The 576,716-nt window shown below is 44.9% G+C and overlaps 3 protein-coding genes and 1 long non-coding RNA gene across 8 annotated transcripts in view; 2 read left to right on the top strand and 2 right to left on the bottom strand.

Moving 5' to 3' along the window:
- DCK (deoxycytidine kinase) overlaps positions 1-16,902 on the top strand; it is a 21,616-nt gene extending 4,714 nt beyond the window's left edge. The window contains exons 3-7 of the mRNA XM_090031971.1: positions 5,025-5,218; positions 5,738-5,885; positions 10,326-10,441; positions 11,996-12,095; positions 15,567-16,902. Coding sequence (XP_089888097.1) covers positions 5,025-5,218; positions 5,738-5,885; positions 10,326-10,441; positions 11,996-12,095; positions 15,567-15,593 — 585 coding nt within the window. The 3' untranslated portion in view covers positions 15,594-16,902. The remainder of the gene's footprint in view (positions 1-5,024; positions 5,219-5,737; positions 5,886-10,325; positions 10,442-11,995; positions 12,096-15,566) is intronic.
- An 85,635-nt stretch (positions 16,903-102,537) lies between these two features.
- SLC4A4 (solute carrier family 4 member 4) lies at positions 102,538-414,573 on the top strand. 3 transcript variants are annotated; one of them, XM_090031969.1, is made up of 26 exons: positions 102,538-102,680; positions 134,111-134,184; positions 159,622-159,801; positions 237,612-237,747; positions 248,371-248,531; positions 255,861-256,013; positions 275,057-275,133; positions 298,445-298,602; positions 312,550-312,637; positions 314,533-314,687; positions 315,363-315,476; positions 318,538-318,712; positions 337,830-337,963; positions 346,549-346,820; positions 358,934-359,004; positions 368,990-369,178; positions 374,499-374,612; positions 377,287-377,448; positions 387,435-387,613; positions 389,737-389,809; positions 396,498-396,566; positions 398,383-398,556; positions 401,556-401,717; positions 406,092-406,188; positions 409,041-409,120; positions 409,639-414,573. In XM_090031969.1, the coding sequence occupies exons 2-25, from the start codon at positions 134,112-134,114 to the stop codon at positions 409,082-409,084; spliced, it is 3,210 nt and encodes a 1,069-aa protein (XP_089888095.1). In that variant the 5' UTR covers positions 102,538-102,680; position 134,111; the 3' UTR covers positions 409,085-409,120; positions 409,639-414,573. The 3 variants fall into 3 exon arrangements, with proteins under 3 accessions (XP_089888095.1, XP_089888094.1, XP_089888096.1); XM_090031968.1 differs by having other exon boundaries at positions 255,861-256,040; XM_090031970.1 differs by lacking the exon at positions 406,092-406,188 and having other exon boundaries at positions 255,861-256,040.
- On the bottom strand, positions 188,323-214,900 carry LOC149870995 (uncharacterized). The gene is made up of 4 exons (XR_016440167.1): positions 214,682-214,900; positions 207,712-207,766; positions 205,533-205,631; positions 188,323-188,687 (listed from the first exon to the last, which is right to left on the bottom strand). It is a non-coding gene; the product is annotated as an uncharacterized LOC149870995 (long non-coding RNA).
- Positions 414,574-523,838: 109,265 nt separating the features above from the next.
- On the bottom strand, positions 523,839-569,203 carry GC (GC vitamin D binding protein). Of its 3 annotated transcripts, none has more exons than XM_090031965.1 (13): positions 569,048-569,203; positions 555,191-555,260; positions 552,943-553,075; positions 550,744-550,955; positions 547,556-547,688; positions 546,134-546,228; positions 543,480-543,609; positions 541,832-542,034; positions 540,912-541,044; positions 537,674-537,771; positions 536,882-537,014; positions 534,873-534,935; positions 523,839-525,036 (listed from the first exon to the last, which is right to left on the bottom strand). In XM_090031965.1, the coding sequence occupies exons 1-13, from the start codon at positions 569,103-569,105 to the stop codon at positions 525,007-525,009; spliced, it is 1,491 nt and encodes a 496-aa protein (XP_089888091.1). In that variant the 5' UTR covers positions 569,106-569,203; the 3' UTR covers positions 523,839-525,006. The 3 variants fall into 3 exon arrangements, with proteins under 3 accessions (XP_089888091.1, XP_089888093.1, XP_089888092.1); XM_090031967.1 differs by lacking the exon at positions 523,839-525,036 and adding an exon at positions 530,007-530,268; XM_090031966.1 differs by lacking the exon at positions 523,839-525,036 and adding an exon at positions 530,249-530,385.
- Positions 569,204-576,716: the final 7,513 nt, after the last annotated feature.

Here is a 576,716-nt window from a genome sequence, read left to right as displayed (position 1 = left end):
GAGTCCCATGGCTCTTGGCCTCTCATCATAAGGTCTGTTTTTTCCTGACCTCTGATCATGTGCATGGCTCTTCTCTGTACTCTCTTAAGCTTTTCCACATCCTTTTTGAATTGTGGAGCCCAAAACTGGATGCAGTACTCCAGCTGTGGCCCCACCAAGGCTGAGTACAATGGGAGGATGACGTCCCGGGATTTGCTTGAGAAGCATCTATGGATGCAAGCCAGCGTTTTGCTTGCTTTACTAGCTGCAGCATCGTGTTGAAGGCTCATGTTCATCTTGTGGTCAGTCATGACCCCCAAGTCCCTTTCATCTGTAGGGCTAACCAGCATAGCACTACTGAGCCTATAAGCATGCTGCAGGTTTTTCCTCCCAAGATGGAGAACCTTGCATTTTTCGGTGTTAAACACCATCAGGTTCTCAACCGCCCATTTCATGAGCCTGTTAAGATCTTCTTGGATCGCCCTCCTGTCCTCAGAGTTTGGTGTCATCAGCGAACTTGGCCAGCCCACTTCTGACACCAATGTCTACATCATTGATGAAGATGTTAAAAAGTACAGGCCCTAGGACAGAGCCTTGAGGGACCCCACTGGTCACCATGCACCACAATGATTGACTTGTGTCAACCACCACCCTCTGGGTCCTGCCATGGAGCCAATTCCCCAGCCAGCGGATGGTGGCGAGGTCGAGGCTGTAGTTAGCCAGTTTTGCCAAGAGGTAATCAAGGGGTACCAGATCGAAGACTTCTTTGAAGTCAAGATATATGACATCAATCTCTTCCCCCTTGTCCAGGTGATAGGTCACCTGGTCTTAAAAGGAAATGAGATTGGTCAAGCAAGACCTACCTGCAACAAACCCGTGCTGGGTATGCCTCAGGATATTGCCGTCAACTAGTCTGTTAAGAATGGCCTCTTTGATAATCTTTTCCAAGACCTTCCCTAGGATAGAGGTCAGGCTGATGGGCTTGTAGTTTGCCGGATCCACTTTCCTCCCTTTCTTGAAGATAGGCATGACGTTGGCCTTCTTCCAGTCTTCGGGCACTTCACCAGAGCGCCAGGAATTCTCGAAGATCTGTGCCAGGGGCTGAGCTATGATGCTTGCCGGCTCCTTGAGTACCCTTTGGTGTAAACAGGGCCGGCTGAGTTGAAGAAACACCTTGACAGGCTGGATACCTTCACGGAGGGTAAGGAATCTCCTTCACCCAGGCATCCCTGACCCACAGTGGGCGGGGGTGTCCCTTAGGACCGGTGAAAAACTCGCAAAGTACCCATTTAGCAAGTTTGCTTTTTCATGGGCATTGGTTGTCAGTTGCCCCATCTGGTTTAGCAGGGGTCCAATGTTGCCCTTGCTTTTCCTCCGGCTCCCCACCTATCTAAAAAAGTCTTTTTATTATCCTTGATATTTGTAGCTAGCTGAAGTTCCATCACAGCCATGGCTTTCCCAGTTTGCTCTCTGCAGGTGTGGACCAGATCAGGGTATTCCTCCTTGGTGGCGGTTCCAGTCCTCCATCCTTACCCATGGCACCATCCTGTTTGGGATCGCTAAGCTGTGATAGCGTTGCGATCTGCTCCCTGCACACCCCAGCCGGCACCCATTGCAGGGGCAAGCAGGGAACCCCACTTGGTAATTCTTCCCAACTAGACATTGAGCTATTAATTGTACTTGCTGAGTACAATGATCCAACCAGTAATCTGTCCACCTTACAGTACTTCGGTCTAATCTTATTTCCTTAGCTTGTTAATCAGAATGTTGTGAGAAACTGTGTCAAAAGTCCTGCTTAAATCAAGGTATATCACATCCACTCTCATTACTTATGATATCTTTGCACCACAGGCAGCCACACAGTTTGAGATACTGTTTTTGGCTTGATCAGTGATGGAAGCATGCTCCTGTCTCAGGAGGTGCATTGAATTAGGACCCTAACTTTTTATACATTTGTAATAACAGGTTGGAGTTGATTGGGTGTGGGACTTACTATAAGATAGTTTGTTTGTTATATGCATCTCAAAAAACCCTTAATAAATACAAGGAAAAATGGTATTACTACAAGCTTAAAGTTGTTCATAAAATTGGTTAACTGCAAAGCTGAAGGTCCCCAGAGCAAAAACAGATATACAGTACACAGATTATCAGGGATAAAGGTTGTTGCCATGTTGGTCTAAAAGTACAAGCAGTCAGTGTGCTAGAGGTGATACCTATTTATTAGATCAACTAGACAGTTACGGAAAAAAAATTTTTGCAAGGTTTCGGGCACACACGCTCTTCCTCAGGCATAGGAGAATGTAAGGATTGTAAAATTTCTCCCATGTAGAAATGAAAACTTATATTGTACGGGAGACCTGGAGGATGGTATAAGTTCTGGTTGGGAAAGTTCATTTTATGCAAATTAGGCTTTGATAAAATTTGTAGCAGTCTATTTACCTCAACCGTGTCTGATAGCAAGCAGGATGTTAAATTATGCTTCTTTTTTGTTGCAATGTTTCATATTTCACAGGAGAATTGGTGATGAAAAGGTTCTCCTGGTCAAGGAATTCATTGTGTTGAGGTTGTTCTGCAAATATGCAAATTTAGCTCGACACAAAAAGCTGGAGCAGGGGTGCTAGCTTCTCTCCAGTTCTCTTGTACAATATGAGTTTTCATTTCTACCTAGGACAATTCAAAAACTGTAAAATTTCTTCTATGGCCGAGGAAGGGTTCATGTGCCCAAAAGCTTGCAAATGAAGAAACATTTTTTTCCCCAACTATCTAGTTGGTCTAATAAAATATATCACCTGTGGCACACGAGCTGCTTGCACACAGGTTGTGTGTGTTAAAAGATAAAAGTACTAATGATAAACTGCACATTCTAAACAAAAACAAGAAAATACTCTATGCATTGCTTGGGCCAACTTAATGTTGCTGTGCGTTGATAAAGATACAGCTATTGCAAAATATGTTTAATTTTCTATGCTTTATAAGGTTTTTTATAAAGAGAAAATGAGCTATTTGGCTGATGGACTGTCATTTGCTTAACCCAACAAATGCACTCCATAAGCATGTGTGCACAGTGAATCTAGATTTAAATGACAGCTGGTGAGAGAAGTGTGTTCTGGCAGAGAACAAGCCTGGTAGTCCCACCCTGAGTCTTAGCAGCTTTGCTGCTGACCTGTCATGTGACTTTTGTATTAGTCTCTGGTTCTTAATTTTTGTTTACAAAAATCTTCATTATAGGAAAAATCCTTATGTCATTAGAGTAGTACAAAGTTTTACTTGTTGATGATAATTTTTGTGCTGCTCACACCTTAGTTAATTTTCAGAAGCACTTGTTAGGTCAAATCACGTTTATTTTTCCTTAAGTAAAATGGACATGCTTTGTCTTCCTCCCACCCAAAGACAGATTACAGTCATATCAGACTTCAGGTTTTTTTCTTCATATAGACCTGTATAGAAAGCTGTTTTCTGTGTAGCACATATATATTGTTTTGTTGAATTTGCATGCATGTTCAGTGGCATTCCAACATTCGATTTTTATTGTTGCTAAATGAATCCTCTAAATGTGTAACCCCTTCAGCTAGGAGAGGAAGATATTTAATTCTGTGCTGGGATATATGTTCTTGCCCCATAGGGCATGTTTAGAGTATATGTAGCTGTCTGCTTAGATGTTGTGTCAGCAACTGTTACCAAGCAAACTATGACTAACAGTTGGCATGTGCTAAGCCAGCAACATTTTAAAATTAACTCATGGAAGTCGGAGGAAAAAAAGGAGCACTTTGCAAGAGTGACATCATTTTGGTATTGCCAGCAGGTTACCTTTCTGTTTGTAAAACAGTGAATAAAGACTCCTGCTGCTTCTAAACTTTTAAAAAACTTCAAGTTAAAAACATTCAGTTTAGGCCAAATCTAGAGCCTTTCTTCCTGATGTTGATGTCAGTATCAATGTGGATAGTGCCAGTATTTCACTGGTATCAATCTGCCCTCATCAGAGATGGTCACAGTAAGTGTGTTACCTTTATAGTCATCATATAAAGTTATTGGCAATATATTTATAAGGCTAGAAATCTGTTACTGCCATGGGTTGAAGTTCTTAAAGAAAAAGCAGTATGCCTCAGGAGAAGTTTATTTAAAGGAAGCGTCTTGCTGTGCTTTAAAAATGTTGATATCTAGCTTTAAACAGTAAGATATTTCTAAAATGGCGAAGTAACAGAACTGTGGATAACAACTGTTTTTGCAATTTGTGTAAGTTTAATGCAAGTGACATGTTGGATGCATTTGATCTTTGTTAGTCTTGTGCCTTGCAGTATCTCTGTGATTTAAGGTTTAATTCTCATGCAGTCTTTCTTCTAGGTCAGGGGTTCTCAATCTGGCAAATCCAGCCGTGGGGCCATGGCCTCTGGGGATCCTCCTCAGATTGGGAAATTTGATAGCGGGAGAATGGTAGAACTGTGTAGCCAAATCCAGCCCTGCTCAGGGCCACTGCTGCAGGATCAGATTAGGGCTGGTCCTATTCCCTGTGCAGCCATATTGGGCTGGCCTGCTCCCTGCCCCCTCCCCTCATATTCAGATTGGACTGGGCCACTCCTCTCATGTCCAGATGGGACCTGTGCAGCTCCCAGATGTACCCATCCTGTGTGCCAGATTGAGCCTGCTGGCCAGATCCAGCCCATGATCAGACCTGGCATCACTCATCTGGCCCAGTGGGTGAAAAGGTTGGGCACCACTGTTTTAGGTAAATAAAAGTCAAGAGCACCACAGATCATACCTGTGTTTTTCTTTCTCTAAGTGAAACTAGTGATTGTATGTTCACTCACATTATGGCTCAGTATTGCAGGGGTCTCAGGAAAAGGTAGAACATGCGTGGTGTGTTTCAGCACAGTCCCCGGATGGGGAGGTGTTGAGTAGACATCACTCATGCTTTACTTGTGTATAAGAGGAGCCAAGAAGTCAGTGGAGACATTGAAGGAGGGAGAGGTTGTGTGATGTTGTTACACTGGATGATTTAGAAGTAACTTGGCTAAAGCCATAACTAATGGGTGACTGACTTTATACAGGAGCTGACAACATCCCAGAAAAGTGGTGGGAATGTGCTTCAGATGATGTATGAAAAACCAGACCGGTGGTCTTTCACCTTCCAGATGTATGCATGCCTGAGCAGGATCCGGGCTCAGCTTAAGTCTCTTGATGGGAAGCTCAAAGAGGCAGAGAACCCAGTGGTCTTCTTCGAACGATCTGTGTATAGTGACAGGTATGTTCAGTTTTCAGCCTTCTGGCTGAACAGCCATATCCTTTCAAGTACATCATGGGAATGTATATAAGGCTCTGATTGTGATTATACATGAGGTTTTCACAAGCTTGTTGGTGGATATGTTGTTCAAGTCCTTTGCAAGTATGAAATGAGTTTGTTTTACCAGCAGGACATACAGCAATTTTGTTTTATTCATTGGTATGTATTATCTGTATGTAATTTTAGTCTTCGTTTTTTTTTGTTTTACCTAACTTTCCTTATGAGCTATGTGCCTACAGTCTTGCAGTTAACTTGTGCCCCAGGATAATCTCCATTAGCTATTGTGGTGATTCAGTAGAGGAACTTCAACTTAAATGTTCCTCTATAAGACTGGGTTCTGGCAGGACATGGTAAAGTTGGCAGGGGGTTTATTGAGCATATATCTGAATCTTGAAAATAAGAGCTGTTTATCTTTTTGGATCCAATGAAAAATATGACTTGAGTTCCCTCTTTGTTTGACTAAATCTTTTCCTTTTTTAGGTATATTTTTGCAGCTAACTTGTATGAGTCCGATTGTATGAACGAGACTGAATGGACCATTTACCAAGACTGGCATGAATGGATGAATAAGCAGTTTGGTCAAAGTCTTGAGCTGGATGGAATCATTTATCTCAGAGCTACTCCTGAGGTGAGGAGCAAGATTTTGTGACCCGAGACGGGGATCAGGGAAGAGTAGCACAACTGTCTGGGAAATAAAAGTTGGGTGTAAACCAGGGGCAGGCAAAATGTGGCCTGTGGGCCAGATCCCACCCACCAGGTGATTGGAGGGGCCCTCTGGGCTGGATAAAGAAGACAATTATCACTGGCCTGTGGCTGCCCCTTCGAAAGCAGGAGCAGCTCGGGCTGTGGTTGCTAGGCAAGCAACCTCCAACCCAGCCTTCTGCCCCAGCTCCAAGGCAGAGGGCACTGGAAATGTGCGGTTCCTGGGACTCTGGCTGGTAGCTGCAAGGAGTCCCATGCAATTGGGCCAGGCCAGCCTGACTCCATGCTGCCACATGTGGCTCCTGGGACTCCAGCTGGGAGCTGCAGGCAATGGGTTAGGGTTGACAACCCTGGCCGTGCTCTGCTGCCATCTGTGGCTCCCAAGACTTGGGTGGGGCTGTAGCTGGAACTGCTTGGCTACCCTGCCTTCACCAGCTCATCCTGTCCCTGCTGCAGTGCTCTGGGTAGCAGGTAGGGAGGGAGGGGAAGTGGCAGCAGTGGGCAAAAGGGGAAGCAGTAGCTGGGGGCTTCTGCCCCAGCACGTGGGGCTCCAGCTTCAGCTCCTGGCCACCTTCCACTCAATCTGCCTGCTCGGCGTGATCAGTAGCCACCTGCAGATGGCTAAGTGGGTGGAAGGTGGTCCTGCCAAGAAAATTTGCACTGGCTGGGGCAGGGGCAGGGGCAGGGGCAGGTGTAGGTGGGAGCGCAGGGTGAGCTGCCCAGGTGGGAGCAGATGAGTCTTGGCCCCATGCAGAGCACCAAAGAGCAGCCACGGGCTGCAGTGGAGTGGTGGAGCTGACTGCACCTGCCTTACGTGGGTGCTGTGCTGCAAGCATGCCCTGCTCTTCCTTCCCCCCACCCACTTCTGGTCAGCTCCCAGGACCTATTGCTTGGTTAGCTGCCCACATGCACATACCCACCCACACCCCAATTGTATACTACACATGCACCCCTCTGCCACCTCCCACACAATATACAAGAATAAGACTTTATTTTGAGCTATTATGGCTATTGGCTCTATATACACTACTTGAACACACACAATATTTTTTTTTAATAAAATTAAAACATGATACAGTAGATGTTTGACTTTTTTTTTAAGTATATGATTTTTTTTTTCTATACTTCCATTAAAATTTCTTTTGGAAGATTTTGTCTGCAGACCTCATTTCAGTTGGTTTAGTGCTGTTCTGTTCTTGGGGAGGTGCAGTGCACCTGAAACCTCCACCGATTGCTTGAGGGCGATAGGGCAAATTATTAGAGGGGTTGCAACCCCTCGTTATCTGATGGGTCATGCCTGTGCCTTGTGGCCTAAAGGGCAGAACTTCTGCAGTCCCAGGGACAGGCCATGCACCATGAGGGCAGGCCCTGTGGAAGGGTAGTGTTTCCCAGTCTAGGAGTGGATCTGATATCAGGGACCATGTGATGAGGGCAGGGGATTCTGGGACCAATATGGCAGCAAGCAGGGCAAGGTTTGGTGTCAGGTGGGTGGGCCTCCTTATGCCATGGAATATGTGACGAAACTGTGGAGGAACTTCTGGTGCCAAGACAGTGCTCCCCCATCTCTGAGGAGTACTTCTGGGGAAGGGGTGGGACTTCTGGTGGCAAAGGTCAGGGGCTAGGGCAGTGGGACTTCCAGTCCTGAGATGGTGACCAGGGGGTGGGCTGTTTGATAAAGGGTGTATCCTTGTGGCACTTAACAGCTCAGCAAAACTCATTAAGCGGCTCTCCAGCTGAAATAATTGTCCATACCTGACATAGTGTTTCCATTCAGGAAACAGCCTAGGAATATTTTGCCCACCTGTAGCCCCAAGGCTGCTTAAGTAATGCTTAAAAAATGAAGCTAAGATTATGATGACAAAATAGTTTGATGCATGAAAAACTAGGGTAACTTAGATCTGTATCCCAAAGAATAAAGATTCAGTGGCTGTGTAGTACAGTTATATCAAACATCTTTAAATCTATGTGTTGCATAGAGATCAGCAAGAAAAGGCAGTAGAAATCCCATAGCTGTTGGGTCATTGGTAGGTGGTAGAAATTCCTCTCTCCAGATTGGTGGCATACCTGAAGCCAATGACAATGCTAGTCTGGCTGTTTCAGTTGCCTTGTCATGAGCTCAGTAGTGTTCTGTGTCATTCATATGTCATGCTTGTGTCCTCTCTGATGTTCATGAGATGTCTAGCAGAAGCTAGTACTAATTTGATCTATGTTTAGAACTGGTTGAAAAATAGGAAAACAGAAGAAAATAGGATATCAGTTCTATTCCTCCTCCTCTCCCCACTTTTTTTCCCCAACAATTTTCTGTCAATATAGCTTTAATGGATATTTTATTAACCAGCTGTTATTGGTCACAAAAATTAATACCAACAACTTTATACCAATTTAAGGAGGAGAATTTGCTTTGCAGAGTGGCTGGATCCTGACTACTTTCCTTTTGCTTAGATGTATGCTGGTTAGGGCTGGGCAAAGCTTTGGTAGTTGATTCGATTCGGAGGAGATTGGGCCTGATTCGGTGACCAAATCCGAATCAGGAGACCCATTAAAAGGTCTGAATCTAATTGGAAGCCTCTGAATCTATTTGGAGATTCGGCCATAGACTTTACAGGCAGTCCCTGATGACACTCTGGACACAGCTGCCTCCAGCTGGTAAGTCTATTGTGGAGGGGGGGAAGGGAAGTGGTGTGGGGGCAGATCAATACCCCCACAGCAAGGGAGGGGCTGGGACAAGCTGACCAGTGGGGTCGGGGCATGGGACTCAGGGAGGGGGGCTCCCACCACTGTGCACTGCTGGTCTGGGAGCTGTTCTTCTGGTGGCTCCTCTGGTGGCTTTTGCTGCTGGTTTGGGAGGGCATGGGAGTGGGTGTGTGCCCCTGGATCTGTGCAGGGTGGGCTGGGCTGCACTCTGGGAGGCTAGCTCCAGTCACCTGCTGCCAGGCTGCACTCCACAGGGCAGGCAGAGCCAGGGCTGTGCTCTGGGTGGCAAGTCTCTGCTGCCGGGTGGACGGAGCCAGGGCTGCGCTCTGGGTGGCTAGCCCCAGCTGCCCACCACTGGGCTGCGCCCTGTGGGGCCAGTGGAGCCAGGGCTGCACTCCAGGTGGCTAGTCCCAGCCGCAGCCCTGGCTCCTCCCACCCTGTGGAGTGCAGCCCAGCAGCAGGTGGCTGGAGCTAGCCTCCTGGAGCACAGCCTGGCTCAGCCTGCCCTGCGCGGATCTGGGTGCACACACCTGCTCCCATGCCTTCCCAGACTGGCAGTGAGAGCCACCAGAGGAGCCACTAGAAGAGCAGCTCCTGGACTGGCGGCATGCAGTGATGGGAACACCCCCCCCCCCCCCCCCCCCCCCCCCCCGAGTCCTGTGCCCCACCACAATGGCTGGGCAGCTTATTCCAGCCCCAATCCCTCCTTTGCTGTGGGGGCATTGATCTGCCCCCTGCCTCTCTTCCCATGCCATAAAAGTTCTTGCAGAAATGGAGCGGTTCTCTCATGTTAGAATGTTTGGATAGAGATCTGGGATGCAATGCAGATCTGGCTCAATCACTTTCTATGAACCTAAGGGAGTACTCTTACCTGTCTGACTAATTGGGAACCTGTTCATGTAGGATTCAACCTGTGTGGTCAGTTTGTGTGCCTTGGAAAGTAGCTGATTTTAAAACTTTAGAGGTATCCTTTCTGTCTTTGCACCTATGATTTTGATAATTGCTCTGGGTGGCTGTGACTTGCCATGGAACAGTTCAGTTGCCCTGTCCTTTAGATTCTGTAGCAAAGCAAACTTGTTAAAATGCCCTTCCAAAATTGGGCTATACTAGTTTTGATGATTAGACTGCCATTGTTGGACAGATTAGTAGATTTTCTAGGGTCTTAGTCTGTTAAATGCTTGGTACTGCCTGGCTCTCCAGTAGGTTCTTGTTAGCTGATATATTTTAACTTTCAAATCTTTTTGAGTTTATGGAGCCAGCAGTGTTTTTCAAGAGCGTTAGTTCAGATTTAATCAGTAAAATAATGTCTGATTAGAAACATGGTTTCACAATGAAGACTTTCAAGTTTATGTTAGTGACATGTATATACAACATCAAAAATGAAGAAATAATGCAGGTTTTTTATCTTAGCTTGTCCCCTGCCTCCGTCCCCTCTACTCCTCTCACTTTCCTTACTGGTTGATTTTTGGATGGTCAATTAAACATGCCAATCTGTTTTCTTAATCCCAAAACCCAGTTACCAGTTAGCAAGTAAGAAGAATATTTTGGCTTTAAACAAGAAAACATTTTTCATAGGGAGTTGAAAATGACCAGACCTCATCTTTTTAATTCTGTTATTGCAAGCTCAACAGGTCTTTTTTTTCCCCCTTCTTCCCCCCACCTCAATTTTCAGAAATGCTTGAATAGGATTTACTTGCGTGGAAGAGATGAAGAACAAGACATTCCTATAGAGTATTTGGAGAAGCTTCACTACAAACATGAAAGCTGGCTTCAGCATAGAACATTGCGGTAGGATTTTATTGATGATTAACATCTGACTGGTAATTATTATAAGTGATAATGTTTTTCCAGTGTCTTTCCAATAAATTTAAGAAGAAGTTTCAAAGGGCAGGTGAAACTTTTAAAACAATTAAAAAATTATTACTCCTCAATATTTTCTGTTACTATGTTTTGGGGCTTGACTCTATAGGAAAGTTGAACATTTCTTAGGTATGCAAGATGACTTCAACTTCCATCAACTCCACCTGAAGTGAATGGTACTCATGAGTTTTCAGAAGAGCTCAGTGATACATAGACTGAATTTGACTGAAGTCATTAGGAGATGCTGGGCATTCAGCATAGTTGCAATTTGGGCCCCTCTCAGGTGTGCAGGTACAGGCACGATGGGATCTGATGCATGAGCCACACAGTCAAACTGTGACTGTAGGATCATGTGTCAGATCCCATCACACCTTACTGCTGTTGTAGGCAGAGCCTTGGATCACGATCCTAGTCTTCCTCTGCACTGGCAAGAAGGCAAGCTTCCATGGCTGATGGGGCTTCCAGCCACACAGGCACACCTGGCCATATGTTCAGTTAGGGTTGTGATGGGAACCAGTCAGTGTTGCACTTCTTTTTGGAATAATTCTGTGGTTTATTCCTCATTTTATCATGCCGCTAATGGATTGAATGTGTGACCAGGTTACAACTTAAGATGTGATTAACTGGTTAATCATATCTTAAATATAATGTGGGCAGAATCCTTAAACTACTTATTTAGGACCTAAACTTTAGGCCCTTTTTTTGAAAATTGTGTTCAAAATGTAAGATTGAAACTTATTCCAGTTTGGGGAAGTTTCATTATTAAAATTTTCATGAGAAATTCTTAGTTTATATATACATCTGCCAGAGGGCCGATGGTGATTTGGGTGCAGGAGCCCAGGCTGTGTGGGCCCAAGTTTGAGCCACTGCTGGGGAAGTTTGTGGCGGTGGCAAACATGCCCTAGCCACCCAACCAGTGGGGCTTCCCCATGCATCCCTGCTTGAGGGTGATGGGGGTGGGGGGTCATGGTGGCAGTGCTCCCCCGCCACCTGTCTCCAACGCCCTCCAGAACAGGTGGCAGGGAAGGTGGGAGGGAGGGGAGAGGGCTGGGGGGGGAGGCAGAGGGTGGTCATGGTGGTGGCTATTGTCGGGGCTGGGTGGCAGTGAGGGAGGGAGGGGAGCGGGAAGGGAGCCCCAACAACAGCTGGAAAGGTGGGCGGGAGTGGTGGGGGAAGGCAGCCCCTGCACTGGAGGAAGGCGGCAGTGGTGGCGGAGGGAGCCTTTATATGGCTGGCCCTGAAAGGTGAGCTGGGGGGGGTGGCAGCATGTAAACATTCCCTGAAATCAGTCATTCTTGATGGACAATTAGCTAATTTATATTATAAATTTGAATTGTGTGTATTTATAAATTAATGAAGAATTAATTCATGACAAATTCTTGATACTACATTATTATATTATATTATATTATAATTTAAAGGTGTTTCTTTGCAATTATTTAATTTCTTTCCTTTTCTCTCTACTTCTCTGTTTTTATACAGGATTGATTTTGAATACTTGCAGGAAGTACCCATCCTAACACTAGATGTTAATGAAGACTTCAAAGGCAACAAAGACAAGCATGAAAATATGATTGAAAAGGTAAAATGGCAAAACATACCATCTTTTTGTTACCTAAGTGCTAGCAGATTTGATTAGGGTTGTTGGTTGTAGCCATGTTGGTCTACTCTAAGGACATAGGCAGACAAGGTTTTTTGGGTAAATGTGATATCTTTTATTAGACCAACTAAATAGTTGGAAAATGTTTTCTGCAAGTTTTGGGTACAAACACCCTTCTTCAGGCATTGGGAGAATTTGCTGCTGATGTGTTCTCCCTGGTGGAAGAGAAGCAAGTTTGCAAAGTGCAGGTCTATGAAAATGCAAATGCATGGCAGTGAAGGTCAGAGGGACTGGGAGATAATAGGTGTGAGACAGGTAGGTGGAGGGGAGAGGAAGAGGGAAAGGTTGAACTGATGATAGAACATGGCTGGTAAAATACAGACAGGTTACCTGGGATTCTCAGATGGCAGGCAGGTTATAATGTGCCATAAATCCAATGTCTGTACTTAGTCCAGGATTTGGTGGCAGGTGCGCAGGGGTTTTGTGGATCATAATTTTGGATTTGGGTGCCTAACTTCCACCCATGTCCACTTTTGGATCTGACCCCTACTCCCTGAGCTGGAGAGAGAATATTAATTCTCTAGAAGGGCTCCTTGTGTTGCTCTGTCAATGTATGAACGCCAAAGTTGTCATAGACTAGGGTTGGCAACCCGCTAGATCAGGGGTTTTTAACCTTTTTTGTGCTGTGGACCCCTTTGGCAGTCTGGTGAAGCCTATGGACCCCTTCTCAGAATAATGCTTTTAAATGCATAAAATAAAATACATAGGATTACAAAGGAAACCAATTATATTGAAATGCAGTTATCAAAATACATTCATTTTGCCTACATTCATAATTGAAGGAAATGCTAAATTTCAGTTAGAGGTTAGTGAAAATAAAGATGTAATTTTTTTCCCATCCAAGTTCACAGACCCCCTGAAATCTATCCACAGACCCCTTGGGGGTCTGTAGACTCCAGGTTAAGAACCCCTGTACTAGATCCAGCCTGTAGTTGCGGGACTTCAGGTGCTCTCCCTGTGTTGCTGCGAGAACAAACACCAGCTGCAGCCAGATCCTAGTGGTCGCCTACCTCTAACCCAGAGCAGGTCACCCTGGCCTGCAGCTGGAAAAGTTGCCTATCCCAACCATAGACAATAAAGGTTGTTTTAAGAGTCTTCACTCTCTTAACAGATGAACTTAAAGGCAAGTTGTTTACCTGAAGAGGTAAAATTACTCCTGAGAAAAACAGCACAGATTTTGTTGTAATGGGTTACAAATATTAACAGGATGTTTAAGATCACCACAGATTTTAGAACTATGAACACTTACTGATATGACTAAGGGTAAATTGATCAAGGCTAAAATACTGAAACACTGCAAGAGAAGGAATTATATTTGTTAGCCTACAGTAGAAAAGTGTCCCCTTCAGTATTGGCTAAATAGCACAAATGAAATGCCCAAAAGGCCTCAGCTTGGTTTCCCCTTTAAAATTTTTTAAAAGAAATGTATCGGATATGAAAAATGGTATCTAGGAACAGAGTATTATTATGTTATATAATCCCATAGTATTCCCAAAATAAAAAAAATTGAGAACTGGTCATTTTGTTTTCAGAGGAACTGCTTTTTTAGGGGAATTTTTCACCTGCATCTTTCACAAATATTTAGTACATGTGTAAGACGGGAGAAAAATGAAGTAGCTGTACATGTATCAAATAGGCACAAAAATTATATTCACATGACAGCAGGTTGGAAACTCATTTACAGAATGAAATTTTATTGTTTAAATGTTAAGAAATATGTTTCAATTGATTTTATTTTTAATGCAAAGGTCTCTTCTGATCAGACTGTAGCCCTGTGCCTGTTGTGAATGCACAAATCTTGGGGGGCATGTGGCCCCTATGGCCCCTCAACATGTCATCTATTTCCTACCCCAGCCCCACAGAGTTACCTGTGGGGAGCTGCAGGAGCTGCTCTTCACACTGCCTGGCTGCCACATGCACGCACACATGGACATGGTGCCCCCTGCCTGATTGCCATCCTCTTGCTCCCCCCAGACCCAAGCAGCCACTTGGGCTGGAAGCCTGCAAGGGGACAGCCTTAAGGGGGAACCCACAGTTCCCCACATTTTTCTCCTTTAAAGGAAAAAATATGCATTTTTCCACAGCAAACAGAAAACCCAGATTTCTGTTTATTAGAATGCACAGGATTAACATATAGTGGAGCACAAGCAGCATCTATTTTATTTCCAAAATGTATGAAAAATATGATCCATTTTTAAGGTCTGTTCAAGACCCTTTCATATATTCTTGTGATCACTGGGTTGAGAAATGCTTGTATAAGGGAGGCCTGGGCACCATCACCTGCTCCTCTTCTAGTGTTTGTCTATTAAAGAAAGCAGTGGCCTTTGCTCTGATACTGATAGAAGACAGTGGTTTCCTACCTTCACCTAGATTGCTAGCAGACTTGATGGGTACTTGCTACTGTGAATAAGACTTTCCTGTCCTTCATGGCTGCATACAGAGCATGCTGGCTGTAGCTGGCTCCCTGCTTAGCACAGTTAGATCCCCTTTTGGAGGCATCTGATTCTCCTTGTACACTCTCTATAAGGCAGGGGTCAGCAACCTTTTTTGGCAGAGTGCCTAAACCACCCGCAACCTTGACTTGTAAGATGTTGATGTGCTGAGGGTGGATAGCAGGGAGCTGCAAGGGGCCCAATCCTTGTTGTGGCAGTGCCTTAGCCCCTTACCTGCCGTCTGCCCTGAAGCACACATGCCAAGCAAAATGCCTTTGTGTGCCACACTGTGGCATCCATGCTGGGGATTGCCTACCCCTGCTACAGAGTCTCAGTCAGAGCTCTGGATGTCATTGCAGGGGTCAGGCTGTAGCACTTACTTTAGGTGCCTACATCCTTTAAAAAAAAAAATTAGTCTTAAGAAGTTAGGAATTGAAATCCAATGCTAATTGAATGGTGCTGGTCCTGCAATACAGAATAAAGCTATGGGACATGGTTTTTTATAAGTACTGAGATTCTGTTGGGTGGGGGGGGAAGTGTTTGCATCTTTTTAATGCTGAAGAACAATTTTTTGTCCAAATGCATTGAGTAATTCAGCAGTGTTCATATACCTGTAATAATACTTTTCTGAACTTGTGTGTTTTGACACAGTGCTTATCTTCTCTACCAGCTTTAGGTTGGACAGGGCCTTAAAGAAACCTGGTTATTTTCCACTAGAAGCATTGTCTAATTTCATGATATTACAATATATGGCTGCCTGCACCTGGTGCATTACAGGAGTTTAATCTTCTTTGTAACGTGTTGCCATGGAATTGCATAGTTAGCCATAATATTTTATTTCACCTAGTAATTGTGCCTAATAGTAGCACAGGGTAGTAGAGGGGAACATGGGTTTTTTTTTTTTAATATATTTGCATCTGTAAATACTTCATTTGATGAAAAACTCTTGCTTCTTTTACAGGTCAAAGAATTTCTGAGCACTTTGTAATCCTCTTTGAAGAATAAGCAAAACCAAACTGTTCCAACCATCTGTGTGCTCAAGGTTTGAAGTGGAGATTTTGCTCTTATTAAAGTCTTTGGAGAGGACAAGATTCTGCACTGTTGCTTTAACAAATTGTGAAGAACAAATGATCTATCTTGCGTCTTACAAAATTTTGTGCAAACATATTTTTATAACTTGGTGAGTGTATTCAGCATTAGACAGTAGGGTTTATGAGTCACAAAAGGCTCTGGGAGCCCATAATTTCTGTTTTGAACTGGAGGAATAAGTTTCCACTTTTTCAGTTTTGTCCCCAGCACACACACGATTTCCAGGAAATCAGGGTTTTGGGGAATTTAGGGGTAGAATCTGAGGGTCTGCTACATTCTGCAGAAGACTTTTCTCTCTCCAAATGGAAAATGATTAAGGGCAAGGGGTTTATGATGTTGATAGAATTAATATATCACAAAGGTACCATATACTGAAGTATGAAAATGCCATGTTGTCATAAATTCACTGGATTGGTGGGGCTCTGTTCATAATGACTTAAATACAAACCCACACATGGTTAGAATTCAGTGTTCTTTAGTAAGCTTTTATCTGTTACATTTGTCCCATTTTGTATAGTAAGATACCTGAATTTTGCTATTGTAAGCACTTAGTATTTTGATTTTGTAACTATTCCAACTTTTCCATATTTGATTATTTTGGTCTGAAATTAGGAAAACTGTGGTAGCTAGATCCTTTTCTTTTCTTGCAGAATACAGTGTTCCTTAGATTAAGAACTGTAAAGGGAAGGTAAAACTTTAAATTGTTCTCAGGTTTTAAATGGTGTATTTGTAGATATATTAATATGACTTCTTAGATGTGGTGGAAGATGCCTGGTTTTTCAATAATATCTCCCCTTGTTAACTCTGCAGATACTTTGGGTATATCTCCTATGTACCAAAGTGCAGTTTAGACAGTATTTTTTGTCATCTTGTAGTGTGAGAAGGGGGAAAATTTGGAACAACCAACTTTTAGTGCACTGATGTTTGTAATTGATGCTTGTTTTTTCCCCAAGTTCAGAAAAAACCATATAGTGCAGATACATTTTTAAATATGTATTGTATTTGGTATTAGTTTTTCCAACTCTGTGTTCAAAAGTCAGCTGTATAATTACAAATTTTACTAGAAGATGATTTTTTTAAATAGTGCTTGTTTTGGCTGTATTTAATTTGAGAGAGAATCTTGTATTGTATGAAAAATAACGTTGGATTTTTCCGACTTTTGACTGAAAAATAAACATGAATTGAATTTAAGATTATTAGTATTTTCCAGTATGATGTCACAGCTCTATATAGGTCACCAATATATTAGTACTATACTGAGTTGAACTTAAGGACAACAGTCCTCATTTACACATAGGATACGCATTCTCTAATATTTTTGAAGTGTTACATTACTGGTTTCTTATTTTCCACATATGGGAAATATGTTCAGTTTCATAGGTCAGAGACAGTTGTCATAAAGCAGTGCTAATGACCACTTTTTTTTTTCAAAGAGTTTCAAATTCTTTGTTTCTTCCAGGCTTGTCCAGAGCTTCAGTGAAAAAAGGAAGAAATGTTCTAGGATGGGGTGCTCAGTCTCCAGCCTGTGGAGCCATGGCATCTGTCCCATGAGGCTTTCCATCAGGAAATTTGGCAGTAGGAGCACAGTGGCAGTAAATAGTGCCGCTCTCCCCTACTGCCAAGTTCCCAAGTCCTCTGCAGCCACTTGGAGCTGAGGCATGCCCCCTCCGCCTGGACAGCCAAATTGGGCCCAGGCCATGCCCTCTTTTCTCTGCAGGGCAGGACTACACCCCACTTCCCTTGCTGGATCTGGCCAGGCTGCCCCCTGCCCTTCGCACACAGCCAGATGAGGCCATGCCTGCCCTAGGGATTGGGATCACCAGTTGGATTGGGCCTATGGATAGATTTACACTGCCAATCCAGCCTGCCAGGCCAAAAGGTTTAGCACCACTGCTTTAAGATCTTTCTTCAAGAAACTGAGTTAATTTAAAGCTAGATTGAGAAAAATTCAGTTCATATTAACAAAATACACAACAGAAGACTTCAAACTATCAATCTATTTTTTTAAATCAAGTCACATTGCAATTATCTCTATGGTATGAGTGCCAAAATTTCAGACTTTAGGTTGATCGTGGACTTAATTATCATAAAATTAAATAACAGTAGTCTAATTTTAAGGTATTACAGTGGATATGTTCTTATGAATGCTTTTCCAAATGAATTGTATCAGAGGCTGGGGCAGACTGTATTCAGCTGGTTCCAGAGTATTTCATAAAATCACTAAAACCAAGTTGAATTCAAATGCACAAAGTCTCAGCCAATCATTATAGCAGTTTTAAATCCTGTAAGGAGAAATGTTTCACAGTTTTGGACTGGACTTCTGGACTGACAGCACAAAAGGCTGAAATTATTGGATGTAAAGTAGATAGTGCATACAGAAGGAGAGGAGATATTCCTGCCTAGCCTGCAGCTCAGCTCTGACTTAGTGTCCCCAACAATGGATCAGTTTCTGTCTCTGTTCAATTCTTTGTACCACCTGAGAGCAGCAAGTTATTGCCCCGCTGGTTTGTTTGTTTTTTATTTTAGGGTTATATTCATGTGATTGAACCCTATTTTTGTCTCTTGTCATTTTACTGTGAGGTCTTCAAGGCATAAGCCAGGTATCTTAATGTATAGGCCCTGAATGAAACTTTTGGCTTCATTGTTAACACCATTCTTTAATAGCATGAATTATATCCCCTCACACTAGAGAAAGTAATCTGGTGGGTTACCATTTACATTCTTACACTTGCATGTTAAACCTCATATGCTACAGGACTTGGGTTGGTGGGAAACAAGCCTTTCTCTTTTTGAGGGCATTACCAAAAGTGCGTTGAGTGTTGCATTTCAGAGATGTGTGGTTCTGTTCTTTTCCTTAATGTTTTCTAAGACTTGCATTATTCTGTTTTTAGAGACTTGGACCTAGATTTTCTAAATGTATGTACACACCTCAGTAACCTGATTACTGAACACACAGGGTGTCTTACACCGATACTGACTTCTTTAGGAACTGTGCAGTGCTTGGCACGTGTGAATCAGGAAACCCATAGAAGCCTAATTTTTGTTTCACCTGATCCAAGTCAGGGTTAAGTGAGAATTCTGAGTCTTCCTATGTGCACAGCCATGATGCACTACAAACTTCACAGTTGCACCAGATCGTGTTAGACTTTCAGAGGAAGACGGAGCTAGCCAGAAGAATTACGTGGTTACAGCTAAACCACTTTTTATCAATACAGTTACTCATCACTGTGGCGGAATGCTGGGCTAGCGGTTCCGGCACCGCTTAGGGGAGCTGCGGCCTTTGCGGAGCTGTGCGAGCACGCGGCTTGTGGGGCGGGATTGGAGGTAGCTTTATAGCCGCCCTCGAGGTTCGCCAAGTTGGCACAAGTAGATGACTTGGAGTAAGTTGTTAGTGTTTCTTAATTTATAGGATGTCCTTTGGTTCACGAGGTTCCAGAGCCAGCCCTTGCGTTCCAACAGTGGAGCTAGTCCAAAGCTAGGTGCGGCTGCCGACTCCTTAAGTCCCAGAACTGGTCAACGGCTCATTGATGTGGGTTGTTAGTAGTAGAAGTTATTACAGAGTAGATATGGAGTAAAACAAAAAGATTTTATTCACTCACCTGGCCTCACCCTCTTACGAATAAGAGGGGAGGCTGGTTGGAACGAAGCTGCAGTATATACAAGTATAGTGAGCGTAGATATGCTGTCTAAGCTACAATGAGAGGCAGTCAAGGAGTGGAGTCTCCGATGTTTCTTCAGTTACAGCATGCTGGATACAAAGGGGGTCTGTTGGTTCACGGGGTTCCAGAGCCAGCCCTTACGTTCCAACAGTGGAGCTAGTCCAAAGCTAGGTGCAGCTGCCGGCTCCGTAGTCCCAGAACTGGTCAACAGCTCGTGAATGGGATATACAGTACAAAACTGTAACACGGTGAATCGTTGTCAGTTGTCGGATTTTCGAGGCCTTTGTCTTCGCTGGGGTACACCCAGACGGAGAGGCTGAGAACCGGTCTATAGGGTGATCGGGCCTATAGAGTTTTCCGGTCGTCGTCTCTGCTGTTTTCTGTTTCTTTGCCTCTTTATAGATGTTGGTTGGACTGCCTCTGTGACACTAACTATGATATAAGCTGAGCATACAGGGATAGGATAGTTTCTTTTACATAGTAATTGCTAGGCAGACTTTCTACATAAATTTTTCATTTCTGCAAAAATAACACTTCTAGATAAGAAATGAAATCTACAAAATGTGCATGTGTAGCTTAATGCCAACAGAGAAAAATGCAAAGCGCTCATTTAGCTTACTAGTTAAGACTTCAAGGTTACATAAATGTGAGAGTGCCGCGCGGCAGTTATACAGAAGAGAAAAAAAAATAAAACAGTTACAATCACTTAATGTCGTTCCGGTTAATGTTGTTTCATTATTATGTTGCTGATCTATTAGAGAACATACTTATTTAAAGTTGTGCAATGTTCGGTTATAATGTTTGGCCCCTGCCTGCTAGTAGGTAACTACTGTGATGTAATTGGATTCACTTAGCATTGTTTAGCTTAAAGTTGCATTTTTCAAGAATGTAACTACAATGTTAAGCAAGGAGTAGCTGTACTTACATGCACATATCTTCAGTTATCTTTCTTATTTCAAAGTTCATTGGGCTTTTGCATTATTGAACCTATTCCTAGCATAGTCACAACTTGGAGTTTTTAAGGGCTGTCATGTCATCATCTTTATCACTGTTAGGAAATTTTGGATTATTTTAACTGAAAAATTAAGTGTGCACCTTTCAGTTCAGTTCTGAAGTGCTGCATCTCTGCCCGCTTCTGTCACGATGCTGCCAAAGAGAATGGCCCAGCAGAGAAATGGCTGCTACACAGAACCGAGAAGAATTTTTTCCCCTCACTTGCTAGAGGTGTCGGGGAGGGTCTTTTTGGGGGTGGGTTTTGGCACCTTCCTGAAAAGCATCAGGTGTTGGCTGCTACTGAACTGGGGATTTTGACTGAGACATGCTAATGCTCCTGCTTAGATGTGGAAACCTGGAGGTTCCTGTCTAGGGGTCTTGCTCCTCTGCTCGACATTAGACTGATTGCCACGTTTGGGACCAGGAAGGAATCTTACCCCACAGTCTGATTGGTACTAGCTATGGGAACTTGTACCTTTGTCTATTACAAGGGGCATGATCCTCATGGATCTCAAGTATTTTAATAAACGACTGTCTTTGCAGTAGCAGAACATCAACAGTGCTTCATCCCCCTGCTTTATCTGTGGCCACTTAGGGTGTTCTTGGTGTTTTTGGGCATTGTGCCTGGCAGTTATGTGAGAGGATTGTTTGTTTTAAGAGATCAGACAGACTTGTACAGGATAGTTTGGACAAGGATGATCCTGCCTTTAGCAGGGGTTGGACTATATGACCTGAGGTCCCTTACAGCCCTATTCTTCTATGATTCTATGTTGATTTGTCATGGAGCCCAAAAACAAAATTGGGAGGTGGGATTTAGAGTGGCATTTCAGTTGTGTTTGATTCAAACATTAACAAGCAGTATTTTAATCACTGCAAATCATTGGATATTCTCTTTAGTAATATGCTCGTAATTATCTTGTATTACTTCCAGCCTCCTGTAGCTACATCTTTATACAGATTCTAACTTAATATAGTGCTGTTTCCTGTTTACAGCTCCTTTGGTTTTAGGGAAAGAGCATAATTCTTCTTAATTGCATACACAATAATTGTTTTTCTGCTATACACTTATTTAAGAAGGCTTCATTATGATTCAGTTGCATTTGAAATGTGATTAGTATTGACTTGATTCTGTTCCTCTCCTACATACAGAATTGTCTTTTTTGAAAACAAATCTGTTTATTAAATACAAATGAGAAAGGAAAATGGTCTCTATGTCTACTATTCGTCATCTGAATTTCATTATGCCATACAATTTTCCTGTCTCATGAAAAGGGAACCCTTGGAAGAGAACTGTCTAGTGGGTAAAGCATAACTGAGAGTTAAGTTTGCTGAGTTCTGTCCTCAGCCCCCTTCCTGACTTAGTGACCTTGAGAAAACTGCTCTCCATTTCAATTTTTCCATCTCTAAAATATTGATATTTCCTGTACCTCCCAGGAGGGTTGTAAGGATTAGGTAATTAATATTTATGCAGTGCCTGGTAGATTGAAAATGTTGCTCTAAATATTTTAAGGGATAAAAAAGGCACTAATAGTTTCTTCAGTGCAATATTCTTTTGCCTGCATAGAAAGGGCAATTGGCCCAAAGACACTGCCAGATTGCCAGCAGAGATTTTTTTAATCGGATTAAAATCCATTAGTGAAACAAACCTCTTTACATCCAGGTTTCTACACTAAAGAGTGGTCCCCTTGAAACCATCCCTTTCCCATGAAGCCCCCTTTCAGAAAATAATGCCTACTATAGATTTCAATCTTGAGATTAAAACCCCTATTTGCAAGAATTGTCCTGCAGAGCCTCTAACTAGTGATAATAGTGAGACCAAATGTGCAGTTATGTGCAGAATTTGCCACATGAGGTCATTGTACCCTCAGTTCTTACTTGCTGAGCTGGCTGCAAGCAGAGCATTAGCGTTCCAGCAGTGAATGGCTTTGAAAAAAGTAGAGATGGAAGAGGTCACTTTCTCACTGTGCCAGAGGAAAGGCATTAACTGATTAATAAATACTCTAGTGAATGAGAGACATTTTGTTACATGATCAACCAAAAAAAAAGAGCAAGCCCCTATTGGATTAAATAAGAGGCTATCAAAAGGCTGAGCTAATGGGAGCTGTTTTGACACCAGAATGTCTTCTATGCAGCTCCCAGCTGTTTCTGGTCTGTGACTGGATATTAATGCATGGATCATACTAATCCTGGTGTGTCTGAGTGATAAAGATCTTCTAGTGCTGAACCATCAGGGCCTGAATGTAGACAGCGAACAGTGGCAACACTGGCAGCATACTGGGAAAAATGAAGCAATTAGGAATTCTATTAACTGATGTTAGACAAAATATTAGTGGCCTAAATACAAGTGGGGCCAACTCCTCTGAAAGTCTGGCCCCTGTTGGGTGTTAGTAGTAAAACGGGTATAACTTATACCAGGCTGACATCCGGGGAGTTTGTAAAGTGAGTATCACTTCCACACTGAGAATGAATTCTTGGCATTGTTTTTAGTAATGGGGCTAGGATTTCACTCTGTGGGCATAAGGATGATGAAAGAAACTAACAGGACAGTGCAAGTTAAAACAGGTCACCACCATGATCACCCCATTTCATGCACTCTTGTTAGTTGTTTTCCCTGGTGTTCTGTCCCGAGTGTAAGTTACCTTCATTGTAGCACGAATGGCATGTCTAACAAGTAGGAATCTACCCAAGTTGTAGTGAGCAAAAGGGATTTTCACGGAGTGCTCACAGTGCATGGAGCCAATTTCCTGGCCTTTTTGCAGTGAGCCTGCCCCTTGCCACTGACTGGCTGAGAGAACTGTCTGTTTTGTGGCCCTGCCCCTCTGCTGATTGGTGGAGGGGTGGAACCATATGGCAGGTAGCCTTCAGCCAATCAGTTGTGGGGGATGGGGCAGCCGCCATCTTGGCTGCTCCCCTTTGTGCCCATGGAGCTTCCCCCCAGCAGGCTACAAGGCTGGGCTGCAGCCGACATGAGGACCACTGGCTCCCACTGTGGAGTCACCGCTTCAGTAAGTTTTTGATTTTACTCATAATGCCCAATTTCGTGGCTTGTGTGAAACTGTGGATTAAGTAGGACCCTACTCACAAGTACAAAGTATACCATTTAAGTGTGTGTAAGACCCTGGGCCTGGAAAAATGAATTTGGCTCTTCATTAAGAGAAAAATTAGAAGAGATACTACAATTCTAGTTAGCTACCATCCTAATTGTATGCAGTCAGAAAGGATTTATAGTGCCACCTCCAAACTCCTCTTCCGGTCTGTGCTCCTCTTTGTAAATTCTGCGTAGGAAGGCATGGTCAGCTGAAAAGAATCCAACAGTACCTGCAAAAGGGAGCCTTACCCAGTGTGCTGGGGCACTGCAACATACCTTTCTAGGGACTAGATAGTAACCCAGCACAAGAACTGATGGATTGGAAAACCAAGCCTCTGTTTACTAGAAAGGGTAAGTCTGCAGCCTAAGAGAGGGACAATGGACAGGACACAGAAACAGTTAAGGCCAAACTGGGGTGGCAGCCAACAGCTTGTTGGGTACAGGGAGCAGGTCAGGGTCCAATCATACTAAGCAATGATAAGGAGTACCAGCCCAAGCTGTAGTAGAATGGAGGTCAGATTGGATGGCTACACGCACACCAGAGATAAAGTTGAAAACAGTTGTAGAGTTTCAAGTTCTGTATAGATGGTTACATCTTTCCTTTTAGTAATTTTTTTTGCAAGTTTGGTCTAGCTAATGTATCATCAACATCCTTAGGGACATGACCTTTTCTGTCATCTCATTATCATGTTGTTAGTCCTTCAAGTGTTTTGATCTTGGAACTATCTTGTTGGGTTGTTGTTCATGGAAGACTTTCTTCCACCCTTCTGCCTTAATTCTGTTGAGTAGTGTCCTGCTGGTCGTCTTTATTGCTTGCATAGATGAATCAATGAAAGTAAGATGTTCTTATACTTGGGGCGACAGGAAGGATGAGAGGTGAGTGAGACCCTCCAAGAATACTGCCTGATCCATTGGAGTAGCTGGTAAGTGTTGGGAGAACCCTCTACCCCTGTGTTGATTGAGGCTATTAGGAAAAGACAGTGTCTCACCTAAGTCCAAGAAGAGTAGATCCTTAAGTCTGAGAGGTGAGAACTTTGACATCCCTATGTTTGTTTTCAGAGTTGTTAAGAGTTTTCCTAATGAAATACAGGATCCTCTGCAGGATAGATGATCCCAGCTTATAGGAGACAGTGTTGAAACAGATCTACAGAAATTCATCTTGTATTTATATTAATCTGTATCTATTCCTTTCCCTGGCCTGAGGAAGGGCCTTTTGTGCCTGAAAGCTGATCTAATATCTCTCCCAACTATGCAGCTGGCCCAGTAAAAGATGGTACTAAAGCCTTGTGTCTCTGAACCATCATGGCTACAACACTGCAATAACACTATTCCAACTAGCAATAACAGGTTGCACTATCTAGGGAAAGTTTCAATGCAATAACTAGTGCAGAATGAGTACATAGGCTCAAGCTAAAGAAACTCAGGAAGTAGGGCAGAGACAGACTGAACAAGAATGCAGGCTTCATGGTCTGCTGTATGTGCTGTGGAGAGCAACATGAAAGTCAAAGAAAAAATGTCTAGGCATTGGGCAACGGTACGGGGGGGAGTGGAACATATTTATATTCCAGGACTGCAGGTACCTTAGGAAGAAAAAAATCAGATATACAGGCAGCAATTGAGGATGTGGGAACTTTCAATACTCAATCAAAAGCAGTGGGACTTTAGTTGATCCAGTGACTCTAAAAAATACAAGCACTACAGAAAGCTGCCAGTCCATGTAACTGTTATATTTGCAATGATGCTGTTAGATCAACACCCAATTTTTTCCCAGCTGGATAATCCCAGCAGCAATAATGAGCATCTCTATTAGAGCAGAACAATATGACTGAGTGCTGGTGATGTAGCATTCTGAGGCTTTTGACTACATGTGTATTATTGGTAAAGCCACAAACCAAGGGAAGTTATTTCTTGGAATGCATTGTGGTTAATAAATGGGAGAACCACCCATTACTGGATTTGATTGCAGGCCAGCGCTAGAATACTCTTAGCGAGAGAGGAGGGGGGATGATTGCTGTGCAGTGTGCCCAGCGTTCTTACAGCTGTATTTCATAGACTCCTAGAAAGCTGCCTGAACCTCATTCGCAACCTGAAAGATGAGTAAAATCCAGTGTCATTAGCTCTGGTGGAGCTGCTGAAGATAATACTGGCAAACCTAATTGTGCATCCACTTGAAACTGTCACAAAGGGGAATGGCAGATTAATATCGGCCAGCAAACCTTCAGGGAAACCCAGGATCCTAAGTGACTCTACAGAGCAGAGAAGTCATCATCCTCTTCCAGCAACTGAAGATGTTTGACATGATTTACCCATGGCAAAAGCCTTTGGTTTGTGATGCCAAAAGTGGGTTCTGTCATACTGAGCCAGATGGGGTATTCAGACACATCACCGCTCTTGCTACACCTATTGATGGGTACTATGGGGTACCTAGCCGAGCCTCAAATTAGTTGTAGGGTGGAGACTAAACCTGGTCCTAGAGTTCCTTAAATGTGCAGCAAGAAGGAGCTGAAAGAGATGTTGAGGGAAGCAAATTCTGCTACCTAAAGGTCACCACAGCAAAGGAGCAAATATCTATTTACCTAAGTTGCTATGCCAATATCCCTAAAAGTGGGTGGAAACTGCAGGAGTCTGGCATAAAAGGCAGATGAGCAATGGAGCTGCTTCACAGTCAGAGAACAACTGAAGAAGATGCTGACTGAAAGTGAAAAAGAGCTTGCTTATTCAGTTCTCCAGAGCGTTGCTGCGGTCAAGCAGAATGCCTGCACTTTCCCTGGCCTGACTGGGAGGACAGCACACAAAAGCAAGGACCCACTGGACCAAGTGTTTCCTCAGGCACACATTGAGAAATTGTATTCAGAACAAAGATGTGAAATACACCTGTCACTTCAGGCCCCTTGTCTGGGCCTCATTCAATCTGTCATGAAACCTCTACCAGTCTCTTGCTCTAACTGGAGGAGCAGAAAAGTCTGGGCCTTCCAAAGAGCTACAATGATCCATTCAAAACTCATGGCGATAAAGGACACAATAGATTGGGTAACTGCCTGATTTTGCTATTTGAATTGTCATCTGATTTTTAAGCCAGACACTCCATTGACTTCAATGGTGTGATTCCCAATTTATGCTGATATAAGTGGCAGGGAATCAGAGCCAGTGTAATCAGTGCTTAGAAAGGCCTAACAATAATTCTGAAAAATGACTGGACAAGAAGTAAGCAATCTTTAAACATAATTTCTTATTTAGACAAGATATGACGTTCCCTAGAGGTAGATCACAGCCTCCAAGGGCAGTATTTCATTGCCCTTCATGGATGTTCATCACTTCCCTTTTTTAATTTGTACTGCCTCCTATAAGCTATCTTCTGTGGCAGTGATGGTATAATGAATGGAGTCCCTTGAGTTCTAAGAAGCCCTGTAGAGAATGTGGGAATACATTTCTGAATAATAGAATTTCATTTGGCTACATTGGTGTTTTGACTATTGGATTGAGATTTTTAGTTTTAAATTCAAGGCCAAGAGTTGGGGGATTACAAGTAGTTGTCCTGGTTCATATGACCTCTCTCTCTCGGGCGCACCTACATGAGACACTTTACTGCACATTAGACTACACTAATGTGCAGTATAGTGTCACCATTACATGTGTGTGGGACTTACTGTGCAGTAAATTAGGCGAATGCACTGTTTGCTAGTACCAAGAAATACAGGTACAGGTTTCCTTTGCTTTATGTGGGTTCTGTATGTGCGAATTTGCTCTTGTGATGACCCTTTTTATACCAAAAAAACTGTTATATGCAAGGTAAATTCACTCTTATGTGATCAGTGTGGTGGAAGCCTGAAGTCAGCTGCTTCCTGCAGTGCATTGTGGGAGTGATGCGCACCAAAATAGTCTATGTGGAATTGTGCTCCTTCCTTGTTGTCTGTGATATGTGTTTCTGTAGTTGCCATCTCCATTACAATAGTGCCCTGTGCTTGTGTGTACTCTCTGCTGTTGGCAAAAACCAACCTTGTCTTGTAAAAGTGGTAGAAATGGGTCTGGGGGTCAGTACAGTCGAGGTCTTGGAATGTATCCCTATTTGTTACATTGTAAAGTGGGTTCCCTTTATATAAATTCGAGTTATGCACTGTTTTCCAGGAATGCATGTACAGCATAAAGTGAAGGAAACCTGTACTAGATTAACGGCTCAGTAGTTCATGTGTAAATGCTAACCAGAAGCAATTTCCTTCTGGTCAGCCTGGCCAGCAGGGGGCCTTCTGCTGCCTGGTTAAGCCCTGTTATGCTGGGAGGGGAGCTGTGCTGGCTGCAGGGGCAGCTGTCTCCCTGCCACATGAGGATTGGAGCCCATCCTGATCTCCATGTGGCTGGAACTGCTGCGTCTCCGTGGCTGGAACTGCTGCATCCTGGCCGTATGGAGAGCAGGTTGGGACCTGATCCCCACCTGGCCAGGAGAGCCATCCCTGCTTGGTGGAGAGACTGCCTGCTGGCCACATGGGGATTGGGAGGGTCCCAATCTCCATGTGCCTGGCAGGCAGCATCCTGCTTGGGGTCAGCTCTCTGACCATGTTGGGATCAAGAATCTCCTGATCTCCACGTGGCTGGCAGGCAGCATGCCCACCAAGTGGGGACAGCCAAGGATACATCAGAGAAAAGAAATGGCAACATTCTGCTACCTGAATTGCAGAAACAGATTTGAATCTGAGCAAGAGCCAGAACCAGATATTGTAGAGATTCTTTACAGACATAATTCAGTCTTCAGTACAGCCCTGAAAGATTCTCCTTGATGCTATAGCAAACACTGGTAACCCATCCTTTCTAAAATTATACCCCGATTAAATTTAGGGTCTCAGATCCTCAAAATGAGATTTTTTTGGAATAAGCTTAATAAGTAACTATAACCTGAACAGACCTATTCTCTGCCAAACACAGACCTTCCTTTTTGCTTTCCTGATGTTTTATAGCCAAAAAATATAACAAAAGTAAAAGCTAGCCTTTCAGTTTCCAAAACGTATAATAAAAATTAGCACCATCCGATCAACTATTGATTACCAAGAAAACCTAAAGTACAATGTTGCCTGTGGCAAAGGGGAAATGCTATCTCAGAGGTACCACATATTATTTTAATTTGATTTTAATTTAATTTAAATATAAGATTTACTAACTTTTCTGACTCTTTTTAAGGAAAAAAACAAAACATCAAATAATTGAATATCAACTATGCACCTGTATGGTGCATAGAAGAGATTTTTACTGTTTTTTATCCTTGAAGACTGTTTAGAAGAAATATTTGGTGTTAAGAATTGCATCTTGTATTTGAAGAATGTAAATGTTGACTGTTTTCAGAAATTCCCAACAATGGGCATTCATATATACCATGAGGCAGTAGCATTTGTTGCATAGCTATTTTGCAAAATGACTGATCCGTATTACTTTGTTTGACTGTTGTTACAAGTATGTCTTCCCCTTATAAATATTGAGCAGACTTCATCTTGTGCGTAACTCCGTTACAATGAGCCGGGTGCTTTGACCTGATGGTAACATAATTTATATCTACTATAATTGGATAATTCAATGATAGCAACCAATCTATTTCAAGAATCAGAAATTAACTATCCCCTATATGGTGGAATACATGCATTTATTTCCATGTATTGGACAAGCCCTAATTATTGGCTGCATTCAGACTCCTGTACAGGATATGCATTGGGGCAGGATGTTAAGTGTTAGGTTGTCCGGATTATGAGGTGGAGCTAAGAAGAGTGTTGTTGGTTAGCTGTCATAATGAGGGGTTGGATAACAGCACCTAGTTTCTGTAAACTCATCCCAGGGATAACCAGTGAATATGAGATGTTCTGGATGACACATGGCTGATTTTTAAACCAGTCTGAGCAACAGAAAGAGGAGAGTGTGCAGCTGTCCAAGCTGAAGGACAAGTGCCCCTTTGAGGCATAGCACAGGAGGATCAGAATAACAGAGGTCAGTGGCTGGCAACATGAAAAGAGAGGGGAGTGAGAGAAGGAGACTGTGTAATAAAGAGACGAAAGAAGCAGTGGTATCAAATAGGTCTGTAGTATTGGGTATCACTAGGGAGAATTCGGAGAATGGTATTGTACAGCACAGACATTGTGTCACTAATTAAATTAATCAGAAGAGACGCGCAGGTTTAAGATGCTTCAGCTGGGAGTCTGATCCCACCCTCACTGGTACCTGTGCAAGTCTGGAGTAGTTCCACTGCAGTCATTGGAGGTGCACTAGTGTTACATCAGCATAAAAACACTCCAAGTTAGACATCTATTTACTGATCTATAGCAGTCTGACTGGCCTTCTGGAGACAAAGGGGTTACACCTGTGACAGAGGAGGCTGATAAATTAGTCAAGGGAATTGGAGATGAGCTGGCTGAATGCATGTTGGAAGTAACACAATGACTAGAGTGGCAAACACATACTGAAAAAAAGAGTCGGCTACCATAGGCCTGATAATGATTTTGCTTTTGCTGGTTCTGTGTGAGAGAGAACAGAATCTGGTATCGGGGGCTGGATCCCCAAGCAGCACGAATCCATATACCTCCACTGGCTCTCACAGAGCCATGCTCATTTACACCCATTGAGAATTTGGCCCTATGTTTCTAGAAATGGAAGGGGAAAAATAGATGCAACGCTTCCTCCTCCTCACAGCGTGTCCAGACTGCAGTCAAGCCTCATGTGTCTGTACCTTGTGTAGTTGGATCCAAGCCAGTTTTGAATGAACTAAGTCAGGGACCAGTATAACTCCACAGCACAGAGTTCAGTGCAAGCTGCAGGTTCATCGGTAACGCTGGATAAATACTTGGTTCAAGAATCTGTGAAGAGATGCAATCACAGCTACACGGATAACAGTGCCCCAGCTTGCTAGTTTAAAGCTAGCTGGCATACATCCAGATAAGCTGCTCAGACTACATCTTAGACGTATTCTCACTCATACTGGCTTAACTTCATTGATGTGCTTCTGGTTTACACTGGGGTTAAATGGCAAATGAATCAGTTCTTGGCAGATGTATGGCTTGTTTTGCTCAGGGAGACTGGAATAAGCTATTTCAGGAGAAATGAAGTTTGGTCAGTTTAAGTTGACACAGGCGTGTCCAGCTCATTTTGCCTTATAGGCTGAATCTGGACCACATGGCTGCTTGTGGGCTGGATCCAGACCACAGGGTTTCTCACTGGCTGGGTGACCAACCTTCAGTGATCAGATGGCTGCTTGTTGGTGCAGCTGCTGGAGCCACTGCATTGGTGCAGCTCCAGAATGTAAACGGTGAATGCTGCCACTGCTCACCCCTCCTTTTCCTCTGCAACTGATTTTAATTGCCAATGGCAATTAAAGGCTCTGATTTCAGAAAGGGGCAGGGTGTGTGTGTATGTGTGTGTGAGCACTGGCATATTCACCCCCAGGGTCCAGAGGCCTGCCAGTGCAACATGTCTAGCAGCCTTCCCAACAAGCTCTGCAGGCCACAGGATTGCCCAAGGGTTCCCAGTTGGACAGCCCTTTTATAAGTATATCTGTGCTGGCACACAGAACCCAGTTAGACCTGGCTGATGGGTGAAAGCCTGGATGAATCTCTTATTTGAATTCAATTACACTTAAAGCACTTGTTAGAGGACACACTGTCTGTTACTGTTGGTGAACTGACTGACTATCTTCAGGTCCCTTACTATCTAACAATTCAGGGGAAAGGAGAGCAGATGCCCTGAAGAGGCCCTGAGAAGCTTTATTTTCACTCATAATAAGACCATAACATCAAGTTTCTGTTTCAGAAACTGAACTCTAGTTAATTTTCCTTGCAGAATAAAATGAAACCTCTAGATTCACTAATCATAACCACACAAATCTGGTTCTACATAAAGATTTGCTTGTGGCCATGTTGCGTAGTTAAACTCTGTAAATGTTTAATGAAGGTGGATACAGCACTGTTTTCGTCTGATGTGCATTTGGTTTAAAGTACTTTTATTGCTGTTTTGCTATGAGTTGGCATTTTTTCTGTGTTCTTGAATTCTGCTGACTTTGAGAACGTAGCTGAGATTGTGGGAGCAAGAGCAAATGACTTTGCTTTTATATAATACAGTGAGTCAGGGGCCAGTAGAAAAACCAGAATCTCTAATATTTTGAACCTTGAAGACAACCATGCATCTCAATGCCATTTTCCTCTAATATTTCTCAAGTAGAATATTCAGAGACATTCACTGTTGGTCTAGCTGCTTCACTGAAGTCACTTCCATGAGAAGGCAGTCAGGTCAACGCTTAACTTGTTTGAAAATCGCAGCCCCAGAAGGTAAGAAAAGTGCTTTGAGATTCGCAGCTGAAGAGTGCAATGTTAGGGCACAGGATTACAGACATGAACTGACTTCATTTCTAAAGCATGCACCACTGTATATTATGGCATTTGTCTCATTCTAAACCTGCATTTGCTTCTCTTCTGCCATTAGTGAATTCAGTCCAGTTGTGTTCTGAATAAAGAAGGGGGATCTATCATTTCTCAGTAATTCAATTACTTTATATAGAAGTGGAGCCTTTATACAAGCTGGGAGCAGTGATTCTCTTCTTTCAGTATTTGATCTCTCCTCTAGACATAAGCACTGTTGTAACTCCTGTGCCACAGCAGGATGCTATGTGCTATATGTGCATGTCTCAGATGAGGGCATGCCTGCAATATTCTAATAACATGATAACTAATATCTGTCTGTCTAATGATGAGTGCTCTGTGAGCTGGGAGAACATCATCCAAAAGGCTAGAAGGGTAATGTCAGAGGCACCAGAGATCCACAAGACAGTAACCTGAAAGCCTACAAGCAATCCTGTTGAGAAGTGTGGTAACCTACAGGCTATCAAAACAATCAGTTGAGGTGAAGGAAGGCACTGATGAAATAACTGTGATATCCTGCTAGAGCTAGACTAGGTGCAGGCTTTTGCCTTTGGAAGTATTATCATTTTGGTTTGGCTTGGCTTCAAAGACTCCAGGGCTTCTGACTTCCACAGTTGAGCAGGGCTCCCTCACTCTCACAAGTCATTTTACCTTTCACCAAGCTTAAGATTTCCTCGGCTGATTGTGTTTTTTGTGTCACCAGTCCAGGACCTTTGTCATCTTTCTTTGAAACTCCCTCCTACCAGCTCTTTCAGCATTGTGTTGCCTTTCTATAAATTCCCTCCTGTTGGTTGACATCTTCCTGGCATTGAGTCTCATGGAAACTGGAACTGAAGTGGTCATGCCAGAACTCTTGATGGCTTCTTGTGGTGCTGTATGTTGTGAAAACTTTCTAAGGCCTGCCTAGCAAAACTATGCTTCTTCTTGCTTCCTTATGGTCAACCCTGCAATCCTTACTCAGACCACTTCCCATTGATTTGCCCAGATGATTGCCTGTGTAGAGACTGCATATGACCCATAGCTTGCTTTGCTTCAAGGGTCTCATCAAATTACATGAGTCTTTTGTGGTTAGGGTTAAGTTTGTGGATTTCATATTTTTGTATGCATTTTTTTAATCAGTTGAAAAAGTTGGTTATTTTGTCCTCCCAATCCAGGAACAATTACTCATCACTTCTCATCCTACAGCAGCCAATCTGGATGAGGCACAAGTTTCACAACTTTTAGAGGCATCTTTTATTTCTCTCCTGAGAGAGCCCTCCAGCACCATCCTTTATCTGTTGTAAAAGAAAATTGTGGCCTGTATTAACATGCTGTTTTGCTTCTCTTTAGTCTCTTGACTCTGCCTAATACAAAACAGACTTCTGGACAAGAACCTGTTTTTCTTGTCTCTCCAGCAATGTTGTATTTGGATTTAATCCCATGTCTCTTCATACAGAGGGAGATGTATTCTGCCTCCATAGGACCCCACCTACACAAATATGTTAGACTAGCCAGTTGCTCATCATGAATGATGGAGTGTTTGAAGGAGTGTTTACATGACCCCTGCCCGCCCCACGCTTACCCTTCGGGGCCGGCCACGTAAGCAGTCCCTCCGCTGCCATCACCTCCTCCTCCAGCCTTTGATGCAGTGGCTCCCTCCCCCTACCGGCCTCCACCTCCACCTCCTCCCATGGAGCAGCGGGCTGCTGCCTCAGGATGGGAGCTCCCACATCCAATCTCCACTGGCCCTCGGTAGCACATGTGCAGTTGCCCCCCGAAGCGTTACGGACAGACAGACAGACATACTAAGCCTTTATTATATTAGAATTTTCATGTGATTAGCACCTGCGAGTGGAACTGGATTTTCTAAAAGTTCAGCTCTCAGTTCGGTGTCTCAGTGGAAGTGCCTGGATTTTCAAGTGATCAGCAATTAGCAGTGTCTGTTGAACTGCTTCAAAATTTGGGCCATTTAATTCAGGTGCCAAAACGGGAGCAGCGTGGGAACATGGCAAGTGCCCATGGCAAAGCAGAAGCAATGACTTCTGGTTGTCCTGTGATCACGAATGCAAATACGCTGCAGGCAGCAGTCACTTTTTTTTTTTTGCCCCTCCCCATGCCAGTGCCTGAGGCAGTTGCCCCTATCACCAACACTCCCTCCTTGTTACCCCACTAGTTGTTGGATTCAAAGCGTTTTGAGGATTGGGCTCTACAACTTCTAACCAAGACTGTCAATGAGTGGCTTGGATTGTGTCTACTTACTATGACAGCTAGTTATGGTTGTGGCCTAGGCCATTTAATGGTTGCTTTCCTGTAACCTGCTAGATGCAATGTTTTGGATGGTTTTTTTTTTTGCTGCATAGACAGAAACGCAATGACTCAGGCTGTGAACCAGTCTGGCCAGACTTCCTCCCACTCAGCTCCTCCTAAAGTGTGACAATCTATAACACATTGTCCTATACTCTTCTGTGTGTGTGTCTTTAGGGTACTCTCTCCTGTGCTGAGGTAGCAGCGATGCCCAGATTTTCCCAGAAAGCATTGGTATGCAGGTGGTTAGGCTACATGACAGAACATGGACACCTTAATGTTGGCAGAGGGTTGTGAAAAAAGCTGCTCTCTGGGTTTAGCTATCTTTGTTAAACAGGGTCAAATGAGGGGCTGCAACCTGGTGGCCAAACATAGCAGTACATGCCTTATGCAGATGTTGATGTGTTCCCCACTGACCTGAGTGAGAGCCACACCACCATAACTCAGAGCAGGGTTATTCGAGTCACTGATTATATCAATAGAATCTTTAAAAAAAAAAAAAAAGATAGAAAAGGTGATTGTAAAGGGATCAACTTAAATAGGACATACATACTTCTGGTACTAAACCAAGAGACATACATACTTCTGGTACTAAACCAAGAGATATTAGCTTGGAGAGACAACTGACTACTGTGCAGCAGACCCAAATGTACTAGCAAAAACACCTTTTGACAGCTATCCAAAGTATGAAGAACAAGTGGAATCGCCTCTTACAACAGGAACCACCTCACAGGCAGCACATCAGCAACACAGGAGAGAATCAAGACAGCAGCACCGAGAACAGCAACACCATTAACTTATCACAGCATTCCTTATTCCACTCTGAAATATTTATGTGCTCCAAAGGCCTGAACTTCTGCCCAGAGAAAACCAGGAACTTAATATTGTTTTTGTGGCACATTATAACCTACCTGATTCCTGACTTCTGCCCACACACAAAAGATAATAATGACACCTCCATTTGGGAGGTCACCCAGTAAACAGCTTTTTTTCTTCTGCTAATTGTTTGCTTCTCCTGGGAATTTCTCTCCCTCATCAAATTTCAGGGTTCTCCATAATATTTTTGTTATTATCACATACTGTCTTTTCTTGTAAGACCTGATGAAAGATGTCTTGCATTCAGAAGTCTCTCTGACTCTATCCTAAGTATATAGTTGGTCCAATACAGCATATAACCCAAAGAAATCCCTGCCTTGTATACAATAAAAAAATAAAAAAATAAAACAATGTTGAAAAACAATCCCAAGACATGGAGTTGAATTTCCCCAAACAAGGGGGAGGATGGATCCATTCAAGTCTGCTTCTGCTGAAGGAATTTTCTCTTGACTTCTGAAAAGGCAGTCTGTTTTCTGTTAGTTTTTCTCAGCAGTGTGGTCACACTCCTCGTTTCTGATGGGTATGCTATCCATTTGGGTGTTGCTCTGGATGTTAGGGTTGGGACAATATGAATGGATTAAAACCCCAAATCACAGCCATTTCCCACGCTTCTTGAAAGGCTTCAGGAACCAAACAAGGCTTAGGAAGGCAGCACACCTGGCACTCACCAGGTAGTTGAGTGCAGATGCTGCACATTAAGAAAGGGAGAGGATAGCTAGTAGCCCAGGTGACTGGATGGCTCCAATTTGACCATTGGAGGAACATGCAGTGCATCAGAAACACAAATGACCTCTTGTTTAGGCCTGAGGAGAGTCATTCATTACATATGCATGGAAAACCAACCCTACACCTGTCTGTCTACCAAAAATGTTAGAAGTGTGTGTTGCACCTCCTTGCAAGATGACAAGACCAGGGTGTAGAGGTGAGTGGGGAAAGACTGTTGCAGGGCATGTTAGGTGGAGGGAGGCTGGATAGGGATATGGGGTCATGCTCTCAGCTAGGGCAACCTGTGAGCCTTCCCTTTCGTATCATTTTGTAGAGTGCCTTGTGAGTGGATCTCCCTGGTGAAGCTCATTTGCAGCAGGCTTTTACATGTAATTTGGCTATGCTGATGCTTGATGTTGGATTTTTGTTTTAGTCCTCCTTGCTGCATCAATGTATAGTGCAGAAACCCTGTGGCTAATAGTGATGGGAAACAAGCCGGCTACTCATCTACACTACTAACTACCACTATAGTAGCTTCAGTCTTCCTCCCCTGGTTTAAAGTCATACCCTCCTTACACTCAGTTTGTTCCTCACTGGGGACCTGTTGCAGCCTGTGAGAGAAGAAAGCAGTGCCAGGGACCACAGGGGAGCTAAGAGAGAAGCCCAGAGTTAGTGACACAGCAGAGCATCTTGCAGCAACTGTCTTCATTTCCCAGAGCCTCCGGCTGCCTATAACAACTACTAGAAAGAAACCATCTTGTGCCTGGGTAGCAGGATGATAGCCAGCCAGCTCTCCCAGTGCTCTGGCAGTAGTTGAGCTCAGTCAGAATAGCTCCAAACCAGTAGAAGACTTGTCTCATCCACAGCTCTGCTTGTTCCATCTGGCAGAAGTAGTCTCACACCTCCTGAGAGCTCCTTATTGCTGTTGTTTGGCCCTAGGTCTTGCCTGGGTCTTTTGGGAACAAGATTGGTCTGTTTTATCTTGATGTCTTAGAAACTTAGAGGGTTCCTGTTACTTGAAGACCTTATTTTCTTCCAAGTAGCAATCTTCACAACACCCTTGAGAGGCAGGGAAGTGCTATTGTCCCCCTTTGCAAATTGGGAATTGAGAGATGGAGATTTAATGACTTGGCCAAGGGCACACAGGAAGTCTATAGCAGAGGGGGATACCAGGTCTGCCACTTTATAGACACTTGCCCTACCGCTTTACAACCTAATCTGTCCTCATGTATCTTCTTGAGGCAGGGCAAGATTGCATATAGCCTGGCTGATTTTGCCCCCCCCCCCTTTATCCAGGACATATATGCACTTAATAAGTTATAACTGACCATGTAACTAGCCATTTTCTTCTTCACTCTCGCCTTCACAAGTCAAAATTGCCCAAACCAGCCATTTGGTGTGGTGTCAAGCAGATGTGCTTCAGCCTGCTGGGAGAAAGCGGTGTGGGAAGAACCTATACTATCCTTGGGTGCTTGTACACGTGACAACATTTGCCCTTTTTTGCTATTTAAGTGCATTACAGTTTGCGCATATGGGTTTTTCTGGTGATTTAAATATCTTTTTGGTGATTTAAAGTAAAACACATCCCGATGTATTTTAGTTTGGATCACCAGGAATTAAATCAATGCATCCATGGATCTATCACATGAAAACAGAAATGCACTCACAGACATGTAATGAGTTCCCTTATGCGCCAGATGCTGCTGCAACTCTTGTGTAGTTCACCTCTTTGTCCACCAGATGTCGCTTCAAATTGCAGCTAGGAGGGGAAAAGAATACCTGCACTTTTTAGGTAACTGGGTGTAATGTGTTTGTTCAGACAACAGGTGTTGCACATCAGATGTTGTGGTCCACTCAGCCCGACATGAATCAATCTTTGTTCTCCTGTATGGACACTCGCACTTCTCAACTCCCCTGGCCATGCCACGGCCAGGGTGACAACAGCACCATCATCTCATAATCTTCCTCTGATTCCATCCAGGAATGAAGAACTGTTTCAGTGCCTAAAGAGGGTGCCATGGACTGCTTTCATTTGCCTTCAGTAAGATGGAGCAAATGGCCCCCACCTTTTCGCAGCATTGAATGCAGTCCATAGCCATCATTGCACTTCATAATTTTTTTTTCTTGTGCTGGCTGTCACACTATTCATGATTGCACAAGGTCACCTCACAGTCAGACCCATGGCAGCAAGCAGCCTTTAATGAGAATGGAACCATCACTGCCTATGTTCTATGAAGGGTTCATGAAACTGTCCCTTGGCTCAGCTGGGAGGGCTGGGGGTTTGGTATGAGCCTGCAGGAATCTGCAGCATGGCAAGGTGGCTGCCTGCTAAAACTCCAACAGAAGCACTGGTGACTATGAGACTGAAGGAGAGGAAGGACAATTATAAAGACTAGAATGGAGATAGATAGAAGAATAAATTAGAATAGAGATAGTTAGAATAGTATATAGCTATAGAGCAGGGGTGAGCAAAATGTGGCCTGTGGGCTGGATCCTGCCTGCGAGGCCATTCTATCCAGCCCACAGGACCCCTAAAAAATTTAGAAAATATCTGTTCCTGGCTGCCTGTCAAAGGTGACAGGAGCCAGGGGCAGTAGGACCCAGGGGGAGCCATCAGCAGGTGGCAGGAGCCCATCCCCACCCACCCCCAGCAATTTTCCTGCCTTCCTGCCCCTGCACTGCTCTGGCACCATGTGGCTCCTGGCTCCATCACTGGACCGGGAGCCTGGGGCTGCGCCGGTACCCCAGTGTGTGTGTGTTTGTGTGTAGGTATAGGGAGGGACTGGGAGTGTGTGCGTGTGTTCATAGGGTGAGTCCCACATGCACACCCCACCATACACATACACCCACACCCCCATCACATTTCCATACATGCAGACACTCACACCCACACCCCCTCACATACCCCAGCCACCCTACCCCCATACCCACCCACACCCCACATATCCACACACACACCCAAATGCTTCCTCACTCCACACCCACACCTATCCACCCTCACAGACACACCCACACCCTCCCTCACACCTGACATAACCACACACCTACAGCCCTCCACAAACCTATATCCACCCACAATGTATAAGAGTAAGACTGCATTTTAAGCTATCATATACAATCACCTCTATGTACACCACACAAACGCATGTAAATCAGGACAAAATACTTTTTGAAATCAAATTAATGAATGTTGTAGATGTTCATTTTTTAGAATATAATTTAGTATTTTTCTAGTTCTGTAATGGCAAACCCCCTTGCTGAAAGGGGCCAAGGTCAGGGGTTAGGGAGCAAGACTTCCAGTCCCAAGATGGCAACCAGCAGGCGGGGCACCTGTCAAGGGGCAGGGCTACCCATGCAGCCCTCAATAGCTTGCCAAAACTTGGTAAGCGGCGCTCTGCCTGAAAGAATTGCCCGCCCTGTTATAGATAGAATATTACAGTAAAATCCCTGTTAGCTGGCGTGAGCGTGGAATGAGGGGTTCCAGATACCTAAAAATGCTGGTTAGCTGAGGAGCACGGGTTTCCGGATGGATGTGGAGTGGGGAGGGTGGAGGAGGGGAGTGGCAGCAGCTGAATGTAGAGCAGGGTGTGGTGTGGGGGTTAGCGGCGGCCGCACACGGAGCAACAACCTCACAGGGTGGTAGGTGGCTGTGGTGGCCACCATGTGCGAGCTTCCCCTGCCCCCCCAGACATGTGACTAGGTTGGGTTTATACTGCTGCTATCAATAGGCTTCACCTTCAGGGACCTGTCAGCACTTAATTACAGGAGGATCTTAATTAGCCTTTTTATTATATACAAAGAGGGAGTACTATTTTGAATACCATTTGTATTGCAGTATTATTCACAGGGCCTGCTCAGGACCACTTTGGGGGAGTTGATAGGATCCAGGACTTCAAAAATCATCAAGATACCTGATTCTTTTTGATGCTAATGGGTACTGGGTTTCTAAATACCACCTTGGATCTGTGGCTGAGCACTCTTTTTCTGTAATAAGGATATAGAACCCTAACTCCTGGTTTTCATGAAGCTGCACTTATGTTTTTAAATTGCCCCTTAATTTTAAGTGTTTGAACTAATAACAACCCTTTCATTCCTTTAGTGTTGTGACCGTTGCCTTATAATTGTAAGGAAACAAAGGTGCAGGGGTGGATGTAGTGTAACAGTGATTTACCTTCACCAACCTGATGTTAACTCACATATGGAAAAATCAGGGAAATAATCCAGTGCTCTAGATAACTTATTCAAAGCGTAAATAAATTTAAATTACCTTCTCACAAAAATTCTCTGTATTTATATAAGGGATCACTGGGGAGAGGGCCAGCTGAATACACAGCAAGCTTTCCCTTTGAAGAAAGAATGAGACTACCTTCTCCTGACCAAGGGTATAACCTGGAGCCATCTGTCCCAAATATGCAAGCTGTTTCCTCTTGAGCAGAGGTGACTTGCTTAAGGTTGCATGATGAATCAAATGACAGAGATCACTCTGGAAGTCATGCTGCAGTATGATATGTTCTTGTTTACACAACTTCAAGTAATGGCCAGGATTTACTGCAGGGGTGGGCAAAATGTGGCCTGGGGGCCGAACGTGGCCCACCAGGCCATTCTATCTGGCCCGTGGGGCCCCTAAAAAATTCAGAAAATTAGTATTTATATGCCCCCGGCTGCCTATCATGTGGCCTTTGATGGCTTGCCAAAAATCAGCAAGCGGCCCGCTGCCCAAAATAATTGCCTGCCCCTGATCCACTGTAATTTTACAGTGGTTTGACCAACCAGATCAGTAGCCAATGCTGAGCAGGACACCCATCATTCTAGATATAGCTTGTGAGAAGCTGAGGCAATGCTTAAGCATCCAGCAAAAAATGCAGTTGATAACATTTCATTTATGTCATTCCAGAATTTTTATTTTGCTTCATGAAGGTCAACAGACAATACCACACCAACTTGCAGTAGGGTTGGGAGGGAGGCTGGGAGCTTAGACTCCTGAAGAATTAGATATTTTGCTTTCTTTTGCTCTTGTAGAGCACTGAAAACATTGGGCAGGGGGTTTGACTTCTAGATCCTAATCTCACAGCCTGTGATGGTTATTACCTATCACTCAAAACTTTTGTCACAGTTTTCCTCAAGACACAGACATGTTAGCAGAATGCATCAACTTTTAACAGTGTTGACATTTTAAAATGCTACTGGTTTTAGAGTATCTCTCATGATAGATGGGGTAGGATGCTCTTCTCAGAGTTGTTGTTTCAGTTTCATACTGCATCCAGAAATGTAATTCTTTTTAATGAGTACTTGCTTTCTGTGGTGGTACAGGTTGGATTCTTTAGTCAGTCCCAAAGGAAAGGTAGGGAGCTATCTTTACGTGGATGTTTGGTGAAACCATACCTAATGGCCTGTGATGCCACTGTAGGACTGCTGGTGTTATAGTAATCTTTCCTCCCAGACACAGGTCAGTATTTAATAAACCCTCCTAATACATGTGTACTCCCATTTTGGGCCACAAGATGGCCCATAAGTGTTTAAGGGCATCTCATGCACTGTTTCCTGATTCCTGGGTCATCTCCAGCCTCTTTCACAGTATAAATAGGAAACAAGTAGGTCAAGCTAAGTGATGTGTAGGGCTGTATCTCCAAGGCTATTGAGAGGAGGCAGATGACTCTGTACTCAGTAGGAATGCTTGCACTGTGTTAGATGTGAATGATCTCAGACAGAAGGAATTAAATATGAGTGCAGTTGCTACATTTGACAAACGTATTCAACATGTCTTCCCACCGGGAAAAGCCACACAGCATTTCCTGGGGTCCAGGAGTATAACAAGGGCAGTATTCTGGGCATATGCTGACAAAAGAGACTGGTTTAAGCTTTGTAAAGTGGTTAATAGTTCTGGGTGTGTATATTTTGGGTCCTTAAATGGATGATGTGTGGCGCTGAGCATCTACAGTTTAGTTGCAAATCAATGGGACTGCATGAAAGGTAGAAGAGCTTAGTACTTCTGCAGACTTGGCCCATGTAGGCAGCAGTGTAATGAATGGTGGGTGACTGGGGCACCAGCTCCAGGCACCCAATTAGAGGGGCACAAGAATGGTAGGGGCACCGCTGCTGGCCCAGCCACCATAGCTGCTGCAGCCAACCCAGCCCCTGCTACCACTTCTACTGCCACTCCTACCCAAGGCACAGACCCTGGTTGTTACTCTTTTGTACGAAGCTACCAAGACCTCAAAGAACCCAGAATAAGCAGTCATTCTTGAAAATTTGGGCCTACAAAGGGGCCACTGGGTGGCACTATGGTCTAGTGGTTAGCCCTAGTAGAAGCACTGCAGTATTCTAGAGTCATGGTCTAAGAAACTGTCTCACAACAGTGACACAGTGGGATTGCAATAGAAATCTGGAGTTTTTCTTAGATAGATAGATTTGGGAGTCAGTCATGGAAACCAAGATGGAGCTGATATATAATAGTGTTGTCAGTACTGCAATGTAGCCACGTTATAGCCTTGTCAGAAAGGGGAAGCTATGACATATTGGTTTATTGAAATTTCTTGTATAACTATGTAGATGTAACTTAATGGGCCAATGTGGGATGGGCAAAAAGAAATCCACAATAGATATAGATTGGTACATTCCAGCATATACTTGAAAAACAAGGGGTCCAGCTCTTGGCTTCAAGAATCCAGTTTTTTGGTCTTTAACAGTCTCACAAACCCTACAGTTAGCACCCTGGAGATGAAAACACCATCAACAAATTAAAAAGCCTTTCTCAGGGGATGTTAAATAGGTCATTTGTCAGGAGTAGTTTAGGGAGATAGGATGAAAGAGAGAGAGAGATTCTGGAAAAGTGTTGAAGAGACCTGGGCCTTCCCAGAGCCAGAGTAGGAAGATTTAGGGAAAAGCTAGATGTGTATACAGTCGACTTTTCAAGGCATGTTTTTCCCACTACGTGGACATGTCTACATGAGATGTTTACTGTGGAGCTGCCTAACTAGCTCTGCAGTAAATATCTCAGCATCTATACCTGTACCCCTCTTAGGGCACACAAAACTAATAAACTCTGGAGCAGTCAGAGTCTTTTCATGCTCAGGAGCACACATATTGATGCTGCCTGGCTGGCTGGTGCACAAAGTTACTTTAGTGTGGGGACTGTCTGCTGGCTAGCCCCACACTGAATCACCCTTGTGCCCCAGCCAGCCCCTCCACAGCACGCTGCTGCCAGCCAGGGCTGCTCTGACCAGGCTCAGTGTGTTGCACACAAACTCTGATGCAAAGCACTCTGGAGATTTTTGCTTCTGGGTGCACATTCAGATGGTGCACACTGGAGCAATAAGCCCAACATTTATTATTCATGCGCATTAATTGCATACGTAGACATGCCCTACAAGCAGTACTTTGCCTTCAGGAGGATATTTGGCTACAGATGACTATTGTTGGTTGCCCTGGATCAGAACTGCACCAGTTAGCACCAGGAATATGGTAACGATAAACTGTTACCCTGGATCAGAACTGCAAGATATGAGCCAAAATCAAACTTACTGAGGTACTTATGGTTATTCCCAGAGGACTGCCACCCAGGGCCCAGTCATCAGAAGTTCAGTTTTCCTCGTAGCTGTGATAAAAAGAGATCTTGGTTAAGATTTTTTAAGTGCATCTGAGAGGTTTGGGGAACCTCAGCTGAGGTGCCCCACCTGAGAAGTTTTAAAGCAGCCAGAGGGTGAATGGTCAGCAGTTCCTTATTGGAGATCTCAGTTTGGAAATACCCAATGTCTAGTCACTGCTGAAGATCTGTCTCTTAGCTCTTCCCTGGGTTCTTTTGACCTTTGGCACATCTTTAAGACTTCTCTGTACATGTGTTTTACTTCTGTTAAAAATGGGGTCAGTAGGATGTTTTAAGGAACAGTTAAATACTGTTTGTAAAGCACTATCTAAATTCAAAGTACTGTGAGGGTGGAGATGGGAATATAACTCCCTCCCACCCCTATGTTTAATCAAATAGGACATGAGCATTTAAGGGCAATAGTGGCTCTCACCTCTTACAGCTTTTTAACCATTTCCAAGTGTGGATTTTCATACAGGAGAGGATTATTTTCCTTATTTCACTGCCAATAGCATTTGATTGTGCAAAATTATGTTAAAAAAATCAGAATGTCAAACCAAATTGCCAAATGAATAGGTAAAAAAATTACCTTTTTGTTGAACACCTTTTCTTCCCAATATCAGTTTGGATTTATTACTTTTATCAGCTTTTAGACTGAATACTTGCAAAAAGATGAATGGTATGAGGAATGGCACGATTCATCATTACCATATTCCTGGTGCTAACTGGGAAAAATGTCATTGCATTACCTGCACTGCCATGTTTACTGCATAATGTGCAGCTCTACACCACATATGCGATGCTTCACATGCCCTGGAAGAGCTGCTGATGATATTGTCGTACCTGTTTTTTCCTTTGGCATTTGAGGAAATTCTAAATTGGCCCTTTCATCTTATGAGAGTCTTGGAATCTCTCCTTTAATTAAGAATTCCTGACTGAATAGTTTAAACATCCCATTCATGTCTCTGCAAAGCCTTAGAAAAGTCAGCATGTGTGACTGATAGCCAAAAGGTTAAAAGTACACGTAACTTTGAATTAATACATCGTGGTAGGTTTTGTTGCTGTTGTCCTTTGCGTGGCACCATCAGCACTTTACCAGACATGTCTCTTGCTCAGAGCACTATTAGAAAGGGTCCTGCTTGTTCTACTTTCTGGAACTGGACTTTGGTGAAATAAAGCCTCTTCAGGTGAGAGTAAGCAGTTTGTAATTTTTACATCTGTATCATCTAATTTTATATTTCTTTCTCTCCACACCTTTCTGAAATGAATAGTTTGCCTAGAAACTCTCATATGCCTCCCATAATGCTGTCGTGTAGATGAAGTGGTCATGTGTAATCCGCAGTGTGAATACTTTTACATTGTGTTCCCATAGCAGTTTTAAATATAGCATGTTAAAAGGAACAATAAAGTGATAGGTGAAGGTTCCCCTCAGAGAAGCTAATAACTGGGACAAGAATTGAGACCACAGAACTTTTTCATTGCAGCCTCAACATCCGGGCTCCTGTAGACCAGCTCCTCCATTCTGGGGCTAACTGAAGGTGACTTCTATTCATGGAGGATATCCAAGTTGTAGCCATATTGGTCTAGAGGAAAAAGCAATCAGGGCTCATTAGTAGAGGTGATATCTTTTATTAGACCAACAAGACTTTTGCAAAAAACAAATTCTTTAATTGCAAGCTTTTGGGCACAAACACCTTTCATCAGGCATCAGAGAAAAGATTGTAAAAGTTCTCCAGGGTAGAAATGGAAGTTCATATTTCATAGGATTTCACGGAGGAGTCAATAAATGGAAAACTCCTCTGGGCAGGCAGTTCTTAGTTGGTAAGGAGTCTCTCAGCTCTTGTGAGGCTCTGTGATGATGCAGATTACCTTGAAACAAAAGCAGAAGCACTATCTCAGGTTTCAGGTGGTCAGACTTGCTTCCTCCTTGGGAAATGATAAAGATTTAATTTAAAAAATTGGCTAAACTTTGATATCTTCCATGTGTCAGGTATCCAGGTATTATTCATGGAGTATGGCATTCAGAATACCATCTGTCTTCTCTTCCACTCTTTAGTACCACAGCTGTAGTTCTTCAAGTTATATTTCTTATATATTCTCTGGACCATCATGGCAACTACAACACTACAACATGAATGGAGAGAGGGCAGTTGGTGGAGGTGGAAGGCATTTAAATATGATGTGGATTTGTGTTCTTTTTATTCCGTTATGTACACACTATGGAATAATGCTCTTCAAATAACAGGGAGTGCATTTGATTTAGTAATAACCTTATATTTTGGTGCGTGAGTTCAATAGCATGAATGACGTGTGCCCCTGGAGGCTGGGGAGGCATGGTGACCGCCTGCAGGCAGCAGCAGCAGTGGTGGCAGTGGGGGCGTGGTGATGGTGAGCGGGAAGCTCCCACAAGCAGCTGCAGTGGTGTTGGCAGTGGGGGTGTGGGTGGTGAGTGCTGACTAGTTGTTGGTTACCACCCACAGATGCTGCTGGCATCATCGGCCAGTGGTGTTGGCGGCGAGTGTGTGGGAGGTGGCAAGCGGTGACCGCCCGCAGGTGCTGCCAATGCTTCTCTCAGGGGGTGCACTGCTAATCTCATGGGGTGCATGTGTACCCCCTATGCATCACAAATGTTCAATAGCATACCAAATGTGTCCATCTGGGAAAAATGGGTGGCAGCATGAATTCATTTGCAAATCAGTCTGTTATAGATAGGAACAGCCATTGCCCACTGACTCAAAGAGTGGTTTTTGGAAGTACTGATGCACAGGATAAATGACACACTTGTCCTGTGCCAAGAACTGTGGCCCAGTTCCAGCAGTGTATGAGAATGGTAGTTGCCAAGTCTGGTCTGTGGAGCACTTGCTAGTGGTCATACTGGGCTCGCTGTTTTCTTCATTTACAGCAATGAATTCACTCTCCACATGTGAGCTAAGTGTGGACAGAAATCACGCAAATTCCAGAACACAATGGGCACTTTTTCACATGCTCCAGAGGTGCAGGGAGCAGCCCTTTAATTAGAGCATCTCTGAGAGCCAGTCTAATTAAAGCACCACTGTATCTTGTGTATCAGTGTCCTTTTACTTCAAAATGGTGGTGAGGGCACTTGAACTAAAGCTTGTTCAATGAGCTTTAGATAAAGCTTCCCTGGTGCCATTTTTAAGCATGGGGACATTCATACACAAGATGCAGGAGGCTGCTGGAGTGTTGCAATTGCTAGATAGACCAGGGTGAGGGTGAATATATGCCCACCATTGACATAGATATTGTGAGGGAGCATCTTGAGAGGCTGGACCCCCACAAATCAGTTGGTCCAGATAGATTGCACCCAAGAGTGCCAAAGGAACAGGCAGACATCATAGTGCAGCCACTGGCAAGGATATTTGAGAACTCATGGTGCTTGGGCGAAGTACCTGAGGATTGGAAGAGGGGTGCCTATCTTCAAGAAAGGGAGGAAAGAAGACCTGGGAAACTACAGGCCAGTCTGACTTCTGACCTTCTGACATGTCACCTGGACAAAAGGAAAGAGGTTGATATCATATATTTGGACTTTAAAAAAGCCTTTGACCTTGTGCCCATGATGTCCTCATGGAAAATTGGGAAACTGTGGCCTTGACTACTCCACAGTCTGATGGCTGAGGAATTGGCTCCGAGGTTGGACCCATAGAGTGGTAGGTGATGGAACCAAATCAACATGGCATGCGGTGACCAGTTGTGTCCCCCAGTGCTCTGTTCTCAGACCTGTACTTAACGTCGTTATAAATGACCTGGACTCTGGTGTCAGAAGCGGACTGGCTAAGTTCACTGACAACACCAGACTTTGGGGAAGAGTGTCTTGCAATGTGGGTGGATAAAAGATGGCATTTAATACAGAGAAATGCAAAGTGCTTCACCTCAGGAAAAACCCCCACATCATACGTATAGGCTCAGCAGTGCTACACTTGCTAGGACTGCAACTGAAAGAGACTTGGGAGTCATGATTGACCACAAGATGAATATGAGCCACCAATGCAATACTGCAGCTGGCAAAGCGAACAAAATTCTGGCTTGTATCTACTGATGCATCTCAAGGAAGACCCAGGATGTCATCCTCCCACTGTACTCAGCTTTGGCGAGTCCTCAGCTGGAGTACTGAATCTAATTCTGGGCACCACAATTTAGGAAGGACATGGAGAAGCTTGACAGAGTCCAGAGGAGAGCCACGTGCATGATCAGAGGCCAAGAGAGGCTGTGATGTATGGGACTTCTCAGCCTGAAGAATCGCAGGCTCAGGGGTGACTTGGTGGCAGCCTATAAGATTTCATAGATTTCATAGACATTAGGGCTGGAAGGGACCTCAGAAGATCATCGAGTCCAGGCCCCCGCCCGAAGGGCAGGAAGTCAGCTGGGGTCATAGGATCCCAGCAAGATAAGCATCCAATTTACTCTTGAAGGTGTTCAATGTAGGTGCTTGAACCACCTCCGATGGCAGGCTATTTCAGACCTTAGGGGCCTGGACAGTAAAGAAATTCTTCCTTATGTCCAGCCTGAAACGGTCTTGCAGGAGTTTATAACATTTTGATCTCGTCATCCGTTGGGACACTCTGGTGAACAAACGTTCCCCCAGATCCTGGTGGTCACCCCCATAAACTTATAGGTGGCCATCAGGTCACCCCTGAGCCTGCACTTTTCCAAGCTAAAGAGCCCCATGGCTATCAGCCTGTTGTCATAAGGTCTGTTTTCCTGACCTCTGATCATGCACATGGCTCTTATCTGGACTCTCTCAAGCTTTTCCACATCCTTTTTGAATTGCAGGGCTCAAAACTGGATTCAGTACTCCAGCTGCAGCCTCACAAAGGCCGAGTACAAGGGGAGAATGACATCCCGGGATTTGCTTGAGAAGCATCTATAGATGCAAGCCAGCGTTTTGGTCACTTTACTAGCTGCAGCATTGCATTGCAGGCTCATGTTCATCTTGTGGTCAATGATGACCCCCAAGTCTCTTTCTCCCGTAGTGCTAGCCAGTGTAGCGCTGCCGAGCCTACAAAGATGCTGCAGTTTTTTCCTCCCAACGTGGAGAACCTTGCATTTTTCAGTGTTAAACACCATCAGGTTCTCATCCGCCCATTTGCTGAGCCTGTCCAGGTCAGCCTGGGTCATCCACCTGTCTTCTGGTGTGGATGGTTTGGCCCAAAGTTTGGTGTCATCAGTGAACTTGGCCAGTCCACTTCTGACTCCAATGTCCACATCATTAATGAAGATGTTTAACAATATGGATCCCAGGACAGAGCCTTGGGGGACCCCACTGGTCACTGGGCACCATGACAATTGACTTCCATCTATTACTACCCTCTGGGTCTGACCACAGAGTCAATTTCCCAGCCAGCTGATCGTGGTGGACCCAAGGCCACAATTGGCCAGTTTTGCCAAGAAATGATCATGGGATACCAGATCGAAGGCTGTTTTGAAGTCAAGATGTATGACATCAATCTCTTCTCCGTTGTCCAGGTGATAGGTCACCTGGTCATAAAAGGAAATGAGATTGGTCAAGGAAGACTTACCCACAACAAACCCATGCTGGCTATCCATCAGGATGTTGGCATCAGCCAGTCCATTAAGGACGGCCTCTTTAATAAACTTTTCTAAGATCTTCCCTGGGTTAGAAGTCAGGCCAATGGGCCTGTAGTTAGCTGGATCCTCTTTCCTCCCTTTCTTGAAGATAGGCACCACATTGGCCTTCTTCCAGTCTTTGGGCACTATACCACAGTGCCAGGAATTCTCAAAGATCCATGGCAAGGGCTGGGCTATGACGCTCGCCAGCTCCCTGAGTACCCTGGGGTGTAGATTGTCAGGGCCGGCTGACTTGAAGGTACCCAACCTCTCAAGGTGTTCCTTCACGAGGTCAGCATTGATGGAGGGCAGGGGATCTCCCTCACCCGGACCTCTCTGTCCTGTAGCAGACTTATCCCCTGATGATAAGTACATCGGGGTGTGCATCAGGATCTGGGGGAATGCCTGTTCACCAGAGCACCCCAAGGGATTGCAAGGTCAAATGGTCACAGACTCCTGCAAGACTGTTTTAGGCTGGACATAAGAAAAAACTTCTTTACTGCCCAAGCCCCCAAGGCCTAGAACAGACTCCCCCCAGAGGTGGTGCAAGCCCCAACTCTGGACACTTTTAAGAAACATTTGGACACTTATGTTGCTGGGATCCTTTGACCATAGCTGACTTCCTGCCCCTTGGGCAGGGGGCTGGACCCGATGATCTTACAAGGACCCTTCCAGCCCTAATGTCTATGAAATCTATGAAAAACTTACATTTTTCATATTTTGGTATTTTAAGATAAATTTAACTAACTAATTTCACCACTAATATTAACAAAAAGATTCAATTCAATTTCCATTCACAAAGCTTCAAGCCAAAAACTTTTCAATGGTCAGCTGAAAAAAACCTTAACTCTGACCCTGGTTTAGTGTAGTTAGCAGCCAAATCCTGCTTCTACTGAGGTCAGTGGTAGCCCTTCCTTTGGCTTGGATAGGGACTTTTGTGCATAGGACTCTACTCAGGAAATGAGGAGAAGTATATATTCAATGCATTGTAATTTAAAGCACAGTTGGTGTTGGATTTTTTATTTTTTCATACCCAAGACTTTGTTCTTTGTCTTATGCTCTGGCCATGGTGCTGAATGGAAGGAGAAAATGTTTGGGGCAGCCCAAAGCAATCTTTTTGGGTGACTGGATGCTAATCTGTCATTAGAAATTGTTGGCAGATGAGATCACTCAAGGCACATGGGTATCCATGTTTCTCTGCCTGGTGATTTGCTGTCTTTCTTATGGTTTCTTTGAGACATCCATTCCAAGCTGCATTGTCTTTCTAATGAGCATCTGGACTCCAGGCCAGTGAATCACAGCGATGGCACTGTTTAAATTTACCTTGTAGGTGTCTAGTTCTCTCTGCTCTGCCAGAGTGGCCAGTATTGATAAGAAGCTCTAACTAACTCTATCAGAAAAGAGATGCCATTGGCAAACAGCTGCTGACTCCAACAGGAAAAAAAAATCTTGGGACTGGGTGAGGGTTTTCTGAGAAAATGAACGTGACATTTGGGTTTGCCTCAGTCCTTAGTTTGGTGTGCTAGAATTTCAGAGCTCTAACTGAAGCTAGAGGGACAGATTTTTGGCTAATGTATACTAACGGAGCATGCAAGAATAGAACTGTGCCATGATATAGTAGCTGAATATTCTCCTTGGAGCATGGAGGAGCTACTTGGTTGGATGTTTGCAATTAGGGGAAAGCAACGAGAGAAAATGCATTGATTCTTTCTGGGATATGGATGCTGTGTGGCATGGTGGTGTTTCAGCAGTACAGTCATAACATGTAGCACAGCCACCTAGGTCTCTAAAGCAACTATCTGAAAGCCCTACCCTGTATACATGACCTTTCATTTACCCTTCTCTGGCCTCATTTCCAACATTTATTTATTTATGTACCCACACACGTTTTTTACAAATGGCATCATTCTGGCAATGTAGAATAGTGTGTACCCAAAACTTTCCCTGTGCTCATCTAATTGATTTTTTGCAAATGTGTCCCTTAAAGCATTATTGTTAGATATTCAGAGTCAACAATCTGTTGAAATGAAGGTGGAAACAGTCTGTACCTTGTCTAGCACTGCAGTTCCAGATCCTCTGCCTAGAGACCATGGAGAAGAAATCTCATGCATTTCCCATGCACAAGTTTGTTTTCTCTGTGAGGTCTAGAAATTACATGTTTTAGGGGCAAAAACTTAAATTATCCAGAAGATCCAGACACGTGGATAGCTTAAAATCAAGAGATACTGGGCTAAGCATGACAAGACTGAAATACAACAGACAGACCAGGCAAAGTGTGTGTCTTGGGTTACCTAGCAAGGCCCAATATGGTATTTAATCTTTTGTATTCTTCCAGTGAGTTAGGCTGCACTTTTGTAAATGATCTTCCATGTGGTTACCCCTTAGAGGGGCTGTTCCACATCACAAACTACTGAAAGAAACAGACATCCCTGTTCTTAATGAAAAGCTAAAGTAGAGATAAACATTCAAGGAACATATTCAATGCCCTAAATAATAACAGAGTTCTTGAAAGCTCAGTAATCCTGATGTTGCTGACTTGGAAGCAAACTGGTAACAAGACATGGTCCAGATCAGTCTGAGGAACTGGAAATGAGGAGGAGGCAGCATACAACATAGCTTTGGAATAAACTGGAGAGCCTTATTGGGTTCCCCACTCTGCTTTAAATGGTTATGATGTGCAATTTAACAGGTATTGTCTCAGTTCCTCCATATGAAACATGGGTTAATGATGTCTGACCACCCCTGAGGTGATGGCATAAGAAGTCCTGAGTCCTTGAGTTAGAAAAATGAGTTCATTGATTTCAGTGAGGCTACACACATGCTTGAAAGCAGCATATGTTTAAGTACCTTGCTGCATTTGAATCAAAGGTTTGTGAAGAGAAAAATGTTAAGGACAAATGGTAGAAAAATGTGGGAACAGACCTTGGAATTCAGATTAGGTTCATCCAGGTCGTCACCATTGTTCTGAAACAACGTTTTTTATTGTCCAGTAACCAAACCTGAGCTTCAGGTTGTCCTTAGATAAATTGGCCTAACAGAGCAGCTGGATGTTAATTGGCTCTCAATTACTTGTGTACCCAGGGCACTCTATACACAAAGACTTCTTTTCTTTCAGAGTGTGAACCTTGCAAGCTTGACATGGGCTCTGGCTGTCAGTAAGAGATACATTCTTTCTATGCAGCATTGTAGTGTAGAGGGATTTTTTAATCGAGTCAGAGTTAATTCATTGATTAAAGTCAGAAATAAACTTTAATCTTTTCCCTGGCCTGAAGCTGCAGACAGAAATACGTGACATAGTTGTGGTTGGATAGAAATGGCCACTTCTGATTCAGTGCATCAGTGTAGTGCAGTGGTCTCCAACCTTTTTAAGTAGGAGATCACCTTTGGCATTTAAAAGCAACCCAAGATCTACCATGCGTCATCGCCACTCCCCTGCCCCCCCCCTCCCCCCCGCCCAGCAGGTAAGTCTGTGAGGAGGTAAGGTGGGGGGACAGATTGAGGCAGAGGGAGAAAAATTTATTTGGGGGTGTGCCTCCCCAGCTGGTAAACCCCATCTGGCCAGGGCCCAGTCCAACTTACCCCTGCTCCTGTCCCTGCAGCATTGTCCCTCACCATGGGAGCCTCAATCTAGCCCTCGCCCCTCCCCATGGACTGACCTGCTGGGCCCCCCCTGCCTCAGATCGACTCCAAAAGGCTCTGAGATCTACCTCAAGAGGCTCCAAGATCTACCGGTGGATCGAGATCCACTGGTTGGTGACCACTGGTGTAGAGTGTAGTGTGTTTGTGAGACTTGTATTTTTAGCTTGATCTGCTTTCCTGATAGAGGCTAGGTTTTGCTGCTGATTCTTTGAAGCATCTCCAGAAACAATAATCAGAACAAGAAAAATGACAGCTGCCTTACAGATAGCAACTAACCAAGCAGCAATGTCTGTCCTGTAAACTCTGTGTATTACTGATGGGGGTGTAAGAGGCAGAAAAAGAATAATTATTTAGATCCCAGGCTGAGCAAGACATGGATCCCATTTCAGACTTCAGTGCTTCCTTCCCGTGGTCATCAAAAAGCACAAGTGGTAGAGCAACGACCAATCCAGTCTTTCTCACCCCTGTCTCTGCTGATTGGAGAAAAAGGCGTGGCCCACTGTGACTCCAGGGCTGTCTTCCATGCTTATTTCCATTGCAACAAGTGCTTCTTGTTTTGCTACAATCTCATGGCATGGAGAAGGGGAAAGAGTCTGTGTCACACTGAAAAGATACTGCAGGTAAGAAGGTGTGCACACCCATGCCTTCATTTCTCTATATGGTTTTAATGCTATGGTCCATTGTGAGAGAATGCTGTAGATGTCCGTGATATTCTTATCTGGCACTGTGATATAATGACATTCTTATTTAGTACTGAGAAAGAGGATCTGCACCCATCTGGACAGAGAAGGGGGTAGAGAAGAGAGCTGTCCCTCCCCTGCAGAAGCTGCCTGAGCCTTCAATCAATAGCCCTGATGAGGCTTGTTAAGGAGCAGCAATAAAAGAAGCGGGGAGCACTGATGATGAATCTGAAAGAAAGGATGGGTCCTAAGGTCTGCAGGAGAGAGATGGTAACTACTTTCTGAAAGCAGAGACTCTCCTAAGGGAAAAGGAGAGTGCAGGTTTTCCACTATGTGCCAGGGACTATGCTGCTTAGTTTAATACATGATGGTACTAAAGTGAACTTTCCCAGGCAGCTCTTACGGGAGAGTAGGCTGGTTTCATCACTCAAACCCACAAATCTGAAGGCAAAGGTGCTACACTGTCTAAAACCATGAGATTGGAGGGTAATGTTTTAATTCTTTCTGTAGGGTCTTAATTCTGTAGAGTTCTGAAACCAACTCCAAGCTGACCACTAGTATTCCCTGTCTAGCTTGGGAGGGATGGAGATACCTGAAACAACCACTCTCACTTCTAGCACTTCTCATCCAGGAAGCTCAAAGCAACCTACAAACAAGGTTTAAACTCTGAATGGAAGCAGTCAGTCAGACGAGAAATGTGTGTACTGCTCTGCCCGCTGATAATATGCAGCTATTTCTGGGGCAGAATGCTAAAACTGTTTAATAGCAGCTAAGAAAACTGTCAGAGGAGGAATAGGATATGGATTTACTTGAAGGTGTTTAGATAGTTGGAAGGCAGCTGCCTGAGTTAGAACAGGGCCAAGGGGCCTGGGTCTACTACCATTACTATAGTGGAGTCTCTAATTCCACCCTTGCTTACAAATGGTTTGGACCTGATTTTTGCTACTTCTTCCCTAAGACAAGACAATGCAAGAAGAGGACAAAATCCTCCCCAGATAGCCCTGGCTTAGTCAATGTTGTTACAAAACTGAATTGGTTTATGACACTATGCTTGCTCAGCCTCACTCAAAGGGAAAAGTGCCACCTCTTGAAGCAAAAATATCCCTTCCTGTTGTCGCTGTATGTTCCTCAGAGAGCTTTTGCTCCAGAACTGACTGAGAGGAAACCTGTTTTTATTGAAAGATCTTATGAGCTTGTGGAGTGAGGAGAAATGGCTTCAGAGGAGGGGAATGAAGTATTTAAAGATGATCAGAAAGATGGACAGCAGTTTCAGCACAGAAGTTAAAGTCTTTCTCTTTTCAAAGGTAAGATAATGTCGCTCACTTTTGGGTGCTTTGTAAAAGGGACTTGGGAGGAATACAGTACTTAGCATGGCATACTGTTGGGAGGCTGTCGGTCAGCCATTCCGATTTTTCATGGTTTGATACAGACTTGATATACTATTCATGGGTGAACTTGTTTTAAGAAGGAAGAATTCCTAATCCCCTCCCCACAATGAATTGTATTTCCCTTCTAGAAACTAAACTTTTCTGGAAGTTCTGAAAATTATAATTCCCACTTTTAATTTTTCCATACCTCTATTGGTTGTGTTGGCTTATACTAATAACTCTTAGTTCCGAGCATGGCACACAAGGCCATTTTGCTCGGCATGCCACCACCAGCCCAGGCTCTCGGCAGCTGCTGCCAGCTATGGAGCCTGGGCGGCTCACAGCAGGCAGCTGGGAGGCTGAAAGCCCTGCTGTCAGTATCCCTGGCTCTGTGGCTGGCAGCAGCTGGACTCAGAGCCTGGGCCAGCTGCAAACAGCTGCTCTGGGCTCTGGAGCGCCGGCATCAGCTCCATATTGCTGGCAAGCGTATGCACACCTTGGAGTCAGACAGTGGGGATAGGGCAGCGCAGCCGTCCCCCACTCTCCACTCTGAGGTGTGCGTGCAGCCACTGCCAGCATGGAGCTGATGCTGGGGCTCTGGAGCCCAGTGCAGCTGTTTGCAGCCTGCCAGCTGCAGTTGCCCAGAGCCCAGGCTGGCTACGAACAGCTGTGTCAGGCTCTGGAGCCCTGCCATCAGCTATTTCCTGGCAGTGACTGCATGCGCGCCGTGAGTGGACAGCAGGGGAGAGGCCAGGGTTGAGCTACCTCATGCCCCTCTCTCACCATCTGCTCTGAGGCACGTGTGCACCCTCTGGTATGGAGCTGATGCCAGGGCTCCAGAGCAAGGGTGGGGCCAGATGCCTCTCAGTGGTGGGGCTGGGCTAGGAGGCTCTACTCCTTCCAGCTCTGCCCCCACCAGGATGAGGCTGGCACTGCCCCTGCCAGGAGTGCTGCACCTTTATGGGCTCAGATGTGCAGGGTGGGTGGGTGGTGGCAGTGCTGAAAGGGTGGCTATGGGGGACTAAGGTGAATTTTGGATGGCTATAGCCTCCCCAAAGCCCTGCCTAGTGCTGCTCCTGCAGCTGGCTGATGGGTGGGATCCAGGCTGGGGCCTCGGCGGGCTGTGCTGCAGCCTGTGGGCTGGCTCCCTGGGGAAGCACAAGGGCTGTGGTGGGCCCAGGGCATTGTTGGGCCAGATTTTGTCTGGTGGCCCAGCAGTCTGGCTCCGTGCACATTCGGTTCTGTGTGTTTGTCTGCCTCTTTCTGGTTCTTTGTGTTTGTGTGTGTGCACTCGTGTGCCTGCTTCTGGGTGTGTGTGAGCAGGTGTCTGTTCTGTGAGCATGTGTCTGGTTCTCTGTGCTTGTACACATGTGGTTCTGTGTGTGCATGTGTGTGAGTCTGGTTCTCTCTCTTCTCTCCTTCTTTTCTCTCTCTCCTCTTTTATCTTTTCTTTTTCCCTCTTTTTCTCTTTCTTTCTCTCTCTCATTGCAACATGCTTAACAAAAAAGGAATACACAACAACAAAGGTATTTATTGTCACCAGGTTTAGAATTTTTAGAAAACCTGGTATTTACTGTAAAAAAAAATATAAAGGTTAACTTTTATGATTATGAATTATATTAATATGCAGCACATCCTGCCATGTACCCCTTGCCCCAGTTTGGTTTTTCTGGCATGCTGGTGCGCTGGCACCTTAGAAAGTAGACATTGTGGCTTGTTTGGCACTCGGGCCATAAAACGTTGCCTACCCCATTCTAGAACATATTTTTTTCTAAAGCACTTTAGATAAAAAAATCCTTATCCTCTTTTTACAGAGGGCAGGGAACCTGTGGAGCAGATAAGGGACTGGCTTGCCAGGGTCAGCAACAGCAGTGACAGAACCAATCCACTTTCCAGTCCAGTTCTCCCATTATGAGAGATGGTCTTGTGGTATTTCCCTATCTGTCAGGGACAGGAAGAACTGGATGTCTGAATTATCTGTGCTCATGGAATGTTTTTGGACATAGACTAGCTATGGAAGCAGAGAGGCCTTCCTGAATTAATCCCTTAAAGCTTCTGGGTCCTCCTTTTGCAAATGTACCTCAGCAAAAGAATGTGATGCATTTATTTTTCCTCACTTTTTCTTTCCAATGATTGTCCCTTGATTTACATTGGGGTACCTCTTTTATTTTGACTGTTCCAATCTGCAAACATCAGAGCACAAATGTCACAGATCAGCTTATTTTGAGGGAGGGGGTTACAGAAATTGTAAAATCCTCTTAGTTGTTTTCTGGCAGTGGATAAACAAGCAACCTAAAATGAGCAGAACTTAATTGCTCTTGTAATCTAACGTAAAAGGTAGATAACATATTGACTGGGCTTATCTCTTCACAAGGCATAACATTACTCAAGAAACCAGTGTGATTGACACACTTGCTCTGTTGAAGAAGGTTCACATGATATCTATCATAAACTATGGCCTGTTACTATGCCACAAAGATCAAATGGCAAACAAACATTGCTTAATTTGGCAAAGAGATCAAGGAAAGAGTATAGCTATGGGGTGGAATTAATAGTGGGATAGGGGGAGGGGCTAGAAAAACAGCATTGGAGTAAATGTCAAAGACCAGAAACAAGGCAAAGGCAGACAATGTACCCACGCGTTCCAACATAGGAGGGGGGGATATGATCTCACAAGCCATTTAGCAAGGAGTGGGCAGACAGTCCAGTTATGGCAATGCTGGCAAAAGGCAAAATAATCATTGCTCCACTGGCGTTATTTATTATCATCATGATGTGCTATCAGTATCTTCCCCTACCTCTCTCTCTCCCCACACAGGCTTTTCAGGAAAAACTCCCCACTGAAATACTAGAGACAGTCAGGTTGTTTCAATACAGTGATTTGTTTTTCTTTTTCTTTTTTTCCCACTCCCAATTCCACATCTTAAAAGTTTGACTGCAACATTTAATACTTCTTATCCTGCTCTTTAATAATGCAGAATTTCCTTGTTATGGAGCCAGAATTACAATACTTCCTTCTTTAATTGTTTTCCTCCCAATTGTTCGTCATGCCTTATTGATATAGACCAGGGATTGGTAAGGTTTTTGGGCAGAGTGCCAAAAACACCTGGACCCTTGACTTGAAAGATGTTGGCCTACCAGGGGTAGATGGCAGGTGAGCCATGAGGGACCCAATCCTTGTTGTGACAGCACAGCCCTGTCCCCTTTCCTGACATCCGCCCAGAGACACATGTGCCAAGCAAAATGCCTTTGCATGCCATGTTCTGCCACCCATGCTGGGGGTTGCCAACCCCTGATAATAGACTACTATTGCCTATTGTGATGGCCTCTGAGTATACTTACTAGGGTGGTGTGAAGCTTTGGTCCCTGATTTGATTCAGCAGAGATTCGGCCCTATTTGGTGGCCAAATCTCCAAATCTGAATTGAATCAGGAGACCCTTTAATCTCTCTGAATCGAATCAGAAACCTCCAAATTGATTCAGAGACATGCAGAAAGATTTGGAGATTCAGACACAGACATACATACCTCTAGGTAGCAGGGGCTCATGAATACTGCAATGCTGGGGCAGATGGAGCATCCCATGAGAGCTCTGGGGGGTCCCAGTGTGCTCGGCAGGAGACCCAGAAGTGGACCAGAAGCATGTCTGGTCCACTTCCAGGTCCATCAGAGAGCACTCAGGGAGGCCCCACCGCACCACCCCGGCTTGCCAACTGGTGCCTCCTGGGCCTGGGAGGGCACCTGGGGTCCCCCCATGGCCAATTGCCTGGCTGGGGAGGTGCAGGGGCCCCCCAGTGTGCTCCACGGTGGACCCAGAAGTGGCTTGGAAGTATTTCCAGTCCACTTCCAGGTTTGCCGTTGAGCACGTGCCCCCTCCCCTCCCATTCCTGTGGGATGCTCCATCTGCCCCAACATCACAGCATTCACAAGCTGTGCTGGTGCCTTGAAGTATGTAGAAAAAACGTTTCAAGCTGTGTCTATGTCTGAATCATTTATTCTCTGAATCAGCATTGCATCTTCAGATTTGGATTCCGCTGAATTGAATCGGGGACAGTGATCTGAATCAATGAATTGAATCACTGTCCCAGATTTGGACCGAATCCAAATCGAATAGGGCCCACTTCCCACACCCCTAATACTTACCTCAAACATAAAGTCAACTGCTAATGCCTGTAAGTGCTTGTTAGTTGTCCTGCTTCCCATGTCCACCATAATCCATGCCCCTCTTAAGAAAAAGTTTGGATAAATGCATCAAATTTGTGCTGACTTGAATGCCAACAAGTGGGGGCGCTGGCAAACTGACAAGAAAGGCAGGCATTTCCAGTCATCCAAAAACTCCCCACTGAGAGTGCTTCCCCACTAGTTTTTTCAAATTCAGGTCTAGAACCTATTGGACTTTTCTGCTGGATTGGTGCATAAGAAGCATAGTGGTTTCTTCAAAACATGTAACCAATGCAGTGATAACTGCCTGAGTTTGCAAGGAGCCTAAAACAATAGGCTTGGCAGAGGTGAACTTCCCCATTCATTTCAGTGGCTGCTAACTGGGGTCTAAAGATAATGCTTTTCACATAAATTTAGATATTTCACTTCTCATCAACAGGCATAAGAAAGGATCAGATGATGAAGATACAACTCAATCTACCCTGAGTAACTGCTCATTTTGGGTGGCTATTAATAATACAGGGAAGGACTGAATGTGTAAGTGACTGGTTTCCTGAAGCAGATTTCTCAGGATAGCTGTTGAGAGTTTTCAGATACTCATGGTACTTGTATTACATGACCAAGATGCTGCCAGAAGTCATACTTCTCACTTAATTGGAATGAGAAGCCCTTGTCTACATTTCTCTATGGCTTTTGTTTTAATCCTACTTCTATTTTTAACAGCATTATAGTGACAGTTCTACAAATGGAGCAATTGTGAATCAGCTAAGTAAGAGAACAGCATCCAAGACAACTACTAATTTGCTTGTTTGTTTTGTTTTTTGAACTCTCTGGGTGCACCTACATGTGCATTTAATGCGATTGAATAAACTCTGGTGCAATTTGAGCCAGAGTAAACTAATCCCAATGTCACCATCCACACATGCATTTAAGCACTGTAATTTACTCTCCTGTCAGATAGTACCTGTTTATGATGGGACTATCCGATGGCTCTGTAAATTAGTCTACACTGACCCAATTGCCATGCATGGGTAGACAGTGATATTTTAGTGTGCAGTAAATTAGTCTACTGTGCAATAAAGTGCAGGTGTAGATATGACTATGCTGCAAATGTTTTACACATGATACAGTGTCAGTATTATAGGCCTTCAGGAAACCTGTTAATTCTCTTATTACCAGCTGGCTCATAATCTCTGGCTTTTGATTTTGTAAAGTATAGCTGTCATGAAAAATGTGGGCAAGCCACTGACCACTATGTAAGGTCCATCTGATGCAGGGGAACTGCTGTCTACCTCTGAATGAACTGATCCTTATGATGTCACAGAAATTGAAGTGGTTGATGTCTACAAGCCCCTTAATCAGACAAGGTCCTGTCTAAACAGGGTTAAACCTTGCAGTTTGTGCCTCTCTCAGTGAACTACATGTTCTTTATAACTGGAAGTAACCTGTAGCATTTCAGTTTGCTTGCTGTCATTTGGGCTTCTCCCCTGTCCTCAGCTGGGTTGCTTTCAGACCCAGCCTTAGAGAATATGGTGCCCTGGGTGAACTTGTATTTTGGTGTCTCCCCTAAGCAGAGGCAGAAGCAGAAGCAGGTTAGCAGGGCTGTGGGGCACAGTGTGGTGGGGATGCAGAACAGCACGGTGAGTGAGGCAGGTGGGCATTGCTGCTGCTGTTCAGGAGTAAGGCAGGCAGACTGGAGTAGGAGCCACACCCTGCACATGCCTGTCCCTGTTTCTTTTGAGCAGAGGTGGGGGCAGGCTAGGCTGCACACTGCTCCTCCTGCCTGGGGTGGGAATCAGCCAGGGTGGGGGAGAGCACTGCTGTGAGCATGGGCTGCTCACATGTGTGTGCGCATGTGTATGTGTTTGGCACCCCCCTAACCACAGTGGCCTGGGCAGTTACCCACCCCTAAGGCCAGCTTTGGTTGCTGTAGCAAGATACCAATGTCTACCTGCCATCTTCATTGTTCTTGGGAAGTCATCTTGCTTTTCCTTCCCTCACCACTATTTCTGCATTTTCATCCAAATGGGGGTTACCCTATCTGTAGTCACTGCTAGCCCATGGCTATGTTGGAATTTCAGAAAGACAGGCAGGGCAGTTGTTCTAAGCTTATTGGCCAATAATCTATCCCATAAAACATCTCAATAGAGCAAATTACTCAAGTTTCCCAAATCAGTCTTTAAGGCTGACTCTTAGTTTATTCCATGGGGCTGCCAAGAAAACTTGTATGCTATGTCTAGATGAAAAAAGTTCATACTCTTTAAGAAGCTTTGCACAATCTAGTGATCTAGGAATACCCAGATGCTTCCTAGGGAACCTAAATGCAGCCAAAGGAGCAACCTTAGAAGTGGATATGTCAGGATGTAGCAGGAAAGTTCGGTGCAGTATAAAACCCACCAGAGAGGTGATAACACAAAGTCTGTCTGAAATGATTGGAGATCACTTCAGGCTAGACATAAGGAAAATCTTCTTTATAAGTCAAGTACTGAGGGTTTGGAACAGGCTATCCTCAGAGGTGGTACAGTCATCCATCCTGGTGATCTTCAAAAAGCATCTTGATGCCCATCTTGCTGGGGTCATCTTGTCCCAGCAGGCTTTCCTGCCCAAGTGCAGGGGGGCTGGACCCAATGATCTGGAAGGTCCGTTACAGCCACTAACAACTATGAAATACCATCTTCACAAATATGACGAATGTTGCTGATGCTGATAGATCAATTCTGTTGCTGACGCTGACAGATCAATCAAGAGCAGCATCACTGCAAACAGTCTTCATAGCTCAGCCAGGATAAGAAATGTCCAACTATTCTCTAGGAAAGAGACAGAAAAGGCATTAGAATAATTGGAAATAGGTAAAACCTGATGCTTTAATGTGTTAGCAGAACTGCATAATCATGAGAGGGAAAAGTCAGTGCTGGCTGTCCATCATCATGTCCCATATCAAACAGGAAAACATGATTTTCAAAGATAACATGGGACTCTAATTTGACAGGTATTCCAAGACTAAGCAAAAGCTATTCTTAAGTGTTTAGTAATTACATAGTATCACTATTGCTCCAAACTCTTAAGCAGATGATTCTCCAGAGAATTATATCCACAATAGACCCAGTTTTGAGCGATCAGGCAGATTTCTAAAGCAGCTATGAATACTAAGACTTGATAGATATATTAAGTGTCTCTCTGCATGGAGCAATGTGGTGCTGTATAGAAAGACCTTTTCTGGTTCCAGCTGAAGTATGGTCTTATCAGATTGATTGGCAAGCTATTCTAATACAGTTAAATTGGGTCTGATCACAAGCTAGTCACTGCACAGTACTGGGCTCTACTGCATAGGCAAACCAGCTTGTTTGGAGTTGGCATAGGTATTTCTACATGGCAGTGCATTACACTGTGCAAGTTACCCTGAAAATGGATTTCAAGAGAAGAAGAAAACTGGAGCTATCCCTGTTGGATGGTACAGCAGCATATGATGCTATCTGGCATGTTATTTTACAATATGAGAGGTCAAGAGATTGTCCTAGATGGGTTCTAATGATAACCGAGCTGATGCTCTGATGAAGATGTTTTTATGTGGCTCTTGGGCAACCTGAAATCAACCTGTGGTGATTCCAGAAAAATTCAGCAATGTAAGTCTCTCTTCTGGCATCAGAAGGAGCGATACATATGCTGGTAACATCTGCTTAGCCTGAAGAGAGCGTTCCCAATGACTGGAGCAGCAACAAGCTTGCCATAGGTGACCAATGCAATAAATAGTGACTGCAACTAAGTACAGCAAAGAATGTGTCACCACACTTACACTGACACCATGCTCAGAGCCAGCAGGAGTTTACCACCTTTTTTGGTGGTTGGCATATAATCCACAGCCAGTGTCCCTTGAAGATACAAGATATTCCAGATTCCCCAATTGTATACAAATACCACCCCCATCATGTAGCTCATCAACTCAAGAAGAGAAAAATCATGCGTGTAATACTTCTATGGTGCTCCTGAAAACACTGCTGTCCAAACAAACTGTCCAAACTGTCTCTTGAACAAATGGGTCCACCTGGGCAGCCAATGCATAAATACTTCCTAGTTGGGGGTTCATTCTCTCATTTGGCAAATATGGTGCCCCAGTTCATCTGAATGCTGCCCAGGCCCAGCCAGAAGCCACAGCTTAATCATACCTCAAGAATTCTCACAGGTATACTGAAGCCAGTGACATATGTATGGTGATGAGTCCTAGCCAGCATCCTTCCACTTAACTTTTGCTATTTGATGTGGCCAGCAAACTTACCAGGAAATCACAAATACCATGCCTGCTGCTGTTTAAAGAACATCTGCGATTCACCCTGTTCATGACTGTGAAGCAGAAGTCCTGTTTGGACTATGCTGCACGCTCACCAGCCAGAATAGAGCATCATTAGCTCCTTGTGGCAGAGATAATGGGAGAAAGGCTCTGCCAGGAACTCCCTGTCATTGCCAGCTGGGTGAACAGATGCATGGTTTGGGACTGTCATGCTGCCTATGGAGCCAAACTAACGTGTTCAGGGTACCAGCCTCTAGGCCACCTGGGGCAGCCCTTTCTGCATCTGCAGAAGATGCTGCTTTTAGGTTGGATTACTGCTCAGCTGAACTCTGCTGAGCCAGTGGTCACTGACTGACTCATGATGCTTTTAGCTGGCTTTTCTGTATGGTTTTAAATCTTGCCTTGCTTGGTTTTTGCCCCTATGTGATTGATAACCCTGTGCAAAATCCCTAAAAATCCCTTGTCCCTCATAAGCTATTTGCTTCCTCCACAACACAATTGATAGTACCTGGGAACCACCACCAGCACAAAGTTTCTCCCTCCCCACATACTTCAATTTCTCTTCCATATGCTAATTGTTCCCCTGTCCCCCAAACTATTCTCCTTCCTGCTCCCTTCCACTCAGTTTAATTGTTCCTTCATTTCTTTTTCCCATTGCATGCCCCACAGCTTCAACTCTCCTTTTGCAGCTGCCTCCCTGTCCTGGGGCTTTCTATAAGTTTGCATGTATCAGGAGGAGAAGTTGGGCCTGGGCCTGTGCCTGCTGCAGCAGCAGGGGAGCTGACCAGAGCTCAGACTTCTCAGAGTTCAAACACGTTTGTGGCTGGCACAGAGAAGGCTGACGGCACTCAAGAAAAGAGGAGCTAGAGGTGGAAAGGCCACACTGAGCATAAACTGGATCCAATTTCATGTTTCCCACATGTACATGCAAAAACATACTGAAGCTCAGAGACTGATGGTTTTTGTTTTTTTTTTAATAATGGGACGTGGGTGTTTAAATCACTTAGACATCCTGAGCAATCTCAGCTTGAGTCTAGGTGATTTTGCTCCAGTGAAGCAAGGGGGAGACAATTTCCATAAATTTCATGCTCAGTAGCATTCTGCTTTGCAGCTGAAATGTGAAATGGTCTCAGCTCTTGCCCCAGAAAGAACTCGGGTGTTGCAGCATGGTTACTCAAATGCTGATGCCCTCAAACACAACTCGGCTCAAGGAAGTGTTGAAATATGTGAACATGCCGGTATAGCAGCTGAAATCTGGGAAGTTGGCAGGTCAAATAAATGAGGCTATAAAGCAGGAATTTTCTTGGTATCCAGCTGAGTTTGATTACTCAATAGCAAGAACTATCCCTCACCTTTTAACAGGTATGCTTGCATGCATAATATGAAACCAATTCTTGAAGAGCAGTTTCTTTTGCTCAGCCTTTTCATATAATGTATATACTCAAATCTAAGACAAGGTTCCCCCCCCCGCTTAGCATGTGGGGTGTGGGGGAGGGGAACCTTCACCTTATATTTGAACATCAAGTCGGGCAAGAAGCTGCTGCAGAAGCTCTGGATGGAGCCAGGGTAGCTAATGTAGCAGGGTAAGGGGACACATGGAGTGGTGGGGAGTGCAGAAGGGGGCACGCTGTGGGGAGGAAGCATGGGGATGGGCAGGAAGGAAGTAGGGTGTAAGGGAAGGAATGTGTGTAATGGGGATTCAAGGAAGGGGTGTATGGTGCAGGGGGAGCAAGGGGAAAGGGACGCACAGAGCAGGGGGGTGTATGGGGAAGGGAGTGAAGGGAAGGGGTGTGCAATGCAGGGGGAGCACAGGAGAAGTGGTGTACAGAGTGGAGGAAGGAGCACAGAGCAGAGAAAGAGGCATGTGGAGTCCTGGGAGCAGGGGTAGGGGCATGTGGAGCAGTAGGGGGAACTGCATGTGGAATAGTGGGGCTGGAAGCTGGAGCTAGAGCTGCTGCTACTGCCTGATGCACCTGGCAGAGACAGAGCCAGAGCAGCTACAAAGATAAGAAGCACAGGGAGAAGAGGGAGTCAGGCATTAGAGTGGGAAAGCAGCAGGGGGGAAAGGCACTGGGGGCACAGGTGGCAAGGATGCAGGTACAGGGGGGAAGTGGCGGGGGGGAGGGTGGACAAAGGGCATGGAGTAGACTGTCTATCCCCCAGCTGCTGATTTCCCTGTGACAGGGTTGGGGGAATGAGGACTGTCCCATAAATAGATTGTAAATCTGGAAAATGAAAAGCAAATGTTTTAATGTTTAGAGGAGACTAGACAGTCACCTTGCTCGGGTCACCTGACCCCCAGTTATCTTTCCTGCTTGGTGCAGGGAGTTGGACCTGATGATCTTCCAACATCCCTTCTGGACTTACAATCTATGAATATATGAATCTATAATTATTGGGGGAAGTCATTTTAAATTTGAAGTCATCTTGGATTTGGGTAAATATGGTAATTATTAACTAGCTCTTGTAGTACTTTGTCAGTAGAGCTCAAAATACTTTAAAAACATGATCAGGATCTTTATCCCCATTTTAGAGGAGAAGCTGAGACATAGGGAAGTAGAGACTTGCCCAAGGTCATATAATGGGCTAGTGGCAGAGTTGGGAGTAGAACCAAGATGCCTTAATAGGGCAGTGAATTCTCCAGTGGGTTCCACTGCTACTGCCATCAGACCACAATTCCTTTCCATAACTGCTGTGTGATATAATACATTGATCATTGCTTTCTCTTTCAATGTCCCCCATACTTAGTCACTCATGGTATCTGCAAGAAAACTTTTTGCCTGTTCTCATTTCTAGTCCAGTAGATTTATATGCCAGGAAGGCCACATTCCTTTAGGGCTAGGGACAGACATTCAAAAAGCCTGATCCTGAATTGATTCAATCTTTGCAGGTTAGTCTAACCTGAAAAGCTTGAACCAATTTAGAGGTGGATAGACATTCCCTTTTCATTCCAGAAATACAGGCACATGCCTGCAGCAGCTCAAACTAGAAGCCAGGGGGTGTTAGAGCAGCCCTCCTTTCCCTTTCACAGTGCTGAGCTGGGCGGGGGGGTGTTGCCAGGCCCTGGCAGGATGCTCTGATTAGGGAGGGGTCTGTCCCCCCCACCAGCAGCCCAGCAGGGAGTTGATAACACCATATTTATCACCCTTAACTCAGTGTTTATCATCCCATTAAGAAAACAACAGCCTCTCTCCGTTAGTTCAAACTCTTCTTAAACAGCTTTTCCAAGGAAGGAATGGAGGGACATTACCAGCTACCTGTTGTTTAGCTCCAAAAAGCCCTAAACTGACACTGTCCTCTCTGCCTTTGTCCTGTCTCCCAAAGCACGGACATAGCCAGCATGTGGTATGCTAGCTAATGCTGAGAGGTGTCTGTGTAAAGCATAGAGGAGGGGGGATCCCTGCTTGAGCAGGGAGTGGGTGGGGGGTGAGAGCAGGAGGATGCCAGGCAGGCCCTGCTGTGTATGTAATCTCTGCTGAACCTCCACTAGGGAGGGGAGGAGCCAGCCCTCCTGGGCTGGAGCAGAGAGCAGAGCCCCGCTCAGCAAAGCATCTGGGATGCTAGTGGACTTTGGTTTAACTTAAACCAGGAAGGGGTCTGGGACAGACATTGCATAAACCAGTTTGACCCAATCAGTTAAGTCTGATACTACATTCAACCAGGTTTATCTCAAACCAGTTTCAGCCATTTTCAAATTGGTTTATGTGCACTAAACATCTGTTCTGTTACAGGTTTAAACCAGTTTCTGATCACTTAAACTGGTTTATGTGTAATGTCTGCCCCTAGCCCAGGAGGGCTTTTGCATTAAGAGCTGGTACAGAAGTTTGAATCACCAATCTAACCTAAATCAATTAGATTTGAATGCACATCTAACCAAGTCTATCTTAGACCATATTCCACCATTTTTAGACTGGTCTTTGTGCACTGAACTTCTGTACAGTTACAAGTTTAGATGGATTTCTGATCACTTAGACTGGTTTATGTGTAATGTCTGTATCTGGCCCAAAAGACAGCGTAAATAACCCTCCTTGGTGTTGTGGGAGAGATGACATCTGAAGTCAGGTAGGTGGTTCTGAGATGTTTATATATGCAAGTCCCCTCTCCATGCACCTGGCCCAATCCCATTTCTTCTAATGATGAGCTGTGATGAGCTGGCTTGAAAAGCATGGGTGAGACTCAAGTTCTAAAATTTGAGGGCCTGCTAGAAGGAGGGGGAAGAATTGCAAAGAATTGCACTGGGGAGCCTGGGTAGATGCTAAGGCCCTAAGCAGTATCTCTCTCCCTTCCTCCTATGGTTGATTGGCTCCTGACCAGGGGCAAGTGTGCTTATGTGCTTTCGGCCACTCTCACACAACAGGGGCTTAAGGGTCCTGTGCTTCTTCCTTGCTGCTTCTTGCTGGGGGTGAGACACTGGTAAGGGGAAGCCTGTAGCTGTATGAAGAAGTAGCAGCTTTGCATACTTTTAGGATTACTCAGAAGGCAGCTCCACCTTGGCTTTCTAAAAGCAGCTGCTTATTCTTGGACTCTCTTTCCTGACTCTGCCTTGCACATCTCCTTTGGCATCTGATAGATTCTCAGCCCCTTCCTGCTCTGGCTCCCTGGAGGGGAAGGTGGCCTCACTTACTTTCTAGTTTTGCTCTGTGGCTCACCTTTACAGATAGGTTTCAGTATTTCATATCTCATATGCCTTTTCTCAAGCCAGTCCTTTACATTCATTGACAATTCAGTTCCAGTTGTACCAGCCAGAACAGGTTGTGTTTCATTAGTGTTAGACTATTTTAAAGCATTCTCCCATATCTGATGATAATCTCCATAGAGATTGGAATGGCTGCCTGCAGCTGGGTTGCTAGAAGTCATGTCAGCTTCAGCAACAGCTACAGGCTGGACTTATGATCTTCCAGTTTCTGAACAGTCCTTAATGTTTCTAACATTGGGGAAAGAAATAGAAAGGTATGGTCTTTTCTTTCCAACCCACCTGCATCCTTGTCAGGTATTTATGATTTGAAGGACATGCTAACTAATAAACCCTGACTCCTGTCTTGCAGACTAAAAATAGATCCCTTCATAGCTAGTAGGGTCATAGTTTCATAGTTAGTAGGGTTGGAAGGGACCCAAGCAGATCATCAAGTCCTACCCCCTGCCATGGCAGGAAAGAGTAGTGGGGTCAAATGACCCCAGCAAGGTGAAGGTCAATAATCTCCCTCCAAAAACCTTGGACTTTATTGTCTTGACTTTCCATCTAAATGAAATCAAACCATGTTAATCTGGCACTGTATTCTCTCTTGGCCCTTCCAAAGGCTTATGAAAAGACTCAACGGGGTAAGAAAGAACAAGTTAGTTGTGTGCCAGAATGATGAGCCTGTGGGGTTAGTCAGAACATCAAAAGGAATCAAATATATCACTATGGGTTGGGGTAAACCTGGTTAAAGGTTTATTCTTCAGCCAGGGTAAACCATGTGTGGTGCTTCATTCTTGATGACCATAAAGAGCTTATTAAGTTAATTGTCAAAGTAGGTAGCTGAGACTTTAGGAGCAACACACAGGCATGTGGCAAGACTTGAGCTGAAGTAAAATGATATTGCCCAAGTGGTTTATCTGGAGACTGATTAATAAATAGAGGATGGAGCGCACTGATTGGATTGGACTTGTGTTTATTTGTGTGTCTGAGGGAGAAGGAACAGAAGAGTTGTTACAGAACATGGCAATGAAGAATAAGACAGGCAGGGTGCATCTACATGTTCATTGATGTACCTTTGTTGCTGGGATATATGTTGTAGCCATGTTGGTCTAAGAAATAGAGACAAACAAAACTCTTGGGCCAGAGGCGATATCTTTTATTAGACCAACTAAATAGTAGCAAAAATGTTTCTTTCTTTGCAGGCTTTAGGGTCCAAACACCCTTCTTCAGGCTGAGGAGAATTCAAAGATTGTAAAAGTTCTCCCAGGTAGAAAAGAAACTTAATTTTGCACAGGGGAAGTAAAAGGTGGGTTTTTCCCCCTGGGTTCCTCAGAGTCATTTTGTGAGAGTTGTTCTGTGATATGCAGATTAGGCAGGCTTCTTCCCTGGAGGAGTCACATGTCAGGCAAGGAGGTGAACATTTCTTCTTTCTTGGTTAGCAATGAAGTTTACATTTCCAAACAAAAAAGAGGTACCACTGCACCTTTATCTAGTACCCCATATTAGAGGTACTAAACTTAATGAGCAGTAGCAAAGGCAAAGTTTTTTGTGATGCACTGTAGACTAATTCTATTGTGTATTAGAGCATTAGCACAGGTTTTGCTGTGACGCACTATTGCACAGTAGAACAATCCATGGCATATTAAGGTGTTTCATGTAGATGTGCCCACACAGAAGTATTAGTAGTGTGGATCTGAGACAAAGGTGAAAGGGCTTTTGGGTCAGATGCTAGGTGAAAGGTTTGGAGCCATAAGTGAAGAAACTGCCTCCAGTTTGTTTCATCCCACATTCAGAGAAACAGGACTCTGCAAATAAACTGTGTTACACCAATGATACCTAATTCCACCATTCATTTTGAATGATGACCTTCAGGGCCCCAGACATCGATCAACCACTTGGATCCAAAAGGAGTAATGGTATCATGGCTCATTAATGGAAAAAAATACACCACCTGAGGGAGGAACCTGCTTCACTTAAGAAAAGGCAAACTAATTCTTAGCCCCCTTATTTAGATCTCCTTAAGGATTTTCCTTTCAACCTAACTCTAAGTTTAGATCTTTTTCCCTATATCAGGTCTTGGTGCAACAATAATGCACGTTGCATGTCCTTGGTGCAGCAATAAGACAAGTACTAAATAATAAACTCAACATAGCAGAGACAATTAGTTAAGTATGTAAGTGAAAGAGTGTTTTAGGAGGAACATAGAACTGGAAGTGGCTTCCTGTGCCATAGAGTCCAGTCCCCCTGCATTTTTCAGGCAACAGTTTTACCCAAGGATTCCCCAAGGCACAGGACTGGGACTCAGAAAAGCTAATTTAGCTTCTAGCTCTACCATAGGATGCCTGAAAATAGGTTACTAAATCCTCTGCCTCTCTTCTCCGCTGATAAAATGGGGATAATAATCCTCCCTTAGTCTTTCTGATTTATCAGCTTATAAACTCTTTGAAATAGGGGCTTTTTCTTTGCTCTTTGTTTATACAGCACAGGCATGGGCGGCGGGGATCAACTTGCATGTTATGATAAATAATAATTGAACACTATAATCAAAGCCATTGTTACCACAGCTCTATTTGCTATAGTTCATGTTAATTTTTATAACATGCTATATAGTCATACCTTTTGGGGCAATTCATGCTCAAAATGTGTCATTTGCCAGAGGGATGCTGAGTGGGGGCAGAGGGAGTGAAGAAGGAATTTTGCCTCAGGAACAGTGTTTTTTTGCTTTTAAATATGCGTCTTGAAAAGGTAAACCAGTTTGCTCTAAGGACTGGTCTACCTGGGGGAAGTCACTGCAAAGTAAGAAAGTGTGTGAATTATCAGTTAATTTGAAAAGAATAAGTTATCTCACACTTACAGAAAGTCCATCTGGGAAGCCAGCATGCTGGGAAATCCTTACCCTGTGATCACATCTCTGTGCACACCAGCAGCAACAAAAATCCTTTGAGAGGAAGGAGTACATCCTGGGTGGTTGGAATAGTTTCTGACAGAGGGAAGAAAGGAGCAGCTGTCCCTTCTCCTTCACTGCCAGCAATGTGGAGAAGAGCACAGTAAAATTAGCTATCAGCAAACAACAGAGGGTTGAGAAACCTAAAGTATCCAGGGCTTGTTGAAACGATCAAAATGGATGAGGTACTAGCTTTATTTGCTATCACTGAGACTGCCATCCTCTGCCCATATCACAGGCTAAAAGCCTGAGAGAGCTGTTTGGGAGTGGCTTCTGTGCAGATCAGCTTTCAGGTCCCCTGGATGAATAATGGGACTAAAGGTGGTGGAGGAAGAGGAGAGAAGGTCAAAGTAGCTGAAGTTAACCATGACATGGGGAATTTGGCTTCCAGATGTATTGCTGACTCATGTACAATGTCACTGGATGAAAGAATCTTCTTTCACATGGAGAACACAGGGCAAATGGTACTAATGGGATATTCTTGTTAGTTTTGGGCACCAGGCCCTCTTTTTGGATGCACAAATACTTCACTTTAAAAAGTTTGTCCAATATTTCTTCTCAGATACTTCCTGGCTTCCCTTCTCCCTGCCCCTGTCCAAAACTGTTTTTTAATGACTAGGCGGCCATGTGCTCTTTTTAAAAAGGCGATGGTTGATTATCCAAAGAAAGCAAATGAACTAAGAGGAGAATATTTTGATCCCTGACTCCACTGTGAGAGGAGGCAGGAGGATGCCAAAACTCTTGTTGTAACAGACCTGAATTTTAAAGAAGCGTTTCTAGCTCTGGATCATGCATACTTATGCTCTCCTTTTCTCTGTGAGCTTGAGTGTTTTGTGAGCATCTGTAGACCATTTCTTCATGGCCTGCAATAGGAACTGGAAGAAACAATTTGTCTCCCTTACCCTTGGAATTAGATAAATTCTTGGAGGAAAAGGTCATGAGTAGCTATTGAACATGGGAGTTAGGGATACAGCCTCTGAATCAGAACTTCTTAGACCTTAAATGTGGGAGGCTGCAAGTGAGAGAGGAACAGTGGAACAAAAATCCGGGTCATACTCAGTTCACTCTCCCTTTCAGTATCTACTCTCTGCTACTGTGTGGCACGGGATACTGGGTGAGATGAATTTATGGTCTGACCCTGTAAATAGTAATACTTATTAGGGCTGTGGAAAATTTTGCTGGCTGTTTTGTTTCAACACTGTTTTGACTCATTTTGAGGTTGAAACAGCAAAATCAAAATGAAACAAAGGGCTTTGAAACAGCCTTGAAACAAAATGAGGCTAGTTGAAATGTTTCGACCATAGCGCTGGGGATGGGAAGTCAGTTCAGCTGGGCTGACTTCCCATCCCCTGTGCAAGATCTGGCAGGGGACAGGGAATCATCCCAGCTGGGATGACTTCGCATCCCTGGCCCTAGATCCACATAATACTTATGTTCTTATGAGAAAGGTGGGTTTAAGGCTGAATCATACATAAGTTATTTTGCTTTGGTAGGGTTTGGAAGCTGAACTGGAAGTTTTCCCTTGGAAGAGATGTAGCCATTGTGGCCACATCCACATAAGTGTGGATGTTTGTTTGCCCAGGGACAAGAAGCAGTGGCACACTTTACCGCTCCACTACTTGTCTCCAGAGAATGCCTGTGTCATGTGCAGGGTACCCCAGGTGAGGCAGGGGAGGCTGGATCCAGCACTGGGCTTGCCCCTGCAGCCTTACCTGGGGTTGTGGGGGCCTCCTGGGGCTGCAGCAATGGTGATCCTGCTCCAGCTGGGCAGGCTCCAGTTTTGGATGGCACACGCTACCCCCATGTGGGCTGCTCTTCTTTTTTTTGTGCAGGTTTTTTTTGACCCCACGATCTCCTGGTATCAAAAAAACACCCCACACTTCTACCTCACAGTGTGGAGAACAGCCGAATGTGTGGTGTGTGGTGCCACAGATGTGTCTACCGGCCATGCGCATCTGGACGCAGCTGGTGAGTCAAAACAGCAATCCTTAAGCTCTCCTCTGAACAGCCCCTTCAAACTTTAGCATTCCAAAAGGCTTTGTTACTCTTCACTTCCTTTGCTTCAGCTTATGATTTTTTTTGGTTAATTTGTGAAAGGCTTGTTGCCCCTTTACACAGCTTAAAGATCAGGTCACTGGAGAGATATGGATCTTCTGCAGCTTGTCTGACAACCCATATGCCTTACAACACACCTGAAAATGCAGGTGTCCGGTGGAAACATGAGTATCTTGTTTTGTTGTTGACTTAATAAGTACTATATTAATCATTAGACAGTGATTTAATAAGGATTATTTTATATCCTGTATGTTACCTGCTTAGCCAGTGCTAAAATATTATGGCATCTCCTTGGACAGCCTCAATTGTATTTTGTTGTCAGTGGAACAGTGCCATCATTGAGCCAACATTTGATCTCTTTTTGCCTAATGGTAAGATGACTGGCTTGCTGTTTCCCACTTCAGTGAACTTTGTAATAGTTAGAGAAGCTGAGAAAAGACTTGGGTATCTATTTCCAGCCAATGTTTCTCAGAATACTCTAATTGTGGCTCTATTACTCAGAAACTGTTTAATTATTTAGTCTTCAATCTGTAGCCATAACTGCGTGATTCTAACCTGCAATTATCAAATGGAAGCTTTGTCAGCAGGAGATGTAAAGTTGGAACTGAGAGTCTGAGAATGACATGAAACAAAACTGATGGTTGAACAATATAGGGGGGGGATAAGTGTGTGTGTGGGGAGGAGGAGGGGAGGGATTTTGTGATAACACAGTCCAGCGACCATGAAAAATGGAAGGAAATAATTCAAATAGAAAGGATCTTGCTAGGGAAAATACGGGGAAAATATATACTTTGGATTCTTTTTATGCTCTGGATAAAAAGGTGACTAAACATGTAGCCACAAATATGGTTTAAATGTGGTTAAAATGGATTTGTTGTATTATAATTGTGACATTAATAAAGGACATGTCTAAACACACAAGGAAACCATTTTCCTTCTGCAGGAATTGTAGTTAATGAAGAAAATATTTATTAGGGGCGTGCGAAGCAAGCTGTATTCAATTTGGATTCAGATTTGGCTTGATTCAGGGGACAGTGACTCAATTCGTTGATTTGGATCACTATCCCAATTTGATTTGGCCAGTTCTGAAGATTTGATTCTGATTCCCAGAATCAATGACTCAGCCATAGCTGCAGCTTTAAATGTTTTTCCTACATACCTCAAGGTACCAGGCGCAGCTTGTGAGCGTGCAATGATGAGGCAGATAGAGCGTCCTCCACAGGACTATGAGGAGCCCCACCTATGTGCTTGGCGGCAGACCCAGAAGTGGACCAGAAGTACTTCCGGTCCACTTCCAGGTCCACTGCTGAGCGTGCAAGGGACCTGCCTCACACTCCCTCCAGCTCAGTGATTGGCTGTGGGGGGACCCTGGGTGCCCCCCCAGACCCAGGAGGCACCAGTCACTGAGCCGGGGGTGAGGGGGGGGTCCCCTGCATGCTCTGGTTCCAGTGCTTCTGGTCCACTTCTGGGTCTGCCACTGAGCACACTGGGGGACCCCCTGCGCTCCCGTGGGATGGTCCATCCACCCCAGCATCTCTGTGTTCATGAGCCACCTAGTACCTTGAGGTATGTAGAAAAAACATAAAGCTATGTCTATGTCCAAATCATTGAATCTCTCCAAATCGATTTGGAGGGTTCTGACTGATTTGATTCAGATTTGGAGATTTGGCTGCTGAATTGGGCCAAATCTCTGCCAAACTGAATCAGTGACCAAAGCTTTGCACAGCCCTAATATTTATTTATGTAAGAAGAATTTAGATTTATCAGGCAAAGACATGAATGATTCCACAAAGAAGGGATCCTCTAGTAAGGCTAATGACATGCAACAAATTAAAAACCTAATTAATGAGAGACTGGGGCCAAGTGTTTCAAAGCTGAGGACCCTTTGTTTATACCTATGAAACAGAGATATAATATGTTACTACTGATGTAAGAGAGTGAAGAATTACCATCTGGAATTTTTTATACCACCTTTGTAAATACTCTGAATGGGTGAAAATGAGTTTCTGAAGTGCCAGGTACTGGTCCTCAGAGTTGTTTATAACTGATGGCATGTACACACATTCATTCTTCCAGGAGAAACTTTCCCAGGAGTGATTTAACCCCGTTTGTTCCCAGGTTTTCTCTTGGAGCAGCCATTTTTCGTCTGGGAGGAAAAGGTCTGAACAGCTGTATACTTGTGGTTTCTCTTGGGAGAGCACTGACTCTCCTAGAAGAAACTGAATGCCTGTATGAGGTCTTAGACATTGAAAATGGAAGTTTGAAATTAAAAAAGCCCTTTCTTCCATTAGCCAGTGACCAAGCACTAAATTTTTCTTCAGCAATATCAGCAGTAACAGGCTGGTTGGCCTGCTACATTTTTTATGTTAATGAAAACCTTGCTTAAGGCATCTTTTATTTGATCTGCAATACATGATTCTACAAGGCTCAGAGTTCAGGCTGACCTTAGATAAGCACACAAAGTTCAGCTGCTTATCCAAACTGCCTAGATCTGCAACACTTGGCTGAAGATCTTCTGGCAGGCTTTCTTGTGATTACTTCTTGCCCCTCCTGCTTCCAGCTGGGAAGCAGAACAGAAACACAGATATGTGTGGAAATTAAATGGAGGGAGACACACACCCACACCCACACCCACCCACACACACACACACACACACACACACACACACACACACACAGACGGGGCAGGAGCATGAGCATGAGCATGAGCAGGGGGTTGTTTGGAACACTTCAGAAAAGTTATTGGTTCATGTTCTTTTCTAGGCATAGGCAGAAATTTGAGGATCAGACTCTTACACATTTAATCCAGTTTGCCTACATCTGTTATTAATATTATATGAACGGGGGAAGTATCCTTTGAAGCTATTTCAAAACAAAAATCAATTTTCTTTGAAATCATCCCATGCATTCAGCAAGAATGATTGGGTAGATCACAGGATCATAGGAAGGTAGAGCTGGATGGGACCTCATGAGGTCATTTAGTGCAGCCTCCTGCTCAAGACAGGAGCATCCCTTACTAAACCATCCCAGCCAAGTATCTGTCTAACCCAGGGGCAGGCAAAGTACAGCCTGTGGGCTGGATGTGGCCTGCCAGGCCATTCTATCTGGCTCATGGGACCCCTAAAATTTTTTAAAAAATATTTATCTGCTCCTAGCTGTCTGTCAAAGAGGACAGGAGCCAGGGGCAGTAGGACCCAGGGGGAGCTGGCAGCAGGAGGAAGAAGCCCAGCCCCACCCACCCCCAGGCATTTCCCTCCTTCCTGCCCCCACCCTGCTCCAGCACCATATGGCTGGCAAAGGGAGCATGAGGCCCTGCCAGTATGGGGGCGTGTATACACATGCAGGCAGGGACAGAGTGTGTATGTGTAGGCAGGGGCAATGTGTGTGTGTGTTTGTAGGGTGAGTCCCATACACCCCCCCACCATACACATGCACCCACACCCCCCCTCACCCTGCCATACACGCAGACCCCTACACCCCCTCACACATCCCAGCCACCCTCCCCCACCACACAATCCCCAACAAACCCCATACCCACCCACACCCCACATATCCACACCCACAGCCCCCCACAAACCTATACCCACCCCCCACAATATACATGTGTAAGACTTAATTTTAAGTTATTCTGCAATCACCTCTATGTACACTACACAAACACATGTAAGCCAGGGCAAAAATATTTTTTGAAATCAAATTAATCAATGTTTTAGATGTTTGCTTTTTAGAATAGAATTTGGTACTTTTCTGGTTTGGGATAGCAGAACTCATTGCTGAAAGGAGTACTTCTGAGGCCAAGGTGGGGGCTTCTGGTGGCAAAAGTAAGGGGTTAGGGGGTGGGGCTTCCAGTCACAAGATGGTGACTGGGGGTGGGGCACTTGTCAAGAGGTGGGCTACCCATGCAGCCCTTGACAGCTTGCCAAAACTCGGTAAGCAGCCCCCTGCCTGTAATAATTGCCTACCCCTTGTCTAACCTGTTCTTGAAAATTTCCAAGGATGCAGATTCCATAACTTCTCTAGGTAACCTGTTCCAATGCTTTACCACTCTCATGGCTAGAAATTTCTTTTTCCTCTCCAGCATATATTTTCTCTGTGGCAGCTGGAGGCCATTATTGCTAGTTGCAATGCTGGTTGCATTGTCCCCTGTGGCCTCAGGTGGGGAAGCAGGATTTTAAACAACAGGGAAAAACAAGGTAAGCTGGAAAGCAAAGCAAGATTCTTGATTCCATTCAGGGTATAGTAATAAAAATATATTAGTAATAGTATAGTAATAAAAATACTCCCAGGTGAGGGAGAAACCCCTTGTTTCTGCTAGCTGTCTGCCTTCTTGCTTTCACGTGCAATCCTTCATGGTGGTCTTTGATGGGCTATGCTGGCAATCTCCATCCCTTTGGCTGAGCAGTGTTCTTTGGTCATACTTAAAACACTGGTTCATGGAAAACAAAACAATTCTGTGCTGTCTGGGAGAATGATTTGATAAGAAATGTTCAAACTACTTTATTTTGGGAACCCCTCCTAACATTTTTCAAACTCCATGCTCCTCCTTGCACTGCATCAAGACCCTCTGATTTTAAAATAGGTAAGTTCCTTACTCCTACTTTGATGTGTACTTGTACTGATATGTAGCAGGGCCCCCCTACCCATGCTACTGGAGGAAAAAGAGAACAGTGTGACAGAAGACAGGCTATGGGGAGGCAAGTTGCAAAAAGTGGAGCTGCAGCATGAATGATGTGTGCTTCTGATGGCTGGGGGTGAACAGCAGCAGCGGGAGCGTGGCAGTAGCTGTGGGAGCGCAGTGGTGGTAAGTGGGGAGCTCCCACAGATGCTGCTGGAGCTGTTGGTGGTGGGTGAGGGTAGTGAGCGCTGACTGGGGTCAGCGACCACCCGCAGATGCCGCCGGCAGTATCGGTGGCATCCAGCAGGGATCGTGGACTGCTGCAGACACTGCCGGTGTTGTCAGTGGTGGGGTGGTGAGCGACAACTGCCCGCAGGCACTGCCGACAGTGTCCACTGTGCCTTTTTGTAGGGGGTGCACTGCCACTCTCAGGGGGTGCACGTGCACCCATGTGCACCCCCTACACATCGTCCCTGAGTTTCAGGGCCCTGAGTAGCTGAAAAGGTGATTGAGAACCCTTGTTGCTGATTTGGGAAAATGGGTAGCAGGTGGGTCCTGTTTCCAAAAAGCTAGGTCAAGTGACCAGAAGGGGGAAGTCAAGGGCCAAATAAAGTCAGGCGCAGAGCTAGGAGTCTATCTGGCCCAGATCCTTACAACTGAAGGAGCCCTTGCTGTTTGGCATTTGTGTTAAACCATGAGGTTTGGGGGGGTGGCTTAAAGGAGAGGAAGAGGCCATTAAAGGGTGCCTGAGAGAGAGCACTGTCACAGAATGTACTACTGAAGCACTTGACATTCCTGAGCTGTGGTCCAAGGGCCCAAGTGCAGAGAGAGTAAGAGAGTTGTGAAGGCCAGAGATTCACATGGGCATCTTAAGCTCTGTACCCAGGGTCTGACATGTTCAGCCCAGGCCATGGCCTGGAGCATTGAATCGGGGACTAGTACCTGAAACCTGTCTGGGACAGTTAAGAGGAGGTGGCCTGGAGGGGTAGGTACCCTAAAAGGCAGCTTATTAATGACAGATGAGAGGAAGAGGCCTAGAAGGGGAGGTGCTTTGAAAGGTGGCACAGGTGGGGCTGCAGTTGAAGGGCTGATGCCCAGGCACAGGCAGGGCTGCAGCTGAGGTTGGAGTGCCTTGGAGAAACTCAGTATTATATAGGGCTAAAGCCCAGCAGATCTCTGCCAGGGCCCAGGGTCCGTGGCCAGTGATGGGCTGAAATATTAGCATAGTGTCAAACCCTGGAAGGGTGGGGGCCCAGACAAGTGTGAGATGAGGGCCAAACCTTGAAAGGGCCTGGGGGCCCCAGATAAGAACAAAAGAACAGAACCAAGCCCTGCTCAGGCTAGGGAGTATGGGCTGGGCAGATTGGGAGTCTGATAATGAACAGGGTGGAGCCAGGTACCAAAGGCTAAACTCTCATCCTCTGAAGGCAACCTCTTAAAAGAGACGTTTACATAAAAATCAAAGTGTGGCTGATGAGAGGGTAGGGCCAAATTGGGGAGCTCGTGTAGGAAGGTGGGTATAGTGTGAGAGGGTATGGGGGGGTGGGTATGGTGCAGGTGGAGGGGGGATGTGATGTGTATTGTGGATGTGTGGGGGGTGGAGAACTGCTGGATGTATGTGTGGGCATGGTGGGAGTAGGGTGTGTGAGGGAGGTGCCACAGCCGCCCTGGAGGTGCACATACTGGAACAATACAACAGCTTAAGATTTGGTTGGGCTTTCTGTGACTTGGCCTAGGTCATATATCTTCTTGTATTGGGCAGAAGTATCCATCCTCAGAGACATACAGACTCCTTCTGTGATTGTATGGTACCTAGTGCAACAGAACCAGTTCCTGATGGCTTTCTGGGTGTTACCACGCACATATTATATCAAGGGTGGGCGAATTACAGCCTGTGGGCCGCATCTGGCCTGCCAGCTGATTGGATCTGGCCCACAGGCAGGCACCTACCAATTAGTTGTATCTGCCCTGCCTGCAGCTGCCCTTGATGTGCTCTGCTTGGGGCCAAGTCCCACCAACTCCTGCCTGGGGCATACCTGCTGTGCTCCCAGCTTCCCCATGGAGGGTACCAGCTCCAGCCAGCAGCTACAGCTTCTGGGCAGAGCTGCTGCTGCCACTGCCAGGAGAACTGCTGAGCTCCACAAGGCTCCAGCATCTCTTCCTCCTGTCCCTGCTGCAGTTCTCCAGGCAGTAGGTAGGGAGGGGAAGCTGCAGTGTTGAGTGGAGTGGGGTGGGCTCTGCTGCAGCTTGGTTTAGTCCTGCTTATGCATGGCCAGGTGGGGGAGTGTGTGGATGGAGGGAGGGGCGTGAAGGAGCTTGGAAGCTCACAAAGCCTTGCTGGGTAGGCATGGAGATAGGCAGGTGGGGTGGGAGCAGCAGCAGGAACCAGTGTGCATGTGGTGCAGTCCTGCTGGGCAGGCATGTGCGATGGAAGCAGCAGCAGCAGCAGGAGCCAGCTTGCACTGGGCTGCAGCCCCGCTGGGCAGGTGTGGGACAGAAACCAAGAGAGTCACTGATGCTAGGCTTGGCTCCCTGCCTGCCCTGCTCCTAGGGGCTTCTCTCGCTGCCCACTGGGGCAGCTACTTTCCCTCCCTGTGTAGCATGCTGCAAGCCAGGCAGGCAGTGCTGATCCCCCTCCTCCCCCTCACCTGCAGAGGGAGCCATGTCACAAAGAATGGGGGGGGGAAGCTAGATGTGGGGAGGAAGCCCCCCATATGTGCACACCTAACTCACCCACACCCCAAGCACCCCCACCATACCCACACACACATACAACACTGTCCCACATACCTCACCATACCCACATACCCCTCCTACACCCATATACATATCTGACACACATCCACCCACCTCCCATACCCACACCCACACCTCCCCACACATGCACCCACACCCCATCACACACCCACACCCCCTCACACACTCTACTCCCACCATGCCCACACATATATCCAGCAGTTCTACACCCCCCACACATCCACAAATACACATCACATCCCCCCTCCACCTGCACCATACCCACCCCCTCACACACATGCCATACCCACACACACAACACTCCCACACACCCTACACTTCCCCACCTCCCCACACCCCCCACATTCTATCTACACCATACCCACCCCCCACCTACCCCCAACTATATATTTCTCCAACCCCCAACTCCACACATTATACAAGCAAATTCTCCACTCCCCCAGGAATATTTCCTGGGCAAGGGGAGAGATGTTTAGTGGCTAGGGTCAAGGGTAGGACTTCCAGTCACTAGATGGCAACCAAGGGGGTGGGGCATCTATGAAGGGGCGGGGCTACTCTTGCAGCCTTAGAAGCCTCACCAAAACTCATGAAGTGGGCCTCCAACCAAAATAATTGCCCACCCCTGCATTATACGTTGATGATATGTGACACGGAGGGAAGAGGTAAGGTAAAACCCTCTTGAGGAGACCTAGAGTGTTTGTCATAGGTAATCCAGGATGCTGAAGGTGCTGAAATTTGCTTTTCTGCTTTGCTTATAGGGTAAATAGCAGACTCCACTCTTGCAATCTACCTTATATCTTACTAAACCTTTAACTGGAAAGAAAGCGGGAGTCATGCTGCTTCTACAGAAGTGGTAACCGTGCATTCTGACCCCTGAGGAAGAGGGACTCTGATGTGTTTCTGTAGAAAACCCCTCAGTGAATGAAGAGCCAGCTTGGTCTTTCAAAGGAAATTCTACCCCATGACCTGTAGGGGTGAGAACTATAGTATGTGCTTGTGAGAAAACCCTGGGAAATTCAGAGCAGTGACAGATGTGGATGATCAGCATGTGTTTATCTTAAAATTGCGTGTAAGAGTCTCCAAAGGAAATATTTGATTCTGGAGCTTTGTAAGCATAAAATAAAAGCATGCCCTTTGACAGCAGCTCCATTTTCTTTAATACACTATGCCAGAACACTCTGTCCCTTCATATATGTCAATTCTCAGTAGTACCCTATTCAAGTTTGCATAAAGCAAGCAGAACAGAATGTTGTCTCAGGACAATGGTCTCCTACTGCTACCCAAATGCTGAGGTGAAGTGTTAGCTTTATTATTTTTAAGGTGGATTCCTGTGAATTTCATTTCATTCAGTGCTTTTCTTTGTGCTAGGCCATGAGAGTGGTGTGGCTTTAATTGTTTTGCTTTCTAGAATTATTTTTGGTGCAACTGAGGCCAGTCACTCCCTTGGTCTCTTGAATATGAAGCCCTACTGCAGTACGAGGGATTGCTGCAGACAACCACAAAGAACTTTACTATGGGTGTTCAGACAATAGGCTGGCTGGGCCATATTCACCTCTCAGTAGTATCTATGCAATACTTCTGAGTTCAGCCTGGCTTCTGTATGTGTGACTGAACCTGATGTGGTAGATGGGCTGTGGCTGGTGCAGAGCTGGGGAGGATTGAATGTTTGCCAGTGAAGGATCAAAGATTGCTTTAGTATTGAATGGTATCTTCCTGCAAACATTTGGTGAGGAGGCTTTTATTGGAGAAACTTTCAGAGACACTTTTCCTCATACCACTTGTTGGATGTTTCTCCAACCTCATCACTCAAGGGTTCAGCTCTTTTCTGCTTCTCTCCCCAGCTCAGCTTGCACTAGGCTGGACCTCCAGCATGGTACTTCCTGCTGCTGCCAGCTCCCTAGTGTGAGATCTCTTGTCTCCTGTTGGAGCCACCTTTCTTTACCTCCCTACACATGGAAATAGGTCTTGCTCTGCTGCTGTGAGATGGGTTTCTTGTTTCCCTTCACTTGGACTGAATTTCTGAGCTTCGTGCTTCTCCCATGCTCGTGGAAGCTGCTCTGCCCTGACTCTGCCAGGCTGGAAGCCATGTGCTGCGAAGGGCAGCCAGCTCTCAGTGGCTATGCTGTGAGCAGCAGCATCTGTGCTTTTATGTTTGCACCCATCGCTTCTGGCCAGCATTCTTGGGGGAGGAGGGGGTCATGCTGATGATGGTTTCCCTCAGAAATTGAGGTGGCGGGGAGAATGAGGGAAGAGACAGCCATTAGTAGAAGCAGTGCTCTGGTACAGCATCTCTATACTGCAGATGCATAGGGTCTGGAGGCTGTATCGTTGTCTCATCCCTCCTGTTCAAAGCATTCCAAAGAGAAGCCACAAGGTTATCTGTACTGTTTCCTGGGGGCCTGTTCCCCCACCTTGCTGCTGGAGGACACAATGTGTCCCTTCGTTAAAAAGGAGAACAAAAAGAGAGAGAGAGAACAGAGAGAGAGGGAGAAAATGAAAAAAGAAAACACATACACCCTACTCTGGCCTCAATTTTGCTTTTGGCCCAAAATTGACAGTGTTTCACAAGGCAGCTGCAGCACCCACAGTGGCAGGACAGCGGGGCACTACTACACTGAGCCATTTGCCTCACTGTGCCCAACCAAAATCCCTCTTCAGGTGTCTCTTCTGGGGTGCCTACATCCAGCTGACCCCCTTCCTGGAGAACACCTGCAAGCCTGGGGTAATTGATGCCACCACCCAGGCTCTGGTCTCTGCTAGAACTCTGTGCAGCCTGGGGTACAAAGACCATACAGATCTTGGGGGTGTTTAGCCCTGTCATGATATCTTGGGGTGCTTCTGTTAGCCTGAATCATTCAAAAGTAGCCTCCTCTACTGGAGGACAGTAAAAAGCCATGCCCACCTTAGTTAGCCAAACAAAGGGAGCTATAAAGGCTGTCTGACCCCTATCCCTTCTGGAATCCACAACCAGCATGCTGCATGCAGGTAGCTTTTGCTTTTATTTATCAGAGAGAGAGGGGGAATGGGGAAGGAATAGAAGATTGAAGAGTATTAGGGAAAAAAAACCCACAAAAAAAAAGCAAACGCCTTGAACAAAATAGAATGGGATTGTTGACCCTTTTTACATGCGGCTAAAGATACATTACCATACTTTACTGGCTAAATTTCAGGTAGGCTACTTACAGATACATCCAGAAAATTCTGGAAGCCCAAACTTCTGTGTGTATTTCCAAAAAGTGCCTCCTGGAGGAAGCTGTCCCAGACCAGGTGACCTGACCCTTAAATAACTTTTATGACCTCATTACCTGGCACCAGCCAGAACCAGGCATTGTTTGAGCCCAGCTGAGGCAGACCAATTCTTTTAAAGAGTGGTCAGCAGCCCTCAGTGGAGTGACCAGAGTCACCAAACTGGTTCCACAGGTTACTTTGTGGGAAACTTAAAACAAAGGGTCTGGACACAGTAAGGGGGGGAAATGGGAGGAAGCAAAATACACAGCAACCCAGAGGTAGTCACAAGGGGATTTCTTCACACCCCCTAAAGGGCACCTATTTTCCTACACCCATTCCCATACTAGAGTTCCCTCTATCTGGCCTTCTCATTTCTTGCTTGCTACACCTTGATGTTAAGAGATATTAAGTTTGGGGAGGCTGCTTTCAGATGCCTGGAGTTTGACTGCTTCTATCTTTGGTCAGGCACTGGCCCTTCAGCCCTGCTTGTGCCTGAACATGAACCCTTAGCTCCAGGCACAAGCTACCCTTAGACTTCCTCCTACTGTCAGTCCCTGACCAGCTGTCCTTTGGGGTACCCTCCAAACCTCATTGTGCTCATGCCTGGGCCTTGGCCCCCTGACCAGCTGTCCTTCGGGGTACCTACCTCTCCAAACCTCATTGTGCTCATGCCTGGGCCTTGGCCCAGCTTACTCTACCTGTCCCTTTGCTCAAAGCCCAGAATGCCCCAGATAAATCATTAGGTGGCCTCTTCCTCCTCCTCCCTTACAGCCATAGGCTAGTCCTCTGATTTAACACAAACCCCAAATAGCAACAAAGGCAAATTTATTCAGTGGTGACGTGTATGTGTAGGGGGCGTTGTGAGTGCTTGCCAGGGAGTGCTGGGTGTAGCGCCGTGGCTACTTCTTCCCCTGGCTGGCAAGATTGGCTGCAAGGTCACTGGGGGGGGGGCATGTGTCCCGCCCTGACTAAGGTGGCACCAGTCGCCCATGCATTTATCTTCTCATATATGGCATAGCTGTAGATCTTCCATAGTGAGGGTCTGAGCCTTGAGCTCCAGGCTCAGGCTTATATGGCCCTTGCTCTTTTCCCTTCCAGTCACTAGACTTGGCTTGTTTTCAGGGCCCAGGTGCCACTCATCCTCTATTCAACAGCCAAGTGTTCTGTTGCCTGCAATGTGCAGGCTGAGCCCTGCAGCCCATTTGGTAGCAGATGCAGGTAGCACAGCTCTTCCTTGCAAGCTGTACTTGCTCCAAGTAACAGGGGAAGGGGTCCCCTGTTACAGTGCCATATTATCTTTTCTTTTTTTTTTTCTCAGCTTGGACCCTGCAAATAGATTAGTCAGTTTCACTTTTGATTGCATCCATTTTCTAGACAGCTTCACTTTGGTCAATCTCCAGACCAGGCCCACAAGGTTGCAGTTCCTTTGGCATTGCAGGCACTGTGAGGGAATACTGCTTGCTCTAAAAAATATACTGTTTCCCTTGAAATTAGCAAACAAACAATAATTTTCATCTTCAGATCTTCAAAAGCTTAGTTATACAAAACTCACAGTTTTTTGTACCAATTTGACTTGACAGCATTTTCCATTTAACCATTTAATTTAGAATATGTTTGTATATATACATAAAAACTGTGTAACATGGGTGAGGGGTGAAAGACAGATTAATGGTAAGGTTGCTGCTTTACTTTTTGAACAGGAGATACAAACCTCAGGAATATAAATCAGTTTTGGTGATAAAAATATCATGGGTAGGATCCTCTTTGGCCTATTAGACAAGTAAATGGCATGTAAGTGGTTTCCAGGCATCTGTGACAGGGTGCTTGGTGTGCCTGCCATTTTAAGAGGACAGGCCGCCTGAGAAGCAGCCTGCAGGTGGTGAGGAGGGCCAATTACAGAGTCATCTGCCCAGAAGTGGGGTGGGACGTGAACCATATAAGCCTAAGGCCTGAGCTGGTTTAATAGATTTCATAGGCATTAGGGTCTGGAAGAGACGTCACGAGATCACTGAGTCCAGCATCCCTGCCATGAGCAGGAAGTCAGATGGGGTCAAATGATCCCAGCAAGATAAGCATTCAAATGCCTTTTGAATGAGTCCAGAGTAGGTGCTTGCACCACCTCTGAGGGAGTCTTTTCCAGGTCCTGGACACTTGGACAGTAAAGAAGTTTTTCCTTATGTCCAGTCTAAATCGGCCTTCCAGGAGTTTGTGGCTGTTAGACCTTGTTATCCTTCGTGGGGCCCTGGTGAACAACTATTCTCCCAGATCCTGATGCACCCCACGTATATACTTATAAGCTGCCACCAAGTCACCCCTGAGTCTTCTCTTCTCCAGACTGAACAGTCTCATGTCCCCAAGCCTCTCCTCATAAGGCCTGTTCTCTTGGCCTTTGATCATATGGGTGGCTGTCCTTTTGACTCTCTCAAGCTTATCCACATAGCTCCTGAAGTGGAGGGCCCAAAACTGGATGCAGTATTCCAGCTACGGCCTCACTAAGGCTGAGTAAAGCAGGAGGATGATGTCACTGGTTTTGTTTGAGATGCATTGGTGGATGCATGCCAGAGTTTGATTTGCATTGCTGGCCATGGCATCACATTGGTGGCTCATGTTCATCTTGTGGTCAATCAAGATCCCCAAATCTGTTCTGGTCGTGGTGTTAGTGAGCATAGCACTGCCTACCCTATAAGTATGATGCTGGATTTTCCTCCCAAGGTGGAGCACCCTGCAGTTCTCTACGTTGAATGCCATCAGGCTTTGGTTCGCCCACCTTGTGAGCTTATCCAGATCAGCCTGTATCCCCAGCGTGTCTTCCAGTGTGGCTGTCTTTTCCCATAGTTTAGTGTCATCTGTGAACTTTGCCAGTCCACATCTGATGCCTGAATCCAGATGATTAATGAAGATGTTGAAGAGTACTGGCCTGAGTACTGAGCTGTGAGGGACTCCACTGGTCACCTTGTGCCATGTTGACTTGCTCCTATCAACTAGTACTCTTTGGGTCCGACCCCAGAGCCAGTTCTCCAGTCATTGGACCATGAGGTGGTCAAGGCTGCAGTTCCCCAGCTTAACCACAAGGACATCATGGGAAACCTAATCAAAGGCTTTCTTGATATGACATCAACCTCGTCTCCCTTGGTCTGACAGTCCAGTCTGGAGATCCACAGAGAGTGGAGCTCTTGGCAGTAGAGTTCCTGGGATAGCACTGGAGCTGAGGTAAGCAACACTGCAGATCTGGGAACAAGGGAGTTTTACCTGATGTAAAGAGAGGCAGGCAGGCAGGCAGGCAGCCCTTATTTAGGTTTGGACCCAGAGAGGGTTTAGTTGTGCCTGCCAAAGGGTTTTCTACTGGGGTTACAGTTATGTGGAGGTTGACTAAGGGGTGGAGGAGGTTCCAGCAGGCCTGGGAGAGGGTCAGAGGCCTAGGAGCAAGGCTGGAACTTGGGAATAGGGCAGAACCCACAGAGGGGCAGAGCAAGACCAGGGCCAGAAAGTGTGAGTGTCAGCAGGGCCATGGAGCCCAAAAGTCTTTTTGACTTAGGAGTAGGGCCAGGGCCCAGAGTTGGGCCAAAGCCTGAAGAGGGCCATAGCCAGAGACTGGAAGGGCCAAAAGAACCCAGGAGTCTTGACTGGACTTGCAATGGGGCCAGGGCCCAGAGAAGGGCCAAAGACCAGCTGTCTCAGCTGGAAGCTGAGGGAACCAAGGAGCCAGTAGCCCAAGGTAGGGTGAGGACTGGGGTTGGAATCCCATAGTCCAGGAGGGGTATGCAGCAACAGGAAGGAGTATCATCTGTGGGGCATGGGCATGGTGGAAGGCGTGCTTGGAGCCACATAATTCTCCCTTATGGCAGAGAATGGAGACACCAGAGCTCAGGAGTGTGTAATAAAGCTTAAGAAGCCCTGGGGCAGCCTTCCCTTATCTAAAAGATAAATACATTAAGGTGTGGCAGGAAAGTGAAGGGGTGACTGCCCAAAGAGCAAAGTAGGTGAGGGCTCCAGGGGCATTGCAGCCACTTCTGGAGATGAACCCTGTTACACATCTAAATGCAAACCTATTCCAGCTTGCATGAATCCCTAAAAAATGCCCCCCCAACCCCTGCCAAACAAACAAACCAAAACCAAATAACCCGCTAATTTGTCCACTTCTGTAATGTGCCTTCACTTTTGCTTCAAGGCACAAAAACAACACTGGGGAGAAGTACTGACTGAATTTTAATGCCAATGGTGTCCCCAGGACTTGCTCATGATAGAATAGGATTGCATGTAGACACTTAAGGACCACTTCAGTTCTTAATAGGATCTGGTCCTGTGAGTTTAGAAAGTGGACAAATTATGGCAGTATGGTTGGAGTTAACAGAATGTGAAATTTATAGAAAATATCAGGTGCTTATTTATTTTTTCCCACAATGCCAAAGGAAGAGCCCAGTGATACCAGAGGTAGAAAGAGTCATAGCCTGATGTCACATTTATGCAGCTACAAAACCATTTTATGGTGGCACAAATGGCAAACAAGTAGATGTCCCTACCCTCTGTTGTGTCATATCAGTGGCTATGAGAAGAGGTAGTGTAAAATAAACATCCCCCACAATAAAGTGGAATGATTTGCTTTGTGGTGGGAGAGTGGGGGAAGCCTGGAGCTGCCTACATTCGCCAGCATCCCCAGGCAGGCACTTCAGGGGCTTGAGGAGCCTTATCTTGTGCACCCTGGGAATTCATGTGTAGGATTGGGCCCCTCAAGCCCTGAGAGCACCTGCCTGGCTTTTCCCACTTAGAAAGGCACATTGGCGAATCTCAGGGAGCATCTCTATAAGCTGGGAAAGTTAGGGTTCCTCTCTTATGAAGACCCCCCCCATGGGATCTCCAGGGGCACCTCTTTAAATGTGGAAAACCTGCAAAAGTCCCAATGTGGGGGAATCCATGGCACCCCATTCCTCCATGGCAGGACCTTCATGGCCCTGTGCCTCCATGCTGGGACCCATGCTAAGTCCTGCACCAACCTATACTTCTTGCAGAGTCACAGATTGGAATGGGTCCTAGCAAGGAGGTACAGGGCAGTGCAAATTCTGGTCAGGAGGCAGAACTTTCATTACTTGTTTGTTCTAACACCCTATAGCTCAATATCACCTGCCTCCCAGTACTGAATGGAAAATCTCCCTGAGCAGAAGAGAGATGAGTCTTAATTCCTGAATCAGGTGTGTTTATGGTAACCCACGGTAAGCTTTTTGGTATGAGAGAACTGTCATATTGGTGCACGTGCCCTTTACACCAAACAGCTCAAGTGCAGGATGAGTCACACTTGCTCATGTCTCTGTTGTTGGTGTTTTAGTCAGGGCAGAGCCTTGTAAGTTATTGGGAGAGGTACAAACTTCCCTGTGTTGATGTGCTGTGGTAGCTGTTTTGTGATAATGGCTATTTCTCATAATTCAGGAATGTCCAGAGGAGCCAGTCAGGTTCAGCTGCCTGGTGTTAGGTGCTACATAAAAGCCTAGGAAGGCATGGTGCCTCCCCCAAGAAGTTTCCATTTAGTTGAGGATGCTAGTAAGGATTCCAGCTTGGCAACTGGTAGAGAGGAAAGGGAGGTTGTTCTCAGTAGTCCCTCATCCACTTTAGAACTCCCTGCCCTTTCAGGCCTGTCAGAACCTGAGCCTGGACATCTACAAACAATGTAAGACCTCTTTATTTAGACAGGGTTAAGTTTTGGGGATGTTGTCTGGAGGGTTTTTGTTTTATTTACTATTTTATTTTAATACTTTATCTAATGTTATAATTGATTTTGTTTGTTACTGCAAGCTGCCCTGAGCCTTTTTGGGGAAGGGTGGCATACAAATTGAGCCAATAAATTCAAAAAATGTTAATTAAAAAGTGTGTGTGTGCATATACATGTATGTATATATTCCCCCAACTTCCCTAATCCACTGGTAGCCTGGGCCATACCTGGCTCATGGACTGTATGTTTAATGCAACCTCCTTTAGAGTAATCCTTTCCATTGACATGAATGAAAAGACCATATTGCAACAGTTGGATACACCCACACCCACCTCAAAATGTAGAGACTGTAGCATCATGCACTATCATTATATATTAGTAATGTTGGTCTGAGGACTGAAAGTTGAGATTAAACTCCTGTATCTTTTCCTGGTTCTGAGAGTAACAAAGGGCCAAGACTAGGGGTGCACTGATAGAGATTTTGGGGGCCAATACCAATAGCTGATTTTTAAAGAGGCATATTGGCCAATACTGATGTGATTTCTGATACAGCTGTGTCCAGCTGGTAAGTCTGTCGTGGTGGGAGGGAAGGGGTGTGGGGGGGGGCTGATCAATGCCCCCTGTGGTGAGGGAGGGAGTGGGACAAGGGTGGATGCTGCTCAGCTGGGTGGAGCGGGGTATGGGATGGAGCTGCAGCTCATCTTGGGGGAGCAGCAGGGGGGGTGGCTCCTGCCACTGTGTGCCCCCAAGAGTACATGGAGAGGCATTTGCCCCGCAGATCTGTGCAAGGCAGGGTGGGCTGCAGCTGCAGGCTGGAGCCAGGGCTGTTCTGGGTTCTTCTTGGTGGGTGCTGGGCTTGGGGCAGGTGGCAGGGGCACTGGGAGGGGGGCTCTCAGGAAGGCTACAGCCACCCCAAATTTTGCCATAGTCCCCCCATAGCCTCCCTCCCAGCGCTGCCACTGCCTGCCCAGCATAGTCCTGACTCTTCCTGGTGTGTGGGTGGAGGGTGAGCTGGGGCTGCACGGGGTAGGTGGTGATGGCACTGGGAGGGAGGTTGGGGGAGGCTACAGTGAAATTTGGCATGGCTGCAGCCCCCCTCCATAGCCCCCTCCCAGTACTGACAGCCTGAGCCCAGTCCCTGCTGAGAAGAGCCTGGCACAGCCCTGGCTCCAGGCTGCAGCTGCAGCCTGCCCACCCTTCCCCGTGCAGATCCGGGGGGGGCACATGTGCCCCCTGGATGAACCCTGGATGAGCTGTGGCTCCTTCTTGTGCCCTGCCCTGCCCCAACTGGGCAGCACCTGCCCCAACCCCTGCCCCACTCCCTCCCTCGCTGCATGGCCCTTCCCTCCCTCCTCCCCTTCCACCACAATGGACTTACCAGCTGGATGCAGCTCTTCAAGCTGCCAAGCTCTGCTCCTCACTGCCTGTGTGCTGCACTGCGGCTGTGCACATGCATGGGCACTTATCAGCCACATGGGTCCGATTTCTGATACAGCCTATTTTCTTTATATTGGTGCCAATCCGATATCAGACCGATATTCTGGTGCACCTCTAGCCAAGACCTCCCGCTTCCTGTCCTTGAGGCTAGGGAAGAGGGGCAGCTTGCTTAGAACCCAGAAAATCTGTCATGTAGCTGGGCTGCTTCATTCCTTCCGGGTCTCTCCTATTTTATTTAGGGTGTGCCTATTTATTGTTACCTGGAGGTGAAGTATGTGTGTGTTTCAGCATCCTATGCTCTGGTAGGTTTTGTTGGTGTATAAATAAACACACTTTATTTTAACAAAGCCCTTGTGCTTTTGGTTCAATGGCTGAAGCTTGGTTTGGCTGCTGTCCCTCTGGCACGGCAGTAGAACAAAATTGACAGTACACAAAATTGGTTTCTTTAGACATTACTCTAAGTGGCTATGGCACTTGAACTGCCAAAGGGAAAGCCAAGTTCCTTATTCAGTGGCATTCACTTTTGCAAAGAGGACACCTGGGACTCATTCTTCTCTGACTGTAAAATTGGAGGTGGGTGAACTTTTTGTTCTAATTCCACTTCCATGTGTTGCTTGTAGCTGAAAACTTACAGAAGAGCACTGGCAAAGGATGGTATGTAAGCAAAAGGCCATTAGTACCCCAGCCTGGCTAATGCACTGCAAGTTCCAGCAGGAGGCTCCAGCACAGCATGAATGTGACATGAGGAGAATAGCCTGCCTTTCACTGCAAGTCTGCTGGCCACAGCAGAGGAGTAAGAGGTGCTTTTAAAATGCAAGTAGCAAATGAGATAAGCTGTATAATGCCTTGCCCAAGCCTCACGTCAAGAGCTGTCTCTGACTATACCTTAAAGAGCTGATCAATTCTGTCCTTGCTGGCTTTATGCCAATCTCATTCACTCCTTCTAAGTTAGTAATGTATTATTAGTACACTCACGTTTGGATTAATGCAATTTCAAAATAATCTGCTATGTAGTAATGCACAAAGAGGCAGCATTTAGGTTGTGTATGCAACTTTCGTGTGTGGAGCACTGGGTTATTGCTGGGTGAAGATCTGGGATATTGTTTCAAAGACCAATTGTCATCTTCATGTAGAATGGAGCCATTCTGGCCTGCAGAGCTGCAGAAGATGGCTTACAGCACAACCTGGGTATAGAAGAAACTATTACATATAAGCTTTCCCTGCTTAAATGCAAAGAACAACCAACCAACCCCCCCAATAAATAAATAAATCAAGTCAAATCAAACCAAACAAACCCATCCTACTTTACTTTGGAATTTCCTGACTTCCAGGTACTTTAATTTTGTACTTTAACTTTCAGCTTTAATAGTCAGGTAACATGGCTTTTCTGAAACTTTAAAACAGGCCTGCAGTATAGGTTGACACAAACTATGGAATTTCTAGAGCAAAGGTTGGCACCATATGGCCTGCAGGTTAGATCTAACCTGTGGAGCCACTTGATCAGGCTTGTGGAACAGTAGGGTTTTACCTGTGCCTGTGCCGATTGTCAATTCTCTTACCCCTTTCCCTCTCCCTGGATGTGGGGCTTTTTGTGGTGCTTTTAGCTAATAGCTGATTGAATTAGCTATTAGCCAAAAGTGCCAAAAAAGCCCTGCTGAAACACCCAATCTTTACAGAAGCTGCAGAACAGGGTTGAAATAACATGCTGCTTCTTATGGTAACATGTTTGTTTTTTTTCTTTCTTTAACATCTGCATGTGTAGCACCATGGGTGCTGAGCACCTGCTAATTTTTTTCAGTGGGTGCTTGAGACCCAGAGTACTCACAGAGTCGGTGCTTATGGGGGCGGGGGCAAGCAGGTAGAAGTGACAACATAATTTGCAGCTGCCTGGTCCTGGCACAGCTCCCAACCAGCTGGAAGTTGCTCTTGCTTCCTAGCCAAGGGGCAGGGGGCTAGAAGAAGCATTTGGTGGTGCAGGCGCAGCTCTCAACTGCCTAACCCTGGCACAGGTCTGGGAAAAGCTCCCTGCCCCTGACATGCTCCTGAAGACACCGATGCCCATATCTGCCCACAGCTTTTTGAAAGGATGCTAGTTGCTGCACTAGAGGAATCCCTCTGCTGATGAATGAAAAGATCACAGCACAGTAGTTGGCTATCAAAGTACTCCAAGATCAGTTTTCCCCTCCAAAAGAGACACCAAACTCTTGGCTGAAAAGCATATAAACTTATACAGAACTTGTATAGTTCCAGCATGGGATTCTGCTTTTTTGTAGTTGTACAGGATTTTAGCACCTCTAACTATTAATGGGAAGGTCTGATCCTGTACCAGTGAAGTCAGTGGGAATTTAACTGGCCACTGGGTCTGGTTTCTTTGGGTGCAGCTATGTGTGCCATCAACACAGAGCAATGAACTCCAGCGTGCCGTGCTGGAGTGAATTGCTCCTGGGTGCTGCGTTTGCACATTCACCTGGGACTGCAGCTTGTTGAGTCGGGTCAGAGCAGCTCTGATTGGCAAAGGGCCCAGGAAGCAAAATACCTAGACTCCTGGCAGCCCTGGGTATTGAGCCCCAATTTGCCAGAGATAATGATGATAATACCGTGCAGTCACTCAGTGCTAGCAGCAGTAGCGCTGAATTGCGGCTGGCACAAGCATGAAACAGAGAGAGCAGATTGATATTGTATACCAAGACCTCCAAAAGGCCTTTAATCTAGTATTCCAAGATGTCCTCATGAGAAAACTGGAGGACTGTGGGCTTAACTCCGAGACAGTCATGTGGGTGAGAAACCGGCTGCAGGACTGAACCCAGAGAGTCGTAGTGAATGGATCTGCGTCATCCTGGTGAGAAGTGGGCAGCAGTGTCCTGCAGGGGTCGGTGCTTGGTCCAGTACTTTTCAACATCTTTATTAATGCTTTGGATGTGGGAGTGAAGAGATCACTGGCCAAGTTCGCAGATGACACCAAGTTATGGAGAAGCGTAGTCACCCTTGAAGATAGGCTACAGTTACAGGTGGACCTACAGGCTACCAACTTGGGCGGATTGGAACCTGATGAAGTTCAGCGATGAGTAGTGTAAAGTGCTCCACCTGGCAACAAGCAACTTCCAACACACCTACAGGCTTGGCAGCACCAAACTGACTAGCACCATGAATGAAAGGGACCTGGGGGTAATAACAGACCACAGTATGAATATGAGCTGGCACTGCAATGCTGTAGCCAGCAGGGCAAATGATACTCTGGCGTGCATCAATTGATGCATCTCCAGCAAAGCCAAGGAAGTGATTATTCCGCTCTACTCAGCACTGGTGAGACTGCAGCTGGAGTACTTTGTCCAGTTCTGGGCACCCAGCTAACAAGGACATGGACAAGCTTGAGAGAGTCCAAAGAAGAGCCACCCATATGATCAGTCTTACACAGTAAGCCATACGAGAAAAGGCTGGGGGATCTGGGACTCTTCAGCCTGAGGAAAAGAAGGCTGAGAGGGGACCTGGTAGTGGCTGGCCACTACCCTAGGGGAGTACATCCAGGGCTCGGCGAGCAACTGTTCAGCAGGGCACCCAGAGGGAAAACCAGGAGTGATGGCCACAAACTCCTGGAAGATGGATTCAGGCTCAACATTAGGAAAAATTCCTTCACAGTCAGGGTGTCCAGACTGTGGAATAAGCTCCCTCCAGAGGTGGTGCAATCACCTTCTGTAGAAATCTTCAAGAGGAGACTAGACAGTCACCTTGCTGGGGTCACCTGACCCCAGTTATCTTTCCTGCTTGCTGCAGGGGGCTGGACCTGATGATCTTCTGAGGTCCCTTCTGGCCTTACAATCTATTAATCTATGAAATAGCATGGCTTTGTTTACAACTGACGCATGATGGGGTTTTTTGCAGTTTTTTTCATTTTTGTGCCCCCTTTCTGTGCAGGCCTTGGGTAGCGACCTGGTTCACCCATGTCTGTGTCCAGGCCTGGGCCTGGGCCCAGGAGATCAGCCTGCCAGCCCAGGGTGCTCCAACCCAGCTCAGTATGCTGTGGAGGGGCTGGTTGGGGCATGAGGATGCTCTAGTGTGACTAGCCAGCAGGCAGCCCCAAACTGAAGCACTTTCAAGCCCCAGGCAACTTCTTTAGCATCTACACATACGTTGCTGTGCACTAAAGAACACCGCTGCAGGACAGTACTTGTATTTATAAGTAACCTGCAGTGGAGTTGATTTAGTTTCCTGCAGCCTAACAGGCCTGCACATGTAGATGTTTAGACTTTACTGTGGAGCTAATTAGGCAGCTCCACAGTAAACATCTTGTGTAGATGAGCCCTTTGTGAGTATGAAGGTGCTGAAATAGGGTGCGTATGAAATTCTGCAGTTGTATTTGAATAGTATTCATCATGGCTATCCACAATACGTTGGGCAGTATAAAATACTGGACCTGCTCTTCCAGTTTAAAAACCAAATAGTTTTAATCATGTTATACCTCTAATAACCCAATATCAACATAATGGTCTATTAGGACATTTTGTTTTGTTTTATTTAGACTTCCTTTCAGTAATCCAGGCTGGGGATTAAAGGCGTAATTGAATTTCTGATTCTTGGTGACCCAAATGCAAGCAGACAGCACAAATATTTCAGAGAGGCTAAAACACATCATAGAAGTCCATCCTTGGAAAAGCATATTGACTACAGCAGCTAGGTGCAATGCAACAAATTCATCCATCATCGTAAATACATTACTTAACAGATGAGTTTAGCCTGATTGCTCAGATAGACCCATTTGCTTAAATGTATTTTAGTTAAAAGCAGTGCCTTTTTAGGAATAAAAATGGCTAAAGGTCCAGTTCTGCAAATGCTTACCCACATATGTATCTAAATATATATACTAGTACATACAGTATACACTCTTTTTATTCCTTATTTTTGGAACATTGAATATCCTTGTTATTCATATAAGTGCCTTATTTCTTCTTGACTCCCAATGAGTTCTTATCCAGAACAACAGATTGTATTGAAGAGTTCCACAGGTTAAATTAAATAAAAGGGAGGAAATAAAATGCACTAAATAAAAGGGGAGGAAAAAGTTCTTCCATCATATACTACATGCATGAGAATTTACATACGTTAAACATTAAATTCTATAACCCTTACTTTCATTAATTGTGGCAGAAGTTTTGCCTTAGATGGGTAAGCTTAGGTGTCAGTAAAAAAAACCCAAGAAACGTGTGTAAGTTTTATCCTTTATTCCCATCCTGGGAGTCCCCTGTGGTTCAAACTAGATAGAATCCTTGTTTGTCATATAGGAGATTTGGGTTCAATTCCTGGATGCTTACACAAATACAGCCATGAAGGCACCAAATGTCTAGACCCAGTCTGACCTTTGAATTCTGTCTCAGTGGCTTAAAGTGGGGATGGAAGGTCTGGGCAGTCTCCACTCCTCCAAAATCTCCTGCTTACGCATATGCATCAAAAGTCTGGGTGACCTGTCATGCATACACCATGATCCAGAAGGATCAACAGTTGCCATGACTATTCTTATCCCTACTCAACAAAATACTTCAGCACATGTTAAAATTAATGAGACTTAAGCACATACTTAAATGTTATGCTGAATCAGAAACTTAATGCTATAAGGCAGTGGAGCTTTTGGAGTAGTAGGCTACCTACCTGCAACCCAGCTGCAGTAAGGGTCACCACTCCCATCTGGTAGAGGATAGAGAGAGAGGAGATGGAGGTGGCTGCCAGTGGCAGCGGGAAGGGAGGGTGAAAGGGGAAAAGGAGTGCTTACTTCTGGTTGTGGCAGGGATCAACACAACAGTGCAGTGCAGGGTATGTGTCAAGCCAAGCTGCTTGTCACTGATCCCTCAGTCATGATGATTCAGTCACTTCAGAGATCAGATCTGGCTCATGGGCCATAGCTTGAACATCGCTGTGGAAGGTTTGTGGGCTCTACACCAATCTTATAAGGGCATCTGTCTTTGTTAAATGTCATCTGATTGATTGTAGACCACTTTTTTTCCAGTCTATCCAGGTCATTCTGGATCTTAGCCCTACCCTTCGATTTGTCTGCAACTCGGCTCAATTTGGTGCCATCCACAAATTTGCTAAGTGTGTACTCAGTTGCAGCATCCACATCATAAATGAAGATGCTAAACAATAGTGGATAAAGAACAGATCCCCTCAAGTGACTCCACTTGATAACTTTTCCCAGCGAGACATTGGGTCATTGACAACTACTCATTAAGCACGATGATCCAACCAGTTATGTATCTACCTTACAGTACTTTCATCTAGTGGAAGCTTTGAAACGCAACCGTAGTATGAATAGTTAATGCAGGCACAAAAAGATGTAAAGAAATTCCAGCAAGTGATGCAGTTTTCTACTACAGAGAGAATAGGCTCTTCTTCAAATGTGGCTCAGGTCAGTATTGTAACCCTTGACTTAAGCATGTTTGGAAATGAATTTGGATCACTCTCAGTCATAAGAGTGTTTTTAAAAGAACTGTGTTAAAACCTATGATTAATAATATAAAAGCAGTTTTAGGCAAGAAGGTTCAATGTGAATGTTAAATCAAAGCTAAGATTGCAATGTTTAAAGTTATGTTCAGTTGTAAGGGGGAAGTAGAATTGGTTTTGACCATTTAGTAGATTTATTTTAGCAGAATAAGCTAACAGGTATTTCCTGTGGATGTGCCTTGTCCAGGGCTTTGAAAACAACTGAGAAGGAGCCTTTGACACTTGTACTCCTTGTCTGAGTGGTGATATGCTACAGAGCTTCTTGGAAGAAGCAAAGGAAGCGGCGACTTTGATTATACCGAAATGGGACTGAACCCTTTGGTCTATGTATATATAACAGAACTGCTTGTAGGTGAACCCCCCCTACCCCCCAACCAAACAACCCCCCAAACAACCCCACACAAAATCACACACATGCACACAAAACCACACACACAACTGCACACACAACTCCTTATGCCTGACAAAGGGTGACTGTGCCTGAAAGCTTGCTAAGAACTTTTTTCCAGCTACTCTATTAGTCTAATGAAAGATTTCACCTCTAGCCAAAGAACCTTGCCTACACGCACACATGAACGCAAAAACACACACATGCACAGACACACACACAAACAGACACATGCACACAAAGGCACATGGACATGCACACACTGACACACACACAGACACACAAAAAGAAAAAACACACATACAGAGAACTCCCCCACAAAACCCACACATAGACACACACAGAAAAACATACACAAACATACACAGACACACACAGATAAAGACACACAATACATGCACACCACACAAAACATACACACAACACACAAACCCACACAGAGAAAAAACCACAGAAAAAACCACACAAACACACAGAGAAAACAACACAGAAACACAAATCACATAAAACCCACACAAACCCACACACAGAGGAAAAACATGGACACAACCTGCATAAACACAGACAGACAAACACACTAACACAGACAACACACAACACACACACCATGCCCAGCACAACATGCACAACACCTGCACAAGACATGCAACACACGACACACACAAAATACCACATACACAAAACATGACACACACCCATACAACACAGACGGCATGCACACACAACATACAAACACACAACATACAGAAGACACACAACACATACGACACAAAACACAAGACACGATGCAATGCACACAGAAAACACACGTGCACAACACATGCACAGCAAACACCACACACACACAACTTACACAATACACACAAAACACAGATACACACACAGTGCACGCACAACACACACAACACAAACACATGCACAATACACACAGCACAAAACACACCCGTCGCACGCACCACTCATCACACAGTACACACACAGTATACATGCAACACATGCAACACACACTACACACGCAACATGAGCAACACATGCCACACACTTCACACAAAACACATACAACATGCAAACCACACAACACAAAACAGACATGCATGCGGCAAAACACAGATACAAAACATGCAACATACACACACATGCGACACACACATGACACATGCGCAACAACCCTGATTTTCTATGATTCCAAGTTTACACAGAGACACTGTGGCACACAGGCACTGAGCCTACAGCAGTGGGGAGCATAGGAATGAGTGGCAGCCAGTTATGAAGCATGTGTTCTGTCATGTGACAGAGGAGGGTCCAGATCTCTGTGATGGTCCAACAGTTTTCATGAGTGCTTAGTGCATTGGAAACAACCAGATCTAAGCAAAATTAGTTTTCTGCTACCCTGATTTTCTGTGATGGCTGTAAGGCACTCTTTTGCCTCCTGGGCCACAACTTACGGCCCCTTGCACTTATGACCAGTACTATCAGATATGTAAACAATAATATATATAACAGAAAGGATCTGCAGGTGATGTGACAGATCAGTCCAATATTTATCTGTCGTCAAAGAAAAGCTGCTATAAGGAAGATGGAGTAGTGTTCTTCTGCCTTGCCATAGAAGGCAAGACCTATAGTAATGGATTTGAACTGCAGCAAAGCAGATTTAGATCAACCCTTGGGAAACTCTTCCTAAGTGGAAGAACAACAGGATGGTGGAACAAGTTATGGAATCTCCTTCACTGCAGGTTTGCAACAAGAGGCTACATAGGCATTGGTCTGGGCTGGCTTAGGAATAGCGCATCCTGCATCTGCGACTCTTGAGGAACTTTCCAACCTTAAGGATTTTTTAGGCAGTCATGAAGAATTGCATAGCACCATTCATTAGGAAGTCTTGCAATATCCTTAAGACTTCTTAAAACCACTGTAGAAATTAGTGTTCACATCTAATCAAAGTGCTTGGGGTTTAAATGCAGAGAAAGGCAGTGGTGAAGCCCAAGCTCTTTTGAGTATAGCTTCTTCAACTATCCTCATAACAGTGGGATCTGAGCAAATTTCAGCAACACATTTAGCCATGGTCCTCTTTATGTTTTGTTTTTATTTTACATCCATTTTTTTCTTATCCTCAGCTTGGGGAATGATGAGGGGACAGGCAGTGCTAGGCAGGGCTTGGAGTTCTTCATGAAGACCCTCTCCAACTTACCAATATTGGGCATCCTTGTCCTGCTGCTTGAATTATGCAGCCCCTTGCTCCCTGCAGGCAGAGTTTACATGGGTTATGGAAGGGTTCTGACTTCTCTGCTGTTCTGGAGATGCACGTTCAAAGAAGGCAGACTCCTTGTGGAGTTCCCAAAGCTATGCTTAAAGAGTGGGTTTTTGCTCTACTGGGCAACTCTAGGCAATTTGTCCCACAAAATATTGATGGCTTCCCATTCCCCCAGGCTTTTTATGAACCACAGGCTAGTGTAGATGCTGTTACAGCTCACTTTAGCTTGGATGCTAAATCTCAGTTGAGGAGTCCCATCTTCACAGCATGAGTATGGGAGGGCTGTTATCCTTGGGGCTGTCCATTGTCTGGGAAGAGGTCTTTAGTGGGCAATGCCATGAAGGGCAGGGCGCAGCAAATAAAGGAGAGAGAGAGATGGGGGCTAAGGGACAGACTGCAGAAATGGCCAGAAGGGAGGAATGTGGAAAGGGGAGCAGAGACAGCAGGACTCTGGGCTTGTGTGTTCACTTGACAGAAAGGTCAAGTTATATGGTTGCATAACCATAAAATATTTGAGGCCTTGCTCATAATGTAGTTCAGCCATAAAGTATCCTAGCACATGAGACACTATCGCTGTCATGCTGGCAATTAGGAAGCATTTATCTGTGCTTAAGAAACAATTAATACTTTCTGATAAATAGCAGGCCAAGTAATTAGCGTCCCTTTCCCTGCTCCTAGTTTCTGCTCCACGTTACAGGCAGTCCACAGACCTATGACACAATCGGTTCCTGAAAACGCATCTTAAGTCAAAACATTGTAACTCAGAACCAATTTTCTTATAAGAAACAATGTTATAAATGGGGGATTGGTTCCTGAACCAAGGTCTGATACCCTGTTTTCACCAAAAATACGTCAGAATTTTATACTTAATCCGTTATAGATGAGTAAAATAGCTACATTAATGTATTTATATTGTAAATAGCAATCATATTGATTTGGAAGGACTTCTTTGAGGTGACTTTGCTGGACTTTTTGAAGGGCTCTTGGTTGGACTTTTTGAAGGGTTCTTGGCTGGAGTCTTCTCAGGTGTCTTGGCTGCAGGTTTTTCTGGAGTCTTGTCTGTTTTCTTAAAGAAAGTTTCCAAGGAAGTTTGGACAGATGTTCTCCGGGAAGATGAGCGACACAGCGAACTTGCTTGCTGGTGTGGTGTCATATCGGATCAAGTGTTGTAAAGTCAAAATTGACAAATAGGGTGTCAATTTATAAACATTGTAAGTGTGAAACATTGTAACTTGAAATGTTGTAAGTCGAGGACAGCCTGTATTTTCTTTGGTACAAATAGTCCACAGACCAGGTTATGATCTGTGGTGTAATGGATATACTAGGAATATGGCATATTTTGTGTAATTAAGGAAACCTTGCATGCAGTAGGCTGACACAATGGAAAACCTGCACTGTTTTATTTTGTGCCTATCAGGCAAGTGTCTCCTACGCCCGGACACCCTCTGTACATAGCATTTAGGTGATGGCTGTATGGGATGGTTTGGACAGGGATGATTCTGCATCAGGAAGGGGGTTGGACTAGATTAGTGGTTCTTAACCCTTTGCACCTTACGTCCCACCAACCATTTTGTCAAAAACCAAACCCCACTTTTGCACTGTTCGAGATATCTGATTCATCTAGTTGAAGTGCAAATGACCTGGATTTTTTCAGTTGGGCAATGAGTTGAAGTCCCTACCCAACCTTCCTGTCCCACTAGTTGAGAGACACTGGACTAGATGACCTCTGGACATGGGTGACTGGTGCCGCCTTAGTCAGGGGGGCAACTAGTCAGCAACAGGGGAGGGTCCCCCCATGGCCAATCTTGTTGACTGGGGGGGTACCCCCCATGCCTATCTCACTGACTGGGGAGGGGGTCCCCTTGCAGCTGATTGTGCTGATCCGGAAGTGCCATGGTGCTCCCAGAAGTGGCCACAGCGCTTCATCCAGTGCTCTTACACTGGCCCATGGACACTGGCACTGCTGCCTGCTCCCCCTGCCCATCAGTGGGGAACGTGGCCTGTCAAGAAGTGCACTAGGACACTCAAGGGGTGCACGTGTACCCCTGAGCACCCCCTACACATTGCCACTGCCTCTAGAGAAGCAGGGCTGGAAGAGACCTCCATGAGCCTTCACTGCTGGTCTCACAAGCCATAGTTAATGGTGTGTCCTAAATCATCATCCCGTGAGTTGAGCCAGAGAGAATCAGTGGTGTAGACTGATATGTTAGGAGTGCCAGAAAGGTATCTCTGAATTTAAGTGGATGCTGTTTCAGGGCCTGTACTGCTCTCTCAGCTTCTCCATTGCCAACGTGATGCTGAAAATCCAGGTCCTCGACAAACTTTTGGAAGAACTCAGTTCTGCATGTGTTGAAACCTGATGGGCAGGACACGGGAGAAAATGACTTTAGCGCTGGTGACCCTGGGAACAGATGTAAAACTGGACCTAATGCCCTTCTGGGAGTGGAGTGCAGCAGCTCACAGAGAAAGGCAGCCGGGTGGAAATGGAAACGTCCTCTTCACTGAACGCTTACCAGTGGAGGAGCGCCTGCTAGTTCGGCGGGTAACAAGTGCCGCTTCGCCTGCTGGGGAAAGCTTGCCTCGTAGCGGGAGCTCCAGCACGGCCCAGAGCCCGTCGTCCTGGGGAGCTCGGCTTCCCCGTGGGGCCGGGCTGGCACCTCCCCGCCTGACTGGAGGGCGAGGAGCACAACGCGGCGGCTCGCCAGGATTTCCGCCCAGAACTTCAGCTGGGCGAGTTTCTTTTTTTCCCTAAGCACTAAGCAGAAGCTGGTGCGAGCGAGAGCCGTGGCCGGCACGAGGCGCCGCTTCTCGGGCGGGGAGCGCGGGGCAGGAGGCGGCCGCAGCTCGCCCCGAGGCGCCGGGGAGAGTGAGGCGGCGGCGGCGGCGCCCGCCCCGCCCCGCCCCGGCCCGGCCCGCCCCGGTGACGCCGCGCGGCAGCCCTCGCCGGGGGAAGGCACTGGGGGGGTGGCCGCGCTCCCGGCGGCTTTAAATATGAACCCGGGAGGGCGCTGTTAGAGCCTCGGCCCCCGCCAGTGCGCGCCCGCCGCCCATGCCCCGCGCCGCGCGCTGAGCGCCCCAGCCCAGCCCAGCCCAGCGCGCTGCCCCGGCAGCCCCAGCAGCCGCCAAGCTGGAGGAGCGACGGAAGCCGGAGCCCCGGAGGTGAGCGGAGCAGCAGCCTCCGGCCCTCGCCCGCCCCCAGCCCGGAGCGCCGGCGCCTCTCGCCCCGGGGCCGCGGCAGCTGGACCCGCCCAGGCGCCTCGTGGCCAGGAGCCGCTTTTACGCCCCCCGCGTAACGCAGGAAGGCCCCGGGCGGCCGCCCCGCGTCTCCCCGGCGCACCTGCCTGGCGCCCGCGGTCCTCGCCCGCCGCTTCAGCGCCTGGGCCGCCCGGCCCGGCCCTCCCGGCGAGCGGGCTTTCCGCCGGCCCCCGCGCCCGGCCCGGCCCGGCCCGGCCCTGCGCAGCTCCGCTCGCTCCCGGCCGCAGAAGCTGTGCCTCCATCCAGTCTTTCTCTTGAACTTCCCGCTACGGCGGCAAAGCCCTCGGCGCTGCGCCTTCCCGGAAGAACTCGAGCACCAAACCATCCCTTAGCTTTCAAACGCTCGTTGTACTGCTGTAGCAGAAACCAAGAGGTGCCCCCCCCGCCCACTTTGTTCAGAGGCCACCAGTTTAGCGCCTGTGCTGAGAAAAGGGGTGCGCGCGCGCGCGTGTGTATGTGTGTGATGTTTAATGTGCTTGGAGTTTTCTGCTTCAAAAGCTACGGACTGTATCGGGTTTTGATGCCTGGAGAAAAGTGTTTCTTGCTTCTGCAAGCTGACAACCGTCTCCCGGCCCACGGGACAGTTGCCAGTGCTCAAGCACCTCCTACCGTTGAGCCCTTGAGCGCTGGGCCCTTGATATTGCAAACATTTTGCCAGTTAAGTAACGGCTAACAAATTTGTCCTGCGAGCTGTCACCCTTGCGGCACAGGGAAAGGCACTTGCATGCAAGAGTTGGCAGGATTGGGCCCTCATGTGGAATTCTAGGAGGAACATCCCTGCAATGAAGATGCATCACAGGCAGTACAGATGCTTTTTCTCTTTTGTTTCCCCAGTGTACAGTTTGCTTTGCATCCAGAAACTATTTCATGCATACAGAGCACTTGCTGCTTAGTAGCCGTATTGTTCTAGTTATTCCTGAAATGTACATTTCTTCCCATAGAAAAACTTGGCTCTTAACATTTTGCTAAATTCATCTAGTCGAGTTGTGTGTAGGAGTAAAAGTTGCTAATCTGATGGGGTGAGAAAATACGTCTGGCTCTTATTTTGGATATAAAAAGAGGGTAAAAGTTTTCATGATAGAATTGGCTTGGATGTAATGACTTGTGGTTCTCAGTCTGATGCAGAATGACTGTAAGAATAGGGGTTTTTTATTGTTTTTTGGTCTGTATTTGATATTACAATTTAAGGGATGGTGTTGTAAAAGTTTGTCCTTCAGTCCCTTGGATGGATTTCAGTGCTGAAATGCACTGTGTTTCAGAGTGAGTTCTGTGGCTTCAAAGGCTTGTGGAATCCTGGCTTGCAAATCCTACTTTGTTTCAGTTCTGTGCTCTTGTTGACTCAAAATTGTAAGACATCTACAGCTGTTTGTGGATGGCAGTACAACTCTAAGATTAAAGTGGCTGGTGATGTGCATTTTTCTCCCTGTTTTCAGACTCAAAATGGGAACTAGTGGTAGCAGTTTGTGTGTAGGTCTCTTCCCCCCTCCCAGCTTCAAAGGGATTTTTTTTTTTTATCTCTAGCATTTTCAGCATTTGAGAAGCAGTTGCAGAACGTTAGGGAAGAGCCTGCACGTTAAGCTATTTCTAAAGCAATAATAATTGAAGTGTAGGTCACTCTGGGGGGAGGGATTAAGGGCCACCCAGGAGAAGCAGACGGTCTGATTTGTGATTGGTCTCCTAAATTGAAAATAGGATGAGTAGGGAGCATAGGCATATGTTACTTGATATTTTTTTCAAATGAGGGGTACAGATTCGTTTTGTGTGTACAGGGCATTCCTAGAGAATTAATTTCCTGTCCATCAGCCAATCACATTTCTGGCTTGGGCTGTCGACATTCCATTAGGCTGATCACCCTAGACCTTCTTTTTTCTCATTACTTTCACGTAATAATTTTAAATCTTGAAAATCCTGTGCTGCCAATACACAGCATCACTTGCTAGTGGTCAAGCTTTGAAAGTTCCCCTGCCTACAGTACTCCTTTTAAAATGCTTTCTGTCATTCTTATTGTTGGCATATGGCAAGTATTTAGGCTGCTGATATTTTCGGTTGATATATAAAAGGATATTTCCAGAGAGCTGCTTAAAAGGGGGTGGGGAGGGAGACCTGGTAAGAATGGATGGTATTAGTTATTAACCATGCTATTCTCAGACTTACCTGCTAACCAATGAGGGCGCCAGAGTCAAGTGTGAGAAGTTTTCATCGACAGTATTAATAGAGCAAATCAGATTTCTCTGTCAAGAATTCCTAGTTATAATCAAACCTGGAACACGAGGTTAATGTCCAATGTGTAGGAAAATATTATGACTCTAAAGGTTGTTTTCAATTTATACGAATAAAGAAAAGATCTACAGCATTTTTCTGAACTTAGAGTGGTGACTGCAGGGATGGGCAATTATTTTGGCTGGCAGGCCACTTAACGAGTTTTGGCAAGCTGGTTAGGGCCACACACACAATCTTTCAGAATCTTATTTTAACAAATTAAAAAAAAATCATAGACTAAAAATCAAACATCTACTCTAACATTCTATTTCAAAAAATATTTCTTTGTCTTGATTTATGTGTTTTGAGTAGTGCATATAAAGGCGATTGCATAATAACTCAAAATTTAAAGTCTTACTCCTATATATTGTGAGTGTGGGGGGGCTGGGGGCTGCCTGTGCACTAGGTCCTGGAAGTTGGAGCGGGGGCAGGGGGCTCATGTAGCAGGTACAGGTGGGTTACCCCCCTCCCCCAATCTGGCCCGCAGTGCTCTGCATGGGACCGACCCCTGCCTGGTCCTACCCAGGGCAGCCTGTGCCATGCTCGCACTTGTGCCTGCCAGTGGTACGGCCAGAACGCACAGCTTCCCAGCGGGGCTGCTTTCTGTGTGGCTGTAGCCACCCAGGGTACTGCTGGGCTTCCCCTTGCCTCCTGAGGTTCCTTCTTTTCCTGCTCCTGCTGTACTGCTGTAGGCCGCAGGTAGTGCTGGGAAGCAGTGGCAGCTGTGGAGATGCATGTGGGGCACCACATGTCCAGGTGGTGGGGCGGGGGGTGCCGCTTGGTAGCTCCTGCCCCAGTGTGTGGGGCTGCAGCTCCTGATTGACTTCTACCCATTCAGCTACTTGTAGGTGGCTGGGCATGTGGTCCTCAGGGCTGCTGCTGTTTCCCAGTGCTATCTGCTGCCCGGAGTGGTGCGGCAGGGGCAGGAGGAGGAGGATCTGCTGGAGGCTGGGGGAGCTGAGTAGTACCCAGGTGGCTGCAGCCACAGTGGCTGTGGTTGGGGTTGTTGGCAGGCACAGGTCTGAGTGTGTCACAGCTGGATGCAGTCAACTGGTGGGCACCTGCCTGCGGTGTGGATCCAGTCAGTTAGTTGGTTGGTCAGATCTGGCCTTCAGGCTGTATTTTGTCCACCCCTGCATTAATGGGTCCTCTTTAATGACTGACTGCAGTCTCAGACTTCAAGAGGAAGAGGGGAGTGAACATCATATATTTTGTTTGTAGAACAAAGGAATTTGTCTCAAATAAGTAGTCCAGTAAGGTGGAATTAATGAGAATACATGCATCACTGCTATCGTTAGTAACTGTCATGTGCTTAGATGGCATTTGATCTGTGCTGACTGCTCCTGTTTTGACCAACTTGAGCACTTTCTTTTTGTTGCAACCTCATAGGTCTGTAAATCTCAAGGAAATGCCTCCTCTGTTCAGCTACAGCCTACACTACAACCATCTGTCATGGTTTTCAGTGCAACCTAGGACAGGTGGGAAGGAATAATTGGAATGCCTCTTTGTTGGGGTTTGGATCTCTGACACAACCACTTTGCTGAAAATGGTGCCTCTGTCTTCTCTAGGGCCCCGTACCAATCATTATTTTATTGTGCACCACAAATTATGGTGACTTCATTATAAAAGAAAATTCAGCTCCTTGTCTGGCTCTGGTGGCCTGGCTTTGGATGATATTCTTTATATATATTGGCTGCAGGGTCTGAACTCTCCTTTGATCCAAACAGGGGGTTGAATGCAGCTGTCGTATCAGGCCATCTCTTCTCATTCCTTGTTGGCAGTAATTGTTAGTTGCTTTGTGGCTTAAAATCTGTTAGTAAACTTTTAAAGTGAATTTACAGTCCACATAAATCATGGGAATTTTGCGATAAGATTGAGAGAGAGCATTTTGGTTACTGCATACTGATGATTAATGGTGCTGAAAGAGGGTCAGACCTCTTTCTCCAGATCTTGCTTATTAAAAATATATCTGCAGTGTAGAAAGCTGGAGTAGGGAGACAGAAGTGTTTCTGTGAAACTTCTTCTATTTTGCTGTGGCTTGATGTCAAAATAGAGATTTGCACAGGTGATCTAAATGTGGGGAGGTGAAGTACCCTCCCTATGCAAGTCAACACAGGTTTCTTTTTAAATTGGCCCCAGTTAGATCAGGGTTTCACCCTGAATCTTTCTTTCATCTCATGTCAAGTCTGTACTGGCTTTGCTTTACACTGTAAGTTCCTTGCGGCAGGGAGATGTTCCTTCCTCCCCCCCATACCTCTTGAGCTTCTGTCAGCCTGCTCTGTTTAATAGTAAGGGTTGTTAACAGTGTTGCAAAAATAGGAAGTTACAGAGCTTTGAAAAATATTGAGACAAAGCTAAACTGCTCGTTCCTTAGAAGTACTTGCTGTTGTGTAAATATGGATTTTGATCTCTTAGAATTTTTTCTTTTATGTTTACTCAACATTGTGTAATGGCTTCAAAGGAAGGAGTATGGTCTGTCAAGTCAAGGCTGATGGGATTTGTTCAAAGAATCTTTAAATCGATCATCATAGAGGTATCATGGATATGCTGTAAATTCATACAGTTAAACCTTGTTGTGGGTGAGCATTAATTGCAGTTTAAGAACAAACTAGAATAAGACAGTGTTGAATCCTTAAGATTCATTCACATTTCCTGACTCTTAAGCTAAGAATAAGATAACATCTCACACAAAGACAAGTTTACAAGGGTACAGCCTTTTTGCGGCATTTAAGAATCTTTTTTTTTAAACCATAATTTAAGACCCAGGATCTATATCTATATCCTTATATTTGAAAGAATATGGTAAAAATCTGACATCATCTTTAACTGGCAGTTTTCTAACATGTTGAATATGAAAACCAACACTTATCCAACATGGGTGAAGTCTTGTTTAGTTTTGGTTGAACATAAAAATGTAACTCAGCTGCTGGGCTCACTTTTAAACTAAGAGTGTATGAGTGTATGTATTTTCAAACATTGTTCAACAACATACTGACACAGTTGAATCTGTTTCTGAGGAATATTGCCCGTGTAGTGAGTGTGGGTAAAAATGACGCTAATTATTGGTGTCTGTTTATACATTTTCTTAAAGTAATTGTTTGTTGTTTTCTGTGATCAAGAACCAGGAAAAATTGTGGCATGATCTGATGGGATCAGGACACAAGGGAGGAAGTGGGGATTCAGTGTGGAATAAACACATTTTAAAATAAAGGAACAAAATAAGAAATGTGTGGTGCTTGGCAGCTAATACCTTGTATAGTATTTGTAGTTTTTATTTCCCAGTTTCCCCCACCTTCTTTATCTCCCTTTATCTTGTCCTGTTCCATTTGGATTATAAAGTTGTTTGAAGCAGGTTCCATTTGGTTTTGTTCACATTCTTTTATCTCATCATTTCAGCTGGTAAATAAAAGCCTAAACTGTTAAAAATGGTTAGTGGTAGGGTTTTTTTTGTTTTTTTTCTTCTTTTGAATCTCAATTTCTGGGTGACCAGTATAAGCTACCTTGTTTTTTCTTTAAGTAGATAAGATTTTTTTTTTTTTTTTTTAAGGGGGTTGAATGCTTAGTACTTCCTGAAAATCTGGCCTCTTGTTTCAGTTAGGCACCAGAAATCGGTCAGTTCTGAAAACATAGCCTAGCATTTGTAGGCTTTTAACTGTATTTGGTGATGTAAACTCCACAAGGCACCTTTCTTCTTTTGCTACTAGAGCAAGTATTAACCTTTTATTCTCCTATGCTAGATGATCTCTCTTCAAACCTTATCTTGTCAAATGTCTGCCTTTCTAACCCTGACCTAAAAGCTTATAGCAGTAGTTCTCAACCTTTTTAGATGCAGGGCAACCCTTGGAAAATGCCAGCTCTTAGTTCTATTATTTTTCCTGTAGTAAAAAATAAAACAATTTTTTAATTTTAAAAGGATGACAACAGGTCAGAATGTTTTAACGCTATAAATTCTTATTTGAAATCTCCGGATTTAACCAGTAGATCATATTCGCATACCTAAATGTGCTAACATTGCATGATGCTCCATGGCATACTTGAAAGGATCTCAAGGCACCCAGGTTTGCGACTCAGTGCCTTGGAGCTTATTTTTGGTTTGGAGCATGTATGCATCTTTAAATAAACATTTCTTAATTTATATTCAATATGTAGTTTGAACTTCTGTCTATAAAGGCCAGAAAACCTCCTTTAAATAGTTTTCGGCCCAAAAGTATATATTTAACATTGGAAACTAAAGCCTTCTGTCCAGGCATGTGTGGTGCACCTGGACAGATCTGCTGCTGGAAGTGGTCATGTGACCACCTTCAAACTGCCTCATAAATTCCTTCATTCCTGTGACCTACAGAGCCCACTCTCCCTTATGCAGAATAATCAGACAGACACTTGTTATAGGCCTGATTTTTTTTTTTAAGCCTCGCCAAGTTGATGGTGGTCTTTCAGTTGACATCAGTAAGCATGTCTAGATAAGTGCGTATGCGGTGCTGCAAACTGCACGTGCTGCATGTGGAGGCATTTGCCATGCTGCAAACTTGCAGTGTGGTGGGTTTTTGTTTTTTTTTTTTTTTGACCCCAGGAGATCCCGGTGTGGAAAAAAAACCCCTCTCCTGAAAAAAGGGGAGTGGCACACATGGCAGCAGTGTGTGGTGCCCAAAACTAGAGCCTGGCCAGCCAGAACCACGCTCCAGCTGCCAGCCAGGCTGTGAGCACCAGATCACTGGTGCTGGAGCTCTGGGAAGCTCCCAGGATTTCAGTTAAGGCTGCTGGGTGCTGCTGCTATTTGTACCTGGGGAAATGCATGTGCATGCTCACTGCCCAGTCCTTGAATAGACTTATTCTACCAGGCTTTTCTCCAGGTCCTGAGAGTTAGGGGCAAGTAGAAAATACTGCCACGTTCATTTTGCTTGCGATGGCACCTTTTCTGTGGCTACTACATAAAGTACTCATTATTTAAGAAACAAAAAGGTGGTAGAAGGTAGAGTTCGAGTCTCTCTTTTAAAAATGGTCACTGTGTGTGTCCAGGCTCAGCCTCCTGCTTTGCTGAGTGTATTTTAAATTGTAACAATAATGCAGAGTAAATCCTAGTTCATGTAAGTCTTAATTGTCCTGATATTGAAAAGTCGTAATCTGTGAATCTCACATATGGATGATGCATTGTGACTTCTGGAAATTCAAACTTGTCAATTCCATGCCTGTTGTAGAAACTGTACAGCTGACCTCAGTTAAGATCGAGGATTACTACAATCCCTTTATTTCTGCCATTTATCATAATTATTATAATTGTTTCATTCAATTTTAATATACTTATTGTTTTAATAAAATGTTTTGGTTTAAAATATTCTGAGATTTTAAAATGTGGACTTGATGCATTTGCATTTCCATTTCCTCTGAAACAAATTTCAGTAGGTTTGATTCAAGAAGTGTATTTCTTTTGGGGGGTTTAGGGAAGGGTAATTTAGTGGTAGTTCCACTAATCGTAAGTAGTGGAACAAGTTGATGGTTCAGCTTGCCTGTCATGCCGTATAGTTTGCCCTTTTTATTTCTTTATTAACTCTATTAAAGGTTTGCATTTTCAGACTTGCTACTGAAACCACACCTGTTCCCTAAACAAAACAGCAGTTGGATTACTTCTTGATATTGCTACCTTTATGCATCTCTCTGTTATATTTAGGCGAAAGAAATAGAACTAACCTTTGTCTGTAAAATAGTGTATATTCAATAAAATGTCTTCCCCCCTCCCCCCCCCCCCCTTTTTTTTTTAAACTTTCATTCTGTGTCTGTAATGAGAAAGTAAACGACCTGCTTTAGGGCATTTTCAGCTTGCAGATGAATTTGTTTCTGCTGTTGCAGTTCTCCCCTTGTTGTTGTTGTGTTTTACTTCTGAATTACCTCTGGAGTTTCCTGACCTCAGTGTTTCTAATCTAAGTACTTAACCTTGCTCAGAAGGTTTCAGTTAACTGCTTTTATTATACCTGTGGCTATAAAACTAACACTTCAGCCACATTGTTAAACCCTTACACTTGAAAGTTAAATATTATGGGTTTTTCACTAAGGTTGCTGAATATAATTAATCTTTCCATGTTTAAAGTGGAATTGGGTAATACTTGCTTAACTGTTAAGTGTCAAGTAACGTTTGATTATATTTATCATGTCTCCATGTCTCTCTGTATGTTGACTATGAGTGAAGCCCATGTAGAGTGAATATGCCTTCTGATGTATACATGTTCACACAGTCATTTTACTTAAAGAACAGATGGAGTGGAGAACAGATTTTCTGCAACTACAAAGCTGGGAAACTTTTGCTTCAGTTCTTGTAAAATTTAAATGGGCTGACACCATTTCCACTACTGCCAATGGCTGCCTTCAGCTATGACTATGATGAGAACAGTGTCCTGTCATACTGATTGTCTTCATGTCTGCTTCCTGTTGGGAAGAAACTTGTATTTAGTTTGTTCACTATAGTCCTCAGTGAGTCTTAGTGGCATAAACACACAGTGTATAGCATTTTGGGGACAGCTTTAAGTGCGGTTTTTTTTTTGTTTTTTTTATCCCATTTTACGATCTTCTTCTTCAGTTATAATCCATGACTGCTAAACTAATCTGCAAGGCAGTGTTCTAGATCTTCTGATTTATTGATGCGTTATAGACACCAAATATGTGGTATAATGTCACTGAAATAAAAAAATGGATTTATCTTAAAATAAGCACCTGTATAAGTACATACTTGAAGTCTAGAAGTAAAGCTAATAAGGCATCAGTTCAGTTGGCTGACCATGCTAGAGGTCTTTATAATGCCTGAAATAGTAGTTTCAGTTCTGCCTTCCTTGCTCGTACTAAGTAATATCTTGATTTCGGTTAGACTGCTCACGTAAGCCTCCACCCAGAAAATCAATTATTCAGAGTTTTTTAAAACTTAAGTCCATTACTCCTATTGATTTTAATGGAAATACTTGTGTGCTAAAAGTTAAATCTTTGCCTAATCTCTGTGCTGGATTGGGGTGCGAGTAGCCCCATAGAAATGGGTATATAAAATTGAGTCATTGTACATTGGGTGAATAAAGGTGGTAGGAGCAAGCCCTTAGTAGACCGAGGGCCTTGTTACACATTGCACTTCGAGCTGCTCAAATGTTGATCAGTGTTAGTGCTAGTCAGTTTTTTTTTTGAAGCAGCCATATCTAAAGGCTAAAAACCTTCTCTGACTGTCCCCCATCTCCACAGCTATGACTTGCTATTAGAGGGCTGGGCTGGGGAGCAGGGGCTAGACTAGGAACTACAGCTGTGAGTTGCTGTTAATAAGCTGGTGAGCCGGGACAGGATTCTATCCCTGCTCTAGGTTGGGGCGGGGGGGAATGGGACAGGGACAGATGAACAAAAAACAAAACAAAATCAGGGTTTTGCATTTCCCATGGAAAAATGGAGAAAAACTCACATTTCCCCCTTCACCTGAGAAAATAGCGGATTTTTCACGTTAATGGAAAAACCTGTGGATTTTGCAGTTTTGTAAATGGCTCTCTGCATGTTGACAGAGTTCCAGCCTGCAAGGGGTTGGGAGGCAGCAGGAGGAGGGAGATCAAGTAGGCACCTGGAGAGCAGCTCCTGCAGGTAAGTAGAAGGGGAGGTCGGGAATTGAGGCCTGCATAGGGCAGGAGTTGGGCAGGGGCTGTGGCTGCTGCCCAGCCAGGCGGTACATGGAGCTTGGGGGCTGGGGCCACAATGTGTGGTCGCAGGGCCCCATAGGGGAGCAGGATGGGGCTGTGTTTGGCTTGTTTAGGGGGCTGGGGGTGGTGCAGTCACCTGTGCCCACTGGCTGCGACCTAGAACTGCAGGGCACAGAGGGGCCATGTGGGAAGCTCACTGGTGCTGTGAGCTCTATGCTGCCCTGGCAATGCATGGACAGTACACTTTCTTTCGAGCTGTAGTTAAAGTGCCCCCACCCCATTTGTCAGCATGGGGATGCTGATACACGTGACTTTCTGGGAACTTTAATTAGAGAGGCTCTTGGAGCTGCTCCAGTTAAAGTGCCCCCCTCTCCCAGAGCATGTCTATAAATACCCATAAATGTGCTGTTCTATCTGCTTGTGCAACCTGCTTTTTTTCCCTCTAGAGTTCTTGGAGTTGCATAAACTCTTAACCAGGTTAGTTTGGTATAAATAGTGGATAGGGCCTTCTCCTGTGAATTACATCCTGAAGATCCCACATGGAATCAGTAATATTACTGAGAAAATAGCTAGGATAGGCAGGTGTCAACTGGATTGTAATATGCCATTAGTTTTGCATTAAATGTAGTCTTCTAGTGCATTCCTGATGTCTATCTCATTCAAGCAAGTATTGAAAGGAACAATTTAATTTTGTTTCAGGGCAAATAGGCAATATATAGATATGAATTGTTTTCTCCTAGAGAGGTTAAAAATTAGTATCTGTCCTTCTGTGCTCTTTATTGGATATTATGTTTTATACCTGCTGGACTTGGTTTTAGGAGAAAGAGAAGTTGTCCAAATCACATGGCTCCATGCTACAGAGACTCTGAAAATACCTTCAGTGGCCAGTGAATCTTGTTTTGAATCTTAATCCTAATATTATATCTCTGGTTCTGTGTGGTTCTTTTCAGTTTAATATAGATAACTAGTGTAATTGTAGAAAGGGATAATATAGAAAAGTGCTGAAAAACATTTTAATCTGAAAACAGATCCATTAGCAAAGATAAATTGCTTTTTAAAATGGTGCATTATATGAATTGAAACACAACTTTTTTTTTGGAGAAACTTTAATTGAGGTCTGAATCCAGACTGAAGGGAAAAAATGGAGCAAGATTATTGTGTGTAATATAGTCAGAGAGAGAGAGAGGACAATGGAGGATATTACAAAAATCACTGTCAAAACAGTTTACCTGGGGAAAGCTCCACAGCCTACTTTCTGTTGACGTGGTGGGCTTTGAACTAGGACATCTGTGATCCAGAATTAGTGGTAACAAATTATCTTGCATTATTTACAGACAGCTCCAACAAAACCATTTTTGAAAATACTTGCATTTTCATATCTGCATTAAAAGTAAGCAGTGGGCCTTGAAAACCATTTAAACTTATTAATGATGTGCTGGAACACGAACCCTTAGAAATTATTGCAAAACATAACCTATTGTTTCATCTGGATTGCCAGCATTGCTCTTTGACACAACTTGAACATTTAATTTTTGTTGAAAGTATGGAGGCTGGAAATAAAATAATAAAACTTATGGGGATACCCCCAGCCCTGTGGAAATCAAAAGCTATATTTTAATGTCAGAATCTTCTCCAGAGCCTGAATAAAGAGAAGTCCTTTTCTATAACTTACCTGACCTAAATTCAAGCTGGGAAGCAGATCAGTACATCTTAATTTATTTAAAAGGGATTGCAATACCAGCTTTTGTGTATCGCACTCTAAATATATCTATCTGAATATCCTGCGTGTATTCTGATCCTCAGTGATAGGGATCTGTGGGTGTGTGTGGGTGTACATAGGTTGGTGGGAACAATATGGGTTTCTGCTGTTCCACTACAAGTAAAAACCATCTTTCTTGACACCTGTTTCCTAACTGACCATTAAGATGCTTTTGTTTCAAATCTTGGGTTACCAACCTATTTTGTTAAACAGGATGAAGGATTCAGTATTGATTTTTTGGTGAGAGGGGGAATCTGATTCAGTGATGTGCTGAGCACCTTCCACTCCACACATGGTACCTAAGGACTTTCAAGAAAGATGTGCTGTAACCTCATGGAATCTGCCCCTTTACTCTGAAAATTCCAGTAATGGATATGGAGTCTTGAACCATAGTATCAGTCTAGCTTTTTGGCCCTATTCCCAGGGTAATCATTCCACTTAATAGAGCAATATAAAATGCAAAATAATCGGTTCAGATGGCCAGGATTCAATATTAGCTTCTTAAAGGTAAACTGAAAACATGTTGAACATAAAGCAGTTCATTGCTGAGAGGTATCTTCTATAAACCTGCATTTGTACTTGGTGTTACAAAGCTTAAGGAAATGATTGTTGACTGTAGTCTAACCAGCATTTTTGTATGATGTTTAAGATGCATGTGACTTCCCTGAATCACCTGTGAGTAACTTGTGCCTGTTCTGTATGTTATAGGTGTCTGTGATAGGGGACCCATCTCAAGGCTGGTACAGTTGTTGGCCCATCCACCTGTCTAGGGCAATTTGCCTACCTGATTCATCTGCCATGCCTTTGATGGAAATAAATAGTTCTCCATAGGTGGGTGGCTGCTCACTTATTGCCTGATTCCAAGGGCATACTACATGACTCCAAACCATCCGTATATCATGTCCCATGCCTTGCATATGTCATCTAATCAGCTGACTCTTATGTAGCCCTCTCCAGGGCTGAACTCTGCCCCTATGCTGGGCCCCTTTCATGCCCCATAACTAGGTCACATTCACACTGCCTTTTTTACTGGGTCATATCCATTCTCTTCCCCTACGGGCAACACACACTCTGCCCTACTCTGTATGGCTCTTCAGGCCCCCTTGGTCCTACTCTATACAGCCTTTCAGGCTTCCTCTCTCTCATGCTTAGTCCTGGCCCCTTAACGACCTTCAGGCCACCCAATTCAGGCTATACTCTACAATGGGGCATCAGGCCTACTGCCCCACACTGTGGGCTAACTCCAGCCCTTGGCCTTTTCTGGCCTCAGGCATCCCAAACCCAGCCTATGGCCCACTCAGGCCTCTGGTGTCTGTTGACATGCCCGGACCCCTAACTCAGCCTGTGGCCCACTTAGGCCTCAGGCATCTGTCGATGTGCTTGGATCCCAAGCATATCCCCTCTACAGGGTAACCTACCAGATGGGGGCTGAGGCTTTCTGGTGACCCATCCTCACCTGTCACTGGGGAAGCACAAGTGTGGCACTTCCTGGGGAACCACCCTACCACAGGCCACCCCACCACACCATCCAACCCCAGCAGGTTGCAGTTTCAGGTCATGCCCCAGGACCAGGAACTTCCTCCATCCCCATAGTTGCTACCCTGACCTTCACCCAGCCTGCAGCTCCTGGTCTCCTGGCATCCTAGGTGTAACTACCAGCTCTGCTTCTAGGGCTTGGACTTATACTGAGGCTGCCAAGCCCTCCTCTAATCCAGTGGCCCCCTTTTGATCATGTGACCATCAGATTGGACCAAACCTCAGCTGCTGACTACCCAGAGCTTGCCTGAAACCTTTTAAAATGGCAGGCACAACCTGTGCTCTGGCACTTTGTACCTTTCACAGTGACATTAAGCATCTAAATTTGAGGTCTGTTTCTCAGACCAGTTTACATGAACATTTAGAGAGGCTATGAGAAGCTCTGAATGTTAGCATTAATGTTAATCCTCTAGCACGAGAGGCAAATACCCTCTGCTTTTAAATGCATGTGTCAGTCTTAGAAATGTGATTATTACTTAAACCATGCTTCCCAGTGTGGAACAGAATTGCTGGACACAGACCCCCATATGTACCCACACCATACGTCTCTACACACCCACATGCACCCCCATTCCCCACAATATACAAGAGTAAGACTTCATTTTAGGCTATTGTGTAATCACCTCTACGCACACTACATAAACGCATGTAAATTAGGACAAAAATATGTTTGAAATCAAATTAATGAAAGTTGTAGATGTTCACTTTTTAGAATATAATGTGATACTTTTCACAACCCCTTGCTGAAAAGAGTATTTTGGGGGGTCAGGGGAGGGTCTTATGGTGGCAAAGCTCAGGGGCTAGGGGTTGGGACTTCTGGTCCCAAGATGGCAACCAGGGGGCGGGGCAGTTGCCCATGTGGCCCTCAATAGCTTGCCAAAACCCAGTAAATGGCTCTCCACATGAAATAATTGCCTGTCCCTACACAGGCAACTGACAGGAGTGGTGCAGAGGGGCATGTGCCCCTCCCAAGATTGGCTCCCAACTCAGCATCACTCGGGATGGGGCTGTATTTTTGCTGTGCAGGCCAGCAGTGTGGTGGGGTGGTGGGGGGCACTAAGCTGTGACACAGAAGTATAGGAGTAGATATGGAGCTTTTGGCCTGCCCCCGGGCCCATCCACAAATTTATGACCCTCCACCCGGACTCAGGAGGCACCAGTCACCTCTGCGCCCCTGTGTTACATGAAGGTGAATTTTTCCATTGCCAGCAGTCTCGTTAGGTAGTATCTGAAATCATCTTGTTGCTGGTGGATCCAGACATGTTGGGTTAAGGGATGCTACTATGTCTGCATCATCTTAAGTGGGTGGATTCCTAGACGGGCTTCTGTCTTTGGGTGCCTGTATATGAGCAGGGAGGCTCTAATTCAGGGGTTGCAACCTTTTTTAATAAATGTCCCCTCAGCAGCTGGTTGCAGGGGTTGGGGGGTGGCATATGGCTGGATGCAGAGCTGCCACTCATCCCACCGCTCATCCTCCATTGAATGAGTCCATAGGTATGTATGCTGAGAATAGTGTCTGGCAATTGGCTTTCAGAAGATATCTTCCCTAGGGATTGAACTCTGCAAACTCCTTGAAGCAGGCAATCCCTATCTTAATAAATTTATCTGAGAATGAGAGTAAACTGGAGGAGCTACTTTACACTTTGCAAGGCTGTTCCTGCTATCTCATCTGGGATGTTTTTGGAGAATTAGACTCCCTCCTGTGGGATTATGGCATCTGCTGTTACAGGCTGCCATTCATACAGGAGAAACAGCCTGTAAGAGGATTTTTTTGCTTGTTAGCTGGTTCTTTTTTGCTACTCTTCTCCCACTCTACCCCAATATTCAACATTTAAAGTTCAAGGCCTGAAAACACTGTTGCCTGTGGGTAACTTTGCCTCTTCTGTCTCTGTTTCAAGACTGCATGTGTGGATCATATGCTCTTGACTCAGTCTTAAATGTTGTAATTGCTCTGCTTTTCCTCCCCCCACCCCTTTCTTTCCTTCCCCCCCCCCCCAAAAAAAAAAAAAAATTACTATCTGGCTGATGTAATCATAGCTTTCTTTTTGTTTTTAATCTCACTGGGGATTCTTTCCAAAGAGTAATTTAAAGTTTGCCTGGATTGGATCTTCCGAGGCTTTCTTACACTTTAAAAGCAACCAAACCTGATTTACCATATAGCAATCTCAATCTGCCCGAAGGGAGGTGTTGGCAACTGTTATAGATTTATTGCAAGTCTCATGATATTTAGCGTATATTTTAAAGACCAAGTCTTGTTACTGCCTAGGAGTCGTGGCTTGCTTTCATTCTTTTTCTTCTCTCTCTGTCTCTCTCTCCTTTTTTAAAGGTGGTTTGGAACTTTTTATAGTTGTTGAACAAACATTAAAAATGGCAACCTTAAGGGCTTTAACACCAGCAGAAAATAAAGAGCCCTTAACGTATTTAAAAAAATAATACGTACCTTATGATTTTAATCACTCACAGTGTCTGAATGCTGCAGACTGGTGATATGATGAGGGGAACTTTTGTCCTGAACCAGTCCTACTGGAAGTCAAGAACTGTTTTTGAAGGGCAACCAGAGGGACTGAAGCACTTCCCCTCCTGATCCTGGTTCCTGTTGCCACTTGTTTTGTTGCTCCACCCCTCATTGTACATATCAAAGGCTCTTTCATTTAATACGAAGAGAGGTCCACTGCTGCTTTCCAAGGATAATCTGGCAAATTGTGCAACATGGAGTCAAATTAGAATATTCAGCAGTGATTTCTTATAGTTGGGGAATAATGTGTGAAGTCCATGTTAACTGTATGCTAATTCTTATTGATCTCTTTAGGTCATAGCAGGCTGTAGGCAACATATAGTCTCTCTTTTTTCCCCCCCCTTTTTGCAGTCTTTATTCCCTTCTATAATTCAGTATGTTAGCAATGGCCTTCATTGTTTTGCTCCTGTTTTTAAGATCAGCATTGGCTGAGCTCAGTTAAAAAGTGTATTTTCATACAATAAATTCATAATCATCAGATGTAGTCTTATGACAAAAATGTACATATGTGTGCATTTGTTTAAAAGATTCTTACGTGTGCCCTGAACAAATGAAAACCATTTCATAAAACTGAGATTGTGTTGTTTAAATAGGCCCTGATTTTTAGGCTTTTAACCATCTTTAAGCACATGGTTAAATGCTCTCTTGAATTTGGCCCTAGGGAATAGTTGGAGTAAGTTTACCGAGTCTTATGTTCTGAACTACAAGCTTGTTAGATTGTGCCTTATTTAAGTGTGAGCAATAGTCATGTCTTTTTGACCTGAAGTCAGATTTTTGTATGCCAAAAGTTTTTTAGTCCACTAATATTATCTTTTAAATGTTTTCCCCCAGCTAATCCAGTGTATAAATCTGCCTCTAAGATTTCTTATGAACCTTTTTTTCTTTCCAAATTAATTCTGAGCTGATATGTGAGAGCTTTTCACTTTAGAAGCTGATCTGTCATTCTGGCCCCATAAGTATTTTCATAATCTGTGCTCTTGAGAAATCTTACATGTTAACATGATGAAACAAAACATCATGGAAAAAAAGTAGAAATACAGACGCAACAACAAAACCTGCAAAAAAATTCAGTATGTGAAATTGGCAAGGGAATAAAATAATAAGAATAATAAAAATCAGAAATCTTTCAGGCTACCTTGGAATAGGTGAATTTGATGCTGTACTGCCTTTTGTTAGTCAGTGTAGGCCACATCTTCATTTGTGCCAGTTTACATGAATGGAAGAGCAGGGCCAGTGAGCATTACTTAAGGTTTTTAATTTTTTTTTTCCTTAAATGCTACCAAATCCATTCAGGTAATTGCATATTTCTACTTGGCAGAAGGCTAAATAACTATAGAAGGTGTAAGAGTCAGAACTAGGCCCTGTTATGGACCTGCCTATTGATTTGACAGTTCTTAAGTTGCATAAAAAGCTGTTAAAATAGTTGATTTAAAAAAAAAAAGTTCTGTGGACTTCAGTTGTTTCTATTAATTTTATAGAGACTTATTTACATGCCAAAAATACCATATTTACTTGAAATGAAGAGAAAGTCCCCCTCCCCCATCAGCATTGGAGGGGTGGTGGTGATGTGGGGGAGCCTCATCTTACATTTTAGTACTAGCCTGGGCAAGTGGTGGCTCATCTCCAACTTTGGCCCCAGGCTCATAGATGAAGCCAGAGCTGAGCTGCTGGTGGGTGTGTGTGTGTGTGTGTGTGGGGGGGGGGACCTGCAGCTTGCCACCTGTGCCTGTGCTTGTCTTTCAGCCCTAACTCCCTTACTTTCTTTCTCTGGCTTTGGTCCCTCCCTCCTGGGACAGCATTTGTCCCAGATTCACAGCATTGTGCAGGGATCTGGGTTTCCCCTTCCAGGCAGGCAATGTTTCAGCCTACAAGGGGCTGCCTGGGGCTGCCGGGAGTGGGATGTGGGGGTCCTGTGGCATGTGCATGCCCGCACACATACATGTGGTCAGGAAAGAGCCAGGCAGTGTGGAGACCAGTTCCCTGCAGGGAAGGGAGGGTATAAGGGGGGAGGGGGGCAGATTGACTCCCTCATGGTGAGACTGTGGCAGGGGGTGGGGTGGGGGGCACTGCCCAGCTAGGGCAGTACATGGGGTGCCAGAGTGAGAAGTGGAACAGCCATGGGCAGCTTGTCCAGGGGGTATGGGGCATGTGGAAGGGGCACCTCCCCTCTACTGTGTGCACCCTTGGAAGGGTGTGGAGGTACATGCCCCCCTAGATTTGTGCATGGGGTGGGTGTGGATGCAGGCTGCCCACTGTGTCCTTGTGGTTCCCCACCCTGTTTCCTTTCCCCCCAGGAGTCCCATGCCACCAAAGCGACGTGCCCCCTGCCTGCCTGGCACCAAGTGCGGGTGGTGGTGTCTCCCTAAGGACACGGGGCTGGGGGAGGCAGTGGGGGGACAGGCACAGAGGGGCAGGGGCAAGTGGCAAGAGGGGCATGTGACAATCTACTTACTGGGTGTTTGTCTTAAATTCAAAGTTGCCTTGGATATGGGTAAATCTTGTAACATTAAAAAAAAAAGCGTGATAGCTAATACTTATTAAAAACCCACTGATTCTTAATGTACAAAAAATCTGGGCCCAAAAGGGTGCATTTTATTTTGAAAAATATTTGTATTCCTCCTCAGAAATTTAAAATTACATATTGCAATAGACTGTGGTCATAAAGGTGAAGAACTCTTTGAACTGCTTGAGACTGCAACCAGGAAATGTGAATACATTCACTGAATACAGTCACTGTTGGCCATGGCCACAATTCAGCAAAGCACTGGAGCAAATGCTTGAAACCTAAAATGGGACTTAACACGTAAGTTCAAAGCATGTCTTGATGAATAGGGACCTAGGTTGTGGTATTCTAAATCACATGACTTCATAGGATTCAAATGTGCAGGAAGGTATTGTTCTATGTGAAGATAGGAGCAAAACTTTTCTTCCTCTGGCAATGAAAAGACATACCTGCTGTAAAAATGGTTGACTGGATACAGGGAATTAAGTAAAATGAAATGATTTATTGAAATCAAGGAGTCAAATATTTGAGAGAAGATATGCCAAAGAGATGAAAGGATTTTTATAAAAAGCTCATGCACTATAATTTGTAACTTACAATATTTAGCCTCTGCTGCATTTACTTTTTTGCCTTTTCATTGTTACTTTAAGCGTAGCATGGTAATACTGAACATAAGATCTACCAAGGAAGTGCAGCATTATAACAGTCATCCATTATAAGAAGAAAATTCAAACAATCAACCTTTGACCATGTTTTGTATTCTGTTCAAGGTTGTCCTGTTAATTAAGCACACCCCATAGTTTTGTTGTGTGCACACACGTGCACACTTACTTTTAGGTCCTAATAACCAACTTGCAAAACCACAATGTAAATTGACAAGCAATACAACAATTAAATACAGCTACTCCTCGCTTAACGTCGTAGTTATGTTCTTGAAAAATGCAACTTTAAGTGGAACGACTTTAAGCGAATTCAGTTACGTCACAGTAGTTTCCTACTAGCAGGCAGCGGCCAAACAATGTTATAATTAAACATTGCGTGACTTTAAACGAATATGTTCTCTAATAGATCAGTGACATCATAATGAAACAACATTAACCAGGATGACGTTAAGTGAGGAGTACTTGCAGAATGAATGGGTACTAAGGAAGTTGTCATTTGATGAATTGATGAAGACTGTTTCTAAGTGTGTGCCATGCAGGGCAAAGAAGCTTTGAGACTTGGAAAAAATACAACCTAAATTAATGACCAATTTTTTTTTAGTGGACTTAATTATCCACAATTATATGACAAGAGGAGAGAAACCCAGAAAATTAGTGGGATCCAAATCTGAAAAGGAATCTCCTTGGCATGAGGGGAATATTTTTTGAAAGCTGATGGGGGTATGAATAATATTGCACCATTTTTATCATGTATGTGACTTCTTTTTAGAAGAGAGACAGAAACCGAGCATGATGTGTGGCTGTTTGTGTCCTGGAGAAACACCTCTTTTGTTGGATTCTTTGGTGTTTCTCGGTTGTTGCGTGCCTTTTATAAGGTTGACGTAAGGGGACCCCAGGAGTTCATCTAGTCCAGTCCCTTGTTCAAGACAGCATTGTTCCTATCCAAACCATCCCAGGCAAATGTTTGTCTAATCTGCACTTAAATCATTTAATGATTAAGGTTTCCATATAGCTAATGAAATAAGTAAATGAAAACATTGGATTAAATACAACTGATTCTTGCTGGTCTTCTGTAAAACCTGGGTGCATCTATATGTTCATTAATGCACTGTAATAGGCACTACTGTGCATTAGCAGAAATGAATACTTTTTTAGTGATCTTAATGCACGTTAGATTAAATCTACTGCACATCAGCACTTTGGCACGGTTTTGTCTGCTGTGCTAATGCACAGTAGAATTGGCCTTTTTGTGCATTAAGTGTCTCGTGTAGACATGTCCAGTCGCTCCTATGTTGTGCTCTTTCTGTTCTTTGATGCTCTTCTACTAGATTTATTCAGTGCTGGTCAGATCCATAGATTCATGGCACTAAAAGACTTGTCATCTGCACAGGAAGGAGAACTGATGAGCCTCACAAGCTTCATGCAGTCCCTGGGAAAGATGAGCGATCCTTAAAGGGAGTTCTGCCACATCAGCTTTTTTGTGATAATCTTGGCAATACCCTTCAGCTGTTGGCTTCCTCAGTCTTTGTACAATAGCTTGCACAGTACTTGAGCTAGTATGTTGCTTACGTCCTGGGCTGGTATATACTAGAAACTTCACAGAAGCTGAAAAATGGAATCTGTGTTGTTTCCAGTATGTTATATGATATTCAGAGACAAAGAGCCTGCACTATTTCAGGGTTGCTTGGGCTCTGCCATCTCAGCCTTTCCCTATGCAGTAACACTGAAAACAATGAAACCTCTTGTTCTTAAGGTGCATCCTTTGCATTTTCTAAATGGTTTGGAGTAACTGACTAAAATCTATTGACTTACAGTGACCAGGGTCAGGTAAGAACATGCCTCACAGTGTCTTTGCAAACTCCCTTTCCTGGCCCCCCCCCACATCTCGTCAAGGTCCAAGGTTCCCCCTGGCCTGGTAGCCCATTGGGCTAGCATGGCACACAGGAGTAATTGTGGCTAGTATCATCTGGCTGTCTCTTGGTTCCCCCTGGCCTGAATGATTAGGTACTGATCTACAACCGGGGAAGCTTTTGTCAGGAGTCCAGTTCATGGCTTATAGTTTTTATTTGGAGCTGTAGGAAGACATTTGCACTATTTTACCAATGCATGAGTTCTTCCCCTGCCCTCCCCTTTCCTCCCTTAGGAGGTAGGGAATTGCACTCATTGCCCATTTTACAGAGGGGGAACTGAGGTGCAAGGTCCAGGAGGTTACTTGCCCCAGGGTCAAGTGTAAGCTCTGGGAGTCCTGCATCTTCAGCCACCCTTCTCACCTACCACACAGGGCAGAGTTCTTGTACCTCCATCCCCATTAATTTATCATGTGTTGCTCTGAAAAGGAGCAAGCTTTGTGTTTGCAATGAAGGCTTTTTGGACCCGCTCTGTAAAAGGATAGAAGACAATCCTTCTAGGTTGAGCACAGCCTCTTGCTGAGAGAGTACATGAGGGAGTGAATTATTCTGTTGTATCATTTAGGACTACTCACCTGGTATCATAGGTGATACAGAAATATCACACCTGATGCATGTTGCCAGTGTATTTGAATTGACTTTTCTTCAGTACCAGGTTCTGCCCTGCAGCTCATCTTGTTTGGATTCATCCTGCCTGTTCTTGAGGGCTTTATTTGACCTAAGCTCCACCTTGCATATTTCTGTCTTCTTGGGCATGGGCCTCATTTCTCAGTGATGCCAGATCTCACCCTGGACAGCTGGGAGTCCAGATTTTGTTCAGGAAGCCTCAGCTGACCTCCCTGCAGATTGCTGCTAACACTCCTTCCATTTTAGCCGGCAGGACTGAGTGACCTGATGCTCACAATCCCTTTTCCTCTTGGAAGTTTCTACTCCGAGCTTCTGCTGATGGCAGAGAGAATGCTATTTAAAGTTGGCTCTTGCACTGGCAGGGCAGTATGTTATCCAGGTTGGTTTCAGAACTGGCTTTAGGGTTTTTTTCTGATTTCAAGTGGGGAAGAAAAATGATATGGAATCAGTAAGTTGTGATACCCTTTTCTGAGCCTCTAGCAATGTGTAACATATTTATTAACTTGAATGGGTTATGTCTGGATACATTAGCTGGTGTTGCCAAGGCAGCCTTTCTGCTTTATTTACCCCAAACAGTAGTTTTGTTTCTCTCATGTTTGAAGTATAGGATTACAAAAAGTGCTAGTGTTGATTACTGTCAACATGAAACTCTGAATTAAATTTCTTACAACAAGTGTTTTCAATTAAACTTGTTATGAGGCAGCACTTCAGCTGTATCTCTTATTTTCACGATTATACTGTATATTCTTCGTGACGGCTGTGATGAGACTATATAGCCAAAAGGTGGCAGCACTCCATCTGCTTAGGTCCTTTGCCTTTTGTGGAGAAACAGCATTTTTCTGTAATCTTTGTGTTAAGAACTGTTTTTTGTTTTAACCTTTGCCTTCCCATTCTAATCTTGAATGTTTGCAGGAAGCCTAAGTTTCCTAAGTTTCACACAAGTGGGGTTTTTTTTTTGGTACACTTCCATTAATAAAAGCTCTAAACTGTCTTGTTCCATAGGAAAAAAAAGATTGTGCCAAGTTCTCTGAACCTTTTTCAAAGGTGGCTTCTAGTACTGTAGACTGTGCAGTTACTTCTAACACAGATCTAAAATGTAAGTAGGATAAAAATTAGAGCATAGACAAATAATACCCTTTTCAGTTCTGGCTTTCAAACGGTGATTCCTTCCATAGGGTATAAACTTCAAGCCTTTTGACATCTGTGTAAGTTGGGCATGAATTATCAGCATATCAGTGTTGGGGAACTCAAGTTGTGTCCTGTTCAAGGTTGCCCAAGAAGATGACCACTGGGACTTATGTCCAAGTGCTATCCCTCATAGCACTGTGGTGAATCAATAAGGCCTTTCTAAGCTCCTGGTAGGAATGTCCATGAGTTAAAGAGAGACCACAAAATAATTTAAAGAGTGGTCTGAGAGGAGGAGCTAGGGATCTTCATGATTAAGTTCAAGGCAGTAATTCAATCCATTAACTCAATTGCTGAGCCCCTGCATATCCTTTAGAAAATAAGGTGGGTCCAATCATACTGCGAATGAGCTTTCTGGAAAAAATACCCTATTTTTCCTCTACTTCCCCTGTTGCCCCTATTTCTCACTACCATAGAGTCTCTCTAGACTTTATTGGAAATTAGGAAAAGCAGGGAGCCTAACTTGACCTAAGAAGGCTTCTGCTAGTTTTGAAATTAGGTTGCTTTTTGCATTTTCCTCTCTTCCCTCAGCATTCCCCTTTGCCTGCTTTATACTGGCTTGCTCTTCAAGCTCCATGCTGTGGCTGCCGTTCATTATAGGTATGAGATTCCCTTTAGGTATTAATTGGTCCTGCTCCTAAATTGGAATTCACTGGAATGCATTTCCATTCAGCCGCAGTGGGGTGTTTGTGTGTGTGGGTGCCCCATCGGGTTGCTATATCCGGAAAATTATGTTAGGAAACATCTGGAAAATCACTGATAGAGATAGCCAGTTTTTAAGGAGGCATATTGGCCGATACCGATCTGATTTCTGATACCAGCTTGGAGAGCTCCATGCAGCTGGTAAGTCTGTTGTGGTGGGAGGGGAAGGGAGGAGGAAAGGGCTTGGGGGGCAGATCAAGGCCCCCGCAGTGAGGGAGGAGTGGGGCAGGGGCTGGGGCAAGCACTGCCCAGCTGGGGTGGGGCGGGCACAGGCATTTATCAGCTTTGGCCACATCAGGCCAATTTTCTGATACGACCAATTTTCTTTATATTAATGCCTATCCAATATCAGACGGATGTGTCAGTGCACCTCTACATTATGTTGGGCTTTTTGGCAGAAAGCCATTGACAGGTTGAGATTTCAGTGCTCACCTAATTCTGCCCCCATGCAAGCCAATTACTAGATCAGGTCCTTTTTTCCAGATAAAACACTTGCTTTGGAGCACATTCACTTCTCAAAGTCTAGAAAATGAAAATGGCAAAAATCCAAGTGTTTGGTTGGGAAAACCTGAACCAAATGTTTTCAGTCATTCCCATTGCTACCTATTGCTGTCAATGTCAATGTAAGTGGTGTTTGGCCTTGATTTTGAAAATCCTATCCTTGCATCTCTGTAATGGGTCAGCCAGGTCCTCTCATGCAAGGGTAAGGTCACTCCAATTCTAAGACTCGACTCAAGGCAAGTTTCCTTGACTTCATGCTTGACTTTACTGGCTTCTTCCATCCATTGACTTCAGCTTTCTCTCATGTGGGGGCAACTAAGCATGTCTTTTCCAGCAGCAGCAATTTTCTGACACAATGAAATACAACTTATCCCTACTGAAAATGCACATTAAGAAGTTAACTTGGTTGCTTGAGGTCTCCCTCCTCCAAGTTCAGATTACTTCTAAAAAGATTCCAGGGGGCTGAAATATTTCCTTGTTCAAATATGGAGATTTTGGCCAGAAAGCTAAAGTACCCTTTATAGATCTCAGTGTGAATGGGGGCAGGGATATGCTAGGGTGAAATAGGCAGGGACATGGAAGTGAGGGAGTGTAGGAAAGGGATTTTTCAAGTTTTATGGTGCTGTTTGGGGAGCCTGTTCCTTATCTTGTGTGTTTGTTTTTCTGTCATTGTAAGCTATCCTGAGCCTTTTTGGGTGTGGCAGGATATAACATCTAAATAAGAGATACTGTGAAGGCAGGTAAGAAAGGCCAAGTTGGGAAGATGATGTGCATCAGGATCTAATTGTTAAATTCTTTTGGGTTAAATGTAGGGCCAGGAGCCAAGACAGCCCTCATTCTGTCCCTGGCTACTTATCTGGCATCTCCTTTTTGCCCTGTTGATGTTCTGGTGAATGTAACAGGGTGGAAACCTGCTGTAAAAACAGTAGATCATTTGAAATGGGGACTTGTAGACACCAGATAAAACAAGTGTCTTGAACTGTGCAGTGGAGGGACCTTTTACAGTAGTTTCCAGAGTTAGCTATACTCTGAAGCTCTTGTGCTGGCAGCTTGCCACTTGGTGATTGGCAGCTGAGGATGCTACTTTTGGAAAAGCTGTACAATCAATCAGCTGCCAGGGGGCATACCTGAAAGGAGAAAGGAGGGGCTTGCCTGGGGGAGAATGGGAAGGCCTGAATCTGCCCCGTCTGTATGTAACACTGAGGTGCAGTCAAAAGTAGCATAAAGGGACTATTAGATTTAAAAATAACTACATAGTGTGTGTAAAACATAAATATAAATTTAAACAGTTTCTGGTTTCAGCTTGTGAGCTTTCTGTTTTTCACCTCCATGGGAATGGAAAGAGACTAGTTGGCTTATTGCAACTATTTGAATTTCCCCCCTCCAAGTTTGTGTCAGTCTGCTTGTAGCACTGTTCTAATACACTCAGATATTTAGAGCATTTGTGGGGAATGTTTAAACTGGATGAGAAACAGCTTTTGAACCCCTCTCCCCCCCCCCAAAAAAAACCCAAAAAAACAAACAAACCCCATTGCTATTTCCTAGTGTGTGTTTGTTTAACACCACCATGCACAGACAGACAGAGGTATAATCTGGGGCTTTAAACTAGTTTAATGTTACATCTGCCATTGAAAACAGATTTGAAATGAGGCAGAAAACAGCCGTAGTCTTCATCAGTTATAGAGCTGCCTATGCTATTATATGGCACCAAGGCTTTAAATACAAACTGCATTCTGTGGTACTTGACTGCAAGCTATGTGCTTTTGTCAGGAATGTGATCTCCAGCAGATCATTCAAACTCACTATTAGCCAAGGAGAAGAAGCAGAGTGTAAGCTCTGAAGAATAAAATGGAATTCCCCCAAGGGTCAGTGGTCGCACCAGGATTTCTCAGACTTTTAGCATGCATAGGGTGAGCATACATCTTGGTTTAGCCAGGACAGTCCTGTATTTTGAAGGCTAGTCCTGGTCAGTTGGTGAAAATTTAAAACTCGAGTCCTGGAATTGCAGGGGTGTAGGGTACAGTCTGGTGGGAAGGCGGAGCAGCATGGTGCTCCAGGCAGTTCTACCTGTTCACTGCGCTGCTCCTGCACCCCTGCCCACTGGCCTCTGTCATTGTCTGCGGCAGTGTGCTGTTGACACTGGGGGGAGGGGACAGCGTTCCAGATGTGACCGTAAGGATTTCCTTATGGCAACCCTATGGCTACAACATCTAAGCCAGGGGTTTTCAACCTTTTTAATAAGTGCCCCCCACCAGTGGCTAGACACGGAGCAGGGGTGGTGGTGTGGCATGTGGCTGGATATGGACTTGGGGTGGGCGGTGGCATGCAGCCAGATGCAAAGCGGAGGCAGTGTGGGGTGGTGGATAGAGGCATGTAAGCTTTCCCCCCCATGTCTGGCTGCTGAGGCCGTGCCTGTGCAGCTCACAGAGGGGTGCTGCTGCCCTCGCCCACCCTTGCTCCTCGGAGGTGGCGGTGCGGGGTGATGGGTAGAGGCGCTTTGTGGCGGGCCAGTAGGGGGCACTCCTACATTGAGCCACCCACCTCACTGCGCCCAACCACCTTCCAGGCTCTGAGTGCCTCCCTAGGGGTGCCTCGCATCTGGCTGACCGCCTTCCTGGAGCGCACTCGCTAGCCTGGGGGTAACGTAAGCTGCCACCACCCCGAGAAGGGTCTGTCTCGGCTCTGTGTCCTTGGGGAAACACAGGCCTAATATTCCTATGGATACTCGACCCAGTACAGGCACTTGGGGCACTTCCCCAAGTTGGGGGCCAAAAAGGAAAGTCCCTCTTAGTCTGCAGACCTAAGGGGCCTCTTAGGCATAATTTAGACCCGCCCCTCAATAAGTCTCCTATACCAGTCACAAAGAAGAACTTTATTGATTACAGGGGGTAGGGTGAAAACAGGGTACAAGCTAGAGCAATATCATAGAAATCCCATAGAGCAAAACAGTCTGGCTGAGGTAGCCTTTTGATCATGCATCTGAGTTACTGCCAGCTATATATCTAACCAGATCTCGAGTAGCTTACTCACAAGCATCATCCAGAGACTGTTGGAGATTTCCTCTGGAGGCAGGCCATTCCTCGCTCATGAGTTATGGGGGAGAGAGCCAGTTTCAGATGGTAAAGCTCATCTCTAAGTCTGAGTCCCCCGCATGGCTGCTGCCCCTTCCTCCTGGACAGTCTTAACTTATATAGCCCCTGTGACCTTGTTCACCTGGTCCAGTGGAGGCCAGCTCCAGTTGGCTGTCGGCCAACCAATTTGAAATACATCACTAGTTGCCGGGCAGACTCTAGCCACCCAGGTAGATGCCCCTCACCCAGGAAGCTGATACCAGTCACATAGGCAGAGGGAGCAGGTTTCCTCCCCCCCCTCAGGAATGTAGCCAGCTCAGGTTACCTAAAGAGATAGAGTAAAAGTGTGTCTCCTCTGCTGGGCCCATCCTAATCAAATTGTCACAGCACAGAGATTTTGGGGAGAAACAAAGGTGGCTTCCTGCCACACGTTCCATCCCTGCCCACCCATGTATACCACCTAGGGCCTTCCTAAGTACCCCTGGGGTTGACAACGCTTGATCTAAGCGATACATGTACACTGATGTTACCATAGTAGCCAAAGGAATTGGCATGACAGAACTTGAAAAGATACTGAGTACTGAAAGTGGTGCTTGAAGTTGAGCATCAATAAACTGGTATCATCACACTTCCACCTGGACAGTCATTGAGCCAAGAGCATGCGGAATATCTGAATAGGCAACCACATCCTCTCCCATGCCATACCCCACCCTTAGGAGTTGTATTACCATTTCCTCGCCTATAAATGTCACCATTAAGAAGGTCATCAGTAAAGTCTGTGCATGGATAGCTGCCCTAAGATATTTAGCCAGCATGACATAGGGTGTCAACTTCAAAGTCCTCAGAACCACTGTGCTTGTAATGGTATGGACCCCAGCAGAATGTTGTGTTCCTGCATGGTCCAGAAGTTGGCACACTAAAAAGCTTGACACTCTACTTAACAGTAGGCTGAGACTCACAATGGGCTGCACAACTTCCACACACACATACAGCTGTACGCTCCAGCATTAGACCAAGTGATATAAGAAGGCAGATCCTAACATCGTTACTGGCAATAGAGGCATGAGGTAACAAAAATCACATGCTCCATCAGCTGTTAACTGAAGATCCAAATAGATGGAGACTTAAGAGGATAAAATTCATAAACCATTTATACATGAGGGCCACAAGTTCCTGGAAGAGATTGGGGATCCTAAACCAAACCTGTGGCCAGCAATGGAGGGGGCCAACTGCAGAGAGGGGTCAGACCCATTCCTACAGCGTAGGCACATTTACACATGCGGTTAATGTGACTGAAAACTCCAGTGCAATTTGAGCTGGAGTAAACTAATCCAGACTTCACTGTCTACATGTACGTTTAAGTGAAGTAAGTAACTTTGCTATTAGATAGTACTTGTATCTGGTGGGACTATCCAACAGCACACTAAATTAGTCTATACCAGCATAATTGCTGCACACATGTACGTGGCGACACTTTACTATGTAGCAAATTAGTCTACTGTGCAGGAAAGTGCACATGTAGATGTGCCCTGTTTTATACCAACACCAAACAAGTCCCAACCATCCTTCCCTCTCTTGGGCATGACCTTGACAGTAGCATAGGTCAAGCTGAACAGACTGAGATGTGGATATGGATGCTTCAAAACAGTACTTTACAAGATGAACATCTTGGACAGCCCCCTGTGTGAATGTGGTGTCCAACAAACAGCACAGCACTTAATCAAAAGGTGCAGTCTTTACAAATGCCCAGACGGGGCAGATGGAATCCGCACACGGACCGATAATGCCAGACAGTGGCTCATAGATTTGGAAGTTGATATCTGACGCCATATGAGAGAGAGAGAGAAAGAACTGCTTTAGTAGAGGACCTTTCCCTGCCTGACAAATTGCAGAGTGATTTGTGATGAAAACTGAATGAAAATGCTTCGTGGAGTAATCAAAAGAAAAGTACATATAAGATTTCTACTTAGTCTGGAAATTCTGTGCCATCTGTTCCAGATGTTTTAGCAGTATTTATGGCAAGTAGGTGCTATTCTGCTTTTAAAAAAAAGAAGTGTGTATATGCACAACTATTACACACAGGCAAGAGTAGCCATGGAATTTGTGTGCATAACAAGAGATGCATAGTGTTGAATTATTTAATGAAGACTGAGGACTTTTGGGGAAGGCATGTGTTTGTGATGTTTTTCAGTTGATAATGTTAGTTTGCAAAGAATGGTGCATCTTGTTTCATTGTGGAGGGAAGCAACAGCTTGTAAACTAGTACAAAGTATATAGATTTGAAGGCCACTTGAATTCATTCTCCAAAATGGGCATCAGGGTAGCTACAGTCTGTTTCTCTTAATTGGCTGTGGGATGCTCTGCAAAGTTCAGAATTAGATCTACATTTTCCCAAGCTCCATGGATGCTAGGATCTGGGCTGGGTTTCTGGCTGTGGTCTCATCTCTAGGATTAATGTGTTTGATGCTATAGTAATTGCTGTCTCATAATCCAGATGCTGCATGTGCACAGTAGATACTTGCTAACTGCCTTTCAGTCTGACTTCTTTCATTCTGCACGTATGTGAAATGTTTGGCAGTTGTCTATGTGAACTGAGTTTTTTCTGTTGGAAATCTAATAAATAAGGATTAGAATAATGTGGATAACAGTAGGAAAGGGAGTAAAATGCAAGTTGTAAATTCATATGGTTTGAATATCTCTGAAGCTTCATGGGCATGTAAAATGTTAGGAATGCTCTCTTCTCAGAGCTTGACAACCTATAGCAAAACAGCCCTTCTACAGGCCCCTAGTGAACAAAGTACAATGGAAATATTTGTCTGCTGAGTATCTTTTGTGTATTGGACAACATTGTTGCATCTTTGAAGATCTAGATTTGATTTAAATTTTGTTCGTGGAGCATCTATTGTGGACAGATAGTTCACAGCTAGAAGATGTTATAATATATGCAAGAGTGTTTGTATAGGCTCTCGCACACTGGGTTGCCTCTCCATTTTCCTAGGAGGAAGGAGAAGGCTTGCTGTCTGATTTGCCATAAACACCAGTCTCTCTTGCAATTGGCTGAAAAATGGGTTACAAATGAAACTGAGTCTTGCAGAATTACATGCGTAGTTAACTTTGCACAGTATTGAATAGCCTCGTTGACTTTAATAGGATTATTCACAGTAGGTAGCATCAATTCTAATGTGTAGATGGCATGAATGGTTTCTCTATACTAAGATAGAAAATGTATATGATAACTGTCTGGTAACAGTTGCCACATATTTTCTTAGCTTGTATGTGGGATATGATTTATTTAGAATAGTAAATTGCAGGTTTCCTTTAATTTTGACTATCACTCATGATATTTGCTAGTCAAAAATACCCTCACTCATAAATGCTTGCTCTCACTCAGAAAGTTTCAAAGGTCTTATGTGGTGGGTGGCAATCGGGACTTGTAGTAGAGGTATCTTTTATTAGACCAACAAGATTTTTGCAAAAAAAGTTCTTTAATTGCAAGCTTTCGGGCACAAATACCCTTCATCAGGCATTGGAGAAAAGATGAAAAGATGGTAAAAGTTCTCCTGGGTAGAAATGAAAGTTCATATTTCATAGGATTTCACAGAGGAGTCAGTAGATGAAAACTCCTCTGGGCAGTTGATTCATAATTATTTGGTGGGTGAACATTTTTGCAATGCCAATTATGGGTGGTGCTCTGGGAGGATTTTATGGTAGAGCAGAGTTTTAAAACTAGGAACTTTGTCTGCTACAGGGAACATATGGGGGCGGTGAGGTGGGGGAAGATGGGAAGGAAAACCCCCCAAAGAAAATCAATCCATGAATGAACTGGTGAGTAAAATAAATAAATGCTCTAATGGCCTGACTTGCTGTAGCTTGGTCTCTGGATAATCCTCAGATGTCAGATTTCTGTAAGGCCAACATGTGACACAAAGCTTGCCTCTCAGAGAAGTGTGCTTTGCTGGTATTAAGAGGCTGCTGGAAGCCTAGTCTCTCACTGTGCATTAGAATGTGTGTGCATGTCTGTCTGCGTACAGTATGTGTGCCTGCTTCTATAGGTGGTTTTGCCAACAACATGGTTTAGAAGAGCTTTAAGGGAAGCTGGATTTCTACTCGTTATCAGCTACTGCATAGAGACTCTAAACTCTCATATATGTATGAGTGCATGCTTGTCTCCTTTCTTTAAAAAAGAAAAGACTGCTAGCTGGGATTACCTTTCTCTCACCTGTCACATCTCTGTCCTCTCAAGGTTAAAATTTGAGCTACGCAGGGCCAGCTTAGTACTAAACGCCATTGAGAAGAAGCTGCATGAAAGAACTGTAGACACTGAAGGAAGAGTAACAGCACCCACAGTAACATGAATAACAATCTGCAAGTTAGCCTGCCCAGAAGTTGGACTTGTTCAAATAGCTCACTCCAGGAGAAGTCTGAGCATTCGTTTTTTCTTTTCTATTACTATAGGATGGAGGATGAGGCAGTGCTGGACAGAGGGGCTTCCTTTCTTAAGCATGTATGTGATGAAGAAGAAGTGGAAGGTAAGAAATCTGTATTACTCAGGAGGATATGTATCTTTAAAATTTAAGTATTAATGTGTATAAGAAGTTGAGGGGGGTGGGGGAAGCCTGTAGTCGGTGCTGGGGAAAAGGGTTAGTTCTTTTTAATTAGATAATTAATTTTAAAATTGATTATGCCTCCTACCATTTTGTTCAGTGCCTCCATAGTTGGTGAGAATCTATTGACTTTTCTTCAATCTTAAGTGTCTTGGTTTAAAATCAAGACTGAATATTTTATTATGTTGCCTTTCTCCCAAAATAGCATGCTTGTGCCCTTGCCCAGTAGCTCCAAGATGCATGTGTTATAAGGTTCTGGGTTTTTTTGTTTGTTTGTGACCATTTTTAGCCACACCTGCCAATCAGCATTGGTCATAAGTGTGTGGAAAACCATGGGAGACGTCAGTTACCGAGAATCTTGCACAGAATCCCAGCGGAACAGGTATGAAGTGTCAGCGGTCGGAGGGCTTGGCGAGGAGGGTTAAGAGGATTGTTTCCTGCAGGATTCCCGTCAGCTCAGAAATAGGTGAAAAAGTAGGCAAAGTGTAGCCCCATTTTTGGGGAAATCAACAAAAATCCTTTGACAAGGGAGGTTATTTTTGTACGGTGTCAGTGTAGTGCAACTCCCAAAAGGAAAAATAGGGAATGTGTACAGTATTATGATGCTGTGTTTGGGAAACTCTCAGGGCTGGGTGGGTGGGAGGAGGAGGGGTGTGTGTGAGAGGGAAACATGTTAGTTTAATCAAATTTATCCTATTCTTTTTATGAGTCTCAAGTGACTCTGCCTGATAAAAACTGATGGGGAAATGTGTGGCATATATCCTGTCTAGGAATACTTGGATATCAACACTTTTTTAAAAAAAATTTTTTATCTTTCACTCTCAGTCAGTTCTCATATGCAATTTCTTTAATTTTGTAAAAGAAAATTCTGTGACTAAAGAATATTGAAAGGCATTAAGTTGTTCTCTCTCTGTGATGCATGGAAGGAACAAGTAGTTTGGAGAAAAGGGATTTTTTGGGGGGGGTGTTGTTTTTTTTAATATTTGCAAAAGTAATGTGAATGCAACTAGGATATATCCAACATTCAAGCTAGTCATTTCAATGAAAAAGTAGTCTGGGATGAGAAATGCTGTGGTGTTTGGGTTTTTTCCCTCCTCTTATATGATGTCAGCTATGCTCAGTAGCTATACATCACTATGCTAGCTTTAATTAGGCCATTTACTGTCTACAGGCAATGGGGTGACATGCCCTCTAGTAATAGGATCTAGCTTGTTATTTTTTTTAAACTTTGGCATAGATAGAGATAGATAGATATCTATATATACACACTTTAAAAAAAATTCCTGGTGTTTTCAGACCAGGTATGGTGACAGGCTGTGGAACAGCAGGTATCAATAACTGCCTGGCCTGGTATAAAATCTGCCCCAAATTGGCTCTGCTAATAAAAAAACCATTACAGACTGTAAATAGAATGGAGCAGAGGAGTTCCTGTCAATCACATATCGTTTGGTTTCTTGTTTTGTTTTGGTTATTTTCCCGCCCCTTAAATAATCCTGTTAAGATATTCTTGACCTGAAAATATACACATTTAAACTATGGTAAAAGACTGATAAACTAGTTGTTGATCACCATGCAGGCCATAGAGGATACTAGGAAAGAAGTATTTATAATTACTTAGGGTAGGATAGTAGGAATGTTAACTCTGTGTCCAATCCTCTTGATAAACTCAAACTTTGGGTTTTATAATTGGTTGACTCCCTTGCTTCTGTTAATGTCAGTGACTAGATATTGCAATGGAGTTCTCTTCGATTCCCATAGGTCACTGTGTTTCAAACCGTTTCATGGAACCCAGAGTTCCCTGATAGATAATTAGGGGGTCAGCAAAGAAATTGGGGGCTAATGGTAGGGGTACACTGATAGAGATTTTTGGGGGCCAATATCGATCCAATTTTTTACAGCTGCGTGCAGCTGGTATGTTGTGGAAGGGGAGGGGAAGGGATGGAGCATGGGGGTGCAGATCCACACCCCTTGTGGTGGGGCAGGGGCTGGGGCAGATGCTGCCCAGTTGGGGTGGGGCAGGGTGCGGGACTGAGTTGCAGCTTGTCCGGGGATTGTGGGGGGGATGGCTCCTGGGAGGGCACAGGGGGTGGGGTGGGGGTGTGTGCCCTTGGATCTGCGTAGGGCAGGGTGGGTGGGCTGCACCTGCAGGCTGGAGCTGGGGCTGTGCAGGGCTTTTCTTGGTGGGGGCTGGGTTGGGCTGGGCTCAGGGTGGGCAATGGCAGCGCTGGGAAGGGGGGCTATAGGGGAGCTATGGCAAAATTTGGGGTGGCTGCAGGTCCCCGCCCTGCCCTGAAATCCCCCTCCCACACCACTGCTGCCTGCCTCAAGCCCAGCCCAATCCTCGCTGGGAAGAGCACCACGTAGCCCTGGCTCCAGCCTGCAGCTGCAGCTCACCTACCCCATGCAGATCCAGGAGGACACACACACCTCCCGGATGAGCCATGGCTCCATCCCATGTCTCTCCTGGGCAGTGTCTGCCCCAGTCCCTGCCCCATTCCTTCCCTCACCATGGAGGGCAGTGACCTGCCTCCCCTACCTCCTTCCTTCCCTCCATCACAGCACACTTCCCAGCTGCATGCAGCTCTCCAAGCTGCCAGGCTGTGCTCCTCACTGCCTGTGTGCTGTGCTGCAGCTGCGCACATGCACAGGCATTTATTGGTCAAATTATTGGCCTCATTGAGCTGATTTCCGATATGGCCACTTTTCTTTATATTCATGCCCGTTTGATATTGGACCGATGTATTGGTGCACCTCTAGTTAATGGCAGCGCGTCAGGAGGCAGTGCACCACCATTGCTGGGTTGTGTTGCCTGGCTCCTTGTCAGTCTTCAGGATAGAAGTAAGGGTTCAGTGGCAATAGTGATATGAAATATTTCATTTTCCATTTTCCCCAAAGCAGGTAAATAGGTAAGGGAGCACAAATAGACTCAGGTGTGAATATTTGTGTAGTAGCACCCACTGTAAAACAAGAGAACAAGTCTGCTAATGTACTAGGACTGTGTTACCAGTTTGCCTCCATGCTGTGTTGTGGCATGGGGATGTTTTTTGGAAAGCACCTGACACATGGCCATCCTCGCAGAACAAATTGTTTGGCTTTATGCCTACATCCCATTTGTCTACCTAGAACACACACCGCTATATGCCTTTAAAAAGCTTAATTTGCTTCTGACTGATGGAAAAAAGGAAGGACAGAGTCATGAGATGGAACGATCTGCTTTGATCTTTCTGGTGGAGGCCATTTACTGGAGTCATGTGTGCACATAGTATGGCATTGTTGTGAAAAGCTCACTTTATCTCTTTAAGGTAGTATAATTTAGCATTGAAACTCCATCTGTCATTCTCCATGTTCAATTTACTTTCTCTAGTATGATGTGAAATATTATGTGCTGTTCTAAAAAGTCTAATGAGATAACATCTTTGGTTAAGGGAGATAATAAAAGTGGAGTTTCCTCCTGAGCTCTATTTTCCCCCAGTACTTCTTGTTTTTTGGCTTACAGTAGATCTAAAAAGGTATTTTATGGTAATCTTTTTCACTGTCCTTTTTTCTGTAGTCTAACAAAAAGAGAGACTGAGCACAAGCACAAAAGGGAGAAATGGAAAATAAAGTCTATAATAGTAATAATATAATCAATGGAAATTCTCCTTTAGCTTGAGCTTTAGAGTTACTGGAGATAGTATTATAATTTTGTGTTCTTGGCATCTTCACTGTACCTTGTTAGACCTAGTGGTCCAAGTTCTAACTTTTAATGCCAAAAAGGCCCAGTTAATAGTCTCCACATATTTTATTTTTGAAGAACTGCTGTGTTGATGACCGACTGGCGACATTCTGAGATGCCCCAAAATCTGATGCAGAAAGATGGGGAACCTACCTAATTTCTATTTCAAAAAGTGAAATGAAGTACAATAAGGAAAACTCAAATGTTGCTTTGGGGAAAATGGAGACCAGCACAGCCTTGAGTCAAACTGACTGGAAAGAGAAAAGTAAACCCACTGATTTATAGCACTGTATGTTTCTTTCTTTAAAGGTAATGATATTTGTAAAATTCAGCTGCTGGGAATGCAGATATGTAAGATACACGTTGATTACTTAGTAACTGATTTTGCAACAAGGGAAAAAGTAAAGGTCCACCTTTATCCTTTGAGATAAGGTCTTGGTTCTGAGCGTAACTTCCCCCAAGCCGGTAGAAGCTCAGACTTCACGATGAGGTGGAGGATACTTGATTTCAGGTTTGACAACTCAGTTACTGTAAAGCTGGGGAACTCTGACATGACTAATTTATCTTGGTGAATGTGGCTGGCATTTCTGAAAGCTGTTTTTCCTGCATCTAACTAGTGGCCTTCACTTATGCATATCTGAAGTGCATAATTTGCGTAACTTGTTGCCAGATCTAATGTTTTTGCATATCACGTATGTTATAACAAATAAGGATTATCTGCATGTCAGCTAAAGCTGCTGAAGTGTACAGCGTCTTTTGGCATTGCTACTGCTTTGTATTTTAGTTGGACTTAAATTAACTGCATACTAACTGGTGCCAAAAATAGTGAAGGGGAAGCAGCTGTTGAAGGGCCACTTATTGGAGCCTTGGAAAGTACAGAAGCTAGCCATTTTGAGGGTTGCTGCTACCAAGGCTCTTACACTGTTGTGTTTCTAATGACGAGTGCTTATAAAAAGTTGGGAAAGTCGATGCTGTAGGTCAGTGTACAGCCTCCTTTTAGCATGTAAATGGAATAAATTGCATTTTATAAAATCCAGCATTTGAGTAGCCTTTGGATAGCAGGGTGAAGGACACAGAATTAGAACCCAATAGGTCAGTTTGATGGATTGGGAACTTATTTGCATGGATCCTAGCAACATTAATGGAAGCTACTTACATACATTCTGTTCATGTCAATGTGAGAAATTTGTGGAACTTAAATATGGCTTTGCAACAATGCGAACTTCAGAATAGGCATTGGGATTTCTCTCATGATCAAGGATAGTGTCTTGCAGGCAGAGTTGCCCCTAGGGGTATGTGGGGCCCAGGCGGGGAGGGAGTGGAGAGCGGCTGGAGCAGGGTTGTGAGGGGTGGCAAGTAGCCAGAGCGCGAAGCCAGTGGCCCTGTCTGTGGGGCCCCCCAAAGTGCAGGGCCCTGGGCAGCTGCCCTGATTCACTCCCCCACCCCAAGGGACGGCTCTGCTTGCAGGGCTGCAGGTCAGTTGCAGTGAGCTCGCAAGTGGCTGAGAAGGTGCATGTATGATCCATGCTTCTTTCACATGTCTTGTGCTCCTGTGCACACTGTAAACAAGTCTGGTGAGTCTGATAATGGTAACATAGTTTGGTGGACATCCAAATCTCTTCAGAGCCTTCCATAGGCTCCTTTGCTGATAGAATCAAAGGCCTTAGGTCGTTGAAGGCCATGTAAAGATATGCATGTTGCTCATAGCACTTCTGCAGCTACCATTATCAGACTTCTTTGTGACATGACAAAAACTGTCCCTAAGCAATGGCACAGAAATGGACCCCTTCACCATTAGGAGTGGAATTAAGCAAGGATGTTTGATTGCATCCACATTCTTTCTATCTATATCACATGTATTCTGTGATATAGATAGCTGGCTGGCTGGATATTTCATTACCGACAATCCTCTGAAGTCAGCATCCAGTATTGCATGTATGGGAATCTCTTATACGATCAACTGGTATTGTTCTAAATGCAAGATATCCAACACTTCTGTTTCTGGTCTTCAGTATGCTGATGATTGTGTCATGTATGCTTACTCAGTTGAAAAGCTGCAGGCCACTCTTTTCTTCTGGGAAGTGCATGAAATGTTTGGACTCAGCTTCTCAAACTGAAGTACTCTACCAGTTCATCCCACACATTACACTTAGAGGACAATCCTTGGAAAATGTTGAACATTTTTCCCTAGCTGGCTAGCCACCTTCCCCCAAAAGTAAATATAGACTATAATATACAATATCAGATAAGATATGCCAGTACTGCCTTTGAACATTTCCAAAATTGTGTCTTTGATCATGACATTAGGACCCAAACCAAACTATATGTCTGGCAGGCGGTTGTTCTCCCTACCTTGTTGAATGGGTCTGAAACTTGACTGACATATCAGAAATACCTGAGAGCTTTGGAGTGTTACCATTAGAAAATCCTTCATATCTATTGGAAGGACAGAAGAATGAATGCCAGTGTTTTGGATCAAACAAACGCCACCAGCGTTGAAGCCACGTTGATAGGGCACCACCTCCATTGTCAGGCCTCTTTATGATGTGTCCTGTCCAACTGGCTCTCAAAATAGGTCCTATATATCCAACTCACCAATGTCATTATTCTTAAGGTAGGCAAAAGACGAGATTTAAGGACACCGTGGAAGCCAATCTGAAGAAATGCGATATTAACACCTGGGAGATCATAGCATCATAGAATCAGCGAGTCAGAAGGGACCTAGACAGATCATCTCGTCCGACCCCCTGCCATGGGCAGGAAGTAGCACTGGGGGTGGCAGGGGTCATGAGATGCAAGCACTGATTTGTCCCCAGTATGATAAGGTGTCAATTATTTTGACCAAATTTGCCTTGCTATGGAGGCTGATAGACTAGAGAGACTAAGGAGGAAATGTAACCTGACATCACCAAGACTTACTTCTTCCTCCTGGAACTATTTGCCCCATCTGCAATCAAACGTGCAAATGTCAGCATGGCCTTCTGAGTCACCTATGGACTCGCCTATGACTTCCCTATTTACTGGAAGACTGTCATCCTAGTATCGAGGGACTGCTGATGACAAAGCAAGTCAGTTGTTACTATTCCTGTATAATTAGACTGAAAACCCCAAACAAACTCAGTTTCTTTGAAATTCTGGTACCTTTCACTTTTTCTTAGATTGACTCTATCATACTGCTTGTTTGTTTGTTTGTTTTTTAGTCATGATTTTTGGGTAAATACTGGTAGTTACAAACATAAGACTGTGGTTTAGTGAGTGGGTAAAGAGGTATGGTGTGGAAGAAAATTTCTACTCAGACATATGGGTTAATAGTAGATAGGAAGTGTGTGAAATCATGAAAAAAAAAGAATATTTTTCCTATATTTTTTTAAATTCATTAATTCACCCTCAATCTTGCTTTGTTAAAGTCTGTTTTCACAACAGATCAATGGGGCAAAATCTCCTTTTTTTAATAGTGTCTGTAAGACTTATTGCACATTTCTGATTTTACTTGCCATCTAAGTCAAGTCAAAGTCTAAATGGCCTATTAGTCCAGCATGTTTAAAGCACACCAAATTCTGTAGTCAAAAGGCACTTGTGTGTTTGGCTTCCTAGCCTGAATGAGCAGGTACCAATTTTCAGTTGGGGGTTTTCTTTTGGTACAAGTCCAGAGATAGGCTTGCACTGTGGAGCTATAGTAAGGCCCCTTAATTGCTTGACCTCCCCACCCTATAGTTTGTTTATCCTAGTTTAGTTCAGTCAGAAATGAATGGAGGAGGCTAGATTTTTCCCTCTGCAAAGCCAGTTTACATTTTGATTTACCAAAAAAGAAAATCAGGAGAGAATCCAAACTCTTTTGGGGCAGGGACCACCTTTTGTACAGCTTGTAAAAAAAAACCCAAACAAACTATGAAGTCTATAGTATTATGGCTTCATTGGTGTCTCGGTATAAAATCCATGAGAATATTTTTATTTTTTTTTGGTGCATGTGGATTTACTGTCTGCTGCACAAGTGCAGTAAGGTTTTAATGCATGGAGTCACTGACTAATGTAATGTAAACTGTTCTTGGAGTGTCGTAATAGGAAGCTCCTTGCCATAATGACATCTCTTTTCAATTGTTTGTTTGACACTGGTAAATCTGCTGGTCATTTACAGTTGGTGTTTTCCAGCATATGGCTATCTTCCCTATCTGTAGCGGGATGTCATTCTGGTTCCATCTCTTACCTGTTGGCAAAAGTGGCTGGTAGTCTACATCATTAGCTATGAAAATACTAGCATGGTGCATGGCTTCAGTGCTCTCTTACTTCCACTCTGCTGACAACTAACTTCCTCCTTTTGAGCCCTCTAATAAAATCTTTTGCCAAAATTTGGCTTATAGTAAATGGCTTATAGTCAGTGGCTTGAAGATGGTACTTGGTTGAATGTGTGTTCAAAAAACAATCAAACAAACCCTTGCACTGTGGGGTCCCCCACTTTTCTTTGTTGTTCCCTTAGAAGTGAGTTAACATTTGTGCCAGGCTTGGAAGAGGAAAGGGTGTGAGTGAGAATTGAGTGCTTTTGCTTTTCATTTAAAAAAAAAAAAAAGTTAAATTCTGCAGGGGCAGTCTTCCAGTATGAATTACTGATATATCATGTATAAAGTATTAATACTTTTGTGGCAGTGAGCTGCCCTTTATACCCTATTTTAAAAAGAGGCAGTGGGGGCAACTGATATCCTTCAGAGAAGGCATAGAGCAAAAACTGTAGTATTATTAAGAATATCTTTTTTTAAAATCATGGACTAGTAGGAGTGGAAGGGACCTGTAAGATCAAGTCTAGTCCCCTGCCATGGGCAGTAGGTAGTTGGGCTCAAATAAGCTCAACAAGGTGCTTTTCCAGCCTCCTTTTGAACAGAATATATATGTTATTGATGCTTTTTAAAATAGCTTTTATCTGAGCAAAAGTGCCACCAGTGAAATAGATACTTGCTCTCCAAGTTGGTTGCTACGCAAGCTGTGCTGAAGGCCTTTGCCACTGAAAAGACCATATCTAGTCTGCTGATTTATACCTCTCAAGCTACTGTTTCCAAGTGAAGGTCTTTGGATATACAAATAGGGATCTGTGCTGAGTTTTGTACTGACCAATCCCTGTTTGGGGTCCAAGCTTCCCTAGTTTCAGTGCCTGCATAGTGGTGACAGGATTTAACTCCCCCTGTCATATATCTGCTTTCTCAGTTTAATCTGGAGCTCCCCAGTGAAGGCACCCAGACTTGCCTAGCTGAAGTAATTTGGCTCTGGTTCAGTAAGAAAATATAATAGCTCAGTATTGCCTCCAGATCTCAGAGCCCTTGGCAATCGTGTTGATGAAGTCATGAGAGACTAGACCTTTTCCACTTTTCTGGTACCTCACTCAGTTGTGTAATGACCCTCTTTAAAAAAAAAAAAAGAAAAGCCACAAAGGAGGACCTGGGGAACTACAGACCAGTTAGGCTCAACTCCAGTACCTGGGAAGTTATTGGAGCATATCCTAAGGGAGTCCTGCCTTTCTTCCTTCAGAAGCTTGTGTATGATTAGAAACAGCCACCATGGATTTACTAAGAACCATGCTAAATTAACTTGATCTCCTTTTTCAACAAAGTTAACTAGCTGGGTAGCTGAAGGATATGGTGCATCTTGACAAAGTCTGACATGTCTATCCACTTTACAGTAGGTTTGTCTAGCCAACATTTATCCAATTTGTTTAGAAGATGGTCAACTGGGTCAATAGCTGCAAGCAAAGGATAATTACAAATGAAACCTCCTGGTGAAGTCCTACAGGGGTCTGTCTTGGGCCCTGTGCTGTTCAGTGTATTTTTCAATTTTTTTTTTTTTTACATATATGCTGGAATAGAGAGCTTCTTGAGAAAATTGGAAGAAATTTGTGATCCTTCCAAACTTCATGTCACATTGGAGGATAGGAACACAATTAAGAAGTATCTTGGCAGATTGGAAAGCTGTGCTGGAACTAGCAGGATGGAGTTCAATGCTGGCAAATGCAAGCTGCTACACCTTGAAAAGAATAACCAAAAGCACAGATATGAAATGGGTGGTGCCTGGCTGGATGGCAGCACTATGGAGAAGGATCTAGGAGTCTTGATGGATCATAGATTCAGTGTGATGTGGCTGTACGGAGGGTGAATGTGGTTTTGGCATGCATTGATAGAAGTATTAGGTACAAGACACGGTGGGAAGCGGTTGGGAGGTGCTGCACAGTGTCTCTCAGGACTGGTTAGGTCTAGTTTAGAATACTACTACAGTTCTGGACTCCACATTTTAGAAAGGGATGTGGAGAAGTTAAATAGGGTCCAAAGGCAGGCAACAAACATGATGGAGAGCTTGGAAGGCAAGCCATAGAAAGAGAGGTTGAGGGAAATAGGTGTGTTCAGCTTGCAGAAAAGGCACTTCAGAGGGGACATGATAGTGTTTAGATGTTTGACAGGCTTCCATAAAGAAGACAGAAAACACCTTTTCTTTCTTTCTGCAGAGAGCAGGATGCAGGCCAGTGGTTTGAAGTTGCAGTAAAGTAGGTTTAGATTGGATAGTGGGGAAAACTTCAGGGTTAGAAAAATGAAGCAGTATAATAATCTCTGTAGGGAAGTTGTGGACTCTATCATTTGAGGTGTTTAGGAGGAGGCTGGATAAGCATTGGTCAGAGATGGTATAGGCTTCCATTGGTCAGAGATGATATGGCTGTGTCTACTCTACTGTGGGCATTGCCTATGCTCCTGGGCTTTGCAGGTTTCAGCATGAGGGTCGGAAGATTTTTTTCTTCTTCTGCTTCTCTGTTTATTGGGTGGGAATAGGGGGCTTGCCTTCCTCAGAAGCATTGGGTGTTGGCTGCAGGAGATTTGAATCAGGGTGTACCAGTGTTCCTGCTGAGACGTAAACTGGAGGTTTCTGGCTAGAGCCCTCTAGCCCCTCTGCTCAGGGTCAGACCAGTTTTACCTTATTGGGGTTCGGAAGAAATTTTATGGACTGTGGGGGTTTTGCCTTACTCTGTAATAGAGAGTATGGCCTTTTTGGATCTCTGAAGCATTTTAACAACTCTTGTAGCAGCAGGACATTTGGCCACTGGGGTCCCTCTGCTTTGCCTGTGACAGGTTAGGGTGTTATGTCTTCTTGTGTTAGGGTTGCCTGTGTAGGTTTACTACCAGGTTGGAGAGTGGGTTTGTATTGGATGGTTTGAATAGGGATGATTCTGCCTCATGCATAGATGACCCTTAGAGGCCCCTTCCAGCTCTACTTTTCTGTGATTCAATACCAGTCTGTCAGTCCTCTCACCAGACTCTGATCTTTCCCCAAACTATTTCCTTTTTCTAAAGTCTTGTGTAACTCTAGTTGCTGCTCCTGTTTCCAACTGGTGTTACCTGGGCTTTTCCTTCCCCCACCCGCCTTTGGGTTTTTCTTTGTCCGTATGAGCAGATTTCATTTTAAGTAGTCACCTAACTCGGCTGCAAACCAGTCTTGCAACAGAGCTGGACCTATCCATATGCCCATGTACACCCAGTGACGAGCACTTTTTTGCTCAGAAGGCTGTCCAGTTTCTGTATGTGTGAATTTGTTTTGCCCCTAGGGTGATACAGAGGAGCTGTTCATTGATGCACCATCACAGTGTAGGATGGAAAGCAAAGGTGATTTGCTTATCACCGGTGCTTGATACAGGTCTGTTTCTAAGTCCCTTGCAGTTGTTTTGTTTTAAATAAGTATAAATAAATAAATAAATGAAAGGCCAGTCATAGCCATGGAATTCCTTATGCAAACTTTGGCCCTCAAATATACTCTTTTTGGTTGTATTGCGGCAACTTTCATTTGGATTTCTGCCTTCTGAGCCCACTCTTTTCTCCTACTTCTTAATGAAAAAGGAATAAGCATTGAAAAATCACTTACGCTGAAGATGAAGAGCATCTAAGAGAGAGAATCTGTGCAATAACTCAAAACACCCCAAAATGATAGAACTCAAACTTTCTAGTGAAGCAAAGGATGAAAATAATCATGGATGATGTTTGACAACATTTTTTGGTTGCAGGCCAAAATGACCCAGCTCCGGTCCAATGCAGATCCATGCTAAGACACGGCTGCTGCCACTGCTGCTTCTGTTTGCTGCCTAGCTGGTGGCAGCATGCCCCACTGTTGAATGCTGCCAATGCCCCTGCTTTTCAGGCCAGATTCAATGGTTCTGAAGGCCATGGATAGTCAGTGTCTGCCCTAAAGCTCTGAACAGCTAATCTGAAATCTGTGTTGTAGAACAGTTTTGGCCATTGTTAGGTTGTGTCCTGTCTCTTCATGTGGGTCTAGTACTGTTCCAAGGCCTGCTGTTCCTGAGCTGAGGGGCAGTTTCAACCTGCTTTAAAGTGTCGTCTACAAATGCCCTATGTCTGCCCCCAGTGCAGCCTACTCCTCTGCAGCTAGCTGCTGCGACAGTCACTCCTCCCGGAGCAATTCCTGACCCAGTTGATACCCCCTGCCTATTTCACCACAGCTGGCCTTTTTGCTGTGTGGCATCAGAAGCTGAACACTTAGCCTGTTGCAGCATCCCCTCATAGTAACAGGAGCCTCTGGCTCCCTGTTATACCCTCCCTTTTTTATATAATTGTTTTAACAAACGGTGTCTCTGTCTTTGAAGGCAATTGCATGCTATAGGGTACAGTGCTAAGCCACCTTTACAGCAAACTTCAGAAAAGCAAGCTTAACTCTTTTTGAAACCTACATGTTACACTTGTGTAATTGGTCCTCTCACAAGCCCTTGATGTATGTACTGAGGTGAGATTCACAGATTGTAAGGCCAGAAGGGACCACGGGAGATCATTGGGTCCAGCCCCCTGCACCAAGCAGGAAAGATAACTGGAGATCAGGTGACCCCAGCAAGGTGACAGTCTGGTCTCCTCCTGAAGACTTCCAGGGTAGGTGATTGCACCACCTCTGGAGGGAGCTTATTCCACAGTCTGGACACCGTGACTGAAGAAGCTTTTTTCCTAATGTTGAGCCTGAATCGATCTTCTAGGAGTTTGTGGACATTACTCCTAGTTTTCCCCAAGGATGCCCTGGTGAACAGTTGCTTGCCGAGCCCTGGATGTACTCCTCTAGTGTAGTGGTAAGCTGCTACCAAGTCCCCTCTCAGCCTTCTTTTCCTCAGGCTGAAGAGTCCCAGATCCCTCAGCCTTTCCCTGTATGGCTTGCTGTGCAAAACTCTGATCACATGGGTGGCTCTTCTTTGGACTATCTCAAGCTTGTCCATGTCCTTGTTGAAGTGCGATGCAAAGAACTGGACGGAGTACTCCAGCTGCAGTCTCATAAGTGCTGAGTAGAGCCGAAGAATCACTTCCTTGATTTTGCTGGAGATGCATCATTGATGCATACCAGAGTATTATTTGCCTTACTGGCTACAGCATCACACTGCTGGCTTATATTCATACTGTGGTCTATTATTACCCCCCCGGTCCCTTTCATTTGTGGTGCTAGTCAGTTTGGTGTTGCCAAACCTGTAGGTGTGTATTGGGGGTTGCTCATCCCCAGGTGGAACACTTGACATTTCTCGATGTTGAACTTCATCAGATTCTGATCTGCCCAACTTGCCAGCCTGTCTAGGTCCACCTATATCTGTAGCCTATCTTCAAGCATGACTATGTTTTACCATAACTTGGTGTTGTCCACGAACTTGGCCAGTGAACTGTTCACCCCCACAGCCAAATCATTAATAAATATTTTGAAAAGTACTGGACCAAGCACCGACCCCTGCAGGACACCGTTGCCCACTTCTTGCCAGGATGACACAGATCCATTCACTACAACTCTCTGGGTCCTATTCTGCAGCCAGTTTCTCACCCACCTGACTGTTTTGGAATTAAGTCCACAATCCTCCAATTTTATCACGAGGACATCATGAGGTACAAGATCAAAGGCCTTTTGGAAGTGTAGGTATAAAATGTCAACCTGCTGTCTCATGTCCAGGTGGCAAGTTACCTGGTTATAGAAGGAGATGAGGTTGGTAAGGCAAGACCTGCCTGGGACAAAGCCATGCTAGCTGTCATTCAGCATCTTACTGTCTGCAAGTTTATTGCAGATAGACTCCTTGATGAACTTTTCTAGGATTTTCCCTAGGATGAAAGTTAGGCTGATTGGTCTGTAGTCACCCAGGTCCTCCCTCCTGCCCTTTTTGTGGATGGGCACAGCATTGGCCCTCTTCCAGTCCTCAGGGACTTCTCAGAGTGCCATGAGTTGTGGAACAGCTTCACCACGGGTTCCACAGTGACTTTGGCCAGCTCCTTCAGCACTCTTAGATGAAGATCATCTGGTCCCATTGGCTTGTATATGTCTAATTTTTTGAATTGGTCACACACCAATTCTGTGGCAATAGTAGGAAGGTGATTATTCCTACCATGCTCATCCTGTACTCTACCCAGAATTGTTTTCCCCTTGGTCCGGTAAAAGACCGAGGCAAAGTAGTCATTCAGGAGATGCTCAGTGCATGTGGAATTGGCCTTACTCACTGGGGTCTCCGGAGTGTGGGGGTGCTTGCACCCTGTTCCGTTACTTGGTATCAAGTGTAGTTTGACCTCCATGGGAGTTGTTGAAAACTTTTGTTGTAACTGTAGCCCCTAGCAGCTTGTGGCTCCCCAGGAAGTGCTCTTCTTGTGACTTATGACCAGGTTCTCTGCTAGGGCTTGCAGGAAGGAAAGGCAAAAAACTCAAGTAATAAAAAATAAGCAGCCATTCTTGATTTGGGTTTCTCTAAGGCTAATCTTGCCCCTTGCAGTGTCCCTCCTAACTCTTCTGTTGACTGACTTGTGCGACTTGCTGGCCAGGGCTCAGTCTCACTTGGAACAACGGGGAAGGACTCCCATCTGTTTCTTGGATGAAGCAGATGCTTCCATCTCTCACTTGTGAGATGTTCCTATGTGGGGTCTCTTTGGGTTACAAGTCCCATCTTAAAGTTCCTGTTAATGTATGTTGCACTTTTGCCCTTTCCAAGCTGTTTGGCACTATTTTTTTCAGACCTAATGTGTGGTCGGAGTTCATTGACTCTTCCTGATGAGCTAATTTCTGCAGTTTGAGTCATTTTGGCTATAGGTGCTTATCTTCTGTTGCTTCCCCTTTATGGACCATGGAGGGCTGCTCCCTTTATGCCCTCAGGAGTTCCTTTCTGGCCCCTCTTTGCTCTGTTTCCAGGCTGCTGGGATCTCTATTTATGCTGCTGTTTCCAGCTGGGGGGTTGCAGACCTGTGTTCTGCTGCTGCTTCTGCCAACCACAACCTGCCACCCTGCTGGTTTCTTGGATTTTCATCTGCCCTCCCCTTTCCAGCTCTTATGCAAGACCATTTACTGATACGGTTTTTCAAGAAAGATGGAGAGAATTCTGAGACAGTTTTTCCTAATATCTAACCTAAACTTCCCTTGCTGCAGCTTTGAATTTGATACCAAGAATGGCTTCGTCTTGCTTAGGGCTACTTTTTAAATTCTCCTCTTGAAATAGCTCATTCTCATCAGTTGTCTGCCCTTCCTGTTCCTTCATAATGCTCCTTTTATTATCTCACACCTGCTGGTCCTACCATTTGCCTTAAAATGACACAGAAAGCTCAGAAAAGAAAATGGTGTATTCTGTGTCAGGTTCCTGGACAAGTCTATAAAGAGATTAGCATTCAAACAAAACAGTACAGGAACATGGCTAAAAAATATAGGATAGTCACAGGAAAGAAAGAAAATGTGAGAAATGGATACCTAACTGTCATTCCGATCTGTGGAGCTGGGCTCCTGTGTGGCAGATTAACACTCTACCTGTATTAGGTGTAATGTGTACTAACCCTGACAACAGGTTACCCCAGCTTTTGGTAAGATGGTGCCAACTCATCTCCTTGCCCCCTACAAACTACAATGCCAACTGTTTATTGAACGCACAAGAGGCTGCATCTGCCTTCTAGATGAACACTGCTTCAGCACCATTTTGGAGTAAGGGTTCCTAATCTCCGGACTCTTCTATCCTATAATCTTTTATTGAATTTACAACCAGGTTGGAAAATAAATAAGTTAATTTCATGTCCTTATGCTGTGCATTAACTGGGATATTCCAGAGCATGCTGCGCTCTCTTAAATAAATAAATACTTGACTGACTTGGACATCTCATGTGGTAGGGTTGGAGTGTTGTAGCCATGCTGGTCCAGGAAATATGTTTCGGTTGCCCTCCATTTGTTTTGTAGCTCTTTTTCACAACTTCTTTGCTTCACTTTTTCACAGCCCTTTTCCATTTCTGTAAGTGACTGTTTTCATTTATCTCTTGGAGTTAAAAAATCATTGTTTGATCTGGTATTTAGCCTACCTAGATTGTATCTACTTCTTTTCAGACTTGAGGAAGGGCACTTTGCACTTGAAAGCTTGACTAACACCTCTCCCAAACTATTCAGCCAGTCCAATAAAAGATATTAACAAAAAGCTCCTTGCTTGTGTGAGAGAGATCCTTGTAGCACTGGCATCCTTGTAGTCCTAGGTGTACCTCCTGGCACCCAGGAGCAGTTTCCCTGCCATGCCTTGATGAAAATGTAATAAGGAGGGGTTCAGTGGTGTTCTCGCACCCGTTGCCGGTAGTACTCATGTTGCCAGCATGGATTGTCCTGGGGCTCCACCTCCCCTACACCCTAGTCCACACACTCACCATGCAGATCAGGACCCTGTGGTCCTGACCTGGGGTCCACTGTCTGGGGTCAGAGTTACCAGGGCAGGCTCCTGGAACCCCTTGCTTCCGTGTGTGGCTCCAGCTGCCACACTTGTCGTACACGTCAGACACTATAGAATAATTATCAAGATTTACCAAAGAGGATCAACGCATGCACGTGTGTGCGCATGCATGCAAACACACACACACAACAACAATACAGAGTGGTGTGCAGAATGATAGATGGGAACAGTTTGGAACAGCTTGGTCACAAGGTAAACACCAGGTGGACACGTTAGTGGTAACCATATCAAGCAGAGAAATCAGTTAAGCTGTGACATGCTCCATGTTCTTTGGAACTGAAAGAAAACAAGGGAGAGTTGTTAATATTTTGCCTATTCTTGCTGCTTTATGAAAACTGTTTAAAGTTTTAATAATTTGCATTCAAGATACCTGCCCAAGTTTCTTTCCTGGGCAAACTCCTCATGCTTTAAGACTCAGCAGAGCTGGTCACGCGAAAAAGATTCAACCTTGAAAATATTTTTCAACAAGCAGAATTTATCCTTTGATCCTTTAACTTTCAGCTCCTTCCCCAACCCAGAAACTCTTGCTCTTGCCAAGCACAAATACAGTTCACTATTAAAATTTAAAAGACTAAAATGGTAGCATTTTTAAAATAGAGGCAGAGGGGAGGGAAAGAAGCTAAAGTAAAAACTGCATATTTAAGAAGTAGGAGCTTTTGCTTGTTGGTTATGGGTTTTTGGGAGAATTATGACCAGCCAGGGGCTTTAGTATTGGGCAAAACATTTCATAGCTGCTGTATGTATTTACATGACAAAAAAGTTTATGCTTAATTCTACTCATAAGTACATAGACACCACAAATATGGAAAAAAATCATTTGTCGTTTTCTCAGCTCTAATTTGTGAACTCCCACATTTCACAAAACTGTTTTATGAGTCTGCCACATCTAAATTGGCAGCATTATTGTCAATGTCGCATCAATTTATGTCTCCAAATATACCATACCAGAATTTGTTCACAAACCGAAGCAAATGCCTAAGCATGGATAACCCAAGCTCTGTCCCCTTGAACATAGATATTACAAGGCCTATCACATACCATTACTTCTCGGGATCCTTGCTACATTTACTGCAAGATTAGCCCCAAGCAGGACAGTGCAGGGCATGTGCATCACTAGAATTTTTCTAAAGCCATTGAGTGAATCCCTAGGCTTCGTGCTGGCTCTATACAAAGAGTAGAATTTTAACTTCCATAAACAGGCTGGATTATATGCAGTATTATGGCTGAGTAGAGAGGGGTGGTCAGTACTTTTTCAGTTGCCTCATTTATTTTACAACCTCCATATCATTTATTTAGGATATTAAATTACTCTGTTACAGAATCTATGTTCAGAATTAATTCTAGGCTCATATTTTGATAACTGCAAAACAGATCTAGCCAAAGTACTGGCACAGATGCGGATGAACACAGTGTCATTTACTGTACAGACCAGGCCTGATCCAGTGTTTAATGAAATCAGTGCAAGTTCTTTTGTGGATCTTGGATAAGGTTCAGAATTAGATGAAGGTCCTAAAGGAAAGGTAAGAGGCAATCCCATTTTAGTTTAAATAATGTGTTACAATCCATAGATGGATAAGGAGAAAGAGTTAATTGGCAAACTAAATTGAGAGATTCATCTTGCAGCCTTAATGGCTGCTTGCAGATTTAAAAACAAAAACAAATGCAAAAATAGCGCTTTACTTTAAACTTGGTGTGCTCTAGCACCAACCCCAGCACATGCCCAGAAGGGGCAGCACATTAGTTGGACCTGACTTGCCCAATGTGTGTATAGATTGGGTACTTTAGTGGGGCTTTTTTGGCACTTTTATCTAAAGCTGAAAGTGCCAAAAAAGCCCCACTAAAGTGCCCAGTCTATACAGACATTGGGCAAGTCGGGTCCAATTACCACGATGCCTCTTCCAGGCGTGCACTGGGCTCAGCAAGGGAGTGTGCCAAGTTTAAAGTAAAGCACTAATTTTTTTTGTTTTTGGGTGTTTTGTTTTTTTTGTTTTTTTAATGTCTGTATGTGGCCACAACTTCTATCTCAGTCACTAAGGTATTAATTAAAGAATATAATAAAGAAAACAGGTCCTAATTTTTCCAGAGAAAATATCTGTACCCTCCCACTGTCACTACCTTCCCCTCCACTCTCTTCTTACTCAAAATTAGCTGAGCCAACTTGGCTCTCTCCTTGTCCCCTCACCCCATACCACATACAGACCCTTTGTGCAGAAATGCTGATGAAAACTTTGAGAAAGTGACAAGGAACCACAAAAGGCTGTTTAGACCAGACATGTCTAAGTCACCTTCAGCTGCAGGCTGCCTATATCCTGCCTATAATATTTAAGTTCTCATGAATAGATGAATCTTTTCCATTACAAATTTATTAAATGAAAAAGCTCTATAGGGGTTGTTGATAGTTTTTTCTGGGGGAATGGTTACAAGAGACAAATGAAGACAAAAAAACTATATTATCTTTGCCAGAAAAACATGGCTTTGAATGAGGTAGGCTGCTCCAGAAAGACCTGCTTGGTAGGTTGTCAGGTGTCCAAGAAAACATTTTACTCCAAACTATCAGGAGAACTTGGGCAAAAATCTTTGCTCTTTCTGTCTCCCTTAAAGTTGAGAGATAAAAGTGTACTGTGTGTGCGTGATGGTGAATGTATCAGACATAACCATTTACAGTAAATTGTTCTTATGGGAAAGCTGTATTATTCCAACAGTAGGAAATGTTTCAGGAAAACACATGGCACTGAGACTGCGTCAATTGTTTCCTGCCAGGCACTCTGGAAAAAGAGCCTAGAAGTTTATCTCAAAATTCACATCAATGTGAACAATTGCTAAGCACTTCCTTCAAGTACATTGGGAGGCACAGCCAGGCCCAGGGTCAGTGAGGACCTAGTCAGGGAACTTCTAGAGGATCTAGACTTGTTCAAATCAGCAGGTCCCAACGATCTCCACACCAGAGTGCTGAGGGAACTGGCAGAGGTCACTATGAGACCCTTGGCACAGTTTTACAAGCACTCATGGTACTCTGGCGAGGTGCCAGAGGACAGGAAAAGGGCCATTGTGGTCCCCATTTTCCAAAAAGAGAGGAAAGAGGACCCAGGAAACTATAGGACCGTTTGTGTTACCTTGGTCCTGGGGAAGCTCTTTGAGAAAATTTATCCAGGAGCACATCTGCAAGGGACCAGCAGGGGAGATTATGCTTAGAGGCAATCAGCAAGGGTTCATTAGAAGCAGGTCCTGTTGGACAAACCTGGTTGCCTTCTATGACCAGGTCACAAAAGCCCTGGACACAAGTGTCACAATGGACATAGTCTTTCTGGAGTTTAGGAACACTTTCGACACTGTCTCTCACCCCATCCTCATTAAAAAAATGAGGCGACTGTGGTGTTGACGCCTACACAGTCAGATGGGTTGCAAATTGGCTGGAGGGCCACACCTAGTGAGTGGTGATGGACGGGTTATTTTTGACCTGGAGAGATGTGGGCAGTGGGGTTCCCCAGGGCTCGGTCCTCGGGTCCCCACTGCTTAATATCTTATTTGGCGACTTGGACGAGTGGGTGAAAAGCATCTTGTTCAAGTTTGCAGATGACACTAAGATGTGGGGGGAAGTGGGCATGCTAGAAGAGAGGGACAGGCTAGACTAGATCAGGACTGGTTACAGAGGTGGGAGGATGAGAATACAGACAAGTGCAAGGTATTGTACCTGGGGAGGAAAAACCAGCACCATACCTACAGGCTGGGCAGCTCCCTTGTCAGCACAGAGGCAGAAAAGGATCTTGGAGCTGCTATTGATTCCAAAATGAACATGGGGCGTCAATGTGGGGACGCAGTCAGGAAGGCCAACCGTACCTTGTCATGCATCCATAGGTGCATCTTGAGCAGGTCCAAGGAGGAGATCCTCCCCCTCTATGCGGCACTGGTCAGGCTGCAGCTGGAGTACTGCATCCAGTTCTGGGTGCTGCATTTCAGGAGGGATGTGGACAGCATCGAGAGGGTCCAGAGGAGGGCCACTCACATGATCGGGGGCAGCAGGGCAGGCCCTATGAGGAGAGACTATGGGACCTGAACCTGTTCAGCCTCCACAAGAGAAGGCTGAGAAGGGATCTGGTGGCCACCTACAAACTTGCCAAGGGAGACCAGAAGGCAATGGGAGAGTCCCTGTTCCCCTGAGCACTACCGGGAGTTGCAAGTAATAATGGCCATAAGCTGACTGAGAGTAGGTTCAGGCTAGACATCAGGAGGCACTACTTTATGGTCAGGGTGGCTAGGAGCTGGAATCAACTCCCTAGGGAAGTGGTGCTCACTCCTACCCCGGGGATCTCCAAAAGGAGGGTTGTTTGACCCCAGCATTCTTTCCTGCCCATAGCAGGGGGTCGGACTTGATGACCTGCTTAGGTCCCTTCTGACCCTACCCTACCAACTGTGAAACATTGAAAAGAAAAATCTACAGCATCACCTCCCTTTACATATTGGGGAAAAAAAATCCAAGGCAATTTTAAAATGTTTTCCTCACTTATGGAATGTGAAGCAGCAGCTCAGTAATGAAGATGTTCTTCTGCATATGTACAACTTAGTTTCATGTTACCAAAATCTGACTGGTGCACATGTGATCAAAAGATTAATGAGATTGTCTAGTTTTGTTGGCAGCATATTAAAGTATTAAGACTTCAGGCTTACTCTGATGTGTTTCTATGATCAAGCTGACCACAAAATTAAAGGGATTCAAAGAAGGAGGTTGCTTTAACTCAGCTGTGGGAAGCACCTCAGTTGCTTGCAGCCATCTTTTGGATCTGATCTTGGTTGTACAGCTCTGTGGTTAAGGGTTACTACTGTCCAGTTTGTCATGTATGCTGCCCCCATTATGCTCCTGCTGTTTGTGCTGGTATTGAACCCCTAATGAAGTCAGGCGACACAGGTGCTCATGTAAGAGAAGAGCTTTGGCCCAGATCTTCAACTTTTTGTCAGGGTGGCACCCTGCAGTGGCTTGCCCCAGCATACAAGAGGTAGTGGAGATAAGGTAACAGACTGGCAATCAGGAGACCTGGATTCCAGGTGCTTTGCTACTAACCAGCTGTGTGGCCTCAGATGAGTCTCTTCCTATTTCTGTGCCTGTTTCCTATGCTGTTCTTTGTCACAGTAGACAGGATTGGGTAGAGGCAGGGGCAGATCCAGAAGGGTCCAGTGGTGCAGCCACACCAACCTTTCTGACTACACAGTAGGAGGAGCTGTCAGGAACTTATGTAAAAAGTCCCTTGCTCCTGTCCCCTCTGTGCTCAGAGGCAGATACTCTCCCCTACCTAATGCCGCTGTTGTCCCTGGGGGCTGGGCTCAGCTCAGAGCAGTGGCAGCGGTGGGTGGGCAGGTTCCCCATCTCTGCCTGGTCTCTGTGGGTATTCCCCACCAGCCTGAGAGCAGGTGTGGGGAGGGGTCACCTGCCTGCCCACTGCCACTGATGTCGTAGGCTGAGCCCAAGAACCATGCAGTCCAACTAAAGCAGGCCTGTTCCTCAGACCTAGGAAACTGGGGACAGTATCAGTGCCAGGTGGAGGATGGAGGTAGGGGAGGGGAGAGGATGTGTCCATGATCAGGGAAAGGTGTGGGATAATTCCTTACCAGTTTGGGGGGCTTAAAAAGTCCCTGACTGCAACTTCTATGGTGCTGTCCATCTGCCTGCCCCAGTGGGAGATGTGGGGAGGAGGCTAGGAGCGGAGAGTGTAGCCACACCTGTAGTGCTGGTAGTTGCTCCCACAATGCCATTTGTAAAATCCTGAATCCGCTTCTGGACAGAGATGTACCTAATAGATAAGATAGACCCGTTCCCAAAGAACTTACTATTTCCTACCATATAAAACATCTCTTCGTCCTTCTGCAGTGTAAGCAATGAACCTAAAAAGAGTACATTTATAGATCATTATTGAAAGCACTATCCAAGTTCATAGCATTGCATACTGGGTGGCTTGACTTTGGCAATACTTTTCTTGATGCTCTTCCACTTTGACACGATGGACTTTTATGAATGCTTTTACAAAATCATAATGGCTTGAAATAATTTCATCCCCTCTCCTTGCTCTGAAATGCCATTCAAACACATAAAACTAGAGCTTGTTAAAATATACAGTCAGCCAGAATGCTGCGATAAACTCCAACGTCATTACAAAGCATTGCAGCAGCAACACAACAGTTCTACTGGAGCAGGGAGTTCGATTATAAGCTCCTATTTTTGGTGGCTTATTATAAAACTTTCCCACAACAAAATTACTTTGGAGCCAAAATGTATCATGCCTGGTGGAGTCTGAAGGGGATTTTTTTTATGTTACCCAAGTGAGAACACAGGCTTTTTTCATACTTTAAGCAGCTTTTTCAGATACCTTTTTGCACTCCAGTAATTCAAAACCAGTTCGGATTTAAGCAGTCTAATATGGTGCATTAGTAGAATTGAGTAATAAGCAGTGCCAATTTTGGAAGGAGCTGGCCAGACTAAAGATTTGCATGCCAGTGCCTGAATAGCTCATATTACATTTATACCAATATGTTGTGTGAAGGCTGTATGCTGTTTTCACTTGTTAGCAAGATTAGTCTTCTCTGGACCTATCATCACACCTGGCCCATTATTCCATTCTGGCAAAATGTTTTGGTACTTGACTAATTACTTTCAGGAAGGCATCATAACAGGCTATGCAGTTCAAACAGCTTTTCTCAAGGCCTCTGATGCTTTCAGTCTGAAATTTCTCTTGCAAAAAAGGGTGAAGGACCCCAGACCTGAAAGCATCTCAGAGAGAAACTGAGATTTGAGGAAAAATTAAATGCAAGAGGCTTAGCAAAGAAGTCTAAAGATCCGTCAGCTTCATTTGTAGATAACAGATGAGAGCAGCAGTGACTACTGATACTATAAATAATTCTGTATAGGTGCAGGCACACAGTCATCTACCTAGCCTGGTCAGAAAGTGGGAATTTCCCTATACCTCATGAAAAATAAATTGTCAAATATTTCAATGGAAAAAAAAATTACTGTTTTGATATTTTTTTCTGACCTTTTATATTTAAAGCTGAAAGAATGGGCTTGTCATGGCAGGGGGTCCCCAGGGATGGCCATGATGACCCTAGGACTCTGTGACAGTGCCTGTTCTGCCCTGCAGGCACTTTCTAATCTCGCATGCCACATTTTGTTGGTTGAAATCATGAGTTGGGAGGCTGCCCACTAGTTTATGTGGTCACAGTCTGGCTGAAACCCACTAGATCCCGCTGAACTTGGATCCCTTGCCAGATCTCACTCAAAGTTGGTGACTTGTGGGACACCCAAGGCCTTATGGGCTAGATGCTTGGCTCCAAAACCTATTCTTTACCACACCCCATGCTTCGCAGATGGCAATTAAATCCTGTCCTTTTCTATGAAGCCTTTGTCTAGTTTGGCCTCCTGTTGCTGCACCCTCTCTTGTGCTGGAGTCGCTGCAGCCCCTGTTGCTGTACCCTTTTTGGCATTGGGGTCTCCACACTGTAGTGTGCCCCAATGAGGCCTCCTCCTCACCAATAGCCTCAGTCCAGTCCACCGGTTTAAATAACAACAGAAGGCACAAGCACCTAGGCTACAACACAACAATAACATAGGGTCCTCACTCTATCCCTTTTAAGAAGGCAAGCTTCTCTCTCAGTTTAATGGGCCTCCTCCCCACCAGCATTTATGAGTGCCTATAGCCTCTTAATCCTACTAGAAGCAGAACAGGCAGTCAGGCACCTCCAAATAGCTTCCTCTATGAGCTCCTTCCCCCTTCTCTGCTGCTAGAGACCTAAGATTTTAGTGTACAAGGTTCTTTGTGTTTAAAGGAAAGGGGAAAGAAGTATGAGAAATGCATAGTACATGGCAATGAATGTAGTGTGTGTGTTGTGGCCCTTTACAGGCAATGAATATAGTACGAGAAATAAAAACAGTGAGTATTTGTATTTCCAGAAATAGTATGCAAAGTCTATATACCATTGCAGATATCTAAATCTGATAAGCAAAATAAAAGAAATAGCAGCAAACAGTCTTCCGGAGAAAAGTGTCATGAGTACTCTGAGTCCAGTACCTGTTTCTGACCAGGATAATCAGTATGTATTATTTCTCAAAGTAAGTGGGTGTCACAAGTGATTGTCTTTGGGTCAGCAATCTCAAATGGAAGAAGGGCCTTTGTGCCAGGTTGCATCTAGAGAACAAGGGCCACATAAGCTGGACAGGCTGGTATCAAAAGTACATTGTGAACTATCTCCTTCCCTCACTGGGAATAGCTTTGCCCTGTCTTTATGATGGGCTAACACCCTGACTTGTTCCTGCCCCAGCTAAATCTAAGGCATAGGTCACCCAAGTGAAATTAGGGCAATGACCAAGAGCACATCAAAGCAGAACAGGGTTGAGAAGACATAAAAAGAGCAGGTCAGGGTCAACAATGGTGCTTTCCTCATAAAGACGAGCCAGGAACTGGTACACTGTATAATGGAGTGGTTCTATCACAGGGATCCCAGTCAGAAAACAAGGCAAGACTGCCAGATGTCACACACCATCTGAAATGAACCAGGTTGGAAGGGATGAACCCATAGCTGGTGTGGGAGAGCCCTATTTCAGGGCATGATAGATGTAAAAGTGAGCAAGATCAGAGGCCAGAACTCCCTGCAAGTACCTGGGCCCTGGAGGAGCAGCTGCCTCTCTTTCAGAGGATGGGCAGTTATCAATACCCCCCCTCCCCCCAAAACAAACAAACAAACAAAAACTGGTGCAAGAAGCTATCAATTAGCATTTAATGTTAGGTAACACATCTACAAGTTAATAACATGCAAAGGAATACATTTATCCCCCATTTTAAGGTTATTAACGGATTGAAATGTGATAGACACTGGACTTCTTGGTATTTGTGTAAATTGCATGGCTTCACAATCGATGCTTTTAACATCTTATGTTCCATAGGTCATCACACTGTCTACATCGGGGTCCATGTGCCTAAGAGCTATAGGAGGAGGAGACGTCATAGAAGAAGACCTGGGCACAAGGAGAAGAGAGAGAGAGAGAAATTCTCTGAGAACTACTCCGACAAATCAGATGTAGAAAATGCCGATGAGACGAGCAGCAGCATCCTTAAACCACTCAGTGAGTCCTGCTCTCCCTGATGTTCTTTGAAACTTGCTGGTTTGTTCTGAGCGTTTAGGAGGAAACTGAATTGTTGAAATCGTGTAACCAACATGTTCTGGGGGCTAGGGAGTGTTTGTTGTTTAAACATCTTGTTTGAAATGGATGCCTTCCCAGTGCAAACATTTCATTCCTCAGGTGGGGCTCCTGAATTACTGTTGTTCTCTATCAGTAAAACTTATCAAAACCAGGCTGATGTCACATGCAAGGAATTGCTTTGCCTGACACTTGTCCTGTCTCTTGCACACACGTGCCCTATGTCATGATTTATTTTCCCCCTAGATTTATTTTCCCTGCTGTAGCAGTGGGAAAGGGACAAATTCAAGGCAGATCTCCAAAAATTAGATTCTATACCTAGAAAATTATAACAAATTTATACATTCCATATATAAAATCTAATTATTGGGGTGTTGTCTTATAATCAGGGTGAGGTCATGACATACTGAGGACTCATGGCACTAGGGTCCTGAGCACCACGAGTCCTCAAATAGCTTTGTCACAGGTTGTGAGATGATATCAGCCAATTCTTTCAGCACTCTTAGGTGTAGTTCATTCGGTCCTGCTGACTTGTAGACATCCAGCCTCATTAGATGTTCCCCAACAGATCTTTGCCAACTATGGGAGAGTGATCACCCCTACCGTGATCATCTTGTGTCCTGTCAAGCAGGCTAACACCCTGAGCCTGGTGGAATACCGATGCAAAGTATTTGTTTAGGAGTTCGGTTTTCTCCGAGTGCTGGTTATCATTTGACCTCAGCAGTCTTTCCTGCCCATCTGCAGGGGGGCTGGACCTGGTGATCTAGTGAGGTCCCTTCCAGCCCCTAACTTCTATAAATCTTATATTTGAGTAAATATGGTGAATGAGAACATGCCTCTTGCACTGGAAAAGGAGAATGACAGGAGTGACATAACCTGCTTGGCTGGTCAAATCAGCACTATGGAGTTTTCCATTCTGGAGGTCTTTTTGCTTATTTAGTGATAGGAGTTAGAAGACTGGATAATACTGATGGTCTCTGTCATTGACTGAGGCTAGTGCAGATGATTCAGAGGAAAATGAAAAGAAAGCCAAACCCTAAATTGACTTTGTAGTAAGCCATTATGGGATAACTTTCCCCTGGGAAGCTTTCTCACTAACTACTAATAGTTAGGGGTTGCTTTATGTATTTACACAGGAAGGTTTATACACCTCCAAACACTAGAGCACATGGTAGCAGAGGCCCTTTGTTCTTTTAATATTTATTCTTCTGAATTCTGCTGAGCTCCTGGCCTCATTGATATATTATGGCAGTATGTTCCATAGACCAGTGCTTCTCAGACTATCTGATGTGGCGGACCAGCAATTTTTTTTCCAGTGGGCCAGGGACTGGTGCCCGGTTCAGCTTCTGGCGGCAACTGCATGTAACAGCGCTACACAAATGCGCGACCGGCTGTTTCTTTCTCTTTCCTCACCTCGCACGACATGACGTCACCTGGAGTGTTGGAACATACGAACTGTGACGCTATGACATATATTTTCAGAAGCATAACATTGATATTTCTTTCTTTTCTGGCAACTCGCTGTGGACCGGTGACCGGTGGCTCGCGGACCGGCAGCTGGCCGCGGACCACCACTTTGAGAAGCACTGCCATAGACTGATGGTGTAGTAGCGAGGGAAAAAGTGTTTCCTTTTACTGCTTGCTACTTTTTGAGTTTTGTTGCAATCCCCACCCCCCTTTTTTTTTAATTTTAGGTTCGAAGACAGGGCTAAAAGACACCACTCATCTGCTTTCTGTATACTTTTTTTGCTATTTAGCATACCTTTATCTTGTCCCCTCTCTGATGTAAATGGACCCAATCTTTTCCATCTCTACTTGTCTAAGGCTCCTCATTCTCTCAACCCAAACTAATTGTATCATACCTTCTCCCTCCTCCTCCGCCCCCTTTGGGTTGACCTATACTCCAAGCAGTAATTGTGTGTTCTTGGCCATTTTTCTGGCTTATTTTCTTCTTCCTTTTCCTCTCTTCTCCCTTTGTTACAGTTCATTCCAAAGTATATTTAAGACCATAAATCCTAGTATAAAAGCTCTTGGCATTCCTTTAGAAACCAACCATTTATTTCTACTTAGCTTTCTGTTTCTTAGCTAGCTTCTGATCCAAGCTTATATTATCAGTCTTTGCAGACCTTCGTCAAAGGACTTTTGAACCATCTGAATGACTTATACAATTTGGTTATACTTTTATCTAATATTTTATCGACTCATTTAATGACTGCATCAGTTTTTAGAGAAGATCAAATCTTCTTTGCCATATAGGAAGAAACAGCCAAAATCAGCAGCAGTGACAGGTGTCCTCCACAGTCTGATCCCTATAATGTCAACTGTAGTAAAGCTTCCTGGGATAGGATGATTTTGTTTATTTTGGGTGTTGAGAAGCCTTGAATTTGAGTTGTGGATGTTTCTGGTTAGGATCAGTTGCAGGCAATCACTGATGATGTTAAAGAGCTCAGTGATTTTTGGATAGTAATTTATGGAGTTAAGATAAAGCTGAAATGATTTATTTTCAAATCCAAGACAGTTGTTTGAAAAGAGCAGGTAGTTTAAGTTGAAGTACATGTTAGCTCTCAACCATATGGCTTAGAGCAGTGGCTGGCAACTTTTTGCAAACCATGAACCAGAACACAGGCACAGTTAGAAGCTGCCAGTCCCTAGCACAGTTCCCTACCAGCTGGAAGCTGTGCCAAGACTGCTGGGAGGCTGAGGGGGCAAGAAGTGACAGTAGCTTAGATGCAGGTTGCAGATATCTGATCCTGGTGCAGCTCCCCACTAGGTGGAGGTTGTACCTATGCCACAGCCAGGGAGTGGGGGGCTGGGGGAAGTGGCAGTGCCATGGGTGTAGCTCCCAGCTGCATGGATGTAGGGAAAGCCGCTTCTTGTTGCTGCTGTGCTGCCAAAACCACCTGGCCAGTGTTAGAGTGTAGCTGGGAGGGTGGGGGGAAGCAGCGGTGATGTAGGCACAGCTGGAAATGCTGCCTGGCCCTGATGCAGCTCTCTGCTGCCTGGCTTCACCACAGGCATGAGCGCAGGCACAGGCAAAGGGTCCAACTTTGAGGGCTGAATCTGGCCTCTAGGCCGTATGTTGCCAACTCGTGGCTAGAGGAGTGGAGACTTTTGAGAAGGAACACTGGAACTGCAGAGTAAGGAGTGGAAAATGTGGGGGTGAACTAGAACCTGGGGCACCTACAGCTGATGCCTGCTCTGACTGTGCTAATTAGCATGCATCAGAGCAGATTCAATTAACTGAGTCTGCAGGAGCATGTTAGTTAATACACTCCAGCTGCCTCAGCATCTTGTATTCAGCATCCCTGCACTTCAAAAAGGCAGCAGAGGCTCTTTAACTAAAGCTTGTCAAACTAGCTTTAGTTAAAGTGCCTCCGCTGCCATTTTGAAGCATGGGACACTGAATGCATGAGACACTGTGGGCACTTTAATTAGAGCAGTTTCTGAGAGCTGCTCTAATTAAACTTGCCCCATCCCCACTGGAGCATGTGTAAAGATGCCTTGGGAATTGTAGAGCCTGAATGCTTTATCTGAATGAGAAGGAATGGTGGAAATAGTAGGAAGTGAACAGGAAATGTAATGGGGAGTGTCTTTACAAGGTGTTAGAGACTGGAAACCAGTAGGGATTGCTGCAGAGACTGGGAACTGGAGTAGCAGATCTCATTTTCATGTACACCAAGGTCCTTTTTCAGCTTCAGATTGATATCAAGTGGCCTTTGTGCAAATGAGAATCAGGCCCGCTACATAGTGACTTCCTTGATATTCATATGAAGCTACATGTCTTGAAGTTTAAAATGCCAGAGGAAGAGAGAAGTTATGCATGAAGAAGAAACACATTTTGCCAAACCACCCTGGAACTAGACAAAAGTCGGTGATATTTGCTGGCTGCCTATTAAAGGGACCCAAGAACAGACTAGCAGGGGATGGTGCAATTCACAGGATTAAGAAGCATTGGGGCAGCAGTATAGATAACAGTTGCATAATGATACTTTGCATTGAGGCTGGCTCTAAACCAGTGCTATAAATCCTTCTCTCTAATGAGTGCTAAAAATGTACCACATCAATGCAGTTCTTTAAGAGTTTCTGTAGCTAAAAAAATTATGAATATGGTATATAGCCAGTAGCAAGTTCAGAAGATGAGATCTTGATAGGCCTCTAGAAGGGGGTGGGTGTGTTTGTATTTGTGTGGGTCTGTGCACTGAGATAAAAACTTCTGACACCATTATGATCAGTTCTTTTATGGGAGTCATAATTAGATGTTGGATTGATTCCAAGGATGAAAGAATCCTTTCCCCAAGATGGGAAAGGCAGTGGGCCATAATGCCTCTGTGAATGTTGAGAATATGTAAAAGCAGATTTTACAGTTATTTTAAAATTAAGAAAACTCCAAGAAAGCCTTTTCATTGGGCTTACAGGTCACAATTCAGATTATTAGTAAAATCTTATTAATTGTAAACATCAAATTTTTAACTGAATTCCAGTTAAATGGAATAGTCAGTTGAACCTGCAAGCATAGTTTCTAGTTTTGCACGTTCTGATTTTCAGACACAAGTATGATGCTTTAAAATTTGCATAGCAAACTCTACAAGAGGATGTTTGTGAAGAACTATCGTTATGGTTGAATTTTGGTTGCTTCCTGTTTGTTCTATGAGTTTCTGAAGCTTCACGGAAGTGTCTTTCTCTACATCTCAGTTATTACAAAAGCTTGTTTGTGCAGAATTGAAATTTTGGGTCACCTTTGACCTGCCAGTCTCACTTATTCCCTGATCTGTTCTTGGGAGTTGTGAAATCTGGTTAACAGTAGTTTCACAATCTTTTGGGGCAAATGCCATGCAGGATGTTTTGCTTGTTGGAGTTTACGTCCAAATGGGACTAGAAACGCCAGCTCAAGTTTCAGGCATCTATTTTGTAGCTGTGTTGGTCTGAGACAAAAAGAAAATCAAAACTTTAAAACTCAAATTGCTGCACTCTGTTGATGAACCTGATGAGTCACGTCTGTGAATGCAGGCAAAAGTGTAAACCGGTCTCTCAAACTTCAGTGTAAAACTGCTTTTTGGCACTACTGTGTTTGGGGGCTAAACAGCCAGGGAATATTAAGTACATAGTAATTTTTTATTTTTCTCCAGTTACTGTGAACAACCCAAAATCTGTGTGAGGAAGAGAGAGTAGTTGGAGGAACAGTTTGGCGCTCTCCCATCTGGAGGAGAATGGTGAAGCTGATCATATGCAGGAGTTATTTTAGTTTTTCTTCCTAGTAATTCAGTGCTTATGAAATATACCATACTGATAGTTCAAGAGTCTATGAATGAATAATATACCTTCCTACTGCTTTTAAAGGAGAGGACCAATTTGGACTGGGATCTTGCATCAGCTGTTAGAATGCAACTATTATGTATGCCTGCTACTACAGTGGGGTGAGTGAGCTAAACTGCTGCAGCTTCAACCCAGAATAAAACAGGGTTCAAGTTATCAAGGTTTGAATACACTTATTATTACAAGAGCAAGCAGTTACATCATAACAGCTTATCTCAATTTGCCATAACATCCCAATATAACTCTTATGTCTGTCCACAACCAGATGGACAGTCTCTCTTGTTCTTCAGAGAACTAGCAGAGCTTCCCTCCATGCAATCTGTGTGCTCCTCAATGCAATCTCAGTGTGCTCCATCTCTGTAGGGGATAACTCTAGGGCTGGATTTTTCAACCTTCTTTTGGTCAGTGTGCCCTCAGTGGCCAGCCAAGAAGCAGGGAGTCCCCCAGTGGCCAGTTGATGAGTGTGTGGGGGGTCTCCCAGCAGCTGGTCGACTAGCAAAACGAAAAGTGCTGGCAGCTTCTCCGTGCCACTGCCACATACCCCCTGGGGCCTTCCAATGTTGCATACCCCCAGTTGACAACCTCTGCTCTAGGGCAATGAGGGAAAAACGGTCTCCAGGTTCATTGCAAACTTGAGTTGGTCAACTGGTATGAGGACATCAACTGTGACATGACCCAAAACTACCAAGGCCATCTCAAATCCAAAACCACTGGCTATAACTAGCTACAGGTCTGGGCTTGGTGTATATCTGTGATCTTGGAGAGAACACTGGGTGCTTGCAAAAGTAACCCCTCCCTCCCCTCCCCCCATATAGGGCTTTTTTGGTACTTTTATCTAATAGCTGGTTGAACCCTTACAGAATAGCTGATATTTACAGATGTTGCAGAGCTGGGTTGAACTAACATGCTACTTCTTCCAGTAATATGAGGGGGTTTTTGTTTGTTTTTGTTTGCATTTTTAACATTTGCAAACATCTAAGTGAGCCTTCTAGCATCCTGGCATACAAATATGCCTTGGAGAAACAGGTGCTGTTAAGTATAGCTGAGTGTAAACCAGGTTTTAAATCCACCCTCTGTTCAAATACGTTTTGTTCTAACAGGCCAATGATCATTAGAATGATTTAACTAATTAATAAAATCTGATCTTCAAACAGCTGGGAAACCCTGAATTTGAAATCCTAAAACTGAAGTGTTACTGATGCTTGTGGCTTGGAAAAGGAGAATGAGAGAACACATGAGATGCTGTGAGGAAATTTGGGATCTTAGGATGGGATAGTCAGCAATGTAATGATTACAGCAGCAATTTTACATTCATTGGGGCCCATCCATTCAGAGTGATCCACTTAATGGGGATAAGGTTGGGTAGCTGTAGGACAGCTGTTGGTTTCATAGCCTGGAGCAAGTGCACAAGTCATAGATTGCAATGAAGAGCAGAAATTGTGCTTTTTTGGAAGGAGCAGGGGAGGGGAGGAATTGCTTTGGCATGAGGCAAATGAAATGGATTTTCCCTCCACCCTGAATGGATTGTTGATCCAGACTCTTCCCTCCATTCCACAGCAAATATCTGAAGACTCCTGGGATGGACAGTGTTACTTGTTCCAGGAAGAATTTCTGCTTATCAGAGCCCAAATCATATTATTCTGTGGTTTCTTTTGGGTTACCTTCCTGGGTTACCTTCCTGTTGTTTGTAATAGCTGCAACCAGTGAAATGTGTTTCCTGGAGAGGTAGGTCTGTGGTAGCAGGGAGTATATGGGAAAGTCAGAAAGCAAATTGTAATGAGGGCATTTTTGTCTTGTGTTGAAGCTCTGAAATAGACCTGTAGAACAGCAATATTCTGAATGCCGTACAAACAGTATATTAATTTCGGTGGCTCAGAAAGGAGAATTGGCAGTTTTGAGATTCCTTGACATTGTGAGAATTCTTGCCTTTGTTTAGTTTGTCTGCATGGTTGACAGTATTTGAAAGTAGTAAAACCATCAGTTTGATTGATGCATCTGAATTCAAACAACAGTTTATAAAAGCCTTTTGTTGCAGAAATGTGGCTTAGGAATAACAGATGCAGAGAATCTAAGAAAGGACATCCTGAAATTTGAAATATTTGGCATTTTTTAGAATACCTTGGACAATTTGCTATGTCAAAATATGGATGATGGGTGTTAGTATTGTAAGCTATTCAGGACAGAGGTGACATCTTAATATGGGTTTGTATACAGCATATGATAGTAAAAACCTGATCTCAGATGGGTAGTATATGTCTAGAATGTCTCTGTTCTTTGGGTTGTTTTTTGAAACAAGCTTGTATTTGTGGTCTTAATATGACTAAAAGAATAACAAAGCAGAAAATTATGTCCATCTATTCTGTTTGTGACAACGATCAGTACCTGTTGCTGGTGAATAATGTATCAAAACCCCAGTGCCAAGAAGTTAACTGAGGAGTAAGTAGGGAGAGGTACAGGGGGGAAGTAGGGTGAGCCTGATTATCTTTTGCTTTTCCCTTTATGTGTTCAGATATTGACTGTTTGCCATTCTGATCTGGTTGCATTTTACAGCCTGTAACAGTGGGCATGCTCAGGGCCAGATCTCATGCTGGCCTGCCCACCTGTTCCTATGGGCAACTGCCTGTCTCCTTGCCTGCCATGCCTTGATGATATATAATTATGATGTTAATTAGGTAGGAGGCTGCCCATTCTTGCCCTTATGCCAGGGGGCATCATCTGTGGCTCTGTTCCTCCCCTACACTGCAGCCCAAGCCTCACAGCTGGTATCCACAGTTCTTATACCATCACTAGCCCCACACTGGGCCCCAGAATCCTTCAGTCCAGACCCTGACTAGATCCCTCCAATCAGGCAGCCTACTCTGTCCTCCTTCTGGGCTGCCTGGCTCCCTGAACTCTTCCCCCTCTCAAGTGTGCCCCCCCCGGGACCTTTGGCTACACGGGCCCTGGCCTCACCTCCAAGGCCTTCTAGCTCTGGGCATCCCTCGCAGTGGGCCCCTGGCCCTTTTGACCCTTCTGATCCTGGTCCCAGCATTGATCAGTTGAGGGTGTTTCAAGTCAGGTTTCTGAGCCTCTGGCCCACTCTCTAACATGGGTTGGTCTTTTTGGCCCTACTGTGGGGTAACTCACCTGGTTGTGGGAGCTAGGGTTATTAAGATGCCCTGATCCACCTTTCACCAGGGTGGTAACTGGCCTGGCATTTCCTGGGGGCTCCCATGCCACTGAGAGCCCCATCAGGCCATCCATTCCTGGCAGGGTGCAGGTTTATGTCATGCCCAGGACCAGGAGCCTCCAAACCATCCCCTTAAGCTCCTGCCCTTACCTGCAGGATGTTGCATACAGCTTTGTGGTCAGGCGATGTTTCTGCCTGGCCTGCCAGCAGCAAACTCTTCTGTTTATATAGGTGGTCTGGGATCTAAAATGGCCACCACAATCAGGTACCTGCTGGCTGCTTGTCTCAGCCCTTAAAGTCTCAGCCTTTTTTTCATTGGTTTTATGCAAGGTACAGGACTCAGGAGGAGATTTTGAGGGATCAACCTTAATTGTGTCATAAGTGCACTGTGCAGTGGCTCCTTTAATCTTGCTCTTTTCCCTGTGCACCACCCCTCTCTGCTGATTGGCTGAGGGACCCCACCACTCATCACTTGCTCCTGATTAGGTAGGAGGCAAAATCTACAGTTTTAAATATGCCATGATTTTTGCCTCCTGGTCAGTGGTGGGTGATGGGGCTGCTGGGGTCCCTTGGTCAATCAGCGGTGGGGGGAGGGTGCGTAAGGAAAAGAGCAAGATTAAAGGACCCTCTGAGCAGTGCACTTCTGGTGTGATTTAGGTAGATTCCTAGATATATCTCCTGCATTCAATGCGAACAGGGGAAAGGAACAGACAAATGGATTGTTGCATCATTTGTTCTTGTACTTCCTTTCTGAAACACAGATGGTCCCAGATCAACTTCCCATTAATTACCTGAGCCCAAATATCATGATTTACCCTATGGTAACCAGAGCATTGTTATCTCAACTGTAATATCAGAGCAGGGCTCATGAGATGAGGTGAAGATAAGTCCACTTTAATGAAATATCTCAGTTATTTTTTGCCTTTGAGGACCTTTACGACCTGAATTACCATTTTGTTGTTGCCTGAAATGTAGACCATGTGTGTTTATTTATGCACTTCAAAGATCACTGAACCTAAAGCTTTGTTGCCACACTAGGAATATTGCCTATAGCTTTTGTATTAAAACCAAATGTCGACATGAAAGCTTGGCACTTAGGGGTTGTTCTTTAAGACTTCGGGTATCTTTTTAGAGTCTAATTAAATGTTTTATTAAACAGGGAGGTGGTGGAATGACCAAATTTACATATTTAGTTTTATTCTGACTGCCCATTGGCAGACTCCTAAAAAACTTAGTGTAATACATTGTGTTCTCATGCTTTGCTGATGTCAAACCTGATTATTTGGGTACTCAAACCTGATTATTTAGGTAACTGATACCCAAACCTGATTACTGAGTAACTGATACTCAATTACCTCCACTTACAGAAGAAAGGTGTTAACACTTAGTGGTGTCCCTGGTTCAGCAAGATACTTAAGCACATGTCTTTCCTGCAGCATATTATTTCTGCTGAAGCTTCGTTGGAGTCACTGGATCTACTTGTTAAGTTAGGCATGTACTTCAGAATTTTGCAGGATTGAAACTTGTGTGTCTGCCAACTTAATGCGAGAAAGAGGTTCTTACAGTGCTAAATGAGCAGGCTCACTCTGTCTACCTCTGTCACAGAGTGAGGTTATAAATGGAACAGTGTACTATGTTCAAGAGATGGGATGAAACTCCCCCAATACTTCTATAAATATCAAATATGAGGCCTTAAATTTCATTGGAAACCTTCAGATCTGTGCAACACTACCCACTCCACTTGGCTCCTGTGAGCGATTGTTTGTTATTCTACCTACTATTAAGTGGGGTGACTAAAACCACACAATCAACTTCTCAGAGACTGGGAAAGGTGGTGTACACATTTATGTTAACAGATTTCTGCATGTAGAAATATGATCATAAGACAAACTTTAAAGAACTGAGTCCTCTACTTGTAGTCATTGAGTCCCTGTAGAATCCATTTTTTCTTGATTCTGCTAAATTGGATTGGGAATTCATGAAAGACTTGCTCCTTACTTCCCTGCCCTTGTTTGCAGTCTTACTTCATCCCCCTCCCCTCCCCATTGTCCTGCCATAAACAGCTGCACCCAAGTTTTTTGATATCTCTCTGAAATGTCTCTTCACAGTAAAGCAACAAACCCAAACTCAGTGGCTTGCCAGTGCAGGCCTCAGCCTGGAGCCAAAAGGATGTGTGTTTAATAGTTAAGATAATGTGATATACCTCTGAATTTCATTCAGTCAAGAGTTGTCTGCCCCAAGTAGTTAAAAACAGTTATATACCTATCAATGAAATGAGAAGAATATGACTACTTAATGCCTATAAGCTAGCTGTTTGCTTGTGGCATTTTGACTCACTGAACACTCATGCTTATGTTCAGATCACTTTGACTTTCTGGTATGCATGCAAGAGAATAAAAAAAATGTAAGAGGCTAAGCTCCCATATAGCTTTCTTGGAACTTTTATTCCCCAAAACAGTAACTCTGTTTGACAGACTGTCCAGAATAGGAGAGGCATGATTTTTGTATCTATAATTATAATATCATGTACTGAAGGATCATCATATGGAAGAAAAGCCATTGTTGTGTGACTCCATCACACAGTTTAGCAGTTGTGACTGCCATCTTTCAGTGCACATATAAATGTGTATACAAAGTGTTAGTCTCAGTTAAGGTGATATTCTGTGTGTGGTTGCATGGGGGCTAGCCTTCACAAGTAGAGTTTTCCCAGTTGAAGTAAGGCACAAAACCTCTATTGACATATAAATCTACACTCAGAAATGGAACTGGATCTGAGAGAAGGACATCTGGTTTTAGCAAGTGGAGTGGTATTCAGAAGGCCTGTCAGTGACAGATATAGGGGAAAATTGGAAATGAGGCACGTTGTTCTGTTGGTATGCAAAGATCTGCTGTTTGCTTGATGGATGTCTTTCCGCTCTCATGTGTTGGCATTCTTTGGGGTTTTAGTCAACAATCTCTCTTGACTTTTCAGAGTCAAGTTAGGAGGAGCATGCTGTGGAAAGAGAAAACTTAACGTTAATATGTCATTCTGCTAAAGTGGCATTTTGAGGTTTGTATTGCTCTCATCAAGGGCAGTTTTGACAACAATTATGGTGATTATAGGTGTGGCTGGATCAATTTGTCTCTGTAGCCATGGTTACCTTCTGTAATGATGACCAAATATCATCCAAAGTTTATGATTCATCTGCAGCTTTTAACATTTCTGATTAAAAAAAAAAAAATCAGCTTCCCCCTGAAGGTAAATTCTTTGCTATCCAGTTATGTAGAAAAACTGAATTCTAGACAAACGTGATCTTGAAAAACATGCTGCGTCAGTTTTAGTGCGTGTGTTCATCTTGGCCATTTACCTGCCTGGGGGTAGTGGCCAATGAGCTGTGAACATTTAATGTGAGGACTCAAAATATCTGAAATAGATTGTCTGTCCAAACTCTTGTGATCCTGTAACATCACTTGACACCACTTTGGGAAGCTGATTAATCTGCAATTAGTTTATCCAGATGTCTAGGGATCTAAAAGACTTTGTGGTAAACATTCTGCTAGGATGAATCCCCTGTGCTGATTTATGGAAGTGGAGGGTTTTTCCTTTCTTAATCCAAATACATAATAGTTTGCTCACGGTTTAAGCTAATGCCATCCCTCCTTATTTAGTTTTTGCTGCTTGTTACCAAGAGAGAATGACCTTGGAGCACTGGCTTCTACTTCTGGACCTGGGCTGTAATGCTATGAAGTGATGTCTTTCGCATCTTTGGACATCTCTGCTGTGCTTTTTGGTTTAAGAAATGGATTGTTTGGTACTCTCAAGGTCTCAAAAAATGGTGCTTCTTAGCTTGTGTCAGTGTCTACTTTTGTGGGGATTGAAGCTATCTAAATGCCTTTATTAGTTTGGAGGGGAACAGAGAGAATGTTTTAACTTAGGTAAAATACAGTGCACAAATTGTTGCTAGATTGACAGTCCTGGAGACTGAAGTCCTCTGCATACATATGGTTGTACTCACCAGTAGTTCTTTGTCACTATCTGGGTGAGCTAATCTGAAAAGTTGAAATGATGGTTTAGTTTGGATGGCCCTGATTTTTCAGTGCACTTAGGCACCTTTAAGGTCCACTGAATTCAATGGCTATACACCTAAGTGTTTTTTCTGCATCAGGTCCATAATCTCCTTGATTTGAGAATCCCACCAAAGGTCTACAGACTCATGTTGGAACCAGTGGCTTTGGTTTTTGAAGGTCTTAAAAGGTAAAAGAGCATCCTGGATGGCAGTGGGTTCATTTTTACACTCAACGTTAAAAAAGAAAAAAAGAAAAGTTAAAGAAGCCTGTGAGTGCATTTCTGATGTGTTTCACTGTTCTCTAACTTTCCTACTTTTCCATATGGTGGATGCTTTCAAATAAACAAGCTTTGTAAGACCTCTCTTTGACATGACTGTTTTACCTGAAGAGTCTCTGGCATAGTGAAGTTCTCTGCTGACTTCCAGTAGGGATGGTAGGGGCCACGTGAATCTCAGCACTCATAAGGAGCTTGTTGAATTCAATAAGAATATTGTAAACATTACAAGTAGGAAGTCCAGGATTAGAATCTGTACTGAAAGCTTTTAAGTTAGCACTATGGAAAATAGCAGGGGTAGTGACAGGGGAAGAAAATATCCCTTCCAACCAAAGCATCCATAGCACAGTTGCCAGGTTTCAGGTGTCTTTGTTTTAGGGGGATGGTCCAATTTTTCCAGGAAGACCAGTCTTCTTCATTCATCTTTGGGAAACCCCAACCATTGTCTTTTAAAGTGCTCTGCCTCAGCTGACTGCAGTCAGAGTAAAATGGCCAATGTCTAGCATGTTCACGCCAGGTAACCCAAATGTTTAAATTCCCAATAATCCATCCTGTCCTAGGAATGGCTTTTGGGAGGTTCCAGCTTGCAAATACAGGAGAACCTTGGGCTGATGTGGGAGGAAGAGATGTTTTTGCATGGATTTGTGACAGCCAACAAGTGCATGTGTGAGCTTCTGTGGATTTTTGCCCTGAGCTTCCTTTTTTTGCTTTTTGCTTTAAAGAGAGAGAACTAATTAAGCACACACAGTAGGGAACACTAAAATGAATAGCTATCCTTCTTTGAAAAAGGAAATTCTTCTGTTGCTTGCTCAGGAGAATATTTAGCATTTCTAAAGAGAGATTGCATTCAGTGGAGTATGGTATATCTCTATCTATGAAATATAGAGGCTGTTTGAAGCTGCTTAGAGGGTGCTTAGAGACAGATTAGTGGACAAAGTGCAGGTGAGGTGGTCAGAGGTGCATGGTTAAATGAAGACTTACCACATGAACATCCCTGTTACATGCTGACAAAGCCACCATGTATTCCCTTACATAAGAATACAAAGTAGATTTTACATAATGCAACAAGAATCCTTTAAAAAGAATTATTTATGGAAAGTCCTGCTAGGTAGAACCAGGCTTACTGCTTCTTGCCTCTGGGTATTTTGTTTCCTTACACTGTTAGGGACATCACCTTCATGTTTTCACTGGTCTGTCTCAGGCAGGATCCTGCCCACCACCACCTCTATGGTAGGTGACCCTGTTCTCTGGGCACAGAGTCAGTGGCTGGGCAGGTTGGGAAATTATTTTGACCTTTCAAAGGAGAGGAGTTGGCCTTTGTCACACACTTAAAAGCTTGGACCTTTGCTTGGCATTATTATTTTAAGAATAATATTGTAAAATGTTACGTGTGTGAAGAGATGGGAAATGGCTAGAAATAGGGGAATGAGTGAGGAATGAGGTGTGTATGTGTGGGGAACTATAAGCAACAAAATATAGTTTTGAAGGGGGAGGAATGGAGAGGAGAGGCAGGTTTGGGAAGAAGAAACAAAGATGCATGTCAAAGCAGATTCCTCTGCAGAGTGTTCAGGCCCATGTTCTTTACCCTGTGGCCCAGTCCTGCCAAATGCTAAGTGCTCTCAACTCCTATTACAGCACTCTTGCAGGATGAGGCACTGTCAAGGTTTGTGATGGGGCGATCTATTTGGTGCTGTGCTTGGCAAGGATTTTTTTTTCCTGCCAAGGGCACTGAGTTTCTTTGGGGGAAGTGTATAAAGAAAATTCTGTTAGACCAGCGAGGCAATGGAATAGGCTGCCTCAGGAAGTTGTGGTCTATCCCTCATTAGAGCTGTTCAGGAAGAAGTTGGATAAGCATTGGTGAGGGATGATCTAGGAGTGCTTTACCATGGGTATTTCCCATGTTTTTGGGCTCTCCTGGGGGCTGGGAAGGAATTTTTCCTCTTTCTATTATAACATGTCAGGTTTTTTTTTTAAGCCTTCCTCGGAAGTATAGGCTGTTGGCTACAGCCAAGGCTGGGGATTTTGACTGGGGTGTGCCAGTGACCTTGCTGGGACTTAAACCCACGGGTTTATGGCTCAAGGGCCTTGCCCCTCTGCTCCGGGTCAGCCTGATGCTACATTTGGGGACAGGAAGGCATTTTACCCATAGTCAGATTGATGTGGACTGTGGAGGTTTTTGCCTTCTTCTGTAGTGCCTTCTTCCTTTTAATATCTTGAGCATATTTTAACAACCCCAGGAGCAGCAGGACCCTGGCTGCCATCCTGTCCCTTGCTTTACTGTGGCAGGTTAGGGTGCTGTGCTTTGTGGTTGTCTGGCAGGGTCGTCTGAGGTTGCCAGTGTAATTTTAGTAATAGGTGAAACAAAGATTTTCTTGGGATGGTTTGGATAAGGATGATCCTATCTCAGGTAGAGGGCTGGACTAGATGACCTCTAGAGGTCTCTTCCAGCCCCATTTGCCACAACTCTTGATTGCAGACTTTTTTTTTTAAATAAACCTCTACATAGCTACAGCATCCTGGTCAGACTGCTTTCCTTTGCACACTGCATATCCTTTAAAACCTTGTACCCATGTTGTTCCTTTTTCATGCAGATATCTTAATAATTAAGTGACTGCATTTGTTCCTTTTCTTATTCAGTGTTTTAGGCACAAATGATTTGCCAACCTAAAAAATGGTCTTTGTTTTCTTTTCTTTTTTTCTTGTGTTAATTTGAAAACCCATCCCTGGGGAAGGGTATATGGAAATGAACACTGTTCTTTGAGAGTAGAACAATAGATACCAGTTGGTGATCCAGTTACATTCAGGAAACTCAGAGAGAAGAGTAGGCAGTGACTTTTTGTTCAGCATTTCCGGGCAAGCAAACAGTGCAGCTTTTCATCAGTGCCAAGAAGTCTCACTGCTCAGCTTTTTTTTTTTTTCTTTTCTCCCGTTATGCTTTGCCCTTTTTATACTCATTGCTCCTATTTAAGTGTATTTTGACATTCTGGTTTTATGAAATGAAGGTTTTTATCGCATCCAACCATTCATTACTTGATCTGATCAGCTGGAAGAAGAGCTAATTAGGGTTGGTGGTGGTGGTGGAGTAGGAGAAGGTATGTTTTTAAGTAAAGTCCAGGTCTCTGGCATATATATAATAAACCAGGGCTATCCAAGTGTGCCTGTGGGCCATATATATAGCCCCTGGACTCCCCAGTCTGGGCACTGCTTCCCCATTACCCTCCTGCTGCTGCTGCCAGAGCCCCTGGGTTCCCCTTCTGTCCTACAGCTGTTGTTTCCTGCCCCTCCGCAGTGCATGGCCTAAGTGGTATGTGGCCAGGGGCTGCACTCTGAAGTTGGACAATACAGGCAGTCCTTGGACTTATGACACAATTGGTTCCTGAAAACCGCGTCTTAAATTGAAATATTGTAACTCGGAACCAATTTTCCCATAGGAAACAATGATATAAATGGGGGATTGGTTCCTGAACCAAGACTTGATACCCTATTTTCACCAAAAATGACCCAGAATTTGATACTCAATCAATTAAAGATGAGTAATATAGCTATATTAATGTATTTGTATTGTAAATAGCAATCATATTGATTTGGAAGGACTTCTTTGAGGTGACTTTGCTGGACTTTTTGAAGGGCTCTTGGTTGGACTTTTTGGACGGTTCTTGGCTGGAGTCGTCTCAGGAGTCTTGGCTGCAGGTTTTTCTGGAGTCTTGTCTGCTTTCTTAAAGAAAGTGTCCAAGGAAGTTTGGACAGAGGTTCTCTAGAGAGTTGGGCGATGCAGCAAACTTGTTCCCTGGCATGGCGTCACATTGGATCAAGCTCTGTAAAGTCAAAAATGATGTCAGAAAGTTGAAATAGGGTGTCAGTTTATAAACCTTGTAAGTGCAAAATGTTGTAACTTGAAATGTTGTAAGTTAAGGACTGCCTGTACTGTGATAAATGGTAGGGCCATAACATTCTTCTCTCAGATTGAGAGTTGAATGTGTGCATGCTTCCAGAACATGATCATCCTTGCTTAGGAGAATATCTAATGTTTTAATTTTCAGTATAGGAATTAGGAACTTCCCTGTCTAGAGTGGATGTATAAATGTGGCTTCTCTGACTTCACTCCCTGTGTTAGTCATATAAAGTCATTTCTGAGGATGGGAGAGAGGCCCATAAAAACCGTGGGTGGATATCTACATTTGTAAATAAATACAAATCTTGTAAATTAAGACCTCAAGCCAGCACTCATTGTGTTACAAGAGATATGTGTTCATGGGGCTAATAGCCAAATGACCATATACCTTTGGCAAGTGATCAGTCTAGCACTCAAAGTTTTCAGTGGACAGTAGGGTAAGGGATCTTATTTGAGTGATAGCCAAATCCCATCGTAATCTAGTAGTATTTTTTAGGTTCTCTCATCAGTCCTTTATATATGTGTAAGACTGTGCATCTAATGCTGACAATGCCTCTGTTTGGGATACAAAAAAACCTAGGAGTGGTACAGTTTCCCTGTGACTGGAGGATCTTGTCCTGCCTATTGCTTGGCAGAACAGAGCCAAAGACAAGGAACTGCAAATGCAGGGACAAAAGTGACATCCATTGTCGTTCCCTTTCCTGCACACTGCAAGCTCTTGTGGTGATGAGGACAGCAGGCAAGCAGCTATGGTTACTAATTTGCCTGTGGTGAATTCTTTCCTTCTCTGGAATCTGCAACTTAACTCCAAAGCTATATTTCCATAGTATCAGTACATTCTTCTCCTCCAACAAAAATTTTTCTTTGTTTTTTCTTCTTTTCACCCCATCAGGAAAAACAAAACTATCCTTGGAATGGATGATTGTGAAACCACAAAAGGAGACTGTCCTATCATTATGGCTCTGGCCTGTTTCCTCAAAAGAGGAAAGAAATTCATAGCTTGAGTGGAAAACCTATCCTGAAGTGTCTTTGTGCCAGAGTATTGTGTTTCAAATAGATGCTATAGCAGAACTTCTATTTGAAACACTATTTCTTGGTGCTGTCCACCTTCTAATTGTGTTAGCTCTAGTAAACTTTCATGCTTATTAAAGTGAAGGATGCTTGTGTCATGTTAGAATGATAATACCTTTGCTATTTATAGTAAGCTGGTATTCCTCCTATTCTGACGCAATCAATGTTAGTACTACAGCAAGACTTTGTTTGGGAAGGGAGAGGGATAAAAAATACATTTATAGATTTTGCATTTATAAAGGAAAGCTTGAATGGCTAGAGCTTGAATGATATGAACACTTCACCAGGTGAGCCTTGTCACCTGTATACAAGCAAAGCCAAACTGTGCTGGTCTGAATTCTATTTTTAAAGCTTTTTTGTATATGTCTAAAATGCACAAAGATCAGAGTGGAGGAAGGAAGGAATGTGGTCACTTTTATTTTTAGTTGAAAAGACAATTTGCTTTTGATAAGGATTATTTACAAAAGATAATATGTTCAGAGCATTAAAGCTGCAGGGTCAATGCCTTAGTTTTTTGTTTTGTTTTTTTTAAATTTGCCTCCTTGGATCTTTCCATTTAAAAAACAGAATCACAAAAATTACCACGGTAACAAGATTATGCAGTTTTACCTGCAATGGTGCCAGACCCATGTGCTCAAAAAGTTAACTAGTGAAGTCCCAAAATCATGAGATTAAAATCAAGAAATTAAAAGCAAAATTGCTTCCTTATTTCTTGCTTTCTGAATGCTGAAGTTGTGTGTGTGTGTGTGTGTGTGTGTGCGCGTGTGCGTGTGTGTGTGTAAGAGAGTGATTTGCAACTAGAGTGCCATGGCACCCCCAGGTACTATGAGGTTCTTTTACGGGTGTTGTGGGGTTTTGTGTAAGACTAGCACTGGTAGGTATACAAACACCTACACGAGTCAGAAGATAAAAGCCATAGATTTCAAATAGGAATGCATAACATTAGAAACTTTTTGATGTGTTTTGGTCTTTCTGGCCACATCCAGATGAGCATGGCTGTGTGACATGTGGCGCTGCAGACATGTCTGCGGCTCCATGTACTGCATGTTCAGTTGTTCTTCGTGCTGCAAAGGGAGCAGCGTGGAGGGTTTTTTTTCACTCCTGGATATCTAGGGATCAAAAAACCCCACGGAAAATAATGTGGAGTGGTGGACATGGTGGCTGTGTGTGCTGCCCAAGCCAGAGCCTGGCTGGCCAGAGCTGTGCTCTACTGCTAACCAGGTTCCACACAGCAGGACGATGGCTGCTGCAGCCCCAGGAGGCCCCCAGATCTCAAGTAATGCTGCCTCCCTTACCCCACCTGGGATAACTTGCTGTGCACCAGAACGTGGGTGGCACAGGTATTCCCCGGGGACAACCAGCAGTGGCACAAGGTGGGTGCACTGGTTGTCAGTGGGGTACCAAACATCCATGCATGTGGACGTTGCCTCTGAGTTCTTTGCAACAGAATCATTCTGTTACTTTCCATAGTCAAAAAACAAGTGTTTTCTAAGAGCTGGGATTTTCTGAGGGGTGCCTTGAGTCTAAAAAGGTGAAGTGCCACTGATATAAAGAATGAAACGTACATGTTTTTTGTTAAGTGAAAGCTAAGATTTTCTGCTAATTACAAGGTTCCAACTGCCGAGGTTTGCGATAAAATGATGAGAACTGGCTACACTGCGTGTGATTTGGACCAAACGGTGTAAAGTTGCTGGGATATGAAGTGGATAAGTCGAGGCTAGGTACCTTTGTTCTTTTTCACTTGTGAACAGTACCATGTCCTTTTAATTAGCATTTGCCTTCAGTTTGTACATGCATTTTTGCCATGCGATTCTCAATAGAAGCCATACACATTAATGGACAGTCTTTTAGCTGCCTGTTCTTTATCATACTGTTCTGATAGAAGTCTCCCATGATTGAGAGCTCCTAGTTTATTAAGTGTGATGCAGGGGAACATTGAATAAGCATTGATTCTATCCTTGCTTGTATACCCTTCACATGGTGAAGTATCTATGTATCTTGCATAATTATGGTTTGGATATTCTTCTTGGGTACTGGGCCTTTAATGCAGTGGTTGTGCATAAAATAGAAAGGGATCACTGCTTTCACAGCACTTGGGAAGACCTCCTTTAACTGGAAACTCACCCTGTTAATCCTCTGTCTTGGGCTGATGATAACATGTGCAGCTATAATTACCTAAGCCACCTTAATTCTTTGTCTAATTCTGTTCTGTGCATTCACGTGAAACTGCTAAGGGACAAAAAAGTCTAAGGAATTTGCTGCGCAGAAAAAAAATTCTCACTTAGAAATGTTTCAACTCTAAGCCAAAGATACTTTACATAGCTGTGAAGGGCTGAATTAGGTAGGTGAGAGCTGGTACTAAAGGGCTACCCTTTTTGGATTAAACTCGATCCAAATCTGTTTGAAAAGTGTGGGAACAAGTCATTCAATGTTTCTGTGCTCCTGTCTGCTTATGTGTATATGAAAGCAAGATTTGGAAGTGTTTAGAAACATGTAAGCTAAGCTTGCCTGTTTGGCTTGGTGGCTGTTACAACATTCCACTAATATTTAATAGAATATGTTTTGTACAACGTGTTTTTATGATTCATGTCTTTCCAAGTGGGTAGCTTTGTTCAGATGGAGGCACCAGTTTTCCTCTGCTTTTGATAAATAGGGAAATTGGTTAGAAATGACTTAGGCCTCTAAATAGTTTATTGCACAGAACTCCTTTATTAATTATACAGGTTCTGTATAAAATGGATTTCAGTGGGAGTGGAAAGCTGATGATGAGTGATTTAGCCAGCCCTGAAATAGAAACACCCTTACTGTCTTCTAGGAGCACTGATGGATTAGCAACAGCTCTGTGCTGTTATGGGCATAATGCTATTATTTACTCCAGACAAAAAAGTGGGAGTAGGTGAAGTTATAATTAAGCAGACATAATACTAATACATTTTTAAAGAAGACCTGTCAAATAACAGGTTTTTATATTTGCTTCACTTCAGAGTCACCTCAACAATATTGTTTGCTAGGAAGCTGCTTCTTTTTCTTTTTATAATATGTTTTTGAAGTGATTAAAGAATTGCTTGGACCCTGGAATCTCCACAGGCTTTTGTATACCTAGCAGCAGTGAATACCAGCTTCCTTCCAGAGTGGGCTTGCTTTTAAATCAAATAAATTTAAATCATGATTTAAATTGCTGGTCAGGAAGCCTTGATTTAATCATTGTTTTCTATAAAAAGTGCATGTTCTTGTTGTTCGATATCCTTTATTCATTTGACTTCTTGAAACCTTGCATCAGGTCCAGCCCCCTTCCCAAGGGGCAGGAAGTCAGCTAGGGTCAAAGGATCCCAACAAGATAAACGTCCAAATGTTTCTTAAAAGTGTCCGGAGTAGGTGCTTGCACCACCTCTGGGGGGAGTCTATTCCAGGCTTTGGTGGCTCGGACAGTGAAGAAGTTTTTCTTTGTCTAACCTAAAATGGCTTTGCAGGAGTTTGTGTCTGTTGGTCCTTGTCTTCCCTTGGGGTGCTCTGGTGAACAAGCATTCCCCCAGATCCTGATGCACACCCCTTATGTACTTATAGGCTGCCACCAGGTCACCCCTGAGCCTACATTTCTCCAAGCTAAAGAGTCCCATGGTTCTCTGCCTCTCTTCATAAGGCTGTCTCTCTTGCCTTCTTATCATGCATGTGACTCTCAAGCTTCTCCACATCCTTTCTGAATTGTGGAGCCCAGAATTGGATGCAGTACTCCAGCTGCAGCTTCACCAAAGCCAAGTACAGTGGGAAGATGACACTGGGCCTTGCTTGAGATGCATAAGTGGATGCAAGCAGTTTTAATCGCTTTGCCAACGGTGATATCGCATTGGTGGCTTATGTTCATTTTGTAGCCAATCATCACCCCCAAGTCTCTTTTGGCCATGGTGCTAGCAAGTGTAGCACTGCTGATCCTGTAAGTGTGATTCGAATTTTTTTCCCCCCAAGATGGAGCACCTTGCATTTCTCTGTATTGAATGCCATCAGGTTTTCATCCACCCATGTTGCAAACCTATCAGGCTTGGCCTGGATCACCAGCATATCCTCCAGTGTGGACACTCTTCCCCATGGTTTGGTGTCATCAGTGAACTTCGCCAGTCCACTTCTGACACCAGAGTCCAGATCATTTATAAAAACATTGAAGAGTACAGATCCGAGAATGGAGCCTTGGGGGACACCACTGGTCACTGAGTGCCATGTTGATTTGGTTCTGTCAACTGTCACTTTGTGGGTCCAACCTCGGAGCCAGTTCCCCAGCCATCAGACTGTAGGGTAGCCGAGGCCACAGTTCCCCACTTTTTACATGAGGACATCATGGGACACCAGGTCAAAGGCTCTCTTAAAGTCCAAATATATGATATCAATCTCTTTCCCTTTATCCAGGTGGTACATCACTGGGTCATCAGAGATGTGGGGTTTCCATAAAATTTTGAATTGGAAAATTTTCTGGAATTTTTCCAGTGCCCTAAATACAGCATGATCTGATTTAGCATGTTGAGTTGATTGACTTATATTTAGTAAACAAAACTAAAAAAGTACCCCATGTTAATTTTAAGTCCCAAAGCTACAAGTATTTGAACTGAAATATTTGATTAGGAAAAAAATTAAATACAGCACACTTAGTGTAGTTTAAATGTTACAGTCAAATCAATACAAAGCTTTATGTGGAAAGAAATTATTTTTATTGGAATACTTGTAAAGACAATACACAATAGCATGTATTTCCCTTACATTGTTTGTTTAGATTTAAGGAAAAAAACAAAGGCATTGAAAACTGTTGACACACTAATTTTAGCACACCCAAAGAACTGTGCATGATATGCCATGGTTGTCCACTCATCCGCTTCAACAGAATTTAACTCTCTTTCACTAAGGTCAGTAGCTTACAGAGGGTAGTAAGCCTGAATCAGCAAGCTACTACCAGTTCCCCTCTCAGCCTTCTTTTCTTCAGGCTGAAGAGTCCCAGATCCCTCAGCCTTTCCTCATATGGCTTGCCATGTAAGACTCTGATCATATGGGTGGCTCTTCTTTGGACTCTTTCAAGCTTGTCCATGTCCTTGTTAAAGTGTGGTGCCCAGAACTGGACACAGTACTCCAGTTGTGGTCTCACCAGTGCTGAGTAGAGCCAAAGAATCACCTTCTTGGTTTTGCTGGAGATGCATCGATTGATGCATGCCAGAGTTCTGTTTGCCCTACTGGCTACAGCATCGCACTGCTGGCTCGTTCATACTGTGGTCTATTATTACCCCCAGGTCCCTTTCATTCATGGTGCTAGTCAGTTTGGTGCTTGTAGGTGTGTTGGGGGTTGCTTGTCCCGAGGTGGAGCACTTTACATTTCTTGATGTTGAACTTCATCAGATTCTGATCCACTCAACTACTTGCCTGTATCTGTAGCCTGCCTTCAAGCATGACCACACTTCCCCATAACTTGGTGTTGTCCATGAACTTAGCCAGTGAGCTCTTCACCCCCACATCCAAATCATTAATAAAGATGTTGAAAAGTACTGGACCAAGTACCGACCTCTGGGGGACACTGCTGCCCACTTCTTTCCAGGATGACACAGATCTTATTTAGCCAAGAGGCCATCCTAGCCCTTCTGTTACCTTTTCTCTGCATGGGAATGGATTTCCTTTGTGCTTCCAAGATCGTGTCCTTAAGGAACAACTGTTCTTTGTGCACACCTTTAGCCTTTACTCCCTGGTTCCGCAGCACTTGCCCTACCAATGACCTAAGCTAGTTGAAATTTGCATTTTTGAAGTCCAAGACTTCAATCCTGCTATCAGATTTGTCTGCTTTATGTTGGACAGTGAACATGATGGTTTAATAATTGTGATCACTCAGACTTCCCTCTATATTTAAGTCAGTCACCAGGTTGTCTCCTTTGGCCAGGACTAAATCTAGCAGAGCATCATCTCTAATTGAACCATGCACCTCCTGAGTCAGGAAGAGCTGCTTGACACAGGTCAGGAAGGATCTTGACTGATCCAGCTTGGCTGAGTGTTCCTCTCAGGAGATGTCTGGATAATTAAAATCACCCATGACAACCATATCACGTGCATGTGTGGCTTCAGTCAATTCTTGGGTGAATTCCAGATAGTTTCTCCCCCTGGTTTGGTAGTCTGTAGTATATACCTATAGTTAGGTCTCTCTTGCTGCACCCCCCCAACCCCTTGAGCACTGAAGAAAAGATGACCTGGGCCCCCAACCCCTTGAGCCAAGCCCCCAGAGCCCTGTAGTCACTCATGACTTGGTCTGGATTACTTCAGGCCATGTCATTAGTTCCCACATGGATGAGGAGCATGGGGTTGTAATAGATAATTAATTTTATGAAACAATGAATTTTTAGAAATGGAAAATTTCCCATGGAAAAATAAAGCACTGGAAAATTTTCCAGCCCACATTTCTGCTGGTCATAGAAGGAAATGAGATTGTTCAGGCAAGACCTGCCCACAACAAACTCATGCTGGCTGTTCCTCAGAACGTTGCCTTCTGTTAGCCTGTCGAATGTTCCCTTTGATAATTTTTTCTGAGATCTTTCCAGGGATTGAGGTCAAACTGATTGGCTTGTAGTTCCCCAGAAACTCCTTCCTTCCTCTCACGAAGGTAGGCACCACACTGGCCCTCTTCCAATCTTCAGGTACCTTGTCCAAGTGCCACAAGTTCTCAAATATCCTTGCCAGTATCTCTCACCTCCATATACTGCTGTTAATAAGGGTGTTATCTTTGGAGACAACAAACTCTCCCTATGCCTGAAGAAGGACATTTGTGCCTGAAAATTTGCAAAGAACAATTTTTCCAACTGTTTAGTTGGTTTAATACAATATATTGCACCTACCCAAAGAACCTTGTCTGCCTACGATTTCGGTCCTGTCCAAAGGCACGCTAGCGACCCATGCTGTGCCAGGCTGGGTTGGATTGGGTTGGGTCAGGCCCATTCTCCCCGCACAGACTATGGGTCAGGCAGTGCTGCAGTGGGCATGGCACAGCTAGCACCGCAGGGGGTGGTGGGAGGCATGCTGCAGCCCCTCCTCAAATCTGCCCCCACACCTCCCTGCCATGCCCCACACACCTTACATCTCCCCACACCCATCTACAACCCCCCACGCAGAAACCACACAGCCTTTCTCGTCCCAGTCCCTGCTTATCTAGGACACTGCCCGGGGCTGGGTCACACCACAGCCTTGCCCTGCTTGTTTGCTCCACATGCTAAGGGCATGTGCTGGGGCAACAGAAGCACCACAGAGGCGCTCTGGCCAGATACTAGAGTGCGTCTCTGAAGGGACATGGTCCAGGACAGCAGTATATGGAGGTGAGAAATAACAGACCTGATTCACCTACCTATCAGCCCTGCTGTCTCTCTGTAAGTTTGTGTACACACAGTCAAGCCCTTACCTTTGCCCTGCTTTTTTCTGCAGGCGTTTTGTTTTGTATTTTTGATACCTGTAAATCCAGGTATCAAATTTAGAGCCTGCACTGCAAATATGTAGTGCGGGGAACATTTTTTCATTCTCAGCATACCCCTTGCTGCATCTCAAACTGGTTTGAGACACTGCAACAGGCAAGTGAGTGCTCTTCTGGACACTCCCATTGTCTCAGATAGTATGTAATTAGAAATTATAATCCTTATTCCATGATGATATCTTTGATCTTTAATATATCTTAAAACTATCTTTATATAAGTTTTATTTTTTAAAAAATGCATTTTAACAAAAAATAAATAAAATTATGATCAAATCAAGACAATCTAATTTAAATAAAAAATCTGTTAAAATTTTTTTTTAAATGTAGTTGATTTTTATCCACCTGCTTTCTTTTATACCCCTTCTGTTCCTTCAGCAAGATGTTCTGCCATCACTGTACATCTACCTTTGGTTTATTAAAGGGCTATTGTTAAGCACCTTTGGGTCCATGCAGATTTCCAAAAGTGTGAAAACCACTGTTAAAGAATGAAGTAGCTTTTTCTTGCAATTTAGCCACCACTACCATCTAATGTTATTAGCTTAAAATAAACTTGGAATTAACAAACAGAATAATTGTAGGGAACTGATGAACTGCTCTACTGCCTGAGGAGACATCCTACATGTGAGGTTTTAAGCAGAACACTGAAGGGAGTTAGATTTGAGATAATGAGAAGTTTGCTTCAGATGTAATATCCTAGAACACAGGATGGCTACCTGTTGTATGGGAACCCACAATTAACTTGAGTGAATGCACTCTTGGACATAATATGCTTTGTTGATGGCCTTGATGAAAAAGCATGTTCTACAACAGGTATCGTGGAGGAAAGGATTGGCAGTTGATGAACAAACTTTGGGGAAGCATTCATTACTAAGGACTGAAATTGTGATTTTGCAGAAAACACGAAATCCAGCATTGCCCACAGAAGCAGGCAATGTCTGCTAAATGTGCAAAAAAACCCCCCAAACCCCCCCAACAAAAACCAAAACCAAAAAACTTACTGAAAATAAAATGCTGGCTCCCCAGAGAGAGCTAACAGTCCTCATGGCACTGCATCATGGCCATGCAGCCTGCCAGGGGAGAAAGGGGTGAGGGGGCTCCTGGCACATAGGAGAGCCCAAGATGACTGCCACCCCCACTGCTCGTCACTAATTGGCTTAGAGGGCTTCCTGTTGTGTGGCCCCGTGCCTCTCCACAAATCGGTGGTGAGGGGCAGGGCTGTATTATGAACAGCCTTCTCAGCCAGTCAGCGGCAAGTAGTGGGGCTGTATGATGGACAGCTTTTGCAGCCAGTCAGCGGCTAGGGATGGGGCTACCAGGACTCTACCTAATAAAGTGATTTGTTGAGTTTTACCTCTGCGATCTACTGCAGAAGAGACTTGTGCTGGTAATAAATCATATTTGTTCCAATACAGACATGGGCAGAAAGTTAGGGACACTTGGTTCATTCAGACCACATCAACCCGGTGGAAGAAACACGCCACAGAGAGAAATCTACATGCAAATATATGGAAAGAAGAGAGACTTGATCCTTGTAGGATGTTTGTGATGTGATTCAAGGGAGATGATGAAAAGCTTTTATTAAATCTTAAATGAATATTTGCTGGAGCTGCTCCTTGTGTTCCTGCTGAAAACAACTGAAGCCTAAACAGCATTTGGGAATAGCACTTGGGGGCTCAGACCTGTAGTTAGATGCTTACACAAACCCTAGTTGAAGTCACTGGGATGCAGGCAGGCCCTGGGAGTTCATTTCAATGGAGGTCACTTGTAAAACATCTGGCCTTATCTATATGAAAGGGAATTGAACTTTTCTTCCAGGATCTAGTATACCAGGGGTCGGCAACCCCCAGCATATATGCCATTAGTGGCATGTAGAGACATTTTTCCTGGCACCCCGGGAGGCATGGAAAGAAATTTTTAAATTTTTTTTTTTTTAAGTTGCTGCTCCGGGCTGTCCTGTGCAGCCACAAGTCCCAGCACCGGAGCAGGCACTGGGGCGGAGCCAGAAGAATGCAGGCAGGGGCACTGTCTGTTCTACTGCCTCTGCCCCTCGCTTCCAGGCTACACCCTCCAGCCCAGCTAGTCCCTGGAGGGAGCTGTGGATGGACAGGGCTGGGGCAGGTGCTGTGCAGGGTTGCTGCCCTGGAGGTTTTCAGCAGACCACAGAGCCCTGAGTCCAGGCAGGCAGACACCCTGTTGCACCAGGGGCAGTACTGGGGTGCTGAGTGCTGGGGCTGGGTGGTCAGAGCAGGTTCTGGGTGGCATGGGGGGAGGTGCTGCGGGCAAGCCAGCCTTGTCAGGTCCTTAGGAAGGCAGGGGCTGGGCAGGAAGTGGGGGCGGCCCTAGGGCTTTGCAGGTTCAAGTGTGGTGGGTGGGCAGGCAGGGGTGCCCAGACATACCTGTGGTGGGGCCTGGCCTGGGCTGCATAGCTCTGCAGGCGTGGGCCACAGCCATCCTGTGCACATGGGGATGCTGCCTGGGTGGGGCAGGATGCTGGGCTGGGGGGGCTTCCCTCTCCGGGATTGGGCTCTCTGCACACTGGGCACAGTACAGGCAGGGCAGAGCCATCCCCGGTGCAAGGGCTTGGCTGTGGGAGCCCCCTGGAGCCTGGGAACAGCCACCATGGCTACCCCACCCTGCCCAAGGCCCAGCCTTGCCCACCTGCAGCTCCCCTCAAGGGGCCAGGGCTGGGGTAGGCACTGCATGGAGCCGCTGTGCTGCAGGCTCCCGGCAGACTCAGTCCTGAGCGCTGGCTGCAGCAGTTATTCCCAGAGCCCAGGGAACAACTTGTGTCTGCAGCTCCCACTTGCAATGTAACTGGCACACACAGAGACCAAACAGGGAGCCCCCTGAGCCTGGTGTCCTGTCCAGGCAGGCAGCAGGGTGGCTGCGCCCCTTCCCTGCAGAGCTGTGTGAGCTGACTGGGCCCTACCTCTGGTACTGCTGGGCCTGAGCCTATAGAGCCCTGGGGCAACCCCTGCTCCCCACCTAACACCAGCTCTCCTCTGGCTGCAGCCTTCCCAAGGGCCTGACCAGGACACCCTACCCGCAGTGACTCCACTGGTGCCTGCTGCTCCTTGCTTCTCTCTCCCTCTCTTCCCCCTCTCATCACAACATGCTTAACAAGAATAACAAATCACTAGTACAAAGGCAGTACATGAAGTTTCATTTATTGTCATGAGGTTTTGAATATTTAGAAAGCCTGGTATTTTCTGTAGAAAAAGCAAAAAAGCAAAAAAAGCAACATTTATGATTATTAACGGTATTAAATATGCATTGCATCCTACCATGTTTCCTCCCTGCCCCCATTTTGTTTTTGTGGCATGCTGGCACTCTGGCACCTTACAAGGTAGACATTGTGGTTTTTTTGGTACTTTGGCCAAAAAACGTTGCCTACCCCTGTAGTATACATACAGTGTAGATTTTCCTATCAAAGGTTGGACGTAGCTGTTCTTGTCTGTGGGTTAAAATCCTGAAGTGAAGTCTTTATACACACCATCTCTGACACTACCACCTTTGCTTCCCCATGTAGAAAAATAGCTCAGCTTTGGTTTTCTTCTGCATCTGACACCTGTACAAACAAGCAAAACAGGATTTACTAGAGGCCTTTAAAAATGTCCCTTCTAAACAAACTATTCCTGAAGCTGGTAGCTTTTCTGCCCTGTGGATGCACCAAAATCTACTCATCCTGTATAATGTTGTTATTGAATAATTTTTTCTACAGCCTCTTGCTCTCATGTGATGGAGTCTGTCATCTGCCAGACTGAAATGATAGCTAGGATTGGCTGGCAGGGTGAGCAGGTGGAAGGATGAAAGGGTGTCAGAGTGAGTGCATGCATGTCTCTTCTCATCCTAGGAGGCAAATAGAATTACTTCCATGCCCTATTAACCTTTCCTGGTCTGGATTGCAGTTTCTGGATGTTGGAGCACAGATGGTGGCTTAGTGGGTGGCAGCAATTGCTGTGGCTGTTGTTGCTGCTGCTGCCACTTGACAGAGTAGGATTTATAGATATTTTAGCAAACTTGTGAGGAATGGGTGTGGTGGGGTGGGGTGGGGAGCCTGCAATCTTCTCTTCTGCGACTAAATAAGCCCAGTTTCCTCAGCCTCTCCTGAGAAGTCATGTGCCCTATTTCCGTTGCCCCCTGCTGGAGTATCTCCAGTTTGTCCACCTCCTTTCTTTAGTGGGGGTCCAAAAGTGGACACAGTACTCCAGATGTAGCCTCACTGGTGCTGAATAAAGGGGAAGTTATATCACACCCACTGCTTTCTTCCCATTCACAGAGCCTGTTATCATCAGGGATCCTGGTTTTCCATTTCTCATGAAAAAACAGAGAAAACCACGGATTTCCCCTTTTTATCAGAGAAAACTTGGATTTCTCCTTTTAGCAGAGAAACTTGTGGATTCTCGGCTTTTGCAAAGAGCTCTGCAGGCTGGTTGAGCTCCAGCCTGCAAGAGCTGTTTGCAAACAGGGTGGGAAACCCCCAGTCCTGCTTGGAGGGGGAGGGGGAAGGGCAGGGCCTGAGGCTCTCAGTCAGCCACAGCTTCGCTCAGCTCAGCTTCACTCTTCGCTCCTGGAGCCTGAGGTAAGTGGGACTTGCAGGGGGCTGCGGGTCCCTCTAGCAGGGCTAGGGGTTGCAGGTCATGGCTGGGGGGAGCCAGGAGGTGGCCCCACCTCTGAGCAGGCAGAACAGTGAGGGAGCCAACTCCATGATGCTTCTGCTGCAGCTGCCTGCTGTTGGGGGCAGGGAGCCGCAGACTTGGGTCACTGGTCCCATAGCCCTGGCAGCTGGGGGCTCCCTCTGGCAGGGCTGGGGGGCAGGGGCTGTGGGTAGAGGCAAGAGGCATGAGTAGGGTGGGAGGCTGTTGTAAGGGCAGTGGGGATACCAACAGGGCTGGGAGGGCTTTGGGGGCAAGTGAGGGGCACCAGCAGGGCTGGGGGATAATTGGAGGGTGGGTGAGGGGCACCAGCAGGGCTAGGGAGGATTGCAGGGGGCTTTTAATTTTAATAATGGATTTTGGCAGTTTTATCAGAGAATTTGGGATTTTGTCAGAATTTGGGATTTTTTTTATCAGAGAAAAGCAGGCTCCCTGCTTATCATAGAAGGAAATCAGGCGGTCAGGTATAACTTGCATAGCTGTGAACAGATAACAGTGAAAACACATACTGGGCACATCTACATGAGATGTATACTGCAGTGTTGCCTAATTAGCTCTGCCATAAAGTCTCAGTGTCTAAGTTTGCAGTGCTATTCGGCCACAGTAAATTATAAACATCACTGTAGGTTAGAACTTGTAAATGTAAGTATTATCTGACATTATTTAGTGCACTGCAGTGAAGATTTAGATGCTGACAGGGTTGCCTGGGACATGAGGGTGCTTCAGTGGCTAGTCCCCCCATTGAATCACCCTCGTGCCCCAGACAGCCCCTCTGCAATACATTGATCTGGGTCGGAGCAGCCCTGGGCTGGCAGGCTGACCCCAGGGCTCTCTGCCAGCTGGGACGGCTCTGACCCAGTTTGACATGTTTTGGCCTGGGTGCATATGTAAATGGGGTGCCCAGGAGCAATAAACTGTCATGCAAGCTGTGCCAGAGTTTATTCGGTCAAATTAATTTCACATGTAGATGCATCCACCATGTGTAAACTGATGCTGTACTGTCTTCCTGGGTCTACAGATTTCCCAGTCAGCTGTCAGTGCCTGAAAGATACGAACTTCCGCTCTTATCTCTATGTGAACCTTAACTCTGAAACGTAGATGACACATTAGCATTAGCTGTTTTGTTGCTGAGAATTTCAACACAAGCCCCGGAAGATTTGGACTGTAGGGAAGAAGAGCCAAAAGGAACAGAGATGAAAACAAACATAAACTGACCCTGAATCAGATGATAAAGCCTAAAGAATCAGTGGAGTGATTGGGGGGGCAGGAAGGGGTGAAAAAGGCCTTGATTGCCACATTAGCTCTTGAAAATTACTCTTTTTCTTCTTTCCTTGTTAACCGTTTCCTAGAGAAAGGAGTCAGTTAATAAAAGATTAAATTCATTTATTAAATTATTCCAAAATTCATACTGTGACAGCAGTAAGGAATTCAAAGATGCACTTTCTCATTGTGGTTGTTGTTGCCCTCTTGAGGCCTGATCCAATGCTACTGAAGTTGGTGGAAGTTTTTTTGTTTGTTTGTTTTTAATTGTTTTGTTTTTGGATTTATTTATTTTATTTTGTTTCAGGCCCTTTTGCTGAATCATCACTTATTGAATTGGGGCAAAAAGGGGAGTTAAGTCATTTAGAATTATGAGAGAGAGAATGCAGTCACAGAAAGTTATACAGAAAGTAAATGTTAATTGAAATGTGAGCAAGTGCCTCACTGGCATATGTATTCTGACCAAGTATTTAATTTATTACTGTAAAGCTCAGATATGGATTTTTAATATGTTTTTGCTTTCTGAATTTTACACTTACTGCAAGTGCACTGCAGATATCAGCAGTTGGATAGAAATAAATGAACACATTAATCCCTGCAGCCTTTGTAAAGAAATGTATGAATGGACTAGCCTCAACTTGAATGCAGTGGTGGGCTCATGTTCAGTTCTTGCCTCCAACTAGAGAACTTGATATTTTAAAATAGTAATGGGAGCTGAGTTCATCCAGCATATGAGTGGTGTTAGATTATCTCTAAGATCTTGGTGTATAATAACCTGTGAGTTACATGGACATGCATGAAAGGAAGAGGTATTTTGGGCAGCCTGATCTGCCTGGAGATCTCCAGCATTTGCCATGTGTTGTGCTCATGCTCCAAAAGCAGCTCCATAGCAGCATGATTTATTAGGCATAGATGACATGCTCTGATGAATAGCTTAACTGTTGTGTTTCCTGAAGGGACCTGGTAGTTTTTCACTGAGTAAAGCATGTTGCCCTATTTTGAGTCAAGAGTTTACAGTGTGGTACAATGGAAGTAAAGGCATAGGATTCAGGATCTCCTCAATTTGGGAAAACTGGGGATATGGGAAGGATGCTGTGCTTTGTGTTCTTAGGGAAATATTCATTCATGTGAGCCACCGAGGAATTTGGGTGACGCAGAGAACATATAAACCATCTATTCTGTCTTCAAGTTATTTCTGATGTGTCACACTTTAAAAAAGGAGGCTTGTAGTCTTAAGGCAATTGTGGCTTGTGCATTGGCATATGCACAATTGCTTGCATGGTGACTCTAACTCTGGTCCTTTGGTCTTTCCCATTGGTGCACTTTTGTGTTTAAAAGGCTTTGTGCACAGACCTGGGCATCTAACTTTTAAAAATCTAGGGTTTTTAATCAAAAGCCTATGGAAGGTAGTCAGTGGAAGCTCATTGACTTCAACTGGCTTTTGAGCAGGCTGTTAGCACTGGAGTTCTTCACATGTAAGGCAGTTTTCAGCTGGTTCTCAATTATAAAGGACAGACTACAAAAAAGGGCAACCAGAATGGTTTATTTTGTTTTTTGGCTTTTGTGCAAACAGGCAAGAAAAACTGTCTAGACCAGTGGTTCTCAACCTTTTTTTGTAAAGATTGATTGCCAGTCCCAGCCCACAGCCCCCTGGCCCTGTCAGTGTTCGTTACTCCTGACCCACAGTCCTCTGGCCCTGCTGGTGCCTCTCACTCCCAACCTGCAGCCCCCTGCCCTCCCAGCCCTGTTGGAGGGGGGGGGCCCAGCTGTCCCAGTCCTGCTTGGGCCGCAGCGCAGCAGCTATGGCTTAGGTGGGTGATAAGAGTGAGTCTGGCCCTGGCACAGGCTGGGCGGAGGAGGAGAAAAGGCCTGTGGCACCCCCCTGACCTGGGCTGGGGTTTCTGTGCTGAGCCAGGCAACCTGGTCACAGCCCCACCAGACCCCTGAGTAGTGTCTCCTGACTGTCCCATCCCTGTGAGTACAGGCACTGGTCCTGGTGCCACCGGCCCAGCCTTGCAGCTCCCTGCTGCCCCCGAAGGACTGCCCCCTCCCCTTTCCCCTGCTGGAGGGGTAGGTACCTCCCCCTGCTTCCCCTGACCTGCCACAGCCTCTGTGCCCTTTTCCCAGTGCTGGCAGCACCTGCCCTTGCTTCACGCACCTGCCCCTCCACCCCACACCCACCCTGGGCAGTCCCCAAGCTCTGGACCTCCATCCCCCGCTCCCTATACACTTACTTTGCAACCAGCTGCTGAAGCTGTGCCCATGTTCCTGCTGCCTGGCTGCATGCCAACCACATGTGTGCACACACAGACTCATGTGCTTCTGTTGCCTTCAGTTGCCCCAAGCAGCCCCTTGGAGGCTGGAATGCTGCCAAGGGGAAACCCATGATTTCCCACATTTTTCTGGGACTTGCTCACAGCCCTTTCAGATATTTTTGTGACCCGCTTTTTGGTCGCGATACACGGATTGAGAAACACTGGTGTAGACCAGGGCCTTTCAACCCCTGGCTGTAGGGGTCCTCATGGGTCTGAAATTTTGGCAGTAAGGGTGCCTTGCTGCTCCCCTGGGGCCAAGTTTCAGGACCTGTGAGGAGCCCCATGCCCTGCATGCTAGATTGGGCCTTCAGAACCAATAACAGTGTCACACAGGGCCAGTTGGGGCCCATTCCCAGTACGTGGGGCTAGCAGAGGTGGGTATCAGGCTTGATTCAGGCCATGAATCTGACCTGCACCACTCATCTGTTCTCTGATCCAAAAGGTTGAGCGCCACTGGCTTGAACTCCTACCAGATTAGCAATATGCATACAGCAATGTGGGCTAAAAATGGGCTGAAAGAGTAAATGGTTTGGTGGGGCTAGGCTGGATCTGAAGGAGTCTAGGGAGAATTCCTTTGAATGGCATTATTTCTAGTGTGGTGACACAGGTGAAATGAGTATCATATGCAAAGCAACAGCCCCAGGCACAGTAGCAAGGTAGTAATAATGTCCTTTGGAAGCAGCATTAACATGCAATGAAGTGTATTACAGTTACTGTCATTGGCAGGTGGTGGTATGATTGACTTGCCACCACTTCATGAGAAGAATGCACTCTGAAGGTGGTTAATGAAAATGCAGACAATATAGACAAAAATTCGAAGGGAAGTTACTCAGATAGCAGAGACCTGCCAAGGTGGTACAAGAAAATAAACTCACATTGTTTTTAAGAGCATAACACAAATTATGTGGCTAAGGTAGTAGTTACCAACCAGTTGATTGTGACTGACTGGTCAGTTGCGGAGCCTCTGAAAGTTGGTACCAGTTCGGGGGGGTGCTGAGCACAGGCGGAGGAAGCTGTCACTGTGTGCTGGGCTCTGAGCGCTGAGCCCTGATGCAATTGGTCTAGGAGTGGCTGGATGCCACATGTGTCCTGCCGCTGGGCAGACATTGTGCCTCTTCTGGGGCAGCTGCGGCGGGGCTTGGCACTCAGAGCCCAGCATGTAGTAGCAGCTGCCTCCTCCCCATGCACAAACTGGGGGCGGGGCACGTGCACCCTGGGTCTCTGCCGGGGCTTGCAAAGGTTTCAGGAATCCCTATTAATTTAGAGACAAAGGTTTTTTTGTAGGGCTGTCAATCTGGGTTAATATGCATGATTAATGCAAATACCAGTTAACATACTAATTTTTTAATGCATATATTGCACACGTAGTTTTGGAGCCTGCACCCAGGCTGCCCTGCAGTGCCTCTCCACTGCCGTCACCGGGCTGCCTTGTGGCAACTCTGCACTGCCAGTGCTGTCCTGCAGGGCAGCCCGGTGATGGCGGTGGAGAGGCACTGCAGAGCAGCCTGGGTGCCGGCTCCAAAACTACGTGTGCGATATATGCATTAAAAAATTAGGATGTTAACTGGTATTTGCATTAATCATGCATATTAACCCAGATTGACAGCCCTACAAAAAAAACCTTTGTCTCTAAATTAATAGGGATTCCTGAAACCTTTGGCCAAAAGGAACTTGGTTAATAAGAGAGGATTTTAGTGGATGGGGTTCACTTTGCAGCTCCCCTAGATGCATAGGAATAGTACAGTCCTAATGATGTATTTTCTTGGTTTTTCTTGTCAGGGAACTGCTCCTCTAACTCTGTGCCCCCATTATTTCTGCTCCAGCCTGTCTCTGTTTAAAGCACTTAGGTTGGAATAGTTTTATATGATGGAATCTATAGAAGTGCTTTGGCTGACTGCTCTCCAGCACCCATTTCTTTGTAGGAACTGGAAATATTTCTGAATAAAAGAAAAGCTAACTGCCAAATAGTGTGAACTTTAAGGCAGCAATTGTTCCCTTTGCAAAGTGTAGTTAAAGCTTTCTAGGGGGATTGCTTTAGGTTTTTCTTGAAAGCTGGCATGAAACATACTCTGCATTCCTGGTGGAAGAAAGGCCTGCTTCTGAAAACCTGAATTATGAGGAATGGGTCTTCTTTTAGTTGGTGAAATATGTGTACCAGCTGAAGTCAAGAAGATAGAGGCTGCTAAGATGTGCATTACTGTTTTAATTGATTGACAGAAGCTGACATTTTTAAAGTTAAACCTAATATTATCTGTACAGTCCAGGTCTCTTAACTTTTTCAACCTGGAAAAAGACATTACTTTTACTTGGCTAAGGGAGTTTCCAGCTTCTTGCAACTCAATAGCAGGGGATATGTGGAAAACATCCTAGTCAGGCTTAGAGAAGCAATGAGATTTGATGTATTCTGAAGGTGTAAATGGCAGATAACATCCAGCCCCTTGGTAACTCCACACATAAATGCAGGACTACACTTGGGCTTTCTTCCTGAGTAGCAATAAGAAGTACAGGCAGGGCTTTAAGTCCTATATTTAATTTCTATTGATTTCAAGACAATTCGAGTACCTGCTTAAAGGCAAGCATCTGTTGACGCATTTATTTGTCCTGGATAGAGATGCTTTTCAGAAAAAAGGCCTCTCTATTTGGGGAGAGCTGTGAGGACACCAGGGTTGAATGAAAGCTGCAAGATTGATACAAGTGGCGTGACTATGCCAGGCAGTCTATCACTGGAATAGAATCGTACCTTCCACTTGCCTTTTGCTTCATCTTCCTGATTGGCAACTGTGACATTCTAGAGTCAATTAAGAATTTATTTAGCCATTGGCTGGAGAATTGGAGAAGAAATCGGATTGACTTTGGAAGCTGATCATTTTGTTCCTCCTTTTGCAGCTTTTTCCATTACGTCTCCAGGCTTTCATGAGCGTCGGCCAAAAGAGAGTTGCCCTGCGGAGTTCAGTGTAAACTGATCCTAGAAAGATGAGTGGAGCTATCTTTTCACTGAGAAGCTGCCAGAGAGCTTTATATAGCTTGCTGCTGCCTCTCGCTCTACATGGGGTAGTAGAAAAATCGAGAGTTTTCCTGGTGTTCCATTTTAGGAACAATCTAATTTCAGTGCTTCTGCCATTACTTTGCTTATCCTAGTGACCAGGAAATTTCCTTTGTAACAGTAGCCCATTATAATGGAGTTGTAGACTAAAGTACTGCTCCTTAATCTTTACAGCATTTGGCTGTAGAAAATGAATGCCAGTGGCCATGATGTTGCAGGCTGTTATCTTTCTCAATTTCCTGAAGACATGGTTAGGCTGGTGAGCACTTGGATAGCACTGACTTTTTTTGAGCCTTATGGGTTTTCCTTGGAAGTGGCCATGTTGATTTTGTTGATATTTTTTTTCCCTCTGAGTCACACGTGTTGATTTCCCCACCTGTTGCTCTGGAGTCCTGTGTTGGTGAATGCGACGTCTTACAGATAAAATATACAACATGAGGTCTGCATCATGTTGGCCACTTAACATACAGTAGTGCCTCTGGCAAGAATAAATTCAGCCAATTGTAGTCCCTCTCCTGTACCAAAAATGTCTTCCGTGATTTTGAGAAGATTTAATCTTCATTTCCACTCCAAAAAATCAAAAGAGAAAACCCCCCAAAACCTTTTGCTCTGTAAATGCATTAGTGTAGAAGACTTAATACATCCCAGTCTTAGTCTTAAGTAATCCTCCAAAAAATATACAGATAATTCAGCATTTTTTTGGGAGTCAGGGAAAGGTGTGCTATATAAACAAAGGTTATTTTATTATCTCTGTGTTGGCAGATAGAACTGGAAAAATTTGCTAATGAAGAAATTTGAGTAACTATACTTTTGTAAAATTCCTCTGTCTTACCATTTTAAAGTAAATGCATTCTAGAGAATTGCATTCTGGCCAAACTCCTTACCAAGAAGCCATTGATAAGGAAAACCTAGAGTTTATTAGCAGGTTGAGCTTAATACAGTAAAAGTGTAGATTTTCAAGACATCCCGTATTTCACAAGAGCTGGAACTTCAGGCTGCTAGTAATTGGATCTTGGCAGAGTTTTGAATGTAGTGTACCTGGTTTAATTGACACAATATCTACTGATAACCAGGATCCTGGTTTTCTCTGATTTAAAAATGCCAAATTCTCTGATTAAAGATTCCAGAATTCTCTGATTAAAACTCCCAAAATCTGCATTTTTCCGCATTTAAAATGAACCATCTTGGAAGCCTGCCAGTGCCTCAATCATTATAATAAAATAAATTCTAAATACCACTAAATTCTAAAAATATTTTGCCATTTGATTATTTGATTTTGTTTTTTTATTGTGGAAAATCAGAGCTCACCCTACCCCCTTCACTCACCTGCCCTCCCCCCCATCCTTCATTGTCCTCCTCTCTGTTTTGTGGCACTGAGCAGCCCTGATATGCCGGTGCCCTGCCCCTGCCCAGGCTGTTGCCCCTCACTCCCAAGCCACAGACCTCCCACCCCTGCTGTTGCCTCTCACTCCCAATCCGCAGCCTCTTGGCCCTGCTGGTGCCCCTCACTCCTGACCCACAGCCCCCCTCCATCCCTGTGAGGGCCCCTCACTTCTGACCTGCAGCCCCCTGCCATCCCCAGCCCTGCTGGAAGGGGCTGTCAGCTGCCAGGGCTATGGGACCCAGCAATTGCATGCTGCCTGCTTTTGGCTCTGTGGGCACCAGCTGCAGGTGGCCAGCAGCGCCCCAGCCCTGGCTGCTGCATATGGGAAGTGGCAGCTATAGTGCCTGGAGCAGAGCATGCCCCACCTTCCAGTGGGCAGCATGGCCAGAGTGGAGGCGAGCAGAGCCCATGGGAGGAGGGAAGGGGTGGAGACAGGCTGTATCCATGGTAGGGCACAGGGCTCCTCACCTTGCCCTCCTCTGGGAGCCTCCGCAGCACAGTGGGCAGGACTGGGTGCTGGAGGGCAGAGTAGAGTGGCGAGACTCAGTGCCACTGCTGCTGCAAGCCCTGTGCCAGTCACACCACTATGGCGAGGTGCCCTCTGCCTGCCTGGCACCAGTGGTGCAGAGTTGTGCCCCTCTGTTGTTGTGGGGTGTGCAGAGGGTGCCTCACCTTGGCCGCATGGCTGGCGTTCAACTTCCAGTGGTGGTGGCGGCAGCACTGAGACTCCCTGCCCTGCTCCGCCCTTCCACACCAGGTCCCACCCACTGGGCTGTAGCCTGTGGAGGTCCCTGGGGAGAGGGCAGCAGGGAGGGGATCCTGGAGCTCCACAGCAGGGAGCCCGTACCCTTTCCTGCCCTGCGCACAAATCTTGAGGAGTGCCTGCTTTTTCATGCCCCCCTGTCCAGGAGTGTGTGCAGCGGCAGGGAATTGTCCCCAAGGTGAGCTGCCCGTGGCTGTGTCCCATTCCCCCATCTAAGCCCTGTAGCTGCACATTCCCACCTGGACTCCAGGCACTGTCTTGGCAGGGCAACAGCCCCAGCCCCAGCCCCAGCCCCCAACCGTGCCCCCACTGCCTCCCTCACTGTGGCTGCTTTAATCTGCAGCTTGCCCTGCATCACCTATACCTTCCCATGCATTGTCTATGCCCCCTTTCCCCTCCCCCCATAGACTAACTTGCTGGGAGAGCTGCTCTCCACAGCTGCCTCGCTGTATTGCTGGCCATGTGCACTTGGTGCCCACTGAGTCCCACTCCCCCCAGCCCCAAGGAACCCCTTGGAGGCTGGAACTCTGTAAGGGAAAGTCCATGGTTGCCCGCATTTTTCTCCTTTAAAAGAGAAAAATCCGTGTTTTTCCCTTTAAAAACAAAAATCTGCTGTTTTTTTCCTTCGTTAAAGGAGAAAATCCGTGGTTTTCCACATTTTCCCATGGTAAGCAGAACCCCGGATCCCTGCTAATAACACTAAGGAACTTTTCTCATGCTGATTGGGATGAGGTTACAGATTTTTTTGGGGGGCTTTTCTAAAAGATGTGCTTTACATGTCGGTGTTGTGGATCCCTTTTATTCTAATATTTCCCAAAATTAGTTTGCTGTACTAGAAGCAGGTCAGTACTGATGTATTCTGTGCTTGTGGCTAATGCCAAGTATTTAGAGAAGATTGCACAGACCTCCAGTACAATAGGATGCATTTCGGAGTTAGGGAGAACACTTAAAGATTGGGTGATGACACCATGGCTGGAATCCTGAAGATCAATAGACCTTTTAATATTATTCTAACAAATATAACTGCAAATGTTATATTTGTTCAAGTAAATGTCTACCGGGGTGAGCAAAATATGCCCCCTGGGCCAGATCCAGCCCACCAGGCCATTCTGTCCAGCTTGCAGGACCCCTAAAAAATGTAGAAAATGTATGTTTATCTGCTCCTGGCTGACTGTCAAAGATGACAGGAGCCAGTGTCAGTAGGCCCCAGGAGGAGCTGGCAGGAGCAGGCAACAAGGCCAGCTCGGCTCCTCCCCGCCCCCAGCCTCCCTCCCACCCCCACCCCCTCCATCTCTGCCTGCAGCAGCTTTCAGGTTGCTCCAGCACCACATGGCTGCATCACTGGACCCCGGGACCTGTCCTGGTACCCCCAGGCCAGGAGCAGGAGGGAGGGCGTGTGTGTATCCCCATCTGTGGAATGAGGGAGGGGGAAAGAGAGACAGAGAGCAATGAGGGAGGGAGAGACTCTGTGTGTGTGTGTGTGTGTGTGTGTGTGTGTGTGTGTGTGTGTGTGTGTGTGTGTGTGTGTGTGTGTGTGTGTGTGACTGTGAGAGATGCAGTCTTTCTCATAGTCTGTGTGAGAGACTCTGTGTATATAAGACTCTGTGTGTGTGTGTGACAGAGAGAGAGACTGTGTGTGTGTGTGTGTGTGTGACACAGAGAGAGAGAGAGGGAGAGAGAGAGAGAGAGAGAGAGAGAGAGAGACTGTGTGTAGGGTGGCCATTTGTCTGGTTTTATAGAGGACAGTTCGGTTTTCTGGTCCCGTGTCCTCTATTGATATGAAACTGGATGCCTTTATGTCCTCTGTTTTTCACCTCTTGGCACCTCTCCTCCTGCCCGTCTACTGCTGACACCACTGTGGCTGCCTGCGGGAGCTCCCCGCTCTCCACTGGCCCACTGTTGCCACCTACGGGAGCTTACTGTGCCCGCCCCCCCTGCCTTGGGAGGCATGTAACATTCATGGTGGTAAGGACAGTTGCACTAAATACAACTGTCCACTATTTGTGAGGTACCTTGATGGCTACCGTGTGTGTGTGTGTGTGTGTTTGTGTGTGTGAGAGACAGAGAGAGAGAGAAAGAGAGAGAGACTTGGAAACTCTGTGTGTGAGAGAGAAACTCGCGTGTGTGTGAGCCTGTGTGCGTGTGGGAGGGAGAGACTGCGTGTGCGTGTGTGTGTGTGTGTGTGTGTGTAGCGAGGGGGGAGAAAGAGAGTGTGTGAGTGAGTGTGTTTGTGTGTGTGTGTGTGTGTTTTCACAGGGCAAGTCCCACATGCACACCCCACCACACACATTCACCCACACCCCCATTGCACTGCCATACACACAGACCCCCACATCCCTTTACACACCCCAGCCACCCTCCCCTACACACATTCCCCCCCACAAACTTTCCATATCCACGCACACCCCCACATGCTCCATCACCCCACACTCACACCCTCACCCTTCTCCACACCCCCCATACCCACACACTAACAACCCCCCACAAACCTATCCCCATGCCTCCATCTCCCCATAATATACATATGTAAGACTTCATTTTAAGCTATTGTGTAATTATCTCTGTGTACACTACACAAACGCATGTAAATCAGGGCAAAACTATTTTTTGAAATCAAGTTAAGGAATGTTGTAGATGTTCAATTTGTAGAATATAATTTGATATTTTTCTGGTTCTGAGATGGCAAAACCCTTTGCTGAAAGGAATATTTCTGGGGGCAAGGGGAGGGACTTTTAGTGGCAAAGGTTGGGGGTTAAGGGGTGGGACTTCTGGTCACAAGTTGGAGAACAGGGGGCAGGCCGCTTGTCAAGGGGTGAGGTTACCAATATGGCCCTTGACAGCTTGCCAAAACTCAATAAGTGGCTTTCCACCTAAAATAATTGCCTGCCACTGGTGTATACTGTTTTAAAAACAAAATTACTAAAGTACTTGCTTCAGCTTCCTGTAGCAAGGTTATTGTATACCTTCCTTGGCTACAAAAATATTGTGTAAAATTCCCATATCAGTATTAGAAATCACTAAAGAATTTGGCATATAAAGGAGCACAGGAGAAAACAGAGTTGTAATGCTCTGCAGAAAAAATATGAACATACTATTTTTAATGTATTATGAATGGATCTGTTTTTCTTAAGGGAACAAGAATTCCATCGTTTTCTAGTCTTTAGAAATGTTGTGTACTACTTCATTTGCTAAATGTGTAAACACTCCATTGAGAAATATATATCATATTAGCCTTGAATGCTCACTAATGATTATCTTTAGAGCATTCTTTGGATTGTGAGACTGACATTCATTAGCAGCTGTGCCTTTTTGTTTCTTTTCATCTATTTTTTTAGTTAAAATGCGTGCTATCGTGGTGATTGCAATACATTAGCCTTGACTATTCCTTGGGAGTAGCATTGGAGGTGCAGACAAGTAACAATTTTTACCTGATCTGGTCCCTGAAAGTGCTCTACATTAGGGTTACCATATGTCTGGGTTTTCCCTGATGTCCTCTTTTTGGCTCCTCCCATCTCCGTTCTGGTGGGTTTTTAAAATATCAACAAATGTCTGCAATTTTTCTCTGGCTCTGCTCAGTTTTGAAGTTTTCCCTGGCATTTCCTGTTTTTTCCCAGCAAGCAGTGTTGCCCTGTGTGGTCAGGTCAACACTCAGGATCTCAATATCGTGCTGTTAGACAGGAGGGTGTGGTGTACAATTGCATATGCACACACTCAAAAATGAGCTAGGTGCATACACACACACTAGGCGCATACACACACTCTAGGTGCATACACCCCACCAGGCATGCACGCACACACTACCTACTCAGGCACATACACATCCAAAATTACCAGCCTAGGCACATGCCTATCACCAGTTCAAGCACCTACACACTATACACATCAAAAGTTAGACAAAAATCAATTGCCAATACCCACACACTCAGTACACATACGCAGATTACTAATCGTATATCACACACACAATGACATATACACACACACTCTCCAGTTCACATGCATACAACCCACCTACACATACACACAAGTAAGTTCCTAACTTGGATGGTACGGTGTGTGTATGTGTGTGCTTTGGGTACCTGGGGGAAGGTTAAGGTGAGAGAGAGAGAGTTAAAGTGTAGGGAGTGAAAGTTGCTGGAACCGGGATTAGAACTGGTGGACTAGGGAGAAGCTGCCTGAGGAGCTGAGGCTTGGGGTTACTTAAGGTCAAGTGGCCCCAGGGTTATTCGGGCTCACCTGGTGCCAGGGTGGAAGCAAGGGAAAAAGCCCAGTGGCAAGGAGGAAACAGCCAGGAGACAGAGGCAGAAAGCTGGGAGATATGGGGAAAAGGCAGTGGAGACAAGGCAATAGAAGTGGCAGAGATCAGGGGAAAAGGCAATAACAGTGGCAGAGATCAAGGGAAAAGGCAGTGGGGATGGGACAGGGGCAAAGAAATGGGTTTGCAGGCAGAGAGGAGCTCAAGGTGGCTGGAGCCGTAGGAGCATGGGACAGGTGTTGGAGGTGGTGGTGAGCCAGAAGCAGGAGAAATGGGACAGAAGTCAGAGGGGCGAGGAGCAGAGATTGGAGCAGGGCCAGAACCATAGTAAAGCAAAACCCAACTCAGGGGTCCAAATAACAGTTTTATTAAACAGACAACACACTACACAGCCCAATGAAGTTATTGGATCTGCTCCCCACCCCCCCCAACGCTCAAGCACTCATAATGGCAGCAGGAGAAAAAGACTCAGTGGAAGGGTTGGAGTCCAGGTAGGGAAGAGAAACAGAGTCCAAATCCTTGGTTGAAGAGGGGGTAGGGGGTGATAGCTACCTATCCAGGCTGGAAAGGGGTCTTTGTCCAACAGGTGTTGTCCAGAGGGGGTCACTGGCAGGGCCTCTGGGTGGATAGGCTGTGTAGCATGGTGCTGGTCCAGATGGAGAGGGCATCCCGAAGAGTCAGTCTTCACTACCCCTTTTTATGGGACAGACTACCTCTGTCTGATCTCCTACAGGGAGGGCCTGTTCAAGCAGTGTCAGTCCTGTTCCAGAGGGCTCCAGGTGTTCTTACTGAGCATGTGCAGCCTTGGCACAATGGTAGGTTGCCTCATCTTGTGTTATTTGAATACTGAGGGTGGTTCCAAGGGCTGGATCATTGGTCCAAGTATTGGTGTTCATTGTTCGGTCATTCAGATGGAGCTATTTTTAGACCTACTGCCATTGTTTGTCAAGCACCCTCATTCATCCCCATTCATTCAGGAACCAAGTTACATAGGAGGGGTAGGCATGAGTCATAGGTTATGCAACAGGGCATGGGGGCAAGATGGAGACTTGACAAACGAAATGGAAACAGCAGCAGCAGGGCAGGGAGCCCAAGCCCACAGCGGGCAGCCTGCACCCACCCTTTTGTTGTGCACAGATTTGGGAGGCATGGGTCCCCCCTGCATCCTGGGAGTGCACACAGTGGCAGGATGCTGGCTCCACTGCCTGTCCAAGCCCACAGCAGGCAGTAGGGGGAGAGCTGGGCTCCGCTCCACTGTAACAGCTACTGCCTCCTGCAAGGGGGCAGGAGGTTGTGGACCCAGGTCCCTGCCCCTATAGCCCTGCTAACTGGGCCTCCTTCCTTCAGCAGGTCTCGGGGGCCAGAGGGCTGTAGATGGTGTGGGGGGGAGGGGTACCAGCAGAGGTGGCCGGGGGCTGTGTGGGTGAGTGAGGGGCACCGGCAGGGCAGTGGGCAGAGAGTGAGGGTCCTGGACCTGTGTTCTGTGAGCTAAGGGGGCAGGGGCAGCTCTGATTTCCCATGACAGAAAACCCCAAATCAAATATCAAAATCTATAGGTATTTAGCATTTCTTTTATTATAGTGATTGAGGTACTGGTAGGCTTCCAAATTGCTTTAAAATTGTAACTGTATCAATAAAACATTGTGTTCAACTGATACCTTGATATATAGTGGCCTTTTATTTTAATCACAGATTTTGGATTTTTTATCAGAGGATTTGTGATTTTTTTTTATCAGGGAAAAACAGGATTCCTGGTGATTCTGATTTTTGATTCCTCGCAGTAGTCCAGAATGAGAAGTGCTGGAGCTCTGTTTAGGAGTAATGCTATCTCATCTGGCACATGTTCTTATCTAATTCACATTTAACTGGTCAGAGTAAGAGGCCAATTCAGCAAGGACTCACTCATAGGCTTAACTTTAAGTACACGCATTGAATAATAGCAGTCTTTATGTATACATATCCTAGACTGCGTGTTACTTGTTTTAATGATGGTGCTACAAGCATGCCTTTTAACTAACTGACGCGTGCAGCTTGGCAGGCATTGGCAAGTTACAGTTGCTAGCATGGCTTTTGTTTTCCTTTCCTACTACCCCTGACAGAAGTATTATATTACATTCCTGCAGTTTTGACTTCAAAAAAAAAAAAAAAAAGGCTTGAACATATCCAGCAAATGAAAGATGGAACAGTCTTCCAGGAAGATGACATAATGACATTGGTTTTTGCAGGGACTGATGTGGCAGTGGTGGTGTTAATTCAGATGATTCAAGATCTGCATGTGGGTTTGATGGTCTAACAGCAGGATTTGATTAAAGAAAAGCTTTTGACCAGCATGCTGTGTCATCTTAGCTCTGTTCTTTTAGTCAATGGCCAGTTCTATGCTTGACTTCCTGGGGAGCAGAATTAGGTCAGTCTCTCCTTGGGGTATCTAGCAGTGGATTTTGGTGTGCAGGGAAATAGTCACAAATGTGGATTTGCCATCCTTTTTAAATAAGATCAACCAGATTTTTCAGTTGCATAAGAAGAGTAAGTATTTTGGAAGAGCTAAAATATTTTGCTTGCTACCAAGGTTGTATATTTTTATTTAATTATGCAGAGCATTCACTTAAAATGGGACTCTCGTGTTGAAGACAACTTTCAAACTCAACAGGCTTAGAGCAGAAATGCTTGTGTGTGTGTTCACACAATTGCTAATAACCAAAGACATTTGTGTTTTGAAAGTCTTTCTATGCCATGCTTACCTGTAATGACCTAAAGGTCATTCAGCATTTCCATGGAAAGTCTGAGGTCCAGACCTCTGGAATCAGCCTTCATTATGGTGTTGAGCAGGAAACTCTGGGCTATGGATGAGGAAACAAAACATTTAAACAGCCCTTCCCTAATGGTAGGCTGCAGAGCACTTGCTGGTGAACCACAGAGAACTGTGAGACCATAGCAAAATGACTGTCTAGCCGCTCCTGTCTGTGCACCCACAGAATATGTTAAAGGAAATTAAAAATACATATGTCCTGTTCTAATATTACTTTGCCACATTAACAGCAACAAGGGTATGACCTAATCGCAAGTGGAATGGGAGAGTTCAGTGCCACTGCCTCTTGATTGAAGGTGTTCCTTTGTGAAGAAGTTTGTGCCACTCCAGTCTGCAACAGTTGATGAAGAGAAGCTGCCTGGTTCACTTTTTAAATGTAATCTTACCCAAGCAAGCAGCAGTGCGGAAGCTTTTGTTAAGACTAGGGAAGAAAAAACGGATCAATAGGTGGATGTGCAAGCACATGTGGATTGACATCACATCCGCTTCTCTATCAATCAAGTTTAAAAAAAAACTATTTAAAATCTTTAATATGTTGTAAAAGGTAATGCAAGAGTCTCTCATAAGGTTAGTAAGTTCCTCTGTTCTCAGGAATGGAGACCTTCATAGGAGAGAGAACTCCATTCCAGTGGACGAACTGGGAACCTGGCAGTGCCCCAGTACCTGGAAAAAGAGCCAATACCAGGACAGCTGGCACGTTGTCCACCTGGTTCTTCCTTTCTTCTTCATGCATACGTAATGAAAAACCAAATGCTCCAAAATAGTACTTTATTTAAAGAGGTACTATTTAGAGTACTTCAGCTACTTTTGGAATGTTTCAAAGATGCTTGAAATGTTTTGATTGGTGCACTGTGCACAATTTTGGAGCCTGGCAAGCAGCCAATGTGTAATTTTTTAAAAGTTTGATTGTTCTTTAGTCAAGTTAAGAATTAGTGCAGAGAAGAGACAACACTGTGTAACATGGATGTACATTAATGTTGTGACTCAAGGGCTTATATTCATTGATAGTAACTTTGTTGTCCAAAGGGCCAGCATCTGCATTTGGAAATGGTGAGTAGATAGCTTAGCTTCCCTTTCTATTACATGCATGGAAAACATGATTGTTGCTGAAAAGGCCTAGCCTGTTTCCATTTTTTCTTTTGCTCTAAAGGGCAGCTAGTGATCTCATTTATTTTCCCTTTAAAAGAAATGGTGCTGATTTGTTGCCTGAGTCCTCTGGACGTTCAGTTTTTGGACTGTCCTAGATTTACTTGCTTTTGGCTAAGAGCAAGTAAATTAATTGCTACATCATAAACAGGCTATGAGTATACTCGTAACAGGGGTAAAGAACACGGTATGCGTTGTTCAATGGTGCTGTTCTTGCCACATCTATTATGAATGAGCAAAAACTCTATTAATAGAAGTAGGAGTGTGGCTGGCACTGGATGATGGCTGGTGTTTATAACAATGTTGATATTGGATATTCTGGGAAACTGTTACATACCAGCAAAATTAAGACATATACAATATGCAGTTTTGCCTGTGAGTAGTACTACATTGCTGAAGCTAGGTACTTACCACACAGCTTTAGAAATTGCTGGTGAGGAAAGATCCCTAGGTAAAACTAAAATGCACCTGAGTATCAGCAGCTATGATCCTTCAGTTGGAGAGGTGTTGGAAAGTTCTTCATGCTGCCTGCTTAAACCTCTTATTAGCTAGAACGGTTTACACAAAGATTGACTTCGTATTGCAGTTGATATTAGCTCCCTGATACTGAGAGCTAGGGATTAGGTGGCATTAGTCATGATCATAAAACATGCTAACACGTAAGAGCTAACTCCCCATTGAGGTCGATACCACTTGCCACGATATATTTAGCAAGTGAATAATTGTAATTGTACATCTTATCAGGTAAGTGTCATTTAGTTTACATTTTTAGGGATGTGGTAATGCAGAAAAAGACCAAGTGGCTCTTATGCCTAAAAGACAAGCAAGGTACTAAGCCAATATTTTTGCTACAGCTTCACTCAACGATTGCTTTATAGAGTCATCACATTGTCCATGTAATTTACACAAGGTTGTTGCTGTTAATCTAATATTTATTCTTTAAAAGTGATGATGTTGATACTTACAAAATGCATTGCTCATTGGATGGTTTGGATTCTTTTTAGAATGTACTGGTTCTAGCTGGAAGTGAACAACAAGGAAAAATAAAAAGTAAGTCAGATTGTAAGGGTGGGAAGGACACTGTGAACAGGTTACATTGGTTGACTGAGGTTCTGGCAGCGAGTTAAATAGCATGTAATTTTAGGATTCTGAAGCAAGCTAAACAAATGCAGCTCACCAAAGTTTGCTTGTTTTTTTTCATAGTATATTCCTAATACGCATACTGTTAGGGGAACTTGCATCTAGTTTTCAAATGAATTAACAATAGGGTTTTTTTTTGTTATTACTCTTCTTTTTTTGTTAATACTATAATCCTATGCACTTGGCACTGTGGTATTTCAGGTGTGTTTGGAAGTCAGGAAATCAAAGCGTTTGCACTGGCATTGAAATAAATGTGCAGGAATTCCAGTGTTTCTGCAGTAAAGTGTTGAAAACCAAAATAAGGCTTGGTAGTCATTTGCATGTATGTGTGTGGGGGTGCCATTAAACCACCTCCTGTTTAATTAAAGGTGGGACTTGCACTCAGCCAGTCACGGACACTTCCAGTTATGCGGTTCTGTTTTCAGCTGCTTGCACCTTGGCCAAACTTTTAACATTTGTACTGAAATTTTTCGTGGGATGCTTTAATGCATCTGAGACTGTTGTTTCTTCAGTTACTCTAAATGAATTGTGTTTGTTTGACATTTCCAAGGACATGATACATCCTACAATCTCAGCCAATGGGTAATCAATTGTGTTCATTCCAGTGCCTTCATAATTCACTGGAGAAGGAAATTACCTTGTTTTCTGTATCTTAAACACCTTTAGGACCTTGTAATCACCTGGTGATTAAGGAAGCTTGGCAATTAATTTGTGTCCTCTGCAATCTTCAACAAATCCAGTTAGAATAGTAGTATACAGTGGAGCTTTTTCCCTTTGCCATCTCCTAGACTTGAATTGATAACTTCCAAACCTCTTATTCCCTGTGGTTCCTTTGACAATTCCATTTTAAGATATTACACAAGGCTTTGAATGATAGGTTCTTGTCTCAGTGAGCATGATTTTCTTTTATAAATTAGGCATCCAATATCAGACTTGCTAGCTAAGTGGAGAGTTTGACTGCTATTCCAACACCTTGATCTTTCAACAGCACTGCATTTCATTGATTTGAGTGGGAGTTGCACATGAGGATGGATTACAGGACTGAGACTCTGAGTTGGATAGTTCAGTACATCCTTGGCCGTCAGGTTTAACATTCACATCTGCCTTTAACCACTAAAATATAAAGCTGTGACTTTCCACAGGTTTTATTGATTACTTTTTTTGATTTGCAGCCTTATTATAGGTAAATTAATGTACATGAATGACAGGGTGCCAGAGAGAGAGAAGAGAAGGAAATGGGTAATTAACATATATTGGGTATTACCGATTGCTTTTATGATTATCTGGATTTTAAGGTATTAGCTTGAAAAATATCCCATAATCCCTTATTAAAGATAAAAGGCAAGTCATTAAAAGTAGAAGGTGGTTGTTTTTAGTTCTGAGAAGGACTGGAAATATGTCTTGGCTAAAACAGCAAGCTAACCTTGAGAGCCCAGAAGACCAAGTAGCTCAGCTTAATTGTTCTCCTTGGTAAGGGAATTTCTAAAGGTTCCTATGTGTTACAGGGAGAGAAGGGGTCTGAGACAAAGCGACCTTTGTCAGACCAACTAGATACTTGGCACCGGGTTAGAATCGTTAAGCATTTTGAGTCTCTGCATTAACTCAGCCCTGCCCAGCTGCTGTGCTTTGAACTTTCAGTAGCATAGACTGAGATTGCTTAACAGCCTACTATAATTCTAGCAAGAGCTACTGAAAGGTAGCTAAGGGCTATGGGTAAGTTTTGGTCTGTACTGGAGCAATATCTGTAGTACCCTGTAGTATCTGATTTACAACAGTTAATTCTTGTAATAAAAATGCACCACATGCTAAATATGTCTTAATGGATTGGTCTTTTTAAAAACTAATATAGATGAATCTTTTTGGCTTATTTTCATAGAATCAAATCCAAGGTGCTCAAGTGGGTTAGATGCAAAATTTAATCTTTGCACACTTGTTTATCCCAAGTGTCTAAAATTTCAGAATAGGAAATATTTGTGCATGCCTAACTGTGAAGGTATTAACTTAAAATGCAGCAGAAATGGGAGATTAAAACAAATTTTAGAAAATAAAAAATAAACTTTTTTTTTATGAGTGGGAGCCAAGGAGATGAGTACTGCTAAGTGACTGAAGTTAAAAGAAGTGAAAATGCTTCTTTTATTCTTCAGGGTGTGTATTAAAAAGAAGTTACTCCTGTTTAGTTGGCCCTTTCCAGTTCAAACGGGTTAAAGCAAGGCAAATAGTACTCTCAGGGCAAGAGTGCCTATAAACTCCCTAATCCAATTTTAGATGCTCAGTTTTTAAAAGTGCTGAGCATCCAGCAGCACCCATTAAACTGTCAGGCGTTCAGCACTTTTGAAGCCTCTTGCAAGTCAGACCATTTATTTATGCGTCTAAAGAGGAATTTTAAAAGCCCAACTATTTTTTCTCCCCTCAAACTCTTGACCTTAGTTTCTGTTCCTGCTTCTGTGTTTTCATATGTGGAATGTGTACCCTGGGACAGTAGTCAGCAACCTTTTACAAATGCATGCTGCTGCTTGTGACCCAGATGAGGCTGTGGGCTGCCAGTCCTCCCCTAGCTGTGGCTGATCCCCTGCTGCCACCTCTGCTCTGCTGAAGACTGTTGTCATGCACTCTCTAATGTAGCTGCTGCTTACCATGCACTGCTGATAGATGTGGCCAGTGCCAAATGGAAATGGGAAATTTGGCAGTGATGATGAGTGAGTGAACAGCCCTGAGCAGAGAGCAGAGAAGGCTGGGGTAGCTGCAGGTGGCTTGGGAACCCAGAATGCAGCCCCTTTAAGTTGGTGGGTAGGGCTGGTATGCCCTCCCCTGCATATCACAGTTACTTTCTACCCCTGCTGTGGGCTGCATCCAAGCTCTCTGTGGGTCAGTTATGGCCTGTGGCTGTAAGTTGCTGGCACAAGTCCTAGGATGTAGTGGCATGAACTAAAGGCTGAATTGAAGTTAGGGTTTTAGATGCGTCTCAGACATCTCACAAACAACTTCCATAATATTTAAACCATTTTGAGCCAAATCTGGACCAGGTAGGGAAAATAAATATCTGTATTCCAAGCAGCTGAGGATGAAAGCTTCATTGTGATAATCCCAAAGGCCTCTCTGTCTTTGGTTTTATTAAGCTTTAAAGATACTTCTGATAACTTTATTTTGCTCTTAGTTTACATCTGTTTTTCCACTCCTTGAGGTGCCTGTGTTCTTTTGCATATGGAGTTAACACAAGCTGCCTTTTTGTGTGCTACACAGGTTAGGCTGCAATTGCTTTTTCCCCTGACCTGAAGAAAGGTACTTTGTGCCTGAAAGCTTGTAAAACATTTCTCCCAGCTATATGTGGTCCAGTAAAAGGCATCACAAAAAATCCTTGCTTCTCATGTATTTCATAACCGTCACAGCTACAGCACTCCAAATCTACTACACGTAGGTTTTATGTAACTACTTAAATCTTGCAGTCCTGTCTTTGCCTGCTGTCCATTTTAGGTGGGATATGATGGCCATCTTTTTTATATTTTTCTTACAAAGGGCTTACCAATTGCTGCACTATTTTCCGCACCAGATTTGACAACATTTGTCTCATTTTGCTTTTTTAGCAATATCTGTCAGAGTCAAAGGCATCTGTTCCATTGGCCACTCCAGATATTTGGATGCTGCTGATTATGCACTCACAATTTGAAAAGAGTCTTCTTTCAGGATAAAAAAGTTTTCCTGACTGACACTGACTTTTATTATTATTGGTGCTTGTCCATTATCTCAATGTGAACATTGCAAATGGCAGTACAGTGGAGTTTACTATCATATATGCAAAAGCTGTGCTAGAATAACTGGAATCTTTTCATGTTAAAAGAAGTACAAGTGGAACATCAAAACAATGAAGACTTGGAAAGAAGACATCCAAGTCCAATCTTTTCTTACTATTACAAGATAATCTGAGATCCTGGTAGAACATTAATGCTTAGATAACAGACACGGTAGCCAAATAGGGATTAGATGCATCTAGGTCCCATTAACTTCGTCCAAACACCGTTCTGAAGGAAAAGATGCAGATAACGGTGGAAAGAAACAGAATGGAAATCCAAGGAGGAATAGAGAGGATGACCCATTGTTCTGTATCTTTAGTGTAATTTTGATCTCTGCAACCACTGGGTCAGATACTATTCCTATTCATGCATGCCAAATGGCACCTTTATGTACAACTAGTTTTCTTTGATTCCCAATCCTTTTGATTTCAGTGGTACTTCTTGCAAAATAAGGTGATGTACCATGTAAGTAGTTGGACTGGAATTTAGGTCTTTACCTTTTTTTTCAGGTGGATAGAAATAAGGTACGATTTTTGGTTAGTTGTATTTCATTGAAAATGTGTAAAGGAGAATGTTCCAGGACAGGCCGCTATTCCTTCTCATCAAAAAATCTTTACAAAAAAGGGATAAATCTATAAAAGAAAGAACTCTTTAAAACTTGTGCCCTTTTCTTCCAATGCCATGTTTCTTAATGTGTTTTATATATGATATTTAGAGACCAGAAGAAAAATTTTTTAATCCTGCACTTACGAGTATAGGAGCCATGCTACTAGATCAGGGAAATGGTCTGGTATCCCATTTCTGAAAGTGGTTAGCACAGGGGTGGGCAAAATACAGCCCGCCAAGCACTTCCCTCCAGCTTGTGGAGCCCCTTCAAAACCCACGTAATGGTGGTTGCCTCTCTAAAAGCCTCCAGCAGCACCAGCTGCCGGCTGCAGCACCTCAGGCTGTTTCTTTGGGTTTGGGTTGCAAGGCAACCAACCCTGACCTCAGCCTGCCTCAGCTGGCCTTGCCCCGCGTTTGCAGCTTGCGAGGGGCAGGGGGGCTGGGCCAGCACCTGCGGTGCCGATGAGGGGAAGACGTGTCTGGGCTGGGTTCTGCTTTGCAGCACGGGACTGGAAAGGGCCCTGCCCTGCAGGTAAGCCCAGGAAAGTGGCTGCTAGGCAGGCTTTCCCTGTGCCATACCACTCAGGCCGTGCAGAGGGGAAAGGAGGGGATGGGCTGGCACTGGGGAGGGGAAGCAGCAGCTGGGCTGCAGCTCCGGCCCAGTCAGCACCAGGGAGGAGAGGTGGTGGCGGAGTCGTGTGCTCTTCAGGACAGGATGAGCCCAGCTGGAGTGGCAGGGGCTCAGCTGCATTTTCCCCCTACCTGCGCTGGTCAGTCCTGAGTGGCACACGGCTCCACCGCTGCTTCTGCTGGCTGGTGCAGACCCAGCCAGGCTTGCCCCATCCCCAGCAGCACGTGGGAAGCTGGCTTCAGCCGCGTGCTGCTCCGGATGGGATGGACCCAGCCAGATCTGCACCAGCCAGGAAAGGTGGTATGCAGCTGAAGTCGGCTCTTTGAGTGCTCCTGGGGATGGGAGGAGCCTGGCCGGGTCTGCACTGGCCAGCAGAAGCGGTGGCAGAGCTGTGCGCCGCTTGGGGCAGGATGAGCCTGGCTGGAGTGGCAGAGGCTCAGCTGCACTTTCCCCCTGACTGTGCCAGTCAGTCCCGAGTGGCACAAGGCTCCCCCGCCACTTCTGCTGGCCGGTGTAGACCCATCCAGGCTGTCCCATCCGGAGCAGCAGGCGGCTGAAGCCGAGTTCCCATGTGCTGCTGGGGATGGGAGGAGCCTGGCTGGGTCTGCACCAGCCAGCAGAAGTGGTGGCGGAGCCGTGTGCCACTCAGGACTGACCGGTGCAGCTGAGCCCCTGCTGCTCTGGCCAGGCTTGTCCCATCCCGAGCGGCACATAGCTCTGCAGCCGCTTCTGCTGGCCAGTGCAGACCCGGTCAGGCTCCTCCCATCCCCAGCAGCACTCAAAGAGCCGACTTCAGCTGCATGCCACTTTTCCTGGCCAGTGGAGATCTGGCCGGGTCCATCCCACCTGGAGCAGCATGCAGCTAGAGCTGGCTTCCCAGAAACTGCTGGGGACAGGGTGAGCCTGACTGCCAGCAGAAGTGGTGGCAGAGCCTCCTCCTTTTGGGACCAGCTGGCACAGGTGGGGGGAAAGTTCTGGGGGAGGTCTGATGCCCCTGAAACCCCGCTGCCAGGGCAGGATGTTAGAGGGGTCACAACCCCTTGCTACTTGGTAAGTTGTGCAAAGGGAGGGACTTCTGGTGGGAAAGGTCAGGGGGCAGGACTTCCGGTCCCAAGATGGCGACAAGGGTATGGGGCAACTGAAGGGGCGGGGCTACCCATGCGGCCCCCAACAGCTTGCCAAAACTCATTAAGTGGTCCTCCGCCCAAAATAATTGCCACCCCGGTATACCCTTTTGTTGTGCAAAAGCTTGTTTTTGATTTTGCAACCTCACCTAACAGTACACTGCATATGGGACACTGCTGAAGAAAAGAGAGAGGCCTAGGCAAATTAAAGGCCTTTTCCCTTCATGTATGTAAGACTTGAGGCACTGATGGCCTGTTATAGGGCCAGATAACAGTTGCTGAAGCTTCAACAGTTTATCTTCTGACCTAACAGCAGTAGGGTATTGCTAGTGGAAAGACTGGCTATCATTGACTATTTTTCCCTTTACTCTTAAAAGAAGTCTCCACAGGAATAGGTAAATAACCTGGAGTGGGACCGCTTGGGAAAGCTGACTCGATTGCTGCCCCTTTGTTGCAATTACAAAGAGAATAGCTTGCTCTCTGGAGTGTTCCAGTCTCAAACTTTCCCCCAAGATTTACTTCTCTTAGGGCCTGATTCAAAGCCTACTGAAGTCAGAGAGATTTGTGACTTTTAAGATTCGAAAGGCAACCTGCGCACTCTCCGAAAAAACACCCCCTTCCAAATTGTTTTGAATAAGGAACTCACCGGCTTAGTGTTGCGAAGAATTTTCCTTGTAGACCTTTAGCCAACCAGTGACCCACAGGAAGAAGTTTATCAGGATCCTTGTCTCTTTCCCTATTCCTAATTATTACATTTTGTCTGGAGTTTGTTTCAAAAATAACTGTTTGCCTGACACTGCTTTCCTTCTGTTTTGTGAAATACCCAGGAGTTTCCCATATAACTGTCTCCTCCTTATATTCACATCTTTACAAACTCACCCAAATGACTTTAAGCATTAAATTTGATCAGTTAAGTCCTTTACAAGCTGTCCTCTGATAGGCAGAACAAAACAAATGTTATGATCCAGTAAGTTATCCTCCTTACTTGTGACCTTCCAGCCTTAGGCCCAAGCCAGAGGTTGACCATAAGGTCAATGCTTTATGCCAAAAGCAACCCACATACCTTTTGCTAATTACAAATAGCAGTTCTGTGCGGTCCAAACTATTATCAAAATGACCTCCCAGTCATTTTCCCCCACTGCCGACTAATAATTAACAGGCTTTTTAATGCACTACAAAAAGACCAATTAACCCTAAAGCATTTAGAAAATGACATATGAATTACTTGTAAAATGTTTCTATAAACATTAAATGTCAGGCAATTACATAAGAGAATAATTGCTAAAGTGACATTAAAGAGCTTAAAAGGGGGGAAAAAGGAAAGGTTGCTTAAGTAGTACCTTAATTCTGAGAAAACCTGCTAACAGCTTTGTTTTTAATCACACCAACCCTGGTCCATGTGAGTCTAAACAGGCCAGGGCAGCCCAACTCTGCTGTATTTTTAATAAAGGAAGAAAAGTGAAAGGTGAATTTATCTGACCTTGTGCATTCTTAAAAACCTTTGTAGGGTTAGTCAGAGTTGCATAACCTTTTGAGATGCTGCTACTGGAAATATAAAACCAAGAAGAAACCAGACAAAATTTTATCTTAGTTTTATTTTCCCCATGGCCTGGAATAGACTTCCACCAGAGGTGGTGCAGGCACCTCTGGATTCCTGTAAGAAACACTTGGATGCCTATCTTGCTGGGGTCATTTGACCTTTGCTGACTGCTTTCCATTTGGTTAGGAGGCTGGGATGATTTTGTGAGGTCCTTTCCAGCCCTAATGTCTTTGAAATCTATGAAGTGGGCGATTCCACCAAAGTAGTGTCCTCAGCTAATTGAAGTCTTGATTTTTTTTGAAGCTTTGCATTGTACATTATATTCCAGAGTTTACTAAAATTTGAATATCGGAGAAGGTCTCTTCTGCATCAGTGTTACAGGGCCTTGGTCACTTGTGGCTGTGTAGTTTGTCACGGATGGCCCCGCAAGCGGCCGTGAGCTCGCGAGCGCCCCCTTGCCGTGCCAATTAGGGTGGTCTGACACCCTCTACTCGCCCGCCACGTCTTTGCTGTTGAGGTTCAGAATGGGAGGCTGCCTACTCATACCTAACGGCACCTTGATGGTATCACCTCCGCTCCAAAGTGGGGGGTACTCTCGCCCCAGCCTTATGGGCAAATGCGTGCCTCCAAAACCTCCCCTTTAGCACGCCCCAAGCCTCACAGCTGTGCTGGGGAACGTTGTCTGGTCCCCTGCCCCTTGGGTGCTCTCCCTCTGGCGCCCTGGGCTCGTCGCCCGCCTGGCGCCCCTGGGCCGGGCTCTCACCCACCGGCCTATCCCTGACGCCCTTGGGTCCCTCTAGCTCCTCTCACCCCTCTCGGGGTCTCCGCCGCACCCTCTGCGCTTGCGGATTTCCCGCGTTTGGGGCTCAGGTGGCCATAGCCGTGCCTGGCCCCCTTGACCCTTTCCGGGGTCTTTTGCCCCACTGGGCAAAGTGCCGCCCTTACGGGCCGGGGTCCAACCCCGTGCTCCGTGCCACTCCGGCACAAACAGTTGTGCCCCCCTGGCACTGTGCCCCTTGACCCTTTCCGGGGTCTTTTGCCCCACTGGGCAAAGTGCCGCCCTTACGGGCCGGGGTCCAACCCCGTGCTCCGTGCCACTCCGGCACAAACAGTTGTGCCCCCCTGGCACTGTGCCCCTACTGGGCACCCAGAGCCCCCAAACTGCTGGGGAGCCCCACTGAGGCCTCCTCGCTCCCCTACAGCCTCACCCGGTCCTCCGGTTAACCATAACTCAAGCCAAGCCCGAACGGCTGTAACAAAACCAACAAAGAGCCTACCCGCTCGTAAAGCCAACTCTCAGCCCCTCTCGGGCTCCCAGCCCTACCTCTTATCAGGGTGTCCTCATCCCTAGCATCATCGCAGCCGGTCAGTAGGGTAAGGCTGCAACCCCCGACTCTGGCCGCTCCGCTCCGCTCAGCTCAGCCACAGAGCTCCTGCTCCTGTGGTATCCAGAAGGGTACTGCTAGCTAGGCTTTGGCCTAGCTGTTTATAAGGGCCTGGCCCTGCCCCCTCCTGGCCACATGACCTGCCTGGTTGCCCTAGCAACCCCCATCTGTGTTGCTCCAGGGTGCTTCAGCAGCCCTACTCCTCCTGCTAGTAGCAGGCACCCTGGTGCCCTGTTACACCTCTCCCCTTCCTGGGGCATCTCCTTAGGAGCGGGGCGCGGGAGTGCCCCGCGACATAGTTAATAAATTTTTTTGGTTATACTTGGTAGTGCTTCACCTTTACTGTTTGAAAAATGCAAGTCTGCATACCTTCCTACTGATCCTGTGATGAAGCTTGATGCACAGCATTCATTAGCTTCTCTGCAAAATCTTCACCTTTAATTTCTCCTTGGTGGGCTAGCAGATTCACCAGGTCTCTTGTGGGGTTCCTACTGCTAATATTCTTGAATGAATTCTCTGTATCCATGTGTTTATCCATCTGCTTTTCAAATTCCCTTTTACCTCTAATTTTCATATTAGGCTTTACTTGCTTTGGTTTATGCTGTTTTCTATTGAGTTGGGATGGGTTTCCCTCTTTCTGAAGGATACAGAAAAAGTGTCTTAACTTCAGGACTTTGTCATTCAGTCTCCCCACCTCTTCCCTGAGTGCTGTCCTGCTTCCTGTATTATTCAAGGGAATTATTTTTGGTGACTCTCTTAGTTTCTTAAGTAGTCTTCCTGCTGATTTTGCTGAATTTTAAATATTCTCATTTGAGTAGGGACTTTAGGGATGCTTTTACTAGCTTTCTAACTTTTATGAGAATCCTCCTTCCTAAAGAAATGTACGGTGTTAATTTTGGCAATATTTTTGCCCTGAGGACACTGAATACAGTTGTGGCGTAGCCACTCACTAACCAGTGATTAACACTTAGTATAACTGCCAGTTAGTGGTGCGATTTTTTTTTTTCCTTTCCTCTTCCCTCCCCCAACTCAACAGTTATAACAATATATTTCCTTTTTCATGCACTTTAACTAACTAATGATACAGTAAAATTATCAAAAGTTTCTAATCTAGACAGTTTCTTAATGAGTATCAACTCTAGGTACTCACTTAATTTCTGCCTTTTACTAAGGAATAAAATGAAACTCACCTTTCTTCCTTTGTGCTGTAGATATGCAAGAAAATGAAATTTGGTGTATTCTGTTTCACCCAGGGCAAAGTGAGCATTTTGAATATTGTAGTGTTTTAGGCTTGTATTTCACTGGCAAACCTTTTTTAAAATTAATTTCATAGATGTCCTTCATTTATATCAGCTCCTCTTCCTTCAAGGTATTTTTTTGCATTAATGCCTTCTACATGATAGCCTGCTTGTCTACTTAATGAGTTATCTGAGATCAACCACCCATCCTTTTGATCTGCCTTATGTAAAAAGTCTCCAAAGTATATATGTTAAACCCTTATTCTCCAAATACCATCAGAAGGGGATTGCCTTTTACAAACATTTGAGCTCACAATGGCAGAAAGATATGAAAATTCAGAGAAGTAGGCATCTAGTTCTTATACCATCTAGGTGTAGCAAGACATCTGAAGGTGCCTTTGCCAGATTAAGTAAGTTCTTTGGAGGTTTGTTGCTTGACATAATAGAGGAGAGATGGAGGGAGGGCCCATGGACTAGGAATAAAGGAATGAGGCAGAGTCTTGAACTTCGCTTGCTGTTGTGTGGGGAAACCAGCAAAGAGCAAATCCTGAAGAAATGTCATTCTGCTTTAGAGAACAAGTTGAATTGTGAGGTGTTTTTTTATTACTGGAAGCCAGCTGGAAGTATTGTGCTTCTGGCAGCCCAGAGCCATGTAAAATGAAAGTTACAGTTATTAGTCTTTAAAACCACAAACGCTTGAACTAAAGTGCTTATAGTATCAATACTACTACTGAACTACTGTGGCAAACTTTTGTTTTTCTTCTTAAATGGTTTTGACACAAAGTTGAAAATATTCCCTCCGTGATAAGGTATGGTCACTGGTTACTTGAGTTGCCATATGGGGACTAACAAAATGTCCATGTTCTTGAGATAGTCAGAATGGTGAGAGCTGGAAGTGAGCAGAATGTCTGTCTGCCCGAGACTTTAAATAAGGAATAACTGTAGTTGTACCAGATGCAGTTAAATTTTGAAAAAATATAAAATGTTTAGCTAAAATGAGGAATTGTGTGGAACATAAGTTAAAATATTAAACTAAGTTTATTATTAACACATTATTGGGTCAGACGCTGCAGCCCTTGAAGTCCTTTGGAGGTTTGCCTGGGCTAGGATTGGGTAAACTCTAGGTATATGGAACTTAACCTTCAACAGCCAGAGGGGAAGTTCATCATTACACGAATCCTCACAAAGTTGAGAAATAAATAAACCTGGGATTCTTAGGCATTTTAAGTGCAGTTGGGTGTCCATATCCTATAAAGTCAGTGGGTTCAGATGCTTAACTCCTTTTATCTTCCTTTGTAGACTTAATTTAGTTAGGTTACAAAATGCGTGTGCAAATTATTATGAAATAAGATGTGGCATTCATTAAAACTGTTGGCTCCAGGTTAAGGTCCGAGTAATATTTTGGAGAAGGATCAGTTAATATCACTGCTACACCTCTCTGGGTATATGTATTTCTCTTTGTTGTGTCCCCTCCTCTGCCTCCCCATTTCTCTGTGCTGAGTACCACAGTGTTAATGCTGTATTTTATGTAAACCAAGAAAGATAGCCACATGCATGATACTGAGCCACACCCAACATTGAGTATTGCTCCTTCTGGGTAATATTGCCTTCATCATGGAAAAGAAGGTTACATTCAGTAGGCTGAAGAAATATTTGCTGCCTATAGAATTAGTCCTGAAAATAAGATTTGCCTGCTGGTGGAATTCCCCTTTTGTCATTTTTCTGTGTTTCTATGGATTGGTATCCGACATGAATGTTCGGACCTGGCACTATCGTTTACACCCAAGCAAAGTGGAGGCCAGATGAAACCAACTCCAAAATTTTCAACTTAGCCTTGAGAATAACCTTTGACACTCATTTTGCATGGAGGTCCTATATGCAAGGCAATGGCAAATCAGATTTGTTGTGCTCCCTTTCCCTCTCCTTTTCCACCCTTTGCAGTGAATTTGGGTTTTGTTGAGTTCCTACCAAGTTCTGGTGGGTGAGATATGTAAGAAGGTGTCTCTTTGCTGGGCCTTCCCCCCCTCATCAGATCACTTTCTGAAGTTTCCGATCACACATTAAAATGCTGTAACAAAGTTAGATTTATAATAGTTGTTATAAATAATAATTAAACTACCCATGCAGTGTTTGAAGCTGATGAGTTTTTGGGCAACATTTGAAAGAGAGGGGATGGAGGGTGTTGAGGGAATTGGTGGGGTTATTGCGGGGCCCTTGGCATGGCTTTATGAGGACTCATGGTTTTCTGGCCAGGTGCCGGATGACTGGAGGAGGGCCAGTGTGGTACCCATCTTCAAAAAAGGGAAGATGAAGGAGCTGGGCAACTATAGGCCCATTAGTCTTTCTTTGATCCCAGGGAAGCTCTTTGAGAAGATTATCAAGGAGCACATCCATGAAGGACAAGCAGGGGGGATGATGCTCAGGGGCAACCAGCATGGGTTTATTAGGGGCAGGTCATGTCAGACCAACCTGATTGCCTTCTATGATCAGGTCACAAAATCACTGGACGCAGGTGTCACGGTGAACATAGTCTTTCTGGACTTCAGGAAGGCCTTTGACACTGTCTCCCACCCCATTCTCATTAAAAAGCTAGGCAACTGTGGCACTGATGCCTACATAGTCAGATGGCTAGCAAATTGGCTGAGGGGTCATACTCAGAGGGTGGTGGTGGATGGGTCATATTTGACCTGGGGAGAAGTGGGCAGTGGGGTCCCCCAGGGCTCGGTCTTTGGGCCCTCACTGCTCAATTTCTTTATTAGCAACTTGGACAAGGGGGTGAAAAGCACCCTGTTTAAATTTGTGGAGGACACCAAGATTTGGGGTGAGGTGGGCATGCTAGAAGGGAGGGACAGGATATATCTGGACCTGGACAGGTTACAGGGGTGGGCAGATGAGAAGAGGATGGGATTCAGTACTGGCAAGTGCAGGGTGCTGCACTTGGGGAGTAAGAACCAGCAGCATACCTATATGCTGGGGAACTCCCTTCTCAAAAGCACAGTGGGAGAAGGAGATCTTGAGTTATTATCAACTCCAAGATGAACATGGGCCAAAAATGTGAGAACATGGTCAGTAAGGCTAACCACACCTTGTCATGCATCCACAGATGCATCACAAGCAGGGCCAAGCAGGTGATCCTCTCCCTCTATGTGACGTTGGTCAGGCCGCAGCTGGAGTATGGCATCCAGTTCTGGGCGCCACACTTCAGGCGGGATGTGGACAGCATTGAGAGGGTCCAGAGGAGGCCACTCTCATGATCTGGGGACAGCAGGGCAGACCCTACGAGAACAGGCTACTGGAACTGAACCTGTTCAGCCTCCACAAGAGAAGCCTGAGAGGGGACCTGGTGGTCATCTATAAACTTACTGGGGGGACCAGCGGGGAATGGGAGAGACCTTGGTCCCCCGAGTGCCTCCTGGAGTAACAAGGAATAATGGCCATAAGTTGACTAAGAGTAGGTTCAGGCTGGACATTAGAAGGCACTATTTCACGGTCAGGGCGGCTAGGATCTGGTACCAGCTTGCAAGGGAAGTAGTGCTGGATGCTACCTTGGGGGTCTTTAAGAGGAGGCTTGATGATTACCTAGCTGAGGTCATTTGAGCCCAGTTTTCTCTCCTGCCCAGGGCAGGGGGTCGAACTAGATCTGCAAGGTCCCTTCCAACCTATATCTATGAATCTGTGAGGTAAAGGATCAAAACCTAAGGAGCTGAGTGTTGGAGAGATTTGGTATTCCTTGAAACTCAAGGAATACCATGTGGTTTTACAGTAGGGTTACCATACATCTGTGATTTTCCCTCTTTTTGAGCTGTCTGATTTCCATCTGGGTGTTTTTTTAAAATTTGACCAAAGGTCCAGGATTTTGCTTTGCTCCCTCATGGGAGGGGGGTGAGGGTGATAGGAGGCAGCAGGAAGCACAGACATACCTGCCTGCAGCTGTGGAGGTATGTGCAGACCCATGTGGTGCTCCCTGCTGCCTCCGATTGCTCTCTCCCTGCTCCCATCCCCGGAGCAAAGCAAAATCCCAAATATCTGGTCAGGGTGGAGGGCAGGGGCTGGGGCTGTGATAGGCCAGGCAGTGGGGTGGGGGGCTTGCCCACACCTCCAGCAGGGGAAAGGGACTGGGGGGGTGCCCTCTGAGGGCAACGGGGAACTCTGTGGCCGGTGCCAGGAGACCCTGTGGGGGGGGGGGAGGGAGAAGAGGAAAAAAGGGGGTGGGGGTCCTTGGCCATGCTGCCTGCCAGTGAGCTGCAGCCCCATCCCAGGGTGTGGGGTGCCACAAGCCTCCCTTCCTCTTCCCTGCAGCCCATGATGGGTCCAGACACACTCATTTGCCACCTACATGAATTGGAGCCACCGCGCACCACCCCGGTCAGGACGAGGACAGCTTGAGGTCCTTGCGGGCAGGGCTGAGGGGGCAGGGGGCTGCGGGTTGGGAGTGAGGGGCATGGGGGGGGTGACTGTGGGTTGGGAGTGCAGGGCACTGGCAGCACCAGGGGACTCTGGGTCAGGAGTGAGGGGCACCAGCAGGGATGGCTTGGGGCTGTTGGTGAGAGTGAGAGGCACCATCATGGCCCAGGGGGGCAGGGTACTGTGGTTTGGGAGTTAGGGGCACTGGCAGGGCTGGTGTTAGTGGGTCGGGAGTGAGGGGCAGCAGCAGGGCTGCGGGGGGGGGGGTGGAGGGGTAGCTGTGGCTTAGCAGTGAGCAGCAACAAATTGGGCACTGCCCCCCCATCATATTTCCACCTTCCCCTCCCCCCTCATGACAGGTGTCCTTTTTTTTGACTTGGAAATACGGTAAGCCTATTAACAGGGGCTTGGTTTCAGCAAGAGGAGCTGCTTAAAATCAGGAAATGAAGGCTGGAGTCACATTTTAAAGTTGCAGAGAGAAAACAGAGTTCTCCATGCACTTACAGTTGGGTAAACAGTAGATAAAGAAGCCTTCATAACTGCAGACTTGGTCTGAAGTAATGTGAAGACCTGATTGAACAAGACAGTGATGAGACTGTGTTTACAGAGGGATTCTAAGGGCAGTTTAAATGTATAAAACTGCTTATCCCAGCCTGAGGGCTGGAGCTAAGAGGAGATGAACCATTTTTCGTTATCTGAGGATAAAAGTTTAAAATCAGAGTGGAAAAGCCTGAAGTTATTTCAGCCTTTGAAAAAGTCCCTGTGCTCTGATTCTTGCCTTAAATCGATGGGAAAGAGGGAACAAGAAAACAACTCACGAACATGTTGCCCTTAACAATTGGTTAATGACAGGTTGTAGCCTCTGAGAGGAAATGGTCTTATGGAAGGGGTTAGGTTTTTCAATAATCTCTTTGTTGGAGGTCAGCTGGACTGTGCTGTAGTGCCCCCTCCTTGTCCAGCAATCTAATTCTTCTGTTCTGGTAGCCCTGCTCCTACTGAGCAGTGTCATTGGGACTACTTGAGGATTATAATGCTAATTAATATGAACAAGGGCACTAGCATTCGGGGCTAAAGGTCCCAAAGTAAAGGTGCTTGTATTGGTAGGTAAACTGTAAAATGTCCACATCCCAACCTTTTCTTTATGAGTCAAAAGTGAATGATTCATGATGCACTTTTGAGCACAGTTGCACAGGTTGGCCATCTTACCACTACGTTGTTCCATAGGAAATACCAACTCCAAAGCTTCTTAAAGTTGCAGCCTATCTCTTTCAGCAAAATAGATAAACTAACCTAAAGATTTCAACATCTTCAGTGATTTTTTTTCAGTGTATGTGACTAACATAGGGAAAAGTATGTCAGTCATTCAAGAATTTATATCCTTTGCTTTGTAACCACATATGCGACCCACAGTGCTGAAGTATATGTCAGTGACTACACTTTATTATCTCCAACAAGAGTAGTGTCACAAGCAAAGGAAAGTTATTCTAACCTCTCAGAAAACATAAACTTATGATATAAAATTAAAAGTGATAGGGAACAGAGATATTTCTTAGTTTTCTTGCTATTTGAAGACTGGGCATTGGAGATTAGCATTTTGGTACAATGCATGTAACCTTACACTTTTTATTAAGAGAGAGAAGCACCTGGTCCTCCTGCATCTTTGAAATCAGGAGGAGTTTTGCCTTTGGCTTTAGTGGGCAGGGGATGAAGCCTTTCTTACATTGAAGTATTTGCCCCAGTTTAGCTGAATGATTATGCATCTGCAGGAAGCTTTTAATAATGCATTGTTGCATGAAGTCTATTTGCAGTTGCCCTATGCACATGATGTGTTATGAGGGTATTTACATTGTCTGCTGCCTGAACACAGTAGAGAGAGGTTTCCTAATGTTGCTGATTGGGATCTCCATCAGGTGCAATGAAGGGGAAGATGTTGCTGTGAAGATGGCCAGACCCTCAGAACCATTGCTTTCTGGAATTTGTTATGTTGTTCCTCCTACAGGAAGTGACTGCCACATTTAAAGTCACCTAATGGTTTTCTAATGAAAAACCTGTATCCAGTCACTTACAGCATTGCAAAACTTGGACAGTTTGAATTGAAATTTTCTATTTGGGCCATCTGCCTGCAGGTTGTTGGGGGGTTTTTTGGAAAATTTTAGGAGAAAAATTCAGCTCTACAGGTGAAACAGGTTGGTTTGTCCACATTAAAAGTTCTTAAAACCATTAAAAAGTTTTAGCAGCAACCTTCCTTCTTTGGATAAGGGACTTGACACTTGGCAGTGGGGTTGTGTGGTATATCTTGAGGGACAGGCTCACTTGCTGCTGTAACAGAAATCAGTGGGAGATGTGCTCTATAAAAATCAGGCTGTGTAAAATGTCAAGTAGTATTGCAAATTCAGATCTGATTCATCTCATAGGGGGTACCCCAAAGTAGTACAAAGATTTCAAATTAATCTCTCTATGCCTCTGTTTCCTGCAGGATTAATGTTGGGTTACCCTAGTCATCCTACATAGGTACTTCCCTGACTTGGATTTACTACTGTCATATTCAGCCTCTATTTACAGCTGGTGTTACTCTATATTCAGTTTTATCATTTTTATTGTTTGTACCATGTTTTTGGATATGAATATGATTTTGTATTTTTATAATGCGACTTAAATGGGAAGTGAGTTGATTTGCTAAATCAAGCATCAGGAGATTCTCCCACTAGGGAATAACTATTCATACATTCAAAATGAATCCAATTTCTAGAGAATATACCTAGAATTGGTATGCATATTGGTCAGCCAGGAAAGTGTTGAAATAGTGTTAAGAGTACAGCCATTAGCTCATGCTGAGGGGATATCTTTGCCCACTAAAATATGTAATGGGTACAGAAAAATCTAATTAGGGGGTTAGAATAATTCTGATGTCTTATTTGAACACAATATGTAAGTCAGCAGAAACACCTTACCTGACAGACAGATGCATAATTCGAGGGAAGGAAATCATCTGCAATAATGCAAGTAGTTTATATAAAATATAAAGTATTTTATATAAAAATGAAGAGATCCCTTTGGAAAGAAGAGGTTGTCTAGGGACCCTTGACCTTGGAGAATTTATGAAGTTGGGCTAACCAGATGAGGTGGCAGGTTTGCTGGTGTAGGACAACATTTTGAATGAAGCTCCTGCATCCAGCGGTTATCTCAAAAGCTGTTTCTGGATAGAGTGGTAGAAATTATTTTCTGTGTAATTCTTTTGTAATCTGTCTTCCAAATCTAATAGTTACTTTTTCTTGTATGACCTAACTTCCTTGTATAATAAATACTGCTGCTGTTGCATATATCAAACTGATTTCTGTGGTAAAAGTGATTTTTCAGAGCAATGGGCAATTGCAGGTATTCTGCCTTCTGTGGAGTGAAGGATCTGTAATGTTTTGCAAAGCTAAGGGGAATATTGCATTAGTTGGCAGATTTCCTCTAGTAGAGCTGCAAAGTTTGGTAAGCAGATGGAGAATTTGCTAGGTTGTGGAGTTACTACTCCAAGGGCAAAATCTAGCCTGTTCCCCACAGGCATGCAACAGAATAGTAGAGATAAGTTTGGGGCTCTGAGTTCACCCCAATGTCACCAGTATGGTTTGTCACAGATATAACAGTACAATATCACTTTAGAGAGGTGTTGTGAAGGTAGATTGATATTTGTGAGATATTGTAGTGATGACAGCCATGCAAAAGCATAGGGTTTGGATGGTGGGCAGTAAATGGGGGATGAGGCCACTTCTAACAAGGAGGATAAAATAAATTGTTGAATAAATGCTTGTTTACTAAGCAGCATAAACTCTATCCACTGAATAAGATAGGAGTTCAGTGGGGGAAAAACAGTATGTGATTCTGTAATTAGTTCATCTCATACTGCATGTGGGCCATGTCTCGTTCCACTAAACGAGTTGCTTTTACAGCAGTGGTTCTCAACCTTTTTTGTACCAGGGCTCATCTGTAAAACACCGATGGCCAGTCCTGACTCTGTCCCTCACTGCTGACCTGCTGCCCCCTGCCCCTAGGCCTTATAGGTATGGGGCCTTTTAGGTGTGGGGCAGAGGCTGGCTGTGTGGGGTATTGTGTGAGGCATAGGGGTGGTACCAAACAGCCCCTTGCAGGCTGGAACTCTGCCAGCCTGCAAGGGAAAAGTCACAGTTTCCCACGTTTTTCTCCTTTAAACGAGAACCCATTTTTAAAGTTTGTTTGAGACCCTTTCATATATTCTTGCAACTCATGGGTTGAGAAACACTGCAAAATATTCTATAATCCTGTGGTCTGCAGAAGTGGGACATGGGTTGGAACCTCTATCTCATCAAAGGACTCGCCATTCATTTAGGCACTGCCAGGCACTGCCAGGAGGTCATCATCTTAACATTGAGTTGCCATAACATCTCACCGGGATTCACACTGGTTTAGTTCTGAAAACTCGGTTGGTTCCATCAAAATATAACTGACTTTCCACGTAAGAAATGAAACTTTGTTCTTATACCACTTCTCAGGCAGATTAGATAGGTGTTGATGATCCTCAGGTGGGTTTTGCAAGACCTCTGGAAGGACCTGTCTATTTTAATTTAGTGTAGTTCCCGGTAGAGTAGAACTCTCTTCAATGTGTTGAAGAGCTCTTTCACTTGGCAGTGCTCCTGGTGAGCCAAGACTTCTAGTGTTGGTTTTGCTGCTGACTTACAGTTGGTTTGGGTAATTCAATTTGCCTCTCTGTACTTATCTCCATTTCCCAGAAAAGGAAATTTTTTGCCTGTCTATGCTGGAGGGAAAAGCCAAGTCTAATGGTTTGGTATAATGGTTGGAATGTGAGAAATGCTTTATATGAATGTCAACTATTATTACTTACTGTTACACCACTGGAGAAAACATTTATATGTGATTATTGGCTAACATATTAATGTCACATCTGTAGCCATCAGTGTCCCCATAAAAATGATTTTTGTGGTTTCCAGCATGAGGCTGTGTTTCATTTACCTCTTGAGAGAAGCCAGAAGACCTGTACACCACTAGAAAACATTTTCTGGGCTTAGTCTGGGGGCCCCTCCATTATAGAATATACTTGAGTCTTGCTGTAGGGCTTTTTCCATACCTGGGGTTTTCTTCTAAGCTATATTCTTTTCCTCAGCCTTCTACCAGCTCTTGCTGTGTTGTATAGTCAGTGTCATTTAAATTGTCACTGGCATTGTCTAGGCAGACCTCAGTGGTACATGGAAGGCAACATTCTTTTGGGTAAGATCAGCTGGTAGAAATAGCTTCTGGTCTTATTAATGACTTATGTTAATCAGCATTAACCCAAATTACTATGTCTGAGAGAGAGGAACAGTTGTAAAAGGAATGTGGTGAGGTCAAACAGAGAAGCAGAGAAATGTTTTCTATCCAAACTCTGTTGGGAGCTGTATTCCTTATACCATGTCTTCCCGTCCTGATCAGGACAAAAATTGAGAGTGGGTATGGATGGCTCAGACTGTTTTGTGCTCAGAGTTGTTCTGTTGTGTGTCTCGCATCCTAAGAGCACACTGATTATTTCCCCTCTCTTTGTTATCAGGTCAACAATGGAATTTGGGAGTAGGGGTCATAGCATTTGCAGCTGGATGCCTATGTAGACTAGCGCTAGTTATGTGGTGGGAGAAATGGGCTTGGCTTTGATGAATGCACCTGGGCTGAGCTGATTCCAGTATGTAGCAGGCTAGGGAGGGACTAGGTATGCTCATAGCGGTCTAATATCATCCTCCTTTTCCTTTCCTTCCAGCCAGAAACACAGGCAGTGAGATCACTCAAGTACAAGCTTCCACAGGCTAGATAGATTGCACCAGTTGGCTGCAAAAGACAAATCATTAGTGAAGACTAATGAAATACCTATTCAGGAAGTTTGTGTACTTTGCCAGCTAATTGGGATGGTGGCAATAATGGGTGATGCTAATTTTCCATGACTTTAGTGAAAACTCCTTTGGGCTTTTTTTGTTTGTTAATAATGGTCAGTAGCCAGAGCATCAGCTCCTTTGGTTTCTAATCATGCCGGTTATTCTTTGTGGGAACTTGCCATCATATCATTGGTTGACTCATTGTAACATGACCAGATTTTAGTGCCTGGCTCTAAAAGGTTATTCCCAATTAAATAAAGCTGTACATTTGAAGTGGGTTTGTTAAACTGCATTAAAATCTTGTGTGGGCAATCTACCTTTTGCCATAATGTTTTTTGAGGGACATCTATAGGGTAGAATAGGATTGCAGAAAAACACTTGGGTTAAAAACAGATGTAATTTTTGTTGTAGCATCAGCTGTGCCAGGATGTGTCTCAGCCCAACTGATACAGTTGATCAGCACAAACAGAAGGTGCTGTTGTCACACAGGGTTGGGGCCCTGTTGCTCCCAGGGCTTCAGTGGCCTGATCCTCTGGGACATTGACCTTTAGTGTTATGCCTTGATCTGGGGTGTGGCAGCTTGAAAGCCCTCCCTGGGATTCCTCTGCATGGGATTTCGGGGGCTTACATGTCACATTGCTGCATCCTGACCTGGGACAAACATCTACAAGTGGGAAACCCCGGGGTTCCCCCACTTGTACGTGTGTGCCCTATGTTTGGGTGAAGCGGCTTTGAAGTGTACCCCAAGAATCATCTAAAGGCCTACTTCTGGAGTGTACATCATCAGGTCTACCTACAGGCAGGAAGTCCCATGGGGTTACCCCTACTGTACTTGCAAACTGGGCAGAGTTAGGGCATAGCAGTGTGATGTGTGTGCTCCAGAAGTCCCTCTACAGGGGTGCACAAGGATCTTGAAGCCCTGGGAACACCTGCCCAAGGCAGCGGGGGTATGGAGGCAGCTCTGGACTGCCCATGCTCTCCTGTCAGAAACTAACAGATGTTAGTTGCAAAAAGGTGGCACAAACTGTTACTAGAAATTGTCGAGAGCATATATATGAGCATTTGTGGCATGACAAAAGTAATAGATGTCTGTTAGCTTGGGTTCTGTGCCACCATAAAATTTTTTACACCATCACAAAAGCAATGTCTGTTTGAAGCTTTATATGTCCAGTGCATGGAACAGGATCTGTCCTGAGGTCCTCACCTACACCACTACTTTTCATTGCAGGGGGAGGTGAAGGCAGAATGTGATCCTGCAATCAGATCTTAGTTTAATTAAAGTTCATGTGGGAACAGAATCTAGCAGATATGACTGAACATGCAAAAATGGAAGAAACAAATGGGTTGATTTAAGACTCAGTTTATGTATTCACTTGCTGGAATGGAACCACATTTTTTTCAACACAACACATTCTCCCTTATTTTACAAAGAATAGGTTTTCTCCCTAAAGAGTTGTTGGTTAATATTTTACTTATTTAGTTTTGACTGAGGTGTACTAGTGCTCCTTTTGGGACTAAAACCTAGAGATTTGTCCCTCACTCAGGGTCTGGCCTACCACTGCATTTGGGGTCAGGGAGGAGTTTTACACACGGTTAAATTGATAAAGACTGTCAGGGTTTTTGCCTTCCTCTGTAGCGGGGGCATGGCCCTCCTCCTTGGACCTCTTGAGTGTTTTTTTTTTAACAAGCCTTCCAGCACCAGGACATTTGCCACCATAGTTCCCCTGCTTTACATATGGCAGGATGGGGCACTGTATTTGGTAGTTGTGTGGCAGGGTTACCTATGAAGGGGGAAGGAAAGGAAATTAAATTCATGACTAGGGACCTACCAACATTGCAATTTTGTCAGTTTTGTGGAAAATGGAAATCCAGCATTGTCCGTTAAAGTAGGCAATGTCTGTGTAAAAAAGAAAACTTACTGAAAATAAAATGCTGGCTCCGCCTCTGGGGAGCCAGCAGCCCTCATGGCACTGTGGCCTGGCTGTGCAGCCTGCCAGGGGGAAGGGGGGCTGCTGGCACACAGGGGAGCCCAAGATGGCTGCTGCCTCTGCCCCTTGCTGCTGATTGGTGGACAGGGCTTCTTATCATGAAGGCCATACCTTCTCCACCAATCAGCATGAGGGGTGGGGCCACATTACCCGTAGCTTCACAGCCAGTTGGTGGTGAGGGACAGAGCCCCTCAGCCAATCAGAGGCATGGGGGACCCTGCCACAATCAGTCATCCTGCAGTCTCCCCACAAAATCAGCTGGCCTCCTTCTTGAGTTGGGTTGACCCCTACTAATGACACGTCTATTAAAAATGTTGTATTATATGTGGTGAAAATCTTGCAATTAACACTTTAATTCCTTGCCTGTTTAAAGGGGAAAAACATTATCCACAAGGTTAATATTTTCTCAAATAATTGCTTATGACTGTTGATGATCAGGTTGTTACATGGGGGGAGATAAGAATAGAAAAAAGGACTTTTTGAATACCAGTGACTCTTCTTCTCATTAATGCACTTGGTTCCAGCAGCTTCTAGATTTGTGGAGCTAGCCAGATTTACAGGTGAAGAACACGGACAGTGGCAGCAGTCAAAGGTTGGGCAGTAGGAGGTCTTCAGAGTTGATTTTGCAGGTTTATTGCACTCTGTTAGTCAACCTGAAACAGGACCGTCAGTGTAGGCTTAGTACATGCTGTTCACTCAGGAGATTAAGATGAAAATATGTTCTCCTTGCTAAAGGGAGCACATAAACAACACATAAACGGCCCATTAACCTACAAAATTGCACTAAAAAGCATATGGTAAAGCAAGCCATAAGAGACCTGTGACCTAGCAAATTCCTTAATTGGATTTTGGACTTTATCATCCTTGGTAACTGCAGCAAGTTTGCCATGAACAAATGCAAAAAAAAGAAAAGACAAGAAGAAAGAATGAAGTGGAGGGTCCTTGCTGATGTTTTACTGTAGCAGTTAGTGGTGGGATTTGTGTTGAGTGCTCTAATCCTTTCTGTAAGGCAGTCCAGGTGAATGTTCAGCAACAAGAATTTTGCAACTGAATGTGGAATTACCATGCAGTGAAATCAGACATAAGATGATAAAAGATGTTGTAGTTATTAGACCTTTCCTCAAAATTATTAAAAGAGAGAATATCTCTATCAACTGAAGAAAAGGTAATGTGTCATAACTGAAGATTTAAAGATAGTTCAAGACTTTAAACTTCTTAAAAGAATAATGAATGTGCCCAAGGTCTGGGAAGTGGCATTATTCTGACAGTGGTTTTTTAAATGGCCATTAATCCTTTTACCTTCTTGATTTTGTTTTAGAGATTTCAACCTTTTTTAAAAACAGTTGTTAGTGAAAGTAGTGCAGATTTGTAGTAATCAGGGACTGAAGGCCCTGGAAAAGGTGTTACAGGTAGTAGAAGACTTCTAAACTTCCTCACTAATCTGCCTTGCTCTGGAGGGTGAGAACGTAGCTCAGTTTTTGGGCTCAATCTGGAGACTTCCAACAGCAAAATGGAGGTGGCTATACACCTTGCTGCACATCTGCACCACTGCAGTGCTATAAAGCCGCATGACAGCTATAAAATAGCACTAGCTTTGCTGCTTCTTGAGCTGAATTTGAATCAGGGCTAAATCACAGAAACCTCCACTCACATCTGCAGCACTGGGTTTGTATATGTGTACAGCAGGTATCATCTTTTTGTTGTGTTTGTAGCAAAAATTGCTCTGATGTATGATTGGGGCTCCTAGGCACTGTTTCAGTACAAAGAATAAGTTGCTGTTATTGATATAATTATATAGCATTACAGTAGCACATCAAAGCCTTTGCCAAGATTAAGCCTTCATTATGTTAACACACTACAGATGTAACACAAGAGAGTCCCTGCTCTGAAGAGTTTGCAATCTAAATAAGCACGGCTAATGTAGAAACTGTTTTTATCTCCATTGTACAGATACAGAACTAAGGTAAAGAGAGAATTAAATAATTTGTCTCAGGTCACACAGCAAAACTGAAGCACACAACAGAACCAGACACTGGGCACACAACTCCAGTCGCCCAGTCCTAGTGCCTTAACCACACAATGATCTTTCTTTTCAGGACCATCTCACTCTCTCTACCTCTGTACATGTATAAAAATGTATATCGGTACTTCCATTTTGCTGCCAGTGATGCTTTGGCTACAAGGTCACGGACTCCATGGAAAGCTGAATGTTTTTTTTAAAAGAGTTCTGCTCTAGCACTGAAAAGCAGTGATGGTACCAGTATATGTGCATTTATACGTGTTGAGGCACCCTAGTTGAGAATCAGTGTAATAGAGTTGTTAGTTGAGGAGGGAAGCTATGACTGTGTTTTTCCCTAGTTCAGCCTTTTTCCCTTCTCTGCCAAGTCCCAGTTCAGGACAACACTTCAGTGCACACTTGCATCCCATTGATTACAAAACCACCTGGGAGTCAAAATGCTTGATTATAACCCTACACTCAAGTGCAGTTAGGGTGATCACCCATCCTTAATTGGGTGGGACAGTCCCGCATTGGGAACCTTAAGTTCCAATCCCAGGCTGCATAACTCCGGGACAGCGTTTGTTCCAGATTCACAGTCCTAAGTGTAGTGCTGGCTTAGGGAGCTAAAGCTGTTTTAATTATTTTTAGTAAGTGTGGTTTTAAAGATATATCAATGTACATTTTTCATGGAGGCCTTTATAATTGCAGTATCGTTTTCATGTTTAAAATTATGTGTTTCCAAAACATCTCAGAATTAGTGAGCAAACAGCATTTAGGCACGTGTCATTAGAATTTAAGTACTCCTTTTTACACTTTCCTCATTAAGTGAAAATTTAAAACTTTGAAAATTTGGCACATCTGTTGACTTCAGTGGAACTGTGAGAAATTGTATCACCAGAGCATCTACTTCTAGGTGCATAAAACTGTCATCTGGTCAAATAGATACCTCATCCACATACTGAGATGAGAATAAAGTTCTAGAGAAAAAGGGGTGAATGTATATAAGTGATTAGTTTCACTGTGTAAGGAATAGAAATGTTGGATAAGAACTAGATATTTAAGTAAACCTTCTTGTTACAAAAAGAGCTTAAACTATATACTTTCAATTGATAAAACATTTATAATCAAAAGTCAAATAGAAAGCATTCCATAAACTGAGTTAGTACTAACTGCTTTCCTTAATTTTGCCTAAGAATATAATAAGAAATAGTTATTGCCTTCCCAGGAAATAAACAGTGGGTTTTATCAAGAATGATTTGTCTAAAAACTAAGAGTTTTTATGTAGCCAGTTTGTGAGGTCACTGTATCATGTATAACAGGTAGTCAGAGCATATTATGTTACTTGTGTTCATACTCATGATGAATAAGCTGATTTAGTGAGTACCCGGTTTGATGGAAGTTGGTGTAAATGCATTGATAGTCTATAAATTATATTTGCAGTTATAGTTGGTGTCTGATTTACCTTGGGGAATGGATAACAGGTGCTGAGAAGCAGGTAAGGGTTTGAAGGTGGTGAGGAGACTGCAGAGTTAGTCTTTTATCCATCAGGTATATACTAAAATGCTGATGTTCAGGAATAGCAGAAATTATACTTCACATTCTTGAAGAAAGCAACTAAAATAAGAAATATATGATATAGGAAGAGCTTAATGCAGGGGAAAAATCAATGGTATATTCACAGGGCCAAGACTGGACCTGCATCAATTTTCTTTGTTTCAGAACTTGGCCTACAGTGTACAAATGCGTTAATGTTATTGTCAGCAAGAATTTGTACTCAGTGTGGGGATCAGACCTTGCTTTGTGGTGTTCTCTAATAATATCCAGGACAGTTACAGGTTTGCTCTAGAGCAGAGGTATTCAGTTTTCTGTCCCTGCAGGTCAGATGAATGGCATGAGGCTGGTCTGTGGGCCAGATTGTGCCCCACACTGCCTCTTCTGTGCTGGGTAAGGGCCATCCCAGGCCCTTGGGCCCTGGGCTGTCCCTGCCTGGCCTTGCATACCAGGATCAGACCTCATGCTACCCTGTGCACCTGATCCACTATGCAGGGCCATGATATTTGACCCATGGAGTTCCCCACTGGTCTGGAAATTTGGCAGAGGAGGACCAATGCTACAATTTTGTACTCTTGGGGGAGCCCTGCAGGCCAGGTTACCTGGTGCTGGGGTCTGGATCTGGCTGGTGGGCTGGGGGTTGAGCGAGCAACCCTACTCTTGAGAATGCTGCCTCCAGCCCTTTACTAGAAGCATAGGCCAAGCTGGTGAGGCAGAAAATAGCGAAAATAGGGCATTATTAAAACAAATAAACAACTCTATAGACCACATACTAGTGCATGTAGTTTTGCCAGCACCTATTCAGAGATCTTCCTAGAGCTGTTGTGTTATATGAAGTGAAAGGATATGAAGAGAATGCACAAATTTCAAGGGACCACAAAGCCCACTGGCTTAATATAGGATCCTGAATGCCTTTGTAGCTCATAGTAGATATGTAGATTCCTCCTTTGAATAGTTTTCTTAAATAATCATCTCAGACTTGGTTTTATTGCATTTTTTAGAGGAAAAAGTATTCAAAGCATGAAGTCATTGGACTCTTGTTGGTGCCTTTGAAATTATTGCCTTAAAATGTTCAGTCCATATTCCATCCCTAGAAAGAGAAAACTTAAATCCTGTTGTTTGTAAATAAGTAATATCAAAGTTCTAGTAAGTATAAAGTCATTTCAGAGTGAAAGTTGAAAACACTATTCCTGCCTCACTGCAAGTTAGAGGGATTTTCAAATAGGTGAAATATAAGTGCTATAAAACCAATTTCCTTCCCTTCCTTTTAGAACAACTGCAGTCTGGCTCCTGGTATTGTTTCAGCAGTTAACTGCATCCATGTCTCATAGCTCTTAGACTTGCAGTGCCATCGCAGTGAAGAACTGCATAGCTTGTTGTCTGAGTACACTTATGAGTACATATAATTGTGAACAAGTTATTGGGACTGGTCTGCAGAGCCCTGGGTAATATGGAAGGGATTAAGTATTAGTAAATATGACAGTATATCCTAGTTTAATTAGGACAGTCCTATTCCTTTCCTTCCCACCCTTTCTATTTTTTAAAATTAAAAGTGCTATGTTTGGACTTTACATTTAATCATTCAAAACATTAAAACCATGAATAAAAAAAGTTTGTTCAAGATATGTTGCTATAATAAATAGAATTAGCACCATGTTTGTCGTGAACAAATAGCATAGAACAAGCGTTCATTGTGACAATCAGTCTCTGGAGTGAAGAGAAGTCAGTGAATGTAATTCCTGTCTGTGTTCTTTGCTCAAAGTGTAACTTTTTCAAATTTCAGTTTCAAGAGTAACTGGGGAGTGTCAGGTCCCCAAGTCAACTTTGAAAATGGTAGCTCAATTTTTAAATCATTTAAGCCCTTGTATTGTATTCATTGTAAGTGTTGGCAACAGGCTTGATCCACATTTCATGGAGAAAACACATTAGGAGACTAGTGGCCTGTTTTCTCGTGGGCACAAAGAACTTTTACAATGGCAAAAGACTCTAAAGAGGTCTGGGGTGAAGAAGTGACTAGTCATAAGATCCCGAGAGAGAAATATGTTTAATTCCAAGAAAGGTGTCCATGATTTTTGTTGAGCTCAGAGTTGTCAGTGGCATTACTAGTAAATGAGGGAGAGGGAGAATATGTTTGCCTTGTCCATTAGTATTTCATGATCATTAATAATGCCACTAGAAACATGTCCTGGTTTTTAATTCAGGAAAGAGGGTCACTTGAGTTTAAAGGTGTTAAAACTACAAAACAAAAAAATGATTTTTTGCCCACTTCTTAATTTATAAAGAAAAAAGCCTGGGAGCATCTTTTCTTTTTTCAGTGCTAGAAATTCAGATCTTTGGGTGTTCCTATGTTGTGTGGAGAACTGGTAAAATAATTGTTTTGCAGGAGAAGGAATGCTTAGTTATTGAGAGGGAGAAAGTTTTAGTCGCACTGTTCTGACTACTTTTTACTTCTGTGTAACTCTAATGCCTAAGAAGTCTTGGTTGAAAGGATATTTTTTTTTAAATGTCAGCATGCTCAGAACTTCATTTGAAGTTGTGGGAATTAAAAAAAAAAAAGAAAAAAGACCCTAACAGATACTTAGGAAGAAGAATCAGAATTGATAAATGTGAGGGAACAATCTTTAAGAAACAAAAACCACCTCAGCAACCACCCTTTAGGTCTTCTTTATACAGGGTAAAGAAGCAAATAATAACATTGCTTTTAACAATTTTTTCTGGTTCCCATGAAGGTACTTGCAGAGTAAGTTCCTTATTTTTCTTTAAATGACATAGTTAGACCCTAAAATGAAGTTTCAAGTACAGTTATGAGGATTTGTCCCTTACATGGGTAAACATTTCATTTAGTTTTTCCTGAGTTTACAGGTCCAAAGGAGCCCCACAGAATTTCAGTTATCTGCATCAGCACAAGACCAAGTAGTGAAATGAGGTTTCTTCTACTTAAATAGACAATGTTTTACCTAAGATTGTTTTTTTTCAGTGCAATGATGCCTGACTAAATGCATTTGGGCACCGTATTCATGTAAAGATGATGCAAATCTTTTTGTTAAATATTCCTTCTCCTGGTAATAAATCAAGAAAGGTTACAGATTGCTTTGCAAGCCAATGAAAAAGTCAGCTTCATCCAAAGGGAGGGGAAAGCCAGCAGTAGGAGGCTGTTGCTTTTCCTCCGCTATGTGTCCCCAAAATAGTTTGGCTTAAACCAGTTTTACACCATATATATTAAAAAAAGCCGGTTTGAGGACCTCAGTTGATCAGAGTACTAAAGGTCCTTGGGCATGCACCATAGAGCATATTGGTTCTGAGTTTGATAGCTCTTTTTACAAGGGGCTGTGGATTGTTGTAACACAGTTAAGGGCTGGAAGAAGAGACAAGTCTTCCTGAACTTTACTCCCAGCTTGAAGTTTTTAAGAAATAAGTAGGCAGCAAGGGAAGACAGGAAGATACAGACACACACGCGGAGAATTTACTATGTCAAAGGAGAGAGGCGACCCTGAGAAACAGCTCAATGGCTATGGGGAGAAGGGAAAAGAGTGGCGCCGCACATCCCTGATCATCGTTCAGGCTGTTAATCGCAGTATTTTCACCTCTGCAGTTTCCCCTGCCGCTGAGCGCATCCGTTTCATCTTGGGTGAGGAAGATGACAGCCCTGCGCCCCCTCAGCTCTTCACTGAACTGGATGAGCTTTTGCTTGTTGATGGACAAGAGATGGAATGGAAGGAGACTGCAAGGTGAGTTCCTTTTGCTCTGAGAGGGAGGCGCACCTGTTCACTAACTTTTAGGGGAAAATCATAGTGACGCAAGTAGAGGGTATTATCCCTGCTACGGAATGACCCAGAGACTTGAAAGGAACATTGTCCTCCTCTAAAATTTACTGGGCCTTTTCTATGAAGGATTTTTTCTACCCTGGATTTACCTAAATACCTCTCTAAAATAGATCTGTGGTGCATATTTGTTTATCTTTACAGGGCCAAATATGTTCATGGTGTTTGGCAGACAACTAAAATGTTGTTAGGAATTGTGAAAACAGGATGCCTGAAGTTAAGCTTCTGAGATCAAATGAAAGCTGCCTTTGGGACTTAGAGCCCAAATTCAGACATGCATGTGCTTCTATAGACTGTTTTGTCATAATCCTTGTCTTGAATATGATGGTGAACTTAATTTTAAATTGGTAAAAAACACTGCATTGTTTGCCCTGGGTAGTAAATGCAAGAAGTGGTGGCTGGTTTTATTTCCTCTTTTTTGTTTTCTTGGTGCTACTTTAATATCTGCATGATTTGTCTTGTTTTTTATTGATATTGAGATTTAATTTGTTTGTTATCAGTATATACAGACAAATTAAAATAACACAAGACAATTGCAGTTCATGATATCTGCAACTAATTTAGCTAGAAATACTACATGCTTCTAATGGTTTCTGTGTAGCACATTAGGCTTGCTAGCTTGAAATCTTACTGTACAGTGACAGTGACTTTTGTTCTGTCCTGCAGTTCCACTCCCAACCCCTCTACACATATTTTTCTGCATGAGAAGCTATACAAGGTACTAGATTTGGATATTTCACTAAAGAGAGGTGTTCATGATAAAGGTTTTGTGGGGCTTTCCATTCTCTTTTCCAATCCCTTTCTTTTAACTATTAGCTTTTCATTTTCCTTTACTGTAGTTCCGCTAAGCTTTCTCTCTACTTTCCAGTCTTGAATGCGTCCTACTCAGTTCATGGTTAGTTTGCATTTTGGTTACCTTAATCTTCCTTTACCTGTGATGTAAGGAACCAATCAATTTGCATTCTTATCTCCTTTCTTTTTTCCTCTTCCGTTCCTTGTAGAGCCTGTTTAAAGACTCTTCACCTTTTACGCTTTAACTTCTTGCTTATTGGCCTTTCTTGGCCCCCTTTATTAGTTCTTTCTTATCATCAGTTCAGTATTTGCATTTTGCCATATGCATTATTCATCTCAGCTTTCTAGTGGATTGCTCTTTCCACTGACTATGCTGCTTTTTCCTTTTGGAAGTCCTGATTGCAAAAATTGTTAACAATTTCTCCATTTTTTAAATCTTGTGTCTAAACTTTCAGCTTCCTGCAAGATGGTGTGTCCCCTCCCCTTTCAAATGTGAAAATAGGAGAATGTTTTCTTAATTCTTTAAATATGACATACCTTGATTGTTCTTTAATTGTTATTACAAAGAGTCGAGCAAGGCAAGCCCAATTCTGAGAATTTTTTATACAAGTTTGATCAGTTTAGTGTATGGAAAAATGAATTCTGTCTGTGCTTAGACATGGAACCCCCCCAAACAGCGCTTTACTTTAATCTCAGCGCGACCTTGCACTGAGCATGTATACCCAGAAGAGGTATTGTGTTAGTTTGACCCAGCTTGCCCAGTGTCTTTATGGGCTGCTCATTTCAGCAGGGCTTTTTGTTGCTTATAGTTGATTGAATTAGCTTTAGATAAAAGTCCCAAAAAGCCCTGCTGAAGTGCCTGATCTATACAGATGGTGGCACTTCCTCTTCCAGTAAAGTGCTGTTTTTTCACATCTGCCAGTGCCCATTATGTTTTAAATATCCCTAAGATAATTTTCAGAAAGATTTATTTTTATTTGGTGCTGGACCTGCTAGATAGGACTGAAGAAGCTTAACTAATACAGCTTTGAACCCTGGACAAAAGCATGCTGGAGAAGATGCAATGTGTTTGCAGGTGGGTGAGTGGGGGTGGGAAAGAGGGGGCTTCTCAGTCTGCCCACCCCTTGTGGCTGCTGTTGCTGCTACCGCAGCAAGGTGTCCGCCCACCTGTCTGCTGTTGTTTTGGCACAGGACCATGGCAAAGACTCCTTGGGCAGCTACCATTTTGCTGCTTGCTTAAGTTGACGCCTTGAGCTTGTGTCCTGCTCACTACTCACCCACCCCTGATTACGGTGCTGTAGGACTGTGTATGTGAACACTGCTATTTAATGGTGACATCATTTGACCCCTGTAAGCTATAGTAATGAAACCCTTAAACCTTTGCAAAAAATGTTTGTTTGGTCCCATTTTGTTTTTCTTTTGCTCCTGCTGACCTCTGTAGAAAGTGAAGTTCATAGTCGTAAATGTTTGCCTGACGTGACTTGGTTTTACAAAGCAGAATCTGCTCTAAGCTGCAGAGTAGCTGCTTCTGCAAGATATACTGGATAGGTCCGGCTAGGCCTTTGCTTCAGCAGGTAGGGGAGCTGTCAAATCCACACTTTACCAGAGCTTCCTGTGCACTGTTAATATTAACACAAGGTTTGATATGGAATCAAAATGTTCTCCCCAGAAGGAGTTAACAGCATTTTCATCCAAAAGTTGTAGCAGGTTATGCCCTCCTCTCCTGAGGTCTTGGCCCATAAGAAAAAAATTGATACCAGTCTTAAAAAAAATAAATAAATTCCAACCACTGATCAGAGATAGGAATAAAAGCTACTTGCAGAAGAGTGTGGTGTTCATGTTACCTTTAGCCAAAGATTGTTTCAGGATTCATTGGCATTAGCTATGTGGAGAACTCTAGTACAAGTATGCCGCTGTCACTCTTTTTAAAGCATTTTCTTGTTTCCCCTTGCACAGAGTAGGTCTAGCCAAGCAGATAGTAAAAAAGACCAAGGGAATCCAGGTACCTGTGGGTTTCCTATCTTGTTAATGATGGTCGAGTTCAGGCATTATTAACAGCAGTGTTAAATTTTTGGAAAATTTCCCCAGTGGAAATACAGTTCATGTGGTAAGTGAATTTATCTTGAGCAGCATGGTAAAAATGAGTCATGGTTGTTAAAAAGGAAAAGCTAAATTTTTCAATCACTGGGTATTTGCTCATTCAGTTGGCACTGGTTGTGATTAACTCAGTGGGTGATGCTGGGTAAAGCTGTTGTACTTCCATGATGACTAATTGCTGTTGAGTAATGATTGACAGGACATGGTAAATTGGTAGCAAACTGTAAAGGCCTCAGAGCTTAGCAGTGCCCCAAGGCCACCACTTTAATTATATGATTTGGTGCAGTATGCCTGAGCTGGTCCCATTGTGCCAGCAACAAGGACTGTCATGCACTAAGGAAGGAAAACTGTTGCTGGCAGTTATCAGTTCAGGACCAGACTGAAGAGTAGGAACGGATAGCTTAATTAAATGATAAGTTTCTAGGTCAAGTAATAAGGATCTTTTTGGGTGATCTGTTTTATTCAGTCAGCTGCATAGTTGTGAGAGAACTCTCCCAGCTATATAGTTAGTCCAATAAGAGAGATCACCAAAAACATCTTTGCCTCTCATCTCTTTCATGGACTATCACAGCTACAGTAATGCTCCAACTTTACTGGATCAAGTGCATGCATTCTAGATTTCAGAGGGAACCTTAGGATGAAGTATAGGAAAGCCAAGTTTTTAAAGGTAATTTGGTGTCTAGTGGGACTTTAAAAAGTGGCTAACTCTGGTTTGAAGTTAACAGCCAAAAACACTTGCCCTATTGCAGTCCCTAAGGTCAGCCAAGAGTAATCTCTTGCAAGCATCATCCCTGCCTGGTTGAGTGCACTTGGTGAAAATGCATGGGAAGTTGTTCTTAGGAGTTGCTTTTCAGCCCTGGATCATCTTTCCCCTTGAGGCCCAGCAGAACTGGAGACTAGAAGTGTTTTAAGATCTTCCTATTTGGGCAGGTACTTATTAGCAAGCAAAGCTGGACTGAGGTATTATTTATGAGGTGTCTGTTTTATTTGATATTCTACTTTTAAAGTTGTTTTGTTCTTTTGTTTGTTCTTCTGTTCTATAATTTATTCTGTTCTTTACTGTAAGCCCTAAGCCTTTGTTGGGAAGGGCAGCATATAAATGGAATGAATAAATGAACAAATAAATAAAATGAGTAGTGTAATGAACCATGTTAGATAGCATATTGTTACTGTTCAGTACATTCCTAGCTTCATCTTTGACTGTCAGGGAAGTGCATGTAAGAAGAGTTACTGAACTTAAACTTGCTTCCACTGCTTTTGTAGGATGCTAAAAAAAAAAAAAATGCAATTCCTTACATGGCCAGTTGGCCAAGGCATGCATTATTTCTATCAACAGCTGATAGGTATTGACTAAATCCATAGCCTTTCAGACAAATCGTTGAAATCCTTCGTTTCTCTGTGGACTTTTAGTTTTGCTCAACCAATTGCAAATGCAGCTTTCTGCATGTGAGTTACCATGTTGAAGCTAAACTACTGATCAAATCCTGTCCCGACAAATAAATTCTAGGCTGGTGTTTGGAGATTTTGTAAAGCTGGATTCTTGGTTACTTGTACTTAAAAGAAAGTTTTGCGTACCAGGCTGTGAGAGTGTGACAGGGGGGCAAACTCAAGGCCAGAACCCAAAGTGCCCCACCCACCTGCCTAGGGCAGTCTGCCCTGACTCGTCTGCCATGACTTGATTGTTAACTTGATTTATTAAGTGGGAGGCTGCCCATTACTTGCCCTGATGCCAGGGGGCACTATCCACATCTCTGAACTTTTCCTATACTGTGGCCCATGCCTCGCAGATGGCATCCTGATTATAATTGCTCCACAGCATAAGACTGGAGCAAACTTGGTCCATAATTGGGCTCCATTCATTCTGACATTCACTTCACCCCCTCCCCACACAAGAGGCCTCTTGGACTCCGCCCCCTTTCACAGAGGCCTCTGACATATCGCTCATTACTGGACCACACTCTACTGCCCTTGCTCCTCTTGAGCAGCTCCTCTTGGGCCATCAGGCTTTGCTACCTGCACACTGGCCCTACCATGCAGTCCTTCAGTTCCCAAGAGTTCCCCTACCCTACGTGGCCCAGCCTTGTGCCAAACCCTGGGCTGATTCTGCCCCAGGCCCCTCACCGGGCAACTGCTCTCATGTTCACACTTCTGGGGCTGGCCCATGTACTGTCCTTCAAGCTGCTTTTGCAGCCCTATGCAGTATGCCTCTGGTGCAGTCCTTCAAACCACTCTCACAGCCCTAGTCTGCACCCCAACACAGTCAGTCCTTCAGGCGCCCCTTATAGCACCCTACTCTGAGCGGGTCCTCATACTATACTCCACAAGCTACCCCTTCTGGGGTCTCTGGGATCTCACATCCCCGCTGGGCTCAAGTTTCTCACTGCTAACGCACCTGGCCTGCCTTGCTACTCCTGCTCACACTGTTACTCACCAGATGGTGGGAGCTGGGGTTAAGGCACCCCTACCTGCCTTCCACCAAGGAGGTTCATGGTCCTGGCTATTCTTGGGGGCTTCCCCACCACCAGGAGCCCCACCAGGCCTCTCTACCCTAGCAGGGTGCAGTTTTAGATCATGCCCAGGATCAGGAGCCTCCAAACCATGGCTCCTGCTCTTACTTCCAGGATGCAAGCAGCCACCTGCTGGCCTTGCCTGGCTGGCCTATGTTTGAAAATGGCCACACTCTTCAGGCACCTACCAGTTGCCTGCCTCAGCCCTTAAAGTGGCAAGCACCTGAAGGTGTGCTACCACAGCGAGCCTGATATTGAAGTGCTGAAGTACCACCATTACTGAACACTTTTGTAGTACTTAGGCACTTACTTGCTCTTAAGCTGTCAACTTTTTGTCCATGGTGGCTTGGGCCTGACTGTATAACGCTTAAGAGATTCTGTAGACATCTTCCAAAACCCTGATCAAGAAGGGATTTCTTTAGGAGAGCATTCACCAGAATGCAGTCAAATGAGTATAATAGTGTTATGAGGCAGTAATACTAAAATTTCAAAATGGTTATACTGGGAGTGAATTTTTGATTGCGTTTTTAATAGCTGTCATACTTACAGTTTTTAAATGTGATACTTTCTGGGTGATGCAGTAATTAGACGGTAATGAGCAGTGACTCAGGAAAGCATTTGATCCAAGCAACTAGCCTCTGTCTTCTTGGGTTATTGAATGTGAGCCCTCTGGTCTACTTTAGAGCTAGGACTCTCTTCTCTCTTTGTCCAAATCAATGCTAAATTTCATTTACTTTTGATTCAATAGTAAAAGTTTTATTAAACTCAATTCCTCCTTTCTTACCCAGCAGTGAATAGAGTCAGGTGAATGTGTGAGGCATAAGGTGAAAACTAAGAGGGGGCTGGATGATGGATGACAAGGAAGTGAAAGGAGCAACTAAAGAAATGTGCATATGTTTGAGTTTCTCGTATCAGTCTTTACTATGCAGGCTGTGTGGGCGGTATGTACTTTTCTACCTCTGATACTTGAAAAGAGTAGTCAAAGTTGGAACAAGTTGCTTAACTAAATAGCAACAAGCTGTAAAATGAGATAGTGTGCATTCCAGAGTTCAGAGGGAACTTCAGAAATGAAGCATTTGAAGGCTTGAATTTTAAAGGTATTAAGGTGTCTACTAGCATTTACAAAAAGGATCTAACTTCCAAAGAAATACCAAATGTAGATCAAACAGGGGAAAGTGCTTAAGGTGAATAGTATGCTTTCACTCAAAATGTTGAAGTCTTTGTAATTTGCAAATTCATGCAGGAAACATACAGTAAATATGGCTAGCTCAGATTTTCAAAGAAATCCAAAGGTTTCAGATGCTTATAACCAGAGATCTGGGTTTTACATTTGGTGTGGAAAAACATGGATTTTCTCTTTTAAAGGAAAACATGCAGGAAACTTCAGGTTTCCCCTTGCCGGCTGGAAGATTCTCAGCCTGCAAGGGGCTGCTTGGGGCTGGGGGTTGTTGTGGGCAGGAGGCAAGATTTCTCTGAATCCTATCTCTGCCCTTCAGTGTATATACAGTTCCCCCACAGCTTGGTATCACCTGCAGACTTGCGGAGGGTGCACTCCATCCCATCTTCCAGGCCACTGATGAAGATACAGAACAAACCAGTCTCCAGACTGACCCCTGGGGCACTTCACTTTTATACAGGGTGCCAACTAGACTTCAAGTAATTGATTACTACCCCGATGATCAAGCCAGGTTTCTATCCACCATATAGTCTCTTCATCCAGCTCATAGTTCCTTAGCTTGCCTTAGAGAATTTTGTTTGAGATGTTATCAAAAGTTGTGCTAAAGTCAAGGTATATCTCATCCACCGCTTTCCCTATATCCACAGAGCCAGGTATCTCGTCTGAGAGGGCAATTGGCTGGGATGATCTAGTTTGGCTTTTGATGATCTAGTTGGGGCTGGTCCTGCTTTGAGCAGAGGGCTGAACTAGATCAGAGGTTCCCAACCAAGAGGCCATGGCCCAGTACAGGGCCATGGTAGGTTGGCTGCTGGGTCATGGCACGAGCCCCCTGCTCTAACCCCTGTCTGTCTGCCTGAGCACAAAGCTTCCAGGGTCACAGCTGAGCTTCTGGGGTTAAGGCTGGGCAATGGGAAAGCCCTGGGAGGGAAGTAGCCGGCTCCATGTGCCCTGTCCTGCTCCTGCCGGGCTGTGGCTAAAAAAAAAAAGTTTGGGAACCACTGGACTAGATGACCTCATGAGGTCCCTTTCAACCCTAACTTTCTATGATTTTATGATTCAGCCAGGTTGATCAGGCATGACTTACCCTTGGTGGGTACGTCCAGGCATGCATGGATGTTTGGTTCCCCAGGGACAAGTAGTGGTGGTGCACTTTATGCTGCTGCTACCTGTCCCCGGGGAATGCCTGTGCCATGTGCACTTTGGTACACAGCAAGTTGCCCCGGTTGGGGTAGGGGAGGTTGGGGACAGCACTGTGCGCTTGATGAATCCATACTATCTGTTCCTAACTACCTTCTCTTCCAAGTGCTTAGAAATGCATGTTCTTGAGGACATGTTCCCTGATTTTTTCAGGGACTGAGTGGAGGCTGACTGGTCTTTAGATCCCTGGATCCTTCTTTCCTTTCTTAAAGATGGGCACTACATTTGCCCTTTTCCAATCATCCAGGATCTCTCCCAATTGCCATGAGTTTTCAACGATAATAACTAGTGGTTCCGCAGTCACATTGGCCAACTCCCTCAGCAACCTTGGGTGCATCCCATCTGGTGGTATGGACTTGTACATGTCCTTCTTTTCTGAATAGTTCCTAACTTGTTTGCCCATCGCTGTAGCTACTCACCTCTCTGTCACTGTAGCTACTCACCTCCTCCCAAAACTGTGCTGCCCAGTGTAGTAGTCTGGGAATTGACCTTGCCTGTGAAGACTGAGGTGAAAAAGCATTGAGTACTACATCCTTTTACGCATGATCTCTCACTAGGTTGCCTCCCCCATTTAGTAAGGAACCCATACTTTCCCTGACCTTTCTCTTGTTGCTGAAGTTAAGAGGAAGTCATCTGCTCCATCTTTCTGTATGGGTCATGTCTTCTTTTGCTAGCACATTAGGGTAAGTATAGCTCAGGAAGAGACCACTGAAATGTCTTCCTCCTTGTACAGGAACAGAATTGTTACATTTAGTCGCACCTCTGCAAACCCACTGAAGGCAACAGTGTTCACTCGGGTGTTGCTGAGGCTAAAAGTGTCTTGTAGAATCTCTGTGACCTTTGGGAATGTGGTAAAAGGAAATCCCGCGGGTTTAAACCTGATACTTCAGTGTTGTAGGATATGGTTTCTGTTGTGTAAAGAATGTTTTACACAGAATGGTATTTAACCTTTGCTCTAATATTCAACTAGAGAGATGAGTCTTCAGGTTTCTTTCCAAGCAAACTTAACTGAGTTATTAAATGCCTGGGTGCAGAATATAGAAAAATACAAACCCATCCTTTCCATGTTCATTTTGTGGGGTTTTTATTAATTTTTTTTCATTTAAGATTTGTTTTGATTATAAAGAATTCCAGGCCCTCTTTTTTTTTTTTTTTCCTTCCTGGAAAAATTAAAAATAAATTGTCCTTTGTGAGGCAGTTCTGAACCATGGAGAATGAAAAGCAGAGGCTCTGTGGGCCTTAGGTTAATGAAAAGAATTCAGAATGAAATTGAAGAGAGCTGGATCCTGTGGCGGCACAGTAAGGGGTGCTACTACACAGAGCCACCTGCCTCACTGCGCCAGGCCCAAAACCATCCTTTGGGAGTCTCCCCTGGGAGCCTACGGCCAGCCGTCCCCCTTCCTGGAGAACACCCACAAGCCTGGGGTAATGTTGCCACCACCTGGGCACTGGTCTCTACTAGGGCCCTATGCAGCCCAGGGTGCACAGTCCCTGCAAACCTTGGGGGTGCTTTGCCTGCAGTAATATCTCAGAGTGCTTTTTTCAGCCTGAAGCATTCAGAGGTAGCACCAGAGGAAAATAAAAAGCCAAGCCCAACTTAGCTGGCCCAGCAAAGGGAGCAAAAAAAAGGCCTCCCTCTCCTTTCAGGAATTCACAGCCAGGCACACAATAACCCGATACCTTTATTGATCGGAGGGGGGAGGGGGTAGAACAAAGGAGTCAGAATACACTTTGAGCAAATGTAATCAGTCAGGGTCTTACACAGTTTTGGACATAATAGTCCTTTTAAAACACATTTGCCTAGACATAAATCTTAACTCCTGGCTAATTTCCAAGTTTTTACTTACAGGTATTCATTCAGGCAGCAGCCTGGAGGTACTTTGCTTGTGGCTTTTCAAAATGCCCACCAGAGGAAGAGCAAGCTCCCCACTCCCCTCAGGAATTTATCTGGCTAGGTCAGCTGGTCAACCAGCCTGAACCAAATAGCAAGCAAGGGAAAGCAAGAGGGGTACTTCTGGGCTGACAGAAGGGAGGGGCAGAGAGAGGGAGATTTCTTCACAGATCCTAGCCCCTGCTCTATTGTGGAGGCCTACTAGGAAACTTTAAACAATTTATATTACTTCTTTGTGTTTTGGTTTCCTTAAGGATAAAGTAGGGATAAGGATACTTGTCTTGTTTGTAATGCTTTGAGGTCAGTGGATGATGAGTTCTGTGTAAGATGATGTTTTCTTCTATCTGGCTATTCCCTGTTTCTATCAAAAGTTTGAGCAGTTGTAAGAAAAATGAAAATACATGCATGACTTAAGATCCAATTACTTATTTTTCTTTAATGTATTACATTTAATTTACCTTACATTTTTACTGCTCTCAGATTTACCTGATTTTTTTTGGCCAAAATTTTCAGATGTAGGTTTTTAAGGTTTGACACCTAAATGCACTAGAACAGGTTTCCTGAGGTTCTGACCTTCCATTGTACACAGGGAACATGTGGAGCTTGACTTCGCTGAAACTGAATCATTTTCTCTTTGGTGGCCAGCTATGGGTTTGTTTGGTCTCACTGTGAAACTTTTGTCCTGTTTAAATGCCAAACAATATCAGTATAACAGTTGTTGTTTTTTATTCCCTTTGTCTTAGTTCGGAGTGGTGGGATAACATCTTAACTTATGTGATGTTTTGTATATTTTTGCCTCTTTCAGAAATACCTGGATGAAGCTACAGGCAGCATTTTAACTGTACTTTTGCTGATGTGTCTTTTCCTAGGTGGATTAAGTTTGAAGAAAAAGTGGAAGAAGGTGGAGAAAGATGGAGTAAACCCCATGTTGCTACATTGTCCTTGCACAGCTTGTTTGAACTGAGGACATGTATAGAGAAGGGATCTATCATACTGGATATGGAGGCCTCAACTCTCCCTCAGGTGGTGGGTAAGTAAGCTTTGTGGGATGTGCGTTTTTCATCATGGCCTTGTTAATGGTTCCCAGTCAAAGTGAGCAAATAAGTGTTGTTGGTTTTCGTCAAAATACAAAAGCTTACTTTTACCACAAGCTTTCTGACATGAGACCTGGACTGGATGGGCCAGAAAATGCAAAGGCTGTGTGGACTGACCTAGCTTTAAGGCATTTTGAAAGGAGAGGAAGATTTGCTGCTTGGGAGCAATTTTGATTTAACTGTTACATCTGTCTACTCCTATAGGAGTGTAACAAGTGGGTGTCCCAGGGCTGGTCAAATCATTGGCCCTCCCACTTGTCTTGGGGCTAACTGCCTGCCTATCTCGTTTGCCATGCCTTGATGATACTGATTGGAAGATGATAACCAGGCGGGAGGATTTACTTGCCCTGTTGCCAGTGGCTTAAGTACACGGCTCCAACCTTGCCTATACTGTGTCTCATGCCTCACAGATGGCATCCATATCTCTCCAGTGCTTCACATTGGATCCCACTCCCATGCCCTCACACTGGGACCCTCACTCCAGTGCCACACGTCTGGACGCTCACTCCTGTGCCCTCACACTGGAGCTTGCAGTCCCCATGCCCTCACACTGGGACTCTTGATCCTTGTGCCCTTACACTGGTATTTAAAATCACATACTCAGGGTTCCCAGCCCCTACCCACTCAGGGCTCCTAGCCCCTACCTTTTCCCCAGGCCCTGTGCCCAGTTCAGGACTATCTTGGTCCCCTTGTGCCCCATTATGGGCCTCAATCCCCATATGCCCCACACTGGACGTCTCAATATCCCTACGCTCATCCCTGTCTGATGCTGGGCCTTAATCCCTTTATCCCTTTGACCCAAGAGCTTCACACATAGCTCCCCAGTAAGGTCTCACTCCCCTGGAGCCTCACATCTGGCTCCTTAATGCATTTGGGACTTGCAGTGAGCCTGGAAGCTGCCACAGGTCCCTTTCTGACTTGGGCCCTGCCTCAGGATTCATTGTGAACCTGGGATCCTGCCTTGTTCTTTGGGCTGTGCTCCCCTAGCCTTTCCCCTCCATGGGGTCACCCATGCTCTGTTAGAAGTAGTTAAAGTGTTAATGGTTTTGCTGCACTTATACTGCTACTGAAGTGGGCAGACAACCATGTTATCAGAAAATGTTTTATTAGTGTAATTTAATATCATTATAGTTATTACATCTGTCCACATCCAAAGTCTTTCACCTCTAACATGCAACCTGCTCAGTCTGGTTGTTGCTGAAAGTCATTGCCATCTAATGTCTGTTCGTAGCCAGTGTAGAATGAGATGCTGTTGTAAGTCTGTTTTTTATTAAACAGGCACACCATAGGAATGGCTACTAGCTTGCTTTGGGAAGGCATTTTTTTTGGCATCCCCATCTGGATGTGTGTAGGAGTGAAAAAGAATGGGAGACTATCTGTCATCTTCTTTAAAGAGGTAGTTACTCCCAGTTGGGGTTCAGGCACAGCAGAGTTATATCACTAGCTTGCATTGCTGTTATCTCTGCTATCACTTTTCTGTGGATTCAGCGGAGCTTCAAACTCCACCAATGTCAAACCTATGCTTTTCATGGAAACTGACTTAGGATTTTCAAAAGTTCTAAGCATTGGCCTGACTGCTTTAGCTGGCTTGACTGGTAGTTCACTTTTGACAAGAGTAAGGCACTGGCCAATTCTTCCCTGAATTAGAACCTTTTTCTCCCCTATTTCCCCTGCCTCTGACACACTTCCTCATTATCTTCTATTGGTTCTCTTTAGTGGATTTATTCTACATGTTTTCAGAACTACAATAATAATTTCAGGTCAGGATCAGGCATGAGTTGGGTCCCCAGATAGCATGACTTTGATTTAAAAGTGAGATTTTAAAACATTATAATGTGTGTATGTGTGGATTTACCTGTTGTTTTTTTAATCTATAGGATTTATGAATTTTCTGTAACCCTAGGAATTGTTTCCTTCCCTGTTCTGGATGGCAGAGAGCACACTTTTTTTGTGCTCCACAGATGGTAACTTATATTCATAATGCAGAAAAAAAATAAATTTAAAACTCATAGCAGCTGACCATAATAATAAATAATTATTTATTTAACTATGACACAAAATGCAAAAAAAAAGTATGTATTTACACATCTTTAAAGGTCAGTTGTCTTTGAAGTTAGAAAATTGCTACAGGCTGTAGCCATCTGACTCATAAACAAGATTAATTACTGTGAGTACATTTCCCTAGTGCTCCATGTACCTTGCTGGTACCATGTCACTTTTCAGGAAATCTTAATCTTTAGAGTTAGGCTACTTTTTCAAGCACCTCAAAATTTATAATCTACTGAGACAGGTTTGCCCTTCAAGACTACAAAAATTGGAATTTAGTGTTGGGTGAGAATAAGGGGAAGAGATACCATGAATATGTTTTCAATATTAAATAAAATCAAAATATTGTGACCAGCTTAGTAGTTGGTCTATAAAAGGTAAAAAGCTCTTGAAATGGGAGAACTTTATGATCATTTCACTAAACCCTATTCTACTTTTTAAAAACACGTTCAATATTTGAAAAAAATGTTTATAGATTCTATTAGAACTACAATGACTTTAGAAGGTGGGAAACACTTTACTGGAAGAGATTTAACTGAAAAAGTCCATTCATTTTCAGAGTCCCAAAGAAATCTCACTTTTCTTTAAAAATCTGCTAACCACAAGAGAGAAAAAGCAGGATGTAGGAGGACTGAAGCTGAAGAAAGATGAGAGAAGGGAAACAAGGACATACTAAGGAAAAAGAAATACACTTTTAGCATCTGAACCATGGGTAGGGGGAAGAGCAGAATTCATTTCAGTGACAGTCATGCTTACCTTGTGCTAGCTTACACATATAGGTTCTGTGGTGACTGACTTCTTAAAGAATTTAAGATAACTAGTTAGATATTCATTTGGAACCTATTGGCTTGTGTGCATGTTTATGCTGTTTTTGACCTGCTGCTCACAAACAGGGAAGAATTGACGGGGAACGTAGTAGTGTATGGCAGCTTGGGTGGCCATGACCACAAGATGATTGAGTTCAGGATCCTGAGGAAAGGAAGGAAAGAAAGCAGAGTATGGACCCTGGACTTCGAAAAGGAGACTTTGACTAACTTGGGGAAGTTGTGGGCAGGATCCCACAACTGGGAGGCCAGTCTGATGGGGAGAGGAGTCCAAGAGAGTTGGCTATACTTTAAGGAAATATCACTGAGGGTATAGGAACAAACCAGCCCAATGTCCAGGAAGACTAGCAAGTATGGCAGGAGACCAGCTTGGCTTATCAGGGAACTCTTCAGTAAGCTAAAACACAAAAAGGAAGTTTATTAGAAGTGTAAACTTGGACAAACAACTAGGGAGGAGTATAAAAGTATTGCTCAGGCATGCAGGGATGAAATCATAGAACATTAGGATTGGAAGGGACCTCAGGAGGTCATCTAGTCCAACCCCTGCTCAAAGCAGGGCCATCCCCAACTAGATAATTCCAGCCGAAGCTTCGTCTAGCCAGGTCTTAGAAAGCTGAAAGGATGGAGATTCCACCACCTCTCTAGGTAATTTGTTCCAGTACTTTACCACCCTCCTAATGAGAGAGTTGTTTTTCTAATATCCAACCTAAACCTCCCTTGCTGCAACTTGAGACCATTGCTCCTTATTCTGTCAGTCAGGAAGGCCAGGAAGTCCAGCGCACAGCTGGAACTGCAACTAGCAAGGGACATGAAGGGTAATGAGAAGGGTTTCTACAAGTATGTCAGCAACAGGAGGAGGATCAGGAAAAGTATGGGTCCTTTATTAAATGTGAGAGGCAACTCAGTGACAGATGATGCTGAAAAAGCTGAAGCATGTAATGCCTTTTTCACCTCAGTCTCACAGGCAAGTTCAGCTCCCAGTCTACTGCACCAGGCAGCACAGTTTGGAGAAGGTGAGCAGCCAATGGTGGCTAAAGAACAGGTTAGGCCAGAGATGGTAACCCCCAGCATGTGTGCCATAGCGTGGCATGCAAAGGCATTTTGCTTGGCACCCGTGCCTTGGGGCAGACTGTGGGGGAGCTATGAGAGGCCCAGTCCTTGTTGTGGCAGTGCAATCCTAGCCCCTTCTCCACCATGTGCCTCAAGGCATGTGTGCACTTGTTGCTAGCAACGAGCTGGGCTAGGGCTTTGTGGACCCCAGTGCAGCTGCTTGCAGCTTCCCCACCACTTGCTCCATGGTGGGTGGCTAGGTCCCACCTAGAACCCAGGCTAGCTGTGGTAGGCAGCTGGGAGGCTGTAAGCAGCTACAGCAGGGTCCATGGAGCCCTGGCCAAGCTCATTGCTGGTGGGTGGATGGTGGGAAGGGGCCACAGCCACAATGCCACAACAAGGATTGGACCTCTCATTGCTCCCCTGCCATTCACCCCTGGCACACCAACACTCTACAAATCAAAATTGCAAGTGTTTTTTGTACTCTACCCAAAAACTCTTCAGTAAAGCTGGATACGTACAAGTCCATGGGGCCAGATGGCGTGCACCTGAGGCTGCTGAACGAGGTGGCCAATGTGATTGTAGAGCCTCTGGTCATTATCTTTGAAAACTCATGGCAACTGGGAGAGGTCCTGGACAATTGGAAAAAAGCAAATGTAGTGCCTGTCTTTAAGAAAGGGAAGGAGGAACTACAGGCCAGTCAGCCTCACCTCAGTCCCTGGAAAAATCATGGAGCATGTCGTCAAGGAATCCATTTTTAAGCACTTGGAAGAGAAGGTGATTAGGAACAATCAGCATGGATTTACCAAGGGCAAGTCATGCCTGCCCAACCTGATTACCTTCTGTGATGAGATGACTGGCTTTGTGGATGTGAGGGGACCAGCGAATGTAATATATGTTGACTTTAGCAAGGCTTTTGGTATAGTCTTCCACAACATTCTGGCAATCAAGCTAAGGCAGTAGAGGTTGGGTGAATGGAGTGTAAGGTGGATAGAAAATAGGCTGGATTATTGGGCTCAGAGTGTAGTAGTCCATGGCTCAATGTCTAGTTGGCAGTCAGTATCAAGTGAAGTGTCCCAGGGTTTGGTCCTGGGGCTGGTTTTGTTCAATATTTTCATCAGTGATCTGGAAAAGGGGATAGAGTGCACCCTCAGCAAGTTTGCAGGTGATGCCAAGCTGGGGGGAGTAGTAGATACACTGGAGGGTGGGGCTAGGATTCAGATCTTGACAGATTGGGAGACTGGGCCAAAAGCAATCTCCTGGTGTTCAATAAGGACAAATAAAGTCCTGCACTTAGGATGGAACGTTCCAGTGCACCGGTATAGGCTGGAGACCGACTAGCTAAGCATCAGCTCTGCAGAAAAAGACCTGGGGGTTATAGTGGACAATAAACTCAGTATGAGCCAACAATGTGCCCTTGTTGCACAGAAGGCTAACAGCATACTGGGCTGCATTAGCAGGAACGTTGTCAGGAGATCGAGGGAAGTTACTGTTCCCCTGTATTTCACACTAGTGAGGCCATATCTGGAGTATTGTGCCCAGTTTTGAGCCCCCACTACAGAATGGTTGTGGACAAATTGGAAAGAGTCCAGTGGAGGACAGTGAAAATGGCTAGGGGACATGGTCATGTGACTTCTGAGGAGAGGTTGAGGGAATTGGGTTTATTTGGTCTGGAGAAGACAAGACTGAGGGGGGATTTAATAGCAGTCTTCAACTGCCTGAAGGGTGGTTCCAAAGGGGACAGAGCTAGACTGTTCTGAGTGGTGGCAGATGACAGAACAAGGAGCAATAGTTTCATGTTGCAGGCGATGCCAAGCTGGGGTGCTAAAGGTGGTGTGTATGGGCACTTGGTAGGATGGGGCCATGAGCACCATGAGCCACCTGAACTCTGGAAACTCAACAAAGGAGAAGTGCTGGCCATCCAGAGCAAGCATCTTCCCAATGGTCTCGGTGACTTTGCTCCCCTTGGGAATGCACCCCTTTTGTCTTTGCCTTTCCCCCACTGGTCAAGGGTGGCCTGCCTCTGCTTTGGGAGGATGGGGGCTTTGGAGGAAGAGGGGGGTTTCTTTTTGGGCATGCTCCCACTGGTGCCAGGCTGAGGAGGAACAAGGGCAAGAGATGCTGCTTCCTGAGATGTAGCAGCATCTCTGTGGTGGTGAAATGTTTCTTGCCCTTGCCCCAGTTGATCTGCTTTCGGCGGTGATGGCAGGTAGCATACTTGGGATCATCTGCTACCTCAAAATGATCCTACACTACACTACCCACTTGCTTCTAGGTTGTGGATGAGGATCCTGCATTTTCCTCCTCCTCAGCAGGCAGAGGCGCAACAAAAGGAGGAGCTGAGCCACCTGCCCCCACAACCTCCTCCAAAGTACCTTCTGGAAGAGACCTGCCTTTAGGGGAACTTCAAGGGGTGTGGAAAGAGGGTGTGTCTATGTTTGGCTGGGTGGTGGGGGAGGATCTTGCAGCTCTCTCTCTGCCCCCTCTCCGTCCCCAGCCAGAAGACCTAGCACCTGCCTTTCCAGCATGCTTCATAATACTTGGTGTGCTGCAAAATGTATATGTATCTTTAATATATGCTGTGCTTTTCTGAAGTGCACAGTGATGACACTGTCAGGGACAACATGGAATAAATGAGAGACTAGTTAGCTACTATTTGCTACCAAGAGACTAAATGGCAAGCTCACAACAGAGACAGCTCACAAAAGGCAGTGTCCTGCATGTCTGCCTTCTGAATCTCCAAATCTTTTCTGAATCGACTTGGAGGCTTCCAAATTGATTTGGACCTTTTAACAGGTCTCCCAATTCGATTCAGATTTGGAGATTCGGTCGCTGAATCAGGCCGAATCTTCTCCGAATCAAATCAGCTGCTGAAGCTTTGCATAGCCCTAGTTATTAGGAACTGACTTCTTGGCTTATGGAGTTAGCAAAAGTGATACACATCCTGCTTTCAGTTTCCCTTAATTTTTTTTTTAATCGTTAGCATAAGTGAAAGTTAGTGAGAGACAAGTAAGAGTTGTCCTCTTCATTTCATGAGTAATACAGTAATGTAGAATAAAGATTCTCAGTAACTGTGGCTATGGATATGGACAGACTTACAAATTATACTGAGTTAAAATGGGAGGAAAGGGAACTCGCTCTGCATCAGTTATTTTGTGAGAACCGTTCCATGTGTTTGCATCTATGCCATGGTATATAGAAACCATAGCTACATTTCAAAACCAAAAAGGAATAAAACCTCAGAATAAATGTAAGACATTTAGTCTAAAAGAAACATTCAAACTATTTTGCTCTTTGTGATTGGTTTTTCTTCCTCCCTGACCCCTTCTTATTTCTTTGTAACAGAGATGATTGTTGACAATCAGATTGAGACGGGACTTTTGAAACTGGATATGAAGGACAAGGTTACCTACACGCTGCTGAGGAAGCATCGGCACCAGACTAAGAAATCCAACCTGCGCTCGCTGGCTGACATCGGGAAGACCGTCTCCAGTGCAAGTAGGATGTTTACCAACCCTGATAATGGTAATGCAGAGGCCAGTTGGCTATAGCCTTCCCTTTCAAAGTAATCCACGCCAAAACTAACTCTGCTGCCATCATATCATCATGCTTTTTCTAACCCACCAATAACATAGCAGGCCCTATTGAAAATGCTTCAGTTATGGGCTCTGAAGGCTGCTTTTGCCATGGCACATTGCTCTAACCATATCTTCACTGGACTAGTTGCGTGAACACAAGGGGATACAGCACAAGGAGTCAGAGTAAGGGAAGGCTCTGAGTGAAACATACATGGGTATAATTCCAGATGGTATGTGAGTGGTGATGGGTGTTCAACATTGGCACATGCATGTAAAAGAATGCCTGAGAACTTAAAGGCTAAGTATCTGAAGTTTCTTTGTTAAATAGAAATACAGACACTGCTTTTATGCATATTAAATTATTTACAGAAGGGATATGTGTTCCTTCAAAGTCAGATCAAATATAATTATGTGGTAGTAAAAGCCACCACATTTTTTATTATGCTACAATCACTGTCCAGTGTGGGTAAAGCTGATTTCCATGTTGCTTCATTCATCCTAAAAAGAAACATCATCCTACAAAATCCTCTGAAGGCCAGATTCTGTTTCATCCATTAGGTGTCTTAGTCCACTTATGTGCTCAAGTACGATCCTATTCCATCCTGCTCGAGTCCCTGAAAACCAGTTAATGCAAAAAGTGAGTGGGTGCTCCTTCTCCTCTTCCTTGCTGCTTTTTTGTGACTCTGTCTTAAGGATCACATGATGAGTTAAAAGGTAGATGCATTAATGGATCTTTAGGACTTGAACAGGGTGAAACAGAATTGCATTTAGGTGCCTCAGTTGATTTAGATACCCAGTAGGTGCAATAGAGTCTGGCCCTGAATGTATAAACATAAATGTGTTTGTGTGTGTATGCATTTGTATAGCTCTATTTTCACATATACTTGGAGGTGTCAGCAGTGACTCCATAGTTACTAAGAGTATTGTGTTTCAAGATTTGCTCTTATCAAAGAAGCCCTATTAGAAAACAGTACCCACAAATAACATTTTAAGGTAATTAGATAGCATGTTATGGCTTTAGATTTTGCAAACCAACACACAGTGTTGTATGAAAAACATCTAAAAGTTCATTTTTTTTAAAAAGCAAGCAACCAAGGGCACATGATCCAAACATTACTGCACTAAGATTAGCTGATGCAGTGTGCCTCAAAGCACATCCTAGCTTCTCTTACTGTCATTTTTTGTTACTTAAGTAATGTTTTTTTCTTTCTTACTGTTCTTCTGTTTTCAGGTCAGGTATATGTATGTGTGCATGCATGCATGCGTGTGTGTGTGTGTGTGTGTGAATGGAATATTTATTGCTTACAATAATACCAATGCCTTGGCATTGTATTGTCATGATGATGCCATAGTAACGCTACATTCAAACAAGTTTAAGTGAATTGTGGCCACTATGTGTGTAGAAACCCTTGTGATTATTTGGTATTACTGCATATAATGGTATTATGACTAGGGCTGCAGGTGACAGTATAGATACCCATTATATACAGAATGTGTATCCTTCTATAAAGGTCTTAAGATTTTTTTTTCTTGTTGCCTCCCCCAACATTTGGAATGGTCTCTCTTTTCTTCTGCACCAGCTTCTCATTTCGTTCTTCTCCCTTACTTCAGCCTTTCAAAGATGACGTACCAAGCAAAAACAACTGAAAATACAAGATTTTGAGAGCAAACCACCAGCAGCTCGGCTGGTATGCTGCACACTGTTGGTATCTCTCTGTCTCAGACTGTAAGCCTGTGGTGTTCTCTTTTGCGTACTGCAAAAGGTTGAGTTTTCTTGCTGGCACTCACTTAAAAGCAAAGCAAAATGAAGCAAAATTACTAAAATTTTGGGAGCTGGCATCAGCAAGACAGAAAATACCTTTATTCTTTTGTAAAGCTTATTTGTTGTGGCTAAAGACAACCTTGCTAAAAAGGCAGTAGGGTCCACTGGCTGCATTGGACTACAACTTGAGAGACTTGGAATCTCTTCTTGGCTTTGGCAGTCTGAGGTGTAACCAGCTATTTTTGTGCCCTGGGCAGAGATGCCAAAGAATGGTGGAGGTATGTGCTGAACTGCTGCTGCCAACGACAGACAAGCTGTCCTAGTTACTACTGATGGCACTAGTTTGCTGGGTGACCTGGGACAAGTACCTTTGGGGGTTTTTTTTCTGATTCCCATTCCCCATCTGTAAGATAGGGTAATGGTTGTTTACATAGTGTTACAAATATTAAGATGCATTGCTTTGAGATATAAAGATGAAAAAGCTGCATACAATTTAAGGGTTTTAATGTTAGTTCTTGCTGTTATTTATTATTAATACTTAAATTACAAAGAGTAATTCATATCTCTTTTTGGATGAGAGAGTACCTTCCTTCCTGGATTTAACTGGGTGCCATGAGTGTCTGAAGGCATAATTTGCCCTTTAAATGAATAGAAATGTAACGAGACTAGTGTGAGTGCACCCATCTGTCTTTATGCCTAACACCAATAATAAAAGCACCATGGATGCAAGGTGTTAGTGAATGTCCAGAGAGATCTCTACTAGCTAAATGTTTCCTTTCAGTGGAGACGTTTTGTCTGTATGTTTCTTGGCACTTCCATACAATATTACTGCTGTGGCAGAGGTTAATGAGGATAGCCACAGCAGTTCCTCATTGCATGAGGTTTGTGCATTGCCTGTTTTGCACCTCTCTTTAATAGGTTTGCAGGGTGGTTTTAGTTAGACAGCAGCTCACTGTTCTGCCTGCAGAAGTTCACTGCTGCTATCCAAATGGCTAACCTCTCTTCCACTCCAAATGCAATTATTAGATGCTCATTAAAGATTATTAATAAATCAGCATATTTTGAGGCTTAACTACATTACATAAGATATTGCACATCTGTTTAAACCTCAAAAATGTTAAGTAACTTACTGAAGCTTATTGTGCCATATCAATTTTTCAGAAGGCCTTGGAAGCCATGTTTTCACATGTTGTTTTACTGTCCTATTAGACTGTGATGTTAAAAGCATGTTCTTTAGTAAACATACTTTCTACAAGGTGACTGATGTCAATTGTCCATCTGCCACGGATTTCCAATCTGTTTTGGAGACTTAAAGTGGAAAAAGGCCACAATAAATTTGTCTAACTCAGTGCATGTCAGTAACTTCGAGGAGAAAAATACACTTTTCAGGATCAATGTGTGTCTGAATAAAGGCAAATTGGCGTTGAATACTACTGCTTACTTCCACCTCTCGTAATATGTCCTCTAGGCAAAATGGAAGTACATTGTGACCGTAGAGTTTTAGGACTGCAATTACTGATACACACTGCAACGTGACTGTTGCTGGGCCACTGTAGATAGCAACATGCTCCCTGTAGCCTGAGGCAAAAGTACCACAGCAACTCCTGGCCCCTTTCCAGGCCATTAGCAGTAGGCTGAACAGGGTTTAGAACAGCATATATAGTTTGTGGTTCTGGTGCTCCCCCCCTCCTTCTCTCCAGCAAGTGCTAATGCATGAAGTTTCTAGTCCCTTAGGGCGTTGGCATATGTTGCCTGCATAATGCCAAAAATCTGTGGACTGTTGTAATGTCATAAATTTAGGGCAGTTACAGGTGAAGGCTTCATGTCATTTCATACCTACATTACTGTGATTTGCCACTAGAGGACTGGCAAGAGCACAGAGCTCTGGTGAAGCAGCCTCTGGCTGAAACAGTTGCAGCTGCTCCATGCTGAGCTCAGGGCCACCAGGTGTTTCAGGGCAGAGCAGCAGGGGCTTCCATGGAGCTCTCTGGTCTTGCTGAATTTGAGCTTCCCACAGTGAGACCATATGGCTGGGGGAAGCAAGCTCCCCTGGCTCCATGGTCTTTCTGCAGTTAAGTTCAGAGCAGTTGCTTTCTGCAGGGTGGGGAGTGGGAACTTTTGGAGGGGAGGGAGGGGTAGAGCACCTGGGATCTGTGCATCCTGGGATGCTGGAGGAATGGAAGTTAAATGTTTTGACTCCCTTGACCATTCAAACAGTACAAAACAATAACCTGGAACAGCATGGGCAAAATGTTTGGTAGATACTTCTCCTTTTGTGTGGCTTATCATTAGAACATTTAGAGAGTACTTAGGGCAGTTTAACACCCATTAACTAATGACTGCTCTCATTTTAAGTGCCTTTATGTCAGTTTTAAGGTAACCTGTGCCAAGGCTCTTACCCCCTCAACCTGTCATTCCAGATTAAGAAGGTTCTGTTGTCTGTCTTTGATACTGTCTCCCTGGTGCTTTCATGCATCTTCTGAGAAGTTATTCATAGCACACTCTTCTTTTTTTGGGAGAGTTCTTAAATGCATGCTCAAATCCATCCCTATTCAGGAAAGCACTTAAGTGAATGCCTTAATGTTTTTTCTGAATATAGATCTTTCCCTGAATTTCTGCCTAGTTCATCAGTCCACAGTGGTTCTTTCACTCAGTAGCAGAGTAGAGATTCTGGGTCATTTGATAGCCAGTGGGCATGTCTGTACAAGACGCTTACTGAAGAATAGACTAATTCATAGATTCATAGATGTTAGGGTTGGAAGGGACCTCAACAGGTCATTGAGTCAGACTACCTGCCTAGGCAGGAAAGAGTGCTGGGGTCAGCTGACCCCAGCCAGATGCCTATCCAGTCTTCTCTTAAAGACCCCCAAGGTAGGGGAGAGCACCACCTCCCTTGAAAGCCCATTCCAAATTTTGGCCACCCTTACCATAAAGAAGTTTTTCCTGATATCTAGCCAAAATCTGCTCTCTGTCAGTTTGTGACCATTGTTCCTTGTTACCGCAAGAGGCGCCCTAATGAACAGAGCATCTCCCATCCCTTGCTGCATCCCCCTAATGAATGAGCTCCACAGTAAATGTCTCGTGTTTACCTGTGCAGGGTCAGTAAGCTGGAGTAAACTAATTAACTCTGCAGCAGAATAGTACTTGTAAATACAAATACTATCCTGCTGTGGAATTTTGTACTCTGCAGCAGCGTATGTGTAGATGCTGACACAGCTGGTTGGGGCATGAGAATGCCTGCTGGCTCACCCTGTACTCATACCCCAGTTAGTATCTCTGCAGTACATTGAGCCAGGTTGAAGTACCCCTGGGCTGGCAGGCTGATCCCATTCCCCCCTTCCCCTGGTCCCCTGCCAGCCAAGGCTTCTCTGACCTGGCTTAACATGCTGGGCGCATGTGTAAATGCAGCGCCTGGGAGCAGTAAAGTGTCAGAGTTTATTGCATTATATTAATATGCACATGTACACACAACCAGTTGGAACTTGTCTGCGTCTTTATTAAGAGCGAGCCCCTTTTCCTCTGTGTGCAGCTGTAATTCTTCAGAATTGTTCATCTAGGTTTCTGACTGTTCTGCCGTGCTTAAAGTACTAATAGGCTTCAACTTACGACTTTATTAAAAGCTTGTTCATCAAAAACAGTTTAAAAACATTATCTCTGTTCACACAACCTATATGCTAAACTACTTAATGGCAGAGGAGTGGTTTATAGCATGTTTGCTGTGAGTGTAAGGAATGCATCAACAATTGTTATGCTTCCAGGCCCAGCTCCTAAAAAAAAATGTGGGTGTCTAATACCTTTTTCAGTGCCTTAAAATCAGTGAGATTTAAGTGTGTGAATTATGTGTCTGTTGTATGGGGGACTGGGAAGAGACAGCTAGCTTTCAGATTACTTATGATGTGCCTGTTGCATGGATGATAGTAGTTTGCAAGCAGAGATGTTAAAATAACCACCATGATTGCAGCACTTGGAAAGTGTTGAAGATGACAGCAAAGTGACTTGATACCAACAATGGAAAACTTGCTTCTCTTTCTATGTTTTATTTTACACTGCAATATGGCTTTATTTCGTATGGTGTTTTTCATACAACCTGTCTCTCAAGTCCCTTTAAAAAAATAAAACACCAGGGACAGTTAAGTAAGAGTATCACAGGGGAAGAGAAAGAAAAGGAAGAAAAAAGAGGTGTTCAAGTGTAATTTGAACAAACCAGGAGAATTTATCAGCTGCTCTACTACAAAATAGAGAATGTTCCTATGGCACTAATTGGTGCATCTATACAGGTATGAATAATGGCCTGGATTGTCAGTGTTGACTCTTTAAAAAAAGTGGCTCAATTGTTTTCAAAGATATTGGTCACCTGCAGCTTCCATTGGTTCCACTAGGGAGCCTGGTCAGCTCAACACCTCTGGAATTCAGGCTGCCTCCTGCTTAGATGCCTAAACCTGGTTTTAGAGGCCTAACTCTTTAGGTTAGCAGGTTTGAAAATGTTGGTCTCATTGTGTGGATTGACCTGCAAGGTGCAGAGCTGTTGGGTGAACTTAAGAAAAGGGAATTTGTGCTTCTGGTGGGAAACTGCCCTAAAAGCTGTTGTTTTGAACTCTGTATATGTAACAATGCACATTTTCAAACTTTGTTTCCTAACTCACCTGCTTGTGCAATTCCTTTAGTTTTTTTCTTCTTAACTTTGCTTTCTTCCTTTACCTTGCTGCTGCTATTGGCTCCTGCTCTGTTTTCTGCTTGCCACGCTACTAAAGCACGCAGCCCACTTGAGAGTTCAGTGCCCTGCCTAGCAACCCGCACCTTGGATGATGAAATTCAAGTTCAGCGCAGCCCAAGCATGGGATGGCTAAGTAAGTCAACGTTTTGGGGCAATTTAGTGCAACATGGGGCAGTTTAGTGCTCCTGACTATTCATTGCCATGTTAATCACCAGAGAGTTTGTGGCTCCTCTCTTTATAGAATAGCTGCAATACTCTCCATCCACACTTCTCCTAGCTGCTTCCTACTGCATGTTCTACGCTTGTTTTCCAAAGGTCCCTTCTTCTCATGGTGAAAATGGTAGTTCAGTTACTGTTTCCATCAACTTGAAGAGAACAGTGAAGTTTGGAAGATCAACAGGATTGTCCTGTTCCTTTTCTCCCAAAGTTGTCATCACCAGGGATCTGGGTTTTCCATTCGTGATGGAAAAATGTAGTAAAACATGGATGTTCTCATTTTAAGGAGAAAAACCTGAATTTCCTCTCTTTAAGGAAAAGAAGTTAAGACAGGATCTCCCTTTTAACCTAGAAAAATACAGATTTTGCATTTTGAAGGAGAAACAGGTGGATTTTTCACTTTGGCAAAGAGCTCTCTGCAGGCTTGCAGAGTTCCACCCGGCAAGGGCCAATGGGGAGCAGGAGGAGGGTGGTCAGGCCAAGGGGCACCATGTGCCTAGTCACATATGCACATGGCCACCAGGCAGCCTGAAGAGGAGTTCCTGCAGCTTCTGCAAGTAAGTTGGGTGAGGGTGGGGAGGGAAGGCAGAAGATTGAGGCCCCCATAGGGAGGGAGGGAGGGGGTTGGGCAGGGCTGGGGCTGCTGCCCAGCCTGGGCAGTGCGTGGGGCTTGGGGCCTAGGGCTATGTGTGGCCACAGGGCCTGGGTGGGGAGTGGGACAGCTGCAGGCAGCTTGTCTGGGTGGTGGCCGGGGTGGGGCTGGATCCCCAAATTTGTGCACAGAACAGGGGCAGGGGTGGGTTGCCTGCTGCAGGCTCGGGCTCCCTGCCCTGCTGCCCTCCCCCAGGGCCTCTGTGGTCCAGCCGGCAGGACCCAGCATGGCAGGACAGAGCGGGTTGGGGAAGCTCAATTCTGCCACTGCAAGCCCTATGCTGCCATGGCGAGGTGCGCTCTGGCCGCCCGGCAGCAGCATAGGTGGCGGTGTGGAGGTGTGCCCCTCACTGCTGCTGGGTGAGCAGGGGTTACATGGCCATGGCAGCGTGGGGCTCATGGCAGCAGGGGCAGGGGGCTGGGGTTAGGCAGTGACGGGCACCAGCAGGGCTGGGGGGCTGTGGCTTGGAAGTGAAGGGCAATGGCATGGATAGGACACCAGCATATCAGGGCTGTTCAGCACCACAAAGTGGTGGGAGTTGGGGGGACAGCTGCAGCTGGACCCATGTTCTGGTGACCAAAGGGTGCAGGGAGAGCTCTGATTTTCCAAAATAACAATCCCAAAATAAAATGCCAAAATGTATGGGTATTTAAAATTTATTTTACTATAGTGATTGAGGCCCTGGAAGGCTTCCAAATTGCTTTAAAATTGTAAACATATCAATAAAACATTGAGAGGGAGGGAGGGAGGGAGAGAGAGAGATGGATGTTTGGGGTTTTTTAAATCAGAGAATTTGCTATGTTTAAACAGAGAAAACCAGGATCCGTGGTCATCACCATTTTAATATTTGAATTGTATCCCAGCTACTTGAATGTTGCCTTTTTTTCTCTCTCTTTACTGTTTTTTCTCTGTCTGAGACAGCGTTGCTTGGCTTTCAGGCACTTTGCCTATGCTATACACATTTCGCTAGCAAGGCATGACTTGGTAAAATGGTGTTGATTCAGGCCTGTAATACTGTCCGCTATAGATTTTGAAGGGCTATGTTTTGAAGGGTTGTAAAGCACCCTCAGTGTCTTCTGTATTTTGTGTCCCAAGCTTCAAAATAGCAGTGGGGGTGTTTTAACTAAAGCTTGTTCAACGAGCTTTAGTTAAAGCACCCCCCTTGCTATTTTGAAGCACGAAGACACTGAATACATGTGATGTTGAGGCTTTTGGAGCGTGCTGATTAGTATGCTTCAGCAGACTCAACTAATTGAGTTTGCTCTGATGCATTCTTATTAGACTGCATCAGAGCAAGTGTTTGGCAGTTGTGTAGGTGCCCTTAGAGGCTTGGCTGGGTAAACATTTTTCTGCTAACACTTTTTTCTGCCAATAAAAATGCTTATTTGGGTCATTTTAAACTATTACAAATTCATATCTGTTTTTTCAAGTCATTTCAGTTGAAAAGACTTGAAAAAATAAAGGTATAATTTTGACATTTTTAAAGTATCAAATTTCTATTTGAAATAGTTCAAAAGCAGAAATATATTTCCAGTTTTATATTTTTAAAAAGTATAGGAAAGGTCATAAATGATATTTTGGGACAAACAGAATGCTTGACCTGAAATAATTGGGTGGGAAAAAGAGAAGGGCTGTCAGTAAACCAAAACCAAGCAGTCATTCCCACAACTCTAACTGCTACACTGTTGCTTCGTAAGGATGTCATGTGTTACTATGTTTATTTACCTGGGCAGTTTTTGCTTCAACTGACTACCTGCTAAGTGGGACTCTGTATTTTTATAGTATGTAGGTTTTCCTTAACATAATGATGTTTTTAATCCTATTGGAGCTGCTTGGAGCTCTGTCTCACGCATGCTTGAGAGTTGGGGGGAATAAGTGAGGGGAGGGGGCTTAAGGTGGTTTCCCTAGCTCCCTATACGCAGAGCAGGAATGGATGTGCAAGGGTTGTGCATCTCAGAGGTTCTCCTAGGAGTGCTGTGGAAGTAATATAGATATACCCTTAGTGATTTAAGGCTAGGTTCACTTTAGTGGGAGTGGGGAAGAGAAAATTTGATCCAGTACCTGCCTGAACTACAAGACTAGGTGTGTTTGGATGGAGAGATGTGCTCCTACTTTCTGCTGCCTCTTTAGGGTTTCTGTTGAGGTGTAGGGTGGGAAATTTGTCAGTGGAGGATCTGGAGGGGAGACTGGCACCTTGCCTAGCTGCCATGGTTATGCTACCTCCTTGATAGCCCTGCTTATTTTGGAGGGTTGGGACTGGTCCAGACCAGTTGTACAACACTAAGTCAGGGAGCTGTTGCAGGGGCATTGGGTGCATGAAACAGTTACCTGTTTTGCCTCTCCTTACAGCAGTTTGTGTCCATGCAGCAGCAGCATTTGAGAATCCATACTAGCTGCATCTTGTAGTTGCCACATTCTGGGACTCTGAAAGCATCAGTCTGGCTGTAGTGTTCCATTACTCAGGAGCTGTTAGATACGTTTTAAATGCAAGACTGTATGGAATGGGAGTTACAAGTGTTAGAGATGCGATGCATGCAGGTGGCTTCTCATCTACATTGGAATAGACCAGGGGTAGGCAATTATTTTGGGTGGAGGGCCACTTGATGAGTTTTGGTGAGCTGTCAAGGGTCGCATGGGTAGCCCCGCCCCTTGTCGCCATTTTGGGACTGGACGTTCTGCCCCCGTCCACTGACCTTTGCCACTGGAAGTCCCTCCCCTTGTACAACTTACCAGGTAGTGAGGGGTTGTGACCCCTCTAACATCCTGCCCCAGCAGTGGGGTTTAAGGGGCATCAGACCTCCCCCAGAACTTTCCCCCATACCTAGGCCAGCTGGTCCCAAAAGGAGGAGGCTCTGCTGCCACTTCTGCTGACCACTGCCAACCCAATTGGGCTCACCCCATCCCCAGCAGCACCTGGTAGGCTGGCTTCAGCTGCATGCTGCTCTGGATGGGACAGACCCGGCCGGGTCTGCACCAGCCAGCAGAAGTGGTGGTGGAGCTGTGTGCTGCTCAGGACTGACTAGCGCTGGTAGGGGGAAAATGCAGCTGAGCCTCTGCTGCTTTGGCTGGGCTCATCCAGTCCTGAGCAGCACATGGGTCTGCTGCACCTCTCCTCCCTGGTGCTGACTGGGTCGGAGCTGCAGCCCAGCTGCTGCTTCTCCTCCCCAGTGCCGGCCCAGCCCGATCCTGCATGGCCTGAGCAGCATGGCATGGCATGGGGAAAGCCTGCCCAGCAGCCGTTTTCCTGGGCTTACCTGCAGGGCAGGGCCCTTTCCAGTCCTGTGCTGCAAAGCAGAACGCAGCCCAGACAGTCCTTCCCATCACCGGCACTGCAGGTGCTGGCCCAGCCCCCCCACCCCTCGCAAGCTGCAAACGTGGCCTGAGCCAGTGGTGGGGCAAGGCCAGCTGGGGCAGGCTGAGGTCAGGGTTGGTTGCCTTGCAACCCGAACCCAAGGAAACAGCCTGAGGTGCTGCAGCCAGTGGCTGGTGCCACCGGAGGCTTTTAGAGAGGCAGTCGCCATTACGTGCATTTTGAAGGGGCTCCATGGGCTGGAGGGAAGTGCTTGGCAGGCCAGATGTGGCCCGCGGGCCGTATTTTGCCCACCCCTGGAACAGACCGTTGGACACTATGGACAGAGCTTGGTCTGAACTAAATACCTTATTCTGGAGGTTGCTATCAAGGCTTATACAACATCTTGGGCTACTGTTGTGTGCTGATGTGAAACTAGGGAAAAAGTATTGCAAACTTGAGGTGTTTCTGTGTTAGCTGGAAAGTTGGCCTTATAGAGTAGAAGACCCAGGTCTATACCCTGACAGCTATATTCAGACAGCCTTGTGAGGAGCTCCCTGTTTTCCAAGCACTACATATATTTTGATAGGCTCCAATACTTAGATTTGCTGTGCAAAATGAGTCTGATGTGGACAAGCTGAAGGTATAAGAATAGCAAGTGAAATCAGTGCATCTTATGCCAAGTGAAGTCAGAATGAACAACTGCATTTGGTAGAGGGTGACATTTCATTGTTAAGGAGCCAGAAAAGTACACCTGCACTAAGGCTGAATTTTGCCCCCCAGCACTCAAATCTCATTGGGAGGCAATAGAGGAATTGTGATTTTTTTGGGAAAGAGAGGCAGGAGTTCCACTTTTGCCCTCATAATTTTCAACCCGTCACTCCAAAATTTCTAAAAGTTAGAAGTGATTAATTCTTGAAGCTGTTGCTAAATGTAATGAGGGAGGACTCCTGGCTTAGTTTCCTGCAGTGTTTTAAAAACATAGGGATTTGGGGCTAGATCTTTCTTCTGATAGCAGCCATTTATGATGGGAATGAGACAGTAGACTTTGGGAACTGTGTACCCGTCAAATCATTTTGTACGAGGCAGAGTGACATGATAGTCAAATCAAGTAAAGAGGTGTTTAAAACAACAAGGAACAGTTAAAGGAAAAACAATAAACAGTAAAAACAAAGGTTCACACTTGTGCTATACAGTAAGTGGCAGCTTTATTTGTCCCTCATTTTACTGTTGGAAATCTTGGCTGCTGTTTAATGGTGAGGTTTGCCAACTGATGATTGAATTGCTTGCATAATTTTTTGTTGGAAAGTGAGCGCTTTCCTGCTTGAAATAAAAATGTCAAGGTTAAAGGCAGTCTGTTTTTCCTTGTGGTCTGGCTGGTCTCTGGCTGGAGTAAATCACTGTAGTTTTGCAAGTGGTTACACTCTAGTTGGGACGGAGATGCTTGTCGCGCTGCATGGGGCTACTTCTTAGAAGCCAATTTTGGTGCAGAACCTGGCTGCCTTTTTAGGCATCAGATCCTTCTGTGTTGAATTCAAGTGGAAGTTTTGCCACCTATTGAAATAAGAGCAAGATTGCAGAGCCTTTTTTGAGCACTTTCACTAGGCTAGTGCCTCAGTAGTTATGCTGCCCCCAACTCTAGATGTCAGAAAACCACAGTTGGCATCAGTCCTGTCTCTTGAGCCAAAGCAGTCTCACTATGAGATAGAATCGCACCCAAGAAAAACAGATTGCATAAGTTAGTCCACCAACAATGCCATCTTTATGCCAGTGAAGTTAACAGAAAAGGGAGCTATACCATCAGCAAGTAGCTTCTGTCTCAAACTACACACACAGCATAACTCTTCCAAATACTTTAAATGCTTTAAAGGAGCACTTGTAAAGTTTTTAGGGTTTTTTTCTCCAAAGTTTTCTTGAAGCCACTCAAGTAGATGCCTCTCTAATTATGTGGCCAGTTTCTCACGTAGCATTTCCCATCTATACCCTGGCCTTCATTAATGCTGACCTCATGAAGGAACACCTTGAGAAGCTGGATAACTTCAAGTCAGCTGGTCCTGACAATCTACGCCCCAGGGTACTCAAGACGCTGGCGAGCGTCATAGCCCAGCCTCTGGCACGGATCTTTGAAAACTCCTGGTGCTCTGGTGAAGTGTCTTGTGTGTGGATGACCTCTACCTGACTCAAGAAGTCTATGGGCCAACGAAAGGCAAAGCGCTGCTTGACCTGGTACTGGCTACGTGGCACGACCTAATCGGTGACCTAGTGATCGATGGGAAGCTGGGTGACAGCGACCACGAGCTGATCACCTTCACCATCTGCCGTAAAGCTGGCAAGTCAGTCAGCAACACAGAAGTCCTTGACTTCAGAAAAGCCGACTTTGACAAGCTCAAGAGGCTTTTCGGTCAGGCCCTCAGGGACCATGACCCCAGGGAGATGGGAGTTCAAGAAGAGTGGTTGCTTCTTAAGGAAGCGATCCTCAATGCACAAGCTAAATCTATTCCAACACGGAGGAAAGGCAGGAAGAAGGCACAGCAGCCCTCCTGGCTCTCCAGGGACCTAGCGGACCTCCTGCGGCTAAAAAGGAAAGCCTACAAAGGATGGAGGATGGGATTCACCTCCAAGGAGGATTACTCCGTGCTGGTCCGGTCCTGCAGGGAACAAACCAGGAAAGCCAAGGCTGCAACTGAACTCCAACTAGCTTCAGGCATCAAGGACAACAAAAAGTCGTTTTTCAGATATGTAGGGAGCCGGAGGAAAAGCAAGGGCAACCCCTGCTAAACCAGATGGGGTAACTGACAACTGACGCCCAGGAAAAAGCCAACCTATTAAATAGGTACTTTGCGTCAGTCTTTCATCAGTCCCATGGGACGCCCATGCCTGCTATGGGACAGGGAGATCCGGGTGATGGGGATCCCCTACCCTCCATAAATGCTGACCTCATGAAGGAACACCTTGAGAAGCTGGATACCTTCAAGTCAGCTGGCCCTGACGATCTGCACCCCAGGGTACTCAATGAGCTGGCGAGCGTCATAGCCCAGCCCCTGGCACGGATCTTTGAAAACTCCTGGCGCTTTGGTGTAGTGCCCGAAGACTGGAAGAAGGCCAATGTGGTGCCGATCTTCAAGAAAGGGAGCAGACTGGATCCGGCTAACTATAGGCCCTTTAGCCTGACTTCTGTCCTGGGAAAGACCTTAGAAAAGTTTATTAAGGAGGCCATCCTTGATGGACTGGCCTAGGCTAACATTCTAAGGGATAGCCAGCACGGGTTTGTTGCGGGTAGGTCTTGTTTGACCAATCTCATTTCCTTCTATGACCGGGTGACCTATCACCTGGATGAGGGAGAAGAGATTGATGTCATATATCTTGACTTCAAAAAAGCTTTTGATCCGGTATCCCATGATCACCTCTTGGCCAAACTGGCCCGTTGCGGCCTTGGCTCCACCACAATCCGCTGGCTGGGAAATTGGCTCCGTGGTCAGACCCAGAGGGTTGTAATTGGTGGCAGTCACTCATCGTGGTGCCCTGTGGCCAGTGGGGTCCCTCAAGGCTCTGTCCTTGGACCCTTACTGTTCAACATCTTCATTAATGATGTGGACATTGGAGTCAGGAGTGGACTGGCCAAGTTTGCCGATGACACCAAACTTTGGGGCAAAGCATCCACACCAGAAGATAGGCGGGTGATCCAGGCTGACCTGGACAAGCTCAGCAAATGGGCAGACGAGAACCTCATGGTGTTTAACACGGAAAAATGCAAGGTTCTCCACCTTGGGAAGAAAAACCTGCAGCATCCTTATAGGCTCGGCAGTGCTACGTTGGATAGCACTACAGAAGAAAGAGACTTGGGGGTCATCATTGACCACAAGATGAACATGAGCCTTCAATGCGATGCTGTGGCTAATAAAGCGACCAAAATGCTGGCTTGCATCCACAGATGCTTCTCGAGCAAATCCCGGGACGTCATTCTCCCCTTGTACTCGGCCTTGGTGAGGCCACAGCTGCAGTACTGTGTCCAGTTTTGGGCTCCACAATTCAAAAAGGATGTGGAGAAGCTTGAGAGAGTCCAGAGGAGAGCCATGCGCATGATCAGAGGTCAGGAAAACAGATCTTACGATGACAGGCTGAGAGCCATGGGACTCTTTAGCCTGGAAGAGGGTAGGCTCAGGTGTGATCTGATGGCCACCTATAAGTTTATCGGGGTGACCACCAGGATCTGGGGGAACGTTTGTTCACCAGAGCGCCCAAGGGATGACTAGGTCGAGTGGTCATAAACTCCTGCAAGACCATTTCAGGCTGGACATAAGGAAGAATTTCTTTACTGTCCGAGCCCCCAAGGTCTGGAACAGTCTGCCAGCGGAGGTTGTTCAAGCACCTACGTTGAACACCTTCAAGAGTAAATTGGATGCTTATCTTGCTGGGATCCTATGACCCCAGCTGACTTCCTGCCCTTTGGGCAGGGGGCTGGACTCAATGATCTCCCGAGGTCCCTTCCAGCCCTGATGTCTATGGAATCTATGAAATCTATGACTGAAAGAAGGCCAATGTGGTGCCTATGTTCAAGAAAGGGAGGAATGTAGATCTGGCTAACTATAGGCCCATCAGCCTGACTTCTATCCTGGGGAAGATCTTAGAAAAATTTATTAAAGAGGCCATCCTTAATGGACTGGCTGACGCCAACATCCTAAGGGATAGCCAGCATGGTTTTTTTGCGGGTAGGTATTGCTTGACCAATCTCATTTCCTTCTATGACCAGGTGACCTATCACATGGACAAAGGAGAAGAGATTGATGTCCTGTATCTTGACTTCAAAAAAGCCTTCGATCTGGTATCCCATGATCATTTCTTGGCAAAACTGGCCAGTTGTGGCCTTGGATCCACCATGATTGGCTGGCTGGGAAATTGGCTTTGTGGTTAGACCCAGAGGGTAGTAATTGATGGCAGTCACTCATCATGGTGTCCTCTGACCAGTGGGGTCCCCCGAGGCTCTTTCCTTGGACCCATATTGTTCAACATCTTCATTAATGATGTGGACATTGGAGTCAGAAGTGGACTGGCCAAATTTGCCAATGACACAAAACTTTGGGGCAAAGCATCTACACCAGAAGACAGGTGGGGGATCCAGGCTGACCTGGACAGGCTCAGCAAATGGGCAGATGAGAACCTGATGGTGTTTAACACTGAAAAATGCAAGGTTCTCCACCTTGGGAGGAAAAACCTGCAGCATCCTTATAGGCTCGGCAGTGCTACGCTGGCTAGCACTACAGAAGAAAGAGACTTGGGGGTCATCATTGACCACAAGATGAACATGAGCCTGCAATGCGATGCTGCGGCTAGTAAAGCAACCAAAACACTGGCTTGCATCCATAGATGCTTCTCGAGCAAATCCCGGGACGTCATTCTCCCCTTGCACTCGGCCTTGGTGAGGCCGCAGCTGGAGTACTACGTCCAGTTTTGGGTTCCAGAATTCAAAAAGGATGAGGAGAAGCTTGAGAGAGTCCAGAGGAGAGCCACGCGTATGATCAGGGGTCAGGAAAACAGACCTTACGACGACGAGCTGAGAGTCATAGGGATCTTTAGCCTGGAAAAGCGTAGGCTCAGGGGTGATCTGATGGCCACCTATAAGTATATCAGGGGTGACCACCATTATTGGGGGGAACGTTTGTTCACCAGAGCGCCCCAATCGAATGGTCATAAACTACTGTAAGATCATTTCAGGCTGGACGTAAGGAAGAATTTCTTTATTGTCCGAGCCCCCAAGGTCTGGAACAGCCTGCCATCAGAGGTGGTTCAAGCACCTACATTGCACACCTTCAAGAGTAAATTGGATCCTATGACCCCAGCTGACTTCCTGCCCTTTGGGTGGGGGGCTGGACTTGATGATCTTCTGAGGTCCCTTCCAGCCCTAATGTCTATGAAATCTATGAAATATGCATAGGCACACTGGAAAAAATTTGCAGAGATGTTGGTAGCTTTAAGGATGACTTGGATGATATTGGGAGGAGAAAAATTTTGGGGTTCACTTTTCACAGCGTCTGTCTAAGCTGCAAGCTTACTTCATTATGTCCTTTTACAGCATGAAGTAAGCCCATTGCTTATGAAAGCTTAGGCTATGCCTCTGTGATTTAGTCAGTCAACAGGGTGCAAATCTACCCTGCCTTCTGCCTGACTTCAGACTAACATGACTAACTACCTCTCTTTTGACGTTTTGGCCATTCTTGTTCAAGTTAGTGATAAGCTACATGAATATTTTAGTTAACACTTGATTGCTAAAAGGAGTATCCAGAGTCTTACTTGCACAGCTTCCTATTGGAGAAACAGCTACATTATGAAGTTCAAATCCTTTTTTGACTCCTCTAAAGCAGGCTAACTATATGCGGCTGGAAGTCCTTTATCCTGAAAGGAGTGGTACATGTTTATTGATATAGGAAGTACATTTAAGGTTAAAAGTAGAGAGATAAAAAGCAAACTAAATTTGGAAGTTTGGTAAGACATAACAGATCACATAGGCAATCCTTATTGAAACTCATTTAAATTTCTGAAAGTTGGGAGGAGAAGCAGTGTGTTATCATCATGAGTTAATGTGCCGTTCAGACATGCTAGGATGCTGGAAGTTTAAAAAAATGTCTGTACAACTTTATATATACAGCATCTGTGTCATGGAATATATATTATAAAAAGTGAGCGGATACAAAGCATTAACACCTGCTGCATTCCACAAAATTGTAACTGATTTTTACTTCCCCATGAGAAAAGGGGCTTGAGAATATTATTGACCTCTTAACAAAGTATTATCAGTAGCTTAGTCTAATTGTGTGAATTCTTCCAGGTGGTATGGGAATGGTTGTATGAGATATTTGAATGTATTGGTTGAATATGCACATGAGAATCCAAGCTTAATGGTTGTTTGGTAAGTCTTCTGATGGCAACTGATTCTTAGTTGTACTGTAACTTCAAAAACTATTCAGTGCTGACCAGCTTGTTAGTGCTCTTATCTGCACCAGTATCTTGAGTCATTTTATTTGCGGCTTCAATTGGACAAATACAACATGTGGAAGCTTAAAATATTAAGAGTTAGAATTTCAAAGCAGGTCAGTTACCAATCCAGTTTTCCAAAGTGCACAGTACCTGTGAGCTCCCATTGTTTTTGTTAGGAGCTGCTGAGTGCAAATCTGGCCTTTGCATGTTGGTTTGAATAAATTTCCATAAATTAAGGAAGCTTATCTTGAACCACACAGCAGCCTAAAATGTGGTCCATGTGGTTTGGAAATCTCCCAGCATTAGTCTTTTTGAGTATTTATTATTCCTTCATGATAGTGAGAAAATGTTGTGATAACAGCCCCTCTTGCTTCAGTTCCAGATGAAATGAGAAAGCCTCTAAATATTTCACAGCTAAGTCATCTTTGAGAATGTAGGACACTTGTTTCTGTTGTCAGTCTCTCTCTTCTGCCACTGTTTTTTTGTTTAGGGGTTTCCAAAAGAGTTCTAGAAATGAGTAAGGGTTTCAGTTAGTTCATATTTTTCCATGTCAGATACTTGTCTCTAGTACAGTGTCTGAAAGCATGGGATTCAGTAGGAAAAGCTGTTCATAAGAGTGCATGTAATAGTTATCAAGTTGTGCTGTATTGGTTGCTGCTGGAGTACATTAATGACCATTTAAGGATGAGAGCCATGTATCTAGCTTCTCGTTCATTTTTTGAAAGAAAAGTGTGAAGTCCCTCACTTGAGTTGTTCTCTGTTGGCTGGAAAATAGCTAAAAATGTCTGTGTCTGCTCAGGATATGGGATCAGGAACCCTGTTGTCTATGACTGACATCCAGCTGTCATGCAGGCAGTTTTGTTCAGCAGATCTCAGAATTAGCCTTAGGTTTATGGGCTCAGGTCAATAAGGTAACATTAAGAGAAGTAATTTTTATTATGCAGCATCAGTTAATGGTGTAGGTCCCCAAGATGCAATATTAAGCCAGCTACTCTCACAGCCTATTCAGAGAGCTCCCTATCCCATTAGAGAAAGAGGGATGTTATTCAAGGAAGGGACCCTAGGGAGACATACCCCAGAGCAGGGTTCAAACTCTCAGTGGTTTCTGGAAACTTAATTCTGTCTCATATATAACAGGGGGATGTTTGGAGAAGATACTACCAACCTATAATTTTTTTCTACCCAATGTGCCATGTTCAGTTGTGTAAAGTAACCAGCCTCAGGACCTATAATATTGTCCACTATGCCCCCATGCCTACATTCATGAAACCCTAGGGTACGTGGTGCTATAGCCTGAGCCTCTGTGTTCTTTTGGGTTGTAACAGATGCTTTAATTGGTATTGACCTTGTCCTTACAGGCAGTCCAGCCATGACTCATAGAAATCTGACTTCCTCCAGTCTGAATGACATTTCTGACAAACCTGACAAAGAGCAGGTAAGCTTCCAGTTTGGACTTTGTTTCATGCAGTGCTGGGAAAGAGGGGTGTAGAGGGAGGAGGTAGGGTATGCTGGAGGGAGGATTTAAACCACAAGGCCAGAGTGCAAGGAACAGGTAAGCAACTGGATCAGGTGCTCCTCAGATCTCACCAACAAGATGCCCCAGTTAGAAGCACTGAGCAGGATAAGAGGCAACTGTGGTACTGCAACGAATGCAGCTAGTGATGGGTGGTAGTTGGATGATAAGACCTCTGGGAGCAATGTTGCTGGTTTGGTGGTTAAGCCCAAAGTGCATTATCATTTTTTTGAGAAGTGAATGGGGCATATCCAGTTCCTGGGTCATCTCCAGCTGCCCTCTCCTTGTTGAAATGCCTTGATTTAAGTGAGGTTCCAAACCATGCTTCACAGCACAGCGTGGGACCAGGGGTTGGCAGTGTTTTCTGGCAGGGGGATGCTTGGGTCAGAGGCAAGTGAGAAATACACACACACACACACACACACACACACACACACACGTGTGTGTGTGTGTATATGTGTGTGTGTGTGTGTGTATAGATGTGTGTGTGTATATGCATGTGTATGTGTGTATAGATGTGTGTGTGTGTGTGTGTGTATGTATGTGTGTGTGTATATATGGGAAGGAGTAGGGTTGTAAGAATGCCTTACCCATTCTTTTTATTTCTTGAAAGGAAAATGAAGGCAACAATTCTGCATTTAATAGGGAAGATTGTAATGTTTTAAAGTAACCCAACATAAAGAACATTGTAAACCTGCTACTCATTAGTAGAAAACTAGACTGAAATTATGCAACAAACTTCCAGTTCTTTGTAGAACAAAGATAACGAATCCTGTATCATCTTGAACTATTTTTGAAAGTGCCACATGAATCCAGAGCATAGTTTATTTTATTCATTTAATTATAAAAATGAATGACATAGTCAGTGCTCTTAAAAGATTAATACTAATGTGGATCAAATTTGACAATGTCTTTAAATTTTTGATGTGCAGCAGAATTTTGTAGGTGCAGTGTTCATCAGTTTATAATGAAACACCGCTAGCTTTAAATAACTGTGTTGTAAGGAAGAAAAAAAAGAGAATATGCTGTAGTTAATTTGCTGACTCCTTCATTCTGAACTTTGCACAAGGGAAATTTGTCCCATAAGCAGTTCAGAGTTGGCCGAAGAAAGCACCTTAGATCTCAACTTTAGTTACTGATTGATACTTCCACCATGATAAAGTTTGTGATGTTTTGATGGCATCTGGTAATTTACTTGAACATCACTAACCATGCAGTCCAGGAAGCAAGGAAACAATGGTGACGGATGGAAGGAGACTTGATTTTCTTGTTTTGACTTCAGTGTAACAAGCTTTCATTATTTTAGTAGCCTGTCTGAAAATCTGTAGGTTAATAAGACTGTATGTTGACATCTGATTCTACTTTGAGAAAGTCTCCTCCATTTCATATTTGTTTGTTTATATAAGTCAGTGGTTAATCTGTCTTTAAATCAAAAGACATTGATATTAGTTTATGGCTGTGTTGCTTGGATCAAGACCTGACTTTATGTGACCTTGCAAATAAAAAAGGAAAAATTGTGTTTCAAGGTTTAAAAAAAATGGAAATGCTTTAGAAGCTTGGCCAAACTTGTATGCTGTTTATCCTGCCTATGCACCTCTTTGACAATAAAAACTTTTCTGGTAAATAGTTTGATGCACCTAACAGGATAGTCAGATTATAGCTAGACCTCTGGTTAATCCAGGGGTGGGCAGTTATTTGAGCTGGAGGGCCACTTAGCGAGGTTTGGTGTGCTGTCACAGGCCAGGTCAGCACTCCCCCTTCCTTTCCCTGCAACATCTCACCAAAGCTTCATAAATGGCTCTGTCCCTGGGGGCTGGCCCCGCACTGTCACCGCCCAGTGATAAAGACCAGCTGGAGACCCACACAGGCAAGGTATGCTCAGCCGAGTGGATGAGATGGGGCTGTGGGTTGGTGGGGAGCAGCACCCAGGAGAGAGGGGAGGCAGGGCCAGGGCTGGGATCAGGTTTGCAGAGCAGTGCCTATGGCCAGGGCAGAAGCATGATCCACTCCCTGCATGTCCCTGCCTATGGAACTGGCGCCTGTTGCAGGGATGTGCAGGCAGCAGATTGTGGCTCTACCTTGGGCCCTGGACCCATGCTGTCACTACTTTGTGATTCCAAACCTGGCCCCGCCCCTACCTGCCCCACTGCTCCCTGCCTGCCTATGCCTCATTTCCATCTGCCTGGCCAAGCACGCCTTGCCTGTATGGGTCCCGTGCCAGTCTCCATGGAGACCCCACCCACCAGGTCTGGTGGCAGAAACTAAACGTGGCAAGTGGAAGGAGCCATCACGACGGGGTCTACCAGGAGGTGAGTCCAGCTGGCACACTGCCTCAGCTCCATTGAATGCCCTGGGGTGCTGGGACTGGCTACATGAGCCATGGCCTGGTCTGCTTCCTGCACCTGGGCCAGGTGGGGTCAAGGATCTGCAGCAGACTGGATAAAATCCCTTGGCATATTTTGCCCACCCCTTGGTGAATCAGTCTTCCAGTAGGCTCTTAATAGGCAGAACAATACCTGGAGAAAGCTAGAAATTCCAGAGAAACATGTATGCTCTTTGTTCTCTCTTCACAAAAAAGTAATTTGTCCTTCTGAGGACATCTTATAGTTCCCCCACTTCTTTACTCCTCCCCACAAAGGGACCTTAGCATCAGACTCTATTCCACCTATTAGACACCTAAATGGACTTAAGCAGCAAAGTGTGATGCTGTTCCACTGTGCTCAGATCTCTGAAACATGGTAAACCCAATGGGTGGGTGGAACCCTGTCCTACTTGCTACGTTTTTGTTGTTGATATGGGAAAGGCTCCTTATCCAACTAGTCGATTCTGTAAACCAGTAGCTCTCAGTCTTTTCCTTACTGGGGTTTTCCTTGCCTGCATCCTACTTATTTGGGATTCCCTTTCTAGGAACTGTAATATTGCTAGGTAGGGTAGCCTTGGCTCTCAGCTCTGTTCATGTCCCCCAGATGGTGTTTCGCTCATCAGGTTAATAGCATCTGCCTTCTGTCACACAATCTTCCTATTTCTCTGCCATTCTTGTTTGGAGAGACTTTCCATTGACAGCACACACGTGCACATGCATGCTGTTACAGGATTTGTGGTTTAAGGGAGGATTGTAACTATTTTGAATACTTATTTAATATTTCTAATACACTGAGAGGTTATATAAACATTACCTGGGGAACGGACAGATTAAATCTAAAAGATGTCAGGAAAAGTCACTCTAATGGAAAGCTCTCTGCATAAGGGTAGAGTATGTTGGCATGTCATTTCAGTGCACTTGGATGCTTTTCTCCCCTTGCAGGCTTCCTGACTCTGGTGGCAGTGGTTAAGCGTGGTCATCTGGGCACAGCAGCTCTCAGATGACCAACAGGTGACATATTTTCACCTTGGAAGAGATCGCTGCTGAAAGAGGCAGTAATCTGATTAGGGGCACTAAGGGCATTTATATACATGCATTTGTCTGCTCTGATGCACTGTAGATTTGGTGCTTTGGAGCACACTCAGTTAATCAAGTCTGCACTGCATGTGAGCTGCCGCACTCGGCATTGCGTTGCATACATTGGTATAAATGGCAAAAAGCCTTTCAGCACTGAGAAAATGGTGGTGGTGTGCTTTTGAACTAACACACCTTTGATGTGTTTTAATTCAAAAGTGTGCTGTTGTCATTTTCTCAGGGCTGAGGTGTATTTCTCCATTTATACAAATGCAAGTACTGCACCGCCAGTACAAGCTTCTGTACAAATGCCCTAAGTGACCAGAACTTCAGGTAGTAGGGCAAAAGAGACCTGAGGCAGCTAATACTAACTGTAATGATAGCAGGGGCTCCCACTGTCACAAAAAGCAAAGCTGAAGTTAGTGGATTGACCAGAAGAAAAAGGCTTTAAAATTCAATAGGACCTATCCCTGGTCAAGAAATGGATATGTTCTTCCTGAAGAATGTGGTATTAAGAACTATTCCCTGGGACTGATTTCCATGGATTGCAAAGGGACTATCTTTTCCTGCCCTGGGACAAGGGTGAAATGAGGAAATAGAAGAAGCCAGATACTGCCCAAATACAGGAGCAAGGAGAGTGAGTTGAAAGCAGTTGGTTTGCTCTCACCCACCCTGGAAAAGGAGAGAGGAAGGAGAGTAGAAGATGACTCCTTAGTTCTTATTCGTTGAAACAGGCATCCCTCTGATGCAGATGTTGTCTTGATTTATGCAGTTGTTTGATTTTACACCCTGTGAGCACTTCTGTTGCACTCAGTGGGATTTCTCACGGCCCATAATGTTGAATAAATGTGAAAGTTGTTGCAGGACTGGGGCCAGAGATGAGGAGAGAACCTATCTGCTTTGATAGACCTGACCTGAGGCCTAATGTTTTGCTAAAATGGTAGGTAACAATGAGATTTTCCTAGGTTGCATCCAGCAGCCTGGTTACCTAGACCTTAGGCAAGGTTTCGTTTGATGCCACCTGTCTGGTATTGATTTATGACCTTCTTCTCCTCCACCTCTCCCCATGTAATTGTTGATTTTTGCAATATATACTTTTTCAGAATTAATCTAGCTGTTGGCTAACCATGAAATCATTCTTGGAGAAAGAGAAAATTATGTCTTCATCTCTGGCTGAGGATTAGTGTGTGGGAGGGCTCAAGGCTAGGTGAAAAACACTCAGCCTGACAAACTCTCAAAGGCATGGAACCAGTGTGCATATTCCCCAGCCTGTAGCATGGTGGATGGGCAGCTGGGAGGACATGGGGAGAACCTTGTCTGTGAGGAGAAAAAAGAGTGGTAGCAAGTTATAGAACAGGATTTTACAAGGGTTCAGCATTGACCTCTCAGCTTCCATTCAACTTAACAGTGGGAATAGGTCTGGGCCAATGTTCAGTTCTGCTGAAGATCCCAGCTATAAATCTCTTTTTTCCAATTGCCGTAAGTGTGAAACTCTTCCCCTTTAGTATGAAGTGTTCCTATATTTAGTCCAAGCCCCCCCATTGACCTTTGTACTATTGAAAGCAAGTCAACCATTTGAGAGGGAGAGAAGCCTGGAGGAAGGTGTGTGGTATGGGTGGGATTGGAGGGGGCGTAAGGGACAGCCACCTTTTCCCTATCATGTTAAAAAAAATAAAATCTTGATTTTTTTTTTTCCTGAGTTCTATACCAGAATTGGCTGAGTTATATAATTTGATGTGACAATAGTTTCAGTCAAAAGGAGGCACATAACTCTTTGTTGTGGATGAGATTTGTTTGGATTTAGTTGAGTTAAGAGCATTGTAAATGATATGCTGATGTGTTGCAGCAAAAGTGCCAAGTACGTGGGGGCCCGAGGACCCTGCTCACCCTGGGGAAGAGGGCTGTCACCTAAAATGCATAAGCTTTCCACAAGTCCATCATTTTAGGCCTTCTTCCCCTCCCCATCAGCAAAAATAAAAGTTGCTTCAGTGTCTGAGAGCATGTTACATGGGTTGGAGGGTGAGGCCACACCAATCACATGCAACAGATGGAGAGATGGTGACAGAGCCTCTCGTTTACACAGATGTTTGATGAAGTTTGCGAGACATTGAAGGCTGGAGAAGAAACAGGAATAATGGGAAATGGGAAAGAAAGATGCTGCTCAGCTGTGGGAATGAAGAGGAAGTAGAAATGTGTTCAGTAGGTTCATCATGGCTTGAAAAGGGGTCAGGGCCGAGGGGTACTGAACACAATTGGCACAATTGTATTCAGACGGGCAAAGCTAGACTAATCTTACGGTAGGTTTCAATCGGTATGTTTTGCCCAATATGGGCCATGTGTTTTACAGGCATTCTCATTGTTGGCTGTATTCACTTCGTAATTGGTTTCTATTACTAAGCACATGCTGCTTCTGGCAGCAGTTTAATGATAGTCAGTGTATCTCAGGAGGTTTTCTTGTATGCCATTATAAGATGAGGAATTTTTTCCCCCATGCTGACTGGGGGGAAAAAAAAATCTCATTTTATATTTGAGTAAATACAGTCTCAGAAGTTAGATTTATTAGCTACCTAACTATTGTAATGTATGATCAGTTTGATTGAGCATTACTTCTGATTTCATCTTCTTATAGCAGTATTCATGGATCAAACGCTAACCTTTAAATTTTTATCTTGTAAATGTTTGTGGGGGTGAAATGGGACCACACCTGAAAATGTAACAAAAAGAACCTTTCAAAGGCCCCAAGACAGAAAAAGGACTTAAACACATGCTTAAGTGTGGAATATGGCTGTACTTAAGCACAAGTTTAAAGCTAAGACCATGCTCAAGTGCTTTCTGAGTTGGGAGCCAGATTGGTAAATCTCATAGAATTCATCTGTAGTTGAACCATTCTTATGGTTCTTTAAGGATCTGGGTGGTAAAATTCCTCTTAGATAACTGTAGAATAACTTTGCACTTGTTGCTGTCATCTTATCTGTGGAAAACAAATCACCTCCATTTATCACCACTTCATTAAAAAAAAAATCTTGTCACTACTTTAATGATTCGTCTCCCTCCTTCCCTTCCAGCACAAACAATGTTTTATGGACTTGAGGTTATTGACTATATATGATAAGCGGTTAGATTAGCACATATATCTCAAAGCAGGTTGTTGAATAAGCAAGGGGGAAGTTAGGAGATTTTCTTTGAATTTAGTTTATCCAAGGTCTCTTCCTTGACCCTGTAATCAGATGACCTAGCATTGCCATGAGGAACAAATATACCCAATAATAAAATGATACAGAAAGCTTGTCATGAGAAAGCCATATAAACCCTCATATACTGTTCCTGAGAGAGAAAAATAGAAGATTTTTTGTGCTTTCTCTTCTCTGTTTTTAATCATACATTTATCCTCTTAATTCACAGAAAACTGAGGGTTTTAAAGATGAAACAGCAAGAGAAGGTAGAGCCAAAAACCTTGACTAGACATTTTCTGCTAACAAAGAAAACATTCATGAGGCAGATCTTGTGTTTTCCCCATAGGCCTGTAAATCATTGCATGCTTAATGTGTATGCAGATCTCAAACTGGTATATTTGCAGGTGTTGCTGGGATTGTAGGTAAAGTGAAAAAGAAAGCCTAGTGTCTGGCTGAGCTAAACCACAGCATTTTAGAAAGATATCCAGTCTTGACTTATTCTTAAATTAGCACTTGGGGGCAACTTATACTTGCATATACTGCTGATAGTAGTGGTCCTGCCCCTTTCCTGGTAGGGCTTCAATTCAAATTCAGCCTATCTTAGTAGGTTACATATATCTACTGGAATTTGGGTGATTCCTTTGTGAGATGAGTTTGTTAGGTTCCAGCTCCTGCCTTACAAACTTACTGTTGTTTGTCCTTTGTATTTGCCAATCTGTGCAGTAAAGATATCAAGAACTTTATGGATCTTTGAAATAACCACTAATATTAAAGGAAGTCTTTTCTCTTCCTTTAATGTGGGGAAGATTGTTCTTCCCAGTAGATAATCAGCGGGCTTTCCTCCCCAGCCCTGTCAATCCAATACCTTCAGCAGCCTTAAATAGATGCACAGATATTTAAAGATACTTATTCATGTTAAAATTGACTCATTAATTTGCATGAAGTCAGCCAATTTCCTCCCAGAGTGACAGCTTGATTTAGGAGAGCCTGTTAAATGTAGATTTTCCAAGTCACCTCAATATGATTCTGCTCTGAGAGCCTCTTTCAGATCATTCAGCTACAGCATGCATCTGAGGATGATTAACCCAAACTCAAATGAAGAATACAGAACACTTTTTTGTGGTTTTTTATCTTTTTTGCCCCTGACCATCTATCCAGAGAATTAGGAGATTTGTTACATTTTAGTCTGTGTTCACTTTGGCAGGACACCTGTAGTTTTCTTCAGGAGATATGTGTTTACACAAATGTTTTAATTTAATTTACTTTATCCCATAAGACAGTGGTCATAGAAAATACATCAATCATTTACAGTTACAGCACCAAGCAGAGGCCCAATGTGTTTGGATATATGTATTTTTAGTTTTTCTCTTTTTATAATTAATAAATAAATGGTTGGGTTTATTGTCTGTATCCCCTAAGACATGAGAGCTAGGGACAGACATTACACATAAACTGTTTTAAATGATCAGAAACTGGTTTAAACCTGTAACAGAACATAAGTTCAGTGCGCATAAACCAGTTTCAAAATGGCCGAAACCAGTTTGAGATAAACCTGGTTGAATGTAGTATTAAACTTAACTGATTTGTCTCAAATCGGTTTATGCAATGTCTGTCCCAGACCCCTTCCTGGTTTAACTTAAACCAGAGTCCCCCAGCATCCCAGGTGCTTTGCAACCCTGGACTGGAGGCTGGGCTGGGGTAGGCTAGGCTGTGCCCTCTGCTCCAGAGAATGGGTTGACCCCACCCCCCTCCTCCCAAGCCAGAGCTGTGGGGGACACTGCAGGCACAGCAGGGTCTACCTGGCTTCCCTGGCTGCTCAAGCAGGGATTCCCCCTCCTCCCCCATCTCCCAAAGCATGGATCCTAGCCCCATGGACCCTAGGCATGTGGTATGCTAGCTGATGTTGAGAGGTGTCTGTGTGCGTGTGTGTATTTCACTGGGACAGGCAAACAGATCAGTGTCTGCTTAGGGCTTTTTGGAGCTAATCAACAGGTCAGCTGGTAATGTCCCTCCTTGGAAAAAGCTGTTTAAGAAGAGTTTGAACTAATGAGACAAGTTTTGTTTAGCTGTTTAGCAAATGGGCTGATAAACACTGTGGTTTTGTCAGCCTCCCTGCTGGTTTGCAGCCCTATCAGGTTTGCAGACAGGGAGAGGGAGATTGAAAAGCTTGGTATCATCAACAGATACATGCACTGCACACCCCACCTTTGCCTCAGACTGCTAGCTGGGGACTGGGGTCTGGCAACACTTCTGCCTCTTGACCAGGGGAGTGGGGGGCAGAGCCTGAGACAGTGCAGGTCAGGGTTGGGGTTTAAACCCCTCCCTAATCAGTGTCGTGTTGGGGGCTTGCCATGTCCTCCACCCCCATCAGCTCAGCGCTTTGGAAGGGAAGGGAATAGGGGCCTGCTCTTGTGCCCCCCTGGCTTCTAGCCTGAGCCATTGCAGCCATGTGCCTGTATTTCTGGAATGAAAAGGGAATGTCTGTCCACTTCCAAATTGTTTCAAGCTTTGCAGGTTAGACTAATTCAGGCTCAGGCTTTTTGAATGTCTGTCCCTAGCCAAGCTGCTTGTTGTCAGCTTCAGTAATGTGGTTGGAATGTGGGTCTCCAGAGCTGGTTTCCATTTATCAGGGGTGTTTTTTGGGTTATTTAAGACAAAGATGATACTTCCTTTAAGGATATTTTTTCTGCTGCCTCTGTTTGCAGAAAAATAGGTCCCAGGAAAACCCAGGGTTACATCTGTACTGCCTAATTTGCAGGCTTCATTGTGCACAGAGCAGGAGTTTATTTCTCAGTGGTGCTTGCAGGCTTGTCCCAGAGGCTGCATGGACTTAGTGTATCTTTTTTAACACTATATCTGTTAATACCAGACTGTTTTCAGACTTGCTTTCAATAAGAGGGAGGAAAGAATGTTATTCAAATCCACAGGCTGCATAGAAGGAGAAGCATGAAATACCTGGGATTAAAATTCTACAAGTAACATTTCAAGTTCTGTCAAAATGCAGACATTAACTTGGATCTGTCCAAGTGTGATAGATTGTAGAGTAACTTGGATAGATCCATGGCAGGGTTTGGTTTAGAAAAGGTAGGTGGGTCCTTCAAGACCAGGAAAACTGTTACTGATGATACTGTGCTGATACTATTGCATCACCTTGGCTTTGCTTCCTGTTTTCCATCTCCCTGAGAATTGCTTACTATGGAGAATCTGATCAGTTTGGGGATTGAAAACAGTGGGGCACAAATTACTACCCCCTTCCAGAGTTCTCAATCCCCCTGTGCTGACCCTTGTCACTGATCCTGTCCCTGACAGCAATTAAGAGGAGCAAAATCTACCATAAGATTCAATGCAAGAGTTAAGAGCAGCAAGGCTTAGAGGGGGTGCTGCAGATGGGATGGGTGGCATGGCACAGCTATGTGATTCCAGTCCCTTGTACCTTATTGAGCAGGATCCAACCTCTCTTTGGGCCACATGCAGCCTGCAGCCAAAAGTTGCTGACTCCTGCTTCAGAGTTAAATTACATGCAAGAGAACCATTAGGTATACTTGTGCCTCTTTCAGCACACAGAGCTGACTGTAATGCAGTAAAATGGCAATAAGACCTCAAATACTTTAACTTGCATGATGCTACACTCCTGCTTAAAAAAATCCTTCTGTACATGACAGAAAATACCTTCCATCAGTCAGGTGTCCAGAGGGGGGGTACAGCATTCCAGGGGTGGTGTAACAGCTGTAAAGAAAGAACTATGCCATCCCTCTTCTGGAAATGTGTGCAGTCTTTTCTCATGCCTCCACAAATTGTAGTGAACTTCCTTAATTGCTCTTCAGCATTGCAAGCTCCAGCCTGATTTTCTGTTCACTCCGGGCTTGTCTACACTTGAAAAAGTTTCCCAGAATGACCAATAAAGTTATGTTGGCAAAACCAACTAATAGTTTAAATCTTCTTAAACCAGTTCTGAACAGGATTAACTAAACGAGTCCACATAGTACTTTTTCTGATGTAACTGTTTTGGGGTGTCTATGCTTGGGGTTTTGCTGGCATAGCTATGTAGGTCAGAGTTGGGGCTGTTTTCATACTGCCTGTTGACATAGTTGTTCAGGCGAAACTTTTAAGTGCAGATGCAACCTTTAAATACTCCAGATTTGTGTCAGCATTGTTGTCTTCTGGGTTTCTCTCTTTTGTTGATTGTACATAGGTTCTAGGTGGTATTTCTAATAAGCGATATTCCATGTTTTTGCTTATTTTCAGGATTTTACAGTAATAATAGTGGCTATCTCTGCCAGGCCAAAGGCATTTCTGCCACATGTTACAGGATGACCTCAAGTCTCATTTTGTTGTTCTCTATTCAGAATTGTAATCTGTGCGGCTCCCTTCCTGTTATCTTTCTGTCATCCCAGGTATTTCCTGCTTCTCCTGCTATGCTGTATGTGGATTTCAATAACAGTCTTTCTTCCCTGTCTTATTGAAAGCAAGTTTTCCTCTGTAGTTACAGTACTTTCTAGTGAGTTTTGTTGTAGGTTCTCAGGCACCAGCCTGTGGTGCAGTATGTAAACACTACAGGAGAATGAATCCTCATGGAATTAATTCAGAGAAATGCTGTTGGATTCATATAAAACTTTTAAAACCCAAATTCTGGATCAGATTTTATCTGAGAGTTTCCAAAGTTCACCAGGCAGTGCCTGTTCTAGCTGAGGGTTCAAATGTCAAAGTTCACTTGAGCTTCATTAAAGTCTGACTTGAGCCTGAGCTAGAATGGTTAAGGCATGCCACTTTCTGTAGCCAACAGCATTCAAGGGAGTGATGTAACCACCATCACATCTGGGTCCTTTTAACTCTCCAGCCTGAATGGCTGGGTCAGCTAGGGACAGCCTTTGGCATGAGTCTAAAGCACAGCATAAACTCACACCTCTGGAACTATCATTGGGCACCTTAACTGCTCTGCCAGCGTGCCACAGATATAGCTGAGAAGGACCTGTAAAACTTAGTCTAAAGTATTTACATTTGGATGAAGACTGAAAACGCCACATTGAGGGGACTGAGACACAATCTAGGCAAGTTGTCTATGGTTGTGCAGGGAGTAGAGCAGAGGATTTGAGCTCTCTGTCCAAGTATAGGATCATGATGCTTCCTGTTCATTAAGCTGATCCACACCAGCTTTGGGAGGCTCAAGGTGTTTGTGCTTTTTGATCCAACATGCACCATTCATTACTTCATTTCTGTTGTTAGAGAGACTCATAAATCAACCATCTACTTTTACAGCCTGTGGAAATAGCAGTTAATTTTTTTAAGTGGCTCTTTGGCTCACAGGTCTTTATTTTTTGTCTGCAAACAGAAGCTGTTTGTAAGAACCAGGATGTGTCCTCATTTCATAGGAACCAGAATTTATCCTTTATCATCCTCTTAATTCTCATAATGCTACCCCTGTTTGAAGACACAGTGAATACTTTGCAGGAACCTGGGACTCTTGTGCTCCTTCCTGCTGTGGGTAGGGTTGGTGTTCTCACCACTGTGAGAAATCCTTTAGCCTTTTATTGTTTTGTTCAAATGTCCTTGGCAACCCCTCCAGCTGAATCGTAAGGACTTTGTTTTGTTCCCTCTGCCAAAATGCTTAAAAAGAAATACTTAAAAATTAGGAATGTATTTTCCTGGCAGTCTTGTCATTGCTGAGTTTGTGCATTAACTATATGTAATGGAATATATACTTGATATATAGATTAGAGGGTGACTTGGTGTTCTCCCTAGTCAGGAATGGCTTATTTTTAGGATGAAAAAAGTCTTTGAATTAATATGGTCAGCTGGAGCATTTAATCAGAGATGCACAAAACCCTTCTTATTTGTTGTGTGTGCAGTGCTTACCTAAAATCAGTGTTTCCATATCAACAGGAACCTATTGCCAAAGCTTAATTCTAAGGTTAAAAAAGAAATTGGCCTGGATGAGAAAAGTCTGTGCTCTTCCTGGGAGGGATGTGTTGATGGTTTCCCACTGCTTACAACTCACTTCATTGATCAAGTGTGAGGGTACTTGGTAGACTTTACTCTTTGAACAGAATCTCCTAATCTGTGGCCAGCAGAGATTCCTAATTTCTCTATCTGTCAGTGTGGTGACCTAGTTTCACTCCAGACAGCTCAAATGAAAAAGACTGTCTTTTCCTGTACAATTTGCTGTCACCTTGAAAAGGAAAATAAATGTTACCAGCATAAATTAAACTTCCAGCTCATTCATTTATTTTAGTTTCATACTTTTTTAAAAATACACAGATTTGCCAGATGGAGAGCAGTTTTGCTTGTCCATTTTTTCCCACAAAGTAGAAGTAAGAAGCAGTCCTGTGTAATGGGCTTCAAGTCAGGCAAAAACTGAAGCAGTAAAATTCCTTAATTAGACATTTTTCCAAGTTCCAGTGAAACAAATGCATGTCTCTTCTAGCACTGTGTAATTCTGGTGTTCTGTAAGAACCTAGAGGTGAATTGACCAGAAGCAGAAGTAAAACACCATAGGTCATGGTTACCTAAGCTGAAAAACAAAAAAATAGACAGCATAATGTAGATTTTTAAACATTTCTTATTAAGTCATATACAGTGCTGTTAGAAACACAGGCGACAGATTTTCTTTCAGCAACCATTATTTTAGTCTAGTAGTATCCCTTTAATTAGTCTTAGGCTGCTCGCAGATGTTAATTTAAAGGTACAATGTGATCTTATCCCCAATCCTACATATGCATGGCAGGACATGTGATTTTGGGATTGGGAATTAGATCCCAGTCACATCCAGCTTGCCAGTGCAAGGAGAGCCTGGGATCAGGACAAGTTGAAAGCTGGGTGTCCAACTCCTAGCTGATTGTTGGCTGGCTTTGGTACTGCATGAGGAGCCAAACCAGCCTCCAGGCAGTCCCAGGAGCTGGCCGACAATCAGCTGATTGTCCTGGATGAGTCTGGACTGGCCCAGACAGCACCAGAGCTAGTTGGAGACTCCACTGAGGTCCTAACCCTGCCACACATTCAGTTTACTTTGTGATGGAAACCAACCACAAAAATATTGCATATTTTGTGCAATATTTTTGTGCTGGTTTCCCCTTTTTGTGGTACAATTAATTCCTTGAATCTATGGCTGGATTGCTACTTAAAATGTGATTAACAGACTAATCGTATCTTAAGTGTAAAGTACGCCAGGAGCCTTAGAAATAAAGTCCTATCACTGTCAGGATTGGGAGACTCTGCATAACACTGCTTTTTAATTTGGGAGTAAAGCAAATACGGAGGAAGCTGGATCCTTTTTTCCTGCAACTGGAGAGAATTAAGTCTTCTGTTCTGTTAACTATACAGAGGACCAATTACACTTGTTAATACTGAGATGTCATGGGCATATACATCTTTGAGATGTTTACTTTGGTCTCTTTGCATTGTCAAAAGTGGTAACAATAGGGCTTCACAGTTTTTGAACTAATTTTGTTATACAATAATATTGCAGGATGAGTAGCAATGATGCCACCTAACGTCACAAACTAGGGGTGATTTGGAAGAGTGCTACTGTATTTTTAATATGACTATTATTGAGCAAATTTGTATCTTAGAGTTTAAAATAGGTAGGTCGTACGGAAAGCCCAGGAGAGGTAAATAGGATTTGAGTAAGAGGCCATCTCCCAGGAGGATTTCCTCTACCTGGCAGGGTTGTTTTATTTGCAGCAACTCCTCCATGGTAATATTGCCATCTTCCCCAAATGGTGTGTCCATGTGTCTGCACTACCTGAAATTTTTGCTTGCTGGTCTCTCAAGAAAGCCAGAGACCTACTGCTGTCAATACTATTCAGTGTGTGCATGAGGATTAGGGAGTCTGAGAGATGCCTTCCTGTCTCAAGTAGAACTTTGGATAAAACAGCTGTGGGGCACATCCTGTCTCTCACCTTTCCCATTGCCAGGTTCTTCATCCTCCATGAAGGTTAATGAACTTTCTAGCTGACTTGAATGAGAGTTGGGTTCAACACACAAAGATGAAGGGTCATTCACATGGTATATAGTAGCAGCAAATCCCTGTAAGAGAATGGAGTTAGACCAGAGCAGATCACGTCCAAGGAACTTTTGGTAAGGAATTAAGCAGTAAGGTTAAGACTGTACAGCTAGATATGTCCCAGCACAGCTGATCTATCAGAGACTTTGCTCCAAAGTCTGTTGTACTCAATGGCAAGATTTCCAGTGACTTCAGCAGGTCTTGTATCAGGTCCACTTTTCCCCACAGAAGATTTTCACCTTCTCCATAAGATGGGGGTGGATTTGGTTATAGATAGAGCACATTGCTATAAGCACATTGCTCGTCACAGGGTTTGGTTTGGTTTTTTTACAATAGGCAGTTATATCAATGAACTGAATTTTGAATATTGTATTGCATCTGTTGTTCTTTACTTAACTGCCCTTCCTTTTGAAGGCAAAGAGGAGGACCTTGATCTACAAAATACATGAATCAGTGAAAACTGCTTTATCAGGTTGAATGTTGTGCTCTGCTTAAGGCAATGGGCTTGATGACTGCTTTTCCAGAGCAGATCTGCCACAAGCTTACATTCTTCTGGGCTTCTTTTCTCCTCTGACCCTGTACTGTTTCTCTTTTTGTGATTGTAAAGCCAGCGGCATTTGCTCAGATCACTTCATTCCATTGGTGACAGCCACTACATTTTTTTTAAAGGGACGGTGACCTGTAGCCTGCACTTGAAGCTGTGTGTGACAAGAGGAAGGCATGTTACAGGATATGAATTGCTGATGGAATTCTTGGTAAATCACAGGGTGCCTTTTGGTTTTGATCTTGTGCTATTTTTGTTGTTGTTATAAAGCAGATCAGGGGTATTTGTTTTCTGTGCACCTCTGTAGCAGTGTCAGTATTTTTTGTTGTTTTTGTTTTGCTCGGGGAGTAGTGGCTTGGCATGCAGACATCAGCCATGTGCACATAGTGATGCCGCATACAACTGACAGGTGCTTCAGTTTTTTTCTTGTTACTGTTTCCTATTCTTTTGAAAATTTGTCCCTAAACAGTACTAAGCAGGTTATAGCTATGGAATAAAGGGAATAAAATGTGCCAGCCTGCATGCAGATGTAGTTGTAGAGTGTGTGTGTGTGTGTTTGTGTGTTGTACATACCTGGGATAGCTCCCAGGCCTCATAACCTCTTCCATTTCCAGAACAGAGTGGTAGAGGGGGACTGGGGACTTGAAAGTCTGGCTCCAGGGGTGGGGTGGGCATGGGAGGCTAGTGGAGGGATGGAAGCAGTGGTGAATCCAGGTAGTGCACTGTAGTGCTGCGAGTCCCAGAGCTGGTCTCCAGGGCTGTAGCAGCAGAGGGAGAAGTGGGGAGTGCAGGGAGTGTGCTCCAGCACTGGAAGCTGCAACAGGGGTTTGGGGTGGAGGCAGGAGAAAGTGCAGGGGTTTATGGCAGCGATGTGGTGGCTCCCTACTCCTCTGCCACTGGGATTTCTACTCTATAGTCCCAAATCCCTAAACCCCATTCCTCTTACCCTCTTGCCAGACTGAAGAGGTAGAAGGGAATTGGAGCTGGAGAGCCTGGTACTGACAGAATGGGGAGATGGGGGCACTGGGAGCAGGACTGGGAGGCTGGGTAGTTTGACAGGCTCTCTGACCCTCCTCTATGGAGGGCAGGGGGAGAGCAGAGTACTGTGGGATGCGAAAGGACCTATGATTTCCCTGTATCTGTGCACACATAACAAGAAGTGAAATACTTCGGAGTAGTGCTTCTTTTTAAGAGTACTTACAAGTGCTTCAGTTGCTTTTGGGTCATTTAATAGGACATGTGTCTGTGTACATGTGGCCCTTTGAACCATTTCAAAGGCATTAGAAATGTCTCCGTTATTACTTCTGTCCAAGTGTTCTGCTTTTGATACTTTATGGCATCATGAGGTGATCAGTCTTAATGGAGAAACTGGTCTACGTTTTCAAAGGTTTGTGGGTTTTGAGTTTTAGAAAGCGTGACTGTGAAGCAGGTGTTGTTGTCTCACCTTGAATTCAGCTTGCATGACAGGTTTTTCTCCAGTAGCTTCCCATTAAGCAAGAAATCATCAAATACGTATAGAAGACTCTTTCTAAGATTAATGTCTAAATTTCATTCATGGGATGCTTCTGAAGGGCTAGAATTTTATGTGTAATAACTGTGTGGCTTGTTCCTGTCTCACCTTAAATTGAACCCTTGAAGGGCTCCCATGTGCCCCCATGGCTGAGAGTGGCAGTCAGCTGATCGACATTCCCAGCCATGGTAGCCTACCGGAGCTGAAGCTAGGAGTGCAGTTCAGTTGACTGGCACTCTGAGCCATAGGGGCGTTCAGCACCTGGCAGTAGGGCACGATTACAATCTGATCCTTGCTCCCACAATCTTGCCTCCTGCCATGCACATGTGATATGGGAGGAGGTGCAATTGTTGGGATTGCAAATCGGGTCCCATTGTGCTTTTAACTGAACTTTGATCAGTGGCCTCAGGGACATCATTGTCATGGGTGGGTGTTGTCTATATCACAGTAGCCCTTGGAGGCCTTGGCTAAGGCCAGTGTTCTTGTGTGCTAGGCACTGTGATTTTTTTCATCCTCCAGGTGTAGAGAAGACAGTTCAGGAGAAAAGAAGCATTGCTATGTGTGTTTTGCTGATAGGGAAATGAGGCAGAGAGAGAAAGAGAGACTTGTACAGGAAATTAGAGTAGAGCAGAGAATTGTTCTCTAGATTCCTTAATCTGGTGGTTTCACTCCAAAGCCAAAGGGCTGTCCTCCCTGGAAGGGCAGGAATGATAAATGTTTGCCTTTAGGTGATCCAAAAGTACTTGATCCCCCTAATGCACCACCTGGACATTGCCTTGTGCCAGTGCATGAAATAGTCCCTGAACTCCCTCATCTTGGCTTTACAGAGCACTTTAAGTATGCACTAAACTTGCTTCCTGTTCAGCAAAACACTTAAGCTCCTGCTCAGCAAAGCTTAGTATGAATTTTGTTGATGCAGCCCCTGTCTCATCTTCCAAGCTGTTGGGCAAAATCGTACTGTCTTGTCCAAACATCCTGAAAAGAAGTCCTGGATCCCTTCCTCCTCCTCACTCCTAGATACTGTGTGTGAAATCCTGGCTCATATAAAGTTAATGGAAATAAGATTTCACCCTTAGTTTCTTACTGTTGTAGGTGAGACTTATATTATTGATCATATTAACCTTAAATCTGCTACAGAGATCACAGATATAGAGCGTTTTTGAAAATCCCACCCAAACTACAGAAGAATTTGTTTGGTGCCAAACTGGGGCCAGAGCCACTGGGTAGGTCGTACCACTAGGATGACTTTCTCTTATGTTTTTCTTTAATTTACCACTAGCCAGCACCTGAAACAACCCTCTGCCTAAGCAGAGCAGCAGTAGAGGCAGCCACATGAAAACTGACCTGGTCCTTCAGGAGACTTCACACTAGGGAAGCACAACAAGCCAAAACCAAAACGTATGCTCACTGCTTTCTAAAGCCAAGAAGGCGCTAGAAAACAGCCAAGAGATGGTTTTCTTTTCCTTTCTTTTTTTTTCTTTACCTTGAATTAGGCTTTTGCTACATCATTTCCCCACTTCAGAAATCAGAAATGATTGCATTTACTGCCTTGCTTAGATTACTCCCTAATACTTTGTCATGAGGACAACGCACAATTTATTGCCATGTGAGTATGCTCATGTCTAGAGTGCTGCAATTACTGTATAAAGGTGCTGGGGGTTAGAAGGATAACCTCCAGCTTCTAGGGAACTATTTTTACTTCAAAGCTGTAGCTGTATTTTCTGGGAAGACATATAACACTGGCAGTTGGCTGGTCAGGACAAAGCTGTCTAGGACAGATCCTCTGGTGCACAGACACAAAGGAGATGAGCTCAGTATTAGACCTTAGATACCATTTAACTAGAGAGCTATTGCTTTAAAACCTCTACACCCTATTTTGTTTCAGGCATAGTTGATGTCTCTTACAGGTGACACCATGTGCTGAGGAGAAAGGGATGTCATATACACAAGGGTCTGGGGAAGCAGCCATCTCTTCTCTAGCCAGTAGTAGCTTTATTTTGGTTGGAACCTCCTTAGAGCCAGCATGCAGAGAATAGATTAGATTGATAGATTATAAGGGGCTGGAAGAGGCTTCAGAAGATCATCGGGTCCAGCCCCCTGCACCAAGCAGGAAAGATAACTGGGATCAGGTGACGCCAGCAAGGTGACTGTCCAGTCTCTTCTTTAAGACTTCCAGGGTAGGTGATTGTACCACCTCCAGAGGGAGCTTATTTCACAGCCTGGACACTAACTGTGAAGAAGTTTTTTCCTAATGTTGAGCCTGAAACGTTCTTCCAGGAGTTTGCGGCTGTTACTCCTGGTTTTCCCCAAGGTTGCCCTGGTGAACAGTTGCTCACCAAGCCTTTGATGTACCGTATTTTTCGGACCATAAGACGCACCTGACCATAAGACGCACCCAGTTTTTATGGCAGGAGAGACTATGTGTGTCTCTCCTGCCATGACGGGCTCCTTGCCTGCCTGTCAGGGCACTGTGCTGCATCACATAGTCCCAGCCGGGACGTTACCTGGTACCGTACCTAGCTGCCTCCTGTCTCAACGTTCTAATCCTGTCAGTCTGTCAGTGTCACACACACACACACACGCAGGGGAGGCATGCGCTGTGCCGATCATGTGACCTGACTGACTGACTGACATTGAGACTCCAGGAGGCGGGACTTCCCCCACACACACAGCAATCCACAGCATGGGAACGGCAGCGGACAGCAGACTGTAAGCGGGCGCATGGGACCGCAAACAAATGTTCTGGGGTACCACACTGTGACCATCGGGCTAGGAAAGGGGAAGGGTGAACCCCTCTTCGGGATAGCAGCTCACGGTGGAAGGGTGCCGCTATTCCCCTGGGCCGCCGTTGGTCCGGAGTAGATGTTGGGTCACCAGGCTCCCGCCCTGGTTCTCGCCCGCCACGACTTGTTGTAAGGTTCAGTGGGACGGCTCCTGGTTCTCCGTAGCCCGGGTCCCCGATGGTCACGTCGCGGGGCTCCGCCACCCCCTCACACCCCGGCCTCACGCCCCCTTGGGTCCTCTTGTGCTCGAGGCCCTGGCCCTCGCCCGGACCTCCCTGGCGATGCTCCTCGCCGGATCCGTTGTCCGTGGCCAGGAACCTATCCGGCCAGCACCAAGCCTTCGCTCGGGGTCCTCCCGGGGGTACTCCCCACCGGGTTCCCGGTCACTAGTGTCCGGCACCGGTCTAGGCGCCTACGGTGCCTCGCCGGTGCCCTCCCGGGCCCCCGCGCAAACCCCCGACCTGTAAGTTCCGTGGGCTGGCGGGGCACAGTCCCAGTACTCCCCGTCACTGGCGTCCTCCTCCTCTGGGTCAATCCGCCACTCTCCGCTCGGGGTCCTGGGTCTGGCTGCTGCTGCTGTCCCTCTCTCCGCCGGGGCGGACGGCCCCTCCCCGCCGGGGTCTGTGCTCCCGCCTGGTGCGGAGTTGCCTGCAGGCTCCCCTCCTGGAGCCTCAGTCTCCGCGGCAGCGAGTCCCTCCTTCGGACTCCTGCCCCGTCTGTTCCGGCCGGCCATTTTTATAGCCGGCTCCCGGCCACCGGCACGGGCGCCGGCTTCCGGTGTAAACAAGCGGCGGATGTCCCGCTCGGGCTCCGCCACCTCTGCGGGCAAGCTCCGCCCTGTCTCCCTGGGACACGGCATAAACAAGCGGCGGGTGTCCCGCTTGGGCTCCGCCGCCTCCGCGGGCAAGCTCCGCCCCGTCTCCCCAGGACACACACCTTCAGACCATAAGACGCACCCTCGTTTTCCCCCCACTTTTGGGGGGAAAAAAGTGCGTCTTATGGTCCGAAAAATACGGTATTCCCTGATGTAGCGGTAAACTGCTACCAAGTCCCCTCTCAGCCTCCGCTTTTTCAGGCTGAAGAGTCCCAGGGTCCCTCCGCCTTTCCTTGTATGGTTTTCTGTGCAAATCTCGGATCATACAGGCAGCCCTCCTCTGGACTCTCAAGCTTTACTATGTTCTTGATAAGTGCGGTGTCTAGAACTGGATGCAGTACTCCAGCTGTGGTTTCAACAGTGCTGAGTAGAGCAGGAGAATCACTGCCTTGGTTTTGCTGGAGATGCATCAATTCATGGATGCCAGAGTTTTATTTGCCTTGCTGGTTATAGCGTTGCACTGCTGGCTCATACTCATACTATGGTTTATTACTACCCCCAATCCCTTTCGTTCGTAGTGCTGGTCAGTTTGGTGCCACCAAGACTACTGCTATGCTTTTGTTCGCTGACATTCCATTGCTGTGTACCTCTCTCCAATCCAACCAGAGAGAGCAGGCTCTCCAAAACTGAAATACTAAATATAATTTAACAAGGGGTAACATTCCTTGACTACTTTAGCCAAGTGTGTTGGGTAATTCCCATGCTCTTCTAGTGTTGCTGTAGTGTAAGAAAATCTCAAGTATGAGTCTAACAGTGATTTTGTTTTGAGAAGTAGCATAAGCTTCAGGTTTGTCCTGTGCCTTTGTGTTCCAGTATATACATTTTAAAGCATGCTGTTGACATGTGCTCCAGAGCCGCTACAGATCAATGAAGTCAGATCCTCTACTAATGGAAACTGAGGCAACTCCATCAAAGTCTGCCTCTCTGTCAGTGAAACTCCAGTGGTTTTCAACAGCCTAGAATATGGTAGAGTGGCATTAATAGTTTCTTTAAGCACGAGCTGCTTACAGGCATTGAAACCCCCCTCCAAAACAATCCAGTGCTTTAAGCCTGGTGTGCCCCCCTGCCGAGTACAGTGCATGTCCAGAAGAGGCATCATGTTAGTTTGACCCAGCTCACCCAATGTCTGTATAGATTGTGTGCTTCACCGGGACTTTTTGGCACTTTTATCTACTACCTGATTGAACTACTGATTGAACCTGATTGACCTGATTGTCTAAAAGTTAATAGCTGATTGAATCAGCTATTAGATAAAAGTGCCAAAAAACCCTGCTAAAGTGTCCAGTCTATACAGATGCTGGGGAGCTGGGTCAAACTAACATGCTTCCTCTTCCATTAAAGTGCTGTTTTGTTTTTTTTTCCCCATGTCTGTCAGCAGTCAAGATGCTTATTTTAATAATGCATTTATTTAACTTGGAACTTTCCTGCAAAGCTTCTGCAGTTTCTTTTTGAGAGAGAGAGAGAGGTGTTGTGTAATGGAAGCTAAGGAAATGAAATCCATCAAGAACTGTTGTTCCAGTGGGGCAAAACAGAAGCTTGATTAAAAACAGTGGATGTTTTACTTGGTTAGAAAAGAATTGGTGATATTTGAGTTACACTGCTAAAATAATGCTAACCACTTCAGCTGCAGCTTTCACAGGGTTTGGGCTTTATTTACACAGTTAAATAATCTGGCAGGGATATGGGGAACAATGGGTATGCATTACTAGTATAAGGATGGGGAAGAATAACAACCTTTGCATAATTCCTGAAGCCTTTTAGATACAATAGTTATGGACACTTCTGAAATAATGGCAATTTATTTTATCATATTTACACTCCAACAAACTTAGATTTTATTTTCTGAATTCCGTGAGTTTATGGAAAGTGTGTTTGCTTACACTTTGATGGAACAGTTGCTGTACTTTTTTCTATTAGTTTCTATTAGTTTCTATCCTTGCCTTGCAATTTGCACCTTCTGAAGGCTGGCTGCCCAGAGTTCTGCTCAAAGGGATTATTGCAGCTGGCTCTATCGTACTGTAAGATTGGGGCTTGGATAAATACTTAGAAGCTTTGACGCTTCTCTGAAACTGCAAGCAGACAATATCTGTTTCTCCATCCTTTATAGTCACCCCATTCTTTAATGCCACCAAGTTGGCTTGCCTCTAGAGGAAGTTCCTTGGCCTTCCATAAGAGTACATAAATTCCCTCTGCCTGGTTTACCTCTGCCTACCTCACACTTTCCCCCCTTCTGGAATTCAGTCTCTTGATCCCCAAGGTTGATGGCGACTTTGTTTCTTCCGTTTGAAGGGGAAGAAGAAGGGGTTAGGGGAAGGGGAAGGGACAGAAATGGGCCATTATACTATGCAGTTATTTCCCTGGTAACCCAACAAAACTTTGAAGAACTTACCATTTCATTTTTCCAAGAGCTGCTAGATTTTATGGTTGCAAAGAGATCTTGATGGTGACCTAATGCAGTCCAGGGCCAGTCCTCAGAGTTAATGATATCTCAAACTGCTATGCTTGGTGAGAAACAATAGCTCCAACAGGCATGAACTGACCTCTTTCATCTTATTGGGGTCTTGGCTCTGAACCTGACTGTTAGAATTGCTATTTCAGAAATATCAGGCTTTTTGTGGGGAGAGGGGCTGTGAGGAAGGAAGGAGGGATTGGGCAGATACAACCATTATGGGACCATCCACCATGTCTTAATCTCTGTTACACAATTGTGATTGGGTAGTACTACAAAAAACATCAGCAAGTTGGTCTATATGCCAATGAATTATATGGCTAAATTTGATATTGACTGATGAGACGTCATTGATAGATTCAGGTTGATGTTTCAAGACTGGATGATTTGGAGGTAAAATTGGATGTGTTTAATTGTATTTTTTGCCTATTAAATTTTTTTCCCCTTCCCCTCTTGCCAATGTAGCTGAAGAATAAATTTATGAAGAAATTGCCCCGGGATGCTGAGGCTTCCAATGTGTTGGTTGGTGAGGTAGACTTTTTGGAAAGCCCTTTCATTGCCTTTGTCCGGCTGCAACAAGCAGTTATGCTGGGTGCTCTGACAGAAGTCCCCGTACCTACCCGGTAAGATTGTTTCCTGTTGCTTGCAACAAACTGAGAGAATGTTTTTACCTTTTAGAGTAATGTCATATACATTACTCTGCATACATATATTTGCTAAGAGTGTTAGAACTGACCTAACAAAGAACCACTTAAGTATCTCAGTGAGTTTGGAAACTATACATATCAATATCAATATGATAAATAATTTTTACAAATCATAATTTATAAAAACATACATGAATGTACTTATAAATAGACACCATTAGCTTGAAAATTATTTTAAAAATAGCATTTGTTTGTGATTATACATTTTCCTCCTGCTTTTCACTCCCTTGCAAAAGTGTCAGAACTCTATGAGGATGCAGTTAAGTTGACAAAACATGGTAAAACCCAGGCACTGTGGAAAATGCGCAAGTATATATGAAAGGTGAATAAACTGGAAAAAAAATCTCTAACATTTATAGTTGTTTAGGTGTTCCTTGTGCTAATAGAAAATACATATATTTTTGATAGCATTTGTATTTCAGCATGTGAATGGGATTGCTTATAGGCTTAAAATTAAGCATATGCACAACTGTTTGCAGGGTCAAGGCTCTATCTATTATCCTCAGAACAGGAGATATCAGCATTATGCTTCTATTCATGTGCATAACAATAAAGTCTTAAATATGTAATTGCTAAGCTCTCTCTAACAATGCAGTAGATGGCTATATTATTAAAAATGCCTAACACCTTGGACATATATGTGCAGCATTATGTAGTGTTATGCATTTCTTTATACACACCATGTGGAAACTGTGAAAGTGTTTAACATGGAAAAGACATGTTAAAATGAAATTAAACTTGCCACCCATGCCACATAGTAGATTTACAATGAAAAAGAATTACAGACATAAAGAGCTGCAGTTTCTTTACAATTTTCTCTTTGAATTCTACATTGCTATCTACAGCATTTCTTAAAGTATATTCCTGTGAATATACTGTAAGTATACTTTACAGTATACTTCTGTACTGTGAATATGGTATTGCTAATTATCTGGAAAGATGCATATGTTAATATCAATTTACAGATGATTGAGTTTTATATTGTAATTGATTTCACATTGCTTGTAATTATGGAATTTAAAAGGTACAAAGAACTTTCAAATCACTGGTGTGCATATATGTACTTTATGTGAACACTGAATTTCTGTGGGTGATATTTTCTGTTTGCAGGGGCGGGCAATTATTTTGGGCAGAGGGCCGCTTACTGAGTTTTGGCAAGCCATCAAGGGCCACATGACAGGCAGCCCAGGGCAGATAAATATTAGTTTTCTAAATTTTTTAGAGGCCCCACAGGTCAGATAGAATGGCCTGGTGGACTGCATCCGGCCCCCAGGCCGCATTTTGCCCACCCCTGTTCTGTTGGATCAACTGCTTGGTTGGGATAGATTTAGACAAGCTTTCAAGTGCATTGCAGTGCAGTACTGCTTTTTCTTTTGGCCTTGCGTGAACTTTAAAATGTAATAATTGAACAGTGCTTAGGAAATTTCAGATTTCACATGGTAAACTATAAATTAAATGTACCTCATAAGGACAGTCATAAAACAACTTAACAACTTATCTTGCTAACACTAGAGTTAATCATACTTTGTTTTGAAAATGGTTCATTTTCATGATGAGTAAGTACCTGCCATCATCTAGTACAGGCGTTCCCAAACTGTGGTGTACGTACCCATGGGGGTATGCAAGACATCTCTGAGGGGTACACGGGAGAAATTGTGTAACTGCAGATTTAATTTTCATTATTATAATAATTGGCATTTGAGGGGTCAAAATATAAAACATGCTGGCAGGGGTACACGGGCAGCTGGTCAGTCTAGAAGAGGGTATGCAATAATAAAAGGTTTGTGAATCTCTGATCTAGTAGAGCTTCATCATAATGTATACTTTCAATTTTAGACTTGAAATTACATGAAGAGTCAGTAATAGTGTATATATTGACTGAAACAAATTATCTGATTTGGCTGATACTGAGTTCATGTTGCTTGCTAATGATGCAGCAGCTTGCATGTCTATTGGAATTAATTTTGCTGGCTTACTAGAATAAGAACGTCAATAAAGCTTTGAGTAAATTGTTTCTATTTTTGTCTTTAATTTTTTTTTAAGGAATAGGGTGGGTTATTTTTAGTAATGACTGTTCTTGATTTCTCAGCATGTATTTCATGCTGTATTTTTCAGTAATTCAGTCTGTAGTATGATCTGACTTATTTTTTTTAAATATAATTCTCACTATCTCAGGAGAGGTAAAATTAGGCACCCTTTATTTTGCTAATAGGAAGTTGGATGTAGAATTACTGACTAACCTCATAAAATTATTCAATGAGCATTAATCAAAACAATGCATCCTAAGTCACTTTCCCCCTGAAAATAGTATGATCCATTTGCTGTCCTCCAAACAAAATGCTAGCTATAATCAGAGTAGGAAGTCTCATTAGGTTGTATTTGTGACTAATGAGGAACCATTTGCAATGGCTGCATCCTGTGAAATCCAATAAAGAAAATCCCATAATGTTGAGACTGTCCATTACATTGATTTTACAGTTACGGCTTTTGAAATGTACCAAGAACTTTTAGATCATTGGTGTGCATATTCTGGCATTGGCTCTTGAATGTAGAGGCTGTCCATCATAACCTAACCAGGGCCCAGTTAGGTTATGATGGGCAGTCTCAACATTCAGCCATTTGTTTTCATCTTTCTCCACAGCCAACAGTGCACTTGAAAACTCATAGGGCATCTATACACATGCTCTGGGGGGGAAAGAGAGGGAGGGTATTTTAATTAGAGTGGCTTTTGAGAGCTGCTCTAATTAAAACGCCCTCTGTGCCTCGTGTATTCAGCATCCCACTCTTCAAAGTGGTGGCAGGCATTTTGCTGCTGCCATTTTGAAACATAGGGATGCTGATTACATGTGATGGTGAGGTTGTTGGAGCATTCTAATTAGATTAATTGAATCTGCTCCAACATGTTATAATTAGAGCATCGGAGCAGGCATCCTGCATGTGTACAGCCACCCATAGGTTCTAAAAGGAGTAGGGAGAACTTCTTTTATTCTGTTTGCTCCCCACCTTTATACTTAGCCTTTTATATTCTGCGATAAACATCATGGCCAACATTTTCAAGTGTGTGTTCTCAGACTTGGGGTCCTCAAGCCATGTTAGGTTTCTAAATAAAAGTGGCAAATTTTTAGAGGTGTTGGGAGGTGCAGAACTACCGCTTGTGGATTATTTTGACTGGGATTATTTGGTGATTGTAGTGGAAAATTCTTAGTGCCTCTTAAAAAAAATCAAGCCAAAACCAACCCCTGGCCCTGGGACCAGGGTGATTTTCAGGAGCCTGAACTTAGTCTGAAGCCTAATTTTAGGATTTGGATTTGGAAACACTGCCCTTCAACTTTAATAGTTTGGTCTTGCTGGCTATTGCATAATAATTAGGGGTACACTGATAAAGATTTTCTTGGCCAATACCAATAGCCAATGATTAACCAACCATGTCGGCTGATGCCAATCCGATAACTGATATTTAGTAATAGTGCAAGGCATTTGGTATTTTAAACTACTGACATAAAAAAAAAAACCCCTTTTGTTTGTTTGTTTTGTATTTCTCTCTCTGTGTGTCACTCACTCGCTCACTCACTCACTCACTCACTCACTCTGCCTGCTGTGGCCCTCGCTGAGGAAGAGGGTGACTGCCTTACTTCCGTGCATGTTGCCCTCTCGCCCATGGCTCCTACCTGCAGACCCTCTCTCTGTGCAGTCCATGCTGCTCTCTCAGGTGGGTGGAGTAGACCCTTGTTCAGACAGTGGCACCGGATACATTTGTAGCCCCAGAGCATGCCGCTGCCTCTGCACTGGTGGTCTCTGTGCAGCTGAGCTCCCACAGCCACCTGGGAGAAGCCCCTTTTGCAAAGGTGCCTGGTGCCCGGTGGAACTGAATGCCCTTAGCATGGTGCCTTACCCTGCCCACATGCAGCCAATGTCTCTGCGGCAGCCTCAGAGTGGGGACCAGACTATACTTGCTAGGGTGCTCCAGGCACATGGCCATAATGATTGCCTACAGCAACCAAAAAAGCCAATGTGATTTCTCCTTCTCTTGGTGCCAGTCCAATAGCCAACCAATGTATCGGTGCACCTTTAATAATAATATGACTGGAAATTTGTTTGCCTGGCAATTCGAACATTGCTTCTTACACAGTGCATAAATTACCATGTGTTTTTCAGCATGGAGAAGTACACTGACTGCTTCCCAGAAGCAAGTGAAGACAGAGGGCACAGACAGAAGTGATAATTTTCACCCAACCTGGTCACAGAAAGCAATTGATAGCTATGACCAAACACAAGTGCACAGCTGCGGAACGCTTCAAAAATGGCTGATTGGGTGCAAATCTGACCCCTCATTGCATGAGAGGTCATAAGAAGATGTTTCAAAACATAGTGTCTTCCGTAACGTGTGTGTGTGTGTGCGCGTGTGCGTGCACACGGGTGGGGGGCGGGGAGACTCCAATTCACCCATCCCACCCTCCAGGGCCAGCTGGGGAACACCTAAAAGGAGAGCTCCATCTGCTCCACCCCCCCCCCCCCATTCTGAAAACTTTGCAGCCCGCTCAGAGACCAGGGGCTATTGCTAGGGGAAACTGGCTGCAGCCAGCAACTAGATTTCCCTCCCCCCTGGAACAAACAGAAGTTCACTAGTTGTTGTAATTCAGAATGCATCCTGCAAAGTGTTCTCAGTTGCAGTGGGGAGCTGCACTTCTGTCTGCGCCCAGAGATGTTGGCCCCAAGGTATCAGTACTCAAAGGGTCTGCTGGATCCATCATGCTCTTGTGACAAACCTCAATGGAAGTAAGATCAGGGCACCATACTGCTGGTGTGTGGTGATGGTCTAAACAGCAAACTGAAAGATGGAGAGCAGAAGGAAATAGTTCCCAACAACTAAGGCCTAGAGATGCTTTGGTGCTTCCATTTTCAAAACAACAGCAAGATGTGTGGATGGGAAGAATTTACTGGAAGAAGCAGCCACCAAAGCTTTTTGACTTGGGACTGTATTTTCTTCTCTAGGTGGGGAAAGGGTTATGCTTCTGCACCCTGTCATCCTTATTCCTTTTCTTCAAGCTATTTTATTTTGTGAGGGTTATTTAGAAGGTATTGGAATATTAAGTCTGTACCACTTCTGTGCTGCTCTTGAGCGTATTGGTTTCAGACAGGCTCTGTCTACCTGTTTCTAGTCCACCTCTGCCAGTCATAGATTCATAAACTTAAAGAATGTAGACTGGAAGGGACCTCGGAAGATCGTTGGGTCCAGCCCCTCTGCACCAAGGAGAAAAGACAACTGGGGTCAAGTGACCCCAGCAAGGTCCAGTCTGCTCTTGAAGATTTCCAGGGTAGGCGATTGCACCACCTCTGGAGAGAGCTTTATTCCACTGTCTGGACACCTTGGCTGTGAAGAAGTTTTTCCTAATGCTGAGCCTGAAACAGTATCCAGAAGTTTGTGGCCATTACTCCTGGTTTTCCCCAAGGGTGCCCTAGTGAACAGTTGTTCACTGAGCTCTTGATGTATGTCCTTGATGTAGCAGTAAGCTGGTACCAAGTCCTCTCTCAGCCTTCTTGTCTTCAGGCTGAAGAGTTTCAGGTCCATCAGCCTTACCTCGTATGGCTTGCCATGCATGTCTCTGATCATATGGGTAGCCCTTCTCTGAACTCTTTCAAGCTTTTCCACGTCCTTGTTGAAGTGTGGTGCCCAGAACTGGATGCAGCACTCCAGCTGTGATCTCACCAATGCCGTCTAGAGTGGAAGAATCACTTCCTTGGTTTTGCTGGAGATGCATTAATTGATGCACGCCAGAGTATTACTTGCCCTGCTGGCTACAGCATTGTACTGCTAGCTCATGTTCACACTGTGGTCAGTTATTACCCTCAGGTCTCTTTCATTCATAGTGCTGGCCAGATTGGCATTGCCAGCCTGTAGGCATGCAGGGGATTGTTCATCCGCAGGTTGGTTTCACTGCCTTGTTTCTGGAATTGGCATGCTCAGAGCAGGAGCTGGTGGACATGCATAGTTGAGTGGCCCCCCCAGGAGCACAGCAAAATTAGTATAGAAATACCCCGACAAGCTGACTTTTTCAGTTGTCTTGGTTATTAACTCTTTTCCTCTGGTTTTCATTTGCTTTGATTTTAGAATATTTTAGTTGCAGAATAGCTAGTTCTTCATGGACATTTTTTAAAGGTTTTCCTATTTAGAGAACATTCTGTCCAGGTTTTGTGGTTTTTTCCATCCATTTTTTCCCTCTATTTTTCCTCAAGCTTCTATTATTAAGGCATGAAATTAATTTATTGTAAAGGAAAACAGAATCCTTCTTTAAAAGGAAAGAGCAAGGGATGGCAAACTCTTAAGGAATAAGACCACATTCTTATATCATCTTACTGTCCTTGTTAATAAAGAAAGGTGCAACTGAGATTCAAATGTCTCTCTATAATTTAAGTTTCTCATGAGGCATCACATGTATTTCTCATTGTGCTGCATCTGCCTGTTATGGACTTGTATTAATAAGGCTTTTAACATGTTGTCTGTTCGCACATTAATTTTAAATCCAGTGTCCACAAGCACTTAGTTATCACACTGATACCAATGACACAGTGGCTGAGTGAAGATTTTCTCCTAAAGTGGGTGAGGAATATTTCTTTCCTTAATTTCTTAAAATTAATGTACAATCTGATGTGTAGCTCTCCCCTTTTGTGAATGGCCACCACTGGATTAGGATTATGTTATGGAAAATGTTAAAGAAAGGGTTATTTTGCGTTATCAATAAAGTGGTTGTGAACCACTTTGTTATGCCAAGAAGCCTCAAGTGAAATTAAGTGATTTAGTCAAGGTTGCACAGGAAGTTTATGGCAGAGCCAGGAATTCTATATCTATTGCTGGACCCCCAGTTCACTGCTTTAGCTACAAGGCCATCCTTCTTTGTTCAGTTTTTGTTTATATTGTGTGGGTGCAATCTGTGTAATTCAGGAATTCATCATAATGTCAGATGGGATTCAGTGACTGGTTTGTTGGAATCTTTCCTCCATGGGGAATGTGTCCTGGGAAATCCAAATTATTGGAAACAAAGTACTACATATCTCTGTTACATTTTCTTGCTGCTGCATATCAGAGGAGAAGGTGACTGGGTGGATATATTGAAAAGCTGCCTCAAAATGGATCAGTATCCGTGTTAAAGTAGAAAAACACCCAAGCACCTCACCTGTATTTTGTTCTCCAGTAACAAGTAGTGTTTTTACCATTAGATGGGGTCTTGTCTAGTACCCCTTGAAAATTAGTGGAAAATTAGATAATGAACTGGACCTTTGCAGTCACTCTGTTGATCCAGGGAACAAAGTAAATAGCAACAGAGACACAAGCCAGAAAACAATCCCAGAGTGGACACTTGATAAGATACTATAGAAAAGAGGTTTGTCTTTTAACACGTGGAATTACTGCCTTGGCATTTTTTCCAGCTCTGGAGAGATGGGTGCTCTCCCAGTTTGTGGATGGATCTAGTTTTCACCTTCCTTAATTTCCTGCTGTGCCTGCCGGTTTCCATTATGTATGGATGCTCCTGCTTCCTAGACTGGCAGCCAGTATGCAAATATTTTAGGATAGGCCTCCCTTTTTTGGAATCACTGTTTTGCCACATATAAACTTGCCTACAAAACTCAGTTCTCATGCTTACTTTTGTTATTTATCAGATATTTCTTTCAAAATTTTCCTCCTAACATGCACAGGCAACTTGATGTTCTCCTTTAACAAGTTGACTTAAAATTCCACACCAAAATTTGTGGAGTCTACTACTGAAGTCTGTGAGGGTTATGTCATTTTGCAGCAAGCTGAGTTAAGCAATCTCTTGTTTACAAGGTAGCTTACTAGTATTGCTGTGGTACTTTGGCCCTTCTTAGAATAGAGGGTGGATTTATATGTGATAGATTGTGTAGATTAGATTGCTTGGAATTGCATTTGGGTATAAATATCACCTAGTTTGTATTATAGAAACCCCATGAGATGATTAATTTATTTAGAATGTTAACATAAATAGTGATAATCTACTTGGGAAGAATTGAGGGAAGTGGCCCGCTTTGTGAAAGAAGACTTGGCATTATTTGCTTCTAAGTCATAGTCAATTTAGAAGCAAATGATCTTGAATAGTTATGGCCCAGTGCTCTAGCAAATAGAGGACAGGATGAAATGACACATCTCAGGCCTGAGGTGGGCTGGTGCTGGGACCCAGTGGCTGCCACTGTTTCTCCTAGCTGTGGCACAGGCAAAGCCCATGTTGTCAGAATGCCGCCAAAGCCCCCTTGCTTTGCAGACTGGATTTAATGGCTTTCTGAGCCAGATCCAGGCCACAGGCAGTAGATTGCCATCCCCTGCAATAGAGAACAGGGTGACTGGCTCTTTCAACACTTAGTTAGTTGTATGTGGGGGAGGAGGTGGGGAAGGGTCTGTATTATGACAGGGATGCCAGTTTTGGGAGAATATGTTGGGATACGTACCTAAAAAAGTCCTTTAGGTATGTCAGGAATGGGAGGAAAATGAATGGGAGTGTGGGGCCATTGCTTAACAACTCAGCACTGCTAGTCACTGGCATGCAGAAAAAAACTGACCTCCTGAATGACGACTTTGCTTTGGTCTTTCACTGGGCCAAAGGGAAAATCACTCCAGCTATGGTACAGAATGAGCAAGGTTCAAATGACCACCTTCCTACTCTTGCTGTAGAACTGGTGTGTGATCAGTTAAAGAAATTAGACATATGTAAGTCAGCAGGACTGGATGAACTTCATCCATGAGTGCTGAAGGAGCTGGGCAAAGTCATCGCAGAACCCCTGGCAAAGTTCTTCCAAAACTTGTGGTCCCTAAGGACTGGAAGAGGGCCAGTGTTGTGCCCATCTTCAAGGAGGGGAGGAGGGAGGACCTGGGGAACTATAGGGCAATTAGTCTAACTTCTACCCCAGGGAAAATCCTGGAAACATTCATTAAGGAGTCCATGTGCAATAGGCTTGCAGAAGGTAGGATTCTGAATGACAGCCAGCATGGTTTCATCATGGGCAGGTCTTGTCTTACCAACCTTAGCTCCTTTTATGATCAGGGACTCGCCACCTGGATAAGAGAGAGGAGGTTGACATTATATACCTTGACTTCCAAAAAGCTTTCAATCTGGTCTCCCACGATTCTTGTGAGAAAACTGGAAGACTGTGGGCTTAACTGCGAGACAGTCAGATGGGTAGGAAACTGGCCATGGGGCAAAACTCAGAGAGTTTTAATGAATGGATATGTGTTGTCTTGGTTGGAAGTGGCCAGTGGTGTCCCACAGGGGTTGGTGCTCAGTTCAGTGCTATTTGACATCTTCATTAATGATTTGGATGTAGGGGTGAAGAGCTCACTGGCCAAGTTATGGGGAAGTGTGGTCACACTTGAAGATAAGCTACAGATACAGGTGGACCTAGACAGGCTTGTAAATTGGGTGAATCAGAGCCAGATGAAGTTCAGCATCGAGAAATGTAAAGTACTCCACCTGAGGATGAACAATCCTCTCCCCACCTACAGGCTTGGCAATGAAAACTTGACCAGCGCTACGAATGAAAGGGACCTGGGGGTAATAATAGACCACAGTATGAACATAAGCCTGCAGTGCGGTGCTGTAGCCAGGAGGGCTAACAATACCCTGGCATGCATCAATTAATGCATTTCCAGCAAAACCAAAGAAGTGATTTTTCTCACTGTACTTGGCATTAGTGAGACCACAGCTGGAGTATTATGTCCAGTTCTGGGTCCCACACTTTACCAAGGATGTGGTAAAGCTTGAGAGAGTCCAGAGAAGGGGCACCCGTATGATCAGAGATTTGCGTGGCAAGCCATACAAGGAAAGGCTGAGGGATCTGGGACTCTCCAGCCTGAAAAAAAGAAGGCTGACACGGGACTTGGTAGCAGCTTACCACTACATCAGAGGCATACATCAAGGACTTGGTGAACAACTGTTCACCAGGGCACCGTTGGGGAAAACTAGGAGTAATGGTCACAAACTCATGGATACCGTTTCAGGCTTAACATTAGGAAAAACTACTTCACAACTAAGGTGTCCAGACTGTGGAATAAGCTTCCTCCAGAGGTGGTGCAACCACTTACCCTGGAAATCTTCAAGAGGAGACTAGACAGTCACGTTGCTGGGGTCACCTGACCTCAGTTGTCTTTCCTGCTTGGTGCAGGGGGCTGCACCCAATGATCTCCCAAGGTCTCTTCCAACCTGACAATCTGTGAATCTATGAGTCTCATGCTGCCCTGCACCTATAATGCCTTCAGTGTTTCTAAGAATTTTAGGTGACCATTTCCTATCTAAAAAAGTGTTGCTTCCAACATAATGGAATGCTGTATTAAAGCTCACTTCCCCTTTATCTGTCAAGCTGATGGAACTAAAATCAGGGGTAGTTTAGGTATCTTAATTAGGAATATGCAAATAGACTTGAGCCTAAAGAAGACTCCACTGATTAGAAAAGCAACCTGGCTTAATGGGAAAGTAGAAGCGGCTGTGAAGGGGGAGAAGGTTATGTGTAATAAATGGAGCAAACAGGAAGCTAATAGTGATGCACATAAATCAGATACTCAGTAATGCTTAGGGAAACAAAAGGACCACCCCCACCAAAAAAAAAAAAAAAGTAGTTGTGTTAATGACAACAAGGAGATTTTTTTAAAGGATATTAAGAACAGAAGGAATCCTAATGATAATATTGATCCATGACTCAGATGGGAATGGTAGAATTGTCCATAATGCAGAAAATGTAGCCAGGTTCAATACATATTTGAGTTCTCTGTCTGGATGAAAAAAACAGATGATATAGCTGTATAACAGAATTATGTTCAAACACTTTACATTCCATAGTGTGTTAGGAGAATATTGAATAGCAGCTACTGAAGTTAGATATTTTCACATCAGCAGGCCTGGATGACCTGCATCCAAAAGTTTTAAGAGAGCTGGATAATGAGCACTCAGGACCTTTATAATTGATTTTAATACAACTTGGAACACAAAGGAAGTCCTAAAAGACTGGAAAGAAACAAATGATGCATCGGAATTTAAAGAAGGTAAACAGGATGACCCAGGCAATTACAGGCACCTCAAACTGGCATAAGTGCTTTACAAAATAATGAAATGGTGGATGTAGGACTCAGTTAATACAGGATAATGTAATTAAAATTAATCAGTGTGGTTATGAAAAATGGATCCTGTGAAACTAAATTGATACCTTTCTTTGATCAAGTTTCAAGTTTGGTCAATGAAGGTAACGATGTGATAGATGTTTTTAAGGCATTTAATTTGGTACTTCATGCCACTTTGATCTAGGAAACTAGAACAATATAAAATCAGCATGATATGCAATAAATGGATTAAAATTATCTAACAGGAAGGTCTCAATATGTAATTATAAACAGGGATTAGTCATTGAGTTGGATGTGTTTCTAATTGAGGTTCTGTGGGAATTAGTCCCATATTATTTTATCTTTTATCAGTATCCTGAAAGAAAACATAAAATCAGCATTGATAAAGATTTGGGGTTAAAATAATGAAGAGGATGGGTCATTCATAGAGTGGTCTGGGAGTTCAAACAAATGTGCGTTTTAATATGGCAAAATGTATAATTATACCTCTAGGAAAAAAGAACTGCAGGCCACTGCATTACAAGATGAATGACTCTGTCTTGCAAATTAGTGATCAACTCAGGAATCTTTCACTATAAAGCAGGTTTTCTGGGAGTTGTGTCTACCTGACATAACCAGGAGTTTATAAAGAGGCAGTTTTATTGCAGTCTAAAAGTACCCACAGGGGGAACAGACATTTGATGTTAGAGAGCTTTTAAATACAGCAGCCAAGGCATAACAGGGTCCAATGGCAAGAATTTGAAACTAGACATGTTCTAACTAGAAGTAAAGCAGACATTTTAAATGAGGGTAATTAGCTTTTAGAATAGCTTGCCCTAGCAGTGTGGTGGATACTATATTAGAGGCCATTTTTAATGAAGGCTAGATGCCATTTAAAAAGTGCTTTAGTCTTGTTCAAACAAGAATTGATCCAGGTAAGTCCTCTGGTTTGTCTTATACATGAAGTCAGGTCAGTGGTCCTTTTGAGCCTTTCCTGACGCCATACTTGATTTATGTTGTTCTGAAGGTCCCTGCCATAAGTTCAGATTTAACAACTTTACAATTGTTACACATTCTCAAGCACTAACTTCATAGCTGGTTGGCTCTTTTTATAGCTGGATGGACATTTTAATGCTGTAATAATTGCTTTGCATGTGTGGCTGGTCTTACTTTGCATGGGTGGCCAGTCTAAATTTATTGTGTGATTAACCAGTTAATTGTGTAATATATGCAGTGTGTGGTGGGGTCTGTAGTATTTCTCCTTCAAGTCCAGAATAGCATAGCAGATTCACTGAAGATTGGGCTTTTCTCCTAATTAATTCCCAATTTAATGGAAATTGTAAACACATCGGCTGCCTTGTATCTTCTATGTAGTAGAGGCACCATGTTGGAATTTAACTAAAGGAACCTTTCATTTAAAAGTTTTTGGGTATGGTCCAGCTTAGGAGAGAGTGGCACTGAGTGGTACCATCTGGTCTACACAATGGTCTTAGTCCTTTTCCTGTAGACTATATTGCCATATCGTAAAGCTGCTGATACAAGTAACAAGGCTTCCATCTTGGGAAACATAGGGAAGGTGGGGATTGGGCATAGGGACTGAACTGCCTTTCTGGTCTTAACATGTGGCCCAAATCCTTTGTAGGTGAGGTACACAGTTTGAATGATTTTTTTGTCGGGTTTTTTTTTTTTAGGTGGTTTGTTTTCCCACTATCCATACCTAGCTCTGCTGTAAATGTCCTACCAGCAGTCTGGAGACATTTAGCAGCACTAAATCTAGTTTAAAATAAAATAATTCCCACAGCAGAGACAGGTGCATTGGCACCACAGCACTGGTGGCCTGAATTTGCTAATCCTAATTCTTAAAAGTCCTCAGCTCACAACCTCAAGCTTTTTTGGTGTCAGACTCCCATTAGCATGCACTGAAAAGTTTTCAGCAGTGCTGACGTGGTGAGAAGTATGAAAAGAATTACACCGCTAACTGATACAGTTATCCTGACAGAAACTTAAGAGCAGAGATCCAATGCTCATGGCTCACGATCTGATCTGGGATTGCTCACCAGATTCATGGGTGTTCCTTATAGCCTCAAGAAATGTTGCTCTTCACAGCTGCATGTTTCTTCACATGGGCAGGGAAAATGGCTCATGATATTACCCCCAATGTCCAGTATTGCTGCCTGTTGGTTGGTAGTGGTTCCCCCCAGATATAGCGATAGTGGCAGGCTGACTCCCAGGCCTCCTGCCAGCTCAACATGCTGCAGTCCCAGGTGCACATGAAAACAGTGTGCCTGGGAGCAATAAACTCTGGCATGAACTGCACCAGAGTGTATTCTGTCAAATTAATAGCACATGTAGATGCATCCGCTGAAACTGTATCTTCCTCGTGGCCCTTTTGACGTGCAGTTACATTAGTATGTATTTAAAGTGGGATTTTTAGAAGTACTCTATGCTAACTCAACTCTACAGTCACTGACATCTCTGAGAGCTTTGCTGTTGATTTTGGTGGGAGCACTTCGATCAATGCTAAAAACTTTTGAAACATCCAGCTTTAGTGTACGATTGTGTCCTGTCTTGTGAAAGCGTGTGTTGCAAGAGAAGAGAAAGTGATCTTATAGCCTCTTACATTTCTTATTTGTAACATATAATTCTTTACAGCCAAATCCCCATGCTCACTCCTTTTAATGTATTGTAGCCAAATTTATGGTATAATGTATGAGCAAATGATCCAGTTTACTATTCTAAATGGTAACAATCTATTTATGTTTGGTCAGATTTCTATTCATTTTGCTGGGTCCTAAGGGCAAAGCTAAATCCTATCATGAGATTGGTCGAGCCATTGCCACTTTGATGTCTGATGAGGTAGGCATCTTTACATGTGCCATGTACAGTTGTTTTTGTTGTTGTTGTCACTTTCTTAGATGGTAGTTTTCCTTCTCCTTCGCTATGTGATAAATTTGTTGGTGCCATCTTTCTCTATAGTACGTTGGGCTATATGTGCTCATGGCATGACTGCGAAAACCTATACACACATGAGATGTCATCTTTTGATTATCTTTATAATTCAATTTTTGACACAATGATATAATAATCTACCCTTTGTAATTCTCTAAACCTATGGAACTAGAAAGTACCTGTAATTCTGCTGTATTTCCTTGTAAACAGTAATTCTTTCATACACAACTGAGATAACATTTCAGCTTTCCTCTACAGAGCTTTTTCTTTGCTTGTGTTTTGAGATCACAGGTAACCTGAAACAACAGAACAGGTAGTTGTTGTGGAAGGGGTTACATCCAGCATTTCTTGTTTTTGTGTTGCACAGTGTCCCAGAACCACTCTTTTATTTAATAATTTTACATTATCCACTTGTAACTTGTAATTACTTGCTAATAATTGCCCTCACTCATGCAATATAATGCTTTCTTTCCACATGAAGTCAAAATTTTTTCCCCTCCTCCATGTGTGCCTTCAGCTCTGTACAACTGTTGCCTTACAGTACTTTTACTGCATTTCTTGCATAGCACATGCTCCCAAATGAGACACACGTCTTGTTTTAAGAAGGTAGAATGGAGAAAAAAGATTTTTCTAGAGTCACAGCTGAATTCTGGCTTCTTGGAGCAGAGGCAGTTTACTTGTCAGCTTCACTCTCCTTCCCTTGCTTGCTCAGTCCAAAGCTGGAGGTGTCAGCATCTTATGGCTGTTGCCAAATTGGTAGCAACTTTTGGTTGCTTAATCAAAAGCTCCTATCACTTGGTAAAGGCTGTTGATAGATTTAAATCTCTAGCTTCTGGATGAGCGGCAGATTGCACCCCACGTCCACATGACTGAGAGGAAGCCTGCCCCAAGTAGCCATTCCAGTACCCCCATACCTCTGCTCCGTTGTGGAATCAGCTTGTGTGCTTAAAACACATACTCCAATTTTAGATGGCAAATTTTTAGAAAAAGGTGCATGTGGTATGTGAGTAAATATGGTACTTTTATTTGACTACTTCCAGCTCCTCTATGATTTCATTATTCTATCTGCTTTGCTATAAACAACCACCTCTTTTTCTGTGCAAAGTGTCCTCGCTCTCCTCCTATAAATGCCTTTTTCTTCCCATGGCCTCCCTGGGCTAGTTTGCACCTCCTGCCCCAGTTTGCACACTGAAATCTTTGACATATTTATGAAAAATCAGTTTTAGGAATCTTTTTTTTCCTCTGTGTATCTCAACTACTGGCTGTCACCCTGCCATTTGCATTTCCACTGACTGACTTGTTCATAAGCAGAACTGTTCTGAAGATGTATTATTTTAAAAAATTGAAATGAAAGTGTTTATATTGTTTCTGCTTTGCAGGCTTAAAAAACTGACCCTGTTTTGTTTTCTTGACAAATTTTGGCAGAATTGTAACAGCTCCCTCTCTTCCCCCTGCACACCTCTCTCCTTAAAGCATTGTTAGAACTCTACTGAAACTCATTGTTTATCAAAAATGTATTGGGGGGATGAATGAAGATATTTTATAATTTTAAAAGCAGTCATTTTTAAAGTTATTTTTAATGCAAGGTTTGATTCAAATGAAACCCTTCTTGTTCAATATTTTGGCCTGTTCTACTCTGAGAGTTAAAATGTCATTATCACCAGCAGCACTGACACATTTATTTGGTAATGTACTGGGTCTTTTATTTCTTATACAACCCTTTTACTTCTTTTGGAAAAATGCTTGTTTGTTTCTGAACTCTTGGAGATGGAGCCTTACAGAGAGTCTTGCTTCCTCTGCAGGTGTTTCATGACATTGCCTATAAAGCCAAAGACAGGCAGGACCTGATTGCTGGAATTGATGAGTTTCTTGATGAAGTCATTGTGCTTCCACCTGGGGAGTGGGACCCAGCTATCAGGATAGAGCCCCCCAAGTCTCTCCCCTCCTCTGATAAAAGGTAATGGGCTGCAGCAGGGTGGGTTGTGTCAGTGAATGGAGTTGAATGTCCTGAGATAGATGTGCTAATTATAGGGAAATAAAGGGAATATCCAGGATCTAATTGGATGAACACCTGAACATACATCGCTGTGGGCCATAGCATGGGCAGGTCAATGAGAATTGATGAGTAGAGTATGTAAATAGGGCATGGAGAGGAGCAGAGCAAAGTAGATGAGTGAATTTTATCTCTCTCGTATTAAATTTTCCACCGTTTTCTTCTGCCAGAAGGTTGTTTGACACCACTGTCTAAGAATGTTGATTTCTGCTATAGATAGTTTCAGGTCTTTGCTAAGAGTCTCATGGGAAATGTTTCCACATCATTGCCTTTGTACCAACAAACTATGTGGACAAAAAAAAGCTCATTCTAAGGTAATAAGGCATTTGTAACTGTGTTTAGGCTCAATATAGGATTTTTTTTTTTGGTGCTTCCAGTGTTCAGTGAGTTAACCCCTTGCCCTCAGCATGCCATTGCAGCTCTTCGTGTGGCAGCAGCATTCTTTTACATGCCACCATTTTGTCAACACAGAAGAAGACATGCATATGCACTGTGTGATGGCTTCACAAGGTGGATTTTGTTCTGTGAACCTGCTGTTAGCTACATTGACTCCTCACTTCATTTTTTCTTACTGCTTAGGAAAAACATGTATTCAGGTGGTGAGAATGTACAGATGAATGGAGACACGCCGCATGATGGGGGCCATGGAGGTGGTGGCCACGGTGATTGTGAAGAGCTACAGCGAACTGGCAGGTCAGTGACAAACTTTCCTGTAACCATGCAGCCTGAGGAACTGGTGTTTTTGAATCTTTTCACACTTTAGTGTGTTTCCCTTTTGGAATATTACTTGTTTCTCTGGTACACCTAAATCTGGGGTATCACTCATTTGGCCCCTGGGGCCAGTCCATGAGCCAGATCAGACTCATGGACCCTCTTGTTTGCTGCCTTCCCCTTCCCCAACATATATGATTGGCAGCTGCTTCAGCGAGTTCAGGACCTGCACTGTATGTGGCCGGAACTGGTGCTGCATGAAGCACAGCTACCACGCTACATATGGTGGTTGCCCTAGCTGGACTGTGCTGCATACAGCTTCTGTCCCAACAGCTATGGGATCTGTACCACACATGACACCTGCTGTCAGTCTTGGACCTGTACTGTGCAGGTCCCAGACTGGCTGGAGTGGGTGTCATGTGTGGTGCATATCCCAGAGTGGGAGCTGTGTGTAGCATAGTCTAGCTGGGGTGGCCACCAAGTGCAGCATAGCTGCTGCTCCAGCCAGACTGCACTGCACGTGGCACCTATTCCAGCCATAGTGGGATCCGCACCACATACTGTGGGAGTCCTAGACCAGCTGGAACAGTTACTGGATCAGTTATGTTGGGAGAGGGGGATGGGGGAGAGAGAGTGGGTTTACCGATCAAATTCAGCTCACACACTGGCCCCATGCCATGGGTATATACGTAGGACTGATCAGACACGGTGACAACACGGGGGGCCAGATGGTAGGGATCTGTAGGCTGGATCTGGGCCACAGGCCATATGTTTGATGCTGCTGACCTAAACAGTAGCTCAGAGTTTCAGAAATGACCTGTGGCTTTAGATGCTCTACTTAAGGCAATTTGAAAGGTCTTGAGCACTTTACATCTGTAAATCAGATTCCCCTTCCAGGTATATTAGATTAGGCATTAAAAAATGGAAAAACCCAGCATTATATGTCACTTAGAAAGTATTGGCTGCTGTCCTTGTGGTTGTTATGAGATATGTATATTTAAAATGCAGCTACATTTTCCACCTGGACTTGTAAAAATGTTTCAGTTGTTGTCGGGTTATAAAAAAGTTTATTAAAGAACTCTGTAACTTTTTCATAAGACAGAGATTCTGTTTTCAAAAAATTCCCATGATTGTAAAAGAGTAAACTAGAAAAAGAGCAAGTTGTGATAAATGAGGCCTGAATTCCCTCTTTCTTTCTTTGGTTCTGTGCCAAGTAAGTCCATTGTTTCAAAGGATTGACACAGAATCAATACATTTTACCAGAATGCAGAATTGGTCCCATATAGGGCACAATGCAGTGACTTAATTTCAATGTACTGTCTTACTGTGATTGAGATGATGTAGTTTAGAACAGTTTTAGATATCCCCTTCTCTTACCCAACTTGCAATGTTTCTAGACTAGAGGGAAGTAAGAGTAACGTTTCAAGTTTTGAGGTTATGGTCTCATGCTTTTACTAATATTTATTGCCATGACACTTTGTAAAGTGTTTTGAGATTCCAAGACTGGATATTGTCAAGGTATTGGTCAAGTTAAAACATTCCATGTAAAAAAAAAAAATAACTGCAGAGCCTGAAGTTAGAGTTACGATGAATGGCAAGGAATGCATTTGCAGAAATGAGCATACAGTGTGACTGCCCACTACACCTCTTAATATTCAGTGTCTAGATTGCTGAAGAACGGAATACACAATGTTTGTAACAGTGAACATGTGGTGTGGAGGATAGATGGCGGATACTGCACCATGTGAGATGGCTTCAGAATAGCACATCCTGCATCTGTGCTGGGAGTTGAACTAGATGAGCCAAGAAATCCCTTCTAACCCTGTGGTTGTAATGCCTGTGAGGGAGAGTTGTAGATGGATTATGTGAGAGATTAAGAGGGAAGACTTTAGCTTTCCAGGCGGACGTTAGGGTGATTGATGTTGGTGAGTATTTGTGACAAAATCACCTTTAATAATGGAAAGCTGCTTACCTGCTTATCTGTGGAACGCTCCTGGTGGAATTCCTATAAACCAAATTGTGTTCCATTTTTGGGTGTTTAAAAGAAACATTTTGGCTCCCTTTCCCTACAAAGTTGAGCTCCACTGTCATCTGAAAGAAGGAAGTGGCATACACCGATGACCAGCCTTTGCCGTTTTCTGTATATTTTGTACTGCCAGTTCTTGTTCTGGTTACAAATTTGAACCATTTTTCTATTCAGCAGATCTGTTATCCCATGTATAGAAATGACCAATATTTCACATTTAGGGACCTACCAAATTCATGGCAGAAATAGGGTGTGTTGTAGCTCCTTTAATCTTGCAGGTTCCCCTGCATGCCCCTCCACCACTAATCGGTCAAGGGACATGCTTACAGCTTGCTTCTGATTGGCAGGGAGGTGAAAACTGCTGTTTTAAATATGGCACCCTTTTTGCCTCTAGCTGCTGATTGGCTGAGGGGCCCTGGTGGCCTCAATGCTTGTTGCTGACCAGCAGGAAGTAAAAGCCATAGTATATTTAAGAGCATGGTTTTCACTTCCCTGCCAATCAGGAGGGAACAGTGCGGCCCCTCTGCCAGTCAATGGCAGGGGAACATGCCCCTTCCCACTGCTGTTGATCGGCAGAGGGGCCCTGCCCTTCCCTCCTGATTGGCAGGGAAGCAAAACCCACGATTTTAAACGTACCATGGTTTTTGCCTCCCCTTGGGTCAGCAGCAAGCACTGGGGACACTGGGGCCCCACAGCCAGTCAGCAGCTGGAGGCAAAAATGATGCCATATTTAAAACATCAGTTTTTGCCTCTGCCGATCCAAAGTGAGCTGCAAGTGCAGCCCTTTCACCAATCAGTGGTGGAGGAGCTCAATCATGCTAGGGGCCCTGCAAGATTAAAGGAGCTGCAGCGCACCTCACTTCTGCCATTTATTTGATAGGTCCCTATCCATATCTTTTCAGATGGACTGCATAGCCTTTCATTTTTCAGTAATGTTTCTGGTTTATTGTTCCTCTGGATGAATATTATTTCACTGCTTTTTACATGATTCTTCTCTTGCTCAACTTATTTTTTCAGATTTTGTGGTGGCTTATTCAAAGATATAAAGAGGAAAACACCTTTCTTTGCCAGTGATTTCTACGATGCTTTAAATATCCAAGCACTTTCAGCCATTCTCTTCATCTATCTGGCCACAGTAACCAATGCTATCACGTTTGGAGGACTGCTGGGTGATGCTACAGACAACATGCAGGTTAGCTATCATTTCAAAAGTCTACAGTTAAGACTGGTCCACATCCCCTTCCTCACATCTACAGTAAGATGGAAGCTGATGGACAGTTTACAAAGACTGATTACATAGCACAAGATTTATATGGCTTCTATAACTAAAATTGACTATGCTTTTATGCCTGCTTCTGTCCTGTTAGAAACTGCAAGCATTTATGGTATTTGAAAAATAGGAGAAAGAGAAGAAAGGATGTAGGATCATTGCCCTTTCTATATCAAAAATTATTGGAGCTGTTCAAATCTACTTGCTTGCTTTTATGTTGCTATTGTTTAAGTTGAATTAGATGCAGTAATTCTGATTCAAACTTTCAGTGTCGTAAGAGAGCTGATTTGTACTGTGTTTGGACATTGGCCTATCTCAAAAAAATACTGCTGTGCAGTGTTTCACACAGTGGTGTGAAACATTGCAGAAAAAATGCCAGTTATGTAGAATTATTAATTTTATAATAAAGATGATGATGATAGGATTAAATCCTGGAATCTTTATTTTACTTTCAGAAATTCTCTGAAGTCAATGGGCATTTTGTATGATTAAGGATGAAAGCAAAGTATTCATGATTTGGCTCAATGCTCTAAGACAGGGGTTTACAATGTGTTTTTTGATTGGTGTACCCCTGGTGGCTGGTCAAGAAGCAGAAAGTCCCCTAAGCGGGAGGAACACAGGGGGTCCCCCCATGCGCAGCAGCAAAACCCTGGTTGACAACTGCTGCTCTAAGAAACAGAACAAGAAGGATACATTACTATAGGTTCCTTAGTGGAGAGAGGTAGTTAGTCATGTTAGTCTGCAGTTAAGCAGAGAGACTAGAGCAGAGTGGCAACTTAAGACACCTATACATGTGCATCGAGGCTGTTCTGTTTCACTGTAATTACAACGCATCAGAGTATACTTGATTAATCAAGTCTGGTGAAGTATGGTAATTACTGTGTTCCAGCAGACTCTAGTGTCACATGTATCAGCGTCCCAGTGCTGAAAATGGTGGGGGCGACTGCTTTTACTAAAGCTCATTCAATTAGCTTTAGTTAAAGTGTCTCCATTGCCATTTTTCAGCATTGGGATGCTGATACATGTGATATTCTGGGCTTTTCTAATTAAAGCACCCCCACCTTGTGGACTACATGTATAAATGTCCTTATAAACTAAGATTCTTATAGACTAAGCTAGTCTATAAGATACCACTACTTTTGGTAGATTCTTTAGTTAGCATTTAAAATACTCCTTTGGGTTTTTAAAACTGAATAAAACACATTGTTTTTAAATAATTGATTCAGTGAAAACTAATGTCAGTACCACAGTCCTGAGGGCTTGGACAGTAATTTAACTTGCCATGATAGTGCCTAAGAACCCTACGTAGTGATTATGTGAGTCTACATGTGATTGCCAGCTACATCACTGAAGTGGCACCCTCCTCCTGTATAACATGCTGGTATGGCAATGTAATCACCTGTACTGTGCTGTGCTTTAGTATTTCTAAGAGGAAACACTAAAGCACAGTGCCATAGCAACATCGCCATATGGCAACATGTACACGCACCCTAAGTTACATTCATACTATAGAAAAAGGGCTACCCATATTGGGCTCTAACTTTCCCTCCCCTCATGAATTACATAATAAAATTAATCAGCCTGCAGTTCATCAGACTTTGTTCTTTTCTATATTTACTTCAAAGGCTGACCTTCTGCTAAGTCTGTATATCAATTTGATAATGGGAAATAGAAAATGAGAATGCCTTGGGTCTGGGCCACTGAAAGTTGTCTGGGTTTGGTATTGTTTAATATCTCTTAATAATTTGGAACATGGAATTAAAGCCACACTTTAGTGATTTGCAGATGACACCAAGATGAGTGGCGTTGCAGATGCTTTTTGAAGGACAGGATTAGGATTAGGATTCAGAATGACCTTGATAAGGTGGAAAAATGGTCCAAAATTAATTGCATGAAATTCAGTAAGAACACATGTAAAGTCCTGCACTTGGGATGGAACAATCACATACACACTGAGGAATGACTGGCCAACCTGTAGTATTGCAGAAAAGGACCTAGAGGTTACAGGGGACCACAGGCTGATTATGAGCCAGCAGTGTTTTCTTGTTGCAAAAAGAGCCAAGAGTACACTGGGCTGTATTAATAACAGCATTACTTGAAAGCCAAGGGAACTGATCCTTCTACTCTACTGTATTTATACAAATATAAGACAGTTTCCCAATAATTAGATTCTGTGTATGGAAAATTTATAATTTAGTTTTAATTTTCCGGGTTTAGAACCTAATTATTGGAGGTTTGCCTCGAATTTGTCCATCTCCTGCTACAGCAGGGAAAATAAATCGGGGGGGTGAGTCCTGTGGCCCTCTTGCTCTCTGTGACCCATGCTTTTTCCCCCTGCAGCCCCTCCCCCCCTTATTGGCAGACCTTGTTCTTCCTGAGTACATGGAAGTGCGGGGCAAATGTGAAAACACTGACTTTGAAATAAACATGCCTGTAGTAATTTAGTTCATCCAGAATTGATGCATGTTATCATTTTTTAAAGTGCTGCCAATGTTAGCACAGGTACTTCATAGACACACTTTTAAGCAGCACCTTTGTACCTACTTCCATGTAATAGAAATTTTTTTATTATTATTATAATTCCACATTTCAGGCCAAATTAGCCAAATCAGTTCCAAATTATAGCAACTGAGAAGGCCTCAGTCCTTCAAGTTTGTGTGATGCTACCACTGGAAGTATCCTATGTCCCAGACTTTTCATCCTGGAGCTTCAGATACTCTTAAATCCATGGCAGGCATCTACATGCAAGCCACAAGCCTGGAAGCCTTGGAGTTCAGATGCCCCCTAGTCTCTCTTGCTAAATTGTATAGCAGAGATCCTCCCATTGGGAGGCTGTTGTAGACTCTCATATGGGTACCTGCCCACAGTGCAATAGACAGATTTATGCATGACATTAGTCCAAAGCCAAAAGGCTCATGATTTACCATATATTTCAGAAGGATGAGCTTCACCAGAATTAACAGTTTCAAGCCATGGTAACTCCACAGCTCAGCTCTGCCCAGTATTTGTGTATACTCTAGAAATCTCACATAAAGGATCTGCTAATTAGCATCCCCCCTCCTAACTCATGACTGGAACTGGGTGTTCTTGTCATGAGTCTTGGGATCTTCTGAAATGTTATATGCAGATAAGGCATCGGGTAACCTGATTTGGCTTCACCTCATGGAGGGTTGGGCTACAATAATCATATGTGCCAGGCTGACAGAAGGGGCGACAGAGGAGCCGTTTGGTAACGTTTGCCAAACATTTAGGGCTGGGAAACAGGAATCATTGGAAGTGGCAAAGAAAGGCACTGCTCAGCTGTGGGAGTGAAGCAGAAGTCAACATTTATGCAACATAGTGGCTCACCATGACTTTAAAAGAGTAAATGCTGAAGGAGGCTGCTCTCAATGGGTACTACTATATATCTGATTCAGATGTACTGAATTAACCTATCCATGTGGTAGGTTCCTTAGCTTGTTCCAAGGGCCTTATGGCTAAGGGCAAGCAAAACTTGGGGGCATCCAAACCCCAAGCCTCTGGGCTTGGGCTAGCAAGTAGGATGCCCACCAAAGGATTTGGAAACATCTGAATTCCTAGCTGTGGGTGGAGGATGTTTGTTGGTAGTATGGCCACTTATGGTTCTGGAGTCTTGGATTTGGAATTAGTTTTGGCTAATTTGGCCTGGAATACAAAAAAAAATGTGGTCAGTTCTCAGGGGGAAATACCATGACCATCAAGGCGGTTTTCCTACTGGCAGGGGAAAATCACAAACACGTCAGGGGCCAGTGCTCTGACCAAGGTAATGCAATTAAAATGGTACTGTGTTAGTGGAGGGTTGCACCCTTGTGTGCATGTGGACAGGACTCCCTTTGAGAGCCTCATAGTTAGCCTCCCACCTCAACTTCCACTGGAAGGATCTTGGCTACATCCTGACTTTAGGGAGATGGGGAACTCCTTGCTAGCTTGTTGCTACAGCCATACAGCTGAGTGCAAGCAAAACTCAGGGGCATCTGTACCCCAACCCTCCAGGCCTGGGCCCACGTGTAGGATGCCCACCAAAGGATTTGGAAGTAGCCGGAGCCCCAGGTGGGGGTGGAGGATGTTTGCCAGTAGCAGGGTCACATATAGTTCTTGAATGATTCACACGATTTGAAATTGATTTGGGTGATTTGACTTGGGACTTGAAAAAATTTCCTTAAAAATAAAATAATAATTTTAAAAAGTGGTAGGTTCCCAAGGGAAATACCATGACTAAGGTAATGCAATTAAAATAGCACTGTGTAGTGGAGAGTGCACCATTGTCTGCATGTGGACTCCCTATGACAGCCTCATAGCTAGCTTCCCATTGGCCAGCTTCCAGTGGGAGGATCTTGGCTACATGCTGACTTTATGGAAATGGGAGGTTCCTCCCTAGCTTGCTCCTTCAGCCATATAGCTGAGGGCAAGTGAAATTTGGGGAAATCTGAAACCAAAGTCTCTGGGCTTGGGCCTGCATTTAGGAAGCCTGCCAAGAGATTTGGAAGTATCTGAAGCCCCAGGCTGAAGGTCTGGAATGGAGGATATTTGTCTGTAATAGGGCCACATATGGTACTGAGTGATTCAAAGGTTTGGAAACTTATCTGGCTAATTTGACCTGGAACGCGAACTATTTTCTTTAAGGAAAAAAAAAAAAGAAAAGAAAAATGTAGATTCCCAGCAGTATGCTTGCCCAGTATGCCATGTGATTTATAGTTATGTCCTATGTTAGCTGCATTTAATTGGCTTCATAGTTTCCATAACTAAACACAGGCCACTTTTGGCAGCAGTTGAATGATGGACATTGTATTTAATGGGGTTTTCTTGTATGTAAATATAAAACGAGGAGCTTTCTCCTTCTTCCCCCACGCTGATTGGAGAAAAAAACCCCTCATTTTATATTTGATTAAATATGGTATTTGTTACTGGTAATGCCTTGCCTGGGATACCGCATCCGGTTTCAGGCACTGCACTTCAAGAAAGACGCACACAATTTGCAGAGTCCAATGGAGAACAAGAAATTTTATTAGATTTCTAGGAAACATGATTTACAAGGAAAGGAGGGAATGAGATTATTTAATATGGAGAAAAGAAGACTGAGGAGGGGGATTTGAAAACAGGGTTCAAATACCTGAAGGGTGCTTCTAAAGCAATATAACAACTCTTGAGTAAGCAAAGCAGCAACAACCACAGTAGACTTCAAGGACAAAAGATAGAAAATGATCCAAAAAGAATTGCCTGCCCTGAAATTCAATAAGGACACATGGAGAAGCCTGCACTTGAGATGCTTTGCCTAAGTTCACTGTACTGCCACAGTGATGGGGAGTGGGTAATAATTTAGCAGCTTAAGGCCTGCTTTTTCAGAGTGGAGTTGGGGAAGGAATTCTCCCTGGCATTTTTCTTTGAAGTTTCCATTAGCAGAAGGTTATCTACTGGGCCTCCGTACGGACCCACTGGTGAAAGCTGCTGAGTGGCTGCAGTTAACGGGCTGTCTATATCCCCTTGTTATGCATTCTTGCCTACTTTTGGGTCTGCTTTTTCTTCACAAAAGATTTGTCTGTTACTTGTTGCTGCTGCCCCTCCCTTACACAACCCTGTGCCTCCAGAGGCCCATGCTGTGAGACATTGAAACAAAGTGACAATAGAACAGAGTAGGTTTTCAAAAGAATAGTTGATAGTCTTTATTGCCCAATAGGAACATTCTGTTATCTCTCACAATATTGCAACTGCCAGGTGCAGAAAATGGTGTATAAATACATTTCTTTTAATATCTTCCATGCTGTGTTAAAAGTTATTCTTCCAACAACCCTATGAACCTTTCAGTGTTCATATTTGAACATACTGCCTTCCTCAGATTTTGAATCTGGAAATCATTTGATGAACATGAGAATCTTGTTTTTCAAAAGCATTGCTGAGAATCTGAGTGCCAAGACTTCGCACATGAGGGAAGGTGCAAAGGGAAAAAGAAGAGAAGGGAGAGAGAAAATAATTTAGTGCACTGTTCTGCTGTTTACCTGGCATTGGAGGTAACCCAGCTAGGACCTTTCTCTTGCTGGGACAGAAAAAACACCCTGTAGAAAGGCAAAATATACAAAGACAACATGGTTTTAAGTGCAAAGTGATGTACTCTTATTTTTAAAAAGACACCAGTTGGTACCATGTAGTTAAATACATTGTTTTAGAAACCCAGCAGCTCTTCAGCAAGCATAATTGAAATGTAACAAATGATGATCAAATTCCAGAAGAAGCAAAAAACAAGTCATGAACAAGTCCCAGGAATGTTTTTTTTCTTGCCCGTCTGATATTTGTTCTCAAAGACTGTGAATTTAACTTCTAAATGTGTCTCTCACCCCTTTGCATCCTCTAAAGCATGGGTGGCTGGACTATAACATGAGTGCCAAAAGTTGCATGGGGCAGCCTTTGTGTGTGGTACACAACCGATCAGAGAGGAGTCAGGTGGAATAGTGGCAGATAGAGTAGAGAGTAAAAAGTAGAGAAGCAAATCAGTTAGGGACACAGGTTAGGAAGCAGAAATCAGAGCAGGCAGGGAAGGGGATTGGAATGACACTCAGAGAGGGGGAGCGTAGGGGTGATTTGTGGCACTTCTGCAAAACAGTTTGGCCTCCGCTGCTCTAGATCTAGTGACCATAGCATTCATATATGGTGTAGTTTTGTTTGAACTACCATTTTTCTAAGCCTTCTTCCACCACTGTACTCCTCCCAGTGGCAGGATTGGTGGGACAGCTAGCGTAGAATCAGCTACTATCCCTGCTCCGAGGAGTGTCAGGCAACGTAGTGGTAGTAACATCAGTTGTCCCTCTACATTAATTTTGCACCCAACCAAGTCACAAAGGGGATTTAGGAAGTTGTTAGAAAAATGCTGTTATAGTAGAAGTGTATATCACTTCCCCAGGTGCAAGAGAGGTGGGTTAACCATGTTAGTTTGAAGTCAAAGGGAAGATAGGTCAGGGTGGCACCTAGAGACTGACAGGTCTAGAATGGCATAATGCTTCATAGGCAACAGCCTACTTTCTCAGATACTGGGGCTCCATCACTATTGTCTGTGAAAGCTCTCTGAACCAGTTAGTCTCTAAGGTCATGTCATGAGTTAGTCTCTAAGTTCATGCCAGTCATACCTCTTTGAATCAGTTAGTCTCCAAGGTGCCATCCTGTCCTACTTTTTGTGTTACTTCCCAAACTGTTTCTGCTGTTAATAAGATTCCTCCACTGTATCTTTAGGGAGTATGGGCAAGCCTTAAAATAGCTTCTCCAGGTTTTTGAAAGTGTATAGAAATCTCAGTTCTAGCATGGAATGCTGTGTTTACCTGTAGATGGTGTCAGTTGTGGCTTGATTTTCAGTGCAAAAACTGAATGGAACAAGTCTGCCACCCTCTTTAACTCGGGACTAGTTCCATTTCTTTCTCTTCACTGGGAAAGGGAAAGAAATAGATCAGTGCTGTTTGTTGCTTTAAGTCATTACACTGGAGAATGTATTCCCAGTGTCTGACTCTTCCCCTGGTCTCTCTCAAGTTGCTTATTCCAGTAGCACACAATAGTGGAAAAGTTGAATCTCCCTTCCCCATCCAGTGAGGACACAACCATGGCTTTGATGATCAGACTGTTGTGTGCATGTACTGGTACAAAAACAACTTGAGCACTAGGTAAACACTTCAGGCTCTTACCTCTTGTAAAACTGTGTGTGTTCTCTGGGAGCATGGATAAAAGTACCTTTTAAGTGGTTTAAAAGAGGAGAGGGGACTGACACTGAGGAATGCATATCAACTCTGGTAACTATTATATCTGCACCATCCCATAGCAATATGAATTTAGATAAATCACTCTAACTTTGACCCTAAATGAAGCAAGCTTGAAATTGCAGTGGTTTGGCTGTGCTTGCACCACTACAGAATCATACAGATGTAACAGTTATCACATAATAGCTTATATTAGTCTCCTTTCTGATATCAGTATAATTGTTACAGTGGTATAATCTGTCTGTACCCAGGTTGTCTATGGTTAGCTTTGAGTAGGACCACAGTGGCCAGTGACCTACCTGAGAGTTGTATTTGCCTATCTGTGTTTATTTGGGAATAAGTTCACTTTTTGTATGGGCAGCAAGGAGGAAGAACCAAAGGAGAAAAGAGATACTGCAGGATTGGAACCACCGATAGCTTTGGCTGAGAGAAGCAAGAGAAGAGCATATGTGTCTTTGAATCAAGATGTGATTTCTGTTTTGATTAAAAGTGGCTTCACCCTCAGTGCAAAGCCTGGAATATCTATTATAGGAAAACAGCCTGAGATTGTCCTCCCTGCTGTCTCTCTAACTGCTTTGGAGATGTTTCTTACAGTACTCTGAGCTGTTCTATCTCTGATTTGATTTTTCTCTTGTCAGTGTTTTCATTCACTTTCAGGGCAAAAATAAATGGGCAAACACTTTTTGCTTAGTAGGGCTGAAACTCTGGCTTATCAAAAGAGGCCATATTATACACACTAGCCCAGGTTGATATTCCTGTGGTAGCTGCAGTTAGTAACTTTTCTTTCACCAATTTGGTGTTGACCACAAGCCCAACTCTCTCTGAATGCCATCCACTGATGGATTAGCGGGCTATAGATAGGGGTGGTTGCGATGCCCCTGGTGGCTGCTCAGCCTGTGCTCTGCCCTCGCTCGTCTGGCTTCCTCCTCTTCATCTCACCTGCCATACCTTGTTCTTAGATCTTTAGAAAGGGAGGCTGCTCCACGGATCCCTGATCTCATGTAGGCATTCAATTGTCTATTTCACTTTAAGGGCTTATAACATGGCTCTGACTGCCCTTTACATCATGCCCATGCATCGCAGGCATTATCAATCATATTGTTCATTAGCCCTCTTGGGCCATGGCCTGAGTCCCTATGACTGGGCCTCCCTGCTTGGGCACTTCACCTACCTGTAGCTTCTAGGTTTGGCTTCTCCACCTGGGCACTTCACCTCTTACAGCTACTCATGAGCACAGGATCTCAGTTTGCACTCTCCACCTGGGCACTTTGCCTCTGCAGACTGCTTCTGGGCACTGTGTACTACCCAATCAGGCTCCTACCTCTTCCCCCTCCTGGGCTTTAGCCCTCTGGCCCTGGTCTCTGGGCTTCTTTTCCCTATCTGTGCCCCTCTCCAGGTTGCCCTATTCATGGTCTCCGGCTTTGCTCCCATGCCTCTGTACCTACTTCTGGGCCTGTTGTAGCCTCCTCCACCCCTAAGTCCCATCCACAAACTTCCAGTGCTCTCAGGACTAGACTACTCAACTAATTCAGGCCCTGAGCTTATATGCTGATAGCCCAGCCCCTTGTCAATCAAGTGACTCCCATGATTGCCACCTGAGCCCTTACTGCAGCCTCATGTCCTCTTAAAGTGACAGATGTGCATTAAGCACTATGTCACAGTGACCATATGTCCAGTTTGGGCAAAACAGTCCCAGATTTCATAAGCCATGTTGGCATCCTGGCTGGTTGGTGAAAATTGTATCAAAAGTCCTGGAATAACAGGGATGTGGGGCAGACTCTGGTAGAGCAGCATGGTGTGCCAGGCAGGTAGGTCAGAGGCTTCTGTGTCAGAGTGAGGCAGGCAGAGTGGTGTGGTGCCCAGCGCAGCCTGGCCCCTGCCTCCAGCTGCTGCTCAGGAAGAGCCAGGCCAGGCACATGCGGGCGAGGTGGGGTCTGCTCCTCAGCAGTGCCTGCCCACTTGCTTGCCGGGTACACCATGCTGCTCTGCTTCCCTGCCAGACTGTGCCCCATGCCCCTGCTTGCCTGTCCCTGCCTCCAGCAGTACTGATGACTTGGGTGTGGGGAGGTGGCAGTGTCCCATATTTCCTTAAACATAATATGGAAATGCTCACTATAGAGAATCTGGTCTCTTGGTGTGCTTTCTTTCACCCTCAGCTTTCACTTGATAACCTGCATTATTTGAAAAGGGCTTTGTGTGCATTGGAGAAATAGTGGGATTCTGCAGGGTACAGCAAAGAGGGGTAAAACTCTGTTTACCAGCTCCCGTCGTTGCTTTGGAAGTTTTATATGCTCCTGCCTCCCTTCCCCTTTCACTAGCAAAATCTTAGTTGAGCATTCTGTATGTTCAGATCTTCTTTTAGCATCAGGTAATGTGGTGGGATTTTGAAAAGCACTTATATGTTGGCCCAGCTCTGCTCCTGTCTGAAGTCAATGGTAATTGACTCAAACTGGGATCAGAGTCCAGGCCAACATGGAAGGCTTTTGAAAATACCAGAAAAATGTTAAGTTCCTGAACTGGCCATTTTTAAGTTGGTATATAGAATTCTTTATTTTCTATAAGAAACCTATGAGCATGGCAGTTTGCTGTCTTTTATTATCAAAACCAAATCGGGTAAGGTGTAGAAGCTGCTGCAGAAACAGCCTCTTCAGAGCAGAGAGATTCTGTTTATCTCTGTTATATAAATAAAGAGAAAAAAAGACACATTTGTCAAAAGTTAAGGTCATCTCTAGAGGTATATTTCTGTATTACAAGCATTAAAGCTTGGACTGGCCTTCATCTGGTATATATTGGCGTATACCGATCAGCTCCAAGGGAATGAGGCTGATTTATATCACTTGAAGGTCTGGCTCTAAAAAGTTATTTTCCAGTAATCTGTCACCTCTGAAAACAGTATTTTGCAGTTGCTGGATACTGTGTCACAAATTATGCCTTTTGTTTCTGGTAGATGGTTATATAACTGTTTCTAGGATGGATACTCAGAATCCTCTCCGTCAATAATTTTTTTTTTATCATGGCGACCTGGCCAGGGGAGAGAACTGATCTTTTCAACTGTTCTTTAAACCTTACATCAAGGTGTAATGTTTCTTTAAAATGCACTGTCCTTAGCTGCAGACATTTTAAGGAATGTAGGGGAAAAGGGATTCCAGAGACACTGGAATCAATCCAGGCTGTTGGCTGTGAATGAGCTTGCTGTGAGTAATGCCAAGTGAAGGAGGAGGAAACAACCTATATAAATACCATTTTTTTTTGTTGAGAGAAATGGCCTTACGTTAACAATTGCCCTGAGTGTCCCTACAAATTCTTGCAGTCTTTGTTATGAGTTTTCCATTGGAATTGCTCATAGCCTTAGTAACTTCCAGGAATAGGTGGTTCAGGGGTTTAAAAAATGCAGCTACTAATAATTTGCCACTGGTATTTAAAGATGAAGAATACCAAGAGTATTCTCTAAACCAGTGGAGCTCAACCTTTTTGCCTGGCGGGCTGGATTGGCAGTGCCCAATCTGTCCATGGGCCGGGTTGAGCCAGTGTTCCTGGTCAGCGCCTGGGTTGGACACAGTGGGCACCATCTGAGTGTGTGTGTGTGTGTGTGTATGTGTGTGTGTGTTGCAGGGGGGGAGAGGAGGGCAGGTTGGCTCCAATTTAGCCTGGCAGGCAAAAGGAGCTTGACTGGGTCCTGTTGAGAGGGAAGGGAGCATGGCCAGGGCTCAGCCTGGCCCTGCAGAGAAGGAAAGGGATGTGGCCTGGTCCTGTGGGGGTTGGGGATAGGAGGGATTATGGCCAGGCCCCAACCTAGCCCTGTGGGGGAAGGGGACATGGTCTGGCTCCAGTTTGGACCCATGGAGAGAGAAAGGAGCATGGCCCGGCCCTGATTCAGAAGCAGGCAGGGGAAAGTGTCCCAGCCCTGCAGAGGAGGGGGTTACAATTTGGGGTTTGGGAATTTGGCAGGGGAGAAGGTGGCCACCACTCTGCCACCAAATTTTGTGACCCATGGGTAGCACCACAGGCTGCATTTCATAGATTTCATAGATTTTCATAGACATTAGGGCTGGGAGGGACCTTGGAAGGTCATCGAGTCCAGCCCCCCACCCAAAGGGCAGGAAGTCAGCTGGGGTCATAGGATCCCAGCAAGATAAGTATCCAATTTGCTCTTGAAGGGGTTCAATGTAGGTGCGTGAACCACTTCTGAAGGCAGGCTGTTCCAGACCTTGGGGGCTCGGACAATAAAGAAATTCTTCCTTATGTCTAGCTTGAAACAGTCTCGCAGTAGTTTATGACCGTTTGACCACATCATCCCTTGGGGCGCTCTGGTGAACAAACGTTCCCCCAGATACTGGTGGCCACCACAGGCCAGGGCTTGAGCACCACTCTATGCCAGTGGTCCCTAACCGGTTGATCATGATGGGCAGGTCAATTGTGGAGCCTCTTTTGGTTGATCCTGGGCTGGGAGGGCTGGACATGTGCATGCATGCACTAGCACACTCCCCTCCCCTCCCTCCTCAGCCCAGCAGGTCAGTCTGTGGGGGAGGGGGGAGGGAAGGGGTGGAGGCCAGATTGAGGCCCCTGCAGTAAGGGATGGATGGTGCCCAGCCAGGAGCAGGGGAGGGTGAGTGGGGCCCCAGCCCGGCCAGGTCATGGGAAGATTGGAGCCCAGGGGAGTCATCCTGGGGGGGGCGCTCCTGCTGCTGGGTGTAACCCAGCAGAGGCCCTTGGGGCACCTGCCCCCCCATTTCTGCACAGGGCACAGGCGACTGCTGCTGGACCTTGAGCCTTGCTGCAGCTGGCCACATATGGGCACAGCTTAGTGCAGCAGCGGGACTCGTGGGGTTGGGCCCTGGCCTGGCTGGGTCTTGGAGTGTCTGGTCATCTAGGGGATCATCAGGGGGCTTTTACTGCTGGACGCAGCCCATCAGAGGCCCCAGAGGGCCTGTGCCCCCTCCCCCCAGCTGTGCTGAGGCCAGAGGTGGGTAATGCTGGGGGCTGCCCACTGCACACCGAGCACAAGTGGGACAGGGGGCCACCATCAGGATGTGTCCAGCAGACCTGGCTGGGCTGGGGTGGGGCCTGACACCACATAAATTTCTGCTGAACTGAGTAATCAAACCGGAGTTAAAAATTCCTATTTTTCCTGTTAGTGGTACATAGCCATCATGATAATAGGTCTGATCCTGTAGTCACATATACATAGGAATAAGGGTCAGTCTGTATGTTATCTAACTATATAGTCAGGAACTCTTGTTGGACTACATTCTGAGTTATAGTCAGGAAAGTGCCTCACTAGCAGATTTGTTAACTGAGATTCAGAACTGGCAAAGCACATGTTTAGCCCTACCCCTGTCTAGTAGGGGTTATAATTTTTTCAGTACATGAGAAAGAGAGAGGAATCACAGTTTGACTGCAGTATCCTACCTTCAGTTTTTAGCTTAAAGTGTTGAGAAACTGAACAAATGCCTGTGGTGTCACAAGATGACAAAATGTGACATCTTATGGTGCTGTGTTCACTGTTGCTTCTCAGATTGTAACAGAATATAAGAAGACAGGTGACAATTATATCTGTATTGAATGATACCTAATAACAAGTTACAAATTCAGCTGTAGTATCCATGTGCTCCTATAGCAATACAAGTCTAGTAAAGCCATTGCAACTTCAGTCCTGTTTCATTCAGGAATAATGATCCAGCTCACTTTTACCACTATAGAGGCATGAAGAAAAGCTAACCTATTTAACAATTTCTTTGCCTCCATTTTTCTGAGCAGGGACTGGATCACCCCCCTCACTGGAACCCCCATAGGACCCAGGGGAGACGTACCCAGGGGTAGGGTCAGTGAGGACCTAGTCAGGAAACTTTTGGAGGGACTGGATGTATTTAAATCAGCCGGTCCTGATGATCTCCACCCCAAAGTACTGAGGGAACTAGCAGAGGTCATTGCGGGACCCCTGGCATGGCTTTACGAGCACTCGTGGCGCTCTGGTGTGGTGCCAGAGGACTGGAAAAGGGCCAATGTGGTTCCCATTTTCAAAAAATGGAGGAAGGAGGACCCAGGAAACTATAGGCCAGTCAGTCTTACCTCAATCCTGCGTAAGCTTTTTGAGAGAATTATCCTGGCGCATATCTACGAGGGGCCAGCAGGGGAGGTTATGCTTAGGGGCAACCAACACGGGTTCATTAGAGGCAGGTCCTGTCAGACCAGCCTGGTGGCCTTCTATGACCAGGTCACCAAATCCTTAGATGCAGGGGTAGCAGTGGACATACAGTCTTTCTGGACTATAGGAAGGCCTTTGACACTGTCTCTCACCCCGTTCTCATTAAAAAACTGAGGACTGTGGTGTCGACACCTACACAGTCAAATGGGTCGCCAACTGGCTGGAGGGCCACACCCAGAGAGTGGTGGTGGATGGGATTTTTTTGACCTGGAGGGATGTGGGCAGTGGGGTTCCCCAGGGCTCGGGCCGTGGGCCCGCACTGTTCAACATCTTCATAAGTGACTAAGACGAGGGGGTAAATAGCACCCTGTTCAACTTCGCAGATGACACTAAGATGTGGGGAGAAGTGGGCACGCTAGAAGGGAGGATAGGCTGCAATTGGACCTAGACAGGTTACAGGGGTGGGCGGATGAGAATAAGATGTGATTCAACACTGACAAGTGCAAGGTGATGCACCAGGGGAGGAAGAACCAGCACCATACCGACAGACTGGGGAACTCCCTTCTCATCAGTGCAGAGGCAGAAAAGGATCTTGGAGTCATTGTTGATGCCAAGATGAACATGGGCCAGCAGTGTGGGGATGCAGTCAGGAAGGCCAACCGCACCTTGTCATGCATCCACAGATGCATCTCAAGCAGGTCCAGGGAGGTGATCCTCCCCCTCTGTGCAACACTGGTCAGGCCACAGCTGGAGTACTGCAACCAGTTCTGGGCGCTGCACTTCAGGCGGGATGTGGACAACATGGAGAGGGTCCAGAGGAGGGCCACTCGCATGATCAGGGGCAGCAGGGCAGGCCTTACGAGGAGAGGCTACGGGACCTGAATCTGTTCAGCCTCCATAAGAGAAGGCTGAGGGGGATCTAGTGGCCTGGTACAAACTAGTCAGAGGGGACCAGCAGGCACTGGGAGAGTCCCTGTTCCCCGAGCACTGCCAGGAGTGACCAGGGATAACGGTCACAAGCTGGCAAAGGATAGATTAAGGCTAGCTATCCGGAGGTGCTACTTCACGGTCAGGGCGGCTAGGATCTAGAGCCAACTTCCAAGAGAAGTGGTGCTGGCTCCTACCCTGGGGGTCTTTAAGAGGAGGCTAGATGTATGCCTTGCTGGGGTCATTTGACCACACTACTTTTTCCTGCCATGGCAGGGGGTCAGACTTGATGATCTGCTCAGGTCCCTTCCAATCTTACCAACTATGAAACTATGAAGATGTAGTAGTTAGACGATAACAGTGATGGTGTGCTTCTCCCTATCTTTTACTGAAGTGGTTAAAGTCATTTTAAAGAGTTTTGTAGCTGCCCATAGCTTTAAAAATGGGACTGAGACATAAAACTAAATACTAATTCAGCAGATGGATGTGTTAGTGTGAGCAGTCTAATGCAGTGGTTCTTAATCATTTTTTCAACACTTTTTTTTGACTACAGAAAAATAGTAGAGCAACTCTTCTGTTGCAAAGATTCCAGAAAGCCTGAAATGAATGTTTTTAACAGTTAGGGTTCTTATGTGAAATTTCTGGGTGTATGTTGTAAATCATGTTTGCACATCTAACAGAACTATGATTGTGTGGCACCCCATGACACCATTGAAAGGATCTCAAGATATAGGCCAGGGTGCCATTACACACTGATTGAAAATCACTGGTCTACCAATAGGCTCTGAGCCTTGGCTATTATTGGGGGAGATAGGGGCAGTGGTTACAATGATACAAAGTTTGATATAAAAAGCTAAAGAATAGGACTCCTTTATAACTCATATCTGTAAGTTATTTTATTAATGGCTTTCCAAGCATGACAATATTCCATGATTCCTGTTTTGCTTCTTAAAGCACAGTATATCAAAATGTAGTGAAAAGTTTCCAATACAGAGTTTGCAATAAATCTAATGGCTCCATCTTACATTTATAACTAACAGAAATGGAAACTGTTAGCTCCTTTTAACAGAAGAGCTGGATTAAAGTAAAATATGGCCCTTAAAAATGTCAGCCTGATCTCTGTAATAAGTCAAACGTGTCTGTGTTGATTCAAGAGGGAAAGGCCTGTGTAGTATGAGTTGATTCCAAATGAAAGATATCATGTTTAAGATGCTGAGATTGAGAAGTTTTTTTTTCCAGACATTCATAGTGATTTTGCATCCGTGCACTGTTCTCCCTTGTGTTACTGAGTCGGTCTTCATGATGGTGAATTGGTACCGGTTGAATACAAGCCAGTTTACCCATGGCTATGTATTTATAGGGTCTGAAATCTGTATTCACTGTCAAAAGAAGGGGTTGATGGGGAAGAGGGGCTGGAAAATAAAGCAGTAAGCAAAGTATTTCTCCCTAGCACTGTTGAACCTTACTCTACAATTTAGGGACTGGGGAAGATTTGATTTAAGGCAACAAACTAGGACTTGTGAGATATAGATTCAGTTTTTGCCTCTGCCCAAGAATATCTCTCTAATTTTGGTCATGTTAGAGTGATGTTGTAGCTTTGATGGTCCAGGAATTGAGAGATATAAGGATTTTTTAGGATGATATATTTTATTAGACCGACTATATAGTTAGGATAGACTTGAATCTTGGGTATGTCACTTCCCTCTTTGCAGTTTGGATTGCCAACTGTGACATGCAGGTGGTAGTAGTTTCTCTCCTTTACCATTTACCTGTCTTGCCTGTAAACTCTTCAGGGCAGAGGTTGTCTCTTATCAAGCATTTCCACATTTAGGCCCAAAACATGGCAGAGGCCATCAGGTGCAGAGCCATATACGAATTGTATCAGCCAAAGAAACCTTGCTTGGGACTGCCTAGCTTGCATGGTTCTGCTTCTAGGAAAGATAAGGATAAATGAAAAACAGGTATGGCAGATGAGTAGAAAAACCTATAGGGGGGCCTTGAAAACTTTCCCAGTACTGATGTGGTATAAACAAAACGTCAGGTAGCCTAGCAGTGGGAGAGCAGTAGCTGAGTGCTGGTGACCACTTCATCTGGAACTGTTTTTGATTGAAACCGTGCAGTGGTGAGAGAAGCATTTCAGCTGCTCTACACTAATGCTGGGTTCAAAACAATAATGGAAAATTTTCAGGAAAAAAATCCATGGAGACATGGCCACAATGTCAAGTTCCTATCCCAGCTAAAACGGGGGGGTGTAGAACTTTCTCCACAGCACCTTTTTATTGCTGCTGCTGGTTATGTGTAATGGGTAATTTTTAAAACTTGGCAGAACATTTAGACGAGTTGATGACAATGAACTGCTCCATTTAAAACGCTTTGGGAACAATACCCGTTACAACAAACCAGCTATACAACTTGGGGAGCGTGGTATCTATAGACATTTCAGCCCATTTTGCAAACGAAGAAATCATTGATACGAATGTGTTGTGACTTTTTAAAAATAGTTCTGAGTACTTAGTGTCACAGTATCCTTCTATCTAAGAAAAGGTCTCTTTTCTTCTGTAATATGACATGGTACTCAAGTAGTGATTTTCATGTGACTAGTAAATGTTTCGTAAGCAAAAATTATGAATACCCCTACTTTGTTTCCAAAAGTCTTAGAATTATTTTAGAAAATAATGTTTTAAAACCATATTTCAGTCCTTTCAAAAGTATAAACAATATAGTTGTTTGTTAAAAGTTCAGCTTACATATAAGAACTATTTTAAAAATGTTTTGTGCAGGTATACCATATACTATTGATCTATTACTACTATCACTCTTAATTACTATGTTCCAGTACCATTTCTGTTACACAAGAGTGTGCTCTGTTAGCAGTTCAGTTTATACTTTTATATTACTGTTTTAGCAGCATTTTATCTATGTTTTGCATTATAGAAATAAATATTATTCCGCTATAACTACTATGAAAATCCAAGAAAATGTATAACATATTTATCATTCCTTAAGCTATTTTGTTTCAAATATCAAAGGGAATTGCAGATAGTTTTTAATGTTGAATTTATACGTATGGCATCTTGATTAATATGAATCTTAACCTTTCAGTGCTAGATAAGATAATCTAATTGATTTTGAGTCTCAATTGTTTAAACAGTTATGAAAAGAGGAATCATATGCCATATTTTATTGCATGCAACACACACCTGTATATAATACACACCTTGTTTTTGAAAGGCAGAATTAAGAAGAAAAGTTTTTTCCAGGGTTATGGCTGTGTAGAGCAGGGACAGAGCCTAAACTTAAGCTGATTTACCCTCCCTTTCCTGGTTAACTAAAGCTCAAATTCTTGCTGTTGCTGAAGATGGGGGTGTCCATGGGCAGATTAGAATTTTAAAGGGAGCTATAAGGCTAAAAAATAGGAGGAGAGACCAGGGTAGCTAGCAGACAGCAGTATTGCCCTGAGAAAAGTTAGCTTGATTCATGTAACATCAAGACCATTAAAAAGGTGAGACCATCGTTAACAACATGGGAGTGAAGCTCAATGATCCATTAAATCAACTAACTCCCTCAGCTGTTTGAATAGTAATGTAACAACTGCTGCACTGTGGAGCAGAAATCAAAGCAGAGTGCTTCTATCTCGAGTAGAAAATCAGCTTCCCTTCTTAATGCATGCACCCAAATTGGGGTGGGGGAAGGCTAATTTGGGGCAAAACGGTATATGTTCTATGCAAGAAAAAAAGGTATATTTGGGAAGTCTCTGCTCTTTCCTCCTAAAAAACTGGTCTTTGTCAAGGGAGCTCATCTGTGTAACCTCTGTAGAGTTTCATTGTTCCTAACGCTGTTGTCTGATGGCTGGAATTATTTACTGAGGTTTATTTTCAAAGGGGCTTGTTCTCCGATCCTTTGGATGCTTTTTACATTTTTTCTAAATAATAAAAATAATGTAATGTTACAAAGTCTGTGAGTCTGTGGAATAGCCACAGTGGTTACCTAGTTGTCATAAGTGATGAGAAACTTTTGGATATTTAATAACTGAGTGCCACTATACTAGACTCTACAGTTTTGGAAGGGGGCAAGCACTCTACCTCTGGTCTCAGGCTCATTGCCACACCACATGCATGGAGCTGTTCCAGTACCCCATCTTCTTCCATTAGCCCTTACAGAAAAGAGTGAGGTGGGTATACTGTTGAAATTAACTTCTGTGCTGTGTCCATTGTAGGGTGTGCTGGAGAGCTTTCTGGGCACAGCAGTCAGCGGAGCCATCTTTTGCCTTCTTGCTGGTCAGCCACTCACAATTCTGAGCAGCACAGGACCTGTCCTTGTCTTTGAAAGACTTCTATTTAATTTCAGCAAGTAAGTAGATTGGAGGGAAGCAAGGTGGAGGGTGGGAAAGGGCAGGGTTTTCAATGCTAATTGTTAGCGTGGATATGCAATATTAAAGAGCGTGTGGAAATGTACACAGTGATTCAGTGTTTTGTTTGTCCAAGGATGAGATTGCTGTAGAACTTGCTGAGATTTCCAGAGGTTCGTGAATACAATGGATATGAATTGGAATTTTGGCTGCTGAAAATCTCAGCCAGTGTCGAATTTTAGGGGAACCTTTGCCAACCTGTAGTAACCTGGACATAACTGCAGTCAAGGGTATTATTGGTGAGAGTTAATCATACTTAGGGCCCTACCAAATTCACAGTGGAAGTGGCGTGTGCTGCAGCTCCTTTAAAATGCAGGTTCCCCTGTGCGCTCCCCCTCCTGTAGCTGATTGGTGTAGGGGCCCCACTTGCAGCTCATTCCTGATTGGCAGGGAAGCAAAAACCGTGGTTTTAAACATGATACTGTTTCTGTCTCCCTGCTGGTCAGCAGCAATCAGCAGGGCCACTGGGGCCCCTCAGCCAATCAGCAGTGGGAAGGCAAAAACAGCGCCATGTTTAAAACTGTGCTTTTCACTTCCCTGCCAATCAGGAACGAGCTGTAAGTAGAGCTCCTCCTCCAATCTGTGGTGGGGACTGCACGGGGAAACCTGCAAGATTCAAAGAGCTGCAGCGCACACCACTTCTGCTGTGAATTAGGTAGGGCCTTGATCATACTGCAGCACATGAGGAGGAGCAGATTCTCTCATAGGAAATAAAGGCATAATCCCATTGTCAGTGGGTTTAGTGACTAATGTCCCACTGACTTTAGCGGCAGGAAGATACTACCTTAAAGCCATTCTCATTTGAAATACTAGCTAATTACCAATAAAAGGACATGCAGAGATGTCTATAGTTGTAGGTTTGTCACCAGCATGTTCAAGGGACTTAAAAGCTTAACCCCACTTCCACCTGGAAGTGCTTTTGTTTTAATATTTACACTGAAGTAACATCTAGTACAACAGAGCCCTGCTTGGTTGTGTTCTTTTCCAGTAAAGGAATACAAGTACCAGGACACCTTGGAGGTTACTGTTCTAAAATAAGATTTATTATCGATTTGCCCAGTTGTACTGCGGACATTTTTAGATGCAGTATAAAATGTTGTGCTTTGGAAGAAAGAACACAAAATTAACACTTTCTAGTCTCACAACAGAGAGAAAACTTGCAATATTACATGTTGGATTTCAAAGCACAAAGGGAAGAACTTTTGAATGTAAAGCATAATGGATTCTCTGTCAAAGCATTTGACTGTAATATGGAACAGTTGTTTAACTGCTTGTAGCTATATATAGAAAAGGCCTATTAGATTATTGACCCAAACTTGGCTGTGGATTGCAATAAGACAGAAGAGTATACTAATATGTTAGGTTGTATAACTGTGTTTCTTTTTTCATCATCTGAAATGTTATAGGGAAATTAATCTTTTGTGAGGGATCTGTAATCTGAGTTGATAATTCTGATTCCTTAAGTGATTTTATTTGAGATGTTCTAATGTGACTATGTCTGTCTCTTCCTTAGACCACTTAGAAAATGTTAGACATGCATAATATGCATTTGTACACTCTCCATTTTTGCAATTTTGTATCACTTACATTTTGAAGGGGTATAATTTAATTTGATTTCTTCCTTTACCTGACTGCATTTCAAATTGTTGTAGCTGTGTGAAAAAATGGTGGGGCACATTTTTACAGGGGGCCTTAGAGCACTTGCCAACCTTAGCATCTTGGGGTGTCTATACTTGAGCGTGGAGGCTGCTCCGACATGCTGTAATTACCGTGCGTTGGAACAGATTGAATTAATAGTCTGCTGGAGCATGGTAATTACTGTGCTCCAGCCAGCCTCCTAATCTCATGTATCAGCATCCTTGTGCTTCGAAGTGGCAGTGGGTGTGCTTTAAAGCTTATCAAATGAGCATTAGATAAAGCACCCCCACCGTCATTTTGAAGCATGGGGACTCTGATGCACAAGATGCTCTGGGTGCTTTAATTAAAGCCACTCTAATTAAAGTGCATTCCCCCTCAGTCCCAGAGTACGTGTATGGATAGCCTTGGTGTCACAGTTTGGATAGCGTGTTATCATTTTGTTGTTAGCTTTGGAGCACATATGGTCACTCACTCTTCTCTGGCCTCTCTGCACTAGAATCATATACATTTCAGCACACTGAGGAGGAGTTCAGTGTGGAGCAGAGTAGTGCCCATTAAGCCACCTCTTAAATTATTTATTATGTTCTGCACAAACCTTAATGCTGTATTAGAATAGAAAGTCATACTGAAGTAGGGATTTCATTTGTTTCCATAACAGAAACAATCTTGTATTCACTAAACTTCATAATCAGCAGGGATCCTGGTTTTCCCTGATTAAAAAATAACAAACTGTTTGATAAAAAAACCCCCAAATCCATAATTTAAATTAAAGACCCCCCACAGGTCCTCCCCCAGTGCTGCTGGTGCCCCTCACTCCCTCCACAACCCCCCCCGCCAGCCCTGCTTGTGCCCCTCATTCCCCAACAGCAGCCCATCAGCCGTACTCATAGTTTCATAGTTCATAGTTAGTAGGGTCGGAAGGGACTTGAGCAGATCATCAAGTCTGACCCCCTGCCATGGGCAGGAAAGGATGCTGGGGTCAAATGACCCTGGCTAGGTGATTATCTACCCTCCTTTTGAAGACCCCCAGGGTAAGAGCGAGCACCACTTCGCTTGGAAGTTGGTTCCAGATCCTAGCCGCCCTGACTGTGAAGTAGTGTCTCCTGATATCCAGCCTGAATCTGCCCTCTGTTAGCTTATGGCCATTGTTCCTTGCTGGTAGTGCTTGGGGGAACAGGGACTCTCCCATTCCCTGCTGGTCTCCCTTGGCCAGTTTATAGACAGCCACCAGATCCCCCCTCAGCTTCCTCTTGTGGAGGCTGAACAGGTTCAGGTCCTGTAGCCTCTCGTTGAAGGGCCTGCCCTGCTGCCCCGATCATGCGAGTGTCCCTCCTCTGGACCCTCTTGATGCTATCCACATCCCTTCTGAAGTGTGGTGCCCAGAACTGGATGCAGTACTCCAGCTGCGGCCTGAGCAGTGTGGCATAGAGGGGGAGGATCACCTCTTTGGCCCTGCTCGTGATGCATCTGTGGATGCATGACAAGGTGCGGTTAGCCTTTCTGACTGTGTCCCCACGTTGGCAACCCATGTTCATCTTTGAGTCAATAATGACTCCAAGATCCTTTTCTGCCTCTGTGCTCGTGAGAGGAGAGTTTCCCAGCCTGTAGGTATGTTGCTGGTTCTTCCTGCCCAGGTGCAGTACCTTGCACTTGTCAGTGTTGAAACCCATCCTGTTCTCATGCGCCCACCCCTGTAACCTGTCCAGACACTTGTGCCCCTCACTCACTCCACAACCTCCCCTCCCCCGGCCCTACTGGTGCCTCTCACTCCCCCATAGCAGCTCCCCCGCCCTACTGGTGCCTCTCAGTCACCCCACAGCCCCCTGGCCCTGTTCATGCCCCTCACTCCACTCCCCCTATTCCCCACAGCTCCCACAGCCTTGTTGGTGCCCCTCGCCCACCACCCACAGTCCCTGCTTCCCCAGCCCTGCAGGAGAAGGCCCCGAGCTGCCAGGGCTATGTACATGGGTCCGTAGCCCTCTGCCCCTGTTCTCCCCTGCTGCCTACTGTGAGCTCAGGCGGGGTGGCTCCCCACCACTGCATGCACTCCCAGGGGATAGGGGGAACCTGCACCCCCCAGATCTGTATGGGGGGGCAGGTGCAAGCTGCAGGCAGTGTGCTGGGTGGTACCCGCTGGGCTGTGGAGGCCCCAGAGGAGGGAAGCAGTGAGGAATGAGTAGTGGTGAGCAGCTTCTCTGTGCAGGCTCGCTGTTCCCTACCACCCTGCTTCTTTCCCTTGGGGCCTCTGTGGCCCGGTGGGTGCCACCTGGCACGGCAGGGAGCACTGGAGCCAAGTGGAGAAGCTGGTTGCCCTGCATTGCTCTGTGATGCGCCTTCTGGGCGCTGCACCCCTGAAAGCAGTGACAAGTACAGGAGACGTGCCACTAGGATGGCGGGGGTGGAGCTCACATCAGCAAGGAGATCACTGCACAGCCATGCTGTCCCCAGCTGCACCGGGTCATGCCCACTGGTCTGCGGAGACCCCAGGGAAGGGAAGCAGGGTGGGAGCCTGCACCTGCAGCCTGTGCTTGCCCTGCATAGAGATCTGGGGGATGCAGGTCCTCCTGCCCCCTGGGAGTGCACGCGGCAGCAGGGAGCTGGCCTTCCACCTCTCCCAGATGAGCCACCCATGGCCCCATCCTGCTCCCCACTGAGGCCCTGCAGCTGCACATTATGGCTCCTGTCCCCAAGCCCCTCTCAGCAGGGCAGCAGCACCAGCCCTGCCCATCCTCCCTTCCTACAGGGACCTCAATCCCCCTCTCCTCCATTTACCTGCTGGGGCTGCTCTGCAAGTTGCCTGGGACCATGTGCATGTCCCTTGTCTCAACACCTTCCTCCTGCTCCCTCCCAGCTCCCTGCAGGCTGGAACTCTGCCAGCCTGCAGGGAGCTCATTGCAAAATGGCAAAATCCTCAGGTTTTTCTTGTAGAATGAGAATCTGTGTTTGCCTCTGGTAAAAGGTAAAATCTGCAGTTTTCTCCATTTTTCCATGGGAAGTGGAAAACCTGGATCCTTGATAATCAGCCCATCTTATGAGGGAAGGAGTATTCCAGGCTGAGGCCTGGGAGCTTCTGCCTCCTGCTGCCTGAGTTCTTTTGTGCCCCCATGCTGTACCAAAATACCAAATAGTTTTCTATTTTTTTTCCCCAATAAAGTAAACACTCCTTTGTGAAGTGGCCATGAGTAAAGAAAGCACTTAAAAATGGAGTTGCCTGGTAGCTTAGTGCCCACTTGCTTCATAGCCTCCTTTTGAATGGGAGAGAATTCTTTGGTCCCCTGGGAATTTGTTGCTTCTGTCTTGCCCTCAGCCCAACCTCTGATAAGCAGAGACTGAGGAAATTAATCTTATGGCTCATCTCTTCTTCTTCTGGGAGGTAACAGGAGAGGTGTGAGTGAGTTTAATAAAATGGAATAGGTGGAGGAAGAAACCTGGAAGCTTCCTGGCCTGGGAAGATAAGTTACAGATGAGAAGGAAAGCCAACCTTTTCTTAATATTCCATGATGTAACTCTGTTACAGAAGGACTGCACAAGGTATAACAACGTGTTTCTAGCCGGGACAATTTGATCCAAATTAGATTAGCAAAAGGAATAAAATATTCCTCTTATTTTTCCCCTGCAGCAGAGATGGGTTTCAAACCCACTGGCATTACAGCCTTTTTGAGTGCAGCAGTGAGTTTTATTTATAGCAAGGGGCGTTGCAATATGGCAAATGCAGTCAAGTACTGTGATTTTTTTTTTTTTTTAGTAATTCATTTGTGCAGTTCTTCATACTCTTGAGACCCTCCTCCATTTTGGGACCAAAATAAGGAAAAATTCCATTTGCCCATTTACAGAAAATTCATTGAATTAATAAAAGTGTGGGAAAAAGTATCTTTGTCCAGTGGTTCTGAGTACTAGAGGATGTATGGTGCTGGAGTGCCATGTACAGGTGCACCAAAGGCATTACAGCAATGCGAGGCCATTTGAAGAGCATTTTCAAGCCATTGCACTATATCCCTCAAATAGTGTTGCAAGCCATTTACTAGGGTCTATGTTAGGAGAGAATGTTCTCAGTGTTCACATGCAAAGTCGCAGTCACTTTCATGCTTTGTCTTCAGCATTCTTGGGACAGTGGTGTCAAGGAGATAAATCCAATGTTTAACACTAGAAGCTGCTTCCAGTGAGTGTAGAGCCTAAAAGGAACTTATTATTGATGACCAATGGGTCATTTTCATAGAGTAGAGAGGGGGCCTAGAGAGATGCTTCACTGCAACCTAGTAATTTCCTCCTCCCATGTTCATGTCTGAGAGTGTTGTCCTATGATGCTCCCATGTTCTGGATTGTTAGGGTTGTGAACTATCTGTGCAGTTAGACCTGCATTCCTGAGCTCTTCTTTTTTTTTTGAGCTCTTCTCTGTGCATCTCTGCCAGAGGCACATGCCAAGCTGCCATCTCCTGCTTTCCCCACTTCCTCTCCAGGCCACAGCTTTCAGTAGTTAATACCCTTTTGATCCATGGCTTGTTCTTGGAAAAGTCAGTCTGTTAGCCCTGTTAGAGCAGGGAGGTAGGCATTTCCCAAATATCATATTTACTCAAATAGAAGACAGCTCTGATTATAAGATGATCCCCAATAATTAGACTATTTGTTATAATTTTCCAGGTATAGAATCTAATTATTGGAGGTTTGCCTTGAATTTGTCCATCTCCCACTGGTACAACAGGGAAAATAAATCTGGGGTGAGGAGAGTCAGGTATCCCTTTGCTTTCTGTGGTCCCCCAACTTTTTCCCCTGGCAGCAGCCCCGTTCCCCTCTCCTTCCTGTTAGACCCTGCTCTTCCTAAGCACATGGTAGTGAGAAACACATTTAAAGACCATAAGCATGAAATTAAACATGGCTGTAGCAGTTTGCATATACTATTATGCACTTAGTTTATCCAGAATTGATGCATGTTACTTTATTTTGAAACTGTTACAAGTTTTAGCACCGGTACTCCATGAACACACTTTTGAGCAGCACTTTGGCACCTTTATATACTTTATATGTAGTACAAACAGTGCATGATATACTTGCATGATCGGGGGCAGCAGGGCAGGCCCTACGAGGAGAGGCTATGAGACCTGAACCTGTTCAGCCTCCACAAGAGAAGGCTGAGAGGGGATCTAGTGACCATCTATAAACTGGCCAAGGGAGACCAGCAGGCAATGGGAGAGTCCCTGTTCCCCTGAGGACTACTGGGAGTAACAAGGAATAATGGCCATAAGTTGACTGAGAGTAGATTCAGGCTAGATATCTGGAGGCTCTACTTCACAGTCAGGGTGGCTAGGATCTGGACCCAACTTCCAAGGGAGGTGGTGCTTGATCCTACCCTGGGGGTCTTTAAAAGGAGGTTAGATAGACACCTTGCCGGGGTTGTTTGACCCCAGCATCCTTTCCTGCCCATGGCAGGGGGTCGGACTTGATGATTGCTCAGGTCCCTTCTGACCCTATGAACTATGAAACTATATTGGTTCAAAGCCAAAGGCTTGTGATTGACCACATAGTTTGTTGTGCTGTGCCCCACCAAAGTCAACAGCATTTCAAGCCATGATGCTTAGCACTACTTAGTGTGTATACTCCAGATACCACCCCCACAAAGGAGCCATGTGCTAAAGCCCGGATATTCTCATCATGAGTCCTGGGATACTCCAAAAATGTATGTACAGATAAGCAGCATGGCAGCCTGTTCTGGCTACGTCTCATGAATCTGGGGTTGGGGTGGGGTGGGGGGGGCACACTAATCATATGTACCAGTCTGCGAGAAGGGCTAGCAGAAGGATTCTGGGTGAACTGTATGCAATGTCGTGGCTCACCATGACTGCAAAAGAGTCAGCAGTGAGTGGGAATGTGTTATGAGGCACTACTGTGTACATCTTACTCAGATGGGCTACACTAATTTTTGTGGTTGGTTCCCATCAGCATGTTTGCCCAGTGTGGCCCATGTGTTTTATAGTTGTGTTCAGTGTTGACTTCATTTAATCAACTTCCTAGTTGGCTTCCATTGCTGAGCATCTGTTGCTTTTAGCAGCAGTTTAATGATAAACAATATATTTAGTGAGATTTTCTTGTATGCAATTATAAGATGAGGAGGCTTTTTTCCCTGTGCCTGTTAGGGGGAACCCTTGTCTTATGTTTGAGTAAATACGGTAATACCTCCCCCATAAGTACCTTATAGGACTTATCTTGTCTTCTGTCACTCTTCTGTCTCCTACATTTTTCCTTTCTAAAAAGCCCCATTTGATTAACTCTTTGCAGTAAGGCAGGGTAACGCCAAGCAGAAACTGAAGTGGTAAGTCCCCCTTCCCAAAATGCCAAGGCTTGAGTTCATGCTTCTTTTCACCCTTTGATAAATATTGTTGACTTTTAAAGTGATACATATACTTGTATTTGCTTTGCTGCTGCTTGAGAAACTCTCAGAATCTTCAGCTTCAGATTTGGAAGAAAAGTTCAATTTCAAGTGTTTTTCTTCTTGCTGTTTGTAAACTTTGGTCATGTGTTCCCCAACTGGTGCAAATTGAAATAACACCAGTGATTTCAGCAAAGCTGTCCTGGTGTGCCCCAGTTGGAGATTTGTCCTTTTACATCTCTGTATTTATTTGTTTCCTAATTGATATTCTATTATTTGTTCAAAAAAAGCACTTCAGTTCATCTTTTAATCTAACAAAACTAATTGCTAGGCCATTAAACTGTCATTATTGCAGGTGTGTTAAAACCTTGCCAGAATTCTTGGCTTTGTTGTACCCTGAGAATAACAGGCATTAAAATCCATGTGTTTCCTAGTTTCTCTATGGAATATTCTAACAGTTTGTAGAAATAGCCAGCTTTGGTATTTTTCTTTTCTCAGTGCCACCTCTTTTTAAAATGCTTTTTGCAGAGACAATGGCTTTGATTACTTGGAGTTCCGTCTCTGGATCGGCCTTTGGTCTGCCTTCCAATGTCTCGTTCTGGTTGCAACTGATGCCAGCTTCCTGGTGAAATACTTCACTCGCTTCACAGAAGAAGGGTTTTCCTCCCTGATTAGCTTCATCTTCATTTATGATGCTTTCAAGAAGATGATCAAGTTAGCAGACTATTACCCAATCAATTCCCATTTTAAAGTGGACTATATCACCCAATATTCTTGTGCCTGCCTACCACCAGACCCAGGTAAGAGGATACCTTTTTGACTCCTGGATTTGCAACCCACCTATTTTCATTCTCAGTTATATTATTTCTCTGATAGGCAAGGATTTCTTAGGGTGATATCGTTTAATGGACTAACTATGCAGTTGGGATAAAGTTAGACAAGATTTCAAATGTAGGATATTCTTCTTCAGATCTCTGATTATAGGAAGTTAGGCACAGCAACCTTAGCACCAGCATAGGTAAGGGGGCTGCAACCTGAGAAAGAATATCTTACATTTGAACGCTTATTTAACCTTGTCCCAACAACATAGCTGCCTCAAAAGATGAAAGATATCCCCCTAAGAAATCCTAGCCTATTGCATAATTTTTGGACCATCATGGCTACAATATCACTTGTACACTACTGTATTATTCCTGTGACAGAAGCAATTGGTACAGAATCCAAATACAAATTGAGGTGCATTGCCTTTCTTCCTTTGGGGGTGATGTAGCTTTAAACAGTGTGAACCTATTAAGAAACTGGGCATGTAAACAAAGTAAACTGTAGGCTACCTACCATTTATGTATATGTGGTTAGTGCTTAGCCATATGCTGCCAAAGTTTGCTTGAAACTAGGTTCATTTAAGTTATCCATTACATTTTTTGATTTTTCACAAGCACTCATCATTGGCTTAGCTAAACATTCATTAAAGCCAACAGGAATTGTGTTTGGTCTTCTCTCTCAGAGGAGAGTTAGGCCGACGCTGGGCTTTTTGAATATCCCACTTTAAATGGGCAACATTGAAATGAATGCTGATGCTCTCCATTTGTATTATGCTGAAACTTGACGTCCACATGAGTGGGAAAATTTGACAGTACAACTGGATTCTGGATGGAAGCTTCAGCTTAGGGGGAAATGCTCATATTATCAATCATTTCATTTAAAAAAGAGATTTGTACCTGGCAAAGTGGTGCTTAGGCCAAACTTGGGGAAAAGCATACTGTACGTTAGATCAAGGGTGGCCAGCATGTGGCAGCCTCTGTGTGTGCATAGCTGCAGAAAGCAAGCAGCAGATCGGGCAGGGAAGGGGATTGGTGTGGCACTTGAGGAGAGCATGGGGCTTAGTTTCTGGAATGCCCACCAAAAGGGTTGGCCCCCACTATTACATCATTCAGTCATTTTCATGAAATCCCATTCTTATAGGGGTTTTTTTGTGTGTGATGACATTTTAACCATGAATTTATTTTAGGGGGAAAGGTTAAATGAATGGTTTCACTTGTCTTCCAAGATCAGTATGTTGTTGCTCACATCAGCCCCTGTGGGGATTCCATGCCATGCTCCGCTGGACACCAGGTTTTGTTTCATTCACAAATGGCTTTGAGTGTGTGAGCTCCTCCGCACCCTTGAGTGGTTTTGTCCATCCTGTACTCACTACACAGTGTGGTCATTTTAAATCACCAGCAAAAGTAGATACATGTTGGTGCAGTGGGGCCAATTAGTTTTGCAGCAGGTTGTTATTGTGTTCTGTACTGTTATGAGTACTAGACTGACACAAATAATAGATGTGAAACCCTGATGTACGGTATTCTTCTGTTAAGGTTCTATGGAATGTGTGTGCTGCATTTTTACTTGGTTTCATACCTCCCACAGGTGCACTGTTTCTTAGCACTAGATTGCACCTACAGGGCTCAGCACTGTTGAACAGCAAACTAGTGGGCCTTACTCTGCCTCCCAGAACATGTCTGCACAAAAGAATATGTAAACGGCTATGTCTCTTTGAGGGATTCTGCATATGCCTCCTCAGGTGTCCTGGGCTGTTTCTGCTGGCTGTTAGGGAAAAGGGCAGAAACTTCTGAGTCAGGCCTCTTCCACCACTGAGCTTTGAGAAGTAAGGCACCTGACTGTCCTTAGCACTGCTGAAAATCCCATCTTGTAACTTCAGTTGTGCTCTGGTAGTAAACTGAGATATCATTTTGAATGAATCCATTTGTTTATACAGTCTGCCTGTTCTTATAACAGCAAAACCCAGGCCTTTCATCCCAACAGGCTTTCTTAGTAAAACAATTTAGTTTCTGAGTAAATAATATTTAAACTGGCATATTCCTTGTTTTTCAGCCTCGGGTTGGTATGTAATGGTGACTTAACAACTGCACAGAGGGGGACTGTGACATTGTGAACCAGGAAACAGTGTTACAGGAAAGGGAAGATACAATCTCATGATGAAAAGCCCTGGGGTGTGTCCCTGCAAGTGGGAAGGTGTGTTAGCTCCCGGACAACTAGCAGCAGCACAGATTTGTGCTGCTCTTAGTTGTCTCCAGGCACAGCCCGGCATGTGTGCTCAAGCATGTGGCAAACTGCCCTGGGTGAGGTGTGGGGAGGGACCAGCATGTGGGCTGGCCTCAGCAGCCTTATCTGAGGTCCTGGGGGCCTCCTGGAGCTGCAGCAGTAGTGATCTGAGTGTGCAGAATCTGACCGGCAGCTCCTCGAACATGGCTCTGCCCATACAGACTGAGGTTTCAGGCAGCATGTGCTGCAGCCATATGCACCGTGCTGCTTTTCTTTGGCAATTTTTTTTGATACTGGGATCTCCTGGTGTCAAAAAATGCTAATTTGCAGCATGATGAATGCATGCATGTGCAGCACATGTGGTTTGTGGTGCCGTGGATGGGCTTGCAGTACTGCAAACTACACGTGCACACTTGTGGGGATGTGCTCGTACTGTCTAACGTAATCGTAGTCTTTATTCAAGGGACAGCTTTGCAAGTATGAGGGAGAGGTTCTTGGACTCCTTTCTATATTTGCTCATCAGTGCACACTTTTTTTCCTACTATATTCTTGCTATTAGATGCTGTGTGCTTCAAGGAAGGCAGTGCTCATCAAACTGGCAACCTTATTTAATTCCCTTTTCCATTTCTGAAATTATTTTCCTTCTTCATTTTTGGTTTATCTGCTCAAATTATGTTAAAATCAATGCCAAATACCACTATAAGTTTCTCTGGCTCCACTCTAATATTCTTACATGTGATGAAGAGTCCCATTAGAGTCAGTAGGGCTGCACCTGGATTCTTCAGCAAGATTTCAGGGTGTTGAAATCAGATCCTCAATAATGTGAAAAGAAGAGCCTTTTGAAAATGGAAGAATAGGCTTGAGATTTAAGATTGTCTTCAAGATTTAAGACTTTTCAGGCATACAATATTCTGTACATATTTTATTACTAACCTTTCTAATCTAAAGTCGGTATTATGATTGGGCATTTTACAGATGGAGAAGTTGATTATGGAGAGAGATTCAAAGGCATATTTTGCCACGTGGATGTTCACTGGTCACTGTATTCTTTGAATTGTCCACTGGTTCCGGTGCGACTGCTCTTACGGTACATTTTAGTGTGGAGTAGAGCAGCAGATCTGTCCACATATGATTAGGTCATGGTTGCCTATAACGAGCCCAAAATTAGGAACAGAACCAAACAGTGCTGGTTTTTGTCCACTTCTTTAACGGTATTTTTCCATTCAGTGACCCTACTAAAACCAGCTACATCAGCTATCTGAACAGGCCAACATCAGCTTTCACTTTAAACATTTGACAAATTAATGCATTGGCAGGTTTTGAATCCTCTTGTTTAGTCATCCTGTGACCTAGAAAGATGGCACAGTCCCAGGTAAGTAGCCTGTTTTGTGGAATTCTTGGTGCAGTTTAGGTTTGCAGCAGCACTTTCCTTAAGAACATCTCCTTTCGGTAATTGCTTTTTTATTGCAAGAAGTTGGGGTCATGAAAACCTCCTAATTTAGTATAAGCAATGCTAAGCAAAAGTGAAAGGCAGTGCAGTCATGGGTGAAGGGCTGCTGAAGCACACAGAAAGAAAGGGTCGGGGCGCTTGATGTTTTTAAAACATGTAGAAATGTACTGCTACTTGTTTTGTTATTTACTCTGTATAAGGTTGATTACATTCAGTCTGTTGTTAGGCTGCTTAGGTATGCAAGACCTGGTCTTTGTGCCCTGTACCTTGTGCAGCTGCTTGCAGGGGTAGATGTGGAGAAGGTGCAGTGGCATGGCCACACTCTCCTTTCTGACCACACAGCACAAGCAGCCGTTTGGGATTTTTTTAAGTCCCAGAAGAAGGTAAAAATTCCCTGCTCCCTTCCCCTCCATGTTCAAAATAACACCCGTCTCCCCACCCTTTCCATTCCCCCTTCCCCTCCTTCCAGCTTCTGTTGTCCTGGGGGAGAGGGGAGTCTCTGTCCCGCTCCAGCTAGCCTGCATGGGGGCTGAGCCCATCCTGGGACAATGGCAGTGGTGGTGGCAGTGGCTGGGCTGGTTCTCCCTCCCTGCTTGGTCCCCTTAGGTATTCCCCAAGAAGAGAGAGAACCTCCTTACCTGCCACAGCCACTGTCCCAGCCTAAGCCTAGCCTCTGCACAGCCTGGTTGGAGTGGTGCTGGAGCTCCTGTCACTGCCCAGACAGTGGCAGCAGGGTGGGGAACAGAGTGGAATTCTTCCCTTCTTTAGGCACATTATAAGGTCCCTGACTGCTAGTCCTGTAGTAGTCTGTTCGCCTCAGTGCAGGTGGGTGACTGAGAGTGGGGAGTGTAGCCACTCTTACAGCAGCAGTCACTGTTCCATTTACAAACTCACTGGGGGGGGACCAGCAGGAATTGGGGGTGTTGCCTTGTGGGGTCAGGCCAACTCTCGGAATCTCAATATTGCACTGTTAGACAGGAGGGTGACACAATTGCACATATACAAACACACAAATCAATTAGGTGTGTGTGCGTGCACACACGTGCACGCACGCGCACACACACACACACACACACACACACACACACACACACACACACACCCCCCACCCCAACTCAGGCACATACATATCCAGACCAGCCTAGGCATATGCATACCTATCACCAATTCAAGCACATACACACTACACACTAAAAATTAGACAAAAATCAATTGTCAATACTTGCATACCCACTACACATACACAGATCACCAATTCATATATCATGCACACAATGGGACGTGTATATATAATATATATGTATGTGTATACACACACACACACACACACATATACATCAGTTCACACACGTAAAACCTACCTACATATACATACCGGTAAGTTCCTAACTTGTATGGTACAGGGTGTATGTGTGTGCTTGGGGTACCTGACATACTTGGGGGCAGGTTAAGCTGAGAGAGAGAGAGTTAAAGTGTAGTAAAAGTTGCTAGAACCAGGATTAGAACCGGTGGACTAGAGAAAAGTTGGCTGAGGAACTGAGGCTTAGGTTTACTTAAGATTAAGTGGCCCCAGGGTTACTCAAGGTCATTGGTGCATGGGGTGGGGCGGGGGAGAAAAAAAGAAGAAGCCTGGTAGCAAGGAGGAGACAGCCAGGAAAGAGAGAAACCTGGGAACTTGGGGCTGGAAACTGAGGCAGACAGCTGAGATATTGGGGACAGATAAGTGGTGGCAAGGAGGAGACAGCCAGGAAAGAAACTGAGACAGAAACCTGTTTGCTCAGGGGAAAAGGGGTATAAGACAGTGGGTATAAGACAGTGGCAAAGAAACAGGGGGGTTGGAGGCAGAGAGGAGCTCAGGTCAGGTGTTGAAGGTGGTGGTGAGCCAGAAGCAGGAGAGGGAGAAATGAGACAGAAGTTAGAGGGGCGAGGAGCAGAGATTGGAGCAGGAATGAACCATAGTAAAGCAAACCCAACTCAGGGATCCAAATAACAGTTTTATTAAACAGACAACATGCTACACAGCCCCAGGAAGCTATTGTTTGCATGCACACACACGCACACACAATGGCAGCAGGAGAAAGAGACTCATTGGAAGGGTTGGAGTCCAGGTAGGGAAGAGAAGCAGAGTCCAAGTCATTGGTTGAAGAGGGAGTGGAGGGTGATAGCTACCTATCCAGGCTGGAAAGTGGTCCTTGTCCAGTAGGTGTTGTCCAGAGGGGGGTCACCGGCAGGGCCTCTGGGTGGATAGGTGGTGTAGCAAGGTAGTGGTCCAGATGGAGAGGGTGTCCCAAGGAGTCAGTCTTCACTACCCCTTTTAACGGGGCAGTCTGCCTCTGATCTCCTATGGGGAGGGCCTGTCCAAGCAATGTCAGTCCTGTCCCAGAGGGCTCCAGGTGTTCTTACTGAGCATGTGCAGCCTGGCACAATGGTGGGTTGCCTCATCTTTTGTGTCTTGAATGCTGAGGGTGGTTCCAAGGGCTGGGTGTTGATGGTTTGGTCATTCAGAGGGAGCTATTTTTAGACCTACTGCCATTGTCTCTCAAGCACCCTCATTCATCCCCATTCATTCAGGAACCAAGTTACATAGGAGAGGTAGGTGTGAGTCATGAGTTACACAGCTGGGCCTGGGGACAGGACAGAGACTTGACAAACAAAATGGAAACTTGACATGACTTATGCTAACTTACATATGTAGGCCTAAATCATATAGTACCAGTAAAACAGTAATATAGAACAGTAAAAATCAACATAAACATAATAATTATACACGGAGCACATGGTATGCAGCTATGCAGCAGCGGTGGAGGCTGCTGCAGCCCCAGATCCCTGCTGCATGGCTGGACAGGGACCGTGGATTCCATGCGCTCCATGCCCTTGGAGGGAGTGAAACCAGAGCTGTACTCAACCGTAAGCAGTTTGGTGGAGGGAAAGGGGGGCAGAGGCTGTGGGGGAGCAGGTAGGAGGCAGAGGCTGAGTGGAACATGTAGGGGGTAGAGCCTATGGGGAGGAGTTGGGGGGCAGAGGCTGCAGGAAGGGGGAGAGCCTGGGAGGGCAGGTAGCAAGTGGTACAGTCACCATGGGGTGCAGGCTGCAGAGGGGGAAGGTGGGGGGATGGGGACAGGTGGGGCCACCTGTTCTCCCCACTGTATGCCCTTTTGCTGCTGTTTTCCATGTTGTAGTGGTGAGATTATATACATGGAAAATTATAACAAATTGAGGAGTTGTCTTAAATTGAAAGTCATCTTGGATTTGGGTAAATGTGGTAATCCTTGCTCTTTCAGCTTTTCCTCGTTAAGTCATACTTCCCAGGCCTCTAATCTTTATTGTTGCTCTCGGCTGGACTCTTTCCAGTGTGTCCACATCTTGTGGGAAATGCGGGGCCAAAACCTGGGTGCAGTACTCCAGGGGAGGCATTACCATTGCCAAATAGAACAGAAGAATTACTTCCCTTGATTTTCAAATGACACTCTTGATCTCCTCCTCCTGCCTCTCCCTCACCACGATCCGCTGGCTGGGGATTTGGCTCCGTGGTAGGACCCAGAGGGTGGTGGTTGACGGAAGTCAATCGTTGTGGTGTGCTGTGACCAGTGGGGTCCCTCAAGACTGTCCTTGGGCCTACACTGTTCAACATTTTCATTAATGATGTGGACATTGGTATCAGAAGCGAACTGGCTAAGTTCACGGATGACACCAAACTCTGGGGTAAAGCATCCACACCTGAGGACAGGAGGGTGATCCAGGCTGGCCTTGACAGGCTCAGGAAATGGACAGACGAGAACCTGATGGTGTTTAACACTGAAAAATGCAAGGTTCTCCATCTTGGGAGGAAAAACCTGCAGCATCCTTACAGACTTGTCAGTGCTACACTGACTAGCACTACAGGTGACAGGGACTTGGGGCTCATGATTGACCACAAAATGAACATGAGCCTTTAATGTGGTGCTGCAGCTGGTAAAGTGAGCAAAATGCTGGCTTGCATCCATAGATGCTTCTCAGTTGAATCCCATTGAGTCATTCTCCTGTTGTACTCGGCCTTGGTGAGGCCGCAGCTGGAGTACTGCATCCAGTTTTGGGCTCCACAATTCAAAAAGGATGTGGCGAAGCTTGAGAGAGTCCAGAGGAGAGCCACGTGCATGATGAGAGGTCAGGAAAACAGACCTTATGGTGAGAGGCTGAGAGCCATGTGACTCTTCAGTCTGGAAGAGTCAAGGCTCAGGGGTGATCTGGTGGCCACCTATAAGTTTGTCAGGGGTGTTCACCAGAGCACCCCAAGGGATGAAAAGGTCAAACAGTCACAAACTCCTCCATGACCATTTCAGGCTGGACATAAGGAAGGACTTCTTTACTGTGTGAGCCCCCAAGGTCTGGAATAGACTGCCACTGGAGGCGATTCAAGCACCTACTTTGAACGCCTTCAAAAGCCATTTGGATGTTTATCTTGCTGGGATCCTATGATCTTCCAGCCCCTGGGGCAGGGGGCTGGACTCTGATCTTCCAAGGTCCCTTCCAGCCCTAATGTCTATGAAATCTATGAAATTTTTGGGGTTTTTTATACTGCAGAAAATGTCTTACATTATGGGGACCAAACATACCAGGAGAGGTACTAAAGCTGTTGGTGATGGTAGTGGTGTAATGCTGGTTTGTAAAGCAGGTTCAGGCATAGGGATACAAGGCTCCTATACACATGCAGGGAGCCGGCATGTTGGAGCAGACTTGATTAATCAAGTCTGCTGGAGCATGGAAATTAACTCGCCTCAACAGACTCTATTGTCACATGTATCAGTGTCTCCATTGTGAAAAATGGTGGCAGGACACTTTGAACTAAAGCTTGTTCGATGAGCTTTGGTTCAAAGTGCCCTGCCGCCATTTTTCAGCATGGAGGACACTGATGCACATGATGCTCGGGCACTTTTAATTCTCATATCTTGCCCCTCCATTTCTTCCAGAGCACGTACACAGATATTACTGATTATTTTTTTTGTAACTGCTCTGCTCAGCTGTTAAGGGAATTTTCTCTGCTTATGCTGTGATTGATTACTTTTATGGCCGTTCTTGTTTGTGGTGCAGTTAGGATTTGGTGCCAGAGTTGTCGAATCAGTGATGTATTTGCATTACCTATTGTTACCCTATGCTCTTCATATGGCAGCTTCCGAAGGCTCGGGAGGGGTATTTCATGGATCTTGCTAGTTCTGTAGTGTTCTGAGCCACTGAGTTGTATATTGGCTGATTTGGGAAGGGGTTATCTGCCAATGTGCAGCTGGGACTGTTGCTCTCCCTTGTATTCTTTCTTCATCATAGTTTTCTCCTGAATTCACTTTTTGGCCCCAGATAATTTCCCCTCTGTCTTCCCTATTTAAATTAAATGCAACTCAAAGCTAGATAAGAAACTGTGCATCCTGTTTACCAGAGGTACTCCCATTTGTCCAGTGACAGGGGTGAATGCTGTTCAGAGGCTTTCCTCCATTTTTTCTTTCTTTTGCCGTGCAGTTTGAGGCTCATGCATGGGCTGTGTTGAATGCTTGTGCTCTCATGCCATCCCATGCAGATGGCATATATTCAGGGTTCAAATTATGGGGAAGCTTGTGTGGGCTGAGTCCCCCCATAAGAGATGAGAACAAACCCCCCCGGTAAGATTTGAAAATTATAACCTGGGAGGATCCTCTGGTTTTATTAGGGCATAAAAATGGGCAGCCCATTTTTTTGCAGACCCCGCAAGAATCAAAGTATAATTCAAACCCTGCATGTATCCTTCTCACAATTTGTCAGACTGGTGCATTGACAAATTGTGACTGTAGCTCAGAGAACCTTTTGAGATGTGGTCACCCTTCCCCATGGGCAAAATAGAAATGAATGCTACCTGCAGGCAGGAGGATAGAGACATTTCTATTAGTTCAAGTACAATTGGTTTTGTCTGAGAGGACCAAGGAAGTAGGGTATACATTAAATCTAGTTAATGCTTCTGAAATCATTAGCAGGACTCCATACATGAGGATCATCAGGAAACTGGGGCATAAGTGGTTTGTCCCACTGCAAGGGTCCAAGCCTCAAACCAGGAACAAGCCAAGACCAGGACCAGGAGAAGAGCCTAGGGCCAAGGCTTCCTGTACAGACCGAGACTTGGACAGTCTGCAGACCTGGTCCAGGAGACCAACTAAGGTCAGGAGCAAGGGAGAGCATGTGTTACTCAGCCTGTATCCTGCAGGAATCTGAAGTCTTTAAACAACTGTGAGCCACTCCCAGGAGCAAGACCTCAGACACAGTTGTGGAGGCTAATGTTCAGCCCTTGTCAATAACCTTCCCCATCAAGGAGCCAGTCAAAGGACCCTGACCAGGACTTCACTTTGAGAGCTTCATCCTTACATTCTTGGCATGCATGAACTACAAAAACATACATCATTTTGTAATGTATTTTCATTGTTTAAAAACTCCATCCACCTCAATCCATAGATCAACCGTCTCCTGGAAATGCACAGGGAAGAAAGAAGTGGGGCTGGATGAGATTTTAGTTCTAGGCCCATGAATAACATTGAAGGAAATGGAAGAAAAATCCTCCTCTCGCGCTCTCCTTAAGAAGGAAAGGGAAAAACAAAAAAGAGATATTACATACTGGTTTTAGCTTATGCTGACTTTATAAATTCTTCTTATATGAGGGCAGTGAGCACAGCAAACAGATAGACAGGTCCTTCAGGCTTGAAGCATAAGGTGTAAACAATGTTCCATGAATCAGAGACAGTTTGCTTGCCAGCTGAGATGACTTCAGGCTTAAAAGACTATCACTTGTAGATATCAATTCTTTCAATACTAATCCTGACTGCTTGCTATGATAGCACAGTGGTAATTGTTGGACTCAGCTTTCCTGTGTTTCTGATTAGAGGATACAAACTCTTCTGCACAAAAGACCTGCCTGAGCTGCTGTGCCTGTATGTAGGATGCAACAGGACATGACACAGATCTTGAAATGGGTAGAATGAGGTGTTTGCCGTATGCTTTATGATGGGTTGGCAACCAATGGCCTATAGGTCAGATCCAGCCCACTGAGTGATTGCATCCAGCCTGTGGAGCTTGGATGTCAGTGGTAACTTGGTGGTAGGGAGGAGTGGAGTAGAAGTATAAGAAGGTGTGGGTATGTGTGGGTAACAGGGGCACCAGTGCCAATCTAAAGGGTTTGCCCCAGGTCCCGACCACCTGCTGCAGTGCAGCTCACTCTGGCACAACCCTTTTCACTGTCCTGCTCTGTGCATCCTGCATCTTTGCCTGCTCCCACCCCAGCCTTCCCAGCTCTTTATGCTGCCCTAGCACTGCTTTTGCCACCGAATTTGTCACTTGCAGCAATTGGTGAGGACAGGAATCAGTGATGAGGGATAAAAGGCACCAGCACTGGTGGTTGTGGTGATGCGGGGGGTAGTTGGGCAGGTGGTTGTTTTGATAATTTTGCTTTATAATTCTCTAGCTTACAGAGGGGCAGTGTTTCTTTTATGCATGTCTCCATCTTCCTTTCCCATTTCATGGCTTGGTACATTTTTTTTGTGATCAGATTTCATCCCAACTAATAAATATCAAGCTTTAAATCTGGAATTCAAACATACTTCTACACATGTCTGTATTAAGAGGGATGAAATGTGATTGGAATGAGAACCCATTTTCAATATCTGGAGCAATACTTTGGGCATAGATTCATCATATGTTCACAAGAAGGATGACGACTCACTTGACATGGGACTGGAAACCCTTTAATTAATTGTACAGGCTGCCTTGCTGTTGCAACCTTAAAACAAAAACATACCTCTTCAGTTTCTGTAATGAATCAAGATTTACTCCATCCAGTATTTTCATGGAACTGAAATATTTGTAAAACTCAAATGAAAAAGGAAACAGACTTAAAAATATCACTGTCAGGAAAGGGCTATCTATCTAAGTGAGCCTTATAACCCAACTGGTTTATAATCTTATAATAATAAAGTTCATAATCTAACCTAAAAGATTATGGACGTGCCACAACAGAAGTTGGTGCTTTCACTGTCTCCTGTCTAGTATTATCAACTGCTCCTTCACCTATTTATCTTTTTAGATATTTAGCTAAAATGCATTTGGATTTTTTGGGGATGCTTTGGAATAGGTGGGTACTTTATTACTTCAAAATACCAAGGGAGTTCTACAGTTTACTTATGCGAGTAGCAAAGTAATGTGCTATGATTATATTGTGATTATATGTTTAAGGTAATACAGGTTTAATAATAAACTTAAGATCCTCTATTTCACAGGAGTTCCTTTAGATGCTTTTAGCTTGAGCACAGAGGTCTGTACTTGATACTATTTTAAAGAGCTATAGTGGTAGGTTATTTAATAACTTCAGGTTGTTCTCATTCTTTGCTCTTCAAGCACTACGTTCACAGTAATCATTCTTTGTCTTTCTTGCAGTTAATAGCTCACTATTTAATGAGACAACAGAGCCAACAGCTACCTGGTTGACTAGCTCCTCTGCTGAGATGGTAAGTGAGACTTAAGGTAGGCATTGGGAATGCCATTTTCAGTACTGCTCAGTTCCTGTGGTTGAAACAGATGGGCATCCCCCCCACTGCTTGCCATCTCAAAAAGAAGTGAGGGAGGGATTAAAAGTTAATAACAAATAAAGGAAACACTTTCAAGTAATACCCTAGTCCCATTTAAAATGGGAAAAAGGAAATCAGCACTCCTTATTTTTTTTATATAAGCCACCTGTCCCAAATCCTAGTGGGGAAAATACTATTTACTATCACCCTGTTTAGTGTTTACTCAGTTTTGCTTTGGAAATTGATGACCTTCAATAACTTGCTGTTTGTGATCATGACTTCCCAGTATATTAACATGGATAAAGTTTGCAAGGTTGAACTTCAGTGCAACTTCCTATCTCAGACTTTCATAACTGTGATAATGTAGATCCAGCCATTTACAACTGGTTTTTAATTTAAATGTACCTCTGAACAGTAGGGACCCTTACTGGCATTTGGAAACGTGTGTAGTAATTTGCATACAGAGAAGTTCATTTCTTTTAGCAACATTTAGCCACCAGCCATTAGCTCATCTTCACTGTTGCATTAAATGTACTGCAGTTCTGCATACCCCCAAAATCTGAACCTCTGGGTATGGACAGAAGACTATATAGAGCATTTAAAATTCTGCCTTTTTAAAGTGTTTTTAATTTGTAGTGCTTCAGTAATATATACCTCAATCGCCTGCCAGCCAAAGTGTCACCTGTGAAGTGCTTCAGAGCTGTCCTTGTTACAGTTCCAGCTGGTTTGTAGCACTGTGCTATGGATACTATGGTACCTCAGTCTGTTCTTGTTATATAGTGCTTTAGAGTCATTTGCAGCACTATAAATGGTATCCTTTATTACAACTCACAAGATATGTACAGACTTAAATAATTTTGACTGCAGGATTTCAAGTCTGATGTATTTTAATTGTCCATCTTAAAATGCACATGGAGGACAAGGATCAAGTTATCTTTTCTGTCTCTTAAGTGCCTCATGTTTCTCTCTTGTGTTAGAGCACCAGTTAAATAACAGATGTGGCCACTTTCAAATCCTCACAGAATCACCTGTTGCCCAATGAGAAGTGTGATGGTGTTGCTTATCCCTGTGATGGGAAACTGCTCACGACTTCCTGAAAGCAGGCCCCATTCTTGCAGGCTAATCTCTGGAGGTTGACCTTTTTCCCCAGAAAGTCAGTGAGTCATCTCAAGGTTTGGAGGGAATCTTCCTGCACAGATCAGATGGGGTCAGTGTGGCAAAGATATTAATAGGGACCCTGTGCTAATTCTGCCCTTACAAACTCCTTTCCCCCCATTTTTGTGTTAATTAGCTATAGTTAGCAGTAAGCTTGCAAGATTTACACAGAGGAGCAAACTTTTGGAAGAGGGACAAAAACCTGAAAGGTTCTGGCTTAGAGAATCTTGCTGTTCTGCTCAGTCATACAAATTGTTAAACTGGGGGCTAGGAAGGAATTTTCTCCTAGGTCAGATTGGCAGTGTGCATGTGTGTGCCTGGATTTGGAAGATTTATTGTGTAAACTATTGCGTATGAATGAAGGGGGCTGACTGAAGAGACCCTTTTCAGTTCTATATTCCTTTAAAAACTGAAAAGGAAAAGAAATGGAACCTTATGGTTCCAAATCTCTGTTCCTGAATAGAAAATGCTTTGTGGTTTAAAACAGGAAATGTTACATGGGGAAGCTGAGCTGCCAGCTGAGCTTTTGTTATTATTACTGTTTGTGTTTCAGTGGCAGGGAGAACTCCCAACGGAGATAGTCTCTGCTGAAGTGAACACTGCACATATGCAGAGTAAGAGAGAGAGAAAGAAAAAGTACCTCTAAAAAGCTTGATACCCAAGGCATATAGAGGTTGGGAGGCAAAGTCTCATGGCTGGTCTCATGGAAGAGAGACTACATGTCTGGGGTCTCATCCAGTTCCCCTGTACACTGTCCCATACTACCTAGTGCTTCGTTTATTGATCTTTGGTTTTGTTGCTTTGCTGGTAGGCAGTCAGTGTGGATGTGACCTTGGATGTAAGTGTATTCAGAGATACCTGATCGAGCTCCAGAACCAGAAGCCATGTCAGTTTTGTGCTCATCCTAGTGAGGTCTGCTGAGAAGGCAACAGTGTGCTAATGCAGTTATACTGCTTCTGGGTCTGGAGCCAAGATGTGCAGAGCTGGCTCTGCACAGTATGCCTTTGCACCAGGCAGACTCCAGTGCCTGAGCTAAGATGGTCACAGCTTGCTTGTCATATTGGCATGATGGACAAAGCTTGTGGCTCCTCAGCAACTGAGTTTAATTCATTTGGGGATTAACAATCTGGGGAGCGAGATGCAGGACCCAGGGTCCTCTTGCATGTGACAGTGTAGGTCAGTGTCCTTCTGACAGGAGGCTGGTCCAAGGGCCTGCTTTTCATGATGTTTCCTAAGACATCAAGATACCTGTATAGGATTAAGGGCAAAACAAATTGTCAGGGGCATACGAAGATGCCCTTAACAATGGTAATGACAGTTCTATGATAGATTCTGCTAGAGAGATGCTGAGTATTAGTATGTACTGTGACAAAGTGAAATAGCTTCAGATGCTGCTTATAGCTGACATCCCACTACGTAGGAAATGACATGTTTCATCAATCCACTTGTGCTGAACTCTTGCTGAGGTGTTTCTGCTGAAATCCAGCCATGGTGGGAAAACATCTTGTGGTCTAGGTGCTGTGTTTCTGGTGCTTCGCAGCCTGCCTAACCTCAATCTCAAAACTGGAAAAGAGAACTTCTCAAAAATGCATCCTGATTTGGGGGCAAAGGCCAGTGCAAATGGTTAGAAAAATTGCCTATTTTAAATCCATGCACTGGCTCTGCTTCTTTGAAAAACAGGAGCCCTTTTGTATACTTGTTTCGAAGTGGCAGCCAGACAAATGATTTAAGTAATGGCAAATGCTTCTGCAGACAATCTTTTGCCTTATTCTGATGCAGTGTTAATGAGATAAAGCTCTAGGGGGATATCCATTTGGTTTCTGTCAGGTCTTTGATAACCCAAATCCTTTAACTGTTCAGTGAGCACTGTACAGTGTTCATTTATGCAGCTAAGCAAGTCCATAGACCTTGTTATTTATCTGTTGTTGAATATGCATTCAAAAGTGGTGCAGAGGGAGGTAAACACAGAGCCTCAGTTATTTAGGTAACTCCCTGGGTTAAAAGTGTGTACCTACTGTCTATCTACCCTAAAGTTAGTAGTCAGAACAGATCTGGAGAAATCCAGTTGATGGGTGACAAATTCTGCTTCTTGCTGCCATAGAGAGAAAAAATGCTGAGAAAGCAAATTTCGTAATAACACCTTGTCAGATGAGGACAGTGTCTTTTTTCCTCTCCCCATTAGTGTCAGCAAAATCATGCCTTGGTTCAGCTGCAGCTTTCTGGATTCACAAAGATTGCTGAGGAGGCTGAAATTTGATGTGAGCAGCTTCCTAGCGTAACTTGATCAGCTTTCAATGTTTCATGGCACACCAGATGTATATTAGTGTATATGCATCATATAGGAGATAATAGTAGACGCATATCATGGTTGTATACCCACCAGCAGTAAGTAGCCCTCAGTTTTAATGCATATCAAGGCTTCTAGTAAGGCTTAACTGACCTCTTAGTTCACTATTCCACTTCTAAGCAACTGCTTTTTGTGGGTTGCTAAAAGGAACGTGAACCTATTGTGGATCATGTTCCAGTTGGAATGTTCCCATGCTTGGTGTTGCAATAAGAAATGCCTACACTTTCTATAACTAAAGATTAGCAGGAGGCTGGAGCACAGGTGTAGACAACTGAAACCTTTAATTTTTTTTTAAATTTGACTGGATTCTGAGTGGACCAAGTCCCATTATGACAGCTTTCACTACACATGCTGGGAAGAGAATCACAAGCTTATTCTAATGCTCTATGTGCACATTTATATTCCTTTCTCTGTTTCATACATTGGGCAGATTGCCTGATGAGACCTGATACAGAGTTGGAAAGGAGAATTGTGTTTTGAATCCTTGCCTTTTGCAATTTAGTGTGAACAGTGGGATATACACTTTGTGGTAAGAGTGTGATGGTATTTTATAAATACTGTGCAGTCTACAAACGCTGGTAACCTGAAGTCTTACAATGCCTTATTTACTCAAATCCAAGATGAGGGTTTTTTATTTCTTCCCATTTCCCCATTGTCTCCATCTCTGGTTACAATTCTGACCTGGTTCCAACTCTGACCTGGAGCCACAGCTGTCCCCACACTGTCTCAGCCCCTGCCTGGTCCCTGCCCCTTGCTCCCCACCAGCCTCGTCCCTCATCTCCCCTTGCTACAGTCTCTTTCCACCCCTGTACCTCCCCAGTGGTGGCCCCTCGCCTATGCCCCCAATTCTGCCTCCCACACCCCCATCCCCATCCCTACTACCTCCCCTACCAACTGTCCCCCCACTGCCTTCTCCCTGCCACTATTTTTCTCACTACATCAATGGTGGGGATGAATTTAAGGTGACCCTCCAATAATTAGATTCTATATATGGAAAACAAATTTATAATTTATATTAAATTTATAATTTACAACAAATTTATAATTTTTCAATGTATCTAATTATGGGGGGGAGGGGCGTCATTTTAAATTCAGGGTTGTTGTGGATTCTCATAAATATGGTAAATATATAGAAGGGATCCAGGACTGAACTGTAGCCTTGTGTTCAACGTAAGACTAGGAGTGTGTGAGGGCCAGCTTGGCTTAACAGTAAAACTCTTCTTGTTTGGTAGTCCCTCTCAGTTGAGGATGATTGTCTTCCATGATCGGCTTATCTATGTGTCTGAAGATGGCTGATGAGGCCTATCTGGGATTGACAGACCCTACTGCAGCTGGGATGTGTTTTCATGTGGGGTGGATGGCGCTGGATTCTTGATTTGGTTCACGACACGCGATTTCTGCTGCTCCTGCTTTTCCATCCCCTGTTACTGTCATGAGGTTTCAAAGTACTGAGATCCCTTAGCAGACTCTTCCTTCATTTGGGGCAGTGCTGGGCAATACTCTCTAATGAGTTGACATCAGTGTTGCATTTTTTAAAGTTGGCCTTGAGGATACCCCTGAAGCATTTTCTCTGCCCTCCTCTTTAGCATATGCCTTGGCTGAGCTGGGAGAATAAAACTTCCTTCAGGAGTCTGATCGTTGCTTCAGTAAGCACGGTGTTTGCTTGCAAGAGGATGCTAACATTGGTGAGTCTGTCTTCCCACTGGATTCGGAGAATCTTCTGGAGGCAGCTGGTACTTTTCCAACAACTTGATATCTCCTGCACATTGTCCATATCTCAACTCCGTACAGCAAGGTGGGGATCATGACTGCTTGATAAACCATGAAGTTGGTTTTGGATCTGATGTCACAGTCTTCAAGCATCTGTTTCTTCAGGGGTACAAAGTCTGCCTTTGCACATTTGATGCAGTGTTAGATTTCTTCGTCAATGTCAGCCTTCTGTGAGAGATGACTTCCGAGGTACAGGAAATACTCAAAGTTCTCCACAGTCTCACCATGGATCTGAATTACTGGAGCTGGGGACTGTTCATTAGGAGCTTGTTGGTGGAGGATCTTAGTCTTCCAAACGTTAAGCGTCAGTTCCATTTTTCTGTATGCCTTGGTAAAGATGTTGACAATTTCCTGAAAGTTTGCTTCCTAATGAGCACATGCTACAGAATCAGCAAACTGGGGCTCAATGATTGTGGGCAGCTTGGTCTGGGTTTTGGCTCAGAGTTGGCTGAGGTTAAACAGGTTACCATCCATTTGGTAGCTTAGCTCCACTCTGGCTGGAAACTTGTTGGTGGTCAGATATAGGATCATGGGAAGGAATATTGAGACGAGTGTTGGAGCAATGACTCAGCCTTGCTTAACTCCCATTGTAACCTCAAAGGGATCTGTGATAGTTCCATTACTGAGAACCACCACTTGCATACTGTCATGGAGCAGGCAGAGAATGGTGACAAATTTTGGTGGGCATTTGTATTTCAGAAGGATCCTCCAAAACACTTCTCAGCTGACAGAATCAAAAGCTTTTGTGAGGTTAAAGAAGTCCATGTAGAGAGGCTTATGTTGTTCCTGGTATTTCTCCTGCAGCTGTTAAGATCATGTCAATTGTTCCTCTTGATACTGTAAATGCAAACTGAGATTCTAGGAGTAGCTCTTCAGCAAGTGGAAGGAGATGGTTCAGGAGGCTTCTTGCAATGGTCTTTCATGTGGTGGACAGCAAGGCAATCTCTCTATATAGTTTCCACAGTTGGACTTGTCCCCTTTCTTGAAGATTGGCCCAGTCATGGCACTCTTGGCAATCTGAGGTTGTTTGGGATTCCTTCATCATTCCAGATCCTGAAGATGAAGGTATGAAGCTATGATGTGATCACCTTTCCTCCCTGCTTGAATATTTCTATGGGGATTCCATCTGCTCCAGATGTCTTGTCATTCTTTATCTACTTGATGGCTTTCTTCACCTTGTCAAGGGTTGGAGGGATTCCAGGATCATCTCTGATCGGGTGTTGCAAGATGGAGTTGAGGTCACTCTCATCAACAACAGAGTCTCTTTTTGAGAAGGTCTTCAAAATGCTCCTTCCCATGGGCATTGATGGCTCCCCTTTCCTTGATGAGGTCTCTTCCATTCTTGGGTCTCAAGGGGTTGGTCCCTGAGTGCTCAGACCATAGATGGCTTTGGTGGAACTGAAAAAATGGCACATATCATGGGTGTCAGTGTGATGTTGAATCTCCTTAGCTTTGTCTTTCCACCATTTGTTCTTCATATCACAGTTCCTCCTTTGGACCTCTGCCTTGGCTTGTTGGTGATTCAGTTTCTTTTGCTTGGAGTTGGTATCATTTTGCCAAGTACAAAAGGCCTTGTACTTGTTACTGATCAGCCCTTGAATCTCCCAGTCATTCTCATGAAACCAGTCTTGATGTTTTCTGGTAGAGAATACAAGTGTCTCTTCACAGGCACTGATGACACTGGCCTTGAGGGCTATGCACATACTGCTGACATTTTCCCATTGTTGTTGATTTGAATTTACCAGTGTTTCATTGAGGCACTGGTGGAAGAGGTCTCTTTTGCTTGGGTCCTTGAGTCCTTCAATGCTGATATGCCATTGGCGTTGCTTCTCTTGCAGCCATTGTTTGGGAGCCAGTTTGAGTGATCTAACTGAGTGGATGAGTCAGTGATCAGTGCAGCAATCATCAGCTCCCAGCATAGATCAGGTGATGTGGACATCTTTGTGATCCCAGGGATGGATGATGAGAATCAATCGGGTATCAATGCTTAGATCATGGGTGTTGACATGATGTCTTGTACCTGTTTTTCTGGAAGAACAGAGTGTTGGTGATGGTGAGTCCATGATCTGCACATTTGGTCAAGAGGGAGAGTTGACCTTTCCTTGTTCATGGTTCCATTCCAGAAGTTAGAATACCTTCCAATTCTGGCATTGGAATCACCAAGAAGAATAAGTCCGTCTCCCTCCAGAATGTCAGAAAGGATTTGGTCAAGTTGGTGTAGAATTCCTCCTTGGTTTCATTGGTGACATCAAGAGTCAGGGTGTACATGCTGATGACTGTGGCATATTGAGTCCCTGCCAGTTTAAGATGGAGAGTCATGAGGTGCTCATTAATTTTGATAGGGAACTGACTGAGTTGGTTTATGAGTTCATTCTTAATGGCAATACCAACTCTGTGAAGTTGGCATTCTCCTTCCTGTTTACCCTTTCAGAAGAAGGAATAGCTTCCTCCATGTTCTTTGAGCTGCCGATCTCCCACTTGCTGGATCTCGCTAAATGGAGCTACATTGGTGTAGTGTCCCCTGAGTTCTTGAGCCGCAATTGCAGTGTGGGACTCTGGACATTGACTATTAGGGTTGTCAATGGTTCCAAGTCCTGAAAATGATGGTGTCTCTTTGCTGGTATTTTTTACCTCAGTAATGGTAATCTGATCTCATTGGATATAGCTATCTAGTCAGGAAGAAGGTAGACAGGCTATGTTTAGGGTACTTTTTCTAGTCTCCTCCTCATGTGGCATGAGCAGACTGGATCCTGAAGAGGGCTGCTCAGTCATAGTTACAACTGCCAAATCACACTCCTGTTGCATCCACGTGCTAGAAGACCTTCTTGTAACTGCAGCCTTCATGCCAGTTCATGACTGGGAGTTTCCAGATCTCACAGTCCTGCTCCTGTCTCCATTAGCTGGTCACCAAAGGACTTGAGGAATGTGCTGGAAAAACTGTTTTCATGGAAGATGCCTGTGCTTGACTTCTTTTATTGTGGAGAAGCTGCTGCACATCAGCTTCTACATGGCTCTTGACCGAATAGGAGAACAAGACAACAGGGGATCTCATTCCAGTGCAGCCTTTATCTGCCTTCACAGCCATTGAGAGTCTAAAATCTTTCACCTCCTCCACCTGTGGGGAAGAGCTGTACTGCTGTTCATCATGTCCACAGGTGGCAGATAGTGGAATGACTTTCATGGAAGGTTAGTTGTGAAATAAGCAGGGGTAACTCTGATAAATATGCAGTCATGGACCAAACACTGGCAGCACCACCAGAATGTGGTGAGGACACCAGATGGCAATGCTTTCCTTTTGAAAAGCCACATATGTATCCTTTGATGATGCTTTGATATGGTGAGTAGGGGTTGCCACTATAATAAGTCTGCCCAGCCCCCAGCCATGGGTCTACAAATGCAACAGTAGAACTACAACTTATCCAGAATTAATTATACTTCAGCAGCTTATTAATTTTCTGCCCAGGCCAATAAAAATTGAGAACAGTATGAGGGAGATGTTTGTAATTCAGTTACCGAGAGACCAGTGCTACTCCGCAATGAAACACACAGCTGCTCTGACACAGTAGCCTCTTACTGTCCAAATGAATGAAGATGTCTCAGGGCCTGCTCTGAGGAGGAGCCCAGGGACCCTCTTACTGAAAGGCCATTGTTGTGCCTTATGTAGTAGAAGTGGAGTTTGATAGGAGTGGGTGGCAGGAGAACGGACTGAGCAAGAGACAACAAAATCCAGGGTTGAGGTCAAGTCTTAGGCCAGCCTATACAGCTGGGTTCTTCACCAGGCCAGCCAATAAGTAAAGCTTAACCTGTGTTGGTCAGTACAGAGGAAAGCTGAATTGTAGTAAATTAGGGTTGGAAAGGAACTTAGGAGGTCTAGTCCAACCCCCTGATCAAAGCAGGACCATCCACAACTAAATCATTCTAACGAAGGCTTTGTCTAGTTGAGTCTTAAAAATCTTCAAGGACTGAATTTTCACAACCTCTCCCAGTAATCTACTCCTGTGCTTTACTACCCTGCTAGTGAGAAAGTAACCTAAACTTCCCATGCTGCAATTTGAAACCATTGTTCCTTGTTCTGTCATCTGCCACCACTGCGAACATTATAGCTCCATTGTAGCTTCCTTTCTGTAACTATCCTTCAGGTAGTTGAAGGCCACTATTAAATCCCCTCTGTTTTTTCTCTTCTCCAGACTTCTCCTCTCCAACTTGACAGTGATTTTTAGTGGAGGTAGGAGCAGAGGTTCAATCTCCTACCCTGTGGAAAAAGATATAGATGAAGTGAAGGTGTTTGTTTTATTAGTTGGTATCAACAGTGTACATTGCATGTGGAAAAAACCTGTTGGAGAAGATTTCTTCACCTCCTGGGTAACTGCAAGGAGCTGTGCAAAGTGACTATAGCACAAGGTTTCATTTCTACTTAATCCATATTAGAGAGCTCAGAATTTGTCTTGCTGTTTAATTAACGCATACCCTTTTGACTTCCCAGTTGAAGTTCCCTTGCTACCCAGTCAACGGCCTTATATTGTTGCACACAGCTGCAGACATTCATATCCTTTGGTTGTAGCATGGTAGCAGAGGATTCTCCATTCCAGTTGCTATTTTCATGAATTGACATGACAGAGCTCAGCTTCATGAGATGTTTTCTTTCCCCTTTAGTTCAACGGTACTATTGACTGGTCATCTCTGGCAAAGAAGGAGTGCTTGAAATATGGAGGAAAGCTTATAGGCAATAACTGCAAATACATACCTGATATCAGCCTCATGTCTTTTATCCTCTTCTTTGGTACCTACACCTGCTCCATGGCCCTGAAGAAGTTCAAGACCAGTCGCTATTTCCCAACTACTGTAAGTATCTCTGTTCCTCACACAGGTGTATTTTCTTATTCCTCTGGAGCACGTACAGTACTGTAACCTTGTCTGCAAATCTTCCTTTTGTTATACCTGCAGCACAGAGCGGCAAAGGTTTTCTACAAGTTTATGCACTGAGGGCATTCTCTTTTTGTTGAAAGAAGATATGTCTTTCAAAATACTACTGAGCTTAGGCAAGTAACAGAATTGCTTACATTTAAGCTCTACAATTTATGGAGGGCACATGTAAGAAAGAAAAAGAGCTGAAAGTTTTGTCTGGGATATTTAGTGGTAATAAAGCTAAATATAGACGAGGCTTTTGAGCTGATCTGTTCTGTTGTACTGTTTGCTGGTGCATGTCTCCTCAACCCTTTTGCTTCAAGTATCAAGAATTCACCAGAACAGGTTACTGAACCAACAGCATTCTCAAATAGCCATTTTCAGTGCCCTGGTAGTGAGGCTGAGGGTTGTTTCCCTCCACATAGATAGATAATATGGTGATCCACAGTGTCCTGGGTGGTAGGCACAAACACACAAATACAAATTGCCTTATCAAATGTCACGGAGGTGCAGTCAATACATAAGCTAACAGTTTTCTTAAATAAAATGAAGTTATTTGTACAGCATTAAGAAGTCTTATGTCTCCTAATTCCTTATAAACCTATTGATTCATTCAGCTCTCTGTCTTCAGAGGAAAACCTGGAAGCCTCACAAATGTTAAGGTTGCCAACTTTGAATGATCAAAAAAGTCAGTGTAAAGGTTAGGTAGATAGTATTAACTTAGCTGCAGTGCACTTCCTGAATAGTTCATGGTATACATGTATCAGCCCTAATTCCATTTACTCCTGTAGGGTCTGATCTAAAATGCATTACAGTCAATGGAAATCTTCCCATTGATTTAAATTGGCTGTGTACCAGGCTTGCAGCCAACTCATACAGAGCCAAGGTGGGTCAACAAAAGCTCCTTGTTTTGTCTTCCCAGCTACACCTATCATAACAGTTGAAGGCAAGGGAACACATGGAAAAAGTTCTACCCCAGTTCTCCATAGTTTGCAATATATGGGATGGTGACTTCTGCCTTTGGCAAGATCCAGCCTTTCCTAATTTCACAAGAGCTAAGACTGAAAAGAAAATAGACATGCTAGTTTCAGGTTCCTCTCTGTAACAAAACAGGTTTTTGCTGAGAATGTCTGCCCGCACTAGAATTTATGATAGGCTGATGTTTACAGTGATGTAACATTAAAAGGGAACTTTTTATTCTTTTTAATGAAAAGAAAACAAATTTCATTCAGGCTGGAATGTAGCTTGATTTTCTTGTACCTGTGCGACCCGTACTTCAAAAGGATGTAGAGAAGCTTGAGAGAGTCCAAAGGAGGGCCACATGCATGATTAGAGGCCTACAGACCAGGTCATACAAGGAGAAGCTGAAAGATTTGGGACTGTTCAGCCTGGAGAAGAGAAGACTCAGAGGGGACTTAGTGGCAGCCTATAAGTATATCAAGGGCATATGTCAGAGCTTGGGGGAGCATTTATTCACTAAGGCCCCCCAGGAGAGGACAAAAAATAATGGGCACAAACTGATTGAAGATTGCTTCAGGCTAAACACAAGGAAAAACTTCTTTACCAGTTGTGTGCTGAGGGTTTGGAACAGGCTTCTCCCAGAGGTGCTACAGTCATTCACCCTGGCAATCTTCAAAAAACATCTTGATGCCCATCTTGCGAGGATCATCTGATCCCAGCAGTCTTTCCTGCCCATGTGCAGAGAGGGTGGACTCAATGATCTGTAAGGTCCCTTCCAGCCCCTAACAACTATGAAACTATGAAACCCTGAGAAGCCCAACAGAAGCAATTCTGAGAAGGTTACACAAAAGGATTAAAAAGTGCACCAAAATCTGTCCAGCTAGATTTTTCAGATCAGATTCTCAGGTGGATCAAGTTGTCATAGTTCCATTGGCTTCAGTGGAGTAACTACAGTGCATGCAGATTGAGTATTTGTCTTCAGTTTCTTTTCACTTCAGTGGCTTGTTTTGTTTGTTGCTTTAATGCCATAAAGAAGAATTGAGTAATATTAAAGATTCCTATTGAATCCGAATTGAAAATGTCATCGGATTCATTTTTTTAGGTTCCTGCCTCCGGTTTCCTTGTCTTTGCTTACTGTCTGATATGACATCTTCATTGCTATATTGTGTTTATAGTTAAATATTATATATCCCATTTTTGTTGCAAATCAAATCATATTTAAGAAAATGAGTCAGTTTTTTCTATGCCGCTTTGATTTTACCTATGAGATATTTGGATTTTTTCTTCTTATGGTGCCAGCTCTTGGGAATCTTGTCATTGCATGAGAATCCAGGCTTTCACAGTGTCTAAACATGATGAAAGCAGAGAAATGAATGAAAACATGAACCCTAAAGAACCAGAAACCAGGAAGCAAAAGAGCCTCAAATTCATTATTTTGATAAAATCTCATGATTTTTGAGACTGATTCATAATTTTTGAATACCTGGCATTGACAGTGTTGGGAATAGATTATGAAAACCCTGTCAATTATTGTGAGTATACAAGTCAGTATAAATAGGATGGATTAAAAAAAAAATATATGCTTATAAAAGCCTCACCTAGTTGATAATTATTCTTGAAGTCTCAAAGGACTTTTAAACTACTTTTAAACTTAAACCCATGCACACAAATCTGACTGGTAGCAAGTAAAGCCCACAAATTTCAGCTGAACCTGTTTATTGGCTCAGTTCCCAACAGTGTGTGAAAATGTCACAGCAGTACTGTCTGTAACTTGGTTCAACACACAGGTCTAGTCCTTCAATCTATAAAGAAGTGGCTGCAAGTCTTAGTGGTTGCAAAGTCACTGTTGAAGTGCACAGAACCTATTCAACTATGTTGATTAGGTTTTATTTTTTTAAATCAAATTTATATAGAATAAATAGAAAATTAGAGATGGAAGGGACCTCAGGAGGTCATCTAGTCCAACCCTCTGTTCAAAGCAGGACCATCTACAACTAGATCATCCCAGCCAAGGCTTTGTCTAGTTGGATCTTAAAAACCTCAAAAGCTGGAGATTCCACTGCCTCTCGGGGTAACCTGTTCCACTGCTTTACTATCCTTCTGGTGAGAAAGTTTGTTCTAATATCTAACGTAAACTTCCCTTGCTGCATTTGTATGTTCTTATAGTTTATGCTAGTCAAGGCTTAATAAACAGTCCTCCAAACAGAATTGTCTTCGGCCATATTTCCACCTCTTTGATGGGATATTACACATTTACTGATGGTACAAATAAATACTCGGATAATTAAAGTTTGGTAGGCTACATCTTGAGAGCTGGAGATTCTTGGTAGCTCTCTCATGGTCAGACCCTTTCTGTGTGTGCTTGGTTTGGTCTCAGTGAAACCACTGGCAATTTCAGCATGTTCTCTTCCATGTTGAAACAAGACAATATGTTTGCAAAGAAATGACTTCCCCCTTAAGAGGTGGAAGCAAGTTATAGTGTCATAACTGGTCATTCAGGTTATGGAGTCACACGCAGCCAGAACACGATGCTGGCTGCACTACTCTTGTGAGTGCCATTAGCTACAGAAACTGGTGTGCCTTAAGCACACTGGTCCCAAGACATCAGTAGACTGGAAGGATCTTTGACTTTTTGACTGGGCAAATAAGAGAAGATTAATGCAAGGTCTTCCTTGAATCTTGCAGTATCCATGCAGGATGAAAGCAGTAGTGAAGCTAGGCAAAGTAATGAGTGCTTGTCAGATTTGGCAACAGGAGTAAGTTTTTTGGGGAGCACCTGGCTTTTTGCTATCTTGTAGTTGCACCCAGTGAAGCAATTTATGAATAAATAACCTTATCCCTTCTGAAACAGAGCAATCCAGGATACATGTTGTATTTCTTTATCTATTTTCCCCCCTTCCCCTCAATCTTGCTTCTCCTTTAAAATTATGTGTATAATTTTCTTTTGAAGCGATAGGAGTATTTTTATAAAGACCAAAATAATTTCCTCACTCTCCTGGGCAGAAGATCATTAAGGTGAGTCAATGTTACAGTCACTCAGGCCCTTATTCATGTCCTTAAGCACCGTTCCAGAATAGGGCTGCACATAAGCATGTGCCTAAGTTCTTTCTCAGATCTGACGCTGCAGCTGCACTTTAAGGCCACACATAAATTGTTTCTGTCCTGTAGGATGCACAGAAAAGCCTCTCTCCCCCAAAGCAGAATGCTGTGAAGCTTGTCAGCCCACTTACTGGCACCCTTACAAAATACCTGTAGGACTGCGGGGCCAGAGTAACATTAACTTGCTGTGCAATGAAACTGAAGAACTGATGAATAGATATCTGGACAAAACCTACAATCAGCTTATTGAAGCCTTTCTTGGAAGAGAAGCTGATCTAAGTTGGAAAATCCATTTTCTGTCTGCTGGAGGTTATGCCTTACCTGGCAGCACTTGAATGTGAGCTACAATGTTCTGGGATCCTCTCACAAGGCTCTTCTCCTAAATTTGAACTCTATGTGTTGGGTTGTGCATCAAGCTGAATAGGAGGAGGCACATAGTCTGAAGAGGGACTGGATGTGTTGCTTGAAAGACAGCATAGCTCATTTATTTCATTCAAGCATATGGAAGTTATTTATTGTTGCATTTTTTCCTTTTTGAAATTATTGGCCTTTTGGAAAGCAGTGCCAGATGCATTCCATATGAAGACAGTGTCCCTCAACCTTGTTAATCCTAGCTGCTAGTTTGCATCTAACACTGACAGCTGACAAATGACATCAACAGCATTAGCCATAAAGGCCTTACTGTGTATTAATCTCCATGAATATCTTGCATCTCATTTAGAAAGCTGTTCGGAGATCTGCAAAGGAAATCTCTCACCACTCTGTCTTCCAGTGCGTCTTACCTAAGAAAGCCTCTTGCTAAACAAAAGACCATTTTCCTTGATAAGTTTGTATTGTAGCTTTTTCAGAAACGGTTCCAAAGTAAGTAGTCTTCTGTGTTGGGTATTGATTGTTGGCTACTGCAAAACAGAAGAATATCAGTAAGACAGCTTGGGAAAATTCTTGTGGCAGTTGTCCACAGAAGAAGTTTTCTTGTTTCCTGGGGATTATTTTTGCAGTTCTAGTTAGGCTTAATTGTTTGACTTTCAGACAGTGTAATAAAGTACCAGAGCACATTTAAAATATGACATCAGACTACAAAGTGCACCATTGTTTCTATGGCAAGGGAAATCCGGGAGCATCAGATTGGAACCAAAGCATGAACAAAATGGTTGTTCCTACAGTGTATTAGCTATTGTTGTTCTGTCTTTTGTTTCAGGCCAGGAAGCTCATCAGTGACTTTGCCATTATCTTGTCCATTCTGATTTTCTGTGGAATAGATGCTTTGGTAGGTGTGGATACACCAAAACTAATTGTGCCAAGTGAATTTAAGGTATGTTTAAGGTCTTTTCTGCAAAGGCCACCATCACTTTATTTTATGCCTTGTGTAAAGTTTGTCTGTCTCCTGGTATTACATGGTCAATTACTAAGAAAGTAAGCTCTCCAGAAAGGCTTAGTTTTCTCAGACAGTTACAAATATATTTGTTTAGATGTACAAATTGATATCCTTTCCATTAACTTCATTTCAGTTGGTACAGAATGTCTTCTACTCAATCCTGCTGATAAATGTTCTAACAGACAGACTAGTACTTCTGCCCAGATAATGTTGAACTGTATCACTCCCTGATTTCAGCAGGACAGATGCTTGTTCCACCTATTGTCATTGGTAGTCCACATATGGTCCCACTGGTTTTAATGGAACGGCCTGTATATGTCCATGTATGTGAGAAAAAGTCTCCACAGCCTGGATCTATAGACTACTATAATGTACAATAGCTACTACTAGAGCTGACCCTAGGGGTGTGTGGGGCCTGGGGCATATAAGCCTATGCAGCGGGGGAGTGTGAAGCCAGTGGCACATGATGGCTGTGCAGAGTCGTGGCACCCTCAGCATGTGCCAATGTCTGCATGGCCTGTACTGCACTGTTTCACAGTTTCATAGTTTCTAGGGTCGGAAGGGACCTGAGCAGATCATCCAGTCCGACCCCCTGCCACGGGCAAGAAAGAATACTGGGGTCAAATGACCCCAGCAAGATGTTCATCCAACCTCCTCTTAAACATCCCTAGGGTAGCAGCCTGCACCACTTCTCTTGGAAGCTGGTTCCAGACCCTAGCCACCCTGACTGTGAAGTAGCGCCTCCTGATATCTAACCTAAACCTACCCTCTGCCAGCTTGTGACCGTCATTCCTGGTCACTCCTGGCAGTGCTCAGGGGAACAGTGACTCCCCCAATCCCCGCTGATCCCCCCTGACTAGTTTATAACAGGCCACAAGATCACCCCTCAGCCTTCTCTTTTGGAGGCTGAACAGGTTCAGGTCCTGTAGCCTCTCCTCATAGGGGCTGCCCTGTTGTCCCCTCATCATACGAGTGGCCTCCTCTGGACCCTCTCCATGTTGTCCACATCCCTCTTGAAGTGCGGCACCCAGAACTGGACGAAATACTCCAGCTGCGGCCTGACCAGTGCCGCATAGAGGGGAAGGATCACCTCCTTGGACCCGCTCGAGATGCATCTGTGGATGCATGCCAAGGTGCGGTTGGCCTTCCTAACTGCCTCTCCACACTGCCGGCCCATGTTCATCTTGGAGTCAATGATGACCCCCAGATCCCTTTCCGCCTCTGTGCTGACAAGAGGGGAGTTCCCTAACCTGTAGGTATGGTGCCGGTTGTTCCTCCCGAGGTGCATCACCTTGCACTTGTCTGTGTTGAAACCCATCCTATTCTCATCCGCCCACCCTTGTAATCTGTCTAGGTCTGATTGTAGCCTGTTGCATCCTTCTCGTGTGCCCACGTCCCCCCACATCTTAGTGTCATCAGCAAATTTGAACAGGGTGCTTTTTAGCCCCTCGTCCAAATCACTGATGAAGATGTTGAACAGTGTGGGCCCGAGGACAGAGCCCTGTGGAACCCCACTGCCCACGTCCTTCCAGGTTGAGAAGGACCCATCCACTACCACCCTCTGGGTGCGGCCCTCCAGCCAGTTGGCGACCCATTTGACTGTGTGGGTGTCTACACCACAGTCCTCAGTTTTTTAATGAGAACGGGGTGAGAGACAGTGTCAAAGGCCTTCCGGAAGTCCAGGAAGATTATATCCACTGCTACCCCTGCATCTAATGATCTGGTGATCTGATCGTAAAAGGCCACCAGGTTGGTCTGACAGGACCTGCCACTGATGAACCCGTGTTGGTTGCCCCTAAGCATGCAGTCCCGTGCTGGCCCCTCCTGGATGTGTGCCAGCATAATTTTCTCAAACAGCTTACCTAGGATCGAGGTAAAACTAACCGGCCTGTAGTTTCCCAGGTCCTTCTTCCTCCCTTTTTTGAAGATGGGAACCACGTTGGCCCTCTTCCAGTCCTCCGGTACCTCACCAGAGCACCATGAGTGCTCGTAAAGCCGTGCCAGGGGTCTTGCAATGACCTCGGCCAGTTCCTTTAGAACTCTAGGGTGGAGATCATCCAGACCGGCTGACTTGAATACGTCCAACCCCTCCAGAAGCTTCCTAACTAAATCCTCGCTAACCCGTGGCCCAGGTGTGCCTCCCCTGGGGCCCGAGCAGGGCCCAGCAGGGAGGTGGCTGTTCTGATCCCTACTTAGGAAGACGGAGGCAAAGAAATCGTTAAACATGTTAGCTTTGCTGTTTGGTGTGACGACCAAGTTTCCCATGGCAACCTGCAAGGGCCCCACATTACCCGGGACCTTCTTTTTACCCCCTTCTTAGTGTTCACGGGGCCTGAGGCAGTTGCCCTGATTTGCCACTCCCATCCCCCTACCAGCAAGTGGCTCTGGCTACTACTCACCATAAGCAAAGATTGCAAGATATGACCCATTATATCAGGTCCTCATTTTTCATCTTCACAAGTGTCCAGGATTAAGACCTCAGCAATCTTCTACTGGCCAGTTTTGGCATGTCAGTGTTGAGCACTGTTGCTGTGTGAATGTGGTTTTGGGGGGATAAAATTATTAACATGTTGCTGCTCTGATTTGTGTGTTCCTGTCTTTGCCCACTCAGCCGACCAGTCCCCACAGAGGCTGGTTCATTCCACCATTTGGAGGAAATCCCTGGTGGGTTTACCTTGCAGCTGCCATCCCTGCCCTGCTGGTGACTATTCTTATCTTCATGGACCAGCAAATCACAGCTGTCATTGTCAACAGGAAAGAACATAAACTTAAGGTTGGTGCCTTTTGTGATTCTGTGACTGCAAAGAGGTGATAATCCTACCCTCCCGGAGAGAGAGATGGAGAGGGAGCCTGCAATAGGAATGGAGATAGTCACTGTGTCAGAAACTTATTATTTGGGTGTAATTACACATGGATTGTTTTCTAGAATTGCTGAAAGCAGTCACCAGTATGTATTTCTCAAGCAACATGTGAATTCTTAGTGAAGCAAAGACATGGCTAGTGGGCCAAATCGAAATGTTCTTCCAGGTACTGTGCCATTTTGATTTCAGGAGGATTTCAGTCTTGAGTAACAGGAATATAAATATAAGAAGCCAAGTCCTTGACCCTTAATAGTACATTTGGCCATGTACTCTGTCTGCCCTAGAGATGGGGATAGTGTCAGGGCCAGGCATCTGGAGGCAGTACTCTATCCACTGCTTAGCTGGCAGGGATGGTCCTTCTGGAGCAGCTCATCTACGTCAGCCCTTTTCTGTCAGGAGACATTTCCGCTTAGCCGCTTTTGAATCCCTACCCAGCAGGAGATTGGTGCCTCTTAAATTTGAACCCTGAGTTCCTTGCAGGGCCTGCACTACTAAAAATACAAACTCCTGATTAACTGCAAAAGGATCTGATGGTGATCATTTAGAACTCATTTATTCCCAAAACTCTTATTTGTGGATGTTTGTCTAGGTGCTGTCTTGTTGGTTTTCAGCATTGTCGATCATTACCCACAAGGAAATGCCAAAGAAGCCAGGCAAGAGAGGGGGCTTGTGAGAGCACAGTGCAAAGGAAAAAGATTTTCCTTCTGCATAGATGCCCTTCTCACCCTACATGAGGACAGGTATGTCCTACAGATCTTTTGCAACAGGGACATTCCTGTTACAAAGGTGTTCCTATCAAGCAGACTTTGGAGTGAGGGTGGCACATTGTTTTCCTCTCCTCTTAGATCATTTTCTTTGCCTAACCACTTGATGAGCCTCACTCTCTTAAGTGCAAGACAGAGGGGCAGCTGTGGAAGATTTCATCTTTCTGTATGCATCTTTTGTCAAAGGAGGCACTGAATGAAGCAGTCCTTACTGTCAGCAGTGTTGCTCTCTGTCATTACTAAAGGTCCTTGGTAGATATTTCCTGTGGTGGAGAAACTATCCATTTGCAGAATTCAAGTTAATAAATGCTAATAGTAATAATAATAACAATAAAAAGAGCCATCCTTTAAGAACTGAACTCCTTCCTGTCTCTTTACCCTGATCCCCCCAGGTCCTATTTGGAGAAAACCAGGAAGCAGGCTGGGCCAGTGGTTAAGACAGTAGCCTAAAACTTGGAAGATTAAGGTTCAGTACTCTGCTGTGCCACAGACTTCTTTGGGTTGGGTAACTTAGGCCTAGAGCCATGCAAAAGTATTTGGCAGCCCAGCCTCCATTGATTTCCTATGGGAATAGCAGTGAAGTGCCTACACTTAAATATAAGTGTAGATCTGGATCTTGGCCTCTGTATCTCGATTCCTCATCTGTAGAGTAGAAATTACAGTAGAAAAGCACCTTGCATCATTACAGTAGAAAAGCACCTCTCAATCTTGCATGTATTTATCCTCACAGGAAAATACAGGTGGTCTATCAAAGACTCAGGCTGTGGACCACTTGGCCTTTGGATATGCCATAATGAGTTGAGTTTCTGGGCTGTGTTGGGAGGGCAGTGATCTGAGGGGAGGATATTGTGGCATGTTACAAATACCTACAATATAGCTGCTTGGCAGATTTCCTTGTAGTGAGAGACTTGTTCCACCCTGCTCTGATCTTGAATGTAGGCTTGGTTAATGGCATCTTCCCATCCAACCATTTCAGATTGGAAGAGTATATAAATTAACTTGGTAGTTACTAGAATTCTGTGCGGAAAGATAAGGGATACATTTGCCTTCCAGACCTTATACTTGCTAAAAGTAAAGGATGGAGTTGTGGAGGTGGGGTTAGTTCATTCAGATATATAGAAGTGAAACCTGAGACTTGAGAGGATGGGTTTTTTTGGTACATTGGATTACTGCATCTGATCCAGGATTTCTGTTGCTTTATCAAAATGGACAATGTTTCTTTAGATTTGTCATAGATAACAATATGGTTATCACACAAAAAAATCATTCGTGATTAACTATAGTGTTTGCAACAAGGTGAGTTTGTTAACCCATAGTGAACTTGCATGTGGATATGGCTGCCTGATTAAGAATGTGGGCCTTGGAGATCTGGGATGATTCAGGAAACCCAGTCTTGACTGATATGTCATAAGTAGACCACAGTTTAGCAGCTGAAAAGTTCTTGCTCTAGTGCAGAATGCAGGAGAATAAACTGTGGAGGAATTTTAGATACAGTAAGGAAAATAAGAGTCAAAATCCCCACTCATGAATGGTGTTTTTACAACACTGTGTGTTGCAGTGTTTTTAAAATAAACTTTCTATGCTGACCCTTAACAATTTCTTATGGCTCTGTAGGGTTTTTGCTGGCCCTACAGGGTGAATTTTACTAAATAATATTGAGTTGCTGTAAAAAGGACTCTCCCTTCCTGCAGACAGGAGACATTTAAAAAGACCTAAACTGTAGGAATGACGACTGATTCAGGACAGGGGTAATGTTGAGGTCACTGTTTAGGTGTTAATCTCATCTATAATACTGAGAGCCATTTAGCTAGGGGCTCTTGTGCCAGTTCTTATTTGAAGAAGAGGTGGTTGTTTGCATTTTTATGATAATGGTTGGAAATGTGTAACAACACATAGATTTAAGAGTAATCTCCTATTGACCTAAAGGACCAAGTTAGAATAGTAGGGGTAAAGGAAAGATTTTAAAGAAAAAGTGGCCTTCGAAGGGATCTAGATGACAAAACATTGGCTCACTAACTGCTGGTCTGGCTTGAAGCAGGCTTCTGGACTGTATCAGTCTTCTTTTCTTTAGTGAGGTGAACATCCCTTCCTGCTCATCTTGTCCAATCTTTTCACATAGTTATATCTTATATGCATCTTCCTGAAAGGGGCAGTTTTTCTTCTAACCTCAATTTGAAGAGTCTGATAAAATGAACACAGTTATAAAACTGAGTTGAGCAGAAAATATATGAGTGATTAATTGAAAGAGCAGGGGTTGTCAACCAGAGGTACGCATTAGGGCTGTGCGAAGCTTTGGTCCCTGATTCAATTTGGAGGTGATTCAGCCCAATTTGCTGGCCAAATCTCTGAATATAACTCAAATCAGGTGACCGTTTAATCTCTCCAAATTGAATCAGAACCCTCCAAATCAATTCAGAGAGATTCAGAAAGATTTGGCAATTTGGACATAGACACAGCTTTAAATATTTTTTCTACATACCTCAAGGTACCAGTCGGCTCGTGAATGCGGCAATGCTGCAGCAAACCCAGAAGTGGACCAGAAGCCCTTCCAGTGTACTTCTGGGCCCGCTGGGGAGTGTCCAGGGGGACACCCCCCATGCCTCCCCGGCTCAGTAACTGATGCCTCCTGAGTCTGGGGGGTACCAGGGATCCCCCCATGGCCAATCATCAAGCTGGGGGGGAAGTCAGGGGGCTCCCTGCGCGCTCCCTGGTGGACCTGGAAGTGGACTGGAAGAATCCATTTCCGGGTTTGCCACTGAGCGTGGGGGGGCCCTCCTGTGGGATGCTTCATCCACGCCACCATCACAGCATTCACAAGCCATGCCTGGTACCTAGAGGTATGTATAAAAAACATTTAAAGCTATGTCTACGACCCAATAGCTGATTCTCCAAATCACTGTCCCTGATTCAGCCGAATCCGAATTGAATAGGGCCTGTTTCATACACTCCTAGTATTGCAGGCCCATTTTGCACACCCCAAATTGAATAGGGCCTGTTTTGCAGACCCCCGGGGGTACTTGGAAAGGGACTAGGGGATATGAGCAGACAGGTGGGCAGGGATGGAGCACTGCCACCAACCACCCTGTGCTGCCGCCTCCTAGGAGCAGAGCTGGGGGTGGGGCAAGGGCAGTGGGTTCCCTCTGCAGGCACAGCCACCTGGCCAGCCAATGTGCGGGGGGAACAGCTTGCACACAGCAGCTGCCACTGCCACCATCCATCACCTCACACTGCCTCATGGAAGCCACCCCTGGTCTGCATCCAGCCACTGCCACCCCTGTCCCGTTCTGCCAGAAGTTTACCCAGAAGGGGTACACTCCTGAAAAAGGTTAAAAACCCCTGCATTAGAGCGTGTGTTCTTTCTTCACATGCAGCTAGGTGGCTTGAACCAATTATGAATTCAGAGAGTGTCTCTTCTCACCAGTCTGGGGCTTGTGGTGCTGCACAGACCAAATTATCTTGTCTGCATCAGGAGCAAGCCTGGGGAAGGCAGTAGATAATTTGCCAAGAAGTATAACCCTAGGGTAATGTTCATATCACTTCTTCCTTCTTGGTTGGCCTCTAGTAGGGTGGCTACAAGACTGGCCATGCCAGACTCTTTGGCTCCATGTAAATTTTTACTCTTTAGCTGGAGTTTGCTACTTAGATGATAAAATCCAGCAATGTGGTGGTCTTTCTTAGAAGCCACTGCCACCAGATTGAAGAAAAGACTGGGTTATATTTTTCCCTTAGAGATGCACCTTTACTTTGGACAAGGCTGAAACAGCCCTGCTGGAGAAACTGCCCCAGGGCTCACTAAAGTATTTCAGAAGAGCAAAATTGTATTTTGCTTTAACTATGTTACATCTTATACTAGTGATTCTGAAGCAGGGTGCTGTGGCACCCTGGTTAGCACTGCGTGATATGCAAACACCTATACATGACTCACAAGATAAACCCAGAGATTTCAAATAGGAATCCATGGTATCAAAAAAACTCTGTTGTGGTCTTTCTGAGTTCTTTCTAAGAGAAGAATTGCTCTATTATTTTTCCGTAATGAAAAAAACCTGAGTGAAACTGAAGACCTGGCTTTTTCTGAGGGGTGCCTTTAGTATAAAAAGATAGAGAACCACTGTTTTGATGGGCAGAAAAAAAGAAGTAGGAGGGAATATCCACTGTATCATTTTCTCAGGATGTTGCTTCAATTCTTTAATGCTCACTTAACAGAAATGGCAAAATGCTATTATGTCAAAACTCTCCATATATTTTTATATTACAAAATATAAATATTTCAGCATGGGGCTATTTTAATATCAAAATTCACTTTCTTTGTTTCTGATTATAGGTATGTGGGTTTTGTGTAAATGAGGTTGAGGAGGGAAGAGAAAATCAATAGGTTCTCTAGTTCCTCTCAGAAAAAAAAAGCCATATGCAGATCTATTGTAAGGAGAAGTGGGACAATTTTGGTGTGAGTACCTTGTTAAAATATTGGATGCCTATTGACCTACTGTCTGAAAATTTGCTTGCTGGTTACCAAATATATGCAGTACACAAACAATGAACAATATTCAAGTCTAGCTAGGCGCCTTTCCCTGGTAGAGTAAGTTTTAATTCACCTGTTAGTTCTAGTAAAATCAAATTTAACAGATGTCAAAACAACTAATCTCCTTTAAAGTATCAAACTCCTAATATAGCCCTTTTAGATTTTCATTTTACAGAAGCTTTTCTTCTATGCCCCCTCATTTTCTCAAACTTATCCCTTATTTTTGTGATTAGAGAAGAAGTGTGTAGATATTGCGTAAAAGAAGCCTTTTTTTGGTCAGAGGGGTAAGTAAGAACGTTGGTGCTCTGAGCTGGGCAATGCGAGATGCTGAGTGCTAACCTTCTTGCACAGGGTTCACTGCCATTATGGTGGCGGCATGACATGGGCTGCTTATACAGTGTTGCAGGCAGCAGTGCTGGCTTCCAGGGGCTACCCTTCTTGTACATCTTCTAAATTGGTACTTGAGGCTGATTCCTCACTTGCCCACCACTAGTTAATGCTCCTGTTTTTTTCTCATTGTGTAAAATCATAGAATCATAGAAGTAGGGTTGGAAGGGACCTTATAGATTTCAAGTCTGACCCCCTGCCAGGGCAGGAGGAAAAAAAATGATCCCAGCTAGGTAGACATCAAGCCTCCTTTTAAAGACCCCCATGGTAGGAGCCAGCACCACTTCCCTTGGAAGTTGGTTCCAGATCCTAGCTACCCTAACTGTGAAGTAGTTCTTACGGATGTCTAATCTAAACCTGCTCTCCAACAACTTGTGGCCGTTACTCCTTGTTATGCCAGGGGGCGCTAGGGGAAACAAGGTCTCTCCCAAACCCTTCTGGTCCCCCCCTAGTGAGTTTATAGATGGTCACCAGGTCCCCCCTCAGCCTTCTCTTGCGAAGGCTGAACAGGTTCAGGTCCCGCAATCTCTCGTTGTAGGGTCTGCCCTGTAGTCCCTGGATCATTCAGGTGGCCCTCCTCTGGACCCTCTCAATGTTGTCCCCATCCCTCCTGAAGTGGGGCGCACAGAACTGGACACAGTACTCCAGCTGTGGCCTGACCAGTGTTGCGTAGAGGGGGAGGATCACCTCCTTGGCCCTGCTAAGAGGTGCACCTGTGGATGCACGACAAGGTCCGGTTAGCCCTGCCAACTGTGACCTCACATTGTCGGCCCATATTCATCTTTGAGTCAGTAATGACTCCAAGATCCCTTTCTGCCTCCATGCTCTCAAGAAGGGAGTTTCCCAACTTATAAGTGTGCTGCTGGTTACTACTGCCCAAGTGCAGCACCCTGCACTTGTCAGTATTGAAAAGCAGTCTGTTTTTCCTAGCCTACCCCTGTAACCTATCCAAGTCTTGCTGCAGTCTTTCCCTCCCTACTAGTGTGCTCACCTCACCCCAAATTTTGGTATCATCAGCGAATTTAAACGGGTTGCTTTTCACCCTGTCATCCAAATTGATAAAGAGATTGAACAGCACAGGCCCAAAGACCGAGCCCTGGAGGACTCCACTGCCCACTTCTCCCCAGGTTGAATACGACCCATCCACCACCACCCTCTGAGTGCGACCCTTCAGCCAATCTGCAATCCATCTGACTGTGTAGGCATCAATGCCACAGTCACTCAATTTCTTAATGAGGATGGGGTGGGAGACGGTGGCAAAGGCCTTGCTGAAGTCCAGAAAGACTACATCCACAGCAACACCTGCATCCAATGCTTTTGTGACCTAATCAGAAAAGGCAATCAGGTTGGTCTGACATGACCTGTCCCTAATGAAACCATGCTGGTTGCCCTTGAGCATCATCTCTGAGGCCGGCCCATTGCAGATGTGCTCCATGATGAACTTCTCAAAGAGTTTCCCTAGGATTGAGGTAAGACTGATGGGCCTATAGTTGCCTGGGTCCTCCCTCCTCCTTTTTAAAGATGGGGACCACGTTAGCTATCTTCCAATCATCCGGCACCTTGCCCGGGCACCATGAACACTCGTAAAGCCATGCCCAGGGCCCTGCAATAACCCCTGCTAGCTCCCTCAACACCCTGGGGTGGAGAGCATCTGGACCCGCTGATTTGAACATGTCCAGCCCCTCCAGAAGCTCTCTAACCCAGTCCTCCCCAGCCTGAGGTCTGGAGGCGTTCCCCTCGAGTCCATCTTGCATCATAGTGGCGAAGTCCCGGTCCCTGCCCAAGAAAACAGAGGTGAAGAATTGGTTAAAGAGGTCTGCTTTCTCCTCTGGCGCAACCACCAGATTGCCTAGAGGATCTTGCAGGGGCCCCACATTTCCTGGTGCTTTCTTCATCCTCCCTATATATTTGAAAAAGGACTTTTTGTTATCTTTGACTTTGGAGGCAAGTCCTAGCTCTATGTCCGCCTTAGCTTTCCTGACAGCCCCCCTACAGGCCCGAGCAGAGGAGGTATACTACTCTCTGGAGATAGTACCCCCCTTCCACCGAGTGTACGCTGCCTTTTTGGTGATCAGGCATTCCTAGCCGCCCAGGGGAGCTTTCGGGCACTCCTGACCCCCTTGCTTTTTGTTGGAATGGTCACCCCTTGGGTCCTGAGTATTGTCTCCATAAGGAATGACCACTCATCTTGGGCGCTGAATTCCCCTGCCCTTGAGAACCCCAGCACCTCTCCCACTAATCTCTTCAGCTCGTTGATGTTGGCCCTCTTGAAGTCTAGGGCTACCGCCTTGCTACTGGTCCTTGACACCCTGTGCTGGATGGTAAACTCCAGCAAGCGATGATCAGTTAATAACCAGTTTTCTCAAAGTTTATTGCCATAGACTTCTCATATTAAATAGTTAGAAGAGGTTGAACTTTTTCTAATTCAGTTTGGCAAACTTACACCGCTTTTTTCCTTAAAAATGCTTCAATGCTCTTGTTTGTTCGTGTTGCTCTCAACAACTGGGAACATATCTGGATGTCTGAAGATATGGTGGCCATTATTGTAGTGACTGCCACCAGTTTCCCTATTGCAGCTAAATCCTGCAGTTCTTTTCTGCTCTAAGTCCAGGATCTCATATATCACAGTGTGATAACTGATGGCCAATGTTGGCTTTTAACAGACACAGTCTAGCTTTTATAACCCTTTGAATTGAAGGTTGCCATCAACACAAGTTTCAGAAAATGATTTTGCCCATGGGTATTTCCCAGTAGCTTCTTAAAATTAAAAGTTAGCTTTGGACTGCTTTTACTAAGGGGTAAATTGGGCAATCGTTTAAAATAGGAGGAGATAATTTGGCAGTCACTGCTAAAGTAGTTTACGCCAAAAGAAAGGATGTTTCCAACCCAAAAGGACTTGCTGGGTAGATAGAGCGGGTGCATGAAAAGTGTGGGATTATAGGCAACTTCCATTTTCCCAAAGAGAAAAGCCTGACTCCCGCAAGTACCGAGTATTCACGAAACCCATGGGGGCTAATGGGAGCAGCGTCCAGATAACATAGAACAAGAGGAAGGAAGGAGACAGTCCCTGGCTTGTATATGTCTGGGTAGTCATTTGGCACTGCCTTTCCTCTGGCAGATTTTGAAGGAATGAGTAATTTTGCTTGTGCAGACATACACTGCCAGTTGCATTTTCCTTCACACTAATAGATTTTTTTTTGCTTAAGCTTCCTCCTAAATGAGATTTCTGAGAAAAGGATCAGACTTGTAAGAAGCAGCAGGTGAGATCCTGGCCTTTCACTCTGTGAAGAGACATGTGCTGTATATTTGTAATAGGATCTATAGTGTAATAGCTAATGCTCTGTTACAAGCTGTGATCCTGTTTTCTGGACCATTTTTCCATGCCTTAACACTTTCCAAATTCTCTTCTTGCTATAACTACCTCACACTGTGAACACAGACAGTTCTGTTTTCATGGACGCTACAGGGGCTTGGTGCATTTGTTTTCTTCCTCGCCATGTTACCTAATAAAATAACTGGGACTTTTACCTAGACAAATACCAATATGAAATTGTGTGTATGTATATAAATACAAATTTTACAACAGAGATGGACAGGAGGAGCTTTGAAACACTATGCCTAGAATATATTCAGGCAATATATTTTTGTTGGGAGGTGTACAAAATGTTGTTTTGATTGTTAAAATTCTTGTCAAGCTTTGGTGCGTGTCCAGCCTAGTTTTTTTCTGGTTTGTATTACTTCCTACAGTTGTTCTCAGCTCAGAGCTGGATTTATCCAGATGTACTCCATCATGGTGCTGGTTAAAGGGCTTGATTATGTTCAGTAACACCCTCCAAATTGTTATCCATGTGTGTCTTGTGTAGGCGGTGATAGTTAAAGGCATGCAAATTGCCAGGTTTACAATTTGGATCTCCATCCAAACTGCTTACTAGGCTGCTTACAGTTAAATTGCGCGTGTTCAGTAGGTATATTAATCATTTATCCTCCAAAGAGTATCGTGCCATATTCTCCTTGGTTTTCCTGGATCTCTCAGATCAACCTAAGTCATTCCCCACAATAATCTGTTGATATTTACTGCTTGATCTATTTGTTGTTAAATCTATTTGATTTGCTGTTTGGTTTGGACACAGTGGCTGTTTCTTTCAAGCTGTGAGAGAGCACTGGGTTCCCTAAGACATTTGGAATAATTAACTTTAACACTGCACTTGTCACCTGTCACCCTCCACAGAAAGGTGCTGGATATCATCTGGACTTGTTTTGGGTGGCTGTTCTGATGATTGTCTGTTCCTTCATGGGCCTGCCTTGGTATGTTGCTGCTACTGTGATCTCCATTGCACACATTGACAGCTTGAAGATGGAGACAGAAACCTCAGCACCAGGAGAACAACCCAAGTTTCTGGGAGTAAGGTATGCCAAACCAAAGAGGGGCCTTAGTTGCCTTGCTTGCTAAAAGTTCAGTGTTCAGATGATTAAATGACCTACCATAAAAAACAGCAGTGATTCAGGGAAACTGGCTATCAGTTTTACAGCAAGTCTTCAGCTCCTCTAAGTTTTCCTTAAAGCTCTTGTTCTTTTCCTGCAATGTTCTTTGCTTAAAAGGAAAAAAAAAAAAAGCTGTTCTGTGTGCATGTATGACAGGCACACACCCTATTGTGTTGGACTTTATGTATTTCATTACCCTTCAACATATCTTAAAATTGACAAGCTTTTGCATAATGAATTTTAATTAGTATGAGGTCCTGTAAAGTTTCATTAATAGATATCCATTACTATTTTACAGCTTTGAGCATGAAATAGGAAAGTTGAGTTGTTCTTAGTATCATAAGGGATTTAGCTGCATAACTCTCCAGTGTTTTGCAGCTGAATCCCCTTTCTTCTTTGTGCACCTTATCCAGATTTTTAGAGCATGTTTCCCAAGCCTTGAGGAAGGGAATAGTTTTATTACAGATAATTTTGTAGTTGGGCATTAGGATAGACACGCAAGCAAATACAGTAGTAAAAAAGAAAATCAAACTTGTAGGGTCTAGAGCAACCAATTCAACCTAATGAGGCAATTAACTCTGTAATTAGGTACAGAATTAAGTTGTCTGAAGTGCTTTCAGTGGGAGCCTCAGCATTTGTGAAAATTAGAGCCAGTTATTTAGGTACTTCAATATGAATTGAATTCCCAAACTTTCAGATTAATTAGATTATGAATTTACCCTTATGCTGGCCAGAATAGACATCTGTGGTTCCTTCCCTCAATGAAAGATATTTATCTGAAGTGTTGAACTACAAAATATTAAGATTAGGACTCAAAATATGCCGCTAATGCACAATTCAATAAGAAATAATTTGTTGTCAATTTGCTTATCACACAAATTGCCAGTAATATGTACAAGGTTCGTTGGGTGAATCTGATATCTTTTATTAGACCAACTTAAATAGTTGGAAAAAATTTTTTTTGCAAGCTTTCAGGTTTAAAAACCCTTCGTCAAGCTGAGGAAGCTTCTGCGGTTGGTGTGCTTTTCCTGGATGAAATAGTTGGTCTAATAAAAGAGATCAGATTGACCCAAAGAACTTTGTCTGCCTATGTCCTAAGACCAACATGGCTACAACCTGCACTCCAGTAATATGTATAGAATTTAGCCTGCCAATTGATTTTTCATGTTAAACATTTAAACACGTTTCTCAGTATTGACCGGTAACACTCTATAAATTCACTACTACCGCTGAGCTTGTTTTACAGTTGCCAAAGTGAAAAATGGCCTTTAGGGATCAGTCTCGGTTTTTAAACAACAATGGGGGGCCAGATTTTCACAGATGGGTGCAAACAGTGCAAAGTATGCAGCTGTTGTCTTCACAAGTAAGGTATTGAGGGAAACACACCAATGGGCACGCTGTCGTATGCTGGGGCGTGTACATACAGTGGGGACAAATTTATGCTGCTACTTTTTGCTGCTGTATGCACCCCTTCACGTGGGTTTTGGTGCAGGGCAAAATGCTCCACTTCAGAGAAAATGCTGTTTCCCTGCTGCTCCCAGCTCCTGGCATACTAGAGGAGCCAGGGGACAACTAGAGGAGGGGAGACACTGGGTAGCAGCCAAAGCATCTCCTGGGAGGACCGAGCCTCCGTGCCTGCTGGCACATGCTCTTGGAGCATGTATTGTGGCGCTTTTTTGTGATGTCATTTTTTTTACTATTGGGATTTCCCAGTAGCAAATTGTGCCCCATGTGGCAAATTTGCAGCACAAGGCATGTTTTAATACGCCAGGTGTGCAGTTTGTGGTGTCACAAATGTCAAGTGCCTGCACGTCTGGATTTGTCCAATGTGTGTACTCTGCATTTTCAAGAGGTGCAGATTAATCTTTGGCGTGTGCATGTATGTATGCATGAACTTGCTGGCATACTACTGCCACTCATCTTTGAAAATATGCCCTAAAATTGATCTTTACAAATGAGGGGGGGGTTTCTCTTTGTGACTTGAAAAAAAAAAGGAAACTAGAAATAAAGCACAAGCTGATTCAGTAACTTCTCTGACTTGGTTTCAGGGAACAGAGGGTAACTGGTATCATTGTGTTCATTCTGACTGGTGTGTCGGTTTTTATGGCTCCCATTTTGAAGGTAAGTTCTTTTTCTCTTCTTCATCCTTAGGACACAGGCAAATAAGCAAACTACCGACCATACAATACCAGGTCAATTTTTTTAAGCTATTAAAAGTACTGTCATCATAATAGTATGGAAAAGGAGATTAGGGAGAATTATTGATCTTGTTTTATAATTTACCAGAAGATTAAAAATAAACTTTTGGGGGGATGAAAAGTTACATATTTGTAGCTTGATACGTTATTTCCAAGAAGTTTCAGGGTTGGGATTTTTAGTTCTGTCAACAAAAGAGTTGTCTTAAATGTTTATATGCATCATCATTGTATTGCATCTTATGTTTGATGCACCTGCCTTCTATGTGTTCCCATGGAAAAGATATTGTAAACACATTTGGAGAGCTTATATGAGCCTTCTGGAAACATGGTTGGTAGCCCAGAGTACTTGCCACGTGGAGAGCATCCAGTGGGTGTATAGTCAAGAAAAGGCTATTTAAATTTATGATATGCGTGCATGTGTGTATGTAAATGTGTACATCATATACATCCTGCTTTGCATCACTGGAGTGACTCCATGCAGTCTGACAATATCATTGAAATTTAGGACACAGACAGAAGTGATAGTTTTTGCCTGATCTAGCCTCTGAAAGCACTCTATATCTGTGACCAAACAGAAATGCATGGCTGCAAAGCACTTTAAAAGGGCCTGATTTCACAAAAATTTGAACCGTCATTGCATGAGTATTCAGATGAAGATGTTTCAAAACAGAGCGTCTTCAATAACTTTTGTCTGTGCTGCCTCCCAGCCTGTCACTGTTTTCAGAATGGGTGGGGGGAAAGGGAGGAGAGGAGGTTTGGTCTGGGGGTTTTTCAGCCCGTGCCATCTTGTGGGTGCTCCTGTCTACCCATCCCATCCAGCACTGTCTGGGGAACCTCTAGAATGTGCGTCCTCTGCTCCCTTCCCCCCCCCATTCTGAAAACAGCTGGTAGGCTGGAAGTGAGGAGGGGCTGTTGCTAAGAGATACTGGTGGGAGGCTTGAAGCCAGGAGCTAGATTCCCCTCCCCTCTGGAACCAATAGAAAATTTCTGTTTGGTCCTGGTGGTCCTTGAAACTTAGATCGCTTCCTGCAAAGTGTTCTGAGTTACAATGGGGAGCTACATTTCTGTCTGTGCCCTTAGTATCCTTGCATCTTGATCCAAAGGGAGCTTTGGGAATGGCAGCCTTGTAATGTTGACTGCCTTTAATCTGTGGAGTGGGCGAGAGTTCCAGGTGGGGGGAACCATGTAGCAGCAATAATGACTTCTCTGTATGAAGTCGCTGAGCAGGCTGCGAGATGCAAAAGTAGAAATATTTCTGGTAGGTGGGTGGATGGCTGTGTGTGTGCGCGCGTGCATGCGTGTGTGTGTAGTGCAAAAGTAGAAATGTTTCTGGTATGTGTGCGTGTGTGTTGGGGTGGGGGAGGGGGTCTGTGTATATAGAAGGGAAACTGCAAAGGTCATGTTCCCTGAAATCAAGGAGCATAGAGAGGTTATAGCAAATCCTTTATCTCTTCGGGCAAATATATGCCTTATTGGTAATGGGGAGTCCAAGTCTGTGGGAATTCCAGTTATATGTAGGTATCCCTGGAAGCTTATTCATGGCAATTAACTTTCAATAATACCTGCATGTAGGAAATTTGTATTTGTCACCCTTCACCCAGTCTGTGTTTGTGCACATTCTATAAATATGGCTTAGATGAGGGAGAATATTAAGAATTGCTAGCAATGCATAGAATATGTGCTGACTTTAGCTGATGGAGTTACTCAATGAGAGTTTTGCCAGGGGGCTAGCATTTCATCTGCTAAAATACAGCTGTCATGGCATAAACCTGAGCAGGGCAAGGTCCATCGAACCTACCATGCTTTGTGCAGAACCATATAACAACTGAATTTCTTGATTTGGGGCTGACTCCTTTGGAAACGAACAAAATTCTGACCCACAGAAATGCTGTGCAGCTGAGCAGCATACAAAGTATGTGTCTGTAAAAGGAACAGTACAATAGAAGTGTGATGTCGTAATCTCCTGGTTCTTTCTGTTAATTCTGGCTAGATTTATTGCTGAGGATTTTCTTTAAAGCTCCTTCCATTTGCCTTTTTTCTTTGGCAGAATATTATTTACATACAATTACATGCAATTAAGTTGCCCTTAAAGCATCATTAGATCATGAAACACTACTAGGGAAACTAGTTCTACATTGCTGGTGCAGGAACACTTATTCACATATAGACTGTTCTACTGATTTGTTTGAGTGCTGTAGATGTAGACTATGTTGTGCAACAGGAGAACTATGCCAAACAATTCCCAGACCATAGGATTTACAGTCTCGGAGTACAACCAAGGACTGCTTACCATAGTAACATGCATTACTGTAAATCCTATGTAAAGGAACAGTGGCAGCAGATGTAGTACAAGGCGGGGGTGGTGATGAAAAAATGGTAAAGATGCTTTGCAGTGGTTCCAGAAGAGTAAGTTCAAATCTTGCTATGGACTTGCACCAAAGGCCATCCCCTAATCAGCCCAACTGTAAATGAGTACTTGGTTATAGGGAGTCAAAAGCAGGTGGGTGTGATGCTAGCCATGACATTGCCTTGTGTGCTGTTGGCTACAGAGACTGGTGTAGACCCAGTGGACTGCCCATGTTGGCTGCACAGTTAGTGTTTTTTTCAACCACGTGGAGGAGGCGAATGAAAGGTTGATGCAAATCAGTAGCCTATTCCCAGCAGGAGAACAGGGTTACAGAAAGGCAGAAGTGAGGAAAAGCAACAAAAAGAGAGAGTATAGAAGTGACTCTGGACAGGACAGTAGAGAGTGGGGGAACAGACAACAGCAAGGCTGAGAAAAGGTCACTGTTGTTGAGTGCCTTGCTGGTGAAGAGAAGCAGTTTTAAAAAATATCAAAACTTTTCTAGAATTCTAGATTTGAGCTGGTTTTAAAAATTATAAATTTTTCCTTCTGGTTCTTTGTGACTGGATCTTACTTAACTTTTCACTTGTGTCATGAATTTCCTGCCTAATTTCAATCATGCGATTGATGGTATGTGACCTTTCCTTATACAAACCCATTCCACTCCCTACAGTACATTATGATTTCTAAGCAGAGATTTCTCTGTTCTTTTAATTATTTTACACACTTCCTTGAAGCATGGATATGGAATAAAGTTTCATTGCTGGGGGGTGTGGGGTAGATTGGCATACCTCCCATGTTAGCTCCCATAAGTCATCTTGGGAGTGTTTGAGGATCATTAACAAACCTCAGGGATAGGTAGTAGTGTTGTAACAACTACCTTGAGAATGAGTTACAAAACCTGTACGCTTGACAGTGCTACCAGCAAACTGAAAAGAAAAAAGCCCCAATACAGTAAGACAGTCAAAAAATAGAATGCCTTCTGTGTGGATGTTTGTTTTGCCTTTCATTTGATTAAGGCAGATTTCCATTGAAATAGCTTAGATCTGGCTAAAAGAGTGACAGAAAGCTTCCTATTATGCATGTTTTCCTTCTGTTGGCCAGTAGCAGGTTTGTTTTGGGTTTTTCAGACAGCTCTCTTTCTTTGCCAGCAAATACATTGCCAGAGCAATATCTTCCAGAACTGAAGTACTGCACTGTTCCTTTTCCACTGCTTTAAGGCAAGCATGATAGCATATCTAGATTTTATTTATGCATGATTTACATGTTTAAATAGTTTGAATTAGTGAAATGACACTTAATATACTTTTTTATAAGAAAGGAAGTAAAAATTGTAGAAAAACTTCAGAACATACCTAAAATCAAACTAAAAATCCCCCAAGCCTTCCCTGCTTGTGTCAAGATATGTTGTCTTGTCCTATTCCTCAGATCAAGGGAGTCGGCATGAAACCCTTGGACATTGCAGCTATACAAACAATGTAGAGCAGTGGTCTTCAACCTTTTTATGGTGAAGATCACTTTTTTGGAAGTAAGGGGCACCCCAGGATCTACTGTGCCTTCCCACCTGCCCTGCTTCCTGCCCTGCTCCCACCCCACCTCCAGCCCAGCAGCAGCAGAGAACTGGGGTCAGAACCCAGCCCGGCCCAGTCTGAGACTCTCCGCCATCCAGGGGTGTATGTGTGGGGTGGGCAGGGCTCCCACCGCTGGCGAAGGCTTCAGGGCCTGTGCCCTCCCCAGTGCTCCAGAGGCCTGTGCCTTGCCCCCCTTTGCTCCAGAATGAGGTGGCTGCTGCTGGGGGCTGGCCGCTGTGCCTGGACCACATCTGGGGGTGGTATGGGTGCCCGAGGCCTCTTCCGGGCTACGCCCCACCCATGAACCTCCATGAACCCCAGGGGAGTGGAGAGTCCCAGAGCAGGCTGGGCTGGGGCCTGAGCCCAGTTCTCTGCCACTGCTGGGCTGAGCCGTGTCTGTATGGCAGCCAAAGGAGCGTGGTGTTGGGACCCGGCCCCCACCTGTGCTGTGGAGGCCTGTGCCCCTTCCTCCCCTGTGCTCTGGGGGCAGCAAGCAGCCCACAGCTGAAGCCGCTTCATCCAGGAGCACAGGTGGGGGGGCATGGACCCCGGGACCCCCGCTGGACTGTGTCCAGTGGCAGGAGCCCTCCACCATGCACCCCTGGGCGGCAGAGAGTCCTAGACCTGGCCAGACCAGGGCCCAATACCACATGAGTCCCTGCTACTGAGCTGAGCTGGGGCTCAAGGCACAGCAGCAGCTACCTCTGTTACCTCCACTGCTGCCCCCACAGAGTTGGGGAGGGAGCCCCGCTGGAGTTCCAGTCCTCCCACCACCCAGTACGGCTGAGGGCCTACTTACCTTCCCTTGCTCCTGGATGAGCCACAGGTCAGTCCCTCACTGCGGGGGCCTTGATCTGGCTCCCACCCCTTCCTTCCCCCACAGATTGACCTGCTGGGGTTGCGGATGTGTGTGCACCCAGCTGTACCCCCAGCCCAGGATCGACCTAAAGAGGCTCTGGGATTGACTGGTCAATTGCAATCCCTGGGTTGGTGACCACTGAAGTAGAGTGACCTTTTTTCCTAGTACAGTCCTCACATCAGAAGGCTGTCAGAAGTGGCCAGCAGGAAAATCAATCAAGTTTTAATACTGAACACCAGCAAATCACATTTAGCAAAGCTAGTGTCACAATTGATGCTACTGTGAAGGATTAATTTACAGCCAACAAGCTGATAGAAAGTGATGGGAGAATGAGACTCAGCTAAGATATGGGGATCATAGACTCATTAAAGTCTTGATCCTGCAAGGACTTAAGCACATGCTTAACTTTAGGCATATGAGTAATCTCCTTGACTTCATTGCAACTGTTTGTGCGGTTAAAACTAAATGCATGTGGTATGAGGGTCTCAAGGGGATTTTGTATGCTATTGTGTTTATAAGTTAGTAAACCATTAATAACGTAATGGGTATTACAGCAACAAGGTAAATTATTGCCATTCTATTGGCCTCCTTAAGTTGTACAGTGGAAATAGAAACGCCTTGACTCTACTCTCGAAAGGACATTGAATGTACTGTGCCTGCCATTCAGTGGTGGTTGCTGGTCATTGCACTAGTTGCTTTTCTCACCACAGGGTGACTTGTACAGTAATCATTCACTCATTTATGCTGGGAGTAAAATAAATTACATTAAGGATTTAAAGCAAATCCTGAATTTGAACTGTACTCAGAAATTTCTATTACCGTCACATCATACATAACTCTGCTGCTCAGCTGGGGAACTCTCTTGCTTTTGGCAAACTACACAGTTGTTCTGCTGTTTATAAAGGGTTTTTGTCCAAGGCTGGCATGCCAGATATTTTTAACTGCATGTAAATTACCATGTGCTGCCATCTGTTGCTTTGCAATAACCCCCATGTTCCATGCTAGAGGGGATTAGGTGCAGTGTATGTGTGTGTGTGCATATGTGTGACAGCGAGAGAGAAAGAGAAATGGTTATCTACCTTCCCTCCCATGCACTGTGACTGTGACCGAGTCTTAATCATTAAAAACTTTTAAAGTGCTTTGAAGCCCTTGCATTAGAGTGGGCAGTCCCGATCCAAGTATCTGGGATAGGCATTTAACAGATGGGGTTGGAGAGGGTCGATGTAATACTGAGGGGAGCAGAAAGCTGGTGATTTCCTCAGATAGCTAGCTTCTTAAAGCACAGGCTGTAGCTCTCAATCATTAGGTTGTCACAAGTTATAAATTAAAGCTTGCAAGAGGAAGTAGAAGTTCAGTTTGTGCAATTATCTGATCTCTGGTTTGGAACTCATGAGAATTAGACTTCCAAGACTTCTAGAGACTGGAAATGCCACAGGACTATATCTGCTTCTAATCTTACCTAAGATACCTTTGAACCTTACCAAAGCACCTTTTCCTGCCCATAGTTATTTAGCTTATTTTGACTTGAAAAGCTGGAAGGCTTAACTTCCTTTGTCTGTTGGACAGATTTTGATGTTGTAATTGTTCAGATAGGAAAGAACTAGGCTCATTCATTCTTTGCCCTGTCTATTTTTAACACTACTAATGCACACCCATTCATTAAATGACTGAGAATGACGAGTCAAGGTGGCTGGTTTCCGTTACTTTGCAGTGTTCAGATAGCTGAGAAATTCCAAGTTAGCATACGGTATGAGATGCATTACTCTGTGAATTAGCTCCAGGTGTCCAGTTATTTATTCTGTTTTTCCCATTCTTTTTTTTTTTTTGCTTCCCTTAGTTTATTCCCATGCCTGTGCTCTATGGGGTGTTCCTGTACATGGGCGTTGCTTCCCTTAATGGAGTGCAGGTAAGTTCAGTCAAGGCCCCTTTGATAGTTAAGACTAGATTGTCTGAAGGACCTTGTCACTGAAGGGTAATCATTAACAATTGCTTTTGTTATAGCTGCCTGCCCTTTCTCTTCTCCTTCACCTCAGTTTCATTTCAAACAATCCCATCAAGTTTAGCAAATGGCATGTGAGTGAGATTTTAAATAAACATCTCAGCAAGAAGCTAGCACAATTCTGACTTTCTAAGCCATGGTGGATGCCACCAGAAGCAATCATGATCTTTGTAAGTGGCAATCATGATCTTTGTAAGTGGTGGTATCAGTGTGAATAAAACCATCTACAGCCCCTTCCTTACGGACACACCAGTGCTGAGAACAGTGTGTGCTTACTTAAGGTGCCAGTGTGCTTCTGAGATATGTGGGCCTTTAATTGGGCCAGCTGCTTTAAAGTGAAAAAAGTTAATGTGATTTTTTTGTGGTGGTGCTATTCTTCAGTGTGAAGCAGTGTGAACATTGCTATTCATGAACTGAGCAAAGCCAAGGTCTCTTTCTTTGTCACCAAGGAAATAACAGTAAAGGGGGCCTTTCTCACAGTTCAGGCTCTAATTGACATCAGGAGGCTGGAAGTGTTTCTGTTACTTTCTGACACCATGTTAATTGTACCCTTCTTTAGTATTTAGCAGTGTTTTATTAGGAAGGGACTGTGAGTTCTGGGAATGCCATAAGAATTTATTTGGTTCCTTGAAATGGCCTTAGCTTTTGCTTGCTAGATTGAGAGAGGTAGTTAGCAGTGTTAATCTAAAGTTAGGCAGAAGGCAGGGCAAGGAAAGTGGCACTTGAGGTTCTAACGAACTTTCTGAACAAGACTGAGATTAATTTGGTTTCAGCATGAGCCAAAAGTGGGCAAAAGCCTAGGATTCTGGCAAGGAATAGCATGCCAAATGTAGCATTCATCTTCATCTGGTTCTGCTGAATGGAGTTTCTTCTGTGCTCCAGTCCCGGTGGTCTGAGGGCCATAGGATGTCCTTTTTGATTATCTCAGGACATTTGAGCAAAGGAAAAATATCTTCAACTGAAGTGTTGTCTATGGAGCTGTCCTGCTGATTAGCTCTTCAGTTTAGCTCATTATTGCTAACTTCTCTTTATTTTTATGCCAATTATTTGGAAAAGGTGTTATCTTTAAACAGTGTCTTTTAGTGTTCGTGAGTCTTAGGAGCTCATTTCAGTGGGGTACATTAGAAAGGTATGAATCATCAGGACAGTTGTCTTTACTCAGGTTTCTGGCATTCCTTCCTTAAAACAGCTAAATTCTCATTTTCTGGAAATGAGTGAGGCTCCATTTGAAATCAAGACAGTTGCAGTGCATCCATTCACACCTTTTATGGAATCTGCCTGTAGCTTCTCATTTTATATGTTGACAAACATGGATGCCTGAAGTTAGGCTACAAAATCAATAGCTGGAGACCTCAAAGTGATTGTCCTGACTCTGAGAAGTGTCCAGTACCCACAACTACTATTGAATCCAGGTGGGGTTGGGTCAGGGTTCACCGCCTCAGCACTTCCAGAACATCAGGTGACTTCTATTTAGGTTTTTGGAGTCTAATTTTTGTTCCAAAGTTTTAAAAATATAGCTTGTTTGGCCGAAAACACCCAAAGTCTGTTCAAAATAAAGCATGTCTACCAGTTTGGTTTGGCTGGTTTGGGGTTTTTTGTTTGTTTGTTTTTATATCACTGGTTCATAAATCCTGATTTGACAAGCCATCTGCCACTTGGCTATTGTGCATCAGCTGTTCAAGGTAATGTACCATTTAACATTTCCTTGTTTTCTTCTGTCAAGTTCATGGACCGTCTAAAGCTGCTTCTAATGCCTCTGAAACATCAGCCTGACTTTATCTACCTGCGTCATGTCCCTTTGCGCCGGGTCCACCTATTCACGTTCCTGCAGGTGGTCTGTCTGGCTCTCCTGTGGATACTCAAGTCAACTGTGGCTGCTATCATATTCCCAGTCATGGTAGGTGGGGCTCTCCTATATCTGGTTGTATTTTTCTCCTACCTCAACCTCCCTTTCCTTCTTGTAACCTTCCACTTCATTCAAACCCCACAAAGCAAGTCCTGCTGTCTCCCTTCTCAGAGGCCCTAGCATAGAACTCATGACATGCCACCCATTTCACTGATAGAGACTACGCAGTGAATGCCTTCCATCTCCTCTGCTCTTGCTGGTCATGGCAGCCTTCTAAATACTCTCGTGGAAAATGAGCCTGTAAAGTTAATCTTTTCCAGGAAACTGCAATTCCTTTTGACCCTATTTGCTGCCAAGGTCATGTTTCCCATGAGCTCCTCCTAAGAAACCTGAACAGGTGAAAGGTGTATTGCTTTTCCTTTCTAGTCCACATGAAACATGGCACAGTAAACTGCTTCATTGCTTTTAAAGAGCCCAAACAACAACAAAAGCAAAAGTATTTGAAGGCAGACCTGTGCTCACTTCTGTGATAGAGAGAAAAATTGAAAAAGTTACTTGATTAAATAAAGAATCTTTAATTAGAAACTTCTCCTCTTGAAACTTTTGTGCCATAAAAGTTAATGTTTCATGTTTTCATTGTATCATTAGGGTGGTGTGTGTTCTTTAAATAGCGCATAATAGATTCACTTTGAGATGTCAAAGGTTGAACTGTTCACCCAACAGATCATACTATGCAAAGGTATATGGCTTTATTCAAGCTATTATGTAGTTTTTATGCATAGTAAAGAGACAAGTGCACAGTAATTATTCTCAGCGATGAGTTAAACAGCAGTCACACCATAGACATTGGATGATTATTGGAATTCCCATGATCCCACACTTTTGGGGGAAGTTCAGACTTGGAAGCAGGATCCAAGGCTCAAGAACATCCTCAAACCTACATGAACACATGAATCTTAGGAGAAGTCAAATCCAAAACAAAATGGCACAGATCAAGCCATTTTCTAATTCTTTACTTTATGGTTGGTATAAACAGAATTCTGGGTTTCAGAGTGAAAGCTTCAGTCCAAATTTTGAGTGCCTGGAACAATGCTACGTACAGTTCCACTGTTTATTTGGACTTTATAGACTGTGGCCTCCAACTTGAAGCTAGACCAAATTTCAGCTAAGCTAAAGCTGAAACTTTTATAATAAATCCTGGACCAAACTGGTTTCAGGTTTTGCTAAAGAACAAGTCTAGTTGCAGGTATGAAATGTATTGTTTAAGAAAGGGAGGGAGAATAAACAGGTGAAAAATAAAGGAACACATTTACTTTGAATACAAATGAAATCAGAAGGAACAAGGATGATAACAGTGAGACAACCTCAGTGTGTCTTAAAAACAAGCAGATCCTACTTAAAAGCTGCATCTGCCTACTTAGGCTTGATCCTGTTCCACAGATTTGGCACTTAAGTGGGATCCTATACTATCTTGCTTGAGTCACTGAGAAATGGTTAGTACAGAAGGTGAGTGGGTCATCCTCTTCCTTGCTGCTTTTTTGTGACTTAGTTTTAATGTTAAGATGACAACATGCTATAAAAAGAGATGCATTACAGGATGTCCAGGGGCTTGAGCAGAATGGTATAAGCTGGCACTTAGGTGTCTCTGTTTAGGCTCCTAGTAGATAGAATAGGGTCTGGCCCTGAGGGACTACAGTTATTTTTCTCTTGTTTGCCATTGCATCCAAGACAGGCTGTTTTGCCTCCTGTTTCTTCCTGTGCACAATAAACAGAATTCTTAACATGCTGTACTTATAGGCCAGTTTATTACATCTATGTAATCCTATTGACAACAGTGGAGTTAAATGGGGGCAACCGGGCCAGATTTAGCCTCATAACTTCATTTGATGGCGCTAATGTACAAGAATGCAAGTAGAGAAATCCTCTGTTTACTTTTAAACAGAATATGTTTAATACAGAAGCAATTTGTCTTGCAGTGGGTGCATCTACACATACATTGATGCCCTTTTCCTAATGCACATTAAATTTAATACCTCCAATATAAATGAATGCACATTAGTACAAGTGTATGGTGACACTTAAAGCACCTCTGCTGTGATTTTGAAACATGGGGACACTGAATACATGTGATGCAGGGGGTGCTGAAGTCTGCTAATTAGTACGCTCCACCAGCAGACTCGATTGAGTCTGCTCTGACACATGGTAGTTAGCACATGTTGGAGCAGAGCTCCATCATGTGTATGTATAAGTGCCCAGAATGTCTCGGGAGGTTAAAGTGTTTTAGCACAAGCCTGCCTGTTTGTCTGCAACTGATGTCAGATCAGTGCTTGTTCATTCTTTAATATAAGTAAGACATCAAGCCCAAGCAACATTTAGCTGTATGGCTAAATTTGGATTAGAAATTCATGGCGTTCAAAAGAGAAATAAAGTAACCTGCCAGTGCCTTGAGGAACAAAACACTTTGAGTTTTGCACAGGTATAAATTTAGCACAGTATGTATGTTGTTTTGCCAGCTTGTACTAGCTTTTAGATTTAGGGATGCTGAGAAAAATTCAAAGGAAACCATTCAGAAAGCATCTTAGGACTTGAATGTATAGAGCCCTCCACCCAAAACTAAACAAATGCCCAAGAGTAGAACAAAAAATGCTTGTTTCTTCAGTTTCCTTTGTTCACTCTTTCCCTCAGTTCCCAGCAGTAGATGGTAAATAAAATGGTATCTGTTATACAGTAGCTGTGGCAGATTAGTCTGTATGCCTGTATATTGTTTCTGTTGTTTATACTGACTCATGGTAACATAAGACTTAAAAAGATGGAGTCCAACTTGGCTTCCAACGCAAGGAGCTAATCTGACATGAGTTTTACCTGTAGCTAATCAGATTCCAGGCATGTTAATTTACAGCCAGACGTGAGGTATTTGGGTGAAGAATGTTATCAAATTGAATACACAGGGTAAGGCTATGTGCCTGATAAAAGGTCACAATATAAGTAAGTGAAAGGGGGCAGGAAATGGTAACCTTAAATAAAGGAATACTAAATTTCTATCCTATCAGATCCTGGCACTTGTTGCAGTCAGAAAAGCCATGGACTACCTCTTTTCCCAGCATGACCTCAGTTTCCTTGATGACGTCATTCCAGAAAAGGACAAGAAAAAGAGAGAGGATGAGAAGAAGAAAAAGAAGAAGAAGGGCAGTCTGGACAGTGACAATGATGATGTAAGGAGCTCTCCGCAACTACAAAATGAATGCCCCTCTTGCTAGTTAACACTAGGGAACTGTAGTTGTACTCCTCCCTGGCTGTCAGGCTCCTTAGGGGAATTACTGTCCAGCTGGCTTTAGATTAGACCTAACATGTTCTTTCCCAAGCTATAGCCAGGTTAGTCCTGTCCTGAGCAAACTTTTCCTTGCCAGTGTTGCTTTTGCTCTTCCAGATGTCACCAACTACAACTGGGGTTTAATTTCCAAGAATGAAGTCTCACCTTCCCCCTGCCTATGAGACTCCTGTGTTTATTGACAAGTTATGTCTTCTAACTGAGCATTGCTTCTCATCCTATTGTGTTTACACTTTAACTATCTTGTATTCCTGTATTCCTGTCTCCATTTTATTTTACCCTTTACGGTATGTGTTTTCAGCATAAGCATTTCTGTTGCCGGTGGTAATAACATGGCTATTTGCCATGTTCTGGGATTTGATTTGATTTAATTTTTTAAAGGCAAAAAGGTGACTTGTTTAGTCACATTTTGCAATGTATTTTGTTTGCTGTTGGTAATCCTGGCTTAAAAACTGAGACAGGATAAGTGCCTGTCTGCAGTGTGATTTACTCTGACCCCTAATCTCAGGTTGTGGCGTGCATTAAAATAACGAAATATAGCTGCTAATGTAGTTATTAAATGCAGTGACCTGACCTGACCTGACACGTACCTTAGAGTATTTTAATTATTTTTTTATTCTGTATGCTCTTAAACAAAATAGCACCCTTGTGCCTTTAAGCATTCTGCTATCCAGGCTTAATTGGAGGTCACACTACTGTTAAATCACTGTAGTAAATTGTCACTGATGTGCATCATTTTGATGTCTAAAATGTGTTCTCCCTTGGATGGTTGGCTTTTTCAGTCTGGGCTCTCTATAACCATGGATAGGTCAGCAGAGCTTCAGCCACCTCAAGATAATGATGCAGTGAGTTGTGGCTGGAATAACTGCTTTTTCCCCCTTTGAATGGGAAAAGAGGCAAGCTCCCCTGAAGCGGGGCTGCTGCCATCTTTGCTCCTTGGATGAAAAAATGGCACAGGTTGTGCCCTATCCTTAAGGGCCCAGGTGACTGATAAGATGCTCCTCTCCTCTTACCAGTCAGCCCAAGGAGGCTGATTTCAAAGCTGCTGAAGTTTCCACGTTTAGAGGGTTTCAGGCCAGTCTGCCACTTGGAACTCACTAGCAATGCTCCTGGCATTCCATAAAACTCATTCCAGGTACTTTGTTGCAGCTAGGTGTGTTTTGCATGTTGAACAAGAAACTGGTTTATTTCTAAGTATCAATGATTATAGAAATATCTGGGAGCAAAGTGCTTACAATTCTTGCAGATCTTTTCAAGCTTTCTAGTTAATGTCATTTACAGTACTGGGGACAGAACTTGAACAGCCTTGTCTATTAACGTTTCCTTTGGTGTTTTCTCGCCACTGGGTGTTTTTGTAACAGTTTTCTCAGGGAAATTGTGATAGTCTGTGGTTCTCCTCTCCCACCCCCACTCCCCTTTTTTTGATTGTATAAGCCTGCTTTCATGGGTGTGAGTGTCAATGGTTATGCACAATGCATAAATTACAAATATTCAAAGATGACATTTTAGGGCATAAATAATTCAAATGTCATCAAACAGAATGAGCGACGCAAACCCTGTGGTCAACACCAGCTAAGCTCTGAACACATTCCATTTGGTATTCCAGTGCTAATTAGGGACTTGTGAGAAGCTAGGTGTAGTGTTTCTTTATGGTGCCTGTAACAAGTGCACTCCCATGCGGATGTGACACTCCCATGGTGGCTGCTCAGCCTGTGCTCTGCCCTCACTCCTCAGCCTTGCTTCACTTCATCTTTCCTGCCATGCCTTGTTGTTCTTTGAGCTTTGAGAAAGGGAGTCTGCCCCAGCGATCCCCAATCCCATGTTGGTATTCAGGCAGCTCTCCTTTACTTTAAGGGCTTACAATGTGGCTCCAACTGCCCCCTACACCATGCCTGTGCCTCGCAGGTGTTATCAAGCATGTCTGTCATCAGTCCTCTTGGGCCTTGGCCTCAGTCCCTGTGTTCCCGGCCTCCCTTCCCAGGCACTTTGCCTAGTTTGGCTACTCCCGGGTGTGGCTTCTAGGCTTGCTTTCTCCACCCAGGAACTTTATCTCTTATAGCTACTCCTGAGCATAGCATCTCAGCCTGCACTCCTCACCCAGGCACTTTGTCTCTGTGAACTACTCCTGGATACTGCATCCTACCCTCCCATCTCCACTTCTCCTGAGCTTTGGGCCCCTGGCCCCAATCTCTGGGCTCCCTTGCCTTGTGTACACCTCTCTCTTGGCTATGGGACCTCTGACCCCCTTGGTCCTTGGCAGTGGTCCCTGACCTTCAGTCTTCCTAGACCCTGGCCCTGCTATTAGGCCAATTGAGACCATGGGCACCCTGGCCCTCCTTGTTTCCTGGCTCTCTGTTTCTCTGCTCTCTCCTGTCCTTCTCCAGGCCACAGGCTCTCTAGCCCTATCTCTCAGGCCTCTCTATCCCAGGCCTGTTACTGTCCCCTGCGGGCTATGGGCTTACCACACCTTGCTCCCAGGCCTCTCCATTTACAGGCTGATTGGGATCTCTTCCGCCCCTTAGTCCCATCCAGAAACCTCCAGAGTTGCGTACCCCAGTTCAGATGTTACCCAAGAGCCCTGTTGCAGCCTTTCTGCCAGGAACTCCTCTCTTCATGGCCCTTAGGGCTAGCCTGCCTGACCAGCTCAGGGCCTGGGCTTTTATGCTTCAAGTCCAGCCCCCTTCTGGTCAGGTGTCTCTCTAATTGGCCCCTGCCACACCTGCAGTCTGCTTCTTATGCAGCATCTTCCCTTCTTAAAGTGACAGACAAGTTAAGTGCCCTGTCACAGTGCCTACATTTTCAGAGTCTTGAGAATCTCAGAATATTCTGAAAATCTAGTTCCCTGAAAATGTCTCAGTTTGGTGTATACATTTTTGGGTGCTCAATAGTCGCTAGTCATTTTAAAAAATGTTAGGTCATTGGATTTAGCACAAGGACTCAGGTATTTTAAATGTTTATTCTGGGACATACTGCCATACCTGTGTACAAGATCTTCCTTCCCAGGCTTTGTCATCTCACAAGGAGAATGCCGTACCAGTTCATCATCCAAATGTCTGAGCCTTTCCACAAAAGAAGTCTAAGCATTTCTGGCAATATACAACATAATTTATTTGCTAACTACTGGAATCGCTGTCTTTGGGGAGGAGTTTTTAGTCAAAGCTTTTAACTTGGAAACATGTCAGTAGGACATAAATGTGTTTTAAATATTGTCCTGAATGGTAGCTAAAGTGAATAGATTCTCCAGTCTTCCATTTTGTCTTGCTGCTGATATGCATGTTCATGGGACCTGGTGTTTATCACCTCCTCGTAGTCTGAGACAAAGCCTGGAAAGTCGTCGGGCTGAAAACTTATGGGACTCCATGATAAAATAGTGGCAGGTTTTCCCTGCACTGAAATGCCTCAAAAGGCTTCTTGACAATTCTTTGTTTTTCTTGCCTGCATTAGGATCATACAGATTCTTCAGGGGTGCTAGGAGCTGAGGAAATTAATTACTTTTACTAGCTTTCTAGTTGAGACTGCAAGTTGGTCCAGCTACTAGGATGCTGTGGGACTGTTTGTCATAATCTGTCATCTCAATTATAGCAGCATCTCTGCAATTTCAAAAAGAAGATTGATTTGAGGGTGGGGAGCATAATCTAAACCAGGGGTTGTCTTGGAAAGGTGCTAGGGGGTACGCATGGATGGGTGGGGATAAAGTGCTACCACCCGCTACCCTGTGCTGCCACCTCCCGGGGAGGGGAAGCAGGGGGCGAGTGCCGGGGGAGAATTTGTACACACCAGCCGCCATCCATTACTCTGCGCCACCGCCATGTGCAAGCCCCCCTGGCTCCATGTCCAGCCACTGCCACCCCGCCACCCCTGTGTCCAGCCGCTGCCACCGGAATAGGTACACTCCTTAAAAAAAGGTTGAAAACCCCTGATCTAAATGGTTTCACCAAATTCTATTACCTGTATTTTCCATTCAGTTTGGAGCTGGATACAGGGCAGAGCGATATAATGCAGGGAGATGCTGAGGAGGTATAGATAAAGCTAGAGACTGCTTATATTTCTTAACCTGTTTTACTTTTGCAGCAAGAGGAAGCATGATGTGATAGGAGTAGGCAAGCTCATGGAAATAACTAAGGTGGATGGTCTTTTTTCCCTTCCTGGCCTCCCCAGAGGCTGTGTGAACAATGTTTAATTTGTGGGGGGCAATGAGAGAAAGAAAGAAGGCCAGCAGTGGAAATGTTCTAAGACGTTTTACACATTTCTTTCACAGTCTGACTGCCCTTACTCAGAAAAAGTCCCAAGTATTAAAATTCCAATGGACATCATGGAACAGGAACCTTTCCTAAGTGATAGCAAACCTTCCGACAGTGAGTAGAACTAACCTCTTGCATGCCTGCTTGAGTCTGACTTGCACCACCGAAAGGAGAAGAAAGTCTGGTCAATGACTTCTTTTAAACCTGTCCTATGCGTTTTTTTTTCTTTTAATTTCTGGGCTCCGAGTTTATGAATGAGATTTTTTCTTCGCTCTTTTATTCTTTTATGTTGCTCATGCCTCCAGCTTGACTGCCTATAACCAGCTGCTAACAGTTCTCTCACATTCGCGCTTTCTCTAACCCTTCAAGTCATCCAGTCCATTTCAGGTTGTTACCGTCTTTTTTGTTAACTCTGTTATCTACTTCTCTCCTCGTCATTAGTGCTGTGGACTGCATGCAGCATGTAGAAACAGCACCACTGTCTGTTACTGTTTGTTTCCTTAGGTTTGCAAACAGTTGCAAAACAAACAAACAAACAAACTAGTACATAAAAAGATATGGTGTCATAGATCTTCATTGAATTGACAAGGTGATGGTCATTTCAGCCATGTCATATTAACATATTTGCCTTCCTAGATGATCCATTTTTATGTTTATCTGTTGTGACTCTTTCCATATTTCTATTTATCCATAATTTTTTTTCCATTTTAACCTTTATTCATATCCATCTGTATCTTCTGTTGTCCTAACCTGTTTGATACTTGTAGAATCATAGATTAATTGCTTTGAGATCTCATATTATTTGTGCTGGATTTTGGAAACTACAGGAAGCCTGTGGGGTCTTGAGATGAATGGGCCTTGGCATTAGGGTGACCATACAGTTCAATTTTGCTGGACAGTTCCATTTTAAATATCTGTCCTGAGCGTCCTATCAGCTTTGTCAAATGAATGCTTTTCTCCCATTTTCAGCTAGACACTTGGAACCAATGTTTAAAATGGATGGTCACTGTCACTCCCACACGTACCTGCTCTGCACTCTGAACTCAGTCCTCTCCCCCTGCTCTCCAGCAGGCTCCACTGAGACTACAGAAAGAGATGAGCGTGCCGGAGAACAGGGCGCCACATTTTTAAACTAAGGAAATATGGACACACTTTGTATTGTGATAATGGAATTGGACCGAACCAGTGTAATTGGTTGTATTAACACAATTGTTGAGATGCTGGCAACAAACATTTTGGGAGTTGAAGTGCCATTGGCTTTCAAAGGGACTTATGTGTTTTTGAAAATATTACTCATTAATTGTGTGTGTTTTACATAACAGAAAATAAAAAGAGCCAATGTATAGAAAATCTCATTTAATTTGCTCTCTTCCCCCTCCCTTCCCAACCTCAACCCCTCCCCAAGAAGGAAAGAAAAGGCTCCAGGGATCTTTCAAAATTTAATGAAAATATTTTGCCCTCAGTGCTAGACATTCAAATTCAAGTGTTGTGATCACAATAGGGGATAGCTGAAGTATATTATTTTTGTGTCACTGTACAAATGGCCTAACAGCCCAATAGATAAATAAATATCTTAAATGATGAAAAATAGATGGAGTTTTTTCCAGTTGAATTCAAGTGGTGCTCCTATGACAGGTAAAAGGAATTTTTACTTGGACATTGTTCTTATAAAACAGATATAAGATCTGTCTAGTTCCTGTCCTGTCATGGTATTAGAAAGTTCAACTAGAAATCAAGCAGCACAGAATTATCTCAGGTTATTTTTATTATGAAGTTTAGCCTAAAAATCCCACTTCAACCCCAGATGCAGTATCTGTTCATATAAAAACAATATAATCGCTCTCAGACCTGATGCCATGTCATGTTGCCTGCTGATACCATCTTAACAAATCTATATATTGGAATGTATTTTAATCATATGGTAGTGAATCATTAAAACTTAAGATAATGGTATTGAAATAAATATATTTAGGGAATTTTTTAAATGAAAATGGATTTTTTTTATTTAGAGGCAAGGCAAACATTAAAAAACAAACAAACCCCAAAACAAAAAACATTTTCAGGTACCTGGTGCTTGAAAGAGGAGTTGGAATCCATCAACATTGTTGTACCATCCTGAGACAGGCTATATTTTAGAAACCAAAGTATAACACTGATCATCCTCAGTGTTTGTGCTGTTTTTTTCTTGTTCAAAGTGTTTTATAAATATCTAATTCATCTTTTATCCAGTTGGCCTGTGGAATGGATTCCCACTATTTTTAAATCAAAATGTAAAACATCATCTACACTTCTCAGGTTTCTTTCAACTGGGGCTGCTGCTGCCCCAGTCACCCCCACTCAATTACATTACTGATTATTATGAATGCAATTTACTCTTCATCACCATGGGGCAGTAAAGGAGAAAGAAGCACATGGCAACAAGCCACCTACCATCCTGTAAGGCCCTTGGACATGCAAGAGAGGAATTGATAGGGTAGATGAGGAGATAGCTGGAAGGTATGCACTGAACAGAAAGGAAATAGGGAGGATATGAGATGATATGCTTGAAGCAAAGGAGGAGTCTCTATTTCAAGGATTAGAATTTGTTGGCCCCAATCCCTAATCCTTTGATCAGATCACTAGATATAATAGAGTCCAGACATTTTCATGCTAGATTTGGTTTATCAGAATGTTAGCTGCCTAAGTGCCAACTTTTGCATACTCAGTTACATGTTTGCATTCATGGAGGCCTATTTTCTGGATGCAGACTTTTGTATTGCGTTGGTGACAGAGGAACTAGTTTTAACTAATTGAATAGACATTAATTTAATACTTTAATTCAGTGTCTGAAATTCATATGGAAGGAAAACATTGGTATAAACAATGGTCGGGTTCTTCGGGCTTTCTTAGACAAACGGGAGTTGTGCTGGGTAATGTCACAAAAGTTGCATGCTCTGATTTGAGACTTTTTACCCCTCCTCAAACAGGAGAAAAATCACCAACATTCCTTGAGCGCCATACGTCGTGCTGAAAAAATTCCTTTTCTTCAGTCACACACTATGCCAAGGTAAGTGGTTACACAGCCTGTTATTTATGCACATAGTGTGCATAAATGGGGTGTTTTGTGTGTTTAGTGTGGTCTTAGGACTTGATCCACAGCCAGCTGAATTCAGTGGTATTTTTTCTGCTGATTTCAGCAGGCCTTTGAGCAAGCCATTAAATTAGACTTTGTGTGTTAGTAATAGGTCCCACAGACTTTAAGTGCCTATCACCACTGGGCATTTGGGTTATTTGCTATATTCATGTTTAGTATGTGCATGACTGCATATTCCTGAATTTTGCTTTATACTTGCATGAGTTGAATGAGGCTTGAATAGTAGTCCCATTGTAGAAACCTTTATTCTGATATATGCTTATAGAGTTACCTACATGCACTAACAATTCAGAAGTGATATTGTTTAAAGGAGTTGGGGGAAAGAGCATTTTAAAAGCATCAGCTACTGTGGGCTAATGAGGAAGTAGAAATTCTGTATGTGTTTTTATAACTTCTGTTTTTTGTTTGTTTGTTTTTGTTTTTGCATTTAGCCCTCCACATACTCCAGTGAAAGTTGTGCCTCAGATTAGAATAGAACTTGAGCCTGAAGACAATGGTTATTTCTGGAGGAGCAAGGGAACAGAAACTACTTTGTAATTTGTTTTGTTTGTTAAACGTCTACCGAATTTCTTTTGTCAGTAGCCAAATGTAAAAATGCTCTCTGCATCCCTCCTGCATTGGTAAACCTGACACACAGTGGCACCTCTGCCTCTGCCAGTCTCTCTCTCTGCTGAGTATCTTTATTTCAGCTCCATCCACTTTTCCACTTTGACCAACACTTAATTTTTGCCTTCTCTGTCACTCAGACATGTGTGCACATATCTCTCATTTCTTAAGCAGAGGGCAGAATTATTTACGGATATATTATAATACCTTTCTTAAATGTCAGAGGAACTGACATTATTTTAGTTGTGAATCAGTGTTTTTATTTTATTTTTTCTGTCTAGCAGAACAAAACTGACCTCCAGGCTAATTCAATGTCTTTACTACACAGCTGTACACTACTGGAAAGTGCTGCTACACTAACTTGTTCTTAAAGCCTATATTTGTAGTATCAAGAGAAGGAAAACTTAAAAGGTACTTCACTATCGGAACAGACGAACTATTGCCATCATTGTAGCATGTGTTTTGAAATGTCCCTTTCCTATGCAACTTTTTTTTAACACTTTACTGGACTTAATCTGTCAGGTACATTGAAGAGTGTTATTTTCCTAGATTATTTTGTTTAAATTATGGGGGCCTAACCTGCAACTTTTTTGTCAATTTTTTTAACCTTTTTTTAATTACTGTAAAAAAATGAATTTTTTCCTGCAGCAGGAAACATATAGTTTTGAGTAGTTCTACCTCTTATTTCTAGATGCCAGGCTTTCTGTAAAAATGTATTGTACCATATAATGTGATTTTTACAAAAAAAAAAAAGAAAAAAAACCACACTATCTCCAGGGCATGGCATAGGGCGGGATCACTTTTATTAATATCTTTCTGAAGCATCTGTTTTCTTAGTTGTTTTTTTAAAATCTAACATTACTGTGAAGGAGACAGGTTGTATCTTAACACTTGTGATTTAGAAAGAGTCTTAAATGTAATGGCAATAACTGAAGTAGTGACTGGTTAACTGTGTCAGTGGACAGATTCTGATTGTATTCATTTTGTTGATTTCCTATGCAATATTGTTAGAATTATTTTCTTTACAGACACCGTTGTGTGTGTGTGTGTGTGTGTGTGTGTGTGTGTATGTGTGGCTGAGCCTGCTTGCATATAATGCAGAGTGATGATGCTGTGGTTAAGGAGATGATGTCTCACATTTGCCTACCTGGATATACATTTACAGCCCCTACTCTGACAAAACTACCAGCAAGTCTTGAAGGTCTGCCTGCTGAATGTGGGTACATATACTACACTCCCTGACCTGTTCACTAGTGTGTACAGAGCTCACCATATGTTCTTACTGCTTTATTCCATCATTTAGAATGCATCTTTGGCAGATGATACAGTAGGCACCCTCTCTCTCACCTTCTCCCTCTTCCTCTCTCTCGCCCTCTCTCTCCCCCTCTGTCTCACACCACACACACACACACACACAGTTTTTGTTTTAAATAAAGCAAGCAAATATGACCTTGCAATTCAGATTTCCTTTATTCTTTCCTATATCTGTGTGTGTGTGTGTGTGTGTGTAAAATACAAAAATAAACTCCAATATTTTGAACATTGGGCACTGCAAGGAAATGTATACATATGCTTCAACTGCAAAGTGTTTGAAAATGTTACCTTGTACCTACGGTGGGTATAAGAAACGCAGCAGGTGTTCAAGGCAAAATTAGTCCTTTACCTAGAAAAAATAATTTACAGCAGAGAGCAGCTGTTACCTCATCCCCACAGAGCATCTTTGCAATGGGGTGGAGATAGTGGAAGATATATGGCTCATGAAGCAAGGTCATTGGTACTACTAGAGTTTTACTTGCTTTTTTGGTCATATTCCCTGTATCTGAATAAAAACGAAGGGGGAAAATCTGGCCCCTTATTCTTTTTACCTCCGTAGCAGTCAAATGCTTTTACAGTAGCTACAACCCACTTCAGCATGGGTTCCCATCAACAGTATGTTAGTGTGCAGCTATTTATGGGCTTGATCCTGGTGCATTGAAATCAGTGATAAAACTCCCATTGGCAGCAGTGAAGCAGGATGTTTCTGATCTGAAGCTCGCTGAAGCAACGGGTTCATTTCCATTGGTTTTAGCCGACATTTGGTCTAGACGAATGTTGGATACTGGCTGTATTTTAAAAAATGATATGCACACAGAAACTACTTTATAATGCTTAATACTTGGGTCAGTTTAATTTTTTTTTCATGAACTAAGCATGATGCTATGGATTACTGGCCAGCAAAGCCATAATTAACATAATTTAAAATAAAGGATTAGGTATTTCATGATGATGCTGAGAACTCATCTGCTAAATGTTAGTTTCAGATCCCCGACAAGAGCTATACCAGCAGTCACAGGGGCAGGATATTGGTAGATTGTTTTCTCACTTTTTCAGATATGCTGTAGGAATCTCTGGAAATGTTACTTCTAAATAAAATGCTGGATTGGAAGATGGCAACCATATATACCAGTGTAATAGTAATGGGGTCCTAGCTAGGGACCATGAGCAAGGTAGAGGTGCACTGAGATACGCCAGCCCAGAATCTGTCCTTTTATCTTTAGCTACTGATGCTGCTATATTTGAGAGCTGCAGTATTCCTGCAACAATATTAAAGTTAGAAAGTTGGGGAATTTAACTATCAGATACAATAGTGTGCATCCCAACACACACTCATCAGCTGGTATGTATTTTTTTTTTCTTGCATCATTCCAGCTCAGTATCAGGGGATCTACACTCCTGGTTAAATAGAACAAAAATTGCATTCACTGTTGGTGACAAAGGGATAGAAGTCAGTGATAGTAACAAGGGGAAGGGAATACAGCCTCTTCTGCTTGCTGCTTTGACAGATGACCTTACTGTAAATAGTCCAGTCTTGCTTTCAGAGAAGTGTAGGAGACATCTGAAATATTCAGGGTTCCTAGAAAGCAGGGTGTGTGAGGCCTAAGCTGACTGTTTCGGTTAACTGGAGGATGTATAATCAGGGTTGTGCTGTATAGCTGGTTGTGCAATGTTAAATCAATAAGAGACATACAAGACTGTTTTCATTTCTTTGTTAAAAAAAAAAAGAATCACTGCCCACTGCAACATGAAACAAAAGATCCAAGTACCATGTCCTCTGGGCACATCTACATGAGATGCTACTGTGCAATCACTACTGCGCATTTATTTAGTACTTGTATTAGCAAGTAGCAGTAACCAGAGTTTAAGTGGCGCTACGGTAGCGTACTAGCACTGTGCTGTGTAGTGCTACTACGCAGTGTTTTTCAGCTACTGCACACTCAATGTGTCGTGTAGACATGCCCTCTGCGTAGGTTTTTGTTTTCTGGTTTTGTCCATGCTGTTCAGTTCTACCAAGAGAAATGTGCGTGCTGAGGAAGGACTGACCTAAAGTAATCAGTGTGGATAGCGAGCAGATTTCCCTAGAAAGCACTTAAAGAATAGAGAGTAAGACTTGCTTACAGTTTACTCAAAAGGCAGGGTGCTCCTCTCTCTCCTTCTCTCTCTCTTTCTCTTTAAATCTTTTCATCTGCTATTACCTGGTGATCAATCTCCAGACAACAAGGTCTTCCACTTTTAAACCATGTTAAATGTACTTGAAATGTATTGACTGCTGATCTATATCTTTCTTTTTCAAAAAACAGACTGAACTGTTGTACAGAAGGTAGCATTGTACAGGGATGGGACAAAGATTTCTTTATTTTTCCATGTAAAATCATTTAACTCTTTGATGGCATGAGTGTGACATTTGTCTTTTCAAATTTCCATGGCTTTAGCCCTTTGCTAAAAGTTTTGATTACTTTATTTTTTTAAAAAACCTGTCAACACCAAAAGGCTAAGTGCAGTAAAATGGCCCTTTAACAAACTTGGCTCATCTACGGTCACGTGAAACAGTTTCATTGCATTCTTTCAGATTTGTGATATTAATTTGTGATCATTGCACCCATGTAATGTAGGGGTCAGGGAAATTGCAGGTTACAAGTTATTTTGAGAAGCCTGCAATGAGCATGTTCCTCCCATGGATTAGTGGATAAGTGACTTGCTGAAAGTCACTTAAGATAGCAGTAGCGGGGCAGGGGACTGAACCTGTATCTTCAAGGTTCCAGGCTAGCCCTTCAATTATGGGCCCAGCTTCCTCCCCCTCCCCAGCCTTCCCAGAACTGGGACATTGTGGGAGGGAAGAGGGCAGAGTTGAGCTCATCATCTGGGTTCTCAGGGTGTACTTCTAAGTCTTTTGAAGACAGAACCTTTTAAAGATGTAAGCTGCTAAAAGCAGTTTTCCATACAAATATTGCAAAGTGAGGTTTACTCAGGGCTATTGTCATCCAATGAAACTTTAAAAAATAACACACTGTAGAAAACTTTATCCCAGACCTACAATGTGTGAATGTTGATGTCTGCCTCTGTAATTTTGGTAGCCATTCCTATGGCTGAGATGCATCTGTTCTGTTTTTTTCAGAATCAACATGCACTTTCAGATACTTTTATTATTATTTTTAATTCTCTTGAGTCTGTATTTGCTTTGGAGGAAAGAATAAAGACTTATTTTTAAATGAAGTAGATCAAGATGGTGGAACAAAATGAAAAAAAGAAGAAACATTTCAATATATAAATGATTTTTCCAGTAATATAAAACCTGAAATTCCTTATAACATGATAGTGTTTTACAGTTTTATGAAGCTTTCTATTGTGACTTTTATGGAATCAAAAGATGAAGATGATGAGATATTTTAGCATTTATATTTTTCAAAATTAAATGTATACTGAAAATAAAGTAACTTTATGCATTTATTGGTGTATTTGCCTTGCCTCTCCATCTTACTTTCTTGAAGCAGGATTATGAGGATGCACAGGGGATTGACTATAACTTGCTGGGCATACACCATTTGGCAAACCTGTAGGTGTCAGAGAAGTTTCATTATTACTCTGTTTTTAGGTTAATGGAGTCATGTAATGATGCAATGAATATGGGACCTGATCCTCGCTTGGTGTAAATCAGCACTTACTGCAAAGGAAGAGAGGACCCTTCCAGATTTGGAAACATACGCATTATTGTGATGGGAGTCCTCTGCCTTTGAGAGATCTGATTGAGAGAAATTTTTAAAAGACTTTTTCAAGTTCTCTCTTGCAACAGGATTACCATAGTGTGAGTCCAGCAAGTGCATTAGAAGAAATAATTTTCATCAGGCAGAAGTTATTACTTGCAGCCAATGTCTGATCCGTGCATGCAAGCTTTGGAATGGATTCTGCTGTGCACATTCAGACCAGGCTGCAGCTAAACCCAGTCCTGAAGCCTTTGTGCAGACAAACTCACTAATTTTGGCTGAGTAAGAAGTACAAAATTGGGGTTTACTAACCCTAATGGGTGCATCGCTTGTATGGACGACTCCATGGTTGACCCTTACATTAAAAAGGACCCTTCTGCCAAGGGTCAAAAGTACCACTTGAACTTGAGGGGGGAAATCCTGGCTCCTGTGAAAACCTTCCTTGATTTTATTGGGGCCAGAATTTCACTTGTTTCTTAAGGAAGATGGTGTTAAATGCTGCTTATGCCTTGCACTGCACCCTGTCCAGGGGTGAAGTCAGTTCTTAAGGGCATCTTCTGTTAGAGATGCATGGCAGACACTTATCCATATTTGAGATGAGTAGCAGGATGTGCTCTACATTAAGACAAATTAATACCAGCTCTTCTTTCCAGTCCTCTGACAGGAGGTCTGGAGGAACCACGTCTCTGGCTCTTCTGTTTCTCAGTAGAAGATGCCAGTTATGGAGATGAATTTTGTGACTGAGCATACATCTGCCAGGGAACACATCTACCAGATTGGAAATCCACTGTTGTGTAGATCATCAAATAAATAGCCTCAAGACGGTAATTACTCAGTCACTATTGGCACAGCAGTGAATTCTGAAATAGGTTCCTACTGGTAACAGTTGGTTCATGGTTGATGAGAATCTCTCTCTCTTTCTCTCTCAGTACTTACTGTTAGTGACAGCATCAGCCAAGTAGAACAAACAAGAATATCCATACATGTAGATGCACATACCTCCTTGTTTTGGTTTTTTCCAGATTTGTGAGTTCCTTTTTTATTTTTGTACTTGCTGAGATGTCAGTCCCTTATGAGTGTCATGGACCTTTATTTTTCAGCCATAGATGCAGACTCGGTAGCATAAAAAAAGAAAGGTATAATACTGTCAGTTAAAGCTTGATTTCATCATTTGTTTTTGTGGATCTGTTTATCACTTTGGGGACCATTTCTCTTCTCCTAGTGATGTCAGTTAATAACACCTGCAATGAAATAAACAGTTCCATCAGAGATCAGCATAACCACTATCAGAAAATCAGAATTTCTGGACGTGAGTCTTCATTTCATTAGGCCACTTTTATACTGACATACTGCATTCAGTGTGTGAGACGCAGACTCTGGAGAAATGTGTTTATTGGAGCAAGGAATAATAAATTTAAATGTGGAAATCTTTAGTTCTTTATGCTGATTATGGGATTCTTTAAGAAGACTGAAAAGAAAGATTAGACTGAGATTTGATTGTATTTGGCCTGATGACTGTGCTATTAGGGTACTGCAATTGATCACGTTTCATAGAATCATAGAACGTTAAGCCCAACCCCCTGCTCAAAGCAGGACCATCCCCAACTAGATCATCCCCAACTAGATCAAAATGGGCCTTAAAAACTTCCAAGGATGGAGATTCCGCCACCTCTTTGGGTAACCTGTTCCAGTGCTTCACCACGCTCTCAGAGAGTTTTTCCTAATATCTAACCTAAACTTCCCTTGCTACAATTTGAGACCATTGCTCCTTGTTCTGTCATCTGTCATCACTGAGAACAGTCTAGCTCCATCCTCTTTGGAACCACCCTTCCAGTTAAAGGCTGCTGTCAAATCCCCACTCAGTCTGCTCTTCTCCAAACCAAATAAACCCAGTTCCCTCAGCTTTTCCTCATAAGTCATGTGCCCCAGCCCCTGAATGATGTCTCTTGCTCTCCACTGGAATCTCTTCAACTTGTTCACATCCTTTCCATAGTGGGGGGCCCCAAAACTGGACATAGTACTCCAGATGTGGCCTCACCAGTGCAGAATAGAAGGGAATAATTACTTCCCTTGATCTGCTGGTAATGCTCCTACTAATGCAGCCCAGTATGCTATTAGCCTTCATGGCAACAAGGGCACGCTGCTGACTCATATCCATCTTATTGTCCACTGTAACCCCCAGGTCCTTTTCTGGAGAGCTGCTGCTTATCTAGTCAGTCCCCAGGCTATAGCAGTGCATGCGATTCTTTCATCCTAAGTGCAGACCTTTGCACTTGTCTTTGTTGAACTTCATGAGATTTCTTTTGACCCAATCCTCCAATTTGTCTAGGTCATTCTGAATCCTAGCCCTACCCTCCAGTGTATCTACTACACCTCCCAGGTTGGTGTCCTTCACGAACTTGCTGAGGGTGCACTCCATCCCATCTTCCAGATCATTAATGAAGATACTGAACAAAACCGGGCCCAGGACCACCCCTAGGGCACTCAATTTGGTATCAGCTGTCAGCTAGACATTGAATCATTGATTACTACTAATTGACCCATTGATTACTACTAATTGACCCTGACAATCCAGCCAGCTTTCTGTCCACCTTTCTGTCCATTCATCCAATCCATAGTTCCTCAGATTGCTTGCAAGAATGGTGTGGGAAACTGTAGCAAAAGTTGTGCTAAAGTCGAGGTCTCAAATGCCTCTACACAAACGCTCGTAGTATGGGTAACAAGCAGGAGGAACTCACCCTTCTGCTGGCTGACACCAGCCCGGACATAGTGAGGATTACGGAAACATGGTGGGACGCAACGCATGATTGGGTGGTGAATGTCAAGGGCTATAGGCTGTACAGGAGGGACAGGATAGGAAAGAGAGGTGGGGGCATGGCACTCTATATTAAGGAGGAATACACATCCTCGTCAATTAGCAAGGAGTCAAGGGAGGGGCACTCTGAAGTGCTTTGGATTAGAGTACAAGGCAGTCGAGGGGAAAGAGACTTAATGGTGGGAGTCTACTACAGACCTCCCAACCAGGGAGAAGACCTTGACCAGGAATTCTTGGGTCAGCTCACAGAGGTAGCGAAGGCTAAGGATGTGGTAGTCATGGGGGACCTGAACTTCCCAGACATTTGGGAAGAAGAGTCAGCCAGGTCTGAACACTCACGTAGGTTCTTGGCTGGAGTGCAGGACCTCCATCTAACCCACGAGGTGCACAGCCCCACCAGGGGAGACGCCTTGTTGGACCTAGTGCTGGCCATGGGTGATGACCTGGTGAGGGGGCTGCGGGTGCTCAACCACCTGGGCGACAGCAATCATTGCCCGCTGGAATTCACCATCCAGCGCAAGGTGGCAAAGGCATGCAGTAAGGCAGCGGCCCTAGATTTTAGGAGGGCAGACTTCAACGAGCTAAGGAGGATAGTTGGAGAAGCGCTGAGGTCCCAGAGGGGAGGGGAGCCAGGTGTCCAAGGAGAGTGGTCGCTCCTTAAGGAGATGATCCTCCAAGCCCAAAGGAAGGTAATCCCAACGAGGATCAAAGGGAGCAGGAGAGCACACAAGCCTCCATGGCTCACCAAAAGCATCTGGGAATGTCTCCTTGCTAAAAAGGAGGTGTATACCCAATGGAAAGAAGGGGTCATCTCCAGGGAGGACTATTCTGCAGTTGCTCGGGGATGTAGGGGGGTAGTTAGGAAGGCCAAGGCAGAGATGGAACTGGGACTAGCTTCCCAGATTAAGGACAATAAGAAGTCCTTTTTTAAATACATAGGGGGTAAAAAGAAGGTCCCGGGTAATGCGAGGCCCTTGCAGGATGCCATGGGAAATTTGGTCGTCACTCCAGACAGCAAAGCTAACATGTTTAACGATTTCTTTGCCTCCGTCTTCCTAAGTAGGGATCAGAACAGCCACCTCCCTGCTGGGCCCCCCTTGGGCCCCGGGGGAAGCACACCTGGGCCACGGGTTAGCGAGGATTTAGTTAGGGAGCTTCTGGAGGGGTTGGACGTATTCAAGTCAGCCAGTCTGGATGATCTCCACCCTAGAGTTCTAAAGGAACTGGCCAAGGTCATTGCAAGACCCCTGGCACGGCTTTACGAGCACTCGTGGTGCTCTGGTGAGGTACTGGAGGACTGGAAGAGGGCCAACGTGGTTCCCATTTTTGAAAAAGGGAGGAAGGAGGACCTGGGAAACTATAGGCCAGTTAGTCTTACCTCGATCCTAGGCAAACTGTTCGAGAAACTTATGGTGGCACACATCCAGGAGGGGCCAGCAGGGGACTGCGTGCTTAGGGGCAACCAACATGGGTTCATCAGTGGCAGGTCCTGTCAGACCAACCTGGTGGCCTTTTACGATCAGATCACCAGATCATTAGATGCAGGGGTAGCAGTGGATATAGTCTTCGTGGACTTCCGGAAGGCTTTTGACACTGTCTCTCACCCGTTCTCATTAAGAAACTGGGGGGCTGTGGTGTAGACACCCACACAGTCAAATGGGTTGCCAACTGGCTGGAGGGCCGCACCCAGAGGGTGGTAGTGGATGGGTCCTTCTCAACCTGGAAGGACGTGGGCAGTGGGGTTCCGCAGGACTCGGTCCTCGGGCCCGCACCGTTCAACATCTTCATCAGTGATTTGGACGAGGGGGTAAAAAGCACCCTGTTCAAATTTGCTGATGACACTAAGATGTGGGGGGACGTGGGCACACTAGAAGGATGCAACAGGCTACAATCAGACCTAGACAGGTTACAAGGGTGGGTGGACGAGAATAGGATGGGTTTCAACACAGACAAGTGCAAGGTGATGCACCGGGGGAGGAAGAACCGGCACCATACCTACAGGTTAGGGAACTCCCCTCTTGTCAGCATGGAGGCGGAAAGGGATCTGGGGGTCATCATTGACTCCAAGATGAACGTGGGCCGGCAGTGTGGGGAGGCAGTCAGGAAGGCCAACTGCACCTTGTCATGCATCCACAGATGCATCTCGAGCGGGTCCAAGGAGGTGATCCTCCCCCTCTATGCGGCACTGGTCAGGCCGCAGCTGGAGTATTGCGTCCAGTTCTGGGCGCCACACTTCAAGAGGGATGTCGACAGCATGGAGAGGGTCCAGAGGAGGGCCATCCTCATGACTGGGGGCAGCAGGGCAGCCCCTATGAGGAGAGGCTTCAGGACCTGAACCTGTTCAGCCTCCGAAAGAGAAGGCTGAGGGGGGATCTAGTGGCCTGTTATAAACTAGTCAGGGGGGACCAGCAGGCATTGGGGGAGTCACTGTTCCCCTGAGCACCACCAGCAGTGACCAGGAATAACAGTCACAAGCTGGCAGAGGGTAGGTTTAGGTTAGATATCAGGAGGAGCTACTTCACTGTCAGGGCGGCTAGGGTCTGGAACCAGCTTCCAAGAGAAGTGGTGCAGGCTCCTACCCTGGGGGTGTTTAAGAGGAGGTTGGATGAACATCTTGCTGGGGTCGTTTCACCCCAGTATTCTTTCCTGCCATGGCAGGGGGTCGGACTAGATGATCTTCTCAGGTCCCTTCCGACCCTAGAAACTATGAAACTATATTATGTCCACTGTTTTTCCCACATTCACAGAGCCAGATATCTCATCATAGAAGGCAATCATGGTGGTCAGGCATGACTTGCCCTTGATGAATCCTTGCTGCCTGTTCCTAATCACCTTTTTCTCCTCTATGTACTTAGAAATGGATTCTTTGAGGACCTGCTCCATGATTTTTCCAAGGACTGAGGTGAGGCTGACTGGTTTGTAGTTCCTTGGATCGTCCTACCGCTTCTTAAAGAAGGGCATTATCTTTGCTCTTTTCCAGTCATTCAGGACCTCCCCTGATCACCATGACTTTTCAGAGATAATGGCCAGTGACTCTGCAATCACATCAGCAAACTCTCTCAGCACCCTTGGACTTGTACATGTCCAGCGTTTCTCAGTAGTTCCAACCCTGCTTTTTCATCACTGTCGGCTACTCACCTCCTCCCCAAACTGTGCTGCCTCATGCAGTAGCCTGGGAGCTGACCTTGCCTGTGAAGACTGAGTACTTCAGCCTTTTCCATACTTGTAGAAACCCTCCTTGTTACCCTTGCATCCCTTGCTAGCTGAAACTCCAATTGTGCTTTGGCCTTCCTGACTTTATTCTTGAATGCCCAAGCAATGCTCTTATACTCCTCCCAAGTTGTTTGTCCAAGTTTCCACTTCTTATAAGCTTCTTTTTGTGTCACTAAAAGTACTGAAACTCTTTAAGGTCACTAACGAGTTCTCTGCTAAGCCAAACTGGTTGCTTGCCACATTTGCTATTCTTCCTGCACATCAGGATAGTTTGTTTCTGCACCCTCAGTCAGACTTCTTTAAAATATAAGCAGCTTTCCTGGAATCTTCTCTCCTTCATTCAGCCTGGCCTCCCAGGGGATCTTGCCCATTAGTTCCCTGAACAAGTCAAAGTCTGCTTTTCTGAAGTCCAGGGTCCATAGTTTGCCCCTCTCCTTTCTTCCTTTTGCCAGGATGCTGAATGCAATCATCTTGTGGTCACTGCTGCCTAGCATGCCATCCACTTCTACATCCCTCACCAATTCTTCCCTGTTTGTGAGCAGCAGGTGAAAAAGAGCACAGACTCTAGTTGGCCGCTCCAACACTTCCACTAGGAAGTTATTTCCAACACTCTCCAAAAACTTCCTGGATTGTCTGCGCTCTGCTGTATTGCCCTCCCAGCAGGTGTCAGGGTGATTGAAGTCCCCCTTGAGAACCAGGGCCTGTGATCTGGAAACTTCTACTAGTTGTCTGAAGAAAGTCTCATCTACCTCATCCTCTTTGGTGGTCTATAGCAGGGGTTTTCAACATTTTTGGGTCAGTGTACCCCTGGCGGCTGGATGAGAAGGAAGGAGTCCCCCTTCTGGTGGCTGATCAGTGACTAGGGGGGAGGGGCAGTGTCTCTTACAGCCAATGGGTGAGCATGACAGCGTCGGAAGTACCTCCTGAGACCATCCCAAGTACCCCCAGTGGTACATGTACTCCTGGTTGAAACCGCCTGTTCTAGACTACACACCAACCACAACATCACCCTTGTTGCTCTCCCCTCTGAACTTAACCCAGAGACTTTCAACAGGCCTATCTCCAATCATATGGCTCCTTTACATACACCACAACTCCATTTCTTCTCTCCTGCCTGTCCTTCCTGAACAGTTTGTGCCCATCCATGACAGTGCTCCAGTAATGCAAGCTATCCCACCAAGTCTGTTATTTCAATCACATCATAGTTCCTTGACTGGTGAGGACTACCAATTCTTCCTACTTGTTTCCCAGGCTCTGTGCATTCATGTATAGGCACCTAAGATAACTAGCTGATTGCCCTGATTTCTCAGAAAGAATGAGGAGACCTCCCATGTTGCCCTCTCCTGCTTCTGCTTCCTCCAGGTCCCCCACTTCTCCACTTACTTAAGAGCTTTGGTCTCCATCTTCCAGTATACCTAATTTAAAACACTCCTCACTAGGTTAGCAAGGCTGTCTGTGAAGGTGCTCTTCCCTCTCTTCATCAGGTGGATCCTATCTCTTCCTAGTTTCCATTTTCCTGAGCACAAATATGTAGCCAAAAAATGGTTCCTGCTCTAAACTGCTTGCAATCCAGGTATATACCTGTGTCCAAAATAATCCTGATGGGCCAGAAAGAAACAAATTGAGAAAGGAACTTTAAGGGTAAAAGTAAATAGGAAGACAGACTACAGGGGGTATGAGAGCCTGTCCTGGACTCTGGTGCATCCCTTCCCCTGACAAACTGAGTGCCAAAAAGGGTTATGCTAGACCGGCATCCACTCGTCTGTGCTGACAATAAATGAGAGAAACCTTCATTTATTCTAAATCTCCCCTGTCCCCATTATCCCCTCACACTCTACCTTTCTGAAACATTACTAAATTATGGTGGGTACATTACTGCTTTTCTAGTGCTGCAGGGTAAAGTGTAGTGCACTACATAATTTAGTGTGTGCACAAGCAATGTTGTAATCAATTTCTGAGGAGGACAGAAGCTTCTGGCCAGATGCTGAGTATTAATTCAATTATTATTTCGGACAGGAGTGCCCGAAAGCCCCCTGGCTCACTAAGGGCATCCAGGAATGCCTGATTGCCAAAAAGGCAGCATACACCCAGTGGAAGGGGGGGTGCTATCTCCAAAGAGGAGTATACCTCCTCTGCTCGGGCCTGTAGGGAGGCTGTCAGGAAAGCTAAGGCGGACATAGAGCTAGGACTTGCCTCCAAAGTCAAAGATAACAAAAAGTCCTTTTTCAAATATATACGGAGGATGAAGAAAGCACCAGGAAATGTGGGGCCCCTGCAAGATCCTCTGGGCAATCTGGTGGTTGCGCCAGAGGAGAAAGCAGACCTCTTTAACCAATTCTTCACCTCTGTTTTCTTGGGCAGGGACCGGGACTTCCCCGCTGTGATGCCAGACGGACTCGAGGGGAACGCCTCCAGACCTCAGGTTGGGGAGAACCGGGTTAGAGAGCTTCTGGAGGGGCTGGACGCGTTCAAGTCAGCGGGTCCAGATGGTCTCCACCCCAGTGGGTTGAGGGAGCTAGCTGGGGTTATTGCAGGGCCCTTGGCATGGCTTTGTGAGCTTTACAAGAGCTCGTGGTGCTCGGGCCAGGTGCCAGATGATTGGAAGATAGCCAACGTGGTCCCCATCTTTAAAAAAGGGAGGAAGGAGGACACAAGCAACTATAGGCCTGTCAGTCTTACCTCAATCCTAGGGAAACTCTTTGAGAAGTTCATCATGGAGCACAACTGCAATGGGCCGGCCTCAGAGATGATGCTCAAGGGCAACCAGCATGGTTTCATTAGGGGCAGGTCATGTCAGACCAACCTGATTGCCTTTTCTGATCAGGTCACAAAAGCATTGGATGCAGGTGTCGCTGTGGATGTAGTCTTTCTGGACTTCAGCAAGGCCTTTGACACCGTCTCTCATCCCATCCTCATTAAAAAATTGGGCAACTGTGGCATTGAGGCCTACACAGTCAGATGGATTGCAGATTGGCTGAAGGGTCGCACTCAGAGGGTGGTGGTGGATGGGTCATATTCGACTTGGGGGGAAGTGGGCAGCGGAGTCCCCCAGGGCTCGGTCCTTGGGCCCGCGCTGTTCAATTTCTTTATCAGTGATTTGGACGATGGGGTAAAAAGCAACCTGTTTAAATTTGCTGATGATACCAAAATTTGGGGTGAGGTGAGCATGCTAGTAGGGAGGGAAAGACTGAAGCAAGACCTGGATAGGTTACAGGGGTGGGCTAACAAAAACAGGATGCACTTCAATACTGATAAGTGCAGGGTGCTGCACGTTGGCAGTAGTAACCAGCAGCACGCTTATAAGCTGGGAAACTCCCTTCTTGAGAGCACAGAGGCAGAAGGGGATCTTGGAGTCATTATTGACTCAAAGATGAACATGGGTTGACAATGTGAGGTCACGGTTGGCAAGGCTAACTGGACCTTGTTGTGCATCCACAGATGCATCACAAGCAGGGCCAAGGAGGTGATCCTCCCCTTCTATGCAACACTGGTCAGGCCACAGCTGGAGTACTGTGTCCAGTTCTGTGCGCCCCACTTCAGGAGGGATGTGGACAACATTGAGAGGGTCCAGAGGAGGGCCACCAGCATGATCCAGGGACTACAGGGCAGACCCTACGAGAGACTGTGGGACCTGAATCTGTTCAGCCTTCACAAGAGAAGGCTGAGGGGGGACCTGGTGACTGTCTATAAACTCACTAGGGGGGACCCAGAAGGGTTTGGGAGAGACCTTGTTTCCCCTAGTGCCCCCTGGCATAACAAGGAATAACGGCCACAAGTTGTTGGACAGTAGGTTTAGATTTGACATCCACAAGAACTACTTTACAGTCAGGGCAGCTAGGATCTGGAACCTACCGTGGGGGTCTTTAAGAGGAGGCTTGATGCCTACCTAGCTGGAATCATTTGATCCCAGTTTTTTCTCCTGCCCAGGCCGGGCTTTGGACTTGAAGATCTACAAAGTCCCTTCCGACCCGACTTCTATGATTCTATGAATTATTAGCAAGACAGTTAAAATTTGCTTTCTCCAGCATGGGTTGATGAATGAATGCCATCATCTTCAATCACGGGCTTATTTCACATACACATGGCAGGAAAAAGGAGTAAATGCAACAAGGAATTTTTGTATGAGATAAATCACCATGTGGGACATAAAGCCTTTTAGGAGTAAAGAGAATTTATCCTCTTGATATTTGTATGTGACAGTGTAGATACTCTAGGTTAGATACTCAGTTGCTATAAATCAGTGTAGTCCCTTCCAAGTCAATTATGTTGCACAAATTTTGACTAGTTGAGGGTCTATTCCACTGTTTGTGCAATGTATATGTAGTGAAATAAATGATGTAGGGTCAAATTCTATAGTTACTCAAAATGGCACTTGCTTATCCCCACTGCCTACAGAATAACTTGTGTGATTTAAGTACAGGCAACCCCCGCTTAGTGCTCTTAATTGGTTCGTGAAAAACCAAGTGTTAAGCAAAACTGAAAGTATTTGACAACCCAAGATGGCAACCACAAATCTTTTTAATGACCCAAGATGGTGACTGCGAATGTTATAGCAAAAATCACTGAGCACTAAATGAAATCAGGTATCAATTTAAAATGAGCATTATAGTGAAATAGTGCTGAGTGAAATTGTGTTAAGGGTGGGTTGCCTGTATGATTCAGCAGGCATGTCCAGACAAGCATGCACATGTCTCTTGCCCTGTCTCAAACCCCTGTGAGATGGGGCAAGAGGCATGTGTGGGAATGAAAAAATGTTCCCTGTGCTGCAAACTTGCAGTGCTGGGAGATAATTAGACCCCTGGATATCCAGCAGTCTAAAAAAAACAGTTAAAAATGTGGCCGGGCACAGTCCCGAATCGTGCCCTGAGGCAAATAGAGGCTGGGTCCTCCACAGAGATGCTCTGGCTGCCACACCATCTCTGTGGTTGGCCCCTCACCCTGGTGCTGAAGCATGTGGCCTGCCCATGCAGGGCAGGCTGCTGCTTCAACACCAGGGCTCCAAGTGCATAAGTAAGGGGTGGGGGGGGGAGCTGGAAGAGGGGGGAGGGGACTATGGGGGACCCCTGCTGGCCCTGCACACTCCCCCAGCCCCTCCAGCTCTGCCCTTCCTGTCCCCACCCTGACCTCCCCCCCCAAATCCCCTGAACCCTTTTCTGCCTGGCCCCACCCCCTGTCTGCCCCCCAGACCCTCCAATCCCTGCCCCGCCTGGCCCCATCCCCCTCAACTCCCCAAGACCCCTGATTCCTGCTCACCCACACCAGCATCCTAATAGTTGAAAAACAAACAACACCCCTCCCCATCCCCGTCCCCGTCACTTACCTGCAGTCCAGCTGCGGTCAGGGTCACTGAGGCCCCACCTGCATAGTGCAGGTCAGAGGGACAGCCCCAGTGACCCCAGCCCAGGGACTTCTGCCCCCTGCTGCCCTGTGCTGCCCAGGGGGGCTCTTCCAGGAGGCCATGGAGCCCCACCCCCTGGCCCCTACTTCTAGGGTAAGTAGAGGCTTTTCTTTTTCTTTTCTTCTTTTTTTTTAGTTTTTAAAGTGATGGTGTCTGGGGTTGCGGGGGCAGCCATGGGGGCCTGGGGTTGCAAGTAGGGGCTGGGCAGCTATTGGGGAGCTTGGGGGAGCGGGGCTGGGAGGGGCAGCTATTGGGAGGGCTGCAACAGCTGGAGGGGGATGGGGCCAGGTGGGGCACCAAACAGGGGACTGGGGTGGGGCATGTGGGCCTTTCAGGGGGGTGGTAGCCCCTGCAGGGGCCACTTTTGGGGGACTGATTCCCGTTAGTGGGGGGCCATAGCCCCTGTTGGGGGGGCGTAACCCCTGTGTGGGTCCATAGCCCCTGTGGGAGGGCAACAAAATATATATTCATGTTTCATGAATTCATGAATACACGTATTTAGAGTTCACTTTATTATTATGATAGAGACACTAGTAGGCTTCCACATTGCTTTAACACTGTAGATATATCAATAAAACATTGCCCATCTGATCATTGTCTCTGTCTTATTCTCTTTCTCTCTTTATAGTGGTCTTTTGTTTTACTTGTGGAGGAACATGGATTTTGGGGTTTTTTACAGAGTGACTTTGGGATTTTTTTTATCAGGGATTTTTTAGTTTTCTAATAGGAAACACCAGAATTCCTGCTAGGGAGGCCAGTGGCAGGACCCTGCCTGCTCAGAGCTGGCATCTTGGACCCAGCTGGCTGTGGCTGACCTCCTGGCCAAATGGGGCCAGGAGGATATGCTTTGACAGTTCAAAGCAGGCCACCACACCCACAACATTTTCCAGGCAATAGCTGCCCAGATGGCCGGGCAGGGGGCACACATGGCAGTAGTGCCAGACAGAAGGCAACTCTGCAGCCACCACCAACTGGCAGCTGGCCCGGAGGGGCAGATGCCTCTACTGGCTGTGCATTTCCCCTTTGGGCCTGGCAGGTGGCAGCAGGTCACAGCCAGGCAGCAGCCCTCACTGCCAGACGCTGCAGTGGGTAAAGGGTGCAGGGAGCTCTCAAGGCTACTTCAGCAGTCCAGCTTGCACAAGGGTAGTGTCCCCAGGTACCAATTGGCTATGCCCCAGAAGTTCCTGAGAGTGAGTAGCCCTGAGCTACTTGCCAAAGCAGCTTTTTGTACTGCTGGGAACAGCACAAGGAAACTTTTTAAACTGCAGGGGACAGCACAGGTGCTGGCCCCAGGCTCTAGCTCCCCCTGGCTGCATATCTGGGAGGAGCCAGGCAGGGTTATTTTGCCCCAAGTGGCAGAATGTGCTCCACAACAAAGTGCGTGTCCAACCACGTGCACTGAAGCAAAAAGCCCCAGCTCAAATTTGCACCGCTTCCATTTGAGCTGCTGAAAGTGCACATGCTTGCATGTATGGACGCGCCCAACATGACTAAAGGCTACATAAGTTGGGATCATAAGTGGCAGGCCAGCAGTGCCATTTCTCTAATGGGATGCCAACAAGGGCCTGGAGTCAATGAACCAATAGGACTGTCTTTCAGTGCATTACACGGACAAGGACTCTGTAAAAGAGCAGTTTATACATAGTTAAAGGTAAGTTTTAAGTCGGTCTGAGCTGAATTTCTGTCTTTGAAAAGATTCCACCTGTGAGTGGTTTTAAGATCAGTACTAGCCTGTTTGCAGTATCACCAGGCAAGTACTAATGCCTGTTGAAGGTTTAGCGGAGCATGTCAGACATCCGGCCCCTTTCTTATCACTACTTCTTGTTTTATATATTAACTATGAAGTACGTACAACTTCAGCTTACATAATAGCCTCACAGCAAGAGCCCAAAGCCTACAAAAGCTTATATTATACAGCTGGCAAGTTGTTGAATCATTCAAACTACGCATGCGGATGTGCCTTGTCTGCCTGGAAAGTTTGCGGGCTATTTTAAAGAGATTAAGAACTCCAGATTACAGAAACGTTTTATTGCGTTGTTTTGTAGCTGGCAACATGTAAATCCATTGTTGGCTTGGTAATTGCAAATGCCAAATCATGGAGTAGTTGTAAGGTACTTGCATCCACTGCTGACCTTCCTCTTCCACTCTGATCTAGTCATGCCTCCTGCCACTCCCCAGACACCAGCTAATTTCATCCAGTGCACCCCAGCTGTGAAGCTTTGCTTTCTGGAACACCCTGTTTCTTTTACCACACCATACTAAAAGACTCTGTTTCTACCCAATAGTTTGGCATTGTTGATTCATATTAAATTATTTTGCGTGTTCTGATAAAGCATCCCAGGTTGTTATGACAGAACTTGCTGCTGTGGAAAATGTTTTACCCCTGCCTCAAATGTGAAAAGTGCTGTGTGGAGTCTAGCACGATGTGAGCTGAGATCAAAAGCAATTATTTATTGGCAGAAACAGGGGGTTATAATATGAGATTTAAAAATTGAGGGAAATGTATTTCTCCCATTAAGGTCAATGCTGATAATGAGCTTCTGGGTTACAAAAGCATGACACTTGGCAACTTTGTGTGTGTGTGTGTGTGTGTGTGTGTGTGTGTGTGTAGAAGGGGAGCTGGTGAGCATTATACAAATGTTTTCTTTTACTTAGCTCTTGTTAGTTTACATCCCATGCTACAATCAGTTTCAGGGTGAATAAACCAACATGTAAAATGTGATTATTCACAGCCAAGTCAAAACAACTAATTTTCTGATTGCTTTAAGCCAGGGGGTTTCAACCTTTTTAAAGGAGTGTACCCCTTCTGGGTACAGTTCTGGAGGACTGGGGGGAGGAGGGACAGGCGGGGGTGGTGGTGGCCAGATGCAGAGCAGGAGAGGCTTGCACGTGGCAGCGTGGGGTGGTGGATGGCAGCGGCTGCTGCATGCAAGCTCCCCCCCGACCCCTGCGCATCCAGCTGGCTGGGTGGTGCCTATGCAGCCTGCAGAGGGGAGCGGCTACCTTTGTTCCCCTGCCCCCACTGCCCTGATCCTGGGAGGTGGCAGTGGCGCTCCAACCCTGCGCACCCATGCATATCCTCTAGCCCCTTTCCAAGTATTCCTGGGGGTACATGTACCAGCTGTTGACAACCCCTGCTTTAAGATGCAGTGGCCTGGTGGTATCTGCAACTTGTCTTGGATGTGGTCAGAATTCAACCCATGTTCAAACCTGTTTCAGCCAACTGTCCAAAGTGCCCATTCTATGTTTTGGTTTCACATAGCCCCAGTGTTAGTTCTTGACTTCAGATGGTGTTTCTATTGCTTGGGCCAAAGTTGCACTCCACTGACCTACACCGCATCACTCCTCTTATGAAATCTGGCTTCTGCAGCACACTTACTCCCTTCTCCCACACTCCCCTGTTCTCCAAAAACTTTCTCAACTTTTTGTTATCTCTGAAGATGAAGCACAAACAGCCCTTCTCCCCTTCTAAGCTTCCAGAGGCATTCTACAATGACAGCAAGAAGGGAAGGTCAATGATTGACATGTTTTTATAAGGATAATGTGAGCTTCCTATTATGTTAGCTGAGACAGAGACCCAGGTCCATTTGAGAAAGGACTTGGGACTGAAAGCCGATGAAAATTGCTAGACAAATCCTGAAAAGACTATCAGTTTTCTGTGGCATACTCCTGCTGTTCATGGCATAAAACATGTGCAACTTCAACTCTCCCTCCTCTTGTTTCTATAACAAGGCCATCGGAAGCTGTAATCATTCTGCTACCAGGAATCTTATTGGCCTTGCCAAGAATCCTGTCACTGGGAGCCCAATGTGTTGAGATGATGTCAGTCCATGGCAGGGACTTGTCTCTCTTTTTTTCTGGGATCTTGGGTCAGGTATATAGGCCCTTGGTTACTTTCTTAATTATTGTATGTGTGTAATGTTTGCTGGATTCTGTCTTGCTTATGCTGCCCTTCTTCTAGAAGGAGGAATGATCAAATTTTGGCTGGGAGATGAACAAGGGAAAACTGAGATATACAGGGAACTTTTGTTTTCTAACTCATGAATAATGCAATGAGTGGGCCAGTGGAAGGGAGCACAACCAAGGTAGGTGTAAGGGCAAATGCCAACCAGTCTACCAAATTTACCCAAATACAAAATAACCCCCACCCACAATACTTAGATGCTACACATGGAGATCTTTAAAAAATAATAATTTTCCATATATGAAACCTAATAATTGGAGGATCATCTTAAATTCATCCTGCACCCCCACTACTGCAGATATTGAGGGGAGAGGTGATGAGGAGGGCAATAATGGGGCATGTGGAGGGGGACAGACAGTGTAGGATGTAGAAGGGAGGCATATGGCAGGGTAGTAATAGCAGGCAGTTGGGGGACGTGGAGGGCGGGTGGCGGGCAGGCGGAGAGAGACAGGCAGGCAATTTGAACAGACCCCTGCTGCCTGCCTCCTCCCATTATACCGGCTCCTCCCCTGCAGCCTCAGACCCATGATTCCCCCTTCCCTTGTTTCCCTCACCACACCACCTCTGCCCCCTGCAGCCTCAGGTCCCCAGCCCTGCTTCCTCCTGCCTCTCCCTCTCCCTCCTGGCCTGCCTCTCCCTGCACTTTGCTCCATGCCAACAGGCTCCATCCCTGCTGCAGCCTGGGGCATGGATCATGGCTCAACACAGCCCCATGGTGGCAGTGTGGATCCGACATTGCTGTTACAGGCTGGGCTGGAGCCATGCTCCGTGCCTCAAGCTGCAGCAGAGATCGATCCTGACCGCCTGGAGCAAAGGTAAGGAGGAATGAGGAGAGTGGAGTGGGGGGCAGAGACTGGGGGCTGTGTGGGAGGAGTAGCAAGGCCTGCAGAGGCAGCAGAGGTCAGGCAGCAGCTCCAGCTCCAGCTCCAGTTTTGGCCCAACCCTGGGTCAGAGTTGGAGGCGCAGGAGGTTCCTTCCTCCCCTCCCCACCCTTCTCCCAACTGCCCTGTGTTGGACTGTAAATTGAAGGGCTTTCCCCTGCCATGTTAACTGGGGGGGAAAGAAACCCTCATCTTCTAATCAAGTAACTATAGTATGCTTTAAAAAACCTTTTCGGTTGAGGTGCATGGGGAATGTGGAATCCATCTTTTCTTCCAAAGCAGATTCAACATCACTTCCAGTTGCAGGCTTGAGTGACTGAAGCTATGACCCAGGACACATACACAGAATGACCTCTTCATTAAAAAGATGTCATTTTATATGAATTGCTTATCTGAGCAGCCAAATGTCTCTGCCTGCATCTGCTTATGGGAGTGGGGGGACAACAGGAACATTGGGTTACGAGTGGCCCATCACTATACTTCTTCTCTTCATTATGTGGAAGTGGTTCAACATGTTGTAATGACCCTACAACCATAAATTTACAACCATAAATTCACAGATGTGGGAGAGAGGAAAGCTTCATTTTTTTTAGGCAACAGGTTCCTGGTTCAGGTGGTCACTTCAGATAATGGGGAAAGGAGGCTAAAAGGAAGTCTTGTTTAAAAAATAATTCCTAAAAAATTCCTTTTTAAACTGTGTGTTTACAGTTGAGTAGTTATAACATGATGTCTTCTGGTCCTCAGATTATAATCTGCAGCAGCATTACCTCCTTTGAATCCCTTACATTTTTAAAGCAACTTTTTCATTATCTGAAAGGCAAGTCCTTTGCATAGCACCATGATCTTGAAATCCAAACCAAGACATAAGAAGCATGGGACTAGCAGGGATGCATGTTCATTGGCCATGTCCACACAAGTGCGCACATGCATTTTGCAGTGCCTCAAAGGTTTTTGCACGCTGCACACATGATTTGGTTCTCAGCGCAGAGCCAAATTTTAGATACCAGGAAATCCTGGTATCAAAAAACAAAACAAAACAAAACAAAACAAAACAAAAAACCTGTCAAATGTGGGGACTTATGCTTTTTCCTCTTCTGACGTATTTGTCGTGTCAGTTTTGTGTAAATAATTCTAGTGAGGCAGAACTGCAGAGGGAGACCATGTGCAAGGAGCTGCCATGCAGCAAGTGTAGGCTGATTTGAAGGCTGGCTTTCTCCTGTGGTGGACTAGCTCAGCGTTGCAAGAAGCTTTTGAAACATTGGTTGCTTGGATGTGGGTCCAGTTTTAGTTGCAACTCTCTTCTTGGGCATCTTGTTAGTCACCACAGTTGACAAGTTTGATCTTGCAGCCATCTTGATCCAGCCTGGAACCTCAGGTGAGTTTGACACACTTAGTTTATAAGATGCAAATCTACCCTGCCTTCTGCCTCACAAGTTAAACCCAGATATTTAAAAAAAGAATCCATAGTGTCAAAAACATTCTGTCCTGGTGTGTAGTCTTTCTGAGTTGTTTACAACACAGGAGTTGCCCTAGTATTTTCTTTTAGTCAAAAAAAGTTGACAACTGAAAGCTGGCGTTTTCTTGCGGGGTCCCTTGCTTGGCTGCCTATTCCACTTGACCCATTTATTGGGATACAGCAGCCAATCAGGGATGTTCAGAAAGCAGGCAAAATCTCTACCCCAAGAGGTGGACACAGCTCCAGAAAGCAGGAGAAGCCCTACCCTCCCAGGAACCCAACCCTGTGTTTATAGGGTAGGATGCAGTAGAAGGAGCCCCGTTGCTTTGCTCCAACCTTCTCCCTTCTTGTGAGTAATGGAATATCTCCTTGATTCCTTCCGCTCCCTGTTTGAACCACCTCCTGTGGGAAGTTGGAAGCAATGAAGATGCCCCTGGACAAGCAGCCCCTAGCACTAGAAGTCAGGAGTAAGAAGACCTTGTGGCAGCTACTCTTCCACCTCCAAAGCCTGGGAGAAGAGAGGTAAAGCAGCTCAAGAGGAGCGTAGGTAGATTTAATAGATTTCATAGACATTAGGGCTGGAAGGGACCTCGGGAGATCATTGAGTCCAGCCCCCTGCCCAAAGGGCAGGAAGTCAGCTGGGGTCATAGGATCCCAGCAAGATAAGCATCCAATTTATTCTTGAAGGTGTTCAATGTAGGTGCTTGAACCACCTCCGCTGGCAGACTGTTCCAGATCTTGGGGGCTCGGACAGTAAAGAAATTCATCCTTATGTCCAGCCTGAAACGGTCTTGCAGGAGTTTGTGACCGTTCGACCTCGTCAGGTAGGCTGGCAGGGGTGTAGAACTGATGTGGTACTGGGCAGAACTAATTGTTGGGCAGGGGTGGCATTGTAAATCTGCCCAACCCCTAATATTCCCTTGGTTCTGATTTACACTTCCCTTCCAGTAACCAATAATCCAGGCATATTACAGTAAGACTTTATTTTAGCCTGTATCTTTGATAAACAAGGCAAGCATGCAATGCAGAGCAAAGCATTAATTACTCCTGTTCTGATGGCATCATACCTAATGTAAAAACAAGCACCAGGAGCCAGATTCATTACTAGCATGATTTAATCAAAGTCAATGGCATCCTATCAAGGATGCAGCTGGCCCTGGGGAGCAGACTCTAGCCCTAATTACTGGGGGGAATTAGTCATTAGCAGAGCAAACATTACAGAGATAACTCTTAAGGAGCCACTGGCACAACAGAATCTGATAAAACCAGTCGCTTTTCTTTCTAAATGTCCAGAAGTATTAACACAAATACTTGAGTCAAACCCGTCTTTGTAACTGCGTAGGGAAAAAAAAAAGATCAGAGCTTGAGCTCTGACCTGTTTCACTCCGGAACAAATTGTGACAAAAGTTTTAATCCACTAAAACAAAAGTGCATATGTAAAAGAGTGAGAGGCCTCACCTGTAGCAGTGGGAAGGATGCCATTGGCATTACTGATGACTAATATTCATTAATCCAGTATGCAAAGAGTACGGGTTTCATTCTTCAGTCCAGAATCGATAACAAAAGAGCCCTGTTTGCACAAAGTAGTGTGAGCTTTTCACGAGGAGTAAGTGGCTTCATACACACAGCATGTTCTTAATGCATTTGGAAGTTCTTTATGCTGATTTTATATTCCCATTTTTAAAAAAATTACACTGCATAAATTACACTTGGGCCATTATCCACTTGGCTCTTTGCTACAGGAAGAGGTGGGAGTGCTGCCTACTTAAGGTTGTTTGACTCTTCTCATGCTAAGAGTTGGGTTGCTTACAGTTTTCCCACTTGCAGCTCTTTGGGTTGCAATTCTCCATGCTTCAAGTCTGCCTTTTTTGGAATGACTGAAATAAAATGGTGTGGCCTTTGAGCATGAAAGGGAAGGAATGGGGGATTTTTCATGTGCTTTAGGGGTTTAAAAAGACCGTGGAGGCTTTTGCAGTACTTGAACTGGTGGAGGGGAAGGAGTTGGGGGCAGGGGGATTCAGCCACCCTTGAAGTGCAGGTTGCTGCTCCTACCCCGTTTAGGAAATCCTGGCCCTGAATGCCCATGAGTCAAAAGAAAGTTGCACAGAGCCACCCTTTCTTCCAGGATTTCCTGCTTGGTGAAGGGTTGATTTTTCAACTTTTTAAAGTCTCTTTTTACAGAATATAATGAACCACTTCCAACTATCACAGACTTGGAACCACCTCAGAGATGAAACATAGCAACTGTTTAATAGTACACAGTAACACTAATCAACAGGAAACAAAGAATGCCATTTAGTTATTTAGACTTATACAGCTGCTAAAATGGGTACCTAGCCATGTGCTTTGGTCTGAAGAAAAAGAGGGCTCTTGTTTTGTGTTCTTGTATTTTGTGCTCTTAAAATAATTTCCAGATACATTAAGTGGTGTGGAATCAGGCCCTAAATTGGGAGCTATTCCACAGATGCCAATTCAAATGTTATAACACAAAGTAGACGGAGATTGGATCACAAACTATTGCTGAAGTTGCATCAAGGCTCATGGGAAAAGTTGGCAGGATTTTTAAAATGGAACAGAATACTATAAGAGTTTTTTTTTCTTTTCCTGCCTTATTCTTTACAAAGAATGATCTTTCATTACAAAATGATCCACTGAGACTCTTACAAGTCACTTGGCCAAAATGTGCACTCTAATCCAGCATAAGCATCTCAGGTAGTAACTTGTCATTGGCATTACTGAGTAATCAGATTCCTTTCTGTTTCAATACTCTTCAATAGCGTAGGATTGGGTCTGTGAGTGGGGTGTAAACCCTGGAATGCCTCATCCTCCTATCCCCTGTTCCCCTCCCTCTCCTGCTGCTCCCTGCATCTTCCCTGCAGTGGCTCCAGCTCCTGCTCCAGCTGTGTGGAGGGCCAAGCAGCAGCAATACTGCATGGTAGCCTGAGGGTTGGCATTGGTGGCATGTAGTGCATGAGCAGTGGTGCATGAGCTGGAGGTTCAGTGCCACAAAGGAAGAAGTTACCTCCTTTTACTGCTGCTGAGAAATGGTGTTTAAATGGCCACTCAACAAGTATTGGTGGCAAAAAGAGGAGGCAACTCCCCACCACGGCAGGGAACCTCTGGCCATTGTTTCTACATCCTGTGCTGCCATTGGCCAAGTCACAGAACTGGAGAGTTACACCTCTGATAGTCTTATGTCTATGATGTTAGTGCAGCTGCTGTGACTTTCCATATCATTACATTAGGTTACCTTGCTTTTGGGGTAAGGAAAAAGTTTGAAACCCAATATAAGATGTTTATGCTCCTTATAGCTGATCTCTCTTCTTCTTCGTCAAGGGAATATGCCATAATTATAACCTTGACCGTAAAAATACTGTGAGCCCTCATAGTTTGCTTTCTCTGCTTGTGGGCTATGCATGAGAGAGAGAAACCCTTGCTCTAGAAATGGCATCCATCATTCTTTGGAACAATCAGCTCTATCAGCATTTTGCAGTGATGTCTTTGACCTCTGTTTTTATGGCATTTTTTAAAAGTGTCACTCTTACACTAAAATATGCACCAATGACAAGATTGATCTCTATTTTTTCCCCTTAAGTAACATGTTAATATAAAACTGCAGTGTTTAAGGATAGTTTGAGGATGTTAATATAAAACCTCAGTGTTTACATTGCAAAGGTATTTTTCTTGCAGGTAGCTAACTGTGTGACCTTTCATGTATTAGTGGGCATTCATTAAATCCCTCCCTTTATTCTTGCAGAAATATGGCTGGGGATTTGGATAAACTTGATGGCACCATAAACTAAACTGCTGGTAGTATGGTCCCTGGGTGCCCTCCTGTCCCCCTTGTCTGCCCTCCTGTCCAGTGTCTCAGCACCACAGTGACAGGGTTGTTACAAGGCCAGCCAGAGCAGGAATGATTGCTTGAGTAAAGTCTTTTTAACATCAGTGATTTTCTTTTCTCCTTGCAATTTTACTGTTGCCACCAAGACGGAACACAGGAAAATATTCTCTGCTCTTTGCTGGCATGATACACTGCTTGGTAAAGGTCTACAGGGCCACAATTATAAACAGCAGGAAATCTCAACCCAGTTTTAATTATGACCAGTACCAGAGCTGGAGCAGGACTGAGGGAATTGCAACTTAGGCCCCAAAGCAATTAAGCACAAGATTAAAGTTAGTCATGATGTGAATGATCACAATATATTACCCAAATGTGTAGTTAGGTACATGCTTAAGTACTTTAAAGGGTCAGGGAGTTCATGTCCTTCCACTACTTCTAGATGCTTAAGTCCAGATATGGATGAAATCACATATGAATGGAGTTTAATGGTCTAAGCCAGCTCTCTGTTAACACTTTTGCATATCACAATTTCCCCCTCCTTTATAGTGTTCCCATAGTTCAACATATCTTGCCTCTCTAGATTAGGTAGGTCAGGACAGAAGTGCAGTGGCAGAACTATGTGGTGAAGACTTGTTCAACATTTCCTAGAATTATACCCGGTTCAAACCAGTGCCATTAATCCTGTTGTTACATAAGCAATGGCTGAGAATACAATAGGATTTGGATGACTAATTCCTGTAAGCACCTTTGAAAATTCCTAGTCAACATTCATTCATTCACATAAATAAAATGACCTACCTTGTATTTACATCCATTGCCTACCTAGTTGGTAAAAGAACTTGTGCAATTAAAAGTCTTGACACTTGTACCAACTGTAGAAACATCCCTCAGAAGAGGAAAGCAAAAGTGTTTTCTGCCCTTTTGGCAGTGAGAGGAAAATAGCTCCAGGGTATTTTGCTTGTCAAATAAGAATAAATATTGTTGGGTTGCACAAAGGATGCAGGCATATTTCTCTGAAACAAAGACACAGTTGCCAGCAATCTGCTTTGTGACTGGATGTTCCAGCATTCCAGGGAGTTCAGAAATTCAATAATACTTGTTGTTTTGAGAAGAAAAATCATTTTTCCATTTGTGTTTATTTAAAATGACATGGTGCAACTCTGTTTCTTTGAGAACTGGCAACTAGCTTGGCCAGTGGGGAATATACCTCAGAGGGTAATCCTGCCCTGGAAGATAAGACATGGACTGGCTGACCCAGTATTTCTTCAGGCAATTTGAGAACTGCTTCATAAAGGCAACCATGGGGCAACTGGCTTAATGGACATACTACACAGACTCTTAAAACAGGCCCTATGTTGTGCATAGGCCTTACGAAGGCACTTTACACAGATAATCATCTCATCGGGGTGACATGTAGGGGGTGGACACGTGCACATGTGCCCCCTGAGTGTGTTGGTGCACCCCACACAAAAAGGCACTCGCTGCTTGCCATCCTGCCACCGACACCGCTGGCAGCATCTGGAGGCGGTCCATGATCCCTGCTGGCCGCTACTGCCACTGCTGGTGATGTCTGCAGGTGGTCACTGACCCCTGGTTGGCACTTGCCAACCCCTCCCCCCCAACAGCTGCCAGCACCAGCACCAGCAATGTCTGCAGGAGCTCCCCTGCTTACCACTGCTGTGCTGTCACTGCCACCACCATGCTCTCACTGCCGCTGCTGTGCCCCTCCAGCCACAGGGTACATGCGTTGTTCATGAATCTTACACTAAAGTTCCCATGGCTTGGGAGATGGGGAGTAGATGAAATGGGGCTGGAGTTGTCAAAAGGACTTCTATCTGGCTTGGCAAAAATTCTACTTGAGATCACTGGGTTTAATACATTAGCACTCCCAGACAATTGCCCCTGTTTGGGGGTCTCTGTGAAATGACATGGTGAATTCAATCCTGTTGCAAGAGGATAGGTATTCACATTATAATAAAAAATAAATTGCAAGCAAATATATTCTCCAAGATAGTCCTTGCAAAGCTTTCCCATCTTGCTGCATTTTGAGAAGTGTAATAAGCTACTCCAGAAAGGCAGCCAGCAGAGGGAGGGTAGCCATTTTGGCCAGTAGGTTCAGTCTTCAAGAATTATTGTTTTCCAGTGGTCCTCCACTGTGAATGACCAGATATTTTAAGGAACAACTAGAAACCTTTGAAATTCTTACTAGTGCAATGTGTGTGTGTGTGGTAATGGAGAATGGGGCATAGGTTGTAGCTGTGTTGGTCTAAGGACACAAGCAGACAAGGTTCTTTGGGTAAATCTGTTATTAGGCCAAGTCAAATAGTTGGAAAAAATTCTTCTTGCAAGCTTTTGGGCACAAACACCCTTTGTCAGGTTGAGGAAGCATTTGCAGTGATGGAGAATAATGCATATACATATTTAGGACCAAACTGATTTTAAAACTGTGGTGTGTTACCCATTGTGTGCGGAGAAGTTGTGTAATACCCACAGTATCTAGAGCAGTGTTCCTCAACCTGTGGGTCACAAGAATATATGAAAGGGTCAAAACAAACTTTGGATGGATTTTAAAAATGGATTCTTTTTTAAAGGAGAAAAGCATGGGGAACTGTGGGTTTTTCCTTGCAGGCTGGCAGAGCTCCAGTCTGCAAGAGGCTGCTTGCCCCCCTCCCCCCCCAGCCCCACACTGGAGGGATGGGGCTGGGAGTGGCGGGCAGTGGTTTGGGAGTGAGAAGCACTGGGTCAGGACTTGCCATTTATGTTTATAGATGGGTCCTGGTACCAAAAAAAAACAGTTGAGAACCACTGATCTAAAGGATTTCTCTCTGATGGAGTTCCTCATTATAGTCCCCATGAAACATTTGCCTGCATGCAAAGGGATCCTTTTACACCTTAGGAGGTGTGATGAGCAGAGATCCTCATTTTTTATGATTAGAAAATCTCCAATTTTCAGTTAAAAAAAAAAAAATGTAACCCTAAATCCACATATTACCATGATTTAAATGAAAGACCACTAATATATATATATAGCAGTGTTTCATCCGTCATCCAGGAATAACGGTCACAAGGTGGCAGAGGGTGGATTTAGGCTAGATATCAGGAGGTGCTATGTGAAGACAGTTAGGGTGGCTAGGATCTGGAACCAACTTCCAAGAGAAGTGGTGCTGGCTCCTACCCTGGGGGTCTTTAAGAGGAGGCTAGATTCACACCTTGCTGGGGTCGTTTGACCCCAGTACTCTTTCCTGCCATGGCAAGGGGTCAGACTAGATGATATACTCAGATCCCTTCCAACCCTAGAAACTATGAAACTATGAATTTTAATCACAGAAAACTGTGGATTTGGAGTTGCTTTTTTAACTGAAAATTGGGGATCTTTTTAAACCATAGAAAACCAGGATTCCTGATGATGAGGCCACAGAACAGGTCACTGTGCAATGTGGTAGGACAGTGGCTCCCAGAAAGATCTATCTGATAGGTTCATAGGGAAGCCTATCTGTTTGGTATCTAAATTCCAACATTGTTAAAAATGACTAGAATTTCCACAAGGGTTGGACAAAAGCCTGAAGTCCTTACTCAGGCAAATCCAGTCTTATTTAAGTAAAGGCTAAGCATGAATAAATCTGGTCCTTCAGTTCTGCTCTCAGAAGTGGCATAGGTACTTAGAAGCCTAAGTTGCTTGGGAACTTTTTAAAACAGTACCTTAAGGCCCAATCTGGGGAGGAAAAAAAGATTTGCGAGTATTAACTGTAGAGTGTAACAAAGGTAACATGCTTTTGAGTTGCTTAATGGGGGTGTTTCTCACTCATATATATGCCTATAACAATAAAACCTAATCCAGAAAAGCAGTTAGACATGTGCTTAGTAGCCACAGCAATGAGATATAAACACCAGTCTTAATAGCCTTACTCCTTGAGTGATGCTACAGACTTCAATGGAGGGAGAGTATTTGGATCTGTACCACACTGTTTGTAAAGTGCTTTAAATAGACCAATTGCAGCATGGGTGCTAGGCATTATTAAGAATTCTCCTAAGGCTAGAGAGAGCCATCCCTCCTCAAGGGTTGTTCCTTACAGCTCCTGGCCCAGGTTAGTTTTAAAGGGCCAGTCTCCATGGGCTCATCTATACTGCAACCAGATGTAGTTCGATGAGTTCAGAGCAGCCTTACTGATGCTTTTGCAGTTTGGAGCATGCCTGCAGACTTGGTGGGCAGGGCAAGGCGAAGTCCACTTTCTCCCCCCTCCCTCAACTTCTGGCTCTGCTGCTGACAAGGGCAGTGAACGTCTATTTAAGCCACAGCTGGTGCACCAGTTTACAAAGGCACAGTAATGCCATGGAGCTCAAATTATGTCTTATGGGTTAGGAACAGACATTACACATAAACCAGTTTAAGTGATCAGCACCTGGTTTAAACCTGTAACACAACATAAGTTCAGTGCACATAAAACAGTTTCAAAATGGCTGAAACTGTGTCCCAGGAAGTGGGGTAACGCAGGATACTTACCTGCAGCCCAGAATGAAGCTCACGGGGAATGGGGAGAGGAACCCGTGCGGCTCGTGAGCTGCCTCTATGTACAGCTGCAGCTGGCCAGTGACATCAGTGTTAGATGCCGGCTGGTGAAAATAAAAATGGTGGTGGCTGCTGTGGAGGGGGCAGATGGTCCAGAGATGGAGCTGCAGCAGACACGTTCAGAGGAGCAAGCACCAAAGAAGGAACCCGAGGAGGCTGGTGAGCCGGGGGCAAGGTTCACTGGGGATAGAAGCATTCCATCGACTTCCCTCGCTGTCCACTGGAGGACTGAACGCTGGCCAGAGAGAAGGGGATTGGAGGCACCCGCTGGAGCACAGAGAGACTCAGGTGGAGTGTCGGGACGGTGGGGCGTGGAGGATGGCACACCGGGAGGCAAGACCCTGGGACGATCCAGACGGGGTTATAATCGGGGCAGGGTTGCCACCGGAAACCAGGACGGCGAGTGTGGATTGGCGCGAGCACAGAGGCGATGGATAGTGGGGAGAAGCCCCTCGCTGCACTAAGGATCTAGAGAAGTGGAATAGGTGGAGGGTTGGTGGAGGAGCACTGCCTTTTGGTGTGGCTGCAGGTGAATTACCCCAAGGTGGGGAGTTTGAGTTTGGTGAGGGCACTGGGGTGCGGGACATAGGGAAGCTTGAGAGGAGTCCCCATGAGCTGATTCCTCGCAAGACGAGTGCAAGGAGTGGGGCTCGGCCGGAGTGTGCATGACCTCCCATGAGAGGCATTAGTATGCAGGGAGGCGGGTGAGATCTACAAGGAAGGCCCCGAGATATCAATGAGATGGCACAGCAGAGGTGGCATGAGACCGGGGTGTAGGGGTGGTGGAGCCCCGTGAGCAACCGCCGGGTTGGACCCGGGTCACCGAGGGACCCGCCAACCAGCCCCGCCCATTGAGGAACACCAAGACGTGGCAGGCGAGAATGGAGTTGGTGATGCAGGAAGAAAGAGCTACCTCGACGATAAAAAAGGTCCGGAAGAGGCGGAACATCCGGCAGGAAGACCCGAGCCGCCACGAAGTGGCTAACGGAAGCCTGGCGGTCGCAAACTGATTTAAGATAAACCTAGCTGAATGTAGTATCTGACTTAACTGATTTGGGTCCCAGACCCCTTCCTGGTTAAGTTAAACCAGGGTCTCCCAGCATCCCAGATGCTTTGCAGCCCTGGGTTGGGCTCTCTGCTCCAGAGAACAGGCTGGTCTTGCCCCTCTCCTCCCTTGGCAGGGCTCCTGGGGAGACTACAGGCATAGCAGAGTCTGCCTGGCTTCCCTTGCTGCTTGCTGCTCACTGCTGAAGCAGGGATCCCTCCTCCCTTCCATCTCCTACAGCATGGACCTCAGTCCCATGGACCCTAGGCATGTGTATTGCTAACTAACGCTGTGAGGTGTCTTTGTGTGCGTTTCCATTTTCACTGGGACAGGAAGACAGGACAGTGTTCACTGAGGGCTTTTTGGAGCTAATCAACAGGTCATCTGGTAATGTCCCTCTGTTCCTTCCTTGGAAAAAGCTGTTTAAGAAGAGCTTGAATTAATAAGAGAGGCTTTTGTTTTGTTGATGGGCTGATAAACACTGTGTTAGCAGTAGGGCTGTGCAAAACACCATAGTTTTGTTTCGACATCCTTTTCGCCATTTTGAAGGGACAGTATTTTGTTTCATTTTGAAGCACTGTCCCATATCATTTAATTAAAACTGTTCCACTGTTTCGACATGTTTCAATGTTTTGCTCATAGACTATAATGGGGAATCATGAAAATGCCTAAAAATTTGTCATTTCTTGCCTGATTTGGATGAAAATTGCAGGGATGGTAGCCCCTTCTGGGGGAATAAAACTCACCGAGTTTCAAGGAGATAGGTGTAAAGGTTTCTGGGAAACTGCACCTCAAGCTCTTCAAGATACAACTACTGACACTTGGAATCATAGAATCATAGCAGTAGGGTCAGAAGGGACCTTGTAGATCTTCAAGTCTGACCCCCTGCCTGGGCAGGAGAAAAACTGGGCTCAAATGAGTCCAGCCAGGTAGGCATCAAGCCTCCTCTTAAAGACCGCCAGGGTAGGAGCCAGCACCACTTCCCTTAGAAGTTGGTTCCAGATCCTAGCTGCCCTGACTGTGAAGTAGTTCTTACGGATGTCTAATCTAAACCTACTCTCCAACAACTTATGGCCGTTATTTGTTGTTATGCCAGGGGGCGTTAGGGGAAACAAGGTCTCCCCCAAACCCTTCTGGTCCCCCCTAGTGAGTTTATAGATGGTCACCAGGTCCCCCCTCAGCCTTCTCTTGTGAAGGCTGAACAGGTTCAGGTCCCGCAGTCTTTCATTGTAGGGTCTGCCCTGTTGTCCCTGGATTATGTGGGTGGCCCTCCTCTGGACCCTTTCAATGTTGTCCACGTCCCTCCTGAAGTGGGGTGCACAGAACTGGACACAGTACTCCAGCTGTGGCCTGACCAGTGTTTCATAGAGGGGGAGGATCACCTCCTTGGCCCTGCTTGAGATGCACCTGTGGATGCACGACAAGGTCTGGTTAGCCCTGCCAACCGTGACCTCGCATTGTCGGCCCATGTTCATCTTGGAGTCAAAAATGACTCCAAGTTCCCTTTCTGCCTCCGTGCTCTCAAGAAGGGAGTTTCCCAGCTTATAAGTGTGCTGCTGGTTACTACTGCCCAAGTGCAGCACCCTGCACTTGTCAGTATTGAACCACATCCTGTTTTTGTTAGCCCACCCCTGTAACCTATCCAGGTCTTGCTTCAGTCTTTCCCTCCCTTCTAGCATGCCACCTCACTCCAAATTTTGGTATCATCAGCAAATTTAAACAGGTTGCTTTTCACCCTGTCATCCAAATAGCTGATAAAGAAATTGAACAGCGCGGGCCCAAGGACCGAGCCCTGGGGGACTCCCCTGACCACTTCTTCCCAGGTCAAATATGACCCATCCACCACCTCCCTCTGAGTGCGACCCTTCAGCCAATTTGCAATTCATCTGACTGTGTAGGCCTCAATGCCACAGTTGCCCAATTTTTTAATGAGGATGGGGTGGGAGACGATGTCAAAGGCCTTGCTGAAGTCCAGAAAAACTACATCCATGGCGGCACCTGCATCCAATGCTTTTGTGACCTGATCATAAAAGGCAATCAGGTTGGTCTGACATGACCTGCCCCTAATGAAACTGTACTGGTTGCCCTTGAGCATCATCTCTGAGGCCGACCCATCGCAGATGTGCTCCATGATAGTCTTCTCAAAGAGTTTCCCTAGGACTGAGGTCAGACTGATGGGCCTATAGTTGCCTGTGTCCTCCCTCCTCCCTTTTTTAAAGATGGGGACCATGTTGGCTATCTTCCAATCATTTGACACTTGTTGGCAGCAGCAGCCTCCTTTCATCTGGCGTACAGGTCCAGGAGCTCGTACCCCCAGGAGGGATGTGGGACTGTGCCAGACTCCTCCTAGAGGTGCAGGCCCCTGGATCTGCATGCCAGATGAAAGGAGGCTGCTGCTACCAACAAGTGTCAGATGACACTTCCATATGGGAAGTCTCAGATGGTCTCTTCCATATGGGACCAGCGCTGGGTGCGGGCTGCACCCAGCACCAGGGAAGATTGCTGCTGCTGCCCTTGTCCAATCCCAGGTAGAAGAGGCAGCCTCCTCTTATCTGAGTCATAGATCCAGGGTCCTGCACCCCGGGAGGGTTGCTGGGCTGTGCTGGACTCCTCCTGGGGTTGCAAGCTCCCAGATCTATGTGCTGGATGAGAGGAGGCAGGCTCAGGCTGCCACTGCTGCCTAGGACAGGCAGCAGCAGCAGTTTTCTCTGGTGCTAGGTGCAGTCTGCACCCAGCGCTGGTCCCAGGTGGAAGTGGCAGCCTCCTTTCATGCAGGGCACAGATCTGGGGGCTGGCACCCCCAGGAGAGCTGCTGGGCTTTGCCAGACTCCTCCCAGGGGTGTGAGCCCCTGGATTTGCACACTGGATGAGAGGAGGCTGCCACCTGGGGCTGGTGCTGAAGCCAAATAAGCCTGGCTTCAAAACTCAAAATGTTTAGAAACTTTTGAAACGTTTTGAGTGCCCTTGTTTTGTTTCAAAGCTGTTTCAGAGACTTTTGTTTCATTTTGATTTTGCTGTTTCAAGCTTGAAACACATCAAAACAGCTTTGAAATGAAACACCCAGCGAAATTTTGCACAGCCCTAGTTATTAGCCCCTGCTAGTTTTCATCCTTGTCAGGTTTGCAGTCAGTATGAAGAAGCAGAGAGAGAGAGATTAAAAAGCTCAGTATCATCAAGAGATGCATGCATTGTACACCCCTCTTTGCTTCAGCATTCTATCTGGGGTCTAGGGTCTGGCAACACTCCCTTCCCTTGAGCAGTGAGTGGGGAAAAGCCTGATACGGTGGTGCAAGCCAGGTTGGGGGTTTACACCCATCCCAAATCAGAGCATCCTGCCAGGGCCTGGCCATGCCCGCATCAGCTCAGCACTATGGAAGGGAAAGGAGGGCTTCTCTAGTGCTCCCCTTCCAGCCCCCAGGCTTCTAGCCTGAATCAACGTAGGCATGTGCCTGCATTTCTTCAGTCCAGAGGGACTGTCTGTGTGGTTGCAAACCAGTTCAACTTAGGCAAATTAGACTAACCTGCAAAGATTGAATCAATTCAAGCTCTGCCTTTTTAAATGTCTGTTCCTAACCTTAGAGATAAAGGCCTGCTTGCTCGAAGTAAATTGGGGTCTTGTTTCACTTCTTCAGCCACTTACATTTCCCTACCAGTGAGTGTGTTAGAGCATTCAGCCTAGCATTTCCTTCCTAAATGTGAGCCCATTGCTCCTTTTTCTACCTCCCTGTCTCACTCTACACTTAATCTCAAGGCAGCTTATACATAATCATTACCCAGCAGGATCCGAAAACTTGGGAGCATAAAAATGTACTGGACTTCCACTAGTGCAAGGTGTATTCCTTTCCCTTTGGAGGCAGCCAGTGTTGGCTGTTTTCAGAGGCAGGGTGTAAAGTGCTAAATAATTCCCTGGTCTGATCAGATCTGGAAATCCTTATGTCCCTTTTCCAAAGATGACTGAGAGTAATCAGGAAAAAAAAATGTGGCATAAAAGTCCAAAGGGAAAATCTTAAGTGACTAGTAAGAGTCTCCTAGTTGCCACTGCAAGGAACTGGAATTGTACTGGTAATCCTGATCCAAAGCCTGTTGAACATAATGAGGAGAGGCCCGTTCACTCCTGTTGTCTGTTGGATCCATCCAGGAATTTGGAACAAGGCTCTTTGGGTTCATCTCAGTTTCTAACATAGTGGTGTAGGCTTCCTGTGCTTGTCGTCCATTTTGTACAGGTTAATAACACCTTCTTATTTTCCTGTACTGCTGAGAAAACCTGTTAACAATGTTGGCTAAATACAGCTTGGCTTAGTGACAACTCTTAGGGAAGGCATTGAGAGGTATTTCAGATAAGTGGTCCATTTCTAAATGAAATCCTTAATAATGGATGCAATCTCCTTAATGGCTTTACACGATCACTTGTCTAATTATTGTCCATGGAGAAAGAGGCAGTAGAATTGCTCTTCTTCATGCATAATTAAAGTTAATGGAAGCTCAAACACCACTGATAAAGATAAATAAGTAAAGGCAGCAGAGTACATTACCATCATTCGCATCTCCAAAGCTGACACCATAGCTTTGTGGAAGGCTGGGCTGTAATTTTATAGCATTTTTTTCATTACCCTTTGTGTGAAATAAATGTCAGTTCATGCATGGCCCTGCTCTGGGTGGTTGGCAGACTGCAGGGCTCCCCTCAGTCACAGAAGCCAAAAAATGGAGGAATACCCCTCACCTCCCCGATACAAGTTTCCTCACAGATCCCAGTGTACTTCAACCTACTTCCAGAGAAATTGGGTCTTAAGGAATGAGTAGGGCTTTTAGTGGCCATGTGACCTATCTAGGGCCTAATCCAAAGCCAGTTATAGTCACAGGAAGTCTTTCTACTGAACTGGCCTTATCAAATTAAATGGGAAGTACCCAGTGACCTCAATGGGCTTTGGATCAGGCAATTGCTTCTCTGCTCAGTGTGACCACAATAAAACCTACTGAAACCAATTACAATGCTGTTTCTTGTGCTGTTGACCCAGGCCATTAAAAGGTCACTGTCCTGACATCTGGCTTAGAAAATATACCATAGGTCCTTCCCAGTTCTCTATGCCATAGATTGACTATTAGATGAAATCAGATTATAGTCAATGATAGCTTTTATCCTTTCATTGTTTATATTATTTTAAACAAAAACAAAGGAGAAGCAAGATTTGAGGCTTTCCCTCTCTTCCTGAGGGCAAGAACACATGGGCATTTCATCCTAGGGAGACTACATGGGAGGGCAACAGAGGTAAAATCTGGGGCCTGGGGGTTGTTAGTCTTTGGGTGCATCTACACATATATATTCATGTGACGCAATAAATTCTGGTGCATATTGTGCCAGAGTTTATTGCTCCCAGGCACTGAGTTTACATGTGTGCCCAGGATCGTATCAGGTCGAGCCAGGTCAGAGCAGCCCCAGCTGGCAGAGGGCCCAGGAGTCAGCCTGCCATCCCAGGCCTGCTCCTCCCAGCTCAATGTGCTGTGAAGGGGCTGGCTGGGGCATGACAGTGCTACAGTGCAAGGCCAGCAGCCCCTGCACTGAAACACCCTCATGCCCCAGTCAGCTGTGTCAGCATTTACACGTGTGGTGCTGTGGAGTAAAAAACTCCACAGAAGGATAATACTTGTATTTACAAATACTACCCTGCTGCAAAGTTTATTAGTTTACTCCAGCCTAATAGCCCTGTACATGTAGCTGCCAAGACATTTACTGTGGAGCTAATTAGGCAACTGCAATAAACCTCGTGTCTGGATGCGCCCTTTCACTATTTCCACCTGCTCTAGGTCCCTGGGTCCCAATGGGGCCAAGCACATCTTCTGGCTGGATCCTGACCTGCCATCAGGGTGATATAGCACTGGATATATCAAAGGGGCAATCTGCAGTCTTGGCTAGTCCTTAATTAGGGCTTCTAGGAGAAGGAGAAGGATGGCTCCCTGAGGATCTCCCTCCCAAGGAGGGAAAGAAGAGCACCTGATGCTGACAGAAGCTGACTGTGTGTGTGCACAGCACAATAGGACCCATTGTGGCATCTGCCAGCTCCTTGCCAGAGGCGTTGGTGACAGGCAGCTGTTAAGGCACAGGCTGTGTAATGTTCCAAAGTATTTTATTTTACCAGATCTTGCCTAACAGGACAGCCTTGCTAATCAAACTGCAAAGCATGCCGACAGAGCTCCTCCTAGTGCAATATGGAGGAAATCACAAGAGAGGATTATTTTCCAGAAAATGGCTTGCTATTACTGACTCTGAATTAGAAAGGAGTCCCTGTGGAAGGCAAATTGTTCCTTTACCAGCCGTGGGTGCCTGTTTTCACCTGGGTGCATGTGTGGTGTATGATTACCTGTCCTCACTGGCTCGTTCCTGGGATGCAGGGAGAGGAGATGGTCTGTGTGTTTAACATGGGATCAATTCATGGATCTGATTCCTATCTCAGACCTTCTGAGAAGTCTGTTCCATGTGACACTGAAAGGCTGAGTTGTAATTTTCAATCTTCTAATTTTTTTTCTTTCAAAATCTTCATGGGTCCCGTTGCCTTTTTAGGACTTGGGATTTTGAAGTGGGCAATAAGTTGGCTCACAATGCACTAAATATGTTGCATTATGTCAAATTCTAACCTGCCAGCCTAACATAACTAACTAACTCTAGAAACAGAAGTCCAAAATCCAGAAAAATGGTAGGTCTGGATTTTCCTAGTGTTTGGGTGGTACAGATTGGGATTAGTCTCAAACCCATGAACTAAACATACCAGGCTTCCTTATTGATGAGATTCTCCTTGTTTCTTTGTGCAATGTAATACTGGTTGCATTTTTCCCTGAATGTCAAGTCCTTCCCCATGCTATCCAAAATTTCTATCTGGTCACACATCTGATATTCACTGTAGAAGTCAGAAACTGATATTTACAATGCTTCATTGCTATTAGATTGTCAGAAGTCCCCAGAGAACACCCCTACACACAGGTTTTATCTCTAGTCCCTTCATGCACTTTTCAGGATGCTGCCTATAGAGACTGCTCCAGATACAAGCTGCCTCAGAAAAATACACTGCTTCCAAAAGGGGTTTTTGATAAAGTATAATATCAGGAGAGCGAGTGGAAAATACTTAAATTCAGTTCCGCTCCTTGATTTGCTTCTTGATTGTGGGTAGGTCTATAAACCTTCCATAGGCGGCAAATTCCTTCCCTTTCCCAAGGACATGCCCTAAAAAGAGAAGCACAATATTTACTAAGAAATGAATTGTGCTCCCTAAGGTATGCAGAAAATCCCTTTTAGTGTACAAAGCTTCTGTGACAAGGGTATTAAGTGGATTAATGATTTGACTTCTGATCTTGAGGCATTTCTGTTTTATTTTTTTCTGGCAGATTTATGGAGGCTTAGATGTGTTGCTTAAAATGACAATTTCTTTTGGACTACCAGAAACATTGTCTCTGTGATACATTGCTGTGTTGTTCTTAGGCCAGTATCATTAGATTAAAATGTGGCGAAATCACTACAGAAAAGTCACAAAATCATTTTCTTATTAATACTCAGGAGAACAGATTGCCTGGGGTCAATTTTTTTGTGTATTTTAGTAGATTTTGATAAAATTTCCCTGAAAACTACATGGCCATTCTAACATTCAAGTGTTAGGGAGTGTCACCAAAATTGGGCAGGCACAAATATGGACCTGGATGTATTAAAGGCTCCAACCAGAAGTCATCTTGGTCATAATACTGTGGGAACTGGCAGACCTCCTGTGTCTTAAAAGGAAGACCTACAAAGGGTGGAGGACTAGAACCGCCACCAAGGAGGAATACTTTGCTTTAGTCCAGACTTGCAGACAGCAAATCAGATGATGGAACTCCAGCTAGTTATAAATATCAAGGAAAATAAAAAGTCCTTTTTTAGTTATGTGGGGAGCCGGAGGAAAAGCAAGGGCAACATTGGACCCCTGCTAAACCAGATGGGGCAACTGACAACTGATGCCCAGCAAAAAGCAAACTTGCTAAATGGGTACTTTGTGTCAGTTTTTCATCAGCCCCATGGGATTGCCCTGCCCACTGTGGGTCAGGGAGGCCTGGGTGAGGGTGATTCCTTGCCCTCCATCAAAGCTGACCTTGTGAAGGAACACCTTGACAGGCTGGATACCTTCAAGTCAGCCGGCCCTGATGGGTTACACCCCAGGGTACTCAGGAAGCTGGTGAGCATCATAGCCCAGCCCCTGGCATGGATCTTTGAGAGCTCTTGGCACTCTGGTGAAGTGCCTGATGATTAGAAGAAGGCCAATGTGGTGCCTATCTTCAAGAAAAGGAGGAAAGTGGATCCGGCTAACTACAGGCCCATCAGCCTGACCTCTATCTTGGGGAAGGTCTTGGAAAAGATTATCAGGGAGGCCGTCCTTAACAGATTTGCTGAAGGCAATATCCTGAGGGATACCCGGCATGGGTTTGTTGCGGGTAGGTCTTGCTTGACCAGTCTCATTTCCTTTTATGACCAGGTGACTTATTACCTGGACAAGGGGGAAGAGATTGATGTTGTATACCTTGACTTTAAAAAAGCCTTCGATCTGGTATCCCAGGATCACCTCTTGGCTAAACTGGCTAACTGCGGCCTTGACGTCACCATGATCCACTGACTGGGGAACTGGCTCCATGGTAGGACCCAGAGGGGGGTGGTCGATGAGAGCCAATCGTCTTGGTGTGCTGTGACAAGTGGGGTCCCACAAGGCTCTGTCCAAGGGCCTATACTGTTTAACATTTTCATCAATGATGTGGACATTGGTGTCAGAAGTAGACTGGCCAAGTTCGCCGATGACACCAAACTCTGGGGTAAAGCATCCACACCTGAGGATAGAAGGGTGATCCAGGTGGATCTGGACAGACTCATGAAATGGGCGGATGAGAACCTGATGGTGTTCAACACCAAAAAATGCAAAGTTCTCCACCTTGGAAGGAAAAATCTGCATCATGCTTATAGGCTCAGTAGTGCTATGCTGGTTAGCACTAGATGAAAGGGACTTGGGGGTCATGGTTGACCACAAGATGAACATGAGCCTTCCATGAGATGCTGCGGCTAGTAAAGTGAGCAAAACACTGGCTTGCGTCCATAGATGCTTCTCAAGCAGATCCCAGGGTGTCATTCACCCTCTGTACTTGGCCTTGGTGAGGCCTCAGCTGGAGTACTGCGTCCAGTTTTGGGCCCCACAATTCAAAAGGGATGTGGAGAAGCTTGAGAGAGTGAAGAGGAGAGCCACACGCATGATCAGAGGTCAGGAAAACAGAACTTATGATGAGAGGCTGAGAGCAATGGGGCTCTTTAGCTTGGAAAAGCACAGGCTCAGGGGTGATCTGGTGGCCAATGATAAGTTTATCAGGGGTGACCACCAGGATCTGAGGGAACGTCTGTTCACCAGAGCGCCCCAAGGGATGACAAGATCAAATGGTCACAAACTCCTCTGTGATGGATTCAGGCTGGACATAAGGAAGAACTTCTTTACTGTCCGAGCTCCCAAGGTTTGGAATAGACTGCCGCCGGAGGTGGTTCAAGCACCCACTTTGAATGCCTTCAAGACACATTTGGATGCTTATCTTGCTGGGATCCTATGATCCCTGCTGACTTCCTGCCCCTGGAGCAGGGGGCTGGACACGATGATCTTCTGGGGTCCCTTCCAGCCCCAATGTCTATGAAATCTATGAAATAATACTGTGCTGAGTCTTCATTCTCTTGGCTATTATTGCTGAAGTTGCAAGGCTAACTCCAGGAATATATTGGTGAAGAGAAGAGTTAATTTTCAGATCAGTTTGCTTGTTGGGAGTTCCAACTGAAGTTTAAACATAGGAGAGAGGAGACAAGCTGGTCCACTTACCTATAGATGGACAGATTGAATTAAAAGGCACTGAGATATAGAAGCTCTGTCTATTTAGAACAAAAGTATTGTATTTACTTGTGTACCATATACACATTTCCTCCCCAAATCAGCTCCCTCCAATTGGTGTCTGTGTCTTAAGCAGGGAAGTTGGTTTTTCTTTGGTGCAATAGAAGCAAGGATGGAGGCGCTGCTGCAAGGTGGCTGCTGTGCTTCTCCCTCTGCCAGCCCCAGGGGCTAGGTAAAGACATCCCAAAAGCCCTAAACAGAATCAATCTACGTTACACTTTTCTGTACGTGACACTGGTAGCAAACAGAACACACATTCACTCTTTGATGGTGGGGGGAGGTGAGGCAGATCTTCAACTGGGATCCACCATTTTTAAACCAATTTGTGTGCTGAACTTCTGTTCTGTTACAGGTATAGACCAGTTTCTGATCACTTATAGCTGTCTATACCTGACTAGTGAGAGCCAGGGTAGAATACTCCTTTCAGGGTCAGAGCTACAGTGTTAAACCTCCCACACTCAGAACTGCTGGAGTCCAGATCCCCCTGCAGTTGGCATTCAACCATGACTAGAAAAATCATTTCTTCATTCTGCCTTTCCAAAACAAGATACATGTCTTATTTTCAGGGTGTGTGGTGTGCAAAAGAATATGGGCATGCATGATGGCGCCGTGCTGTGTATCAAATATCCCAAGATGATGAAACAGATATGAATAGAGGTAACAGGAGATAATAAAGAAAAACGGGGGATATACTGAATGGCAAGTAAAATATATAGCAGAGACAGTCATTCGAGTGTGGCTTGGGGCTCCTCAGGAAGATAATAGACTGTCTGCTAGGCTGGGTACATACATCAGTCTCCACTGTGAATTAACTAGCTTGGGTAGTGGCAGCAGTCTTGCTATGGAAGCACAGAGATTGATGTTGGCTGCAAAACCTGCCTGAGAAGTGGCCATGCCTGGAGCACTGTTTGTCCCCAGGCTAGGTAGTTTAAAACTGGCTTTGGTATGCATATACTACCCTGCACACACATGAATAACTGCAGCAGAGATGCGCCCACAGGAGTGTGTATACATGACTTGTATGAACAGCAATTGGCCAAATCCTGAGATCATCTATCACATATTCTTTATTTAGGATGACATATGGTTTGGTCCTGTGACATGCCAAGTCCCCTCAGCTTTCACTGAGGTCAGTTCTTACCATTCAGCAGCCAGGAAGACTGAACACTAACTATACAAATTCCTTAGATAAATCTGTTAATAAATATAATTGTGATCAAAGGTGGGGTTGAAATTATTTTTTTTCTTGAAAGCCATCTAAGGAATGAGGAATAATATTAGCTCTGGAATCCTTTAACATCCTCCTATTTACTCTGAGGAAGGGTGGAGTGATAATAACATTCTGAAAGAAGTGATGATGATTAATAGGAAATTAATTTTGCTGCAATGAAACAACTCTTTGTAATGCCTTTAGTTTGACAGCATGGGATTATGAATAATTAAATGCTTGCAAACAAAGAAATTGATATTAAAACTGCTGAACTTAATAGGTGACTTAATAGGTGACTGGCAATCCGTCTAAACCTGTAACTGTACAGAAGTTCCATGCACACAAACCGATCTAAAAGTTGCAACACCTGGTTTAAGATAAACTTAGATCTACGTAGGATCAAACTTATTCGATTTAGGTCTAACCAGTGCATGGAACTTCTGTACATTTTCCCTGCACAGACCCAGGGCTGGGAAAACACAGCCACTGGTTCCAGCCCTGGGGCTGCTCTTTTCACCGCCCCACCCCCACTTCCCCGTACTGGGTTATTTTTTGCCTCTCCAACTCCTTGCTTACTTCCCCCCACCCCCTAACCAACCAGCCCTCACAACCCCCATCCCACAAGCCATTCCAGGTGTAGCTGCTTTTATCAGTATTTATTGGTGCCAGAGCTCAACAAGTCAGTCCTAGTGGGGGGAAGGATGTGTAGTAGGTTGGTTAAGGGGAGGAGGGCAAGTGACTCCACCCCACCTACAGGTCATGCCTGCCCCCCAACTCACCTGAAGGTCAAGCCTGTCTCCCCACCCCTCATGAGTCACTCCTACCCCTCCACACCACTTGCGCATCATGTGGACACCATCCACTCCACTTGCAGGTCATGCCTGCTCCTTCACTGCTCGTGGGTCATGCCTGCCCCTCCACCCCTCATGGGTTGTACCTGCACTGCCCACCCCACCCGCAGGTCACGCCTGCCCCCACCCCCCCACTCCTTGAGGGTTACACCTGCCTTCCCACCTCACCCATGGGTCATAGTTACCCTGCCCATGACACCCATGTGTCGTGTCTGCCACTGCATCCTTCATGGCTTGTGCCTGCTCCACCCACCACACTCATGGGTCATGCCAGCCCCCCCCCACTTGACCTGTGGGTTGCGCCTGTCCCCTACCCCTCATGGGTTTCACCTCCCACCCTATCCCCTGGCAGAGCCCCTATCCCCTCCAGCCTGCTGGACCCCCAACCCCCATTGCTAGCTCCACCATCCTGACATACCTGATATTGGGCAGCCATTTTGGTATGATTTAACCTCCCTGTAATCCCCCCAAATGTCTGCACTTAGCCAAAAATTCCTGTAAGCTAAGCCTTGAGAGTGCCCCAAAGATAAGTGTGCAACACATTACCTGCTTTTGCTTTTTAGATAAATTCCCCCCAAAATGGAAAGATAAAAATGCTACTACCCCTTATAGCTTAAAAAAACCTACTACTTAACTGATTTAGATCAGACCTGATTTATTGTTTAGAGCTTAATGAGAGGCAGTGAACATATTGACAGAGGCTATTGTTGCTCTCCTAGTGCAAAATGGACCATAACACATGGAAGAATTTTTTTTTCATGCCCTTCCAGTCCAAATCAAACATAGATTAACTAATTTTCTTACTAAAAAGAAAAAAAATTTGCAGGCAGATGCCAAGTATAGAAAGTTTTGGCTGGCAAAGGGACAAAGTTGGCAAAGTAGTGAGTGATTAAAGAAAGTGTTTCCAATGGAAGTTGGCACTCAACCCTAGGTGCCTGCACCTGTTACTGATACTCCACAGCCTAAGTAAAAGTACAAAGCTCATAGGGCTCCACCTGGATAAAATATGCCCTCTATCAATGCACTTTTGCAGTAACTCATAGGAGAGCTAAAACTTTCAGACTAAGGGGGAACAACTGAGGTACCTCTTCCCCCAAGCACAATTCCATTTGCATTCCTTCATCATCCCTTTGAGCAGGACAAGCAGAAAGTGTATTTTTAACTGAGGTTAGTGTATATAAGTATTTTAGACCTGGTGGCAAGGGGATAATCTTATCCAGGGACAGGCAAAATATAGCCTGTGGGCTGTATCTGGCTTGCAGGGCCATTCTGTCTAGCTTGCAGGGCCCCTAAACATTTTAGAAAATTAATTTGTATCTTCCCCTGGCTGTCTGTCAAAAATGACAGGCACCAGAGGCAGCAGGACCCAGGGGAAACTGGTGGCAGGACCCACTGGCTGAGCAGCAAGGTTCACCTGGTTCCATCCCCACCAGCCCACCCCCCTCCTGCCCCCAGCTCCTAACTGGAAGCCTCTGTGGCTTCTGGCCTTGCCTCCCTTTTCTGAGTGGGAAGGTATATAAGATCAAACAAAGGGAGGGGATGGGAAGCCACTGTGATCAGCCCAGCAGCCAGGAACTGGGTGGTGCTGACTGGGCTGGGCTGGAGACGGAACAGGAATTGGGGTAGGGGGGATGGCATGGGAAGTGGTGGCAGTGGGGGGAATGGCAGTGGTGGTGGCTGCGAATTGGCTGTGGTGGCAGCAGTGGCAGGTGGACATGTGGGAGGGAAAGCAGGGAAATGGCATTGGAGTGGTGATGATGAATGTGAGTGAAGAGCCTGTGCCAGAGCTTTGGAGCAGTAGGAACCCAGGCTGGGGAAGCAGCAGCCCCAGAGTCTGGGTGTGGGGTCTACCTGGCTGCACAGTGTAAGACTCATACCCAGTCAGTGAGAGCCACATGTGATGGAGCTGCTGGCCCGGCTCTCTCTCTCTCTCTCTCTCTCTTTCCCACCCCACCAACCATAACCCCACACCTCCCCACAGCCCCTACCCAAACCACATACCCCAAACCCATCCACACCCACCCACTATACCCACACCCCCACCACACACACCCATTCCCCCATAAACCCCCTTACTGCTCACACACAATATACAGGAGTAGGACTGTATTTTGAGCTATTATGCAGTCACCTCTAGGTATACTTCCCAAACACATAAATCAGTACAATAATACTTTTAAATAAAATTAAAATAAGTTATAATAGATGGGGTTTTTTTTGTATATGATTTGGGTTTTTATCTGGTTTCAAGACTAGCACCCTCCCTACCAAAAGGAGTATTTCCAGGGCAAGGGGAGGGATAAAGGTCAGGGGTTAGGGGGCAGGACTTCTGGTCCTAATATGGTGACAAGGGGTGGGGCAACTGTCAAGGGGCAGGGCTACCTATGCAGCCCTCGACAGCTTCCCAAAACTCAGTAAGTAACCCTCCACCCAAAATAATTGCTCACCCCTGATTTTATCATGCTATTCCCTTGCCTCCCACTTTCAACGCCTCTCCCATCTGTTCCTTTCTGTGCTCTTCTTTGTTTTGTGGTGTGAACAAATAGCAGCTGGAAACAAAAAGGAGAAGCCATAAACTACTCTGTGGACCAGCAAGCATGCCCTGGAAGCATGGCCAGTTTTTGCAAGCATGTCCAGGAATTACTTTTGTAAACTGCTATAGATAATCACTGCAGTTTGACTTTAAAAGATACAAAAACCTAAGTAAAAGGGTCTAAAAACCTCCTGACCAGAACAGTTTAACAAAAGCCAGGCATATCAAGTTTGCTTTGATTTGCAAGATATGGATCATATACCATTCTCTCTGACATCTTGATGGTATGGCAAAGACATGGGAAGAGCCAGAGGTCCTGGGTAGGATGCTGGAGTCTGCAGAGTTATTGAATGACTCAAATGGAAGGAAGAAAGAAGGCATCAGAGACAGTGGAAGGAACTGGAGGCAGGACTTCACTGAATGGATAAGAGGACTTGAGGGGGAGTGGTAACTGGCAGCAAGGCCAATGACCAACTGTAAGACAGCATGACCACCTGCCATCCCTCAAGGTAGAGTGCACCGTGAGTGAAGCTGTCCGGTATTTAAAAGAGCCAAGGTGTTAAGCCATAGCCCAGAATGTCAGCATGCCCTTAGGACAGAGGGGTCCTAGTAACCTGCCAAATATATTGAGGTTGAAATTGTGTGAATAGCAATAGCAGAAAAGCCATTCAAATTTTAAAAAAATATTTCAAGTACAGTACATTGCAGAAGGTAGTGGATCAGCATGGATGGAGCAGTCCATTACACTGATTTATGCCACAGCTTCATCGGGAACTAGTGAAGACAACGACAAACAACAGAACAAAAATAGCATGTGTAGGGGGTGGTATTGATTGTAGTTACTATTCATACAATGTCTATGATGGATGCCAGCCATTCACTGATTTGGTGTACTGCACTGAAATGTACAGCTGAGTGTCCTCAGCTGAAAAATCTTGAAAAATCTTCAGGTCTACTGAAGTGTTTTAGTTTAGACACAAGGGGAAAAGTGAGTATTCTTGGGCGGGGGAGGGGGAGATGCAATATTCCACATTCCTGGGATGTTACAGTACATTGGAGCGGACTCGAGTCTGCTGGACCATGGTAAATACTATACTCCAGGCAGCCTCAGCTTCTCATGTATCAGAATCCCCTCACTTCAAAATGGCCGCAGGGGTGCTTTAACTAAAGCTCATTTGACAAGCTTTAGATAAAGCACACCGGCCACCATTTTGAAGTGCAGGCATGCTGCTACATGAGACACTGCAGGCGCTTTAGTTAGAGTGCCTCTTAGAGCTTCTCTAATTAAAGCACCCCCCCACACACAACCCCCACCACCAGAGCACATATCAAAAGTCCCGTAGTATCTAGGTAGAGAGACAAGGTGGTGCCAGCAGAGAAAAATATTAAAAGTTAAAATGAATTCCTTTGACAGTTCTGTTGCCTGTTATGGTCTTGCCTAATTATACTGTGAAGTGTGTGCTGCAGAGACCACAACTTTCTGTTTGCTTGGACAACAACTAGGACAAGAGATTCTTGATACTGACTGGGGTCTGTGTGCCACTGCTTTCACAATAATTTTCTGTGATAGACTCCATGTGATTCCATGGAAACGTTCTTCACCAAGGCACAGGGTAACGATTGTTTCTACAACAAAAGGCACATTTGATGTGAACCATTTGGCACTGTTCTTGACCAAAACTCACAGCAAACAAAATTATAATATTTACTTCCCCCATAGACAAGCCTGAGAAGTACAAACAACAGGCAATGTCCTCAGGCAGTAAAAAACAGCATGGTCATTGAAGCAAAAGGAATTTACAGCAATTTACACCTACCAAGAATCTGGCCCAGTACTTGTAAAAGTGCATTGTCTATATGAATCATGACTCACTGATACCACTTATGAAATTAGTTGCATACTTAGCACCCATGCATATAGAGTAGATTCATAGATTGTTAGGGGCTAGGAGGGACCTTGTAGATCATCGGGTCCAGTCCCCCTGCACTAGGCAGGAAAAAACTGGGGTCAAGTAACCTCAGTGAGGTGACTGTCCAGTCTCCTTTTGAAGATCTCCAGGGTAGGTGACTCCACCACCACTGGACGGAGTTTATTCCACAGTCTGGATACCCTGCTTATGAAGGATTTTTTCCTGGAATTGAGCCTCAAGTGGCCTTCCAGGAGTTTGTATCATTGCTCCTGGTCTTCCCCAGGGGTGCCCTGGTGAACAGCTGTTCACTGAGTTCTTGATATAATCCCCTGATGTAGCGCTAAGCCATTACCAAATCCCCTCTCAGCCTTCTCTTCTGTTTGCTGAAGAGGCCCAAGTCCCTTAGCCTCTCCTTGTATGGTTTGTCTTACAAGTTTCTGATTATACAGGTGGCTCTTCTCTGGACCCTCTCAAGTTCCACATCCTTGTTGAAGTGTGGCTCCCAGAACTGGATGCAGTACTCTAGCTGCAGTCTCAGCAGTGTGGAGTACAGTGGGAGTATCACTTCTTTCGTTTTGCATGAGATGCAACGATTAATGCATGCCAGCATGTTGTTTGACCTGCTGGCTAGAACTGTGTGGAGCTTTGGTCACTGATTCAATTTGGTGGAGATTTGGCTTGATTCGGTGGCTGAATCTCCAAATCTGAATTGAATCAAGAGATCCTTTAATTTCTCTGAATTGACCTGGAGAAATTTGAAAAGATTTGATGATTCAGACATAGTCACAACTTTAAATGTTTTTTTTTTTTTCATAGATTTCATAGACATTAGGGCTGGAAGGGACCTCGGGAGATCATCGAGTCCAGCCCCCTGCCCAAAGGGCAGGAAGTCAGCTGGTGTCATAGGATCCCAGCAAGATAAGCATCCAATTTACTCTTGAAGGTGTTCAATGTAGGTGCTTGAACCACCTCCGCTGGCAGACTGTTCCAGACCTTGGGGGCTCGACAGTAAAGAAATTCTTCCTTATGTCCAGCCTGAAACGGTCTTGCAGGAGTTTGTGACCGTTCGACCTTGTCATCCCTTGGGGAGCTCTGGTGAACAGATGTTCCCCCAGATCCTGGTGGTCACCCCTGATAAACTTATAGGTGGCCATCGGATCACCCCTGAGCCTGCGCTTTTCCAGGCTAAAGAGTCCCATGGCTCTCAGCCTGTCATCGTAAGATCTGTTTTCCTGACCTCTGATCATGCGCGTGGGTCTCCTTTGGACTCTCTCAAGCTTCTCCACATCCTTTTTGAATTGTGGAGCCCAAAACTGGATGCAGTACTCCAGCTGCGGCCTCACCAAGGCCGAGTACAAGGGGAGAATGACGTTCCGGGATTTGCTTGAGAAGCATCTATGGATGCACGCCAGCATTTTGGTCGCTTTACTAGCCGCAGCATCGCATTGGAGGCTTATGTTTATCTTGTGGTCTATGATGACCCCCAAGTCTTTTTCTTCTGTAGTGCTAACCAACGTAGCACTGCCGAGCCTATAAGGGTGCTGCAGGTTTTTCCTCCCAAGGTGGAGAATCTTGCATTTTTCGGTGTTAAACACCATGAGGTTCTCGTCTGCCCATTTGCTGAGCTTGTCCAGGTCAGCCTGGATCACCCGCCTATCTTCTGGCGTGGAAGCTTTGCCCCAAAGTTTGGTGTCATCGGCGAACTTGGCCAGTCCACTCCTAACTCCAATGTCCACATCGTTAATGAAGATGTTGAACAGTATGGGTCCCAGAACAGAGCCTTGAGGGACCCCACTGGTCACAGGGCACCATGATGAGTGACTGCCATCAATTACAACCCTCTGGGTCCGACCACGAAACCAATTTCCCAGCCAGCGACTCGTGGTGGAGCCAAGGCCACAACTGGCCAGTTTGGCCAAGAGGTGATCCTGGGATACCAGATCAAAAGGTTTTTTGAAGTCAAGATATATGACATCAATCTCTTCTCCCTTGTCCAGGTGATAGGTCACCTGGTCATAGAAGGAAATGAGATTGGTCAAACAAGACCTACCCGCAACAAACCCGTGCTGGCTGTCCCTTAGAATGTTAGCCTGGGCCAGTCCCTCAAGGATGGCCTCCTTAATAAACTTTTCTAAGATCTTCCCCAGGATAGAAGTCAGGCTAATGGGCCTGTAGTTAGCCGGATCCACTCTCCTCCCTTTCTTGAAGATCGGCACCACATTGGCCTTCTTCCAGTCTTCGGGCACTACACCAGAGCGCCAGGAGTTTTCAAAGATCGGTGCCAGGGGCTGGGCTATGATGCTCGCCAGCTCCTTGAGTACCCTGGGGTGCAGGTTGTCAGGGCCAGCTGACTTGAAGGTATCCAGCTTCTCAAGGTGTTCCTTCATGAGGTCAGCATTGATGGAGGGTAGGGGATTCCCCTCACCCAGATTTCCCTGTCCCATAGCAGGCATGGGCATCCCGTGTGACTGATGAAAGACTGACGCAAAGTACCTATTTAATAGGTTGGCTTTTTCCTGGGCGTCAGTTGTCAGTTGCCCCATCTGGTTTAGCAGGGGTCCAACATTGCCCTTGCTTTTCCTCTGGCTCCCCACATATCTGAAAAAGGACTTTTTGTTGTCCTTGATGCCTGAAGCTAGTTGGAGTTCAGTTGCAGCCTTGGCTTTCCTGGTTTGCTCCCTGCAGGACCGGACCAGCACAGAGTAATCCTCCTTGGAGGTGAATCCCATCCTCCATCCTTTGTAGGCTTTCCTTTTTAGCCATAGGAGGTCCGCTAGGTCTGGAGAGCCAGGGGGGCTGCTGTGCCTTCTTGCTGCCTTTCCTTCGTGTTGGAATAGATTTAGCTTGTGCACTGAGGATCGCTTCCTTGAGAAGCAACCACTCTTCTTGAACTCCCATCTCCCTGGGGTCATGGTCCCTAAGGGCCTGACCGACAAGCCTCTTGAGCTTGTCAAAGTCGGCTTTTCTGAAGTCAAGGACTTCTGTGTTGCTGACTGACTTGCCAGCTTTACGGTGGATGGTGAAGGTGATCAGCTCGTGGTCGCTGTCACCCAACTTCCCATCAATCACTAGGTCGCCGATTAGGTCGTCCCCCGTAGCCAGTACCAGGTGCAGCTCTGAGATGCTGGGGAGGATGGAGCATCCCACAGGAGTATGGGGTGGTCCCCCCACATGCTCAGCAGCAGACCTGGAAGTGGACCAGAAGCACTTCCAGTCCACTTCCGGGTCCACCCGGGAGCAAGCAGGGGTCCTTCTGCATTCCCAGGCTTGGTGACTGGTGCCTGCTTGGTCTGGAGGGGGACCTGCAGTCCCCCTGCAGCCAATCACTGAGCCAGGGGGGTGCAGGCGTGGGCCCGCTCACGTGGTCAGTGGTGGACATGGAAACGGACTGGAAGTGGTCCACTTCTGGGTTTGCCTCTGAGCATGCATTGGGCTCCCCCATGTTCCTGTGGGATGCTCCATCCACCCCACCATTGCAGTGTTCATGAGCTGTGCTGGATACCTCGAGGTATGTAGAAAAAACATTTAAAGCTGTGTCTATGACCGAATTGCTGATTCTCTGAATCAGCATTGAATGTTCAGAGTCAGATTCGGCTGAATTGAATTGGCACAGTAATCTGAATCAACAAATCGAATCACTGTCCCCGATTTGGGCTGAATCCAGATCTGAATTGAATCCAGCCCATTACGCACACCCCACTGCTGGCCACAGCATTGCACTGCCAGCTCATATTCATGTCCCCCTAGGTCCCTTTCAGCTGTGGTGCAAGTCAAATTGTTGCCACTGAGCCTGTAGGTACATTGGGGATTGTTTGTCCCCAGATGGAGCACCTTACACTTCTGAAGTGTTGAACTTCATCTGGTTCGGGTCTGCCCAGCTCTCCAGCCTGTCGAAGTCCACCTGTATCTGCAACCTACCTTCTGGCATGACCACGCTCTGCCATAACTTGGTATTGTCTGCAAACTTGGCTAGTGAGCTTTTCACTCTCACATTGAAATCATTAATAAAGATGTTAAAAAGCACCAATTCCATCACAGACCCCTGAGTAGTTACTCAAATGCACTAATGGATGTACCAGCAGCTTTGGCAAATCCATTAGTGCAGTGGTTTCCAACCTTTTTAACTAGGGGTTCACCTTTGGCATTTAAAAGCAAGCCAAGATATAATGCTGTTCCCCCCCTCCCCCCCAGCAAGTCTGTGGGGAGGGAAGTGCGGGGAGGGTACAGATTGAGGTAGAGGGGGAAAAAATTATTTGGTGGCATGCCTCCTGAGCACGTTAATCCCACCTGGCCGGGGCCCCACTCAACTCACCCTTGCTTTTGCCTCTGCAGCACTGTCCCTCACTGCAGAGACCTTGATCTAACCTCCACCTCTCCCATCCCCTCCCCCACAGACTGACCTGCTGGGCTGGAGCGTGTGTGTGCATGTACACTTGCACTCAGCCCCCCACCCCATCCTCAGATTGACTCCAAGAGGCTCCGAGATCTACTGCAAGTGGCTCCAAGATCTACCAGTGGATCTTGATTGAGATCCACTGGTTGGTGACCACTGCATTAGTGGAAAAGTTTGGAAAATCTGACCTATATATTAATAAACATTAGACATTTCTTTCTGTACTGGCTGTGCTCATGAGGCTATACTTATCATGAATGTTTCAGGAAGAAAGCAAGGTCTTACTTGCCTTCATAATCTATACATCTTAGCTAGAAAAAAGGAATGGATTTTAAGTCCATTAAATCCTTCTATGGACACTTTCATTCAGAAGGGGCCTAAGTTTCTGTTAGCTCAGATGTGCTCAGCCTCTGGTCTGTGTGCCAGATAAGGCCCTCAGAGCCATTGCATGTGACTTGTAGGGCTCCCCATGGGTCAGGAAATTTGGTGGTGGGGGAGTGGTGGCCGTTAATATAGTCAGTCTCCCCCCTTACCAAATGCCCAAGCCCCATGCAGCTGGTTGGGGCTCAGCCAGGCCAGGCTGTAACCCCTTCTCCTGTGAGGCCAGGCCACACCTCCTCTGCTTCAGGAACAGGGCTGGACCACATCCCCTTCTCTCCCCGAGGGGGCTGGGATGGGGCTTAGCCACACACAGCCCCCCCTCCAGGGTTGGGCCATGTCTCCTTCCCTTCCTGTGTGGCTTGACTGGGACCTGGTCCCCTCTATTCCCTCCCCTACCTCCTGCAGGGCTGGGCCACATCCCCTACCCTCTCCACGGGGCTGGGTCAGGCTACTTTTCCCTGCAGAGCTGTGTTAGGTGTGGCCTCCCCTGTCCCCTCCATGCTGCCAGATGATGCCCACTGTGCTTGCCTAGGTGTCATATCAGGAATGCTGGCTGGATTCAGCCTGCAGACAGACCAGGCACTGCCAATCCAACCCACTGGCCAAAATGGTTGGGCACTACTGTGTTAGCTTATTTTACTTTAACTTTTCACATGCTTTAAGTTCACGCCTTTAGGCTAGTCTATACAGAACAACTCATCAGACTTGAAATAAATTAACTTTTAAACTTTTAATCAAATAGCTTTAAACCCCATGTGTAGAGAAACCTGTACTTAGAATTGAAGTGGCCTTCATTCTATTTAGCTTATTTCACTTCCAAAGAGAATTTAAATCAACTTAAGGCCACTTTAATTCTGAATAAGTTTGTCCACACAGGTTTTAATGTGGTTTAACTAATTAACTTAAAAATAACACTGTTAGTTAATTTGGCTTAATTTTCCTGAGTATTCCCCTTTAGACCTTCCCTCAATTAATTAGTTCATCACTAAGCTTCTTTGAAGGTAAGGAAAAAGGAACAGGCTATGTTTTCTAGAGTAGCATGCTGACGCATCATATGTCATTTTGTCTGACAGCAAAAAGAGAGCTTCCATTTTTTATTTAAAAACAGGTGCATGGACTTGCTTATTATTTATGTCACAGTAAACCTTAGAAATCCTAATTTTGATGAACATAGAACTGTTTGTACACATTAAATGTACTTGGGCTCATACTGTTTCATGTGAGCTACTGTGAGGTATTAGTGTCACCTACTGTGCTAAAGCAGACACACTCTTAGCTTATTAATATTTAAAATGTCAAACAGAGATGCAAGATGGATTACAGGATGCAGAATAATGGTCCTCATGTGATTTCAGGTTTTCATGCCTCTGCACAAGCCAATGAAGTAAGAATTACGATCAACAAATCCTTGATCGTAACATTAAGAAACTTGGCCCTAAAAGAAATAGCTATGTGCACCTGTTTGTGCTTTTCTAGTCAGTACTTGTCAATCAGTCCAGCATCTCCAAAAGGAATAAACAGAACTGCAGCTTGCAGGAAAGGGTCAAAGATTCAGTTTTGGAACATTCTCTGCCTACTTATAAAAAAAACCATCTAGCTCGAGAAATGTGCATAGCAGTTAGTGTGCTACTATATACTGGGTGTGTCTACACATGCAACTAATGTGCCTGGATTTTCTGTCCAGAAAATTCAGGTGTATTAAAATGTGCCCCTGTATCCATCTGAATATGTACCCAGCAGGAGCAAATTTCTTCCTGACAGGAGCAGTTCAGTCTAGGGCTGCTCCTGCCCTGCTCTGTCCCCCCTGCAGCAGCCAGATGGTGTTCCAGGCTCCCAGGGGTGCTAGATGCAGCTAGACATGGGAGCTGGTCTCAATTTCCACGTGGCTGGCAGGCAGCATCCCACCGAGCTGGGACAGCTCTTCCCACCCCCTGTGGCCCCCTGCTGCCTAGGTTGACCAGGAGCAATTTGCTCCCAGTTAGCATATATATGTGCACTTTGGTACATTAGTTATCTACTGTGCAGTAATTGCTGTGCATGTGTAGAAAATGATGCTTTATTGTGTATTAGATTAGTCGAATGTGCAGTAAAGCATCTTGTGTAGATGTACCCACTCAGATCTGAACAGGGGCCCAAAAGCCTGCCCATAAACTCATACAGCTGGTCCAATAAAAGATATCACAAGAAAGCCTTGCCTGACTGAATACTAACTCACTCGTTTTCTTTCTGCTGGTATAAACTGTAGCCATTAGCACTGTGAGAAAAACTGACATGATAAAACACCAAATCAGGAGAAAAGCCTGTCATTTGTAGGCCTTAACAGAAGAAGTGGGTCTGCAGGAAGGAACAGGAAGGAGATGAGGCAAGAAGAAATACTACAATTACCATCTTACAACAAAGGGTCTTAAGTATGACATCCTGGACCTATAGGTTGATGACCTGCCGTCCTACGCTACCTGTCCCAAAGTGTGCCAACTAGACATCTGAACTCTTGATTTTAGACTCTTGATGCCCCAGCATCCTGGATGCTACCTAAGCTCCAATGAAAGCATTGCATGAATAAGGATTGGATTAAGTCTTCAAGATGGGGGAGGAGATGTGTGTGAGGGTGAAATTGCAGTGACACAGGTTTGATATCCCATATAATTCCCTGCTGCTAATTCCTGACTGATAGCTGAAAATATGGCTTACCACTCCTGGGGGTGGGAGTTTCGTGGTGGTGGAATTTAAAGAGGAAACATTAGGAGAAACTGAGGCATTTATTGGGGTTCTCCATCTTTCTGCTATCAAATGAAAAAACAGCAGTACAGTCTGTTAGAAAAGTCATAGAGGATTCTCAGTATGCCTGAAGGGTGTTTGTACCTGAAAGCTTGCAAAGAACAATTTTTCCAAGTATTTAGTTGGTTTAATATAAGATATCACATTTACCCAAACAACCTTATCTGCCTATGCCCTTAGACCAACATGGCTACAAGCAACAACCCTAGTAGAGGACAGTATGTGCATTTGGGGACTGGCTATATGGAAGTTTAGCATAAGGAAAATGGAAAGACCAGAGGATTGGAGGAGGTTGGGGGGAGCAGCAATGAGAAAGATAGAAAAGAAGTTGTGGTAACCAAAGCAAAAATGTAAAACCTGAGACACCTTGTAAGTCAAAGCTGTGAGCAACTTTCTAGTTGGGTGGGGAGGAGGGTGCTTCATACATCCCCCGAGTGACATGATAACTAAATAATGGCTATATATCTCAAATTAGGGTGATTAGAGGGCTTAAAGGGTCAGTATTGGGGGAAATGACTTTTACTGCATGAGCTGCATTCTTCTCATTAAAAGAGGGGAATGGATGAGCAGGTGGGTGGGCCTTTTTTCCTCGGCATTAAGACCAACCACTCTGTCTCCATAGGATGGACACACCCATAGAAACTCTTTCTCCCTTTCCCCTCTTATCTTCACTGAAGGTTTAGTTAAGAACAGATATGTGTCAAGCAAATACTTAGGTTAGGCCTGTCTAGCTCTCAGTCTGTGGGTTCTGTCTGCCCACCAAGGGGTTAAAGTGGCCCCCAGACTCTTGGTTCAGGTACTGCTCCCTTTGTTACTCCTGCTGTTTCTGCCAGAGTCTCTGGATACCATTGTGTTCTTCCTGCTTTCACTGTCTGACCTCACTCTGGAGCCATGGCTGTGCAGCATAGCCTTCAGGGCTAAGGGACCCCATGACCAGGGATTTTGGGGGCCTACAGTGGGGGAAACCCATGAAGCATAGGGAACATGTAGGGGAGGCAAGGGGGGGCACGTGCCCCACCTGAGATTGGCCACTGCTGCCACTTCCACCGGCATTTGTGGGTGGTCACCGCTTGCCACCCCGCACACCGCTGTGGCCACCTGCAGGCAGTCCCCGCTCTGTCCACCAGCTTGGCAATGAGAAATGGATAAACAGGCTGGGAGGCTCAGCTTACAGAAACAACACATGCACCAGAAAATGCTTTAGATATTTAAACTTAATTTGGTATATTGCCCTTTCCTCCTTTAGGTATAATTGGGAGGTTTGTGTCAGTGATGCCATTGTATACAAAAAAAAATATGAGACAATGTGGCCTTGAGTGGCAGGAGCCCTCCCCCCTGCCCCATAGCATACAAGGAGTGGGGCAAGCATGGCAGGTGCTGACACTGTCCGCCCCTCTCACCACTGGAGCTTGCACTCCCACCCAGGGCAGACCCTGGGTGTTATACCTTTGCCTCCCCCTCAGACAACCCCAAATGTGCTCCCCTTGTGTTGCTGCAGTTGTTCACAGTGACCATTTATGCTGCTAACTTCTCTAGAGCTGATATATCAAACCCACCCTGTGCCCTGTACAGGATCTGGACTGTGGGGCTCCTCATGGGCTGGATCCAGCCAAATAGCTGTTTGCCGTGGCAGTGGTGATAGGCCTTACAGCCACTGGGTGACTGGGGGTGAGTCAGCAGAGCCTTTACTCTCCTACAGGGCTATGTCCATCAGGACCCAGGGGCCATTTGTTCTAAGGCAGACCATGTCTGGCCCAGTCCGCCAGATCCAGCCTATGTATTGTATGCTTGACACCCCTGCTCTACAGCAAGTGTCTACTGCACACCAAGGGCCCAGCAGTGATGGTGGCTCAGGACAAGCCATGTCTTACTCTGCCATCTGTCTCACTGAAGTCCCAGATGTCTGCACTTTTTTGTTCTCCTGGGGGGAGAACAGTTATGCCAGTTTTATGACCTTTTCGTATTGCTGTAAGAGGATGGAAATCTGACCTGTCCAGTGTTATTTTAAGTAATAACAGTAACAAGCCGTTTGGAATATCCACAAGTTCCTATTCATGAAGAATGTATTTTACCTGCATGGTTTTAGCTGCAACCAGGACACCAGACTGAATGACACTGTGGTCTGCTCTGGTAAAGCTAATGCGACACTGCTCTGTTATCATTAAAAGTTCATATATAAATATAAAGGGGTCAATATTACAAATCAAATTTCAAAACATCATTGCTGAGTTGTGGAGCATGTTATGAGTTGCTATGCCAGCACGTATCCAGTCACAGTTTCTTATTACAAGCATCCATAAGATACCACTCACGCAGGCTGGCTAGATTTGTATCTGGCAGTCCCCTGGGAACCTCAGCATGTTTCCAAGCTGCTACAACTTGCTGTGACACTGCAGAAACCTAAGAAGCTGATCCCAGCTGCTATTGTGATGAAGTCATTAGCAGAAATTGTTTTATTGTCTTCTTGCCATTGCTGTATGGCAATTGCCTTACACTGTTGACCATGAGGCTTTTAGCTGGAACAAATATTAAGTGATCAATACCAGTAGCAACAGGCGGTTGAAGACTCAGGTTGTTATCCTCATTGCCAGCTTTCGCCCAGGGCAGCTACTTGACATTAGCAGGTCAAGTATTTTAACAGGCATACCATTTTTAAAAGTGTTTGCCAATCTATTTTAAAACTCATGGGCTATCTGCCAATTTTGAACTGAATGCCAAATTTGCAGTCAGCATTGATTATATTAGTTTCCTAAAGTTAATGTGATATTTTGCTAACAGTACAGCTGTACTGTAGCTCATGGAGGATTTAGTCTATTGCTGTAGCAAAACTGACACACAAACTCAGGAGATTATTTTTCATGTCCTTTCTTTGTGTTCCCCCTGTATCTGCAGCCATGTGCAGTCTCTTGTCTTCTGCTTAGATATGAACTGTTTGGGACAGGGACCATCTTTGTTCAGAGTTTATACAGCACCAAGCACAGCAAGATTCTGGTCCATGTCTGCAGTTTGCAGGCAGTGCTACAGTTCAAATCCTCCTGGGCCAGTATCTCCCATTCCTCCTTCTCTTGAGTTTACTTAAAGTAGTACTATTGACTTCAAAGGGGCTACCTGCTGAGGAAGATGATGCTCAGGCTGAATAAAGATGAAAAAATGTAGCCTTCCATTAGGGCCCAGTCCAGCAAACACTTAGGCAAAAGACCAGTTACACTGGCTGGCTAATTAGCGCTGCAGTAAACATCTCAGCATCTACATGTGTGCCCGATTAGAGTGCAGGAAACTAATAAACTAATAAACTCTGTAGCAAGATGGTACTTGTAAATACAAGTACTACACTGCTGTGGAGATTTTTCATGTACAGCAGTGCATGTATGCGTACATGTTGATATGGCTCGCAATAAGCACCAGAGTTTATTCATGTGCACTAATTACACATGTAGACACGCCCAGGAACTAATTCCTCTTGGGTACAGGTTCGCAACATCAAGGTCAAAGGGACTATCCATGGCTACACCTGCCCACACAATTGAGCATAAGACCAACTAACAACAGTTGGCAGGGATTTTTTCTTCTCTTTTTAAAGACTAGAGCATCTTGATCCTCTGTGGGCAGCAGGACTCTTTTTGGTGTGAGTGGAAGTTGTGTGCATTCAACACTTGTAGGGTTTTTCTTTGCATCAGTGAATCTAAAAATGAAAAGTTAAGCAATAAAATGTCTCAACTTCATGGCAGCAACAACCCAGTCTTATCGTGTTAGGAGCTGTGCAGACATAATCGGATGGCCTATTCACAAAGACCTTGCAGTCCAAGACGCAAGAATTAACTGAAATGGTACTTCTAAAAATACTTTATTATATTAAATACTTGAATAAGGCGTCTGTATTCTATTTTTTGTTAGCTAGGCTATGAGTGCTGCTTGTCTGGGTGGACTCTCTGTGTGTCCATCCAAGGAGTCTCTACTCTGGCCTGAACTAAGTAAACTGAGGACAGGGCAAATGGACCAAGAGCTGGGTGGGTTGGGACAGGTGGCAGTCACTCTTGGGTCCTGGGTGACACACTGCACTTGACTTAGACTGCGTGTTGAACAGAGGCCTTGAGATGAAGTCTCAGAACTGTTGCAAGATGATTCCCTCTTTGATGGCGTCTTCAAAGGGACCTACTTTTGGTTCATGTCTTTTGGCCTCCCTTTTCTTTGTTCTTTTACAATGCCCAGCCTGAGTATAGAATAATACATTGTAGGAATAGTGTTTCAATTCCAAAGAAATAATTCACCACATTTTAGTACTCTAATATGTAGTCACAACTTTCACTTTCCTGAGCACAGTAGACCAGATCTTCAGCTGGTGTTAAGTTAGCAAAGCATCCCAAGCTGTATGGACAAAGGAACTATGTAGTTTTTCAGCAGTTGAAAATCTGGCCTTAAGCTTGTAGCAGGTATATCCAACATGTGCAGCAAATGGTCCAAATGGTAGTGGTCAGTTCTTTGCCATAGGTTGGGCACCCAAGATGTAAACATATCTGGTCCCCTGGGCTGGATGAGTGCTGTAGGGACAGCTTGTGCTCAAATCATGCCTGCAGACTGACCCCACATGCTCATTTGGGTTATGTACTGGCCCTGTGTGCTAGATCTGGCTGTGGACCAGCCCTGTGCATTGGCCTGATCTGGCATTCAGGGCTATGTCATCTTGCCTGTGGGGCTACCCAGAGGCATAGCAGGACAGGTCTGAATCTGGGACAGCCTCAACGCTGGTAATGGCAGCTGCAACAGTGTCAATGGCATCAGCTGTTGCTGCAGCAGTGGTTATTTTTTCACTCCCTCCCCTCCCAGCATACAGAAGTAATGCATTGGGCTGCTGCCCTGCTCATCTTGCTTCAGTTATGCCACTGGCAGTCCCATGGACATTTTTAGATATGCTCGGGGTGGGGGGGAGGAGAGGAATTTAATTGGAGTAGTTCCAAGAGCCGCTGTAATTAAAGCGCCCAGAGCAACTCATGAAGCAGTGTCCCCATGCTTAAAAATGGTGGCTGGGGTGATTTAACTAAACCTTGTTGAACGAGCTTTAGTTAAAGTGCCCCCATGGCCATTTTTAACAGTGGGGATACTGATACACGAGATGCTGGAGTCTGCTGGAGTGCAGTAATTTTCATGCTTCAGAAGGCTCAATTAATTAAGTCTGCTCTAATGTGCTGTAATTACAGTGCATTGGAGCAGCCTTATTGCTTATCTATAGGTACCCCATGGTTCTGGAAATTTGGCAGTGAGGGGTGGCAACATAAATTGCCACCAGAGCTGCAGCAATTAACACTGTCACTACTCTCCCACTGCCAAACTTCTGGACCCATGGGGAGTCCCAGCCTGCAGGGCATAGATTGAGCTCCACTGGTTTAAATAATGAGATAGTTAAACCATTGAAAATAGTGGAAATTAGTTTTTCCACTTCTGTGCATTTCTATTGCATCACTAAGCTGAACAAAACAAAGTTCTATTTGGTAATGGATTGTTGGAAAACAAGGCTTTCTGGGAGGGCATTATCCCCAGACCTTTCCAGGTGCAGCTGTAAATGGTGGTGCAGTTCATGGCATTGGCCCTGCAGTTTTTATAAATTCAAGTTCAAAGTCATGTTCTTCCTCCTCTCTTATTTTCCTGCCAATTCCAACCTTGCATTCTCCATGCAGGAGCTCTGCAGAGGAATCCCAGATGGCAGAGATGCAGAGCCTTCAGGTAAGAGGCCTTTGTATCAAGGTAGATAAGATGACTGCTACAGTTCAATTCCATATTTGCATAGCTTGTTGCCTTATTAAATATGTGGGAAAAGGAAAATATAGCTACCTCTTAACCATGGAACTGTTCTAGATTAACAGGTTCAGGGGACACTGTCTGCCCAAAGGTGAGAAAATGGGTCATGAAGTCCGGAAGCCCTCCTTTTGTCAGGTATATTCTCAGCCCTGATCTTCCTTTACTAAACCTCCTCTATCTGGCAAGTGAGTTTGGCCATTCCAGACTGAACTATTAGAGGAGTTTCCCAAGATGAACTTTCCCTGCATATGATCTATGTCCAGTCACTAGCAAGTCCTCTCTGTGGCTAGGTTTACTTACGTACGTTTAAAGCATTGTGCCCTGCTCTTGAAAGAACATGCAGTTCTTGCGCCTTAATTCTTCTCTGTTTATATATAGATCTTTATTTTAAGTCAGAGTATACTTGCACCTTATAGACTGAAGTAAATTAGAGATATGTATTATTTATAGCATAAGCTTGCGTGAGCCCAAGCTCACTTCATCAGATGCTTTGAAAGCATCTGATTTTAGCATGTTTATTTTAACTTAGGGTCCTGTTCTCTGCAGTTTATCTGAGTGTGGAGATCACAGTCAAAGTTCTTTTGGATGGTAAGGTAGACTGAGGACCCTAGACAACTTTTTCAAAAATGGTAGGTTATAATCAGAGGTGGGTGGGTCCAGAGGGGGTGCAGGGGCACTGTGGGAGCCTCTGGGAAATTTTTTTTTAAACCCCCTGTGACAGGAGTATCTCACGTGAGCCTTTTTATTGGTGGCTCTGCCTTCCTGTCTTGGGCTAACTGCCTACTTACTCGCCTGCCATGCCTTGATCTTAGTTGATTGAGTGATGTAATTAGCGGGAGGCTGCCCACTTTATATGCCCGGTGTCAGGGGGTGCTATCTGCGGCTCCTTTTCCTCCCCTACACCGCAGCCCAAGCCTCGCAGATGGTACTTGACAGGGTTTGCCCTATGCCTTGGCCCTTCTTCTTTACTTCCAGGGCTCCCCATTGCCCCCCCTCTCAGCTCTGGGGCTCCCCACTGCTCCCCCCTTGGCTCCGGGGCTGGGGTCAAATGTGCCCCGAACGCTGCGCCTTCTATGGCGCCAGGGTCCCCACACTACTGTGGAGCTCCTACGAGGCCTTCTCCGACCCCTTATAGCCTCACCCGGTCCTCCAGTCTTATAAAACTACAAACAGAAAACTCAAGCCTCTGGGCTACAACAAAAACTCTAAACCGTCCGGTCAAAACCATGTTCTACCCCTACCAGGAATACTACAACTCATAGCGGCAACCAGGGGATGCTCCTGAAGTCTATCTTCTTGCTGGCTGAGCTCCCCACTCCTTGGCTGCCAGAGAGGAACTGTCCTCCTGGCCTCATGCTTGGGCTGAAGAAGGGGCCAAGCCCTGCCCCTTCCTGTCAATTGATTCCCTTGGTTCCCCTAGCAAGCAGCACCTGTGCTGCCCTGGTGACTGGCAGTTGAGCCTCCCCCCTTCTCACCCCTAGGGTTCTCTCCTGAGCCATTTCTGCTTTTAGGTGCAGGGAACCCAAGTGCTCTGCGACACCCTCAAACACATAAGAATCTCCCTCTTTCCCTCTAAGCTCAAAGACACGTACCTTCCCTTTCCCTTCCCCCCCTCCCCTGGCTGCTGCTTCTGCTTTCCCTGATGTCCTGGAAGCATGGGAAGCTTCAAAGTCTCTCCTACACACTGCAGCCAGCAATGTGAACACTGGGCTCAGCTAGGGACAGTGATGCAGTGGCAACAGTGGCAGCAATGGGAATATTTTGGGGACTCTAAACAAGTTTCCAGAGGGACTCTTGGCCCAGTCTGCGTGTACTGTTTGGGGATCGAGGGGAGAAGTCTGCTCCCACGTCCCCTTTGTCAAATCCTGGATCCACCCCAGTCATAATCGTCTGTAGCACAGATAATATAGCTCCTCTGATGGATGAGTAGGGCCAATTTGATAGAGAATGATTTACCAATATCAAGAGAATGAAGGAAAGTAGGGATTGCAGCATGTACAAGCCAGTTGTATGTATGTCTGTGAAATGCAAAAAATCACTCACTTTTGTCTTTAATAGTATGACCACTATAAAAGGCCACAGACAAGGCCATAGTATGTTATAACTAGCTTGCAAGGGACAGATACAACTTAAGGCATCACTGATGTACAAATGACATTGCAAGACTTACAATAGGCAAAGATATGCTAAATATATGAGCTAGAATCATGTATTTTATTGTACACACCATTCAGTAGTGGTTAAACTGACTGTCCTCAATTGGCTGTCTGATGTTGTCTGCATTTGTCAAGGATCATGGAAAAGCTCATCATTTCAAGCCCATCACAAATTGAACCAGAGGGGCATGTCTTTGATCTTGCTTTCTCAGCAAGACTCAGAGCAACATGAATTTTGCATATATAACAAAAAATACACTTCTGCCTTTGGGAAGAAGCTGAGCAAATAAGCATGTGACAGATTAGTAACATTACATAATACGTGAACAGAAGCTTCTTAGATAGTAAGGTGAAGAGCCAAATATTGAATTCAGTCTGCAATGATTATGGACCCCAAAGTGCAATGCTACTTCAAGGTCAGATAACAAAGCAGCCACCTACATCATGGGGTAATGGGGATGCGGCTACACTTGTTTGGGAGTGGGATGCATGTGCAATGAAAAGAGCTCGTTGCACATGTGCCATGTCACTGAAGGGGCTCTAGCCGCAGCCTGTTAGTGGGATTCCAGCAAGCTCTCAGCAGTTCCTGCCAGAGCTCCCTTGCATGTACCTCTGAGTTCAGAACCCCTTCTTTCAAGCAGCGCTGGAGCCTGCTGCTCTTTGTTTTTCCCCTCCCTCCTCCAACCATGCCCTGAATTCAGCATCAGGGAAAGGAGGATATGAGACAAAAAGTGAGCAGCATCAGCATGGATTCTCCAGAACTGAGTGAAAGCAGGGAGTGTGCATTGCTGGTGACTCTGCCCCTCCTTTCACTTGTGCCCTGTTGAATTTGGGAGGAGGGGGACAGGGGATGAAGAAGGGGGAGAGAGTGGAGGAGGGAAGGGAAAAGAGAAAAGCAGCAGGCTACAGAGCTGCTTGAAAGTAGGGACTGTAGGCAGAGAACATCATGGTTGTCAATACAAGAGATTTTTTTTTTTTGCTAACAATCTGCAAATGTGTTACTGGCAACCAAACTTTTTATGACATATGTTTCACATACTATAAATTGGGGTTACCATATTTGCAGGACAAAAAAGGACACCTGTGGGGGCGGAGGGCGGGGAACCAGCAAGTGTGGGGCAGGGGGGATGGACAGGGAGACAGGTATATGATGGGGCGGTGGGGAAGTGATATGCCTGTGCCCTGCTTCTGCCAATCACTCCTAAGCTCCTGCCCTCCAGCACTGCCAGTGCCCTTCACTCCTGATCTGCGGCCCTGCCCTCAGTGCTGTTGGTGCCCTTCACTCCTGACCCAGAGCCCCCTGCCCCACCCCTGCTGTCCATGCAGCTACTGCCTGTGTGCATGCATGCACGCACATACACATACATCCCCCCCCTTACTTTCTGGGGCCTGCGCGCAGAGCACATGACCCCCAACAGCCAATTACCTTGCCCGCTGCTCCCAGCCCCAAGCATGAAAGCTGCTCATGTCTGGGAGGAGCAGAGGCAAAACAAAAACACAGACATTTGTTCTCATTTTAAAACCCGGCGTGGACATGAGGACGGGGGCCAAAAAGAGGACATGTCCAGGAAATCCCGAACATATGGTAACCCTAGTATAAATGTGACCTTTCTGCCAGGTCTTAGAGAAGGCTTGGGTTGAAATTTAGGGGTTTAACACCAACCATACTAAAAATGTTCGGTTGTCAGTAAGCAGTTTATCAGGAGGTGGCACTTCTCTGCTCTGTCTGTTCTTCAACCCTTGCCTTCATCTTTTCTGATTAGGGATCTTCAATCAAACTCCCAGTTGCTTAGTTTTTTTTAAAGACCACTCAAAATTTTAAATAGACTTTATGGACAGGTGTTTAGCCTTGTTTTAGTATGGACTGTCCATAAGTATATAGACAGCTCGTGCCTCTGGCCTGCAACAACCAGCAGTGAGCTCATATAGAGCTCCCAGGCCATGCAAAATTTCCAGCAGTTTGCAAGGCGTTTGGAGCTTTGCCCATGCCACCATGCTGGGTCCAGCCAAAGTAGGGTGACACCACATTGTTGCATCACCCCTAGATTTGTCCCTGATGCAGTGAAACTCAGGACAGTAAAAAAGCTTCTTTCTTTAAGATATAAGTAAAGGTGCCATATAGCTAATTCTGAGGGCTGAGGAGGTCCTTACCACATTTCTTTCAATGCATCTTTTGGGTAAATGAAACTCGTTCAGACTCCATGCAGAAGAACAATGACAGCTTAGCAAGGCCATGTCGAAGTGCATCACTTTCACCACAGCAAGTGACTCAGTACCTGCCTTTTCCTATTGCTAGTGTCATGCTGCCCTTGGACATAGAAGATAAGTCTCTGCTTGTTCCAGTACTTTGTAATTACAACATATTAGCACATACTTTGATCTAGCATTGTACCCACTGCCTTCCCACGCTGTACTCCACTGGCAGTTTCAGTAAAAAGTTTAATGATAATGCTTAAAACAGATCTATAAGCAAGTCAGCTGCTTTTTAAAAAAACAAACAAAAATCAAAAAATCAAAAAGAAATCACTCATGGTCCACTGATTTATTTTTCAAGAATGCTTGCTACAACAGGACATACTGACCATCACTGAAAATTGGGAGGCTGAAATAATAGTCATTCTTCTCTTAATATGCACTCAGGACTCCAACCTTGCTCCGTGGGAGTTATGTACACACATTACTACAGGCACTTTATGGTGGTAAGCATTAGTTCAACATCCATTTTCCTGTCCACATATTTATCTGTCTCTTTTTTGATAACAATACAAATTTAGGCTACCAGCTATATGGATTCTGTGATAAGAACACTTGTCCAAAGGAATTTACAAAGGCATTTCAGGTAGGTTACTCAATATCCAACAGTTAGTAACAACTTTTGTTCAGTATTGACTTGGACCTGACTTGAAGTGGTAAGTTAGAGCTACCATATTTCATTTTCATGTTGTTATGAATATAGTCATGGTTGGAAAGCATTAGAAATTAACAAGCTGATTAGAATGGCAACCAGTCTTTTCACTTTCTTGTTGTTCCAAACAAGGTGTATGGACAAAACCAATGGGTATGTCATCAAACAAATCTCTCAAAATAAATGTGCATTGCTGGAGATACGAAACTGATCAGTTATTCCATTAGGACTTTTCACTTTATTTTGACAAGAGAATGAACCTCCCTCATGAAAGAACTGTAGGTTAAAAAGTCACATAAGGCCATATTTTCACAGATATTCTTTGAATATGGATTTACTAGACAAAAGGAGAACATAGAATCATAGATAATTAGGGTTGGAAGGGACTTCAGGAGGTCATCTAGTTCAACCCCCTGCTCAAAGGAGGACCATCCACGACTAGATCATCCCAGCCAAGGCTTTGTCTAGCTGCGTCTTAGAAACTGAACACAGTACTCCAGATTTGGCTTCACCAGTGATGAATAAAGGGGAATAATCACTTCCCTTGACCTACTGGCAATACACCTATCAATGCAGCCCAGTATGCCGTTAGCCTTCTTCGCAACAAGGGCACACTGCTGGCTAATATTCAGCTTATAGTCCACTGTAACCCCCAGGTCCTTTTCTGCAGAGCTGCTGCCCAACCAGTCAGCCCCCAGCCTCTACTCATGCATGGGATTGTTCTGTCCTCAGTGCAGGGCTTTGCACTGGTCCTTGTTGAACCTTATGAGATTTCTTTTGGCCCAATCCTCCCTTTTGTCTAGGTCACTCTAGGTGCATCTACATGAAATACTATGTTGCTGTAGCAATGAGCTATGTTGCTGTGGCTTGTTGCTATGACAATGTAGCATTGGTGGGCATGAACCACGACATTGATGCTACTGTGTAGTAGCAATGAGTTACTGTGCAGTAGCTTGTTGCTACTGCACAGTATCATGGGGAAAAACCTGTGCGGTGTTAGGACTGTGCAGTAATGCTTGTAACAACTGCACAGTCCAGTGCACGAGTAGACGTGCCCTATGAATTGTAGGCTTACCCTCCAGTGTATCTACTACCCCTTCCCCCAGCTTGGAGTCATCTGCAAGCTTGCATATATTACCAAGATGTCACATCTACCCAAAGAACCTTGCCTGCCTCTGACCTTAGATCAACACAGGTACAACCAACAACCCAGCAAATTTGCTGAGGGTGCATTCTGTGCCATTCTCCAGGTCATTGATGAAGATATTGAACAAAACTGGCTTCGGGACTGGCCTCTGGAGCACTCCACTTGATACTGGCTGCCAACTAGACATTAAGCCATTGATCACTACCCTATGAACCCAATGCTCCAGCCAGTTTTCGAGCCATCTTACAGTCTATTCATCCATTAGCTTGCCTGCAAGTATGTTGTGGGAGACTGTATCAAAAGTCTTGCTAAAAATCAAGGTATACCACTGGTCTCCCCGTAACCACAGAGCCTGTCCTCTCATGATAGAAGGCAATCAGGTTGGTTAGGCATGACTTGCCCTTGGTGAATCCACACTGGCTGTTCCTAATCACCTTGTTCTCCAAGTGCTTAGAAATGGATTCCTTGAGGATCTGCTTCATGGTTTTTTCCAGAGACTGAGGTGAAGATGACTGGTTTGTAGTTCCCTTGATCTTCCTTTTTCCCTTTTGTAAATATGGGCACAATGTTTGCCCTTTTCCAGTATCCAGGATCTTACCTGATTGTCATGAGTTTTCAGAGATGATGGCCAGTGACTCTGTAATCACATCAGCCAATTCCCTCAGCACCCTCAGTTGCATCCCATCTGGCCCCATGGACTTGTATTTGTCTAGCTTTTCTAAATAGTCCCTAAATTGTTCTGACCAGACTTACACAATACCATGTGTAAGTCTGGTCATTCCTGTGCAAGAAGGATGAATTCAGAATAGAAGAGTTGCAGAGAACAGCCACTAGAATAATCAAGGGAGTAGAGAAACTATTGTGAAAATGTCACTTGTTTAGTCTAGCAAAATGAAGTCAGAGGGGAGATGCACTTGCTATCCATATATATACCCAGGTTGTTAAACACCAGGAAGGGAGAGGGAAGCTACTTAAGCTAAGGGACAATGTTGGCAAAGAACAAATGGACATAAATTGAACATAAATTTAGGCTGGAAATTAGAGGACTGACGTTCTGGAACAGCCTTCAGGAGGAGTGTTAGAGAGATGAGGAGAAAACCTCACTGATTTTACATGAGACTTGATCAGTGTGTAAATAGGATTATATGATATAGGTTCCTGTGACTGCAGGGGACTGGACCAGATAACTTAGTCTTTCCCCAATCTATGCTCCTCTCTAGCCAGCTGCATAAAGACACATATAAGTACCAAGATATGACATATAAAAGGACTTAATCCAAGAGGATTTATATGGGAGATAGGCCCCTAGTGGGGGCTTTCCAAAGCATCTAAGCCAGTTAGATGCCTAACTCCCATGGAATTAATTTGAAAAATCCCACTAGATACCTATATGCATCTTTAGACACAAATACTTTGAAAATCTGACCCCAGATTCATATACCAAAATATGTTGATTGTGGTTCTCCTCACTAGATGGTGCTTATGTATCCCAATGGTCCTATAGCAGTGGTTCTCATCTTTTTACACTCAAGGCATCTCCCCCCACCTTAGACTCAAGGCACCCCTAAGAATCATAGGAAATTAGGGTTGGAAGGGACATCAGGAGGTCATCTAGTCCAATGTCCTGCTCAAAGCAGGACCATCCCCAGCTAGATTATTTCAGCCAAGGCTTTGTCTAACCAGGTCTTAAAAAGGATGGAGAGTCCACAACCTCTCTGGGTGACCTGTTGCAGTGTATCACCATCCTCCTAGTGAGAAAGACTTTCCTAATATCCAATGTAAACCTCCCTTGCTGCAACTTGAGACCATCGCTCCTTGTTCTGTCATCAGCCACCACTGAGAACAGTCTAACTCCATCCTCTTTGGAACCCCCTTCAGGTAGTTGAAGCTGCCATTAAAATCCCTCTCAGTCTTCTCTTCTCCATAACTAGAAAAACCCAGTTCCCTCAGCCTCTCCTCATAAGTAATGTGCCCCAGCCTCCAAACCATTGCTCTCCACTGTACTCTCTCCAATTTGTCCACATCCTTTTTATAGTGGGAGCCCCAACACTGGACACAGAGCTCCAGATGTGGCCTCACCAGTGCAGAATAGAATGGAATAATCACTTCCCTGGATCTTCTGGCAATGCTTCTACTAATGCAGCCTAGTACTCTGTTAGCCTTCTTGGCAACAAGTACACACTACTGACTCATATCCAGCTTATTGTTCACTGTAACTCCCGGGTGCTTTTTTGCAGAGCTGCTGCTTAGCCAATCTGTCCCCAGATTGTAGTGGTGCATAGAATTCTTCTGTCCTAAGTGCAGGACTTTGCATTTGTTCTTGTTGAACCTCATGAGATTTCTTTTGGCCCAAGCCTTCAATTTATCTAGGTCACTCTGAATCCTAGCCCTACCCTTCAGTATATCTACTATACCCCCCAGCTTGGTGTCATCCATGAACTTGCTGAGGATGCAATCCATCCCATCTTCCAGATCGTTAATGAAGATGCTGAACAAAACCAGCCCCAGGACCAATCTCTGGGGCACCCCACTTGATACCAGCTGCCAGGTAAATATTGAACCATTGATTATTACCCATTGAGCCAGACAATCCAGCCAGCTTTCTATCCATTTTACAGTCCATTAATACAACTAATACTTCCTTACCTTGCTTGCAAGAATGCTGTGGGAGACAGTACCAAAAGAAGATGACAGATGTTAGTTTTCAATAATTTCTTGACTACGGAAAAATACTAGAGCAATTCTTCTAATGCAAAGAACTCAGAAGTAACACAACAGGTCAGAATGTTTTTGCCACTATAGATTCCTATTTGAAACCTCTGGGTTGATCTTGTCAATCAAGTATAAGTTGTTGCATACCTAACATTGCTAATATTGTACAGCACCCCATAACACCCTTAAAAGGTTCTCATGGCACCCCAGGGTGCTGAGAATCATTGCCCTACAGATATGATGTTGTCAGTCCAAGAACAGGCTTGCTCTCATGCACATTTTATTTGTGTTGGCACCCTAGGAGAAATGAGGTTCTGTTGCCACCAGTTCTGTCATGTCCTACTTCATACTTTGGTAGGAAACCTTCTGTGCAAGTGCTTGGAGTCAACTCTGAGCAAACGGTGGTCTTTTATCTAAGTGAAAAATCAGCAGAAAGAATATTGAATAGATTATGTTTCCTTTAAAAACATGCAAAGATTTTATAAAAATATCACTGGAATCAAAGTTTTGTCTATTGTGGGCGCGTCTACATGAGACACAATGTCATTGTAGCAATGAGCTATGGCAACGTAGCTCATCACTATGGTGACATAGCATTGGTGGGCACAAACTGTGATGCTGATGCTACTGTGCAGTAGCAATGAATACTGCCGGTCCACTTCTGGATTTGCTGCTGAGCATGCTTGAAAGCCCCCTATGCTGCTTTGGGATGCTCCATCCGCCACAGCACCGCAGCAATTATGAGCCACGCTGCTACCTCAAGGTATATAGAAAAAAACTTTTAAAGCTGTACCTGTGTCTGAATTGCTGATTCACTGAATCAGCATTGACTCATCAGATTTGGATTTGGCCAAATCAAATCAGGGACAGTGATCCAAATCAACAGATTGAATCACCATCCCTGACTCAGGCCGAATCCAAATCCAAACTGAATAGGGCTCATTTCACACACCCCTAGTTAGCATCAGATTCACCCCCTATTTGAGGCCTTGAGCTTGGACAGAGCAAAGCACCTGACTTGATCCAGCTCAAGCGTGTCAATTGGCATTTTGAGCCTATTTTTTGCCTTTTAAGCAGAACTGGGAAAGCTGAATTGGCAAATCTCTCCTTAATGAGAAAACGTGATGGAGGTTATGAAATTACTTCAAGGTCACCGCATAGAGAATGGGTAGCGTGACAGTGGCTCTGTCTTTATGGGAATTTTCTACTAGGGATTAATGAGGTGCCATGAACTTTTCATGTGTCTGTATTTCAGGCAATTAGCTGCATTTATAGCATTTCAGAGGCCAAGCTCACAGTAAGAAGCCAGAGGAACCTTGGAAATGCTAGCCAGCTTTTATTAGAAGAGCTTATTTTCTCTGAAATGGCAACCAACACACACCTGCTGTTTAAAAGGATTGTTTGAAACTCATTTTGGCTTTTTAAGTATACATCTCCCCAATCACCTTCCTCAGTCTAACTGCCTCAATAAAAGATGTGTGACCAAGCCAATGAATTGTTTCACATGCTGTGCGGGTCACTAACACAATAGCTGATGCAAGAAGAGAACAGGAGACATGAATATTTTCCAGCTTAATTCCTCCATAAAACAGTTTTGAATACTCCATAAATAACCTAGAACCCAATTCTGAGACTTTCTCATGCTGAAAGAGACATCAAAGAGAGTTCTGACTGGCCTACAAAGTTTTCAGAGTAGAATCCAAGGTCTAAGGGACTCTTGCTATCACATGTTTATTATGGAATAATAAAAGGCATTTAGAAAAGTTTTCACTCAATAATACGAATTGTATAATTTTCTTTCTTTTTAACAACAAGATCTTATCCCCATCCATTGCCACTGAGAAGGTAGTTATATTTGTAGAAGTAAATTTTGGCTAAAAATACATTTAGAGTACAGTAGTTGCTATTAAAAATGCCCTGTTATGCATCCTGTCCATATTGCTGTTGACTATGCTCTGCCTAGGGGAAAAATGCAAATCCCATGGTTGGATAGTTACCATCATGAGATAATCATCCATTTTTAATCATGTCCATGATGTCAGGCATCCTGGCGAGGACGATGCTGAACACATGCCAGTAAAACACTTCAGTTACTGGATGACAACATAAACACATGCTGAAGGTAACTAGATTTTTACACTCTTTTTGGAACAAGAATAATTACCTTTTCACATCACTGTGGGCATGTCTACATGTGCTATTAATGCTATAAAGGCTTACTACACAATAAAATGTTGTGCAGTAGGCCTTCCCTGGGAGCATGTCTACATGTGCTCCCTGTCCGGAGCAAATCTGCTCCCAGATGGAGCAGTCCAGTACAGGGGGAGTTCTACACTGCTCTGACCCCCTGCAGCAGCCAGCGGGAGCTCCAGGGCCTGGCAGGGAGCACAGAGTGGTCCTTATGCACACAGGGCCAGGAGACCTCTGCCAGTTGCAGTGGCAGCTGTCTTCTTGCCCTGTACACGTTGGGAGGGGTCCTGATGTACACGGGGCCAGGAGAAAGCTGCTGCTGCAAAGCTCTTCTGGCCCCATGCACATGAAGACAAGCCCTGTGCCCAGTGGGGCTTCCCCATACAGCCTGGGGCTAGCCAGGAACTGTCACCCTTCCGGGGTAGTTCCCAGCTAGGTCCAGGCTGCTTGGGGAAATTCGCATGCAGCCTGGAACTGGATGGGCGCTTGCCCAGAAGGGGCACAGTTCTTGACCAGCCCTGGGCTCCTTGAGGAAATCACCGCATAGCTTGGAGCTGGCTGGGAGCTACTCCAGAATCAGGACATCTCTAAGCCAGCCTCTGGTAGTGCAGGGAAGCAAAAACTTCCCAAGTCCCGATGTTGCTCAGCTCCAGGATCTTGTGGGGAGCTGGGAGCTGAGCAGCACTGGGACAGGAGGAGACTGCTTTCCCAGCACTGCTTGGCTCCCAGCTTCTGCAGGGAGTTGGGAGCGGAGTAGCACTAGCTGAATAGTCCCGTGTGGCCTCCTAATGTTGGGGTGGACTCCCAGTCAGCATCTTCATGTGCATCTGCAGCAGTCAGCATGTGCACAGCATCTGCACAGTATCTACTGTGCAGTTAGTTTACTACCTGTATTTACAGGTAATAGCTAACTGTGCAGTAGCCTAATTTACTGCTCAGTAAATGTTGTACATGTGTAGACACTGATGCTTTACTGCCCAGTAGATTAGTCTACTGGGCAGTAAAGCATCTCATGTAGACATAAACTCTGTGACCTGTTCAACTTCATGGTGCCTTTAAATCACCTTAGGTAACTAACAAGGTGTTGTGTTCATTCTATTCCTTGATAATAAAATGAAGATCATCTTCAAATGACACCATGAATATTTTTTTAAGATGAAGGACCCCTTGCCACTTGAATACTAATTTATAACGTGTGTTTAAAAGGGGTCACAAAAAACTCATGAGTCAGTGCTGTGGATTTTCAAACACTGATCTCACTTCACTGAGAAAATTTAGAAGGCAAGGAGCTCACACCATGAAGTGAAGCTTTCACATTAACAAGGGACAGAAAAGTTTACAAAAGAAGATGGTGAGCTCTATAGTCCTTATCGACTTACTCACACCTACTGATATCAGTAAGGTACTGCATCCAGATAGTAAATCCTGTGGAACAGTCAACTCCAAACCGGAGTTGCCTTCATAGTCAGTTTTGAAGACAGTGGAACCAACCCATAACAGTCTGGGAGAAATGGCATCACTTGAAACTCATAGCACGGACAACAGTTATATACAGCTGATTTGGGCCTCTTAATGCATTTACAATATGCAGTATCTCAATAAATGTATCCATCCCTATCTCAGTAATTTATGGGATTCAGAGGGGTAGTGACACTGAGTGTCACCTCAAGTAGAGAATTTGGCCCATCTTAGACAGATACCAAAAAGTAATACATACCCCAGTCTCATCCAGTTCTGTAACTCAAAACTTCATATATATAGCATTTAGTGATTTGTTAAAAGTGGGCGAAGGGCCAAACGATTTGCTTGAAATCACTGTTAGCATTGTGACTTCTAAAAGCACCACATATAAGATATGTTGGAGATGGAAGGGAGTGATATACTGGAGCATGTAATCAACAGTGTTGTAGGCCTTACGAAGGCAGAAAAGAATGCATGCATCTTTCCCTTATTTCCATTTTTTGGGTGTAGATGAGGTACATCCTGCCTCTAAATGTAGCCTTTATTAATATTTGCTCCAACTGAATCCTGTTCTACCATGAGAGGAAACTACACGGACCTAGAGGGTTGTAATTGATGGCAGTCACTCATCATGGTGTCCTGTGACTAGTGGGATCCCTCAAGGCTCTGTCCTTGGACCCATATTGTTCAATATCTTCATTAATGATGTGGACACTGGAGTCAGGAGCGGACTGGCCAAGTTCACTGATGACACCAAACTTTGGGGCAAAGCACCCACGCCAGGTGAAAGGCGGGTGATCCAGGGTGACCTGGACAAGCTCAGCAAATGGGCAGATGAGAACCTGATGGTGTTTAACACGGAAAAATGCAAGGTTCTCCACCTTGGGAGGAAAAACCTGCAGCATCCTTATAGGCTCGGCAGTGCTATGCTGGCTAGCACTACGGAAGAAAGAGACTTGGGGATCATCATTGACCACAAGATGAACATGAGCCTGCAATGCCCTGCTGTGGCTAGTAAAGAGACCAAAATGCTGGCTTGCATCCATAGATGCTTCTCAAGCAAATCCTGGGACGCCATTCTCCCCTTGTACTCCGCCTTGGTGAGGCCGCAGCTGGAGTACTGCATCCAGTTTTGGGCTCCACAATTCAAAAAGGATGTGGAGAAGCTTGAGAGAGTCCAGAGGAGAGCCATGCGCATGATCAGAGGTCAGGAAAACAGACCTTATGACGACAGGCTGAGAGCCATGGGGATCTTTAGCCTGGAAAAGCGCAGGCTCAGGGGTGATCTGATGGTCACCTATAAGGTTATCAGGGTTGACCACCAGTACTTGGGGGAATGTTTGTTCACCAGAGCGCCCCAAGGGATGATGAGGTCGAACAGTCATAAGCTACTGCGAGACTGTTTCAGGCTGGACATAAGGAAGAATTTCTTTATTGTCCGAGCCCCCAAGGTCTGGAACAGCCTGCCATCGGAGGTGGTTCAAGCACCTACACTGAACACCTTCAAAAGCAAATTGGATGCTTATCTTGCTGGGATCCTATGACCCCAGCCGACTTCCTTCCCTTTGGGTGGGGGGCTGGACTCAATCTTCCAAGGTCCCTTCCAGCCCCAATGTCTATGAAATCTATGAAATCTACACATTGGTGGAGTAGAAGGGTGGCCAGCCAGCAAACATGCCTTAGTGTGGGGGCTCTGCTGTGGAGCCCTCATGCTGTGGTATGTGGAGCCACCATACTGACATGTGTGGAGACAGGGGAGCAGCTAGCTCAGGGCTGCCTGCTTCCCTGACTTGAGGTGCACCCTAGTGAGTCAGGGAGTGGCTGGCTGGGGTGCAGGGTGCCTCAGTGTGGGGGCTTTACACTGTCTGCTCTCCTCTCTCTGTGTTTGTCCCAACGCATGCCACTTTGGCATGCTTGCTTTGTGTTGCTTTTTTCTTTGGGTTTTTTTTGGGGGGGGGGGGTTGCCCCAGTGCTGCAAATTAGCAGTACTGTGCATGATTTAACATGCAATGGCTGCAGTTTGTGGTGCTGCAAAGAGGTTTGCCTGCACATCTAGACCTGGCCTAGGAGTATGTCTATATCATGTCCCCAGCATGCCTAGGAGGGATATTCTCAAGCATACCCTCCCTACCAGCTTTTATTTGTATGGCCACCCTGAAAATGAGATGGCCAGGTTGCTCCAGGAGTCACTGGAGACCTCAGTCTCTAGTGCATTTGAGAACAGCCACTGGGGAGCCAATCTAGAGCAGCCTCACAGTTGCATATCAAGGTTTTGAGCATGCATCTGGGAGTAGGTGGGTACGGTGTTCTTGCTGGGACATGCTGCCACCATAGCATACGGAAACTGTAGGTGAAGTGATAACATGATACTGATTCAAGTATCCTCAATGTGAAATTCTGTTGGTGCTTCTCCACATAAAGCCCCACTTTCACTACTAAGGTGGTCCAGGCTTTGCCTGAGATCAGCTTACAGATGAAGAAAATCTGCCTGAAGCTGAATCCAAGCAAAACAGCAGAGCTTGGGCAGGGCAGAGGTCTGTCCTTGAAATCTGTAGTTAGAGTGGACTCTCCCTTGGTAGATTTACATCTGCAACCGGTCCTTTTTGTTCCATAGTTCAGGAACACTGCTCTTAGTAAGCTAATAGTAAGCTCTCATAGAAAACTACTCATTGATGCTGACCGTTTTGTTGACTGGAAGACTCAGTCCTACTTGCTTAGACAATGACCTAGTCCCACTTATTCACTTATCAGTGTTAGAGAGCAATCTGCTCCTCTCTGCAGAGCCACCTAGTTCCAGAGTGGCACCAGCTGCAAACACTGAGCTGATTGTCTGCAGAGCCAGTTGGGCTGAGTATATCAGCCCAGGCCCTTCATTTAAGTTCCGGCTGCTTGGTGCCTCACACCCTGTAGCACCTCAGCCTTACTCTTGCCCTGCTCCTGCCTTGCTCTAGCTCTGCTCCAGCCCTGAACCCCAGCACCTTGGCCTTAGTTATCCTGTTGTGTGTCTGGATTCCCCAGTGCCTGACCTGGACTATGGAACATGGATATCTTAGGAATGTGGCTCCGATTACCTGGTTTTTGGCCCCTTTGGTGCTGCCTTGACCTCTGCTCTGGAATCCCTGCAAGCTAACCGTACAAGACTGCTTACACCCCCCATCCTTACAGTTTGTGCTGCCAGAGCTGCTGAGAGGGCAGAGTGTGATCCAACAATCAGCTGGAGAACAGTAGTCCAATGTTGCTCTGAGCATAAAACTTTCAGCACTTGGAAAACTCTTTGGGTACAGAACACTACAGGACATCTGGGTGGCTAAGGCTATCTTGAGTATGCCAGCTTGATCTCAGTTCCCTAAAAAGGTTTGCCTCTGAGAATTAGAATATCTACTTGAGATAATCATTTTGTTCCTGGTCTTCGAGGTGCCTGAAGGCCTGGGTCCAGCATATATGAAAAGTTACCTACTGCCCTGGGATGAAAAGTATGGTAATCGGCTTCAGTTCCTTGGAGCACAATGCAATTCCTAGCCCTTCTGTGCTGGAGAAGGGGACCCCTCAGTGGCAGCTTACACACACCACACACTTAGAATATGGACAAGCTAATTATTAAAGGGGTAAAGAAGGGACAGAGAATCACCTCATGTTAGCTGCTCTTCTGTAACATGCTTTCCCATTCAGAGCTAAGTTGCTGTGGTTTAGGTCATCCCAAGGTTCCTGATGATCATTCTTTTCAGTCCTAGAGACTGGCTCCTATTTTCAAGGCTATCAGCACATCCTGCTCTGTTTAGCTTATAAACATTAAGGTGGGGAAAACCTCTTGCTAAGATTATACTTCATAGTACAAGACCTTGATTTCAAGAGGGACCTCTTACAATACTAGTACTACTAACAATAATGGTGTTAAACTATATTTGTATCAAAGGCTACAAACTGAAGAGACACTGTCTAAAAGCATAAGACCACAGCTCTACTTTCATAAGTTATTGGGACTGTAATAAATGTTGCTGGAACTGGGTTAAGCCATTTCTCCAAATACTCTTCTGAAGGTAATGGAAAAAAAAAGGCAGCGGCGTAGTGCAAGCAGCCAGTTGAAGGTCAAACCAGGCCATGGTATTAGCCTTTGAAAACCATTTTTTAAAATCATCTTGTTCAGATGATCTTCTTGCAGTGCCCCACTATAGTATTCAGAATGGGAGGTAAGCAGGGGCTGAAATACTGTGAAGTACCTTTACCTGTCTGTTAGCATGAGTTAGGAGGGGACAAAGAAAGAGATAATTGAAGCTCCCTCTCTTTGAAAGCATTGAATAGAAAGGCAGGTGTAAAAACAAAGGCCCTTTCTACATTAATCTTTGTGAGAGTCAGGCAGATGTTTAACATAGGCTACCCAGAAAGGAAAGCTTGTGTTCCCATAACATTGAACAATTACATTTAAATATGCAGTTGCTGGACACTGAGAACATTTTTTTCATTCATTCATTGTTTTCCAAACTTGTCATAAACCTGAAAAGAAATCATAATCACTCATTAGATACAGGGAGCTGGGAATTTGGAAGAAGAAAAGCCATGTTACTTTTATCAGTTTCCTCATTCCCATTATCTTAATACAGTCTTTTTAGGAACCAAATGGCCCAAGAGAATTTCAGAGATCTAGTCATAAGGAATCTGTCACCTCGAGGAGATTGCAGCTGAAATTAATCCAGGTACCAGCAACAAAGTGGGTTCTTTGCTACCTGCTGGCTGTTTAGTAGGTCTGTGCGAAACAGCATCGTTTTGTTTCTACTTCCATTTCAACGTTTTGCTGGGACAGTGTTTTGTTTCAAGTTTCGTTTAATTTTGAAACCACTGTTCTGTTTTGTGTCATCAAAACTGTTTCAACGTTTCACCCATAGGCTATAATGGGGAACCACCAAACTGCCTATAACTTTGTCAGTTCTTGCCTGATTTTGATGCAGGGTTTTCTGGGAAACTGCACCTCAAATTTTTAAAAGCAAAACATGCGTCACGTGAGTGTGTTAAGGCACAGCGGGGTGAAAACTTCAGGGATGGTAGCCCCTGCTGAGGCCACAAAGCCTGCCAAGTTTCAGGGAGATAAGTGCAGGGGTTTCTGAGAAACTGCACCACAGGCTGCTGACAAGCAAAACTCGTGACATGGGTGACAGAAAGCAGGCCAGTTCAAACAATGCTGCCTTTTATGCTGTTTTTCCATCCCTCCCCCAGAGTACTGGGATTGGAAGGGACTTTAGGGAAGGATCACAGTCACTGGCCAGCTACACAGTCAATATGAGAGCAGCCCTTTCCTCCTCTTCCCCCTCCCTCTCCTTACTTTCTGCTTCCCTGCAGGCAAGCCCTGCTTGAGTTTTGAAACTCAAAACATTTCAATACTCAAAATGTTTTGAAACTTTTGAAACTTGAAACATTTTGAAACTTTCAAAACATTTCAACTGCCCTCGTTTCGTTTCGAGGCTGTTTCGAAGCCCTTTGTTTCATTTCAATTTCGCTGTTTCGAGCTCAAAATGGGTTGAAACAGCATCAAAATGAAACAGCTGGCAAAATTTCGCACAACCTTACTGTTTAGTGCACAGCACTAACATGACAGTGCTCTTACTTCAGTTCCTTAGGAGGCAAGCAGTGGCTACTTCAACATTTAGTTGTGGAGAATGACTATGCTCCATCAAGCCTTCAGGGTCAATGATGCATATTGGTAGGTTACTGTAGCCAAGCTGCTTCTACTGTTTATGCCTCATGTGGAAATTCACTCACACATCCAGGCCATTTAACTTGCTGCTGCATTTATTGTTGCTATGGGGTCCTTGTTGCAGGAACATAGATATTGCCAAAGTCTGACGGCAACCAGTCAGATGCTTCAGAACAAGATGTAAACCGTTAATCCAAAGAACAGTCAGTCACGGAAGCACCTACTAACCTCAAAGGTCACTTCTTTGCTCAATTGGTTGTGATTTTGCCTTAAATCCTAAAAGATGTTGCCTTAAATCCTAAAAGACGGGTATCAGATCCCCCTCAGTCTTCTCTTCTCCAAGCTAAATAATCCTAGTTCCTTTTGGCTATTCTCCTACATAGTGTTTCCCAGGCTGCTAATCATTTCTGTAATTTTCTTCTGGATTTTCTAGTTTGTGCACATCTTTCATGAGGTGTGGGGTCCAAAACTGGAAACAGTACTCCAAGTGAAACCTCACCAGTGCCAAATAGAGCAATACACTCACTTCCCTTGATTTACAAGATAAGGGATGTTAGAGATATGCAGAATCCACTAAATTCAGTGAGTTAGGTTCAGTATTTATGTCACCCTGAGGGCAACAGGAATTGAACCCCAAGTGTCTGATCCTCTAGGATGCAGACAGAAGTAACAGTTTTCTCCCTATCTGGCCACAAAAAAGCAGTGTATAGCTGTAACCAAACACAAGTGCACAGTTGCAGACAGCTTAAAAAATGGCCCATCAGGTGAAAATATGACCCCTCATTGAATGAGGTATCAGATAAAGACCTTTCAGAATGTAGCATCTTTTGTAAGTTGTGTCTGCAGTGCTCCCAGCCTGTCTGTTCTCAGAATGGGAGGGGGGAAAAAGGGGGAAGAGTTCAATCTGGGGGGTTTTCAACCCCCCCAGAGGGTGGGATGGGTGTATTGGAGCCGCCTGAGGTGGGGAGGGGGCACCCACCCACAGCACCAGCTGGGGAGCCCCCCAAATGACCTCCCTCTGCTACCTTCCCTCCTGTTCTGAAAACAGCGGGCACTGGCAGAGAGCCAGAGCCCTGGCCATTATTATGGGAAACTGACTGCAGGCTCCCAGCCGGCAGCTAGATTCCCCTCCCCACTATAACCAACAGTGAAGTTCTGTTTGGTCTGGAGTAAGGTTGTAACTCAGAACGCTTTGCAGAAATTGTTCTGAGTTATGGCTGGGAGCTGCACTTCGGTCCACACCCCTACTGCTTGAACTGAAAGACGACACTGTTAGCAAGGACTGTAGCAGACTCATCAGTCTCTACCTGCAGCCTTAAGTGGTTGCACTTACATCTCATTACTCCCTGGTCCAATCCTTTGTGTCACCCCAAATAGGTCTGGCTTCTTCTAGTTCTGTCTGTTTTGGCTAAATGTCAGCATTATGCCAGCAGTGAAGAACTGAGGAATGGAGAAGACAAACAAGATTCCTGAGGCATGTGGGCCCAGAGAGCTGTCTGGATGTTCTTATTGAGAGAAGCCTCTGAATTCAAGATTTATTAGGGCAACATTGTGGTTCTGTGATCCCTCAGATCAGAACATCACAGGCTGCTTCCACCTTCGAAGGCAACTAGAACACATTCTTGCCAAATGTTTAACACTTCCACAGCTGCATTTCAAGTAATTTCCTGTAAAATCGTTCCAATCTTGGAAAGAGATGAATTTTCCAAATAATTTAAATACTTTTACCTAACACAGGACATGAAATCAAAACATTTTTTCAGGCTAGTAATCAGCTACCTTTAACATTTTATTGCTTCTTCAAATGGAGGCTGGAATAAAATGTTAGGTATGTCTGTTATGAGTTATGGGATTATAAGACTGCCTTCAGGCAAATGAATATATGCATGAGAAGAAAGAAGTATGCTTACTGGGACTCAGATGCTTACTGCTTCACAGTTTAGTACTTGGGATAGTGTTTAGGAGAACTGACCAAACTGTTACTGAGATAATGAGGCATCCACATCTAAGGCCTCATGGAGCTGGTCCATTTCTTGTGTGATATAAACAACTTTTTAAAAGTAATTAAATTCAATTTAAGATTATATAAAATCAGGCTCAAATAAGATTGAACAGCCATGGCCAGACTAAGGAGATAGGGGTATAATATGAATGTGACCAAGATTCGTTTTTTCGATTATACTGATATTCACATAACCATTGTAAACAAGCAAGGTCCTGGCGGCCTCAACACTGGCTTGGGGCCTGGACAGATGGTATGGTTATACAGGTATAACTTGCATTCACTTGTACATCAGTATAAGTCACACGGAGAGACAGTAGGGACAGATAAGCAGTTAATCTGGGGTAGCTATTTACAGTAGGCACTATTACAGTGCTTTGCCAGTAGCTGGCACGACAAGGGTATTTCATCGGTCTACTTCGTCAGATGTTGTTATGAGCAGACTTGGAGAAAGCAGTAGAGGTGCACCAATACATTAGTCCGATATTAGATTGGTACTGATATAAAGAAAATAGTCAATATTGGATATCAGCCTTACAGGGCTGATGATTTGGCCAATAAATGCTAGTGCTGTGTGCTGCCTCAGCACAGCACTAAGCAGAGCTGGCAGCATGGAGAGCTTCCTCCACCTGGTAAGTCTGAAGGGGAGTAGGGGGGAAGGGGTGTGTGGGGGCAGATCAGTGCCCCCCTGGTGACAGATGGGGTAGGGGCAGGCACTGCCCAGGTGGGGTGGAGGGGGTCCAGAGCCATGGCTCATATGGTGGGGGCAGCTCCTGCTGCTGCTTGCACCCGAGGAGGGTGGAGGCAGGGTATGTGTGAGACTTCAGATCTGCATGGTGTGGGGTGGGCAGCAGCTATGGAGTGGAGTTGGTGCTGCGTGGTGCTGTTCTTGCTGGAGACTGGGCTTGGACTGGGCTTCAGTGGCACTGGGAGAAAGCTGCAGCCACCCCAAATTTCACTGCAGCTCTGCTCCCAGCTCTCCACTGCCTCCTGGGGCAGCCCCAACTTTTCCTGGTGCTTGGGTGGAGGCGGGGAGTTTGGCCGGGGCTGCGCGAGGCAGCAACATGGGGCTGGGAGCAGAGCTGCAGCAAAATTTTGGGTGGCTGCAGCTTCCTCCCAGTGCTGCCAGAGCCCACTCTGAGCCCAGCCCCCAGCAAGAAGAGCCCTGCATAGCACCCGCGCTAGCTCTGGCTCCACCCTGCAGCTCCACCTGCCACGCACCACACAGATCTGGGGGCACATTGTAACAGTGCTCTGTACCTCCACAGAGCCAATGTTAGTATTTTGCTATTGTCATGGGCTCACACTGGCGTTGCTCCTACTTGCTAGAAATACCACTGGGGTTTTATGAAGGTAAAGCTGCAGCACCTGCTGTACACCCGTGGGTGGACAGGAGTGTTTCCTGATGAGGATGAGACTGGGCCAATGTGCATAGAAGAAAATCTACTGAGATCATAGGAGACTGGTGGGGGGGCACATGCCCCTGAGAGGACCATGACCTGCTGCTGATGCCGCTGGCGGCTTCTGTAGTGCTTGCCAGCCCTGTCCCAACCGCTGACACCACCGGCGGCTTCTGTAGGTGCTTATTAGCCCCATCCCTGCTGCCGATGCTGCTGGTGGCTTCTGGCCCAATGAAAGACAGAAGCAAAGTAGTCATTTAGGAGTTCAGTTTTCTCCTGAGTGCTGGTGATTAGCAGTCCTGAATTGCCGAGCAATGGCCCCACACTCCCGTTCATTTTCCTCCCATTCCCTACACACCTAAAGAAGAACTTCTTGTTGTCCTTGATTCCCATTGCTAATTTTAGTTCAGTCGCCACCTTAGCTTTTCTGATCTGATCCCTACAAGCAGCGTTCCCTCTAAGGTGTGCAGTGTGTGCAACCACGCAGGCGCGCTTTGCAGCACAGTATGAATGCACCTGTGCGGCCACACATGCCACACACCTTAGAGGGAATGCTGCCTACAAGTGCGGGCCATTGCTATGTAGTCCTCCTTGGGGACTGTCCCAGGCTTCCATTGACTGTATGCCTCTTTCGTCTTTCTTAAGAGGACCGTGATTTCCCTGTTTAGCCAAGTGGGCTTCCCAGCCCTTTTGCTACATTTCCTCTGCATGGGAATAAACTTCCTTTGTGCTTCAAGGGTTATGTCCCTGAGGAATGACCACTCTTCATGCACTTCTTTCACCTTAGGTCCCTGGTCCCTCAGTACATTCCCTACTAGTGACATGAGCTTGTTGAAATTTGCATTTTTGAAGTCCAAAACATCAAGCCTGCTATCTGATTTCTCTGCCTCACAACAGACCATGAACATAATGGTTTCATGGTCGCAATTGCCCAGGCTGCCCTCTGTTTAAGTCAATCACCAGGTTGTCTCCTTTGGCCAGGACCAAGTCTAGAAGAGCATTACCTCTGGTTGGCCCATGCACTTCCTGAATCAGAAAAAGCTCTTCGATGCAGGTCAGGAAGGAACATAACTGATCTGACTTCATGGACATTAGGGCTGGAAGGGACCTCAGAAGATCATCGAGTCCAGCCCTCCACCCGAAGGAAAGGAAGTCAGCTGGGGTCATAGGGTCCCAGCAACATAAGCATCCAATTTACTCTTGAAGGTGTTCAATGTAGGTGCTTGAACCACCCCTGATGGCAGGCTATTCAAGACCTTGGGGGCTCAGACAGTAAAGAAATTCTTCCTTATGTCCAGCCTCAAATACTCTTGCAGTAGTTTATGACTGCTCGACCTTGTCATCCCTTGGGGCGCTCTGATGAACAAACGTTCCCCCAGATACTGGTGGGCACCCCGATAAACTTATAGGTGGCCATCAGATCACCCCTAAGCCTGTGCTTTTCCAGGCTGAAGAGTCCCATAGCTCTCAGCCTGTCATCATAAGGTCTGTTTTTCTGACCTCTGACTATGCAGGTGGCTCTCCTCTGGACACTCTCAAGCTTCTCCACATTCTTTTTGAATTGTGGGGCCCAAAACTGGACTCAGTACTCCAGCTGCGGCCTCACCAAGGCGGAGTACAAGGGGAGAATGGCGTCCTGGGATTTGCTTGAAAAGCATCTATGGATGCAAGCCAGCATTTTGTTCGCTTTGCTAGCCACAGCATGGCATTGAAGGCTCAATGATGACCCCCAAGTCTTTCTTCCATAGTGCTAGCCAGTGTAGCCCTGCTGAGCCTATAAGGGTGCTGCAGGTTTTTCCTCCCAAGGTGGAGAACCTTGCATTTTTCAGTGTAAACACCATCAGGTTCTCATCCGCCCATTTGCTGAGCCTGTCCAGGTCAGCCTGGATCATCTGCCTTTCTTCTGGCATGGATGTTTTGCCACAGAGTTTGGTGTCATCAGTGAACTTGGCCAGTCCACTTCTGACTCCAGTGTCCACATCATTTATGAAGATGTTGAACAATATGGGTCCAAGGACCCCACTGGTCACAGGGAAGCATGATGATTGGCTTCCATGAGTTACCACCCTCTGGGTCTGACCATGGAGCCAATTTCCCAGCCAGCGGATTGTGGTGGACCCAAGGCCACAGCTGGCCAGTTTTGCCAAGAGGTGATCAAAGGCTTTTTTGAAATCAAGATATATGACATCAATCTCTTCTCTCTTGTCCAGGTGATAGGTCACCTGGTCATAAAAGGACATGAGATTGGTCGAGCAAGACCTACCCACAACAAACCCGTGCTGGCTATCCCTCAGAATGTTGGTGTTGCCCAGTCCATTAAGGATGGCCTCTTTAATAAACTTTTCTAAGACCTTTGCTGGTATAGAGGTCAGGCTGATGGGCTTATAGTTTGCCAGATCCACTTTCCTCCCTTTCTTGAAGATAGGCACTGCACTGGCCTTCTTCCAGTCTTCCGGCACCACACCAGAGCACCAGGAGTTCTCAAAGATCTGTGCCAGAGGCTGGGCTACGATGGTTGCCAGCTCCTTGAGTACCCTGGGGTGTAGCTTGTGTGGGCCAGCTGACTTGAAGGTATCCAGCCTCTTCAGGTGTTCCTTCATTTGGCCAAGCATTCCTCCCAAGAGATGTCTGGATAATTGAAGTTGCCCATGACAACCATGTTCCAGGCCCATGCAGCCTCTGTTATTTCTTTGGCAAAGTCTAGATCAAGTTCCTCACCCTGGTTTGGAGGTCTGTAGTATACACTTACAGTTAGATCTCTCTCACCGTGCCCCCTCCCACCTCTCACAGCTTGACCCAGAGGGTTTCTAGCCGTTCATCTTTGGAGTCTATGTCAGCCTCCAAGGAGGTATACTGTTCCTCCACATAAAAAGATATACCTCCACCTTTTTTCCCTACTCGGTCTCTTCTGTGCAGGGTGTAGGCCTTTATGCTCCAATCATGTGAGGAGTGCTACCAGGTCTCCGTAATCCCTACTAGATCATAATGGCCACTGGAGTGCAGGAGGGCTAGTTCCTCCTGCTTGTTCCTCATGCTTCTGGCATTAGTGTACAGGCACCTGAGTCCTCCTACTGAGGTCCTTGGCTTCCTGTCACACTGAAGGAGAGCTATTCCTTCATCTCCCATGAGACTGGCCCTCGTGGTGTCCCTATCTATGAAGCTTTCTTGTATGTCAGTCCCCGGGCATGATCCAGTCAGTATTTCCCCAAGCAATCAGTTTAAAGCCCTATCAAGAAGATTGGCCATCCTGACCAAGAATACGGACTTACCTCTCTGTGTGAGGTGGATGCTGTCTTTTCCCAGGAGTCTTCTCTCCCTGAAGTGTGTACTGTGGTCTAGGAAACCGAAGCCCTTCTGGTGGCACCATCGTCGGAGATGTCAGTTCACTTCTTTAACGTATTCTTTCTTCCTAGGACCATGGCCTGCAACAGGGAGCACAGAGGAAAAGACTATCTGAGCCCTTGAGTACTGTAGTCACTCATGACCTGGTCCTGATTACTCCTGGCCGTGTCATTTGTTCCCACACGGATGAGGAGCATGGGGTTGTAGTTGGAGGGCTGAATGAGCCTGGGGATCTTCTCTGCAACATCCCAGATGCGGGCCCGAAGGAGGCAGCAGACCTCATGGACCATCAATGACCTCAGAACAAGAAATCATCCACAGACTGGATTCTTAAGTATGGTTTCAGGAGAGATTCTGGATTCCCCCGTTACCTGGAGTAGCTTTTATAACCCCTATGTCTCTCAGCATAACTGAGCTGTTTATCCACATTGATCTATACAACCCACCTTTGCCTCTCTTCCCCTCTCTCTATCTTTGCCATGCCCTTTTCCTGTGCTTTGTATTTAAATTCCTTTATGTTTAGAATCCCTGTATTCTGCAAGCCCATTCATAGTATCTAACCTAAAAAAAGTGTATGCTTCTGAAGCTGTTAGTTTCTAATCTGACACTTCACTTTGCCTTCTGTCTAACTTCAGACTAACACAATTAACTACCTCTTTCATTCACTGGAAACAAAAAACACTGTATAACCTATACAACTTGAAGTTCAAGTACCATATCATCTCAATGAGCTGCAGTACACAAACAGACCCATAATTAGCCACTGAAGTTATTAAATATTAAATAATCCTGAATAACGAAGAATTTCAAGAAAATTTTGTTTGTCCAGCTGTGGACAACTTGAAGGACTTAGACAAGAAAGGGGAATGAAATTCATCAAAATAAGTGGCCATTTTGCCATATTCTAGTAGTAAAGGCTAACATTTTGTAGGCCCAAACTAACTTTCTTTTCTAAGTACAGCTCAGATTAAGACACTGGTCAGACCAGGTGAAATTTACCTAGCCAAGCCTGCCAATTCTGTGCCTGTGTGGGCTTTGCACAGAGTTGAATCCTCCTCTTGGCTCAATCCCGATCACACTAAAACAAGAGTTCATGGCTAAACAGGAACACACTCAGGATACAGGAACACAGCATGCCAAGTTACTTGCCTACCCCCAGAGCTCTACACATGAACCACTTATGACAGACCAATTTATGTGATAATTTGTGAAATACGGGTGAAGTCTCAGCCTTAGTGAAGCCAATATCAGAGTTGCATACTTATTTCCATGGAGACAGATTTTAAGTCCTTGTTGGCAAAAGCCTAAAAGCCCTTGTCACGGGGCACTCCCTCACCTCGCTCCTAAGAAGGCTCAACCCCGGGAGGGAGAGATGTGTAGCAGGGCACTAGGGTGCCTGCTACTGGCATTGGTAATAGGGCGTGGCTGCCAATCAGCAGGGCAGTACAGCTGAAGGTTGCTTAGGCAACAGATCAGGTCAGCTGACTGAAAGGGGGGAGGGCCTGGCCGTTATAAGCAGCTAGGCTGAGGCCAGAAGGCAGTTCCCCTCTGACAGGCTGAGAGGTAGGAGCTCTGCTGCAGAGCAGAGCAAGGCAGAGCTGCCTGAGTGCTAGAGCACCCGCATGCTGATGAGATGGAGAGGCCTCTGATAGGGAGGCTCGACGGAGAGCCAGGGTAGCATGGGATGTTATAGCCGGTAGGCTGACTTTTGGGTTACCGCCAGTTGGCATGGCTTTGAGTTTGGTTTTCATGGTGATTGTGTTACCGGAGGACTGGGTGAGTCTGTAGGGGAAGGAGGAGGCCTCAGGGGAGCACCCTAGCAGAATGGGGGGGGTTCCTAGCACTGCAGAGGGTGCTGTGTTTTGGGGTGTGCCCAGGGAGGGCACAGTGATTGGTGCCAGAGACAAGGCATGGCAGTTTGGCACTGGGGTGGCGCTGCGTTTGGGGTGTTGTGACCCCAGCCCTGTGAGGGCGGTATTTGGTAAAGCCCAGTGGGGCAAACAACCCAGAAGAAGGGTCAGGGGGCCAGGCACGGCTATGGGCCACCTGAGCCCCAAGCACGAGGCGCATGGACATAGGCCCCAGAGGGGATGAGAGTGCGAAAAGGCACGAGAAGCACGAGGCATAGGCCCCAGAGGGCGTGAGAAGCGTGAGGTATAGGCCCCAGTGAGGGGGAGTATATTGGGCAACTCCAGAAGGAAGGGGTGGGGCTATCAAGAAGCCTCAGAAGAGGGTGAGTGCGCGAGTAAGCCCCGGAGAAGGGCGGGAGCGTGATTAGAAGCCCGGAGAGGGTGCGTACATTGGAGAGGCCCGGAGAAGGGTGGGCGCACGATTAGAAGCCCGGAGAAGGGCGGGCGCGTGATTAGAAGCCTGGACGGGGCACATACATTGGAGAGGGCGTGTATACTGGAGAGGCCCCAGAGAGGGTGCGTAAATAGAGACACGAGAACGTCCGGAACACCGGCGAGACTTGGGCATGGTATTGGGGGCAGAAGGAGCCACACGACGCCCTGGGGGGGTGCACCAAGAGATATCCGTAGCGGGCAAGAGCACCGGGTCTGAGAAGCCCAGGAAAGGCAGCCTCCCATTAATATTATATAAACAGCAAAGACGTGGCGGGCGAGACGAGGATGCTAGAAGGGCAGTTTGGCATGGTAGGGGCGCAGGAGAGATCACAGCCACTCCTGGGCCCTGGCCCGTGACAGCCCTGACTGAGCCTTTTCTTTACAATGTTGTATTTCACGACCCATGGTCATGCACTCTGACATTTTAGACATGCTGCAAGCTGTATATGAGATGACATTTAACCTGATATCCAAGTTTCTATTAATAAAACACAACATTACCTCAGCTGTGAATATCATTCCTTTTTCTCTGCAGGTTAGTCCAGGAATAGAAAAACTATAAAATACATGGCCCAAGCACTGATGGGCCTGTGTTGTTTGCTGTTGCAAAAAACAAAGCCTAACTCAAAACATGACAGAGGCGCATATGCAATTTTAATTTGCCCCCTTCAAGAGGGTCTTAATGAGAGAGTCTGATTCTGTTATTCTATGCTATTTCAGCTGATGAGATATCACAGCTCTGGTAGAGCTCCCCTCCTGGCTCTTCACCAGGCTAAGGTTCCAGAATCAGAAGAGACTTGAGCATGATGCCTTTATGACAAACTTCCTAGAGACAGGCTCTCTATTTGTAATCACTTTGTACCAGGCAGGGGCCCCTAAGGTCACCGTGCTCTCCCCTAGCACCCCACACCATGTCCAGTTCGCCTATAAGGCACTCTTCATTCTTGCCCTCCACGTCTTGATCTTGCCCGCAGGCAACCCAGGCTCAACCACAGCTACTGCCCCTGCTCTCCCCAAGACAAAACAAAAGGTGTTTGTTGTGGGAGACTCCATCCTGCGGGGGACTGAAGGGGCAATCTGCCGACCCGACTCCTTAGCCCGGGAAGTCTGCTGCTTCCCGGGGGCGCACATCCGAGACATTGTGGAGAGGATCCCAGAGCTCCTCTGGCCCACAGACCACTATCCCATGCCCCTTATTCACGTGGGCACCAATGACACGGCTCGGAGCACCCCCAGCCAAGTCATGAGGCGTTACAGGGATTTGGGAGCGGGGCTTAGGGGTCTGGGAGCTCAGGTGGTATTTTCGTCGATCCTCCCAGTCTCGGGCTATGGGCTGAGGAGGGAGAGGAGGATCCACGTAGTGAACCAAAGACTGTGCAGCTGGTGTCATCGGGAAGGCTTTGGCTTCCATGACCACAGCCCGCTCTTTGGCGAGAGGGGCAGCGAGCTGCTGGGAAGAGATGGCCTCCACCTCTCTCCCCTGGGGAGGAAGCTCTTCTCAGCCAGGCTGGCTGACCTGCTCCACCGGGCTTTAAACTAAGCCCGCTGGGGAATGGGGGCGACTACTGCCACTGCTGGCCCGCTGAGCAACCCTTGCAAAGCCAGCAGACCAAGGCACTTAAGGGAGCCCACCCCTGCCCCAGCCCTGGCACAATCTGTGGGCAAGGCAAGAGCCCCCAAGGGCACACTTGCCTGCCTGTACACTAATGCCAGGAGCCTGGGCAACAAGCAGGAGGAGCTCATCCTCCTGCTCAATGCAAAAATTATGATGTCATTGGGATAATGGAGACCTGGTGGGACTCCACCCATGACTGGACCACGGGTATAGAGGGCTATATCCTGTACAGGAGGGATCGTGTTGACAAAAGGGGAGGGGGTGTAGCTCTCTATGTGAAGGAAAGCTACATGTCCCTGCAAACTGATGTTGGTGACCGGCATGAACAGCTAGAGACCCTCTGGGTAAAAATTCGTGGGGAATATGGCACAGGGGACACAACAGTGGGAGTCTACTACAGAGCTCCCACTCAGTCCTGAGCTTGACCAGGAGTTCGCCCGGGAACTGACTGAGGCCGCTTGCTCCAGGACCTTGGTTGTCATGGGTGACTTCAATTACCCAGACATCTCCTGGGAAGATCACTCAGCAAAATCCGAGCGGTCGCAAAGCTTTCTCTCGTGCCTATCATCACCAGGATGACCTCTACCTGGCTCAAGAAGTCTATGGGCCAACGAGAGGCAAAGCGCTGCTCGACCTGGTACTGGCTACGGGGGACGACCTAATCGGCGACCTAGTGATCGATGGGAAGCTGGGTGACAGCGACCATGAGCTGAGCACCTTCACCATCCGCCGTAAAGCTGGCAAGTCAGTCAGCAACACAGAAGTCCTTGACTTCAGAAAAGCCGACTTTGACAAGCTCAAGAGGCTTGTCGGTCAGGCCCTTAGGGACCATGGCCCCAGGGAGATGGGAGTTCAAGAAGAGTGGTTGCTTCTCAAGGAAGCGATCCTCAGTGCACAAGCTAAATCTATTCCAACACGGAGGAAAGGCAGCAAGAAGGCACAGCAGCCCTCCTGGCTCTCCAGGGATCTTGTGGACCTCCTATGGTTAAAAACGAAAGCCTACAAAGGATGGAGGATGGGATTCACCTCCAAGGAGGATTATTCTGCACTGGTCCGGTCCTGCAGGGAGCAAACCAGGAAAGCCAAGGCTCCAACTGAACTCCAACTAGCTTCAAGCATCAAGGACAACAAAAAGTCCTTTTTCAGATATGTGGGGAGCCAGAGGAAAAGCAAGGGCAACGTTGGACCCCTGCTAAACCAGATGGGGCAACTGGCAACTGACGCCCAGGAAAAAGCCAACCTATTAAATAGGTACTTTGCGTCAGTCTTTCATCAGTCCCATGGGACGCCCATGCCTGCTATGGGACAGGGAGATCTGGGTGATGGGGATCCCCTACCCTCCATCAATGCTGACCTCGTGAAGGAACACCTTGAGAAGCTGGATACTTTCAAGTCAGCTGTCCCTGACAATCTGCACCCCAGGGTACTCAAGGAGCTGGCGAGCGTCATAGCCCAGCCCCGGCACGGATCTTTGAAAACTCCTGGCGCTCTGGTGTAGTGCCCGAAGACTGGAAGAAGGCCAACGTGGTGCCGATCTTCAAGAAAGGGAGGAGAGTGGATCTGGCTAACTACGGGCCCATTAGCCTGACTTCTATCCTGGGGAAGATCTTAGAAAAGTTTATAAAGGAGGCCATCCTTGAGGGACTGGCCCAGGCTAACATCCTAAGGGATAGCCAGCACGGATTTGTTGTGGGTAGGTCTTGTTTGACCAATCTCATTTCCTTCTATGACCAGGTGACCTATCACCTGGACAAGGGAGAAGAGATTGATGTCATATATCTTGACTTCAAAAAACCTTTTGATCTGGTATCCCAGGATCACCTCTTGGCCAAACTGGCCAGTTGTGGCCTTGGCTCCACCACGATCTGCTGGCTGGGAAATTGGCTCCGTGGTCAGACACAGAGGGTTGTAATTGATGGCAGTCACTCATCGTGGTGTCCTGTGACCAGTGGGGTCCCTCAAGGCTCTGTCCTTGGACCCATACTGTTCAACATCTTCATTAATGATGTGGACATTGGAGTCAGGAGTGGACTGGCCAAGTTTGCCGATGACACCAAACTTTGGGGCAAAGCATCCACGCCAGAAGATACGGGGGTGATCCAGGCTGACCTGGATAAGCTCAGCAAATGGGCGGACAAGAACCTGATGGTGTTTAACATGGAAAAATGCAAGGTTCTCCACCTTGGGAGGAAAAACCTGCAGCACCCTTAAAGGCTCGGCAGTGCTACGTTGGTTAGCACTACAGAAGAAAGAGACTTGGGGGTCATCATTGATCACAAGATGAACATGAGCCTGCAATGCGATGCTGTGGCTAGTAAAGCGACCAAAATGCTGGCTTGCATCCATAGATGCTTCTCAAGCAAATCCCAGGATGTCATTCTCCCCTTGTACTCGGCCTTGGTGAGACCGCAGCTGGAGTACTGAGTCCTGTTTTGGGCTCCACAATTCAAAAAGGATGTGGAGAAGCTTGAGAGAGTCCAGAGGAGAGCCATGTGCATGATCAGAGGTCAGGAAAACAGATCTTATGATGATAGGCTGAGAGCCATGGGACTCTTTAGCCTGGAAAAGCGTAGGCTCAGGTGTGATCTGATGGCCACCTATAAGTTTATCGGGGTGACCACCAGGATCTGGGGGAACATTTTTTCACCAGGGCGCCCCAAGGGATGACGAGGTCGAATGGTCACAAACTCCTGCAAGACCGTTTCAGGCTGGACATAAGGAAGAATTTCTTTACTGTCCGAGCCCCCGAGGTCTGGAACAGTCTGCCATCGGAGGTGGTTCAAGCATCTCCATTGAACACCTTCAAGAGTAAATTGGATGCTTGTCTTGCTGGGATCCTATGACCCCAGCTGACTTCCTGCCCTTTGGGCAGGGGGCTGGACTCGATGATCTCCTGAGGTCCCTTCCAGCCCTGATGTCTATGAAATCTATGAAATAAATATATTAAAGGGAGGCTGTCCCTCATCTTGTTGATCACGTTGGTCCTGCTACCCCGTGTCTTGCTTCTATAATGGGGTTCTGAACACCCCAGCCTTATGGGCTACGTGTGGCTCCAACCACCCCTGTATCACGCCCAAAGCCTCACAGATGTACCAGATGTTGTTTGATATGTCTCACAACTGCGCAACTGCATAGGCGCTCGGTCCCTCTGCAGCCCTTGTCTCTCACGCCACCCCTTTTGCTCTGGGCTTCTTGCTGCCCTCTCACTCTGGGGCTTACCGTGCCCACACTGGGGCTGGGGTCGACACCCCCCCAATGCTGTGCTGTCTCCAGCACTGGGGTCCCCACGCTACTGTGGGTCCCCTATGAGGTCTTCTCCAACCCCTAATAGCCTCGCCCAAACCACTGGTAGTAAACTGTCAACACAAACTCAAGCCCTTTGGCTATAATGTAAACCTAAGCCATCTGGCCATAATCACCTTCAAGCCGGTCACAGGGTTTCTCCATCTCTCACCCGAACAACTGCCCATGCATTCTAGCCTCTTCCTTTTTCTCACCCCAGCAGAGTTCCTACCCCTATGACTACTGGTAGGCAACTGCCTGCCTTGCCTCAGCTGGAAGTTATAAAGGAGCCAGGCCCTGCCCCTTCCAGTCAGCTGACTCCCAGTCAGTCACCCTGGCAACCCGCAGCTGGGTTCCTTACTTGCTGCTGTACAAGTAGCAGGCACCTCATTGCCCTGCTACACTCTTCACAAAAATGGGACAGACCAGCTAGCCTAGGCTCCTAAGGCAAGTGGTAACCCCACCTGGACATCCTGTGACTTAAAGTGCACCCATTCCTAGAGAGCTCATTTGAGCTCACTCTGGGTTACAGTTCATCTTGTAAGGGATACACAAGAGCTGAAGCATATAACACGCAGGCTGCAGATTTTCCTAAACTGATCTTTTTATCCTTTGGATAGCACAAGGAATGATCTACTCAGATGATCTACTCAGGTCCCTTCTGACCCTAGAAACTATGAAACTATGAATATATAGAGCAGGAGCAGGCAAAATACAGCCCAACAGGCACTTTCATCCAACTTATGGCACCCACCAAGTTGTAACCTGCCCGGCCCTTCTACTCATGAGAGTGAGAGTGAGGTGCCAACGTATACACATGCCTCCAACATACCCTATTGTGCCTTACTCCCACCCTTGGGTGGAAGGGCCTTGCCCAGCCCAGCCAACAGGCAGCTTCCGGCTTCCCTGGTGTCCTGCTTATTTCAGGCAGCAGGTAGGGAAGTGTGTGTGTGTGTGTGTGTGTGTGTGGTGGGGGGGGTTAGTGTGGAACTGCAGCTGGGCAGGAGTGCAGAGCATGGGGCTGGTGGCAGTGTGGAGCTTGGGTGGGCAGAGTGTGGGTGTAAGGGAGGGTGAGGGACATCCCACTGCTCCCCCTATGGTGCACAGCCCCATCAGGCAGCAGTGGCAGTGGCAGCAGCAGCAGAAGCAGCAGCAGGAGGGGGTGCTCGTGCCTGGTGCAGGTGCTGGTGCCTGGCAGCATGTGGCTCTGTCCAGCCCTGCACATTAAGGTGAGGAGCACAGCCCCTGCCAAGCTGTCTACTGCCGGTACTTTTTGCTATGCATATGCAGGCCCCACACTGGTGCAGCTGGGGAGGGAAGCCCCACACACTGGAGCCAGCTGCCTTTGATGCCCCAATGCATGGGGCTTCCTTCCAATGTCATATGAATGTGGGGAGTGCCCGAGATAAAGACAGCCCAGTGGGGGCTGTGCTTCTCGTGATGAGCGCCCTTGCTTGCTGCTGCACCATGGGAGGAGTGTGTGTGGGGGGCCCCAACACCTCCTCACCCTCCCTCACACCCCACAAATGCCACACACCCACACCCTGCCCCCTTAACCCTCCACATATACACAACCCCCAACATACCCTATGTTCCCCCCACAGCCACAGCTTCTCACATCCCCCTACCCCACCATGCATCCACACACACTCAGCCACCCTCCCCCACAGTATACATGACTAAGAATTTATTTTTGAGTTATTATGCAATCACCTCTATATACAGTATACAAACAAATCATGACAAAAATATATTTTCTGTAATAAAATATGTTATAGTAGGTATTTGACTTTCAGTGTATGATTTTGTGTTTTTCTGGCTCTAAGATGGCAATCCACCCTTTCCAGAAGAAGTATTTCTGGGGGGAAGGAGAGGAACTTCTGGTGCCAAGGGTCAGGAGTTAGGGATGGGATCTATAGTCCCAAGATGGCAAACAGGGGGCAGGGCAATTGTCAAGGTGTGGGGCTACCCATGCACCCCTCGAAAACTCACCAAACCTTGTTAAGCAGCCTTCCACCTGAAATAATTGCCTGCTTCTGATATAGAGAGATACAGGGAAAATAGGATAATAGAAGCAAAGAAGCAGGTCTAGAAAGGATCTCTAGACATCATCTAGTTCAACCCCCAGCCTGAGGCAGGATCATCCGTGTCCAAATCATCCTATACAAACCATGACCTAAACTCTACATAAGAATACCCTCAACCTGGACACAACAAGTAAAGCAGGGGAACCATGGCAGTCAATGTCCTGCTTCTAGAAATTGGTGTCAATATACGCTCAAGATGTCCCAGGTAGAGGGCCATGCCCTTTGCTACAGAGGAAGGCAAAAACTCCCCAGAATCCATACCAATCTGACCATGTGGTAAAGTTCCTTCCTGACCCCAAATATGACTATCAAACTGACCCTGGGTGGAGGGGAAGACCTCTCGGCAGGAACCGCTGGCTTTGGTCCCAGCATAAGCATTGGAACACCCCAGTCAAAGTCCCTAGCCTTGGCTATAGCCAACACCCAATGCTTATAAACATCCTGACCTATGTAGCAAAAAAGGCACTGGGGAGGGCAGGGGCAACCAGCAAAGCTCAGAAGTATGGGAAATACCCATGGCAAAAAGGCATAGCTACACCTAGACCATCCCCAACTAGTAGCTGTCTAATCTCTTCTTGAACACCTCTAGTGATGGAGAGAGAGTCCATAACTTTCCAAGGCAGTCTATTCCACTGCCTCACATTTCAAACAGCGAAGAAGTTTCCCCTAATATATCCAATCTAAAACTACTTTACCGCAACTTCAAGCCATTGGTGCATGGTCTGCTCTCTACAGCAAGAGAGAAAAGGGTGATTTCCCTCTTCTTTATGGCAGCTCATTAAGTATTTGAAGACTGCTGTTGTGACCCCTCTTAAACACTTTTTCTGTGTGCCTAGCTCCTTCAGCCTCTCCTCTTGCTTTCCAAGCCCTTTAACATCAGTGTTGCCTGCCTCTGGAGATCTCTATCTTCTCCACATCCTTTCTAAAATGCGGAGCTCAGAACTGCACACACTACTTCATAGGAGGCCTAACCAGTGCTGAGTAGAGAGTAAATAAGACACTTTGAGACATCTCTGTGCCTCATCTTCTTCATACCTTTGTATTCTCTGGGATGTTTGGGTTCTTCTATGTCCTAGTTTCTCCAAATCATGGGGAATGACATTCTAGGACCCTTCAGTTGATACCCTTCTGGTCTTCATAAAATGGCTGAGAGGCCCTTTCTCTTGTTACCTCCAGTTCCCTTGGTGAGGTGACCCAGGATCAGTTTTTCCAGGTGTTTCAACTACCCTACTTAATTAAATCTCCTTCCCCACCAGGAGCTCAGTCTTTAAGGTCTGGTTTACTCTGGGTGATAAGTCTATTTGTCCAATTTGAATGAACTATCATTAATCTTTAATAACTCTTCATTGTTATCCACATGCCAGGAGCAAATGGTTTTTTTTCTGTCACTGCCTGTGTGTTTTAGCTCAAGGTGGAGGCAAAATACAGCCCAGAAGGTAAACAAGCCCTCCATTCAACATAGAAATGATGGTCTGACACAGATATACATATGGAGTCCCTCAGTACCAAACAGCATCCATGAGCTGGACAGGAACAGATTCCCCAAATTATCACAGGAAATATAACATGGGACCCTTTAATAAAGAGACTCTTCAGCTTCTGGGGTCAGTTAGAAATAGTTCATGCTCACCTATTTTATTCATGAAAAAGAACCCTTTATTCTTTAAGAAATTTATGTATTTAGCATATATGGTTTTGGCATATTGTTTCAGCCATCTTAGGGCAAAGTCATTACTAGTGTGAAGAGCTTGAAGGCCACCAGGTAACATAGTAAATGAACGCAAGTCAACAATGTAGAATATAGTTTGAACTTGTCCACAAGGGCATTTGTTGTCATTGCGAAGGCTCCTTGGTATAGATTTGAGGCACAGTGACCGTGTCCAGTTTGAAACCAGTTGAGAAGTGACCAATAACAGCATGGCCAGTTCAACCCTGGTTGACTGACTGCAGGGTCAGAGATGATGTGATGACTGACTGGTGCTTGTGCTGACCATTCTTCATGCTATTGAGTAAGTAAAGGAAATGTGAAAGGGTTTTGAAAGGGCTGACCATATTGGGCTTCTTGACGGGAGCTGACCTATGGTGGGTAAAATATGTCCCAATGCACTGGCAGTGTAGGATTATCAGAGGGTCTGGATAGTAAGTTTACTTCACCATTTGTGCAGCAGAGATGACGGGGAGCAAGGTTACTGAGGACTAGTAATCATGGGAGTGGAGAGGGGTGCAATGTGCCTGACACAAGATGCATTCTAGCATGCAGTTGGATGTCCACTAGTTTGCTGTGCAATAAATGAGCCCATACAGGGGCACAGTATTCTGGAACTGAATAATGTAGTGTGAGAGCACATGAACACGGTATGAAGGCACTGGCACCCAAAGTGCAGCCTGCAAATTTGGCAAGTAAGTTATTCCTTGTTCTGATTTTTCAAGCAGTTTTCTGGAGATGTGATTTATAAGTTAAAGTCTGGTCAAGGATGACTCCAAGATAAATTGGGTGGATTTAGAATTTGAGAGACTGACCATTTAAGGTGATAGTGAGTTCATGATTAGGGCTGGCATTAAGCAGGTGGAGAACACTTGAGACAGACTTTGAGATATTTGGTTTGAGGTGCCATTTTTAGACAGTACTCTGACATCAGTCCTTTATCTCCATCAAGTATGAGTTCCACATTTGAAAAGTCATGAGCTTGGGTAGCAAATGCACTGTCATCAGCATAACCCAATTTTTGTGAGCTGGTCACAAGCAGGTCATTAATGTTGTACAGTTTGAAAAGGAGAGGCACCAGTACTGATCTCTGAGAAAGGCCACTGATTTGATGTCTCTAATAACTAGTTCAGTTGGCCAGGATGACTCTAAAGCATCAACCATATTATAATAGTTTGACTAGATGAGTGGCTCAATGTGACAGAATTCCCAATATTTTTGCCAGAGGACTGGTATGCTAGACATTGTCATACACTACTGTTAAGTCAAGGAAGACAACACCAATCTGCAAGCTTTTCCGAAAGTCATTTTCAATGGGGGTGGCTAAGGCAAGAACTTGATCACAAGTGCTCTGGTCATGGTGGAATCCAGATTAATTTGGGTTTAGAGCAGAATCAATGACTGGAGAAACATGTTGCAGAACTAGTTTCTCAAGTGTCTTGTAGCAGACACTCAGAAGGGAGATTGGGCAGTAGCTCGGAGGCTGATTGTGGGTCTTTGCTAGGCTTTGGTAGGCCAATGATTTTTGCTTGGTGTCATTCTGATGGAATTCATCCTTCATACATCATATGGGTGAAGAAAAGTAGAAGCCAATTATGAGCTTGAGGACCAAGACATTTTCTGGGTATACGTGTAAGAAATAGGGAACAATAACTAGAGATTAATGTATTACTCCCCCTCCCCCTGACATATATCCAGTTGTTCTAAATCACCAGATGAACAGGAATGAAAAAAACTGGAAGCATCATCTTAGTGGAATGCACAGTTGAAGGAATACAGCAATCAATTTTCAAATGTCTTTGTCTTGTCTGTGCTGCAAATCCATTGTTGTGTAGTTTCAGCAAATATTGTAGTAACTGAATTCACTGGCAGGAATTTTAAGCTGTTAGTGGAGAAAACTGAAGGAAAAATAAGATCTGACTTCATTAGTATTAGTACTTGCATCAGAAACCTGATTCTAAGATTTATGCTTATAGGTTTCCTGACCCTATGTAAGTTAAAAGCAAAACTACAATTTATATAAATGAGGCAAGGATTTCACCCAATGAAAGAGAACCTCAGCTGGCATAACTTGTCAGAGCTCCAGTTAAGTCAATGGAGTTACATCTTTTTATACTGGGCGATGATCTGGTCTATGTGTCCAGTCATAGCAGCTGTAGGATCAAATGTTTAATAGTTGTTAGCAGCTACTGCTGAATGAGTTGTAGATCAAATGTTAATTACAGAAACTGTTTGGATAATAATTTCAAACAAAAAATATCTTTGAGAGACCTTGTATCTGTTTGTGGAAAAAAGGGGCAAAATTCATCCAGTAAACTATTTATTTTTCTTGAATTACCACATTGTAATTGGTGGCTTAAGGAAACTCAGAGCTTGAGGTATTTCCTACACACGATACAACTTCAAAAACAAACAAACAAAAAAAACTTTTTTGAAGATGTGGTTAAAAGTATTTAACACCTCAAATGAGTATTGAAATACTGATGTACAAAGAACCTGTTCCTGTAGCACAGAAACAACTGATACAATTGTGCACATACTCTAGTATGCAGTGCATTTTGGTAAGTGTGTTAGAAGAGGGAGGTTAACTATCAGTCTTATTTAGGTATTTGTTTTAGTGGCAAAATATGTGCGCCACACACCTTATACTGAGACCCCAATGCAATCACACATGTGGGGAACACCGGGTGCTTATGGTGGCTTATGTGCCTGAAGTTAAGCATGTGCTTGAATGTATTACTGGATGGGCATTATAGGGCTGAGTCCTGTAGCTACTCCACTTACAGAATTTGTGTTGGCTTGACTGGGATTTCACAGCATGAGTTTAAGCACAGGACAGGCCTTTTAGTTGTAGTTTTGGGGTTGATCGTCTTTTAAGTATGAAACCACTGCTTGGGAAATATAGAGAGCTATCTGGGTTACATGAATAGTTCAACTCTGATATACCCTGGTATAGAAGCTAAGAGAATGTGATAGTCTTTGCTGAAGGGACAGCTGATTGTGACTTAGAAGCCTTCACATCTTGTTCTTGCCAGAAGTTTTCATCTGGATTTCCTTTATCTTGGAGTCGCCACATGTCTGTGAACCTGAGTAACGTGGGGCACATCTATAGGAGAACATTTCCTGTGCAGTTGCTTAATTAGCTGTGCAGTAAAATATTACCATCTACATATATGGTGCAATTAGGATGGTGTAAACCAGTGGTCACCTACCAGTGGATCTTGATCCACCGGTACCTCCTGGAGCCTCTTGGAGTTGATCCGAGGCTGGGGTGGGGAGGCGCATGTGTGTCCCAGCCCAGCAGGTCGGTCCATGGGGAGGGAAGGGGTGGGGGCTAGATTGAGGCCCCCATGGTATGGGACAGTGCCACAGAGCCAGGAACAGGGGTAAGTTGAGTGGAGCCCTGGCTGGCTGGGATTTAACTGCTGGGGAGGTGTGCCCTCAAATATTTCCCCCCGCTTCCCTCCCCACAGACTTTCCCGCTGGGTGGGGGGTAGTGGGGGTGGCAGTGGTGCACAGTAGATCTTGGGTTGCTTTTAAATGCCAAAGGTGATCTCCTTCTTAACAAGGTTGGAGACCACTGGTGTAAACTAATTAACTCCACTGTAGGATAGTACTGCTAGACACAAGTAATATCCTACAGTGAAGCTATTTACTCTTCTGCAACACACATGTAGATGCTGCTGGGCCTGGCTGGGGCATGAGGGTGTTTCAGTGTGGGGGCTGCCTACTGGCTACCCCTGCACTGAAGAATCCTTGTGCCCCAGAGAGCCCCTCTGCAGCATGTTGAGCTGGGTTGGAGAGGTCCCAGGCTGGCAGGCTGATTCCTGGGGCCCCCTGCCAGCCAGGGCTGCCCCACCATGGCTCAATGTACCGTGGTCCTGGGTGCACATGCAAATGGTGCACCCAGGAGCAATAAACTCTGAAACAAACTGCAGCTGAGTTTATTTGGACACGCTTATTGCATGTGTAGAGGTGCCCATGGAGTGGCAGTTGAGTCTTCACAGTAATTTTGACTTTTCAAGATCAGCTTCTTTGCTTTTCCACTGGCCAGATTTTATTCTGGGAATGTTTGTTTTCTATTATGACATACAGTTCTTTCTAATCTCTGCCCCTCTTGCAGAATCAAGTCAGTGAATCCAGGCAAGTATCTCAAAGGAGTAGCTTTGACAGTTGCTCATTTAGTATAAGCAGTAATATAGTATATGCCCCCTGGGTAAGCTTGCAGGATTCTGTTTTTTGAATGGATTTCAGCAAATAATGCAGCACTGTTTGTTACTGAGGTCTTATATTTTTTGCACAGGCAAGTAAAGCTGCCTAGGTACCAGACATTATTCAGAATGTTAATAGGGTGGAAATAAGATCTTGTGGGTGAAGTCTGTAATCTGTCATATAGAAAACTTGTGTTCAGTTCCCAACTCTATTGGAAGCTTCTGGTGTGACTTCAGGCAAATCACTTCCATGGGGCATGTCGATTTGGCACAAATAAGTCAATTTGGCCCATACCGTCATTGTGCTGAGACACGCTGTCCCCTCTCTGCACACTGGCTCCAGAACCAGTAGCATTCTAGCCACATTAGTACAGTTCTCTGTGTGTGGCAGTAAACTCTGCCTCTCAGCACAGAGAGCTTCCTCCTGGCCAGCATCGGGCCTTCTTCCAATGGTTTCTGTGTCATTTGTACCCAGACAGAAATTATACTGTCCATGCTTAAAATTTCTAAGGTGGATGATGGCAAGCTTGAGCTGAACTCAGTGAACAATTCAGGTAAAAAGATTATAGTACTTTGCACAGCAATGACCCCATTGTAATCTTATCAGAATATGGGGCCTTGCTCTGAAGATATTTAATAACTATAAGCTGCCTGGGGCTCAGTATTATGTCTTGTCCAAAAGATATGCATTATGGATCAGATCCTCCCTTAGTGGAATAATGCAAATGTACCTTCTTCTTCGTCATGTCCCCAATCCAACTTTTTCTACATGGTCTGTTCCCAATAGTCTGCACAGGCAGGCCACTGCTTCTTGTTGGCAAATCTTGTGGAGTGCATTGTGGTGCTACAGGGCATCTCAGGAGATGATTCATGGTTTGGTTCTCCTGACAAACACATTGGTTGGTTGCATAGAGGCCCCACGATTTCAGGAGAAAGTTGCATCTGCCAAGACCTACTCTCAATCTGTTCAGGCTTCACCATGTGTGCCATTTGTAGCTAGAGCCAGATGCTAACTGCTCACTGGGGGTAATTCCTCACAGGCTCCATTCAACAGCTTTGTTGCTTAGTTTCTCCCATTCTTTTCACCAAACAGTAGTTCTGGCTGATTCTGGTGATGTGGTCAATGGTATGGTAGAGGACAAAAAGCTTTTTCTAAATGAGAGATGACAGTGTGCTGGTTGATGTCCATATAGTAGGTGGTGGTCATCTGACTCTTGTTCCTGCCGGTCAGTATTGCCTGCTACTTTCCTCCTGATGTAAGGGTGTGCTATGCCAGACAGTGTGTATAGGCAGGGAACAGGTGTGGATTTTAGGCAGCCTGTTATAATTCTGCACGTATCATTTAGGGTGTTGTCAATATATTTTCTGTGATGCAAATTAATATGTTTAGCTAAATGCACCTTATTTAAGTGTGTAGCCCAAGGTTTTCAATAAGAAAACTGGACCTCTCAGTGAATGGCTGGACATGGATATATATTTAAAAACAACACCAGCAGAAGCATAATTTTTCTGCAGAAAAACTCTCATTTAGGTAAGTAGAGGGTTTTTTTTTGTTAATGTAAAGTAATGCCCCAGCAGTTTGCTCAACATTATGTAATGTGGGAGAATTGCTCATGTGTCTAAATGTTATGCACCATTCATGCTCTACAAATAATCTTCCTATGCCAGAGTTCAACACATTTACAAATGTGACAAGTTACTGTTTGTTTTCCTGATAAGCAACGACATTCTTCTCACACTTTCAACTTCAGTTATGTGATATGGGTTGGGGAAGGAATGCCTTTATTTTAATAAATGTTGGAGACTATTTACTTCCAAATGACAAATGTCCATGGTTTGGAAATAAACAGAACTAGATAAGAACATATTCTTTCTCATATCACAGGCAATGTGTTATTGACAAGATACATTCTATAGATGTCTGTACAGTGAATTAGGGAAATTTTATAACTAGGGCTGTTCACACAAAAGGCAAAATCTTAAAGTGGACCCTATTTTGACACTTTCCTGCATTTAGGGATTTAGCTTCCCATTTATCTAATGATCAGGTAATTGAGAGGGAGCTCAATAAATGTGCCTTTAAAAATTCAGGGGCATAAGTCCCAGTGAAACTTACTATGAATTGGCAGCTCTGGGACCTTTTGAAAATTCCTCCTTATATGTGAACCTGCTAGCACAGTGGCTTTCGACCTTTTTAGTGGGATTGTGCAAAGCTTTGGTTCCAGATTCGAGTTGGAGGAGATTTGGCCTGATTCGGTGGCCAAATCTCTGAATCCAAATCGAATTGGAAGACTAAACAAAAGGTCTAGATTGATCCAAAGCCTCCAAATCAATTCGGAAAAAGATTAGGAGGGGATTCAGCAATTTGGGTCCCTGCACACCGCTACAGGGAGCTGGACCCAAACTCTGTGTTGGTAGGTAGGAGGCGGGGGGGGGGAGGCTGGAAGAGGTGGGAGGGGACAATGGGGGGACCCCCACCAGGCCCCATTCCTTACCTGCTCCGTTAGCCCCCCTGAATGCCCGCTGACCCCCACCCACTCTCCCAGACCCATCAATGGCTGCCCCACCTGGCCCCAGCATCCCGGCACTTAAAAAAAAAAAAAAAAAAAAAAAAAAGTCCCACACTCACTGGCTCCTGCCAGGCCGAGGGGTGTGTGTGGAGGGGTGATCCCTGCTGCCCCTCAACTGCCTCGTGCTCTTCCAATGTTGGCCTCTTCTTTTCATGAGCAGAAATGAACTGTTCTACCACCCTGACTCAGAGGCTGACTTATGGTGTAGACAAATAGCCACTCAGGAAGAAAGCCCTATACACATCTTCACAGGACATAATTTTGTTAAAGAACCACCCACACAAGCTATCCACAGGGCAGGATGCAATCTCACCACCATTCTTTTTAAGACAAGGACTTCTTTCTCTCTCCCCCTCTGGCCCAGGGCAATGTTCCATAGGTGGAGACAGAAGAGCAGCTCCCCATTGCAACTCACAGTGTTTTGCAGGAAGTGATATTAGTTGCATCAATCAAGCTGGGAGCTCCTCAAACACAAAGTTATAGAATGTGCTTTGTTTTGGAGCTTGTTCAACTGATTTTCATGGGATCGGGCCCTTTTAAAGTGGTCTGCAGCCATGCATTTCTATTTGGTCATGGCTGTAGAGTACTTTCTGGGGCCAGATCAGATGAAAATGTTCACTTCTGTCAGCGCCCCTTGTTTCCAATGAGTTTGAAGTCTGTCATGGAGGCAGAGCTCATGCCCCTTCACCAGCACAGACGACTCTGAATGAAATGAACTGAAGGGAACTAGAAGCTGTCCCAGAGACAATGGGACCAGGTCACAGTGGAGGGGGCCCATTTTCTAGTCAGTCCCTTCTGGGCAAAGAACACAGCTCCCTGAACCCTTTTCACTTTGTTGTAGAGTTATGCTGAGCCATCCAGTATCTGTTTTACTAGCACAACATAGTCAGTGAAGAGTGTGAAAAGTCATGCTCCTAACGGGTTCAGAAGTTCCAACAAAAGCCCTAGGTGTGCAGACAGAAGTGCAGCTCCCTCCTGTAACTGAGAACACTTTGCAGGAAGTGGGGAGAAGCAGCAGGAGTGCAGACAAAGCTTCCAGCTGCTTGGCCCCAGCGCAGTTCCCCTCTGGCTGGAAACTGCACTAGTGTCTCAGCTGGGGAGCAGGGAGCTGGGAAAAGTGGTGGTGACACTGGCACAGCTTTCAGCTGCCTGGTCATGGCACAGATTCAGGCAAAACCAGTGTGTTCTCATGGCTGATGTACTGCTGAAGCCACCTGGCCTGCACTAGACTGGAGCCAGTTTGTTCTGGCCCTGCAGCTTGAAAAGGTTGCTGGCTCCCATCTTACTACATAGAGTTCTCCACAATTTGCTAGCACAGCTGTACTGATTATCCCTCCTAGCATTGATCAGGTCTGGCTCTGTGTGGGGGACCCGCATCACATATGAGTACAATAGAATTCATAGCACCTAGCACAAAAGTTCAGCGTGGGATTCAAATGCTCAGAAAAATGATCCAAGCTAATAAACTGCGTGTGCCTTTCTGGACAAGTTCCTCATGTAACTCCCTCCTGCATCCACCATTAATCACTGGTGATGGCTCCCCTGGAGCTACCTATGTTATTTGCTTGGCTTCTGGCCTGCTTGTTGTAATGCTTCCTTGAACTGTTTGCAAGGCACTCAGGTTTAAATCTAATGAAGGTTCCACTTCTTGATTGCTCCTGCTCTCTTTACAGTAATGACACAGGCTTTTAAATTAGTTTGAACTGGGTATTTTTTCTAACGCTAGCCTTTCTTCTCCTTCTGGGGCTTTCCCCTTCGGACTGAATTCTGTCTTCTTTGTTCCCCTTTATGATAAGGCAGTGCCTATTGCCTCTCTGAAGTCCATGTAGTTTAGGAATCTCAAATAGGATCCAAATTTGGTTTTATTTTGCTAGCCTGTCATTGTCCACTAGAGCAAATATCTATCATTATGTCTGTGTAACTATAGACTGGAATTATACAGGTCCTGGCTGTAAAAATTACAGTTAGGAAATCAACAGCACCCTGTCCTGAACTCTTAATTAAAGCTGAATCAGAACAAGACCTGCCTGGGTAAATGCTTTCCCCAAGCATCTTTCTGATATCCCATCAAATCAACTGTTGAGTCTCAATTAAGACCAAATCTTTGTCTCATTGAAATAAAAATAACTTTTACTTGTAATGGGGACAGGCTTTGACCCTTAATATAGCAGCCTCTAATGGGCCAACTGGTGTCTTCAGATCTCATGTCATGTGCTCCAATCCAGCTCTCCCAGGGTCAGAGATAGCAGTGCATTCTGGGATACTTCTGAGGCTGGAGAAACCATAATGTATCTCAGGCTCAACCACAATTCCCTTGGCAGGAGCAAGTCAGACCTGCTGAGATCATGTGGTGGACTGGTTTTGAATATCACCCAATGATGTGAAGCCCAGTGGGGGTAGATGAGATGGCAGTCGGGGGAAGAGAAGCACTGTTGTTGCTGGCAGCAGTAAGTGGGTGAAGTTACTAGGTTTACTGTGAGAGGTGAAATGCAGCTCGGTGTCCTGATGAATCAGTAAGCAGAAGGAGGAAGGGAGAAGGAAAAGAGAAAATTTAGGAAATAGGGTATCTGGAATAGGATGAATTTGTCTGGGACGAAGGGAAGAAGAGATCACTTAAAAAAGGTCTGGGTATGTTTTATGAAACAGTTGGAACCTAGGGACTCTCTCCAGCCCCTTGGAGGTTCCACTGTCACTGCATATATCCCTCCCTACTTTTTCAAAGTGGTGCAGTTTTAATGGGAATCAAATGACAAGAGAGAAAGCACCTCTGTTTTGGAAAGTCTTTGACCCCAGCTGACTTTCTGCCCTTGGGCAGGAGGCTGGACTCGATAATCTTCTGAGGTCCCTTCCAGCCTTAATGTCTATGAAATCTATGAAAGTGGCTGGTGGTTTGAGGGCTGAGACATTGCTTGAATTTCAGAATGCCTGGAACATCTGCCATCAGAGCATCAGGATCTTCCAAAAGTATCTCAGGACATGGCACCAAAAGCTGAAGCACTGAAATATACCATAGACCCTTTGGAAAATTTAAGCCAATATATGAGAATTCATAAGCTTCTGAGCATTCACCACACACAAGCTGTCTTTTCCTTAGCTGATAGCACATTTTCCTGTCATTCTGATCTATATCTGATCCCTCCAGTTTTGTATTTTAAGAAAAGATCTGCCATTCATAATCTTATCTAGGGCTCCTTAAACCATATTGTAGTTGCAGCATAACCTGCTACAACAGTGGTATCAACCCACTCTAACCTTGTTGCCATCTCAAAAGTCTTCTCCAACTGACAGTGAGGTGAGGGACACTGGTGCAGCTCTGCAGTGGAGGAGGATCAGCTTGTCTTATCTGACTTCAGTGGAAGAACTCTGATTCACATCAGCTGAGGATCTGGCTCAACAGAGGTGTCTTTCCCACAATACCTTATTTCCCCACTTTCACCTGTAGGAGACAGCATTGTCTCATGGTGAGGGTGCTGTTTCGGGACTTGAATGATTTTCATCCTATTCTTGACTCATATACTGACCTACTATGTGCTCTTGAACAAGACTTAGTACCTTATTATTATCTTCATCTTTAAAATCAGGAAAAGGGGAGGACTTTTCCACTGTGAAGGGCTTTGAGATGCATTGATAAAAGTGCTATAAAAGATCTAGAAATCATGATTAGTTTTGGAAAATTCTTCATTCTAGTCTCCCAACCATCTGGTGATCTGTAGGCATTTCATCTTTACAAGGAAACTATTTGTTTTCATGAGAAATCTCATCTACAGAATGCTGGGATCTGACACTGTACAAAACTGTCGAAATGTACAGCTTCTCCTGTGTCCCCATTTAACCTGGTGTTTTAATTTCTCCCTGCCATACCACATCAGCCCAGTGAAAAAGTCATTACATTTTTTAAGCAGTAAGTCCAGCTATTGACCCAGGAATGATCCTCCTGGTCACCATGAAAGCAGATTGAATAGCAGTAGTTGCTGAAGGCCACACCTATTTGTGTCATTTGCAAATCTCCTCTACGTAGTTCTGTTGCTCAGTCACTGGAAAACATGTGGATTAGGAAGAACTGAAGTAGAAGATTAGAAGGAAACAGCAAACGTCAAGAATACAGGCTTCTGCATGAGTCTACTAGCTCCATTGCCTCCTTCTCTCTTGAAGGGAATAGAAAAACTAGAACTCTCACAATGTAGACTTGTGGAGTAATGATCCAAACTGCTGGGGGTCACTTGTGATTTTTAGGTGCCATTTAATTTTTCGGAAGTAAGGCATACCAAAAACACTGAAATTGCTACCATGTATCTAATTGATACCATATATATAAATGTATGTGTGTACACACAAAATACTACTTTCTTGCTATGGGAGAGAGGTTACGCCTGTTATGGCATCTTGGTATGACTACAGAGGTGTGATTGCAAGCCCTGCCTTGGCCATCTCCCTCAGTCAGGGTAGCAAATTGGGTACCTGGTCATGTGGGCTACGGTAGAGGTTCTCAAACTTTGTGATTCCATGACCTCGAGTGCTGAATGGCAGCGGCGGGAGACAGGGAGCTCACACACGGCAGCCACCCCCACCATCCACCACTCCACACCGCCACTGCGCACCGCGCACCGCTTCCCTGCGCTGCCACACATACACCCTGGGAAGTTTCCTTTTAAGCTGCTTGCAACCCCCTGGGCTAGGGGGTTAAAGGAGCCAGTCATGATGGTGGCTGCATAACTTTCTTGTGTGCTGTTGCCTACAGGAATTTGTGTAACTTAACCGCACTGGCCCAGGAGACTGCTAAGCTCAGGTGGATGCAGAGGGGAAGCTGAGCAGCTCTGTGCCCTGGGCAGCAGTGGTGCAGCTTGCCAAGAGCTGATAATTCTTCACTTTCCTGGCCACCAAGTGGGCACCTGGGGGCTGCCCTCTTTCTTGTCTTCCAGTAGTTATGCTACTGGGTAGACTTTTGACTGTGTCCCTTGTGGAGTCATTTACACCTGGGCAGAGTGGCTGTGAGCTACTGGCATTTGAATACTGCTTTACATTCACTTAACTCTGGTGCAGTGACTACACGTGGAACACTGTGGAGGAGAATTGGACTTACCAGCAAACTTAACCAAGAAATGAGAGGGCATGGCATATTCCTGCAGTTAGAGCCAGGTGCTTGCCTTTCATTTCCTGCGCCTCTTGCCCCAGGGGCAGGAGGTGGTGTTGGGAACTGTAGGCTTGTGTGTCTGTCTGTTCCTGCTTACTGGAACAGTATGGTACTGGCTCCTGCTGGTTTGGGGTCTGAACACTGCCTCGTGCTTCTTCCTTTAGGTGATACCAGCACGCTGGTGTTCTCCTGTGAGCTGAGTGATTCATTTGGGAAGGCAAGAGGGGATAGATTTGATTTCTGCTATCTGAATGCTCTAGGGTGAGGAACCTTTCATTGGTCTTATGTGCTGATACTCCACAGCTGTTGGCTGGTGGACAGCACAATATCAGTTAATAACTCCCAGTATTTGCACTGGTGATGGATGGGGCAAGGCAGTGCGATAGAACACCAGTCTTTTGATGTGCAAGGTACAGACTCCAGGGAGGGGACCACTGGCAATTCCCCAGGCGCCAGACTACAATGCACACGCTGTCACGTTCTGCTGCCAGCCTGCTTGCTGGGGCCTTGCTGCCAGAGTATGAAGAGGAAAAAGGTTTTAGGACTGAATTGCTTGACCTTCATTTTTAGCACATCTGAAACCAAGCTTCTCTGGGTTGTACCCTTAGCGAGCAGATACACCCACTGGCCAGCCAGAGTGGCAGACCACCACAGGTATTCTGGTCCCACTTGGTCCTTCTCCGTCACTAGAGGGAAGGAGTCATACCCTCTTCTAAAACGTGCACTACAGCATAGGCTCCAGGAGTAATGTTTCTACTGTGTTTGGGCAATTACTGTTGACTATTATATTACCTTGCAATAATTATTAGGGGTGTGTCTGAGGCCAGGGACTACAGCATGACCTCCCTCTACTGCCTCTTATGAAAGTAAGCCGCAGACATATTGTCTTTCAAGCTTTCAGTAGAGTCAAGTACTACGAATTGTGTCTAAAGGGTTCACTATTTGGTAAATTCTTCAGACCCCAGCATATTTCTTGCAATACATTTCATCTCACTCGGAGCATTGAAAAGGTGATTTTGAGTCTGTGTTGGTTTTATACGCAATGACTTTTTCTTTGAGAAAATGTTAGAGATGGATTTATGGCATGGGTCTGGGCTTCACATCTTCCCCAAATCTGGGGAGCTCTGATCTGAATTTTATGTTAGGCCCTGCAATAGAAAATCTCCCCTAAGGGTATTGCTTTGCCCAAAGTTTGATGAGCAAGTGACTGGCACCAGATTACTATTTAGCCCTTCTGAAAGTAAAGTGCTTAACCAGAGCTAAGAGAAATTGTCTAGTTCCTGAATTAGCAGCCACTGAACAGCTCTAAAGCAGGGATTTTACTCCCATCTAGTGGGCGCATTAATGGCATTACTGAATTTACAGGATGCCCAGGGGTACAGGCAAAGGTAGCTGTCCTTAGGCAGGATGGTTTTAGAAGTTAACTCAGAGTTTCTTTATTTGGTTACTGAAGAAGAGAAGAGCAAGACAAAGGAAATACTGAACTCTTTCAGCTGCAGTAAAAGGCATTTGAATCCCCTTTCAGTAAAGGAAATAATTTTTGGACAACTAGAGCCAGATCTCCCCATTAATCTCCATCAACTTGCTTTGCTCTCAGTGATGGATTTCCTATATCTATAACTGGCCTTCAGACAAACGACAAGCATCTGTTAACTCACCTTACAAGTGGAAATAAGCCCAGAGACCGGATAATGATTAGTGATGGTGGAGCTTTTTAAATTAAATGGTAGTGCTGGAAAGGAACAGCTCACTTTAAAAAATCTTTGTGGAAATCTTGGAGTGAGTAGGGAACAGCTGAGCAGAAACCCATCAGCCCTCTAATACTTAAAACCACTCCCTTAATTTTAAATATCCACAGGACAGGGAGCTTTCCCTTATTTTTCTGACATTTTAAAAATATATTTTATGATTTTCCTAATGAGAAAGATAGTGCACATCAATAGCCAAAAAATGTTTGAGCTAAAAATTAACTTGCATTTATAAGGCTGGGCATATGAGTTACCTCATTGAAGTCAATGTTGAATGTGAAAGTGGGGACATCCTTCATGTGTTTTAGCCTGTCAGTCTTAAACACTACCTGTTCTCTCCCTCCCTCTCTCTCCAGGTATATAATTTAAATGATGCTCTTTTCTTGGAACAGCAATTCATGCTGCTTCAGGAGTTCTGTGATACATTCCTGTTCAGCACTGTAAGGCCAACATCTTTAGATTTTGGTGTCCACCTAAATCTATCATTAGGTCCTTAAATTTATGACTTGGTTTTGAAGAATGCCAAGCTCCCACCATTCCCAGAATAGCTAGCTGAAGATCTGAAGCCATTTGATGATGACAAGTTCTGGGCTTGGAATTGAAAGATGCTTCATGATGAGTCTTTTGGCAGAGATGGGAAGAAGTTCTAGGCTCTGTTTTAAACTATACGCTGCTGATAGTGCTTTGTATGTTTCTAATTACTCTAGTCATAGCTTCCCTTCATCATCTTCTGGGACTGTGTCCTGGCTTGGAGACTGACACCATTGTCTTCTCGAGAATCATAGAAGTCAGGTTGAAAGGGATTTTGTAGATCTTCAAGTCTGACCCCCTGCCTGGCGGGATTAAAAAACTGGACTCAAATGAGTCCAGCCAGGTAGGCATCAAGCCTCTTCTTAAAGACCCCCAGGGTAGGAGCCAGCACCACTTCCCTAGGAAGTTGGTTCCAGCTCCTAGCTTCCCTGACTGTGAAGTAGTTCTTGCGGATGTCTAATCTAAACCTACTCTCCAATAATTTGTGTCCATTGTTCCTTGTCATGCCAGGGGGCGCTAGGGAAAACAGTGTCTCCCCTAAACCCTTCTGGTCCCCCCTAGTGAGTTTATAGACAGTCACCAGGTCCCCCCTCAACCTTCTCTCGTGAAGGCTGAACAGGTTTAGGTCCCGCAGTCTTTCATTGTAGGGTCTGCCCTGTAGTCCCCGGATCATGCGGGTGGCCCTCCTCTGGACCCTTTCAATGTTGTCCACATCCCTCCTGAAGTGGGGCGCACAGAACTGGACACAGTACTCCAGCTCTGGCCTGACCAGTGTCACAAAAAGGGGGAGGATCACCTCCCTGGCTCTACCTGAGATGCACCTCTGGATGCACGACAAGGTCCGGTTAGCCCTGCCAACCGTGACCTCGCATTGTTGGCTCATGTTCATCTTGGAGTCAGTAATGACTCCAAGATCCCTTTCTGCCTTCATGCTCTCAAGAAGGGAGTTTCCCATTCTGTAAGTGTGCTGCTAGTTACTACTGCCAACGTGCAGCACTCTGCACTTGTCAGTATTGAAGATCTAGTCCAAATTGGAACTTCCATTCTGAGGGAGATTCTGCCATTTACCAAAGATGTTCTGATTCAACATGAAAATTAGAATTTTTGAAATTTCCCCTGGAGGGAAAAATCTGATATTTTTTCCCTTCATGTTGGAGTTGTTCCAGCCTTTTCTCCTAAAAGGCAATAGAGCCAGGTGCTCCTAATGCCTGGGATGTCCCAAGGCAGGATCCTACATTTGGGGGATAGGATGGTAGTCTAGAAGCCTGCAAAACTTCAGGCTCCTTTCTATCCAGCTGGAGCCGAAGTCTCAAGAACCCTGCTTGAATTGAATCTCCAGGAATGCCAGACTTCTAGCAGTGTAGCATAGCGTCCAAGACCCTTTAGGGCTTCTAGGCTGCTGAGACAATGGAAAGAATCCTGAAGCCTTGAAAATACTGGTTTAAGCTGGAGCTCTTGGGGCTTTCAGATTCCCTGCTGTAGAACTGAGAGCCTTGGCCCTGAGGTATCCAGCTAGAGTTTCCATGCTCTTGAATGGTGAGCTAAGCCTCAATTTGAATCATAGATCCTGGAGCTTCCAGGCCCATAGCTCTATGGCGGGTAGCCGGAAAGCCCTTGTGTCTACAGCTTTGAGGCCGATGGCATGGCATGGCATGGTATAAGTGCCCTAGATCCACAGACCCTGGTGTTCCTCAATCTGGCTCTGTTAGGAAAGTGAGTTTCCTAAGCAGCCCAGGAAGTTATGTGGTCCAAACCTGGACATAGGTCAAAAAGAATTTATGAAACTAATGTATTTCTGCCAAACACTTTTAAAAAATGATTCAGCATTTTCTAATGAACTTGTTTATTTAGAAACTTTCTGATCTGCTCTGTCCTTGAGTCCATGACACTGTTGAGCAGAGACCATAAATCAGTGGTGTCCAGTCTTTAGGCCTTGCAGACCAGATGAGTAGTTTGGGACTGGTCAGACCAGATGGGGCCTGCACTGCCTAGATTGGACTGTGGCACCTTTACTCAGCTCTGCACTACCCAGACTGGCCTCATGCCACCCAGATTGGGCCTGCACTGCCTCTGCTTGGCCCTGCACAGCCCATACTGGCCCCGTGCCACATCCTTCTGGCACTGTGCTGTTTGGATTGGGCCTGTGCTGCCCCTGCTTGGCCCTGCTCTGCTACCAGACCCCTGCTGTCAAATTTGTGGACCCCTGGGAGCCTTGCAGGCCAGATAGGATGGTTCTACAGGTCAGATCTGGCCCATAGGCTGGAGGTTGAGCATCCCTGCTGTAAAACATAAAAAATTCCAAATGCAGCTGCTTTCACATAGTTGATTCCAAAAGAAAACTACTAAGGATAACTTAGAGTACTAATAGGATATCCATGTTATTCATGTGCTCTGATTCAATGGTATTTAATAACTGACATACTGTGAAGTGCATGGAACATCAGGGCAGCTTTAGCATTCTGCTTTAGTAGCTGCTTCATGTTTCCAGCCAGGTCCATCTCTTTCTTAAGTATGAAGTGCCACCTGTTGGAGAACTCATGAATTGTTACAGATCATTTTACATTTCATTTGTTAATTTTTCCCCCAAGAGTTTGCAAACACATGTAAATTGTGCTTTTGAGAATGAGGAAATGCTGTTGTGACCACCAGAATGCACATTATTATACAAACATTTTTACAGACATGGAGACTTAGGTTTCTACTGAAACTCTCCTGGTGTTTATAAAATTCAACAGTCCTAAACCTAAAGGTAGGCCTGTTCTGTGGAAACAGTAGGTAGAATGATTTGTTGCAGAACAAGTCATGGATCTCAGCCCTGTGTCCAGAAAGAGTTGAATGTTTTTTTTTTTAAAGTCATATGACAAATATATACTTTGCATAATGAAATGTTTAGTAATCCCTATTCTGGCATGGTCCTGCCATGGTCAGATATGATGCCTTGTGACTGACTGTAGTGATGAGCCAATGCCACCATCTGCTTAGAATGCTCCTCTGCTATCTTCTTTGGATAGAGGGGGCATCCCTCTGTTAAAGAACAAATGGACACCAATCTGACATCAGTTCCAGAAAGACACACAGGCACAACACTTTAACCTTCCTGGACATTCCACTACTGACCTCAGAATAGCTATTTAAACAACACTTTAAAAAACAACTTGAATATGAAATTGCAGAACAAGGAATCACCCACAGACTTGATTGTGTTAAGTACAGTCTACACAGAGGCTCTGAATTCTTGTCCTGTTCCCTGGTATAGCTTTTATAACCCCTGTGTCCCCCAGTGGGTTAACTTCTTTGTTTGTCCTCTGATCTCTTCACCCCACCTCCCTCTCTCTTAGCAGTGCTCCCTCCTTTCCTCTTCCTTTCTCTATCATGTATATTGAAATGACTTTGCAGAACCCCTGCACTCTGCAAGCCCATTCATAACATCTGATGAAGTAGGCTGTTGCCTATGAAAGCTCTTGTCTTTCTGAATGACTTAGTCTATAAGGTGGCACCCTGCCCTGCCTTCTGCAGAGCAGGGAAATATAGTTTAGAGAGAAACTACCTGAGCTTAGCTCAAAACTGTCTGTCTCCTTGACTGACCACAGGGACTAGGGCACAGTTTACTGAAGTAATGAATGAGTAAACATTTCGTTACAAAGACTTGAGGTCCTTCCCCAGCACTGTTTTATATAATGCAAATAAGCACATATTTATGCTCTGTTACACTGAGCCAATTACCTTTGAGACATACATGTGAATGAAAACTTACCTTTAAAATTTACTTACTCCTTTTCTACTGCTAATCTTGCAGCACAACCATTTAACATGGAAAAAAGTCCCACAGGTGTTTTGCTCCAAGAGTGATTAAAACATAGGGCATGTCCAGATGAGCACACATGTTCAGGGGCAAGTGTTTGCTGCTGCTTTTTGCTGCTGCATATATATGCCTTTGCATGTGGGGTTTGGTGTGGGGCAAAATGCTTCATTTTGGGGAAATGCCCATTTTCCTGTTTCTCCCAGCTCCCAGCATGCCGGAGGAGACGGGGGGACAATTAGAGGAGCCAGATCATCTCCACAGAAGATCCAGACTCCATGTCTGCCAGGATCTGCTTCTGGAGCACGTGCCACGCTGCTTTTTTTGTAACTTTTTTTTTTGATACTGGGAGTTCCTGATAAAAAGAGCAAGAGTGCGGGGCACTGTCGGGGGGGGACAGATTGGGAGGGGTGGGTCCCCTGTCTGCCCCCCACAGGGCCCACATGCCCCTACACATGGCCCTGGCTGCCTGGCACCTGACACTGCCTGTACCATATTGCGCGTGCCCAGCCCAGTCAGCATGCCGCCATGTGTCTTTGAGCAGCTTTGGGCTGCTTAGGCTGTCACCCAGGGCCCTGCACCTCTCATAGGGACCACCTGTCATGCTGAGGAAAGAGACCTGTCAGGCACCAGAGTGTCATCGGTGCCTGCTTTGGGGTTCTATGAGAGGGGGCTTCCTTCCTCAGGACTCACTGGGGTGAGCCCCAGGGCCCCTGTCTCCTTCAGATCATTAGAGGGGGAGGGTTTCACTGCCAGACCTTCCATTAGTTGGCCTCAGCCTTAGCCTTGGTGCCCGTGGTTTCTGGGGGTAGGCCCTGGCCAGCAGAGTGAGGGGCTTCTTCCATGGGCTCCTGCTCAGCATTGTCTAGCAGTCACAAAGCTTCCTCCACTGGGACTGGGATTACCCATTTTATCTTTCCCAGGGGTGGGTTGTCAGGCACAGCTGGGGAGGGCCCCAGAAGCGGGGCTGCTCTTTCACTCCATGCAGTGGTCTTGGGAGGGGGGTGAGGGTCCTCCACTTCAGAGGGCTTCAGATGTGCCTGGGCCTTCCTTTTGGCTTTGTGCCCACAGGAGACCTGCACCCACTCAGTCATGGGATGGTCTTTGGGTGGACAAGCTCTGGCAGGAGAGGGTGGGGCAGTTACAGCAGGGGCATGGCTGGGGGTGGGAGGGGCTGCTCCCTCTTTCCCCTGGGTTGCTGCCTCCTTCCTTGGGACTCGGACAAACTTAGTTGGGGGGGGTGGGGTCCCCTGAGCTTAAGCAGGGGCTGGGAGTTGTGGCTGGGTCCAGGGGGGTCTGAGGGAGGAGGGACGCTGGTGGCAGGGGCACCCCTCTTGCCACTGGGACCTGTGGATGCCTTTCCTATCTGACCCATGGGGCACTTATGATGCAAGTTCCCCAGGGTGCGGCACTGGAAGCCCCCTGAATGCCCCCTGAAAAGGAATCACAGTCTCACCAATGCCCCCTGAAAAGGAATCACAAGGAGCCCCTCAGCTTCCAGTTGCACTCCTGCTGCCAGTTGAATCATGAGCTGATGGCGGAATTAGCACATGTAGCAGAGGCACCCCAGTGAGAAGGCCACCACTGGGGAGATAACTCTCCCCAGGGTTTGGAGCTGGGGGAGCAGGGCCCAACTGGGGATATAGGGAAGGATGGAGCTGAGGACCACCTGGGCTCAAGGGGGATGTACTCTTCCTCCACCATGAGCCCCCTCTCCACTGCCTTTTGTGCGGCTTCCTCCGAGGCAAGGAAAAAACAAACAAACCCTTGCCATGCAAGCAGGAGGCTGCCTCAGTTTTGGGAGCCTGCTCCACCTGAGCTAGGGCCTGCACCCAGGTTTCAAAGTGCAGATTCTTTTGCTCGGGTAGTTGGCACTTCACCCCATGCCTGTGGGCGAGTGCCAGAAAGTGGGCCCTGCCACCTGAGCTGGAAGGGCTGGCAGTGGAGGTTCCAGGCCTCACAGCTGCGGGTTGCCCTGCAGCTGCTTGTACATAACTGAGGTTCCCCCACTGGGGTGTTGCCTTCGTGGGGCCAGGGCTAGGGCCAGGGCCAGGCTGACTGGGTGTGCTGGCTGGTGTAGTGCACCTGGTCCCCTTGGGGGCCAGTGGGCTAGGCTTGGGGGCAGGGCCCTTTACCCCCCCCCCCCAGCTGTGGAGGATGCTGAAGAGGAGCCCTTCCCACTGCTCTTGCCCTGTGTCCGTGATGGTGGAGGGGGGAGGCTTGGGAACCCTTTGCGGGGGGGGGGGGTGGCCAGGGGAGACCCCCTGGCCCTGCTGGCTCCCCACAGGAGTCCCACTTTCCTCCACAGTAGGGGTTACAGGCTTGTCTGTCTCTGGAGGGTGTCGGTTGGACTCCGCCCCGAGGGTGGGGGTTGTAGGGACATGTAGCCCATTGGAAAACTGGCTTGGATCTGCCCTTATAGTGGGGGCTGCAGGAAGTTCTGTGGGGGCATCTGCCTCCCAGAAGGCTCCTGCCCTGCTATTGCTTCACATAAGGGAGAGGGGAACCAGTAAAGAAAAACAAAAAATACAGCAGGCCTATTGGATCCAATAGGGGCAAGCTGGGGCTGTGGGGGAAGGGAGAAGTGAGGAGAGGATAGGGGCTGAAGCTCACTAAGCTACAGCCCCACAGGAAACTGGGTGGGCTATGCCTGGGGAAGTTAGGGGGAGGGGGACACATGCACAAGGGCTGGGGAGACTTGACCTGGCTTGTGTAACCACACAACAAACACTAGGGCAGGGGGAGTGGACCACAGGACTTGCCACACAGGGGCAAAACACACAGGGGAAGCTTCTGAGGAAAGTGTAAAAAGATGGCTGGAATGGTGGAGGGGCTTTGTTTGTTGAAACTCAGTCCAGGAGCCCCCCAGGCCTCCAGCCAGGCACTCAGCAGCAGGGCAGCAGGTAGGAAACAAAGCAGAGAATCAGAGGTGGTGAGGCAGCTGTGAGGGAGTGCAGGAGCAAACAGTCAGTTAGGGAAGCAATTCAGTGCAGCTGTGGTACCAGGTGGGGTGGGGTGGTGTGGTGTGGTATTACCCCCGACCCAAGGGCAGCAGCAGTACAGATGGCAGCAGCAGCAGTGGTGGTAGAAGCTGTCCAGGTCAGCCACTCAAGGTGTGCTTCAGGTAAAGGTGAAAGTGAAGGTGAAGGCAGGGGGTGGCCTGGTGAGGCAGCAGGGGCAGACAAGGCACCCTTCAGTGCTGGCAGTGATAGTGGATGGGGAGGGGCACAGGCCCCCTTCCCAGGCTGTCTTCCGACTGTGACTTGGTGGTGGACTGGGCAGCAATCCAGAACAGGAATTCAGAAGCTGGGGTGCAGTGCTGGCGTGTGGTGAGTATGGTACCCCCCCACCCCAAGCAGGGGGGCAGTGGTGTGTGGCAGAGGACACTCTCTTGGGGGGTAGCAACAGCACCAGCGGTCTGAGGCAGGAAGGGGCATGGGCAACTTCCTTCTAGAAGCTTCTGAGAGCAAGCTAGCTACAGCAGTAGCAGAAGCAGCCTGAAGCAGGAAGGGGCATGGCCAACTTTCCCCAGAAGGTCCTGAGAGTAGGCTGGCTAGCAGCAGCAGCTTCCGCCACCGAAGGTAGGAAGTGGCATGGTCTACTTCCTCTAGAAGCTCCTGAGAGCAAGCTAGTATGAGCAGCAGCAGCCTGGGACAGGAAGGGGCATGGCCAACTTCCCTTCAGAAGTCTCTCCCCCAGAAGCTCCTGAGAGCAAGCTAGTAGTAGCAGCAGCAGCAGCAGCAGGGACAGGAAAAGGCATGGCCAACTTCCTCCCAGAAGCTTCTGAGAGCAAGTAGCCTTGAGCTACTTGCCAGGGCAGCTTTTTATACTGCTGGGGCCAGCACAGGTGCTGCTCCAGGCTCTATCTTCCTCTGGCTGTAGATGTGAGAGGAGCTGGGTAGGTTTATTTTGCCCCAAGTGGCACAATTTGCTCCACACCCAAGTGCATGTCCGGGCACACGCGCTGAGCCAAAAATTCCTGGCTCAAATCTGTGCCATTTCTATTTGAGCTGCTGCAAGTGCACATGCCTGCACGTATGGATGCACCCATATAGTCAGTTTTCCATGAGAGAAATCTGATGGAAACTGGAAACAGAAATCTCTACTGGGTTAACCCAGTGTAACTACACGATAATTCACAGGATCAGATCTCCAGATGGTGTCAACTGGTGTAGCAACATCATCAAGAAATTCCTTTATTTCAGCTGAGGTTTATTGTATTTTCTACCACCTTAACTGAAAACTTAGTTGTCTAGCTCATTTCTTCTTAACTAGAGTGTTGGAAGTCCTGTTAAAACCTTTATTGTAGTTACAGTATGAACTAGTCACATTACTGTAGTAATGGACAGGAAGCTGTGAGTGGGGTTTCCTGGTTCTGTTGACTCTGGGAGATCAGTAGTCCTCATAAATCACAAGAACTGGGGGGATCAATCTTCTTTTTAATTGGTCTTTTGTGCCTGTAAAGGAGATGGCAAACTCTGTTGGTTTCTGCCAAAAAGTTGCAGTTCGTAGAAATGGGTGATGAATCCAAACAAACTCAGCCAAGGGGCTGCTTATCCCTCTTGCCTAAGGGGCTGTGTGGGAGAAAGTAAATTTTTTATAGATTTTATGGCAGTGATTCTCAACCAGGGTGGCACAGCACCATGAGGTGCCTTGAGATCCTTTTAAGGGTGCCTCAGGAAGCTACCCCATGTTAGCACTATTAGGTGTGCAAACACAATTCACAAGATAAACCCAGAGATTTCAAATAAGAATCCATAGTGTAAAAAACATTCCGACCTGTTGGGGTGTTTTTCAGTTCTATGCAACAGAAATATTGCTCCATTGTTTTTCTGTAGTCAGAATATAAGCTAAGACGGGGTGGGCAAAATGCAGTCTGTGGACCAGATGCAGCCCACCAGGCCATTCTGTCTACCCATGGGGCCCCTAAAAATCTAGAAAATTAATACTTATCTGCCCCTGGCTGCCTGCTATGTGGCCCTAGATGGCTTGCCAAACTCAGTAAGTGGCCTTCCACACAAAATAATTGCCCACCCCTAAGCTAAGATCTAGCATTTTCTGAGGGATGCCTTAAGTCTAAAAAGGTTGAGCACCAGTGTTTTATAGCATAAAATGTAAAGACTGTTTCTGTGCATGAAATATACCCTGCTTATTTTAGTAAAAGACCCACAAAATACTGACTGAATGAATACTGACGAATTTTTGAAAATCCCAGCCTGATTTACCTGATTCACCAAGGAGAGTGTGACATACTTTCCCCTTGTGACAGACTATGGGTTTTATTCTAACATTTCTGTTGTAAATGAGTTCATGTTGTTATAATGGTGTGTGCCTCAGTTTACATCAGTAAACAAAGAATGAAAGTCAAGTGCTGGCTATATACAGGAAAAGATGAGATGGGCTTTTAACTGGGTGGTCTTTGCCCCAATAAATGACTTTTTTGCAGAACAGCTGTCTATATTTGCTGCTTGGAGCTTTAGGTTGTTCCCAGTCTCCCCAACAAAAAATGGAGTACCTCTCTTAGGAGTGGAACTGGATGCTAGCTCCTAGGGCCAGGGCCACAGAGAACCAGGGGAAGGGAGACAGCAAAAGGCCAGGGTCTCAAAGTGAAAAGGAGCCTGGGCTTCTCCCCTGCTCAAGAAACCATGCTTAAGCTGGCTTCAGGGGACACTCTCAGGCTGCTCTGACATATACAGACATGCTGTGATGCATTCTAATTAGAACAATTAAATGAGTCTGCTCTGCATTCTAATTAGAATGTTCTAGCATTGCTGCAGTGTCATGTGTATTAAGCTCCCCAATGTTTCAAAATGGCCGTGAGGGCGTTTTAACTAATGCTTGTTGGATGAGCTTTAGTTGAAGCATCCTGGCTGCTTGCAGACATTAGCACCCCCCCCGCCAAATAAACCCGCGCTTTACCGAAAGAAGCAGTGAATTACTTTGACCCAGCTCCACAGTGTCTATATACGTTGGGTACATCAGTGGGGCTTTTTGGCGCTTTTACTTAAAGCTGATTCAATCAGCTATTAGATAAAAGTGCCAAAAAGACCCACTAAAGGGCTCGATCTATACAGATGTTGGCTGAGTCGGGTCCAACTAACGCACTGCCTCTTCTGGGCATGCACTAGGCATGGAGTGGGAGTGCACAGAATTTGAAATAGAGTGCTCTTTTGTTTTGTTTTGTTTTTAACATCTGCAAGGAGCCCCCATGGCCATTTTTAAACACACAGGGTGCCTAATATACATAATGCTGCAGGTTTTTAATTAGAGTGACTCTCTGGGAACTGATCTAATTACCTCTCCCTCCTCCCCCAGTAGGGTGACCACCCATCCCTAATTGGGTGGGACAGTCCCAGAATGGGAACATCAAGCCCTGATCCTGGGCTGCATGACTTTGGGACAGCACTGTCTCAGATTTGCAGCATTGTGCAAGGTTCCAGGTTCCCCTCTGCAGGTGGGCAACAATCCAGCCAGGGAGGGGAGCCCTGAGCCTGCAGCTGGCAACCCACATCCACCCCTGCCCCACTCAGTGGTTCCGAGCAAGCATTCAAATGATCAGTCCCAGCTACCTGGCACTGGAGTGTTGAACCAGCTCGGGTGTGGTGCTGGGGCTAGGACTGAAAATCAGCAGCTTGTCAGCCTCAATCCCTGTGCCGGGGCTGGTTCAGGACTCCAGTGCAGTGCAAAGCTGGGACCAAAATTCAGCTGATTATTGATCCCAGCTCTGGGAATGAAAGATTAGGCAACCTGTAGTAAAAAGAGCATTATGGCTTTCTCCTTCTGGCTACTAAACCAAAGTCAAAACAGGTTGGAAATTCTCTCCATTGTTGAGCTTTCTGGTGCATCCTAAAAATTAAAATAAGCCACAAAAGGATTAAGAGACCTATGTCAGGCAAAGCCATGGTGCTTGGATATGGAGCCAAAATTCCCCAAAGTTTGGGTGTGTTAGGACCAAAGGGTTCAGTTGGAGACCACCTCTGGTAAAAGAGATACTAGAAGGAAGAGAAAATAGTTGCTTAATTTCATTTCCTTATACCCTATGTGACTACAAGTTAGAGAAAAGTACTAAGTTCTAACAATGTGACTCAACAGTTTGATTGATCACTTGACTCTTGTCTCAAATACTTCCTGGCAAACCCTGCATTCATTTTTTTCTCAATAACTGTAAGAGGAACAACAGGCCCATAAGTCATTGTTTGGGTTCCTGCCATTCCAGAACATAAATACTGTCTCTAACAAAATATAGTCCTGTGAAGAACTGTATTTTGGGAAACTGGCAAAAATCTTGCTTCAACTGACACGGTGAATAACGTAACAATGGGACAGATTCATAGCTGGTATAAATCCATATTAGTGCATGGAACTGATAGAGCCTCAGTGGTTTGCACCCGTGAAGGATATGGCCCCACATATCAATTTCCCCTTCGGCATTGCTTTTGGTATGTCTTCATGGCTGAATGAACTAGATTGATCTATACACAGTGTACAAGATACTCCTCTCAAGTTGATCTAGCATGAATGAAGAGTGGCTCCACTGAGAAATAGAACAGAAAAGTTGCTGTTTGCACACTGGTAGCATATGCACCTCTGAAGTGGTAAGTCTCCTAGTGTTCTTAGTGATGTAGTCAGCTTATCTATTTATGAATTCTTTCCCAGTGAATTGTGAAAGGGCTCACTTGTTCTTTCTGGGCACATAGAGGGAATTGTGGGAAGTCACTGGAGGACTAGTGCCTCTCTAATCTCTGCTAATAGCTTGTAGCCATTCTGCAGACTTGTCATTCAAGCAGTAGGTAAGTTGTGTTCCCTCAAATTGTGTTGTGTTCTCCCTCTCCGGTCAGCCAACTTGAGTTAAAACCATCAATGTGCTGAAGTTAAGGGCTCCTGTGTAGGAACAGGGCTTGAGAATTGGGCAACATTTTAGCTACAACTCAAGGTAACTGTGCAGTGAAGTCAAACCCATATGGAAGGCTTAATACCTGGACACAATGCTTCCCTGAACATCCACACACTGAAGGGCAATGTATCATTGTTCTACCTCTAAAGCAGAGCAACATGTCCAGCAGGAAGGAAAGCAGGGTAGGACAATGGTTTTTACTCTCCGCCCCTTTTGCTTAACCAGTTTACCTTCCTGGGGCCCTTCCGTATTGGTGGAGTGTAAGGCAGGGCTTATTCTTAGTATGGTGTATTCTGAATGGACAACCTCAGGTCTGAAAAAAGCTATGCATTTATCCAGGGTGTGGACTCACTCAAATTGCATACAAGTAATACCTACTAAGAACACAGGGCTCTCAGTGCCACAGTATTAGTAGCCCCCAAACTGACTCACTCCCATCATTTTCAACATGCCTAGTAATCAGTTTCAGGGCTACTGTTGGAAGCTTTGAAAATGACTGGAGCATATCAGTTTCACAGCCGCAACTAGAAGTCTAGAAAATGAGGAAAGAGAGCAGCCCTGACCCTGACTAGTCTCTATGTCAAGATTTTTTTATTGCAGCCTTTTGACACCAGTTTCCTCTTCACTGTTTCAGGTGACATTAGTGTGTGGTTAAATGGAGTACAAGTCTAGTATGAAGTGGACAGCATGGATGAAAGATGTTACATTTCCTAATGTGTGCACTTAGCCTATGTGCAGGTAACAACTGTTTATTACAAGGTAAGTGACAGAGAAAAACTGGGATTGGCTTTACGTTATGTGGTTCAGTGTATTCACTATTTTGCTGATATGTGTATAGGAAGCATTTGCTCTATTATGTAATACAACATATAAAGGAAAATATGTGTTTAGCTTCCGTGTATTCTTTAAGCTGTAACTACCAAGGCCCACATGCTGGAAGTTCATGACTAACTTGTCATGAAATCAATAAGATTTAGGAAACTTTGGGGGATTTGGGACCAGTCCTAAAGGCTAAACAAATCACACTAAAAGCTTTTCTAAGGGTGGCAGTTCATTTTCTGAGCTCTCTAATACTCTCAAGCCTGTTCTTCACTAAAGGCACTTTTATCAGATACCACATGCTACAATCTGCCAGGACCTAAGTTCCACATAGGATTTTGTACCTACCTTTGAGTTGTTTTCTGGTTCCACATCAGTACAGTCCAATGTGTACCCAACTCCAGCCTTAATCTGAAAAGGAGGCAAAGAAGTTGATAATTTTTTTTGTAACCCATAGAAAATCATATGGAAAGGTTGAGAAGTGGTGAAAAGGTGGTCTGGAAGGAATTTTGTGTTAGAATTTTTGGGTAAAATTGATTCCTCCTTAGAGGACCAAACCAAGACCTGGACACTGTTTAAGTCCTATTTTGGCTTTGTTTTGAGACAGTAGACAGGGTGATCCATAGGGTATGTGTCACCCCACTTTTCAGGACTGATGCATGTGCTCTATAAAAAGTGCCCAATGCCAGGGAAAAGGAAAGGAAGGTCAAGAAATGACTTGTGATTATCAGTTACAATTTGCTTTCTGCTGTGATAAAAACATCACCCAACTCTGCAATGTCCCAGACTTAGGATAAATTTGGAGTCATTTTCTTGCCCATCATTTGGTCAAGAAAGTAATGATGGAAAGACCTGGGCTGAAAAGCAAAGAAGAGTTGGGCACTCCATCAGAATATAGAAAGATTAAAAAACGTTAACTGTAAAACCTAAACTAAAGCATGTTTTCTTTCTCAGAACATATCATTTCAAGCTCATTAAAACACCTCTTATCTAGCCAGAGCCTTTGGGTCTCACTGGCTTTTAAAAAGTATTCAGACAAACCCGAAGGTATCTTAAAAATAAAAATTGGTGAACTGCAGGTCATTTAAAGACATGAATCAGGTGCCTCAGGAAAAAGGATCCAATCCAATAGATTGTAGATCCTGAGTGGAGAGACTGTGGACTGAGTCACGCAGGACTGGATATTCATTAACATCCAGGCAAATGTTTCTACATGTGCAAGCTCTCTCCAACAGGCAACAGCAAACTGGAGCTGGAGTTAAGGGTTTGTGTCTGTATTTGTGAGATGAGAACTGTTGGCCACTCTAACTCGAAGCTGAGGACTGGCAGACACAATACCTTCCTGGACCATGAAAAAAATAAAGCTGTCATGCTGGTAACATTTCCTTCTCTGTAGAGCTCCTGGCTATCTTCCAGGGAAACAACAAACACTAATTATAGTGCTTGAGCCAGGAGGTCTTTATCAGCACAAATGACTATTACTGGCTGCCATCTGGTAGGACAGTCTCAGCAGCCATTTTGAGGATACCATCGCTACTAGCTGTTCTTAAACACTCCTGGGGTGATTCTTCTTCCCAGGCTCACCTGAACCCAGTTTTAGTACTGATTCGGCATGTCTACATGGTCATTAATGCACAGTAGTTACTGCACGTTTAGTTTAGTATTTGTTTAATGAAGTACTAACTAAATGACCAGTAAGTACAGTTACTGTGCAGTAGTGCCAGCACACAGTTTTTTTTGTGATGCTTACTGTGTAGTAGCCTAATACTACTGCGCAGTAGCATATAAGCACAGTTTTTGCCTGGCACACTACTGTGCAGTAGTATTAGGCTACTGCGCATTAAGCGTCTTGCATAGATGCACCCACTGAGACATAGTATGGATAACCTGAAAAGGGAGCTAGATTGATTATGCCCTGGGCTTGAGAAGGTGCATAATGTGAGGAGAGGGCAGAAGCAACATTTTCTTCACCAGGCCTCTATCAGGAGACTAAGGCATAGCCCGCTTGTGCCCCACTGAGCCATGGTAATGCTGAGTTACTTCTCTCCAGTGGTCGAGTGAGATGGATCAAGGGCAGCATAGTGAGAACACATGGCCCATCCTTTTAAAGGGTAATGGAACATCTCCTTCAATCTATATCCCCTCCTTGCCCTGGAGCCATTATGGATTCTGTACAGAATCTATTGCAGGTTCCAGGGATCCCTATTTGTAAGCATAACATGGGTGTCTTGAATTGTAGGATTTAGCCCTAAATGCAGAGCTGGAGCAGCTGCAGAAAGAGCCCTCTGAGAGACAACAAACCAAATTCTACCCAGTGGGACTCACTGAAGAGTGTGGAGCAACAGCCCTCTCTTTACCTTCAAGTCACAGTACAATGGAGGTGAGTTCATAATGCAGCATGTGGAGGCGAAGTTAGCTCTGTGCTCTACCAGCTCTGTAATATACTCTGGGGTGGCATCAGTCATATTCTTCTGGAAATTGTCTTTTAGTCTGCAATGTGATTACGCAGGTTAGATTTTACTGGCAGAACAAATACGAACAATTACACTGATTTGACTAATCCAGATATAAACCTATCAGTAGTAAAGGGCTCATTGAGTTGAAGGAGAACAGGAGTGGACTCTAGGGGGTGGGAACACTGTACCCCTGCATTCACTGCTGGGGTTCTACAGGAGAACCTACCTCAGGACAGACAACACTGCCTTGTCCTTTGTCAAAGGAAATCACAGGCACTTGGCACAGGCCTTAAGTCTGAGCACTTCAGGTCCCTTGGAATATTTCTGTGCTGGGACTGGAGAGGCATCTTTCTCTCAGTCAGGTTTCTGGTGCAGATACATTTATAAAACAAAATAAAATGAAATAAATTTGTATTTTTTTAAATCTATTGAAAATGTACTTCCTATGAGTATTCTCTGCTTCATGTTTCTAGGTCCCCAGGAAATTTTCTGCCGGTGAACTCAGCTACTAGAATATTTGTCACAAGGAAAAGTAAACTGGTGAAGCAACAGCTAAAATAAAAAGTTCATATAGATGTTCATGACATATTTAGGCAGTGTCTTGTTAGTCAAGCTCTGAGATGAAGCTTTAGGAGTACAAGGGTAAAACAGGAGAGTGAACAAGAGCAAGAATGTTTAGCAGGTAATTGTTACCTCTTCTTGAATTCCATGAAAGTATTATTAGTGTATTCTCCACAGAACTCGTTTGCCTTTTCCAGAAACTGGAATACCCTTTTTTTGCACTGCTGCCTCTGTAATGCAGAGAGAAGAAACTTTCTGTAATCTTTGTCACAGTGCAATGACCTGGTTTCTAGAGAGTTCTAGCTAGAGATTTTGCAAAAAATAAAAAATAAACAAATAAAAATAAGGAAAGGAGAATTTTGAGAGCAAGCTAAAAAGTCATTGATAGTTTGTGTTGGGGTGTGTTAGGGTGTTGTTTGATGTGACCCCTGGCATAAGTTTAATCCACTTAAAAAGCAAGCATCCACATGTGTGAAAACTCTTGTTAAGGGTTCTCTGATCAGCTTAAAATGACACCTTTTGGGGTAAGGAGTATCTTTGGCTAGTGCTATCAGGGGACTCTGGTGTGGTGGAGTTCAATAAAGCTGTTTGCTGGGCTCCCACTCCCACCCCTGTCCCTACTCCACTGGAGCCTTGCCAGTTCAAGACTCAATGCTGTAAGGTGGCTAGAGGCCTCACAGAGCTTTGTCCTCTCCCTGCTCCTTCCCTACACTGCCTGGGAGCCTTGGGGCACAGACAGAAGAGCAGCTCCCTGTACGAACTCATAGCAGTTTTCAGGTAGCTCTATGAGTTCCAGCGATTCCCCCAGACCCAACAGAAGTTGGCTGTTGGGTCCAGGAGTTGGGGATTGCAGCTGTTTGTTGTGAACCTGCAGTCCAGTTTGCTGTAGCAACATCACTCCCCCTTCCCAGCCCAGACACTGTTTTCAGCTGGGAGAGGGGAAAGGGAGCAGAGACATAGGTGGAGGGAGAAAATATTACTTGCGGGGGCTGAGTGTGCACGCATGGGCACACAGACACATACCACCCAGCAGGTAAGTCTCTGGAGGGGAAGGGGCAGGAGATAGGGAAGAGGCAGATCAAGGCCCCCACAGTGAGGGAGGGAGTGGGGTAGGGGTAAGGGCTGGGGTGAATGGGCCTTGAAGCAGGTTGTGGGATGATCAGAGCCTGGGCACCTTATCCAGAGGTACAGGGGGGCTCCCACTGCTGCACTCACCCTGGGGGAGGCACAGGGGGCACATGCCCCGTGGATTTGTGTGTGGGGCAAAGGTGGGCCGTTACTGTGTGCCTCACTGTTGTTGCCTTGAGAGCTGCATGACATCATGTGCTTGCTGCTGCCGGGCTGCGCCGTGTCCCCTGCTCACCCAGTGGCAGCAGACACGTGGCATTGTGTGGCTTTTAAAGCAACTGCAATGGGGTGCAGAACACAGCCCATGGCAGCAGCCCGTCTCCACCCTGTGCACAAATCCATGGAGCATGTGCACCCTCCAGTGCCTTCCTCGCAGTGTACACAGCAGAGGGAGCCCCCCACACACCTGAATGAGCCATCTAGACTCTAACCACCTTGTGACCCACCATGGGGCCCATTCACCCCAGCCCTTGCCCCTGCCTCTGCCCCACTCCCTCTGTCACTGTGGAGGCCTCAATCTGCTCACGTCCCCCCCATGCCCCTTCCCCTTCACAGACTTGCCTGCCGCGCTGGGCAGTGGTCCGCACACCGCTGGACTGTGATCCTGGATGCATGTCTGAGTCTGTATGAGCCCCTCTCTCCCTGCTGCAGCTGCATGGAGCCCACACCTAGACTGCCCTGCAGCCCCCCACGTTGCCACCGCTGCCCTGTTTGGGGGAGCTAAGCCCCATTAGCCCTGGTCTTCTGGAAATGGTGGGGTTGGGCCCTTTCAAAGTGGTCCGCAGCTGTACACTTCTTTTTGGTCATGGCTGTAGACCACTTTCTGGGGCCAGATCAGGAGATAACTGTCACTTCTGTCTGTGCCCTTGCTGGTTCAAGGTGTTAGTGTGGTGTGGTGTGGTTCAGGGCTGTGGACCAACTTCTCTGCCATGCAGATGTAATTTCTAGCTTCTGCACTGCGCTGAAGACTTGAACTGGCTCCCAGTGTGGTGTAAGGGCTGCATTCTGGTATCACTCCTAATCCTCAGATCACACCCAGAGACATGAACCAAATCCCTTGGAATCCATGGGCTGGGATCTAAAAATCAGCTGATTTTTAGGTCTCAGCCTTGGGACCACATGGGGACCCTTGAACTAGCACCCATGTGGTCCAAGGGCTGGAACCCAGAGCTCGTTCTTTATTTAGAACATAGTGGGCACGTCTACATGAGACGCTTTACTGCACAGTAGACTAATCTACTGGATAGTACGGTGTCGCCACATAACTACGTGCAACAGCTACTGTGCAGTAAATTAGGCTAATGTGCAGTTTTCTACTACTTGTAAATATAAGGTTACAGATTAACTATGCAGTAGCTACTGTGCAGTACTGCTCATAGACATACTGACCAGGAGAAAATTTGCTCCCTGTCAACTACACCAGCACAGGGCCACAGGGGATGGGGGAGCTCTCTGTCCCCAGTCCTGGTCTGCTCAGCTTCTGGCTCCAACTAGGAGCTGGGAGCTGATCCACTATGGGATGGGTTCTGAGGAGCAATCTGCTTCCTTGTTCAGCAGGGGGCTCACTGGCAGCTGTCCCACTTGTGGGGCAGCTGCCAGGGAGCTCCCAGCTGGGCAGGGATTCCCTGCCCATTGGGGGCAGCTGTCCTGCTTGTGTCCACAAGAGGGACAGCTCTGACCAGCCTCCTGCTGGGTGGGAAAGCCTGCTGGGTATTGGGCTCACTGGCAGCTGTGTCCTGATGTTCATGGGGACAGGAGAGCTCTGTCACCTGCAGTGGCAGCTGTCTCTCAGCTCTGTGCACATCAGGACCCTTCCCAATGTGCACGGGGCCAGAAGATAGTTGCCACTGCAGCTAGCAAAGCTCTCCTGGCCCTGTGCACATCAGGATTGGCCCCCATGACCCCTGGATTGCAGCTTTCTCTGGCTTCTGCAGGGGGGCAGAACAGGGCAGGAGCAGCCTGTGCTCTCAAGAGGGCGCTCCCAACAGGGTGCACATATAGATGTGCTCCTGGGGAGGTCTTACTGTGGTTACTGTGCAGTATTTTACTGCACAGTAAGCCTATTTCACATTAATAGCGCGTGTAGATATGCCAAGTAAGCATTAACTTGGGACTGCTCAGCAAATTTTCTAAGTCGTATTTATACCTACTATGGTCTAAATATAAAATATGCTAAGTGTAGCATGTAACAAAACCTTTAGAGAGAGAGAGAGAGAGAGAGAGAAATATGAGTATCTGTTACCTTCCTGTTCAGACAAGCAGTGCGATCCACAGCACCGCAACATTCATTCGTAACATTTTTGGAAGCATCATACACCTTGCTTAGGAAAACCTCTGGAACGCTGGTGTACCTCCGTGGTAGTGCAAACATGAATCTGTATCAGGACCAGAAAACCATTTGTGTGTTTTCGTAGGGTTAAATTAAAATGGGGTCCCTTGGTCCAGTGTTGCAAACAAAAGTTAGCTGAGGCTACCTGAGAGCTATATAAATAACAAGGATTCTTAAGGTAGTGTAGGCACGGGTGCCTAATATTAAAACTGCCCGACACTTTCCTTTAGTAATAGTAGTAGCACTATTGCTTTTGTAAAGGGCAGGAACTACATCTTTGTATGTATGTTTCTGAACAGTTCACTAGAGCTTTGGTCTTTTTGGGCTGGGAGACGTTAGGTGGTACTCCTGAGAAAGAAAGGACAGTTTGGGTAAAATACAGGCTTGGGTCCTAAGAGATCTGGGCTTTACTCCTGGTGCTGCTGACTCTATGATCTTGCGTAAAACTTTTAAATTCCTCTCTACCCTATTTCAAACACTGAGATCACAATAGTTCCTGTTCCCCAACCTTTTGCCTTTTTTGTCTATATAGTTTGTGAGCTCTTTGAAGTAGGGACTCTCTGACGAGGAAGAACTCAACACAATGGTGGCCCCATTTCACTTGTGGTCTCTTATACTGTATGTAATACAAATAATTATCATGAAACCAAGATAACGAATCTTGTTCTCATGAGCAGAGACAGAATTAAAGTGAGGATAAGCAGATGAACCTTCAGTAATTCTTCCACAACAGCAAGAACTGTTGACCCCCAGCCTAGCAACCTAAGGTCCATAATGGTCTACACAAACCTCTGTTCTGTCTCATCCAGAAGGAGGATATGGAGATCTCTTACCTATATATGTTCTGGTCCCCGTCTTCACCGCACAGCTGTTCATTTGTTGGTGTAACAATGTCAGGCAATGACGGAAATTTAGCATGTTGCAGTGAATATATGCACAAATAGTCTTGTATAAGATTTTTTCCCTGGCAGCAGTCAGCAAATCTTTCATCCTTGGATGATAATGTGCTGCAGATTTTTGTGGTGTGTTCTGATAACTATAAGGAAAAGTAGTAGTGAGTTTGTGTTTCCAACTATGATAACACTTGGCGTTTTATAGTGGTTTAGATCAGGGTGTTAAACACATCTGGTGCTCCTCCTACCCCGCAGACTGGACCTAGTGCCCAGAGTGCTCACTCTGGCCAGTCTAGAACTGCACCATGTGGCTCCTGCTCTGGCCCGATGGAGATGGTGCCCACTTCAGCTAGTTTAGGGTGGATGTCATATGCAGCACAGGTCCCAGAATGGCTGGAGCAAATACCAGATCCAGCATACAGGAGAGTCGCAGTGTGTTGGAGCAGACTCGATTAATCAAGTCTGCTGAAGTGTGGAAATGAACATGCTCCAGCAGCCTCCAGCGTCACGTATATCAGCATCCCCATGCTGAAAAGTGGCAGCAGGGTGCTTTAAACTAAAGCTCATTCAACAAGTTTTAGTTCAAAGTGCCCTGCCACCATTTTTCAGCGTGGGGTTGCTGAGACATGTAATGCTTCTGGCGCTTTGAATTAGTGTGGCACACAGAGCTGTGCTAATTAAAGTGCCCCCCCACCGATGCCTCCCAAAGCATGTGCATAAATGCCCAAAAGGCCTGACCACAGATTTATCTGTATTTGAAAATTAGCTTAACCCTTTCTTAGGGGTCACAAACCATCACAAAACATAAAGAGAAATAAATGTTTTGAGGCAATACGTTTTGTAGTAGTGTGATAGGGTTGTAGCTATAGTTTTAGAAATAGGTTAGACAATTACTTAGATAGGATGCTTTGACAGAGAAAATTGTTACACTAGATGACCTTCTGAAGTCCCTTCCAGCCCTACTTTTCTGTGATGCTACAATCTGCATAAGTGAGTATCATAACACAACCTTAGAGATTTGAAAGGCAAACAGCAAGTATAAAAGCAGAAGGTAGAGCATGAGAAATCAAATACAGTTACTCTTGCCACTCAGCAGAGATGCCACTTCCATGATGTCTTTGCAATCACAATAATCAACTGAAATGAAGGATAAAGGAACCCAAAGGGAATTAAGAAGCAGAAACAAAAATGCTGCTTTAAAGAAAATTGTTAAGAAGTGTATGCACTTCTGATCAACTTTAGTGGGAAGTGTCCCCAGCCTCAGTTGGAAATGTCCCAATTATGTGAGATTTCAAATGCAGCTGTACTAATAGCATGACAAATGTGGCATGGCCCTACAGTGGCAGGGGGATGGCCTTAGTCAGTCTCTTCCAGTTGACAGTGTATGCCCCTCAGTTGGTTACACTCCTGGGTCTGGGAGAATACAAGCCAAATTGTGCTGTTAGTAAGACCTCCCTCCAAAAGCCAAGGAAGCAAAAAGAAAAAGCAACTCCCTTCTTTCCTTCCTCTTCTGGGTTGTGGATTCAAAAAAATGCCTGGTACTGGCATTTTGTCCCATCAGTTATATATAGGATTCTAGACTTCCTACCTCCTTCTGCACAGAGTCTTCAACTGTTGAATTACAGAACTTGGAAAACACTTCGGCAGCATCTTCAGCCAGAGGTAAAATTTCCTCAAATGACGCACGTGGTATCTTCTGAGAAAACATGACTAAAGAGCTGGACAGTCAAAACATGCAGAAAGGGATGAGGTATTTATTTTAAGGCCTGTCCAACATTCTTATATACTGTCTGCTGATATTGGTAATATGTCTTCAGTATGATTTACTTATGGAGATTTGCATGCTGTATACTATGCTTGGAGGACTGGCCATAAAAAGAAAGCCTACTATTTCATTGCAAATGCTAAGGTTTCACATCTTGTTTTTGTTCTCATGTGGAAGGAAACCGAGACCCTTTAACATTTTTCATGAAAAAGCATCTGAGAGAGAGCTCTTGACCTAGCCCAGGATAATCTAGAAGTTAGGGCACAGATATACGGCAGGCCCATTTCCAAGCCCCTGCTCTAACGTAGGCAGTGAGGGGACTTGAAAAGAGTCCTATGCTACCCTCAGTGACTGCCCTCACTTCTGGGTCATTGGCTATTTTAGGGTGGGTGTGTTGGGCCCCCTCTATACATTACAGGTAACACACAATGAACTGGTTAATTGAACAATTACCTTGAGACCAGCTCCACATAAAAATACTTATCATGCTTTAACCAACTATAAAGTTAGACCTAAAAAATCTGTAGTAACTTTGTAGCTGGTTGTTACTGAGCTTTCATTTGCACATGTAGCAGGGTCTCCCTTGTGGCTGGGAGCCCTGACAGGGATGCACCATGCCCAACTGGGGCTGGGAGTTCCTCAGCTAAGGGGACTCAGCCCCAGTAGCTGTGGATGCTGGATTCCAGCACTATGCTTCCCCATGTTGGGACCCAGCTGCTATATGATCTCACAGCCTCAGGGACTTCATACACCCTTGGGGCTCGGAGATCATGGTAGCTGCAATCTTCCAGCCTGAGGGGAGAAGGGGTGGGGGGATGGCCCCAAGGCTGGGAGCCTCTAAGGTGAGGGGGCTCCCAGCTGTGGGAGCTTGCTTTTTGCTGGTAGAGGGTGGTGCAGCAGCAATAAGGAGCAATGGGATCTAATGCATGATCCCACAGTCATGCCTCCTGCCGAGCATGTGTGACATGGTAGGAGGTGTGACTGTGTGGATTGTGCATTAGATCCCATTGCACCTTTACCTGCATGTATGGAGGGAGCCGTGGTCTTTTGTTCTGTCACTTGGACTAGAAATCCCAGTCAGGACCTGAGAAATATTTCTGATGAATGTTTGGCCAAAAGCATTAGGTTTCCATTAAAAGCATCAATTTTGACAACTGATCCCACAATCATGCCTCCTGACCAAAAATGTGTAATCGAAATTCCCAGCCAGCTTTCCATGAAAGGCTGCAGATGGTCTGAAATCCCCCCCAGTCAAATCCTATCTATTCTCTTTTGCATATTTAACCAAGAAAAAGTGCAACAAAGGCTTTTAATGCTAACACTTCATCATTAAATCTTCTAAGCCAACTCACACACTCCCTAGTTTTTAAGTACAGGCTAAAAATGAAAGGGCAAGGAGGCTGAAACACTTAATATGAATAAATATGAAACTTTGGGGCAATTCCTGATTTTTTTTTTTTTTTTTGTATCCTGCTTCACCTGTGCAGAACAATCTGTGAGTACAGTCAGTCAGAAGGCTGTCTGAGCAACTACCGTGTTCAGCACAGAGGCATAACTGGCCAGTACTATGCTCTGGGCAGTGCTGCATCCCTTTCCTCCACCTCCCTGTACCACTGGTGCCTACCCTGCAGTGGCTCCAGCTCCAGCAGTGAGACGAGCAGAGCAGAGCAGAGCAGAGCAGAGCAGAGCAGAAGCAATGCAGGAGCAGCAGCTGGTGGTTTGCTGCTTCTGGGGGAGATGTCATATTCTTTTTTTGCTACCATGTGTGTCAAGCGGTTAAAAAACCTACCAGTTCTTGGCAACAACCCGCGTGGCATTGGGACTGTGCTGTGACATCAGTTATTGCTCAGTCATTTACTACTTCCTTAAGCAAGTACCAAATGAGTGTGCAGTAACAACTGCACAGTCTGGGCATTTGTAGGTGTGCCCACAGGACATTTAATTTAAATGACACTCAGCTAAAGCCATCACTTGTTTACACCATAGCTTTGTAATTCATGTTAAAACTCTAGTTTTTGCCAGAGCAGGGAAGGGATAGTAAGTAAGTTGAAGATTAGGCTTTGTCCCTACTCTATTCAGCCACAATGCTGGAAAAATATTTTTTCTTCATTCTGCCTTCCCCAAAACAAGGTGCCAGTGTTATTCAGAGACATCTGGTATGCAAGAAAATCTGACATAAATTCCTCAATTAACCTGTAATAACAACACAAGATGCCAACACACATGTACTAGTATTGCATAGTTTAAAATAATTGTAGGGCCCACCTAAACAAGAACATCGTAGCTCTGACAGGAAAATGGTATTAGGTTAAACAATTTGCTTTGCACTTTTACAAAATACACAAAACACTGCTTTGCACTCATTTATTTTTCTAACCCTGTTCAAATATAAAAACCACTGAAACAGGAAGCACTCTAAAACAAAATATTTTAAATTCTGATCTGCATTGTTATTGGATATATGGTATTTCCTTTACCTGAACTTGGTTTTTTCCTTTCCATATACTGCAAGTTGAGAACAAACTCTGTTTGCCATTCTAGTGGTTATTGAGACAGTTTTTCTTTCCAATCTCTGGAACAGAAAGGAAAATAATTATATTAAGCAGACATTATCCATTGGTGGGTCCAAACAGGATGGAGCTAGACTCTTCTTAGTGGGGGAAACAACAGAATAAAGAACAATAGTCTCAAGTTGCAACAAGGGAAGTTTAGGTTTAGATATTAGGAAAAACTCACTAGGAGGATAGTAGACACTGGAACTGGTAACCCAGAGAGATTGTGAACTCTTCATGCTTGGAGGTTTTTAAAATCTGGCTAGACAAAGCCTTAACTTGGATGATCTAGTTGGGGCTGGTCCTGCTTTGGGCAGGGGGTTGGACTAAATGATGTCCTGAGGTCCCTTCCAGCCCTAATTTTCTATGATTTTGTGACTTTAGATGCTCATGACCATTTCCTCCCACTTTTGAGACCGCAGCAAGATCAAGGATTTGCTAAGAGGGATATTACCTATTCAGTTGTGTCACAATACAACCTGTTATAAATCCTGTTCTTATTGTCTGTGCCAGAAGGATGCAGAGTTCCCTCTGATGGACCAGATTTGATGACTAAAGCTGCATGAAAAGCTCACAGTGAAATATCCTGTCACCATTCCAAAGCAATATTAGATTTGCGGTTGAATTACAAAGCTATGATGTAAACAAGTGATGGCTTTAGCTGAGTGTCACTTTCATTATGGGTTTTCCTTAGGTTAAAACATTAAAGCTATATTGAAAAAGTTGAGATTCTGTGGGGATCACAAGCAGAAAAAATACTCCTACAATCTGTGGTGAAACAAAACCAAAGAGATCCATACCGGCATAATCCTGGCTAAAAGTCAGTGGATATCAGACTCAGTTCATATCCTTTGGTTGCTTTCCTGAAGTCATCCTGAACATTTTGAGGTTCCAAGATTATACAGGGCACATCTACATGAGATGCTATGTTGCCGTAGTGACAAGCTACATTGCCATAGCTTATTGCTATTGCGACATACCACCAGCAGGAACGAACTGTGATCCTGACGCTACTGTGCAATAGCAATGAGCTAGTGCACAGGAGAGTCGGAAACAACCCGTGCGGCATTGGGACTGTGCCGTGACATCAGCTGCTGCTCAGTCATTTGCTACTTTTTTAAGCAAGTACCAAATGAGTGTGCACTAACAACTGCACAGTCTGATGCATAAGTAGGTGTGCCCACGGAACATTTAATTTATATTTCTCTCAGTTGGCTTTTTTCCTTACTTACCCCTCTTTGATTAGAATTGTGTTAAAGTTAAAAACAGTACAAGAGATGACTTGTTAGGAGTAAAAATAACAGCTTTTTTACTGTAGTAAAAACTTGCATGGATGGATATGCTTACCTCTTTCAAGAAGCAGGTATCTGGGCTTGGTGAAATGCAGCAAGTTGAAACCATGGACAAGTAACTTCCTGTGGAAGCTACTAACAGCGGCAGAGGGGCTTGTCCATAGTTACTGGAATACTCATACAGAAACCTAGAAAAGAGACAGTACATGGCTGGAAAGTTTGTTATCTCAAGGAGTGGGATTTTTACAAGCAAGTAATGGAGCGAGATGCCCAATTCTAAAGACCCGCTTTGCTAAATGCGACGTTGTATTCGTGTAAGACATAATGCTGTCAATGGGATCACGGCCATCTTCCAGCCTATTCAGGAACACTTTATACTGGTCAGTGAGCAACGTTTTGTCTACGGAGTAGCAGTCTGTGAGCGCACCACTTCAGAGCCGGTGGAGTCTGTGGAGCAGTTCCCCCCATGCTTGCCTGTGCATGCAGCGGCAGGAGCTGCCCTCCCCACATCCCTGTGCCCCCCAGATGATTTGCTCACGGCTCCATCCCATGCCCCACACTGGCTGGGCAGTGCCTGTTAGAGCCCCTTCACTTCAGCACCCAGGGCAGTTGTCCTGCTTGCCCCCACCTTGCTACGGCACAGTGTCTTCCCTCTCCCCTCCTCCCCCTATAATGGGGTAGTGTGCCAAAGAGAATCTATGATGTGAGGAACAGACAATGATTTTGAAGAGAAGTATTTTTTGTCAAGACTAAAAATATAACCAATAGCCAAACTTTTTCTGTTTCATTTAGCGGTCTGTTAGGTCTTCTTTTTCCTGAACAGCTTGCTGCAGAGCTCAATATTGTTCCATTAGTAGCTAGTGAGCATTGCTCCATGGGCTCTGCTGGCTCCGGGGAACTGGTCCACTCTCCAGCCCTGACATCACATGCCTCCTCACTCCCCAAGGTGATGTGGGGGTGCAGAGCACTTCTCTGGAGTCGGTGGAGCCCACGCCAGCCCCCCAGCCCCAGCCCCAGCCCCTGTCTCCATCTTGGTGAGGAGCTGCTGCCTGCCCTGCATTGAGGAGCTTACCTAAGTGACCTATGCCAGCCCTGGTGCCTCTGCCATGCTCTGCGCCCAGCTTCTCTCTGGGCAGGCGTGTGGCAGGAAAAAGTTCATGCGTGGCAAGATTTTTAATTGTGCACGGTCGCGCATGCACGCATCTTAGAGGCAACGCTGTCAGTGAGCACTTGCAATAATCTCTAATCAGGAATCCATATGCAGTGACTGTCAGTGGGAGCTTAGCTCTTGAATCCCTCAGGCACATTAGGAAATCTCAGTGTTTTTTTGCAGATGCTATGTACATTGCTCCTTTAGTAAAAATAGAGAAGTAAATGATGGCAGCCATAAACATAACATTCAGACCACACAACTCACTTAGCCAAACAAAATTAGGTCTACATCCATGTGAATGTATCACTGCTCCACAAATTGACGTCAGGACACAAATACTGTAAGAAGTTGCCTACTGGTGGGAACTTGGCAATAGGAATCAGAGTTAAGGTCAGCCTGACCTTATGGGGACCTAGTGATCTGGATGCTTTAGAAGTTGTTATGCTCTCCACTTTAGTAATGTCTTTATTCCAGTCAGATGAATTAATAATAAGTGTTAATAAACTACATATCTTGGCATGAATGATATTGACTGATTCAAATGCCAACCCTGACAAGGGACTTACATAAGTTTTGTGAATGGAGACATTATATTTATATGAGGCATAATGTCCCTTATAGGATTCTGTCAACATGCTACCCTCTCCACCGTTCCCATGGGCCAGTGCTATTCTAATCATGCATCCTTCATGTTCTCTACACACTATTTTCTGCTGAATTTCTGTTCCTGTTTGCATGGAGAAAAGGGTCTGAATGGACCCCCACTATCCTCTCCTTCCTGCCTCATACCCACCCACACAGTCTGACAATGTAGAAGTGGATTTAAATACTACACATTACAAAAAAGATAGGTACGGGCCCAACTTTTTGGGATCTTAGGTACTTAATGAAGCAGATTTTCAAAGGCATACAAGACCATTAGATGCTCAGCTCCTACTGATAAGCAGGGGGAGTTTGAGTGCTCACATTGCTGTTGTGCCTTGACAATCCTCCCCCTCCCCCTGCTGTGCCTTGCCTTCTTCATGCAGGGTCTCTCAGTTAATGGGTGTCAGGCATGCTCTGAACAGCTAGTTCCCCTGGTGAGTTCAAATGTTCCCCAGCATGAACATGAACCCCTGGGGCTCCTTCTGCTATGGCTTGGGGCAGGGCTCTGGGCAGCTTGTTCCTTGTGAGGTGGCATCAGCACTTGCATGTCTTTACCCATGCAAACCAGCAGAAAGTTAGGCAGTCAGGGGGCTTAGACATGAATGAGGTTATGTGACAGCTTTGAATTTTCAGTGGTGTGTGAGTGGTACAGTTAGGGCAGAGAAATGACTTCCTCATTTTCCATGATTTCATTTAAATACTTTTGCAATTCAGATTTGGTATCTATTAAGTATCCATTGGTTCCTATTAATCTTTGGATGGGCCAGGGACCATCCAGCACAAAGGATAATCATAGGAATCACTGGAAAGTAGGACTGGAAGGAACCTTATAACATTATCTAGTTCAGCCCCCTGCTCAAAGCAGGATCATCCCTGACAAGTGACTGTCTAACCTGTATTTGAAAGTTTCCAAGGATGGAAATTCCACATCTTATCAAGATAGCCTGTTCCAGTGCCTGAACACCCCCCATAGCCAGAACACCCTTATATTCCTCCTAATCTCCAACCTTTATTGCCCCCACTGCAACTTGAGGCCGTTGCTCCTAGTCTTGTTCCCTACAGCCATAGAGAAAAGCTCATCTCCATCCTCTCGATAAGCACTTGTCTGGTATTTGAGGACTGTTATTAAATTCCCTCAGTCTTCTCTTCTGTAAGCTAAATAACTCTAGTTCTTCCAGCCTTTCTTCATAAGTCTTTTCTCCCAGGACCCTGACCATTCTGTTGCCCTGCACTGGATTCTTTCCAAATTGTTCATGTCCTTCTTGAAGTGTGTCCTTGATAAACCTCTATCAACAATTTAACTTCCATTTAGGAGAGTGCAGCTGACATTTGCATGTGTCTAGTGCATTTGGCTTAAAAAACAATTACAATCATTTAATTTGGGGGGAGGGGGATATATTAAAGACACCTGTATCCAAACTTAAACTCAGCCTTTTAGCACTTACTTGTCTGCAAAGGCCTTGGGGTCTTTCTTGAAGGCATCACAAAGTTCCTCATTTGATGGCTCCACATAAGTAGGAATCTCTTTGGGTGGATGATGCAGGGCAGCCAAGCAGAGCTTTTTCTCTAGGCCTTGGTAAGTACAGCAGTCTGCAGTTCCGGCATGCATTGGGAAAGGAGAATTTTCATCACAGGATTTGTCAGACAGGGCTGAAGACTAGTGTGAGATGGAGGGAAAGGAACAAAAGACTGCTAGTATCCATGTTTCTAGTCTAGTAGTTAAGTCCAGTTCTTACATTTTTCCATATGTAAAATATTACCACAGCCTACGAGTGAAATCCATTTCTCCTATCTACAGCTCAAACAATTGTGGTCCTGGTCCTTAAAAGCAATCCCCTGGGAGTGAAGTGGCACAATACTTTTGATGGTCTGGGCCTAGGAAAGTGCATGTGGATTACAGAAGGCAAACCTCTGCCCCTAATTTACAGATATCTGCGTAAAAGTCCATAATGCAGTCTCATATAGCCTCGACTTCACTCATTTGAGCTGTACCAGTTCCTACAACTCTTCCCTGTGGTTTGTTGGACCACATTATTTAGTAGTTCACAGCAGACCAGAGTATATGCCACTGAATCATTTGCAAATGTAATGCAGTCCTCCCTCTATGTTTCATTCATTGTAGGAGTGGGTAGTTTGAGTGAGGACACAATGCTGGCATCTGATGGGCACACTCTGACGGGAGGATAACTGCAGCATTTCAGGCACCGGTGCATGGTGAGTAGGAAGGGGTCAGGTGTGGACTCCTAATGAAAACAAAACCTGCAGTGACTCTTCGGTGGTATGAAAAGCAAAATCTAGCCCAAAGCAGATGTGCTTTTGTTGCTCAGAGTTAAATTTGGCTGCTGTGTGTTTTGCTGCACAGGCTCTCCTGTTAGATGATCTGGTGCATTTCTGCTGTGGAAGATACAGACAGAATTTGTGGGGCTTTGCAGGGTATGTGTTGCAGGGACTGCTGGCATGGCAGTGTAAAGGAAGAACCAGGGAACCTGGCATTTATTTCCTTCAGTACTCTGTCTCACTTGGCATGGAGAGCTATTTAGCTACACAGTACAAATATCTTCCACATGGTGGTTTGGCAGCTCCTCTGTCACTGGGTACATCTGCTTATGCTCTGTTTAGCTACTGATTGGGCACTACAATGTTCGTAAGAGGAAAGAGGCTCCAGCAATGGGCACTGAAGTTACTAGAATTTGGGCACCTTGTTCCAATGATGAATCAATCTGTTTAGATATTGGTCATACTCACATGGTTTCCAACTACATTTTGTATTTCTCTGGATTTCACTGAAACATAACAGTGATCTCAGGAAAAGTGGTCCAAACTTCATTAGGACCTTCCAATCATACTCTGAATACTATTGTGGATAAGAATCCTTTTAAACACTTTTATTACATAAACAGTGGAAATGTGCCCAAATCAAAATGGTAAGTGAAGATACCCCAAATATTTGGCAGCGTTAGGGTATGTGTATTGTTCCTTTAAGTCTGCAGCAGGAAATCAGGGAAGGTTCTAAGGAGAAGCTCTGGAGTGAAGGACAGAGGGAGGATATTGGGTGCTATATATTAGGGCTAATCCCTGCTCTCCCTATTTCATTTAAATTCTATACTTCCTATGAATTTTAATGATTGGCATGTGAGAGGCTGCTTGAAATCTGGATCTGAATTGCAGAGCCCATCTCTATCAAATATTTGCTAATATATAATTTTTGCTATTGTATATTAATACTCACTGAATAAACAGTGAACCCTGCTTTCTTTCAGATATAATTACCATTCTTTTCCTGCCTCCATGTATATTCACCCATCCAATGTTTCCTCCCCCATTTTTCCTTGAAACTTTTACTGGAATTTAAACAGCATCCCAGATCAATAACAATGCATACATTGGAAGGATCATAGACTTTCTCTTTGTTAAGCATGCAAAGATCTACTTATTTAAGGAATATTGTTTATGCACTAAATGTCTCTGAATGTCATACAAAATTGCAGGTAGGATGGTGCCTGGTAAAGAATGGGCAAAAAGCTGATACTCAGACTGTATGAAAGACTGTCTGCCTACACTCAGAAGCCATTTTCTGTAATAAATACTCCCTGTTCAAGATGTTTTTTTCCCTATAGATCATGACAATATTTAGATAAACCTACCCCCTCATCATAGCAGTTGGGATCAGCCCCTTCAGCACAACATGTTTCTACAAGGGAGACCATCTCTTTCACAATGTGACTGATCTCTTCAAATGTGGCATTGGAGTATTTCTTGCTATGCATGATGATTGTTCTGTGAGCAAGCAAAAGGTAAAGATTTATGAAAAAGTTTGAGGAGGACTTATTTTTCTCTGAAATGATGTGGAGCTAAATCTGCCTAAGAGCCTTATTACACATTGCATTTTAAGCTGCTCAAAAGTTGATCAGTGTTAGTGCTAGCTTGAGTTTGGAGCAATCATATCTTATGGTTACAAACCTTCCCTGATGGTTCCCCCTGTGCCACTAGAGGACTGGCAAATGTGGGTCTGACTACAAGCTACAGTTGTCAGTTCCTGCTACAGAGCTGGTGAGCCAGGCCAGGCTTCTATTGCTGCTCTAGGTGGGGGTGTGGGGAGAGATGGGAGTGGAGTGGGAACGTGAAGCTGGGAGGTAGAGAATTAATGGGATGGTGATGGGTAATGAAATGGGAGGTGGAAAGGAAATGGAGGTGGGGGAAAGTGGTGAAATGAAGTCAGTCACCAAAGGATAAAATAAGAAGTATTAAAAAAAAAAGAATTTAAAAAGCAAAAGGAAGTAAATTAAAGATAATCTCATGGTTTTAACAAATTGGGATTTAGGTTTGGGGTGTAGGGGGTGATGGTTGTGCTTTTCAGGGTGGTTGGGAAGTAGGAGCAGTGAAGGAAGGCACTTTTGGGGGAGCTACTGCTCCTGCCCAAGACAGGAAACCATAGTTCATGGGGGCCCAATCCAGCCCCCTACCTTGTTCCTCCCTCCCTCTCCATGTAGATCCCACTACTGGACCTGTCCATGACCTGTGACCTGGCTAAGTGACATGTGCTCTGCAGGCTGTTTACATGGGGTTGCACCCCTGGTGGGGGGGGAGAAGGTCATACATCTGCAGACAGGAGAGGCTGTTGTCTTGATGCCAGAACCACCCTTGGGCAGTAGAGTTCAGGGGTAGAAAGTTTGTCCGCACAGAAGAGGAGGGTAGAGAAGGGAACACTGCATCCTGGGATGCTGGAGGAATGCAGCTTGTGCAACTCACCTATGGGGAGTAGCCCCACATTAATAGAACATGAGCTGGGTAACACAGATGAGAAATAAAACTGCCCTGGAGTGGTGTAACTTTAAGTTGCCTAAAGTGTGCTTAAAACTAGTTTCCAGTGTTAATGTGTGGCCGATCTAGGGGTTAAATACTCCAGGAGCAAAGTCCTAAATATAGGTAACACTTTTATATGAAGAATAATAGCACTAGACCTAAAAAACCCCCAACAAACATTTTCCTTTTAAAATAACATACTTATTTGAATGTCATAGCAATCTGTTCTATTGTACCAGAGCCTTATTTTCGATCTAGTTTTAGCCAGGCCTCCATTTTTTTTCTTGTATAGGTTTTCAAACTGAAGCCATTATAGACATTGTTTGTACTCTTCAGTTACTTATGGGTATATCTGATGCCACACCAACATCTAAGTATGCTACAGTAGTTGCAAATCAGACAATTAGAAGTTTAAGTGTCATCAATTGTTTCTGCAAATTGTTGTGGGTGCAAATTTGTGATGTCAGTTATTTGTAGCTGCAAATGCAACAACCCAAACAAACTACAGAGATGCTCTGGCCAGAAACCAGAGTGTCTCTCCTGGAAGACCAACTCCCAGGTTGCCTCCAGGCATGATCTGGGACTGTGCCTTGCCCCACTATTCTGCAGTGCATTATTTTTTACCCCTGGATATCCGGGGGCCTAATTTTGCCCCCGTGCTGCAAAATATTTTTTTGTTTCCCATACATGCATCTTGCAGCTGCAATATGCACGTGCGTGCTTGTCTGAATGCACCCTTTGTGTTCATTCATGCAGAGAAAATCTAGCATTGAAGTGGAAGGTGTGGGTATCCAAAGGAGCCACAGAGAAATAGGCACTCAAAATCCATTAAAATGCAATAGGATTTAGGCATCTTGATTATTCTTTTGAAAGTTTCTGTCCGATAGTTTTTACAATCTGAGACTCTCATCTGGCAAACGTGCCATGTTAATGGTCTCACTTTAATAAGACCAGTAGTTTTTGGATAGTTAGTTGCAGATAAACCTTCTTAAATTTCTTTTAGTTTTTCCAATACTAAAAGTTAGCTTATATTATTTGTCCGCTAGGTATGACCTAAGTCAAAGTTTCATTTTCCTGTGAGGTACGTACAGAGTTCGGAAGTCATTTTTTCCCAGGTTGTTGAATTCTTGACAGATTTTGTCTCGCATATAATCACGACCTATAAAACAAGAGATGGGAAGATTTACTTGAGACAATAAGGCACAATATTCCATTTCATGCTATCTAGAAGCTGGGCTTATGTGAAATTTATATTCTCTATGGGTTTGGTTGTAAAAGTATTGCAAAAGTATTGCAATCAGCCAGTCTGTTTACTTCAATAGGCTTTATATTCGGAAGTATTTTCCCAAAATGAGATTGATAGAAAGAGAAAAAGTTGAAGTTGCTTAATTTTTAAACAAAAACTTGTTGACATTTCCATATCCAAATTCCTGCCCTTTCTTTTGGAAAAACAATGTTTTATGTATATTATAAGCAAATAAATAAATATCCATGCAAATATGGCTGTGCAATCTTAATTTAGAAAACCAGGGCCATTCTAAATATTCTTATATTGCCTCATTACATGAAAAATAAATTTAGTAAAATAAAATGTTAATGAGAAACTGATTTGTATCTCCTTCAAAACAACCCCTCCCCAAAAAAGCCCAAGAAAAACCTTGCAACTTCCTGTTGTCTTTTACAAGTATATCGTACCAATTTCAGATAAACTTATTTAATATAGAAATCAGCTAGATCCCTTTCCATCTCCTACCATAAACAAAATCCTGTGACATTGACCCATAAATGTATTGGTTGGTATGCTTTTTAATAAGCAGATTTTCCTTCTTCAGCCTTTATAAAAAGAATCCAGACTATTTGGACAGTAGAAGTAGATATCTATGAACAGAATGTATTTTCCAAGGGACTAAAAGCCAGACAGAGATGTACGCAGTGGGGTCTGCTTCCTGCGAGAGCAGAGCTCTGAAAGGTGAAGTGAGTACACTAAGAAGAGCCTTTTGGCTATAATGCCCTAAAGGGCAAAACCCAGGGGAAGGTGACTCAGTGCAGAGCTGTATTATGATAAAATACATAGGAAAGTTCAATAACGAAACACTGCAAATACTTTAAAAATGTCTGGATTCAAAGTCATATTGATGCTGCTGGTTTTTTTCTTTAATGCCTTTCATGGCAGAATCTGCATTGCTGTCTTCCCTGATCTGATCTGGCATTTACAAACACAGATGTAACAATATTGCTTGAGAGTGGAGCCTTATGAACCCACTGTTGTTCCTTTTCACTGTTGCTCCCACTGTAAAGAGGCAGCTAGGCAGTGGAAAATCCTCCCCCTGTATACTGGAAATAATGAACCAGCAGCTTCACTATAGATAATGCCCTTAAGATTCCCAGGAGGCTAAATGATGGAGAAAGGCTTACAGTAGCACAACCAAATTAATCACAAATGTCTCCTGACATACTCTTAGTAAACACTTAAGTTTATGGCAAATGCTTAATTTTTATCTTTAATCAATTTAGCACTTAAGAGGTCCTGTTGGGAATTTCCAGAACTTAATGAAGCTTGAAAAACTGCAAAAGGAAAATGGTTGCATTTTTAGAAGCAAAAACACATTTTGTCTCTCTAATGAGATTTCATTTTGCCCGATGCCTGTGCTGCCTTCTTGTGATTGATTGGTCCTATTAAGCCTGGAAAAAATCAGCCATCTCCTTTACCTCTTGACTGAGTTGTTGTCTCGCATTTACTTGGTTTGGATGGCTTGAGAGAGAGATGTGAAGCTCTTGCCTTTAGAGGCCATTCTACTTGCAAAAATATCACAGAGCAGTTCTCAGCTAAAGGAACATAGTTAGGAAAACAAACATCTTTGGGAGGGAAAGGTGTCATTTCACTGTAGAGCCACCTGAAATAAATATAGATGGTGGCCTGGGCAGATGATGTGCTTTGTGAACACAGAATATTCAAAGACTATTATGCTGAGATGTGATGAATGCTAAGGATGCATGGCATATTCAAAGACTATGCCAAGGCTAAAAGTATTCTGTTAGCATCTGTTTGTGTTCTAGGCTCGGTGGCTGATTTCATGGGATAATGGAGTCACGTAGCAATAATTAATCTAAATCACTCAAGTAGTTACAAGCCTATGATAGTCTCATTCCTGGGAAAAATAACATATAGCAGGGGCTGGCAACATATGGCCTGTGGGCCAGACCCAGCCTGTGGAGCTGGGGGGTCTCAGCAATACTCTAGTAGTAGGGGTTCCAACACTTGTGCTGCATCTGATTTGCTGAGAGCTTGCCCATGCCACAGCTGGGTTGAAGGCATATAGGGTTTATTGCTGTTCTAGCGGCCTGAGGAATAGAGAAAATATAAGTGATGTAGAGAGATGGTACTGACACAGGAGAGTGATCACCCACATGTGCTCTATAAAACAACACATTTTATGCTGTCCCTGTATGCATCTTACATGGGAGATGAGTCAATGGCTGGCAAAGGAAGCATGCATTAGTTAGTTTGTTTATTTCTTAGTTTTTCTGTATCAGTGAGGGCCAACCTTTTTGACAGGCATGCCACAAATTAGCTCCACAACCTCCCCACATGTCACTCCTACTCCTTCCTCTTACTTGTTGCCCAGCTTTCTGCTCCCTGACCATGTTTTCCATGTCTGGTCTGCTGTGCTGTTTTTTGGTCCCTGCTCTATCTGCTGCTGTATTGCCTATCCCCTCCCTGGTCTGCCATGTACTACACACAGACTCTGCCTGTGCTATTTGGCCACCCCTATGCCATGTAATGCTTTGTGAATGGTGAATGACTAGTGGTTCTCTCTCTCATTGGATGCATCTACACAGGCATTTGATCTGGGATCTGTTTACTTGCAAGTAAACTAGTTGAGAGTAAATGCTCCCAGGCAGGCCCCTACATGTGCAGGTACATGGGAGTAGACTTACTGCTAATGGTAGCAAACTGCTTGCACTCCTGAAGCCCTACAATGGGCCCATGCCACCACCACCAGGGGGAGCTCTAAGCTCCCCCTTAGTGTTAGCCTAGAGGTTAGCAGGGAACACTAGGCAGGAGACAGCTGTGTCCTGGCTGGGGCTGGGACATTACACTCTGCCCCTGGGAGCTGCCTGCTGCTGAGGCAGGGGCAGGGGACTTGGAAAGAGCTGCAGGGGAGGGGCAGGTCTCAGTCCCTAACCTCAATCCATCAGTAGGATAGCTAGCAGCTAGCTCGCTGCTAGCTGCCCCACTGGTGGATTGGACTAGGGGGCTGGGACCTACCCCACCCCTTCAGTTCATCCCAAGCTCTGGGCCTTATGCACCTAATCGGGGCATGGGGATGGAACCTGCCTCTGACCAGGGCAGGTCCCAGCCCCTGCCCTACAGGCAGGGCTGAGTGTGGGGAGCCTGTTCCCTGCTCAGCCCCATGAGCTCAGAGCTGTGTGGGGAACAAACTGGGGATGTCACATATCATCCTTCTCTGGAACCTATATGGAAAATCCTCAAACAATTGCAACCTGTACTAGAAGAAGATCCCATTCTTAAAGAGATCTTTCCAGAACCACCCATCCTAGCCTTTAAACAAGCACTGAACCTTGCTAACCTCATCACCAGAAGCAAACTCCCAGACCCAAGCCACACCCAGTGGATCCAGACCAGGCCACGACAAGAAGTGCAAAACTGCCAACACATCTCCACCACCCCTACAGTAACTACACCCCACAACAGAGCCATCACCATTCCTGGATCTTACACCTGCACCTCCAGAAATGTATTATATCTCATCCAGTGCATCAAATGCCCTGATGGAAAATACGTAGGAGAAACCAAACACAAAAAATTGTGGACTCAATATAGACATTGGATTTATGCCACGTTACAACCTGCCTGGTATCTGATTCACTAGGTACCTGCCAGACCTGACCTCTTTCATCTTCTTTTCCCCCAGCTTTTCTCTCCTCCCCTCCCCTACTTTTCTGCCCTTTATCTGGCTAATTTCCAATTATTTCCTTTTTTTTATTGAGAGCCTCTTTTTTATGTTGTATTATTACCACTGTAGTGTTTCCCTTTGTCCCCCAATCCACTTTCTTCCCTCTCCCTTCCCTGCTTTGCCTTTTGTCTTTCTAATTTCTACCTATTTATATTTTCACTGACATCCTGTCACACTTTTAGTTTCATTCATGTTTTCCTGATCTCCAGCTACTTCCTTTTTCCACAGACAATCTCTTTGCTACCTTGTTTCCTATCACTGTTATGTCTCCCTTTTGCCTTTCTCCCCCTGCTTTCTTCCCCCTCCCTTACCTGCTTTACCTTTTATCTTTCTAATTTCTACCTATTTACATTTTCACTGACATCCTGTCATGCTTTTAGCTTCTCTCATTCCTTGGAGGCTCAGAGCAGCAAAGACTCCCTATGCCTGAAGAAGGGTGCTGTGCCTGAAAGCTTGCCTAAAACTTTTTTCCAACTACTCAGTTGGTCCAATAAAAGATGTCACATCTACTCAAAGAACCTTACCTGCCTATGAGGACACCTTGAAGAATAGATTTTGACGGACACCTGGAAAACAGCTGCTAGTGGAATAAAGACCAAGAGAGGGCGCTGTTGTCTTGCTTATTTTTTTAAACCACTTTGATTGTTACGCAGTTTAGAAAACCTTTAAAACCAAAAACAATCATCAAAACTCAGTATTGAGAACACTATGTACCAAGTTCCAGGGCAAGCTGAATAAAAGCTGCTATCATAACATTTTATAGTATAAATGGACATTAATGTTGAAGTGCAGTGGAATTGCTATGTAACGGTATCCTCTGCCACTATTTCTAACCATCAGAAGAAATCATGGTGATTCATGTAGTTGCAGCAAGTGCCAAAGGAACTGTTAATAATTAGTTAATCTTTGTAAAGAGGCAATGATTTTGCTACAAAGCCTGTTGGCTGGACTCTGGCAACCTGAAGTTAAATATTGGTGTAAAACTAGCAACTCTGCTATAACATTTCATTATTTTCATGGACAGTTCAAAAGTTCCTAAATCAAATTTACAAGAAAAACGTATAGGAGACATTTTTCAAAAGCATCTAAATTCTATATTCAAAAGAGACTTTGTCACTTAGCAATGGGATTTTTTTTAAAGAACCTGTTTTCCTAAGGGAGGAGGAAAATGTAGGTATCTATTCTCATTTCCAGGTGCCTAACTAACTCCAAAATCCATTCCAAAGTTGCATTTTCAAAACAGCCCAACTAGGCATTTATGAGTATTCAGGCTTCTAAGCTGCTTTGGAAAATTTTACTCAGGTTCCTTCCCTAGAAGAATAATAGGAAGGTAGGGTTGGAAGGGACTTCTAGAGGTCATCTAGTCCCTTGCCTGAGGCAGCATCATCCCTATCAAAACCATCTTATAAAATTTCATTGTCTAACCCTATTAACAAAACTACACAGACAACCCTGATACAACCACAAAACCTAACACCCTAACCTGCCACCGATAAATCAGGATGACCATGGCAGCCAACATCCAGCTTCTGTAAAAGGTTGTTAATATATGCTCAAGGGATCTAATGAAGAGGGCCATGTACCCCAGAACAGAGAAAGGTAATGCCCCCCCACCCCCCATCCAGTTTGTACCAATATGACTATTGGGTAAAATTCCTTCCTGACCCCAAATATAGAGATCAGTCTGACCCTAAATGGAGGTACAAGACCCTCTAGCCAGAAACCTCTAGGTTTAAGTCCCAGCAGGAGAATTGGCACACCCCAGTCAAAATTCCCAGCCAAAGTTTAGGAGGAGTCATGTAGATTATAATAAGCCATGAAGTCAATTGACTCCCCATACTGCTGCCTGAATAAAAATGCTGCCACCAATGCCAGGATGTTTGTTTTAAACTTGTGGTGGACCAGGAATCAAAGTGGGGATGCAACTGCACCACTGCCCCTGGACCCACCCTCCCTGGAACCACCCTGCCTCTGAGCATAATTGACAACTTCTTAGAGCTCTTTGCTCCCCATGTGACTAAAGGAAAATAAGATTCCTTTTGGCCCTGTAGTAACTTCTCATTTTTTAAAAACAAAACAAAACAAAACATGAATAAGTACCACAAAGTCTAAAAAAAATTGATAACATTTTATTTTATAAGAATGTAAAATGCCTAACTAAAATGACATGTTAATTAGAGAAAATTATATGACAAATAGATCCACACCAAGCAGAAAGCTGTGTCAGATTATTCTGTACAAAATGGTTATGCTACACGACCAAATATCCCCTGATCACTAAGGACCTGATCCAAAGCCTATTGAAATCATTGAAATCGGGGCTTGGGTTAAGGCTCTAAAAGACTGCAAGGATATCTTAACAGCTCTGTCTGTCCTTTTCTTTCTCTACCCGCCCCCAAGATTTAGCACCCTATGCTTCCCCTTTGTAAAATGAAGATTCACAGAGAAGCCTGGTGGTGGCGTTTGCATTCCCCTCTGTCCTAGCACACAAATAGGAGGGAATGGACATAATTCACCAGCCAAATGAGACTAGGGAACATGTTTGGAAGAGAATGGCTGCCAGGTGGATTTTTCCACCTTTGAGCTAGCAGCATCCTCTTTGAAAAAACAACATTTGTTGGTGGGGTAAGAACATTTTCCAAAGTATGAGTATTAATCTGGGGCAGACCTGGAGAGTAGCTACTTTAGGTTACAGCATTCAGAAATCATCATCGTTTCTGGCTGAAAATCCTGTAGATCCTGCTTCTACTGTTGTGAGCAGAATTAACATGAGATCCATAACTGTCTGTTCAAGGTGCGTCTATATCTTGTTTCTCCATATTGTCATCTTGGTCAGCTAAGATGTTTAAACTGCAACTTGCCCTTTTTTCACTAAGTCTTAAAATATCTTATACTTCTGGAACAGACCTTTCTCTTACTGCAAAGAGGGCCTGGGAAACTTGTGGAAAAATTATGCCCTCATGCAGGGCCTTAGTGGTACCAGGGTACAGAGATAGCTTGTTTGGCATCCATATTGTTAGGGGGAAGATCCTTTCTTCCTTGAAGTCTCCACAATGCTTTAAGAAGAAGGCTAAGTACCCCAACATAATAACTGTATGCTGAGATCATTCTCACTGAGAGAGCTACCAATTTATGACCTGAAGCATATCCACTGTTCAACACTGCACAGAATCAGCACAAAGAAGCTGAAGACTGAAGCAAAAAACCCCCAAACAAACAAAAAAAGGGCAAAAACAAGCCAAGAAACAAACAACATTTTTTTTCATCTGATGTTTTAGTGAGAACCTTTTGATTTCAGAGTATAAATGCTCTGAGCTGGACGATTTCATGATACAAAGATTGTCTCCTTGGTTCTTGTGAAAATTACTAGTGACTGCAGTGGCTGCCAGGGCCAGGATCTCAACTTTGTGTCTTATGTCAGGTGGTTACAAACTGCCTTTCCCTGGCAATTTTAAAAATCTGTTCACATCAACAGGGGTGTGACACTGATTTAGGAAAACATAAGTAGAAAGTAATGCTTGCTTTGTAGAGAGACAAGGTTCTTTGGGTAAATCTGATTTATTTTATTAGACCAACTCAGAATTCTTCTTTGCAAGCTTTTGGGTGGAAATACTCTTTGTCAGGCTGAAGAAGCATCTGCAGTTGGTGTGTGCTCTTCCTGGATGGAATGAATAGTAAAGAAGCCAAAGGCTGGTATGCATGCAAGAAAGCCAGTCTGTGAAGATGTAAATTGAGGAGTCAGTGGGTGAGAGACAGATTGGGGGTGGGGGAAAGGGGAATGAATGTAGCTGGTAAATAGTGGAGAGGTACCTGGGGAGTCAGATGTTAGGCAGGTTATAATGTGTCATAAATCCAATGTCTATATTTAGTCCCTTATTTAGTTCATGGTTTGTAGACAAAGTTTCTGTTGAAAGGGTATCTGTACAGGACAATTCCCCCCATTTCCAGTCCCTGCATCACATGAACTTCCTTTCTTCAAAACTCATTGTTTCTGTAGATCAGCTTATAGGTTCACTATTGAGCACCACAGGGACCATGCCTGCTTACTGCACAAATACTCCCTGGCCCTGGGAATTTAACTCAACTATCTTGTATGCTTTTACAGGGGGCTAGTCTCAGGGCTGGCCCTAAATGGCTTTCTGTTTCTTTGTGGGCATGATATAAATACTATCAAATAAATATATGGATTATAAGACTGGCAATTCAGGTGGTTAGTGCAAGCTGGCAAGCAGTGACTGTTTGAAGAAGGGAAATTTGGAAAAATGCAGAATGGTACAGTTTATGCTCCCTGGTTCTTTCAGATCTTGGTCTTTCTCCTGAGACTGTTAATTAGATGAACCCTAGTGGCAATCATTTCAGATTACTATATTACAAATGCTATATGGAGACTGAGGCCTAGCCATGGGAGATATTAAAACCAAATTGTTATATTAGCAGTAGCATCTATTAGTAGTTTTGGGTGCAATATGACTGTACAGTATTTTCACTTTCATAAACTACTTTTTTGGGCAGGGGAATGAAGGTGGGGAGGTGATAACTGACAGGGTTTGTTGGTATAACTTGGGATCTTTGCATTTAACCTCGTTGAACAGAAAACAAAGTGAGATTTTGTATATTTGCACTACCCTGTTTAATATCTTTTTGTAAATGAAATGACTGTGAAAGATGCCATATTGAAACCCTAGAGAAACCATGATCTCCCTTGAAACCAGCAAGAGACAGGGCCCTGAATAAGTCTTCCCCTTTTTCCAGAGAGCAGGTGCAGCCAGACCAACCACAGTCCTGTAAGCTCTTCTTTTATATCACCCAACAGTATGCATCAGTCTGATTTGGAGGTACCATTTCCACATCTTTGATAACAATCTCAACCCTTGTACCTAATCAAGCCTTTGTTTCCTTGCCTTACACTTCTTATAAGGGTAGAAATTCTGATGGCTGTGGTTTTTTGGTTTTGGGTAGATGTTATAAATAGGCAAGTTGGTAACATGTTCATTTAAGCCATGTTGTCCCGAGTTAGGCTCCGGAGCAGTGAGAGATGCGTGGGTGAAAGCCTGCTGCGCCCCCGCTCCCCTGAAGCCCCCCAGATACCCCCTCAGCAGCCGCAGAGCCCCCTGCCGACCCCCAGCACAGCCGGAGGTAAGTGGGCTCGTGGTAGGAAGGGGTTAACTCCTCACTCCCTGGGAGGAGGCGGCTGCGTGGAGTCGGGCTGGGTCAAGCCCCCGCCCAGGACCCTACTTGGCCCAGCCCCCCAGGGAGCCACACGACCGGAGCCACGCGAACAGGCTGCGTAAACAGGTGCTCGAGTTACTGTGGAGTCCGCGCAGGAGAGGGCATGAGACCCTGCCTGCGAACTCCCCAGAGTAGTCAGTCCCAGCCGTAGCCAGCCTATCAGAGGCATGACACGGATGGGCACACGCCGCACCCCTCGGGTCCCCTCGGGCTCTGCGGCCTCCCCCATTGGGCACCTCAGAGACGGCCACCCAGACGGAGCCCATGGCTCTTGGCTGCAGGGGCTACCTGTCCCTTTTTCAGGCTCTGGGTCCTGGGAGCACGGACACGTCCCCTTGCGGGGTCTGCTCTCTACCGGGGTCTCTGGTGCGCCAGCTGGAGGAGCTCCAGGCCACAGTCCAGAGACTGCGTGCCATCAGGGACTGCAAGCAGGAGATAGACTCCTACTGCCAGGCCCTTTTCCCCCGGGAGCCGCAGGGTAGAGCACCGTTTCCCTCCAGGACTAAGGAGGACTCTGGGACCTCCTGCTCTGCCCAGTCAGGGGCATGGACCAAGGTGGTCAAGGGCCCTAAGGCCCGGCACACCAAGGCCTCTCCCTCGCCGGAGCTTACCAACAGGTTTGCACCTCTTGCAGCCCCAGCAGAACCTGCTCAGTTGCCGGCTCCCGCAGGCAACCCAGGCTCAACCACAGCTACTGCCCCCGCTCTCCCCAAGACAAAACAAAAGGTGTTTGTTGTGGGAGACTCCATCCTGCGGGGGACTGAGGGGGCAATCTGCCGACCTGACCCCTTAGCCTGGGAACTATGCTGCTTCCCGGGGGCCCGCATCCGAGACATTGTGGAGAGGATCCCAAAGCTCCTCCGGCCCACAGACCACTATCCCATACTCCTTATTCATGTGGGCACCGATGACACAGCTCGGAGCAACCCCAGCCAGGTCATGAGGCGCTACAGGGATTCAGGAGCGGGGCTTACGGGTCTGGGGGCTCAGGTGGTGTTTTCATCGATCCTCCCAGTCTCGGGCTATGGGCTGAGGAGGGAGAGGAGGATCCACGTAGTGAACCTAAGACTGTGGAGCTGGTGTCATCGGGAAGGCTTTGGCTTCCATGACCACAGCCTGCTCTTTGGCGAGAGGGGCAGCGAGCTGCTGGGAAGAGATGGCCTCCACCTCTCCCCCCTGGGGAGGAGGCTCTTCTCAGCCAGGCTGGCTGACCTGCTCCACCGGGCTTTAAACTAAGCCCGCTGGGGGATGGGGGGACTACTGCCACTGCTGGCCCGCTGAGCAACCCTTGCAAAGCCAGCAGACCAAGGCACTTAAGGGAGCCCACCCCTGCCCCAGCCCTGGCACAATCTGTGAGCAAGTCAAGAGCCCCCAAGGGGACACTTGCCTGCTTGTACACTAATGCCAGGAGCCTGGGCAACAAGCAGGAGGAGCTCATCCTCCTGCTCAGTGCAAAGAATTATGACGTCATTGGGATAACGGAGACCTGGTGGGACTCCACCCATGACTGGACCACGGGTATAGAGGGCTATACCCTGTACAGGAGGGATCGTGTTGACAAAAGGGGAGGGGGTGTAGCTCTCTATGTCAAGGAAAGCTACATGTCCCTGCAAGCTGATGTTGGCAACCAGCATGGACAGCTAGAGACCCTCTGGGTAAAAATTCATGGGGAATACAGCACAGGGGACACAACGGTGGGAGTCTACTACAGAGCTCCCACTCAAAGTCCTGAGCTTGACCAGGAGTTCACCCGGGAACTGACTGAGGCCGCTTGCTCCAGGACCTTGGTTGTCATGGGTGACTTCAATTACCCGGACATCTCGTGGGAAGATCACTCAGCAAAATCCGAGCGGTCGCAAAGCTTTCTCTTGTGCGTGGATGACCTCTACCTGGCTCAAGAAGTCTATGGGCCAAAGAGAGGCAAAGCGCTGCTTGACCTGGTACTGGCTACGGGGGGACGACCTAATCGGCGACCTAGTGATCGATGGGAAGCTGGGTGACAGTGACCATGAGCTGATCACCTTCACCATCCACTGTAAAGCTGGCAAGTCAGTCAGCAACATAGAAGTCCTTGACTTCAGAAAAGCCGACTTTGACAAGCTCAAGAGGCTCGTCGGTCAGGCCCTTAGGGACTATGACCCCAGGGAGATGGGAGTTCAAGAAGAGTGGTTGCTTCTCAAGGAAGCAATCCTCAATGCACAAGCTAAATCTATCCCAACACGGAGGAAAGGCAGCAAGAAGGCACAGCAGCCCCCCTGGCTCTCCAGGGACCTAGCGGACCTCCTGTGGCTAAAAAGGAAAGCCTACAAAGGATGGCGGACGGGATTCACCTCCAAGGAGGATTATTCTGCACTGGTCCGGTCCTGCAGGGAGCAAACCAGGAAAGCCAAGGCTACAACTGAACTCCAACTAGCTTCAAGCATCCAGGACAACAAAAAGTCCTTTTTCAGATATGTGGGGAGCCAGAGGAAAAGCAAGGGCAACGTTGGACCCCTGCTAAACCAGATGGGGCAAGTGGCAACTAACGCCCAGGAAAAAGCCAACCTATTAAATAGGTACTTTGCATCAGTCTTTCATCAGTCCCATGGGATGCCCATGCCTGCTATGGAACAGGGAGATCCAGGTGATGGGGATCCCCTACCCTCCATAAATGCTGACCTCGTGAAGGAACACCTTGAGAAGCTGGATACCTTCAAGTCAGCCAGCCCTGACAATCTGCACCCCAGGGTACTCAAGGAGCTGGCGAGCTTCATAGCCCAGCCCCGGCACGGATCTTTGAAAACTCCTGGCACTCTGGTGTAGTGCCCGAAGACTGGAAGAAGGCCAATGTGGTGCTGATCTTCAAGAAAGGGAGCAGAGTGGATCCGGCTAACTACAGGCCCATTAGCCTGACTTCTATCCTGGGGAAGATCTTAGAAAAGTTTATTAAGGAGGCCATCCTTGAGGGACTGGCCCAGGCTAACATCCTAAGGGATAGCCAGCACGGGTTTGTTGCGGGTAGGTCTTGTTTGACCAATCTCATTTCCTTCTACGACCAGGTGAGCTATCACCTGGACGAGGGAGAAGAGATTGATGTCATATATCTTGACTTCAAAAAAGCTTTTGATCTGGTATCCCATGATCACCTCTTGGCCAAACTGGCCAGTTGTGGCCTTGGCTCCACCACGATCCGCTGGCTGGGAAATTGGCTCCGTGATCGGACCCAGAGGGTTGTAATTGATGGCAGTCACTCATCATGGTGCCCTGTGACCAGTGGGGTCCCTCAAGGCTCTGTCCTTGGACCCATCCTGTTCAACATCTTCATTAATGATGTGGACATTGGAGTCAGGAGTGGACTGGCCAAGTTCGCCGATGACACCTAACTTTGGGGCAAAGCATCCACGCCAGAAGATAGGCGGGTGATCCAGGCTGACCTGGACAAGCTCAGCAAATGGGCAGACGAGAACCTCATGGTGTTTAACACCGAAAAATGCAAGGTTCTCCACCTTGGGAGGAAAAACCTGCAGCATCCTTATAGGCTCAGCAGTGATACGTTGGATAGCACTACAGAAGAAAGAGACTTGGGGGTCATCATTCACCACAAGATGAACATGAGCCTGCAGTGCGATGCTGCGGCTAGTAAAGCAACCAAAATGCTGGCTTGCATCCATAGATGCTTCTCGAGCAAATCCCGGGACGTCATTCTCCCTTTGTACTTGGCCTTGGTGAGGCCGCTGCTGGAGTACTGCGTCCAGTTTTGGGCTCCACAATTCAAAAAGGATGTGGAGAAGCTTGAGAGAGTCCAGAGGAGAGCCACACGCATGATCAGAGGTCAGGAAAACAGATCTTACGATGACAGGCTGAGAGACATGGGACTCTTTAGCCTGGAAAAGCATAGGCTCAGGGGTGATCTGATGGCCGCCTATAAGTTTATCAAGGGTGACCACCAGGATCTGTGGGAACGTTTGTTCACCAGAGCGCCCCAAGGGATGACGAGGTCAAACGGTCATAAACTCCTGCAAGACCGTTTCAGGCTGGACATAAGGAAGAATTTCTTTACTGTCCGAGCTCCCAAGGTCTGGAACAGCCTGCCATCGGAGGTGGTTCAAGCACCTACATTGAACACCTTCAAGAGTAAATTGGATGCTTATCTTGCTGGGATCCTATGACCCCAGCTGACTTCCTGCCCTTTGGGCAGGGGGCTGGACTCGATGATCTCCCGAGGTCCCTTCCAGCCCTGATGTCTATGAAATCTATGAAATCTATGAAAACTGTCGTCAATTCATAATTGACTGGATCCTCAGCTGATATAAACTGCTAAACTGATGGTATTCCATTGATTTCAGTATAGCTATGCCCATTTACACCATCTGATGAACAGTCCCAATAGGTCCAGTTCACTTCCAATCGCTGGCCATGTATTTAAAATCAATTTAAGATGAAAATCCCCCTTTTGTTTTAGCCATACCAAGTCTATTTCTGGCTTTCATTCTACATTTGTGTTAGTGTAAGAAATGTAACTACACTGAAAGTCCAATTAAAGATGCAGTTCACTAACACTTTTCAATAAGCAATAATGATTCTGGTTTTATGTCAAACTGTTCTGATACTGTGTCAATCAGTAGAATGGAGTAATTGTAGTCTGCCACATCTTCCTTTCCAGTAGAAAGAAGTATTTCCTTTGATTTCAAAGGGAATTGGATGTGGCCTTCACAATGGAAAATTTCACAGGAAAAACACACAGCGTAAGCCATCTTACCTCTCTGTAGCGCATGACCCAAAGATAAAGCCAGCAGCAGGAGTAGGACTCCTTTCATTTTGTAATTGTTCTGGGTATAAGGGGGAAATTATTAAATCACTTGTATTCCTTCTGCAGACTGCTTCCTGAAATGTACCGCTGCAAAGGTTATCCTGTCACTTATATCACATTACTGTAAAAATATCTGACAAATGATTAATTTAGGTATGGAAACAAAGGGCAAGCATCCTTGGCCTAGCAGAGATAAAAATTAAACAATTTGCAAATACAAATAGACATCCATTGATTATATTCAAAATCAAGGCAATTTTTAATGATTAACTCTGCAAAACTGGGATGCCAGCCATATGATTCTGGTAATTTCTTTCTCCTCCCTGGCTTTTAATTAAAATAGAATAGGACTATAAACAGGGTGCATGTGGAGAAGCCTACACCCTGCATATCACTTCGTTGCCCAGCAACCTTAATCTGAAGTGTTGTATGGATTTTAGTTGATCATCCCAGCACCACACGAAGACGTTATGATGGATGCCCACTGCCAACAACAGTGTCATTGGAGCATAGAAACAGCTGGCTGCAAATGCTGCATAGACCATGAGACAGCAAGCTCTTTTCTCACTAGTTCTAAGGGTTAGAGAATTGAAGGTGATGCACAGGTATACCTACAAGGAATAATATAACAATAATATTTACCCAAAGAGCAGGGGTAAGCAGCGAAGGATGGAAGTCAAATTAAGAGCACATGCCAGGGTTCAACAGTTTAATTGTTACTTGTGTCTCACACCTCTGAAAATTTTATTAAGACATTCCTATAAAGGGGGATTTTTATTGCTCATCTTTTTAGTTACAGTTTCTTAAACAAACAAAATTTACCATGAGAAATTAGCTGCTACAAAGACTCAGTAATCAGTGGGCACATCTACATGCTTATTAATGTGCTTTTGCTACCGTGCATTAAAGTTAGTACCTCTAATATGAGGTACTACATAAAGGTGCAGTAGCTGCGCTAATGCCAGTAAGCAAAGATGAATGGGTTTTTTTGTGAGGCTTACTGTGCAGTAGACTCATTCTACTGCACATTAGCGGATTAGCATGTTTTTTGCCAGGATTCGCTAATGCACGGTAGAATGGTCCACTGCGCATTAAGGCATCTCATGTAGACATGCCCAGTTAGTTGTCTGTAGACAGTGCCTTTCAACACAAGTGCTTAACAAAGTCAAACAGTTATTTTGCCCACCACTGAAACACAGCCAGTGTGGTATCTTGGCTGATAAGTTGTTTAAGTGCTCACAGAACACTACAACTCACTTAGGGCACAAGTAAAGGTTGTGGTTAAAATTATAAAACAAATTGAAGATGCTGCCCAAAGATCTCTGGAGCCAATGGTGGCACTTCCATCCACCTATGCATCCTGTATATAAATAGACTGTCTTTAATCTCATAATCTTTAGCATATATATCTTCACAATATCACTCTAAGGTAGAGAAATGCTAATTGCTCCATAGTATAGAAATGGATTGAGGCACAGAGAAACTAGGGTATTTCTATACCAGGGTAGCAGGGTGCTCAGCTTCATGGCTGAAGACATAAGCCTGACCACCTACTCCCACCCTGGAAATGAAGGAGATGAGGATGTCAAGGGGGAAACCCAAAGTTACTGCTCTAAAGCATACTTGAAACCCCGGTTTTGAGCATGATGCCATGGTGACTGCACTGTGTTCTCACTGCTCCATGTCTGGGGCTGAAATGCATGGAGCAGGAATGAGTGGGTGGGGCTTATCTCTCTGGCAGTATGACTGACTATCCTGCTGCTTTAGTATAGACATACCAAACTGACTTATCCAAAGCTGACTGACCCACATGTTGGAGGAGTTGGACACACATTTCACAAGACTCAAGAAAGTTCTCTAGTCATTGGATTCTTCTTAAAATGAGCTATTAGCCAGCGATTTGAGTCTATGACTTCTTGCACACAAGCAGCAGTGTTTCTACTAAAACATTACATGGATGGTCCTTAAACAGCTCAATGGAGGGAAAACACTGCTCCCACTTCAGGATCCAGAATACCTTTAAGATACAACCTTTCCCCAAGATGGAAATTTCCTAGGACACTGCAGCTAACTCTGTCATCTTGAAAGATACACCAAAGGATCATTATGGCCACAACTAGTCAAAACCTTATTTTCGTGACATCTATCCAGTAACACATATTGCCCTACCACCATACAAGGACACTTTTTTAACTGATGAAATGCTACCTATTTCCATGACCAGCTTTACTTACTGCAGTACCTAGACTTCTTTCTGGAGGTCACTAACAATAGTATTGACCTAGGTCAATTCTGCTACTCTGAAGAAATCTGGAGCAGCATGTCCCCACAAGAAAACCTTAAATAGTCATTGTTCCTAAGTAAAGTAAGAGATGGCTTTGTAGAGATCTTTGGGGAACTGCCATTATAACACATTGTTTCTAGTGTGGGGCAAACCTCAAAAACTTTGAAGGCTCACTTAGCATATGCCTGCATACATATCCAGGAGTCTCCAAGTTTCTTTGGCCTAGCAACTGGGCTGAAACAGAGTGAAATAGAAGGGTGGATACTAAGGGTATGTCTACATTGAGTCCCACATGCTTCCTGAAAGGGATATTCCCACACATACCATGCCCACCATAGTGATCATCAGGTTCAATAAACACAGGCACACACAAATGAGAAGGACTAAACCACAACATTTAACGGTGGAGCAGTAGAACCTGTTCTCTCTCTCTAAATAACTAACTAGCTAGCTACTCTCTAACTCAGGAACCATTTCCCAGTTCCCAGCTTCTTCAGTCTCCTGTTAGGGAGCATTTCTAAATCATGACTTCTATCACTACACTCACCAACTTCTGCTCATATATGCCAAACCCACAGATGTATCAGGAGAGCTACTGTGGGGCTAGGGGTGAAGAAGGGTGACATTGCCTCTGTTATTTTTTTTTTAATATACTTCACTTGGTGTTTATGGCCCCTAACAACATTCACCTCTGCCTGCAGTGCATCCCACAGGCAGTCCTACTCTTTGGGTATGGTCTCAAAGACTCCCTTCTCTGTCAGCTGCTCAACATGGGCAGCCATAAAGTCATTGATCATCATCAGCTTGTCCAAAATGAATATTGGGCAGGACCTAGGACTGCCTGCCTTGACCTCTGGCATGCTAGAGCCAGACTGGTGCAGCTGTGTTGGGTATTACCTGGCCAGGAATGGGAAGCCTGCTGGCAAACCCCTTTAACAGGTACCTGACAGCGAAACTGAGTTGAACAGCCCCTGAGAGCCCTCTGGCTGTACTCAGACACTGGGCGTCCAGAATATAGATGCCCAGATTAGGGGACAACAGTGGGGGCAGCTTGGTTGTCTAAAAATCTGGATGCCCAAACTGCAAGAAAATACCATGTCAGCTCAGTTGTCTATATAACACATTTTGTCTGTGGATATAGATACCTGCAATGGTCTAAGTGGCTGTGAGGGACTTGCGCAGGATGCTTTGTTTTGCACAGACTCTTGTGTGCTTGCTATGTGTGCTGGTAGCCTGTGTAGCCCATACTTTCTGAGCAGAGATGCATCTTTATGCTGGCATGTTGTCCCCAATTCTCATGCCCTGCTGTGCTGCTGGGAAGTAAGATGGTCCCTGTCACCTTTTTCACCCAGGGGGCTAGCCTTTCAGACTGGGGCTGTTTCCTAGCGGTTAGTACTATGCACACCCTCCTTTAGCACTGGCCTGCTTGGCTATGCTGGAGCAGTATGCCTTGTCTGTGCTACGAGCTAAAAGAGGGATCTGTCTGGCTTGGTGCCTGGCAGTGAGTGCTAAGGATCCTGGAATTAGAAGAGGGGCTGCCCTAGATGTCCCTGTCCTGCATAGCAAATCCGTGTCCTTGGATGTCTCACTGGCCAGAGAAGGGAAATGCCCATGAGAAGCCCCATTGTTAAGAGACAACCATGCTGCCTAGTGGTACCTGGAGCTTTCCTGAGACAGGAATCCTTCCTTCTATAGCTGCTGTCCACAGGTCTGCTCTGCAACCTGCCTACTGGCCTTGTGCTGCTGAGCAGCCTTTGCTCTCCCTCAGAGGTGTCAGTGCCTGAGAGAAGCACGGTGCTGCAGCTCCTAGTCTGGCCCCGTAATACATTTCCTGAGTCTGCTTTTTCATCTCCTTTTTGCAGATCTGTTCCTGCTCTGAGTGTGGGCGTGTGAGCCATGCTCACATTAGCAGCACTCTCACTACAGCTCTTTTCTTTTTGGCCCCTAGAGGCTAAGTACAGACAGTCAAAAAACCGGAGGCTGAATTGATTCAATCTTTGCAGGTTTGTCTAAGCGAGTAGATTGAATGGAGAAGCAAATAGATGGACATTCACTTTTGATTCCACAAATACAACAACATGCCTGCGGTGGCTCAGGCCAGAAACTGAGAGCGGGGCACACCTCTGCTCAATTGGAGCAGACAGCGTGGGCCTAAGCTCACCTGCTTACCCTATAAGGGTGAGGGAGGGTGGTTTGTGGGGGAGTTGCAAAGTATCCTGGGATACTGGGGACTATGAGTTAACTTTATGCTGGAGGGGATGTGGGGCAAAAGTTCAAAAAACTAATTTAACTTAATCAGGTAAGACTGATACTACATCCATCTAAATTTATTTTAAATCTGGGGTAAGCCATTTTGAAAGTGGTTTATGTGCACTGAACTTTTTTGTGTTACAGGTTTGAACCAGTTTCTGGTCACTTATACTGGTTTATATGTAATTTGGTCTCTAGCCAGAGAGACTGAATCTGTGAGTCCTCATCCCTTGGGAAGGGGACATTGTCCCCCCATCTCCCTCCATCCTTTATCACTTTTGTAGATGTGGAGGCACATAGGTGGGTCTGGACCCCTAGACACACAAACCTAGATGCTTACAAAAAACCCCAGAACAACAACAACAACAGAATGGCACCAAAATTTAAACATCTAGATAGGGCTTTTTGCCTGGGGCATGTCTAGATGCCCAAACTACTTAATCCTTAGGGGAGCTAGCAGTTGCTGCAGGGAGCTAGTGTGTCTACTAATTTCCATGTATTTCTGAAACTCAAGTGCTGTGCTAGGTTATTTTAGTATAACCATGGATATTATGTATTTTGTAACTATTCCTTATTAATTTAATTTTAATTCAGCACTAATGTTTGTGCAGTTAGCACCTACTTTGACATGTTTAGAGGGGAAAAAACAATTCGTATTGAAAGTGTCTGTTAAAATAAATTAGAAAAAAAAGAGATCCACAAAATGATTGTGAACCTAGGGGAATGCTTAACAGTTCATTAGGCTGTGGAATGGATTATGATTTTGTTTTCAAAATGATGGCTGCAAGTGATGATAAAACTTAAGCCTACTCCGTCAGGCAATGCTATGAAATATTCTGGCATCTTGAAGCTACTTGTCACATTTACAATGTCACATTTCTATTCACTTAGTCTTGCAGAGGGTCTACATCCAGCATGGGCTGGCACAGGCCTTCAGACCCACTCCCACTCAGAGGAGTCTACAGTTCTGACTGCAGGCAGCTCAAGATGGAGTTGTTTCTTGAGAACTGTGTATGGATGCTAAGCTCAAACTCCTGAAAAAAATGTTCTGCAGCCCATTTGACTGCTGAAGGATCTACACTTGTAAATATAATGAGTTATGCTTGAAATGTATTTAGACTCCACATCCAGATCAGCTATACCTGGATGTGGGATGTCAATCTATAAGTTCCCAGAAAATCTGCTACTGCTCAGCAAGGGGGTTTACACTGCTCTCAGAAGAAATATTTAGAGAGTGAGTTGTTGTAATATCCGAGGGATGACTCCCATGTACTGTCATTACCTGCTGGTAAACAGCAGAGCAAGGAAGTGGGAATATTTTGGGTATAAGTAAGGGTCTTCTTTTTTCCTTGCTTCCAGCTGCATCTCCTGGGTCCCTGACTGGCTTCTCTTGTTTGTTTCCACCTTCTTGAGTGCTATCTTATTTGGCCCTTCCTGCCTGTTTGCCTCAGAGCCAACCCATTGACTGGAGACTTACGTAAAGTATGCTCAAAGAAATGTGGGCTGGGAGATATGCTTGTTTGATCAGGGCCAGTCCAAATATTTAACTGTAGTCTGCAGGCCACAGAGGAGGTTTATGCATATGAATGCTAGACAGGCAACATTGAAATCTGGACAAAAACCTTACAAAAAATAAACTTATTTTTCACACTGTTTCAATCAGTCATGCCATTTTTAATGTTGATGATTTTTTCCTGTTCAAAGATTTCATTTTGTTTGACTAACTGCTGGATACTGAAGGCTAGATCTCATTCTGCCTTTAAGGCACCCTAGGGGATGTAGATGCATATACACATGCAGGACGCCTGCTCCAACATGTTTTAATTGGAACACAGCAGAGCAGACTTGATTAATATAATCAGAATGAGTTCGAATTAGAACGCTTAAGCGGTCTTGTGTGTTCAGCGCCCCCGTTTCAAAATGGCGGTGCAGGCATGTTAACTCAAGCTCTTTGAATGAGCTTTAGTTAAAGTGTCCCTGCCACCATTTTGAAATGCAGGACACTGAATACATGAGACGCTGGGGGAGTTTTAACTGTTCTCAAGAGAGTTGAGTAGAGTGGAATGAAATCACACTTAAGTTCACTTAGGTGTCAAATTGGTGGAGTAAGATGTTCTCAGAAGGGGTTTGGCTAAAACTGTTGGATGTGGTCCATAATGTAAGATCCCTCCTGAGCATGCACTTACATCTGGGGAGCCTGTGCAGTAGCTAGTGTGGTCCAGTAGAGTGCCGTGTGCTACACCTGAGTGCCGAGAGCACAACAGTAGGGTGTTGTGTGCACATGAGTGATTGGTGAGAAGAATGACTGACACATGGTGGGATTTTGGTGTGTAGTTAAGGAATCCTGAGGCGTGATTCAGGGCAAATGGAATATGGATTCTTGAGCGTTCTTGAAGTTTGAATGGTATGTAAGCTTAGTTGGTTGGTGATCATACTTGTGTGTCTGAGGCATCTGAGCAGTGACTGTAGCAGTGAGAGAGAGAGGGGTGACCTATTGGATTGGATTATAATTGGATACTTACCTGTAAAAGCGTTATTGGATCAGGACCTCAATCACCTATCGGACTGGTAATTCATAGTTTCATAGTTTCATAGTTTGTAGGGTCGGAAGGGACCTGAGCAGATCATCTAGTCCGACCCCCTGCCATGGCAGGAAAGAGTACTGGGGTCAAATGACCCCAGCTAGATGTTCATCTAACCTCCTCTTAAACACCCCCAGGGTAGGAGCCTGCACCACTTCTCTTGGAAGCTGGTTCCAGACCCTAGCCGCCCTGACCGTGAAGTAGCGCCTTCTGATATCTAACCTAAACCTACCCTCTGCTATCTTGTGACCGTTATTCCTGGTCACTCCTGGCGGTGCTCGGGGAAACAGTGACTTCCCCAGTGCCTGCTGATCCCCCCTGACTAGTTTATAACAGGCCACAAGATCCCCCCTCAGCCTTCTCTTTTGGAGGCTGAACAGGTTCAGGTCCCACAGCCTGTCCTCATAGGGCCTGCCCTGTTGTCCCCTGATCATATGAGTGGCCCTCCTCTGGACCCTCTCGATGCCGTCGACATCCCTCTTGAAGTGCGGCGCCCAGAACT

The sequence above is a fragment of the Crocodylus siamensis genome, chromosome 2 (genome assembly GCF_052110815.1).
Source record: "Crocodylus siamensis isolate JL-2025a chromosome 2, ASM5211081v1, whole genome shotgun sequence".
Classification (NCBI taxonomy): Eukaryota; Metazoa; Chordata; order Crocodylia; family Crocodylidae; genus Crocodylus; species Crocodylus siamensis.
Note: the sequence above shows the minus strand (reverse complement) of the source record. Positions and strands in the feature narration are given on the sequence as shown.

Excerpts from the sequence above, each read along its gene's own strand:
- GC (XM_090031965.1), bottom strand. The coding sequence starts at position 569,105 with ATGAAAGGAGTCCTACTCCTGCTGCTGGCTTTATCTTTGGGTCATGCG. Across the intron at positions 546,229-547,555 it reads ATACCTGCTTCTTGAAAGAG|AGATTGGAAAGAAAAACTGT; the intron begins GTAAGCATATCC and ends TTTCTGTTCCAG. Across the intron at positions 525,037-534,872 it reads AACCAGAAAACAACTCAAAG|AGGGATGCCCCCTCTATCCA; the intron begins GTAGGTACAAAA and ends GTTCTTTAACAG.
- SLC4A4 (XM_090031970.1), top strand. The coding sequence starts at position 134,112 with ATGGAGGATGAGGCAGTGCTGGACAGAGGGGCTTCCTTTCTTAAGCAT. Across the intron at positions 337,964-346,548 it reads CTTCTATTTAATTTCAGCAA|AGACAATGGCTTTGATTACT; the intron begins GTAAGTAGATTG and ends TGCTTTTTGCAG. Across the intron at positions 409,121-409,638 it reads CAGTCACACACTATGCCAAG|CCCTCCACATACTCCAGTGA; the intron begins GTAAGTGGTTAC and ends TTTTGCATTTAG.